The sequence below is a fragment of the Grampus griseus genome (assembly GCF_964374135.1).
Source record: "Grampus griseus genome assembly, chromosome: 12".
Classification (NCBI taxonomy): domain Eukaryota; kingdom Metazoa; phylum Chordata; class Mammalia; order Artiodactyla; family Delphinidae; genus Grampus; species Grampus griseus.
In genome coordinates, this window is record NC_139006.1 from 22316403 (window position 1) to 22861137 (window position 544735).

Consider the following 544735-nt stretch of genomic DNA (forward strand, 5'->3'; position numbering starts at 1 on the left):
TGTGTGATTTTGCTACAGCAGCCTTGGAAACTAATACAGAATGTCAACTTGAGACTCAAAATTATCTGCCACAGTAAGGAGCACAGAAAAAGCAGAAAATTGGGCTTCCCTGGTGGTACAGTGGTTGAGAATCTGCCTGCTGATGCAGGGGACACGGGTTCGAGCCCTGGTCTGGGAGGATCCCACATGCTGCGGAGCAACTAGGCCCGTGAGCCACAACTACTGAGCCTGCGCGTCTGGAGCCTGTGTTTTGCAACAAGAGAGGCCACGATAGTGAGAGGCCCGCACACCGCGATGAAGTGGGCCCCGCTTGCCACAACTAGAGAAAGCCCTTGTACAGAAATGAAGACCCAACACAGCCAAAATAAATAAATTAATTAATAAACTCCTACCCCCAACATCTTCAAAAAAAGAAAAGAAAGAAAAAGAAATAGCAGAAAATTTCGAATTAGGCATGAGCATGAATTTTAGGCCAGAAAACAGTCATTTTTCAGTGCCTGCTGTAGACAAGGCCCCTTGCAACCTGCAGCATGCTGTCCTTGGAAGGCCATGGGCCCGGGTTAGAGACCTGGGTTTGGGATCCAGGCTGTATCTCTATTAGGCTGTGTGGTCTTTGGCCAGTAACTTAGCTTTGGGTGTCTCTGTTTTCTTAACTGTCAAATGAGTATAATAATCTACTTAATCATGAGAATTAAATGCAAATGCATGCATATGAAAATGAGCACCAGTTAAAGTTCTATCTATATGTGCTCTTAGGCTTTGGTATTTGCAATCCCATTTCCTATTCTCCCCATTTTAAGTGATGATGAAACGGAGGTCCAGAAATGGTTTAAAAAAAAAAAACTTTTTTAGGTTACACAGCACCTTAGAGTGCTCAATAAATATTAATTCCTATTTAAGAGTGACTCTTAAACATGTCATATCATGTATTATTATGCCCATTTTTACAGATGAGGTAACTGAGGCTCAGAGAAGCTAAGTTATGCCCAAGGTCACAGAAAAGTAGAAATTCCTACTCAGATCTGCCTGCTTCCAACACTGCAGGTGACAGTCTGGGCAAATTCAATAATCTTCAGTCCTGGGCCTGAAGGGAAGAGGGTGAGCACCAGTGATTTCCTAAGGCCTTGTAGGTTCTTTTTTTTTTAAAAAAAGTATTTATTTATTTATTTATGGCTGCGTCGAGTCTTAGTTGTGGCACGCGGGCTCCAGAGCTCATGGGCTCTCTAGTTGCAGCACCTGGGCTTAGTTGTTCTGTGGCATGTGGGATCTTAGTTCCCCGACCAGGGATTGAACCCATGTTCCCTGCTTCGGAAGGTGGATTCTTAACCACTGGACCACCAGGGAAGTCCCAGGCTATTCAGGTAGGAGCTGTTATCTGCAACCACTTTCATCCAGGCTCAGTGCTTCAGGATAGTGCCTTGGAGCATCCTAGCTATGGCCTCAGGGGAATTCCCTTGCAGTCCAGTGGTTAGGACTCCTTCACTGCCGAGGCCTGGGTTCAATCCCTGGTCGGGAACTAAGATCCAGCAAGCTGCTGGTGTGGCCTTAAAAAATAAATAAATAGATAAAAAAGGCTATGGCCTCAGAAGTCTTAGGTACCAGGTCACACATCCTCATCTTCCCATAGAGGGGAGAGGGGCACATCCTGGTTGTGACAACCAAAAAAAAAACACAAAAAAAAACCTCCAGACATTGCCAAATGCCCCCCTGGAGGGAAAGGATGTCACTTGGAGAAACTCTGATCTTCTGGAAGAATGAAGAAACAAAATATATCAGGTGAGATCTGGATTAAAACAGTCCTATATGCAAATTGCAACTCTACCAATTATGATTTTGGGTAAATTACTTCATTTCAGCCTTATCCAGTTTCCCCATGTATAAACAAGGAATATATACCTACCAAATAGGGTTTTGATAAAGATCAGAAGAAGCATGCCAGGCACTTTGCAGAGTATATGGTAAGCACTTAATATATGGCAGCTATTAACATTGTTCCCATAGTTGAGACTGTAAGTATTTCCTCATGTCCTTCACTTATTCATGTAACAAATATTCAGTAACTGGTGTCTGTGTGCCAGGTCTTTCTTAGTAAGCCCTATCTGAATTTTTCTTTCTCAAAACCTTATCTGGTATGTACTATTACCATTTCTATTTATTCTGTGTGAACAGCATTTTTAATGCCAGCATAATATTCCATCACGTCTATTTTGATTCTTGGCCCTGGCCTCCTTTCTGAGGTCCAGACCCATACATCTACCTGGATGTCCCCCAGGAATGTTAACAGCATGTTTGGCCAATTAGCCCAGTGCCTAGCACCTAGCAAGCCCTCCATAAAAATGAGCTATTACTGGCCATCAGTGTCATTTTTAGCCCCTGCTGATCCACCTCCTCTTGCTACTCCTCAGTGGGTTCTCAGAGTCACTTATTTTCTGTCAGCAGTCTTGGCCCTGGGTTAAAGCCCTGATTTGTTGTCCCTGTGGGGAGCCCATAGGAGAATCCAGCCTGGTTTTCCCACCTGCAGGGAAGAACTGAAGCAATGAAAATAGACACTCCCACGCTAATCAGAGTGCCCTAAACAACCAGTTTGGTGGGGAGAATTTGCTAGCAGTAGGCAAGACATAAAGTTCCCCCACGGCAGCCTGGCAGCCTTGCTGAGTGTGCCAGCAAATGATTCCTGGGGCCTGGATGGTGCTTCGCAGGCACCGCCGGGGCCCACGGAGAAGAGCTAATTTATGCTATTAGTATAGTTACATCAACAGTGTCTGCTGAGTGTTCCAAAACTGTATTTCATGGTCTTGGGGCCAGAACAGGGAGGAGCAATTTAGAAGCCACCACCAGGGAAGCAGAGCAGAGTAGAGGTAATACCAACAGCCTCTGGGTGAGATAGGCCTGGGTTTGAGTTCCAGCTTTGCCCCTCACTAGTTGGGTGATAGCCAGCTCTGTCATGCTGAGCTTCTATTTCTTCACCTGTAGGGTTGGGGTGATGCTAATGATAGTTATTCGTGGAATGCTTCTTGATCAACCATTCAGGTATTCAACCATTAAGAGTTATTCAAAAATAGGATTTTTTTTTTAATACACAAAGTTATACTTCCCCACCTCTCACACACACACACACACATCCATATAACCCTTGATGACATTAAAAAAATAAACAGTACACGTATATGATCCGAAATAAATTGGAAATCACACAGTATAAAATGAAAAATGCTTTTTTTTTGGTCCGGGCAGTGGCTTGCGGGATCTTAATTCCCCGACCAGGTATTGAACCCGGGCCCTCCGCTGTAAAAGTGCGGAGTCCTAACCACTGGACCGCCAGGGAATTCCCCCAAAATACTTTCATTTAAAAAAAAAATCTACAAAAAGAGCAATTTCATAGGATTCAACCTAATATGACCAGCCACCGTTCTAAAGCTTTATAGTCCTCAACAAGCCCATGACGTAGGAACAATTATTACCCTCTCCCTCGGTAATAATAAGAATTTCTTCTAAAGAGAAGAAGGACTTGGGGGGAAAGTGCCGGCTACCTAAACGGCCTCCACAAGTGATTTGAAAGTTTGAGAAACAGAGGTCAGCACATGTAATTAATTAAGCGCTAAACAGGACTATCCGCCTGGTGTCCGAAACACGATCCCCTGGGGGTCCACACGCGGCGCAGACTTGGTCCGAAGGGCAATCCCTCGCGGTACCAGGGGTGACCCGTCTCTCTCGCCCCGGCACGACCCTCTACGTGTTTTCCCGGGAAAGGCGAGCCGGGCTCCGCCACCTCAACCAGTCTTGCTAGAGTAGGCTTATCCCTGCGAACAAAAGCATTCGGAGAGACTGCCGCCTCAGCCACTCAACGCCGAGCCCCGGCCGGCGCCTCCAATTAGATCCGAACTTTCAATTGGTGAAGTGTTGTTGAAGAAGGTGGGACAGAGCGGGAAAGTTCCTCCTCCCTCGGGGTTCTCAGCCAACCGCGGCGTCGGGGCGGCAGCCGCCGAGTTAGGTTGCACCGCGTGTAGTGATCTAGGGGGCCCGAGGGCGGGGCGGGGAGCAGGCCGGGGGCTGCGGGGAGGGGACGCTTCCCGCGGGCACGCGGAGTGAAGACGGTGACAGCCACGCGCGCACGTGCGTGCCCGGCTGCAGCGCGGCCCCGACACCTCCCTCGGCGGCTGAGAAGCGCGCGGGGTCTGGGCCTCCGGCGTCTAGGGGCCCCGTCCCCGGGCGTCACCAGCGTCCCCGGCCCGAGTCCCGGAGAGCCGGGCCGTGCCCGCCCCGTCGGTCCCCGATCGCGATCCCTTCCCGTGGCCGTCAGGGTTCGCCCCCCAACTCCCATTTCGGTTCCCGGGGCAGGGTCCTCGCGGTCCATGCTGGCCGCTGGGGGCCCGCGCCGCTCAGCCAGCTCCCGGGCCGGCCGGCCGGCCACCATGGTGGCCCTGAGGCCTGTGAGGCTCCTCCAGGGAGGCTAAAAGGTCCAGAGCGCAGGCCTCGGGGCGCGAGGGTCCCGAACCTGAGCCCCGCGCCATGGCCGGGGCCATCGCTTCCCGAATGAGCTTCAGCTCGCTCAAGAGGAAGCAGCCCAAGACGTTCACAGTGCGGATCGTCACCATGGACGCGGAGATGGAGTTCAATTGCGAGGTAACTGGCTGCAACGGGCTGCGGCGAAGGGGAGCGCGGCGGGATCCGGCCGGGTGCTGGTCCGGCACCGACGCGGACGCCCTTGCCGCGGTGACAGTGGAAGTGGAAGCTTCAGGATTCTGTTTATATCAGCTCTGGGCAGAGATAGAGTCAACCAGAACTGGAAGGGGCCATCTAGGCCCAAATCCTCATGTTAAAGATAATCGCTGCTTTTTTTCAATGGGGCTTTCGGGTTTGGAAGCACTTCCTGAAGGTTTTCATTCATTGTTACTGCAAGAGTCTGAAAGCATTCGTGGTAGCGAATTCTAGTTTTCAGTGTCACGCTTAAGCTCCAGCTCTATAGAGTTTAAACTTTATTAGATAATATTATGTACCCCAGATATTATAAGTTGCATCTCGTTTTATTGGAAAGTCTATAGTACTTGTTTCCCTTTTTCACAGCTTAAATTTTCTGGGAAAAAACAAAACAAAACTTTGAGGAAAGAGACGGTGTCTTAAACTTTCCATACAGTTTCTATCATGATGGTAACAGTTATCATTTATTGAATACTTCCTAAATGCCAGATATTCATACACTTAATTCTCAAAACAACTCAATGAGGTAGGTACCCCAAACCATATATCTAGTAAATGGCGAAGGGGGGGTTTTGATTCAAGATCTTAGCCAATACAGTACTGCCTCTCAAGTAGTTTAAGTCCTTGCTACTCAAAGTGTGGCCTGTGGACCAGCAGCATTGGCAGCAGTAACCTAAGTCAGGGGTTGGCAAACTTTTTCTGTAAAGGCCCACATAGTAAATATTTTCAGCTTTGCCGGCTTTAGGGTCTCAGTTGCAACTACTCAACTGAGCTCTACCATGGTAGCACAAAAGCAGCCTTAGACAGGATCAACTTCCAGCATGACAGGGTGAGGAACTCCACTGACCTGGTTCCCTGTAAACTGGTAGAACATTAAAAAAAAAAAAAATTTTAAACCCTCTGGAAATTGTCCTAAGGGCAAACATCCAGTGAAGAAACAGCTACTCAAGAAAATCTATGATAATTCGGTAAGAAAGGCAAGAGTTTGTGGTATTTGTTTTTGTTTTGGCCGAGAGGCATAAGGGATCTTAGTTCCCTGACCGGGGATCAAACCCATGGCCCCCTACAGTGGAAGCATGGAGTCTTAACCACTGGACTGCCAGGGAAGTCCCAAGAGTTTGTGGTATTTGAAGCAAGACCACTACTACCGTCCCTGCTCCCAGCTCTCAACAATGGCTGCAACCCAGTACACTGGGCTCCCTCTTCCCCTAGCTCCCAGTCAGACAGCTTTCTTCCCAGGAGGAGCATGACTTTAGGGCTTCTCCTGCCCAAGGCTACTTGCTGCTGAGGCTAAATCCTGGTTGAGTGAAGCTGAAAGATGGGGCTTCCTTCCTTCACCCAGCTCCTACTTATGGAATGGAAGCTGTACTCTGGGCATGGCCCACCGAGAGTACTGGGGTCCCATTTGCTCTATCCCCACCCTCAGTTTGTGAGATGGTGGTACCAGCCAGGAGAGGCAAACTGAGAAGACCTCAGGCTAGTGTGTCTCCCCCTCCCCACTTCTATCAAGAGCTCAGAGATTTTGCCTGGAGGGAGAAGCAGGCTCCTAATCTCTTCCCAGAAAATAGTGACTTCATTTGCAGTAGAGTGTGGAGAAATTTATGCCTAAGGGTGCTTTCAAGAACTGTGGAGGTTTTAGTGAAAGGCAATTGGGAGGAGATTTGTGGATTTAATAAAGATACAGCCTAGACTGTAAGCCAGCTAGTTTGCAGGAGAGAATAAGACAGCTGGGAAGAGCCCTCCTGGGGTCAGGACAAATATCAAACACTAATCTCAAAAGAGCCACCTTTTGATTGGATTACTTTATAGAACAAGTTATGCCCCAGAGCATTGTTGAAAATAATAGAATAATATACCACAATTAGTGGAGTTTAACAGTTGGGTGTGACCAGGGAAAGAGAGGGAGAGTCCTACTAAGACCACTGTCATCTTGGGTGACTTTGGGCAAATCCAAAGATATGTCTTCCTGAGGAGCAACATCATAGACCTCAACACTGTGACAGGGGAAATAGATTTCAGTAAAACAGTCCAGCCAGTCACTAAACAAATAAACAAGCAAATAACAGTAACCAGCCCAGTTGGGTGGGGGGACCACTCCCTAGAGTTGCTGTAAGTATGTTCACAGAACTAAAAGAAAGCATGATTAAGAAGGAAGGTATAATGACATTTTTGCATCAACTAGATAGTATCAGTAAAGCGATATGAATTATAAAAAGAACCAAATTAAAATCCTGGAATTGGGGCTTCCCGGGTGGCACAGTGGTTAAGAATCCGCCTGCCAATGCAGGGGACATGGGTTCAAGCCCTGGTCTGGGAAGATCCCACATGCCGTGGAGCAACTAAGCCCGTGTGCCACAACTCCTGAAGCCCGGGTGCTTAGAGCCCATGCTCTGCAACAAGAGGAGCCACTGCAATGAGAAGCCTGCACACCACAACAAAGAGTAGCCCCCGCTCACCACAACTAGAGAAAGCCCGTGCACAGCAACAAAGACCCAACGCAGCCAAAATAATAAAATAAATTAAATAAATTAATTTAAAAAATTCTGGAATTAGAAAATACAATGACTGAAATAAAAAATTCACTAGAGGGGCTCAAGGTAGATTCCAACAGGCAGAAGAAATAATTAGTATACTTGATGATAGATTGATAGAGATTATGTAAGGTGAAGAGTAGAGAGAAAAAGAATGAAGAAAAATGTACAGAACCTCAGAGAAATGTGAGGATCATTCAGTGCACCAACATGTGTAATGGGACTACCAGAGGAGAGGAGAGAGAAAAAATATTCCAAAAAAATTGGCTGAAACTTCCTAAATTAATTGAAAAACAATAACCTGTATATTCAGGAAGCTCAATGAACTCCAGGGAGGATAAACACAAAGAGATTCACAGACACATCATAGTAAAAATGCTGAAAGTCGGACAGGGAGAAAATCTGGAAAGCAACAAGAGAAAAATGACTTGACACTTATAAGGGAACCCCAATAAGATTAACAGCTAAGTTCTCAGCAGAAGCTGTGGAGGCCAGAGGCAGTGGGATAACATTCAAAGTGCTCAAAGAAAAAACTTGTCAACTAGGAAACCTATCTCCAACATAGCTGGATATAAATGAAAAGGACATTTCAAAAACAAAGTTAAATAAAGAATTTCCCAGATAAACAAAAACAGAGACTTTGTTGTTTAAAGACCCACCTTACAAGAAATATTAAAGGAAGCTTTTCAGGCCTAAAGCAAGTGACCCCAGATAGTAATTCAAATCCGCGTGAAAAAAATCAAAGAGCACCAGTAAATGTAATAACATAATTATAAAAGACAGTATAAATGTATATTTTCCTCCTTTTAACTGATTTAAAATGCAATTATATAAAATAATTTGTATATAATATACAATAATATTTGTATATACTATATTGTTGGGCCTATAACATGGAAACGTAATATATGTTTAATAGGTGTGCCAATAACAGTACAAAGGAGGTGGGTGAAAACCAAGCTGTAATAGGCTAAGGAAATGATTACAGATGGTAAAGTAATAACTACAACAATATATTGCTGGGTTTGTAACTTTAATAGATATAGTATACAATAATTATAATACTATAAAAAAGGGGGAAGGGAACAGAACTATGTAGAATAACATTTCTATATAATCGCTGCAGTTAAGCTAGTATAAATCTGAAGCTGATTCTTTTTTTTAATATATATATATATTTTTAAAATTTGTTTAATTATTTACTTTTTGGCTGCATTTGATTTTCATTGCTGCGCGCGGGCTTTCTCTACTTGCGGCGAGCGGGGGCTGCTCTTTGTTAAGGTGCGCGGGCTTCTCATTGCAGTGGCTTCTCTTGTTGTGGAGCACGGGATCTAGGCATGCAGGCTTCAGTAGTTGCGGCACGTGGGCTCAGTAGTTGTGGCTTGCGGGCTCTAGAGCGCAGGCTCAGTAGTTGTGGTGCATGGGCTTAGTTGCTCCACGGCATGTGGGATCTACCGGGACCAGGGCTTGAACCCATGTCCCCTGCATTGGCAGGCGGATTCTTAACCACTGCGCCACCAGGGAAGTCCAATATATATATATTTTTGGTGTGAACCATTTTTAAAGTTTTTATTGAGTTTGTTACAATTTTGCTTCTGTTTTTTGGCCCCAAGGCGTGTGGGATCTTAGCTCCCCAACCAGGGGTTGAACCTGCATTGGAAGGCGAAGTCTTAACCACTGGACTGCCAGGGAAGTCCCTCTGAAGCTGATTCTGATAAGTCAGGATTATGTGGTTAAACCCTAGAATAACCACTTTAAAAAAAAAAATCTTTAAAAATACAGTGGAAAAATAAATAAATAAATAGTGGAAAAACTATTAAAGAAATTTAAATGCTTCATTAGAAACTATTCACTTAATGCAAATCAAATAGTAAAGGAGGAATAGAGAATTTAAAAAGACAAGAAAAACATAGAAAACAAAAAATAAAATGGCAGTTGTATCCCAAATAATTAAATAACTTAAATGAAGTGGACAAATTCCTAAAATGAAACCAGCTACCAAAAGTGACTCAAGAAGAAAGAGTAAATTAGCAATAAAAATACTACTCACAGTAAAAAACCCATGTGCTACCCACTAGTGGCCCAGGTGGCTTCACCACTGAATTCTACCAAACATTTCAAGATCAATAAATACCAATTCTTCACAAACGTTTCCAAAAAACTAGAAGAGGAGGGACCACATCCCAGCTCATTTTATGAGACCATCATTATCCTGATACTGAAATAAGACAAAGATAACACAAGAAAACTAGAGATCAATATCTCTTATATGAGTATGGAAGCCACAATCCTTAACAAAAATATTAGGAATCCAGCAACATATTAAAAAAACTATACTCCATAACCAAGTGAGATTTATCCCAGAAATGCAAGGTTGGTTTAACATCCAAAAATCAATTAATGTAATATATAATATCAATAGAACAAAAAGCAGAAATTACAGGATTATCTCAATCGATGCAGAAAAAGCACTTGACAAAGTGCAACAGCATTTCATGATAAAAGCACCCAACAAAATAGGAATAGAAGGGAACAGCCCAATATCACACTTAATGGTGAAAGACTGGATGTTTACTCTTTAAGATCAGGAATAAGACAAGGATGTCCCCTCTCACCACTTCTATTCAACATTGTACTGCTGGTTCTAGCCAGGACAATTAGGCAAGACATGAAATAAAAGGCATCTATATTGGAAAGGAAGAAGTAAACCTATGTCTGTTTACACATAATATTATTTTGTATACAGATATTTAAATTATTTATTTAACATCTTTATTGGAGTATAATTGCTTTACAATGGTGTGTTAGTTTCTGCTGTATAACAAAGTGAATCAGCTATACATATACATACATCCCCATATCTCCTCCCTCTTGCATCTCCCTCCCACCCTCCCTATCCCATCCCTTTAGGTGGACACAAAGCACTCTTCTCACTAGCTATCTATTTTACATTTGGTAGTGTATATATGTCCATGCCACTCTCTCACTTCGTCCCAGCTTACCCTTCCCCCTCCCCGTGTCCTCAAGGCCATTCTCTACATCTGCATCTTTTTTTTTTTTTTTTTGCGGTACGCGGGCCTCTCACTGTTGTGGCCTCTCCCGTTGTGGAGCACAGGCTCCGGGCGCACAGGCTCAGTGGCATGGCTCACGGGCCCAGCCGCTCCGCGGCATGTGGGATCTTCCCAGACCGGGGCACAAACCCGTGTCCGCTGCTTTGGCAGGCGGACTCTCAACCACTGTGCCACCAGGGAAGCCCTACATCTGAATCTTTATTCCTGTCCTGCCACTAGGTTCTTCAGAACCTTTTCTTTTTAGATTCCATATATATGTGTTAGCATATGGTATTTGTTTTTCTCTTTCTGACTTACTTCACTCTGTTTGACAGTCTCTAGGTTCATCCACCTCGCCACAAATAACTCAGTTTCACTTCTTTTTATGGCTGAGTAATATTCCATTGTATATATGTGCCACATCTTCTTTATCCATTCATCTGTCGATGGATACTTAGGTGGCTTCCATGTCCTGGCTATTGTAAATAGAGCTGCAGTGAACACTGTGGTACATAACTCTTTTTGAATTATGGTTTTCTCAGGTTATATGCCCAATAGTGGGATTGCTGGGTCGTATGGTAGTTCTATTTGTAGTTTTGTAAGGAACCTCCATACTGTTCTCCATAGTGGCTGTATCAATTTACATTCCCACCAACAGTGCAAGAGGGTTCCCTTTTCTCCACACCCTCTCTAGCATTTATTGTAGATTTTTTGATTATGGCCATTCTAACTGGTGTGAGGTGATACCTTATTGTAGTTTTGATTTGCATTTCTCTAATGATTAGTGTTGTTGAGCACGCTTTCATGTGTTTGTTGGCAATCTGTATATCTTTTTCGGAGAAATGTCAATTTAGGTCCTCTGCCCATTTTTGGATTGGGTTGTTTGCTTTTTTCATATTGAGCTGCATGAGCTGCTTGGAGTTTAATCCTTTGTCAGTTGCTTCATTTGCAAATATTTTCTACCATTCTGAGGGTTGTCTTTTCGTCCTATTTATGTTTTCCTTTGCTGTGCAAAAGCTTTTAAGTTTCATCAGGTCCCATTTGTTTATTTTTGGTTTTATTTCCATTTCTCTAGGGGGTGGGTCAAAAAGGATCTTGCCATGACTTATGTCATGAGTGTTCTTCCTATGTTTTCCTCTAAGAGTTTTATACTGTCTGGCCTTACATTTAGGTCATTAATCCATTTTGAGTTTATTTTTGTGTATGGTGTTAGGGAGTGTTCTAATTTCATTCTCTTACATGTAGCTGTCCAGTTTTCCCAGCACCACTTATTGAAGAGGCTGTCTTTTCTCCATTGTATATTCTTGCCTCCTTTATCAAAGATAAGGTGACCATATGTGCGTGGGTTTATCTCTGGGCTTTCTATCCTGTTCCATTGATCTATATTTCTGTTTTTGTGCTAGGACCATATTGTCTTGATTACTGTAGCTTTGTAGTATAGTCTGAAGTCAGAGAGTCTGAATCCTCCAGCTTCGTTTTTCTTTCTCAAGATTGCTTTGGCTATTTGGGGTCGTTTGTGTTTCCATACACATTGTAAAATTTTTTGTTCTAGTTCTGTGGAAAATGCCAGTGGTAGTTTGATAGGGCTTGCATTGAATCTGTAGATTGCTTTGGGTAGTAGAGTCATTTTCACAATGTTCATTCTTCCAATCCAAGAGCATGGTATATCTCTCCATCTGTTTGTATCATCTTTAATTTCTTTCATCAGTGTCTTATAGTTTTCTGCATACAGGTCTTTTGTCGCCTTAGGTAGGTTCATTCCTAGGTATTTTATTCTTTTTGTTGCAGTGGTAAATGGGAGTGTTTACTTAATTTCTCTTTCAGATTTTTCATCATTAGTGTATAGGAATGCAAAAGATTTCTGTGCATTAATTTTGTATTCTGCCACTCTAACAAATTCATTGATTAGCTCTAGTAGTTTTCTGGTAGTATCTTTAGGATTCTCTATGTATAGTATCATGTCATCTGCAAACAGTGACTGTTTTACTTCTTCTTTTCCGATTTGGATTCCTTTTATTTCATTTTCTTCTCTGATTGCTGTGGCTAAAACTTCCAAAACTATGTTGAATAATAGTGGTGAGAGTCGGCAGCCTTGTCTTGTTCCTGATCTTAGAGGAAATGGTTTCAGTTTTTCACCATTGGGAACGATATTGGCTGTGGGTTTGTCATATATGGCCTTCATTATGTTGAGGTAAGTTCCCTCTATGCCTACTTTCTGGAGTGTTTTTTTCATAAATGGGTGTTGAATTTTGTTGAAAGCTTTTTCTGCATCTTTGAGATGATCATATGGTTTTTCTCCTTCAATTTGTTAATATGGTTTTTCACATTGATTGATTTGCTTATGTTGAAGAGTCCTTGCATTCCAGGAATAAACCCCACTTGATCATGTTGTATGATCCTTTTAATGTGCTGTTGGATTCTGTTTGCTAGTATTTTGTTGAGGATTTTTACATCTATGTTCATCAGTGATATTGGCCTGTAGTTTTCTTTTTTTGCGGCATCTTTGTCTGATTTTGGTATCATGGTGATGGCCTCGTAGAATGAGTTTGGGAGTGTTCCTGCCTCTGCTATATTTTGGAAGAGTTTGAGAAGGATAGGTTTTAGCTCTTCTCTAAATGTTTGATAGAATTAGTCTATGAAGCCATCTGTTCCTGGGCTTTTGTTTGTTGGAAGATTTTTAATCACAGTTTCAATTTCAGTGCTTGTGATTGGGTGTTTATATTTTCTATTTCTTCCTCATTAAGTCTCGGAAGGTTGTGCTTTTCTAAGAATTTGTCCGTTTCTTCCAGGTTGTCCATTTTATTGGCATATAGTTGCTGTAGGAATCTCTCATGATCCTTTGTATTTCTGCAGTGTCAGTTGTTACTTCTCCTTTTTCATTTCTAATTCTATTGATTTGAGTCTTCTCGCTTTTTTCCTTGATGAATCTGGCTAATGGTCTATCAATTTTGTTTATCTTCTCAAAGAACCAGCTTTTAGTTTTATTGATCTTTGCTATTGTTTCCTTCATTTCTTTTTCATTTATTTCTGATCTGATCTTTATGATTTCTTTCCTTCTGCTAACTTTGGGGTTTTTTTGTTCTTCTTTCTCTAATTGCTTTAGGTGTAAGGTTTTTGTTTCTTGTATTGCTCTAAACTTCCCTCTTAGAACTGCTTTTGTTGCATCCCATAGGTTTTGGGTCTTTGTGTTTGTTTGTTTGTTTTTAAATTTGTTTATTTAGTTACTTATTTTGTCTGTGTTGGGTCTTTGTTGCAGTGCACGGGCTTTCTCTAGTTGTGGTGAGTGGGGGCTACTCTTCATTTTGGTGCACAGGCTTCTCACTGAAATGACGTCTCTTGTTGCGGAGAATGGGCTCTAGGCACACGGGCTTCAGTAGTTGTGGCTCGCAGGCTCTAGAGCCCGGACTCAGTAGTTGTGGCACACAGGCTTAGTTGCTCCACGGCATGTGGGATCTTCCCGGACCAAGGCTTGAACCCGTGTCCCCTGCATTGGCAGGTGGATTTTTAACCACTGTGCCACCAGGGAAGTCCAGGTCGTTGTGTTTTTATTGTCATTTGTTTCTAAGTATTTTTTGATTTCCTCTTTGATTTCTTCAGTGATCTCTTGGTTATTTAGTAGTGTATTGTTTAGCCTCCATGTGTTTGTAGGTTTTACAGATTTTTTCCTGTAATTGATATCTAGTCTCATAGCGTTGTGGTCGGAAAAAATACTTGATATGATTTCAGTTTCCTTAAATTTACCAAGGCTTGATTTGTGATTCAGGGTGTGATCCATCTTGGAGAATGTTCCATGACCACTTGAGACAGAAGTGTAATCTGCTGTTTTTGGATGGAATGTCCTATAAATATCAGTTAAGTCAATCTTGTTTAATGTATTGTTTAAAGCTTGTGTTTCCTTATCACTTATCTGTCTGGATGATCTGTCCATTGGTGTAAGTGAGGTGTTAAAGTCCCCCACTATTATTGTGTTACTGTCGATTTCCTCTTTTATAGCTGTTAGTAGTTGCCTTATGTATTGAGGTGCTCCTATGTTGGGTGCATATATACTTGTAATTGTTATATCTTCTTCTTGGATTGATCCCTTGATCATTATGTAGTGTCCTTCCTTGTCTCTTGTAACATTCTTTATTTTAAAGTCTATTTTATCTGATATGAGTATTGCTGCTCCAGCTTTCTTTTGATTTCCATTTGCATGGAATATCTTTTTCCATCCCCTCCCTTTCAGTCTGTATGTGTCCCTAGGTCTGAAGTGGGTCTCTTGTAGACAGTATATATATGGGTCTTGTTTTTGTATCCATTCAGCGAGCCTGTGTCTTTTGGTTGGAGCATTTAATCCAGTCACATTTAAGGTAATTAGCGATATGTATGTCCCTATTACCATTTTCTTAATTGTTATGGGTTTGTTTTTGTAGGCCCTTTTCTTCTCTTGTGTTTCCCACTTAGAGAAGTTCCTTTAGCATTTGTTGTAGAGCTGGTTTGGTGGTAGTGAATTCTCTTAGCTTTTGCTTGTCTGTAAAGCTTTTGATTTCCCCATCAAATCTGAATGAGATCCTTGCCAGGGAGAGTAATCTTGGTTGTAGGTTCTTCCCTTTCATCATTTTAAATATATTGGAAATACCATTTTACCATAATGAGAGCCAACCAGTTGTATGACTAGAATCAAAAAGACATATAGGGACTTCCCTGGTGGCACAGTGGTTAAGAATTTGCCTGCCAGTGCAGGTGACACAGGTTCGAACCCTGGTCCGGGAAGATCCCACATGCCGTTGAGCGACTAAGCCCATGTGCCACACCTACGGAGGCTTTGCTCTAGAGCCCGCAAGCCACAACTACTGAGCCCACGTGCTACAAGTACTGAAGCCCGCTCACCTAGAGCCCATGCTCTGCAACAAGAGAAGCCACCGCAATAAGAAGCCGTACACCACAACGAAGAATAGCCCCTGCTCACCGCAACTAGAGAAAGCCCGTGAGCAGCAACGAAGACCCAATGCAGCCAAAAGTAAATAAATTAAATAAATTTAAAAAAGAAAAAAAGACATATAGTAACAAGTGTTGGTGAGAATATGAAAAAATTGGAATCCTCATATACCGCTGGTGGTGATGTAAAATGGTGCAGCGACTTTGGAAGAGTCTGGCAGTTCCTTAAACAGTTGAACATAGAGTTACCATATGGTCCAGCAATTTTACTTGTAGGTATCTACTCAAAAGTGAAAACATGTCTATAGAGAAGCTTGTACATGAATGTTTATAGCAGCATTATTCGTAAAAGCCAAAAGGTGGAACAACCCAAATGTCCATCAGATGATGGATGGATAAACAAAATGTGGTCTGTGTGTACAATGAGATATTATTTAGCAATAAAAAGGAAGGAGGTAACAATACATGCTACAACATGGATGAACCTTGAAAACATTATAAGTGGAAGAAGCAAGTTACAAAAGATCATATATTATTTCATTCATATACAAGTCTATTATAGGGATATCTATAATGAAAGTAGATTTGTGGTTGCTTAGGGCTGGGAAATTAGGTGCGGGGATGGGGCGCTATAGCTAAAGAGTACGAGGTTTCTTTTTAAGGTGATGAAAATGTTCTAAACTTGACTCTGATGGCTGCACAACTCGGTGACTATGCTAAAAACCATTTACCTGTACACTTTAAATAGGTGAATTTTAAGGTATGTGAATTATATCTCAGTAGAGCTGTTTTTTAAAAAGCAGACTTTGATAAAAGTAAAAAATAATAGACATGACTTTGTTCCAATAAAACTTTCTTTATGGACATTGAAATTTGAATTTCATGTAATTTTCACAAGTGAGGAAATGTTATTAAAATTTTTTCCCTGGCAGTCCAGTGGTTAGGACTGCATGCTTTCACTGCCGAGGGCCTGGGTTCAATCCCTGGTCGGGGAACTACAATCCCACAAGCCACACAGCATGGCCAAAGAATAAAATAAAATAAAAAAATTTTTAAACTTAAAAAAAGTTTTCTTCAATCATTTAAAAATGTAAAACTCATTCTTAGTTCTCAAACTGCAGTGGGTTGGACTTGTCTTGTGGACCACAGTTTACTGACCCCTGATCAAAGTTACTATTTGATACATGTTGTGAGAGACTGACCCACAGGGAAAGGAATTTTTTGTGACATTGTTCGGCCATAATTTTGCAATGAAAAACTCTTAGTTTTTCTTCTTTAAACAGACCCCAGACCCAAAGAGGATGGACACTATTATCAGCAATGTCGGGATTTCTCAACCTTGGCACTATTGACATTTTGGCTGGAGGGTTCTTTGTGGTGGGGACTGTCCTGTGAACTGTAGGATGTGTAGCAGCATCTCTGGCCTCCACCCATTGGATTACAGGAGCACCTCCTACCTTGCCCCAGTTGTGACAACTGAAAAATGTCTTCAGACACCGTCAACTGTCCCTGAAGGCAAAACACCCTCCTCTTCCCTCCACCCTATCCTCCACCACATTGAGAACCAGTGGAAGGAATAATAGTAGTGATATTCAGAGAGACAGACTGTTACAACATACAGCCTGTCAAGCTTTAATGTACACATAAATGACCTGAAGATCTTGGTAAAATGCAGATTCTGATTCTGTAGTTCTGTGGTTGACTGAGAATTCTGCATTTCTAACAAATTCTCGAGTGATGCCAATGCTACTGGTCCAGGGACCACACTAAAGTAGCAAAGCATTAGTAGTAGTTAAAAAGTAGTAGTAGAGGGCCTCCCTGGTGGCGCAGTGGTTAAGAATCTGCATGCCAATGCAGGGGACACAGGTTCGAGCCCTGGTCCGGGAAGATCCCACATGCCACGGAGCAACTAAGCCCATGAGCCACAAGTACTGAGCCTGCGCTCTAGAGCCCGCAAGCCACAGCTACTGAGCCCGTGTGCCACAACTACTGAAGCCCGCATGCCTAGAGCCCATGCTTCACAACCAGAGAAGCCACTGTGATGAGAAGCCTGTGCACTGCAACAAAGAGTAGCCCCCGCTCAGTGCAACTAGAGAAAGCCCGCACGCAGAAATGAAGACCCAACGCAGCCAAAAATAAAATAAATAAATTTATAGAAATAAAAAAGGTAGTAGTAGAAAGTGCACAGGCTTTGAAATAAGACAGACCTGGGCTTGAATTCCAGCTAAACCACTTAAAGCTTGGATAAGATACTCAAGCTCTCTGAACCTCAGTATGCACATCAGTAAAATGGAACTACTATTACTGACCCTGCAAGGTTGTTCTAAGGACTCATGGAATGCTTAGTGCTGGGCAGAAAGGAAGGGACTATAGTCAGCCTAAAGCAGGAGGCTTGGGTCACCATGGGCACTGACTGCCCTGTTGTGATTTGTCCAGCCATCGTATCTCATCAAACCTCAAATTTCCAGTGAAAATACCTCTTTGTAAACCATGTTCAAATATTCTGTCGAAAGTAATGGTAGTTTGATTTATGATGATGGAGAGAACTCTGAGAAGCCACTAGTCTTGCTCTCCTGCTCTATTTTTATGTTGTACATTAACTGAGCAAGATGCTAATGCGAGAAGATGCTAATGCAAAGATGCATTTTGAAGAAAAGAGAGATGGTACTTGAGGAATTCTTGGTTTTATTGAGGTCAAATGTAGGTGGCTTTCTAAGAAGGACTCAAATTCAGAACCAGTGGTAGTTAACATACGAATCATGTTAATGATGCTAATCATTTCAGACTGCAGAGATAGGGGGAAACATCTCTTTCTTGCACCACTTACTGCCTTGCATAATTGGCTTGATGCTGTGGAGGATTTTTCCACTTGAAAGATTTGATAGTTGTCATTTTGAGAAAGCGGATGCTGAATGTAATTTGCCAGGAGGCTAAATGGTTTTGTTACTTCTTTTCTAGGTAGGAATTTTACTCTGATAATTCAATCTATCAGTAAGAAGAGCCAAATATGAAAAATTTCTCGAACTTGAGTTGTGAGAGATCCTAATACCATCTTATATCAAAACCAAAGCCTCCTTCTCCGGTTTGTTGGCATCCCAATCATTTTCACATACCCAAGCACAATTATGATTGGATTAAATACCAACATTACAGATCATTCCAGCATACAAGTGGACATACAGTGGTCCATAACGGGCGAAACTTTCAAAAGGAGAAGGCAGAACAACTCTGGTGATTTCAGTAAGATGTTAAATCCTAGACACCCCAAGATTGAGGCAAATGATTCCCTTCCAGGATGTAAACTCCAGGAGGGAGTTCAAACTGGTGTTTGAACCCTGGCTTCTCCGTGGAGCTCTTCTGTGACCTTGGGCAAATCTCTTTTTTCTCCCAGGCCTCAGTTTTTCCACTGTAAAACAGGGGGAAGAACTTGATTTCAAAGGCTCTCAGCTTCGCATCCTATTTTAGGTGATCTGGGCAGAAGAAGCTCATTGTGCAACTTTCTGTTTCATATTTCCTCCTTAGGTAGGAAGTCATTTCAGGGTTTGAGCATGTAGGTATGAGAAAATCTGCTAGAGGACAGAACAAATATTGCTTAGGGAAAAGAGCCAGCATCCTGATGGGGTAAGTTGGCTTAGGTGGAAGGAAGACCCACCACTGCCCCCGTCTCCCTGATGGATCTTAGACTTACCTCTCTAAACCTAAATACTATTATTCTAAATGAGAATAATAGTATTTGAGGTAGACCTTTACAGGCACTTAGCCCAGGGCCCGACCGTAGTAAGCACTTGGTAAACATTAGCTTCATATCATGAGTTGGGAGTGTGAGAATAAAGAGGAAAGGTCTCATGCTAGAGGCACTGTAAATTTTCTCCTTTAATCATCTCCTTCATTTTCTTTGAATCTTCTTCAGATTATCCATGGCTTTGTAATTATAGACCCTCTAGACTCCACAATTAGTCTAAATATAGTGAGCTTTACCTTATGCCATATACTTAAGGATCTTCTTTGTAATATGCTCTATAAATGGTCTCTATTTAGCTTGATGTCCACTGTGATAGCAGGATTCTTTTCTGATTTCTGCCATGCTTCATTATTCTCGATTCCTTTGTCCCCCATGTGTCATTTTGAAATTTTTCTCTTTTGTTTTTGATGACTTCTCCAATTATTCATGCTAGTTTTGCATTCTTCTCCAAGAACATTTTTGGTGCTTGTTTATTCTTAATTTCAGAAGTTAAAAAAGCATTTGTGGTCTTAAAAACCCAGAATTGAGTTTTCTCAGAGCTGGTAATCATTTTAGCCAGCTGATGACGAGGCTTCTCTGGTTTGTGACAGGATGATGTGTTCCATCCTCCTGTCTGTGCTTTGTCTGATTTAGATTCTAAGTCCACATGTTTTAGTACTTTTTAAAAAAATTTTTTAAATTTTTGGCTGCGTTGGGTCTTCGTTGCTGCGCGTGGCTTTCTCTAGTTGTGGCGAGCAGGGGCTACTCTTCATTGTGGTGCGCGGGCTTCTCATTACAGTGGCTTCTCTTGTTGTGGAGCGCAGGCTCTAGGTGCACAGGCTTCAGTAGTTGTGGCTCTCAGGTTCTAGAGCGCAGAGCTCAGTAGTTGTGGCTCACGGGCTTCGTTGCTCCGCGGCATGTGGGATCTTCCAGGCCCAGGGCTCGAACCCATGTCTCCTGCATTGGCAGGCGGACTTAACCACTGCGCCAACAGGGAAGCCCGCTTTAGTACATTTTTGTCAAGCAAAAATTTATTACCAATTTAGTGCTGATCTCGGGAAATCTTCAGTCACCTGTGCTGAGTTGAGGCACTTGTCCTAGTTCAGGAATCACTGCGACACCACTAGGTGGGGTCAGAGCACATCATTTCTAAAGGAATTGGCCTTTTTCCTCTCCTTTTTTTGAAGTACTTTTAAATATAAATCACAATTTTCACAGAGTCCAGGGCAGGAGGAGTTAATCCACTGGGTAACACTTAGTCATGGGTGGTGTTTCAGAGTCTGTTCATTTTACTTCATGTTTAGGCATTTGAAATTGAGCTTTGTGCTGCCAGCACTGAATTTACTATTGTTTCCTATTCATAGCTCTCTGCAGAATTCTTATTCTCAGTGTTTGAAACATTTTTTTTAACATCTTTATTGGAGTATAATTGCTTTACTATGGCGTGTTAGTTTCTGCTTTATAACAGGGAATCAGTTATACATATACATATGTTCCCATATCTCTTCCCTCTTGCGTCTCCCTCCCTCCCACCCTCCCTATCCCACCCCTCTAGGTGGTCACAAACCACCTAGCTGATCTCCCTGTGCTATGCGGCTACTTCCCACTAGCTATCTGTTTTACATTTGGTAGTGTATATATGTCCATGCCACTCTCTCACTTTGTCACAGCTTACCCTTCCCCCTCCCCATATCCTCAAGTCCATGCTCTAGTAGGAAACATTTGTAATCATTGGTAATTGCTGAATATCAACAGCATGCTTGGTGCTAAAAAACTTGTATTTTTCATTAGCATGACAATCACCATTTTTGTTGCATTAGAGTTCATTATTGTAAGTCAACTCCTGATTATTAGTAGTAAGGAACATGATTGCAGTGGCAGTACCTGCGTAAGGGAAAGTAGAAAGCACACAGAAATTAAGTGTTAAGGGTCATTGACATCCCCCCAAACGATTTTAAGATATAGAATGGGATGTTAAAGGATTAAAAGAAAATGATTATAGCAGTGAAAAATACTCCACGGTTTATACAAAACCATCTCAAGCTCGTAGACTCAGAGGGTATTAATCCTGCAAGCCCACTTGATGAGTGTGGAAGCTGAGACCCAGAGAGGTTAAGCGACTTTCCCAACACAGCGGGTTTGGGTGTTTCATAGCTATTTGACAAGGCCGTGATTGCCCTCATGTTGTGAGTTAAATTCCAAAGATAGAGATTGTCTTCTTTACTTTGGAGGAATTGCATTGCTTTTATAGCATATAACTATTGTTTCTTTTTGCTTTGTCATCTGTCAGCTGACTGTCAAAGCTTCAAGCCTCTCATCTTTTTTCACAGCATTATAAAATTTGGGCCTTGCATGGGGGCACAATTGATTGACAGGTGAAGAAACTGAAGCGCAGTTGAGCTGTGTGGCTCACCCAAGGTTGTGCGTGGTGGACAGGGGAGTTTAGGACGCAGATCCCCTCTCTGGGCTCACGGCCGCTGCTAGAACCTGTCTCCGCTAAAGCAGGCAATGTGCCAGGAGCTGCAAACATAAGAACTTTTCTCCCCCCAAAAAATCTATAATCCATTTTGTTTTGAAAGACTTCTCAGAGTTTAAAACCTCCGTTTTGTGGCTTGCCGAGGCGCTGTGATCTGTTTCTTACTGGTCTCTTGTTCTGTGGAAATTTTTCTTGGTTGGCTTTTTGAGATTTAGATTTCCTTGCCAAGGTATTTTTAGAGAGTGGAGATCAGTGTGTGTCCCCAAAGGGGGCGGGTATATACCTTCAGGCCCAATTATGCAATTAGAATTTTAATGAGGAGTGTCATAAATTCTTGCTTCATTGCAATCATTACCTAGAAGACTGTTCTACTCAGAAGGCTCAGCTTAGGTATCATCATCATTATCATCAACATCATCAGCCAACCACAAGCATTTGTGAAGTGGCCACAGATTATACAGCACTTGTGTGGGTCCTGGGAGACTTAGAGAGAGAGAAAGAGGAAAGGAGAAGGGGGGAGAGAGAGAGAGAGAGAGAGAGAGAGAGAGAGAGAGAGAGTGTGTGTGTGTGTGTGTGTGTGTGTGTGTGTGTGTGTGTGTGTTAGCCCTTGTCTTCAAGGAATTTATGATCTGCAGAATTGCAGGAAGGACAGGAATCTTGGGCAGAGACAGACACCTCATTTTTCCGTGTATGTAAAGTACATACTAACTCACATATCTGGTATTGTATGCGTGGGAGGGAGACAGTGGTGAGATAAAGAAGGAATCTTAGAAAGGTCTGGTTGTGGGTAACTAGAGGCATGTAGGTTTGCTGACCAGGGAGGGCAGAGGCTGCCTTGTAACAAGGCAGAGCAGTTGGTTGGAGGAGAGAGGAAGTAATTGGTGGAGGGCCTTGAAACCAATGATTTAAATAGATTCAGCATACTAACAGCGATGATTGGAGGGCTGGGAGAGGAAAATTACTTGCTGTGGTTGATTATGGCAGAAACTGACAGGGCAAGATTGGAATTGAGTTTTTTGTTTTGTTTTGTTTTGTTTTTGCAAAAAGGAGGTTTCAGGTTTGTGAGATTTTGTGCAGATCGAGATAAGGGATTTGGGGGTCGTGATTGGTAGAGCAAAGAGACGAGTCTCTTTTTTTGGCTAAAATCTTGTTTCTATTTGGAGGGTCTCCTTTTCCCTCAGAAATAATGGCTGATTAGGAGTGGTGTGTGTGTCCTTAACCACGACAGGAAACACAGACATGAGACACAGAACCTGCTTCCATGGTATGAGTCGGGGAGGGTCGGTTTTACACCCCCATTTACTGCACTCTTTTATCCTCTTTGATTAACTGGAATAGATTTTAATGGGACTCATTATTCACTACTGCACAGCAAAATCATTTTTATAACTCTTTCCATTGTGTTTATCTTGTAAATGGAGGTGTTTGGCATCTGTTTTTTCAAAACAGACCAATAAAAGTTGTATTTAGGTTTGGATCCAGCACATCAGCATCTTAAATTCTCAACTCTTCTCTGAAATCAGTTCTCGTAGGGCAGCCACGACTGCAAAAGTCAATTAGGGGTGAACGTGGAGAGGGGAGATCACAGCCCTCCTTGCTCTTGCGTTCCCGAAATCACGGTAAACACGCTACATGTGTCCTGAGCCCGGGGAGGTACGGTCCCTTCTATTGCTCTGTCTGTAAGGGAGCTAACCTTTCAATAGTTTTTATGGAAAATGCTGGGGCAACTTGTGAACTAATTAGAAGAAACCCTGATAAGTGAATGCCGGGTCTGTCCGTCGGTTCTCTTTCCTCTTCTGTGGAGTAGACAGCCAGTCAAATAGCATCTCTTGTGTGGCTGATAATCCTGTCCCCCGACATCTATGAAATGGGATGTCACTTCTCTGCTAGCTTCTCCAGGTCTGAGTCTTCTCCGTAAAGCTGAAGTTTCTCTGGGGCTTCTGATTCTCAGGCATTTCACACATGGCAGCCACATTCGATTCTCTGCACGGCCCAGAGAAAGCAGTGCGAGAAATGCAATGCGAAGGCTGCCAAAGCCAAAAAAACAAGTGGTAGTTTTAGAGTTGTGAGTCTAAACCTGGCCTGTTGTAAGAAGATGTCTCAGACGTTATTCAAAATGCTTCCCCGGTTAATAGACCCTGATTGGTCCTGTAGGTTATTGGTGCCAGTTGCTTCCAACAACAGAAAAGTGCTGCATTCCAGCTACGTTCCTGCTGCAGAGCCTAAGTGCTTAGTGCTATTTCCTTAAAACATTTGAGGTTGATAAATGACAAGCACTTCACTCTGGGTAAAGCTCATAAATCCAGCCCCTACAAAAGATAACAAGCTGACAGCACTTAGTCCTGTTTATAAAGTTCATACACATCCATCTGTGATAGAGGCATGGGATGGATCTGGGAAATAGCACCGCAGCCCGTTAAAGTAATGCAAGAACACAGCCACGATGCAAGACGCGCCGTGCGCCCAGACTCCCTGCCATTTGCCCTGAGCTTCAAGGGCATCTGGAGGCCGAGGCCCACAGAGCTGGAGCCCACAGGACATGGAGTCCGACTCCTTCCTGCAAATCTCCTTTCTCCCTCCCTCCACCGCTCCTTTTCTGCCTGCAAGATGAGCCCCTGCCTCGTCGCCTCCCTCCCTTCACTGGGCTGAGCAGAGGCGGGGGTGAGGGGGTATGTGGAGCAGTGGAACACTTGCCCCAGGGCGGAAGAGATGAGTTCAGGTGAACATTTCATCAGCACCAGGGACTGTTCTCTTTTTGGCAATCTGTTCGGGAAAAATGACAAACCCTCCAAAAAGGCCTGTAAGTAGCATAAGTGCAAAGCCTGAATGGCTTATGTGCTAGCAGGTATCAGAAGAGAAAATATTTTAATAAAAAAAGAAACACGAGACTCATCCCACTGGTCGTGGCTCCTTAGAGACGTGGCAGGTATTGTTCAGGGGGGCCTGGCTGCTCAGAGCAGGGACTGAACAACCCAGGCCCTGAGTGGCTGTGGTGGGTGCAAGCTGTCACACGCGTGGGGCTGAAGCCATGTACACAGTACCGCACTGAACATTCAGTACTGCAGATAGGACAGTCACGCTGCTTGTCAGATACCAGAAGAACGCAAAGAGCGTTCCTTCACTTGACAACAGCCTGGACCCAAGCGGCAGACATGCTGTTCCCTCCGGCTGGAGTGACCTCTCTTCCTTCAGCCCCTTCACCAGAGGACCAGCTGCTGCCTGGCTTTTGAGACCCAGCTCAGACGGCATCTCCCCAGGGAAGCCACTCACAGACCCCCAGGCCCGAGCTGCGTTCCCTCAGTCCTCTGTTCTGTGAGCATTTGCCAGGTTGCACTTTCCTTATCCGTTCACCTGTCTTCCCCATCAGCTGTGAATAGGGACAGCGTCTTGTCCCAGATTCATCATTCATCTCTGGGGCCAAGCGCAGTGACTAGGATGTAGTGGGTGCTCAATAAATGTTTGTCAAGTGAGTGATGGCTCGGTTAGCACGATGAGAATTGATGGTGCCCTTTCTGATCTGCCATCCATCATGCGTGGAGTGGAACACAACTGGAGGCTTTAAACGATGCCCCTTGAGAATATAAGAAGAGGCGGGGTTAGAATGAGTAATCACCACCTTTTATTGAGTATTTACTGTGGCACCTTCTTAGGCTTTTCAAATGTATCAGTGCACTTAATCCTGAGATCAATCTGCTAAAACAGGTTCTGTTTATTATCCCTGTTGCAAAGCACAGGGAAGTTCAATAACTTGCCCAAGGTCACACAGCGGCAGCACTGAGATTCATACCGATGTTAGATAACCACTGTTTCTCTCTGCCTTTTAGACTGGTTCCTGGAAGGAATTAAGCCCTAATCTTCGGAAGCATCCATCTTATGTAATGATTTAGCTTCTCTCCTGTACATCTAGAATGGTACGAGTTATGTTCCATCCTAGGGAAAAAGGAGAAAACAGCCACTCAGACAGCTTTCTGTGGTTCACACGACAGGTCAGAGTTAGGAGACAAAGAATTGGTTTTATTTTTAATTTTTTTTGGCCATGCCATATGGCTTTCGGGATCTTAGTTCCCCAACCGTGCCCCCTGCAGTGGAAGCATGGAGTCCTAACCACTGGACTGCCAGAGAATTCCCAAGAATTGATTTTAGATGGTAGTTGAAAGTACAGCAAGTGTTCCCCAGCCTCTGTTCTCCAGCCAAACTGAACTACAATACTGTCATTTCCTACAAGAACCATCTAGACCTCTAGACCTTCGCATATGCTCTTCCCTCTGCCTGTAACACACTTGCCTGCTCTCTCTTCCTTCCCCAAGGCTGGTCTTCACTTGGCTTCTCTTTCCCACCAGTTCAGATGCCATTGCCCACCCGTTCAAGAGAGAGGGTCCCTCCAGTCCCTGATGTCCCTGTTGTGGCACTGGGTGCTATAGTGCTGACCACCACACCCAGAGCTGATTTGTGTGTGGGGCGAGGGGAATGATTATCTGTTTCTGACAGGTTCACACCCTGGGCCTGTTGTCTTCTGTCCCCCATTTATCCCCTGCACCTCGGCTGGTGCTCGGACACAGCGTGTGTTCACTAAATGTTTGTCGAAGGAGTGGACGAATGGGGGTTCATTTTGCTTTACACTTTTGAGCCTCAGGTTTTGAAGTGGTCAAGTCTGTTCTGTCGCACAGCCATCGTTTGCCACGTCTTGTGTGTGCACACTCGGCGGGTGCTGTGGGGAGTAGAGAGATGACCGGCGTTGCTCTTGTTCTGAGGTGCCTACGATCTAGGGAGATGCTTAGGTGGTCACATCACCTTCCCACATCAGCACAGCGCAGTGGACCAGTGATAGAACTGGAGGTGGGTGTGCTCATGCTCTTGCGAGTCAGCAGCACCAAGGAAGGCCCATTGCAACCCAAGACCTCCCATCCTCAGGGTGTCCCAAGAACCACCAGGAGTAACTGTGACCGGTGGTTCCTGTTTGTGAAGAAGTAGAAACCCAAATTAGGAAGACTAAGCAAGCCTCATACATTTGGGGAAGGCATGTTGAAAAGTGCACCCTCATGTAGGTAACAACACATTGGAGGTTAGATTTAGCCCAAGAGAAAAACTTAATGACTAAAAACTAGAACACTTTATTTTGTAAATAGAGCTAAGACTTAAAATCAGGTGTATTTAGGACATCTCTACATGGTTTCCTCAGGCACCCTATCTTGCTTTGTCTAGAACTTAATTACTCATCTGTTTCCCTCAAAACTTGCTGCTCCTGCTTCTCCTGTCTTCCATCCCTCCTCTACTGGAACCACCTGATGCTCAAGCCAGGAATTCAGATGTTTCTCTTGATGCTTTTCTAGTTCTCAGGCTTTCTCTCCTTCGCACTGCCTTCATCAAGGTGGGAGTTGGCCTCCCTTCTGCCCTGCTTGATTCCAGGCTCCTTTCCTCCAACCTGTTGTTAGTGCACATTCTAGAATGCAGGTCTGATCCCATCATTCCTCTGCCTCTGGGTATATGGAGAGTCCTGGTCCATCCCCACCAGGCCCACTGAGTTCAGGCTGTCTGTTTCACCTCTGCCAGATGACATGCAGTTCCCTGTAGAGACCATGACGTTTGTCTGTTTTTAGACTTATTTCCTTTTCTCCTTTAACTAATTCTCCCTTGTTCTTTAAAGCTTTTTCCAACCTGGGTCGTTACTTGAGTCTTCGGCAGGGAACATTCTTCCAGAATTTCACATCCTCAGTGTCTAATATTGCTGGGCACATAGGATGTGCTGTGTAATGCTTGCTGAAAGATTAGCTGAGAGGATGGGGAGTTCCCTGGTGGCCTAGTGGTTAGGATTCCAGGCTTTCACTGCTGTGGACAGTGTTCAATCCCTGGTCGGGGAACTGAGGTCCCACAGGCTTCGAGGTGCAGCCAAAAAAAGGATTAGATGAGAGGAAGCAGAGGCTTTAATTCACATTGAGCTGTAAAGGAGCAATAAATACCGGGCTCTTCTGAAAATGGGTTTTGTTTTAGGGTGGGAGAAGAGTGTTAAGATACCAGTTACTTACTGGAAAAGGTGGCTGGGGAGTGCTGGAGGAGAGCAAGATGAAAGGAACCCCACAGAGCAGAAAAAGAGGCGATCTGGGGGGTTGCCTACCTTAGACCACCAAGAAGAAGGCCAGTTGTCTGCTGTAGCAGGCTGCCAAAGAATGTTTCCTTATACAAAAATGGGACAGGTCTACTGTGGGTAATTAATTACTCAGACTCATTTCCAATTTGACACCCTACAATTCTTAAAGTTGAAAATATAAGCCAGGCATTCTGAATCGGTGTGAAAAAATTTACCCTCTCTTCACTTTATTGCAAGCTCCACAGTAGCAAAGACATTGTCTCTGCATTCAACAGAGATAATTTTGCATTTTAGAAACAAGGAAGTAGAAAACTGCATTAATACGAGATTATGTTTGAGAATTTAAGCTCCCAAATCAGGAAATCCACTCACCATTTTCTTGGTAGCTCTCGTTTAGATGTACCACACACCCACTTGCAGACAGCCCCTCGTGCCAGAGCCCGCCCTGCCAGAGCCCGCCCTGCGGTGGCCGTGAGTTATGGCGGATTGGGGATCATTACCTTGATCTTCTTGGCCCTTGGGTATTTCACTTCTCCAAGTTAATGTGTGCTCTTAAGTGTTACATTATCTTGTAGCAAAGTAGTCATTTATAATTTATATACTATGTACTGGCTTAAAATAGAAACAAGAGGATAATCAGCATCCTGAAGCTCCTAGTTTTCCAAAATAACATTTCTTCAGTGAAGTCCGCCCGTAGGAATTAAAACCTACCGTGAATTAAAAAACCCTTTGTCCCAGTGTCAGACTGGGACACAGGTGTGCCAACAAGCATTATTAAGCCTTACAAAAGGGGAAGATCATCTTTTTAAAATAAAACATTTTATTTTATTTTACTCAAAATAATTTCTAAAGAACTCAACCTTTGTAGTGTTTCAGGGGCCCCACTGAAGTCACAGAGAGGGGACGGGGGCAGGGCTAGAGCGTCTTTTGGAGAAGGACAAAAGCTAGTCCATATCTCCACCCTGCGTCTGCTGCAGTTTCGGTGTGCTTCCATCTAGGCTGCTTCTTTGCTTTTGGACTTTGAATATACACACGGAGAAGGATGGGCTTTCCTGTTGAGTTCCTCGTAGGGAACACACCGTCCATTCACATATATTAAAAATAGAAGGCCTGCTTGAAAAATCCTCTAGAATCAGGTTTTAGCAAACACCAATCAGATTTTAGAGGTCTAACTTATTTTTTTTCCTTCTTGCTTTTATAAGAAGTCTCTGAACCCTGAACTTCCCCAGTTCCTTTTCATTGTGCATCTTCAGCGTGCCAGGACCTTGGGTGGAAATTTCTAATGAGAGCAGGAGAAGGACAGACGCCCCTGCAGTCAGGTGGTCTTCCTCTTCCGATGTCTGGTGACCTCGTATTTAAATCCACCATCTGTGCCCACCATCTCCGTGATGTGTCTTGTGCTCATCCCTGTACGCAGGTGTCCATTTGAATGTCCACCTGATACTTGGGGGCCACTGACTGGGGTCGAGGCCAGCAGCCGCTATGGGTGGCTGCATCACGGGTGGCAACATTTACTAAGCTCCTGGGTATTTTCTTCCCCTATTATGATATTGAACCTGCTTTTCTGGCCACAAGATTGAAGAGCTGAGAAATGGGCTTAGCAGCCATTGCTTCAGGTCCTTTTGAAAATGAGGCTACGGGATTAGCACACTACGGTATATTCCTGTCTGTTTGTCCCCTGGGTTTCGATACAAGAGTTTGGAGTTGCTGCATGTGGCTGTGGGTGGACACCTCCTCTTTGGCCTTGGTTACACATCATGATGGGGAGAGACCCGTGATTGGACTGGCTGGTCTCTAGTGGTTCTTTTTCCCCATGATTTGTGACGTCAGTTACAACTTCGTACCCTATGTTGCGTTTTAAAAAAAAATCAAGTAAAACTAGTCTTTACATTTTAAAAAGCTAGCCTTTTATAAAAGGGCAGAGTCATGATTAAAAAGAAAATCAACAAGAAAATCTTGAGGAAACGAATGTCTCTAGAAGCTAACCTTGGGTTAATGGGAGAAGCTTGACTCTTAAATGTGGACGTTATTTACCAGCTTTCCTAAATTGGCAGCTTTGGGCATATTAAGATCTGTAAGGAACTGTCCAAGGGAGGTATTGTGTATGCTTTGCAGTGATTAAGCCATTAAGCTCTAATTATTATTTTCCCACTCATGGTTTTGTGTAGGAGGGTTTACAATTATTTAGGAATTCTGTGCTCCTCAGCCATCTTAGCGTCATCCCCATCTTTCAGAACCTGAGGTCGGGGGAGCAGAGAAAAGGTTTTCCTGTGAGCAGATTACCACTTGGGCTCAGCTGTCTTCCCCTGTTGGTTTGTTCCCTTGCAGATGAAGTGGAAGGGGAAGGACCTGTTTGACTTGGTGTGCCGGACCCTGGGGCTTCGGGAAACCTGGTTCTTTGGCCTGCAGTATACAATCAAGGACACCGTGGCCTGGCTCAAGATGGACAAGAAGGTGGGCCCAGACCCTGATGACACCAGTGGGGCTGGCATGAGCTCTAGATTTCCCCTGAGCATGTGTCTAGCTTATTGCTCATCATGGGGCATTATGGGTACACAGCAGAGAGAGGGGCGGGTTGCGGAGGAAGTTATACGGGACAGGATGCGGGCCTAGGGAGACCCCGCCCCTGTTCCTCACCGGCTACCCCGGGGCCTGCAGAACCACCCAGGACTGACCAGCTGCCATCCCTGGCTTCTTCCTTCTTGTCACTGGGTGTCACCTGATTGCTTCAGGCTTAATGCCATTCTGTTGACTGAGCCATGAGTCAGGCTTCGTGGATAGAAATTACTATTGTATTATCGTTTTGGGTTTTTTTCCCACAATTTATGTCTTTGAAAGATTTTCTTGGGGCTCCTGTTCTTTAGGGAATGTTTTAGAGTATTTTTGAGAAACACCATGGCCCAACTCAATTTATTCATTAACATGATCTAAGGAATAAAGAGTGCCCTGGTTCCCGCGGTGAAGGAAGAATGTCTATTTTGTTCTCATGATATTCTGGGGCTTCTGAGGCCTGGTGTACAAGTCTGGACTCCCAGCAGTTCTAATGTGGCTTAGAAATGGATATTGCCTCGGGGAACTGCCCTCTGCGTGGGTTCTTATGTGCTCACAGAGACGCTGTCACCTACTTACCTGCCAACCTATCCATGAAGACGCTGAGAGCAGGGCCATATGTTTTAGTCAGTGACTCCTAAAAGACCCCTGAATCTCTGAGTAAGTCAGTGTCTCATTTTTACCCCCAATTACCCCCTGCAATTGCCTACCTCATTCTATTATCTACTACTTTGCATGATAAACAGTGAAAGCCTCCCGTCTTCTACCAGTTTGACTCTAAACTCAGGCGTTCAAATTGTGTTTACATATGTACGCAGTAATCTGAATCTTCACGTTGGGGTCCCTGCTGGTTATAAATTTCACATGGTAATTCCCAACGATCATGAATGTCCAAGTGCTGCCATGCCAGCAAGAGCGTCCTAGATCAGGTTTATTTTGAATCTCTTGGGCACCACGACCAGGAATTTGGGCAGGAGCCTGCAGAGTTATCTACCAAAGACAGCAAAACCTTCAGTATCATTTTGTGACTCTCGGCAAAGTAAATTTGAAATCGTACCTGAGTGTTGGCCAAATGGATATTAGATTGGGGGCCTCAGGAGCCGTGGAGCCTGCTGCTCAAAGGAAATAAATTATGACACATGTTAATGGAGCCTTGTAGCCTGTCACATGGCATGTTTATGTCCTGAGATGAAATTCATTCTGGAGAGCAGCTGGCCCAAGCTTTCCAGTGGGTGGATGAAATTGTTAGAATATTAAAGGCAGAGTGGTTTACTGGCTGTGCTCAAGTATTTCGTGGGGCATCTCTAGAGGTTCCTTGAAACAAAGGGTTGCCATGATGGACGTGTTTTACTTTTGTTGCTCAGTTAATGTTTAGATGCTTTCACAAATATTTAGTTCATCATCTCTAAGCTCCATTCCAGTATGGACCTAAATGTTGTAGGTAGTCAGCAAGACAAAAGAGTAAAGGAAGATTCCACTACTTGAGAAAATTAAAAAACCTTCAGCCTACCGTAAAGGATAGTGCCCAAGGCCTTTGAGTTATAAATTTCTAGTTTTTAGCTATCTCTGTGGCCTTGAAAACATTTGTGCCTGAATCATCTTAGCTCCACTCACCACTTGGGGATATTGATTAATTTGATTAATTCACCATGTGAAGTGAATGTTACCTCCTGTTATAGATGACTTTGTGAATGCTTCAAACTGTAGAATCACAACCTTTGGGAAATGTGATAAATTTAGAAGGGAGAAAAATGTTTATACACTCCCTGCAGAAGGTCCTTTGATGGTGGCCTGGGAGGGAGAGGGGCGAAACTAGCTTGTTTTTCTTTTGCTCTGTAATTCTGCAGGTGCTGGATCATGACGTTTCAAAGGAAGAGCCAGTCACCTTTCACTTCCTGGCCAAATTTTATCCTGAGAATGCCGAGGAGGAGCTGGTTCAGGAGATCACGCAACATTTATTTTTCTTGCAGGTACCCCTTTCCATGCTACCCCCCTGATCTTGAGAGAACCGCCCCCAGGGGTAGCAGCAGAGGCAGCCTGGGCCAACCCCTCAGATTTGACCACAAATGCCTCCACATTGTGAAAATGTCCTCCCTCTGGAAAGCCAGTCCCTTTGGTTCTATAATGAAAAACAGTCTTCAGGACAGAACTGTACTTGAGTGATGATAATTGGCATCAAATGAAATTGCAAAAGTATAATGGTGAAAGAACACATACAAGTAGCTCCCTAACTAGAAACATCTCTGAAGATGGCTCCTCACTAACTTCGAAGTACTCAATAGTTGCCCAGGAAGTCTAAAAAGAGAGTCTTGCAAAGAGTAGTTCTTCCAGAAATTTAAAATCTGTTCTCATGAAGGCAGGACTTCAGAACTCCAGTGACACTTGGTAAATCCCACACATGTGGTACTTCAAACATCATGTTTCATGCCACTCTTTGTCTATATTGCCTTATTTTCCACCTATTCCCTCATTAGACTGTAAGCCCCTTTAAGGCAAGGCTCGTTGAGTGCACGGTGGGCACCCCGTAAGTAATTGTTCCACCGAATTGAAGAAATTAGGAGATCCATAATTATAGGTTCAAAGACAGCTAGTTGACCATCTAGAGGTGCAGCTAGGGGGACTGGTGTGAGGATGAGAACCTTGTCAGTTTTGCTTGTGTTCCTACTGCTCGCTCAGAGCACTTTCCGAGTTTCACGGTTAGTTATGGTGCTTGGCGCTGGAACGGCTGGTGTGTCCACCATCAGTGACGGAAAAGACCCTAGCAGGGCGTTAATTACATGATTGCCCAGACGTACACATATAGCCTGGCCTCCTATAATTAGTTTGAGCCTCAGATTATTGCATTAAGTAAATATTAAGTTAAATGTAATAACCCCCTCCAATAATTTCTCTTGCACAAAAAAGTTTGCCAAAAAAAGTGTGTGTGTTTGTATATCCCCTCTCCAATATTTTCATGTCAAAGGGAAGCCCGTTTAGTTTTTCTGTAGTGCAGCTTAAAACCGAAGGATTAGAAAGTTGCCCTGCTTTGAATGAAACCACAAAATGACCTCCTAGGCCCCAGAATGTCCTAGCCATATAGAGATGGCTTTCTTGTAAGCAGTGCCCATTCTCCATTTGACTTTGGCTTAATTTCCCCTCCTACTGAAATGTTGGAGCGCTTTCATGGCTGAGCAAGGCAAAATTTACTACTTTTATGAATCTGGTGACTGCTGACGTCTGTGAAAGAGAGCTGGCTTTCCCGTTGTGTTTATTTCAGCATGCCCTCACTTCAGGAGGCTGTCTTGCCTCTATGTCTGGAACATCACCCACCGTACCAGTCTAAGAAATTAAATGCAATGAGATATGTTAATTCAACATTATGGCTTAAGAATTATATTTCCCGGACCTCAAGTGGACTTAAAGGTTAATTGATCAAACTTTATTGCTTCCTTTTTCCTTAGAGCAGGCATATTGAAAGTGATGGGTTTTTTTCCTGCAGTCATAACTCAGTGGCCTCGCTGACTTTGGTCTTGTGTTAAGACTTAAAAGCAGACTCCATTTCCTCTGATTCTGCGTGTGCTCAGCTGGGGCCGAGGCTGCAATCACCACCAGAGCCGCTCCTGACATTTCCCGAGTTCACAGCTCTCCTCCGTCACAACCCAGATGTCAGTCTCTTTTTTTAACTATGAAGATTGTTTTTCCTCTTTGGCATTTGATCACGAACAGAAGAGATTAAGGGTTTTTTTCTGTGTAGCCATCTTACCAATAACTTCTCGGGGACCGAGCTCCCAACCTGTCGGCAGCGGTAAAAAGAAAAAATCGTTCCCTTTGTCAGAAAATCATTAGCAGGCTGGGTTGACAGGCCTCATTAGAACACGCTGCAGTGTCTTGCTGTGACCAACCTGCACGGCTCCTGTCCACACACACGGTATCATGTCTCCCCTGTTGCCCCTTTCAGGTAAAGAAGCAGATTTTAGATGAAAAGATCTACTGCCCTCCCGAGGCTTCTGTGCTCCTGGCTTCTTATGCCGTCCAGGCCAAGGTAGGCTCAAAGAAGAAAAATGCATTCTTCCTGGGCATTAATGCATGTCACAGGATCACACTAGTCATCTGTTTCTTTGGATCTTCTAGGCTTCAGAGACTTTCCCCAGAAAGTGGGATGCTGTGGCACTTGTGGACTTGGGTACCACTCTCACTGTTCCACTGCTGTATCATCTTGTGATAGTGTCTGTGTGTGTATAAACGATAAGTGTACAGCTTGATGAATTATCTGTGTAATCTCACTGTGCACACATGGTTAATTATATTCACCCGGCCAACCTCTCTTTTTATTAACTAGGAAGAATGAGGTTATCGTCTCCAGTTTTGGTCAAACATGGCCTTGGGGTCAGAAAGGCCCAGGTCCTCATTGCAAACTCATCTTCTGAGGACCAGCGGCCCTATGCCTCGGGACCATGTCACACCTTGGGGACTGTCCTGCTTCATCCACCTGGATGGACGTGCTGGCTGTGCTTACGGTCGGGTACTGCAGGCTCTCGGCCCCACCAAGCCCAGCTGAGCTGTCTGGTGACCTGAGAGTCTTTCACAGAGAAATCGCTGCAGACTGGGAGTGGTGGGAGAGGGAGACCACTGGTCTTGTGCTTCTGTCCTCTCTGTTTTTATAAGATGCGCTACAGGGTCTGCCCAGGGTGCTTCATGCCCGTCAGATTTCCGACTTCAATCACATGCCACTTTCTCCTGATCCCTCTGCTTATTACCTTTCACTGCAGCATAAGATGACCTCAGAATTGGGACACCTGGGTTACTTTTGTGATTTTGCATAATCTTTTCAGTTATTATTTTCCTTTTTAGTTAGAGGTATCCATAAAGCCATTTCCCTGAAATTTTAGAGAAATTAATAAGACCCTCAACGTCTTAGCCCACTTTTTGGGGTAGCTTAAGATAATCTCAAAACTGGCCTGTCATTTGGAGGAGAAAAGGGTCTGTATGTGCTCGTCACACTAACAGAAGCATCAGGGTCATTTGATGACTCGTCTAATATTTGCTGAGTATTCACTGGCCTGAGGGGAGGTTGTTGACTCTGTCACTGATACAGACACAAGGTGAGTATCTGCCCTCAGTGATTTGCCCAAGGTCATTTGGGCAATCTTGGGTAAAGCTAAGGGCAGAATTCATGGCTTTGGGATTGCATTTTGTGCCTCCCCTATTCCATTATCCTGACAAATGAGTAATTGACAAAACAGAAAAATGGGCCTTGATTCAACTAAAACATATGCTTCCTTTTATGCTTTGATTAAGAATATTAATAACAGGAAAAATGTGTCCTTTCAATCAGTATCGCCCTGACAGTGATGAAGCAGTTGTCACTTTCATTAAATCTGAGCACTTCCTGGCCCGGAACTGAGCTTCTCTCTAGCACGCCTTCTCCCCGGCTGAGAGGAGGCCCAGGTTCTCAAAGATACTACCTCTCTCTGAAGGGGTAGCCTTTAGTCTCAAAGGCTACATTTTCTTTGCATAAATTTTGGGCCACAAATTCAAAGGCCACCTGTAGAAAAAAAATAACTTTTCAGGGAACCAGCAGATGTTTGCTTAAACAGATTTCACTGTAGGAAAGCCCTCCTAATTTGGATCCTGCTAATTTAGAGATGAAAGTGATTCACAGACAGCATATGGGGTTCATATGGAGGAGCGTGCTTTAACTGTTTTTCCCGGTGTAAATTGTCAGGAACATACAAATAAAGGTAATCTATGGCTTCAAGTCTGCATTTGGGAAACTAAGGATTATTATAACATGCTTCCAGTTTCTAGGACAGCTGTTAATATTAATAGGGTGCCTCTGATTACAATATTGATCAGATCTTACACGCCTGTAGCGTTTTACAGTTTTACAAAGTGTTATAACCTGAATATTTCTTGCAATACTCAATGGAGTCTTTTCTGTAAGCCAAAGAATTTAAGGCTCAGAAAGGACTAATAATTTGTCTGAAGTCACAGTACTTGATGTTAATTTTTTTTTTTAATAAATTTATTTATTTTTGGCTGCGTTGGGTCTTAGTTGCTGTGCACGGGCTTTTCTCTAGTTGCAGCGAGCAGGGGCTACTCTTCATTGTGGTGCACGGGCTTTTCATTACGGTGGCTTCTCTTGTTGCAGAGCACAGGCTCTAGGTGCGCAGGCTTCAGTAGTTATGGCCCGTGGGCTCTAGAGCGCAGGCTCAGTAGTTGTGGTGCACGGGCTTAGTTGCTCTGCGGCATGTGGGATTTTCCCAGACCAGGGCTCAAACCCGTGTCCCCTGCATTGGCAGGCGGATTCTCAACCACTGCGCCACCAGGGAAGCCCGATATAAATCCTTTTTTAAATGGAGTTTGTAGCCCACTTCTTAATGGACAGGATTTGAAGCAGAATGGAGCTGGAGAATGGAGCAGGGGTGAGAACCCTAGTGTCTGGATTGCATAATTTAGCACTTGCTCTTGCCCTCACTGTGAGAGGGGTCTCTGAGTACGACACACTACCTTTCACTAAATTCCAGGTTCATTTATATGGTCACATCAGTACAAACTTTTCAGTAAATCATCCTGGTTCCTTCCATTATATTCCATTTCTTTTCTTCCACAACCTTTCTGAGACAGATAGGAAATGTAAAAGTGTGGTGGGGAAAGTGAATTGAGCTCATTAACACATGGGATGTAATTACTCACAAATGTATTCATTACAGTATTTCAGCTGTTCAACTGATATAGACAGTTCATTCCAAAGCATAAAGAAACAATTACCCTTAAAGCATAAATACAGATATTAATCACATGGTTCAGTTAACAAGAACCATATTTCTTAGTAGGAGTTTAGGTTTTTTTTTTTTTTTTTTTTTTTTTTTTGCGGTACGCAGGCCTCTCACGGTTGTGGCCTCTCCCGTTGCAGAGCACAGGCTCCGGACGCGCAGGCCCAGCGGCCATGGCTCACAGGCCCAGCCGCTCTGCGGCATGTGGGATCTTCCCGGACTGGGGCACGAACCCACATCCCCTGCATCGGCAGGCGGACTCTCAACCACTGTGCCACCAGGGAAGCCCATTTAGGTTATTTTTGAATCAGAAATATAGGCTGGTTTTTTTGGCCCAGTCATGTGACACACCAAACCATCTTGCAATGTCTTAAGCCACCTGTTGGATTTTATATTGACAATTTGGTGTTTGAAATGTGTTCTTATTAAAAATGACTTTGGGAAAGAATGGTATGTAATTCCCCAATCTTGCAGGGCTGGCCAGCAGATTCCTAGTGTTCAGAGAGAGAAAAGACTGGTGGGAGAGGAGGCTTGTTGTTTCCTAGTGCTCTTTGATGCTAGTTAGGGGCAGAGTGCCAAAAGGCAACTAAGAAGTTGGGTATATGTAAAGTATAGGTAGAGTGGCAAGAGTTGAGGCTGGAGAGGTCTGCTGGGGTTCAGATCATAAAGGGTCTTAACTTTATCCTGTGGGGGATGCAGAGCCAGTGAAGGGTTTATATTTTAGACAGATCCTTTGGTGGCTGTGTGAAGGACAGATTGGAGTAAACCAGTTTGGAAACAGGGAGACCTGTTAGAAGGCTGTGGTGGTCATCTGGCTGAGACTGTGGGGTTCCCAACTTGGGCAGTGGTCAGTTGGATGGGAGGAGACTAACTTTAAAATAATCCAGGGGAAAAAATACCCAGGAGGTAAAAGTTGATATAAATGGTACTATCCTCTGCATATTCCCCTTTCTGGGGGGCTTATCCTTTTGCAAATGGGTATTTTCTCTCACTCAGTGTCAATTTTGATATGTATTGTGTTGTACTTGTCGATGTAGCTCATTGATTCTAACTGCTGTATGGTAGCCATTGATGAATAAGCCTAATTTATTTTTCTATCCTCCTGAGGAGGAGGTAGGTTTAGTTTCTGCTGTTTCCCTATTATAAGCAGTGCTTTACTGAGAACTCTTTTATATGCTTCCTTGTGTACCTGTGCAAAAGCTTTTTCCCCTTAAGGTAGATTTCTAGAAGTAGAATTGCAGATATATCCCTGAATATAAAGAACTCTAAGGTTTCTAAGAAAAAAGCAGAAAAATGGGAGCAAAGGATACAAATAACAAGCAATTTATAGAGTATGAGAAAAATCTGTAACTACAAAAAGAGGCTCAATCTTATTAGTAATCAAGAAAAAGAAGAATTAAAGCAACAATAAGGAAACATTTCAAACCCATGAGATTGACAAGGATTAATATAGGATGGATAAAGAACAAGGTCCTACTGTATAGCACAGGGAACTACATTCAATATCCTATGACAAACCATCATGGAAAAGAATATGAAAAAGAATATACATATATGTATAACTGAGTCACTTTGCTGTACAGAGAAAATTGACACAACATTGTAAATCAACCTCAATTGAAAAAAAAAAAAAGTAAAATAAATAAATAAATTGAATAGAAGCTCTGAGCTCATTTCCATGCAGGAATAGACTGAATTGGCATAAGCTCTGTGGGGTGATGGGTATGGTAGGGGCCTGTCAGTGAGGAGACACCCCCTCCCCGAGTCCCCGAAATTCCACTCCTAGGCCGCCACTCTAGAGGAAATCCTGCATAGCGCACCCTTTTCACTTAAAACTGTCAGAAGAGAGTTCTTAAAGTACTCAGTTTTTTAAACTATTGAACTGTATTTCATAGAACAGAGGGGCTGTGGTGTATTTAAATATCTTTTTTTGTTGTTTTGTTTCTGTTTTCTTTTTTTTAATTGAAGTATGGTTAATTTACAATGTTGTGTTGGTTTCAAGTGTCCAGCAAAGTGATTCAGTTATACATGTATGTATATATTCTTTTTCAGATTCTTTTCCGTTATAGGTTATTATAAGATATTGAGTATAGTTCCCTGTGCTATACAGTAGTTCCTTGTTGTTTATTTAAATATATCTTTATTGGTAGATACTTAGGCTTGTTTTTCTTTCTATTACTTGTCTATTTAAATGGGTGCAGTGAACATCCTTGAGTACGCCTGTTGGGGCACATACGAACAACATTTGTCTATGATAAATATCAAGAAGTGGCATAAATGGGTTGAAGGATAGGAACATTTAAAGTTTAGATAATGCTAAGTGAAAGAAGCAGACAGGAAAGGCCACATATTGTATGATTCCATTTGTATGAAATGTCCAGATGAGGCAAATTCATGGAGACAGAAGGTAGGTTGAGTGGTTGTCAGGGGACAGGAGGAGGAAATTAGGACTTACTGCTAATGGGTAAGGGATTTCTTTTTGAGATGATGGAAATATTCTGGAATTAGACAGTGGTGATGGTTGTACAACATTTTGAAAGTACTAAAAACCACTGAATTATATGCTTAAAATTGTGAATTTTATTATGTAAATTTTATCTAAAAAAATTTAAATAGTTATGGCCAAATTGCTCTCCAAAAGTTCCTAATTTAACTTCTACCAATAGTGGTGAGAATATCTGTTTTTCCATATCCTCATCAACAGTGGTTGCTATCAGCCTTTTAAATTTTTGCTAATTTGACAAAAAAGTAGATTTTTTTAAAGTTTTCATTTCCTTGATTACCACTGGGGCATCATTTTCATAGACTTATTGGCCATTTGTATTTCTTTCCTCTGTGAATCAAGTGTTTATGACTTGCCTGTTTTTTCCACTTTATTGTTTGTCTTTTTCTAATTCAGTTATAGGACCTATATATTATGGATATTAATCTTTTATCTTTTTTTACATGTCAGTCCTTTTCGTGTTTTGAGTGACTTTTGGAATGACTTCACCAACTTAATATACACATGTTCTTCTATATTTTATTCTGGTATTTTTATGGATTTTCATTTATAGGTTTAAGTCTTTAATCCATCTGGAATTTAGTGACTGGTGTGCGGTTGGGATCTAACTGTTTATTCTATATATGTATTGATTAGACCTTTATGTTTCGTGAAATCCTATTCAGAGCATTTGGTCTAATTTTTCGTACATATAAGCAGAGGAAAGTATTTGTCTCTGTTTAAGAAGTGACTCTGAGAGTCCTTTAAAAGGTGAACTCCCTTCTTGAATTTAAATTCAATTGGTTTATATCAGGGGTGGATCCAGGTTTTGTGGGCCCTGAAGTTTATATAATTTAGGGTGTTCTTTTAATGCAAGAACACCAAATTATTAATATAAAATTAGGTACAGGCCCATGCAGGTGCAGAGACCTGAAACCCAAGCCTCATTAGCTTCCCAGCAAATTCACTCCTGCTTATGTTATTGGGATGCCTCTGTACATAAAATGAGGAGGAACAGCCATCTCCATCCATGGAGTGGTCTGAATTTCTTTTATATTCACCAGCCACCACAACTTGAGGATTTTCTTCTTCTTTTGTTTTTTAAAAAGACATTTAAGGGCTTCCCTGGTGGCACAGTGGTTGAGAGTCCGCCTGCCGATGCAGGGGGACACGGGTTCGTGCCCCGGTCCGGGAAGATCCCACATGCCGCGGAGCGGCTGGGCCCGTGAGCCATGGCCGCTGAGCCTGCGCGTCCAGAGCCTGTGCTCCGCAGCGGGAGAGGCCACAACAGTGAGAGGCCCGCGTACCGCACAAAAAAAAAAAAAAAAAAAGACATTTAAGAGCAGGCACATACCTCAAGGTGGCTTTAATGTTATAAGTGGAATTAGTCCAGTGGAGAAGTTCCTTCAGCAGTGTCTTTGCCACCTCCCCAGTGCTCAGATGTAGCATTTGATCAGTGGAGTAGCTGGGAGCTCAGTATGACAATGTGGATCATTAATCTTGCAAGCCTTTGGAGCCTGAATTTACAGCTTTCATTTTGCATATCTGCTTGCAAAAGCACTAGAGTTTGGTCAGCACTGTTGAGAGGTTTGCAAGTACAACTCACAGGGCTTTCTTTATCATCCTCCCCCTTTAAGAATCTGACAGGCAAAGAGTAACCAGTATCATCATAAATAACGTAGCTGATGACAGTGATACCTGACTCATTATGAGCTGGGCACCATGCAAAATGCTTACCTGACTGTCTTCATCCTCGTCACCCCCCAGGAGGCAGGCACTGTTCTGACCCTTGCTTTCCAGATGGGGAAGCTGAGGTTTAGAGAGAGGGTGCCTGACTCGGGGCCTCAGGGGATGCTCCAGAGCCCGCCCGCCCCCCGCCCCCCCCCCACCCCGCTTCAAAATCCTCCAAGACAAATGCTCTCGTTTGACAAATTAGGAAACAGACTTGGAGAGTTGACATGACCTGAGTTTTTAATCTTTTGACATCAGGTTGTATTGAATGCTGTGTGTTAATCATAGTTTTAAAATTTTTATGGGTCGGGACTTCCCTGGTGGTCCAGTGGTTAAGACTCCACGATCCCAATGCAGGGGGCAAGGGTTTGATCCCTGGTTAGGGAATTAAGATCCTGCATGCCTTATGGTGCAGCCAAAAAAATTAAAAAAAAAAAAATTTCTGGGTATTTCATTTAATCCCCACAAGAATCCTATAAGATAAATACTGTTGTTATTCCCATTTTACATATGAGAAAACAGACACAAAATTTCTAAGGTCACAGCTAATAAGTGAAGGAGCTGGAATTGAACTTTAAGCAGCCTGCCTCCCATACCCCCTCCCCCCCAATTTCAGGCTCTTACCTGTACTCTCCACAGAGAGTACTGTTAAAGCTCATACAGTTCCTGACTTATTACACCCCCCTGGCCTTTCAGAGATCCAGAGAAACCAGTTTCCTTCATTTTTTTTTTTTTTAAATTTTTTTGGCCACACCGAACAGCATGCGGGAGCTTAGTTCCCCAACCAGGAATCAAACCCATGCCCCCTGCATTGAAAGCGTGTTGTCTTAACCACTGGACCACCAGGGAAGTCCCTCCTTCAAGTTTTTTAAATGAAGAAATGCATAGACAGGGTTAAGTATTTAAGTTTGACCAGTTAATTTTTTAAACTGAAAAAGCAATGCACTACAATTCTGTTATTTGCAAGGTAATTATGAGGTTCATAAGAGATATTAATCCTCGGGGCTTTTATAGAAGGGTAGTATGGGAAAAAGTCATGATTTACAGTTGATGATGAACATCTCTTCAGTCTCATGAGTGTCTGTTGGAAAACTCACCAGAAATCTAATTTAAGGTTCTTTGGGAATGAGGGTAGGCCATGTCCTCACCTAATTTGGTGGGATGTAGAGCCAACAGCCTTGTGCCAGACCTTTCTTTTGTTTTTCCAATGTTGGTGGCAAAAAGGATAAATGTTTATAGAAGATAATACTAAAATACTGAGCTTTGCTGTTTTGGGTCAAAAGAAAAGCCACTGAATGCTGATTGACAAGAGATAGGCTTTGATCGTCTATATATTTTATGGTTAGTTTCTTTTAAAAAATTCCTTCAATTCTGATTATTTCCTGGTCAGACTCACTTTCTAGGAAAGGGGTATTTGTTTGTTTGTTTGTTTTTTTATAAATTTATCCATTCTATTTATTTTTGGCTGTGTTGGGTCTTCATTGCTGCACGCAGGCCCTCCCTAGTTGCAGCGAGGTGCGCAGTTTCTCATTGTGGTGACCTTCCCACTGCAGAGCAGGGAGGGGTATTTGTTTTGAAATCAGAAAATAAACTTCAAGTTATTGTCCCTGGTGAGTACATTAAAATGCAGGCCCCAGAGTGATTTGCTCTGCAGCTTCAGGAAAATCTGTTAACATTTTACTCATTTCTTTGTCTGTACGATAGAAATGACAGTGTTGGCATCAGATTTTTCCAAAGCATTTTTCAGAACCTTGATTGAAAGGTATTAAAAATATTGCTGGCATTATCCCCAGCTCCCACCTATCAATTGGCTCCAATTACCAGCCACTTAGAAGCATTTATAGGTAACACTCTTATCACTGGTTGCTAATCACAACTTACACAGTTATGTTTTGTTACCTCCTTTCAAAAGCTGTTTTGGTAGTGACGGCTTCCTTCAGGAGTTAGAAAACTTGGCCACATTTCTCTACAAATGTCACATTCTTATTAGCATGTCACCCATCCATCCCTTATGGGATTATGCGACTCTGTTCACAGATATAATCAGTTTTGTATTTTCATCCAAGGATAACAAACTAGCAAGGTTGCAATCTTGACTTGTCATCAGAATTAAATTGCTCCCTGGAGCTGGGAGGGACAGAGGCTGAGTCGACCTGTTCAGAAACGCAGTTGTCTTTAGAATCTCAATCCCACGCTCTCCTTTTCCTCTCCTTCCAGTATGGTGACTACGACCCCTCTGTTCACAAGCGGGGATTTTTGGCCCAAGAGGAATTGCTTCCAAAAAGGGTAAGAAGTCAAATTCCCTGTTTGGGAAGACATAACCAAAGGACCGGAAGGAATATTGGACGTAGGTGGCAAGAACATTTTTATAAATGTTTTGTAATCAATCTCGAATAATGATCTCTGTTAAGAACATTAAAAAGCAGAGGTTCGTGGGATTCATTTGGGGTTGCCAGGACAGGCATGGCCTGCGGATGGTCCTTTCTTTAAAGGTGGGGGAGCTCAGTGATTCCTAGGGAGGGGCGTGGAGCAGCCTGAGTTTAGCCTGGGGAAATGAGCTGTTTGCAGCTGCGCAGGCGGGGTGGATAGGGATGAGTGGGGGGCGGGGCATTGTAGCTTTTAATCCTTGGTGGTGTTCGTCTTGTTCATTAGCCTCAGAAGCAGTCCTTCCCTCCCTTTTGCTGCTTCTGATTTTATAGCTCCGCTCCCCTGTCATGTGTGATAAAGGTCTGCTCCTCACCTTCCCCTGACTTTACCTGCTCCTCTGATGATTTCTGCAGAGGCAAAGGCAGCAGCACGTACAGCCTGGCCCGCGGCTGGCCCGAAATTAGTGAGCTCTGCTCCTGAGCAAGGTCCTCCCCCTGGGCTCTATGGCCCAGGAAAGAGGGGTGCTGCCAGGCGAGGGGAGCCCCGCGGCCTGAGAAATGGTGCAGCTTTCCGAGTTGTGACTCAGGTTGAACGGTGCTTATTTACACACCCACCTCTGCATGTGACTGGCTCCCTGTATGTGGCTTTTTAAAAATAGCTTTGCTGTTTTGTAAAAATGATGCATAATTATAAAAATACCAAACAATACCAGAACTTTCTTTGTGTGTGGGTTTTTTATTTTGCTCTCTTTTTTGCTAGGTAATAAATCTGTATCAAATGACTCCAGAAATGTGGGAGGAAAGAATCACAGCCTGGTACGCAGAGCACCGAGGCCGAGCCAGGTGAGGCTGCTTCATCACTGATTTATATTACCTTATGGGCCTTTTTTTCTTTCTTAAGGAACTACAAAACTGGGATGTGTTTGTTGAACAAAATGCAGTACCGAAGTATACAGAAGAAAAAGGGAGAGCTGGCAGCAGTGCTGGTCTTCGGTATTGTGTGTGTCCTTCTTCTGGTGCGTGGGGGCGTGGGTACTTACTGCCTGTCAGGATGTACAGACCTACTGCATTCAGTGCTAATTTATGTTCATTTTAAGAATTCTACTGAGTCCCTCCCATCAGGAAGTGTGCACAAACCTCTTAGATAGCCTCATCCACCAGAGGGCAGACAGCAGAAGCATGAAGAACTACAATTCTGCAGCCTGTGGAAGGAAAACCACATTCACAGAAAGATAGACAAAATGAAAAGGCAGAGGACTATGTACCAGATGAAGGAAAAACATAAAACCCCAGAAAAACAACTAAATGAAGTGGAGATAGGCAACTTTCCAGAAAAAGAATTCACAATAATTATAGTGAAGATGATCCAGGACCTCAGAAAAAGAATGGAGGCAAAGATCAAGAAGATGCAAGAAATGTTTAACAAAGACCTAGAAGAATTAAAGAACAAACACCTAGATGAATTAAAGGACAAACAAAGAGAGATGAAGAATACAATAACTGAAATGAAAAATATACTAGAAGGAATCAATAGCAGAATAACTGAGGCAGAAGAATGGATAAGTGACCTGGAAGACAGAATGGTGGAATTCACTGCCGTGGAACAGAATAAAGAAAAAAGAATGAAAAAAAATGAAGACAAGGCTTCCCTGGTGGTGCAGTGGTTAAGAATCCACCTGCCAATGCAGGCAGGGGACATGGGTTCGAGCCCTGGTCTGGGAAGATCCCACATGCCGCAGAGCAACTAAGCCCATGCACCACAGCTACTGAGCCTGTGCTCTAGAGCCCATGAGCCACAACTACTGAAGGCCGTGCTCTGCAACAAGAGAAGCCATAGCAATGAGAAGCCCGCGCATCGCAACGAAGAGTAGCCCCCGCTCACTGCAACTAGAGAAAGCCCATGTGCAGCAACAAAGACCCAATGCAGCCAAAAGTAAATAAATAAAATAAATAGAAAGAAAGAAATGAAGACAGCCTAAGAGACCTCTGGGACAATATTAAACGCAACAACATTCGCATTATAGGGATCCCAGAAGGAGAAGAGAGAGCAAAAGGACCCGAGAAAATATTTGAAGAGATTATAGTTGAAAACTTCCCTAATATGGGAAAGGAAATAGCCACTCAAGTTGAGGAAGCGCAGAGTCCCGGGCAGGATAAACCCAAGGAGAAACATGCCAAGACACATAGTAATCAAATTGTCAAAAATTAAAGACAAAATTATTGAAAGCAACAAGGGAAAAATGACAAATAACATACAAGGGAACTCCCATGAGGTTAACAGCTGATTTCTCAGCAGAAACTCTACAAGCCAGAAGGGAGTAGCACAATATATTTAAAATGATGAAAGGGAAGAACCTACAACCAAGATTACTCTACCCGGCAAGGATCTCGTTCAGATTTGACGGAGAAATCAAAAGCTTTACAGACAAGCAAAAGCTAAGAGAATTCAGTACCACCAAACCAGCTCTACGACAAATGCTAAAGGAACTTCTCTAAGTGGGAAACACAAGAGAAGAAAAGGACCTACAAAAACAAACCCATAACAATTAAGAAAATGGTAATAGGGACATACATATCGATAATTACCTTAAATGTGACTGGATTAAATGCTCCAACCAAAAGACACAGGCTTGCTGAATGGATACAAAAACAAGACCTATATATATACTGTCTACAAGAGACCCACTTCAGACCTAGGGACACATACAGACTGAAAGGGAGGGGATGGAAAAGGATATTCCATGCAAATGGAAATCAAAAGAAAGCTGGAGTAGCAATACTCATATCAGATAAAATAGACTTTAAAATAAAGAATGTTACAAGAGACAAGGAAGGACATAATGATCAAGGGATCAATCCAAGAAGAAGATATAACAATTACAAATATATATGCACCCAACATAGGAGTACCTCAATACATAAGGCAACTACTAACAGCTATAAAAGAGGAAATCAACAGTAACACAATAATAGTGGGGGACTTTAACACCTCACTTACACCAATGGACAGATCATCCAGACAGATAAGTAATAAGGAAACACAAGCTTTAAATGAGATAAGTAATAAGGAAACACAAGCTTTAAATGACACAATAGACCAGATAGATTTAATTGATATTTATAGGACATTCCATCCAAAAACAGCAGATTACACTTTCTTCTCAAGTGCGCTTGGAACATTCTCCAGGATAGATCACATCTTGGGTCACAAACCAAGCCTTGGTAAATTTAAGAAAATTGAAATCATATCGAGCATCTTTTCTGACCAGCGCTATGAGATTGCAGGATACAAAATTAATGCACAGAAATCTGTTGCATTCCTATACACTAATGATGAAAAATCTGAAAGAGAAATTAGGAAACACTCCCATTTACCATTGCAACAAAAAGAATAAAATATCTAGGAATAAACCTACCTAGAGAGACAAAAGACCTCTATGCAGAAAACTATAAGACACTGGTGAAAGCAATTAAAGATGATACAAACAGATGGAGAGATATACCATGTTCTTGGACTGGAAGAATCAATACTGTGAAAATGACTATACTACCCAAAGCAATCTACAGTTTCAATTCAATCCCTATGAAATTACCACTGGCATTTTTTACAGAACTAGAACAAAAAATCTTAAAATTTGTATGGAGACACAAAATACCCTGAATAGCCAAAGCAGTCTTGAGGGAAAAAAATGGAGTTGGAGGAATGAGACGAAACCCTGACTTCAGACTGTACTACAAAGGTACAGTAATCAAGACAATATGGTACTGGCACAAAAACATAAATATAGATCAATGGAACAGGATAGAAAGCCCAGAGATAAACCCACGCACCTATGGTCAACTAATCTATGACAAAGGAGGCAAGGATATACAATGGGGAAAAGACAGTTTCTTCAATAAGTGGTGCTGGGAAAACTGGACAGCTACATGTAAAAGAATGAAATTAGAACACTCCCTAATACCATACACAAAAATAAACTCACAATGGATTAGAGACCTAAATGTAAGACCGGACACCATAAAACTCTTAGAGGAAAACATAGGAAGAACACTCTTTGACATCAAGATATTTTTGATCCGCCTCCTAGAGTAATGGAAATAAAAACAAAAATAAACAAATGGGACCTAATGAAACTTAAAAGCTTTTGCCAAGAAAAGGAAACTACAAACAAGACAAAAAGACAACCCTCAGAATGGGAGAAAGTATTTGCAAAGGAATCAACGGACAAAGGATTAATCTCAAATATATAAACAGCTCATGCAGCTCAATATTAAAAAAAAAAAAACAACCCAATCAAAAAATGGGCAGAAGGCCTAAATAGACATTTCTCCAAAGAAAACATACAGATAGCCAAGAGGCACATGAAAAGCTGCTCAACATCACTAATTATTAGAGAAATGCAAATCAAAACTACAATGAGGTATCACCTCACACCAGTTAGAATGGGCATCATCAGAAAATCTATAAACAACAAATGCTGGAGAGGGTGTGGAGGAAAGGGAACCCTCTTGCACTGCTGGTGGGAATGTAAATTGATACAGCCACTATGGAGAACATTATGGAGGTTCCTTAAAAAACTAAAAATAGAATTACCGTATGACCCAGCAATCCCACTACTGGGCATATACCCAGACAAAACCATCATTCAAAAAGACACATGCAGGGACTTCCCTGGTGGCTCAGTGGTTAAGAATCTGCCTGCCCATGCAGGGGACATGGGTTCAATCCCTGGTCCAGGAAGAGCCCACATGCCGCAGAGCAACTAAGCCCGTGCGCCACAACTACTGAGCCCACGTGCCACAACTACTGAAGCCTGTGCGCCTAGAGCCCATGCCCCGCAACAAGAGAAGCCACCCTAATGAGAAGCCTGTGCACTGCAACGAAGAGTAGCCTCCGCTCACTGCAACTAGAGAAAGCCCGCATGCAGCAAGGAGGACCCAACGCAGCCAAAAAATAAAATAAATAAATATTTTTTTTAAAAAAAGACACATGCACCCCAGTGTTCATTGCAGCACTATTTACAATAGCCAGGTCATGGAAGCAACCTAAATGCCCATCAACAGATGAATGGATAAAGAAGATGTGGTACATATATACAATGGAATACTCAGTCATAAAAAGGAACGAAATTGGGTCATTTGTAGAGACCTGGATGGATCTAGAGACTGTCATACAGAGTGAAGTAAGTCAGAAAGAGAAAAACAATGATCATATATTAACGCATATATGTGGAACCTAGAAGAATGGTACAGATGAACCAGTTTGCAGGGCAGAAACAGAGACACAGATGTAGAGAAAAAATGTATGGACACCAAGGGGGGAGAGTGGTGGGGGCATGGTGGTGGGATGAATTGGGAGATTGGGATTGACATACATTCACTAATATGTATAAAATAACTAATAAGAATGTGCTGTATAAAAAAATAAAACTCAAAAAAAAAGTTCTATTATATGCATATCCCATAGCTTTTGCATCCATTCCTCTATTGATGGTATTTGGAGTAGCTATAGGTCTTTCACTTTTACAGAATGTTCTGCAGTGTACAATCTGATATCATTATATAATTGTATGAGTAGTTCTGAGGATAGATCCTTTAGAGGAGCTGCTGAAGCAAAGGATGTGAGCATTTCGCGTCTTGACAGGTGCCTCCAAATTGCCCTCTGAAAAGGTTGTACCTATTTACAAGCCCATCGGCTGTGTGTGAAAGTCTTCCCCCCCCCATTCTCTCCCCAACACTGGTTTTTAACCAATCTAATTTTTGTGATCTAAAAGATGAAATTTTGTATCTTAAATATTAATTAGCATTTCCCCAATCACTTTAGGAATTGATCATCTTTTCATTAGCCTTTAATATTTTTTTTCTCTTCTTCAAATCAACTTCCTATCACATGTTGTTGTTGTTGTTGTTGTTGTTTTTTGCGGTACGCGGGCCTCTCACTGTGTGGCCTCTCCCGTTGCGGAGCACAGGCTCCGGACGCGCAGGCTCAGCGGCCATGGCTCCTGGGCCCAGCCGCTCTGCGGCATGTGGGATCTTCCTGGACCGGGGCATGAACCCGCGTCCCCTGCATCGGCAGGCGGACTCTCAACCACTGCGCCACCAGGGAAGCCCACATGTTGTTTTTAACTCTTAAAAAAGTATACCGAAAAGTGGACAAGTCGTAAATATACCACTTGATGGATTCTTATAAAGTGAAAACACCAGGTAACACGAGGTGACAAGAAAGCACGTGCCCCCGATCACTCCTTCCCAGAGGTAACCACTCTTCTGAATCCAACTCCATGGATTAGTGTTGCCTGTTTTAAACATTGTATAAGTGCAATCAGACAGTTTCTGTTATTTGTGCCTCACTTCTTTTATGCAGCATGATATTGTGAGATTTCGGTTTGTGGCTTGTAACGGTGGTTTTTTCCATTTTTGTTGCTGTGTAGAATCCCGCTGTATTCATAGACCACACATTATTTATCCATTCCACTATTGATGGACATTTAGGTTGTCCCATTGTCTCCTGGTTTTTGCTGTTACAAATAACATCAAACAATTTTCCAAAGCAATTGTATCAATTTACCTCAACAACGTGTGTGATTTCAAGTTTCTCCACCTGCTTGCCACTGCTTATCCTCTCAGGTTGAATTTTTTAAATTCATTTGAGACCATATTGAGATGGGAGAGAGGGAAGAAGGCAAGGTCATAGGGAGAATTGAGTTAAGATATTTCAACACTGTACCTATCTGGGAGTTTTCTGCAAGTCATTGCTACTTCAAGAGCTTCCTTTAAGTCTGACTCACAACTTAGAAGTGGGTGAGCTGGCTTGGGTTTGACAGCCTGGATAGCTCTTGCCCTAACCTCTAGCAACATCCAAAGGATTAAAATCAGGAAGGTGCCTTAACCTCCAATAACACCCAAAGGAATAAAATCAGAAAGGCAGCTCTCAGGTAGCTTGCAGAGAGAGATACATCATTACCAAAACCTTCTAGGTGAAGAAAGTACGCAATTAGATAAAGCAACAGCTTACGTAAAGTTCGAACATACAAATCCATTTGAGGGAGCAGATGTACTATGTGCTTTTCTTGAATTACTCAAGCCGGGTGTCACTATTTACCAAGGGTAAAGCGTGAAATTGAAGCCAAGAGACACTAATGAATCGATTCCCTTGTTTTCATGGGGACGGGAAATTCTGCTTCACCTCTGTGTGGTGTGGTTAACAGACTTGGGATCGGGCAGAGCTTGGCTGGTAGCTGCCTGGCTCGCGTCTTCCCACAGTTTCGAAGCTCAGCTCGGTGTGCGCCGCCCTCCAGATTTCTCATTTCCGTGCCAGTGACGGTGTCTTTCATTCTCCTCGCAGGGACGAAGCTGAAATGGAATATTTGAAGATAGCTCAGGACCTGGAGATGTACGGTGTGAACTACTTTTCAATCCGGGTGTGTAGAAGCCTCTGCGAGTTCCCTGTGTGTGGGTGGAGACTGAATGAGGGCAGACTGTTAAAACGGGTCCCTCCCCATCCCAGGGCGGTATTCAACAGTTCAGGGGAAGAGGAAGGGGAGGGTCTAAGAGCCTCATTTTCTATATTGGGACTTAAATTAGATCCTAGGTGATTACGTATCAGTGGAGCCCGTGAGGGCCTGGTCCTGTCTGGGCAGAAACCTGTCTGAATGCTCTGGTGTAACATTTGAGTATCTCTGGCTCTGTGAGATCCGGGTCCACAGGGAACACCTGTAAATACTTTCTTCCCCCAGGACACAAGGAGAATAAAGCTGCTTTTACAGATTACTGATTTGTTTGGGTGGGGACTCTCCCTGGCAGGCTAATTGATTTTCTATGCAGACCATTAACAGTCCGCTGTCCTCTGGGAACCCGCTGCTCCTGCACCGGAGAAGCGTTTGTTTTCAGCCCCTGTCCGGCCTTTCAAGCATCTTTCTCCTGAGGCTCTGCTGCTGGTCGCAGCTCCTCCCAAAGGAGTTCATGCGATTTGCTGAAGTATTTCATTCCCGGTTCCAAACTGTAGATGAGTAGACAGTAAAACAGCCATCATTATAGTTAAGGCTTGCTTTCCTTTTCAGGGTTTCCATAAATTTTGTATTAAATTTAGGTAAATTGAAACACATGTAAAATATCCTAGGGATAGCTTTCTACTTTGTTTTCTAAATACGTATTTTTAATGGATCATTTGCATAAAATAAGGCACGCTGACAAATTATGTCATTTTTGTATAGTATACAAATGCCTAAAAGATTTTCCCTAATAACGCCAAAGGTTGTTTTCTAAAGTTTTATTAATTTGTATTTGCTAATTGTTTGGTTTCTTTAAGGTCAGACTCATTTGACACATTTCTGTGGGTTTGTCCATATGACTCCTCTTGCTCCACCACCTACATTCTAGAAAACTAGTATTTTATAACCTTTCAAAACCAGCTTCTTATGAGGGAATATTTCTACAGCAGACTAAATTATACTATTTTGTGCGTGTGTGTCTTGTATTGCGCGATAGATGAGGCTAATGGATATTTTAGTGTCTTTATGTTAAAGTTCCCGAAATTTCACCATCACCTAAGGAAGACGTGTGCTTAAAACAATTTGAAAGGGGCTGCTTGAGTCCCCACTTCTCTGTTTATTCTCTAGAACAGTTGGAGCCTCATGATAGGAGGCAGAGGGTGCAATCCATTTTTTTAAAAAACTTAAGCTAGAAACATAATGAAACGTCTTGTTTTCCAAAACGTACTATAGATTTTTAAAGCACAAAGCCTCACTTGTGTTAACACAGTGGTTTTAAGAGCCCTGCAGATGAGCAGACGACTCTCCCTCCTGGTTTGGTGATCACATCTGACTTCAGGTGTTAGCTCAAGTAAAAGATGTATCTCAGAGTGCTCACTCCTCCTCCTGACGCCTGCTGTTAGCCTTGTACTTCTCATCACAGTCCCGGCACCTTCTCGGTTTGCAGACCTTTTTTCCTGCCCTGGAGTCTTGGGTCCGTTTCCTTGTTGTCAGCAAGGGGTCAGGTGTGGGGAGATTCCCCCCACTGCCGTACGAGGACCAGACTGCAGCACAGGGCGATGGGCCTGCAGCCCGAAGAGGTGGCTTCCAGGTGCACACTGGTCAGTGATATGGGGGCCCAGGGCGCTTGCCCTATGGGTGCCCTGGCTGCTGGCCGGACTGCCATCAGAGTTACAGCCTGTGTACAGTCTATCAGTTAAAGTTTTACACAGCTTTATTGGGGTACAATTTATATATAATGCATTTTGACGTATTTTTCCGATATTTTGTAGTAAAAAATTTCCAACATGCAGGGAAGTTGGAAGACTTTTACAGTGCATACCTATGTATACCCACAGCCTGGATTCTACAGTTAACACTTTATACTTGCTTTATCACATTGAAACTACATTTTAATGTAAAATAAGGCCATCTGATCCCAGCATTTAGAGTTTTCTTTCTGGTAGTACAATAACCTTTTCTTTTAATATAAGAGGTGTTTAATCCTACAAGTTTTTATTCTACATCTATGATAAGCCAGTTATTTAATTAGCGGTAACAGTGTTTCGATTACCTCTACTTTAGCCATCGAGCCAGTGACAGGAGCCCCCAGTGATCCTTCCGTGGGACACATGAGTAACAAGAATGGTATCATTTTGCCTCCACCTGCCCCAGTTCAGGAAGCTGGAGGCCCCCTGGGTTCTAAGACAACAGTGACTTCTGTTGGGACCTGTTGAAACTTGTCACATGTAACGGTCTATGCCAGGTTCTTCGGGAAGTTGAATAAAATCTTGAGCCTCAGCTGGAGGTGACGGTGGCTGTTCTTTGTCAAATCTACAGAATAAAAAGGGCACAGAGCTGCTGCTCGGAGTGGATGCTTTGGGGCTTCACATTTATGACCCTGAGAACAGGCTGACCCCCAAGATCTCCTTCCCGTGGAACGAAATCCGAAACATCTCGTACAGCGACAAGGAGGTAGGACCTGTCTGCACTGTAGATGCCCTGGCGGCCCAGCAGGTTTTTCCCCATCTCTCCTCCTTCTGGAGCAGCCCCAGCCAGACCGCTCCTTGTTAGCAGCAAGATCCTTTAATTCCCAGGCTTTGGGTTTTTGCTTGTTGATCTTTATAGTATTTACAGAACAGTACTGGCATCCTATTTTCAAACAGCATCACTAAACCCCTCTGCTGACTAATGAGAGGCTGGGAAGCTCAACTGTCAGGACTAAAACCTGGAGAACAGTAAACAAACCAGAAAGTAACCCTTTCTTATTACTTGGCTTTCTATTTCTGGTGAGAATTCTCTTTGTTTTTTTATTTTTAAATAAATTTATTTATTTTATTTATTTTTATTTTTGGCTGTGTGGGTCTTAGTTGCTGTGCGTGGGCTTTCTCTAGTTGCGGCGAGAGGGGGCTACTGTTGGTTGTGGTGCGCAGGCTTCTCATTGTGGTGGCTTCTCCTGTTGCGGAGCACGGACTCTAGGCACGCGGGCTTCAGTAGTTGTGGCACGTGGGCTCAGTAGTTGTGGCTTGCTGACTCCAGAGTGCAGGCTCAGTAGCTGTGGCACACGGGCTTAGTTGCTCTGCGGCATGTGGGATCTTCCCAGACCAGGGATCAAACCCGTGTCCCCTGTATTGGCAGGCAGATTCTTAACAACTGCGCCACCAGGGAAGCCCCTCTCTTTATATTTTAAATGCGGTGTATATTAAACCCTCTCTCTGTGTCCAGTGCTTGATTCATGTGGTGCAGAGATATGGGTATACACACACACACACACCTCTCCATAACATGTATATGAATGTATATGTATTTTATATATATATATATATATAAAATACATAATGTATACATATCAGCAGTGATATAAAGGATATCAGGCCAACTTGCTTACAAGAATTAAAGAAAAATTAAGTTTGAATAACTCAAATGAGCACTCTAACTTAGAATTCAAATATTACTACATAGGATTGTGACTTTTCCCTAATGCTGTAATCCTGTATTTATTCATTCTTTGTTAATTTTTTAAATTAATTTTTATTGGAGTATAGTTGCTTTACAATGTTGTGTTAGTTTCTGCTGTACAGCAAAGTGAATCAGTTAAACATATACATATATCCACTCTTTTTTAGATTCTTTTCCCATATAGGTCATTACAGAGTATTGAGTAGAGTTCCCTGTGCTATACAGTAGGTTCTTATTAGTTATCTATTTTATATATAGTAGTGTGGATACGTCAGTCCCAATCTCCCAATTTATCCCCTCCCCCGCCCTTTCCCCTTTGGTAGCCACATTCATTGTTAAGTTTAAGAGAGTTTTTGAGCATCTCCTTTGTGTTAGGTTTTGTGGGAGAAACAAATATATAGAGAATGCAGTCTCAGCCCTCAGGGAAGTTATAGTCAAGTAGTGACTCAACTGCCGTGATACATAACCTCAGTGTGAGCGGCTGGTGACAGAGGTGGTGATGATATGGTGCTTTTCCACCTGCCAGCAGCTTTGCCCTGGCTCTGATTCAGTCTTCACAAGAACACTGCTGTGAGAGTAGGGGCTGTGTTCTGGTTGCTCTGTGTCACCTCAGGAAGCAGAGATGCAGAGGGATCAGGTGACCTGTGTCTGGTGAGAGGAATAGCAGAAGCCACATCCCCCGAGTTTCCAGAGAAGCACAGAGGACGGGCCCTGAGACTCTGCACCAGGCTGAGGAAGGCAGGCCCGGGCGTGGAGTGAGTAACAGAGACGGCCCACGTGGCTGCCTGCAGAGCCCCCACCCCGTGCAGGTTTCCTGCTTTCTCTTTCCTCGTGTAGCAACTAGAGGAAAGGAGCACCAGGCCCCTGGTTGCCAGTATGTGGTTGAGATCCACTCGGCCATGCTTGATGAGACAGATTGAGCTTCTTAATTCAAAACATTTTGGCTTCTCAGATTTTTGTAAGTAATCCAGGAGATGAGCATTTAGGTATTTCTTTTTTAAAGCACTTAAACTGAAAGTTCTACGTGACTTAAAGCAGTAGGTGTGCTGGTAGTTTTTCATCTCCTAATTTCATAAAATCTATTTACTGCACATCCACAACTTCGCGTGCTAAAGGCTCCCAAAACACTCATCCTTCACGGAAGCCAAGCAGTGAAGTCTCCCCTAGTGCGATGGCTCGACACAGTAAACTAATATTCCCTCTCCCGGGGCAAGGCGCCCCCGAGTTCCGTCAGGTCAGTAACTCGCACAGTGCAAGGGCCCCAAGCTGGCTTGACATGATGAGAAGTAGTCTTGGTCATTATATACAACAACCATGCTGTCACAACAGAAGTGCTGGTTTATTTTAAGTGAGCCATTGATTCTGTGTGCATGCCCCGGCATGGCACAGAGCCTGTGGTTTCCCCACTCCTTGAGGTTTCCCACTGACAGCTCTGGGCTTTGATAGCAGGGCCAAAAATAAGCTCACGAAATTCATAAATAGCAGCCTACACAAGAGCAATACTGCTTCTAAGTTCACTTGACCAAAAGCGAAACAAAGGACCGTTTTTCTGTCCTCTGTGTGGTAACCCCTTGTTGGACAATACAGCATGTGAAAGAAATACCCAAGAATAGATCTTCCTAAACGACTTCATCTGCTTAGCAAGTCTTTCTTGGGAGTGGATATTCATGTTTAAAGTGCATCTCTGTCTATGACATAAATCACAGCAAGATCCTTTCTGACCCACCTCCTAGAGAAATGGAAATAAAAACAAAAATAAACAAATGGGACCTAATGAAACTTAAAAGCTTTTGCACAGCAAAGGAAAACATAAGACGAAAAGACAACCCTCAGAATGGGAGAAAATATTTGCAAATGAAGCAACTGACAAAGGATTTAATCTCCAAAATTTACAAGCAGCTCAATATCAAAAAAACAAACAACCCAATCCAAAAATGGGCAGAAGACCTAAATAGACATTTCTCCAAAGAAGATATACAGATTGCCAACAAACACATGAAAGGATGCTCAACATCACTAGTCATTAGAGAAATGCAAATCAAAACTACAATGAGGTATCACCTCACACCAGTTAGAATGGTCATCATCAAAAAATCTACAAACAATAAATGCTGGAGAGGGCGTGGAGAAAAGGGAACCCTCTTGCACTGTTGGTGGGAATGTAAATTGATACAGCCACTATGGAGAACAGTATGGAGGTTCCTTAAAAAACTAAAAATAGAACTACCATACGACCCAGCAATCCCACTACTGGGCATATACTCTGAGAAAACCATAATTCAAAAAGAGTCATGTGCCACAATGTTCATTGCAGCTGTATTTACAATAGCCAGGACATAGAAGCAACCTAAGTGTCCATCGACAGATGAATGGATAAAGAAGATGTGGCACATATATACAATGGAATATTGCTCAGCCATAAAAAGAAACGAAATTGAGTTATTTGTAGTGTGGTGGATGGACCTAGAGTCTGTCATACAGAGTGAAGTAAGTCAGAAAGAGAAAAACAAATACCGTATGCTAACACATATATATGGAATCTAAAAAAGAAAAAAAAAAGGTTCTGAAGAACCTAGGGGCAGGACAGGAATAAAGATGCAGACGTAAAGAATGGACTTGAGGACACGGGGAGGGGGAAGGGTAAGCTGGGACGAAGTGAGAGAGTGGCATGGACATATATACACTACCAAATGTAAAATAGATAGCTAGTGGGAAGCAGCCGCATAGCACAGGGAGATCAGCTCGGTGCTTTGTGACCACCTAGAGGGGTGGGAGGGAGACGCAAGAGGGAGGAGATATGGGGATATATGTATATGTATAGCTGATTCACTTTGTTATACAGCAGAAACTAACACACCATTGTAAAGCAATTATACTCCAATAAAGATGTTAAAAATAAAAAAATAAAAAAAAGAAATAAAGTGCATCTTTGAAATCTAGGATGTGTCCGGTCTCATCAGGAATGAATGAGAACAACAGTTGCCGTTTTTTCTTTATATTCGACCCTGCCTGGTAGTCTGGCCCTGGGTTCTCCTACTAAGCTACCCACCCTCCCACCCGCCCATCCATAGCATTCCTCTTTCTCTCCCCTTTGATTTTTGTAGTATTTTCCTTTTCTACTGCAGTCCATTCTTTGTCACTCTTTAACCGTATTCTTTCTATTAACAGTTTTCTTCAAACCATCCCCATGTTTGGAAATCTGGGGTGACACCCTGTATGCTGTCACATCAAATCTAAGCCCTTCTGACTGCCCATCCCCAGCCCACCTCACCAGCCCCGACTCCTGCCTTCCTCCCAGTCTAAACCCATGGTTTTATCTTAGTCATCAAAGAGTTAATAATGACACACACACACACACACACGCGCGCGCACACACGCACTAACACTGCTCATTTCCCCATCTCTGCCTTATTCCTATTGCTTGCCCTGTCCAGAATGCCCCTCCATCCTACCTTTTAGCTTCTCTGTCATATTCTTTGTCTAAGACCAGCTTATGTCCATACTACCCTGAGGATTTGTGACTTGTGCCACCCAATGAGGCACTAACACGTGATGTAATCTCTTGAGTAGTTGACTCTTGTTGGTCTAGTTCCAGCCAGGTGGTGAGCCTCCTGTAGGCAGGGCCGCCTCTGCGGCGGCCCTCCCAGTGTTGGCCTCAAAGTTGGGCCTGTCAAGGGTTTGTATTTCAGATTTCCCAGCCTAAGATGGTGCCGAGAACCCAGCTTCCAGGATCCTGAACTTCCTGGGCACCATGAAGCCAGGACAAGGCATGGCCTCGTGCTGGAACTTTGCTAGGGGGGTTGCTGCTTTTGTGGAATTTCCCAGTTGGTGGCAATGTTCTAGGCTATCAGACTGAAACTGTTTTCTGCTTTTTCCTTTCAGTTTACTATTAAGCCATTGGATAAGAAAATTGATGTCTTCAAATTTAACTCCTCAAAGCTTCGTGTTAATAAGCTGGTAAGTTGAGATCCTGGTTTTTGTTACAGACTGTAGTTTTTCTGTGAAATTGAAAGCCGTTTTTGAACCAGTATCAGAGTGACATGTTGTGAGGTGTAGAATGATAACTCACTTGGTACGTGCTTCTCTGATCAGCCTTGAAAGATTTCTCTTTAGCGTAACCTAAAGAGTCAAACGTACATTTTGTGATGAGGAATTTCTAAAAGTTATTTTTATTGAAGTACTTTATACATATGAAAGAATATGTATAATGTATACATGGGGTATAAAGAACAACAGAAATAAACAGCTACCTACCCACCACCAAGCTTTAAGAAACAGCACACTCCCAACACTGTGGAACCGCCCTTGCATTAGCACCCTGCTGTCCCCCCTCTCCCCAAAGGTGACCACCATTCTCAGCTGTGTGCTTAATATCCCCCTGCTTTTCATCAGAACTTTAGTTCGTATACGGCAAGTTATGTATGTTTTTGAAATTTATGTATGTGCTATCAACTGTGTTCTTCTGTCACATGCCTTTTTTACACATTATTTTTTGAGATTTATCTACGTTGATGCTCAAAGATATGGTCCTTTCATTTCACTGCTGTATAGTATTCCATTATATATTCTGTTAAAATATATATATATATATATTTTTCCTCCATTCTCCTGTTAATGGACAATTAAGTGCTTTCTGCATCTTGTATCTGCCCACTGGTGCGCATGGGCAATTGCTTCCATGGAGTCTAGAGAGTGTCTTCACATAGCCCTGCATGTGGTATATGTCCAAATTCAAGGTTATGTCACGTTGTTTTCCAAAGAAGGTGAATTAATGTACAGATCCAACAACCCTGGGTGAGACTTCCTTTTGCCTTATATCCTATATCCTCAGCAATTGTGTTATTAGCCTTTAAAAATTTTTGCCAATCTTGTGCATTTAAAATGGTATCTTCAGTGTCATATTAATTTGCATCTTTACTAATGAGGTTGAATATCTTTTTGTATATTTATTGGCCAGTCTCATTGTCTCTTTTGTCAAACTTGTTTCTTGTCTTTTGGCTGTTTTTCTTTTGGGTTGTTTGTTTTCTTTATTGGTTATCTCTTCTTCCACTTTGTGTCTTATTTTTCCTCTTGCTTTTTATGTCTTAACAAATTTTAATGTAGATAAACGTATACATCTTTTCCTTAACTATTTGCGCTTTTTGTGTCTTGCTTGACATCTTTCCTTATCCTGTGACCATCAAGATATTCTTCTATGTTCTCTTCTAAGAATTTCCATGGCTTGATCTTTGCACTTAAGGCATTAATTCCTCTGGAGTCGAGTTCTGCATGTGGTGGAGGTGGGGGAATCCAACTTACTTTTTTCCCACGAATGACTTGTCGTCCCAGCCCTGCCTGTTGAACAAGCTTAGCCGTCATCTTCCCTGGTCTGCGGAGCCATGCCCTGACTCCGCAGAGTGAGGGGCATCAGAAGACAAGCTAAATGGCACCCCTTCCTCTCTTCACTGTGATTGTCTCCAGAGCTGAGGCCTGGAGGCCACAGGGAGGACGTTGGTGTTTCCCTCCATACCTTCTCTCAGGTTCCCCACAAGAGCCCTTGGACCAAGATGCTGTAGCTGCTGTGCTGTCTCAGTGGAGTCAACGTGTGGGTATAACATTTCTCCTGCTTTCATTGCACAGATTCTCCAGCTGTGTATCGGGAACCACGACCTGTTTATGAGGAGGAGGAAGGCTGATTCTTTGGAAGTTCAGCAGATGAAAGCTCAGGCCAGGGAGGAGAAGGCCAGAAAGCAGGTGAGCAGGTGAACTGCCGTTGTCTCCTGGTGGTGGTCTCGGCCGGGAGGTAAGGAGTGGTCATGGGCTCACAGGAGTCCTTTGAGCACGGATCTGCCTACTCTTATTTTATTCCTGTTGGGTCTTTTTGGCTGATGAATAAATGATGGTGGGATGTCAGCTCTGGAAATGAGGAATAAACTCTAACAGCATATCTCAAAGACACATCCCTAGTTATTTCTGCAGTGAATTGAGTGAAGTGTGATTAATGCACGTTGTGGGCAGAGATAGCCAAGCCCACATGTATCCACCCACCTATCCACCCATCCATCCACCCATCCATCCATCCATCCATCGTCCATGCAGCTAAGCTTTCATTCTTTCTGCCTGCCTGTCTCCTGTGCCCAGACTTCTCCTTTTCTAATTAGATGGTGATGGAATGTAGGGCAGCATCTCTGCGCCCACTGCTGGAATTAGACTCCGGCCGCGCTTCCCCATTGCAGGTCAGCCCAGGCGGCACATCGCCCACAGCGAGAGGTGCCAGGAGCACGTTATCAGCAGTCTGGACGATCTGCATCATTGTTTTCTACTCTTAGACCTTTTTGACTCACCACAATCCGCACAGCTAATCTGAGCCCCGCTGCTGAGAAATATCAATCATGGCTTTGGATGAACTACTAGACAGAGTAGCAGCAGCTGCAATCGGCTGCCCTTAGGACTTGCAGGCTTGGAGGGGTAATAATTAGTCTGTGTGCAGCTCTCTAATTTGGGTCCTCCGACGAAGCTGGCTCCCGGCCCTGAGGTTTAGAATGAAATGCCCAGTGTGATCCATTGTGCTCTCGGCTCCGTCTCTGTGCTCTCGGCTCCGTCTCTTTGCTCTCTGAGATGGCAGGCCACAGATGTACTCTTCGGGATGCTTTGGGGTGGGGTGGGGGGCAGTGGAATGGATTTTGCTGGACAAAGAAATGCTCCTGGGCCAGCACAGGGTCATAGTGGCAACTTCAAGAAGAGCCCTCTCTGACCTCTTTGTCAGCAGAGGAAAGCTTAGAAGTGAGAGATCTGATCACGGCAAGGAGTGTGTAAGCCTCCAGGCTGGCAGAGAGTAGCTTGAACACACCCCTGGACCTGCACTGCCTGTAGGATGGCAGATGCACGTTCCTGGCATCTGGCAACCACAGGTCAGGGGCTCCATGGCCCAGCAGTACAGACATTGACCTTGGAGCCAGATGTGAAACTTAGTATGTGACCCTAGTGATTGACTTACCTTCCAGATCTCGGTTTTCTTATCTGTCAAGTGGAGCTAAGTATCTCTCTTCTGTGTCTCAGATCAGAGGACACACTGTACCTGAAGGTCTTTGTGAGCTGAAACCGCTTTGCAAACAGGAGGTCCCTTATGATTGGGGTGGAGGTCTCAGGGAGGGTGCAATGCTGAGAGCAGAAGGGGGTTGTAGACTTTTTTCAAGTGGAGGATAATGGGGATCTAGTCATCCACCTAATGGGAATTGTAATATGATGGAAATTAGAGAACAAATCGGCCAAGCTTTTCATTGACCTGCAAGAGGAAAACTGGAGAAAAATTTACTGTATTTTATTGCTTGTCTTTGCATTATTCCTTTGAGGCCCAATGCGTTTTTTTGACTTACTATTTAGAAAAAGCAGCAATCTTAAAAATCTTGTGTTTGGGAGAAGATTGAAGCAAGAAGTAAGTAATTAAATGTGCTTTAATTATTTAAGGAAGAAAATAGTGCAGTGGTCACTTCTGGCTCCTGCTTTCTGAACTCAGCTAGAGCCCTAGGATCACAGAGAATAGCACTTGTCCTCTGCTTGTTCGCCTTATTAAGCTCGGCATGTGGCCCAATTAATACAGTGATCCGGAAGGCAAGGGAGGCGGCAGCAGCTTAGTGCTGGTGCCGTAAGGATCAGGGCCGCGTCCTCACTCCTCCCCCCCCCCCCCCCCCCCCCCCGTGCTCCCTCCTGTCACAGGCCTGGCTCAGGAGTTGCTTTCGCTTGAGGCTGTGGGGGTCTGTGCTTGGCTGCCGCCGCCTCCTGCTGTGAAATACGATGTGTGAGCTATTGATGCATCACACGGATGATTCCATCTTCTCCGAGGGTCAGAGGCAAGAGTGGAGCTACTGTTGATGAGATTAGAGGTGTGGGATGGGTCCGTGTGGATAAGAAGTGGCACGGTGGCTGACGGTGGTGGAGAGGGACACGTGGTCTATCTCTGGAGCTGCCCCTTGGGGAGAAGGAGCCTGCATTGTGTCCTGTCAGCTGCAGGGCAGAGCCACTGGGGTCTCAGGCACGTTGGCCAGGTAGCTGTTTCCGTACCCAGCGTGTACGGATGCGCCCGTACATCCAGGTGGAGACTGGCTCCGTGTTCTGCTGTTTGTTCATTTACAACTAGATGATTTTTCAAGGAGCACGGCTTTCCACTCTAGAGCTGGTTTAGAAGGATGGAGGGTGGTGGACAAGGAGAACGACACTGGTACCTAAAGTCCAGGGAAGAAAAGGGTCCCCAGAGGGGAGACCCTGGGCACTGGCTGTCCTCAGATCTGTGGCACAGCAGGTCATGGGCCCTGTGACCAGCGGCCGCTCATTCCCCCTAGATGGAGAGGCAGCACCTCGCTCGAGAGAAGCAGATGAGGGAGGAGGCTGAACGCACGAGGGACGAACTGGAGAGGAGGCTGCTGCAGATGAAGGAAGAGGCGACGATGGCCAACGAAGCCCTGGTGACTTCCAAGGGGCTGGGTCCTGGGAGGCTACTCGGACTCCCTCTGGTTCTGGAGTTAGGCCCCCAAGGACCACAGATTAGGCACATTTACTTTGACATTTTGGCTTAAAATTATTGTCTTCCTCTCCGCCTGTGTTTCCAGGAGCAGATTTAGATTGAGTTCAACCTCCAAGTGCAGGCAGACTCCACTCACTGTGGGTCACCTTTCCCGCAGGGTGTCTCAGCCTTGGCCTGCCCCACCTCGGGGCCAGGTCATCCCCTGGTGGGGGCCATCCTGTGTGTTGAGGGCTGGTTGGCCGTGTCCCTGGCCTCTGCCCACTAGATTCCCCTATTTGTGACAATCAAAAATGTCTCTAGGCATTGTGATGCGTCCCCAGAGGGCACAGTCTCCCGTGCTTTTGAAGCACTTATTTAAAGAGAAAGGACAGAGTTAAGTTGGGTTTCTCCCTCATAAAGTGTAGCCTCAGCTCAAGTGGTCCCCATGGAGGGACCCTGAAGGGCCTTCTGAGAAGTTGAAGGGTGTGGCTTGGGGACACTCAGTGGCAGGGCCCCAAGGAGTCCAAGACCTTGGTCCTTGCTGACCTGAGTGTCTGAGGCCTGATTGGGGCGGGATGACAGGCACAGGGCTCCTGTTCCCGCTGAGCACGCTCTTTTCTCCAGATGCGGTCCGAGGAGACAGCCGACCTGTTGGCCGAAAAGGCCCAAATCACTGAGGAGGAGGCAAAGCTCCTGGCACAGAAGGCGGCAGAGGCCGAACAGGAGATGCAGCGCATCAAGGCCACGGCCATCCGGACGGAGGAAGAGAAGCGCCTTATGGAGCAGAAGGTGCTGGAGGCCGAAGTGCTGGCGCTGAAGATGGCTGAGGAGTCCGAGAGGAGGTCAGCATGGGGGCGGGGAGGCCCTGCGCTGGGGCAGAGCCTGCGGGCAGCTGCTGACCCGCCTCCCGGGCAGGGGCAGAGGCTCCTTCCCGCACAGGCCGGTGGGGCTGGAGCTGGACGGGCGCAGGAACCTAGTTCTCCTGTCCAGTGGACTCTGGTCGGGCTGTGCCTTTGCGATGAGCCCCCGTCTCTGTGATGCTCGTGTTTGCAGGAAGACCATCGAGCTTGTCCACAGGCTGCTGTTAGCTGAGGAGACATGAGGAGGCTCTTCTGACATTTCCAGAATGTGCTTCTTTTCCCTTTTGGTTTGAGGGGTGTGTGGGGAGACAGCAGCTATTCACCTTTAACGCTTCCCTGAAGGTGGGAGGGGAGGGCAGGGTGCCCGGGCTCACAACCAGGTCGAAGGATGGGACTGTAGCCTGTGCTTTTCAAAGACAATTGGAGGCTCTGGGCTGTGCTGGTTCCGCAGCCGTCAGACAGCCCTGGCTCATTCCTCGCGGCACTCGGTCTGTGGGTTTAGAACACCTGAATTTGGCTTTTCACTGCCAGGGTGCAGTCGCTACAGTTTCCTCTCCATTCTTTGCGTGTCATTCTGGGAATACGGTTCCACGTTTCCTGCCCTGCCCCAGGCTCCTTTCTTTCCATGTGCGGTCACTTCCCCGTGAATGATGTGTGTTGGGCTGGGTCCCCTGGGTCCAGTGTCCTGACGAGGCACGAGGCCCTCAGCGACGTACTTATCTTCCTGCCCGAGGAGGTTGTTTCACTTGGGGGTCGTGAAGAATCAGTTCTTTCACATCCTGCCCTTTGTGATCCAGTATGACACCTTTGCCCAGCCCACTCTCACCCAGAAAGAAGCAGAGGAAGCTTCTAGCCCCTCCCCCGATTTCCCTCCCCCTCCCCCAGTTGCAAAGGTTCATCCTTGACTCTTCTGGCCACCTGCTTCACTGCTCTCCCAGTTTTGATTTAAACTGGAAATCAATTGAAATGAACAATACCTGGGAATGTTGTTCCTGCTTCGGAAGTTCTGATTTCATGTAAATCCTCCCCCACCCCCCAACCCCCGTGCTTGTTTGCCTGGTCTGGTGCCACCCTCAGGGTTAATCCAGCTCCCTCCTCTCCAGGGGTCAAGGGGGAAGAGGGGTCTCTTTCCTCCTCCTGTCATCTTCTGTGGAGCTGAGGGCCCCTTCTCTCCTTGCAGGGCCAAGGAGGCAGATCAGCTGAAGCAGGACCTGCAGGAAGCCCGCGAGGCAGAGCGAAGAGCCAAGCAGAAGCTCCTGGAAATCACCACCAAGCCCACATACCCGGTGAGCCTGGGGCTGCCAGCCGCGCTGCTTCTCACCTCCTAGCGGTCCCTTCCCTCCCAGCCCTCCAGTTCCCCTGGTGGGGCCTTCAGGGCGACTGTTAAGCAAACGCATGGTGGAGCGAATGGTGCAGAATGTTCTAGGGCCTTGAAAGAGAGATGGGACGTAGGGAGGTGACTTGGTTTAAGCAAAGTAACAGAGGTGGGAAGCAAAGTGGTCCAAGGGGTAATAAATGATACCATTGATGATCTTATAGGGCAGATGGTGGGAGAAGTAGATTGGGGCCGTATTTTAGATGACCCTCTGATCTGGGAGGAGAAAGTCCTCAAAACAAATCTAACTGCCTCACTCTCTGCTTCAGGGGTGGGCACGCTGGGTCCAGAGCCTTTGTGGCCTCTGGAGGGGTGGGTGGTTGACGCAGCAGTGCCCTCGGTTCTTGTGGAACCGAACCTCCTAATCAGATTTCTCCTTCGTAGCCTATGAACCCACTCCCAGCCCCACTGCCTCCTGACATACCAAGCTTCAACCTCATTGGTGACAGCCTGTCTTTCGACTTCAAGGATACTGACATGAAGCGGCTTTCCATGGAGATAGAGAAAGAAAAGTACGGAGCCCCCTCCCCTCCCCTGTGCCCCGCGTGGGCAGCCTGGCACTAACTCCTACAAAGGTTTGTTCTGTCCTCACCCACTGGGAGAGGAATTTCCTAATTGGAAATGAAGGGCGACAGACCAGCATTCATCTTCCAGGATAAAAATGACACTTGATTGGTGATCCGGAGTTTGTAGTGACTCCAGAGCTCACCTGAAGTCTAGGACTGGCTGTCAGAGGTCTCCAAGCCAGTCAGACCGCTGTTCACGTGGTGGTCCATGGTGGTCGTGTTCTAACCTGGTGATGCGACATGTTTCCTAGTTGTGTTCTCTGGCGGCTGAGCTCTGTGGCGGGTCCCATGTCTAGAACAAGGGCGAGAGAGAAGAAACTCCAGCTCAAGGCTGAGGAGGGCTAACGGCTGGGGCTACAGTCATCTTGAGCAGCCCTGCTGCGGGATCCGCACTTTGAGCCCAGCGTGCCCTGAGCTGTCTTCCTCCTTCACTTTATGGTCAGGGGACGTGGCTCTGAGATGGAAGGGAGCCCCACTGCAGAGGGCACCTAACCGAGGTCCCCTAATCAGGGCCGTCGGTAAATCGGCCATCTGTGCCATGGCTGGGCAGGGAAATGTCACAGTAGCTGCCAGGCACGAGGTGCCTGGGTGACAGGGTCCTTTATCTTTTATCTCATTTCGTTCCCACCAACTGACTTCAAAGGTAGGTTTAGTGTTCCCATTTATAAATGAGAACCCAGATTTAGAGCATTTAAGGAGCTCACCCAGCACCCCACAGCTGATGAGGGACAGATCCGGGGTTCAGCGCTTCGTCCGTCTGACTTTGCGGCCCATGTGCTTTCACCTTGTCTGGTGTCCTCAGGTAACCCTCTCCGTGTCCAGCACGGGCAGCCACAGGCCGGGCAGTAAGGCTCTCTGGGCTCATGTCCTGAGGATAGAGGGACCCAGCGTCTCTGTCTGTGGCACCCGCAGCCCCTCCACCCATGGTGGAGTTCCCTCTGCCCTTCACTGTTTTCTAGGCGTGCTCAGCAGTACACGGTTGTGTGACTGTTTCCTAGGCGTGCTCAGCAGTACGTGGTTGTGTGACTGTTTCCTAGGCGTGCTCAGCAGTACGTGGTTGTGTGACTGTTTTCTAGGCGTGCTCAGCAGTATGTGGTTGTGTGACTGTTTCCTAGGCGTGCTCAGCAGTACGTGGTTGTGTGACTGTTTCCTAGGCGTGCTCAGCAGTACGTGGTTGTGTGACTGTTTTCTAGGCGTGCTCAGCAGTATGTGGTTGTGTGACTGTTTCCTAGGCGTGCTCAGCAGTACGTGGTTGTGTGACTGTTTCCTAGGCGTGCTCAGCAGTACGTGGTTGTGTGACTGTTTCCTAGGCGTGCTCAGCCGTACACGGTTGTGTGACTGTTTCCTAGGCGTGCTCAGCAGTACACGGTTGTGTGACTGTTTTCTAGGCGTGCTCAGCAGTACACGGTTGTGTGACTGTTTTCTAGGCGTGCTCAGCAGTACGTGGTTGTGTGACTGTTTTCTAGGCGTGCTCAGCAGTACACGGTTGTGTGATGACTGTTTTCTAGGCGTGCTCAGCTGTACACGGTTGTGTGATCAGGGTGAGGCTGCTTACTGCTTTTTCACAGTTCATGTTTTCTTACTCATTACCTGTGCGCACCAGGCACCACCCGTGCGTGGGAATCACTGCAGAAGGTCCCTTGTGTCTGTGCTACCCAGTTTGCCTGGCTGTGCCCGTGTAGCTGGACACCCTGAGGATGGCTTCCTTCATAGATAACCATGTGTGCTTGCAGGTGGTGGTGGACATCTTTCTATTCCTGGTGTTTGCTGAGTGAGCTTCTGTCATCTTTAGGAGATTATGTCCCAAAACAAGTAGGGATGTGGCCATGGCCTATCAGAAGAGGTCACTAGAATGGAATTACTTCTCCGAGAAGGGCTGAGACAAGATTGTTTTGGATGCCAGGAGGCTTGTTTCTTGTGTTGTTTTCTGTGTAGAACTAAAAACTATCTGTTATCCATTACAACTGGTATGAGAGTTTACTGAGGCTTTCCTACACTTCCTTCTGTTTAATCCCGACCACAGCCCTGTGATCGTTATCCCTATCTTATGGATGAGGAAACAGATGCAGAGCAGTTTAGTGACTGGCCCAAGCTCCCATGGCCCGCGAGTGGCCAAGCAGAGATGTGAACCCCAGGCTCAGACCCTGGGTCCCAGGCCAAGCAGCGTGTGGGTCTGGAGCCTCTCGGCCACGGTGCGCCTCACTGTTTGCCAGACCCCATGATACTCTGTCCTCTCTCTGGCAGAGTGGAGTATATGGAGAAGAGCAAGCACCTGCAGGAGCAGCTCAACGAACTCAAGACAGAGATCGAGGCCTTGAAACTCAAAGAGAGGGAGACGGCCTTAGATATTCTGCACAACGAGAACTCTGATCAGGGCGGCACCAGCAGCAAACACAATACCATTAAAAAGGTAACGAGTCTTTTGTCTTTTGCTGATTAGGGCAGTTGTTAATGAAATGTGAGGTTGGCATCTGGTTTCCTCAGTAGCCGAGTCATTAGACTGTTGTCATTTTTTATATGTACCTAGTTGAGGAAATTTTTTGACTCACGCCAGAAAGGGAATTTAATCTGCCAGTGTCTGTGAATCCATTGACTCGATGGAAGGGGAGCTTGTGTTAAAAGCTCTGATGAAATGAATCACGGTTACAGGACAGGTTTTGATCCATCATTTAGCAGTAAAGCAATTCTGTCTTTTAAGCCGAGGGGAGTTCTGCCCAGGGAGCTGCCTTACTTAATGAGAAAGCAAAATGAAAGGGAGGCTGTTGAGAATGGCCTCTCCCTCTCGTCTTTTTGCGTTTTTAAGTGGCAAGGACTGTAAAATTCTGTTCTTGATTTAGAAACCAAATTCTGAATTTTTAACTTTTTTCAGACTTGAAAGGGAGTATCTAGAAGAACCTTAATGTTTTAAGAGATGAGACTTCATTTATGTTGCTAACAGTTTCATGTCTTTCTCCACGGATATTTTGAGCTTTCAGCATTTTGGAGGAAGTTAAATTCCATACTAACTATCAGCCCAAGAGTGTACATCTCTTACGCTGGGCAAAGCGGAAAGGTCCTCTCCTGCCAGGTGATGTCAGCTCCTGTCTCTTCCCCCAGGACCAGGCTAACGCCCGTAAAATGGGGGTCAGTAAGACAAGGCTCTTCATTGAGTTTAGATGGTGATAGTTAGATGTGTTTCACTTTGTACGCTTTAGCGTAGTCTTTAAATTGATCTCCCAGTTTGAGAACTGTCTGTTTTCAAGAGATCTGTATCTACCTGCCATCGTTGAGGGGTACAGTCGGGAGCCCTGAATCCTCCCTCTTGACTCCGGTTAGTATTGGCACCGAGTAGAGAATTCCTTTTAATAGCGTGACCTGGAGGGAGAGACCTTTCCACAATCCACGTTCTTCTTTCCTCCAGCTTCTGTAACTTACCGGGTTTCCCTTCCAAACCAAATTCTGAAACAGTTAGCAAAGGGGAGCTGGAGCGAAGCTTCAGCCAGTGAGCAGAGAGAAAGAAGGATGACTGGGCCAGTGAGCCAGTTGGGCCTCACAGGAGCTGCCTCGGACCCCTCCCTGACCCACTCTTCCCCCGGGCGCCGGGCACAGGCTCATCTTTGCCACTGCTTCCATGAGCCGGGCCCTCGACCACAGGGCCCTGGGGTGCTGAAAGCTGGGGAGACCCGTTTCCAAGCCATAAAAACACACAAATGAAGTGACTTGTCACAATTCAGGCCTGTCTGAGCATTTTGCAAATGGCACGTGTGGCATTGTTGATATCACAGGGTATGTTTTTGTTTTTCTTCATTTTATTTTGCTGGTTTAGCCTCAAGCCCAAGGCAGAAGACCTATCTGCATTTGAGCCCTCAAAGTAGGTTATTCCCAGGTACTCTGTATGTGGTGATGGGACTGACCTCTGTGATACTAACCCCTGCATGAGCTTGCCTGTCTCTGTCCCCGGGCCGTGCCGAGCCCTCCCGAGGGCAGGTGGCGCCTGGGGACTGGCCGCAGCATGCTTCGAGTCTGAGAGCAGGCATCCGCCCTGTGGGGCCAGAACAGCCTCCAGGGTCCAGAAGGCTGCCTCGTTCTGAAGAGCATGTCCTGGGGCTGTAGGACCAGCCGTCCTTCATCTTGTGTCGTTGTCGGGCTGGGGAAGGTCATGGCTTCTTGTCCGGTCAGGTCTGTCTAAAGTCCTTTGTCTTGGTGGCGTACTCCTTAGATAAATAACCCTAGCATGGAAACGGGGTCAATTTGGGTGTTCTTAAGACTGGTGCCTTTAAAACGAGATCAAGACCTTTCATGTGGTGACAGCCTCTGAAGACCCGCAGTCATACCTGGCGGCTTCTGGTCGTGGGATGAACGGGCTGCCCGTGTTCCCTCATTTTCCTCTAGAGCCTCCCTTTCTGTACACATCTATTCTCTTTTCGAGTACAGCAAACCAATAACACAGGGGTCGATATGCAGTCAGGCTAAGCGGACTCTGTTCGCCGGCACACTAACGGCCACCTCTGCCTGGGCTTCTCCGCAGTCTGGGGCACGGTCGCAGTCGGCGTGAATTCATGTCGGGACAGAGAAATCTGGGCACCCAGCAGACGGGTAGTCAGTGCTTGTGGAGTGAATTAATTGAATAATTGCTGCTTTCCTTCTGCAACAGTTCATTATTCTCCCAACAGGCCTAGGCAGTGGAGAGAATTTATTACGCGCAATAATAACATCCTGCCTCTGCTCCTCGCCTGCTCCCCAGTAGTACCCCCGCCAGCAAGCCCACCCACACCTGACAGTCACATGGGATGTGTCCTTTGGTGTCCTCACCGTGCTTTCTGCTCCTAGAATAAAATAAGCCCATTGGAAGCTCTGTGCGAAACAGTGCGATCTGGCATAGGATAGGTCCTATTTGTGGTTGCTATTAAAGTCCCAGATGGATCTCATTAGAAGATGGATTCGATCTGTCAGTGGTTCCAGGAACCCATGGCGTGAACCACAATTTGCGTGTGACACTTTTGTTTAGCAGGCTCCTGTTTCTTCAGCTTTCATACCGCACGCTGGCGCTGAACACGCCAGCACCAAGCGGCGCATGCTCCACGCCGGGCAGGTGTGAAGAGCACGGAGTGGGCGGGCCGGGTGGCCCCTCTGCTCAAGGGATCACCCCGTGGCACCCAGAGGACCCCGGGGCGGCTCCACGGTGGCTTCCTGGACCCCGTGGCAAGCACAGGGGCATGCAGGAAGTCCCTTTTTGTCTTAGTCTGTGCTGTCAGATATTCTCTGCATGTGACCGTCCTGTTCTACCTTGATATGATTTCATCTCTCTTCTTTCTGTAATGATTCAGAACGCTTAACTTCCTCAGGGACCCAGTTCTGACCGTCAGTTCTCACTGAGCTGTGATTATAGACAAATGATGTTTGATTTGTAGTCAAATGTGTACCGCTCCTAGGACATGCACAGAAGCCTTTTTTTTTTCTTTTTATTTAGTGTCTTGATGTGAACTTGTTTTCAAAGTATTCTGCCAAGCTCCAGTTAATCAAGAATTCTGATTAATCAAGGATTAATAAAATGGAGTTGGCTCTTAAGACAGCTGGACTTAGTATCACCAGATTAAATAGTGGCAGCTTTTGCTACACGTGAAGTTGGATGCACTTTCCACTTTCTCGACTTTGGTGGTCCCTGTGGCCAGTGACCAAGCCTGACAGCCAGTCACCTGCTGTGCTGGGGCGGCTCTGGCCTTGTGCCTGCTGTGGTCTGGGCTGAAGTGAGCCTAGCTGATGAGAAATACCACGGCGGGCTTTGAAGTGTGGGCGCCTAGAATGTCAAGGGCACAGCTCCATCTAGAAAGTCCGGGATGAGAAATGCAGACCGGTGGTGAACTGGAGAGTGTCCATTGTCCTGAAACTTGTCATTAATCTTGGTTCAAACCAGCCTACATTGATTTTTGTTTTGTTTTTCATGTCTTTTGATCATACATTTCTTCAAGGAAAGACTGGTTCTGCTACCTCCCGTGATCCGGGTGTACTCCTCCCCGTTGCTGTCTGTCCTCTCCTGCCTCACCTCGAGGCTGGTGTCTGACCCTGACTCATCAGGACCCTCCAGGGCTGGTGACTCTTAAGCTAATTACAAGGGTTTACCCACGGGTTACATGGGAATGCTGAGAGGCAGTCCAGTTTTCTTCACCAGGGTTGCCGCTGCTCTGCCACTTACTATCTCTAAAGTTCTTACCTTCTGTTAAGGGTCAGTGTCCTCACCTGTAAAAAGGGAATAAACAGTTCGTTCCCCCCCAGGATTGTTATGAGAATTTAGTGAGTTCACTGTAAGGACTCAGCGAGTGCTTAAAATTATATAAAGAAACAAATCTGCTTGTGAGCCTGGGCCGAGGGACGTACCACAGTTACGTGCACAACTTGTGACACGCGTATACAGTAAGTGTTTTAGTTTCCGTGTGTTTAGAGGTAAAAACTTTTAAAACTCCAGAATGAACTCCGCTGACTGTACTATCTGATTCGGATTTGCAAGGCTGTATTTTTCTCCTCCTGCTAATCTTTTTTTTTTTTTTTTTTTTTTTGCGGTACGCGGGCCTCTCACTGTTGTGGCCTCCCCCATTGCGGAGCACAGGCTCCGGACGCGCAGGCTTAGCAGCCATGGCTCACGGGCTCAGCCGCTCCGCGGCATGTGGGATCTTCCCGGTCCGGGGCACGAACCCGTGTCCCCTGCATCGGCAGGCGGACTCTAAACCACTGCGCCACCAGGGAAGCCCTCCTCCTGCTAATCTTAACTCCACATTTCAATTTTCTCCCAATCGATAATCAGTACAACTGGTTTGGCATTTGCATCTGAGTCCCAAGCGGTGCTAGTGATCAGAAGCTGCCTTTGGGAATGTAGATTTGTGGCATTCTCGGGGGGAGTGACCATGACATGTATTCCTGGACTCTGGGTCTTGTGAGCGAGGGTGTGGGGTCTGGCAGTGAGGCTGGGGGAGGGGGACACGGTGTCTTGGGCTTGAACCTCTTGCCTTCAGAGCCACTGCACTGATGAAGTGAGTGGTGGCCAGGTGTGACTTAGCTGGGCAGCACATTCTGGAGGTGACAACACGTTCGCACCCTTCATCCCCTCTCAAGGGACAGCTTCACTCCCCAATTCTGGGCTGGTATGAGCGCCAGGAAACTTGTCTTTGTTTTTTGTGCCCGTGGTCTCTGAAGAAGCACAGGATTTCAAAGGCAGTCGACAAATGAGAAATCCTGTGGGTCATAGAGCTTAGAAAGCTTATTTTTTTCGTAAATGGTGTGAACCATCGAGGTCTAGCTGTGGCTTCCGCTGGTGGAGGAGCAGGAATGAGGAGCCTCGACATTTATCTGAAGCTCCAGCCGCCTCTCTCAGATCGGGAAGACATAAAAGTTCAATGTCATCTTCAATTTGCATGGACTCCCTTTGGAGATGCAGGGCTGGCCGAGTCAAGTGGAGCACTTAAAACACCAGGGAAGTGACAAATCACAGGGCGAGGGTGAAGAAGCGTGAAAGGCGTCTCCCACAGTTAAAGCAACCAGTCAGGCCTCCCTTGTGACCTGCATCAGCATCGCCTGCCTGGACGGGGGCAGCTCCACGGGCTGCGCTGCCCGTGTGGTGAACACATTCAGCACCCCCAGACCCCGCTCAGGGACCCACAGGGCTCTGCCTGCTTCGGAAACCCTGTGATGTCTGGTGGAGCGTCCCCTGCCTTGGCTCCCTGGCTCCAGAACTTTCCCTTTGTGAGAACAGGGCAGATGTGGTGGGGGGAGGGTGGAGAAGAAAGGGGCGCAGGAGTGGAGTGGGGAGCAGGGGTCAGCAGAGGCACCAGGTGTGGATGAAGAACACAGGAGCGAGGGCACTGGCTCCGTGGGAAGCTCGGGGGAGGCGTCGCAGGCATGGGCTGGTCTCGGGGCACCCTCCTCCTGGACGTGAAGCCTGGGCTCATCCCTGAAGGTCACTCCCTCCTCACGCAGACTGAATGTCCACGCGCCTCTTAACTGTCGAGCGCTTCCAGTTTTCTTGCTTGTTCCTGGTAGCTCCCTAGGTAGAAGATTCTACCAGCCTCTTTACCAAAAGACCACGATCCAGTCCCTCCCTTTGGTCGGTGGGCTTTACCTGGTCAAGCAGTTGCCCTTTGGGAGGCGTTGAGGAGTGTGCAAAACCTGCCTCGCCCTTCTAGGGTATTTTACCACCATTTGGAAGTGTCTGAGGACATTAGTGGGCCTTATTGGATGCAGTAAGACATCTCATTTGGTCCCTCAGCACTGAAGATACGTTTCAGTGCAGCATTCCTCCAGCACCTGATTTGTCACTGCAACAGCGGGAGGGAAGAGTCGGGATGCAAACTCATTCTGCAGGCTCGAGGTTCTATTCTTATGATCCTTGCTGTGATTTCCCTTCTGATATTGGCAATTTGAAATGACATCGGTCTATCTGCCCCATTTCCCGAAGGTGCTCGTTCAGAGTGCTCTGTGCCCATCAGTTAGCCTCCCCCTGCCCAGCGAGGTGAATCAGGCCGATTCGTCCATTTTCCAGGTGGAGGAATGAAGTGAGGACCTGCCAGCATCACACGGGCAGCTTGAGACATGGGCAGATACCGGTTTCCAGGCATCATCCTGCCACTTTAGGTCCCTAAAGGATTAGTAAACCAAAGGCACCCTCTGGGTTTTCCCAGGCATATTTCTCTCTAGAGCAGATACAGTAGCTGATACCAAACTGGATTTGTTAATTGTGGTGGACTCGGCCCTTCATCCTACCTCTGCTTAGGGATAAGTGTGTGGACAGCTCTCTCCCCGTGCACATCACCAGATGGTATTTGGGTACAAGCTGTCAACTAGCAAGACAGCTGAATAGCTTAATCTGACCCGTTTATAGCAGCCATCCCCCTTCACCGGCCCTGCCCCCTCAGCTTTGATTTGGAAGGGGAATGTTTATCACACCCCAAACCAGAGATTATGTTGGAATTTGCTGCTGCTGGATTTGGCTGTCACCTTCCTGCTCCTGGTGGAGAATCTGCCTGTCCTTTTGTATCTGCGCCCTCCCCCGCTCCTTCGTTCTCAATATGTAGTGGTTGAGAGGAAGTGTAACATGATTTTAGGGCTTGCATTTCAATTCCACTGCATTTTTATGGGACAAGCAGAGTCTCAGCGCCTAGAGTTATTAGGTTAGTATCTAAAATGGGTTCAGCGTTGTGGGTCTTTTTGTTTAAAATGAATTAGACGCTCCCCCACCCCTTCTTCTCTTTTCCCCCTGGGGATGAGTGGATTGAGGTGAGGCCCCCAGAGACTAGTTGGAGGAATCCTGGAGCTCTGGTTAGTTTTCTTCTCCCAGTTTAATTGTAGAGCTTCTTCTCTCTCATCATTGATAGCCGAAGTGGCTCTGTGTCCCACCCGCCCCCTTTTGCTTTAGGAACAAGATTATCACAGTGCGGCCTTGTGAATCAATTTCTCTGTGCTGATGAAAGTGTAATTCATTCTTAATCAAACAGCCTTGCTGCTGCAGGCTCTGTGCCGGAATACATTTAGTTATTCTGTCTTCACTTTGGGAAGCAATCCCTCTCAAAAGGACTTTTGGAGGAGAGCTGGAAGGAGGGAGCTGGCAGCCAGCCTGGGGCTGTGGTTTTCCAGCAGGGGGCACTCCTGGGAGTGAGGCCGGAGGAGCTTCGTAGCTGGAAGCCTTCACTGCAGAGCAGGCCAGGAAGGATCGGCAAGCCTGGTGCTGGTCTTGGTGCTTCCAGGCTTGCTGTCTCTACACCCTGGGGCCCTCTCTCAGGGGCAAGCCAGGTCCTTGTATCTAGACAGGCTGCCTGAAACCCTCGCCCAGTGAGTGGGAGCCCGTGAGTCTGCATATTGTTTGCATGCCCGGGTTCAGGAGAGGCTGCCGGGTACCAAGTCCTTCCCTAGGGTTGGAGGAACCAGCCTCCTGTCTTTTTAAGGAGACAGAAGTGTCTCCCGAATCTGATTCATTAGCTGGTGGAGGTGTCTGTTCGGTGATACTGCACACAGCTCAGGTGGTGTGAAGAGGTCTCGCCCTGCCAGAAGGCTCCCCGTCCTGCCCTTGCACAGCCTGGTGGCCGTCACAAACAACGGGCAGTGTGATGGGGAGGTGGCTGTGGGGGAACTCTGCCAGGCTGTGTCTATCAAGGCTGGGCAGGAAGAAGGGGCCAGGCCACAGGTGGGCCAGAGCGCCCCCAAGACAAAAACCACACCATACAGATATGCAGCCGAGAAAGAAGAGGAAGTTTGTTTCCTCAGAATGGAGCTGGATTAGTGACAGACTTGAACAGCCGGTTCAGTCAAGAGAGAACTTAATTCCTCCTGTATTATTCACACGGCGGATTTTAATCAGATGTGAGGAGACAGCTGCAAGAGAGAAGCGGGTCAGTCCCGTGCCTGGTGAGGAAACTTCATGTTCTTTTGTCATCTTCAGGGAACTGGTGAGAGGAACGTGGGGTGCAGAGCTCCCGGAGGGGCTGGATGCGGCCGCCAGGACTCCCTGGCCGCCTCTGTCTGGACCCAGGGGGAGTTTTGGACGGTGCGGGGCAGACGTGGCCACCAGTCATGCTCGGGCAGAACTCTACCCGCGTGTCCTCAGAAGGATTCAGAGAAGGTGGACCAGACTTGACAGGTCCCAGAATGAGGCAGCCACTGTCCAAGAGGCCCTGCTTGTCTGTCTGTGTAATGAGGCCTTTCTGCTTCACCACCTGCTGGAATTCGGAGTCCGCCCAGCATGGCAGCGTGGTCGTAGAGCCACGTTCTGTGCACCTGGGGAGTCCCCCATGGCACCGCCCCAGTCCTGGAGGTGCTGCCCCCCAAGCAGTGGGTCTGGGGTGATGACAGGTGTTGCTGGATCACCAAAGGGGCTGCAGGGTGGTGGGTGGCCCTCGCGGCTGGCTCCGGCTCTCACCGTTTGGCACCGCAGGATGCGAGGCCCAGGGTGGCGGATCATCTCTGTGGTCCCTTTGCCACGCTGTGCGGAGAGCCAGGCCCGTCCCTGAGCAGGAAGGTGTACCGAATGCTGACGTGGCTTGTACACCTTGGGGTAGGAGAGGGTAGCGGGAATCCAGGATGCTTGTGAGCCGATTTCCAGGAGTCTACGAAGACGACCTGCAGAGGCCGTTCCCTTTTTGAAGGGCTAGCTTTGTGCTGTTTCCTCTAAGCCTTCCCCTCCTCCTTTACGGATACCTCCTGCCTGAGGCTACACGGTAAATGTGACAGTGAGCTTTCTAGAAAGAGCAGGTGGTAAGGGATCCCACTGGTGAGGGGAGGGCTGGGGTGTGGGGCGGAGCCGGGCCGGGAGTGCAGCTGGCAGTGCCTGAGGGGGAACCTCCGTGCCCCTGGGCTTGAGTCCCCATGTGGAAGAAAGAAGCCCAGGCTTCTCCCCACAGACTGTCCTCACTGCCCAGCTCCCCGGCCTGTGCTCCAGCATGAGCAGGTCCTGATGCCTGAGATGAGGGACGCTGTGGAGGTAGGGCAGGCAGAGGAAGGGTTCCAGCCGCGCCAGTCAGCTCGTGCGGGATTATCCTCTGATGACGGGCTTCCTGTTGGAATTGGAACCACCACAAACTGTACAGAAAGGGTGAAAGGCGGGGGCGGGGCAGCCAGGTCTGCCTGTGGGCCGAGGTGGGACGCTCCAGTGCCCTCGGTGTCAGCAGCCACGTCCGCCACCTCCGTCCGGTGGCTCTGCCCATCCCTCCAACAGCCTGGAGACCATGGTACTGTCTTCTTGCCGAGGCTGCGCGTCCAGGGTGCTCTCCTGCTTCTGCACGGCCAGCGTTCGATCTCGCACCACACCTCTCCTGGGGCTGGGGTGCGACTGCTGCTCTTGTGAGATAGGAGGTCAGTGCGGGCTGGGATCCAGGGCAGTGTGTTGCCCACTCGAAGAGGCCTTTGCCTCCCAATAAGCACACGCTCAAGTGACTGGAGTCTGGCGCTGCCAGAGCTGCCAAAACCCTCCACTGGCACCTCGAGGGGATAGCCAGCACGCAGCTCCGGTAGGAGGATCCAGGAATTCTTGGAACCATCATTGTACAAACGGGCAGGAGGCTCTCGGAAGCCCCCACAGCCCGGGCTCCGTGCCTGGGGAAGAGGCCAGGCCTCTTGGGGGCATCTGCTCTCCCTGCCTCAGAGGCTGTGAACCCTGCCTTCGCCCTCACCCCTCCAAATCTGCCCTCTGCCCTGCTCCCCCTGGAAGGAGAGGAGTTGGAGCTGGGGGAGGGGCGATGTGACACTGCTGTTAGTAACACCAGCTGTAGCGTTTCACCACGCGCCAGGCACGGCACCGAGCGCTCTGTAGAGTTTCTGTCCCTCCGCACGTCACCCTGCGAGGCAGGGGCTGCCACCACCCCTGCTTCTCGGTGGGAACTGGGGCCAGACGGAGTCAGTGACCTGCCCAGGACCACCCAGCCGCCCAGATGGGCTTTGGGTTGGTCAGTCTGGCCGTGCCTGTGAGTGACTCAGTGTATGGAAGGAAGGGCTGCGGCAGAGGCCCCGTCCCCTGCAGGTCCCCTGTACCGTGAGGAGCCGGCCTGAGGTCTCCCCGGGAGTGTGGGAGGAACCCGAGTGGAGACACGGGGTTTCACACCTTTTGATTCACTTTCCCCCAAGAGCCTTTTTGTCCCGGTGGCTCTCTGGCTGTCTTTCTTTCTTCCCCAGTTACCATCCTTGTTCCCATTATCACAGAGCACGTAACTCCCGGCCCGTCTCCTCTGCTTGTGTTTAGGGAGAAACCCATCCTTCTAGAGGGAGTTCCTTTTCAGCAAAGAAATGAAAGGTTTCTCCACTCCCGTTGGAGCTGGGCTTTCCAAAGGGTTTCTGAAATTGGTTCCACTGAAAAAAAGAGCTCAGATGTCTCCTTGCATTTAGCTTGTTAGTCAGGAACTTCAAGGCCAAAAGATTTGGCAGGATTTAAAGAGCTGGCTCTCAAGCTGTCTCATTTTGAGTGTACTGATGCTGCGTGTCTTTGATGGTGAAGTGGTTGGTTTGGAGTCTTCTTCCCCCACCCTGTGGAGAGCCAAGCTCTCTTTGGATTCAGGGACTGCCAGAGGTCGAGGGAATGGGCCAGACCATCTAGCCTGACCCCATGGTTTAACTCCAGAGAAAAGCGGCTCAGAGAGGTCAAGGGTGTCCACTGAGGCTACACAGCGAGGTGGTGACGGAGAATTAGCGCCTGGGCCTTCTCAGCCCCAGGTGGAATTCTCAACTTTCCCCTGCATCTCACCATTTCGTTATCGTTATCACCTACATCTCATTCACTCAACAAACTGAGCTTCTGCTATGTGCAAAGCACTAAGCTAAGTGGTTTGAGGGTATGAAGATGAACAGTACGCACTCTGTGTCCCCCCTCCCTGAAGACACTCCTTAGCAAAATCCCAGAGCTGGGTATGGGGCACACAGTCTCACCCAAGTAACTGATTTCAGGAGTAGAGCAGGAAGCAGGGCACTGGGGGTGCGCCCATGCCAGATGCTTCTGTTTGGGGAGATCCTGGGAAGGGACCTCCCGAGTTGGGGGATTGGGATTTGGCAGCCCGGGAGGTCGCAAACCCTAGTTAGTGCTTTATCTGCCAATCAGAGAGCTCCACCGCCGATCCTCCCTCTCCCTTCCACGTCTTCTCAAGCTTGTGCCGCTCAGGACAGCATTCCTGGGAAGGCCTCACAGTTTCTGCCCAGAGGACCGCCCCATGTGCTGCGCCCTCCCTGCCTAAACCAGCCCTACCTGGAAAGCCAGTTGCCTCCCAGTTTGTGGATGGAAACCCCCTCTCAGCTGCCAGGTCACGGGCAAGTCTGCTTTGGGGCCACCTGGGGAGCCAGGAGTGGAAAGGATGAGCTCTTCCTCACCTGACACAGGCCTGCCCTGCCCGAGGCCATGTCTCCTTGCCCGAGCAGCGTGCCCAGGGCATGAGGACTGAGACACTTGCATTGCTGAGCTGGCCCTCGAGCCCTGGAGCGGATGAGCACCCAGGCTGGGACCAGCACGGACAGCACAACAAGAGGCATCGTTAGAGACTCCTTTGTAGACGGGGATGTGAGAATCTATTAAAATGCCCAGGGTTCCCCTGCCCTCTGTGAAAAGGCGACATTGATGACATTTTCCTGCTGACATGCTTCTGCCCACCAGCCATCCCTCCTGGCACGTCCTCATTTGTCACCTCCTAATTTGAGTTCCTGGGCAAATCTGGAAACTTACTTGGGATTGACCACGAGCTTCTTGAACATCTACTTGAACCGTCTTCCCTTTCACTCCCAGCCACCTTTGAGTTTAGTCCGGGAGGCAGGAGGGCATCCTGTCGTGAAAGAGCTGAAAGCCAGCCCCCGTTTCACTTTCTTCTCTGCTTCCTTGCAGCTCACCCTGCAGAGCGCCAAGTCCCGAGTGGCCTTCTTTGAAGAGCTCTAGCAGGTGACCCAGCCACCCGAGGATTGGCCACTTCTGCTTGCAGCACCGATGGGATGGGCCTGACACCGAGGGAGCCATCCGTGGGCGGGCTGGATGGGGGCTTCCTTGGAGCTCTGGAGCTTTTCCTGGCTGAGCGGAGAGCCCAGCCCCCTTCACGTGCAATTGCCTTGAACTATGACCCTGCAGAAGTATCTCTCTTGGGGTTCTAGTTCTCCTGACCTGAGTCTTTAAATTTTTTTGAGTATTTGCCTTTCCTTATCTAATGTGGGATTCCGTGCTTCCTTCGTCCAAAGCACCCTGGGGTGTGTGTCTTACTGTCCACTGCTGACCTCCCAGCCCTGTCTGGGAAGTGGCTGTAGGAAGTGAAGTACACAGGCCCCCTGGAGACCGGAAGGCTGGTGGCATTCCCCCCCACCCCCAGGGTTCCAGAAAATTCATCTCCTTCACTGGTGAGGAACTGGCATGGGAAGAAGTGTGGCCGCCCAAGCCCAGGCCCACAGCAACCTGCCTGCTACACGTCATTGGAGAGCGAGCCAGGCGATGGGTCCTCGGCCTAGGCACCCCTGAGGTAGCCCTCTGGCTGCCAGCTGGTGGGGAATGGGAAAGGCAGCTGTGCCTGGGGGAAGACCCGGCAGAAGCTGTGATGAAGGGCTGGCTCCCAGCAGAGGGCCTGGGAGGCCAGCAGAGCCGTGTAGGAACCTGCACCCTACAAAACACTCGCTGCCTTTCTTCTGCCACCTCAGACCAGGGTCCAGGAGGCAGGCGGGGCCCTCTGCAACCGTAGCCTCTCTCGCACGTGGCAGGCGGGGTGGGGGGGCTCCCCGTCACTCTAGTCAGCACCTGGCAGCCCAGTCCTGACCGGGGTCTCTGTAGGGCTCTGAGGCCCCGACACCCAGTTCCACTGGCCCCAGTCTGCCTCGTTGATCTGAATGGTCTTTCCTCCCGGCCACACGCCAGCAAGGCTCTCCCCCCCGTGGCTGTACCTGGGCCTGCTTGGCTGTTGCCCTCGTCTCCTTGAGAGCCCTTCGCCTTATGTTCTCCCCTGGGCCATGTGAGGGAGGGGATGCAGGTGACCCCTCACAGTCAGTGCTCTGCACCTGCCGACACACGACCCCCGGCCATGCCGGGTGGCAGCAGGTCACAAAGCCACCCCATGGCCCATACTCACTCCTTGGTTTGGGGCCGCTTTCCTGCCCTTTCTTCCTCCATGGCTGGTGGTGCTGCTGTGACCCGCCAGGCCATTCACATCCTTCCGATGAGGCTGCTGTGCAGAGCCGGGGATAAGTGCTAACCAGTGAAAAGAAGTGTATTAAATGAAGGCGTGGGAGGGCCTGGAGATTTCCTGAGGGCAGAGGTGGCTTCTGGCAATCCTGTGTGGTTTTGAGAAACTGAGAAGCTCGCAGAGATCCTGCCAAATTCCGTGGTCAAGCTGACCTAGTGGTGTCCTGGGCTTGCCGCCACCTTCTTGGGTCACCTTGCACGGTGTAAGCCAGCCCTATGTGTCCCCCCAGCCCCTCAGGACATGCAGGGTGGGACTCCGAATCTGGACACTAAGCATGAATGGCTGTAGCTGGAAGGTTCCCTTGTGTCTCTCTGTCCCTCCGAGGCCTCTTCCCCTGAGACACGGTCCCCGGCGGGGCTCCTCCGGCCGCGTTTGTAATGTAAGGTCTGACAGTTGTGAGGCTGTTTCCTCAGGCTCACCACCCATCCCTAACCTGCACAGTTAGTCTGTAACAGTGGCTGTGGGCACAGAGCATGGTGGTCATTCATAAAAATGTTGTCAGGCTTTGTTTTTTTATTATTTAACTGCTGTGTGTATGTCTGAAGTCTGGGAAATGCCGAGCCATGCAGCCACAGGGGAGCCGGCTGGGATCTGAGCTGTGGAGGGAGCAGACTCTGGAGGGCCGGCAGAGCCTGGCTCCAGCAGGGACAAGGCAGCTCTCCTTGGGGACGAGAGCTGGCAGGTACCTCCCAGAGATGAACAGGCGGAGAGGATGGCGGCCCTCAGAAATATCTTGAGCCCCAGTGGAAGAAGGAATGAAAGCAGAGCTTGGTTTTCAGGGCGTGTGCCAATGGCCGAGGTGACTGTGTGATTTGTAAGTGAATGAGCTTAGGTCTTATTAAGTAAGGAAGCCCCCGACCTCCATTGAGAGCAGGGCCCTGCCCGGATTGTTTCCTTTGAAGTGCTCCTGATGGTCCTTGGGCAGAAGCACCGTGCTGGTAACACTCAGCGAGGCTGCGCTGGCAGCCCCTGGCGGGTCCACGCAGGGCACCTCGTTGATCTGATTTAGGCTCCACCTCAGCCCCAGCGGCTCTGTCCTGTGCTGTCCTCACAGTTATTTGCGCACCCACCGGGCCCTGCTGGACAGCACCCCGCGGCACTACTTAACGCTTCCTGAGTGATTGCGTTCTGTAGTCTTGGGGACAGGTTTCTCTCTCCCTTTCTTTTCTCTTTCAAATCAAAACCGCAAGTCCTGAGGGTAACAACCTGCGACTGGCTAAGCTTCGCCTGCTGGCAGGACTGGGGCCTGCAGGCCCCTGGAGCGGGCGGCCTTGGCAGGGAGATGGCCTCTCCCAGCCTCCCCGGGGCCAGGCTGGCCCCTCTGGGCTTCCAGGGAAGCTCCATCCACCCGTTTTCAAAGACTTCAAAACCATCCTTCTTCCTATGGGGCCTCCTGTCAGGGCCACACCAGGGAAGGCTATTTTCTATTCTGGGGGGTTGTTGTAATTTAAATGATTGTTTTAATAAAAATTCTAAGTTGTAAAAAGTTCGTCTTGGGCTCCCTCAGTTTGCTCGTTGCTCTGGCCATTGAAGTGGTGACTGGGGCTGGGGGGTGGCGGCTCCCTGATGTCTGGGACCTCAGCTCCAGCCCCACGTCTTTGGTGGTGAAAGGGTCCCCTTTTCCAGGCTGACGACAGCACCGCGACTGTGCCTTCACCAGGACACCCCTCGTGCTTCCCGTGAGGCAGGCCCTGTACTGGGTCCCAGTCTCTCCATGTCCTTCCCACACCCCTCGCCTGTCCTCAATTCTAGACCTGAAAACTAGGGCACCAGACTGGGCAATCGCTCCAGGCACTCCTGCTCTGGAAGATGGGGCATGGGCAGCATGCAGAGCCACTGGGGGCCCAGGCACAGCCTGCAGGACAGATGAGGCCCTGCTGTGGTCACAGCGCCACATGCCATTCACACTTGGAGTTGGGAACGACCGCTGCAGAGCTTTGGGGTTTTTTTGCTGGTTTTATTGTTTTAGTCAACAAAAGTCCTTTATTAAGACCAAAACTACTATAGGATAATTCTATCCCAAATCACGCAACCTAAAATAGAGATTCAGTTGGCACAATATGTTCTCAGGACTTCTGAGGGTCCACAGGGCTGCCTATCAAAGTACACAAAACTTTCCAAGAGTTTGAGTTAAATATAACCAGCTTTTTATATACTTTGGAGAGATATGAAGTTGTAAAACTAGAGAATTTTGAAGTTTTTAAACATTTTGTTAGTTTTAAATGTATAGAATTAGTAACTAATTCAACTTTTTGTTAGATGAATAATATGAGACTGCTGCGTTTATTTTTTAGCTGAAGTATAGTTGATTTACAATGTGTTAGTTTCAGGTGTGCAGGAACTGCTGCATTTCTTAAATGTAGGTTATGTTATTTTCAGTGATTGGAAATAGTTTTATTTCCTACGTAGTCCAAGCTGGAGAAAATACTTTATAAATACTGGTCATTTGAAGCTGTCCAGACAATATTTTTACCTGACTTTTTTTTAAAAAGCCAACTCCTGACCCCCAAGAGATAGTAAGGCTCTCACAGATCCCAAGGGCTCCATTCAGTGGGGTTAGAATTAATAATACTGATATTTGGGTATTGGGAGACAGGTTGAATTCTCCTCTGCTTTTTTTGGTTTGTTTTTAGTTTGTTTTGACCGTGCTGTAAACCCAAAGCTGCAGGCCGGACCTGGGTGTTTAATTGTGGCATTTGCAGCCCGGCCCCATTAGGTCCTTCAGTGGCATTCCTGCCAGCACTTCATCCTTTTCTGTCGTCCTCGCCTGAGCTGAGCACCTGGCAGATGTCCCCAGGGCTGCCCACCCCAGAAGCCTTCGCTTTGGAGGAGCGGGTCGGGAGCCACCCACGTATAACAATGAGTTGGCAGCCGGACTCTGGGGGGAAAGGTATCGGTGAGAAGATTGCTGCAACCATGTCTAATCTAATCTCTTGAGCGTCTGAAGAAGAGAGTCGAGCCGTCTGTGTGTTCTCCATCTCCGTCTCAGACAGCCCAGGCAGCTGAGAGAGGCCAAGGGCTCCTCTCCCCTCCCGGGCCGCGGCGGGACTCCCTGGCAGCCTGTCATTACTGCATTACAGCAGGATGCTGCGGCCACAGTCCCGGCCCTGGTAGGGAGTCCAGAGCTCGCTTACACGGAGAAGGCTCAGGGCTGTTCAGCACTGCCAGGACCTGAGCTGACTCAGAAGAACCCCCACCGGGTCCCCTCCCGGTTCCCACTTGATGCCCATTTCCCACTGGGGTAGTAGCCCCAGAATAGCACCTGGCATGTTGCCTCTGAGCCAAAGAAATCAAGACATCTCCTGGAGAGGTCCGCAGCCGGAGCTGCATGCTTGCTCTGTGCCTCCCGGCTGCCCCTCTGTAACGAGGGTTGGCAATGATGCCTCTGGGTACCTCTGAGATGTTGTCAGGATAACATGAAGAACAGACACAAAAAACACTCAGATTTCTAAGGAAAAAGAGACGAGGATGTGCAGCAGTACCACCGTTATTTACAAGTAACAGAAGCAGTACACATGAAGAAACATGAAATCTTTTCTTTACACCCAGCCATGCGGAGGGCTAAGGAAACCACATAGCTGAGGGGCTCAGGGCCCACAACTTGGAACTCAGAAAGACCTGGTTTCAGTCACTTAGCGGCCATGTGATCTAGGCAAGTCACCTAAGTTTTGGGCACTGCAATCTCTTCATCTAAAAGGGGAGTTTTATAGGGTTTTGTGGGGATCGTTTATGCCTGGGAAGCTCTAAGCCCAGTGCCACAAGGGGAAGGTGACTGTCTCTGGATGCTTCCTTTGGAGGGGTGGGGGGCTTACAGGAGGAAGCAGGAATAAAAGCAAGTGGACACCCAGAGGAAGCCCCAGGTCAAGAGGGACCAGGCCCCCCTGTGGCCCCCACATGGGCCCCATCCCTCCACCTGTACCAGGAGCTTAATTACCTGCATCTGGCCTATTTGTCCTCACTGTGTTTGCCCAGTGCCAGCTGCAAAGCCCAGGAGATGATAGATAACCCAGGCTGGGGCTGCCTGGCTTTGTCACATTAATACCTGCTGCTCAGGTCAATAATTTACTGGAGGCTCAGGGTGGGAGAGCGGCTGGGTGGGCAGCCCTTGGCCCTGCACCTGGAGCAGCTCCCTGAGCCCGTGGGCACCTGGACCATAAAAACCCACTGCAGACGCCGGGGGTTGGGGCCTTGGGGGGAGGGTCGGCAACGGCACGGCAGTGACCTAATTTTCTCTTATCAGGCATAAGGAAGAAGTCCCCATGGAATCTTGCCCATTTTCAATATAAATAATGTAATTCCCCTGCCTGCCTGCTCAGGGAGGAAGGGGCAGCCTTTGATCCGAAGGAATTAAGTCAGTAAACAAAAGCGAAGAAGGCTGCTGAGGTGTCTCCTTGTAGGCACCTGCTGTGCCATTTACCCGAGAGTGGATTGGAGTTAAATCCAGAACGAGTGAAGTGGACCGGTGGGGACAGCCTCTCTCCTGCCCACCGTCCCGCTGGAGCTCCCTTCATCCAGAGATACCTTCCAGTCCCCCCCACCCTCCCCAGCAACGGCCCAGCTTGGCCCTGCATAGTTTCCAGGGGAGGGTGATTCCGAGGGAAATGCGTGTGCAGAATTGGAGTGGTCTGGGATTGTCTGGGCTGGAGAAGGGCTCCCCCCATGGGAGGAAGGGGCCCGTGGCTGGCAGAGCCACCCAGACTGATTGTCCCACCCTGGCCTGTCGGGGTCCAGCCTGCGCTTCAGGAGAGCACCTCCCTGCTTCCAGCCGTGTGGCCTTGAGAGGGTCCCTTCCGCTCTTGTCCTCGGCTGTAGGTCAAGTTTGGACCAGAGGAACCCAGACCTCTTCCAGTTCCAGCCGTCTACGAATGTCATGTTTCTAAAAGAATTCCTCAGGCTGGTCTGTTTCACCCTCCAGGGAGCCGAAAAAGACAGACCCAGGATACCAGAGGGACAGCCGCGGCGCAGCTGGTCTTGAACCAGGCACCCTGCAGGGCCAGCGAGCTTCACCCCATCCTCTCTCCCAGCCCCAGTCTCCTCTGGCACAAACTGGGAAGTGGCAGTTCTGGTGCCAGCCCCCGAGTTAATGTGAAGGGCAGTGGGCACCATTGCAGGGGCCTGGCACTGCCACCTGGGCTTCCCCGCAGCCTCCTGCCCGGCAGCAGGTTCAGCTCCTGACAGCCCAGGTGGTGGCTGGGGCAGCCGAGTGCACGTCGGCAAGGCCTGCTGTGGCAGGTGCTCTGCTCTAAAACCCACGGGGACCCCGCCTTCTTTGTCCACGCCTACACCCCTCCCCCAGCCTTCCTCTCCCAGCCGAGTTCCTGAGGCAGAATCTATTAAGTCCTTCATATTAGCCGGCAAAGGGGGAAACGGCCCTCTTTCATCTTAACTGGAGTGAATTTGCATTAACACCTGGGGAGTTCTGTTTGCCTTGAGAAAGCACATTACTATTCTGAGCTGCACACGCGGCGAAGTATCCGTACAGCTTTTTCGCGAAGTATCGGTACAGCTTTTTTCTCCTCCCCCCTTTTTTCCCCCCGGAAAGGGGAGAGTGGCTGGGGATGCCAGGGCTCCCCGCTCCACATAGGAAGGTCCCCGGAAACGCCGAGAAGGGGGAGCAGGGAGCAGCTCTCAGGGGGTGCAGGCGTGCCCCGCCCCCGCTGCCCCCTCCAGGAGGCCGTTAGGCTCCAGGGGCCGCCCCCACCCCAGTGCCCTTATTTGCCAAGCTCTGCTGTAACCAGTTCGTACTGGGCGTAGGGTAGAGAGGCCCAGCAAGGCAGCATTCTGGGAGCCGGAGCCCCACCCCGAGGTGCTCCTTAGTCAGGGAAGGGGGCGGGGTGATGCGGATAAATCAGGGGTGGCTCCCGCTGGGCGGAGGCCAGCAGTGACGACGATGTGGAAGTCACAGCGTTCCAGGTGGGTCTGACCCTCCGGTTTCAGAACCGGCGCCAGTCCACTCTCCCGTCCTGTCACGGAGGCAACTTAAGAGTGTTCGCACCCAGGAACCGTGGGGTCTAGGCCGAGGGTGGTTGGGCATGGTTGTCACGTCTCAGATCTGGAGATGGAGGATCTAAAAGGAGAGAAAAGGGAGGAGGGCAGGGGAGGGAACGGTGCACCGGGAAACACCCCCCCTCAGCCCCTCGTGCTTTCCAGTTCTCCAGAAGGCCCAGCTCCTCCTCCCAAACCTGGAAAGGATGTGTACCCCCCTCTCCCCCACTCTAGCTCCCATGGGCCGGGAAGCTGAGGGGGGCTGAGAGTCCCATGATGAGCAGGGGAAAAGCAACACCCTCCGACCCCAGGCCACCCCCACCCCCACCTCCCACCTCCTGGCAATCCCAGGCGACAGGGAGGGGAGGAGGATGCAGGGCAGACAGGGGTCCAGGCCCCATCCCCTCTGGGTTGGGGAGCAGGGCAGAGGGAGGGCCCCACGAGGACCGGGGGTGGCACCGCAGGGCTGGTGGGGGACAGTGCTGTTCGGAGGAGAGGGCTTGGCCTTTCGAGCTCCACATTCCTCTTCCGCAGGATCGATTCAGTTCCCAGCCCACCACAGGGTCATCAGGTTCTGAGCCAGCACCTGCCACAGCGAGAGTTTATTAAACAAGGCCTGCTGCTGTGTGGTTATAGCTCTTCACTATTAGCTCGTCCTGATTCAGGTATCAAAGGAGACAGCTCAGGGCAGCAGGGGCCATTGTGGGCAGGGAGGGCTTCTCCCACAGCTCTGCTCCCACTCCTGAGCCCTGGGCAGCTGTGCCCCTCTCCAGACCACCCTGAACTGCCCCCCTCCCATGAAGACAGGGGCAGGATATGACCAGCCACAGAGAACCCTCCCTGCCCTGAAGCTGGGGCCCTCACAGGTTGACAGCAGGAGAGGGGCTGGTGGTTGCAAATATCCTTGAGTGGGTGACAGCTGCAGCTGCCTGGGCACAGCCTTTGGGACCTGGGGGGAGTCTGGAGGGTCTGGGAGCCCTGGGCTGGCATCAGCATTCCATGGGCATCCCTGGCCCCTGCCCGCCCCCACCCAAGACTGGGTCCATGCCAGGTGCCACAGCTACCTCTCTCCAGTGACATTTACCAGCTGGGAAGTGGCCACCGAGACGTGAAATCAGGGCCGGCCTGGGGCTGGCCCACTTCGTTAGAGCTGGCTCTGCTCCACTGGGTAGGTCGGCACAGGCCAAACACAGCCCCGCCCCGCCAGCCCTCCAGCTCCTCCCAGCTGGTCCAGCCCCACTGCCTGGCTCAGGGGAGCAGGCCCGGCCCCCCACCCCAGCACCGACCCTGTCTGCTCTGGCCAGGCCCCGAGGAGGATGAGATTTACTACAACAGTGATCCGTGTTGGCCTTGGCACACCTGGCCAGTCTCTAATCCTCAGCCCTCCCAGCAGGGGCACGTTCACCACCCTACACGCCAGTCCCAGTTCATGGCAGCAGCTCCCGCTTTGGTCCTGGCTGCATCTTGAGGCCACACGAGAGCCCTGTGCTGTCACCATCGCTCCCCTGCGGGACAGGAGGAGAGTGAGGCTCGGAGAGGCCACGTGACCTGGAGCTGGGGTGCGAACCCCGTCCTACCTCCGCCTGGGCTGTTCTGCTCCTCAGCTTCCCAGGAGAGGCTGTCCCTCGGGCCCAGCCCAGAGGCGGGTGGGACAGAAGTCCTGCCCTCACGTGATCTGGGTGTGGCCACCGGCCCCCTGAGGGGGCTCAGCAGTGGGGACAAACCCCAGGGGCAGGAATGGTTTGGGAGGGGCTGTCAGGTTGGGGCTGGATTCTGGGAGAGGCGTCCTGGTGCTGGCTCTCACCCCCACAGCAGGGGAGGAGCTGGGGATGCAGGGTTGAGCTCGGTGCTGTTGGGGGGCACGGGTTCATTCACGAGCCCCCCACCAGGCACTCCTCGTTGAGCCTGTCCCTGGGCCGCATGGAGCGAGTGCAGGTCTGAGGCGCAGATGTGGGCGCCTCCCTCCTCCTCCTCCCAGCTGGGGGGCCCAGGCAAGTCAGGTCACCCCTCTGAGCTCCAGGTTTCGAAGCTGGAAAACAGGGTCACCGATGTCTGCCTTGGATGACTAAATGAGAAGAACGCACTTTAAGTGCAGACTGTGCCTGGCCCCCAGGGTGCCATCGCTGCCAGGGAGCACACACCACAGCAGAATGCTGTCTGCCACATTCCCAGTATCTACCATGAGGGATGCAAAACCCAGTCCTGTAACTTCCAGGGTGCGTGGGGCAAGCATGCGGCCGAAGCCTTCTTGTCTGATTCCCTGGTGCCCAGCACAGAGCCTGGCCCAGAGTGGGTGCTCAGTACTTAACTGCTGGGTGAATGGGTCTCAGGCGCCCCCATCTGTGAAATGAAGATCTTTTTTTTTTTTTTTGAAGACCTTTTCTTTTTTTTAATATTTATTTATTTACTTAGGCTGCGCTGGGTCTTAGTTGCGGCATGCAAACTCTTAGCTGCTACATGCATGCGGGATCTAGTTCCCCACCCAGGGATCGAACCCAGGACCCCTGTATTGGGAGTGTGGAGTCTTACCCACTGGACCGCCAGGGAAGTCCCTAGAATGAGGCTCTTAATGCCCAAGGATCTCGCCCCACTCCCTAGGCCGTTGTGCAATTCAGGTGAAATGATGGCTCAGAAAGCATTTGTTTTGATAATTAATATGCTGAGGAGGAGGGGGAGGGAGGCAGTGACCTCCCAGCAAACTGGGTGAGGGCTGGGAGAGTCCAGGCCACGATGTCCCCCGGCCGCTGGTTGGGTCAACTGAGCTGTACTTACCGTGGGGCCTGGTCGTTACTCAGCCACCCCCACCCCCAGCCCTCCTGTCCCAGAGGAGCATCCATCAACGTCTCCTTCGCCCTGTTGGCCCAGACAGTTAGGCAGTTCTGCCTGAATCCAAGGGCCCCGCCACTCAAAGCCACCATCACTGCTTCGCCCCTCCTCCGCCAGGGGCCGGGCTGGGGGTCAGGGGTAGGAGTGGGGGGTGCGAGGCAAGCATGGTACCTCATCTCTGTGACTCCTCTCCTCTTCTGGGTCAGGGGGCACTGCTGTGTCCCCATTTTACAGATGAGGACATTGGCTCCCAGAGGCCAGAGACTTGCCCAAGTTCACACCCTGGAGCTGTCACTCAAATGCAGATTGGGGTCCCCACTTTTTACTTCTGCCGCCCTTATCCAGGCCTCAGTCTCCCCTGTGCTGAGAGAGCTGCAGACTTCCTGCAGGCTCCAGCCCCGCCAAGCCTGCTCACCCCATCCCAGCCTCCCAGGGACAGCGTGATGGATGAGGGTCCCGTGGAGGGGCAGGTGCAACACGCCCACACACCTGCGGGCTGACCGTTGGGTGATGGATCTCTTCCTCCTCTCCCCTCCCCAGGGGCTCGGCTCCATCTGGTCCGGCGCCGCGCCAGCCTGATGGATGGGCCACCCGCCGGGCCACCCTCGCTGTCGCTGCCACCCGCATCCTCGTAGCTGTGCTCCAGGGTCAGGAGGGCGGCTCCGCAGCCCCTCATTCAGTCATTCAACAAACACATGTTTATCAAGGGCCTACTATGTGCTGGAACACAGAGCAGGCAAGACAGATTAGGAAACCAGTTGTCACCCTCCAGTGTAACAAGTGTGGCCACAGGGCAAATAGAGGGCAGCTGTGAAAGCCAGAGGAGGCCTCTGACTCGAGGGACCAGGGTGATGGTCTGACTAGGGCAGAAGGAGCAGCTTGTACAAAGGGCCAGAAGTGAGAAAAGCAAGGGATGGTCCCACAGCTGTGACAGGTTCAGAATGACGGAGGCGTGGAGACGGGATGGGGCGGGGGCCCAGGGAGGCTGGGGGCTGGGGCGAGGCCAGCTTGGGCTCGCCTCTGGATGAGGGGGAGCCAGAGCCAGGTTGGCGCTTCAAAAAAACCCCACCGCTCCTGGGGGAGGACGGCCTGCCGAGGGTCTGTAGAAATTCAGGAGCAGAAGCAGGCCCTGGCAGGTGGGACTGGAGGGGGCAGCAAAGGGGAGGGAGTGAAAGATTCTGGAGCCAATAGTGGTCAGTGGCAGAAGCCATGGGGGTGATCGCGTTAGCCCCATTTTATAGATGAGGAAACCAAGCCTTGGAGACGGGGCAGGACCTGCCCAAGGTCACACAGAGAGGGAGAAGCAGAGCTGGGCTGGAGGCGAGGTTGTGTGGGAGCCACTGGCCCCTTGAGCCCTGACATCTGAGCCTCGACCCCAGCCTCAGCCTGGCTTGGTGAGGGAGTCCAAGGGCAGCCCCCACTGGCACGGGCACCAACTTATTCAGGGAGGCAGCTGTCCCCTTCGTGCTGCCACGGACAGGAGCCAGGCAAGAAATATCACATCATTAAAATGACAAATCCCTTCACTAACTGAACTGGAAGGCCTGCCTCCCTGCCTCATATCCCTTAGCCCCCTCCTCCCCCGCCCTGGGCTCATCACCCCTCCCAGACCGGCAGGAGAGCATGGCGGGACCACTGCCTCGCCCCCGAGACGACCTTGGGTCTCCAGCCCTCCAGCAGGGACCCGGGAGGAGGGGTCCTCTCCATTCTACAAGTGGGGAAATAGAGGCTCGGAGAGGGGACGAGACCCTCCAGCAGGGGCTCCCTCCTCTGCAAGGGTCCCGGCTGTCAGGCCCCCCCACCCCACCCCGACTTAGCAGCAGGGGCTCCCCAGGTGACCTCAAAGGCCACATCACACCCTGGGGTTCTGCTCAGAAGAACGAATCCAAATTAAGACTCCCATTCCAGAGTGCTACCGCGATCTGCTGCAGAGCCTTCCCCATCCCTTACCTTGAGGGGTACACTTTCTTGTCTGAGCCCCACCTTGTGAGGAGGGTGGGGCACGGGTGGTTCTCCTGGATTTACAGGCAGGAACCCTGGGGCCTTAGGCAGGCTGCTGCCCTCAGTTTCCCCATTTGACAATTCCTTTGGACCAAAGCTGAGGCCGAATTGTGCGGGGCCTGGTGGGCGCCGAGTGAACATCTGTCTCTCCCCATGCCCACCTGTGTACTCCCACACCTCATCCATGCCTGCGTGTCCAGAGAGGCCCACACGTGCAAAGTGCATTGCACACCCAGACACGTGTGACGTGGGCCCCAGCCCTGGGTTCTAGGGGCCCAGGTGCTCAGACCCCTGCACGTGCCTATCCCCCCTGGCACACATGTGTGCACACACCCTTGGCTACAGACGCACATGCGCAGGCCCACACCCCTCATGCGTCCAGCAGACCTGTCCACGAACATCTGTGTCACGTACCGACAGCCGTCGGGAGCCCCACATGGAATCCGGGCTCCTCTGGGGAGCAGGGAGTGAACAGATGCCGGGAGATGCCGCCTGGCTCCACAGGCAGCCTGGTTCCCAGAATGACCCCCCCACACTCCCCAACCCTCCTCCAGGCCCAGCCAGCAAGGACGCGCCATCCGTCCGCCCAGTGTCCTGGTCTCCTTGGATGCAGACAGATCCCACGGAGGCGTCTGGCGCATCCTGACTCGGCCGCAGCAACTGCACCAGCCCTCCCGGCCCCCTTCCCTGTGCCCAGCGCTGTCCTGCCCGTCCTTCCCCATCTGCTGGGCAGCGGCACCAGCCCCTTGCGCCCCACCCTCCTGGGGTGGAGAGGCGACTTCTTTCAGGAATCACCACGAGGGGTCTCCCAAGCCCTCCCACCTGACCTTGGGCAGTCCTGCCTCCTTCAAGACCTCAGTTTTCCCCTCTGGAAAATTGGAGGGAGGTTGAACTAGAAATTTGCCAAAGTCTTCTACGTCTCTGGCTGCGCGATTCTCCCAAAGGCCAGGAGAGGGAAGGTGGGGGAGGGGGTCAGGGGGAGACACAGGGAGGAGGAAGCGGACTTTTAGGGATAGCCCCTCCCTGGCCCAGCACCAGGCCTAACAGGGTTGGGAGTGGGAGCGCCCCTGAGCCCGGGGCTGAGCCCGTGGTGAGCATCCTCTCAGGTAATCCTCCCTGCCGCCTCCCAGTGGGTGCTTCATTGCCATTTTACAGAGGCGGAAACTGAGGCCTGGAGAGATGCCAGGAGGAGCCAAGAGCCCCCCAGCTCCCTGCACTTCCCCACACCGAGGGCCACAGTGTGAGCGCCACGCGGGAGACAGCTCCCTCCGCACTTGCTGTCCTGCCTGAGGTCAGGGAGGGTGGCATTCCGGGAATGGCTTTCTCCAGAGCCAGGCGCCTCCCCACTGCCCGCTCCCGCTCTGGCTCTGAGCCCACCCCTCGGCACTGCCCATCCATCTGCTGTCGCCTCCTGGCAGGGCCACTGGGCCATACATCACCCAACGAAGAAGCCTGAGGCAGCCTGGCCAGGCAGGTGGGCTGGCGCTCGCCCTGGAGGGACCCACCCTGGTGCTGATGGTGGGGTTTGGGGCACTGACTCTTGCCTGTGAACAGGGAGCTGGGGCCAGCAGAGGAGGGGTCTCCTTGGAGTCCCAAAGCCCACCCCAGAGGTAGCCGATTCCTGCGGGAGGAGCACAAAAGAGGCAGTTGGAGGCCATGGGGTGACCTGAAAGGGAGTGTGGGTCAGGCTGATGGCCGTGCAAGTGGAGGGAACCGAGGTGGAGCACTTGGCAGGAGGATGGGGATTTTTATCTCCCCAGCCCCCATCTGCCGAGTAATTTGCTGATGTAGGTCGCTGGGGCACTGCTCCTTATGGAGCCATGCTGGGGGGTGGGGAGCCAGAGGGAAGGCTCACAGGTGCGGGGGTCTCAGTCACCACCCCACCCCATGTCAGCCTCCTGGCCCCCTCAACCTGCACAACACACCCCCACACAACCTGCCTTCACCTCCCAGGGCTGCCTCGGTAGGGAGCCTCCAACTTTGCATTCACTCATTCAGCAACTATGTATGAGCATCTGCTCTCTGTCACAACACTAGGGATGCAGCCGTGAACAAAATCCAGCAATAGGCAAGAAAAGTGCAAGCCAGGACAATAAAGCAGGGCAGTGGGAGAACAGGTGTGGTTTGTCTTTTGCTTTGTTTTTTTTAAGCAAGTGTGTGGCCAAGGAAAGCCCAGCAGGAAGGTGACTTTTGAGTAAAGACCTGAAGGAGTGAGCGATGAAGATGTCTAGGGGGAGAGCATTTCTAGCAGACAACACAGCAAGTGCAAAGGCCCTGGGGCAGGAGTGTGCCTGGCACTCTGCCAGGTGAGGCAGCTGGAGCAGGTAAGCAAGGGGAAGAGTCGAGGGCAGAGAGGTGAGGAGAGAGGTACACTGTGCTCCCTTGGAAGAAGGTGGAGGGAACTACGCCTAGGTTAGGAAAGTGACCAGTGGTAGTTTAGCGGACCAATGGGAGGGCCTAACATTGGACAGAGGCCCTCTGTCCATGGTCTGTCTGTCCTCCCTCCCTCCCTTTTCTTTTTTCTTTTTCTTTCCTTCATTAATTAATCCAGCAAATGTTTATTGAGCGCCAGGAATCATTGTAGCCTCTTGTGAACTCAATCCAAAGGATTCTCCACCCTGCCCCCCTGACAAGACACCTCACAACGTCTGCCCCGCATGCCTGGGGTGGGCCTGGACCCCCCCTCACCCCCTCTCTATGCTCCAGATGTCAGCCCGTGTGTCCCTCACACAGGTGCAGAATGGCAGTGATGTGTGTGCAGAAAAGCCTCCAAATGCCGGTTTCCAGGGCTGGTGAGTCTCAGACGCACATATGAGGCCAGAGTGGAGCACACACAGGCTGTCCCCTCCCCTCCCTGGGCCTCAGTTTCCCCATCTGGGAACTGAACAGGGAGAGAGGACCTAAGACCTCTTTCTGATTGCCCAGAGCCCTGGGAGCACAGGGAGGGGCTGGGCTTGAGGGAGCCCCTATACCCCGTTCTATAGGGAACTGAGGTTAGAACTTACAGGTCCCCTCGTGTCGTGCTCGCCAAGGCCTCCTCCTCTCCTCTCAACACGATGGAACCCCAGGTCTGAGAGGGGCATGTGTAGACCCTGGCTGCCCCCGCCCCACTCAGCTGTCCCAGGAGCCCTGCTTGGAAGGAGCGGCACAAGAGCAGGAGGTCCCAGTGGTGACCCAACGCCAGCCAGGGAAGGGCCCCCCCGACCTGCTGCTCGCTGGCCCTGGCCCTGCATGGCCCCCCAGTTCACCCTGGCCCTCCGTAGCTCTTCTAATTACATAGCCATAAAGCACAAATCTCTAACAATCCAATTAGTAACGCCATTACTGCTCTGTCCAGGATTAAAATTACCAATTAAACTGCTGTCGATTTTATCATCACTTAGGCTCGACACAACCAGGGCACTTCAGGCCACAGAGGCCCATTAGCGGCCCCTTTAGTGGGGTCTGACCAGGGCCAGGGCTGGGGGCCTAGCTCAGCAGCTCAGAAGGAAGTCCCTCCACCCACCACCCCTGGCGTCCTAGTGCCCTGTCCCCCAACATCAGGGACTCCAAAAGATCATAGCCCTGTTCCCTACGGAATCAGAAGCGGGCAGGGGAGGAGGGACTTCGGCAAAACCAGCCTCTACCTGGGCAGCACCTCCAGTCTGCGCCTCCCCCACGTTCTCCTCATCAGACTCACCGTTTCATGGCCCCGTGTTTCAGTGCCAGGCCAACCTGCACAGCTGAATCCCAGGACGAGGGGCCGTAAGCACTCATCTGAAAGTCTGGCGCCCACATCCCCTGCCCCCTCTCTCTGCTACCACAGTGCCCTCTGCCCACAGCCTCGAGGTGCCATCCTTACACGGTATCCCCACTGTGCTGGGGCACCGCTCTGATGAGCTACTCACAGATCAGCACTGTCCATCTCCCAGGTGACAAGCAGGTGCTCCTTTGGGGGACCCTCAGTGACTTGTCTCAGCACAGGGGAGATCTTGGAGCACAAAGCCAGAGGCCAGGGAATAGGCAAGTGCTTACCCTGTCTGGAGGTGGGGGGAGTGAGCTCCCCGTCCCTGGAGGTGTGCAAACACAGGCAGCACCCAGGCCTCATGGTGGCAGGTGGAGGCAGAAGCTCACACATGGAGAAAGGTAAATGTTAGGCTGGATGATTGAAGCCAGGTAAGTAATTTGCTTCTCCTGAGAAAGAATATGAGATGTTAGGATCTGAGAACCCCCTTGGGAGGGCCAGAGGGTTCAGTTGTCTGATCTCCAGCTCTTGCCCTGGAGGTGCTTCCACAACAGGGGAGGGGCAGGGGCAGAGGAGGGGAGGGGGAAGGGCCCGGGCAGCTGGAGACGGAGGTAGGGACCAGCTTGAGAACTCAGCCTGGTGTGCTAAGGGCTGCCGGTCCCCGGCACCGCAGTGACCCCTCTGAGACACCACAGGAGCAGTGACGGCGAATGTTTGTGCTGTGCCCTGGACCCCGGGCTCAGTGCCTTCCCTGTCATCCTCCTCCTGTGCTCATCCTGAGAAATGGGTACCCTTATTCCCAGGTGAGGCACCAAGACTCTGAAGTCCAACAACTTGCCTGAGGTCGCACTGTTTCTCTCTCCGGGCTGATCCCAGAGGACATGTCGTGTGCAGAGGGGGCTGCAGGGCCCTCCCGCGAGGTCTGCACATTTCAGCAGCTCCTTGTTCAAATGGAAGCTTATGCACGAGCTCTTTATGTCACCCAAAGAAATGCAGAAAAGGAGAGGCACCCTTGTCCCACTCCAGAGACGGCCAGAGTCTGCAAGGAGAGGCAACCTCCTCCCACCCACACCCTTGGCTGGCGCTCGGGCCGGCAGGACTTGGGGCCTCTTCTGGAGGAGCGGCTGCCCTGGGCAAATCGGTCAAGCATCTCATCAGAGGCGACAGACTGAGGCAGGGATCTGGGAGCCCAGAGAAATTAGAAGCTGCCTTGCGCCTGTCTTCTGCCAGCTGCCACAGCTGTCACTCAGGAAGTGGGCCTGAAGCAGGGGCTGGGCCCCTGATGCCCCAGCCAGTCAGCAGCCTGCCCAAAGGGGGAGACCGAGGCCCAAAGGGGAGCAGGGGCAGGGATCGCTGTCATTTCCTGGGATGGACACGACCAAGTTCTTCTCGCCCTTGCCCAGGCTCAGTTTCCCCGACCAAGCCTTCTTCCCTGGAGCAGTGGTTCTAACCCTTGGAAGCTCCTGGGAAGCTTTTTAAAAGTGCCCTTGCCCAGGCCCCAGCCAAGCCGACTCTCTGGGGTGGGGGGGCCTGGGTGGGTGCCGGAGTCTGTCCCAGGCCAGGTGTTTCGCACTTATTGTCATCAAACCCTGCCGCAAGGACTAGAAGCTTCTCTGCTCCTATGGCCATGCCTCCCTCTGCCTGCCAGACCATTTCTGGGCCCAGGGTAGTGTGAGAGCCAGAAAGGGAGGCGCTAAAGGTCCAGCTCTCAGCAACGCGTCCCAGCACTGTGTGTGCTGGACAGGGCACCAGGCACCTGTGTCATCTCATCAGATCCCAGCAGTCCTCGGTCGGGTAGTGGTAGTCAACCCTATCTTACAGAGGAGGAAACTGAGGCAGGACTGGGTGTCACACCCAGGGCACAGAACTGGTAACAGCAGCCGGGTTTCATGCCAGCCACAATGGACTCCAAGTTCAGTGCTCTTTTTCTACCACCAAGCTGATTCTCAAGGAGTAACAAATTTAAGGACTTGTCCCTTTCACCCTGTTTCCCTCTCATGGACTCTGCCTCCTGCTCTGTCCTGTCTACACCTGTCACCTGTGGGAGCTGGGCATCTAAGGGCTCAGAGAGGGTGCTCAGGGGAAGGCAAGATCAGAGCAGACAGGGGCCTCTGGGTCCTGGCCCGCACCCCTCATGGCTGGGTCTGCCTCTGCAGGTCTATAAATTCCATTATTCATCAAGTGACTGTGAGTTTTCCCGGATGATGAATATTTTATTCATCTCCACACACTGTCCCCAGCGGGTTCTTGGAACAATATTGTTCCCTAGCCAAGGATCAGAGGCCAGAGCCTCTGCCCTCCCTGGATGTGCCCTTCCCCCACCAGCACCTCCCTGCCTCCCCCAGCAGTCTCCAGGTTTGGGCAGGGCTGCGGTCAGTGGCCCCAGCAAAGCCTTGAGCTTGGTGCTTGCCCTCCCTCCATTTTGATATCCTCTTCTGGATAATGGGTTCATGTATTGCCTGTCAGGCCCTCCCGGATCCTTCCACAACTTTACCCAGTATGGCTTGGCCCTGGGCTCTGCCAGTAGCTCTCCCTGGTGCTGAATGTGGGTGGCGACAGGATGCTGGGGAACATGCTGGTTTTGAGATGAGAGGGCTCCAGTCTCTGGCAGGAAGGCAGCCAGCCTCTGGACAGGGTAGTCCCCACTTCTCTCCTCTTGCCTCCCTGCCACTTGGTGGATTCTCCCAGAGTCACAGATGGGGCACCTCTCCTCGGGTTTCCGGCACCCTGAGACAAGGACTAGTGGGGGAAGTCTGTGGAGACCCCTCTCTGGAGGGCCCACGAGTCTCCTGGTGGCACCCCAGGGAGTGCAGTGTGATGGCAGCGGCACCTTCCCCAGATGGGGGAGTGACAGACACAATTCACACCCTGTGATCTCACCATCTGCTCCCCTGTGACGTGCAGAGGAGAGGACGGGGCTGCAACGCCGAAGGGCGGGCGGGCTGGTGTGTGATCCTTCGTTCATTCATTCATTCTCTCATTCATTCTTTCAGCAGATGTTCATCCAGCTCCTGCCACTTTCCCAAGCCCAGCCCAGTCCTGCGCCAGGCGCTCGGATCTGGGAGGTGCAGACCCGGACCCGGCCCTCCAGAGCTGAGTGGGGTCCTCACACATCTCTGAGCTTTTGCCCACCCTTGCTCCTCCTCCTGGAGTTCCCTTGACTCGTAGTAAGAGCCACCATGTTCCGTGCCTGAGCACTTCGCGTGCAGGAACTAAGTATTCACTCTGGGGGCTGGATGTGTTCCTATTTAACAGGTGAGTAAGCTGAGGTTCAGAGACACCCAAAGGCACATGTCCAGCTCTGGGTTCTCCACGCAGAGCTCTTACTGCTCATGGCACTGCCTCCTCAACCAAAAGCCCCGTTTCCATGTCCTTCCTCTGTAAAAACTGCCCCCCCCCCACACCTGCCCTTCAGCAGGCAATGAGCTTCGGCCTTAACCATGCTGCCCAGCCCTCTGGCGCTTGCTCTGTGAGCCCCAGGTACAAGCAGCTCCCCCTCATCCTCTGACTCCCAGCCTGGCTTGCTCGCAGGACCTAGCACCCAGGGGCTGCCCACCAGAGGGCCGAGGAGGTCGATGAAGGTTCCCAGAGGAGGTGGCGTTCCTCTGACCCTGGAAGGGCAGGGAGAGAGCAGCATGGCCCAGAGCCTGGATTCCCATCCCACCCCTACCCAGCTCCTGCCTTGAGCTTGAACCCCAGCTCTATCTCATAACTCTGCATGACCAACCTGGTCCCTTCAGCTCCCTGAATGGGGTTGCCCTTGACCGTGAGTGGGGTGTGGCCAAACTGCCTTCAGAGTCTTAGGGGACTCTGTGCAGGTCATATGCACAGCCCAGGTGTAGCCCAGGTGCAGCTGGTGGCGTGTGGAAGCTCCCTGGACACACAGCCAGCTCCATGGGCCTCCATAAATATGCCTGAGGTCAAGAATGGCCCAAGCAGCGGGTGCACCACGACCTTGGTGCTATAATCCCTTGGTGCTATAAACCTGGAGGGTCCTGTCCCTTTGGCCTGGTGGGAGCCTGTCCCAGGGAGCAGCTTGGTCACAAGATGGTCACAGACCAAGGCTGAGGCCAGGAGGAGGGCCCATGTCTTAGCAGACACCCACACCTTCCCTCAGCACAGACCTGCAGGTAGTGCTAGTCAGGCCCACACAATTGATTTTTGCTTGATTTACTCGGGGACTGTTTCTGCCCGTCCTTTGAAGATTCTCTGCCTGGACAGCACGGCGGGAGCCACAGGGGATGCAACGGGAGCTCCGTCTGGCGAGCGCCAACATGCTGTGTGGCAGCCTCTTGGAAAGTCACCAGGAGCTGGGTTTCCCACCAGCCCCTCAGCAGGTCCCAGCCCACCTTCCCTAGACGTGGGGGTCCTGATTTAGAACTGGCTAGCCACTCAGTAAACACCAAAGGATTGAGCTGCTGTCATTCACACTCCCCATCAGTACGTTGCAGCTATAATTATTATTATTGCATATTCCTTGGGGGGGGTTTTATGCTAATAGTAAACTCCCAAGAGACACAGGGAGGCCCTGCCAGGCACCTCTCATATGTTACATCTCTTCATCTTCACACTGCCCGGGAGGTAGCACTGCCACCCTCACTTCACGAGGGAAACCGAGGCCCCAGGAGGTTAAGGGAGGTGACTAAGTTCCTACAGCAGCAGCCCCAGGTCTGTCTGGCTCCGAGGTCCAGGTTCTTTCTTCCCCATTCCTCTGCTCCAGCAGAAGACCCGAGGGAGCTCAAAGCACTCAGTTCTAAGGGTGGAACGTCAGACCCGGGACTGGTGGACTAGGAGGGCTTCGGGAGGGGCTTTTCTGGGGCCTCACACAGCCCCCAGCCCCAGGTCCTAATGGGCACCCAGCTGGCCCATAGCGGCTGGGGAGACAGACAGACAAACAGCTGGGGTCCTTCCTGGCTTCTCTGCAGGTTGTAGATGCTGCTGGGAGCCGTGTCCACAGCCAAGTCCAAGAAGTGCTGGGGCCCAGGCCTGGCCCAGCCCAGCTTAGCCAAGGCTGGCATCTCTCCCTGAGCCCCTCTCCCCAGGCCATGTGACAGGGCTGTGATTAATCAGCGACAAAAGCAGAAAAACGTAATCAGCCTGGGAAGGGCAGGGCCGTAGAGGGCCGTGGCAATCAGCTTTCCCCTGGGGCCGAGGGCTGATTGGACCAAAGGGGGCAGGGAGGTGGTTCCGATGGGGCCTCAAGGGGCGGGGTCCGCAGCTGGGGCCATGGCGAGGCCAGAGGGTCAATCCCTCCTTCATAAATATGCATGGACGTCTGCGAACACAGGCCCACACCCAGGGGCCGCACACTGTCCCCCACCTGCCCACGGGTTCCTGCCCTCCCCTCCCAGCTTACAACCTTGGCACACACAGGTGTCCACACACACTCCCAACATGCGTTCATCTGCGTGTGGACTCGAAAACACATGTACACACCCTCATGGATAACGGATACATGCACAGGCATACTGCTCCCACGAACACCTGACCCCTCACTCCACACGCACACAAGCTCTGGGGCCTGGGAGAGCCCTGCACAAGTATTAGGTCTAACCTGGAGCTATGTGAACTGACAAAGCCTCACACCAGTCCCTACAGGCACCCAGCCACCTCTGTGTCCCGCACTGCCTCTGGGGCCTGGCTCCCTCTCTGCAGGCTGAGCAGTGGTGAGGGCTTGGGAAGGAGGCTCCACTGTTGGAGGCAAGGTCAGGTGCGCGGTCTCAGCCACAGGGCAGGGAAGCCTGCCCCAGAGCTGTCCCCAGCTCCTGCCTGCCGGCCCTGCCCCATGACCTTGGTCAACGCCCTTCTCTCTCAGCCTCAGTTTCCCCACTTTGGAGCCTCTCCTGGAGCCAACACTGTGTGATTCTCTTCGAGGACCCAGGCGCCTGGGGCAGACCTCCCCTCGCTGCCAGTTATCTGGTCCTCAGTTCCTAGCTCTCAGTTCATGGGGGTGGGGGCCAGCCAAGGGGCTGGAAGGGCCCCACCCCCACCTTAATTTAATCCTGGTGGCTGCGGACTTGGTTTGTATGGGCGCTGGGGGGGCAAGTTATCCTCCTCAGGGAGAAAGGGGAGCCCGGGACAAAAGGGAGAAGGAATCCCCGGCGGGCGACGGGCGGCCGCACAGGGGCCGGCGGCGGGAAGGGGAGGGCTGGGTTGGTGGGGGGAGCGCGAAGGGGGCGGGCGGCGGGCGGGGGAGGCGGGGAGCGCAGCCAGCGCGGCACAGAGCGAGCGAGCGAGCAGGGGAGGCTGCGAGAACCGGAGCGGCGGGCCGGGCGGCCGCGCCGGCGAGCGGACCAGCGGGCGGCGAGCAGCGCGGAGCGCGCGGGGCACCGAGGAGCGGGAACGGCCGGCGTAGCGCGCAGCGGCCCGAGCGGAGAGGCCCGAGCGGCGCCGCCCCCGCGGCCCCTGCGGGGCCCCGGCCGGGAGCCCGACGAGGGAGGGGACGGCATGGACCGGCGGCCCGGGGCGCGGGGGCGCTAGGCCCCCGGAGGGGCGCCCCCCGCCTCGCCGCCACTGCCGCCGCCGGGCCGCCCTCCGCAGCCGCGCGCCCTGCCCGCTCCAGCCGCCCCCGGGGCCGCCGCCGGCCCATGAGCCCCGACCTCAAAGTTTGCGGCGGGCGGGCGGGCGCGGAGCCTCCAAGATGCCGTTCCACCCGGTGACGGCGGCGTTGATGTACCGGGGCATCTACACCGTGCCCAACCTGCTGTCGGAGCAGCGCCCCGTGGACATCCCTGAGGACGAGCTCGAGGGTGAGTGCCCCGCCGGGACCTCCGCCCGCTGGCCCTCCTACCTGTGCGCCCAGGTGAAGCGCGGTCTAGGGGCGCAGGGGCGGGGGGCTGTCTGCAGGTGCCGCTTGCCAGGTGGGCACTCCAGCGAACAGCTGCGCGGGGAGGCAGGACGAGTTCGCACCTCTGGGCGCCGCGGTGGGGGTCGCCAAGGCGGAGGGGCGGCCCAGCCCCTGCCCGCGTGGTCCCCCGCGCTGCGGAAACTTGCCGGGCCCTGCAGCGGGGTCACGGGGCCGCGCAATCCGCGGTGACGGTGCGGCAACGCGGCGGGTTGGGTTGGGGGTCTGAGCTGTGTCCCCTCCGCCGGCCCGGCCAGAGCACCCGCATCTTGATCCCCTCCGCGGCGGCCGCCCGCGGCTCTGCGCTGGCATTGACATTCCGCTCGTGTCGCTTTTAAAATCCAGTCTGCTCGGGCAGCGAGAGAAGGGGAGAGGGCGACTGCCCTGCTCCTGCCGGCTCCCGGGATGCCCGCAGCCCCTCTTACGGCCGTAGCCCCTTCCCTACAGCCCTGCGGGGACCCCCAGCCTGGAGCGCCAGGAAGGCGGCCCGGGAGGTGGTGGCGACAACAAGTGGCCAGATTGGGCGGCTTGGTTGAGATAACCAAGCCTGGTAGGGAAAGGCAGAGAGGCCGGGACCTAAATCTGTCCCCCTGGAGTCCCTCCACCTCTGGACATGAATGGGGACCTTAGGCAGCAGGCTAGGCGAGATCAGAGCAGATGGCAGAGGCCAGGGTCCCTAGACAGAGGCTTCTGAGGAGCGATGAGACCCCTGGGGCCTGCGAGCTCTTTCCCTACTGGGCTAAGGACAGGTGCTCAGGTTTTCCCTCCCCCCAGACCTCCTGGGGTCCCATATGGAGTAGAGTGAGGGGCTCTGGGCTGATGGGAGTCTTGGCCCCCTGGGATCTGCTTGTCTGCTGTTGGGGCAGGGGCTGCGATCACCCAGAAGCTGGGCCTCTCTTCAGGTACCTTAGGTCCAGGGGTCTCTGTGATCTGGGACTCAACAGGGCCTTTGGGGGGTGCAGCTGAGACACCAGCGCAGTCAGGGATGATGGTGGGAGCACAAGCCATGGAGAGAGATCCAGCCTCATCCCCCAGCCCTGGAGGGAGCAGATCCTGGGGGAGTCAGATGGGATCAGGGGGAAGATCAAGGGGAGAAGGCAGCTACCCCCACCCCACCCCACCCCCACCCCCGCACTGCACCACAGACTATGAGCCGCCTGCTTCTCAGCAAGTCCCCCCAAAAGCCTCCAGAGGTTGGGAGAGCCATGGAAATGGAGCCTGATGTTTGAGGTGGGCAGGACGGATGGATGGGTGCCGCTACTGGGTCTCTGGCCTTGAATTCCAAAGCCCAAGTCCCTGCCCTGTCTCGGCCGAAGCCCAGGAACAAAAAGTCTCATCCAGGGCTTGGGAAAAGGAGGGAGTATGATGAGGGACAAGAGGGCGGGGATGGGCATAGGCTTCTCTTCCCTAACGCTGTCTTCTCCTGCCCTGGGCCACTGCAAACCTCTACCAGTTTCCCCTCCACAGACCCTCACCCACACCTTCCTCCTGGCTACGTGGGCAAGGGTAAACATTGTCCCCCTACACCGGCAGCTTTCCCCTCATTCCCTCCCCTTGCTCCCAGCACCCCACCATGACCCTGGCAGCCCTGCTATGGGCCTCAGTTGTCCCTCCTCTCCTGATCTCCCAGCCCTGGAGTACAGACCCCAAGGAAGGGGAGAAGCTGAGGAGGCTGGGGTGCAGGGGTGAGCAGGGCACAGGGCGGGCAGTCCAGGGGCAAAGAGGCCGCAGGCTCCCCTTGGACCGCATGGCGGACATGCTGGCAGGAGCCCAGGAACGTTAGTCACCAGCCACACCAAAACGCACTCCCTGCTTCTCTCCTGTCCACTTCTCCTGGGCCCTGTGAAGCAGAAGGACCTGGCACAGGGGGCATCTGAAGGACAGAGCCCTCCCTGGGGTGGGCGGGGGGGGCGTCATGGAGCAAGCAGATGCCTGGTGGCCCCAGCCCATCTCCCGGCCTGCGGGCAGCCATGGATGAAGACAGGAAGTCCTCTGTGATCGGCCCCCTTGTTGGCTGCAGGCACTCTGGAAGCCCTTCTCCTAGGAGACCAAGTCTCTGCAGGCCCCAGTGGGCCTTGAGTGCCAGGGGTGGGTGGGAAGGGTGACCATCCACAGCACAGATCCCCCCTCTGCCCCCTCCACCTCCCCAGTGCCTCATCAGTGCTCCTGCCCCAGGGTAGTGTGGGTAAGGCCCAGGCTCTTTGCTGGGAGGATGCCCATCACTGGGGGAGCCACACATGCCGAGGAGAGGGAGCCCGGTAGCTTGGGATGAAATGCTACAGACAGTATGTGCCTGCCTGCAGAAATCCAGGGGGTGGTGAGTCCGAGGGGGGAGGAGGACTAGGGAGGGAGGTGGAGAGCACCGGTTAAGGTGAGGGCTTCCTAGCCAAGCAGTGGTGGGTTCGAGTTCTCTGCTCCCTCAATTTATGGAGTGACCTTGGGCAATCACTTGCCTCTCTTGCCTCGGTTTCTCCATCTGTAAAAGGGGGTTGACATTGCCCCTCCCCAGGGCTGCCAGTGACAGAGGATATGATGAAAGTGCTCAGCACAGGGCCTGGCATGCAGTGGGGACTCGGGGACCGGGACGCAGTAGCAGGGAGGCTGAGGGGTGGGGGTCAGGGAAGGCCCATGAGGAAGGAACACGGGATATGCAGGGGGGCCAGGCCAGAAAGGCAGGCTGGGGGAGAGGGTGGGTGGAAATGGCCTTGAAGGTCTGGCAGAGGCACCTGGGGACCCCTGGATGGCAGTTGGCAGGGTAGACGTGGCTCGGCAGAGCTGGTCTGGGTCCTCCAGCCTCCCTTGAGGTGGAGGTACAGGATCTCCCAGATTCTCCCTGAGATGCACACAGCAGAGCTCCCCTGGCCTGTGACAGTGCTGAGGCTGACCCCAGTGGCATCGACGGGCTTGAGCACCTGAGGATGGGAATTGGGGCAGCTGCAAGCCCTAGACTGGCCCTCCCTCTGAGAGGGGAGGAGGAAGACGGACGGACAGGCAGACAACCACCAGGGCAGAGGTCTGGGCTTGACACTTGACCTGCTCAGTCAGATGGTGGAGCCTGCAATGAGAGTGGCCAAACGGGGGCGTTCGGGGTATGGGGGGGCAGAGGAGTCCCTTTTCCTGCCCCTCTTCTCTGCGAGCCCAGCAGCCGCCTCTGTCAGGCTGGAATCTCAGGGAGGCCAAAGTGCTGGGGTGCGGGGCCAATGCCGCGGAGAGTGGCTGTCGCCGCAGAGGACAGACACTGCCCCCCTCAAAGTGACCTCCAACCCACGCACCCCCTCTCTGGACTCTGGCTCCCTGTCAGTGCTGGCATCCCTTGGGGGCGGTTGGGGACTCAGGCCCTAATGCAGCTTCTTGGGCCGGGGAGGGGATTGAGGGCGTCAGGCTGGAGGTGGCAGGTAGGGACCAGTGTCGGCCCGGAAACCCAGAGGTCCTGCCAGCCCTTGCCTGGGCCAGGCTTCCCCATGCCAACGTGGAGCACGGCAGGCTTTCCCTGGCCTCGTGGGGAGCGAACAGAGTGAGGCTTTCGGGGAAACGTGCCCAGCTGGGATGTGCCGATGGCGGCAGCAGCAACAGGACACCCACCCCACTCTGGGAGCCCCCAGCAGAGTCCAGGCTTCAGAGGTGGGGCAAGAGTCACGTTCCCATCTCACAGGCGAGGCTCTTGAGGTTCAGAGAGGGAGGTCACTCGGCTGCTGAGTGGCAAAGCCAGACTCCAAGCCCGGGCCCCCGAGTCTTGGCACCAGCAAACAGGAAGGCCGGCCTGGTGCTTGAAGCTCCCCTAGTCCTCCCTCTCCTTCCGGCTCTGCCAGAACGTCTGGGATGTTCTGATTTATAGCATCGTGTTCTGAGCCAGGCCCAGCCCCAGCCAAGCACTTACATGCTTGATTTTCTTATTTAGTCATTTCCGCAGCCCCATTGTACAGGTGAGCAAACACCCACTCAAAGGCACCCGACCAGGATGTGGGAGAGCTGGGCTCTGACCCTGAATCTGTGTGTCTTAGTGCTGATTCTCTGGCCGAGAAGGTGATCCCTGAACTTGGCCTCAGAAATCAGCTGGTGCTGGGTCACAGCTCTGAGCAAGGGCGAGGACACAGAGTAAGACTGAGGTTGTGAGCCAGGCGTGCCAGGGAGGAGTGGCTGAGGCGACACATGAATGAGGAGGTGGCGGTCTTTGGATTGATCTAGTGGTCTTGGAAGGTTAGTCCTGCCTGAGAAAGGGCTGCCCCTAGGCCTGTCGCCTGCCCACGGACCCCAAGATTCACCTGCCCTCCACTGTCTCCTGTGCATTTTCTCAGGACTTTTAGAAGGAGATCAGGGGCTCCAGTTGAATCAGCCCTGGGCTCTGGGAGCCACACCTGGCCCCTGTCAGTGTGGGAGGGACAGCCTGGACCCCAATTCATTGCAGGGGAGAGCCAGCACCCACTGCAGGTCCAGGGTTTTGCCATCCCACCCTGAGCTCTCCCGACCAAGCACCCAGAAGGATGGGGTGCCTGCCTTGGGTTCCCCAAACCAGCCCCTGACCTGGGTGGGTCTGAGGATGGTTCCCCCACCCCTGACTTCGGCTTGATCCCCCTCCTCTGGGTGGCCCATGGAGTGAGGGGGTCCTTAGGGACTGCACAAGGGGACAAGCGGCATCCTCAGCCTCCCTTTCTGCTTCTTGCCTGCTTGGGGAGTAGAAACCAAACGCCTGCCCTTACTAGGATCATTTGTAAACTAAGGGTAAATGGGCTCTGAGCGATGACCCCACACCAAGTGGAGCATGAACTTCTGGTCAGCTCCTTTGTGTGTGTGCTCCAGATGGGTGGGCTCCCTGAATCAGTCATTCATTCACTTAACCACTTATTAGCAAATGGTTATGCTTGAATGACAGGCACTGTTCCAGGGAGCGGGGACACAGCGGTGAACAAGACTGACCTGGCTCCTGCTCTCATGGCGTCTCATAGTTCACAATCTGATGTGGTCAGGAAGGAATCCTTGGGGGAAGAGTGGGGTCTGTGGGAGCCCAGAGGAGGGCCAGAGTTAGCTGGGGGGGGCGGGGGGGGCTCCAGGGAGGTGATGCCATCCACGCTGGGAACCAGGGATGTATCAGAATTCACCATGGTGAAGGGAAGAGCATTCCAAGCAAAAGGAGCCTCATATACAAAGGCCTGGAGGTGGAGCAGCCCTGGTGCCCACCATGACTGAGGTGGGCAGAGCCCATGGCTGGGTCAGGAGGCCAACAGTGCCAGCCAGAAACCTAAGTGTGTGTGTGGAGGCCTGGGCAGAGGGTGTGCCTGGCTGCATGGTCAGTGCCCTCCTCTGAACCCAAAGACTCCCAGGTGATTGGAATTTCCTCAGCAGCCTCTGTAACTGCTGGGCCTCTGCTCACACACCTCTGGGGATGGGGAGCTCACTACCTCCTCCGTGGCCCTGGAAAATTCAGGTGGGAGTTGGCCTGGAGTTCCCAGAGTCCAGGGTTTATAGAAGCCTCTGGGCCTGGCCCAGATCTCCCTTCCCAGCTGCTCTCCTGGCCAAGGGGCCACTGGTTAGGAGACCAGGTTCTCAGGACCTGCCTGGGATGGGTAGGGGGTGGTCCAGAGTCAGAGGGTCTGGGGGCCTAGGCAACTCAGGTGTGGCCCACTGACTCTGTCTTGGCCTGCATGTCAACTGGAACCTCCAGGCATTGGCTATAGATGCCAGGTGGGAAGAGCCTGATGAAGTTTGGGGCTTCAGCCAAGCCACCTTGCCGTGTGGCTTGGGACACATGGCCACCCTCTCTGGGCTATAGTGGGTCCAGCAGAATCAGGGGATGACCCCAAGGTGCAGGATCCCACAGTCAGTTTCAGGGGCTCACAGACCCTCTAGGCCAGGCCTGGGCCAGCCTAACTCCTGCCCTCACCAGAAACAGCCCTGACCCCACACTGGCCACCTAGCCTCTCTGGGCCTCATTTTCCAGGCAGGCAGCGTGGAGCATCTCATCTGTCTCTCCTTCCAAATGCACGCACGCACGCACGCACGCACGCTCGCACGCACGCACATGAGCTCACCTCTGCCCGCGAATTGAACAAGGAGACCCCCGGGAGCTGGAGCAGAGAGGGTGGGAGTGGGTTGAAATTCACTCCCCATCAACGGGAAATGTTCTGTAGGACCCTTCTTGGGCTGAGTAACAATGAAGGGACAGCAAACAGAGAAAAAGAGGTGAAAAAAGGGTGAACTGGGGAGAGGTTAGGACCCTTCAACCCTCAACAGTTCCTGGATGTCCTTGGTAAAACCCTTTCATCCTTACACCATTACCGCCCATTTTACTGTGGGTAAGACTGAGGCTGGCCCAAGGCCACTCACTGGGTTGCTTGTTCCCAGGCTCCCAGCCCAGTGCCTTGCTCCCCACCCCTGAGTCACCCAGGTCCTCAGGCCTGTCTCCCCCTCCATACAATGGGGGGGAGTGACCCCCCGCACCTGAGCTGGCCTGGGGCTGCTCCAGCCCTCCTCTCTCTTCCCCCAAACCTTGGGCTCCATCTGGGAGGCAGTCTGCACTGAGCTGTCAGCCCATTAGCCCGGAGCCGCCATTAATGAGTGCTGGCTGGTGTTAAGGAGCTGAGCCTGGGGAGGAAGTGCGATGGGGATGATGGGAGGGGGATGGAGGGGGGGTGGTAGGCAGGGAAGCCTTCGGCAGCTCACAGAAGCAGCCGGCGTCCTCCCCTGCACCGTGGGACCCGTGGTATCGGCCACACGGGGTCGTCGTGAGCACGCCTAGAGAGGCTGTGGGAGCCTGGCACGTGGAGCCGGAGACCCCCGGGGCGGTCTTGTCACTGCCGCGGGGCCTGGGCACCTTTGCTGCCTGCTTGGCCTGCCCTGAGCTCCAGGGAGGCAGCGCTGTAGTGGACTCTTGAGCCACCTGCTAGTTCTCTCTGACCAGACCTTCGGGCTCTAGAGGGGAAGGGGGGATTCTCCATCCCGGTCTCAGGATGTGGCATCTGGGATCGGTCTGGGGAGTGGGCTGTCGGGGACAGGAGTGAGGTCTTGACCTGCTCTGCTCCTCCCACAGAGATCCGAGAGGCCTTCAAAGTCTTCGACCGCGATGGCAATGGCTTCATCTCCAAGCAGGAGCTGGGCACGGCCATGCGCTCCCTGGGATACATGCCCAACGAGGTGGAGCTGGAGGTTATCATCCAGCGGCTGGACATGGATGGTGAGCCCTGCCCCCTGGCTGTTTCCTCACCCCTCACCTGGTGGTGGGGGGCAAGTCTGGGGCCTGAGCCCATAGGGGGCCTCTCACTCTCCCCACTCCCAGCCAGCCTTCCAAGCCCATGGCTTGGGTTTGCAGCTAGGTCTGGCCCCATTTCTCAGCCTGGAGAATTGAGGCTAGAGAGAGCGTGACAGCCCTAGCCATACCCAAAGGTTGGAGATTCTGCCCCTCTCACTCTGTGTTCCAAGAAATTTTTAAAGTACAGGAAAGCAGAACGGATATACTAAATACCCCATTTCCCATCACCAAAAATAAAAAATCAATTTAGTTGTAAATATTTGCCACCTGGCATTTAATCAAGGAAAAACTCATAAGAACCAGTAATGCCCAGTGCCCTCCGCTCATCCTCCTCTGGCTGCCTCCCCCACCTCATCTCCACCCAGAGAGCAGGTGATGACCTGGGCAGGCGGTCCCCCATCCTGAGCTTCATTTCCTGTCTGTGTGGTGGGGAGGATGTCCGGCCCCACCCCTGCTCCGGGACAGCAGCAGGGTGCTGGGAAGCCATGTAGGGTTCAGAGGGAAACGCGTCTCCCACACGCAAGGCCTGCTCAGGGCCCACCTGCTGTGCGCCCCCCCACACTCCCCACCTTGTCAGGTGGGGCCTCAGCACACTTGGTGGCTTCAGCATCAGCCCAGAGACTGGCACATCAGGCTCTGAGGAGGGGACCTGCCTGAGGTCCCATGGTGGCCCAAGGTGCCCAGGTGCAGCCTCACCAGCTGACTGGAACTGTGCCCGCTCTAGGTGATGGCCAAGTGGACTTCGAGGAGTTTGTGACCCTTCTGGGACCCAAGCTCTCCACCTCGGGGATCCCAGAGAAATTCCACGGCACTGACTTCGACACTGTCTTCTGGAAGGTACTCCCTGGCTGATTGGGACCCAGGGCTGTGTGCACAGTGAAGGGCTGTACTGGGCCAGTGAAGGGTCGGGCCCACACCATAAAGGGGGGGATGACACCCCCAGGCTCTTTCCACTGGACGTCTTGTCTCCCAGCGGGCCATGGGGTTCCCTGGGGAGGCTGGTGTTGGTCGAGGACTCAGAGAATGGAGTGAGTGGTTCCCAGCCCTCCAGAATCTGGAGGCTTGTCACTGGCTTGTGTGGCTGCAGGTGCTGGGCGGGGGGGACTGTGGTGGTGCTGGTGGCCAGAGCGCTGTGTCTCCCCCCACCCAAGTGTGACATGCAAAAGCTGACCGTGGACGAGCTGAAGCGGCTGCTCTACGACACCTTCTGTGAGCACCTGTCCATGAAGGATATTGAGAACATCATCATGACGGAGGAGGAGAGCCACCTAGGCACAGCAGAGGAGTGCCCCGTGGACGTGGAAAGTGAGTGACCCACCCCGGGACCCCACGGGCGGGCCAACTGCTCGGGCAGGGGAGGAACCAGGGGCTTGCAGAGGGGGGCTGGGGGCCTCCTTGCCTGCCCCAAACCTTGCATCCCCGTGTGCCCCGCGGGACGAGCCCATGTGCAGAAGGGCAGACAGCCCCTGAGTCCGTCACTTGGCTGTCCCCTTCTCTCTCTGGTGCTCCCCGGTGGCGGGTGGCCACAGCCTGCTCCAACCAGCAGATCCGTCAGACGTGCGTGCGCAAGAGCCTGATCTGCGCCTTCGCCATCGCCTTCATCATCAGCGTCATGCTCATCGCAGCCAACCAGGTGCTGCGCAGCGGCATGAAATAGGCGCCACCTGGGCGCTCCATGGGGCGCGCGGTGCGTGGGGCCCCCTCCACACCCACCGCCGTCCACAGTCCTCTCCCTCCACCAACTCCCTGGGCCACCACCGCGTGTACTTCAGGGCCTGGGCATCCAGCGGCACCACCCCGCCCGCCCCACAGGCCTTGCATGGAGCTGTGGCCCAGCTGCAGAGGGCCTGGTGGTGGCTCTGAGGACGGCCCTGGCCCTGGCCCTGCCTGCACCCTGCCCTGCCCCACCCTGGCCTGTATGTAGCACTAAATTTTCTCGCTGTGCAGGGGCTCCTGGGAAATTAAGGAGGAATTTATACAGGGCCCAGTAGCTGCAGGTCCCTTGGGCAGGAGGAGGCATTGTGTGCCCAGGGCCACATAGCCAACCCAACCCTGGTCCCTCAGGTCTGCCCAGGGCCATGGAGGGGAGTGCAGGGGACAGAAAGCCTCCTGCTGGAGGGCAACATGAGGCTGGGGTCTCCTGGGCCCTTCTCCCTGGCATGGCCTGAGGAAGCCCCCGGCCTTCTGCTGAATCCCTTCCTCTGACCTTCCTTAGACTCAAACCCAGCCCTCCTCCACACACCCACTAGGGCTAGAGAATCAGCCCATTTCAAAGATGAGGACCCTGAGGCTCAGAAGGCTCCCAGATTTGGCCTCAGTTCCCCCATCAATGGTGATTTTTAGGCAGGGCAGAAGCTCACAGAAGATGGAGCATCTGAGGTGGCCCAGCTGCCACCTCATGCATTGGGCCCCCCACCAGAGGCCCAGTGACCTGAGGGCCACATTGCCCACGAGCACCCCAGCACAGTGGAGTGCAGTGGAGGCAGGAAGCAGAGTTGGGGCCCAGAGGCTGCGAACCCCCTGAGCAACCTATGTGGTCTCCCTACCGACTGGGGGGCTCCTCCAGGGCAGAAGCCACCCCTGGTGTCAGTGCCAGGAAGTTCAGCCAGGCCACTCTCCCAAGCTCAGGGCCCGTCCTCCTGGGTCGCCCACTTCTCCACACCATCCAGGCTGGAGAGCCGGCTCCCGTCCCTGCCCAAGCTGTGCCATCTCACGGTTGGGCACCAGCTCAGCACGGGCTGATGTGGGGGCCAGGACGGCAGACTGAGTCCTCAGCTCTCCTCCCCAGATCTGGGGCTACTGCGCGCCTGGGCGAGTCACAGCCACGCTGGCTGCCCCCTGCCCGGCTGTGCTGAGCCTCTGCCGGCTCCCAAGGGAGAAGGGCAGCAGGCACCGGTCACCCTGGAGAGGACCTCACCTCACTCCAGCCCTGCCCATCATCTGACCCAGGGCCAGAGCACGGAGCTGAGGGTGCCAGGCAAGGGGCAAGAGCAGCTGCACGATGGTGGTGACAGACTTTCTTTATAAACATCTGGAAGGAAGTCTTCTCAAGATGTCCCGTTGGGGTGGGGGTGGTGGAGCTGCCTGGCTCAGAGCCAGGACCAGGGCTGCACCTGGTTGGGGAGGACTTAGGCCTCAGAGAGGTCAGGCCAGGCCCGGTCTTTAGTTTCAGATGCTCCATGGGGTGCAGCAGGAGGGGGCCTGGGTGTCCCCCGTAAAAGCCCTTATCTTTATTGTGGCTGATTGGAGGGCTGACTAGGCAGGGATAAGGGACTCAGCCCCACTGGACGCTGGGCTGCAGGGGCCAGCCCCCAGGCGGGGGTGCCCGCAGGGATGGAGGAAGCTCCTGGACTGGTGGCCAGCCCACCGGGTACTGGAAGACGGTGGCTCTGATGGGTTCAGCCCTAGAGGGAAAGAAAAGAACAGAGAATTAGTGTGGAGCACAGCTCAGGCCCAGGCGGGGGCACCCCTCTCCAGCTCACCCTCCCCACCACCCCAGCTGTGGGCAGGGGCAGCTGCCTGTATCACCTTTCTGGAAGGCAGAGTCTCAGAAACACGCAGACCCTTTGAGCCAGCCACCTCACCTCTAGGATTGAGCGCAAGGAAATAGGGGGGCTGTGGGCAGAGACTGAGCTATAAGAAATGGAAATAACCTAAGTGTCCACCTCTGGGGGACTAATTAAATATATATGCACGTCCACAGCAGAGAATGCTATGCAGCCTGCGTGAGAATTAAGGCAAACTTATATGCACTGACGAGGAAAGGTGTCATGATGTATAATACTGTGTGAGTAGGGAGAAAAAGCAGCTTATAAAATAATGTATATAGCATGATACTATTTTTGTTTAAAGATATATAGCATATATAAATGCATAAAAAAAAACCTGGAAGACACAGCAAAATGTTAACAGTGGTTCTATCTGAGCGGTGCAATTATGGGTGATTTTTTTTTACTTCTTTATACTTTTCAAGAAAGTTTTTCAAGCACGCAAGCCTTTGAAATGAGAAAAAAATATTGTCTAAAAATTTTTTAAAAGCCTTATTTCTCATGCTACTTACTCCCCTTCCCCTTAAGGTCCACCGCCCCAGGAGCCACCTCCTAAGGCCCGGGGCCTATCTGAAGCACCCACCCTGTGTGCTCAGCCCGGGGTGGCCCTGTCCTAAGGGAGCCGCTGAGGCGCACAGGCAGCCTCCCCACCAACTGCTCCACATTCCGATCCTTCTGGACTCGACCCCCACTCAGACTGCCGCTCCAGGGCTGCTCTGCCCCTCAGGCTACCTTGAACTCACTTGGGAGCTCACGTCGCCCCTGTAGGACTGGAGCTCTCCAAGGGGGAGAGACCAGGGGATGGGGTGGCGTCCATCTGCTCCCGCAGTGCCCAGAGCCGGGCCTGGCACAGGGAGCCACCCAGTGAATGCTTGCTGATGACAAACAGCCATGCTGAGCGCTATTACTGCCTGGATACTTCTCTGGGCCAGACAGCACAGCCGAGAGGAACCTCAAGAATCCTTACTGAACCCCATTTTATAGATGAGGCACTGAGGTGCATGGAATCAGCCCAAACGACACAGTCTAGAATGGGGGGGTGAGAGGCCGGAATGCCACCTACACGTGGACCCCAGATGTTGGCCCCTCATGCTTCTGCCCCCAGCCCAGCCCAGCCCAGCCCACCCCCAGGTCCCACTTTCAGTGAAGGTGAGGCCCTGGCAGGCTCAGGGGCCCAGTGGCCAGGCCTCTGCAGGACGGGAGCGTCCCAGGCCACTGAGAGGTTTGAAGCCTCGACCAGCCACCCCTCCTGGGCCTGACCTGCTGTCGGACCCAGAGCAAGGGCTTCAGGCAGCCCCGGTGCAGCCTCTGCGGCCTCCCGTGGTGCGAGGACAGGGGAATCCCTGCTCAGCAGCCTGCTGCCCACTGGAAAGCACAGAAAGCGGCTCCCAGCATGATTTATGGTGCCGGGGAGATTTTATAAACTCCACCAGGCGCAGAGAAGGGTGGGAATGGAGGAGGCTCCGCAGTTGCTGGAAGGGAGAGCCCCAGCTGCCAGCCAAGCCCCGGCTCCCCGTGGGGCTGGGGTGACCGCAGTTCTCCTGAGAGGGTGTGATCCATCGGGGAGCCCCTTCTTGTGAGCCTCAGGCCCTTCCTCTAGGACACGGATCAGACTCCCGGGCAGCTGAGGCCTCCCGCCAGGAGAAGGGTGCGTTCCCCGGGCCTCAGACATGCGGGCCCTGAGGCCTTGGAGCACACCCCTCCAGTCTGCACAGAGCAGACGGGGACACAGGTGCGTAGGACTGTGCTCGTGGCTTCTCTCTTGGCCTGTCTGCCCCGTCACAGGGACAGGGCAGCTCTCTTTCACCTGTCCCCAGCTATGGTCCTAATTAGAAGGAGAGAGTCTTAGGGAGGCACCTGGGCCAGAACAGTAGCACCAGCCCTGAGAGGGGTGCAAAGGGGAAGATTAAGACGGTTAAAGTCACAACCTGAAGAGCCAACAGTGGAAAGCAGGGGCGAGCACTGGCCTCGCAGGGATCAGCCTGCTCACCTGAGGCTGGCCCCTCCCTCCCCCTACTGTCTGCTCCCAGCAGGTGCCTCAGGGTCGGTCTGCTGGGGCACGGGGGGGTGGGGGGGGTGGGGGGGTGAGGGGGGGGTGGGGGGGTGAGGGGTGGGACAATGCACCAGGCTGGGGCCCCATTGAGCCTCCATCTCCCCTTTACAAGGATGGTTAGCCTGGCTCACCTTGAGGGCTCCGCTCAGCCTGTGAGGTCAGAGCCCTCGGGTCTGGGTGGCCCCAGGTGGGCCAGGCAGCCATCTCTGCCCTGTGTCCTGGGGGGAGGACACAGACACCCAGAGAGGAAGAGGGGCCACCAGACCCGTCCCCACGAAGCGCCCACGGCACTAATACTCAGGAATAGTCCTGCAGGCCGGGACCCTGCTCCCCCAAATGCTCTCTCATGCAGCCAACATGTCCTGGGTCTGCACCAGGCTGATGACAGTGTGAGCTCAGGGCCGTGAGCGGGAGGCCCGGGGGTGGAAGGGGAGAAAGGGGAGATGTCTCAGCTAAAGCCTGAAGGATGAGTCTGACTTTGCCAGGCAGACGTGGTGGTGGTGGGGCAGTTCCAGGCAGAGGAAATAGTGTGCACAAGGTGCCCGCAAATCAGAAACGCCCCACCACACCTAACCAGCTGCCAGGCGTCCGGCGGGACTGACAAAGAGGCCAGATGGGAGAGGTGAGAAGGTGACCCTCAAGGGCCGTGGAGGCGGCAGGGAAGTTCTCCGGGGCCCTGCAAACTGGGCTGTGGAGTCCGGGTCCCCCCGACGGGGAGGAAGCCCAGGAGGGTTTCAGCAGGGCCGGGGCCAGGGAGTGTTCTAGAAGCTGGTTGGGGCTGTTGTGTGGAGGATGGACTGGAGGAGCAGAGGCAGGTAGGAGACCAGGAAGGGCTGCCGTGACGTCTAGGAGAGCCAGGGTGGGTGAAGGGCAGAGAGGGCACTGTTGCCACAGGGCTGCCTTGATGGTAGACTCAGGGAACAGAGAGAGGCAGCCTCCTGGCTGCAATCCACCCCCCTGACCCCGCGGAGTGGGGGCCAGGGATGCAAGGGCAGAGCCCAAAGCCTGTGGGCTGCAGGGGGTGGGTATCATTTTTCATGAGACCAACCTGAGGGGAGAGGGCTGAGGAAGACTGAGGCTGTGATGGCAAAAGCAATGATAAATGGTCACCTCCCTCCTAACAACCTCCTTTTCTCAAGGCTGGACTGGCCTGCTCTGCCCAGAGAGTAATTCATTTTGGCCCCAAGCCCTCAGGAGGCAGGTGGACTTGTGCAAAGGCACAGAGAACAAGTGGAAAAGCAGGTCCCCTGGAAGGGGCCAGGTTGGGTGGTCAGCGGGAGAGGAGCCCAGGGGATAGGGTTCAGCCTAGGGTGGTCCCCAGCGGCAAGCTCTATTCCAGTCACTGCCATCCCAGCAGCCGGCTACTGCCACTACCACTGCAGACTTCCGGCTGCAGTGGCCAACCACTGCACTGGCCCTTGGCCAGCCCTAGACCTGGTAACAGAAGTGGCCCAGGGTCCAAAGCCAGGGCAGGGACCTAAGCTCTCTCTCAAGTGACAGCTGAGTGCTGCTAAGGGTAGTAGGTGTGTGACCAAGGCAGTCACAACCTCCTGGAGGGGAAGAGATTCCTCAGCTACAAACCGGGGGCACCAACCCCCCTAAAGGCCGGGGCTGAGTGCCGGGCACACCACAGCACCAACACACCTGATTATCACGTGGTCACCACTCTTCCTGCGACTCTGGGCCCGTCATTCAGCTTCAGTTTCTCCATCTTGTGCCCTAGTCCTCTGAGTCTCATGGTCACAGGCACGCTGCCTTAGAGAGCACAGGGACACAACTATCCCTAGGAAGGGACTTCAGGGCACCCATCTCTACCCACCCCCACGCCCCCTCAGCCCAGCCACAGGGTCTCCTTGAGCCCTCGGCACAAGCCCAGGGGGTGCCCAGGCCTCTGGGGCTCACTCCCAGCAGAGGAACCATGGTGGCGGAGCAGGGAGGCAGCTGGGTCCAGGGAGTGGGGGAGCGGGGAAGCCCCAGAGTTCTCTGAGTGGCCTCAGCCCCGAGCTGGGGTGCAGGACATGGGTCCCTGGACCAGTCCCGAGGGAGGTGCCCACACTACCAAGATCACAACCACTTCTGACAGGACCAGACGGAAGGGATGTCACATTCCAACACAGGAGTCATGACTGTACTATATATTTTCAAGGTCGGAGGACAAACTGGGCACAGATTTAAAAACAATTAAAGTTAATTTTAAAATAGCTTAACAAGCTCTCCTCACTGAGGCACGGAGAAGGCAAGAAGCTTGGCCCTCATCTCCTGGCGGAGCCTCAAGGGAAGCCTCACCTCTCCCACAGACTGTCCCAGCCAGGCTGCTATCCCATGAGGCCACCGGGTCCCAGTGCAGGACAGGAAAGGAGGCAGCCCAGCACGGGGTGACTTTACCAAGTCAGGCAGGTCACAGGCACATCCTTTAGCCCTTTTCCTCCCTTCTCTCTCTTTCAATACCTGGTAGAAGACCCCAGGAGCCCTGGCTTTGGTCTTGGCTGTGACCTTGAAGAGGAGAACCTGGGACGGCACACAGCACACACCTGTGGGCTCCTGACCCAGGGTGCTCCCCATACAAGGGGTAAAGCGCACCCTGTCCACTTATGAGCGTCCTGAGTGCTGGGCCCAGGCAGCAGCTGGGCCAGCCCCACCCCAGCCCCCTCCTCGAGGAGGCAGTGGGACAATGACAAAGAGCCTGTCACATGCCTGTGCAATCCCAGCTGTGCCTGCTCCGAGCTGTGTGCCCTTGGACAAGTCACATCATCCCATGAGCCTCACTTCCCCTTCTGCAGGGTCGGAGCAACCATGCCTATCTGGCAGGGCCTAGAGGGGACAGTGTGGTGACTGGCTTTCTGGGGCCTCAGTAACCACAGTCAGGCCTCTCCCTCTGGCAATGGACTTGGTAATGTGGAGTCAAGCTGGCTTGGCCACCTGCCCCCTTCAGCCACTGCAGACTCCACTAAGGCAGGGGGATGAGGCCTAGGCCAGGAACCTTCAGGCAAGTGCCCTTCAGCCTCTGGCCAGGGCTTGGGGACCCAAGAGCTCCCGATGTGGCCCCCACCTGAGGAGTCCTTTGGGGGCACCTGTGTCTGGTCCCTGGGAAGTTCGTAGAGACAAGGGCAAGCTGGCTGGGGTCTTGCAACTGGAGGGCATGGGAGAAGTGGACCCACAGGGCCTGTACCTGCTGCTTGGGGCCGAGCTCAGCTGCTGGGCTCTCTTCTCCAGCCAGTCCTCCACGTGGACCTCAGGGAGCTCGGTGACGTCTAGTGGCCACTCCCTGGCCCACCTCTCCTCTGTGGGGATAGAGAGACAGGCAACTGAAGGGCATACTCACCCCCATCTGAACCCCACACTCTCACAAAGCAGCTGGAACCTTCCAGAGGCGGGGGGGTAGGAACGGGCTGGGAGGCCAGGAGCAGGTCCTCTGGCCTGTCCCCATCCTGCAGCCACCTCCCCAGGTAGCCCCTCTGGGCCTCACTCTGCTTCCCCATGAAGTGAAGGCAAAACACTGGCTGCCTCCCAAGCTTTTTGGAGTTGGACACAGGACAGTTGAGAGCCTGGTCCTCAGGAGGGGTCCAAACCTGGGGTCAGGGAGGCAGTGTGGGCTGCAGAACAGGGCAAAGCCTGCGCTCTCCCACCACGAGTCAAAGGCTCTGAGAGACCATGGCTGGAAGAGCTGGAGATACAGCTGTCACCAGGACTCGCTGGCCTGGCCCATAAGGCCTCACTTCCACCCTGGGAAAGCTCCTAGAAACCTGTGTTTGTGGCAGGGCTGCTGCTACACTGTCATCAGATCCCCAGGGCAGGGCACTGCCCACAGGGTCTGACTGGTCGGAGGGGAGTGAGGCCTATTGGTGGATGAGGGTGAAGGCCAGGCCACCCCAGACGCTCGCTGGCTGCCCGAGGCCACGTGGACAGAGGAGCCGCACTGGATGGGGGCTCACATGAGGCTCAGTTTCTCCATCCATTCAGTGAGGGGCTGCATGCGAAGATCGATAAAGACCATCTAAGTGGGAATTTCCTTATCTCTAATTGGAGCAGTAGGAAGTGAATTTCCCAAAGGCAGACATGCCAGTTTCCAGAGGGAAGCTGAACTTGCCCTTCCCTGTAGTCCCCAGGCCTGAGCATCCTGAGGGCAGGGGAGGTGCTCTCTTTATCCCCTTGTCCCCAGAGCGCAGTGGGGGATCTGCCAGCGGCCAAATAGGGGCTCCAAACACGTTGCCTGATTGAGGAAGGGAGGGTGGGTGTACATGAATGAATGCCAGGCTAGCAGGGCCCAGGTGGGGCTGAGGCACACCCTCAGGACTCCTGGACAGGAAGCCATGCGTGTCACTTTAAACCCAGCCAGGCACATGGATGGGAGCTCCCTGGCTCCTTCCCCACTCATGCCTGGGGTGGTTTGAAAGCAGTTCCTGATGCCCTGGATAGCCCTCAGCCTACCCCACATGGCAGCCACAGAAGAGGAGGAAGGGGGGAGACACAGGGCAGCATTCCCCTACATCCCCCCAGCACCCACCCCTGCCCAGCCCAGGGTCCCAGTGAAACGCACCCTCCACCTGCATACTCAGGTCCTGCAGGTCTCGCTCTGACATGTGGGAAAATCTGCAGTTGGAGCCAAAGTCGCACTGGCCTGCAACAGGAGGAGAGAGTCACTTGCTGCCCGGGATGGACTCCTACCATTGAGCTGAAGGGCAGCCTGATGAGGGGCCACCAGAGTTTTAGGGGCAGGGTGTTAGGGACTAAGGAGTAGCAACTCCAGCCCTGAGGAAGAAGCTGGACTCTCTCTGGCCCAGCCATAAGAGCAGCCAGCATGGCCTGTCTGGTCCACTAGGCCCTGCTCACAGCCCTTCCCTGGCCAGGGACCAAAGTCCACTGAAGCCTTTCATGATTGGGTTCCATAAGCCTCTGCAGGCTTGTCTCCTGTTACCTCCCCTTGCCCTGGCCCGTAGCCCCGACTAACTATGGGTGGGTCCCTGAGAGGGTTCTGCTTCCTCACACCCCCGCCTTGGTGCCCCCTGCCCATGGCAGGGGGTGGGGGGGGAGGAGAGCACAAGTAGCTGGACTGTGCCCCAGAAAGGCTTTAATGGCAGCTTTGTCAAGGAGGTACCAAAGTCCAGGTTGGCTTTCCAAATCTCAACTGGGGAGACCAAAATGTTTCTCAAAATAACAGGAGACTAGGGGGAGGAGGGATAAATTGGGACTGACATATCCACACTACTATATATAAAATAGATAACTAATAAGAACCTGCTGTATAGCACAGGGAACTCTACTCAATACTCTGTAATGGCCTATATGGGAAAAGAATCTAAAAAAAAAAAAAAAGAGTGGATATATGTATATGTGTAACTGATTCACTTTGCTGTACACCTGGACTAACACAACACTGTAAATCAACTACACTCCAATAAAAATTATTAAAAAAAATAGGGCTTCCCTGGTGGTGCAGTTGTTAAGAATCCGCCTGCCAACGCAGGGGACATGGGTTCAAGCCCTGGTCTGGGAAGATCCCACATGCCGCAGAGCAACTAATCCTGTGCACCACAACTACTGAGCCTGTGCTCTAGAGCCCGTGTGCCACAACTACTGAAGCCCGCGAGCCTCTCTGTGCTCCGCAACAAGAGAAGCCACTGCAGTGAGAAGCCTGTGCACCACAATGAAAGAGTAGCCCCTGCTCGCCGCAACTAGAGAAAGCCCGCACACAGCAACAAAGACCCAAAGCAGCCAAAAATAAATAAATAAATAAATTTAAAAAGTCATAATAATAGGAGACTAGAGGTGTCCTAAGACAGCCTTGCCTACCAGCAGCGTGTTCACATCAAGGTGCAGCCCATGGGGAATGGCAGCCCCTGATTCGCAGGCCTGGTGCCCATTCTAGGGGCAGCATGGTCTCCTGAGGGGAGCACAGCCATTCACCCCGCTCTCCTAGGCCAACAGCAGTACCTCTCCTTGGTGCTAAGCTCCCTTTTACACCATGTTAATCATCATGGCTTTCCTCTTTGCCTTGGCTGCTAGGAAACTCAAGGCCAAACCCTTAGAGTATACAGGACCTCAAGGCAAGCATGGAGGAGACTAAGCATTCTTCTGGCCTTGTCTTATTTTTCCTACCCTTATTTTCATCTGCCTTTGGCTCCTTCACTTACTGAGGTTTTTGTCTCTTTGAACTATATGCATCTTTATTAGCTGCGTACTGAGCAGTGAAATCAACACCCAGCGTCCTTTGTTCTAACCCTGAAGCTTCTCGGCATTGTCAGGCCTGTTCCTGTCTCCAGCCCTGCCTGCTGGGAGGGAGGGCACAGTGGAGGTCGGGCACAGTGGAGGTCAGGCTCCCAGGCTAACTTAATCAGCCAGTCTATTACACCTATTAGTATCTCCTGGATTTACTTGCGATCTCCCAGCCCTTGCTTGTTCTGGGTAAGCTGATAAAATCACATTCTAGGTCTGAAGAGCTGAGGACCAAGCCCTGGATGTCATAAGGCACAACCCCTGGCAAGGCCCCTGTTGACTGTGTCAAGTCAGCTGACACACCAAGGCCACAAAGCGGGCTCAGGCGGGAGGGTGGGGGGAGGCTGTGCAGAAGTCCAAGCAGACCAGACAGGGCACGCTGGTCCCTAGGGGGACCTGAACGGAGTAGAACACTTTACCTGTCAGTAGAAACTTCCTGCAGGGCCGCTTGTTCTGCTCATCCAGCAAGATGGCAGCTGCATCTGCGAGGAGAGAGGATCTGGGTTCAGACTTTAGCTGCACACAGGCACTTCCTACCACTGAGATCAGGGAAGGAAAGAGGTCCTCATCCACGGAGGAGTGTAAGAGGGGATGACCACAGGTAGGGATGCTGGGCAGAGGGATCCGAGCTTCAGGTGACCTCAGCCCCACCCACCCCACCTAGACCCAGCCAAAGGCCAGGGCCAGGTTTGAGGTCAGAGACTCTCAACTTTGCACAGTAGATCATATTGGGAAGTGTTTTTTTTTGAAGTCTTGGTACCAGAAGAAGACTTCTCTGTACTGTCTTTGCAACTTCCTGAGACTCTCTAATTATTTCAAAATAAAAACCTAAAAAGCCCACCAGTAAACCCCAGGGCCCAGGCATCGCTCCATGGCCAAGGCTGTACCCCACCTCCCTCTGTTCCCCTCTCACACTAGCCACTGGCCTCAACAGGACTTCCTGGCAATCTTTCTGGATATGAACCTTAACCCCGGTTTCCTCCGATTTTTCCTACTTTTACTTTCATCATATAGGTACAGTTTAAATCTTGTATGCTCCTTGGTGGGCAAGGAATCAATCAGTCAAAATCTGTAAGTGAGTGAGACAAGTGAGGAAGGTGCCCTGACTCAGAGGCCCTCATGTCGCCCTGGAGGAAGGAGAGGCCAGGTCTGAGCTGTGCACTTTCCCCGTCCATCTGCTGCCTTTTCTAGAGGCTGCTGGGGTAAAGGAAAGACCATGGGCTACTGAGTCCAGGTACACAGGACCACATCCACCAAATGTCACCATGACCTCCACCTCAGAAGTCTAATGGCTGTTGGAAGCCTTATCCCACCTGACTTCTGACTTCTATGCTTCATTTCATGGTGTTAGCTATTGCTTTTCACTGGATTCCAAAGTCACCGAGTCAAAATAGTTCCCCTGGTGTTTCTGACCTTCACTCTAAGAGCCCCCTGGGTCCTCTGCTCTTCTTTGTTTAGATTTTCTGTTACACTTTCTTGTTTCTTTCCTAAATTTATTCGGAAGTCAAACACATCTCTGCTGGTTACTCCAAGATGGAGACACCACTAAATTCCTACTTAGCCCTCAAGTCAGACTTTCCAGCTGGAGCAGGTAACAAGCATTTCCAATCGAATACTCTCCAGGCCACGTCCAAATGGAGTGAGGGGTTAGGTGGGCTCCTCATTAACGAGCCCTGACTGGTAGATGAACTCTAAGTCTCAGTTTCCCCATATGTAAAATGGGAGGAAAATTCTCACCTGGTAGGGCTGCTGTCAACATTTAATAAGATAACGGATGGAGAGAGCACAGGGCAGAGGAGGTCCCACATTAGAATTGTGGGAAAGTGGGGCTGGGAACGGCTTCAGCATCATGGTCCCCGGGTGATGCTAATGTGCAGCCAGGGCTGAGAGCCTCTGGAGTGGCTGCTCAACAAACAGGAGCAGTTCTGACTCCATTTCCTCCTCATAAACCCACCATTTACATGAACATCCCCATTTTGCAGACGGAAAAACTGAGGTTCACACAGGGAAAGGGGGCACACACATAAGAAGTGGCAGTGCCAGGTCTGAACCCTGGCCTGTGCATCTCAAGCCCCCACCCTTTCCTGTGTGGTTGCTGATTTCCTGGTGGCTGGTGAGTAGCCGACTCTGAGGGAGGCTCCTCACTTCCTCAGGGCTGGCCTGCTGGGGTCGAGAGTTAGCTATCACAGGACTTACTCCCGGGGCGGCCTGCAGGAGCGTGGGTGGGCCAGCAGCATGGGGAGAGGGTCAGCACTGGACTTGTCAGACTCAGCCCACCCAGCTGGTGCCAGAGGCTTTCCCTGGGGAGGAGGGCTGGTGGAGGGCGTGTGGACATTGCCCAGGGCCCCACTGGGGTAGGACAGCTAAACTGGAAATGGGGCTGAGTCTGAGTCTTAGACAAGGGGCCCTGGTGGGGTAACTCAGTATGGGAGAAGAGTTCCAGGCTGCCCAGCATCTGGCTGGTGGTTCTCAACTCCAGCCACACGGCGAATCACTAGGCAGCTTTTAAAGTATACACAGCCCAAGCCCATCTTTCTCAGGTTCTGTTGTAATTCATCTAAGGGGAGGGCATGAGAATTGCTAAAAGCTCCTTAGTGATTCTGAAGTGCACCCAGGATTGAGAACCCCCAGCCACAGGCCCTGCTCCTCCGCCTGGCGTTCAAGGCTCCTCATGATCTGACCCTATTGGTCCTTCTCGCTTCAGCTCCCCAAATCAACAGCTGCCCTGCTGCCCTCGGTTTGTTTGCTTGTTCATTGAGATATTCATCTAACAAACATTTACTGAGCGCGTCCTGTGTGCCAGGCGCTGCGCCAGGATGAGGATTTAGTGGAGAACAAGTCAGAGCTGGTCCTTCCTTCCACTCCAATAGTCACACTAATCCATGTGGATATAAACGGGGTAAACAGCCAGCACGCAGCCAAATGACCTGACCTGGCCCAGGAGTTGGAGAGGGCGTCCTGGAGGACTGTCTGGGATGGGGAGGACAGCAGGAAAGCCATGCCTGCAGAGGGGACAGTACTTGTGGTGGTCAGTGTGGCTGGAGCTTGGAGGGACAGGTCAGCAGGGCTTGGAGGCCTGGGTGGGACAGGGGTTCCACCCAGAACACACTGTTGTAATGGGGTGTGAGGTTACACAGGAGAGGGGCCCTGTTTTATTCACCTTTAAGTCTTCAGAGCCTCTCTGGGAGCCAAGGACACGCTAAGCGCTCACCAAGTGTTGGCCGAATGCATGAGCCATGAGATAAAGGGTACAAGGCCAATCCTTTTGTGGACCCATAAGCATCGTTCTTACTTAGTAAGTCCTTACGTGCCATACAGTCATCAGGAGATTACTGAGCCCCGTCACATCCTGGGAGGGGGGGTATGGCTATTACAGCTGTTTTACACATGGCAAAGTTAGGGCTACAGTGCTAGTGAGTGACACGTTGGGACTGACATCAGGCAGCCCAGCTCCAGGGCCCATGCCTGTCCTGACCAAGGCAGATACGTTGGCACTGACATCAGGCAGCCCAGCTCCAGGGCCCATGCCTGTCCTGACCAAGGCAGATACGTTGGGACTGACATCAGGCAGCCCGGCTCCAGGGCCCATGCCTGTCCTGACCAAGGCAGATACGTTGGGACTGACATCAGGCAGCCCAGCTCCAGGGCCCATGCCTGTCCTGACCAAGGCAGATGGATCATCAGCCCTCTGAGGGTTAAGGGACTTGTTCAAGGCCATGAAGCCGGGAGCAGAGCAGTTCTCGAGTCCTAGCTGAGGCAGGGTACCCTATGCCCTTGCAGAGACTGTGCTGTGTGGTTGTGCAGGTGAGCTGGAGCCCTGGGGAAGCCTCCCAAGGAAGGGGAAAGAGCTCATATGTCAGCTTGGGGACCAGGGTGAGGTGATGCACTGCTCTGGATTTCTAAGTCACCACCTGTAAGTGGGGCTCCCTGGCCTGCCCAGCTTCCCTCGAAGTGCTGTTTTAAGGACTGGATATGGCTGGGGATGTGAGCGAATGCTGGGAACCCTGAGAAGGGGCTCGTGGCACCCACTGTTTCATCTTTTCTATAGCCCTCTTCCAATCAACCTGTACCCACGGGGCCAGGGTTCTTGGCTGAAAGTCTGGGACTAGGAACAAACACCAGGATAACCTTGAGGCCTAGCACCACACCAGATCGCAGCCCCTACTGGATTTGGGGTACAGGGAGCCTCTGCCTGACACCAGGTTCAGAGGCCTCTGAGGCACCTGGGAGACCCCTCCGCCCCTGAATTCCCCTCTGCCCCCACTCCCAGCCCCTTGCAACCATAGCCACGCCTGGTCTGCTGAGTGGCTTGGCCACCCTCCCTCACCCAAATCTGCCTCTGCGGATGGGGGTCAGGGGATCAGTGTTTTTTATTTTAAGGTCTCTAGGTGATCCTAACTCAAAGGGTTTAGATCTGCTGCCTTACAGAGTTACTGAGAAAAGCAAATGACAGACCATGGAAGGCACCTGGCATACAGCAGGCACTCAATAAAATGTGAGTGATCTGAATCTGAGTCACAGACCAGGGAACTCTCTGTCTCCCCTTCTGAGCTGCTGGGACTCAGCTCCTTCCTTCCAGCCTCTGGGCCCTGTCCTGGAATCCTGCTCCCCAGCTCATGGAGCACGGGCCCTGCCCCGGCTCATTCCAGGAGCTCCTGGTCACCCCACCCCACTGCCACAGTCCCCCTCCATTTGTCCAGCTCCTGGCGCCTCTCTCACTACGGCTCAGTGTGGCTAAAGACAGCAGAGCAGCAGCAGCTCCCCTCCAGCCAATGCTCCTGGGTGCCAGGCCCTGTGCCAGGTGCTTATGGCCTTAATTCCTTTGCCTCATAAGCCTTTCCCAGAAGCAGCTCAGTCATTCGACAGCCATTTACTGCGCCCCCTGCTCAGGCAGCAGTCGGCCATCGCCATCAAACGTAGCTCCGGTCGTGGTGGCTATTGCCCACAGCCCTTCAAAGGCTGCCCTCTGCCCATCCCCCTTACCGTGGCCTCTGCAGGCCTGCACGATCTGGCCCCGGCCCTGTGGCCAGCCTTGGTCCCTACCATGCTCCTTCTCATCCTCTCTTTGGCTCCGAGAGCAGCTGGCGCTTTGCCCTCTACCCAGGATGGAGCACTGGCTTTTCCCTACCTTTCAGCTGTGGGCCCAGACATTAGCTCCTTAGAGAGGCCTTGTTCGTGGCCACAGTGTCCCCAGAGCCTGGCAAGGCGTCAGAGAACGGAGCCCTCAGTCAGGATTGCAGGGAAAGGAGCTCGCCTTCCACCTGCCCTTCTGAGGGCCCATCTGCCCCAGGGGCCAGCAACCCAGGCCTCCTCTCTTTTGCTCCTCAAAGAGCCCAGCTGGCCCGCAGCGTTTCCCTGTCTGATGATAAGAAAGACTGGAGAATAGGGCTTCATCAGCCCGGCCGCCAGGCCAGCAACACCCACCTCGGAACATGTCGTACCAGAGCTTCTTGGCCTTGAGGTGCTGCAGCCCGTTCAGGTGCTTCTTGCGGTTGTGGAGGTTGTCCTGGAAGGAGCGGTCGCAGTAGTCGCAGAAGTAACGCTTCCCCATGGTCACCCCCACCAGGTGCTGCTGCTGCCTGGGAAGTCGCAGGGCGCTGGGTCAGAGCACAGAGGAAATGCCACCACCCTGCCTGAGCACGCCCGGGGGCCAGGCCTGCGCCACGTCAGGAAGGCTCTACTTACCCACACCAGCTCGTATGAACTCCGCAACAGCCCATGAGGGGCTACCCGGGCAGATGCTTATGGCCTGAGAGGCCTCATTCCAGAGGGGTCTTTTAACAGTTCTGACACCCAGCTTCCACCCCAGGTCGGTTAAAGCAGAAACACAGTGGGTGAGGCCTGGGCATCAGCATGTTTTAATGCGCCCCAGGGAATTCTTGTCTGCAGCCAGGCTGGAGAACCACCACCTCACCCACTCTGGACAGCACCCCCCACCACCTCTGACGTCCCCTCTCCTGTTCCTCCATGCTGGCCGCACAGCCCCCCTCTCTGCTCCTCACACGCGCCAGGCACACGCCAGGCACACGCCCACTTCCCGCTGTTTGCACCTGCTGTTCCCTCTGCCGGGATGCTCCCCCCGCATACCTGCCCCGCTTGCTCACTTGACTCCTTCGATCTTTGCTCAAATATTACCTTCTCAGTAATCTCCCATGACCACTTTATTTAAAATTGCAGAACCCTCCACCTAGCTTTCTCCATTCCCTGCTTCACTTTTATCACCTTTGAAGTAATAAGTTACTTGTTATGTTTATTATATTTTTCTTTCCTTCAACAGGAATATAAATCCATGTGGGCTGGGATATTTTTGTGTTTTTGTTGTTGTTGTTGTTTTTAGGACACTCACACTTTATTTTTCTACATAAAATTTACAAAGCCCCAGCCCCCAAAGTGGTGCACGGTACAGAGTAGGCAACCAAATATTTGTTATTCAACAATGAGTTAATTCCCATTTTCCTTATGGGACAACTGGGGTTCACAGAGAGGAAGCGATTTGCCCAAGGTCACACAGCTGGTAAGCAGAAGGCAAACCCAGGTGCCCTAAAATCCCGCTGCTGGTGTCCTCCCTTCCACAGCCAGCTTAAGGCTTAGAGAAGCCAGAGGGCTCAGGCAGAAATGCACACAGCTTCCCAAGGAGACCAGCTAAGCACTTAGGTGGCAATCACAGAGGGAAATGAGAACGTTTCAGGGTCTTCAGACACTTAAGACCCCTCAGTCCTGGTGACCATAGCTGCCACTCCTGACCCAGGAGATCTGCAGCCATGACTCAAGGCCAGCCCTTGGGTCCCCATTTGGTGTCAGAGGACAAATGGGTTCACTCAGGGCCACCAGGTGGGATCTGCAAAGGCTGAGCCCAGAATAGCCTCTCATCTTTCAAGTCCTATAGTCTGACCCCTCATTTCCCAGAGCAGGTTCCTGAGGCCAAGAGGAGGAAGAAAAGTGACTTCCCCAAGGTCACGAGGTAGCAGCCCAGGCCAGCGGCAAAAGCTCCAGACTCCCAGAATCTGGCAAGTAAAGTTAAAGCTGAGACCTGACCCACAGGGCAGAGAGATGGGGGAATACATGTTGGGAAGAAGAGAACGGGGAGATACACAGAGACAAATAAGCCCCTGGACAGTCCAGGCAGCCAGGCGAGGGATGGAGGAAGCCGCTCCTGCGGCAGACAGCAGCCATTAAGTCAAGGGCTGTAATGGGATCACGAACAGTCATTCAAAATGAAAACGTATAAAACCTCTCTTCTGCCATTACTGCTGAGAAACCGCATCCCAGACACGCGGACTTGATATATTAAATTTGGCAGCTCTAATACACCCCGTCTTGCCAATAAACTTATAGGAATTGGACTGAAATTGTAAGAGATGAACGTTTAACGGCCGAGTGCTTAACTAAGCCATTCATGAAGGCTGAAGCTCAGAGGAGCCACTGGCTCTGGAGCATAAAGGGGAGGGGACGGGAGGGCCAGTGGGAGGGGCGTTCCTCCAGGAGACTGATAAGGAACAGTGGCTCTGCGGCAGACTTAGCTAGGCAAAACCACACAGGGCACTGGGAAGCTAGCTGTGTGACCCTGGACCTCTCCAGGCCTCTACTTTCACTGTAGGAATATGGGGCGGTGGGTCCAACGGGTTGGCTGATTGCTTAGGGAGCAGCACACAGAAGTTTGAATCCAAATGAATTATTAATAAAAGAGTAACAGCAATACAAATGACACTAATAATGTCTGGCATTAAGCAAGTGTACAATAAATGTTATGTAATATTTGATGCACTAAGCACCTACTATGTGCCAGCACTGGGCTAAAAGCTTTATAATCCATCATCTCACTTAATCCTCAGGACAAACTGTGAGGTTTCAGATGAGGGAACTGAGGCTCCAAGAAGTGAAGTGACTTAGCCAAGATCATGCTGCTAGAAAGCAGCCGAGCTGGACTTAGGACACAGGCAGGATGGCTCTAGAGCTCACACTCCTAATCACTTATGAAAGTCGCCTCCTAACAAATCATACTGATGACAGCTTTCCTTTACTCACTACACCCCCAGGACCATGTGGCCCCTTGAAACCCCAAGAGGTATGTATTACAACCTCATTTACGATTGAGGAAACTGAGGCCCAGAGAGGTGCTGTGAGGTGCCCCAGATCACACATCCAGGAAGGGCAAAGCAGGTCTCCAACCAAACCACCAGGAAATGAAGATCGCATGCCCCTCTCCCAACCTGCCCAGCAACACCGATTCAAATGATGAGCCCCTCGGGGCTGGGCTGTGTGTGCCTGTGTGAGCGTGTGTATTTGTGTTTTCCCCTCTCTCTCACATGCACAAACCATGGGGGGCACACCAGCCTCAGCTGAGGGCCATCGTGGCAGCGCTGCCCACCCGTGCCTCCCTCTGCCCACCCTGGCCACCCCTCATCTGGCACAGGGGAAGTGCTCAGCCGTCCAGGACGGGTCAATGGACTTTGTGTCTAGTCCCAGCTCTGCCAGGTGAGGATGTGGCTCTTGCCCTCTCTAGGCCTCGGTTTCCCCACATGTGAAGTGGGAGGCAGACAGCTAGACCAGGTGATCTCTAAGGGCACACACACACACGTGTGTCACTTAGCACAGAGCCTGGCCCACAGGAGGCCCTCCAGAAACATTGGCCATCATCACCATCATTATTATTAGCCTCCAAAAGCCTGTATTTCAGAAAACTGAGACTCAGAACAAGGAACAGGATATCAGTGCCCAAGTGACCTCTGTGGTCAGCTATTCCATATTACAGATGAGGCAAGGGAGGCCAGTAAAGGGAATTGAGTTGTCCAAAGCACACAGCACAAGGCAGGGGTGGGACTGAACCTCAGCCCCTTTGGCAGGCTAAGACCTCTGCCTGCACAGCAGCTCTGCAGAGCCCCCAATGCCCAGGAACGGTGTCAAGGGAGCAGAGCGGCTTTAGAGGGGCCAGCACTTCCTGCCTCCTTCACAGGCCTGACCCCATGGAGGCAGAGGCCCTGTCCCTGGTTAGGAGCTGGCCTCCAGCAGGGTGACCTCACCCAGGCATCGTCCAGGTGTGAAGTTCTAGAGCTCCTGACCCAACTCTCTCCCGCTCCAGTGCCCCGGCGCACATTAGCAAAAGATGCGGCTGCAGAATCCTCTGGACAGACACAGCACCGGGCCAGACACACAACTTGGCAAGCAGAGTGTATTTCACTCTGCCTCACCTCGTAGCCAGGCGTCCTTGCACAAGGCACAACCTGCACCACCGCACTTGGCAGCCCTGAGTGGGAGGTCAGGGAAAGGGGAATGGGGACAGCCGGACGTCTCTACGGCACCCAGACACCAGCATGGGGTGCTGACTAAGCTGGCCCTCTCTGCTGTGATTCATCCTCGTCCTCTGAGGCTGGCGCGCTCTGCAGTGTGTGAGCGAGGTCCTGTCCGGAACACAGGACCATCCGGCCCGACTCCCTCACCAGGAACACAGGCAGTGCCACCCACCCACTCCCAGAGACCAGGTCCACGGTGGCGACAGCATCTGCTGGCTCCCTGGAGCTTCGCCAGGTGACAGGGTGGCTCCTCATGGGCACGGGGCAGAGGGCAATGCTAGTGGGACCACCCTCTGAGGTCACACAGGCCTGGGTTCAAATTCTAGCTCCACCACTAGAAAGTTATTTCATCTCCCAGAGTCTGTCCTTAGCTATAAAACAGGGACCCCGCCGCTGCTGTGAATTTACCACCACAGAGAATGGAGGCCGTTACTGCTGTTGCCATCATCCCCTGGGAGGCTCACTCCCCTCCTACCCCCAGCACGTCCTGACCAGTTGATTTAAAATTGCAGCCAAAGTCACAGCAGCAAACACGTCTGCCCCCTCACCACCTGCTGTTTTCCATAGCTCGTCTCACACACTGATTTACTGTCACAAGAGCTGCCTCCCCACTAGAATACAGGCTCCACGAGGGCAGAGGGTTCTGTCTGTCTGTCCAACTGCACCACCCGGAAGAGAGGATCAAATGCGTAACTGCTGGTGGAATAAGCGAGGGAGCCACCTGTGGAACCCAAGGCCTCCCGCCCTTCGCTCACCGACCCTCTTCTCCACAAGCCTGAATCTGGGGACAAGGACGGGGACGAGAAGAGAGACATGTAAGGCCCCCAAAAGCAGGTCTCTGCCACCCCCACCCTCCCTGCAGGGCTTCTGTCTCCAGCAGGGCCCCCACTACCGACTTAGACCACACCTGGCGAGCCCACGGCACCTGACTGCAGGCCTCCGGGCTCAAGGAAAAGATGACCAACAAGTTGAGACGCTGTGGGGTGGAAGAAGGAAGAAAGGAGAATCAGATTTGACTCCTGTGTGCTAGGCATTCTCTTATTTAATCCTCACAGACCCTCGGAGTAGATATCAAGGCATCCACTTCGCAGATGAGGAAACAGGTTCAGAAACTCTCACTCCTATTTTGCTCGAAGCCACGACCGGGAGAGACACTGATAAGGAAGATTTCTCATCAACCTGAGTGCTGCGGGTGGGCCAGTGGTGCTGAGGGCCCCCGTGCACCTCCTGTGGAGCCCTCACCAGGCGTGCCAAGGCACATTGGAACCAGCATTCACACTGGGGCCTGGCTGACCCGGGACCCATTCTCTCCCCACCCCACCGCTCCACCGTGAGGCTGGCTCAAGGCAGACATCTGTGCTTCACTGATATTCTTGGTTGCTTTCATCACGTGCGTCTCAGGTACAGAGCTGGCTTTGGCACAAGGCTAAAATCAGTCAACAGCTCGGCCGTGGCCAGGGGCTGGGATGCATGCTGTAATTATACAGGACTTGTGCTCACCACATGCTGCCCTCGAGCTTACCTGTCATTTCTTCTAATTATGGCACCACCAGACCCCAGGTGAACAGCAAACCGCAGCCAGAGGACGGCTTTACTGCACGCCCACTAGGAGCATGGCAATGTCCCAGCACCACATATGCCCGCCGTCTGGAGTTGGCGGCATCGGACCCAGCCCCTGCAGGTGGCCTGCAGACTGCCTGCTCAGGACCCAGCTCCAACAGAAGTGCCAAGAAGATCCAGATGTCTCCCCTGATAGGAGCCCTGATATGTTAAGGGTCTCCCTCAGATGTCCCAGGGTTTTGTAGCAACCACGAAGCTTTCTCATCCTGACCTCATTCACGTGTTCATTTTTTTTTTTTTTTACATCTTTATTGGAGTATAATTGCTTTACAATGGTGTGTTAGTTTCTGCTTTATAAACGTGTTCACTTCTTAAAGTAAAGTATATCATCCACTCTCAGCAATATAAGGCAGTGGGGACTCCACCCACAGCGATTTCTTAACTTAGCAGGTCTGGGACAGGGGTAGGGTCTAAGGAGGCCCTGATGCAGAGTCCACAGACCATACTTGGAGAAATGCTGGTCTAAGTGGGGAGATGACAGACTGAGGAACAGAGAAGGAGGGAGTTTGCCTGAAGTCACACAGGCCACACAAGTCAGCCCTTACTGTATAGCCATCCACCCAGGCCTGAATCCCAACTCTGCCACTCGCAGGCTGTGATACTCTCGTCAAACTACCTACCCCTGAGCCTCATCTGGAAGTCGGGGGTAATAATACTTTTCACAGGAGTACTGTGAGGATTGAATCATGCATGCTAGGTGCTTGGCAGAGTGTCTGGCAAGCCAGTGCTGCTTAATGCACATCTGTGGACGTGGCAGCCAGCCTCTGTGGCACCCAATGACCCCACCTCCTGGTGTCTGCACTTTGTGTCCCCTGTTCCAAAGCATATCAGGGTTGGTCTCTGTGACTAAGAGAAGAGAGCTGAGGGATGGTATGTCACCCCCAAGATCAGGTTATAAGACAACATGGCTTCCATCCTGGTGTCTCGCTTTCTCTGATCACTTGTTCTGGGGGGAAGCCAGCTACCATACTGTGAGCAGCCCAGTAGGGAGGCCCACATGGCAAGGAACTGAGACCTCCTGCTAACAGCCAAGTGAGTGGGCTTGGAAGCAGACCATCCAGCCCCAGTCAAGCCTTCAGAGGAGCGCAGCCCTGGCTGACAGCTTGACAGCAACCTTGTGGGAGACTCTGAGCCAGAACCACCCAGCTACGCCACTGCCGTATCAGATAATGTTTGTTGTGGTAAGTCACTAAATTCTAGGGTAATTTGTTATGCAGCAACAGCTAACTAATACAGTGAAATAAATGAATGGAGAAGCTAAATCACTTTATAATTTGTGATGGCCACAGGTACAAAGTGCCCCACAATGCAAAACTCTCCTGAGTCAAGTCAAAGGAGGGCCCCCCTCCCACTTGCATATGCACAACCCTAAAGTTCCATGGTCCCCTTTTCAGTCATTCATTCACCAGCCAAACACACTGAGCACTTCCTCTATGCCAGACTGGGGTTCACGCTTCATGACACAGAGTCCATGCTCTCACGAGAACGTGAGCTGAGTATGTGCTGGGGATGGGTAGCCAACAGATGTGCCCCCAGTAACAGTCATAGGTAACAAGCTCTGTGCCGGGGGTCCCAAAGAGGGGCGCCTGCATTCAACAGGGACTTCCTCCAAGGAAATGATCAGAGATCATCTCGAAGATCTAGGTACCAAGGTGAGCACTGCAATGTAGCTTGTCCTGAAACCAAACTCCAAATGTCCAAGAGTAAAAAGAGCTGACAGTTATCCATTGCTCATCACATGCCAGGCAGACCGCCAGGGTCCTGTGTAGAGAGGGGGAAGGGGTTCAATGATGATGCACAAAGCCTACCATCCTCATTTTACCCTAAAAATAACTTTGGGTAGAGGGAGCCCACAACTGGCAAGGAGCAAGAGTAGGGTGTGAGCCAACCTATTCAATGGTGCCATTAAAAATCAAGTCAGGGTTTCCCTGGTGGCGCAGTGGTTGAGAGTCTGCCTGCCGATGCAGGGGACACAGGTTCGTGCCCCGGTCCGGGAGGATCCCACATGCCGCGGGGAGGCTGGGCCCGTGAGCCATGGCCACTGAGCCTGCGCGTCCGGAGCCTGTGCTCCACAATGGGAGAGGCCACAACAGTGAGAGGCCCGCATACCGCAAAAAAAAAAAAATCAAGTCAAAGTAATACATCAACTATACTTCAGTTAAAGAAGAATCAGTCAAAGGGAACAATTCCCTACAGGGACAAAATGTTCATCCCATATTGTAAATGAAAAATGACTCATTGTCACAACAGTATGTACAACATGATACCACTTTTTTAAGGAGAAAGAACTTCCCGCCTCAACACACACATATACACACAGACACACATACAAAGACTGGAGAAGACACAAAATATTTACTGTAGTTATGTCTAGAGAATAAAATTACGATGTGCGGGATTTTTTTTTTCATTTTGTGTTTTTCTGTTTTTCTAAGTTTCTACTTTTGGCGTGTATAGTTTTAAAATTTTCCCCAAAAATTCCCTTCAAAAAAGTGGGAAATTTGTCAGGCAGGGATAAACCCTATTCCTTCTTCCTTAGGAGGCTGCCATGGATGGTTCCAGTGACCCGGTTCACCTGGATGAACCGGCCGGGGGTGGTGTTGAAAGGGATCTAGCGTAAACATTTTCCTCAGTCCAGGCTGACGGTTGATAGGACAAGCCCTGATTCCAAGTGGACCTGGCCCAGTGAAGGTCAGCTGAACCCAAATCTGGGCTCCAGGAGCTTTAGGATGGAGAGAGTTTCTCACCAGATAGTTAGAGGTCCCAAAAGGCCAGAGTTTCCAAATAGGAAAGGCAAAAATAGTCTGAAAGAGGCTCTTGAACCATATACCCTGACTCATATAAACACCTCTGCCTTTCCCTTCTCTCCCCACCACCAAGTCTGGGCTCCAAATACCATGTGACTCTCTGTTACCACTGCCCAAGTCAGGTCTCACCCCTTCACATCTGGACCAGCCTCCTTAGTTCAGCCCACCCTTGGCAGCATCACATCAACCCTGTCAAAACAACTCCTCAAAATTTTCCATTGCTCCTGGTGAGGAGCTTATTAAAAATGAAGTCTCCTGAATCAGATCCTCAGGAATTCTGGCTCAGCAGATCTGGAGAGGGGCTCAGAAATTTGCATTTTAACCAGGGACTCTAGCCACCCCCAGTAGGTACCCCCAAGAAATAAAAGCCTGGAGAACTGAGCTTCCACTGTTCATTGACCTCTTCATCCCCTGCATCCCAAAGGCAGCCTTTGCTGAAGGCAGTCACTCTGGGTAGACACAGCCCACAAATCTGTGTCCCAGTCAGAAACTGGTCAGACTATGAACCACCTCAGTAAGCTGAAATGGTAACCCCGACTTGATGAGAATGCTAAGCACAATTTGTTAGAGTGGATAAAAGTGTTTTCTTACTGGCTAAGCGTCCTGTCACACTCCAGGAAAGCTTAAAATTGAAAACAGAGGTAGTAGACTAAATCAATTATTGTACTAATGTTCCTGTCCTAAGATTATTAATAATCAGTGTCTACCTGGTGCTTAAAAGTATCACATTGAAAAGAATTTGACATGTTGAGTATATAACAGAAAAGCACTGTGATTCCAGTTTAAAGTATAAAAGTTAAAATATGTAGTTAGGTAATTGATAAAGTATCTGTCAGTAATTGATATGAAACTTGTGATTCTAAGTTGAGGGGTCAGCAATGGTTGGAAACACTGGCTGCACGTTAAAATCACTGAGGTGCTATAAAAGCTACTAAGGGTGCCCGCCATATCCTAATTTCTTGTCAGAGATGGAGCCTGTATTTTTTGAATCCCCCGACTGAGAACAAGTTGACAAAACAGAATTTGACTAAGTTTGTTAAAAGTATTGAAAAGTATTAAAATTTATTACATTTATAAGGTTAATTTATTAGATTTTCTAGTAACTGTTTAAGTATTCTGGGGAAATTATGCTTGTTAGGTTATATATCTGAAGTACTTAAAAAGAAAATCAAATATATTAAATGTATAAGTGGACTTAAATGTGTAAGGGAATGTAACTGAGCTGAAGATAGGGCTGAATGTTTAAAGGAATTTACTTTGTTCAAGTTGAGTTCAAACATTAATCAAAGGGAAAGTTAAGGTCATTTTTCTAATTTTTCTAGATTTATGTATAGAATAATAATTTCTAAGTTGAAATCGATGGCCTAAAGAAAATTAGATTTTTAGAAAATTGTTGCTCCAAAATGAGAATGAACTAAAAAGGCAAAAAAATAAAACAAGTCCCACCTTAACTCCCTGTGGTCTTCCCTACCCATCTCACCTAAAATAATTCCTCCCTCCTCTGAACTCCTCATCTGGGAAGTTATCAGCAAGATATAAGTATTCTTTCCCAGAAGCTTCACAACTTCCTGCCCGAAAGGGCTACCAGGACGCTTTGCAAATAGAAAATAACCGCATGGTGGATACAGAGCATTTCACGTTTTTCCTACCAGTCCCCAAACAAGGCATTACTGTTGCTTTTACAAGTCAGAGGCAGATCCAGGTCTCGAATCCAGTCCCTGGTTTTCAATGCCACACGTACGCCAATGACTTTTATCTCTGGCTCAGGCCTCTCCTCTGAACTCCAGATCCAAATCCCAATTGGCCTCTGGACCCCTCCATTTGATGCCTAAGGGGCAGCTCAAACTTAATGTGGCCAAACAGAACTTAAGATCATCCTGTTGATTTTAAGTTGCTGAGGTCAAAACTTTGATGCCATTCTTGAGTCCACTTTCCTGTAAGCCCTTACATGCATCTGTCAGCTTGTTCTGTTTGTCCCACCTCCAAAAATACATCCCAAATCTGATCACTACTCTAATCCACACCCTAATCTAAATTACCACCCTGCCTCAATTGACCCACCACAGCAACTTCCCCTCTTCAGTCTGTTCTCCAGAGCAGCCAGAAATGATGACATTAAAATGTAAATTAGATCATGTCACACCGCAGCTTAAAACCCTTCATTGGCTTCCTAGTGCAATTAGAAAAAACTAAGACTTTTTACCACGGGTTACAAGGCCAGATATGAGCTGACCTGAGCCTACTTCATAGTCCACTCTACTTTTTTCCCCCCTCAAACACCCCAGGATAGAACAGCCTCAAGGCCTTTGCACCAACGTTTTCCTGTATGAACGGCTACCATTCACTCAGGTCTAGGGTTAAGTGTCGCCCTGGGGCCCACCTTGTCTAAAATATTACCACCACCACCCCCTCCCCAATCAACCTTTCTTCAGCTCTTCAAAGCATTACTTGTCATTACTGCACCTTCCCATCTACCCATACACAGTAGAATGGGCGCTCCATGAAGGCAGGGACTTGTTCACCGCTGGGTCCCCAGCGCAAGGCCCAGAGGCACTTAGAAAACATGTGCTGGACGGCCCTAGTCCTCCAAAGTCCTTGCTATTTCTATTCCCAAGAAGGAATGAGTGGATCTAGGTCTCCTGCCTTCCAAGCCAGGATTGCCAGCTGCGAAACCCAGGGATGAGGGTAACATGAAGCATGGGCAGAATCGCCACTTCCCCTGAGGCTGGGCAGAGGGATTCAGTCCTCAGGACCCGACTTGTTCCACAGGCTCCAACTCTAGCCCTGGACTTGGGGCTGACAGAGACAGGACGGGGGACAAGCCTGGGACCGGGCACCCAGGCCTCGCTCCCCTATCCACTCCGCATTCCGTTTAATAGTGTGGCCCGCCGCGGGGCTCGCGGACTTAGATGGAAGAGCCCAAGCCCTCCCGTGGGGGTAAGGACACTCGCCCTCGACGTCCCGCCAAAGAAGGTACCTGGCTCCGTGGGGCCCAACGGCTCTGAGCTCCTCCTCCTGCTTGCTGGGATTTGTAGTCCTTCCTTGGGTATCGGTCCACCCTTCCCAGAAACCTTTGCGAATCAAAGCTGAGACCGTGCAGGAGGAAGAGGAGAAAGCGCGAGGGCTTCTGGGTGTTGTAGTTTAAAATATTCAATCAGCAAGAAATTATTGAGGAGAAAAATTCGGTAATACATTTTACCAACTATTTGGGCTGCCGTGATCTGGATTTTAGGAGATTTGAATCATGCGCAAGCCATCAGTTACTTCTATAGTGCAAAACGACGAGCGCTGAGATCCAGAAGAACTACAAATCCCATAAAGCGTTTCAAGTTGAGGACCTTTGGAGAGACAGCTCGGTCGCGGTGCATGCGCGGTGGCGCTAGTTCGGCAGCGGACAAACATGGCGGGCCCGACGTTGGCTGCGAGGTTGTACTCCGTGCTGTTCCGCAGGACCTCCACCTTTGCCCTCACCATAGCCGTGGGCGCCCTGTTCTTCGAGCGCGCCTTCGATCAAGGCGCGGACGCGATCTACGAACACATCAACGAAGGGGTGAGGGCCTGGGCCGATCCTGACCTTGGGCCCCTCTGAGGGGTGACAGTGAGAGTGAGGGTGGGGCGGGATTCAGTCTACCTTTACGAGGAGGGGGGGGATCCCTGGGTGTCTTCTGTCTGCAGACTGCCGTCTGTCCGCTCCGCCCGGTGTGAATCCTAAAACGTTAAACGGGGTCAATAGATCCCACTTTGCAGGGGTTTTAAGTATTGCTGTCTTCCGCCCCATACACCCACTTGTCCATTTGCAGAAGCGAAGACTAACCTAGTGAGAGCAAAGGACTTGTTAGCGCTACATCACCAGGGAGTTAGAGGCAAGTCAGGGCTGGACCCGGGACCCCCTATCTCGTCTGAAGGTTTCAAGGGCAGATTTGAGCGGGCGACCGTCGTGAAAAGAACAACTCTTTAGATACCGTGGCTGGCCTTTTCAGATAGCACTTTTCAGTTCCAAAGTCTTTCCATGCTGTCAGCGGTGATATTAATAATGGTTAAGAGTAGGGTGGGTATGAAATCAGAGAGCCCTGGATGGGAATACTGGGCCTTATCAATTAATAACTGTGGCGTTAAGGTGGGCGAGTTTCTTAACCTGTCTGAGCTTCACTTTTATCTGTGGAATAGAAATGATAATAATAGCAACTATCTCAGGGAATTATTGTGAGGATTATATGAGATGCAGGCAAGGTGCCACAGTACCTGGTAGGTGGTACTCCCAAAAAATGTCATTTGTTACATTCCTCACGAGAAAGTGGAAGCATAAGATAGAGCATAACAACACTTTTTAGACTCACTGTGTGCCAGGCACTGTGCTGGATGCCTTGCCTGCTTTCTGTCGTTAAATTGTGGCTCATACTGGGGAAGGTCTTGGACAAATAAGGCCTGTGCCACCACTCACTCTGTTTTTAACTTGAAGGGGTCTGGCCCTACAGCCCAGGCAGGCTCTGTCCACTGATGTACTGCCTGTGGCCAGGTCAACTTTCTGCCCTTATGAAAGTGCTGCTACTGTTCATTTTCAAGCAGTTCCTCTGGCTGTTTCCAATGTGTGGGGAAGGCATCTCAGGATGTTGTCATAACCCACCCATCTTTGTTGCTTTTAGGAATGAGAATACAGCTAGTTCCTCACCCAATGATCATAGGTCTGAGGAAATTTTTAAAATGGCTCAATGTGCAGTATTTGGGGACCATGCACTTAGGACCTCTTGAGTAATACCTGGGATTTGAAAAATGAGACATTTTCCAGCCTCTGTTCCTTAATAATTGTATGCTCAGGGGGTAGGTCCCTCAGTCTCTCTACCTGTTTCCTGTAAAGTGAGATCATGCCTTCCCACTTACTTCACACACTGATTGAGAGCATCAGAGCATCCTGTAAATGTTAGGAATGTACATCAAGCCTAGTACTGCTTCCAGTTTGCCCACTGCAAACTGTCAGCATGTGCTACATGTTTCTCTCAGGTTTGTTTTAGAGACCAGGGCAGTGGGAGGAGTTATAAAATGTGAGAAGCAAAACTAAGTTTGTGGTTCTTGTCTTTAAAATGCAGAAGCTATGGAAACACATCAAGCACAAGTATGAGAACAAGGCGTAGCTCCTTGGAGGCCCCAATCCAGGCCAGAAGGACCAGGTCCACCCACCAGCTGTTTGCCCAGAGTCAGGGCCTCAGCTTGAAGATGAAGCTCATGTCACTCTACACGGGCCACCTTTAGCTGTTGGCATGAGATGACATCACCTGACACTCTTTAACTTCTGCTATGTTTGAAGTATGTTTAGTCAGTCATCAACAAATAAATGTAAATTGTCCTTGAGACCTGCTTCTGCATGGGGTGCTTTTTAACTACCTGATCTTCACTTAACAGTTATTTGACACCACTTCAAAGTCCTCTGCGAATATCTGAAGGGCAGATTCCATTATTTTGGGTTTCCCATTAACTTCCAAAGAAGAATTATAGTTTTCAAACCATGAGCTAGAGTTGGTGATGTTATCTTCAGCTTTGGCTTCTAAACCAATAACTCCATTCTTAAGTCAGGCAGAGGATAGCTAACTGGCTTGGCCCTAGGGAAGCTCTGTGGATCCAGCGGGGGAACAAACCATGGCCTGAAGGTTTAGTCTCCATTCTGCCTTTAACTTGCTGAATATCTTTGGGTAAGCTGGCGTACCTCTCTGGGCCACCGCTCATCTTCTGATGGCTGTAAGGGACGTTGGAAAACATGCAGCATGGCTGGGAGCAGCCATGGAGAGCACTGGGATGTGCTGAACAGGAGAAGAGCAGTTCTGTTTGGTAACTGGCCTGGGAAGATGAGTGACTCACCTGTCTGCCATATTTCACCTGGAGCTTGGCATGATTGGGCCAGAGCTGGATCAACCACCATCAACTAATGGGGAAGAGTCAGGTCAGGAAACACAGGGGTAGGAGAGAACCTAGGAATTGCCCAGTTTGCCGTACCTGAGGCATATCTTAATGAAGATGAAGTCAGGCCCTCGAGAAATCATGACCTGCTAAAGGTAGTACAGCTCTGGGGGCCAAATCAAGACCTGAACCAAAGTAGAGGTTCATTCTAAGACTGATTCTAAGAATGATTTCAGCATTAATAGAGGAACACTCTGGGGGTTGAAGATTGCCACTTACTTTACACTGTTCCCAACGATTTGAGGGCAATGTGCTGGTGAAAAACAATAAAGCAGGGAGCATTCTCGAAGAGTTATTCTACATTATTCTTGAGCACCTGATGACGAGCTCAGGGCAGCAGAGTTAGAATGAGTTTAGTTGATCACTTGTCTCAGGGCACATTCAGCCCAAGCAGCAAGCGTATTCCTAAGCCATTCTACATTAAGATGCCCTTTACTGGACTTCCCTGGTGGTCCAGTGGTTAAGGCTCCGTGCTCCCACTGCAGGGGGTGCAGGTTCGATCCCTGGTCGGGGAAGATCCTGCATGCATTGTGGCCCAGCAAAAAAAAAAAAAAAAGACGCCCCGTTATTTATCATCAGCATTTCTGGGCTGTTGAGGTTGTTTGTGTGTGTATTTCCTTTCAATAAGAGCCAACATTAAAATAATCCCTGTTTTACTTATTTTAGGGGATCGAATATTTTCCACCCAGAACCTCAGAATGTGACCTTATTTGGAACTAGGGTCTTTGCAGATGTAATTAGTTAAGTTAAGATGAGGTCGTAATAGGTTGGGGTGGGCCCTAAATCCAATGACTGGTGCCCTTTTAAGAAGGCCATGTGAAGACAGCAACAGAGATTGCAGTTGAGCTTTCATAGGCCAAGGAATGCCAGAGATTGCCAGCAACCACCAGAAGCAAGGAAAGGGACAAGGAAGGATTCTTCCCTAAAAACCAGAGGGGGACTTCCCTGGCAGTCCAGTGGTTATGACTCCGCGCTTCCACTGCAGGGGGCATGGATTCGATCCCTGGGTGGGGGAACTAAGATCCCATATGCTGCATGGCGCAGCCAAAAGAAATGATATGGAAAATTGGCACAGATGCACTACCGGAAAGAGTGTGTGAAGTGGTACTATTTCCTGGAGGATGTTTTGTACATATGTATTAAGATCCTTAATATACATACCCTTGATCCAATAAATTCCACTTCTAGCAACTTTTCCTAAAAAAAAATTAAATAAATGAAGGTCCACAAGAGATGTTCATCATGTTGTTTATAATGGGCGGGGGTGGGGGGGGATGAAATATTCAAAATAGGAATTACTATTGAGGTGAAATATGCAGTCATTTAAAACCAAGTTTTAACTGGGAGACAATATCTAACAAACATGGCATATCCAACCTCATTAATATGAAGGAAATATCCAACAAACATGGCATATCCAACCTCACTAATATGAAGCAGTCTTCCAAATCCATAAGACTAAATAGAAGCTGGGGTGAATGACAGGAATAGGCAATTAAGGAATACAAATGGGGGCTTCCCTGGTGGCGCAGTGGTTGAGAGTCCGCCTGCCGATGCAGGGGAAGCGGGTTCGTGTCACGGTCTGGGAAGATCCCACCTGCCGTGGAGTGGCTGGGCCCGTGAGCCATGGCCGCTGAGGCTGCGAGTCCGGAGCCTGTGCTCCGCAACGGGAGAGGCCACAGCAGTGAGAGGCCCGTGTACCGCAAAAAATAAATAAATAAATAAAGGAATACAAATGGCCACAAACATGAAAAGAAACATGAAAACTAGTGGCCCAGTTTCACTAATAAAGAAACAAAATGAAATACCATTTTTTGTGCATCAAATGAACAAAGATGGAAAAGATTAGCAGCACCAGTATTTTAGTGAAGAAGTAGGCACTGCCCACAGGCATTGGGACAGTGATTTTGGAGGGTACTTTGTCGACATCTATTTTATTTAAATGTTTGTTCCTTTTGACCTTGATCTTCCACATCTAGAAAAATATCTCCAGAATCCCATGTGCACGTGAACCCATACAAAAAGTCATTGGAGCATTGTTTGGAATTAAAAAAGAAGAAAAATGCCTTTCAATAGGGGAGTGGTTAAATACAAGGTAGATTCATACCACAGAAATCTATGCAGACAATAAAAAAAAAGACTGAGGTGACTCAGCGTGTAGTTGAAAAGAAAAAGTGAAAACAAAATCAAGTTGCAAAACGGTATGTTTAGTTGTTTAGTTTGATCTCACTTATGTAGACACACACACATTGATAAGGGTACACACAGAGTACTGCAGGATGTGCACTAAATTTTCCTGGGAAAACACACACCTGAGGGCTAGGATTTCAAACAACCTTCACTTTGTGCAACAGTGATTGACTTTTTCTTGCAACAAGCAGATGTTGACGTTCTAATAAAAATATTTTATAGCAAAGAAAGCAATTCATTAAAAAATGTTTAAGGCAAATGCTTAGATAAAACAGTCAAAATATAAAGCTGAGTGAAAAAAAGGAGGTCACAAATTCCTATAAAGCATGATACATTTTTAAAAATTATTTGTTTTTATTTTTGGCTGTGTTGGGTCTTCATTGCTGTGCGCGGGCTTTCTCTAGTTGTGGCAAGCGGGGGCTACTCTTTTTTGCAGTGAGCGGACTTCTCATTGTCGTGGTTTCTTTTGTTGCAGAGCACGGGCTCTAGGCGCATGGGCTTCAGTAGTTGTGGCACGCAGGCTCAGTAGCTGTGGCTTGCAGGCTCCAGAGCGCAGGCTCAGTAGTTGTGGCACATGGGCTTAGTTGCTCCACAGAATGTGGGATCTTCCCGGACCAGGGCTCGAGCCCATGTCCCCTGCATTGGCAGGCAGATTCTTAACCACTATGCCACCAGGGAAGCCCAAGCATGATACATTTTTTAAGACTCAGCGCTTTCACTGCTGTGGGCCTGGGTTCAATCCCTGGTCGGGAAACTAAGATCCCTCAAGCAGTGAGGTGTGGCCAAAAAAAAAAAAAAAAAGGAAATGCTCACACCAAATTGTTCACGGTGGTGAACTGGCTGAACTATTTTCTTTTCCATTGTATTTCCCCATGATTCCTAAGTTTTCTGCATCAAGCATGTACTCTCTTCATAATGTGGGAGTTTAAGTAAAAGGGGGAGAGAGCTTGATCACAGAGAGATGAAAAATGTGAGCCCCCAGCCCTGGCTCCAGGCCTGGAACCCGGCTGCTGGGTGGCCCAGGGCTCCTCTTCCTGAGGTCCCAGTGGGCACTTGTCCTTGATTGGCACTGCCAAATGGGAGCTGGACCTACCCAGGGCTGGGTGGGTCTGTCCGAAGGTGGGGGAAGTGAGGATTAGCACCCTCCTCAGACTGACGCAGAGAAGCTGTTTATTACTGGAAAAAATTCACCTCTGTCCCAAGCTCAGCCGGAGGCATGTTCTGGAGATGAGAGCTGTCTTTACAGTTAGAAAGCCCCAAGGACTCTGCACCTGGTCCCCTTGCACAGGTGTCAGGAAAAGCTAATTGCTTAGGTCCCTCATAAAGCAAGTTCCAGAAGGTCTCTGAAATTGTCTTCAGAAGTTAGCATCTGGTATAGCTCTGAGCAAGTAGGACTGCTCTCTGGGCAAAGAGTTTTGTGCTGATGTCCTATTCCTCTAGCTTCTCTCTTGCATTCAGAAACATCTCTCCAAACTGGTAGAAACCATTCATTCATTCATTCAACCAATACATCTCTGTTGAGTGCCTATTCTTCCTGGCGCTGTCCTAGACCTTGGGCAAATAGTGGAGAACCAGAAAGACCCCTACCCTCTTGGAGCTTAAGCATTCTAGGAGGTGAGACAGACAGTAAACAAGAAAGTAAATAAGAATTATAGCTCATGTTAAGGGCTATGAAGAAAATAAAACTGGGTAACATATAGGGAGTGACTCAGGTTTGAAGAGCAACATTAAATGGTCAAGGAAGTCTTCTCTGTGGAGATGACATTTGAGCTGCGATTTGAATAGAAATCTCAGTCAGGTAAAGACCCAGAGTAAGAGCACTCCTGTAAATGAGAACAGCAAGTGCGAAGGCCCTGAGGTAGATGTGAGTTTGGTTTAGTCACTGTACTGAAGGAAGCGAGGGAATGATAGGGTCAGATGCTGTGTGGTCCTGTAGGCCACACTAAAAGAGTTTGGATTTCATTCTTTTTTGTTTGTTTTTTTAATAAATTTATTTATTTGTTTATTTTTGGCTGCGTTGTGTCTTCGTTGGTGCACGCGGGCTTTCTCTAGGTGCAGCGAGCGGGGACTGCTCTTCATTGTGGTGCATGGGCTTCTCATTGCCGTGGCTTCTCTTGTTGTGGAGCACGGGCTCTAGGCATGCGGGCTTCAGTAGTTGTGGCTTGCGGGCTCTAGAGCGCAGGCTCAGTAGTTGTGGAACACGGGCTTAGTTGCTCCACGGCATGTGGAATCTTCCCGGACCAGGGCTTGAACCCATGTCCCCGGCATTGGCAGTCGGATTCTTAACCACTGCGCCACCAGGGAAGTCCTGGATTTCATTCTAAGAAGAAAGGGAAGCCCCTGGGGTGGGGGTGGGGTTATGATTAATGATTTACATTTATCAACCATTTACTATGAGCCAGGCATTGTACTCAGTGCTCAGCAGTTCACATGTCATTTAATTTGAACAATAACAACAATCCAAAAGGTCATATTATTGATATTATTCCTATTGAATAGCTCTAGTGAAGTGTAAAGAGCACTAATTTTAGAATGGACAGTCCTGTGTTAGAATTAAAGCCCCACCACTCACTAGCTGTGTAAACTCAGCCAAGTTACTTACCCTCTCTGAGTTGGTTTCCTCATCTGTAAAATACTCACTGTGATATTCACAATGACAGCTATGATTCTTATTATTTCTGGAGATGTTGTCATCTTGGAGGGGTGTCAAGGGGAGTAAAGATTACTTACCGTAAATCCTCACCCAGCTGTCTGCTTAATTAACCCAACTAGGGGCTACCCTGGAAACTTCTGGCACTCCAGGGCAGCCTGCCAAGGCTCAAAACTTTTCAGCTCTGGATGGAGTCCAATTTGTCCTGGCAGCTCAAAGAAAGAAGGAAGGCCCAGCCCTCAGAACATTCTAGGCTAGTCCACGGTAAACACAAGAATGCCACCTATCACAGGCTGGGTTCCCTGGGAAGCAGACTCTGGGCTGGAAGTTAGGGTTCAGGAGGTTTATTAAGGAGTGCCCTTGGGGTTAATATCCTTCAGGTTGACAAAGGAAGGATAGGAAATAGGGCCACCAGAGGGAGAAACCAGATGTAAATGCTGTCCTAATGGAGTCCTCGGGGCCGTGTATACCTGCATCCACTCCTTGGGGCTCTGCAAGATCCAATTTGCAAAATAAAGATAACTAGACATGCTTTTGCCTGTTAAAGGATGCAGGCGAGAACTGGAAAAATGTTCACAATGTTTTATTAACTGAAAAAATGGTGAGAACAGCATGTGTCGAATGATCTCATTTTGGTAGAAAACCAATGTTTATATTCCTTTTTCTAAAATAATGCTAGAAGGATGAGAACTAAAATCCTAACAGCGATTATTTCTGCTGGTTTTTCTTTCTTTGCTTATTTGTGTGACCCACATCAAGCATGTTACTGCTTTTGTAAGAAGGTAGAGGGAGGCCAATGTAAGTTACTAAAAAGAAATAGATTTCATCCTGTAACACAGCCAGCCCTTCCAACAAGGAACAAGGACTGTCCTACAGATGAGCTTGAAGTCTTCTGAGGAAGGGACAGAAATCAATGAATTTAAAATGTCTGAGCACGTAGAGAATGGACTTGAGGACGTGGGGAGGGGGAAGGGTAAGCTGGGATGAAGTGAGAGAGTAGCATTGACATCTGTACACTACCAAATGTAAAATAGCTAGTGGGAAGCAGCTGTATTGCACAGGGAGGGGAGATCAGCTCCATGCTTTGTGACCACCTAGAGGGGTGGGATAGGGAGGGTGGGAGGGAGACGCAAGGGTGAGGGGATGTGGGGATATATGTATACATATAGCTGATTCACTTTGTTATACAGCAGAAACTAACACAACATTGTAAAGTGATTATACTCCAATAAAGATGTTAAGAAAGAAAAGAAAGAAAGAAAGAAAGAAAGAAAGAAAGAAAGAAAGAAAGAAAGAAAGAAAGAAAAGAAAGAAAGAAAGAAAGAAAGAAAGAAAGAAAGAAAGAAAGAAAGAAAGAAAGAAAATAAAACTGGGTAACATATAGGGAGTGACTCAGGTTTGAAGAGCAACATTAAATGGTCAAGGAAGTCTTCTCTGTGGAGATGACATTTGAGCTGCGATTTGAATAGAAATCTCAGTCAGGTAAAGACCCAGAGTAAGAGCACTCCTGTAAATGAGAACAGCAAGTGCGAAGGCCCTGAGGTAGATGTGAGTTTGGTTTAGTCACTGGACTGAAGGAAGAGAGGGAATGATAGGGTCAGATGCTGTGTGGTCTTGTAGGCCACACTAAAAGAGTTTGGATTTCATTCTTTTTTGTTTGTTTTTTTTGTTTTTTTAATAAATTTATTTATTTGTTTATTTTTGGCTGCGTTGGGTCTTTGTTGGTGCACGCAATCATCCAAGTGACCCCTCCCTGACACCACCGTTGTCCCAGCTGCTTTAAAACCACGTTCCCTACCTCCTTTCCATCCCTCTGAGGATGGATCACTTTCTTGTGTTCCCCTCTGTGTCCCTTGACAAGCTTGTTTTCGGTGTCTCTAGCACTGTTGTAAACCCAGCAGCCTCGTGTCTTCCTCAGGCAGACCTTATCTCTTCCCCACACCTTTCACTGTGTAACAGAGTCCTCTGCTTCCGGCCATCTTCCTTCCTTCCTGATGTCGAAGCAGACTTCTGTCTCCCTCCTGTATAGGCTTCCAACAGAGAAGCCACTTCCTGCCCTGGGGCTGAAATTCCACGAGATGCCTTGTCTCCTTGGTTCACTAAGCTTTCCTTATGAAACCCCTCCTTCAAACTGCGCCGTCCAATGATTATCCTTTCCTTCCACTGGCAGACGGGAGACTGTGGCAGAGTAGGGATTTGGAAAATAGGTCCTGACTGGCTTTCTACTCTCCTCTCCTTTCCCCTGCCCCTCTGTCAGTGGAATGACTCTATTAGAGGGATTGTATCATCAGAAGTATGGTATTTAGAACGAAGGAGGTGATAGGTCCTCTTTTTCATGCTAAGCCAACCGCATGTAGAGTATCGTGGCTTCCGGTTCAAGTGCCAAGCTATGGAGAAGTAGGAAAACCAAGAGGCTGAAAATAGGGACTTTGGAGGCTGGCAAACCTGGGTTTGAATCCTGACTTAGCCACTATCAAGCGACTAACCTGCTAAATGGGGCTTATAATCACACCTATCACTGGTTTTGTTTCAAGGATTCAGTGAGGTAGTTTACAGTCCCCTGGACACCTCCTCTGGGCTCCCAGGGCACCCAGCACACACTTACCAGGCTGACTTGTACCTGTCTTCTTCTCTCTCTGGCTCCTGTGTGTCTAGGTCATCCTGAGCCCAGAGGCCTCTGGGAAGACTGCCCTGGAGGAGTCAGGGCAGCTGTGCTGAGGGGTTGAGACGTGGGGTGCCCAGAAAGCTGGCTGGAGCATTGGTGGGAGGCACCCGCCACCCTTCACCTGGGTCCCTGTGAGCAGGGCCCTGCGAGTTCACTGGCCACCTCACAGCAGGCCACGACTGTACACGCCTTATCCCAGCCATCCTGCCAGCATCTCTAATTTACAGACAAGACAACTGTGGCTCGGAGAGGTGAGGCCACCTTGCTCAGAGTCACACAGACTGACAGTGGCTGAGGCCAGCTGGCTTCTGACCCCAGAGCCTGGCCCCTGCTCTGAATGGCAAAAGCAAAATAGGCTACTGGCCATTCAGAAGCCCCAGATCCCCAAGGAAAAGTTCTGGCCTGGCCATTGCATGTTACTCTGAGTTAACGACTCTCAGGGAGGAACCAATGCCTTTTTGTGCGGACCCCTCCTGAGAGGGGGAGTCTGGTTTTCAAGGTGTAACAAGCCACGTGCATCCCCTTTAGCAGGTCACCAAGCTGGTCCTCACCTGTTGCTCCTCTCCTGTGACAGAGGCTGACTGGACCTGGGGGCGGGGCTCTGCCCATCATCATGTGGACCTGGTGAGCCTGTCACAGGAAGAGACGGCAGCCTCACCTGCCACTAATCAAACTCCCATCCAAAGGGGTCTCAGCTCGACTGTTCCCGAGGCTCCCTAGAGGCAGGGGCCTGTGGGGAAGGCTGTTTCATGAAAGAACTTGCCCACGGAGGAAAAAGCCGTCCCTGATTCTGTCCTCCTGGTGGGAGCTGTCAGCAAAAATACAGATAGAGGCAGCTCTAAAACTGTTCGTGGCCCTGGGACCCCAGAATCCCACGTTTAGAAACGTGCCTCCCCTGGAAATAACAGGTGATTTGTGCAAAGAGGTTTGCGGCAAGGTGATTAAAAGAGAGCAGAGTAATGCAGGGCTGGACAAATGCAGAGTGGAGAGGGCTGCCCCCCAGTTTTCTTCTTTCCCGACTGAACAAGTTCACTGCTGTCAGAGTGTCCCCCAGTTGTGACCTCATCTGACCCTCACAGTTACTGGTCCCCACGAGGCAAGAGGGCTTAGAGAATGATCATCCCTGTTTCGCACAAGAAGAAATCAAGGCCCAGAGAGTCCGAGTGACTGACATAAGGTCACACAGCTTATTGAAGTCTAGAACCTGGGCCCCAGCCTTCTCACCCTCCATCCAGTGCTTTTTTTCACCACCCCTGGCCACCTTTATGAGCAAATTAAAAATAAAAAGGATGGACACGTGAGGCCTGGGAACGTGCATGTGAAAGAATGCTAAGTAGATCAGACCATGAGATGGGAGACAGGGTGGGTGCCTGCGTGTAATCTCTGTAAATAAAATTCCTAAGTGTACAGGAATGATTGGTGCTCATCCTGCTGGAGGCTCTTTTTCTGCCAGGATCTTCTATGAAAACCACTTTAAGGAGGAGAAAACCATAATTACCCCCTTGGGATGGCAGAGCACTTAAGGGACATGTCAGGTTGCTGAGGGTGGGCTCACGCAGCCAGACAGAGCATATTCAATGTCATAATTTCATACGTGGAGAACTAGAATTAAGGACCCGTTGTTTTTGTAATTCAGACCAAAGCAAGTGAAGCTCCACACCACCTCCAGGGCTGGGAGAGACCCCCAGGAGCCCAGTGAATTCTTAAGCAGGGCAAACTTCCCCATCCCCCGGGGAGGAGGTGGAATCCAAAATCCCAGGGCCTGAGATTGGGGCAGGTTAGGGGTTTTAAATGGGTTGAAGAACTCTGGACTAAATGCCCTTTAAGGCTCTCCAGTTCTGCCAGTCTGTGTAAAATTCTCTTGGTGATTATCGATTGTTGGAAGAGAATTTCTAGTATGATGTGAAGTTGGAATTTAATGCTCATTTTACAATCCCTCCACCCCTCATCACACACACACACAGGACTGGAGATGGTAACCTTTAGACTGAATCTTTCATCTCGGTTCAGCCTGCAGAATTGCAATAGCTTCTGACTGAGGTCAAGGCCCCTCCCTGCTGCCCCGGCACAGAGATCTAGGTAAGAGCTGATGCCCCTTGCTCTACTGGGCTGCTCTGAGAGCTCCACGGGGGCTCTGGCTCCACCCTTCCCCTCCCTGGGGACTAGCGTCCCCAAGGTGGGTCCCCTAGGCACCTCCCCAGTTCCTTCTGAAGATCCCATAAACATGCTCTGGATGCCAACACTCCCTCCTCACCTCTGAGCCCCCTCTTCCTTTTCTTTGATGCCAAGTTCCTCCTTAGGTGGGCCCACTCTCCTGCCTCCTCTTCCTCATTTCCCATTCTTCCCACTGGCTATCTCCCCACGACTTCCTGGCAAAGCTGTGCAGTGAGCCCCATTCTTAGCCTGCTTGACCTCTAAACTGCAGTCTAACACTGCATTCCCTCTTCTCTGCACCCCCCTTCCACATTCACCCTGGATCTCTTGACTTTCCCACCTCCTGGCCCCCTCCCAGGTCTCAGTGCTCCCCAGCCTCTGCTAGCCCCATCTTAGCCTCCAGCCCTAGAGAGACTGGACACAAAAATGAAGAATCATTCAGTGGGCTTAATGGCAGACTGGACACACAGAGGAAAGGATACATGAATTTGGAAATAGAAAGTTTAAAAATGGAACTCAGAGCATCTGAGATCTGGGGGACAATATCAAACAGTCCAACATACATGTAATCAGAGTCCCATCAGCTCGGTCTGCTGAAATGGCATTTCCCATCCTCTTGTTCTGCAGCTACTACTTGTATTTTTCTTTCTTTGTAAGAACAGGATGCGGGGGCTTCCCTGGTAGCACAGTGGTTGAGAGTCCGCCTGCCGATGCAGGGGACACGGGTTCGTGCCCCGGTCTGGGAAGATCCCACATGCTGCGGAGCGGCTGGGCCCGTGAGCCATGGCCGCTGAGCCTGTGCGTCCGGAGCCTGTGCTCCACAACGGGAGAGGCCACAACGGTGAGAGGCCCACATACCGCAAAAAAAAAAAAAAGATGCGGGTGTGGGGGTAATGAATGGTAGGTGGCTTGGGGTTCAGAGTCGGCTTTAGGAGACATCCTGAGACCAAATCCTCCCTCAGTCACTTGCTAAATGTGTGACCTTGGACAGGCCACCTACCCTCTCTGTACCTCGGGTCTTCTCATCTGTACCTGTGTGAGGATTAAACAAGATAATGCAAGGAATGAGCCAGGCAGAAACTCTGGCCACAGTTAAGTGCTTTTTATTCTAATTACAAATAATTGTGGTCTCACCACCATTGTCGTCCATGCTCTTATCATCATTTTCAGTTACACACAATCCCTTCCAGACTTGGAAAAATGCAAAAAAAAATTTTTTCTAACATTTTCACAATCATGGTGCATTACCATGGATTCTGCTTTCACATTTATTCTTAAATTAAAAAAAAAATTCTTGAATATTTAGTTTCTCATGTTGCTACCAAGTATTCATTGACATCATGTTAAAGGGCTACACAACACCCCCCTGCATTTTTGGTGGGTTTAACTTTTATTTTTGTTTGTTTGTTTCTCTCCCTGTATTATTTAACCCAAGCTTCTGGTGTGGCTGGGACAGGCAGTTTCTTGCCAAGTATTTACTCTTCCAAACTGCACCTAGCCATCTCAGAGGGCCACTCAGAAAGGATCTGTATCCATGGGCTCCGGGCATGTTACTTGCCCTCCCTGGGCTGCCGGGGCCCCTTTGAATGGCTCTGCCCACCCACCTCACAGAGGCACAGGTGCACCGTTCAAACTGACACGTCCACCGTCATTGCCAATCATGGACTGGAGACGAAGACACTCAAATCTTATGTCCTCTTGGAGGCACAAGGTCTTAAAAGCTTCCTGGGAAATGCCTGTGATAGTCATGTTCTCTGCCAGGGTACAGAGAAGGCACTTAGAAAATTCCTGCTTAGGAGCAGTCATGGGGGTGGTAGGGCCCAGTGAGTGAGTGGGGTGCCTCCACCCCACTTCACTTATAGTGCTGCCCATCTTAAACCCTGGGGCCTCCTCGGTGGATCTAATTGGCACCAAATGGAAACCATTCATCTGGTCCAATGTACCCACTTTATATGTAGGAAAACTGAGGCCCCAAGAGGTGAAGGGGTACGTGCGCCAGCACTATTCTGGATGACCCCTGAGCTGTTTCCAAAGCAAGCCCGAAAGGATGCCCTCATGATCTGAAATGGAAAATCACCTTGAGGTGATTCTTCAAGGGAGATTAAGTTGGACCTGGCACTACATTCTGGAAATTTTCAAAAATCCCCCGTCTTCTCAAATCGTTTAAACCAGGACGCTAACGTGAAGCCTGAACTCCAGGTGGTCAGGAGGTACAGATGACAAGTGAAGGTGTGAGGGGCTGTATAAACAGTAACAGGTAAGGCAGGTAAAGCGAAGGAGCCCCCCGCAACCCACCTTACTTCGCTCCAGGGCCAAGGGCTGGGCTTGAGCAGCTCAGAGAGAGAAAAAAAATGGGCCTGCCACTGAGCTGGGTCCCTGGCAAATGCCTCCAGGAGGAAACAGAGTCTTCCTGCTGCCTGTCAAGACGGCTGTCCCTGGGCCTGATCTCAGCTAATTTGACAGCGCGAGGGGAGGACACCACCCCCATATCTACTCTGCATCTCAAACACACCGAGAGAACTGGCGCGACAGAGGAATTGCTATTGATTTCCACTTGTGCAGGCTGACCTAACAAAACCAATTCATCAAGTGCCTGTCTGCCTCGCTGCTTCAGATGCTCATCCTAACCACGTGCAAATAAATTGCACTAGCATCTAGGGTGATTTGTCAAGGTCCAGCTGAGCAGGGGCCCTGGCTTCCAGTGATGGACTCCGGGCCAGGCTGGCGGGGGGTCAGCCCAGCAAATGCCCTGCTGCTGATCCGCCACCGATCAGCCACATTCTGGGTGGCCCAAGAATCGGGACGTCTGGCAGCTGCGGCCATGCTAGGAGCTGGTTGGCCATGCCTGGGAGGGGGCTTTGAGGAACAAGGCCCAAGTCCCACTCGCTTCAACAGGACTTGGTAGTGACATCGTCACTTGTTTCTTCCTGTCTCCGACCCCTTGATTTTGGAGGATTTAATGGAACGTCTGTGCAACCAGGAGGCACTGAGTTCTGGTTTTGGCTCGGCCACTGGCCAACCATCCTTGGGCAGCTATGAGATGGAGATGACACCACCCGTGGGGGCTCAGGACCCTGAAAAGGCCAGGGGTCAGACTGGGTGTCCAATCCCTGTTCTCCCACCTCCTAGCTGTGGGCGGACAGCCACCTGCTGTTCTCAGTGCCTGGCCTCCTTCATCTGTACTATGGGGCTGAAAATCGTACCTACCTACCTCCTAGGGTGGCAGTCATGGGGACTGAACGAGCTCACAGAAAGGACTGCAGGGCCTCACACACTCAGCCCCTGCTTCTGCAGGCAGGGACCGGAGGCTCAGAGAAGGGAGTGATGTTCTCTGGGCCACACAGTGAGGCAGAGCGAGATCAGGAGGGGTGAAAATAAGAGGCAAGCATGAAAGGCTGATGAAAAGAGCACCGCCCTGCCGCCTTCCTCTCCTGACGGTGGCTGTCATCGAAGCACTGGGACACAGGGGGAGTGGGTCACAGGCCCGGCACGGATCATTTCTTGAAAGGGTCAAAACTTTATTCGCAGGGCTTTTTTTGTGTTTTTTTTTTGTTTTTGAATACACAGGTTTCCTGCCGTCCAGGGAGAAAGGGACATGGTATCCGGCTGCACGAGGTTTGGGGGCTGGCCTTGGGGCTCCAACCCCGTCCCTTGCACCTGTGCGCTGGCCGCTCAGTTCCTCTGCTGTGGATAAGGCACTGTGTGTTCTGCAGGATGGCGCTCATGGCTGGCTGGCAGACAACGAGGCAGCCTTCTCAGGGGCTGCGAAGCTGAGGCTGTCGAGGGGTGGACTTGAACTTGGGGTCTGGCAGGGGGCCAACTGGCGAGGAGGCCCCAGGCTATGGTACCTCAGCCTGGCAGGTCCAGCTGGCCCTGTTGCAGCGGCCTCAGGATGGAATCATGCCTTTGCTTCTTTTGCGGTCAGTCATGGTTCTCCGGTTGTGGTTGGCTCGTGTGGCCTTGCTGGATTCCTTCTTCCTGCGTTCCTGTGTTGTCTCTCGGCTCTGCCCGTGGCCCCGGGGGCTGCCAGCCACTGCCATCGAGCTGTCATGCCGGTACCTGAGGGAGGAACAACCCGCCCCCACAAGAACCCATCAGGCGAAGGAGGAGGCCCTGATGGGAAGAGCCCTTTGCCTTCCTTGGAGGTCCCTTTGAGAGGACCCAAAGCTTGGGCCAGGATACCCCCATCCCAGCTTCCAGGGGGAGGAGAAATGGAGCCCGGCAGGGGCAGGGCTGTGGGGGCTCCAGCCAGCGCCGTGCCCTCTGTTTACTCTCCTCTGAGCTCTGCTTCCCGATGGGCCTCTGGCTAAGATCTGAGGGTGGACCAGCTAGTGGGCTGACCACAGCCCACAGTGCAGAGAGGACGAGGGCCTGGGGATGGGCCCCTCTCTTCTCCACCCAGGGCCACGTGATACAGATGAGGTAGGACTCCAGTTCTACACCCCAGGGCCTTGCTTGGTGGCCTCCCAAGACCAAGTACACTCAGATATGACCTTGGGCCTCTTCAGACCACATCAGCTGCTGGGTTTACCCAGAGCTCTGTGCTCAGGGCTCTGTGATGGATCAGAGGTCAGAGTCACTCTGTTCTCTGCTCAACGACCTTCTGTGGCTCCCGGCTGCCTTCAGAATGAGATCCAATGTCTTCCCCACTTGGTTAGGCCCCCTGCACCCAGTGCGCAGGGCTGTGGGAGTCCCAGGGCCAGGATGGGGGACTGGGCTTGAAACCCCTGGCTTGGCTTTAAGTGGAAGAGGGACCTGGGGCAGGTCCTTGGCCCCTCTGGACTGCACCCCACCCCCAGGAAGACAACGGGGTGAATTAGAGGAGTCTCTAGTTACCTGTTCCCAGCTCCCCTCCGAAGGCCTCCCTCCCTGACCACCCTGAGCTTTCTTGCCTCTTTCCCCTCACATGAAAAACTCCTTTGCACACTTTCCACCTTTAAGGGCCCAGCTCACATGCCCCGTCCCTAACATGCCTCTCTCGGCCATAAAGGATATGTGCCTGTCTGTCTATCTGGGCTCTCCCAGATTTTACACTCTGCCTGACACCAGCGAGCCGTGGACACGTCATGCTCCCACACTGGGTGATAAACCCCTTGTAGTGTCTATCAAGTAATGGTTACAAGTGTGGACCCCAGAGATAGGCCACCTGGACTCAATCTCTGCTCTGCCACCTACTAGCTGTGTGACCTTTGGCGGGTTACTTAACATGTCGGGGCCTCAGTTTCCTCATCTGTAAAACAAGGATAATGGTAATAGTAGCTACTTCATAGGTCTGTTGCCAGAACTAAATTAACACATGTAAAGCACTTGGGGTTTGTGTGTGGGCTTCCTGTGTGGCTGGCTGGGCTTCCCCCTCCCACCAACACAGCCTATTAAATGCTCACCCCTTCCTGGCCAGGAAGGCCATGCGCCTGGCTTCTGCTTTTTCCCGCAGCACTGCAGGGTCCTGCACAAAATGGTCAGGCTGTGGAGGGGAGGGGAGAAAAGAATCATGAGCTGCTCCATTTCCCTAAGCTGAGGTGAGGCTGCACCTGGCCCAATCCTGGTGACACCCCTATGCCAGGAGTGGGGCTAAGCCACAGTGCGGCTGGGCAATGCCCCAGAATGCAGCTGGCTTGCTATGGTCCAAGGTTTCCACCAGAAGCCCCTCCTCTGACCCTCCCACCAATTTCCGGAAGAGAGGTAGCTAAAGATGGCTCCATGATAGCAGGAGCGTGATGATGACAGGTGAGAGCAATGGGGGAAGGCCAGGATGGCCGCCATGAGAGACCACACGGGGCCTGGAAACCCAAGAGAGCGCCCTGGAAGCTGACTCCTCTCCCCGCTGGCGCCATAAGCAATGGGCTGTGGGAGCGCCTGCCCTGTGCCAAGGTGGGGAGAGACTGGACTAGCGGGAGAAAGTGGGACCCAAGGACCACAGACAGGCTTTGGGGGCCCGGGCTGTTTCACAAAAACAACAACAAAACAAGGGGAATTAGTAACTTTTGAAAACTTCAGGATTTGACATAAAAATCCAGGCTGATCCCTTGCCTGGAAGAAGGGAAAGCCCTGGAGGGTCCGGGCCTCCACAGTGCTGAGGAGCCCCTGGGCAAGGCACGTGTGTCCCCCCACCTCAGTTTCCATCAGGCCCCGCTACTCATTTACGTTGGTGGCCTGGCCCCGGACATGTCTGAATTTGTCACCCTGGTGGGAGGACATGGGGGGGGATCCAGGGGTCCCAGGCTGCTGCCCCATTCAACCTGAGCAGCGCTGCTCTTATCTATTTTATATGAGGCTCTAGTTAAGATTTCACTTGAAGAAAAAGTTTAGTGGCTAAAAAACTGAATTTTCAAACCCATCGTCCCAGATGACCTCCAAAGGGCCCTTGGGCTCTAACGCCTCTCTGATTTCAAGAATTGCCAACCTGGGCACAGAGGCCAACAGCTGTCCCTCTCCTGGGCCCCAGGCCTAATTAACCCAGCAGCTCGAAGGCCCGGCCTCTGATCCATCCTCTGGGCCCTCACTGGGCAGCAGAGGCGGGTTCTAAGCTAGCAGCTCTCCAAGCAGACATCCCGGGCTCAGAGGGACCCCCACCCTCCCTGGCAGTAATGCTGGAGCCGCCTCAAGGCCAGGTTCAGAGAAGGGGGGCACAGATCCCGATTCACCTCTCAAAAGTGTACCCTCCCCTTCACCTGCCACCTGCCAAGGAGGTACCTTGGGGGCCTCGTCCTCAGCCTCCTCCTCCTCCTCCTCCTCGTCCTCCTGCCCTTCTCTGGGCACTTTGGTTCTCAGCACCTGAGGGATGGTGAAGGGCCTGAGGGTTTAGAGAGAAAGTGAGATCAAAGACTAGACTAAACCTGGAGAGTGAGCCTCAGGGAGGGGGAACCCCACTGGGTGAGAGGGGCTGCCAGGACGGGGAAGCGCTCAGAAGGCCGGGAAAAACCAAAGTGCTTTTGAAGCCAGCTTTGCTCCAGCCCCTGGATTCTGTGTGGGTACCAGGGTCTGACGTGGGGGCTTTGGGGAGCCTGAGCTGGGGCTGTGGGAGTCTCCAGTTCTCTCTAGTCAGGGCAGCTCTGCTTTCACCGGGGAATTGGGGAATCTCCATAAGATCCCATTGGGAAAAGTTTTCTGCAATTAGGAAGAAAAATGTAAAACTCCTGCATGAGACCCAATAAATGCTGCCTCACTCAGGGTAGGTTGGACCAACCGGCCAAGGGGGTGGCTGGGGTGGAGGGAGCACTGGACTAGGAGTCAGGAGGCCTGGGTTCGGGCCCTGGTTCTGCCACTGACTTGCTCACGTGACCTGGGCCCTGGCTCCCACATCTGTATAAACAAGAGGCTGCGGGAGGCCACTCTGCCCCTGGAATTTGACAGCCTCACCTGCGGCTGATGAGCTCATCATCAGAGTCTGCGTCGTTGGCGCCCACCTGGTTGCCATCATATGTGTCATCATACTCATCCTCGTAGTCGTCACTGCGGTAAGGCGAGTCCTCCCCTGGCTGCACTGGCACCTGAGACGGCAGAAGTGTGGGTCCGAGGGGCCCGGGGCTGGCCGGTCTCCCCCCGCAGCACGGCCGGTGGCCTGGGGACGCCTACCTCCTCTGCCACCACGCTGTACTGCTCGTAGCGCCGCCGCTGCGCTACCACCTCCCGCTTGTCGTTCAGCAGGCTCCGCGCGCTCTCCTCCTTCCTGGCACCGAGAGGGAACAGCAAGGAGACACAAAGAAAAACCATTAGGCTTTGAAGGCATGGGAAGGGGCTGCAGCTTCCATGGCTTACTTCTTCCCGCCTCAGGCCGCCACAAACCGAGATCAAGCACTGGTGGGGGCGTGGGGCTCACCACTGCTGGTGCCCATGTGACTGGGTCCAGCCACTCTAGAGGGCACCCCAGGAGCAGCTATTAACGTGGAAAAAATGCCCCCCCTTCAGCTGGGAGACTCCCTTTCAAGGCGTCCACCCTGGAGCAACACTGGCCATGTGCGCACAGAGGTCTGATTGGGGATTTTCTTTTCAGCACCGTTTTTAACAGTGAAAGATGGAGAGCAACTCATGTCCATCACGGGTGAAACGGCCAAAGGACCTGTGCTCCCTCTGTGCCACAGAATGCTGGGCGGCAGCTCTCAAGAATGACGGTGATCTATTTGTGCTGATGGAGAAAGAAATCTAAGACATTCTCCAGGAGAAAAGCAAGCAGAGAAAAATGCACAGTATGATCCCATCTGTATAAAAAGCAGAAAGCAAACCAGAACAACTGTCTCCTCTTGTGGGCACATACCTATCTATGCACGTAAATGCACAGAGAGAGGGCTAGTAAGCCCCCTGCCAAATGCCTGGTTACTCCAAGGAGGGGCCTGGGGTTATCCAAATCTTTTAAAACAAACACAAACTGAAGAAAGAGCAAGGCCACATGTTGCTTTCTTAGTGAGCTCAGGGGAGCCCTAGGCGGCCTCAGGGTGTGAGGGGCGAGGAGGGGTCCCGGTCTCTCACTTTCACCCCCGCTTTAGCACAGGGTCTCATCCGTCCTGCAGTTCAATCTTCCATGTCAGATTGCATGGCAAGAAAAAGTCTGAAAGTTTAACTCCTGTCATATCACAGGGGAGGAAAGTCGGGTGCAGGGGAAGGAAGGGGAGAGACGTGTTTGGGAACACAGTGAGCTGTAGCACAGCCATAGTGGGGACTCAGGCCTCTTGACTCCGGGTTTTGCAAATCTGTAGAAAAACCTGGTTTGTCAGACACATAGGCCTGTGGAATGTAGTTTCTAGCCCTGCAGGGGAAATCAATATGAGATGCCAGGAAAGAAAATCCAGCTTAGCTGTGAAATCGGGCCTCTGGAATGTATCAAGGGTAAGGGGAAAAAAAAAGAAGAGACACAAAGTCTGTAGCATTCATAAAAATCTTCTATTAACTGGCTTTTGGTGCAGGGAGGGGCAGGCGCCTGAGTCTGGCCTGGGAGCCTGGTGCAGGTCAGGACTGCAGCCCCCAGCATGGCGGGTTAGGATTTGCTTCCTTCAACAGTTTTTATAAAGGGCCTACTATATGCTGGGCAGGGTGCTAAAGCTGGGTTAGGGAGAGATTCAGAAAAGAGTAAGATCTGGATTTGCCCTTAAGGAGCTCAGTCTAGTGGCAAAGAGCAGAAGTGTGCTAGATGAAGGCAAGCATGTCCTGGAAACACAAGTAAAGGAGAAATGAACTGGGGTGCAGGGGGCCTAGCGGGGGCGCTGGAGAAGGGGTAATGGAGGCTCTATGGTGCAGAGACGTTTGTCTGGACCAGGGAAAAATCTTGGTCCACAGGAATCTTTCAGCTCATGTCAGGAAAGGGGGCGTGTGACTGTGGCCTCGGCCCTTACCTGGCTCTCTTTGCCACATTGAGGGCTGGAGAGAAAAGAGGCAGAGAGGAAATGAAAGGGGCCAAGCATGTTCAGGTGGTTGGTGCCACTGGCAGAAGCACACCCATTCAATCAACACACGTTTCCTGAGGGCCTGCTAGGCGCCAGGCCCTGAGCTGGGCCAGGGGACCAAGGATGGATGAGAGCTGTCACTGTTCTCTCTGCCACATCTCACAGCTCCTGGTCTACCTGGCCCCCAGTCCCGGCAGTAGGGAGGTTCTTTCACACGGTGCGCCCTCTGGTTTTGTTGCTCCCAGCAGGACCACAGAGAAGCCTGGCAAACTGCACCTGCCCCAGCTGGGTCCTAGGAGAGGACACAGGTAAGGACAGAGGAGCCTGGTGCCCTGGGTACCCCATCCAAGAAGGTGTGGCTTTGGCCCCATGACCTCATTTGGAGCCAGAGAAGGAAACGAAAATCAGGGGCAAAACCAGCCAGGAAAATATCCATCTGACCCCGAATAGCCAAAGTAAACTTGAGAAAGAAAAACAGAGCAGGAGGAATCAGCCTTCCTGACTTCAGACTATACTACAAAGTTACAGTAATCAAGACAGTATGGTACTGGCACCAAAACAGAAATATAGATCAATGGAACAGGACAGAAAGGCCAGAGATAAACCCACGCACATACGGTCACCTTATCTTTGATAAAGGAGGCAAGAATATACAATGGAGAAAAGACAGCCTCTTCAATAAGTGGTGCTGGGAAAACTGGACAGCTGCATGTAAAAGAATGAAATTAGAACACTTCCTAACACCATACACAAAAATAAACTCAAAATGGATTAAAGACCTAAATGTAATGCCAGACACTATAAAACTCTTAGAGGAAAACACAGGAAGAACACTCTTTGACATAAATCACAGCAAGATCCTTTTTGACCCACCTCCTAGAGAAATGGAAATAAAAACAAAAATAAATAAATGGGACCTAATGAAACTTAAGAGCTTTTGCACAGCAAAGGAAACCATAAACAAGACGAAAAGACGACCCTCAGAATGGGAGAAAATATTTGCAAACGAAGCAATTGACATAGGATTAATCTCCAAAATATACAAGCAACTCATGCAGCCCAATATCAAAAAAACAAACAACCCAATCCAAAAATGGGCAGAAGATCTAAACAGACATTTCTCCAAAGAGGATACACAGATTGCCAACAAACACATGAAAGGATGCTCAACAACACTAACCATTAGAGAAATGCAAATCAAAAACACAATGAGGTATCACCTCACACCAGTCAGAATGGCCATCATCAAAAAATCTACAAACAATAAATGCTGGAGAGGATGTGGAGAAAAGGGAACCCTCTTGCACTATTGGTGGGAATGTAAATTGATACAGCCACTATGGAGAAGAGTATGGAGGTTCCTTAAAAAACTAAAAATAGGGCTTCCCTGGTGGCGCAGTGGTTGAGAGTCCACCTGCCGATGCAGGGGACGCGGGTTTGTGCCCCAGTCCGGGAGGATCCCACATGCCGTGAAGCGGCTGGGCCTGTGAGCCATGGCCGCTGAACCTGCAGATTCAGAGCCTGTGCTCCGCGACGAGAGAGGCCACAGCAGTGAGAGGCCCACATACCGCAAAAAAACCCCCCAAAAAACCTAAAAATAGAACTACCATACGACCCAGCAACCCCCTACTAGGCATATACCCTGAGAAAACCATAATTCAAAAAGAGTCATGTACCACAATATTCATTGCAGCTCTATTTACAATACCCAGGACATGGAAGCAACCAAAGTGTCCATCGACAGATGAATGGGTAAAGAAGATGTGGCACATATATACAATGGAATATTACTCAGCCATAAAAAGAAATGAAAGTGAGTTATCTGTAGTGAGATGGATGGACCTGGAGTCTGTCACACAGAGTGAAGTAAGTCAGAAAGAGAAAAACAAATACTGTATGCTAACACATGTACATGGAATCTAAAAAAAAAATGGTTCTGATGAACCTAGGGGGACAGGAATAAAGATGCAGATGTAGAGAATGGACTTGAGGACATGGGGAGGGGGAAGGGTAAGCTGGGACGAAGTGAGAGAGTAGCACTGACATCTATACACTACTGAATGTAACACAGATAGCTAGTGGGAAGCAGCTGTATCACATGGGGAGATCAGCTCAGTGCTTTGTGACCACCTAGAGGGGTGGGATAGGGAGGGTGGGAGGGAGATGCAAGAGCATGGGGATATGGGGATATATGTATACATAGAGCTGATTCACTTTGTTATACAGCAGCAACTAACACAACATTGTAAAGCAATTATATTCCAATAAATATGTTAAAAAAAAAGGATCCATCTGAGAGCCAGAACATCAGTCAAGCAGCAGTAGCTTCGGAGACCGTATTTGGAACAAGTTGCTTGCGTGGCCTCCTACAAGCCCAGGGAACATGTGGGCTCTCCTGAAACGTGCCACCTTTTCCCTCCTTGTTTCCTCTAGCCTATCCTTCAAGGCCCAACTCAAACTGGCCCTTAGTGGGGTGACACCCACTTTTGAACCTCTAAAGGGCCTGCAGAGGCAATAAAGCCCCCCTTTTCCAGGTGAGGAATCAGGAGATCCAGAGAGGCAATGTAACCTTCCCAAGGTCACACATCTTCTACCAACAGAGCCAGGGCCATAACACAGGCCTCCTGACTCAAGTCTGCTTGGCTACTTCCTGTGTGGTGTGATCACAGGCTGGCCCCTTATCCTTGCCAAGACTTAGTTCTGCCTCCCAGGGATGATGTCAGCATGAAATCAGAAAATGAGCAGAAGTGGACCTGGCACCTGCTGAGCTCAGCAAAGGGAATCCTATTTCTTTCACTACAGGCCTTGTCAGAGCCTTTAATGTACTAACGTGCCCTGTGACTCTCCAGGAGGCACACAGGGTGCACAGACATTTTTGGCAATAGAACTAATTTGAGAGAGAACACTTATTATCTTCCAGGGCACCACTGTCCAGTCCAAAGGAGTTAGGGGACCCCACCTTACACACACCGCCTCCTTCCTTAGCTAGTATACACCTGTGGCACACGTGCTTGGCGTCTACCCAACAACCCCCCTTTACCTCACCCCCACTCCTATCAGACCCTCTTTTTGCTCAGGTCCTCCCCCTTCCCCCTTTTCCGGGAGCCCTGGACCTTAGCCCTGTGACCTAGTTCCTCAGTGAGATGTGAGGGGAATCTGGGGAGTTCTGGGAAAGGTCTCCTGGCCTCTAAGAGAGATGCAGAAAGACCTCGTCCAGACTTCCTCTTGGCTGTGTCATTTCTGGACGTCACAGCTGAAACAGGTGCAGTTACCCAGTGGCCCTGAGGGAGCAAGATGCACCCTTGATGATATGGCTGCACCACAGGTCAACCAAGCCTAGACTTCCCTACCCTGTGACTGCCTGTCACGCAAGGGGACAGATTTCCTTATTACTTGAGCCACTGAGTATATCATATCTGGTTTAATGACACACACACATTTTAACTCAAGGGTGATCTGCCTTGTGCTACTTAATTTCTCACATGCTCCGTGAAGGCAGGGCCAAGGCCCTAAGCCCCACTGCCCTGCCCGCATCAGGACAGGGGTCCCCACTGAGGTCCCTCCGTGCCCCATCCTGGTACCTCTCCACTCTGTCACGGCCTGTTTAATGTCCTAAGTCTTTCCCAGGGTCTCTGTGCCCTTTGAGAATGAGGCCTGGGCACCTTGCTCACCTTGTCTCCTGGTGTCTCTAGCACAGGATCTGGAGATAGTGAATCACTTAATAAATATTTTCTGTATGAATAAATAAATAATGAACACATGAACAGAGACTCTGCCCGGGCTACCCGGCACAACGAGCTCAGTAAACATTTGCTACCTGGTCTCTCTGCCAGGCAGCCGGGAGCTCCTTCGAGCAGGGGTACAGCCCTCCTCGTCTGCCCCTCTCCCCATGGCTGGGTCATTCTGGCCTGGAACAGTGGCCACTGATACAGGAAAACATCGCCAGCTTGGGATCTGGGGATGTTGCAACGTGTGTGACTAAGCAGTTTGCAAATGCTTCCTGTCCAGCCAGCCAGATGGCTTTATAGTTGCCCTGTGCCGGGTACCCAGGCCAGCAATCAGCCACGCTTCTAGCGTTGGACAGCCCCGGGAATGGGGAACAGCTTGAGCTTCTGGCACTGAGGCTCCTATCCCAAGAACGGGGCAGGTCCTCTCTCCTCTCTGACCCTCACCACCTCCATCTATGTGTTGGGGGAGAGGGCGGGCTGGACTCATCCAGCAGTTCCTAGATTTCTGGATTCCGTGAAGCAGCCCCATGCAGGAGAACGCTGGGGGTCTAGTGCAGGGCTGACGGTGTCTGATCCCGCCATTCTCCATCATGCCATGTGGCTGCTGACTCTCAGCCCCTCCAAGGGGTCTCCATTCCAAAGCCAAAACATATAATGTACCGGCTCAGGCGACCCTCACCATGCTCCCATGTCCTCGGGGCCACCACCCCTGCTGTTCACTCTGCTTGGAAAGCTTCTCCTGCCCCCCTTGCACAACTGACCCTTCCTCGTCCTTCCACAGTCATTCCCACATCATTTTCTCCAAGGAGCCTTTCTGCCTGGACTGAAGCCCCGACTAGAGGCTTGGAAGTCTGCGCACCTCCACCTTGGAGAATCTTTTTCATCTGCAATTTCATGTTGCTTGTTTGCCAAGCTGATTAGTGCAAACTCCACGTGGGCAGGGGCCCTGCCTGTTTCACTCCCCACCACATCCCCAGCACCTAATAAATCCAGGGCCTAGAAGCACCAGGCAAATATTTGTTGAATAAATGAATAAATCATGAATGGACTTTTCAATGCCAAAAAAGTAAGAAGGACATAGATCAAACATAAGTGGAAAGGCCTTAAAATGGAATACATTCACTTCTGAAAAGCTCACTCAGGACAGGTCCTTCATTTGCTCATTTTGTCATCAGATGGAAAAATTCAGGTCAAGGAGCAGCTGCTGGGAAGCACTGCCCAGCTCTCCCACCCAGGATTCAGTGGTGGACACCTCCAAAGATGAAAGAAGGGAAGAGGGGCTGGTTTTGGTCCCGCTGGCCTTTTGCTGTCAAAAAGGAGGACTCACTAACTCTGTGTGCAGAGTTGGAGCCTAAAGCGGGATCATTAGAGACCCTGAGCTCGGCTGCTGGGAGCACATGGGTGCCAGGTATGGGGGAGCCCCGAGCTGAAGCTCCATGACCAATTCCATCAAGATGGGGGCTCTGAGTTTCTCGCTTTCTCTCTGCACTTGCAGAGTTGGGGTCCCTGGAACCCCACGGTCCACCAAACTCACCTCCTGCCCTTGTGTACCCGGCTCAGGTCCACTGAGTCCCTGCTGAACACGTCAAACTCATCATTCTGGAAGATGTTGTGACGAGATGCCAGCAGGGGAGTCACGTCTGGCTTCACCTGTCTGGGGGGCAGCACAGAAATCCATTTTAGGGGTCCTTGCTAGTGGATGCCTACCTGCACCCACTCCCCCCATCATGTCCTATCCATCAGAGACTCCACCCCCTTCAACAGCCACACCTGGGACACAGCCTAAAAACCTGCCCAATCCTGTCCAATCCTGCCCCTGCCTGGGTAGGCGGCCACCCCTCATACAAAGTGTCCCTTGGTCCTGCATGCCATTCACACAGGTTTTGCTCACGACAGCCCTATGAGATAGTCAGAGGTCACTCAAGTTCTTTTTGCCTCAAGTGCCCTCACCTGTAAAATGGACACATGGAGGCTGAGGAGCTTGTCCAAAGGCAGAGCTAACTTCATTCATTCATTCAATAAACAACATTTATTCATGGAAGAAACACCCATTTCTGCACTCATTCCTTCTGCCTCCCGGGGCCTTCAGGGAAGCAGTGGGCCCAACTCAGGAAAGGTGGGTATGGGGGAATTCCCTGGCAGTCCAGTGGTTAGGACTCTGCGCTCTCACTGCCGAGGGCCCAGGTTCAATCCCTGGTCGGAAACTAAAATCCCACAAGGCGTGCGGTGCAGCCAAAAAAAAAAAAGGGTGGTTGTGAAGGAAGTGAGAAGCTTTGGCTGTCCTCCCTCAGGAATCTACTGGGAAGGTGGCAATGACAGGGCAGGCCAGCAATATCAGAGCTCTGAAGGCTCTCGACCCCTTGGTCACATCCCTGTGGCTCTAATGGGTCTTCCTACGAGGTGGAGCAGGGCAGTCCAGCGGTGCCCACTCTGCCCTGCAGGGGGCATGTGAGGACCTCCTGGGCCTGAGGTTTCTGTTTCCTCAAAGAGGACATTAGCTTCCACGGTTGGGAAACTCTGCTGCGGGGAAGAGCAAGCGAGCTGAGTCCTGGGACACGTGGGAAGGAGGCGTGGGAGGCAGAGGAACTAAGAAGGGCCCCTGACAAGGGCCCCGGGGCAGGCTGGACGCCGTGAGCCTCCTCCCACCCGTCTCTCCCACCTGTCTAGGCCGCGGTCCAGCTGGCTGAGGGCAGGGGCCAGCCGCCCCTCCAGGATGTTGTTGATCACCTGCTCCGGGTCATAGCTGTAGTGCTCCAGGCAGGCCAGGATGAAGCCCTCGCCAAGGTCTGGCAGCAGGTCCTTCACTTGGGAGATGAGTGAGTCCAGTTCCACGCCACACACCGTGGGGCCCGGAGCAGCCGCTGCCCCCAAGCACTGTGGGAAGAGCCAGAGTGAAGTAGGGGAAGGCTAGGTTGGGCTAGTGACAGGGCAACCGGCCCCCAACAGTGCTGGTCTCAAGTCAGGGGACCTGGTTTGAGTCCCAGCCCTGCCCCTCCTGGCCGAGGGACCTGAGCCAAGTCACTTAAGTGAAAGGGGGCACTACGATTTACCAGCTGAGCTACTTCTGGCTGTGTGACTTGGGGCAGTGTGCTTTTGCACAAAAAACGCAGAGCACTGTGCCTGGCATGGACTAGGCTCTCCATAAACGGCCATGGCTTCTATGAATCAAGTCCTTTTCCTGCTCTGACAGGTTGATGACTGATGCCAGAGCGGAACAGCAACCACCAGACCTGACTATGTGGAGATGCTCTCCTTTGATTATCTCCAGCTCGATGAGGGGGATTCAGTGCATAGACAGCTCAAAGTGGCTTAATTTTTTAGGCTTTTAAGGAAATTTACAAATCAAAAAAACAACAGTAAAACTCCTCCATGTCTGAAATAAGCCAAACAGGGAAAAGGGGGTGTGTGGGGGGAGGCACAAGGGGCTGTCATTCTCCAAGGTCCTGGGGCAGCAGTCACGGGGCCTGGGGTCTAACAGGAAGAGCAGCAGCGTCTGTCAATGGAGCATTGAGGGCCAGCCAGGCTCAGAACATTCACTCCACACAGCAGCTCTGAGCATCATCCCACAGCCACATGGAGGTGGGTGGGGACAGTGGCAGTCCCCACCTTACAGGTGAGAAACCAAGGCTGATGTGAGGGACGTGCCTGAGGCCATTCAGCTGGCGGGTGACAGAACCAGGATACTTCCCTGAGCTGCCTGACCCCAGAGACTGTGTGGTCTTAATCCCCACATCATGGTGCCTGACATTCAGCGAAGAGTCCTGGGCTCAGTGGCTGATCAGTACGGCCACAGACTTGGCGATGGTGAGTTCTGTAAAAGCCTGGAGTGAAAGCACTAGATCAGAGGTTTCCACTCTGTTTAGAGGAGAGTGCCAACAAGGATTTCACATGGAAAAAGCTCCATTGCTTCATCTTATGGAGGGGAAACTGAGGCTTTGACAGCTAAGCGACTTGCTTTCCTCACACCCTGCCTAGCACGCCCGCAGCTCAGAACCCTCTAAAGGCAACGCAGAGCTGACCAGCAGCTCAAGACTGTCAACTCCAAAAGAAACCCTTTTCCCTGAGAGCAGGAACAAAGAAGGCAGGTTTCCCGCTGCCCAAACCTCTCGATGGGGCCAGGAGGGGCTGGGGAGCAGGGGAAGCACCGCTCTTGTCACACACCTCCTCTTCCTCCGAGTTCTGGGGAAGCGATGACGGTCTGCTGACCGCCTCCGCCGCCACCACGACCCCGTTAGGATTCTCAGCCACCGGTGGGTCTTTGGCATTGGTGGCTTTCCTTCGGTCCACCCCTTCCCATGCACTCTCAACTGCCTGGAGGATGTAGGCGGTCCGAGTCTCGTCCCTGTGAGGACGTGTTAAGGAGTCTCTCGGGAGGGCAGCTCTGAGGCAGCATTGTTTCTCAATCTATCCCCAGCATCTGACTGTATGGCTTCGGCCAGGGGCTGTCTGGGCTGCATCCAGTGGGCATCATGGGCACCTGGGCTACATGAGGAAACGGGCCAGGCAGACCACAGCCACACTAGCCTGAAAACCCAGTACCTGCCACTCAGCAGAAAGAAGCTCTGGGTAAAGACCGGGCCAGGGGCTGGCAGCAGAGCATCCTGGAACATGGCATTTGGACAATCCAGCAGCTCCTCCTCTGCACTGACCCCCAGGAGGAGGGCCCGGTGGGGACACTACCACTGGGCTTCCTGTCGAACCAGTTGCGGGCTTTCTGTAAAGGCTGGGGGCCCACAGGGTGTCCCTGAGACAGGACTGAGCAACCTACCCAGTCACCAAAATGGTCCTTGGGCCTGCTCGTTCCTGCCCCTCCTCCCTCTCCACTACCCTGGGTATTGCCAAGCCAGATGCTGGGGAGTTGCCCTAGACCCCCTCACTCTACTTCTAACCCAACCCCCCACCAGCCAAAGTATGAAACTGACAATGTCACCCTCTGCTTCACACCCTTCCATGGCTCCCCAGCACTTGCAGGGCTGACCCCAAACTTCTCAGTGAGGGCCATCCCTGGGCCATGCAGGTCTGCTCGGCCCCAGCTCATCTGCCATGGCCTAAACCCCCTCCCGCTAGACCCCTTCCCCTCAGCCCTCTGCAATCTGCACACAACATCTGTGGGCTCCTCAGACAGGCCTGCTCTGTCCGCTGTCCCCTGGGAACACTTAATTCAGGGTTTGGCCACCTCCTCTTCCTTGCGCTGTTCTCAACTTGGATTTCACTTCCGTGTGACACCCCCACCCCAAGCTCCACTGGGTTGAAGGCCCCCTTGGTTTCCCCTGACTCTGAATTTCTCCCATATGACACTCTAACTGCCTATTTAATTATCCGTCTCTCATCCTGCAGTGAGGTCCATAAGGGCAGGGCTGAGTCCATCTTGGTCACACAGGCCCAGAGGCTCAGCAAAGACTAGGGTAAGTAGGGCTGTATTTGCCCCAAGGATCAGAGCAGTCATCTCCTCCAGAGACTGGGGCTGGGGCCTCGGCAGGCATCTAGGGAAGGCTGGCCTAGACGTGTTCTGGGGCCAAATGTCCCTCCACTCCCTGTGGGTCTGACCCGGTCAGGTCAGGCCCGTCCCAGGGGCTGCAGTGGAAGGATACAAGGCTGACGAGGCCTGCTGCAACAGGCTGATGTCATCGGCCACGGGGAAGAGCGCATCATAGTCCCGGAGGAACCTGCCAGAGAGAGCGCAGCGGGGGTGGGGGGAGAGGGTGTCGGGGAAGACAGGGCTGGAGCCACAGGGGCTGGTTTGCTGAGGGCCACTCCCTGTGTCTGCTGCCCAACCACAAATGCCAGAAGCTTAGACCGTGGTGAGCACATGGCAGGGGCTCTATTACGTAAGGTCTCCTGGGGCTGGTGGGAGTGCCACGGGCCCATCCCAACTCAGCTACACGCTCACCTCTTTTCCTGCAGCAAGGAGCTGAAGATCTGAAGGAACTCTTCGATGAAGCCCTGAATGTTGTCACAGCTGGAACAGGACACAGGCAAGATGAGCTCATTCCATGCAGACAATCTGCAGCTCCCTTCCTCGCCCGCTCACCCCACCCCTCTGCCAGGCCTCCAGCCAGTTGGGGGAAAGAGGCATTTTTCTCAGTTTCCCATCTTTGCTCAGCAACCCTGGAGCAGGGGAGGGACAAGATGAAGTGAGGGAAACGCCTCTGCTGGGCTTGGGGAGGGGGCTCTTCCACCTGGGTGGGGCAGTGGCTCCCGAGTGTTTACCTGCTTTCTAGGACTGGGAGAAGGCAGATCTGGTTCAGGAGGATGTGAAAAATCTCCAGTAGCTTCTTCCTGGAATGGGAGAGCCTCTGCCACAGGTCACCTAGCAGCCTTCGAAGGCCACAGAGAAAAAAGAAGTAGATTTGAGAGGCAAAAAGGGCACCGAGGGAACTTCTTTCCAGCATTTGCAGGTGCCCCTTGCCCCCCAACCCCTGCCCCCGCCCCCAGGGGCTGGGAAAGCCTCACAGTTTGCTGTTGACAGCAGTTGGCAAAAGGCTACAGGCTCTGAGAGGCCGGCTGGTTCCAGGGCCACTTCTCAGCTCAAACAGGCGGTCAGGAACCAGCAGGTCAATAAGAGCTTAGAGCAACAGCTGAAGGGAAAAGGCTTCAATACAGAGGCCGGGAGGCCATTAGGTAGGGAGGCACCAGCCAAATCCGCATGGTCCGTGGTCCCACCCCCTTGACTTAGAGATGGAGATGCCAAGGCCCACGGAGGGCAGGGCCCGAGCTGGGGCTTCTCTCTCCCACAACAATACTTTTAGTTTTGTCCCCGCCTCACTTGCTATCTTCAAGCCTCCTCTTCTTAATTGCAGACTCCAGTTCGGAAATTGCTATTTCGTAAAAGGAAGCTAGCCTGTGGTGGCACATGTGGGTAAAAGGCTGGATTAGCTCACAAATATCACACTTCATTAGAAAAAGCAAAGCAAACTCAAGGGAGTGGGAAGGCCTATTTCTTGCTCCCAAGTTGTCACCACAGTTTTCTCCCGGGACAACCCTGGCTCTTCCTGAAGTTCACCCCAGATTGTCCCACAGTGGCTGGTCCTAGGAAGAGCCTTGTGGGAAATGCCCTGGAGCTACTTCCCCCATTCATATGGGAAACCAAGGCCCAGATAGGCTCATTCTAACAGAGCAATGAGAAGGCCACCCAGGACTCACTGGGGTTTGAGGAACAAATACAAGGTGACTTTTTTCTTGCTCAAAAACTGCCAGCAGCTCCCTACCTCCTATGACATCAAAGTGTAACTCCTCTCTGGTACATCCGTACCTGGCACAGTATAGCCAACCCTGCTTCTCACCTCAGCAACCTCACAGCCACCCCTTCTCAACTCAGATTTAAACTCTCCATCCCCTAAATTAGGAGATTGGGATTAACATACACACACTACTATATATAAAATAGATAACTAATAAGAACCTACTGTATAGCACAGGGAGCTCTACTCAATGTTCTGTAACAGGGCTTCCCTGGTGGCGCAGTGGATAAGAATCTGTCTGCCAATGCAGGGGACAGGGGTTCGATCCCTGGTCTGGGAAGATCCCACATGCCGCAGAGCAACTAAGCCTGTGCATCACAACTACTGAGCCTGTGCTCTAGAGCCCGCGAGCCACAACTACTGAAGCCCGTGCACCTAGAACCTGTGCTCCACAACAAGAGAAGCCACTGCAATGAGAAGCCCGCGCACCAATGAAGAGTAGCCCCCACTCGCCACAACTAGAGAAAGCCCACACGCATCAACGAAGACCCAATGCAGCCAAAAATAAATAAATAAATAATTTTTAAAAAAATTCGGAAAAAAAATTCTGTAGCAACCTATTGATATATGGGAAAAGAATCTGAAAAAGAATGGAGATATATATATATATATATATATATATATAACTGATTCACTTTGCTGTACACCTGAAACTAACACAACATTGTAAATCAACTATACTCCAATAAAAATTTCAACAAAAGCGAAAACAGAAACTCTTCATCCCAGCCACACGCTTCCTGATCACGCTCACCCCTGTGATTACTCCTCCCCGGAACTAGATGCACAGCACTCAGAAGATCGTGTTTTTACAACTTAAAATGCAGCTACCTCTCTTCTGGGGTGTAATTCTATCTCTGAACATCTTAGGCTTCCCAAAGCCAGAAATGCAGCTGACGTGCCTAGGACAGTGCTGAATCTGCAGGAGGCACCCTGTAAACATCTGTCTGTCAATCGGCTGGCTGCTGACAACTTTTTCCTAGTGCAGTGCTGTGCGTAGCAGAGGGTAAGCCGGCCCAAAGAGGCAGGCCTTTCGAGGCCCACAGCATGGCACCCAGAAGACGACAGAGAGGGTAGTTTGGCTCAAGCAGAGTCAGGCGTTGCCAGGATACACTGCTGGTGGGAGGGTTAACTGAAACAACCCGTATAGAGGGTGATTTGGTGAGATCTGTGAAAATTTTAAATGCATATACCATCTGTTCCCACAATTCTACTTCTAGGAATTTATTTCTCAGATATACTTGTAAAGAGGTACATAATGACCTGTGTACAAAGTTATTCTTTACGGCAATTTTTTTTGTAATAGCAAACAGTTGGAAAAAACCTAAATCTCTGGGGGCTGGTGTCCCACACAACGGAATTCTACCCAGCCATACCGAAGACTGAAGGTGCTTTATGCATAGATGTACATTAAATTTAAAAGTAAAATGCAAACAGTACATACAGTCCTCATAATATGCCAGTATATTAAATATTAAAAAGAGGGCAGGAGATTTATAATGTGTATATTTGCTTATATGTGCATATTTATATGCATATCTCTGGAAAATTCCACAAAAAAAACTAACCCGATGCTTGTGTGTGAGGAACAGAACTGGGGAAGGGGGAAAGGGAGGCTTTTCAATGTGTATTTTATACTTTTTGAGTTTTGAACCATGTGAATGCATTATTCGTTCACAGAATTAAAGGACAGAAAGAGAGGAGGGCGGAGAAGGTTGTTCTGAGAGAGATTAGCTAGAGGGCTGTTTGGGGAGGTAGTCCCTTGACCAGAGCCCTCTGGGACTGAGGGGCTGCTTCGCTCAGCGGGTGTTCCTGGCCTCCAGCACAGTTGGAACAGGCTGAGCCAGCCCCAGGCTGTTTGTGGGTCAGAGGCAGTGTCACTTGCCAAAGGCAGGGTCACTCGCAGTCAAGAGTGTTTTCTTTTCTTCCTCCTCATCTTGAGATGGGTGGAGCTGCTCCCCTGCCGCCACGGGGTACCTCGCAGGAAAGTCAGCTCTTCCAGAAATGACCCTCCCATCTCCAAAGACCCTTTCCAAAGCCATCTGCGCCATGTTTGGGAAGATGCTTTCACAAAATGGGAAAATGCTTATGGTGAGTGAAAATAAGTCTAAGAACAGCATGATCTCTCATAGAGATTTTCATTTCCTACCTTTGGGGATTTCCCAAAGTTCCTACAAGCATTTGCCACATTTACCATGAGAAAAGATACCTTTTAACAACTGTGACAACATTTTTAAGAGTCCCATCCTAACCCCTTCCTTCTGGGGAAAGTGTGGATCAGTGCTTTATTCTAACGTTCTCCGGGAGGCTGATCAATCTTCATGTCTGATTTTTGTGAGCTGAGGAGAACCAGGCGGGCTCAGGGCACCAGCTGCCATCTCTGGCACATGCCAGGGCTAGATAAATGTTTTGTTGAATGGGTGAGCAAATGACCGAATGGACAGAGGGCTGGGTGGACGGAGCTGGGCAGCTCCCAGAAGCTCCTGCAAACGGTGGGGAGAGAAGCCTGGCAAGAACAGCCAGAGGCCACTAAGAACAGGGCAGCCCACCCCCACCTTCTGCCATTGCCAGGCAGTGTGCCAGTTACCAGCTCACCCCCTTCTCACTGCACACGGAACAGATGCCCACGGTGCTAAGTGGGCAAAGAAGGTCTCCCTCCCTGCCCCGTATCCCCCTTGGTATCTTTCTTCATCACAGCAGGATCTTTCTATGAGTTATTTGGATAAAAGCCTCCAGGGCCTCCCTCCTGCCTGCCCAATAAAGGCCCCACTCCCTGCCAGCACACATCAAACCAAGTCTGACTTCCCTGGAGCCCTCTCTGGTTGTCGCCTGCTCCCCACGCCCACACCCGCCCCTCGTGTCACACTCCACTCCCCTGTTCTCCCCGGAACACACGCTGGGCCTCCGCAGGCTTCACTCCGCCAGCCTGAATGCGCTTCCGGCCATGGAAACCTTTCTCTGCCTGGAAGGTTGCTGTTCATTCTTAAGACCTCATTTAAGGGTTGCCCTGAAACCTTCTCTTATTTCATCAGATAGAACTTTGCTCCCTCGTCTGTGTTCATAATTCGGCCCCAACTGCTGGCGCCACATGGGCGCACATCTGCTCACATCCTCACGTGTGCTCTTCCCTGGGCTGGAGGCTGAAGTCCTCAGCCCGCTCCTTATCATCTGTCACTCCCTGTGCCTGCCTGTGACAGGGGGTCTGAAACAAAACGGGACTGAATTGAAACTGCCCGACTCTTGGGTTGGTGTTTTTCTTCCTCCTCTCCCCTGTTCTTAGCCCCAAATAGCAGTGCTTCTCAAATGCAGCCTCCACACAGGCAGGAGCTGGAAGAGGGCCTGGTGCATCCTAAGCACCCAATAAATACTTGCTGAACGAAGATGTGAACTCCAACCTCGACTTCAACAGCCAGAACTACCTCTGTACCTGTAACAGAAGTCGTGTTTCTGGAAGGTTGGGCAAGCCAAAGGGAAGATATCCAGAAAGGCCCAGAGTGTGGTGCAGGTATCACAAAGGTAGAGAACGATGTCCTTTAATTCCTGTCGCCAAAGGAAAACACTGCATTATTCTCCTTCGCCCCCAGGGACAACTCTGTAGAGGGTCTGAGACAAAGCTGACAAAGCTGGGGGTCCCCAACAGGCAGGTGAACGCTGGAGGTCCCGGGCAAAGACTGGCTTGTCCATCTCTAGAAGGACGATCTGGGGAGCTCAACCCAAGCCTTGGGTCTTGCTACTGTAGTTCCAACAGATGCACAGCCGGGGATCTCTAGGGTGACTTCTAGCTCTGGGCTAATACGATTCTCTCTCTCTCTCTTTTTTTAAATTAAATATATATATATTTTTTGATGTGTACCATTTTAAAAGTCTTTATTGAATTTGTTACAATATTGCTTCTGTTTTGTTTTGGTTTTTTGGCCGCAAGGCAAATGTGGGATCTTAGCTCCTCAACCAGGGATCGAACACGCACCCCCTGCACTGGAAGGCAAAGTCTTAACCACTGGACCGCCAGGGAGGTCCCCTGGGCTAATACGATTCTCTCTTGGAAGTTGAAGGAGAACCCATCCCTGAATCTGAAGACAGCGCCTGAGGTCCCGCACAGAAAGTACATCCCAGTGAGGACAAGAATAGCCCACCCTACTTTCCTTAGAGTTTGAAGCGCCTGTACAGAACAGGGAGTGCATCCTCATAGGCTTCTCTAATTCTCACGATGACGCTAACAAGCAGGCTGGGATCTCCATTTTACAGATGAGGAGACTTATCTGTAGAGACTTCTCTGCGGTTCAGAGGGGTAACATGCCCTGCTCCCACAGCACTCGGTGTGCCCTTTTCTGAAACACTTGTTTAAGGCCTGTTCTCTCACGAGATCGCAAGCTCCAGGAGGGCAGCTCACAGCTGCTTCGTTCCTCCTCTAACTCTGGTGCTTAACACAGGGCCAGACGCACGTCCAGGCTCCTTAAACATTTACCTCCCATCTGGCATCCCCATTAGATTCTGAGTTCCATGAGAGCAGGCGCCGTGTCTGCTTCTGCTCACTGCTTCACCTTCACAGCCCAGCCTGGGGCCTGGCACGTGCTAGGGGCTCCTCCACGCAAATCGGCGCGGTGGATGAAAGGCTCAATGAATAACGCACCCAGGAACCTGTCCACCTGAACTATGTGAAGACTAAACCTCCATCCTGTTCCCTCCGCTACTCCATAAATGAAGCTCCCAGTGAAAAGACCTGCTAAAACGCTCTAAACCTGTGTGATGGGAACAGCTGCTGGTGGGGTTGGGGTAAAGGGCTGTGAGCAGGGGAAGAAGCTGCTGGGCCTTCTACTGGCCAGAAAGAAGCTGGGCTGAAGGGCAACCTCACCAGGAGAGGCATGTCGCTGGGGGTCAGCCGGCCCCTCTCCTCAAGCTTCTGGGGTGTGGTGCAGGCCCCGTCCCCTTGCAAACCACAATGCTGGAGGATATTGCTGAAGACCTGTGAAACACAAGAGATGACTCTCCCACATCCCGTCGAGCCAGCAGCTAGACCCCCATCCTGCAGCTAGCGACTGGTGATCTGAAAACTGCTTTGGAATCTTTAGAATATATGCCAGCGTTCCTGGGACACCAGCTGAGACAGTGACCTTCTCAGAGAGCGGGGTCAGAGTGGAATCTGTGTCAAAGTGGAGTAATGGGGGCATCCTTCTTGAAGGATTGTGGTGAGGATTAAAATGACAAAATGTATGTAAATCCTATGGATATTACCTGGATAGACTGGACAAGTGTATGGTGATGAATATTTAAGAGTTACAGTCAGTAACATAAGTTTTTGGATCCCCTGGAGATGGCAATTTATGGGAACTATATTGAAATAAAAGACAAATCAACAGTGAGGGGAAAACAGAGCCCATCATAAAATCATGTAAGTATTTAACTGATGGTGCTATATTTTAAGTATGCTAGCATGTAAAATTCTAAGAGTTACTGTGAACAGTGGTTATCTCTTGGTGGGATTATGGAGGGAGATTAATCTCCCTCTTTCTGTTTTTTTGTTCTTTTTTTAAAATTTTCCAAATTTTCTACAATGAACATTATTTCATCTGATTTGAGAAACATATAGGGGTATACTTAGAGGTAGATGGCTGTTGACAAACAACACAAAATGCACCCCAAGCTCTTTCTGTATGAGTGCTGGACAGCCCTTAGATTTCAGTCCTGTTCAAGAGAGGAAAGGATGAATTCAAAGGAGTGAGGTGAGGGGTGCAACACAGTGACAGTCTGGAGGTGAATCTGGGGTGGCGGGTGGGGGGGATTTCTCCCAGACTCTTCCAGGAAAGTTGAGAAACATCAGCAGGTAGGAGAAAGGCTCTGCCTCCCCTGGGCAGGACTGAGAGCCAGTCAGTACCTGAAGGATGGTGGGCATGGTTTCATCCAGGTCATTATAGTAACTTGGCTGTTGGAGAAAGATGTTTCCTGAAAAGAGAAGAGAAAGGTAGGAATTGGGAAAAGACAGTAGGGGTGGAGAGGACACAGTACAAATGGTTGCCAGCATGTTCTGTGACCTTTCTCCCCTTTCCTAAGCCTGCCTGCACTAAAGCAGTCCTGGCCCCGCCCCGCTGGCACAGAGCTTTGGCCCAGCCTAGAAACTTCCCCGGGGTGAGGGAGGGACCTTGCTCAGTACAAGTTAACCTTTTAAGCACCTCTGCCCAGCGAATTACGTAAAAGACCCTCCCTGGTCAAACCAGCTCACCCTACCATCCCCAGGGAATGATCACACTTGGGCACTGTGCTTTGTATGACAACACTGGCTTTGTAAATAGGAGCTAGTCATCCAGGAAAATTAGGAGACAGGATCACTCTGCTCAAGAAACCTGGGTGCTACAATCCAGGAGTCTTGCCAGGCCACGCCTCTAGTAATGTGAGGAGATTCTAGGGAGAAATTTCTCTAGAAATTCTCCTACCCTCTGCTTTTGAATCTGCTAGCCATACTAATCCCTACTCCAAGGTGAGAGGCCTGCCAGGGACCTGGAGATAGATTTACCGCACATTTGCACTTATTCCTATAAAATGAAGCCCCTCTCCAAGTGTTCACTATCCTCCAAGTGCTGCTGCTGAGTGTGGAGGTTAGAGCATATGGTAACTGGAACAGAAACCAATTGTCCTGGCTGCCCAAATGGGTGGCGGAAGGGGGGAGGGAAGGAGGATCACAGCTAGCTGGGGGACAGGATGCAAAATGCCACTGCCCTTCAGAAGAGGCCTGGGTTCCTCATCCCACTACAATCCCAGGACCTAAGGCTGGCTGACTGTCAGGGTGCTCTGACCTCTAGGTGTCCTCTGTCTTTGGGCAGGTCTGTCCTTGGTTGCCTTAATGATAACCCTGCAGCCCTCACTCTATCCTGGATGATTTGAAAATGAATGAGATCAAAGGCCAGATGGGGCTGGGTGAGTGAGCAAGTCACTAGGTGGCTGGACTTTCTGTAAACACCTTCCTGGAGGCCGCTTCATTCCTTGATTCCAGAAAGCTGAGTTTTACCAGCAGGAGCTTCCTCAGCACCTCCCATCTGACCCCTCAACCTGTGAAGGTACTCCCTGACCTTCTGTGCCCACCTGCTCCTGACAGGCGGGGAGTGACTGAGCTGTCTCCCCACCCACCTCTGCTCTTCCTCATAAAACCCTCCTAGCAATATCCTCAAGGGCAAGTTTGAACTCCTGACCACGGCACAAAGGGCCTGTAAGATCTGGCTTCTGCTGGCATCTCCGGCCACCCTCTTCCCATCCCTCGAATTGCATTCTTCCCTCACACCATCCTCAACCTCACACAACGAGCCCTGTCCCCTCCCTCTGCCTGCAGTGACCTCCCAGAGCTAAGTCCACCATAAGGCAGATGTCACCCTCTCCAGGCAGAGTCTCCTGACCCAGGCATCAGGAGCAGGTCTCCTCCCATAATTCCCAGGCCACACAGTGGTCCTCACCACTCCTGGACCACCGGGAACAGGGGAAGGCACTCTTTCATAATCCTTCCCATGCTTAGGCCTGAGTAACAGGGATATTTTATAAGCATCAAAATAGATCACATTTCACAATCTACCCTTGAGGTCTTTGGAGTCTCCTTCTCCTTTATCTGATTCCAATGACATTGAAGATCTGACTTTTGATCTCTTAAAGAAATAATTTAAAAAGAAGGGACAGGAATGGCCTCCCTTGAAATATCCCTTCTCAGACTGAAGCAGTTCAGAAACCCAGGGTGGATGCAAGGTATTGTCAAACAGATCAGTGCTGTCCTCCACGGGGCCAAGGGCTCATATACTCCTGCTCTGGCAAAGCAGCTCCAAGAGAGTCTAACTGAAGGGCCCTGCTTTCACAATTACACTTGCTGATTCACAACACCAGCCTTAAGGTTGAAAAAAAAGCAGGAGGCAGGGACAGGGCAAGGACTGGGCTTCTGCCCAAAGGACAGTTGGCCAGTTCCCTTGCTCTCCCCTTGTCTCCTTTGTCAACCCTCTTCCAGATGATCTGCTTTGCTCACGAGCTTCTGTGGTGGAGAAAGTGAAGGCTGCCCTTGCTGTGTCTCATGTCTTCTGCTCAAGGGTTGGAAAGAGAGCTTGTGTGTGTGTGTGTGTGTGTGTGTGTGTGTGTGTGTGTGCGCGCGCGTGCGTGTTGAAGGGTGTGGAGAAGGGGCCTGCAGACGGAGAGCCAGACAGACAGACACACACACACAATATGAAGGGGCTCCTGATACCTGATCCTGCCCTCTTTTCTGTGAACCAGCCTCTGTGAGCCAAAGAAAGGGCTCTCCTTAATAAGCCAATTTAGGGTTCTCAATCTAGGGATGAGAATATTCTAAAACAGCTCAAACTCTATGAGGGAGTATGTTTTCCTGGAGACAAGCTTTCATCTGATTCTCAAAGGAGTCAGTGACCTAAAAGATTAGGAACCCTGGCAACAGGCGGAGCTCTCTCACACCACCCTTGCTTGTCTGGAAATGCGGCCAGACAGCATCTCTGCCTGGACCCTCACAGCCGTCTACAGCCCACGGACCTAATGCTGCCCTTGCCTCTACTTACAACCTGCTCCCCCACCTCAAGTTTTCTCCAGATTCGTTAAGACTCCTCCCTCCAGCTGACCTCACTAAGCCCCGCTTTACTCCCAGATGTGTCCTTTTCTGCCCCAGCAGCCCAAGCAGGCTCTCACATTCAAACCCACGCTGAAGCCCTGGCCCCCTCCACGGGCTCCCGTCACCACCCTCCCCACCTGCATGCTGCCAGATTAACCTTGTCGCCAGATGGCTCCCCACCCTGCTCCAAGCTCCTAGATGCTCCAAGCTCCTAGAGGCTCCCACAGCCTCGTCACAGTAAGAGCTCGCACTTACCAAGTGCCTGTAACGTGCCAGGCTCTGTGCTGAGCACCACCTCATATTTAATCCCCACAACCATACTACAAGTTGGTCTTCCCTTTCTTCAAGTGAGAAAACTCAGGCTTAGAGTGGCTAACTAACTTGGTCAAGGTGACACAGCTGGGACTAGAGCTGTGGATTGGGCAATTCAACTCTAGAACCTGCCTTCTTAGCCACCAAGCGATACTGCTCCCCAAGTGCCAAAGCCTGGCGTGCAGCCCTCCTTGATCCGGCCCCAGCTTCCTCCCCTGGCTCCTGCGCTGCCCTCCCAGAATGCTCCACTCCAACCAAACCGGCCTAATAATTGTTTCTCTAGCTAATCGTGCCTGCTTTTGTGCACTCATCCCAACCTCTGTCTAGAGTATAATTATTAAGGGTCTTTCCCGGGGAAAATAAAAGAAATTAACTGATGATCAGGCAATAATTAGATTTGAATGAGAAACCAGAGGTCGTTCCAATGAAAAGCTGGATATGAAATTTCATACACATTATGCTCTAATATGTTTTAAAAAAAATACAAAGAGAAAAGAGTAGAAGGGAATAATCACCAAATCATTGTCTCTGGGTGCAGGAATTTAGTAATTGCTTTCCTGTTTCTTTACACTTTATATTCTTTCAAAATGTTCTAAATTAACATATATTACCTTTATTATTGTGGTGGGGAGGTAGGAAGGAAGGGAAGAAGACATTTCTAGGGATAACTGAGCTCTGTAACTGGGCATTTGGAAGTCTCTATCTTATAATCTCAGGGTGAGGAGTGCTGACAGGGGTGTCCCGGGTGAGTAGCTCTCCGTGCCAGTCCAATGCCATGAGTGGCTATTCAAAAATGAGTCCACTGTGGCACTGTTCCCTCTGTAACTTCCCAACAAAGCTTCCGGCTCTGAGTGAACCTTCCAACCCATGGCCTCCTGATGGGATCCAACTGCTGATGTCTGTTCCCTTCACAAGCCCAAAGGGTCCTCCCTGAACTCTGCCCCCATCTGTTCTCAGCAGCAATGCAAATCTTGACATTTCTGAGGCAGCCCCATCACCCCTGAGGCAGGGAGTGGCCAAGGGTGAGAGCCTGAGAGTCAGGCCCAAGTGACATAAATCCCAGCCTGGCTACTCGTTAGTCACGGCCTCTCAGGCAAGTCCCTGACATATAACCTCAGTTTCCTTAACTGTAAATGGGGATGATGACACCACTGACATCACAGGGCGACTGGGAGGATCAACTGAGATGACATATGAGGAGCATCCGCAGAGTCACCAGTGAGCACTCAAATAACCGTTAGCTGTCGCCACCGTTCTTACTCTCATTGCCGAAGCAAACTCCCCGACTCCTTCGATTGTTTGACACATGGCCTAATGCTGACTCCAAGATCCTGGAGCAGCTGCGTGATGCCCATTTTTGTCTCCACTCCCCCACCACCACTTAGTCACTTCTTTCAGAGTTGACACACACGTCCACTAAGACATTTCCAAGCACCACCCACTGCTGCTGCTCTGAATCCCCCTGTGCTCATCCGGGCGCCCGCCTTTGGAATTTGGGGGCCATCTCTGTGCCCCCCCGCCCTGCCGCCGTCAGGCCACAGCCCCTACTCACCTATCATCTTCTGCAGCAGCGGAGAGTTGCCTTTTCCAAAGAGCACGCAGAGGTCCAGGATCTTTGGGATGTCAAACAGGAAGTTGTTGTAGAGGATTTCTCCAAAAGCAGAGGGGGAAATGAAGTGATCCTAAGGAACAGTGCAGAAAGCATGAGAGACTTTCCAAAAACATGTGCATTGCAGGGTAATAGCAAGCTCACAAGAAACAACCTTCAGGTCCATCAGCAGGGGCCTGGCTAACAGAAGCAGCTCTGTCCACACCACGGACATGTCTGAGCCTCATGGACTGACCTGGAGCAGTGGTCACACTTCATCTTAATGTAAACAGAAGCAAAAGCTCACTATAAAACCATCAGCTGGGGAATCATTCTAAAATATTTATGTGTAAATCACCATGATGTCTGGGATTATTTAAAATACTCCAAGAAAAACAGAAAACTCAGGGGGAGGGAGCAAACAAGATGTCTATACCTGTTGAACCCAGGTAATGGGTACATGGGAGTCATTATACTTTTGTGTATATTTGAAAATTTCCATGTAACAAGTTAAAAAAACAAAAAAGCAAGATACTATTTTTAAAATAAATATGTGCGCACACACACACACATTGAAAGGAAAAAAGTTTCCTGAAGGAACATGCACCTTGACAGTGGTCATTTTGAGGGGAGGGAGTTTTGTGGATGACTTTCATAATCTACAAAATATTTCTGTTATGTTTGAGTTGTTCAGAGACAGCATTATTATTTTTAAAATCAGGGGGAAAAAAGTAAAGGTTTTTAAAAAGCACATACGAGTCCCTCTAAAAACTCAGAACCAATGTATTCGCCCTCTGACGCACAAGGAGGGCATAGTCACGCGCCACCTGGCACAGGGCCTTCGGCTCCCCATCGATGAAAACATTGGGTGTAACGCAGGCGACCCGGTGACTTAGAGGATAAGGGAGGTGGCACAGATTTCTTCCCCAATGGTGGGAATAAAAGCAGAGGGGAGACAGAGGAAACATGATACTTCCAGAGCCTTCCTTCCCAGGGCTGAGAGCCTGGCACAGAGGTGTCAGGTGGCGGTGGTGACCTGTCACGGGATCCGGGGCTTACTTTGGATTCCTTGTGAGTGGACATGCGAAGGAAGGTGAGAAAAACACTTCGGTGGAGGCGCTTCTCCATGTCAACGACCTCAGGGGCCGGGGCCACCCAATCGTCGAACTTTCGGGGGACATAGTGCAGGTAGGAGTCCAGGCACTTCTGCAGAGTCTCGTCGAAGACAACCTAAGCCAGGCGACAGAGGACAGCAAGGGCTCGTCACTGAGGCCCAAGGGCGTGTGGGTGGACTGTGCAGGGCTCACGGCCCATCAGCCCTGGCCTGTGGCAAACACTCCAACCCCAAGGGACCGAAGAGGTATAAATGAGCCGAGGGCTAAACACGAGTTTCTAAAAATGACGTGTTGGAAGGCGTTGTGTAAACATCACTAAGACTGTGATACAAGTCAGAGCAATCCAAACCACAATTTGCTGTTAAGGATCCAGTGTAAGAAGCAGAGAAAAAAAGCATCTCCTGGGAGAGAAAAACAACAGCACCCAACCAATGGCATGTCATGTGCTTTGTCTTAGCGTGAATTTTGATAGAATGTTACCTGGCACCAGAATTTATCGTGAGGCAGGGCCAGGAGCCAGTCGAGGTCATTGGCTACGAAGGTGGCGCGTTCCAGGTACTCCTCCACTAGGGCGGGAATGTTGTCTTTAGGGGGCGGTTTGTATAACACAAAATACCGGTCTGCCTTCTGCTCGGGGTGCTACGGATCCAAAAACCACGTGTTAACGTGGCAGAGGTTAGTCAGTGAGGGCCCATTTGCCAACCCACAGCAATGACAACACTGGGCTGTTCCAACCAGTGACCCTCAAGCATAAAGAACTGAGTGTCTCTGACAAAGGGGGCTTGGTTGCAGCCAGGGAACACCAGGCGGGCATTAAATACCATGTTTTTTGGAGAATATTTAATGACATGGGGAAAGGTTAAGGGAAGAAAAAGCAGGACACAAACCTCTCTATTTTATAACCAGTTTGGGGAGTAAAAAAAAAAGTACACATATTTAACACATTCACACACTGGTACAGACTTTTTTTTAAAGTGTGTGTGTGGGGGGCAACCCCCCAAAACTCACAGTGGCTGTCTCTAGTGGAAGGGATTATGACTTGACTATATTTTCCCGTTAAAAAAAAGAACATGTATTATTTTTTAAATTATTTTTTAAATCATACAAGTGAGGCATGAGCATCCTTTCTTTCAAAAACTCACAATAGTACAGAAAGGTGAGTTGCCTGGCCCATACCCCCAGCCCCTGTGTCAACCCAGAGGTAACCCCTCACCATTCCCTGAGCATCCTCACAGACCTTTTCTAAGTATTTACATTAAAATGTGCCCATATGAGGCATTTCTTTGGACCCATTTTCATCTTTCTGACACAAACAGTATCATACTGTACATATCACTGTGCTATACCCTTTGTATAATCAGAAAAAAACCTCAGTATTTTTTTTAAAAGATGCTAATCAGGTAATTGCAGGTCTCAGCTTAGCATCACAAGCTCTCTCTTCCAACCCTTACCTTGCCATAAACAAATCTTACTTTGTTCACCATAAAGAAGAGAAGATGAGCTCAGTTTTCTCCTCTGACTACATAAGGGCTGCTTTCTCTTGGGGAGGGGGGGAGGTGATAACAGGAAGAAGGCTGGGCTGCGTCTCAGCTATTATCAACCACAATCCACCCACTTCCAGGTCTGTCAATCCAGGGGGCACAGGAAAACCACAGCTGATTGGTCAGTCTCCTCGAGAACCACCTACACCTCCCAACTGCCTAACGCAAGTTTGCAAACTGTGGAGTCTTTGAGTCCCGCAGGATTCCTTGGGGGTCACCTGCCAGGTGGGTCTTCAGGACCCCTCCCATTTAAATCATAATTTATACAAAAGGAATCCTGCTGCCTGAAACAAATCCAAAACTACTCTCTAGGCCCTAATTTCATCTCCTTGGTTTTCGAGTTCCCCTCCTGCCTTTGTCTGTTGACATTTCACCTCTTAGGTCACTTCTCAGGCCAGGCTACTCACCCCACTCACCCAACAGACACACACATACACACACCCCTGAGAGTCTACCTCCCTACAATCCTACACATTTACTGACACCCTGCTGCGCACATGAAGAAGGCATCCTCTACAGAGGGGAAGATGCACATCTAAGCTATCAAATGAGCACAACACAGACAGCTCAAACCCGGCAGAGAGACTGTGAGAGGGCAACAGGTGATTAACTGCGCCTGGAGGACGAGGGGCCGCTTCCCAGGGCCGGCAGCATCTGAGCTGGCCCTTGGAGGATGAAAAGGATTTTTAGGTGGAAAACACAGTATTTTTATGGAGGCATAAAAATGGGCCATTAAAAAAAAAAAAGGGTACAGACTGCACCAGTTGGTGGGAGATGGATTTGGAGGGAGAGATGCTGGAAGGATAATAAAAGCCGTCACTCACGGAGGACCTGCCCTGTGCCGGCTGCTGAGTAGGCCTGTTCCCCAGCCCATTTCTTTTTTACCTAGAACAACTATTTCAAAGGGAGACAGTATTCTCCCCATTTTACAGAGGAGGAAACCAAGACTCAGTCAGATTCAGCAACTTTGCCAAGGTCACAGGGCTAAGGAAGCAATTGAGGCAGGATCTGAACCAAACCTGACACTGCAGACCTACTAAATGACCTAAGGTACCACGTGTCACCCTGGTCTCACTGCTCATCCTTCTCACCCCAGCTCTGACCTCACCTCCTCCAGGAAGTCTCCCAAGTCCCACCCTGACTAGGTTAGGGGTTTCACCTGGGCTCCCCAACACCTGCACTCTATGCTTCCCCGACTGTAGCACTTGTTAAACTGTATCAGAAGTGCTTGCAGATCCGTGGTTGCTGTGGAAGGGGACAGAGGAAGGGACAGATTATAGGGGGGGCACCAGGACACTTTCGGGAAATGTTCATTATCTTTTTTTTTCTGGCCACACCACACAGCATGTGGAACCTCCCCGACCAGGGGTACCAGGGATCGAACCCGTACCCCCTGCAGTGGAAGTGCAGAGTCTTAACCACTGGACCACCATGAAGTCCAGAAATGTTCATTATCTTGATTATGGTGATGGTTTCATGGGTGTATGCAGATGTCAAAACCAATCAGATCGTATACTTTAAATAAATACAGTTTATTGTCCTCCAATGATACCTCAATAAAGTGATACAAAAGGGAGGGCCTGCCTTCTCCTTCTCCCCCAGTACCCTGCAGGTCTCTGGAGGGAGTCTGAGTCTTGCTCACCACAGCAGTCCCAACCCCTAGAACAGTGCCTGGCATCGAGCAGACTCTCCATGTACATTTGCTGATTGAACAAAGGAATGCATGGAGGTAATGAAGGACCAGATCCTGTCAGGGTCTCTGAAGGACCTTCAATGCCACGCTCAAGAGTAGGGGCCATTGGGGGACTTCCCTGGTGGTCCAGTGGTTAAGACTCCATGCTCCCAATGCAGGGGGCATGGATTCGATCCCTGGACAGGGAAATAAGATCCCACATGCCGCATGGTGCAGCCAAAAAAGAAAAAAAAAAAAAAAATGAGTAGGGGGCATGGAAGATTCCAGGGCAAGGAGCAGCAGGCTCCAACTGTATCTTCCACTCTTCAGGCCTGGCTTAGGTCCCACTTCCTGCATGAAGCTTTCTGAACATTCTCTGCCCATCAAACTTCTGCTCTGTTTATCCTGATAAGAAACTATTCTGGACTGTTCTCCAAATGCTCCACTTATACAAGTCTTGTCTTTCTCAAGAGCCCATTCACCCACTTTGGCCCAAGACTTGATTTCTTTTGGATCTTCAATAGTAAGTATGTGCATCTGCACGGTAACTACTCAATAAACATTAGCTTCAGCTATCACTCTGCAGAGGCAGCATGATGGCTGTCCCTTTGCTGGAGATCTTCTTCTCCCAAGTTGGGACTAAAGAGACAAATACAGGGCGGGTACATCTCTGAGGACAATCTTTCAGGAGCTTCTGGTGGCCTGCAGCACAGCCAAAAGACTGCTCCTCAATCAAACAGCTGTCTTCCTTAGCTCGTCCCTCTTCCCACCCTACACCCCATTCATAATGCCGCTGTCACCGTCACAGCTGACATCACCGTCTTCATTGAGTGCTCACTATGTCCTAGGTTCACTGCTAATTCACAGGCATCTCATTTAATCCTCACAACCACCCCAGCAAGGCTGGTTCTACTGTTACCCTGTTTTGGATCCTGAGGCTTAGAGATGTTAAGTAACTTGCCCAAAGTCACAGGGCCAAGTCTGTGTGACATTAAACACAAAGCCGGGTTCCTTAACTCTGCTTCCACCCCAGGTGGTTTGTGTAGGAGTCAGGCTCTCAGGAGTCCAGGCCAATAGACACAGGTCGTCCTGCCAGGTCCATCCTCCTCCCATTGCTCTGCCCGGCTATTGCTTACTCACCCTTCAATACCCAGTTCAGGATCCCCCTCTTTCTGGAAGGAGTTCCTGGCAGTGTGTGCTCTCCCACCACCCTAAGACCTCCCCGTACCCATAAACCCCGCTGGTCTGGATCAGCAGCCTGGACTTCCTTCCCTCATATCCTGATCATGCTGCAGAGAACTACCAGTCTGCTTTCTCCCCTCAAGGGCAGGAACCATGTCTTTTCTCTTTGTAGCTCCAGTGCCTGTCACAAAGCGTGGCTAGGGTCCTTGACTCATTTACTGAATGTCTCCTGAGAGCTACTACGTGCCTGGCACTGGAAAACCAGAACAAAGGGAAGGGCCCGGTCCCTGCTCCCACGGAGCCCACAGTCTAGCAGCCCAGGTGTCCAGTACGTGGGGAAGGACTGAGGTGGGAAATCAGACCCAAGGAACCCGTCTCCACCAGCGCCGACCAACAGAACCTCTGCAGTGACGGAACTGCTCTAGACCTGGTCCGTGCTGGCCAATACAGTAGGCTCTCACCACATGGGACTATTTTAACCTAAATGAACTAAAACTAAATTAAAAATCCAGTTCCTCAGGTGAACTAGCCACAATTTCAAGAGCTCAACCACTACACGTGGTGAACAGCTAACATATTGGACAGAACAGTTCTCAATTTTCTGATCAATAACCCCCTTACATAAAAAGATTATGAATACAAGGATATATTGCACAACACAGGGAACACAGCCAACATTTTATAACTACAAATGGAATATAACCTTTAAAATTGTGAATCACTATGTTATACACCTGAAACATATAATGTTGGACATTGACTCTACTTCAATTTAAAAAAAAGTTATAAAAAAGAAACAAGAGGCTTTATAGCAGAAAGGTTAAGCCTACGGGCTCTAGGGGCAGCCTAGCTGTGTTCCCATCCTGGCTCCCCTAATTTTCCAGTTTTATGACCCTGAACTTTTAGTTTCCTCATCTGTAAAATGGGGACAACCAAAATGCCTACTCAGAGGGCTGTGGTTCGGCTTACATGAGATAAATCCAGGTGAAAGGTTTGGCCAAGAGCGAGTGCTCTATAAATATTTTTTTAAATTTTTATTTATTTATTTACGGCTACATTGGGTCTTCGTTGCTGTGCACGGGCTTTCTCTAATTGCGGCAAGCATGGGCTCCTCCTTGTTATGGTGCACGGGCTTCTCATTGCAGTGGTTTCTCTTGTTGTGGGGCACAGGCTCTAGGCGTTTGGGCTCAGCAGTTGTGGCTCGCGGGCTCTAGAGCACGGGCTCAGTAGTTGTGGCACACGGGCTTAGTTACTCCGTGGCATGTGGAATCTTCCCCGACCAGGGCTCGAACCTGTGTCCCCTGCATTGGCAGGCGGATTCTTAACCACTGAGCCTCCAGGGAAGTCCCCTCTATAAATATTAAGTACTATTATTAGAGAGTAGTTAGGAAATAATAGGAAGCCATCCAGAAAGCAGGAAATAAAACACCAAGCTCGTTTCCCACAATTTTACTCAAGCTCCCAGAAAATACTTCCTCCCACCTTGTTCAAGTAAGCTCATATTCTTGGGAAAACAGCAAGGGGGTATGGGGACTCCAGTCCCCGCGTCTGTCTCCTTCTCCAGCACCCTGGCACCTCTCTGCGGCTCTAATCTCTCCCTGCAGCTGGTAATCGGCATGCTCACAGCCTCCTTAATTTTCAGTCTCACAAGCCCTGCCAGGTCTGTGTGTGGCGCTTCTCAGCCCGTTCAGAACTGACCTCTGAAATCAGTGTGCCCCGCCAAAGTGGATAGCAACTGGGACAGCTCTGAAAAAGGCCCATCCGAAACCTGAGCACCTCCCACAGGGTCCAATCCCCAAACCCAGCTTTGGGCCAGCCCCACTGCTAGGCCAGCTCAGGCTGAGTCAGAACTGCCATCAGACTGATTCAAAATGAAATGCTTTGCAGGCAAGGTGTGGGGTGGTGACATGGAAAATACCACTCAAATTCAAGCTGCTCGGAAAGGAAACTTCTACTCTACGCTGGGCCTGGAAGGACCTAATAGCGTCCCGACTACTGAATTACAGACTGTGGCCCTTGGGTCATTCTAGAACAGATAAAGAAGGAATTTACTTTTTGCTTCTGAAATTGCAAGAATGATAATATCAGGCTGAACGGCCTCAAGGCACCGGCTCACCAGCGCTGGTGAAGTCCTCAGCTTCCCTGTCTTCAGGTCCTTGTGGGTGATCTGGAGTTGGTCCAGGGGCAGAGCTGGCATTGTGCTGCATTGACCCTCCTGAAAGGAATATGGATGGGAAGAAGACAGCAGACACAGAGGCTCCTGGGGGCAGGGGCCTGCATTGGGGCTGATCCCAGAGCCAGGAGAGAAGCTTCAACCTCTGGCCTCAAAGGCTTCAAAGGCCTGCTTCCTGTACCTACTAATCTAGACCAAAGTGACTTTTTTGCCTAAAGCAGCAGTTATCAGCTGAGGAGGAAAACACTCCCCAGGTGACTCCTGAAATATTCCCACCCAATTTGAGAAGTACTGGTTAAAAGTACCTAGATTATCTTTATTATGGCTCCAGGTCCGTGCCCTCCTTGGCCTGTGAACTCTGTGAAGACAGTACCTGGACTCTCCTTCTCTTGCTACCTTTCCTGTGACAAGCATAGGCCTGATACAGAGGTGGCTTCATCAAATATTTCATGAACAATTGAATATGAGGATACTTTTCTTACCACTCTAACCAGATTTTAAGTCTTTTGAGGGTTGGAGCCATGGGCCTTTCTTCACTTGCAGAGGGAGTTAAGAGTTTACAACCTTTCTAGGCTTCAGGGAAGAAGGACACGGATAAACAGAAGGACCAGGGAGGGCAACAGAATTCACAGAAAACTGCCAGAGCAAGCTCCTTTCTAGAGAGGCACAAACTGGCCTCAGAGTCAATGAGCAGCAGACACCACATCTCCTGTCTTCCCATCCAATGCTCTTTTCTCAATACAACTTGGCCTGACCTGCGGAAGGACATGCGTATTGGCTGAATCATGGCACAGAAGTGACTCAGGCCTCAGACATGCCACAAAAGGCCAGCACAGTCTCAATGATGACATGAAGACATATCAAGGCTGGGATGAGGAAATCATCACCTCCTGAATCCTCGCAGAGGAGCTGAGGGGCATGGTCAGCCATGAGTTACTGGAGTCCCAGCTCTCAGATATTAGGCCTGGCCCTGGTGTTATGAAGACAGACTGATAAAGCAGGGTCTCTGCCCTGGGGGAGCTTCTGATCCAATAATAATAATGACAATAGCAGCAGCAGAAACATGCTTCTCATGTGCTGGTGCTCTTCTCAGTACTTTTCAGCATGAACTCGCTTTATGCACCTTAAGTTGCTTTACATGTATTAATGCTCGTAACAACTCTAAGGTTGGTACTATTATTACCTTCATTTTATCAATGAGGTAACAGAGGCTTGGAGAAGATAAGAAACTTGCCCTAGGTTTCAGAGTTAGTGGCTGGTGAAGCACGCTGGCTCTTAACCATTCGCTGTACTGAGTCTAGTGCACTTGAGCTGGTGGGGGCTGTGGCTGTCGGAGAAGCATTTCTAGAGGAGTGCCTGAAGGCTCAGGAGAGCCTGAGTTGAGTCTTGAGAGTGGAGACTGGCCAGGGAAGAAGGATGTCCCAGGCAGAGGAAACGGCAGGAGCAAAGGTAAGGAGGTAGGAAGCAGCTTGGTATACGAGGAACCTTGGTTCAGCGGCTGCTTTAAAGACTGTGAAGATATCCATCTTCACATGGGATGCAAAGACAGAGGTCCAGTCTGTCTAGTCCTCGAGGCTTGTTCCAGCTCTAGGATCGCAGTGGATAGTGGATCAGACACATGGTCCCTGTGTCTGAGCTTTCATCTTTCACCTTTGCAACATGTAGATAACACCATCTGTTGTATATACATTACTTCTAATCAAGTTACTATCTTACTAGCCTTTTGCAATAACCCAGATAAGAACGACAAGGATTATTATGCTCAGATGTCCTAAGAGGGGCCCTGATTTGCTCAGGTAAATACATGAGTGGCCAAGTTGAAACTGAAGCCCAGCTCTTGTGCCTGGACACTTGGGTCTCTTGTGCTGATGCTAAAAATACTTCTTTCCTAACCCCTCAGCGATGCTGGGAGGGCAGCTGGAAACATCAGTGGTTGGCTCACCAGTGCAGAAGTCACAAGCCCAGTCCTTTCCATACTTACCTTCCAAAGACAGTAGTGGGAGTGTCCAGTGTGGAGACCTAGGGTGGGGAAAGAGTCATAATGAGGAGGCGGCTCTCCACCCTTATAATTCTAGGCCCCATAGTTCAGGCCTAGACAGGTAGAGACGGCACCTGCTTTTGGAAGAAATCTACTCCTACAAGCCAGTGCCTGTAAGGGTAGTTCAGACCCAGGCTGGTGTGATGGTTGAAAGAAAAGTTTATAGTTCTACAGCCTGGGTTCAAATCCTGGCTCCATTCTACCCATGTTGAGACCTTGAGACAGTTCCTTAACATCTCTAAGCCTTGATTTCCTCATCTGTAAAATTGGGATAATAACAGCACATAATCTCATAAGCTCTCAGGGTTGGCATGAGAAGTAACCAGTACTAAGTCATCAGGATAGTACTTGGCATATAATAAGCACTCAGTAAAGTTCACTTGTTGTTATTATTCAAGTCCCAATCATAAGCAGAGCACTTTGGGCTTCCTCAGTTACTCGACAAACACTAACTGAATACATTCTGGGCATGTAAATGACTATCATTCCGTGTAGTTAGAGCTGTAACTGGAAATTTCCAGAACAAGCACAGCAGAGAAAGGAAGGATGTCACAGAGAAGATGACTTACAACCTGGCTGTAGAAGGATAGGAAAAGATGAAAAGGAAGGACATTCCAAGCAAAGAGCAAGCATGAGTAAAGGCTCAGAGCCTGTGGCTCTGAAGGAAGAGGGAGACATTTGGGATGGCTGAAAACACAAGGTCAGAGAGGGGGTGACAGAAGTGGAGAGAAGAGGTTGGATAGGAAAGATGCAGCCATGTTAAAAAGAGCCTCAAATGCTATGCTGAAGATTTTGGCCTTTCATTTGAAGGCAGTGAGGCGTCATTTAAGTAGAGGAGAGACACCATCAGAAAGAGAAGATAATAACTTGGTGCAGGAGAGGCCTTCTCTGAACCACTGGAGAGCAAACACTGTGTTCAATAACTGTGTTAATAGGCCATTCAAAGAGTTTTTGAGTACCTACTATGTGCCAGGCACGGAAGCCTGCCTGGAGAATCCTAAGGCGGGCAAGTAACAGACCTGATTCTGCCTTTCATAGAGTTTACAGTCTTGATGGTTAAGACAGATATGAACCAGACAGCCATACAAACAAGTAAAACTCAACACCGTGAGTATGCTATGCAGGTAAGGCCCTTGGGACTATGACAGCATTTAACAGAGTGAACTAACTTTAGGGAGAGAGGATGTCAAGGAAGTTTTGAGTTTTCATCTCAAGTATGAATAGAAATTAACTAGGCAACGACTGGACTCTAAGTTCCAAAAGGATAAGGACCATGACCATGATGATATCTGTGCCCCACCAATGCATCCTCAGTGCCAAGCAGGTTAGTAGATGCCACAAATTAGGAAAGGGCCCCATATTGACCAATTTCAATAAGTCCTGGGAGCATCCCCAGGGATACTGCTGCCTCAGTTTCTGTCTTCACCCTTCTGGTCTCATTTCAATATTACTCTTCTCAGAGACCTTACCAGACTACCCTATCTAAAGTATCCACTCCCCTAGTTACTGTCATATCTTTAATTACCTAGCGCATTTATTTGTCGTTGACTGTCTCCGCTCATTAGACTGTAAGCTCCATGAGGGCGGGAGCCTTGTCTGTCTTGCTCTGTTTGTATCCCCAGTACCTAGATCTGTGCCCGGCACATAGAAGGCGCTGGACATATATTTGTTGAACGAATTAATGAACGCTGACGAAACTGAAGCTCGGGGTGAAGTGGGAGAATCGTGACTCGTCCAAGGCCAAGGTCACTCTCGGGCCGATCCTCGAATCCGAGACTCTAAGCTCTGGCGGCCTAATTGGGCGGGGGTCGGTGGAGGGGTAGGAGGAACGCGGCGACTCGCGGCCCCTGGGGCAGTGTAACGCTTGGCCCTGCCGTGTAGGCAGGGAGGCCCGAGGCCGCGTAAGGCACGGCTGCGGCCCTTCCCAGGTCCGATGCCCCACATCCGGCAGGACCCAGCCACGCACTCACCTCGGCGGCTCCACTGCCGGCGCTGTACCGCCGCCGCCACAGCCGCCGCGGTCCACGATGACAGCTCCCACAGCGCCGGCACTTCCGGGGTCAAACTGCGATTCCGCAGGCGCAGACAGGAAGCCTCGGCCCGGCCCCGCCCCCGAAGCCAACTGCCGCCGGGAAGCCGGGCCCGGGGCCACGCCCCCAGCCGCAAGACTCTGCCCCCATTAGGAACAGCCCACTGTCCCCCCTTAGCTCTCTTCATGCTTTTGCAGAGAGAATGGAAGGTGGGCGGAGAGCAGGTATGGTTCCACCTCTTGGAAAAAACAAGTATGGTACCTGGGTTCTTAGGATCCCAGGCTTCCACCTCCTTCCTTAACCTACTCATTCATAATCTCAAGTCCAGGAGGAGTTCTGCAGCTGAATGCTGCAAGCTGTGTCAGAACACTGAATGCTTCCCTTTATTGACATCATTTTTTCAGGCAAACTGAACATCCAGTGATATGGAAGGGACAGAAAAAAAGTGCCAGTAACTCCATGTTTTTTTCTTCTGGCATCACATCCATTGGCCACACAGGAAATATAATTTGTATCTTTGTGGTTGGTTGGAAGACAATAATGTGTGGCAGCCTTTGGTACAGAGAAAGCTTAAAATAGGACTTCTGGCAAAAGTGTATGGATTGGTCTCATCATTCCCGATGGGTATTAATATCACTGAAGTTTTAGAGCGAAATAACATGACTATAAAAAGAGAAAAACATCCAATAAGACACCTGACTTCTCTAAACATGTCTCAGTTTCCTCATCTGTCAAAAGGGGTCATTGATACCCACTTCATCATCATTAGGAGACTTAATGAGATAATACAGACAATAGCAAGCACATAGTAGGTGCTCAAAAAATTGAATGGAGAGAAAGGAAGGAAGAAGAGGAGGAAGGGAGGAAGGAAGGAAGGAGACTCCCTATCAGTTGGAGTGTTAACCCTTATACATATATATATATATATATATATATTTTTTTTTTTAGCGGTACGCGTGCCTCTCACTGCTGCGGCCTCCCCCACCGCGGAGCAGAGGCCCCGGACGCGCAGGTCCAGCAGCCACGGCTCACAGGCCCAGCTGCTCCGCAGCACGTGGGACCCTCCCGGACCGGGGCACGAACCCGCGTCCCCTGCATCGGCAGGCGGACTCCCAACCACTTGCGCCAACAGGGAAGCCCTAACCCTTATGTTTATTTCATCTTTGTTTTCTCTTCTTTGCCTGAAAAGATTAGTGAGGAATGTGAGCTTCCAAAGGAGGCATCCTTGTCTGAGCTATCATATGTCTAACTGAAATGAAATTAAAAAGCCACTATAGGGACTTCCCTGGTGGTCCAGTGGTTAAAAATCTGCCTTCCAATGCAGGGGTTGTGGGTTCGATCCCTGGTTGGGGTACCAGGGATCCCACATGCTGCGCGGCAACTAAGCCTGCGCACTCTAGTGTCCGCGCACAAGGAAAGATCCCACATGCCGCAACGAAGATCCCGTGTGCTGCAACTAAGTCCCGACGCAGCCAAATAAATAAATAAAATTTTTTAAAAAAACCACTTTAACAGGAGAAATCTTAAACCATGTATTAGTTACACACAAGTATGGAGGAATGTGGGGGCCTCTATTCTCTAAATTAAAAGAAACACAACAACAACTAACTTACTTTAAGAGCAATTATTTGGATTGGCAAAGGAGGCGAGTGTCTGTGGTGCTCATTATCAGTCAAGTCTAGGGATAACTAAAGAGAAAAACTGTCAGGAGTTGGAGCTAGAAAATCAGCACAGGAATATCTGGGACTGAGTCCCACCTGGCCCAGATGCTCTGAGTCACCTAAAATGAATCAGTATTGCCTTTGTGTTTCTATCCTCCAGCAAGTGTGTATTTGCAGAGCACCCATTGTTGGGGTTAACTGTTGTGTGGCCCACACAGTGTTCATTTCCTGTTTTCCAACTCACAGCAGCTTGACTACTCCTCAGAGAACCATCCTTCCCGCTTCAGTCCACATGGAGTAGGACTGACTCTTCACCCAGAGTTGAGGGGTGTACAACTGTATTAGTTATCTATTGCTGTGCAACAAATCACCCCAAAACTCAGTGGTTTAGAACAGTAATAATTATTTATTATTTCACATGGTTTCTGTGGGTTAAGGATGCCAAATTGGCTTGGCTGGGTGGATCTGGCTCAGGGTCTCTCATGAAGATGCAATCAGATGTCAGTTGGGACTGCACTCCTCTGAAGGCTTGATCAGAGCTAAAGAACCCACCTCCAGGTGGATCCGCTCATGTGGCTGGCAAGTTGGTAATAACTGTTGGCCAGAGGCCACAGTTCCTCTCCACAGGGCTGCTTGAGTATCCCCGCAACATGGTTCCTGGCTTCCTTCAGAGGGAGCAATCCAAGATATCAAAGCAGAAGCAGCTGTGCCTCTATGATTTAGCCTTAGCAGTCACATGCCATGACTTCATCCATATTTCTGTTGGTCACAAAGGCCAGCTGTTGTTCAGCATGGAGGAGACAAAGGACATGAATATCAGAAGGCAAGATCATTGGGGGTCATCTTGGAAAGTGGCTACCACATGGATCTGAGTCTGGCAATCAGCATATTCCAAACCCTCAGCCATAGTGACTGGCTCAAGAATAGATACATGATCCAAATTATACCAAATTCTGAGATCTTTATTGGAGTCAAGAAGAAAGAAAAGTTCTCTTTCTTTTTTTCGGTCGCGCCATGCAACGTGCAGGATCTTTGATCCCCCAACCAGGGATCGAACCTGTGCCCCCTGCAGTGGAAGCGCAGCATCTTAACCACTGGACCACCAGGGAAGTCCCCCAACCCAAGCTTCTTTACATGGTGGTTGGGTCCCCACAGAGTAACAGTGGGAGCTGCCAGATCTTTTGAGGCCTAGGCTCTGATACTCATACAACATCACTTCCTCCATATTCTATTGGTCAAAGCAAGTTATAAGGCCAGCTCTGATTCATGGGGAGAGGAAGTAGCCCTCCTGCCCCATCCACAAGCAGCCACTCATCTACTTTCTGTCTCTATAGATTTTTTTTTTTTTTTTTTTTTTTTTTTTTGCGGTACGTGGACCTCTCATTGCTGTGGCCTCTCCCGTTGCGGAGCACAGGCTCCAGACGCGCAGGCTCAGCGGCCATGGCTCACGGGCCCAGCTGCTCCGTGGTATGTGGGATCTTCCCGGACCGGGGCACGAACCCGTGCCCCCTGCATCGGCAGGCAGACTCTCAACCACTGCGCCACCAGGAAAGCCCTCTATAGATTTTTGATGGCCGTTTTACAGGCAACCTACAACAGCTAGGGAGACTATGCAATAAGAGAGATTTGTGTGGGAGATAATGGTGTTTTGAGCTCTGGCAGTAGCAAAGTATCCTCAGGAGAAAATGAAACAATAGCAGTGAAATCTCTTTGCAAAGTGTTACATAAAAATACAAATTTCATAATCTACACTGTCCCCAGCCAGGAACTGCTGTCCCCAGCAGCTTTCTGTTAAGCCAGGCTTTCTCTCCATAGGCCGTGTCTGTCCAATCCCCCTGCCCTCTGTCGAGTTCATCAAAGCTTCTGCTGACTCAAGAAGAATCTAGAGAATGATCACTGCAGTGAAAGCCTCAAATCATCCCCCAGGGCCCCTAATAACAAAACATCTGCTTGCCATTCTTCCCTTTCCCTCTGGGTTTTAGTGAGAAAGCAGCATTAAATGAAGATAATGATAAACAACTTAAAAACTAAGCCTCCTGGCTTCCAAGAAGGGAGGCTTAATTTGAAGGCAGTTTATTATCCACTCTATAATTTACAGATAGTGGTTATCTTGCCTTCCGTCACTGGTCTGCAAACAGTAGTTGGAAAGATTAAAAAAAGTCCGGACTTCCCTGGTGGTGCAGTGGTTAAGAATCTACCTGCCAGTGCAAGGGACATGGGTTCAAGCCCTGGTCTGGGAAGATCCAACATGCCGTGGAGCAACTAAGCCCGTGCGCCACAACTACTGAGCCTGTGCTCTAGAGCCCGCGAGCCACAACTACTGAAGCCCACGCACCTAGAGCCCGTGCTCCGCAACGAGAGAAGCCACTGCAATGAGAAGCCTGTGCACCGCAACGAAGAATAGCCCCCACTTGCCTCAACTAGAGAAAGACTACACACAGCAACGGAGACCCAGTGCAGCCACAAAATAAAACAAAATTTTAAAAAAAGTCCAAGCTAATGCATTTTAGAAAGAAAAGGGCAGAGAACCCCCAAGTCAAAGAAAAGAATATTATCAAACATGTAGTCCAGATTTCTCATTTGGTGGGTAAGGGAACTGAGGCCCAGAAAGGGGATGAGACTTGCCCAGAGAGGTCCACAGCTGGCGGGTGGCCAAAGGGGCACAGGAATTGAAATCTCCATGCTGGCTCCAGCCAAAAGCTCCACCCAGGGAGATGAAAGTGTAGCTCTGTCTGCCCCATGCTGCTCAGAGACTGCACTCAGACCACCCATCGAAGTGGCAATTGGCACATCCGGGCTCTCAGTAATCATCAGTGTGGGACGATGGAGCCACAGAACCGGGGGTAGAAATAATTCCTCAAGGGCTGCGACCAGGTTTAAATTGCAGCGAGGGCTGGGCATGGGGATTTTTGCTTCACTTTAAGATTGAATATTTTTTATTTGGTAGCGTCTCAGACTTTTCATGTAGGCTCTGAGATGAAGGGCTTTCAAAAGGCACCTCCAGCTACTCTGGTGACGGGAAAGGTAGGTACTTGATGTTTTTAACCATTAAGCCTGGGGTTTCAATATGGTGGAATAGTGCCAGCTCTTTAGCTGTCCTTTGGAGAGCATGAAAAGAAGTTACTGGAAGATATGCCTTGACTATCATGAAAACAGAGGAACCTTGCCTTCTCATGTTTCTGGGTGTTTTCTCCCTGGGCCACATAGTCCCCAGCGGACTCCAGAATGCAGCCACTCTTACCTTCTAATTTCTTAAATGCCCTGGTCCCTTCACACTTCAGGGCACTAGCCATGCTGCTTCCTCAGCCTGAAATGCCCCCCATGCTCTCCTTATCAAGGTAAAGCCTTCATCTCTTCTTTTCCCAGGTTATAATCATTTTCCCGATATATACACTCCTAGCTAGCTCCCTGAATTTCCCCATGTATCACTGCTCACAGTTCATCATCTTGTATTTTTTGTGAGATTATTTAATCAGTGACTGCCTCCCTCATTAGACTATGTGTCCTGACAAGTTATGAACCTCATCTGTTTTGTTCCCTAAACTTATTCCCAATTCTCAGCTTAGTACCTGGCACCTAATTGCATGCAATAAATATTTGCTGAATGAATGATTGAATCAAAGTGCCAAGATAGTCTAGAATGACTCTTCTTTCTTAAAAATATTTATTTATTTATTTATCTGGTTGCACCACGTCTTAGTTGTGGCAGGCAGGCTCCTTAGTTGTGGAATGCATACTCTTAGTTGCGGCATGCGAACTCTTATTTGAGGCATGCGAACTCTTATTCGCAGCATGCATGTGGGATCTAGTTCCCAGACCAGGGATCAAACCCAGGCCCCCTGCATTGGGATGTGGAGACTTATCCACTGTGCTACCAGGGTAGTCCTAAGAACAATGCTTCTAATTCCAAGTAAAGAAACTGTGGCCCAGAGATGGGCAATGGCTTCCCCAGGATCACATGCAGGCATCTAATAGGTCCTTGCTGATTATTCACTCCCTTAAAATACCTTGGCACGTGGGACACAGCCACTTCAAGGCAATGCAAGGCTGAGGGACTCAGCTGTGTTCCATACTCTGGACAACTGTAGTCCTCTCCTTAGCAGCAGGCTCCCCATGAGGCAGGAATTCTAAACCTGAGTCAATGAAGGGGCTCCAGGATCTATGCATCCCCTGAAATGTATGCAGGTATACTGGGGAGCTTTTTTCAGTAGAAGGGCTGCCAGGTTTTATCCGGACTTTAAATGAGCAAGATCCCCAAATGCTAAGAATCACTCACACTAGCTCTCTGCTGAATCTCTTCTTTCCTTCTCACTAGAAAAGCCACTCCACGGCCCAAGAATCTCTGGCAGCAGAAACATGGCTTAGTGTGGGGCTGTGAGGCTAGCAGAGGTCAGGGCTAAGTGGCTAACACGTGCAATCAGAGAGAAATGCATTTTCAGCTTCAGCCGGTTGAGGGTATCAGGGAAAGCTTCCTGGAATAGGTGCCAATTAAGCTGGGCTGTAGTGAACTGTGAAGGTTTGAGGGGCTAGAAGTGATGTAGGGAGAGGGATAGGGTCCCAAATTCCCTTCTGGGAGCCCCAATGTCCTCATCAACTCCCCATGCCCCAAAGGAGAGGTCATTTAAACTGTCTAGCATCAGAGTCTTTTGGGTCCAGACACCAGCCTGGCTGTAGAATCTCTTTTTCCTTCTCCCTTTTGAAGGCAACACAGGCTGTTTTTGTGATGCCAGCCATCGCCGGCAACCCTTTGTCCCCTCTGTTGAATTATTCATCCGGTGAGATGAATTATTAATTTCTAATTTTGTACAGCAAATGCCAGGCAAACAGGTAGAAATGGATTTGGGACCCTGGGCATGGAGCCACAGACCTCCCCAGGTCCCCTTAAGCACAGGCCACCAGGGCCAAGAAATTATGCAGGAATTTGCAAGGGTCTCGCCCTGGAATGCATTTGACTGAGGGCGAAGTTGGTACAAGATCATGGTGCCCCTTGAAGTGGCTGGGCTCCACTCTCCTCTGGCTCTCAGGCACGTTGCTTTCCTGGGTCTTCGCTGTGGCGATCCTGACTGGCTCCAGTGCTAGGCTGTATTGCGTGTCCGCAGTGGGCCCAGCTGCATTCTGTGGAGTGAGTTGGATTTGATTCTGAGCCTAGAATCTAAGTGGCTCAGGGTTAATCAAGCAGGATTTTTCAACCATAGCCCTGTTGACATTTTGGCCCAGATAACTCTTTTTTGGGGACTGTTCTGTGCATTGTAGGATGTGGAGCAGCATTCCTGGCCTCTACCCACTAGACGCCAGTAGCATACCTCCCCCTGCCCCCAGCTGTGGCAACCAAAAAGTCTTGACATTGTCAAGTGTCCCCTCGGGGGCAAAGTTGCTCCCACTTGAGAGCCACTGGGTTAGTGCTTTCACTTCTTTGAGTCTTTTTCTTTCTTCTTCTTCTCCTATCTATTCAGTGGGGATCTAGGTAGTAATTACCAAGGTGAAATATGATGGTCAAACAAGATCACAGATGTGAGGTCTCCACTTGTTCAGAGTGTCCCCATCCTGGGACATTTCTGTTATAGGAACTGACGGTTCTCTTTTATTACTGAATCCAGGTCTCAGTTAGGATTGTGTTCAGCTGCAGGTAACAGAACAACCACCTTAACCTGACTTGAACAGTGAAGGGGAGTGATTGGTTCATATAACTGGAGTCCCAGAAGTAAGTTGATCTTCAGGTTTGGTTGATCCCACAATTCACCCATGTCCTCATCCTCAGGGACCAGTTCTTTCTGTCTTTTTGCTCTGCCATATACAGTGAGGGTTTCTACTGAGATTGGTTCACCTTCGGGCCCTAGAAAGATCTTCAACAGCCGTCAGCACCATGGGCCTTCTTATTCACTTCAGGGTCTGAAAGAACACATCTGTTCCTGCATTCCAAGCCAGAGTCCTGAGAGACAACCTGACTGGGCCACTTAAGTCACAAGCCCACTTTGAAATTAGCATCTACATTCAGTAGAATGGGTGTGCTGTGTGGTTTATGCCCATCAAGTCCCACCCCTGGAACTTGGGATGGAATCACCTTTCCCAGGGTATGGCTGTGTAGATACTCAAATGAAGAAATGAAGATCTTAGCACCAACAGGATCCAGTGAGTGTTCTAGAACCAATCATTCTAGTGGAGGGGAGGAATAGACTAGTTGATTGGCTGGACCTGGGTCTTGGCCAACCCTTGGAGATGAGGGCATGGGGAGGTGGGGAAGTCAGCCTCACCCAAGTGGAGGGACTGAAAGGGGGGGAAGCTTGGTTTCCTAATCCCCAAATAGGGATGCAGCTACCAGGAAAGGGCATAAATGGATGCTGGGCAGGCAAGAATAAAAGGTGTCCATTGAATGAGGTCAAGAGAGGGCTGTGGAGGTGGGGGCATGTTAGGATATCTATAGAGGGGATCAGACATCTCTGTGTACCACTTTAGCGGCACGGAGCTCACCATTTATTCCAACTAATGATAGGTGCTCTCAGGTGCGACTTGACAATGCCCCTCCTCTCTCTATGCCACCTGTCAGGCTCAGTACTCACCCTGTGTAACCTAGAAATGTGGGATGTTAATGCTCACACAGCAACCCTTGACCAAAGGGATTCGGAGCTGATGGCTAAATGCTTTCCCTTTTATTCCTCAGAGTGGACACATCCCAGATATATTTCCTAAGGCATCTCAGACAATCCCAAGGTATTGAGCCACCAGTCACCCACATCAGATCCACCCATGGCTCGCCTTGTCCTGGCTCTTGCTCCTTGCCTGTCCTTCACTCCTGCTCCCTGGGGCCACTTCCTAAATAAACTATTCACACAGAAGCCTTTATCTCAGATTCTAATTTTGGGGGGGACTTCCCTGGTGGCGCAGTGATTAAGAATCCGCCTGCCAATGCAGGGGACACAGGTTTGAGCCCTGGTCCAGGAAGAGCCCACATGCCGCGGAGCAACTAAGTCCGTGCGCCACAACTACTGAGCCCGTGTGCCGCAACTACTGAAGCCAGCACACCTAGAGCCCGTGCTCCGCAACAAGAGAAGCCCACAATGAGAAGAGAACCACAATGAGAAGCCCACACACCGCAATGAAGAGTAGCCCCCGCTCGTGGCAACTAGAGAAAGCCCGCGCACAGCAATGAAGACCCAACACAGCCAAAAATAAATAAATAAGTAAAATAATTTTGGGGCAACCCAGGATAAGTCAAAGATCTTAGCTAGTCTGAGATTTAGATGTAAGTCTTTATACTTTTTAGACAGCATGTGAAAATAAAAGAAAGTTTTGTGCCTTTAAATTGGCCTCCTGCCTGTTGATTGGGGGCCATGTTCAGTGGAAACTGCTCTCAGCGCTGAAAGTCAAGCCTCTTGAGACCATGTGAGTTCCAGACCTTTCTTGGCAGGAGGCAGTGGTCTGCCAGCTGCTGTGCCCAGGGTGTGCCAGGCGGGCGGCAGGAGTGTCCCAAGATGAACCCCTGCCCAGAGAAGCTGTCAGGGGCTGACTGCAGCCTTGAGAACTTTATCAAGATGTCACCAGCCAAACTGGGAAGGCTGCCCTGCCTCCAGCTGCACCCTGTGATTCTGACTGACATGCCCTCAACTCCACTTGGGCATCAAGAGCTCACTTGGGGTGGCCCGCCGGTGACAAGGCACAAAGCAGTCTTTGCAGAGATAGTGAGAGGGGCCTGGAGAAAGGGCTGTCTCCTTTTCTGTAGCCGCCTGCCTCTCTTCCACTGGCTATAGACACATGTCACAGTAAGTCTCTGCTTCCTGCTCCCTAGGCTCAGTTTCCTCCACCAATGCCCACTGACAATCCCTGACACTGTTGGGATGAATGCCTCATTTTCTCAACCTTCTGGCCACAGCCCATACACCTACTGTGCGCCCCTCCTGGCGGGGCCCTTGGCCACCTCTCCTGAGCTCAAACCTTGCTCCTTGCTGCCAAAAAGGCCCTCAGGCCCAGTATGCCTTGCCTTTTGACAATCCTCTAGCTCTCCAACAGAAACTCGGAGCAGGGCTGGCAGGGCATGGAGGCAGCCCAGTTTATACATATTTGGCAATATCTCAGTTTATGATCAGGTATACCAGGGAAATTTGGGACAGGACTGAATAGTAACGGATTAGCCCCAATCTGTGTCATTTCTCAGCAATTTTTTTGGGGGGAAGGGGCCACATCGCATGGCTTGTGGGATCCTGGTTCTATTATGTAGAAAATAAGCTACAAGGATATATCGTACAACATGGGGAATATATTTTATAATAACTATAAATGGAGTATAACCTTTAAAAATTGTGAATCACTCTACTGTACACCTGTAACTTACATAATATTGTACATTACCTATACTTCAATATAAAAAAAAAAAGCAGGGACTTCCCTGGTGGTCCAGTGGTTAAGGCATTGCACCTCCACTGCATGGGGCATGGTTTCAGTCTCTGGTCGGGGAGCTAAGATCCCACATGCTGCACGGTGTGGCCAAAAAAATTTAAAAAAAATTTAAATTTTATAAAAGCAAAGCTTAAATAAATAAATAAATCAGGTTAAACATTACTCTTCCAATTGCACTCCTCTTATTTTTTTAAAAATTATTTTTGGCTGCGTTGGGTCTTTGTTGCTATGCACAGGCTTTCTCTAGTTGCAGCGAGCGGGGGCTACTCTTCATTGCGGCGTGCCGACTTCTCAGTGTGGTGGCTTCTCATTATGGTGGCTTCTCTTGTTGTGGAGCACGGGCTCCAGGCATGCAGTTTCAGTAGTTGTGGCTCGCGGGCTCTAGAGCACAGGCCATTGTGGCACATGGGCTTAGTTGCTCCGTGGCATGTGGGATCTTCCTGGACCAGGGATCGAACCCTTGTCCCCTGCATTGGCAGGCGGGTTCTTAACCACTGTGCCACCAGGGAAGTCCCACACTCCTCTTTACCTTCATGTTTTATGGATTTTATGAATCAAATAAATGTATTTTCTAAGTAGTTTTAAGCTCTTCCTTCCTCCACTCCTCCTTTCTTTCTTTCCTTCCTTCCTTCTTCCCTTCCTTCCTTCCTTCCTTCCTTCCTTCCTTCCTTCCTTTTCTTAAGTATCATTGAATCTGGCCTATTCTTTTCTCCCCCCTCGGAATCACCGCACCTCTGTGACTGCTGGTTACTGAGAGGGCATCTCCACAGGCTCTTACTACCCACACCTTGGTGAATCCAAGAGCTGGGAGGCCTAGAATTCTTGATTTTGCTCTCCTCTCCGTTTCCATCCTTGGTGACCCACGGGCAGGCCTCTAATTTGTAAGTCTGGGCTTACCTGTTTGGAAAATGGGTTAAATTATTGATGCCTCCCTCAACAGGGTGTTGAAATTTAATTACTGTTTGCAGCATTGCTTAAGATGTTGAGATGAAAGGCAGTTTTAAAAGTCCGTGTTATTGGCATTAGTAATAAAGCTGAGGAATTTGTGAGTTTGCAAGGTTGTCATAACTGGGAAAAGGGGGAAAAAAAAAGGTTGATTTTATGTGGAAAAACCTTGCCCAAAAAACAGCCACAGATCCTGGTTGGTATAAATAACAAGAACATCCTGTACCTCAAAGGACTTTGCAAATTTCACATTCTTCCCTGTCCCTAAAAAGATAGAACCCACACTTCCAAAACTGAAAACAAGGAGTTACCTGGGGTTTTAAGGAAAGAAATTCAGGGGCCAATTTTTGGCTGGGACAGTTCTCAGTTCTCTTCACAATTTATAAGAAAAGCGTAGTTAAAGAACAAGTTCTTCATTTTTACCCTCAATACTTTGCTTTTTCTTTTTGCATTCTGATCACATTTCTACCAACATAGCAGTTAACAAGGACTTTTAGAAACCTACTATTTTTGTGAACACTTTATAAGGGGAGGTTAGGATAAAATAAAAGGTTAAAACTCAGCCCATGCCCTCAGAACATTTACTGTCAAGCCAGAAGATAAATAGGAGCAAGTGGCCTATATTTAGAATTTATTTCACGGTGCCCTGTTATTAATAATAACTGCCCCCTTTGGACTGTCCCAAGTCCTTTGAAATGTATTACTTCATTTGATCCACTGGCAGTGCTGGAATTACAAGCTCTGATTTGAGGTGAGGAAGCTCAGACACAAGTGACTTTTCTAAGGCCATACAGCCTGCAAGTGATGGTTTTGGGACTTAAACTTAGTCCTGGGAATTGGAATGGTCTAGGGGAATCTAGTGGAAAGATCTAGTGTTCCTTCCACTGTAGTACTGTCACACTTGGAAGCTAATCAAAGGAAAGGCCTAGCCTTTTGCCCCAGGTTCAAGACCAGCTTAAGCCAAAGACCAATGCCATGTGGCATCTAATCAAAGAGGAGCAGTGTAGAGGTTAAGGGTGTGGGTCTTGGACTCAGAGGCTCTGGTTTTGTTCCTGACTCTTACTTACTATGTGGATTGGGGCAAATGACTTGACTTTGCTGAGCCTGTTTCCTCATCTATTAAATGGAGATATAATAATAGTGTTTCTGTCTTCATTAAGTTCTCTTAAAGGAGATCATCTGTGGAGAGTGCTTAGCCCAGTGCTTGACATATCCAGTCTTGGCTAAAAGTTATCAGGTGAGACCATGTTAGGCAAATGAATGCTAAATGCACCTTTACCCCTGAAAGGAACCATCTTGGGCCAAGAACTCAAAGGAATTAAAAAAAAAAACACAACTTCAGGACTTCCCTAGTGGTCCAGTAGTTAAGACTCCACACTTCTCACTGCAGGGGGCACATGTTCGAGCCTTGGTTGGGGAACTAGGATCCTGCGTGGCACGGCCAGAAAAAAAGACCACTTTTATTTTGAGATAATTGTAGATTTACATGCAATTATAAGAAATCGCCCCTATGCCCTTTACCAATTTTCCCCTTTATTACTATAGTACCATATCACAACCAGGAAATTGACATTGATATAATCCACCCACTTATTTGGATTTCACCAGTTTTACGTGTGTGTGTGTGTGTGTGTGTGTGTGTGTGTGTGTGTAGTTCTATGCAATGTTATCACATGTGTAGGTTTGTTTGACTACCACCACAGTCAAGTTACAGAAGAGTTTCATTTCAAGCATCCCTCAGGCAACCATTTTATAGTCATAGCCTTCTCCCTTCCTCTTTGCTTCCCTAACCCCTGGCAACCACTAATGTATTCTCCATCTCTACCATTTTGTCACTGCAAGAATGTTATATACATAGAATCATCCTGTATGTAGCCTTTTAAAGTTGGCTTTTTTTTGTTCAGCATAATTCCCTTGAGATCCCATGAAGTTGTTGCGGGTTTCAATTGTTACTTCCTTTTTATTACTGAATAGTAGTATCCCATAGTATGGAAGTGCCAAAATTTGTTTTACATTCAGCCATTGAAGGACATATGGTTTGATTCCAATTTGGGGCTATTATGAATAAAGTGGCTATGGACAATCATGTACAGGTTTTTGTGTGAACATAAGTTTTCATTTCTCTGGAATAAATGCCTAAGAACACAACTGCTGGGTATTTGTAAGTGTATATTTAGTTTTGTAAGAAATTGCCATACTGGACTTCCCTGGTGGCACAGTGGATAAGAATCTGCCTGCCAATGCAGGGGACGCGGGTTTGAGCCGTGGTCCAGGAAGAGCCCACATGCTGCAGAGCAACTAAGCCCACGTGCCATAACTACTGAAACCTGCGCGCCTAGAGCCTGTGCTCTGTAACAAGAGAAGCCACCACAATGAGAAGCTGCGCACTGCATCAAAGAGTAGCCCCCGCTCACTGCAACTAGAGAAAGCCCATGCACAGCAGTGAAGACCCAATGCAGCCAAAACGAAAGAAAGAAAGAAAGAAGGAAAAGAAATTGCTGTACTTTTTTGCAGAGTGACTCTACCATTTTACACTCCCACCTGCAACGTATAAGTGATCCAGTTTCTCTGCTTCCTCACCAGCCCTTGGTGTTATTATTATTTTTTATTTTAGCCATTCTGGTAGGTTTATTGTTATACCTTACTATGGTTTCAATTTGCATTTCCCTAATGACTAACGATGTTGAACATCTTTTCATGTGCTTATTTGCCATCTGTCTACTCTCTTCAGTGAAGCGTCTGTTCATGTCTTTAGCCCATTTTCTAATCGAATTATTTGATTTTTACTGCTGAGTTTTGAGAGTTCTTTGTCATATATGTAGTTTACAAATATTTTCTCCCAGTCTGTAGCTTGTCTTTTCGTATTCTTCGTAGGGCCTTTTGCAGAGCCTAAGGTTTTAGTTTTGATGTGGTCCAACTTATTAACTTCCTTTCATGAGTTATGCTTTTGATGTCAAGTCTAAAAAATGTTTTGCCTAACCCTAGATCTCCTTTTTTCTTTTCTAAAAATTTTATGGTCTTATATCTTACATTTAAATCCTTGATCCACGTTGAGTTAATTTTTGTACATGGTGTCTCATTTAGGTCAATGTTCATTTTTTTTGCCTAAGGATGTCCAATTGCTCTAGCAACGTATGTTTAAAAGGCTATTTTTCTTCTACTGAATTGCTTTTATACCTTTGTCAAAAATCAGTTGGGCGTATTTGTTTGGCTCTATTTCTAAGCCAAGAACCCAAAGCAATTTTGACTCAAATATTTACCACGCGGTATCAGTCCATACAATGATTGAATGAAGACAAACATGTGAAGTATTTATCAAGCAATCTAATCATCTACGTAATTAAGTGTGAAACTGTAAGAAATTGACTGTGAGTATCCTGCTCATTCCAACATAGGCCCAGGGATGTGGTCCAAAGCAGCAGGTTGTATTGAAACAGGCCCTGGGACTTCCCTGGTGGTCCAGTGGTTAAGACTCTGAGCTTCCAATGCTGAGGGTGCAGGTTCAATCCTTGGTTGGGGAACTAAAATTTCCATACGCTGTGTGGTGTGGGCCAAAAAGTTTTTCTAAAAAATAAAAGAATCAGGCCCTGACTCTGGAACTATGATTCCATAATTTATCACCTGAAAGACATGGGGCAGGTAAGTGAGTTAACTAACCTCCTGGAGCCTCACCTTTTCCATGGTTCAACGGTGATAATATTACCTGCCTCACAGGATTAGTTTGTGGTGGGCAACTGAAATGAGCTGGGGAACTGAAAATGGCCAACAACGAACTTGGTCCACAGTAGCTCTAGCAAGGACAGATCTGAGGGATAGTTTGGGAGTTTTACCCCATTTTCTCTCTCAGCCCCCTCCCAAGCAACCAAAGTAAACATCCACTGTAAGTAAAAAGTGTGTGTGATTTGTAAATGTGTTTTACAAAGGCAGCTTTGATGTCTCAAAGCTAGGAACTTCCTAGTCCCTCCCTTTAAGCAAGCTACTGCTCTTAAACCCTTCTCTTACAGAAATTGCAGAGATGCTACAGGTCCACAGTATAGGTTGGGCATCTGTTTTCATGAGCATCAGAACTTAGGACTGGCATTCAAGGGTCTTCATTTCAACCTCATCTGGTCACTAACACTGCAAATGAGGTTCATCATTTTCATTCTCTGGACATCAGCTTTTCCCTAGAAAGGGGATGAAACTTGGTCTTCATCTCCTAAGGTGGCTTAGGAGGACCAACAAATAACAAAATACAGAATACCTGGTGGATGTCCTCATGCTTAACATGTGTTAAGCTTTGTTGAGCACGTGTTCTATACTATGGCTCAGGCCCAAATCCTGCCCTTCTTCCATACCCCCGCCGCCTCTTTTTGTATGGCCTGAGATTTAAGAATTGTTTCTACATTTCAAAGTCTTGGTAAAAGAAAGAAAGAAGGCAGAATATGCCACAGAAATGTATGTGGCTTGCAAAGCCTAAAATATTTACTGTCTACCCCTTTACAGATAAAGTTTGCTGGCCCCTGTAGTAGAGGATAAAACTGGGGCTCAAAGAAGGGGAGGATGTCATATACCTGAGGTCACACAACAAGGAAATGGTCAAGCTATCCATCCATTCATCCATACAAAATATATAGATTGGACTCCCTTTATATGTAAGGATAAAAGGCTACAAAAGCATGGGATAGTTAGTGCAGTATTTACCAAAGTAGGTTCTGAGGAGCCCAGATCCTGGGAGTTGCCCAGAAACATGTCCTCAGCTCAAACGAGTTCTGGAAACTGAAAAGTCCATAACGTCTTCTTGAACGGTTACTATGTATAACAGCATATCAAGGTTCTGAGAAGTCCTACAGCAAAGAAAATAATCTGGTTACCTTTGTTGAACTCAGCATGTCCCAAATTTATTCAGTTAGGAAAATTTTGTTTTGTTCTGTTTATTTTGATGATAGCTACGTAATATCATTCCTCAGAAACATTTTGGAAATTCGGAAGTTATAGGCCAATCACTTGCATTTGACAGCTGGCCTGGCCACTTTGCTGTAAGACCCTGAGCAAGTCACTCAGCCTCTTCCAGCCTCACTGGTGGAAAGCAAAGACTTATTTCCAGCTACATGTCTGATCCTCTGTTTCCTGCCTTTAGAGCCGCATTTCCCACAGAGGTGTTTGTTGGCAATCTTTCACACTGTTGGGCTAGGGGTACAGGATTATTTTTTCTCTCTGGTTGGATATAATTCTGTAATTTCCCTGAATGACCAAGGCCCCCAGACCACATCAGCTGCCCTTTTATGCCATGTATGCCCTGATGAAGAAGGGTGGAGTGGGTTAGGTTCTAGAAGACTCAAACTTAAAAAGTCAAGAATGTAGGACTCGGGGAGACAGATGGCAAAGATCCGATAAAAGGATTTGTCAACATCCAGAGACTTGTCGGAACAGGGTTGATTATTTCCTAGAGGTGCTGATGAAGGAATTTGTAATATTAGAAGAATGCAACCATTATGGAATCTAGCCTGCCATCTGTGATTAACACAGCATCAAATCATAGAATTTTGGCACAATTTTAATCTTAAAATGGTAAGCCTGCAGCACAGAAAGATGCCCAAATAAACCTATACTTGCTCCAGTTGCTTGGTTTGGTGAATAGTTTCTCTTTTGCCTCTGGGTCTTTGCACGTGCTGTTCCCTCTCAAGAGTCATCTTTCTCTTGACTTTTGCCCAATTAACTCCAGCTTTCTTTCCAGTCTCTGTATCAATGTTACCTGGACCACTATAAGTGTGGGTGGGTTCTCTACATAACTGCTGCTGTAAATCCTGTATCTTCTCCATCAGAGCACTTATCTGCCTTCTGTTGACTTTGCCTTGTCAACTAGACCATAAGTCCCAGGAGGGCAGGGACCGATTGTGTCTTGCACACTGTTGCGTCTGCAGAGCTTGGCATTGTGCTGGACAAAGCGGGTACTCCACAAACATTGGTAACAAACCAAAAGACTGAGTGTGTATGCTCTTTGGACTCCTTGGTTCTCAGACACATTGGAGCAACTGAGGCAGCTTGGTTCTCAGACACATTGGAGAAACTGTCGAGGTGTGGCAGGTCTGGGAATGGAGCCGAGATCCTCTGACACTGGGCATAAGATTCTTTTTCATACTCCTAGACCACTTCTTAAATAACTTAATTCCTTTCCAGCAGAGCTTTTGCAGCCTTATTCTAGTCTTTCTTGTCATCACCTTAGAGGTTAAGACTGTTTCAGATAATTATTTTAAAACAAATGGGATCTTAGGGTAGAAGAAAATTTATCTAACACTCAGGGGTAAGGAAAAACGTGTGTCTTTTGGGCCTTGAATTTAAATGAGCCAGAAAATCCCTGCTAATTCTCTTCCCTTGCTGGGTCCTGTCTGCTTCATACTTAGCAAAGGAGAAACCCAGCCTGTGTCACCCATGATTATGCCCTGCTGTTTGCTCTCTTCCCCTAGAACATTAAACACCCTGAGCAGAGGGGGAAGAAGAGGTAATCTCAGGATGCCTGGCTGCCAGACGGGTGTTTGGGGCAGGCTCTCTGCTCTGGTGGGAAATGGGAGGAAGTTGAAATGTTAAGGAAAAAAAAAAAAAGAAAAAAGAAAAGACTGATGGGGCTTTTACATAAAAGGAACAAGGGAGTCTCTGTTTGCTTCAACCTTTGCAAAAACCATTGGCTTTTGAGCTGAAAGACCTGGGTGCTTGATTTACTTGTTTACAGAGTGCCTTTGGGCAAGACTTTCCTCTCTCTGGGTCTCAGTTTCCCCAGCTGGCAAGGGAGGGTCTGGATGGCTTGAGCTCCCCACAGCCTCAGGGATCTGGAGGGTGCTGATACGGCCGTGTTACATGGAGAGAGGAGTGTAGGCAGCACAGTAGTTAACCATGTGGACCCCACCTCCCGCTCCCACTGGCTAGGGCTCTGGGCAAGTTCCTCACCTCTCAGAGCCTCATCTGCATTATGGGGTGGATTGTCTGGCCCTTCCTCATTGGGTTACTGGGAACTAAAGCTCCTAGCAGTATTGTCATGGAACCAGCACTTAATAAGAGTCAACTATTATTGGGACTGCTGTCCCTGAGATGGTCCCTAACCCTGGTCTTGGTGTCCCTTGACCAGAGTTCCCTGCTTGGGACCTGGTTAGTGGGGGCAGGGCATCCCTGGCAGCACTTGGAAACTCTGGGCAGAAGGGAGGAGGAGCTATTTTCAGTGGATTCTGGTTCTATTTGTGGCTGCGAGTTGGCCCAGGCTGCAGGGAAGCTTTGGGTAGAGCAAGCTGGGCACTGAGAGGGGTGTGTCGTCTTACATCAGAGATGGTAGAGAGAGGGGGAAGGGGGACGGAAAGGAGAAAGAGGGAAGGTACCGCTCCTCTCCTATGGTTCTCACTCCCCTCCATCCCTTTCTATCCTCTCCTTGCCAATTTCATCTCTTCTGCTTTCCCTGGGGGAATTTAGAGGGGGCGACTGGCCTTTCAAGGTGGATTTAGTTAGCAACATGAAGCAATCCATCAATCTGGTTGACACAGTGTTCCCAAAAAACAGCACTGATTTTCTTAGGCTGAAGTGGGATTCGTATCCCCAGCAGAACTGTGCAGTATTTACTAAAGCGTGAGTGGTGTCTAAACCACCAAACATCTAAATCATTTATCAGAGTGTAGAGGAAGCACTCTCATTTCCTCACTGGACCCTGGGGTGGTACCTGTTGAACCCCTCGTCCCCAGCTTCTTAACCTCTCTGGGCCTCAGTTCCCTCATTTATGAAATCAGTGCGGGGGGTGGGTGGGGAGTGGGGAGGTCTTGGCAGAGAGACATATTTGGAGCTCTTGAGTCCTTTCCAGCTGCAATTCTGTGATTCTCCTGAAGCTGAATCCTTTAATCAGAGCATGGTTGGTAGGACTGGCAGGCTGCAGAGAGAGGATGACATCCTACTCTGTGATTTTCTGGATGAGAAAACTGAGGCCTGGAAGGTGGGGTCAGTTCAGGCAGTGGGTCAGTGGTTCAGCTGGGTCACGAATCCAGGCCTCCTACCTCCTATTGCAGCAGGTCTTCCCTGACGCTGGACTGCTGGGTGCCTCTCCCTGGGAGGAGGACAGGAAGCACATCTGTACACAGGCTAACTTATTTAATCACCACAATAATTCATTTTCCATATGAAGTCACCCACATAGTAAGGTTTGGTGGCAGGTCTGCCCGATTAAAAAACTCCATCACTATTTCAGTGTTTCCCAAAGACCAGTCATTTGAGTACTATCCTTATGAATTTTTGACATAATCAGCTTTGTACTAATATTTATATCACATTTTTCTTTAAATCAATTACTCACTTTACATAAATAAATGTAGTCTCATCCTAAGCAAAGATATCTGTGATACTGAGTTTGATCTGTTATATTTTTCCAAATATATATTAAACATAACTATTTAAATTAAAAAATCTATGTGCTGACTAAAAATGTCTTTGCAGTTGAGTAACTCCAATGAATATGGCAGTGTTTCTCAAACTTGTTGGTTTCTTTAAAATTATTGATAAATAATAATAAAGAAAGGGACTTCCCTGGTGGTCCAGTGGTTAAGACTCGGAGCTTCCACTGTAGGGGGTGCGGGTTCAATCCTTGGTCAGGGAACTAGGATCCCTACAAGCCGTGCTGCACGGCCAATAAAATAAAATAAAATAAAATAAATAAAATTATTGAGGACCCTGAAGAACTTTTGTTATATAGGGTATGTCAATTGATATTTACCTTGTTAAGAATTAAAACTGACAAGATATTAAATTACTTATATTCATTAAAAGATAACATGGTTTAAAAATAATATTGTAAACCCATGACATGGTAATATAAATAACATATTTTTGTGAAAAACGACTCTATTTTCCAGAACAAAAAATTTAATGAGAAGAATGGCATTGGGGACTTCCCTGGTGGTGCAGTGGTTAAGAATCCGCCTGCCAGGACAGGAATAAAGACGCAGACATAGAGAATGGACTTGAGGACACGGGGAGGGGGAAGGGTAAGCTGAGATGAAGTGAGAGAGTGGCATGGACATATATACACTACCAAATGTAAAATAGATAGCTAGTGGGAAGCAGCCACATAGCACAGGGAGATCAGCTGGGTGCTTTGTGACCACCTAGAGGGGTGGGATAGGGAGGGAGACGCAAAAGCGTGGGGATATGGGGATATATGTATACATAGAGTTGATTCACTTTGTTATACAGCAGCAACTAACACAACAATGTAAAGCAATTATACTCCAATAAAGATGTTAAAAAAAAAAAAAAAGAATCCACCTGCCAATGCAGGAGACATGGGTTTGAGCCCTGGTCTGGGAAGATCCCACATGCCATGGAGCAACTAAGCACCTGCGTCACAACTACTGAAGCCCGAGCGCCTAGAGCCTGTGCTCCACAACGAGATGCCACCACAATGAGAAGGCCATGCACCGCAACAGAGTAGCCCCCACTCACGGCAACTAGAGAAAGCCCGCGCGCAGCAGCAAAGACCCAGCGCAGCCAAAAATAAATAAATATATTAAAAAGAGGAAAAAAAAACGAATGGCATTGTTTTACACATTTGCAGGTCTTATTAAAGTTTGACTTAATACAGGAATTCTGCATTCTCCTTTCTGCTTCTGCATTCAATCTGTCAGTTTTTTTCATTGAAATACATGAAGACAATCCAGCCTCATACAATTCAGATGGTTGTGGATATTCTTTTTTTGATACTATGCTAAAACTTGAGAAGAGGTAGTTTCTTAAAGTTTAGTTGCATAAATTCATTTGAATGAATCTTTTGTACTCAGTTACACTAAACTCCATTGGTTTATCTTGCACTTTGAATAGATCTTTTATTCATGCATGATTTGGTAACATCATGAATTGGTCATTTAGAAAATATTGGTTCATTGGGTTATGTGGCTCTTCCAAATGTAGCCATGGTTTATTATACAGTATCAATGTTTCACTTTTGTTAATATTACTACCCATCTAAGCAAATGAGGACACGCAAATAGTGATCTTATGTGCACACAGAAATTCCTCCTACATCCTATATGCTAGTTGAGGATTCCTTAGCCCAAGTTAAAAGGCAAATACGGTGACACTCTGTCTAAAAAGAGGTCAAAGTGATATGCCAAAAGTCTGCCTTCTTCCGTCGTATTCCTGGGGAGTTGTGGGATTGGGTGAGTGGATGTTAACAGCATATTGGCTGAATATCTTCCTCGAGCCAACTCATTGGGAGCTAGCCAGCCTATGGCTGGGCTGTCCTGGAGTCAGGTACTAGCTTCCATCCAATCAGAGACCACCAACTATGGAACCCTATCGTTCACCCATTGCCTGAGCAGAGGCCTAGGTAGCAAAACGTGTGCCCCGAGGGGACTGAACTTGATGGGAACCTTATTTTACTGGGCAATAGGAGAAACAGGTGGGAAAACCTGTTCATCTGTTCTTTTGTACTTACTATTTCCTCTCTCATACTTTAAAGGCTATAATCATATAACAGTAAAAGGAAAGCTGGATAGCAAATTATAAATAAAGGTGCAGAGTTGAGGTGGGAGGGAAAGTCACCGTTAATATGTGGATTTGAAGGGCCAACAGCAGGCCACCACTGAGCTTCAGATTTAGCCCTGGGCTTTCTGGAAGCCAAGGTGAGAAGATACACAATCAGCTGCCTAACACTCATTATCAGAAAGGAAGTGCACCTGTATCTGTGAGCAACGTAGTCAGAGAATATTGCCTGCTATATCAGTAAACAAAGGATGTTGTGGCCATCAAGCCATCAGCCACTGTAGCCACCTTCTTTACGGTGCTGCAGGGGATTCAGGGTGGAGAAAACAGGATACTGGCTCCAGTTCGTTAAGGTGCATATCAAAGAAATGATTTCAATGAGCCCAGACTCCTGCATCTTCCCATGCATAGTAAAGTGCTAAATTCATTAACTTGAGATGTCTGTTTTTTCTTTAATTAACGGTAATCTTTTGATGTTCTGACTACCTGTTTTTTTGGTGCAAAAATTCCTATATATTCTGGCTCCTCCCTTACCTCTTTGGAACAGTCCCCAGAGGTATCAGAGAGGCTGAGAATAAAACATATTCTCAACTTTTAGGTTGTGCAATTTTTTTTCAGCTGACAGAGTAGAGCAAAGCCTTTCCTAACTTTGAACTCTAATGTAGTTTCTTATTTGGGATTTTATTTCAGGCAATGATGCCACAGAGTTGGCAGTACAGCCTGGTGGGTGGGAGCATAGCTTTTGTTGTCAGTTGGGTTTGGGTTTGACATATATATATTTTTAAATAAATTTATTTATTTAATTGTTTGGTTGCGTTGGGTCATTGTTGCTGCATACGGGATTTTCTCTGGTTGCAGCGAGTCGGGGTGGGGGGCTACTCTTCGTTGCAGTGTACGGGCTTCTCATTGTGGTGGCTTCTCTTGTTGCGGAGCACAGGCTCTAGGGCGTGGGCTCCAGTAGTTGTGCACGGGTTTAGTTGCTCTGCGGCATGTGGGATCTTCCTGGACCAGGGATCCAACCCATGTCCCCTGCATTGGCAGGTGGATTCTTAACCACTGCACCACCAGGGAAGCCCCTGGGTTTGATTTTTAAAAAACTTTTAGTGCATCTTATCCTGGGCTGCAGTTTCTTCATCTGTAAAATGGTGATAATAACAGTATCTACTTATTCGAGCTGTGAAGATTCAATTAGATGAGTTGTATAAATATTAGCTATTAGTTAATCAAGAAATTTCCCACTGCTTGTCATGAGCAGTTCTAGGTGCTGGGGGTAAAGTGATGAACCAAACAAAGATCTTTATCTTCAAGTAGCTTTTACTTCAGAATGGGATAAAAAGACAACAAACACGAAAAACAGGTAAATAATTGCACAGAGTACTGTGGAAAAAACGGTACAACAAATGCAAGGATAGATTTCATTTGACTGGTTCTCGCAGCCATTTTCCAGAAAAGTCAAAGGTATAATGTTAAAACGTAACTCTGATGAGGTGAATCTGTTAGGGCCTGAGGTTAATTCAGTCCTGGTGTGTAGAATTCTTCTACAGGCTATTGAGTGTGGGTTACAAGTTTGTTTTTTGCTTGTTTGAAAACTCAATTCTTCCAGCTGTGCTTTGGTGCAAGCAGTCTGAAATTGTATTGAGTAGAACCTTGAGCACACTATACTTAACTTGCATTACATTAAATTAGTTTTATCCTCAGCACAATTACAGGTGAAAGACACTACTATTGTTCTAGCGTTGTCTTGCCCAGGGCTCTAGAGCTAGGAAAAGATGCCTCCCAAAAATCTGTGGGACCACCTTTGGTTTTCTTCTTCGCCCATTACCCACCCGTTTCTCTCCTTCGCCAGCTGCGCTTCCCAGCCAGCCCCTCGCTCGCCCAGGGCGCTCGGCTGATCAGCAACCCCGCTCACCGCGGGGGCGTGGTAATCGGCCCAGACCGCGCCCCCTCCCCCGCGACGGCCCGCCCCCTTTTCCCCTGACCGCCGGCTGAGAGGCCGGGCGTGCGCGCGCGCCCCCGCTCGCGGCCCGGCTCTGTCTCGGGAGCGTGCTCTGTGTGGCCGCCGCCGCCATGTTGTTGTGGTTGTGAGAAGGCGGCGGCAGCGGCGGTGGCAGAGGAGCAGCCGGTCGAGACGCTCTAGCGGCCCAGGCCCTGCCCCCCGCCGGCCCTGGCTGGGAGCCTTGTGGGGTGGCGGAGGAGGCCGTGCCGTGACGGGCCTCGCCATGTCCTGCCGCCCGGTAAGGAAGGCCCCCCTCCCGCCCCGTCTTCTCCGGGGGTGAGGAGGAGCTGGAGGAGGGGCGGGCCTCGGCCCGGGTGCGGCGGCTGTCACCCTCTGAGGAGGCGGCGGCGGCCCGCGGGGGGCTGGGGACGGCGTGCGTGGCCCGGGGAGGGTGGCCCGGGCGGCGGCCGCGGCCGCCAGAGGGAGGAGCGGGGAGCGGGAGCTCAGCGGCCCGGCGCGGCCCGGACCCTCGGCGCGGAGGAGGCGGGGTCCAACCCGGGCTGCCTTCCTGAACTTGGTGGGGAAGGGCCCACGGAGCTAGGGGTGTGAGGCGCTACATCGCAGCCTCCGGGGAAATGTCTGCGGACCCCCGGGAGGTGAGTGTGCGCCCCTCGCCCCGACCGGGTCTGTGGGAGTCCTCCATGGCGAGAGGCCGGAGGTCGGGGGCCACGGAGCCCCCGGGGCGAGCGGAGCGGGCCCGGGACTTGTGGGAAGGAGGAGTGGCCGCCTTACTGTGCAGCAGGGCATCACCCTGACCTGGTAGTGCTTGGGTGGGAAGGATGGTTCGGAGGCGGTTGAGAGAGCTCAGCAACACTGGTCAAACAGCTCCACGAAAGATTGCAGAGTAATTTCTCAGATGAAAATCGTGCCACTAAATGTATTGAATCCTGCTGCTTAGGACCCCTAAGATAATATTGTTGGTTGTACTTTGGGCTGGAAAACTTCCTTCAAAATAGTGGGGTAAATTTTATGGCCGTTTTAATAAACTCATCGGGGGTCTGATAGTCTCACCTGTGAGTTTTGCACATTAGCTATTGTTGGGTAATGATGGTCAGGTGTCGTCTCCAGACTGAGGCCTAAATTCTTAACCGTTTTACTATCTTGACATACACTTTGTTATCTGACAGTATTTTTTCACAATGAGGGAAAAAAAGTTGGCATGCCCTTCCAGTTGAGCTTCACCCTCGTTTCTCATAATGTCGACAACAGTGCCATCGAGGCCTGGGTTGAATTAGGTGAGATGATTTTTTTTTAATGTAAAGTAGTCGTGACTTGTACATGAAGAGGTGTTGGGAACCTTCCCCTTTCAGATCCAAGGCTGTTTCAGTAGGGCAAGAGACAAGACGCGTGTTGCTTTTTGCTCAGAGACCAACTAAGGTAAGGTGTGTTGGTGGCAAGCAGAAAGTCTTCTTTTCCAAGGCCTGTGACTTGGGTGGGTAGAAGAGCTTAGAGAATGACACTGTTTTGAGTAAACCCAGTACAGTATGTGTCATTTAACTAAGTTTGGAGAGTTCTAGAATTTTAGATTTGCTCCCTATAAAGGCTTCTTTCAGCTCTAATTACTTTCCTCATTTTCAGGTGGCCCTGAGCTGTTCGAGTGACCAGCACACTGGTGCAGCCCCACTTGTAGTTAGTTAATGGCAAGCCATAGGAGAACCGAGGTTTTCCCTGCTTGTAGGCCAGGTTTTTTTAGTTCAGTCCTTACCTAATTAAATACCAGTTGTCGGAAATAATATGGATTGCCTGAAATGCTGATTCCTGGGCCTCACGCAGGACCTGGTGAATTAAAATCTCTGAGGATGGGGCCTAGGAATCCATCCTTACAAAACTCCCTGAATGATTCTGGTCAGCCAGGTTTGTGAACTTGTGCTTTAGATCACTTTTGGTATTCCAAAAGATTTCCACTAATTACGACTCCTGAGAGTGTTTTTAATTGTTTATACAATTTCAGAGGTAAGGAGGAGGGGGAAGCCTGAGAGACAAAACTGAAAATTGAGCATCTCTTAAAATATAATGGATTTATGTAGGGGAAACAGATTTGTTGCCAAAAATTATTTGTGCAGGTTCTGAGGAACACACTTGATAAAATTAGAGGCTGCTTGACTGGAGGTATATCCAGAGATACAATGAGGAATCCAGAGGAAAGAAGCAGAGAGGAAGAGGCAGTAAGCCTGCTTCTGGCCCACAAAGAGCTCCACTGAAGGTGCTTCCCAGCATCATGATTGCTCCTACACCATCTGATTCAGTTTCTAGTAAAGTGTGGGTAGGGCAGGTGAATTAGCAGTCATTTGAGACAAGGGTTGTGAACCAGGCAGGTTTACTGTGGACTGTGAAGAGTTGTTGAAATATGCCTGAGGCCCTGAGGACTGGTAAAGTCAGTTTTAAAATCTGTTGCAGTTTTGGTTAACACCTTCTGTGGTAAAGTGGAGTGCTGAGTTACCAAAGGAAGTAGTTATATTGCAGAAGGGGTGTGGTGAGGTTTGTTATAAGTTTGGAAGAGTTGGAAGAAAATGTTACAGTTGTATAGAGCAGTGAAGGAGTTTGCTAAATATCCTGTTAAATCATAGTGTAGTATTGTTAGAGAAGTACACCTAGTTGTCCACTACAAGAGCCAGAGGCCATGTTTGTTTTGTTCTTTGGTGTCTCCAGTAGCTAGCATAGTTCCCAGCATATACTGTGCTCTCAGATATTTGTTGAGTAAATGAATAGTATTGAGATGGGAAAAAGAACAGTTTTGGTGGTTGATAACAATGTTTGTTATTAAAAGTTACTTGATCATTTGCATTGGATTAAAGAGTGAGTTTTTTAGTCCTTGTGGTTTGGAACTTTGAGATCCCATCAAGAGATTTTGTTTTCTAAAGACTGCTATTGCACACTATCCTGTTCTCTAGTTTTTGGGTCTTAAATGTGCCTTAATATTTTTTTTGTGTGTGTATGTGTTTCTTCATTTTTTTAGGTATTGGTGTTTTTAAGCACATTTTGTTACATACAGAGGTATTTAGAATAATGGGAAGCTGTAGATTGGCAGAGATTGTGTCATTAATTTGACTCTGTGACTGCTGTTAGGAATGTCGCTTCTCTGGACCTCAGTTTTCTTATCAATCTATGATTAAAGGCCTGTACTTGTTGACCTCAACTAGTTTCTCCAGCCTGAATTTGGAAATCTTTAATAATTTGTAATTGTTACTTAGTATTAATCTCATATAGGTAGATGAACCTTTTAATTAAAAAAAAACTGAAAAAAGAACATTCTGTTTTGAATTCTGCTTTTGACTTATGGATTTTAGACATTGTCCAAAAGAGCTCTGGAAATTGAGCTCATGTTGCAAGTATTATGCAGAAACAACATGCTTATGCTGTTGTAATTAACTTAGTGTTGAAATCAAAATGGATTTCACATAGGGAACTTCAAAATTTAGTGTGAAGCCACAAGATTAAGAATGGTTCGGGGGAAGTTTGTGTAATTTATGTGGTCAGCTGTTTCTTACAGACCACCCAATTTTGTAATTTTCTGTGGTGAATTTATATGTAATTTTATAATCGGTGAAACTTAAGACAAAGCATGAGATTAAATACATATCCAGTTGAATTAGGATTCCCAATAATTTTAGAGGCTAGAAAATTGTTAATATTCTTTGTTATTTTTAATTTTAATTTCATGCTTGTATCTTCACTTTTGCGCCTAGAACCTTAACATACCTTTTGAATTCACATTTGTATCAGATGTTCAAAGTGAAAACTATTGTAGCATGGCATTGGATGACCAGTGAGTCCTGGGTTCAAGCCTGGGTTGTGCTTCTCATTAGCTGTATTGTTTCTGGCAAACCACATAACCCTTCTGAGCTTCAGTTCCTTCATTAGTAAAAGGAAGAAGAGCAAATTCTCTGTTTATATCAACCTGTCAGTGAGGATCAAATGGAGTGGTGTATATGAAAAGCAATCTAAAAATGTAAGGGGATGATAATGGAGTCATATTGTATTACAATCCTATTTTCCTGGAAGAGTTGGCTTGTGGAGCAGTGGTAAAATCTGGTATCTGCTGTCAAGTGCAGAATTTACTAATATCTCTGGTAAAGCAACAACAAAATGTCTGTACTGTGCCTGGAGAAACCTTTTAGCAAGCACTTGTACCAGTCTGCCAATAGAAATGGTCAGCGTTTCAAGAAACTTCAGAGGGATCTGGGAGTCTTACATTTGTGCCCAGGTTTGCACTTGGAGTAGACTTGCTAGATTTCACACATTTTGTTATGTTAGAACGGTGGTAGAAAGTGGAAGGGTCAAGGAGTTTTGTACATTCTGTGTAAAATTTTAGGGCTGTTTTCTAAATGGCAGGTGGCAACGTCATAGGGTAGTGAAATCAACGTGGTGATTTCTAAAAACTAGAAAATATCAGCACATCAAAAATGGTAAAAATAATTATTGATTTGGGAAACTTTTGTTGTTTTATACATTTATATATGTGTATTGAGTTGCAACATAAAATGTATTTTTTCTTTTCTTTTTTTTTTGTTTTTCTGCACCCCATGTCTTGCGGGATTTTGCTTCCCCGACCAGGGATCAAACCTGTGCTCCCTGCAGTGGAAGCATGGAGCCCTAACCACTGTACTGCCAGGGAATTCCCTTGTTTGGACTTTTAAAATACATGTGCTATTGTTTCCTTAGGCTAAATTCCTAAAAGTGGGCTTACCTGGCAAAGGGTTTTATTTTTAAATTTATTTTTGGCTGCGTTGGGTCTTCGTTGCTGCACCCAGGCTTCCTCTAGTTGTGGCGAGCGGGAGCTACTCTTCATTGCGGTGCGCGGGCTTCTCACTGCAGTGGCTTTTCTTGTTGTGGAGCACAGGCTCTAGGCGCACGGGCTTCAGTAGTTGTGACACACGGGCTCAGTAGTTGTGGCCTGCAGGCTCTAGAGCGCAGGCTCAGTAGTTGTGGCGCACGGGCTTAGTAGCTCTGCGGCATGTGGGATCTTCCCGGACCAGGACTTGAACCCGTGTCTCCTGCATTGACAGGCAGATTCTTAACCACTGAGCCACCAGGGAAGCCCCAGGTTTTGTTTTTTAAATTTGAATATACTCAGGGCACCCTCTAGATAGGATGCTATTTTAAAGTCTCAGCAAGAGAATATCAGTGTCCAATTCCATGTATTCTTTTTTTTTAATTGGCGTAAAATTGCTTTACAATATTGTGTTAGTTTCTGCTGTACAATGAAGTGAATCAGCTATATGTATGCATATATCCCCTTCCTCTTGGACCTCCCTTCCACCCACCCATCCCACCCATTTAGGTTGACACAGAGCACCGAGCTGAGCTCCCTGTGCAATTCCATATATTCTTGCTAGTGATTTACTACCTTTTAGCTTGTTGGTGGGAGTTTAAAATAGTTTGGGAATAGCTTTCCTTTGTTCTTTTTTCAGCATCAGATCTTAGCCTCTACAGCTTAACTGTGGAAGGGGCAGGTAAAAATGAAAGTGCAGTGATAGGGACTACTTTAGACCAATGGTCTGTAAACTTTTTGATTGCTCATCCCAACAGTAAAAAAAAATTTGAGTATTAATGTTCAATCCTTAAGTATTTAATTTACAAATAATATGTATAGTAACTGGTTATTGTGTACCTTATAAAATATAAACAAAAAAATTAACAAGGATGAGAATTAAAAATAAAGTTCAAATATCTTTCTTGTTTACCCCAGTGGAGCATCTTGGGTACTCCTTGAAGTGTACTATACTCTACTTTGGACGTAACTGCTTTCGACGCTTAAGATTTAACGTTGGGCTTTTATGGTTGACTGTTTTTGGGCCTTTCCACTAATTGTGCAGATGGTCCAGCCTAGTTGGATTATGATAGTCTTTAAAGTGTCCCATGCTGTTCAGAGTCACATCCTCAATAAGTGCAAACATAAACCTTGCTCATAAAGCATCAGTTTGATACCTTTTGTCATTGTTGACGTGGCTGAATTGAAAAGGGCAAATCATAGGATAGGAAACAGTCTAAATAATTAGTCTACTTCTTTTAGATATGAAGAACTGATATTGTGTAGAGTATATTTTTAAAAGTCTATGCTTTATGGAAAGCAGTTTGGTTATAACATTTTTGTTTTCTAAGAGCTTAGGTCTGGGCTTCCCTGGTGGCGCAGTGGTTGATAGTCTACCTGCCGATGCAGGGGACATGGGTTCGTGCCCCGGTCCGGGAAGATCCCACATGCCGCGGAGCGGCTAGGTCCGTAAGCCATGGCCGCTGATCCTGCGCGTCTGTTGCCTGTGCTCCGCAACGGGAGAGGCCCGCGTACCGCAAAAAAAAAAAAAAAAAAAGTCTTGGAGACTGAAAAAATTGCTCCGTACTTGCTTTCCTTTGCTTGCAAAATACCACAATTAACCTTTCACTCTAACTCCATTTGGAAGAGCCTGAGTCAGTAACTTTTAAAAAATGCTTTCTTGGGTTGAAACTTTCCCTGATGAATCTTAGATTAAAAGGTAACTTTTTTCCTTAAGTTTGAATAAGTTACTTTTGATTTGCCCCTTTCCTCCCCGCTGTAAGTTATGAAATCAGAAAATGGTGTTTTTTGCACTACAAAAATGAGTCTCCCTCTCACTTCCCATCATGGGGAATTTAATTTCAGTTATTTTATATGGGTTGATATCAGAGAAAGATAATATTGAAATCTTAGATATTGTGAAAAGAGCAACCTTAGCGATTATTTTTTGCTAGTTAAAAGAAATTTTTTTTGCCAGTTAAAAGATAATTTATACTGAAGGGGATTGCTATATACAGTATTTTGGGAAAAGGGCCAGGTATCCCTTTTTACCTTAGGTAGCATGATTTATAAGGTGCTGTCACATACATCTTCTTAGATCCTCATAAGGATTTGAAAGCATCATTTAATCAGGGATGTTGTGACTCCTTTGAGGCCACATGCCTAGTGTTTGACATCATATTTAAAGAGGTAGACTGTAATCCCTGCAGAAGTAGGTACTGATGGCTATTCTCCTTCACTCAGCACTTTATATACTGCCTGGTGCAAAGTAAGCTATCAATATTTATGGACTAACTGTTTGAACTCGAACATATATATTTACATGTGTAAATAAGTTATAGCATTGTAAAACCAATACATCATTTTCTGTAGTTAGATTTTTCGTTCATCTGATGTGCACAGAAAATGTTTTTGTGGGAGAGGTCATTAACTTTACATCAGCCTTTCAGATATCCTCTTACTTTCTCTTAAGGATAGATTCATGGTGACAAAAAAATTAGTCTAGATGTAATTCTTCTCACTGTGTGTGTCCCTCCTACTGGCAAGACTGTGTGTGTGTGTGTGTGTATATGTATGTGTATATTTATTTATATAGTAGCTTCCTATTTAAAAAGGAAACATACTCATTAGTTAGTCGTTGGGTGTATAGTGGTTCTTGAAACATGGACTTCATGGTTTGCCATAGGGTGAATGAAAAGGAGCAAGTATGATTTCTCTCACTTGTCTTACCCTCTCCAGTTGCCTGTACACGTGGTTTTGGTTTACTCTGAACACACTGAAAAAAAAGTTAGTCTTCTGAAGAAGCTAGTATTTTATTCCCCTTTGGTCTGCTGAACTTAAAATCATGTTTGGTAAGTGAGCTAATATACTTTTATATATAAAAGAGACCCTGTAAAGACAAGAATGGAAATATTAATAGTGATTAATTTCTGGCTGGGATAGTGACCATTTTCTGCTTCATATTCTTCTGTAGTTTCCCAATTTTCTGTAATGAACATGTATTACTCATAATTAGGAAAAAGCTGCTATTTTAAAGTACATTTTAATATCCTTAGTTTTCTTTTTTTTTTTTTTTGGCTGTGTTGGGTGTTCGTTGCTGCGCGCAGGCTTTCTCTAGTTGCGGCGAGAGGGGGCTACTCTTCATGCAGTGCGTGGGCTTCTCATTGCGCTGGCTTCTCTTGTTGCGGAGCATGGTCTGTAGAGTGCACGGGCTTCAGTAGCTGTGGCTTGTGGGCTCTAGAGCTCAGGCTCAGTAGTTGTGGTACACAGGCATAGTTGCTCTGTGGCATGTGGGATCTTCCCAGACCAGGGATCAAACCCCTGTCCCCTGCATTGACAGGTGGATTCTTAACCACTGCACTACCAGGGAAGTCCCTGTCCTTAGTTTTCATTGGCTGGCTTATGAAGGTTTAAGTCATAGTCACCATTGAGGAAGTGGGTTGTGGTCTTCCCTGGTGGTCCAGTGGTTAAGATTCCGCACTTCCACTGCAGGGGGTGCGGGTTCACTCCCTGGTTGGGGAAGTTCTGCATGCTGTGGGGTGTGGCCAAAAAAAAAAAAAAAATAGAGGAAGGAAGTGGTTCCTTAACTGACTCCAGTTCCTAAGCAGAGTGGCAGCTGTAGGAAGTGGTATGGGAAAATGGGGCAGGCAAGCTGATTTGAACTTTCTTATTGTAATTTCCACTATGACTGAGACAGTCTGGGCTTTGGTCACAGTTAAACACAAGACCTCCATCTAATTTTTCTTTTCCTAATGAGCTGTTTGAGAATTATGAAACCTTAAAAAGAAAAATCAGATTCTATGTACTGTAAACACAGGACTTGGCCTGAATTCCCAGTTTGCTTGCTGATATGCCATGTGGACTTGCCATGCGGAGCAAGAACTGTAGCTGTGTGTGTGTGTGTGTGTGTGTGTGTGTGTTTAAAAATATCAAGTAGATGGAGAACAGTATGGAGGTTCCTTAAAAAACTAAAAATAGAAGTACCATACAACCCAGCAATCCTACTACTGGGCATATACCCTGAGAAAACCATAATTCAAAAACAGTCATGCACCACAATGTTCATTGCAGCTCTATTTACAATACCCAGGACATGGAAGCAACCTAAATGTCCAACGATAGATGAATGGGTAAAGAAGATGTGGCACATATATACAATGGAATATTACTCAGCCATAAAAAGAAATGAAATTGAGTTATTTGTAGTGAGGTGGGTGGACCTAGAGTCTGTCATACAGAGTGAAGTAAGTCAGAAAGAGAAAAACAAATACTACATGCTAACACACATATATGGAATCTAAAAAAAAAAAAGGTGATGAAGAACCTAGGGGCAGGAGAGGAGTAAAGACGCAGATGTAGTGAATGGACTTGAGGACACGGGGAGGGGGGAGGGTAAGCTGGGACGAAGTGAGAGAGTGGCATGGACTTATATATACTACCAAATGTAAAATAGATAGCCAGTGGGCAGCAGCCTCATAGCACAGGGAGATCAGCTCGGTGCTTTGTGACCACCTAGAGGGTGGGATAGGGAGGGTGGGAGGGAGGGTAACGCAAGAGGGAAGAGATAGGGGGATATATGTGTATGTATAGCTGATTTACTTTGTTATAAAGCAGAAACTAACCATTGTAAAGCAATTATACTCCAACAAAGATGTTAAAAAATATCAAGTGGGACTATAGCAACTCAGATGTGATACTGATTTTGTACATGTAATTCGAACTGGAATGTACTTAGATAAATGACTTATTTTGGCAGTAGAGTCTCATTGGGGTTTTGGTGTTAATGTACAGCTGGGAGTTGAGCCACTGTAAGTTTATTTACTCATTTATCTGTTGATATTTTAGGAACGTCTATGTAATACATCCTTTAGAGTTTAAGTGATAGAGTTTAGGTAGAGCCTGGGCTTTTGCTGTTTATTGCATGTTATAGTGACTTAAATGCTGTGTAAATATTCAGAATGTTAGATTTCTGGGGTAGAACTTTTTTTAACTATCTGCCCTTACTTCATTATTTTATTTTAGTTTTTTTGTTTGTTTGTTTTTTACGGTACGCGGGCGTCTCCCTGTTGTGGCCTCTCCCGTTGCGGAGCACAGGCTCTGGACGTGCAGGTTCAGCGGCCATGGCTCACGGGCCCAGCCGCTCCGCGGCACGTGGGATCTTCCCGGACCAGGGCACGAACCCGTGTCCCCTGCACCGGCAGGCGGACTCTCAACCACTGCGCCACCAGGGAAGCCCTACTTTATTATTTTAAAGAATAAGATTAAAGTTGAAGAGCAATCAAGGTAATAAAGATAGGTGCTAATATAAATTTATAGAGATTTTTAGTTAAAAATATTATAATAAAGATATATAGGCTTGTCAAAAAAAAATACCCTGTAGAAGTCGATAAAGGCCATGTTCCTCTGTTTCAAAATTCCACAATCTTGGCTTTCTTTTTTTTAAAAGTAAAATTTAAATATTTCAAAATTTAGAAAAATATGGAGAATAATTTAATAATCACCATGTACCTAATTTAAAAGATGTTGATTTAGATTTAATAGATGTTGACATCTTGCAAGATTTGCCTGAAAGGTGTATTTATATTTGTTTTTAAAAATCAAAATATATAGTTTGGAGTCCCTTTTGCATTCATCTTAGATCCTGTTTCCATTATCCAGAGGTGGTTTTACTCTCTTAGCCCATGCTCTTTCATTCTTCCAACAAATGTCTCTGTGTATTTAACATGTAGTATTATGGTGTTTCAAATGTGTGTGGTACCTTAGTGTATATATTCTGTTTGAAAAGCTTGAAATTTATCTGTGTTGATACATGTATATTTACTTCACTTAAAAGCTATTAGCTTAATAGCTATTCAGTTGTATGAATAGAATGCAATTTTAGTCCCCTATTAATAGTTGTTTTCAGTTAATATATAGATCTTAAAATTTCCCTTTAATAGGATCAAACTGTACGTGCTTATCTACAATTTGTTTTTTTTCTCAGTAATGAACTACAGACATCTTACTGTATCACAAAATATAGATTTACCTCATTTTTAAGGACTGTAGTGTTTTAAAACTTTTTATAGGCATGCTACAATTATTTATCCAGTCCTTTACTGATGGACATCTAGGGATTTTTTTCCCTTATTACAAAAAGTGCTGTCTCTCATGGATATTCTAGCACTTTATACTTTTGAACAACGGTAGGATAATTTCCACAGAAATAATTCTGCAGAGTAAATTTTGGGGGAATAGAATTGCATGCAATAAATATTGATGCTTTTATATTAAATCTAAACCCATACGTGTATTTGTAACTTTCTTATTCCTGGTCTGTTCACTTAGGTCTGTTCAAAATGGGTGCTATGTAAGAGGCGCTGAGATGGATAGCTTTGTAATATAAAGCAGCTAACATGTTAAAATTGCATAGTAGAAACTAGGAGGCGTCCCAGCTTTATATAGGTGAGGCACATAGAGCTGTGTTCGGGGAATAGTTTTAGTTTTGCTAGCACAGAATAGAGGATTCAAAAATAAGTTTGTAAAGTGCTATAAATTAATCAAATCCTTAAATTATTTGAAATTTCTTTCTTTTTTTTTTTTTTTTTTTTTTTTTTTTTTTTGCGGTACGCGGGCCTCTCACTGCTGTGGCCTGTCCTGTAGTGGAGCACAGGTTCCAGACGTGCAGGCCCAGCGGCCATGGCTCACAGGCCCAGCTGCTCCGCGGCACATGGGATCCTCCCGGACCGGGACACGAACCCGCGTCCCCTGCACTGGCAGGCGGACTCCCAACCACTGCGCCACCAGGGAAGCCCCTTGAAATTTCTTTTACTTGCTGTACTGAGCCCTTTTAGGCTGAGATCAAAGGCAGTTTTGGTGAAGATGTGTTTGGTGGTAGTTTGCATGATCGGGAGCAGGCAAAGATTAGAAAGCAGTGAAGAATCTGTACTGTACTCAGAATTAGGTAATAAGGACCTGAATTAAGGTGGTGGCAAGGTGGTAATTTAGATAGCTAGATTAAAGTAGAGGGTTGTTGGTTGATACCCTAAAGGAGATACACAAATTTGAATGGGAGGTTAGTGGCAAGGATTCAGAGTTGGTGGGTTTTGGGTCTCAGAGAATAGTGATAGTATAGAAATATGGAATTGGGAGGGGGAGCTGGTTTTGGAAAAGGACTAAAATGAAACCCTTCACACGTTTAACATTGAGGCCAGGGTATAGTAGTAAAAATGTCCTGCAGGAGCTTGGAGATAGAGAACTTGAGGCAGGAAGAAAGGTAGGCCTTATCTGGATGAGATCTTGAACCTAGAAGAGCCAGAGATTGAGGCTCACATTTAGGGGAGTGGGAGAAGATTGAATTTTAAGAAAACCTGTTAAAATTAGGTTAATGAGGCATAGTGGAGGCCAAGGAGATTTCCAAACGAGTGATAATTAAATTTGAGTGAAATGGGAAACAATGGGATTTGGTGATCCATACTAGTCATCCATCATTTTCTTAGGTTAATTTTAGCATAATAAGGGATGAGGAGTGGGAGATGAGACAGCATGTATGGAACCTGTGTTGTTCAATAGAACTTTCTCTGATTCCTTCTGACATTCGATATCTGCTGTTCAGTACATATTGAGCACTTGAAATTTGGCTAGTTTGACCAAGGAACTGTTGGGTTGGCCAAAAAGCCTTTGGTTTTTAAGTAAAAATAAAAGACATTTTTCATTTTCACTGAGAACTTTATTGAAGAACATATTCACCCTTTTGGTCCACTACCTTCTGCCATTTTTCAGACAACTTCATAATTCCATCTTCCCAAAACTTTTAATCTTTTTGAGCAAAGAACTGTTCCAGGTGCCTTTTACAGTCTTCTAGGGAATTGAAATTTTTTCCATTAAGAGAATTTTATAAAGACAGAAATAAATGGAAATCCAAACGTGCAATGTCTGGTGAATGCAGCGGATGAATTAGAATTTCCCAGCCAAGCTGTAACAGTTTTTGCCTGGTCACCGAAGAAACATGCAGTCTTGCGTTATCCTGATGGAAGATTGTGCGTTTTCTGTTGACTAATTCTGGACGCTTTTCGTCAAGTGCTCTTTCAGCTGGTCTAATTGGGAGCAGTACTTGTTGGAATTAATCGTTTGGTTTTCCAGAGGAGCTCGTAATAGAGGACTCCCTTCCAGTCCCACCATATACACAACATCAACTTCTTTGGATGAAGACCGGCCTTTGGTGTGGTTGGTGGTGGTTCATTTCACTTGCCCACGATCTCTTCCTTTCCACATTATTGTACAGTATCCACTTTGCATTGCCCGACACAATTTGTTTTGAAAACGGAACGTTTTCATCACATTTAAGTAGAGAATCAAATGCGGAAATATGGTCAAGAAGGTTTTTTTTTGCTTAACTTGTGTGGAATCCAAACATCAAAGTGATTAACATAACCAGGCTGGTGCAAATGATTTTCATCGCTTGATTTGGATATTTTGAATATGTCAGCTATCTCCCATGTGGTATAACGTTGATTGTTCTCAATGTCTCGATTTGATCACTATCAACTTCAACTGGTCTACCCGACCATGGAGCATTGCCCAGTGAGAAATCTCCACCACGAAACTTCTCAAACCACTTTTGACACATTTGATCTGTCACAGCACCTTCTCCATACACTGCACAAATCTTTTTTTGCGTTTCAGTTGCGTTTTTACCTTTCTTGAAATAATAAAGCATAATATGGCAAAAATATTACTTTTTTCTTCCATCTTGAATATTAAAACAGCTACACAAAAATTCACCAATTTTGATAAGTTTTTTTTTTTTATAAATTTTCAGCTGCGTTGGGTCTTCGTTGCTGTGCGCGGGCTTTCTCTAGTTGCGGTGAGCTGGGGCTACACTTCGTTGCAGTGTGCAGGCTTCTCATTGCGGTGGCTTCTCTTGCTGCAGAGCACGGGCTCTAGGGTGCGTGGGCTTCAGTAATAGTGGCGCGCGGGCTTAGTTGCTCTGTGGCATATGGGATCTTCCCGGACCAGGGATCGAACCCGAGTCCCCTGCATTGGCAGGTGGATTCTTAAGCATTGCGCCACCAGGGAAGTCCCAAGTTTTTTTTTTTTTTTTTACTGTACCCTGATACGACAGGTGTCACAATACAGTAACAAAATTGTTTTGAATGAAGTTAAAGACAACTAAGTACTACTAGAGCCATCCCAATAAATTAAAAATTTTTAATTTAAATTTAAATTTAAATAGCCACATGTGGCTAATGCTACATGTTAGATGGCACAGATTATGGTCTGTTAAAATGAAACAGTGATGTAGATTAGCAGGAGGAGGAGATCTCAGGATAAAGTAGAAGCATTTCGTTATTTAAAAATTTTGTTGCAGTGCTATCAAAATTGTGTTGGAATTACGTATTTTAGTGCAAACCAGATTTTTGCATTTTTGTGTTCAGTGTTGGCTATAATTAATTGACAACTCTTTTCTATATAGAAGATCAAAATTAATTTTAAGAGAATTATGGTCTGAAATTTTTTCATGATGTCCCTTTTTTCTTCTGTCTTGCTTTTTAAAGGTTATAATTCAAATTTTATAATTTATAATTCAAATTTTATTCAATATCTATTGAGACATTTGGATCTCTATTTTCTCCAATTAAAAGTAACTGAAAATTTCTGTTTTAGAAATCTCATTGGGGAGAGAGGGAATACCAGCTATACTTTAAACAAATCAATATCTTAGATATTTTATGGCTTGAGAAATGGTTTGCTTTGAGAATGATTTATGGTTTAAATTTGAATATTTGATAATACACGAGAGAACCTTTCTTACTAGGCTTACCTAAATGCACTTTGCAAGAAGAAAAATTAAGTGTAAATGGAAGAACCCATTCACAAACAGTGCTTATTATGTGATTCCATTTCTATAAAGTTAAAAAAAAAAAAAGACAAAACTGATAGATGGCAACAGAAGTCAGAATAATGGTTATTTTTGGTAGTGAGCATAAGGGAGACTATAGGGTTGTTAATGTTCTGTATCTTGATCTGGGTGGTAATTTCATGGTTTTCTTTATGAGAATCATTGAGTTGTATACTTACATAAACTTTTTTGTATGTATGTAACACTTCAGTTTTAAAACTTTTACCGCCTCACAAAATTTTAACGAACATAATTAGCTGAGTTTGTCTTTCTTTAGCTTTTTAATTTTTCTGCTACGTCTGTTCATACGTGAATACACTTAATGATGAAGCCTATTTTGTCTTTTAAAATTACAATCTAAAACATGCAGAAGGGTGCATAAAAAATGTATAGCTTAATGAATTTTTAAAATGAGTATATTGGAGAGACGTCCCTCGTGGTCCAATGGTTAAGACTCTGCTTCCACTGCAGGGGGCATGGGTTCGATCCCTGGCCTGGAAACCAAGATCCCACATGCCTTGTGGCGTGGCCAAAAAAAAACAACTACATTGGAGGGTTTTTTTGTTGTTGTTCATTTGTTTTTGAGTATGTCGTACCTATGTCTGTAAGAAGGGAAGGAGTTGATAGAGGGTGAGAATTTTTGAAGAGAACAAAGTTTTGAGGATTCTCAGAATACCATATCTTTGCCTTGGCTCTTCCTTTACTATCTCCTTGGGCAAATCATTTAACTTAATTTGGGTCTCAGATTTTTCTATACATTGGGGATCATACCTAACCTTCTTTGCAAGGTGACTGGTGCAATTCAAAATTATAGGAACATAGAATAATATTACTAGATAGCCCTTTAGGCTTGAATTCAGGTCTCTGACCTTACAGAACAGAATTGTGATGTGAAAAGATAAAATGATTTGTACAAGGACACACAGCTGGTGATTATTAAGATTATTCATTTACATTGGCTTAAAAATTTTTGAGGCTTTTAAGTATGCTAGGCACTATTCTAAGCAATTTACATGTATTAAGTTGTTTAATTGTCTAGGATTATTCCCAGAGGTAGGTATAATTATTCCAATTTTAGTGATGAAGAAATTGAGGCAAAATGGGGTTAAGTAACTTGCCCAGGTAGTTGCGTTCTTTGCTATACTGCCTAGCTAAGTGAAAGTACTTAAGGATTTTAGGCAAATATTAAGATCTTTTAATAATGTTTTACAGATTTTGTGAAGTAAAATTTTGGTTTTTGAACCAAAATTAGAAAAAGGAACCTCATTTGTTGTGACTGTCATGATTATGGAAAAGATTGATGTTAATACTTACTGTTTGGGTTTTATTCTGTCCTTGACAAAGCTCATTTTCTTCTTAAAATGACTAGGATGTAAACACTAGGTAGTTTTCTTTTAAAAATAGATTTGTTTTTTTAATCCTAAGTCAGTTTATTTCTACTTTACAAATACTGTTTAGATTTCTAGGCAAAATGTTAATGGAAGGGAGTTTTCAGACTTGGAGGCAGATCTAATAAGGTTTAGTGTTCCTGTATCGGTTGTTTCAGCAGCATCTGGTCCTTGTTTTCAGGACAATAATACAGATTCTGTAAAAATTTATTTTAGACTAAGGTATAACTTACATACAGTAAAACTCACCCTTTTTGAGTACAGTTCTGCAAGTTTTGGAAACACATGATCAACACTAATCAAGATATAGAAGAGTTCCATCACCTCAAATTGTCTTTGGGAACTACTGATCTGTTTTGTCGCTATAGTTTTGTCTTTTCCAGAATTTCATATAAATGGAATCATGCAGTATGTAACCTTTTGAGACTGGCTGCTTTTATTTAACGTAAGGCACTTTGACACATCCATAGTTTGTGTATCAGTGATTACTTTTTATTGCCGAGTAGCATTCCATTGTATGGATGTACCACAGTTTGTATATTCACGTTCCAAGTTCATTTGGGTTGTCCAGTTTGTTTATTTTTGGCTGCGTTGGGTCTTCGTTGCTGTGCGTGGGCTTTCTCTAGTTGCAGGGAGCGGGGGCTACTCTTTGTTGCAGTGCGCAGGCTTCTCATTGCGGTGGCTTCTTTTGTTGCAGAGCACGGGCTGTAGGGCTTGCAGGCTTCAGTAGTTGTGGCTCACAGGCTCTAGAGTGTAGACTCAGTAGTTGTGGTGCACGGGCTTTGTTGCTCCGTGGCATGTGCGATCTTCACGGACCAGGTCTCGAACCCATGTCCCCTGAATTGGCAGGGGGATTCTTAACCACTGTGCCACCAGGGAAGTCCTGGTTGTCCAGGTTTTGATAACTACAAATAAAGCTGCTATCAAAGTATTCACACACGTGTGTGTATGCCCATGTATGTGTTTTCTTATGGTTTAAAAAAATATATGGTGCCTAGAGCTTTTTAAATTTTATTATGGAACCTGAAAAAGCTTGTAATTTTCACAGAATTTTGTTAATTGCTTAGTAAACTTCACCCCCCAAAAATTTCACTCTGGAATGAGAATAATTTGTTATACAAATAATCTTACAGTGTAAACTGTAAATAATGAGAATTTTTTAAAATTAAGGAAGTAGGCACATGTACTTAGTGGATATATTTACTTATCAAACTCCTTAGTGCATAATGTCATATTTTGTTTTTAGTAGCTCTTGAATTGTGAATCTTTGACTTTCTTTTGTTCCTCTAGCTAGCAGAATGGTTATATAATTGGTTATGAAAAGTCTATAAGTAAAACAGGTTTAGCACTACAGAGTTCCCGCAAGATAGCTGGAAGTATTAATATTGGTTGCCAGTTTCATGTAAACAAGTCATAAAACTTACAGTTTATGGTTGATTAGCTACTTGAATTAAAATTATCCTCTTTTTTTTTCTGTGTAGTGAACTTTCTTTTTCTAGCAATATGAGGGCAAGAAAAAGAGGTGTAGGAGCTTTTATCTTGGGAAAGAAATTGCAGGCAATTTTTGCAAGTTAATGTTTCAGGGTTCTGATTCTGACCCTGCAGAGGACTACAGAGACTGTAGGTGGTATATGACATCTTCGAGAATAGTATGTGTGTGTTTCTTTTGATTAGTCTTAGAATTAGATTAGTTTAAGCCTTTTGGATACTGTGATGAGGTACTTGGTATACAGAGCTACTTTCAGCAATGTACATTTCTTCTGAGTTAAGATATTTAGAAAACTGAATGTTGTGTTTAGAACCAAGAGACATTACACTTCAAATATGAACATTTGGTTAAGGGGATATTTCACTTGTAGGCTATCATGTTTCTAGCTATTTCCCATGGAAATATCCATCCGGAGATGCCCACTCTTGACAGTAATGGGGATTACAAATTAACAGTTTGTTTTCTGTATGTGGTTGTTTGCTAGTGGCAAGACTTAGGTTCTTTACTTTTCCTAAGACTACAATATTGGTGATTCAAGTTGAGAATTCCAGGATAGGGTTGCCAAAATTAGAAATATGGGAGTATGGAGGTAGCAACCATGGGATCAGTATTACGAATAAAATTTTAATTAGCTGTATTAGTTGCACACTTAATTTTCACTGCTACCTAGTGAAGTAGGCAGGGCAGGCTGTACTATTACTCTCACTTTACAGGTGAATAAATTGTGTTTCAAAGCTGTCAGAACTTGTCTGAGGTTGCACTGCTAGTGAATAGCTGAATTAGAACTTCAGTCCAGGTCTTCTAATAACAAGTTGGATGTTCTTTCCACTATTGCAGTTTAGTATGGTGAAGAGCTCAGGCTTGGGTTTTAATCTTGGTTTTACCACTAGTACCATGTGATCCTAGGCAAATTCCTTAATTTCTCCTTGCCTCAGATTTCTCAGTTTTAAAATGGGGATAACAGTGCACTTGGGGCCTTAATTAGGATTCGGCAAATGCTTACAACAGTAGCTAGCCAATAGTAAGCACTCCATATATGCCGGTAGTGGTCGTTGCTACTGTTACTATAGTGATAACACTGCTTCTTTCCCTGAAGGCATTATAACTGTCCATTACTTTTTTTTTTTTTTTTTTTTGCGGTACGCGGGCCTCTCACTGTTGTGGCTTCTCCCGTTGCGGAGCACAGGCTCCGGACGCGCAGGCTCAGCGGCCATGGCTCACGGGCCTAGCTGCTCCGTGACATGTGGGATCTTCCTGGACCGGGGCACGAACCTGTGTTCCCTGCATCGGCAGGCGGACTCTCAACCGCTGCGCCACCAGGGAAGCCCCATTACTTTATTTAGAGCTAGGAGCTTTTGCATTCCTGCTCCATGGAACTACTTAAGTTGCGTTACACACACTCTTCCCCCATTCCCAGTGTTTTACCTTCTCAAAACGAAAAAATACAAAAATTTATTAGTGGGTTCATCTAGAAAGATACAAAAATAGATTTTTCCCTTTAGAGATATTTGATGAGCCTTCAGAGAATTCCTGGGTATCTCAAACTTTTGTTAACTTGAGAATTCTTCAGCTAGTTTACCTGATACAGAAAAAGATAACTTTTCCTTTGTCAAGAGCATGAAAAACTTTTAAATGTACCCATTTGCATAACATCTACTTAAAGTTATCAGGAGATTTTACAGGGCATTTTTGGACACTTGCACAGAAGAGAATCTTTTAACATGATACTATGTAAACCTGCTTGGGTTATTCATTCCTTCTTTTACTGAAACATGTGAGTGGCTTGCTTGGATATGTATCTGTGTCCTTTCTTTGATAAACACCTGAGGGAGTCTTTGGAAATGCAGTGTTTTGGCCACTATTTCAACTCTGCAGAAATATGGTTTCATGATAAACACAACAAAAAGCACATTGGCAGCAGTCCAGAAGCTGACTCACCAAGGAGTAATGATAGACACTTTGAAGGCAATGGCCTATCCCAGGGTCCTATTTCAAAGCTTCATGCTATGATAACATCAGTGAAAGGCAGCCAAGAAATCAAGATGTGATCTTACTTGTATCTCCTGGGAATAATGGTAGGAAAGACTTCTGTAGTAGGATGCAAGTAAGATTTTTTTCGTAATGATCTTGTAAAACTTGGGGATGGACAAAAAGGTGCAGATTCAGAATGGTGGTGACCTTTGTGAGGCTGTAGTACCATTTCCTTCTCTTGGACTGGATGAGAATAATCTTGTAATAACTAAGGGTTAACTCAAGAAGCTCAATGCCATATCAGTTTTCTAGAGCTCGGGGAATATACTTAGCTCAGTAGTAAGCACACGTATCATGTTCATGTCAGACACTGTAGCTACTGTTTCCTACTTGAACAGACTAGAAGAAACCAAAGCAAGACCAGAATCAGTTCAGTTTTGAGGAACAGACCCTTTGCCTACTAGTGTTGCATATTTTAGGAGTAAAAATATTAAGAAGGTGGACTTGCTTCCGAGTCATGAAATAAGTACTAACTGTGGTTGTTTTTGTGGATTAGAATGATTGCAGCTCCATTTCTAAATCCAATTTTATAGGCTTAAGTTTTTCTACATGGCAAATTAAACTATAATCACTACCGAAGATCATTGCTGACTCTGTGTGGAAATAGCAGTATGCCCTTTCATGTTGTTGAAAGTTGTTTCAGAGATAAGAAAACACCTCAATAATCTGAAAGTATTTTTCAGAGATAAAGCTAAGTGAATATGCCACAGTGATAGATTGACCCTTTTTTGATTATTGTGGTACTTTCTATGTACCAATAAAAATTGTTAACATGATAGTCCTTTCCTATAGAATATTAAGGAAGATTGCTTTTAGCTATTTACTGTATTTTTTTCAAGCATAAAGTTTAGGAAATAAAAACTTAGTTTTCTGAGTGCTGTAATTTAATATGTGCTTTATCCAGAATGTGCCTCTTTAAGTGCTTTTCTTGAAGAAATGTTACTTTGTGATATTTTTGTATAATTTGAGAATATAGATATCTCTTCCCCACCCCCCCCACCCCTAACCCAGTAATCTGGGCCTGGTTTCAGTGCACTGAGAGGAAAAAAATCCTAGTTTTTCTTCTTTTTTGCCTTTTTGAAATGGAGTAGTATGACATTACCCCCTTGCCTTTTTTTTAAACTCTGGAGAAGGAAGGATTTATTATTGCTTGCAGCACTGGGGAGAACACTGAGGAATCTTTCCCAAAGCAGTGTCTGGCCCTTTTGTTTTTGAATTGGTCTTATATATGCTTGTCCTACTTAAGTTCTTATATGATTTAAACTTGGATCTGTAAATTATTAGCTAGCTCTATGACTTGGGCAGGTTAACTTATCTTTTTGTGCCTTAGTTACCTACCCCCTTTGTAAAATGGGATAATACCTCATAGGGTTGTTTTAAGATTAAATGACTAATAAATGGTGAAGCACATGGAAGAGTTCTTTGTATGTGTTGGCTATTATAATTGTTACGAGCAAGGACCTTCTCCCCTACACTATTTGCAGCTCTGCGTTTTTGTAATGTTTTCATAAGTAGTATGACTAACAGAACTCTGTATTAAGGAATTTAATTCTTTATCATAAATAACTATAAATTTGCTACTTATTAAAAATAGAATATCATTTTATTCCCTCAGATTGAGCTTGAAAGATAAGAATTAGTAGAGAGTGAGCCTTTTTTTATGTCTTACAGGTACTCAGATACTACTAAATGTAGGTCATCGTTTGAATTCAATTCTGAGTATACATGCAGTTATGTAGAACAGAAACAGCTTGCATGGGACTGAAAGTGCCGGAAAGATAAAATCCGTAGAGGGTAGCGAACTGCGTCATTTAAACTGAGTGGTGGATCAGTGAAGAATTTTGGGTTGTGAGTTTTCTTTATAACACTCAATTGTTTGAAATGATTAGCCTTGAAACAAAGTAATTTAAAACTTAGATATGCTAGGAAGTTTCAGATTCCTTTCCACTTAAATGCCTTTCAAGGAAGGAAGTGGGAATTCCCTGGCAGTTCAGTGGTTAAAACTCTGCTTCCACTGCAGGGGGCCCGGGTTCCATCCCTGGTCAGGGGACTAGGATCCTGCAAACCGTGGCGTGCCAGAAGGGGGGAAAAAAAGGAAGCATTTCTCCAGAAATATTTAGCTCCCTGAGTGTTGTATGATTCTTAGCCATTGCTGTGTTGATTATATGATCACTAACAAATATGAGTCTCATGTTATGCTTTAATTTCAGATTTGTGCCATCACTGAGTGAATTTTTAAAATGAGATTGCTCTGTTTCTTGCTAAACTATCATATATATGCTCATTAAATTGACCTTTTCCCCCTGTGTTTGGACTTTTCTGTAATTTTAGGTCACTGGTTTTAGAGCCAGGGGTTAGATTTCTTTATTTTTTACATTTTGGATTATATCTGGAGGATTATTGCTAATTCCTAGATTGTGCCCTTAAGGCAGATTTTTTGAACATTAGGGGCTTCCCCAACCCCTAATTATACTAGTAAAAGGAATAGGGTTTTCATTGGATTTTTGTTTGTTTTTGAGGTCCTTACATTTAATTCACGGAACCAAGATAACTTACAGATAGTGGCAAGTCATTGCTTTTAGTTTATTCAGCAAGATTTCTCGTTACTCATTTTCTGGTGCCTTAAGGGTAGAACATGTGTATTAGGCCTGGCCAGTTTTGTCTCTCTCACTTGTACTGACTGGCATCCTACACAAAGGGCCAGTAGGTATTCTTCACTGGTATTGATACACAGATGACAGGAGAAAGCTGTCAGTTTTCTTCTGGGCTTGTGAAGCTGAGACTGCCTCTAGCGGGAGGCAGGAGGTTTGTCTATAGTGGGAGAGAATGAGGCCAAATGAGTAAAGAGGAGCATGAAATAAAGAGATGGATCTGGTGGCATTGAGATTTGAGGCCCTACTGCCTGAAGTTCATTCTTTTTGTATCTGTGCACCACCTTAGTATCCTTCTGTGAGCCAGGCAGTTCTGATTTTAAGTTAGCTTGGGTTTCTTTCGCTTAAAATTGAGAGTTCTAATATATCTAATATTAGATAGTAGTAATGTTTAACTAGTAATGTTTAAACTAGTAATGTTTAAAGATAGTTTGGACTTTAATCTCAGGGTAAATAATTAATATGCATAGGTAAATTCAGTTCATACATAATATTCAGAATCAGTGAAAATAATGAAGTATTTTCAATTTTCAGTGGTCTTTGCTTATAGGGAAAAGTGTCAGGATGGGTATAGAATGGATCAGTATTCTTTTCTAACCGTTTATACCTATACAATGTAGAAGTTTCCTTTAAAGAGATTATCACCATAAGTAGAAGAGCAAAGATAGAAAGTTAGATTATAATCATAATTCACTCATCAGGCATGAATATCCTCTATTGTTTTCTCAAAAAGAGGCTGTGGTAACCGTATAAAAGTGGCAGAAAGAGGGAGGAGAAAAACTGGAAAGTAGAACAGACAAGAGGAATTGAAGAGATGAGCTACGTATGCTAAGAATTAGTGAACAACTAGTATTTGCTGTAGGTTCCATGGATTGCCTACTTCTGGATTAGATGCTAGACTCTTGTGAAATGAATTGGTAATAGAGATGAAGAAAAGTTTTAATTTGTTTTCTTTAGGCTGAGGTTAAGATTGATGTGGTTAATAAGTATTAAGGGCAGCTTTCTTGTCTTGCTTTTAAAATAAGCTGTTGAGGGCTTTCCTGGTGGCGCAGTGGTTGAGAGTCCGCCTGCCGATGTAGGGGACACGGGTTTGTGCCCCGGTCCGGGAAGGTCCCACATGCCGCGGAGCGGCTAGGCCCGTGAGCCATGGCTGCTGAGCCTGCACGTCCAGAGCCTGTGCTCTGCAACGGGAGAGGCCACAACAGTGAGAGGCCCGCATACTGCAAAAAAAAAATAATAAAAAAATAAATAAATAAAATAAGCTGTTGATACTATGTTGTCTTGCAAAATCTGGTTCTTTCATTACTTGACCCTAATTGCTTGATTGTAACACATAATGGGAAAATGAAAGGTAAAGTACTCAAAACTTTCAGAATTTTTGTTTTGGAAGCCTTTGAATACTGGGATTAATGCATAGGCACTTCAGTTAACATGAAGAACTTTAAAATAATCCACTCCCAAAATAAACATGACCACTGGCAAGTATTTGAGGTATCTGTGCTACACCATCCAACTTTTAGCCTAATCTGTTTTAGCTGGCTTGCCCTGAGTAAGTTGAAACTTCCTTTACGGCTTCACTATGGGTTAAATGCAGTTCGTGGAGCTCCATCAAAAGGGTATTAGTTATACAGATTCTCATGGTCATTCCTAAAGCATACATTCTGTGTTTAGATTTACAATAAAATGATCTGTATCCCTAAACATGGTTCCACCAGTTACTAATGATTTTGGGGCAAGTCATTAACTTCTTAGAGCCTTACTCTAACTAAGATTTTGGAAAAATACTTGCCTTACCTGGAACATATGTGTATACCTCTGACTTTTTTTGCTGCTAAGTGTGGGGGAAAAAAGCTTCATTGAGGTATAATTTGCACAAAATTTCACTTTTTTTTTTCCTCGTGCCAAGCAGTGTATGGGATCTTAGTCCCCCAACCAGGGATCGAACCCACGCCCCCTGCAGTGAAGCCTGGAGTCTTAACCACTGAACCGCCAGGGAATTCCCCAAATTCACTCATTTTTAACTATGTAGTTTGAGTTTTTAAAATTGTATAAAGTCATATAAATACTCCTATTTCTATCACCCCAAAAAGTTTGGATCACTTTTCTTCCCCAATCCCTGCCTGTGGCAGTTACTGATAACTTTCTATAACCATAGTTTTGCCTTTATTCTAAAATGTCACATAAATGGAATCATACAATACATACTATTTTGTGTCTGCCCTCTTTTTTTTTTTATCAATTTATTTTTGGCTGGGTTGGGTCTTCGTTGCTGCCCGAAGGCTTTCTCTAGTTGCGACGGGTGGGGGCTGCTCTTCATTGAGGTGCATGGGCTTCTCATCGCGGTGGCTTCTCTTGTTGCGGAGCATGGGCTCTAGGTGCGGGGGCTTCAGTAGTTGTGGCTTGCAGGCTCTAGAGCACAGGTTCGGTAGTTGTGGCGCACGGGCTTAGTTGTGGCGCACGGGCTTAGTTGCTCCGCGGCACGTGGGATCTTCCTGGGCCAGGGCTTGAACCCGTGTGCCCTGCATTGGCAGGCGGATTCTTAACCACTGCGCCACCAGGGAAGCCCTTCTCTGCCCTCTTTGACTTAACATAATGCTTTGAGATTCACTCCTGTTGTTAAAAGTAGTAGTAGGTTGTATTTAATTGTAGTATTCCATTATATGGATATTCCATAGTTTCTTTATTCATTAGTTGATGGATATTTGGGTTTCTAGTTTGTAGCTGTAATGAATAAAGTTCCTTATAAATATATGTATACAGGTCTTTGGGCATTTGTTTTAATTTCTCTCAGTTAAATACCTAGAAGTGGAAATTGGAGTTATGTAGTAAATGTATGTTTATAACTTTATAAGAAACTGCCCAATTGTTTTCCAAAGTGACTATACTGTTTTGTATTCCTACCAGCAGTGTATGAGAATTCCAGGTGTTCCACATCCTTGTTAACCCTTGGTATAGTCAGTCTTTATTTAGCCATTCTTCTGGGTCCGTAGTGATATATTACTGTAGTTTTACTTTGTAATTTCCAGATGATTAACATTGATCATCTTTTCGTGTGCTTATTTGCTAATCATTTATCTTCTTTGAAGTGTTCTTTAAAATCTTTTGCCCAGTTGAAAAATCAGGTTGTTTTTTAAATTGCAAGAGTTCTTTATGTTTTCTGGATATGAGTCCTTTATTACAGGTTTTGCAAATATGTTCTCATAGTTTGTGGGTTTTGCCTTTTCATTTTCTTAATGGTATCTTTCAAAGATTGAAAAATTTAATTTTTATGAAGTCCAAGTTACTGATCTGTTATTTCTCTTATAGTTAATGTTCTTTATATCCTATCTAAGGAATCTTCTGTAAGCCTAAGGTCACTAATATTTTCTTAAATTTTTCTTTTGCAAGTTTGTGGTTTTACATTTAGTTCTGTGAAACACTTCAAGTTAGAGTCTGTTTAATGAATGAGATAAGGGTTGAGGTTCATCATTTTGTATATAGATATCTAAAATTACCTCTAAGCAATGCTGTAGCTGCATCCCACAACTTGACATACTATGTACTACCATTCAGTTTGAAATATTTTCTAATTTCTCTTGTAATGTCTTTTTTGCTATGGATTATTTGGAAGTATTTTGTTCAGTTAACAGATACTTGGGGTTTTAGTTATCTTATTGTTACTGAATTCTAATTTAATACCATTGTGATCAGAGAACATACTGTATAGGATTTCAGTCTTTTGAATTTGAGGTTTGTTTTGTGGTGAGGCACATGATGGTAAATATTGTATATGTCCTTGAGAAGAATGTGTACCCTGCAGGTAGACATCAGTTATTGGTTGTTAGCATTATTAGTCTTGTATACACTTATATATTGTTTTGTTCTACTTGTTCTATCAGTTACTGAAAGAGGAGTGCTAAAATCTCAAACTACAATTATGGATTCAGTTCTGTCAGTTTTTGCCTCATGTTTTTTGAAGTTCTGTTTTTAGGTGCATATATATTTTAGGATTGTTATGTGTTCTCAGTAAACTCACCGTTTTATCATAATGACTTGTCCTACTTTATCTTGGTAATATTTGCTCTTCCCAAGGCAACTTTGACATGAATATGGATAGCTCTTGTAGCTTTCTTAGGACTAGACTGGTATTTGAATGGTGTATCTTTTTCCAACCTTTACTTTCAACCTGTCTTTGTCTTTATATTTACAGTGTGTTTCTTGTAGTTAGCACATAGTTAGAGCTTGATTTTTTAAATTTAGTCTGACAGCCTCTGCCTTTTAATTGGTATCTTTTAAAAAGTCTGTTAACATTTAAGTATTGATATGGTTAGGTTTAAGTCTACCAGCTTGCTCCTTGTTTTCTATTGTGGAGATCCACTCGGACCTCTAGAATTGATACATGGTTATTTTATTTTTTATTTTTTTGCGGTACGCGGGCCTCTCACTGTTGCGGCCTCTCCCGTTGCGGAGCGCAGGCTCAGCGGCCGTGGCTCACGGGCCCAGCCGCTCCGCGGCATGTGGGATCTTCCCGGACCGGGGCACGAATCCGTATCCCCTGCATCGGCAGGTGGACTCTCAACCACTGCGCCACCAGGGAAGCCCGATATATGATTATTTTAAACTAAAGGCATTTGATATTCAACAATTCAGAAAGAAGCCTTCCTGGAGCTTCCCTTTTCTCAAAGCAGAAACTTCTGGAGTGAGGTTCCCATAAATCCCCTCTCCAGAGAAATTTATGGCCATTAAGAAAAAATGGATAAGACCACTTACACCTGCATAAACATTATGACAAACTTTCTTCTGTTTATTCCTCTAGAAATCCATTTGTTGTTCACCATAGAAGCCTTTTCATCTCCTACCTTTTCTATTAAATTAGGTATATAAGCCTCCATCTTTAGCTGTTTAAAGAGCCACTTCTTTTGTGCATTTTTCATATGCATATGAATAAACCTAGTTTTTTCCGCTTGTTAATCTGTGAGTTTTGAGTTTAATTTGCTGGCCTCCAGTATGAAACTTAAGAGTAGAGGAAGTTTTTCCTCCTTGACACTATTCACCCCATCTATTCTTTATTTTTATTGCCATTTTTTGGGTTAAGTATTTTGTAGTATTTAACTTATCTCTTATTTTAGTGTATTAACTGTGCTTATTTTTCTTCCTAGCTAGGGTTTACAATAAGCCCCTTTAACTTACCACAGTCTACCTTTAAATAATGTTATACCATTTGATGTATAATATGAGAGTCCTCTGGTAGTGTACCTCCATTTTCCCTTCCTTCTGTCCTTTGTGTTATTGTCATACATTTAACTTCTAGATACGTTATAAAACCCATAATTCACTGTTATATTTGCTTTAAAGAGTCAACTGTTTTTTTAAAGAAGAAAAGATAATTTATACTTATCCGAATTCCTCAAAATTTGTTTTTATTTAAAGCTTTGTTAGGGTGGGCCAAGAGAAGTCTTTGCCCTAGGGCTAGTTTAGCTCTGCCTGTAAGGTTTCAACTGAATGCTGGAGTATTTAGTAAGATCTCTTCACTCTGGTTGAGGTTGGTTAGAACCCCACATCTGTGTAAAATAAACTCCAGTACTTGTTCCCACGTAGTTGTTTATTACCCAGTGATTCTTCTTTGCCCAACCTCGTGGAATCTCATTCTATGCATGTACAGCTTAGTTCAGTAAAGACAGAAGCTCAGTGAATATAGCCAGTATCTTTTTGTTTGTTTGTTTGTGGTACGCAGCCCTCTCACTGTTGTGGCCTCTTCCGTTGCAGAGCAACAGGCTCCGGACGCGCAGGCTCAGGGCTCACGGGCCTAGCCGCTCTGCGGCACGTGGGATCTTCCCGGACTGGGGCACGAACCCGTGTCCCCTGCATCGGCAGGCAGACTCTCAACCACTGCGCCACCAGGGAAGCCCGCCAGTATTTTATAATAATTTTATATGGAGTATAATGTATGAAAATATTGAATCACTATGTTGTACACCTGAAATTAATATAATGTATAGTCAACTGTATTAAAAAAGAAAAAAGGATACCTCAAGTTACAGCTGTCTTAGACTTTTGAAACTCATAATTGAGTTTCTGATTGGGTTTCTACTGTGCTTGGATTTCCGCTTTTTGGCCAGGGTGTGCAAAGTACTTTGAGGCAAAAAGCTTGGGCAGTCAGAGGTCTGAAGTAGTTTATTTCCCTTCTCTCAGGGATTGAAGTTCTGTGCTGTCTGTTGTCGATCGTCCAAGAATTTTGGTTTATATATTTTGTCCACTCTTCTAGTTGGTTATGGTGGGAGGGCTAGTCCCAAACCATTTACTCCATCATGACGAGACTAATATTTTAGAAATGCAAGATTCTGCATAATAAATGTTCTTACAGCCTTTAAATAATATATTGCATTTTGCAGGCAATCTTTTGCAGCAGCTTTCCTGGCTTAGCCAGTATCCATGTTGTAATTACGCCTTAAAGAATTTTATGTAAATTAAGAAATGTTTGGCCTTTATAATAAGATTGTAAATAGTACCCTGGATCTACCAATTGCCTCCTAATGCCTACAGTTGATAGCTGGAACTGTCTCATTGGCCACTGCAACCACAGTAGTTTGAGCTTTGAGGTATAATGTCACTAATGAATGACAGTTTATTCTGTTCTTGTTTTATAATATCCCAACACCTTTAGAAAGGATTTTGTATTGGCTTCCACCAGCTGGTATTCATAAGAATATGGAAATAACTCAAACAAGAGGACTAGCCTCTTAAAAACCCACTTTAATGTTGGAGGAGGAAAGGTGATTCTAAGTGACTGTTTTTTCACATGAAGGCGGCATTACATTTTCATATTTATTGCTTAAGGAAAAAATTATGTGGCCAAAGGTTATCTCTTATAGTTTGGTCATTATCTAGGACTGCGGACTTCAGTTTTGTTTTCTTAGTAATATTATTTTCTACTCCCTCCTCATCTAAGAGAAGACCCTTCATATAAGATTTAAAAAATCATACTGGGATTTGCATTAAAAGTTGCATTGTATACCTAGTAGACTTTATAGTCATAATGTGTAATTTTCACCTACTAAATAGGGCCATCTTTGTTCACCAGAACCTTTATTCCACTGGAACAAGTCTTTGTGCCAGTTTTGACACCACTCAAGGAATAGTGGCAGCCTTTAAATATTGACAAAAGATGTCAAATAATTTCCTGTCACTTTATGGTCGTTATTACTACTGGGTAAAAGATAGAAAGTTATAAAAATATTGTGCATTTATTTAATATATGTTTTTGCTTTCCTTTTACAGTTTTTAAAGTCTTGGTAAAAAGTCATTTTTTGGGTAAATTGACATACTGTGTCTATGATATATATGGATAGTAAGATCCTCGTGTAGCTTGAAGACAGCTCATGGAGTAAATAATATTTGCTAACAATTAAATGGGATTTGAATAACTGGCAAGGGATCATTTGATGCAGGGAGGTTGCTTATTAATCTTGAAATTGTATAATACTTTTTCTCATCTGAAATCATCAAATGTCTTATGTGGCTAATGCAGACAGTTTAAGTGTTTAATTTAGCAAAGATTAGTAACTGCTGGTGTTATCTGGCTTGAGATGACCTTGAAGGAAGTGTTGGGAGCATGATCTGTACTGGGCTGTTGAGAACTTTCTTTAGAGATACATACATAGTTCTTTCTTACACTGATCTCCCAGTGTATGCCAGAATAAGGTCTTACTTCTTGATGTATTGAAAAATAAGTCCGTGATGTTAAGCAAGCATCTTTAAATTGGTCATATAATTTAAAATAACTTCCATGTAGTCTAGTTAATTTTGAACTTCAAGTTTTGCATTTTGGTAGCAGATAGGAGCTCTCTGAAGCATTTTCTCTGCCTTGAAACATCTTCCTGTTTATTATCTTTGCCTATTTCCTTTACAGGATTTGGCTTAGGTTTATTAATATAATAAATATTTACCAAGTGCCACCTATTTACTAGACACTGTTATGCGCTAGGCCTGTGGATGCAGTGGGGAACAAGATTACTTGGTGTCTGACCTCATTCAGTTTGTAGCCTGTAAAGGAAAAGGAATAGGAGTTGGGGAATTACTTATGTATATGTCTTTTTTTTTTTTTTTTTTAATAAAATGGGCAAACTGTGCTGAATGGGTAAGGTAGTCTTCTGCTTTGTTTTGGTACACTGGGAGTTTCACCAGAATCTGTCTCAATCAACTGTTAATTTAAAGGGACCATATCATGTCATATGTTAAGAGTAAAGCGAACTTTACCTAAAATGATGCTATTGGTTGTGGATTCTAAAAGGTAGAGGTACACAATATTATTTGCTTTTAAGAATACAAAGAAAGGATTGTCAGTTTGTACAGTTTTCTTATTTCTTTCCTTCCCACAGGAGACATTTTAGTATCAGCCTAAAATCTAAAATTATAGCTCTTAAAGTTTTGGGGAAATGTATCGTACGACTACATAGTTTTGCTAGTAGTTACTGGGTGATTAAGTTTTCCTCATTTTATGCTTCCTGTCTTTTTTCTTTTCTAGGGGGGAAAACATTTTTCTCTAGGTCCCACCTCTTCCCAATTCTTGTAGCATGGCACATTTTTATTCTTTATACCAAAAGTGTACATATTTAAGAGTGAATGATACTCTGTCATGCCATGGATTTCTCACTGACACGTTTGGTGAAGGGGTTTAAACTGCCCAATTTTATGTACGTTGACAGCAAAAGCTAGCCAAGAAAGGAGGAAGGGAAGTTTTTATCAAGAGGTTAATAAAATTATTGTTGTAAAACAGTGATATATGCCCAGTAAGAAATTTGGCTCTTGGAATATAATAAGTGTTTCTGGATTACTAATTTATATTGATGTTTGGACATGTTTCCAATTCTGGTTTTAATCTGTAGGAAATATTTTTCTAGATTAAACTCAACCCAGTATAATTATGTTTATAATTTATTTTAGATATTTAACTTTATTAGGCTACTGATTGATAACATTATGTGTGCATTTTATTTCACCTGTGCTTTTCTTATTCTTAAGATTTAGGTAATTTGCTTTAAAAAAAATTAGATAATTCGGGAGAGAGGGATGGACTGGAAGTTTGGGGTTAGTAGATGCGAACTATTATATTTAGAATGGATAAACAACAAGGTCCTACTGTATAGCGCAGGGAACTATTTCCAGTCTCCTGGGATAAACTGTAATGGAAAAGAATATAAAAAAAGAATATATATACGTGTATAACTGAGTCACTTTGCTGTACAGCAGGAATTAGCACAACATTGTAAATCAACTATGCTCAATAAAAACACTCAAAAAAATCAAATGCATGAGAACTCTAAAAAAATTAGACAACTCAGGAATTCACTAGTTATTCCTTATTCAAAATATTATTAGATCACATATTATGCAAATTGACTCATTTCTGCTAATTAAATAATCTGTAATAGGCTAGAGAAAAGAACATTTTGTTGGAGTCTTACTATGTAAAACTAAGCCATCAGTAAATTCATGGCTAAGATTAAGACTTTAGGAATACAAGGTTCTTAAGTTGAAGTCTGAATATGGGCATTTAGTAAACAGTATTCTTGCTAAATTTGTCTATTCAGTTTTGGTTCCTACTAGTATTTAGAATATTTGAATGTTGTGTTATATTCATTTGGATATTTATTTTTGCATCTACATAACAAAAAGGAAGTGGTTGGTATTTAAACTTTTTGAATGGTAGGAAAAGAATCTTAGAGGCAAAGGAAATCATTTCAAGACCAGTGTTGTACACCTATTATGAACAAAGATTTTTTTTAACCTTATGTATAAATAATTCTCTAGCATAGAGATTGTTCAAGCTTTGATATAAGGCACAGATAGTAACTGCATTTGGCCTAAAGATTGATGCTGACCAAAAGTTAAACCTTGTGGGTTTTGCTTCTTCTAATTTTTTTTGCCTTTTGATATTCTTTGAAAATATATGAATGACTACTTAATTTCTTCAGCTTTTACTAAATTTTGTTTAAAGACTTAGAAAAGCTTACAAGTTTAACATGTCAGAGTTAAAACAAAAACTCCACAAGGTTTTGTGTGTGGATTTTTTTGCTGGGGTGGGGGTGGGTGGGTTGTCCTCTTGTAATGCTACAATAAGTTAATGAACATCCTGTTAATATTTGGGGGAATTTCTTTTATGGGAGCTTAGGATTTTTTTTTAACATATTTTAATTCATAGTTCATTTATTTTCTGAAATTCTTATTTCACTTTACTACTTTTACTATATATGTGCATATATATAATTTTATTGTGGTAAAATACACATAACATGAAATTTACCATTATAGATGTACCGTTCTGTGACATTTAGTACAATCACATTGTTGTGCAACTATCACCTGTATCCATTTCCAGAACTTTTTCATCTTCCTCAGCTGAAACTCCACCCATTAAATACAAACTTCTCATTCATCTCTCTCTTCAGTCCCTAGCAACCACCATTCTGCTTTTTATCTTCCTGAATTTGACTACCTTAAGTACCCCATAAGTGGAATCATACAATATTTGTTCTTTTGTGACTGGCTTATTTCACTTAGCATAAAATCATTGGTTTATCCATGTGGTAGCATATGTGAGAATTTCCTTCCTTTTAAAGGCTGAATAGTACTTCACTGTACATATATACTACATTTTGTTTATCCATTCATCCATCTGTGGATACGTAGGTTGCTTCCACCTTTTGGCTATTGTGAATAATTCTGCTATGGACATGGGTATACAAATACCTGTTCAAGTCCCTGCTTTTACTTCTTTTGCGTATGTACCCAGAGGTAGAATTGCTGGATCATATGATAATTTTATGTTTAGTTTTTTGAGGAATTGCCATACTGTTTTCCACAGTGGCTGCACCATTTTACATGCCCACCAGCAATGCACAATTTCTACACATCCTAATACTTTATTAATTTCTTTTTTTGTTTTAAACAATAGCTATTTTAATGGGTGTGAAGTAGTATCTCATTGTGGATTTGATTTGCATTTCCCTAATGACTAGTGATGTTGAGCATCTTTTCGTGTGCTTACTGGCCCTTTGTATGTCTTCTTTGGTTTGGAACAAAGTCTAAGTCTTTAGTAGCCACAAAATACCTTAGAATGGGTGCCTTAAACAACAAAAATTTATGTTCCCACAGTTCTGGAAGCTGCTAAGTCCTAGATCACGGTTATAGTAGGGTTCAGTTTTTGGTGAGGGCTCTCTTGTTTTTAGAAGAGCACTTTGTCTTCATATGGCCTTTCCTCTGAGACATATGAAGGATGGAGGGAGCTCTCTGGTGTCTTTCTTAATGAGGATGTTAACCCTATTGGATCAGAGCCCCACCCACCCCTTATGACTTCATTTAATCTTATTTGCTTTTGTAAAGGTTCTTTCTCCAAATACAGTCACTTTGGGGATTAGGCTTCCACATTTTAATTTTGAGGGGACACAGACATTCAGTCCATAACAAAGTATTTTGCCCATTAGAAATTATTTTTGGTTGTTGTTGAATGTAGGAGTTAAAAAATACATATGTATATGTACATGCAGACTAGATATGAATCCCTTATCACAAATGTTATTTGCAAATATTTTGTCTCATTCTGTGGGCTGCCTTTGTACTCTTTGCATCAAAGGACATTATCAACAAACGATTTTCATTTTGATCAAGTGCACTTTGTTAATTTTTTTACTTGTTGCCTGTGCCTTTGATGTTACATCCAGGAAATCATTGCCAAATGCAATGTCATAAAAATTTCTTTCTGTGTTTTCTTCTAAGAGTTTTATGGTTTTAGCTCTTTGATCCATTTTGAGTTAAATTTTGTATATGGTATAAGAAAAGGGTCCAACTTTATTCCTTTGTATGTGAATATCCAGTTTTCCCAGGACCATTTGTTGAAAAGACTGGGTTTCCTGTTGAATGGTCTTGGTACCTTATGTGCCCCATATATGCAAGGTTTTATTTCTGAGTTCTCTGTTCTAGTCCATTGGTCTTTATGCTAGCACCACACTGTTTTGATTACCATAACTTGGTAGTAAATTTTGAAATCAGGAAGTGTGAGTGTTCCAGGAAGTGTGAGTTTTCCAGTGTTGTTCATTTTTTTTCCAAGCTTGTTTTGTCTGTTCATGGTACTCTGAAATTCCACATGAGTTTTAAGATGAATTTTCCTATTTCTGCAAAAAACATCATTGGGATTTTGATAGAGATTGAATTGAATCTGTAGATCACTTTAGGTAGTATTGACATCTTCACAGTGTTCAGCATTCCAATCCATGAACACACGGTATCTTTCATTTATTTGTGTTGTCTTTAATTTCTTTTAGCCCTGTTTTTGTAGTTTTTAGTGTACACGTGTTTTGCTTCCTTGGTTACATTTATTCCTAAGTATTCTTTTTGATGCTATTGTATGTAGAATTGTTTTTTTAATTTCATCTTTGGGTTGTTCATTGTTAAGTATTCTATATTTTTACAAATTTATTTATTTATTTTTGGCTGCGTTGGGTGTTTGTCGCTGCATGCAGGCTTTCTCTAGTTGCAGCGAGCGGGAGCTACTCTTCCCTGCAGTGCGCGGGCTTCTCATTGCGGTGGTTTCTCGTTGGGGAACTTGACCTCTAGGCGCACGGGCTTCAGTCGTTGTGGCACGCGGGGTCTAGAGTGCAGGCTCGGTAGTTGTGGCACACGGGCTTAGTTGCTCTGCGGCATGTGGGGTCTTCCTGGACCAGGGATCAAACCCATATCCCCTGCATTGGCAGGCGGATTCTCAACCACCGCACCACCAGGGAAGTCCCTGTATTTTATTTTTGTCTTGGACCAAGAATATAAATTTCTAGCTTTCCTAGCTGGTAACTAACTTGGTTATCCATACTGATGTTCATAATTGATTTGGTAGTCTTAACAGTTTTTAAAAATGTTTGGATGAGGGGTTCCCTGGTGGTGCAGTGGTTGAGAATCCACCTGCCAATGCAGGGGACATGGGTTCGATTCCTGGTCCAGGGAGATCCCACATGTCATGGAACAACTAAGCCCATGCGCCACAACTACTGAGCCTGAGTTCTAGAGCCCGTGAGCCACAACTACTGAGCCCGCGTGCCACAACTACTGAAGCCCGCGCACCTAGAGCCCGTGCTCCGCAACAAGAGAAGCCACCGCAATGCGAAGCCCGCCCACTGCAATGAAGAGTAGCCCCCAGCTCATCGCAACTAGAGAAAGCTCGCACGCAACAACGAAGACACAGCACAGCCAAAAGTAAATAAACAGAGTAAATTAAGAAAAAATGTTTGGATGAAATAATTTGGAAAGCATGTTTTTCCTTAATTTCTTTTGATGCCAGTAGTAATTTGTGTGCCCTTTGTTCTGAATATTAGGGTAGTAGCTTGGGAGTGGCCTGAGCCTTGGAGATAAAGTGATTAAAATTAAGAGTAATTGTAGTGAATAATTCCAGACACATCTTAAAGGGTAAATCTTGTGATGGTTAGTTTTGTATGTTAACTTGACTGGGCCCAGGGGTGCCCAGATTAAACATTTTTTCTGAGTGTATCTGTGAGGGTGTTTCTGTATACGGTTAGTGTTTGAATAGGTGGACTTAGTAGATTTCCCTACCCCCCACCCCCAGTGTGGGTGGGCATCATCTAGTCCTTTGAGGGCCTAACTAGAACAAAAAGGTGGAGGAAGAAGGAATTTGCCTGTTTTTGCTGCCTGCCTGTCTGCATGAGCTGGGACATTGGTTTTCTGCCCTTGTACTGGGATTTACACCATCAGCTCCCCTGGTTCTCTGGCCTTTGGACTTGTATTGAAATTATACTGCTGGCTTTCTTGGGTCTCCAACTTGCAGATGGCAGATCATGGGACTTCTCATCTGCTTTAATCCTGTGAACTAATACCTCATAATAAATCTCTTCATATATGTAATTTATTGGTTCTGTTTCTCTGGAGAACTCCAGCTAGTACAAATCCCATTTTTTAAAAAGGTAACCAGGGAGTAAGAGTGGAAACATATTATGTTCCTTTTTGATTTCCTTTTTTTTTTTTAAATGACAGCTTTGTTTAGATATAATTCACATACCATAAAATTCACCCTTTTAAAGTGTACAGTTGAGTAAATTTTAGTGTATTCATGGAGTTCTGTGGTTATCACCACTAATTTAAAAACGTTTTCAGCACCTCCAAAAGATACCTCGTACCCTTTAGCAGTTCCTCTCCTTTCCCACCTCTTTTCAGTTGCTGGCAAGTACTAGTTGACTTTGTTTCTGTGAATTTGCTTATTCTGGATATTGTATATAAATGGATTCATATGTGGCCTTTGTGTTCTGCTACTTTCACTCAGAGTAATGTTTTTAAGGTTCATCCATGTTGTAGCATGTATTAGTACTGTATTCCTTTTCATGCCTGAATAATATTCTATTGTGTGGATAATACATTTTGTTTATCCATTCATCCATCAGTGGACGTTGGGTTGTTTGTACTTTTTCACTATTACGAATACTGCTATTATGAACATTTATGTGTAGGTTTTTGTGTGGACACATATTTTCAGCTCTTTAGGGTATGCTCCTAGGAGTGAAATTGCTGAGTCATGTAGTAACTATAGGTTTAGCTTTTTAAAGAACTGCCAGACTGTTTTGAACAGTGACTGTACCATTTCACATTTGTACCATCAGTATTTTAGGGTTCCAGTATCACCACATCCTTAAAAATACTTATTGTTACCTGTCTAGCCATCCTTAGGGGGTTGGAAATGGTATATATTGTGGTTTTGATTTGCATTTTTCTAATGACTAGTGATGCTGAGCATCTTTTCATGTGCTCATTGGCCATTTGTGTATCTTCTTTGGAGAAATGTTTATTCAGATCATTTGCCCATTTTAAAGTTTATTATTTTTAGAATTGTTGAGCAGCATTCTTTATATATTCTGGATACAAGTTCCTAATCAGATATATAATTTGCAAAAATTTTCTCCCATTCTGTCGATTGTCTTTTCTCTTTCTTGATGGTGTTCTTTGAAGTGCAAATATGCTTAATTTTTTTTTTTTTTTTGCGGTACGCGGGCCTCTCACCGCTGCGGCCTCTCCTGCTGTGGAGCAACAGGCTCCGGATGCGCAGGCCCAGTGACCACGGCTCACGGGCACAGCCACTCCGCGGCACGTGGGATCCTCCCGGACCGGGACACGAACCCGCGTCCCCCGCATCGGCAGGCGGACTCCCAACCACTGCGCCACCAGGGAAACCCCCAAATATGCTTAATTTTGATAAAATCCCATTTACCTTTTTTTTTTCCTTTGGTTACGTATGGCATTGGTTTTTTATCGAAGAAGCCGTTGCATAATGCAAAATCATGAGGGTTTTACTCCTTAGTTGTAGAAGTCTGATAGCTTTATTTCTGACATTTAGTCTGTGATCAATTTTGAGTTAATTTTTGCGTATGGTTGTGAGGTAGTGTTCCAGCTCGATTCTTTTGTACGTGGATATTCAGTTTTCCTACCACCATTTGTTGAAAACAGTCTTCTTTCCCGATTGATATGTTAAGGCATCTTTGTCAAAAAATCAGTTGACCGTATGTGTCTGGATTTATTTGTGGACCTGTATTTCTGTGACATTGATTTACATGTTTATCCTTAAGTTAGTGCCACATTGTCTTGATTACTCTTGCTTTGTAGTAAGTCTTGAAATTGAGAAGTGTGAGTCCTTCAACTTTTATTCCTTTTTTCAAGATTATTTTAGTTATTCTGGGTCCCTGGCATTTCCTTATAAGTGTTAGGATCAGCTTGTTACTGTATGCAGAAAAACCAACTGAGGGGCTTCTCAGGTGGCGCAGTGGTTGAGGGTCCGCCTGCCGATGCAGGGGACACGAGTTCGTGCCCCGGTACGGGAAGATCCCACATGCTGCGGAGCAGCTGGGCCTGTGAGCCATGGCCGCTGAGACTGTGCGTCCGGAGCCTGTGCTCCGCAACGGGAGAGGCCACAACAGTGAGAGGCCTGCATACCGCAAAAAAAAGAAAAAAGAAAAAAAGCCAACTTATATTTTTAGAGGGATTTCATTGAATCTGTAGATCAGTGTGTGAGTAGTAGTGCCATCTTAACAAATTAAATCTTTAGATCCATGAGCATGGTGGGATGTCTTTTTATTTGCTTAGGTCATCTTTAATGTCTTTCAAAGGTGTTTTGTAGTTTTGAAGTTATTTGTCCTAAATTCTTTTTTTCATTTTCTGTTCTAGATTTTGAAGTGTATTAAAGGGTAAAGTTCATCCTTAGTGGTGGTAGTTTATTAGAAAGAAAATTTGAGTATCGCTGTATTTTCCAAAGCAGCATGCGATATGATGCGTGCGGTAGGCAACAGCAACACCTGTGAAATGATAGTGATATTTTTCAGATGAGATCATTTAAGGGGTGAAACGTATTAATTTCTTGTTTGCACCAGTGCCTTCCAAAATAAGATTTCAGTACTCAATATTAAAACATTAACGATAAGGCTAAAATTACCTTAACCATGTTTTTCAATACTGTTTTTTTCTCATTGTCTCTACACATAAACCGCTGTAATTAGTTTTGGTTTTTTCTTCCAGGCTTTTTCCTTCATGCCTTTGTGTATATATGTACCCCTAAATAATATATATACCATTCTTTTTTTTCAATTTTATCTTAAATTTTGTAATTTTTATGGTAGACAATAATCATTTGCCCATTTGAGGCCAATAGTCTTGATTAAAAAATCACAGAGTTGTATAAATGTTCTCTTCTTTCTCAAAAACCATGTTCATTTTCTCTTCATGAAACAGGGCTGCCTGGAAAGCCTTGAACCACAGTGTAACCCACAGAGCTTAACTTTGGCTCATCAAAGCAGTGTCACAGCTGTTCCAAGAGGAGGCATTTCTTCTCTGGAAGTATGAAGCCAGTGATTAGTATACACAAATCAGCTTTTGCCACCACTGTCATTGGCTGAGGACAGCAGTAGGTTCATATGAAATCATTATTTTTGTTAGAAAGTGATGGAGTGAGCATAATTCCTAGTAAATTTCATGCTTTTTCTGCCAGAATACTGAGGTGAATGACCTTGAAGTCCAGTTTCTTCATAAGCATCTTTATCCAGTGATGATAATAATTTCCCTGGGAATTGGGGTTCTCCTCTGCTCTCAGCAGATACTGGGCAAACCAAGTAACCTCACTGATGCCTCAGCTTCCGTATCTTGCTCTTGAAAGATTCACAGGCACAAGAAGGAACCAAGCGGTGGGCAGAGGGGGTAGGGAGGAGGCACAAGTCCAGACTCAATTTCTTCCCTCATTTCATAATATATTGTACATTTCTCTCTATATCTTACATTTTCCTCAGTAATATGTCTTAGAGACATTTGCTTAAATATTATATAACATTACTTATTATGAACATTGCTTTGTTTTTATTACCTGTTGCAGTGAAGATTTTTCTTACATTTCTCTCAGTGCACATGTGACTACTTCTCTGAAGTATACCAAGAGAAATAGAGTTGCTACAGGTATGATATGCATACCTGTAGTTTTAACACACTGCCAAAATGCTCTTCAAAGTAGCTATAATAATTTTACTTCTACCAAAAGTGTATGCAAGTAGTCATTTTCTATGCACATTCCAGTATTTGAAATTAAACAGTATCTTTTTGCCAATCTTATAGATGGAAAATAGTTATTGTCATTGTTTTCATTTGTATTTTTCTGATTATTTGAGGTTGACCATACTTTCATATGTATGTTGAACATTTGCATTTCTTCTGTGATTTCCCATTATCGTTTGTCTGATTTTTTCAGTTGGGATTTTTTTCCTCTGTCATGGCTTATAGGAGGTTTTTAAAAGAATATGCTCAATTCCTTTCAGATTATTGCAATCTGATCTTCCTTTTACCATAGATTAGTTTTACAGAATTTAATATAAATGGTCATTCCCAGACTTTTTTTTTTTTTTTTTTTGCGGTACACGGGCCTCTCACTGTTGTGGCCTCTCCTGCTGCGGAGCACAGGCTCTGGACGCGCAGGCTCAGCGGCCATGGCTCACGGGCCCAGCCGCTCTGCGGCATGTGGGATCTTCCTGGACCGAGGCACGAACCCGCGTCCCCTACATCGGCAGGCGGACTCCCAACCACTGCGCCACCAGGGAACCCCTCCCAGACCTTTTATGTGGACTTCTGAGCTTATGATTATATTCAGTTTGGTATTAAGAAAGGGAACTTAAAAAATTGAGTTGTTGGCTAAAAAATTTTGAATTAGAGTTGAGTGGTTTCCAAATAGTGACTTGGGAACTTTCCTTCACTGTTTAATTAAAGAAAAAAATTTTGTTTTAAATTCTGTAGTGGAAACACTGACACAACAAGGTTAACAGTACTCGAATCTCTGAAATGAGATATAGCCCAGTGGAAGGAAGATAGCAGTAGCTGATCTACCCCTATCTGTTTCCATACTTGCCTCTTAAATGTTAGTTTCATGGTACTCTTTACCATTACATACATTGATTTTGGTTTATATTGTCTTGTACATGCAGACCTTGTTTTGATAAAGGACAACATCCAGAGTGATAGTGTTTTAGTTTTTGCCAAAGCTATATTAAAAAAAAATAATTTTTATTCCCATAGTCCCCCCAAAAGGGGAAAAAAACCTCCAAGTTTATTTTTTTAAGCAGACTAAGTTAGTAGAGGGGAGGATGTCTAACCTGATTTCTAGCCTTTTTGTAACACAGTTAATGTTACAGATTCATCAAGATTTCATGTTATTTGGTGGGAACTCCTGACAGCCAGCTCTTCTTTCTTCCTTGCTTGTGCCTTGATCTCATTGCACACCTTCTGCTTAAAGTTCTGCAGTGGTTATTCTTTTAAAAAATATCCATCTCAGAGCTCCACTCATGTTAACCAAGATTACAGGGACTGGTTAATAAATCTGAATGCCCGTGCAATATATGTCAGTCTGTTGCATTGTAGGTTTGTATTTAAGCTGAGAACTTCTCTGTTCTCTGAAAGCACTTCTTGTTTTAATTAAAAAAAAATTGAGATATGATATACATATAATAAAGTGTAGTAACCTTAAAGTTTGACAACTTTTTAACCTATGTAATTATACCCAGATTAAGATGAACATTTACAGCTCTCCTCCATTAAGACTCCCTCCCACCCTTTCCCAGTCAATATGTACCCTAAAGAGATAATCACAATTTTGACTTCTGTTACTGTAGTGCCTTTGCTTTTGTGTTTAGTTCCATGGTAACAGTTCTTTTTAAAATGTTCCTTTTTTTGGTTATGAATTTAATAGAACACTGGAGTGGCATACCTAGCCTATTAGTAAAGTTATAATCAGAGATTGCTTGGAAGGCATGGAAGTAAGCAAGGTGAATTGTATGATGCAGATGATTAATAGTATCATTCTAAGGTAGTCTTATGCAGCCTTCCTCATGGACAATATATTTTACAACCTCCTTTTTCATTTCGATTTTTTTTATAATAAGGAAAATAAAGAATGATGAATGTTCATGTACTTACAGACTAATTTAACAATATTAATCTGTCATATTTATGTCAGACTTAACAAATTTTTTGCTTTGATATTATTTCAAATTTAATAAAATCTACAGAAGCAATATGAGGAATTTACCAATGCCCTTCACCAATTGTTTATATTTTGTTTCATATGCTTTATAATTCTCCATTTTTTTTAACCATTTGAGGGTAAGCTGGAGGCACTGTGCCCCTATGTGTCTTTAGAGTTTATTTCTTAAGAATAGGGTAAGGAACATTCTCTTGTATAACCACAGAGCAATCCTTTATGGGTTCTTATAGTTTAATTTTGAGGATAATTTTATATCTGAGTTCTTGGATACACCTCTTAGTTGGCAAAATATTCACGTTTCCTCAGGTTCCTATATCATCAGAATTTTTAGTGTATATATATATATATATATTTTTTTTTTTTTTTGCAGTACGCGGGCCTCTCACTGTTGTGGCCTCTCCCGTTGCGGAGCACAGGCTCCGGACGCACAGGCTCAGCGGCCATGGCTCACGGGCCCAGCCGCTTTGCGGCATGTGGGATCTTCCCGGACCGGGGCACGAACCCGTGTCCCCTGCATCGGCAGGCGGACTCTCAACCACTGCGCCACCAGGGAAGCCCAGTCTATTTTTAAGTTTCTTAAAACGAAACGCAGTTGTTGTTTGTTTTGCTGTTGGTCAAGACATTTTGACATTTGAGAATTAAAATACATCTTGCTGACTTCCGCTTGTATTTCATTGTGTTGTTGTCACCAGGTATACTGTATTCCAGTATCTTCACATAATTTTTGAACCGAGAGGTGCTAATCAGACTTTAGTCTGTCAATGTCCATTGCACATTCATACCATAAAGTATCAAAGATGATACTATAAACCCAACAGAGCATTTTTTGTTTTCCCTTATCACCACCTCCCACAGAGTTGATGTACTTAACGCTTGTCTGAGCCACATTTATTCTCCTCCTTGTTCTCTTTATAAAATAGTACACACTTTTAGGGCAGTTGATTTGTGGATAAAGACATTTCTGTTGTGTATAAGATTTATGGAAGTGAGTAAATTTGCTTGTGAAAATTAAGCTCTGGACACTATAGGTCTTGGCATACATCTAACCAACTGAGCAACTGTCCGTGTTGGAGTACTTGAAGGTGGTGGTTTCCCTCAAGCCCTGTTTGGATAGTCTGGATAATTTTTCATTTATACATGTAACGTCTGGAATTTTCTCTTGTTTTATTTGCATGTTAAAATTTATAATATAATTTTTTCCTTAGTACCTAAGTTTCAGTATTTTATTATACATTGTTATATTGGTAGAATTTGAAAAATCCTATCATTGTTTTAGGGGAAAACTCAATTTGGGTGATCATTCACATCATGGTGAGGTGTCTACTCTGGTATTTTAGAATCTAGAAATGTACTAGCTCTTTGACCTTGGGCAAATTACTTAATCTTTGGGAGACTTGGAGTACTCTCTCTGAAATAGGGATGAGCAACCTATGAAGATTAAATGGGATAATGTATGAAAAGTACATTGACACATAGTTCAGTAAATACTAGCTCTTAAATATGAAGATAATGGTGTTTATTCGGAGTTTGGTTTTGTTTAACAAAATAATAAAATATCCCTTTAGACTAGTTTTACTAAGCCTATATTATCCTATTAAAGTGTTAAAACAGAGCTCTGGGGACTTACCTGGTGGTCCAGTGGCTAAGCCTCCGCGCTCCCCATGCAGGGGCCCCGGATTCGATCCCTGGCCAGGGAACTAGATCCCACAACTAAAAGATCCCGCACGTGGCAATGAAGATCCCTCGTGCTGCAACTAAGACCCGGAGCAGCCAAATAAATAAATAATAAAATAAATAAATATTTTTTTAAAAAAGAGCTCTGTATGCAGTATTTTAACTGTGGTTCTCTTGTGAACTGCGTAATGGATACTTCTGTATTGAAGACCTTTTAAGAGTTTTTTATGTATGTTTTTATGTATGTATGTTAATTTATTCTCCAGTAATTCATTAGTTTGGTCAGGGGAGGTAATTAAATTTTTTTGAGAGCTCAGGAACGATAACCAGAGTGTGTGGTGTAACTAGTTATTGATACATATCAGGGCATTAGTGATAAAGCTACCATGTATGTGATTACTAAGTGCCAGGTACACTTCTAATTGCTTCTGTATATTAGATCATTTAATCCTTAATACTCTGATACATTGTTGCCATCAGAAGCTTTGTTAATGAAGAGTGACCTGTTGAAGATTACAGAACTAGTAACTGCCTGAATTAGGTTTTGAGGCAAGGTCAGGCTGACTCTAAAGCTGTGCAAGAATGCCTAAAAACTAACACTGTAATGCTAGTGTATGTTTTAAATTCTATTTATTTGTTTATTTATTTATGGTTGTGTTGGGTCTTCGTTGCTGTGTGCAGGCTTTCTCTAGTTGTGGCGAGCGGCGCTACTCTTCGGTGCGGTGTGCGGGCTTCTCATTGCGGTGGCTTCAGTAGTTGTGGCTCATGGGCTCTAGAGCACAGGCTCAGTAGTTGTGGTGCATGGGCTTAGTTGCTCGCGGCATGTGGGATCTTCGCGGACCAGGGCTCAAACCTGTGTCGCCTGCAATGGCAGGCAGATTCTTCACCACTGCGCCACTAGGGAAGTCCCTGTTTTTAATTCGTAAACATTAACATTCCCCCTGGAGGCTTTGTTTAAAACAGGAGACACTGACGAGATATTATACAGTAAAAGGGGAAATCATATTCTTTTACTCTGCCACAGGCTGTTGTAGGGAGTAGAACAAAGGAAGGAAAGCAGGAGATTTAGTATTAAATATGGACTTTTACAAAAGAATTTGCCTTTCCGATTAGGTTTACTGTCTGGTTGATGATCCTTTCTCCCCTGTACCCTTTCCAGGGATAAGTTCAGAAGCAGTAGACAAAACCACCTGTCCACTCTGAAACTCCTTAGATTGGTTTGCATCTCTTCCTATTCTATAGTCTACAATTATAATTTGGAACAAAATTAGATTTAAGAATAAAAGATTCTTCTATGGTTTTTTATTTATTTATTTTTTTTTGCGGTACGCGGGGCTCTCACTGCTGTGGCCTCTCCCGCCGCGGAGCACAGGCTCCCGACGGGACGCGCAGGCTCAGCGGCCATGGCCCACGGGCCCAGCCGCTCCGTGGCATGTGGGATCCTCCCGGACCGGGGCATGAACCCACGTCCGCTGCATCGGCAGGCAGACTCCCAACTACTGCGCCACCAGGGAAGCCCTCTTCTATGGTTTTGTTATAGTACTGACCTTAACACGCTAATAAATTTTCTTTGAAAATCAGATAATTTGGGTATGCTTCGGAACTTTTAGGTAGTTGTAGTCTCATTAATACACTGATCACATGGACCAAATTCTCTAATCCGGTCAGCTTTTTGCTTCCTTGCTCTTGCATTTGCTCTATTGTGCTGGTGCCCATAACAACACAAGCTTACAGCCCAGTGATGCAGGGCAACGAGACTTCCTTCCTACCCTGAAGTTTTTTCCTGTACTAGATGCCAGCCCTGAGGATGGTGAGCCTGGGAGTTTAATGGAAAAACCTGATTTCCTTACTTTCTCCCATTAGATTAGATTGTCTCAGTGCTGAAGTAAAAAGTGGGTAGAAAGCAGTGCCTGGCTTGAGGATATTTAATAAATGTTCAGCCTTAAAGTGAATGGATTTGTTGCTTTAACATCTCAGAAAATGTCAGTGGCTTGAATGTTATTGGGTTGGCTAAAAAGTTGGTTTGGGTTTTTCCATAAGATGTTATGGAAAAACCTGAATGAACTTTTTGGCCAACCCAATACTATTGAATAATAATCTGTAGTGGAACATTATTTAGTGACACAAAGTTTTCAATTTAATAGTCATTTATTTGCCTTGGTAAATTCTCTGTATTTTCCCATATTCTCCAAAACTTGCTTCTCTTCAGTTTTTTGAGTTAATTTCTTTAAATAGAATATAAAATTGTAACATATAAAAAAAATAACCCCCTTCATCCTTTCCATTTGAGTTTTTAAATGCTTATTTTTTGATATAACTGACTTGGCTAAAAGACATCCTGGATGATTTGATTTTTTGGATTTTAAAGGCTTATGTTTTGCCCCTTTTCCAGAACGTTTTGTCAAGCATCTGCTTCTACAGCTGAAAAAAACTTAAGATACTTCTTGATAAGTATCTTAAGTAAGGATTAAGCTTCCTTATTATATAACTTCTTATTCTCTATGTTACCCTTCTAGTCATTTCTGCTAATTTTTCAGCTTCACTGTATTTTCTAACTCATTTGGACTTGGGACTTTTAATACCCTTATCAGCAGGGCTGAATCTTTTTATTTCTGAGGAGAATGCTGACACTTTAAATGGTTATAAAAATTAGATGTTTGAGTGCCTACTGAATGCCAAGATATCCTTTTCTGGAGACTTCTTTCTTAACTACACACTGTTTACCTTTGATCACAGCAGTCTTTAGGCTCAGGAGCTGCTTGCTCTCTTCTTTTTGTGCTTGTTTACCTTTTCTTTCTTAAAACTTTGAAGGAAAAAAAAAACTTTGAAGACCTTTTTTTTTTAATACTAGTTTTTAGAATATAAAGTTTGGTGAATAATAGCACTACATATAATTTTGGGGTCCCAATGAAGTACACATCAAAATGCATTTCATAAATGTGTATAAAAGGATCTAAAATCATTGAATGATGGAATAAACTTCCCAAAGCCTGTTTTTTTTAGTTATGATGCTTCAGTAGGTACAGACGTTTTGAAATCTGAGTGTCTGATTTGGAACCATAAATACACTTCTGGTCATAATGAGAAAAAAAGATTTTTATTGATTTGTGAGCCCAGAAGTAAATTTTTCTTGGTCACTAGAGTACTGGTGTTTGTAAATTCTTTTCTGCTTTTCCCATAGAATCCTAGCACAGGACTGGGTATGTAGTTGGCAGGGTCTCTTTTCCAAAAATTAAGAATTTCAGAATGGCTACAACAGAGCATTAAACCAAGTGTGGAGTCCCATGTGACTGCACAGGTTGCACACCCATGAAGCTGGCCCTGTGCTGGCTAACGTGTTCAGTTCTTCAACAGATGACTTAGAAAAACTGTACATTTCCTAATTTTGAGGCATAATTGTATGTTTTACTATCTTCATTCGAAGAAAACATGTCTGTACTATCAGTAGAATCTAGAATAGCTTGAACTGGTTTACATTAGTTTTATTTTCTAATGTAAGATCTGGTTGAGGAGTGTTACAACTCAAATTTTTATTACAGGTTTAAATAAAATAAAAAACACAAAAGACTATGCATCTGAAAGATGGGAAAGGGACTTTATTGGAGCTGAGAGTTTATTCAGACATTGAGATCGTATAGAGAGAGACTTGAAATAGATGGTTCTGAGTTGTGACTTGAAGTCATGTGCTTATCTTACTCTTGAGATAACCTTATAAACCATTTCAGGCATGCTAATTGAGGTTAGCTAAAACTACTTTTAGCAAAAGCCATATGGTGCTTTTCCTAATGAGCTAAATCGAGCCTTAAAATCCAAAGATACAGTTTTTTAATGAAATTACTTGAAGGTTTCAAGTTAGACATTATTCTGGGATGATTATGTGTGTGGTGGTATTACTTGGCTATTTTATACAGAAGAATAACAATTGATATGGACTTTCAGATGATGCTGTACTATTGATAATAATATTGTATTTTAATAGGTGAAAAATTTGATGGGAGTTGAAACTAGAACCCCCTTTTTCTTCCAAGTAGGAAATTGGAACATTCTCAAAGATCCAACATTTCTTTTTTCTCTTTTATTGTTCCTTGTTGCCAGTAGGCTAGTGAGTGGTTAAACAATTTCTTTGACAAAAGGTGCAAGGTAACTGACTGAAGCCATCATATACCACATGCCTTTGATCATGTGATGAACTTTTTTTTTTGAATTTTTGAATTTTATTTATTTTTTTATACAGCAGGTTCCTATTAGTTATCCATTTTATATATATTAGTGTATATATATCAATCCCAATCTCCCAATTCATCACACCAGCCCCCCTCCCCCCGCCACTTCCCCCCTTGGTGTCCATACGTTCGTTCTCTCTGTCTTTGTCTCTATTTCTGCCTTGCAAACAGGTTCATCTGTACCATTTTTCTAGATTCCACATATATGCGTTAATATAGGATATTTGTTTTTCTCTTTCTGATTTACTTCACTATGTATGACAGTCTCTAGGTCCATCCAGGTCTCTACAAATGACCCAATTTCGTTCGATTTTATGGCTGAGTAATATTCCATTGTATATATGTGCCACATCTTCTTTATCCATTCATCTGTCGATGGACACTTAGGTGGCTTCCATGTCCTGGCTATTGTAAATAGAGCTGCAATGAATATTGTGGTACATGACTTTTTTTGAATTATGGTTTTCTCAGGGTATATGCCCAGTAGTGGGATTGCTGGGTCATATGGTAGTTCTATTTTTAGTTTTTTAAGGAACCTCCAAACTGTCCTGCATAATGGCTGTATCAATTTACATTCCCACCAACAGTGCAAGAGGGTTCCCTTTTCTCCATACCCTCTCCAGCATTTGTTGTTTGTAGATTTTCTGATGATGCCCATTCTAACTGGTGTGAGGTGATACCTCACTGTAGTTTTGATTTGCATTTCTCTAATAATTAGTGATGTTGAGCAGCTTTTCATGTGCTTCTTGGCCATCTGTATGTCTTCTTTGGAGAAATGTCTCTTTAGGTCTTCTGCCCATTGTTTGATTGGGTTGTTTGTTTTTTTTAATATTGAGCTGCATGAGCTGTTTATATATTTTGGAGATTAATCCTTTTTTTTTTTTTTTTGGAGATTAATCCTTTGTTGATTCATTTGCAAATATTTTCTCCCACTCTGAGGGTTGTCTTTTCGTCTTGTTTGTAGTTTCCTTTGCTGTGCAAAAGCTTTTAAGTTTCATTAGGTCCCATTTGTTTATTTTTGTTTTTATTTCCATTACTCTAGGAGGTGGACCAAAAAAGATCTTGCTGTGATTTATGTCTAAGAGTGTTCTTCCTATGTTTTGCTCTAAGAGTTTTATAGTGTCCACTCTTACATTTAGGTCTCTAATCCATTTTGAGCTTATTTTTGTTTATGCTGTTAGGGAGTGTTCTAATTTCATTTTTTTACATGATTTCCCATCACCACTTATTGAAGAGACTGTCTTTTCTCCATTGTATATCCTTGCCTCCTTTGTCATAGATTAGTTGATCAGAGGTGCGTGGGTTTACCTCTGGGCTTTCTGTCCTGTTCCATTGATCTATATTTCTGTTTTTGTGCCAGTACCATGTGGTCTTGATTACTGTAGCTTTGTAGTATAATCTGAAGTTAGGGAGTCTGATTCCTTCAGCTTGGTTTTTTCCCTCAAGACTGCTTTGGCTATTCGGGGTCTTCTGTGTCTCCATACAGATTTTAAGATTTTTTGTTGTAGTTTTGTAAAAAATGCCATTGGTAATTTGATAGGGATTGCATTGAATCTGTAGATTCCTTTGGGCAGTATAGTCATTTTCACAATATTGATTCTTCCAATCCAAGAACATGGTATATCTCTTCATCTGTATCATCTTCAATTTCTTTTCTCAGTGTCTTATAGTTTTCTGCATACAGGTCTTTTGTCTCCCTAGGTAGGTTTATTCCTAGGATTTTTTTTTTTTTTTTTTTTGCGGTATGCGGGCCTCTCACTGTTGTGGCCTCTCCCGTTGCGGAGCACAGGCTCCGGACACGCAAGCTCAGCAGCCATGGCTCACGGGCCCAGCTGCTCTGCGGCATGTGGGATCTTCCCGGACTGGGGCACGAACCCGTGTCCCCTGCATCGGCAGGTGGACTCTCAACCACTGTGCCACCAGGGAAGCCCTGTTCCTAGGATTTTATTCTTTTTGTTGCAGTGGTAAATGGGAGTGTTTCCTTAATTTTTCTTTCAGCTTTTTCATCATTAGTGTATAGGAATGCAAGAGATTTCTGTGCATTAATTTTGTATTCTGCAGCTTTACCATATTCATTGATTAGCTGTAGTAGTTTTGTGGTGGCATATTTAGGATTCTCTATGTATAGTATCATGTCATCTGCAAACAGTGACAGTTTTATTTCTTCTTTTCCAATTTGTATTCCTTTTATTTTTCTTCTCTGATTGCCGTGGCTGGGACTTCCAAAACTATGTTGAATAATAATGGCGAGAGTGGACTTCCTTGTCTTGTTCCTGATCTTAGAGGAAATGTTTTCAGTTTTTCACCATTGAGAATGATGTTTGCTGTGGGTTTGTCATATATAGCCTTTATTATGTTGAGGTAGGTTCCCTCTCTGCCCATTTTCTGGAGAGTTTTTATCATAAATGGGTGTTGAATTTTGTCAAAAGCATTTTCTGCATCTATTGAGATGATCATATGGTCTTTATTCAGTTTGTTAATATGGTGTATCACATTGATGGATTTGCATATATTGAAGAATCCTTGCATCCCTGGGATAAATCCCACTTGATCATGGTGTATGATCCTTTTAAGGTGTTGTTGGATTCTGTTTGCTAGTGTTTGTTGAGGATTTTTGCGTCTATATTCATCAGTAATATTGGTTTGTAATCTTTTTTTGTAGTATGTTTTTCTGGTTTTGGTATCAGGGTGATGCTGACCTCATAGAATGAGTTGGGGAGTGTTCCTTCCTCTGCAATTTTTTGGAAGAGTTTGAGAAGGATGGGTGTGTTAGCTCTTCTCTAAATGTTTGATAGAATTCACCTGTGAAGCCGTCTGGTCCTGGACTGTTGTTTGTTGGAAGATTTTTAATCACAGTTTCAGTTTCATTACTTGTGATTGGTCTGTTCATATTTTCTGTTTCTTCCTGGTTCAGTCCTGGAAGGTTATACCTTTCTAAGAATTTGTCCACTTCTTCCAGGTTGTCCATTTTATTGGCATAGAGTTGCTTGTAGTAGTCTCTTTGGATGCTTTTTATTTCTGCTGTGTCTGTTGTAACTTCTCCTTTTTCATTTCTAATTTTATTGATTTGAGTCCTCCCTCTTTTTCTTGATGAGTCTGGCTAATGGTTTATCAATTTTGTTTATCTTCTCAAAGAACCAGCTTTTAGTTTTATTGATGTTTGCTATTGTTTTCTTTGTTTCTGTTTCATTTATTTCTGCTCTGATCTTTATGATTTCTTTCCATCTACTAACTTTGGGTTTTGTTTGTTTTTCTTTCTCTAGTTCTGTAGGTGTAAGATTAGATTGTTGATGTTTTTCTTGTTTCTTGAGGTAGGCTTGTATTGCTATAAGCTTCCCTCTTAAAACTGCTTTTGCTGCATCCCACAGGTTTTTTGTTTTGTTTTGTTTTTTGCCGTACGCAGGCCTCTCACTGTTGTGGCCTCTTCTGTTGCGGAGCACAGGCTCTGGACATGCAGGCTCAGCGGCCATGGCCCACGGGCCCAGCCGCTCCGTGGCATGTGGGATCTTCCCGGACTGGGGCATGAATCTGCGTCCCGTGCATCGGCAGGTGGACTCTCAACCACTGCGCCACCAGGAAAGCCCTGGTTTTGTTTTAAATTAATTTATTTTTGGCTGTTTTGGGTCTTCATTTCTGTGCGAGGGCTTTCTCCAGTTGCAGTGAGTGGGGGCCACTCTTCATCGCGGTGCGCAGGCCTCTCACTGTCGCGGACTCTCCCGTTGCGTAGCACAGGCTCCAGATGCGCAGGCTCAGTAGTTGTGGCTCATGGGCTTAGTTGCTCTGCGGCATGTGGGACCTTCCCAGACCAGGGCTGAAACCCGTGTCCCTTGCATTGACAGGCAGATTCTTAACCACTGCGCCACCAGGGAAGCCCCATCCCATAGGTTTTGATCATTGTGTTTTCATTGTAATTTGTCTCTAGGTAATTTTTGATTTCCTCTTTGATTTCTTCAGTGATCTCTTGGTTATTTAGAAACATATTGTTTATCTTCCATATGTTTGTGTTTTTTACGTATTTTTCCCTGTAATTGGTTTCTAATCTCATAGCATTGTGGTCAGAAAAGATGGTTGATATGATTTCAGTTTTCTTAAATTTACCAAGGCTTGATTTGTGACCCAAGATGTGATCTATCCTGGAGAATGTTCCAAGCGCACTTGAGAAGAAAGTGTAATCTGCTGTTTTTGGATGGAATGACCTATAAATATCAATTAAATCTGTCTGGTCTGTTGTGTCATTTAAAGCTTTTATTTCCTTATTTCTTTTGTGTCTGGATGATCTGTCCATTGGTGTAAGTGAGGTGTTAAAGTCCCCCACTATTATTGTGTTACTGTCGATTTCCTCTTTTATATCTGTTAGTAGTTGCCTTATGTATTGAGGTGCTCCTATGTTGGGTGCATATATATTTGTAATTGTTACATCTTCTTCTTGGATTGATCCCTTGTTCATTATGTAGTGCCCTTCCTTGTCTCTTATAACATTATTTTAAAGTCTGTTTTATCTGATATGAGTATTGTTACTCCAGCTTTCTATTCATTTCCATTTGCATGGAATATCTTTTTCCATCCCCTCACTTACAGTCTGTATGTGTCCCTAGGTCTGAAGTGGGTCTCTTGTATATATATGGGTCTTGTTTTTGTATCCATTCAGCGAGCCTGTGTCTTTTGGTTGGAGCATTTAATCCATTCACGTTTAAGGTAATTATTGATATGTATGTTCCTGTTACCATTTTCTTAATTGTTATGGGTTTGTTTTTGTAGGTCCTTTTCTTGTCTTGTGTTTCCCACTTAGAGAAGTTCCTTTAGCATTTGTTGTAGAGCTGGTTTGGTGGTGCTGAATTCTCTTAGCTTTTGCTTGTCTGTAAAGCTTTTGATTTCTCCATTGAATCTGAATGAGATCCTTGCCGGTTAGAGTAATCTTGGTTGTAGGTTCTTCCCTTTTCATCACTTTAAATATATCATGCCATTCCCTTCTGGCTTGTAGAGTTTCTGCTGAGAAATCTGCTGTTAACCTTATGGAAGTTCCCTTGTATGTTACTTGTTGTTTTTCCCTTGTTGCTTTCAATAATTTTTTTTGTGTTTAATTTTTGTCAATTTGATTATTGTGTGTCTCTGCGTGTTTCACCTTGGGTTTATCTTGCTTGGGACTCTCTGTGCTTCCTGAACTTGGGTGGCTATTTCCTTTCCCATGTTAGGGAAGTTTTCGACTATAATCTCTTCAAGTATTTTCCTGCGTCCTCTCTCTCCTCCTTCTGGGACCCCTATAATGCGAATGTTGTTGCATTTAATGTCCCAGAGGTCTCTTAGGATGTCTTCATTTCTTTTCACTCTTTTATCTTTATTCTGTTCCACGGCAGTGAGTTCTGCCATTCTGTCTTCCAGGTCACTTATCCGTTTTTCTGCCTCAGTTATCTGCTATTGATTCCTTGTAGTGTATTTTTCATTTCATTTACTGTATTGTTCATCTCTGTTTGTTTGTTCTTTAATTTTTGTAGGTATTCTTTAGTTCTTCTATGTCTTTGTTAAATATTTCTTGCATCTTCTCAATCTTTGTCTCCTTTCTTTTTCCAGGGTCCTGGATCATCTTCACTATCATTATTCTGAATTCTTTTTCTGGAAGGTTGCCTATCTCTACTTCATTTAGTTGTTTTTCTGGGGTTTTATCTTGTTCTTTCGTCTGGTACATAGCCCTCTGCCGTTTCATCTTGTCTATCTTTTTGTGAATGTGGTTTTTGTTCCACAGGCTGCAAGGTTGTAGTTCTTCGATCATGTCAAGAACTTGATCTCCTTGGAGACTAGTTTACGTCATGCAAATTTTAGTACCTTAGAAGAACCTTGGACTTTACCCAAAACACTAGTCACCTGTAAATATATGCTTTTTGGTTATAGGGGAGATCAGGAGTTCATATGCATACCCTCAGAAAGAGAGAGTCTGGTGATATTGGGAGGGTGATGCATATGATCTCATTGTACAACCTTTTCTAAAGACAGTATACTACTTTTTGATGGGGTTTAGAGACTCTGCTTTAGGATACTACTTTAGGATTTTTTTAAGTTAAACTAGAATTTATTTAGTGAAATACACAGATGGAAATGTGTGGTTTGTTTCAGTAAGTATTTATAGCTGTGAAGCCACTGCCTCAATCCTGATATAGAACTTATACATCGCATTAGAAAGTTTTCTCTTGCCCCTTTCTGGTTATTTCCCTGTCTTCTTCTGCCCAAACTACTGTTCTTGTTTCTGTCACTACAGATTAGTTTTATCTGTATTTGAATTTCATTTAAATGGAATCGTGTAGTATTCTTTTTTAACTTGCTGCTTTGAGTCAACATAATACTTTTGAGATTCCTCCATGTTGCTGTGAATATCAGTAGTTCATTTATTGCTGAGTAGTATTCCATTGTAGAAATACACTACAGTTTATCTGATGACCTGTTACTGAACATTATGAGTTCTTTCCAATTTGGGGCTATTATGAGTACAGTTGCTGTGAATATCTGTGTCCAAGTCTTTTTGTGATCATGTGTTTTCCCTTCTCTTGGGTTAATACCAAGGAGTGAAATTGTTGGGCCATAGGATAGATGTACGTTTAACTTAATAAGCAATTGCCAAACTGTCCTCCAAAGTGGTAATGCCAGTTTACATTTCCGTGAGCCATGTATGAGTTCCAGTTACTCAACATCTTAGCCAGCATTTGTTCTTGTCAGTCTCTTTAGTTACTTACTGGGTGTGAAAGGTTATCTTATTGTGGTGTTTTCACTTGCTTTTTGCTGATGACTGACAATGCACATTTTTTAATGTGTTTATTGGCCATTTATATATCTTTTGTGGGATTTCTATTAAAATCTTTAGCCCATTGAAATTTTTTTTATTGATTTTTTTGAACACTTCTTGTATTGAAGTATGACAAAGTGCATGAGATGTAATTGTACAGTGTAATGAGTGATTATAAAGTGAACACTCATGTCACTACTATCCAGGTTAAGAAATAGAATACCAGCACCCCAAAAGGCTGTCCACGTCTCTGTTCCTTCCAATGCTTATCCTTTCCTTCCTTCTTAGAAATAACTAACCACTCTCCTGGCCTTTATGGTAATCACTGTATGGCTTTTATTTGTATTGTTACCCACGTGTACATTCGTAAAGAATAGTTTTGCCTGTCTTTGAATGGAATCATACTGTATTTTCTATCTTGCTTCTCTTGCACATTCCTATGTGTTGTGTGTTGATCTAGTTCATTTTTATTGCTGGTATATTGTACGGATATGCTACAAACTATTCATTTTATTGTTGCTGGACAAGTGGGTTGTTCCTAGGTTTGGACTACTATGAACAATGCTGCTGTGAATATTCTTAAACATTTCTTTTGGTGCAGTATCTGCATTCTAGGGTTTATTCCTAGGAGCACAGTTTCCAGGCCGCAGGGTATGCATATCTTCGACTTGAATGCCATGTTGTTTTCTAAGTGGTTTATCAATTCATATTTCCATTAGTAATGAATGAGAGTTCTTGTTCCATATCCTCATCAACACTTGATATTGTCAGTGTTTTCAGTTTTCAAAACCTGGGAGGTGGTTAATAGTATCTTGTGGTTCTAATTTTAATTTCCCTGATGATTGTTTTTGAGCATCTTTGCCTATGTTTATTGGCAATTTGGATTTCCTCTGCAGTTGCTTATTCAAGTCTTTCATCCATTTTTCTAGTGGATTATTTGTCTTATTTTAAAAAAATACTAATTTGTAGTTCTTTGTATATTCTGGATACCTTGTTGGTTAAGTTTGGGCAAATACTTTTGTCCATTTATTTGCCTTTGTTTTCACTGTCTTTATGATCTGACTAATAGAAATTCTTAACTTTAGTGTAGTCAAATTTAGTTTTTTTACTTTATGGTTAACTTTTTTTTTTTTTTGCGGTATGTGGGCCTCTCACTGTTGTGGCCTCTCCCATTGCGGAGCACAGGCTCCAAACACACAGGCTCAGTGGCCATGGCTCACAGGCCTAGCCACTCCGCGGCATGTGGAATCTTCCTGGACCGGGGCACGAACCCATGTCCCCTGCATTGGCAGGTGGACTCTCAACCACTGCGCCACCAGGGAAACCCTATGGTTACTTTTTGTCTTATTTTAAAAGTCTTTCCATACCTAGAGATCATGAAAATATTTTCTTAAACATTTTTTGAAAGCTTTATACTTTTGCCTTTCACAGTTATGTCAGTAACTCACTTGATGTTGCTTATAGTGTATGAAATAGGGGCCAGTTTCATTTTTTTCCATGTGGATATCAGTTGTCCCAGCATACTTTATTGAAAGGCCAGTCCTTCCCCTACTGTTCTATATTATCTCTTTTCATAAATCAGGTGTCCATTATATGTAGATATGTTTCTTGGCTGCCTGTTCTGTTCCATTGGTCTCTCCCTGTGACAGTGCCCACCATCTTTAGCTAGTATGGTCTAATCTTCATATCTGTCTTACTGAATCTTCACATCTTGATTCCTCTCCCCCTTTGAAGGGCATTTTAGCTATTCTTGAACTTTCATGATTTCAGAATCATTTTATCATCTCCTTCATAAGAAAAGAAAAGAAAAACACCTGGTAATATTTTGATTGGGATTGTATTGTATTATCAGTTCAAATTGAGAGAACTGATAATTTACAGACTTTGTAATTTATTGTGGTGGTCTTTACTGTCTTTCAGTACCTCCTCATAATCTATCTTCATTGAATTTAGTCCTGGGTGCTTGATAGTTTTTGATGCTGTTATACATACATTGTTTCTTTTCTCTAAATTTTTTTCTAACTTACAGTCTTGCTAAATCTTTGTAATCCTTTGTTTTTATATATTTCTACGTCATGTTATTAGGTTTATATAATACAGAAGCATTGTTTTCCTAATTTGAACATTTTATCATTATGAAAGGTTCTATTTCTAGTAATGCTTCTTGCCTTAAAGTCCTTTTTTTGTATAAGTATAGCCAAAACAGTTTTTCCTTTGTTAATACTTGCTTGACATGTTTCTTCATAATCTGTTTTCCAATTTTTTTGTTTCCTTAAATTTTCAGTTGTGTGTTTCTAACAGTATTTAGTTGGATTTTTTTTTTTTTTTTTTTTTTTTGGCTGAGCCGAGTGGCTTGAGGGATCTTAGTTCCCCAACCAGGGATTGATCCCAGGCCACCACAGTGAAAGTGCTGAGTCCTAACCACTGGACCACCAGGGAATTCCCTTGTAGTTGGATTTTTAAATTTGGGGGCTGCTGGGACAGTACAGCTCAGTCTGTCTTCAGTTTTAGCAAGTTATTCTGGGGAAACAAGATGGTAGATTGTTTTCTTTAGGTGGTGGTAGTAAAGTGACGTTCATTGAGGAGCAAGTTCATTGTTAGGATTTTTAGCTAGTGTGACAAAGGCAAAATACTCCATTAGTAGTAGAACTGTTGAATGTTAGTCAGCTGATTAGTTATTTTTCTTTCTGATAAAACTTTATTTGCAGTAGGTCTATATAAGTGCTTTATCACAGAACATAAAAATTAGCTGTAATTGCCGTTTGGTTTTTTTTTTTTGTAATTGCCATTTTTAATTGGTATAGTTCTGATTTAAGCTTTTCTCACTTTTGAAATATTTACTTTTATCTCAGTTACAATGAATGAAGTGTAAATTGTCCTCATTGCTGAAATCACTGCTGTCTTTGATTTATATTAAAAGCAGATCTCACCATAAAGTAAATATAAGCTCTACATTAATTTATTTCTGGAAATGAATTAATTATTATTTAAGAAAATATTTGACTTTTAATATTCATAAATTGAATGTTTTACTTATTCTTTGAAGCTGTAATTTGAGTATAATAGTTTGATTACTTAGAAATTTTTTAATTTCTAATGTTAGTGTGAAAGAAAAAACATGGTATGATTTATATTATCATGTGAAAAATTAATTCAAATGAGTATTTTTGTCAAGAAATCTATAAAACTTTAAAACTAAATTTTAGCATGCAGTGTCTAATAGTATCCTTTGTTCAGTTGATACAAGAAACAGTAAACAGAATGATTTATATCTGAGTTAAAGTAATGCCCTAACTATGTAAAAAAAAAAAAAAAAACTCTGATATACATTATTCAATTATGATTTTACTAAGGAAATAAGACTGAATGTTTGAATCACATGATTTTGTTATCAGGACTCTGGGTTGCTGGTGATAGAAACTGAATTAGAGCTTAAATAAACAACAAGAGAAGGGGTGGCTTTATTGGCGGAACACTGGAGCGGCTCACATAATTGAAGAACTGTGGCAGGCAGCTTGGGGACTTTGAGGACTGGAAGTGGGGGTAGAATGTCTCAAGTATTCTAGCTTTGCATCTCTCTGGGCATTGGTGTGGGATCCTCTCAGGTTTCTCCTGGTTCATAGCTGCACAGTCCAGAGTCTCTTCTAAGTGTCTCAGTAATATTTTCCATGGTGCCCAGAGGCCAAAAAAATAACAGTTCCATTTATAAAGTGGTTAGGGCCAAACATCCTAAGTATTTATTTCCTAACAATTTAATTATTTGAAAAGTTGATACATGCAATTTGAAAGAGAACATTTTAATTTCCATATATATGCATGTTAGATACTGCACGGATTCTCAAGCCTTAGAATCAGACATTACACCTCTATTTCCTGTTCCACACTGATTGTTACATGGTGCTTGCTTTTTATCATAGTAGCTGCTAAAACTCCTGCTGCTTAAAGAAATGTCACTGAAAGGAATGTTTTGTGAGTTAATGTTGAAATTATGAATGACCTCAGATAGTCGTTTGTGTGGTCCACTAGATGTCATTTATTGCCGTTTCCCTTAAAAACTAAAAACAGTCCTGTAGGGACCCTGTGAACTTGCTGTGGTAGGCCCAGGGTGACTTGGTGCACAGAGAGGGGACTGAGTCTAGTAGAAGAGAAGGATTCTCATTGGTTCCCCCTTGGTTCATGTGGTTGAGGGAATAGGCTATGACTTGGTTAACCTGGGTTACTCACCCAACTCCTGTGCTTAGAAGGGCATAATATTCCATTGTATGGGTATATCAGTTTACCTATTTCCAGTTGTTTAAAAATTGTAAACAGGGTGTAAATTCACATCTTGTATATCTGTGACTATTTCTATAGCATATAGATTCTATTAAGTCTCACCTAATACTTGAAAAAAGTTTTATGGATTTGAAAACATGATTATTTGTGCTTTAAAATTATCTGGGTAATTGAGAATCAGAGACCTAAGAGCTAAAACTATAACACTCTTAGAAGAAAATGTAGGGGAAAAATTTCATGACGTTGCATTTGGCACTGATTTCTTAGATATGACATCAAAAACACAGGCAATAGAAGAAAGAAATAGAATACACCATCAAGAGAGTGAAAGGCAACCCAAAGAATGACAGAAAATATTTGCAAGTCATGTCTGATAAAGGATTAATATCTAGAATATATAAAGAACCACAATGCAACACCAGAAAACAACCCAACTAAAAATAGGCAAAGGACTTGAATAGGCATTTCTTCAAATAAGTTATACAGATGGCCAGTAAGCACGTGAAAAGAGGATTAGTATCACTGATCATTAGGGAACTGCAAGTCAAAACCACGGGATACCACTTCACACCCATTAGGATGGCTATTGTCAAAAAGTGGAACAGTGTTGATGAGGATATGGAGAAATTAGAATCCTGGTGTATTGCTGATAGGAATGTAGAATGGTACAGCTGCTGTGGAAAACAATGTGGTGGTTCCTTAAAAAATTAAACATAGAATTACCATGTGATCCAACAATTCCATTCCTTGGGTATCTAGCCAAAAGAAGTGAAATCAGGGACTCTTAATAGATTTGTACATCAGTGTTCGTAGCAGCACTATTCACAGTAGCCAAAAGGTAGCAACAACCTAAATGTCCATCAGTGGATGAATGTATAAACAAAATATGGTACATACAGTCATCCCTCGGTATCCATGGGGGATTGGTTCCAGGACCCTGTGGTGAATACAAAAATCCAAGGATGCTGAAATCCCTTGTATAAAATGGCATAGTATTTGGCATAGTATTTGCATATAACATACACACATCCTCTGGTATGGTTTAAATTGCTTCTCGATTACTTGTAACACCTAATATATATAATGTAAATGCTATGTAAATACAATGTAAATGCTGTATAGTTTCTGGCAAGTGCAAATTTTTTTGCTTTATGGAACTTCTGGATTTTTTTCCACCTAAATTTTATTTATTTATTTATTTATTTATTTTTTAATTTTTGCGGTACGCGGGCCTCTCACTATTGCGGCCTCTCCCGTTGCGGAGCACAGGCTCCGGACGCGCAGGCTCAGCGGCCACGGCTCACGGGCCCAGACGCTCCGCGGCATGTGGGATCTTCCCGGACCAGGGCACGAACCCGCGTCCCCTGCATCGGCAGGCGGACTCTCAACCACTGCGCCACCAGGGAAGCCCCACCTGAATATTTTTGATCTGCAGTTTGTTGAATATGCTGAGGGGAACTTGAGGATATGTAGGATCTCCTGTACATACAATGAAGTATATTTGGCCTTAAAAAGGAAGTTTGGGATGATGAAAAAGTTCTGGAAATGGATAGTGGTGGTGATTGCACAACAGTGTGGTATACTTAAGGCCATTGGATTGTACACTTAAAATGATTAAAATTGTAAATATTATATATTTTGTACCACAGTAAAAATAACCCTGAAAAAACTACCTTAAATTTGTACTTTGTTATATTTCAACTATACCTTAATAAAGCTAAACAAAATCTTGGAATAATCTAAAAAATTTGTGAAGACTTTAAAGATGATGAAACAATAAACTGCATAGTTTTGAAAGACAATTTGTTCTACAAAGTAATACTCTTATGGAGGCAGGTCTGTGGAACAGAGGCAAGCAACTGATATTTTTAACTTTTTTAAAAAAAATTATTAATTTATTTTCGGCTGCGTTGGGTCTTCGTTGCTCCGCGTGTGGGCTTTCTCTAGTTGCAGCGATTGGGGCTACTCTTTGTTGAGGTGCACGGGCTTCTCATTGTGGTGACTTTTCTTTGTTGTGGAGCACGGGCTCTAGGCGTGCGGGCTTCAGTACCTGTGGCTCACGGGCTCAGTAGTTGTGGTGCACAGACTTAGTTGCTCCGTGGCATGTGGGATCTTCCCGGACCAGGGCTCAAACCCGTGTCCCCTGCATTGGCAGGGGGATTCTTAACCACTGCACCACCAGGGAAGTGCCGATGTATTTTAACTTTAGGAAAACTTTTAATTATCCCTGGTGGCACCTTCATCCATATGGGATGAAAATATGTCTTATTGCTAAATGGTGCAAAACAGATTTGGAGGGTCATATTTATTGTTACTGGTGGTTTGCTGTCAGAAGAGAGAACAAATTTTTTTTTTTATAATGGGGTTCGGATTGGGCTCTCTACTTACCATATAGGGTTCTTACTAGTGATAGAGATCAAATGGAGAGTATGCTTATTAAGTTCACAGATGACTTGTAAGCTCCTTGGAGGATAGAATTAGAGTTCAGAATTATCTTGACAAGTGAGAAGATGTTGTAAAGAATAAAGATTATAAGGAACATGTGTCAAATAGTGTACTTTAGACAGTGGATAATAAAACACTGATGAAAATCTCTAGATTTGTGGGAGAATGAAATTGAATAAAACCTATACTGTTCTTTGAAAAATATAGTTGAACATGTAGTAAGTATGTAAGAAATAAACATGCTCAATATTACAGGGGTTCCTTACTTGGATACTCTTTATGAGCAGTAAAGTTAGCATCAAGTTTTACTGTATTAGCGAACTTATTTAATGGAGAGGCAGTGTGGTATAGATACTTATAATGTAAACTGTGGAGCCAGAATGCCTAGGTTTGAATTCTGGCTTCTCCACTTAGCTGGTATAAGTTTAGGAAAGTTACTTGTTTGTATATCTTTTTTCAACTGTAAATGGTAACAATAATGGTTACTACTTTATAAAATTATTGTGGGGTTAATTGAGTTAGTATACATAATACTTTTAAAACAGTGCCTGACAGAGGGAAATGCTCAATAAAAGTTAACTGCTAATAAAACAAGCTTGACAGCTGGCCACAGTTGACTCATAAATAGGAGATTATACTTGTTTCGTTTGACTGTTTTCTCTCCCTGTTCTTGCTGTTACTCAAAAAATTATTAAGAATAATTTGGACTTGTTCTTCCTATGCAGCATGCCAAAGAGTATTTCCATATTTTTTGATGCTGTAGAGTCAGCTATTCATGTGGGTGCAGTACTATTCAGGTTCTTTGCCAATTATCAAAAAGCATTAAATGTATATGACTGAAAAATTATCTTGGCTTCAAATTGGAAGAAACTGCTTTATTTCACCTTTGTTAATTCAAGAAAGGTTGAGAAAAGGAAAGAAGAGGAGTCCAGTTTTGGGGGTAGAAGCAAAATTATTATACAAAGAATGGGACATAAAAAGGACACTTTAGAAGTGGCTTGATCAAGAATTCCTACTTTTATATGATGGCCTGAAAGAGATCAAAGGATTAAGACCACCTCTTTCTTGCTGTCACTTTTGTATTCCATATCTTTGTTTTGAAGCAGTATTTCTAGCTTGACAAAAATGACCCTCATTTTACACAAAAGCAGCATTCTGTTAATAGAATGCTGTATTAACTATAATATCAGTTATTACAGTTATCAAGTTCCTGTTTGCTTCAAGAAGTTTTTACATGTTAGTGAAACTATAGTTACAGTTTTCTGGTCACATATTATCTATTTTTAGTGTAATACTGGAACGTGAAAGTGGAAAGCATTCCAGTTTTCCCATGATTGTAATGAGAATTATCACCTATAACCTCTCTTCCAGTTATCTTTAATTGCTTATGAGAAAAACTTTTATGATATCTCAAAACTCTTAAGCTTGGGTACATAGCTGAAGAAAATGAAAACATTAATTCGAAAAGATATATGCACCCCAGTGTTCATAACAGCATTATTCACCGTAACCAAGATATGGAAGCAACCTAAGCACCCATCAACAGATGAATAGATAAGGATGATGTGTATATACACAATGGAATACTACTCAGCCATATAAAAGAATGAAATCTTGCCATTTGCAGCAACATGGGTAGACTTGGAGGGTAGTGTGCTTAGTGAAATGTCAGACAAATACTGTATGATGTCATTTATATGTGGAATCTAAAAAATAAAACATACTAGTGAATATAACAAAAAAGAAACAGACTCACAGATACAGAGAACAAACTAGTGGTTACCAGTGGGGAGAGGGGCAAGTTAGGGGTAGGGGACAAAGAGGGAGAAACTACTAAGCATGAAATAAATAAAGATACAAGGATATATTGTACAAGACAGGGAATATAGCCAATATTTTATAATTATAAATGGAGTATAACCTTTAAAAGTTGTGAATCATTATGTTGTACATCTGAAACTTATATTATAAATTATACCTCAAAAAAACCTCTTAAGGAGAGAAATTTAATTGATCAAAACATTTTGAGTACCTCTTGAGGGAACTTGCCTCTGTGTGTTTGAGAGAGAGCGAGAGGAAAAAGAGGGAGAAGGAGGAGGGTGAGAGAGTTAGGGGAGGGAGAGAAGTAGACCTAAGTAAAAGAGAATGAATGTTAAATCATGTGTACTTGCAAAAATGCAGTGAAAGTTTAGTGGTTTGGAATACTAGAGGAGCTCTAGGGATCTGGTTGGTGGAGAAAGGGCCAGTCTGGGTATAGGAAATAACATAAGCAATGGCAAGGCATTTGGAATGGACACAGAATGTCCTAGAGGGAAGAATAAGATTTTCATGTGGGGGAGACCTTGTCATTAAGAAGGAAGGTCCTCATTTTGGGGAGGTCTTGTTGAGAGGTATGTTTAGATCTTGACAAGTACTATGATAGTATCCTGAGAATTGAGAATGTGTAGAATAACATTGGTTAACATAACAATGGTTAACATTGCTTGGCTCAGTCAGTTAAGTGATTTCTTCTTGGTTAGCCTCAAATGCCTACGACTAAAATTTTTGCTTCAGCAAAATCACATTACTTTTTTTTATTTTGGACTTTGAAAGTTTTTAATGAATAATGGAAACTTATACATCTTTCAATCCCAAGGGTTTATTCTGTATGAAGAAGAAAGGCAGGTAGAAATGTTGGATTTATGGTTAAGAACTAGAATATAGAGGTTTTAAATGGGAATGGGTGTGCTTGAAACGTTTATTCAGTGGGTAGGTAATAGGAGGCTCTGGTTAATTTCTTGTATTGACCTAAATTATGCTTGTTTTTTAAATCTAGAAAACAGTTATTGAGCATGTTTCTTGTCCTCATCAGAATTAGTATTCATTGAACATTGATTAGAAAACTATTAATGTTATCTCCATTTTACAGATGAGAAGACTGTATCACTTTGGGGATTTCACTCAGTTTGGAGCCAAAATTCACATCCAGAACAGTCTGATTGCAGAACCTATGCTCTTACCTAGTAAGCTATATCGTAATGCCTCTTGTTAAGCGGTAGTGGTAAGGCCCTTGGGTTCAGATGTTGAGTGTTGAGTGGGAAAATGACCTATATAGATAATCACGGTCTAGACAGTTAGAAATGTAAATAATTATAATGACATGTAGTAAGTGTTATAAAATAGACCTGTATTGAAACTGCACAGTGAACTCTGAAGGGAAAGTTTTCACAGTGAAATTAATGTTTTCAAGCCAAGTATTGAAGGATATGTTGGATTTATCCAAATGGATTAGGCGGTATGAGTAAATCAGGCAGAGGTAGTAGCAGTGACAAAAGCTCATGCATGAAAAATTTTAAAGAAGCCTCAAGTCGTTCATTCTGGACATATACGCCATTGGGCATATCTTTTTTGAGCAGGGACGTTTTATGGAAATGTCTGTTGACAGGATCGATATGCCAGGTGATGTTCAAAGAGGAATTGACCAGAATCAGTTCTAAGTTCAGTTGTAACTGGTTATTTTGTTTCATAGGTAATAAGGTCTAAATAAATTGAATTCAGCAAATGTTTGAGAACCGGTTTGCTAGACCAGTGGTGGTGGCCCTGGTGGCATGGAATGGAAAGATGGAAATTGAGCATTTCAAAGAAAGCAGTGGGAGATGGTGTCAGATTTTGTTATTGGAAAGAGTGTCAGATGGTTTCCAGTCTTGAAGACCTAGGCTGACCAAGATTCCCAATGGAATATTAAGAAAGAAGATATGGTGGGGGAAGGGAAGGGAGGCCAGTGATGGCTTCTGTTTGGAATATGTAGAGTTGGAGGTGCTTCATTGACAGTCCAGAGGAGATCTGCTATTCTGCTCTTGTGCCAGCAATAGCAGTCAGGATTGGGGAAGCTGTGGGAGCTCTCACGTAGTAGTAGCAGAAACCTTGAGAGAGGCTATCATTTCTGTGGGGGAGGACTGGATGTTGTTGTTTATGGCCCTGCTCAGGCCTGCTTTGAATGGTTTCAGACTTTTAATGGTTTGGAAAAATAGGTCTTATGAAGCAAAATGAGAGAATAAAGCAGCCCGAGGAAAGACAGGTAGCAGTTTGTCTTATGAAGGATTTGTATTAGCATATAGTGCAGTATAACCCAAACCTCTCATTAATATATTACCTACACGATTTTTTTGCAGTATCTGTATACCAAATGATAATGCATCTTAAAATCAAGTTTTTTTCTTTCTTGGTGATATGTAAGTTTAATGGTGTGCCTTGACTTCGGTGGCATCTCAGAGTCAATAGAATGCAGAATGTTTTTTCCAGTGCTCATTAGCATAAGTATATAGTTTTGTTTTTTAAAGGCCTTTGTGTTACATTTAAATCCTCTCAAATATCACCAATGGTATGTATACCATACCATGGAAACAACTGAAAAAATACCTATATGTTGTAGAATATAGGTTTTAGGTTAGATGTTGAAGAGTAAATCAGTAGAAAATGTAAACTCTTCCCAAGGTTTTTATATTTCTTTGCATTTTAGCATATGTGTGTCCTGACTAAAAACAGAATACAGAATGTGTTTGTCCATTCATAGGCCTGATGTTTACCAGAGAGCTTGGGTAAATGCATTATTCCTTACACCTCTTTTAGACTTCAGTTTCTTTGACAAACTATTTTCATGTTGGAAAATGCAAGAAACATGAGTGGCTCAGATTGACCTTGAAAGTGTGGTATTATTCTTAGTAGTTATGTTCACATGCTTATTGGAAACTTGAGAATTCCGGTCACTTGTCTGTGGGTTTTTTTTTTTTTTTTTTTTTTTTTTGGCCGCACCGCGCCACATGCATGATCTTAGTTCCCGACCAGGGATCGAACTCCTGTTCCCTGCAGTGGAAGCTTGGAGTCCTAACCACTGGACCACCAGGGAAGTCCTAGTACTTAAGTTTTTTGATGTATAAACAATATATTTAGAATACTCAATATGTTTAGAATAGTTGATATTAGGCTGTATGTTTGAGCAGTTTTTCATCTTGTTTTAGAGAATATTTTACTTATATTTTATTTTTATTTATGTATTTATTTTTTAAATAAATAAATTTATTTATTTGGCTGTGTTGGGTCTTTGTTGCTGCATGTGGGCTTTTCTCTAGTTGCGGAGAGCAGGGGCAGCTACTCTTTGTTGTGGTGTGCGGGCTTCTAATTGCGGTGGCTTCTCTTGTTGCGGAGCATGGGCTCTAGAGCGCAGGCTCAGCAGTTGTGGGGCACGGGCTTAGTTGCTCTGCGGAAGGTGGGATCTTCCTGGACCAGGGCTCGAACCCGTGTCCCCTGCATTGGTAGGCAGATTCTTAACCACTGCGCCACCAGGGAAGTCCCTTACCTATATTTTAATGTGCTTACTATGAATATAAGTAATTTATTCAGCATGTTTTTTAAAAAAGCTCTCGCCCCCTTCCTTTTCTGATTAATGGATTAAGCAAATTGATAGCTTAAGAATTTTTAAAATTCAAGGTTTGGTTTTGGTCTTCAGTTTGAACCTATGACTTGTCTTGAGGTTTTCAGAGTGGTTAATTTAAGTGCAGTTATTTAAGGACAAAGGAGAACCCTCTTTACTTAATAAGACTTTATTTCTTATTAGCTTCGGACTTTTGCCCTCCTTTTCTTAAGTAAAGCATGTTCGTGAATTCTACTTTTTGACTTTAGCTGAAAATTTTTTCTTCCTGTGTATATATATATATTTTTTTGCGGTATGCGGGCCTCTCACTGTTGTGGCCTCTCCCGTTGCGGAGCACAGGCTCCGGACGCGCAGGCTCAGTGGCCATGGCTCACGGGCCCAGCCGCTCCACGGCATGTGGGATCTTCCCGGACCAGGGCACGAACCCGTGTACCCTGCATCGGCAGGCAGACTCTCAACCACTGCGCCACCAGGGAAGCCCCCCTGTGTATATTTTGATGGCAGTTACATGTTTCCCTCTGTTTACATGAGATAAATATTACTAGTTTAAAAGGGTGGGTCTCTTTCTGGGGATCTGTTGAATTGTTTTGGTCTTAAAAGGATTCGTAAGAAGATGGTGTTCTGGTCAAGACGATTTCTGGTCTTTTGGCTATTTAATAATTGAGAATTGAGGAGGTTATTGGGTTTTTATTGGCTTGTTTTTCAAAAATATGAGTAGCCCCCTACCTAATTGCCAGAATACAAATTTTAACTAGGCCAGCAGGAAGAAGAGTGGATTCTTTTTGTTGCACATATAGCCTCTACTATTGGAATTTTGTTTCTCTTTTCTGAATATCCCTATTGGCTAGTTGGAGTTGGACAGTTTATAATTGAGATGACAGCAGTTAAAAATGTAAATCCGTTTCTTCTCTTCATTGTTAAGTTTTATGCTTAAAGGATGGATTTGCATTTTCCTTCAGCTTTCTGGTCCTTGTCCATTTTGATGCCAGTTACTCTGCATAAAACTAAGTGGAGTGAACCAGAATTTTTCTGAAGAATCTGTTTACAGATGGGTAGAGAAACATTAACATTCCTATATATTATTAAAAAACTGATAAGCAGTATGCAGATTAGCTAGGTTTGGAATACTGATAGCTATTTTTTGAGTGTAGTTTAATTCCAAATTTTTCCTAGAATTGGTGTTGAATATCCCAAGTACCTAGGCATAATAGGAAAACCATGTCATTTATACATGGGCATACTTTTGACTTCCTATGGTAAGTAGACCTTCAAACTAAGTTGCTTGTCTTTCTAGAAAAGAAACCTCTCTTCCAGCAGTGAGGGCGGAGGGTTGGTATAAAAAGGGTGGGGTTTAGAGAGTCTGTTTTTGCCACTCTAGGGCAGGATGCAGAAGCAAAGCATATTAGAATAAACACTGTAAATTTGCAGATTTCAAAATGACATTGGTATTATTGAATTTTACATAATTTTTTAGTTGTCTTTAACAAAAATAAGTTTTTGGTCTTTGCTACCTCACTGATTTCTTTTTCTGAGTACGTAAGAAATAAGAGCTCATAATTTAAGCCTTATTAAAAAACGTTTTGAGAACCTATTGTAAAACTGCTCATCTTCATAGGGATTGGTCATTTAAGTGTTTTGTCCAAGAAAATGCAGTTATAATTTTATTCTTCGAACAGTAGGAGGCATGGACAGAGTCTGCAGTCTCATGTTGAGATAATCATGATTTTTTAAGAGGGGCAGAAGTCATTACAGGATTATAATTAGGAAAATTTAAGTTTCCATGAAGAGGTATATACTTCCTGATTAGGAATCTTTCTTTTTTTAAAAATAGAACATTTGACCTATGCATTGCCCTTGAGAACTTTGATTTGGGACAGTGCAGGGGAGAAAGGAGGGGGAAACAAAATTACTTCTTTCCTCTTCATCAGAGGTTAACTGAGAGCAAGTGGCAGGACATTAATGAGCATGCAAAAATTTGCCTTCTCTTAATTTCCCAACAGTAGACCTTGGAATTAGTCAAAGAAACAAAAGTCAGGAAACATTTTTCCAGCACTGGGGCTAGTCTTTCTGATCTTTCCATAGCAGTTATAAATATTGAACTACCTCTGGCACTTAGATGAAATGATCCTGCTTGGCTTTTAATTTAATTAATTTCTAGTGCTTTGAATGCCTGGATTTTCTATCTCGATAACCGAGACTTAAGTATTTGGTTTCTGTTAAGAGTTTTTTTTCTTAGGAGATAGGGAACATTTCTTCATTTACCATGATGAATCTAAATGCTGCCTTATAAAATTAGATTTAAAATCCTTAATTTCAGTAGTAAAATGATACCTGCCTTGTGACTTTTCATGGAGGATATAGAGTCAGAAAATAATGTTACAAATTACAGAAATTCCTTATAATCCTATTAATGATTTAATATATCTGAGTTAGTAGTATGAAGTGAATGTTTTCTTTTTTAAAAAATAGATAGTATTTATTTATTTATTTGGTTGCACCGGGTCTTAGTTGTGGCTTGCTGGCTCCTTAGTTGCAGCACATGGGCTCCTTAGTTGTGGCAGGCGGGCTCCTTAGTTGGGGCATGTGAACTCTTTGTTGTGGCATGCATGTGGGATCTAGTTCCTTGACCAGGGATTGAACCCAGGCCCCTGGCTTTGGGAGCGCAGAGTCTTATCCACTGCGCCAGCAGGGAAGTCCCGTGAATAAATTTCTTTATAGAAGTGATTATAAAGAGCAAGTCAAAACATTAAAAAAAACCTTTTTTGAAATTATTTTTACCCTTTTTAGCAGATTGTATTGTATCTTCGGTTTTAATCTTTTCTGGTCACCACCAGAAAATGTCTTCACTAAGACATCATGTATGATATTTGCTCCCCCGCCCCCCTTTTGTATAAGGATTAAGTTTAAAAGGGAAACACTTGTAAAATAAGTGATTTTAAAAGGTACAAATCAAATTCGATAAAGTTCGTTTGATCACAGCTTATCTTTTCTGAGAACATGGTCAAGGGCTTCCTTTTGCCCACTTGAGATGTGAAAAGCAAAAAGGTGCATCTGAAGTACAGTCAGATCTTAATGTCTAAAAATTCTAGAGCACAGTTTCTTTGCTTTTGACTTCTCACATTTTTGGGTCCCATTTGGAAAAGCAGCTGTCAGTATTTTAGCCACTTAAATGAAGACAAATGATCTTAAGTATTGATCGCTAACCAACTGTTTGAAATTCTGTCTATTGCAGATACTCCTTTGAGGAATGTATTCAGAACTTCTCCCACATTAAAACAAAACAAACCAAAAAAAACTCCTCATAGAATGAACCACACTCTGTACCACTAATGTAGTCACAGAATTATTCAAGATTGATCTTTGGTCATTATCTATTGAAACAGAATTTTACTTGTTAGAGTGAACATTATCATTAATGTTGCTGGTTCAAGAGACTTACTGTTAGTAAAAGACTCTTTGATACAGAAATTTGATTATAACATGGAGTTCATCTGACCGTTTCTGACAACCTACTGGATTTTTGTTTTTCAAGAAGATGGTTGTTTTTTGCTTAGGAAATGATAATATTTTAGCTGCTTATCTGTGTCCTACAGCTGGCAGAGGAATGCAGTACTCTGACCATGAATTTGCGTCTGTATCCCTGAAAACACACAGACCTTACTTAGTGTTTCAAAAGAGGTAGAAAAGACATGTGGCATCTTTTTAAAAGTTTTTTTTTTTTTTTAATAAATTACCGTGTTTGGAAAACTCACTGAGTTTTCCAGGACACTGACTCAATTTTGTATTTAGTTTCTTTTTACTTTTTTTTTTTTGAAACATGGTCCAAATAAGTAGAGGGGGGAAAAGTCCAACTGAGAGAATTCAGCCATACTTTTTATTTTATTTTTTAACATCTTTATTGGAGTATAATTGCTTTACAATGGTGTGTTTCTGCTTTATAACAAAGTGAATCAGCTATATAGCCATACTTTTTGAACTGTCTCTCGGTTTTTATTTTCATTTATAGTTGACTTCAGCAGCAGAAGTTTAGAAAACTTGAGGTTTGGGCTCCTGTACAGGGAGTAAGACCAAACCACAGTAGTTTTACTCAGTTGCTAAATGCTTGAGTTTTGGGTAATACTAGTGATTAAATCATCTCCCCACCATGGAATAATCTCCCCAACATGCCATAGAATCCTAGTTTGGGAAGGTCATATCATCCATCAGATATCCGAAAAGTTACTAGGCATAAATGAGGAAGCACTAAGAAGCTGCCCAAAGTAGTAGCAGTTGTAAAGTCACTTCTTAAAATTTAACGTCTCTGAATTACTTTATGACCTCCACACTCAAGTTTTGCTGTCAGTGTTTCTTACTATGCAGTGCATGTGCAAGAAAAGCCATTTCTTTCACATACAGTGAAAATAAAAGATTCCTTTAAAATTACTCAGTGTTGCCTTCTTAAAGTTTTGAACCCTCAATCATTCCTACATTTGAAAGTGAGACAGGGCTGTAAAAAAATACTTCATGGGGTGGGATAGGGAGTGTGGGAGGGAGACGCAAGAGGGAGGGGATTTGGGGATATATGTATATGTATAGCTGATTCGCTTTGTTATAAAGCAGAAACTAACACACCATTGTAAAGCAATTATGCTCCAATAAAGATGTTAAAAAACAAACAAAAACTTCATTGTTCTTTTGAAGTTAAAATGTACCCTAGGCAAAAAAGTGCTGCTTTAGCCACCCTTCCCCACCCTGGACACCGCTCCCCTCCCCCCATTTTTAGGAGGCCTGGCCTGAGTCTCTTAAGTTTTTCCTTGTGAATTTGGTTTGACCTAATTAGTTTTTGTAGTTTGGATTCACTTATTATATAAATGGCCCAAATTGGTGTGCCTCTTTGTTGAAGCTGATCTAGTAGGTGGCATACACATGATAACAAACTATTCCATGTAGGTGTCCATTCCTTATTAGCCTTCTCAGGGCCTCCATGCCCTTCTTCTTAATCAGTATCTCATTGTCTTCCAGAAAGACATTGACTGTGCTTTGCAGCTGCACAGTAATATCTAGTATTTTAGTATTTAATAATCAAGTATATTTTTATTCTCTTTAGGGTTTCCTCTTGAAATAGATAAAATTCTATCCATAGTATAATACATGATTGTAAAAAAATTTACCTTTTTCAGATAACTGCCAATTCTTTTTCTTTTCTTTTAACACTATCCCCCAGATGGAACTTAAGGGTGACCATAGTTAACCCTTGCCCCACACAGCTGCCCTGGCTGGCTGTTCATTAGTGCTTTATTTGTTTAAGAATCCCATGTTACTAGACACTTTAGGTAATTGCTTAGATTTAACGTAACCACTTTACATTCTACCTCTTCAAATATATGACCGTTCAAGGTCACCCAAACATAACTGTTCCTACTCTGAGGTGTACATGACTGGTATCACAGGATATCATCTGGCTTCATGAGAAGGTAGCTGGTGGCACCAAAGAGCTTCTTTCAGACTTACTTCTACATGGCCTTTATCTGGCAAATAGCCCTAAGAGGCATGGGCAGGTTTTAAAATTTTGTTGGCAGTGTTTCACAATGGCATACTTGTTTCCAACCAAGTAGATGTTTGGTTGTGGTTAAGAGGAATCATTGCTGGCATTGAAGCAGACCTGCCTGAACATTTTTGTTGAATCTTCCTGTTGTTTGGTCCATGTCTTGGAGCTTTACACCTGTGGAAACTATACACAAACACTTTTGTATTAATGGACTTAATATCTTTGACAGAATAAATTACCAAGTAATTTCTAAACATGTCAGATGATCCTTGTAGTAGATGTAGTGATTTCTTTGAAGTAAATGTAACACCATCAATTCATTGTTACCACTAGACTTAACCTGTCTCTTGAATTTAATCCCATTTCACCCCTTATTACTGGCTGGACATACATCTACTTGGGAGGCCACCTTTAAAGTCAGGGTATCATATCTGGTGTTGCTTCCTTGGAATCTACCCTTCATTTCTTAACAATACCATTCTTTTTCTACTCACCACAGGCCTTAGAATTTTGCAGTTATCTTTGACAACATGGTCTGCCCCCTTTTTTCCATTCCTAATCAACTACCAAGCTCAGGCAATTAATGCTTTCACTCATTTTGGTGTCTTCTTCTGCATTTTTACTATGGTTGAGATATTGGGCCCTTAGCAGTTCATATCTGCACTACTAGTCTAGGAACATCCTAAGTGACTTTTCCCCTCCAGACCATCCTACTTCCTGCTTTTTAATACTACCATTTTCATGTTGTTATTCTCCTGCTCATAAAGCTTTTGGTTTAGTGCCATCGAATGAAATCTAGCTTCCTTAGCTTGGCATTCAAGGCCCACAGTGTGTCCTGTCTTTTTAGTCTTATTTTCCTGAACATGATTGGTATTCTGACCTATTCTTTATTTCTCAAAAATGTGCTTTCTTCCCACTGTGGTATTAATAGCCATCCTTACTTGGCTTCCATCCCCTCTTTCTCTTTATTTAAATTCCACCTAATCTGTAGGACTGAAGTTGAAGTTTTCCACCTCCTGTGAAACTTCCCTGGGTTGTCTCTCCTCTGAACTCTGAGTACTTGCATGTCATTGGACAGTTAACCTTGTAGTACTCTGATACTTCTTGGGTTACAATGAACTATGTCTCATTATTTTTTGCATTTAATACTTAAGTGGAATGTACCTTCATATATATTGTTTTATCTGGTTGGGTTTTTTTTGTTTTTTGTTTTTGTTTTTGCGGTACGCGGGCCTCTCACTGTTGGTGGCCTCTCCCATTGCGGAGCACAGGCTCTGGACGCGCAGGCTCAGCGGCCATGGCTCACGGGCCCAGCCGCTCCGCGGCATGTGGGATCCTCCTGGACCGGGGCACGAACTGGCGTCCCCTGCATTGGCAGGCGAACTCTCAACCACTGCGCCACCATGGAAGCCCTATCTGGTTGTTTGTTTTTTTTTTAATAGCTCAGGACAAAGAGACCCAGCATCTGTTCTTTTTAACAAATGTTTTCTTATTATCCTAAATAAAATTCATAGATGATATAATGTACCTACAGATGTAGTTTTTAAAAAATCAATAACCTTACTATAGTATAAAGGAAAAATGAAAAAAACTTGTAACTTGTATTTCAGGTTTCAAATACTCAGCAAAAATTATACTCTAGAAAGAAAAGTTCTTACAGATTTAAAACCCCTGAACTTTCCTGCTATACTGTGTTGTACCTCCTTAAACAACTTAACAGGACCAATCTTGATACTAATATGATTTGTATCTGAAGTTGCAAGTTATGAATAGCCTTAGTTCCTTTCCCATACAGCATGTGGTCAGTACAGCCCAGCCTGTATTAAACTAAAATTAACTTTTACAAAATTTAAATTAAAAGTTACTGGGAGACAAAAATAACTACTTGTAAAGTGGTTAAAACACTTTATTATTACATGTTTAGCCTCCTCTTATATGGTTCTTACTTGTTTAAAAAATGGTTCCAGAGGTTATGGCAATAATGTGATATGTTGACTGACTCTTTAATTTTAGGACTTTGATATTTTGTACAGTCCTGTTCATATATGTGACTTTATGTCACATAAACAGCTCAAAAGGATGAGTTGCCTGCCAATACTGAGAGAAGTCTTTACAAAGGAATCAGGTTGATAAGGTCTTTTATCTCTAAAGATCAGATTGTTGCCTAGTTGTGACAAGAATTCTTTGTGTTTAGACTATACTCTTGCCTCTCTGATTTTTTTCTTACACAAAAAAGACCCCTTGATAGAAGCCAATTATGTGTACAAATTAAACTACCAAGTCCAAACCTAGATCTCCTGTGATCTTCTTAGTTGTTTAAAGTACTTGTTCCTTTAGTGGCAAAGGTTTACCTGAGAAGCCATCAGAAATGATGCTAGATTGATAGAGAAAAACTCTTAAAGAGGAGTATTTATAGATTCTTGGAAAGTTCTATCTGTGCAGTTCTGTAGTTTCTAAAAGCATGCTAAGGCCTGACTTGGCCCGTTTTGCACAATTAAACATTCTAAAACCTGTGGTTGACTAAATAGTTCACATTGTAACAATTTAAAAAATAATGTATTGTCATCGCATTCTAACTTGTAGAGAAAAGTCTTGTGGGGAGATCTAAGTGGCTTAACTTGATACTTAGGATATTTGTCATTGTAAAACTACTGGTTTTTCTTTTGCAGATTTTCTTGTGAAACGTTCCAGTAGAAAAAGTTCTTGGGACAAACTTCATTTGGTAAGTTTGTCCCCCTACCTCCTGCCCCCTACTATACTCTCTGCTGTTCTGAGGCAGCAAAAGGTAATTTATAGATGAATTTTGGGGGCCTGTTTTGTCTGTGGACATAATTATTTAGGTGAACCCTTGTATGTTCACTTTAATGTTAAATCTCAATATTCGGTGGTTTGGTTTTTTTTTCCCATTAGGACTCAAGCCAGATTACTTTTCCCATATATAATTGTGCCATAGTATAATATACTGTGCCTAGAAACTTGTATTTAAGTTGAGATTAAATGAGTTGTGGCCCTAATCTTTTGTTTAAAATAGTTCTTAACATGATGTTCTTTTAAATTGAAACTTGGTTCTTATTTTGAGTTTTCTTAAATTGTTAAATTTGTGTGAAAATCGAGGCCTCATTACTAGCATTAATGGTACCAATGTGACGTTCAACTAGAAAATAACTTCTAAAAAATTTGTTAGTCCTGCCCCCAGTGTGGATGTTAACCCCTGTCCTGTCCTTTTTTTCATAGACCTTTATGGATCTGTTATTACCTAAGTCTTTATTACTGCCTCTTTTTTCTGCCATCTGTTTAATGGAGGAAATTATTATCTAAGTTTATTGAAAAGAGAAGTTGCTGTTTTGGTTTTAAGTTTCTGTATCCAAATCGTTCCCTTGTTCCAGAACCTTTAGCTTGGCATTGCCTCCAGATTAAGGATCAAGCTCCTTAGCATGGCATTTTAGGCTCTTTATAAGTGAGCTTTAAGCACATCTACTGCAACTAGGCACTCACTTCCTCCATACATCTAGAAAGTCTTGCTGTAGCCAACCTGACCTACTTACTGTCCCTCAAATACTGTCCAATATCTTGCCTTTTTTTTTGGCAAGATATTTGCTTGTGCTGGTATTCTTTGCTTGTGCTGTTCCTTTACCCTCTTTGTCTCAAAATCTGTCTGGTTCAGCCATTAAAAGTGCGAGTGTTCCACAAAGCCTTACTTGAGTGCCCAGTTCAGAGTCCATTTCTCTGTCTTTTGCATCTCCATGATATTATATTTCTACATCTGTTATCACACTCTGCCTTATTAGTTATGTTTGTCACCCCACAGGATTGTGAACATCTTGAAGGCAAGAACTATCTTCATGTTTGAATTTTCAGGTCACACAAACGTTCCCTGAGTCCTGGGATACTAGTGTCTTCTCAGTATAATTTCATTTTAATTAGGATTTTTGTTTTTGTTGTGTGTGTTTGGTTAAGAATAAGGGAGAAGAATTAGATTCTTTTATTCTAGTAGAGAAGAATTAGATTCTTTTGTTCTAGTAGAGATTAGTTATCATCTTGTTGATTCAGGGTACTGTTTTTTTCCTTTCTATATAGGAAGGATTTATATAGTACATATAATGTGTCCTTGTAGTCCAAGTTGCTCAGTATCTCACTTGGCTGAGTTATTGTTGGCAAGTGTGAGTTTTAGTTACTGATTAAGGAATTGAGTAATTTCTTGTTAACAGGTGCCTGAAAGAATGAGATTCCATGTTAAATAGGAAGATAAATGTCTTACTTCGGTAAAGATTTCTCAGAAGTCACATTCTGAGACTGACACTGGAGACCAGTGAAGCCTGCAGATCCCAACTGTCAAATTCTCATACATACATTAAGAAAAGAGAAATCATTTGACTGCTTCAAATAAGAATTTTACCCTTCATTTGGCCTAGCAGGGTGCATATTAGACCTTTGGAGAGGAAATGTAATCCTAATGTATTACTTGACTCTGCAGTGTTTAATTTTTTAAAAATTTATTTATTTATTTTTGGCTGCGTTGGGTGGGTCTTCGTTGCTGTGCACAGGCTTTCTTTAGTTCTGTTAGGCGGGGGCTACTCTTAGTTGCCGTGTGCAGGCTTCTCATTTTGGTGGCTTCTCTTGTTGCGGAGCACCGGCTCTAGGCACCCGGGCTCAGTAGTTGTGGCGCACGGGCTTAGTTGCTCCATGGCATGTGGGATCTTCCCGGACCAGGGCTGGAACCCGTGTCCCTTGCATTGGCAGGTGGATTCTTAACCACCGTGCCACCAGGGAAGCCTGATGTTAGATTATTAAATTAATTTTGATACCAGGAAACATATTATTGGAATTAATATAATGTGGGTTCCAAATTAAAAGACTAAAGAGAGATGACAACTAGATCCAATGTGATCCTAGACTGGATCCTTTTATAGAGGGGGGAGGAAATCTCTGTAAAGGATGTGATTGGTTGACCAAATTGGAATATAAAAAGTAGATTAAAGTACTATATCAGTGTCAAGTTTCCTGAATTTGAAAGCTAGTTCTGTGGTTATATAAGAGATTAATTTTGTTCTTATAAAGTATATATTGAAGTAGTAAGGGGTAAAGAAGTAGCATGACTTGCCTTAAAGGTCCCAAAGGTCATAGAGTTTAGTGAATGGCAGACTCAGGACTCCTGTCTCTTCTGCCCTCAGAACCATTGCTTTACATCCCTGATTTTTTTTTTTTGATGGCTTTATCTTCACACTCTGTCTTAGGTCAAGTGAAAAGCTTTTATGTAATATTACTTTGAATTTCCTTTTTAAAAATGTCTTTGTAGAAAAGTTCATTTTCTAATTACAAGGGTAAAGTAATTCTAAAAGTGTAAAAACAAAGTCCCTATTCCCACTTTCTTCCTTAGAGTGGTAACCATTGTTAACAATCATTATATCATTTTTCTGTACATGTACAAACGTTTCTGGATTAATACAAATAATGCTTATGCGTATTTTTATTTTAACCTTTCAAATTACAGAACATTAGAACTTCTACCAAGTTGATAACTGAGTTAGTGAATTATAGTTTCATAAATGGAATTAGTATGTGTAGTCTTTGGCAATAATGATCTCCCCCACCAAGTGTGTATCTTTTTCACCTAGTAAATTTATTTTTAAGAATCAGGGCTGCAGAAATAGTGACTTGTGCAGAGACATGGGCAAGGATGGTTACTGTGGCTATTTTGATTGTAATAGAAAAGTGAAAATAACCTAAATGTCTCAGTAATTGATGAATTAGTAGGTTATGGTGTATCGGAATATAATGGAATACTGAACTGCCATGTTGAAAGTATGTAGTGACACAGGAAGGATTTGGTACATTGAGGGAAAATGTGCAGAACAATGAATACAGTATGATCCTCCCCCCTCATTTTTCGGGGGTAGATTATGTATGTCTTTGTATATGAATAAAGTGTCCTGGACAGAATTATAAAATATTAACAGTAGTTGTTATTACGTGTAGTTGAAGCGAAGGGCAGCAAAGAACGAGAATGGAAGTTCTACTATTTACTTAAAAAATAACAGATTTGAGATATAATTCATATATTATACTATACATTTGACCCATTAACGTATACAGTTCAGTGGCTCAGTATATTCATTGTGCTGTGCAACCATCACTGCAGTCAATTTTAGAACGTTTTATTACTTCAGAAAGAAGCTCTCCATACGCTTTAGCTATCACCCCCCCTTACCTTCCACCTCTCCCAGATCTAAGCAGCTACTAATCCACTTCCTATCTCTGTTAATTTCCCTATTCCATTTCTGTCAAGTATGATATGTGGACTTTTGTGACCGGCTTCTTTTACTTGGTATAATGTATTCAAGGTTCAACTATATTGAAGCATGTATCAGTACTTCGTTCCTTTTAATTGGCTGATTAATACTCCATTTTGGGATATACAACATTTTGTTTATCCATTCATCTGTCAGTGGACATTTGGGTTGTTTCTGTCTTTTGACTATCTTGAATAATGCTGCTATAAACATGTGTATATGAATTTTTCTGTAGATATGTTTTTGTCTCTTAGACAAAATTCTATTCTCTTTAGGAGTGGAATTGCTGGGTCAGGTGGTAGCTCTATGTTTAATCGTTTGAGGAACTGCTAGGCTGTCTTCCAAGGAGGCTGAACCATTTTACACTCCCACAAGCAGTATCTGGGGACAGTTGCTTACTTTTTACACCTGTATTTTAAATTTTCTTAGAAGCAGCATGCATTACTATTACAACTAAAAAATTAAGAAGTGTTAAACTACTTCTCTTAGGCTAACAGTAATGACTCAATTTCTTCCTTTTGGTGCTAGTATAATTACCATTCTGGAATGCAAGTTTTGCAAGTCAGTTATTGACTATTTTTTAATGATTGGCTATATCTGCTCTTTGTAGTATTAATATTATAAGGACCTCCAGCAGCTTCGTGATTCATATTGGTTGCAGAGTTACCCATGATCTTGGCCTTTTCTTATGAACTTGGAATTCCTATAGAAGGTTTACCTTTCCTCAGATGTTTAAAGCAGCACCTCTTATTTTGAACTATGTTATCTGTTTTCTTATCTCCCCTCTTGCACTATAAATTCTTTAATCTTCCTTAGCCCCCACATCTAGGCCTTTACCTATTACTGTCAGTTATACTCTAAAATAACTTATATCCTTATGCTTTTATTCCATCTGCACTGCCTTCATTCTAGATCAAGCCACCATTTTCCTCCCTGTAATTGTCTCCTGATTCTCTTTGTTCTTTTTGTTCTCTAATCCATTCACCACACAGTAATCAGAATTATTTAAAAATCAAATCATATCACTCGGCTGTTTAAAATCTGTCAATGAATTTTTGACACTTGGAATATAATCTGTTGCCCTTGGAATATAATTTATACTCCTTACTATCTACATTATCCTCTTGTACATTTCTCCATCTTCAAGTTGGGCCACTCTTCTTTCTGACTCAGTACATTTTAGCTATACTGGCTTCCTCTTTTTAATCCTTCAGAAATGCCAAAGTCTTTTCCTTGTCAGGAACACATGTTGTTTTCTGTACCAGAAACTGCCCTTGCTGCACAGAGAGGCCTTTTCTGACCACCTTACCTAAAGTAGGACTCCCATACCCCCACCCTCTCAGTCTCTGTCTCAGCATCCTGTTTGTTTCCTTTATCACATTGAGCACAATTTGTAATTATAATTATTTGTTTCTATCTTCCACACTGGGATATGAGCTCCTTAGTGCAGGAACCAGCACAGTGTCATAGTGTTTGACACGTAGTTAGTTCTCAGGTAATTGTTGATTGACCAAAGTGCAGCACACCATTTTACAGTCTTTATTTGGTGTAGAAATGGAAGACATCAGGGGCTTCCCTGGTGGTCCAGTGGCTAATAAGATTCTGCACTCCCAGTACAGGGGGCCTGGGTTCAATCCCTGGTCGGGGAGCTAAGATCCCACATGCCTTGTGGCCAAAAAACCAAAACATAAAACAGAAGCAATATTGTAATAAATTCAATAAAGACTTTAAGAATGGTCCACATCAAAAAAATAAAAACTTTGTGAAAATTTCAAATGTATAAAAGTAGAGAAAATAGGTTAATCTCCATTTACTTATCTCATTGGGCTTCAAAAGCTATCAACTCATGGGCCCATCCCGTTTCATAGATATATACTCCTATTCATTCTGTCTGTTCCATGATACATTACTTCATGTGTACATATTTCAATTGTATATCTAAAAGAAACTTCTAAAAAGCCATAACCACAGAAACCTCCTAACCACTGTGACATTGTCAGTTATACAGAAAATTAATAAATAACATCAAATATTATATGGGCAGATTTCCCTAAATGTCTCAAATTATTTTTATACTTTGAATTAGGATCCAAGCAAAGTCCATATATTGCAGTTGGTTGACATGTCACTTACATCTCTTTTTTAATCTGAGTTTTCCTTTGATCTCTTCTGTCTTGCAGTTTAAAGAATTGGGGTTATTTTTATATTTTTATAGGTTTCTCTAGACTAGATCTATGTTCATCCTATATTTCATTAGCAGTTGTAGAAAGATGACACTTACTTGTGTCTTTCCTTGTTTGTGTATTAGGTGAAATACTACCCCCATCAACTACTTGGTTGTACAGAGGTTCAGTTTATATAGGAAAAGCAAGATAAATACTAATTCTTTGCCTTTATTTACCAGTTTCAAAAATAAGTTGCTTACTTAGCATCCTGCAGTGGTGACCAATGAAAGGGAAAGAGAGAGAAATATTATGAACTTATAATTAAACATATTGAAATTCAATACATAGCCCTTATTTTTGCTCAAATTATTCCATTTTCACCAGTGATTCTGTTTAGATTGGTTCTGGAGTCCTTTTGATATACCCTTAGTAGTCTTTGATAGTTTCCTTGCTTTCCAATTTAATGTTCCAGGATGAACTTACACATTTTCTGTTCTAGACCTGTAATTGGCTATTTCTCAGGAGCTTTGTTGGCTCCTTTTGAAGTGAGAATTAATATTTAGATACCATGGTCTACATGCTTAGAATGCTCATTGCTGCTGGGTCAGTTCCATAACTTTTTTGCAGTAGGATTACTTTTAGTATTTCATGAAGAGTTTGATTATATTCATACTCCTCACCTACACATCACATAAAACTTACCCTTTAAAAGCATACAGTTCAGGAGTTTTAGTATGTTGTGCTAAACCACCACTAATCTGTTTTCTGTCTCTACCTAGATTTAAAATTCTGGGCAATTCATATAAATGAAATTGTACAATATGGTATTTTGTGCCTGGCTTCTTTCAGTTAGTATTATGTTTTCAGTGTTCATCCATATTGTATCATGTGTCAGTATTTTAGTCTTTTTTTATTGCTGGATAATATTCCATTGTGTGGATATACCACATTTTATTCTTTCATCATTTGATGGACATTTGGGTTGTTTCTGCTTTTTGGCTATTATGAAAAATGCTGCTGTGAACATTAACACACAAGTTTTTGTGTGGATATGTTTTCAGGTCTCTTGGGTATATACCCAGGAATGGAGTTAATGACTCATATGGTGAATTTTAAAGGAACTGCTAAACCATTTTCTACAGCAGTGCATGAAGGTTTCAAGTTCTCCACGTTCCACTACCTTTTTTATGTTCATTTCTTCATCACTGGAGTTGCACTTTGTTATCTGTTTTGAAAAACTTCAAATCCACTTCTATTTGAGTTATTTAAAATATAGCAGTTTGAATATGTATATGGTACTGTCATTAGACATTTAATTCTAAAACACAAATATCTTTTGCACAACATTAGGGCAGTTTAAAAATAAAATTCATCCAGTAGGTGTTTCTTTTTAAAGTGATCTTTAAGAGATTTTTTTCTAATAAGTTCATACCCTCAGGAATAATTTCTTTGCCTTTCCTCCTTTCCTTTTTAATTAATTCCAACAGGTGGCCTCTTTACATACCCTTGCCACCTCATCTAAAACAGCAGTTCTTTGTTACTCATCTCTAAACCCTGCTTTATTTTCTTTGTAACACTTACCAGCTACCTAATATAAACATATCTATCTATTTGTTTCTAGTGGGAAAGGCAGGCAGTAAAATTTTTATTTTATTTCATTTTTTAAATTTATTTTTGGCTGCGTTGGGTCTTCGTTGCTGTGTGCGGGCTTTCTCTAGTTGAGATGAGCGGCGCTAGTCTTTTTGTGGTGCACAGGCTTCTCATCGTGGTGGCTTCTCTTGTTGCGGAGCACAGGCTCTAGACGTGCAGGCTTCAGTAGTTGCAGCATGTGGGCTCAGTAGTTGTGGCGCATGGGCTTAGTTGCTCCGCGTCATGTGGGATCTTCCCGGACTAGGGATCGAACCCGTGTCCCCTGCATTGGCAGGCAGATTCTTTTATTTATTTATTTATTTATTTATTTAGGCTGCATTGGGTCTTCGTTGGTACACGCGGGCCCCCTCCAGCTGCGGCGAGCAGGGGCCACCCTGCGCCGCGGTGTGCGGGCTTCTCACTGCGGTGGTCTCTCTTGCCGCAAAGTGCGGGCTCTAGGCGCATGGGTCTCAGCAGCTGTGGTGCAAGGACCCAGCTGCCCCAAGGCACGTGGGAGCTTCCCAGACCAGGGATCGAACCCGTGTCCCCTGCAATGGCAGGTGGACTCTCAACCACTGCACCACCAGCGAAGTCCCAGGCATTAAAATTAAACTCCGTGACTTTTTGGTTACAGTTGTCTCCCCTAGATCTAGAGCAGTGCTTGGGTTATACTAGGTGTTGAATAATTATTTATTGAAATGAATGAATAAATGAGAATTTTATGCTAATCTCTGTTCTTGAGCTAGGTTATATCACAAAGACTTGTTTTAGGTTTGAATAATGGTAAGAATGATGACTCTGACTTGATTTGTTACTAAACCACTTGGTTCTTCCTCATCCTTCTAGCCTCTGAACAATGGAGTACCCCAAACCACCACTTGGTCCTCTTAGTTTCTCCATCTGTACTTGCCCCGGAATTTACTAGCTTTAATGCCATCCACACCGTTATGGCTCCCACATTTATGTTACTATCTCTAGCTTCCATCTTCTTCATCTCCAGGCTAGTTTGTTCAGCTTTTACTTGGTGTCTTCAACGGGATATCTGATAGGCATCTCAAATATAACGTGTCTAAAACGGAACCTTTGATTCCCTGTTTCCCCTCCAGTACCTCTGCACAGAGTGGGTAATCCATTTTTCTTAATGTTTTCCCTCATCAGTAAGTGGGAAATCCTTGCTTCTAGATGCTGAAGCCAGAAAGTGTGACTTCTTTTATTTAATGAATTAGCTCAAATCCTGTGGGTGGTAATTTCAAAATATATCCAGAATCCAGCAGTGTCTCAACCATTTCCATCACTACTTCTTACGGTGATTATTTCCTTCTGACAGGTCTTCCTGTTTCCTCCTGTGCTCCCTCTGTTCCCGCCCTATAGCCAGAGCCATCCTTTAAGTCACCTCATGTCACTCCTTTGTTCATAACTGCACAAGGCTCCACATGTTCTGGGCCCTGCTACTTCTTTGATGTCCTCTGTTCCCTCACTTTCACTGCTCACAAAGAGTTTACTTTGAATATTGAATCCCAGACTGCCTAAAATATCCTATATTCATGGAAGTTCAGTGAACTAGAAATGCTGGCTTTGCATGAAATGTATTTTTTTTTAAAAAGCTACTTATTAGAGATGATAGTGTTCTTACTAGCCTGTCTTTGAGTTTCTTGTTAGGTATTCCTCCCCCACTCTTACAGTTGTTTCTGAAAACCAGGTAAAGGTATTAGTGCAGTTTATGTGACTTTTCAGTGAGCACAGGATATTGGGGCAAAAGGCAGTTTTTTCATATATTTTTACTAAGCCAGTTTGGTTCCCACAGATGGGGAGATCCACTTTGAATTTACAGATAACCACAAAAACATACTGTAATATTACAAGAATGTTGTTTTTGCATTTGCAGGTTAGTTTTAGTTATTGCTTTATTATTTTCATCTAAGGTTTATAATATTTTTTGTATTGCTATCAACATTAAGAACATGAGCATTTGCTACTTTTTTGCTCAAATAGTTTATGACCAGGAGGATTTTCACAAGGGAGTTAAGGAGTTTGGATTTGACTAGTGGGGATTGGCTGGGTGATATTCAGCTTTTCCTTGGCTGACTGGTCAGGTCTTTAGGTCCTTGTATATGCAGTTTCTTTAATTAGGGTATGGCCAAACGGGGCGGGGGTGTGTGTGGGAATTGCCAATTTTGTCCTTTTTTTTTTTTCTTTTTCAAGATCCAGGCATAAAGGAAAGAAACGCCTTGTCAAGATACGGAAGAAAGGACGGGGATCTCTCCTCCTAATCTGGGCCTCCTGTCATGGTAAGTACAGAGAAATAACAAGAAAATTGAACTTGAACTCTGTCCTGACAATTAAGTGAATACTAATAAGTTCAGTTACCCATTTTTGTTATTGTGAGAAATCATTTCACTTTTTCTTTCCCAGAACTCTCTTGTCTATTTTCTTTTATTGTTTACTTAGTAGTAATAATTTTAGAATATTCTAGTGTCTTAGAGCAGTTTTGCTTCTATTAACTTTAATCCTGTGAGTTAGATATTGTCTCTTTTCAGTAAGATAGTAAATGGAGTCAAGACTAAAACCCATGTTTCTTGGACTACAGGGTTCTTATTCCTTTTCTAGGAAGGAAGGTATCATGAAAAGCTTTTCTCTGTGTGTGTGTGCGCGCGTGCGCACGCGCGCATGTGTGTGTTTTGTGTGTAGGAGAATTATATGGTCATACACATATTCTTTATGAATTTACCTTTCTGGATAGAAGCAATTCTCTGTCTTTCCTGTCCTGTCTCTTTAAGGCATTATTTTTATCCCAGAGAAGATGAAGTAGCTCTGCACACTCCCTACCTACCTACGTCTTTGACTAAAATGAGTGTATTTCAGTGACTTGTGGGCTATTTAGGACCCAGTTCAGGCAGAGATGATGGAGCAATGAGCCAACCACATTTCTATCAATCCTGAGAACATGTAAACCGTGCTCCAAGGCTTAAATAAGAAATGGTCCTCTGTAATATTGTCCCGCTTCTATCTTGGTGATGTTTTCTAGAACCAAACTCTGTCTCATGCTGGTGCACAAAAAACGAATTGAAAAGGCCATGTTAATTTCAAGCTTCATTAGGAACATGGGTTGAAAGTGCTTTTCAAAATTAAAAACAAACTAAAACAAAACAGAAAAACTAGTTGTATAGAAGTGTCATTAAAACGACGACAAAGGTAACTGCTGTCATCTTAAATCTTTGCCAGTTTTTTCTTAGTTTGTGGGCATAACAACTTTCTAATGTATTCTATACCCAAACACTGATGAGCTTTTCTTTAGACTATATTTTATTTTATTGGTTTTCATGAGTTTTTAATGAATTGAAAAAGTGTTTGCCTAATATTTTATGGTATGTATGCCAATGCTAATGAGTTGCAAATGGTGGGCTTATGAAAGCAGCTCTGTTCTGTACTGAGGGGTTGTCCTTCATTGTGTACCACATAGCTACAACGGTGTAGTCCTCATTCTGGTGCTGCTGGGGTCTCTGGTGCCCTGCAGACAGTCTTCCTGGTGCGCTCTGGAGATACTTCTGTGTGCAGTATTTGGCGAGCAGTATGACCATGGGTCTTTTTAAAAAAATCTGTCATAAAGTAGCATTATAACAAGTTTTTACAAGTACTTATTTACAACTCTTCCACCAAAACCCATGGTTGTGTTCCTTTCTAACTAGTTTATGTCGATATGTAGTTGGAATTAAAACATAATTATTTTGCTTATTTCACTAAATGAATTAAACATTTTCACTCGTTGACTCATTGGATTCCTAATGATTTTTTACTAGCTACATCATTTTGCAAGTTGTTGAATCACTGATTTAAATAATATTAATTAATTTCTTTTGTTTTAGAATTTTGGTTCTGTGTCCTTAATCCTTATTTTTTGTATAGAGAATTCAGAAGTACTGGTTTTTCTTTGTTTTTTTAGTGTATACTTCTATACTAATTTGAGTAACATCCTCATACTTTTAAAAGTTCTTAAATGAGATTGAGGTTTCTTCGGGAGATTAAGTATTAGGAAGATGTTTTCATGTTTCATTATGGAAAATCTCAAGCCTGTACAAATCGAGAATTGTATGATGAACCCTCATATATGCATCAACCAGCTGCAATAATCATCAGTTCATGGCCACACTTGTTTCTTCTGACTCCCTCACCCACACCTCTTTGTATTATTTTGAAACAGATCACAAACATTATATCAAGGGAAATTTATTTTTTATCGCCTTTAATACCAGTCTTAAGAATGATAAATTGACAGACTGACAGTCACTTTAACTTTTACATTTGTCAAATGTTCCTACAGGTATTTCACTCTTAAGTATAGTTTTTTTTTTAATCCTGGAAGGCTGTATATAAATTCAGTTTATAGACATTTCCACTGGTCAGCCTCTACTCGCCATGTTCTTTAAATATTTATCTCTAATGTTGACTTCTGAGGTATAGACTTAAGTCTCTTACCTGCATAGTTTAGTGAATAGCAGAAATTAGCCTGGAACTGTGGTGACTGATCCCTTTTCAAGATTTTATAGGTGACCCCGTATGGCGCTGGTGGAGATTAAGTACCACCAGATTCCACAATGCCTGGTGTTCCTCAGCAATAGCAGGAAATCGACCATGTGGAATACATTCTCCTACTAATAAACTACTGCTTATAGCTAGCCTAGGAGAAATTTGTTTTCAGGCCTCTTATCAGGCTAACACTTTGACAGAGTTTTTCTTTTTCTTTTTTTAGTACATTTATTTATTTATTTATGGCTGTGTTGGGTCTTCGTTGCTCCACACGGGCTTTCTCTAGTTGCGGTGAGCGGGGGCTACTCTTCATTGCAGTGTGCGGACTTCTCATTGTGGTGGCTTCTCTTGTTGCAGAGCATGGGCTCTAGGCACACGGGCTTCAGTAGTTGTGGCACGTGGGCTCAGTAGTTGTGGCTTGTGGGCTCTAGAGTGCAGGCTCAGTAGTTGTGGCGCATGGGCTTAGTTGCTCCGCGGCATGTGGGATCTTCCTGGACCAGGGTTTGAACCCGTGTCCCCTGCATTGGCAGGTGGATTCTTAACTACTGTGCCACCAGGGAAGTCCCCAGACTTTTTCTTCCTTGCCTTTTGTCTCCTTCCAGCTCTTCCTCCATCAGCCATCTCAAGTTTGTCCTCCCTTTTACATAATGAAACTCAGAAACTGTAATAAATTAGGTAGTTGATTTAGCTTATGTTTAGCCAAGTAATGTTTTTACCATTCTTCTTGGAAAGTCTATGAATAGTTTAATCCTAATCCTTGGGGATTAAATGCATTTTTATGTATTGTGTTGGCCATAAAGTTCATTCGGATTTTTCTGTAAGAGCTTGTGGGAAAATCCGAACGAACCTTTTGGCCATCCAATGTAAGGGGGAAAATCAGTCCAGAAGCCGTACAGGTAACGTGAACTGAGACAGTTTTATTAAAAAAAGCATTTATTTCATTTGACTGTGAAATATTATTTCTTTATGCTCATCTTGTTTGCCAAATTCTCAGTTCTCTTATGCTGAAAATCATTTGTTCCATTTTCAGTTTTCAGTAACTGCTTTGGTTATATGCATTGGCCTGGATTAGCCCCCAAGTAAATGTGCCAGCAAGAATGAATTGATAAATGGCTTCTCTAGTTTTTTTGTTGTTGTTGTTGTTGTTTAGGCCTGCTATGTTATTTCAGTTCTATGCTATTTAGAGGTCAGTAAAAATCTAGTCCAGGAATCACTTAAAGAATTAATGATGTGTCAAAAGATCTTGAAGAGAATAAAAGTTTAGGCCTTATATATTTAGGTGAGTTTAAAAAGGTAATGTGATGCTGAGAAAGCATGTTTACAATGTACTTTTATGTAATAATTTTTAAAAGCCCCCCCCCCCATATTTTATAGCTTTTCCTGCCTATCCCCTATTGGTTTATGAGAAAAACTTCCTAAATTCAAGTTTTCTCATATCTTTTCTCTTTAGTGCTGAGTGTGAATACTCAGTATTCTTTAAGTCAAGAACTACATCTTAAGAATGGAAATAGAATTGGTTAAAAGAAAAAAAGGTAACATTTATAGAAAAATTGAGTTCCTTTCAAATATGACTATGTCCCTTATTCCTTCACCCAATCATTGACCTCAGAGGAAGTGAGTGGAAAGGAATAAAATGGAACAGATTGACACAAAACTCTTCATATAACAGGTTATTTTGGTGTTTATAGAAGTGGAGACATTCTTCGTACACCCTAGGTAATTATATTTCTTGAGGCTCCAAGCCATGTCATATCAACCTTACTAAAACATACCAACTTCATTAAACTTTTATTTATTTATTGCTATAAATAACTGAATAGATTTTTATACTTTTGCTTTTGAAATTATTTGATTATCAGCTATGATTTCTTGACAGTCATGGTGAATACTTAGCAGTGTCACTTCCCTAGGACTGCTAAGTATATGACAAGTTTTATATTTTTTGATAGCATTTTATGAACCATTTATAAAGTTGTTACAGTTTTATTTTTAGAATTTGAAGCCACTAATTTCTTTATACATTTTAAGTATCAAACTTTTTAAAAGTTTGTGCCTCAAGATAAAACCTGTGCCTCAAGATAAAATGGCCCCTTAGAGGGGTTGGAATGGGCCCAGTCAGCTAGAGTAGCAAAGATACAGTTTTATGGGTAGTAGCTGAGTGAGTGAGTGTTGTTGAAGTCTCTGTATGGCTGTTCGTTTCATCACTAGGTGACTGGTTTTATAGAAAGCCTGACTTCAGATTAAACAGCTTTACTTGGTACAGTCAGTGGTACCACATCCATGGATTCCCCGATTAATCGGGGAAAATTACAGAAAATTCCAAAAAGCAACACCTGAATGTGCTGTGCACCAGCAACTATTTACATAGCATTTACTTTATATTAGGTTTTATAAGTAATCTAGAGGTGATTTAAAGTATACTGGAGGATGAGTATATGCAGTATATACAGTATTATATGCAAATACTGTATACCTTTTTTATATAAGGGATTTGAGTATCCATGGGAGTGCTGTGTGTCCTGGAACCTATCCCCCTCAGATACTGAAGGACGAATGTGTATAGTAGTGGATTATAGTAGAGCAGCAATTCTCAAAGTCTTTGGTCTGAGGACCTCTTTTTACATTCTTGACTTATTGAGGGCCCCAAAGAGCTTTTGTTTATGTAGGGTGTGTCTGTCTGTATTTACTATCTTAGAAGTTAAAAGCTGGGCTTCCTTGCTGGCACAGTGGTTAAGAATCCGCCTGCCAATGCAGGGGACATGGGTTCGATTCCTGGCCCAGGAAGATCCCACATGTCACGGAGCAACTGAGCCCGTGCACCACAATTACTGAGCCTGTGCTCTAGAGCCCGTGAGCTACAACTATTGAGCCCACGTGCCACAACTACTGAAACCTGCGCACCTAGAGCCCGTGCTCTGCAACAAGAGAAGCCACAACGAGAGTCCGCGCACCGCAACGAAGAGTAGCCCCCGCTTGCCGCAACTAGAGAAAGCCTGCGCACAGCAACGAAGACCCAACACAGCCAAAAAAAAAAGAACAAATTTATTTAAAAAAATAATAATAAATTTATTTTTAAAAAAAGTTAAAGCTGAGAAATCTTTAAAATGTTCATTAATTCATTTAAAAATAACAATAACCAATTAAATGTTACCATAACACTTTTTATGAAAATTAACTTTTTCCTCATCCGACAATAATTAATATAAAAGAGTAGCATTGATTTTTACAGTTTTGGTTTTTTTTTTTTTTTTTTTTTTTCCCGGTACGCGGGCCTCTCACTGCTGTGGCCTGTCCCGTTGCGGAGAACAGGCTCCGGACGCACAGGCTCAGCGGCCATGGCTCACGGGCCCAGCCGCTCCGCGGCACGTGGGATCTTCCCGGACCAGGGCACGAACCCGTGTCCCCTGCATCGGCAGGCGGACTCTCAACCACTGCGCCACCAGGGAAGCCCTTTACAGTTTTTTTAAAAATGTTTGGCTTAATAGATGATAGCTGGATTCTCATACCTACTTCTCCATCCAATTTGTTACAGTATGTTTTTTTTTAAATAAATGAAGTAAATCCAGCCTCACAGAGATTCATAGTTAGAGGAAGAGTATTTTAATAGTTTTTCCAGGTAGTTGTGTGTATTCTTCTATTATACTGCATCAAAACTTGACAAGTATCAGTTCTTTTTAATAAATTTATTTATTTATTTATTTTTGGCGGCATTGGGTCTTTGCTGTGCACGGGCTTTCTCTAGTTGTGGCGAGCGGGGGCTACTCTTCGTTGCAGTGCGTGGGCTTCTCATCGCGGTGGCTTCTCTTGTTGCAGAGCACCGGCTCTAGACGTGCGGGCTTCAGTAGCTGTGGCTTGCCGGCTCTAGAGCGCAGGCTCAGTAGTTGTGGCCCATGGGCTTAGTTGCTCCACGGCATGTGGGATCTTCCCGTACCAGGGCTTGAACCTGTGTCCCCTGCCTTGGCAGGCAGATTCTTAACTACTGCTCCACCAGGGAAGCCCCGACCAGTATCAGTTCTTTGAAGGTTAGTTGCAGTGTGGAATCTGAAGCCATATCAGTGAACTTTTTGTATTATGTTAAAACCATAGGTCTGTCTTGCACTTTAAATTAATCTTTTATCCATGCATAATTTTGTAACATCAAAAATAGGTCATTTAGGGGCTTCCCTGTTGGCGCAGTGGTTGAGAGTCCACCTGCCGATGCAGGGGACACGGGTTCGTGCCCTGGTCCGGGAAGATCCTACATGCTGCGGAGCGGCTGGGCCCGTGAGCCATGGCCACTGAGCCTGTGCGTCCGGAGCCTGTGCTCCACAACGGGAGAGGCTCGCGTACCGCAAAAAAAAAAAAAAAGAATGGGTCATTTTGAAAATAATGAGGAGTGAGTAATGCAGATCTTCCAAATGTCGACATATTTCGTGATAAAATTTCTTTTAAAAATCACCCTTGGGGACTTCCCTGGTGGAGCAGTGGTTAAAACTCCGCCTCCCAGTGCAGGGGATACGGGTTCGATCCCTGGTCCGGGAAGATCCCACATGCCGTGGAGCAGTTAAGCCTGTGTGTCACAACTGCTGAGCCTGTGCTCTAGAGCCCGTGAGCCACAACTACTGAGCCCGGGTGCCATGACTACTGAAGCCAATGCGCCTAGAGCCCGTGCTCCACAACAGGAGAAGCCACCACAATGAGAAGCCCGCGCACCGCAACAGAGAGTAGCCCCCACTCTCCGCAACTAGAGAGAAAGCCCGCATGCAGCAACGCAGACAAAAACAAACAAAAAACCTTGAGTATTGTTTGTTTATAGATAGGATTTTTCTTTCTTTGAGATTAAAAAATTGTTAGAAGTGTGATAAGTAGCATGTGTGGAAATGTCCACTAACTAGTGGTTGTACTTCTTACTGGTGCTGTCAGTTTAACAAGATATGGTTTTGCTTATGTAAAATTTGCTGTGTAAACAGATTCCATCATAATTTAAAGTCAGACTTTCCACCAGATTGCTTTTTCCCCCTGGTCTTCCTATACCATAAAAATTCATAATGTAAAAGGCTACTTTTTAATATAAATTATAATTAGTTCAATTCATGTGCCATTTAGATTATAATTTATTGCTTCTTTGAAATTGCCTTAATAGAAATAAATCTAATTTGTAATATAAAGCAGATTATGCTAGGGGTAGTGGTTCACACATGTTTTCAGTTTGAGAATTCACTTCTTAAGTTTACATTAAAAAGAAAAAAACTTTCTGTTATGGAAAGTTCACATATAACCAAAGCAGACACAGTGGTATAGTGAACTCTCACTTAAACGTTGCATGAATTATCCCTCATGGACAGTTCTGTTTCATTTATGCCCCATTCCCTTCCCTCTCCAATTATTTTGAAGCAAATTCCAGACGGGAGTCACATCATTTCATTTTTATATAATGCAGAATGTATCTTTCAAAAATAAGAATTAAAGGTTATAACTTAAGAGAAAAAAGCCACTGTATCTTGGTTTCTCTTAAAAGTAATATACTAAGAACTTATTAGTGCTTAATAGAAATGTTCTTAACCTCTTTAACTTTTTTTTTTGGCATTGGTGTGTTCTCCATCTAAAGGCGCCTAATGTATTAGATGGAACACTTTTGGGGGTGAATATTTTTTCATTGAGCTTTCTGCCAGTCCACCATGGTCACTGGACTCTCACTGTTATTATGCTTCTAGACATGGCAGAAAAACCCAGTATGGATGAGTAGGAGCTTTGAAATTATTTAAACATTTGGGTTTTTCCAGGATGAAGAGACTCGGCACAGCCTTGAGTGCATCCAGGCCAATCAGATCTTTCCCAGGAAGCAGCTGATCCGGGAGGATGAGAATCTTCAGGTAATTTCAGGCCACTTTTGATTGTGAAATAAGTATTAAGCATCATAGTAACAATGTAGCAGAACTAATGGATTCAAGTAATGTGCTATGTATAGGAAAATATGTATTAGAAAAATATATTTTTTCCTGAGCCATACACATAATAGAAATATAAGCTGGAAAACATCTCTCCTTTTAGAAAGACTTTTTTTTCCTGAGAATTCACTGAGATGATCATCTCTGTGTCATTCCTTCTGTAGTCTAGAATATGAATAACTAGGTTTTATGAATCTTGAATCTTGTGGGTATAAACCCATCCTCTTTAGGTCCCTTACCCATTTATGTACTGTTTTTGAGTGACAGTGTTTATCATCCATTCACCTGACCCGTGTTTGAACACTTTGCTTTACTGCTTCAAAACTCTGAAGGGTTTCTTCTTCCATTTTGAAGGTTCCTTTCCTTGAACTTCATGGAGAAAGCACAGAGTATGTGGGCCGTGCTGAGGATGCCATCATTGCCCTTTCTAATTACAGACTTCACATCAAGTTCAAGGAGTCTCTGGTTAACGTAAGTGTTTCTCAACTGTTCTCCCACTAAAGTAGATGGAGAAAGGAAGCATTCAATTAAAAAAACTTGTTACTGTTCTCAAAGAGAGGAGTGTTCTATGGGGTTTGGTTTGAAAACCTTGTGTGCTCTGCTTTTCTCTCACTTAATTTAAGCACTCAGGGACACTAGGTTAGCAAGCAACTCTTGTGCTTGATTTAAAATGATACATGTAGTTGTCAGCTAAGGTGTCCATTGTCTACTAACACTGCATGAATTGCAGTAGGTAATGTTGTACCATTAAGCTTTGTAAGGGTGCAAAGGCTGTATAGGCTTTTATTCCTCATTTTTTAGTAGTTGCTGACTGCCTCAGTTGAGAGAACTTCCTGGACCTTAATGTCAAATGTTGAGTTGTACTTTGAGCTCAGTGCAGACTTCTGTTATAGGATGAAGTTATTCTAATGGCTCCTTAGTGGTATTAAGTATAGATGTCAAGTACAATGTGTATTTGCATAATGGACTATATATTGCTGAAGAGAAGGAAGGCTTTCAGTTTTCGAGTGCATTTACCCTTTTCAATTATGAGGGTATTCTCAGTGAACTGGTTCTTCCAGCACACTTGCCATCATTAATAGTTTTCAATAAACGTGCCTTTCACCACAAAAATGTGAAGATTCATGTATTTCAACCAAATGAATGCCTTCTTCCTTCCTCACTGGACTGTATTGTGGCTTTTTGCACTTTGGTTCTAGCACAAAGAAGTGTATTATGACATCTTGTAAAAGCTCAGGACTGTAGTTTCATTCAGATTGCGTGTTTTGGGGTTCATTTTGGGATTCTTAGAAAAAGTTTACTCAGCCATCCAGAAGTTACCCAATTCCTTCATCATATTTTTCCCTTGGCAAGACTCAAATGGCTGACATTTGCTTTGTGGTTGGCATTTATTATTTTAGTATTTATTATTATTCTTTGTAGTTAAGCATTTATATCCAGGAATCATTGTGGCCTGAATTCCTTCTGGTTTCTAGATTTGGGCTATGATCATATCTGTTATGTTAGTTTTCTGCCTATCAGCTAAAAATACACACTGGATTCATCAAGGAAAGAGGCATGTTGTGCTTTCTTACCATATAGCACTGTATTCAGAAGGGCCCATTTGGAATTGGGTGGCCGTGATAGGAGGGGACAGGATTGAATCTCCTATAACATTCCAGCAACCAGGCGTTTCCTACCAGCTACTGTGGAAATAATGACAGTAATAATTAGTAGAATTGCCCAATTTAATTTTGTGTTTAAACTGTGTTTAAATGTCTAGAATTGATGAAATTGTAATTAAATTGCATGTGGAGATAATTTAGTTTCATATCATTGCATTTTTCCATACAGTCCTCTGTCTCTCAGCTTTTTGGTTTATGGCGAAGTATTTCAGAGACTATTTTTAGATCTGTTTGGGAATATGGTCTGTTGGAGAGAAAGCATGGATTTGATCATGTCATTCACCAGCCTGAAGCCCTTCAGTGTTTCTTAACTACTTCTAAGATGAAATTACTTAGCATGGTATGATCCTTGGTCCCTGACAGCTTTTCTGTATCCCTCTTTTCCCCCTTCTTCCCTTTGTATTGGTAAAACCACCCTCCTTGGAATCTCAGACATACTTTACACCTCTGAGTTCTCTTTTCTCCTACCCAGGGAACTTCTCTTCATCTGTCAAAACCCAGTTCAGGTGATAAATTCTTCTGTGAAGCCTTTCTCAATCTCAGTTCCCTCCCTGACAGTTTATTACCCTCTCTTCTGGCTTTTTCTGTATCTTGAACATACCTTTACAACATTTACCAGATATGCTATAATTTTTTGTTTATTCATCTTTGTATCTTCAGAATCCAGCATGTGTACTGGTGCCATGGTATTCAGTAAATACTAAAGTGAATTGAAGTTAATAGGGGTTTGAAATTGATATTAGACCATTTTTAAACCCCCTTTGGGTTTAAAGGTCATTTTAAAACATACTTCCGTGTAAATACGCCTGTGTCATCTTGTCTCTTAACAGTAGCTGTATGAGTAGGTTGTTTACTGGAATTGTTGGTCCCCCACTGTGATTGAGATACAGTGCTTAAGAAAACTTACCCCTGTTTTTACTTTTGACTCATTTCTTCACCTAAAAGTGCTTTCCATTTAGCATTATAACCCTCTAAGGCATAGAGCCTGCATGTCACGTTTTAAAAAGCCCAAGATAATGGTTTTGCACAGAAAAATTGTTGTGCAAAAGTATTTTGGCATTGCAGTGACTTTAAACATTTCAGGTTGAGAGCGACTAGGACTTCTTCATACAAGTACGTTAATCACATCGCAGTTAGAGCTAAGGTTCCTAAAACCTGTGGTTACTCCAGGAAACAATGGCTCCTCCTACACTGGGTCTTCCCTCAGCAGATGAGCATTTCAGTAAAATCTGTGAGATTAAGAGACCCCCCCCTTTAAAGGTTATTATATCTAAATCAAACGTAAATCTACCATCACCCAGATGTACCAGTATATATTGTGGCATGCTCCAGTTTGCATCATTTTGTATGCTTTTAAATCAACACACATCATTTTGTATACTTTTGAATCAACACATTTAGCACTTTAGAGAATGACTTACTGTCAAGCTTTAAATAGTTACCTGATAATCATATATTCTCTGTTAATTTCACAGCAGCGCTGAGATACATCATTACTTTAATGCACACACATTCACTGGATATCAAGTTTCCAGTTTCTGGGGTAAAGAACCTCTAGTACAGTTCAGTTGTAGCATTTAAGGTATGAATTGCTCCTATTCTGTGCTTTTCCCAAACTATATTTTTACATATGTACAGGTAATTTGCTCAACTAATTTATAAACAAGTAAGTGTTCAAGTGGAGTTCATGAAATTTTTAAACAATTCTTGTTGTGTAATTCAATAGACCGCCTCTCAATCTGCTGCTTCTGCAATCCCAGTAAGTAGCATGAGAATTCTAGGCGGTTGTTGCACCTGTGCTTGGAACAAACTGGTTTTGAGTGTCAGATGCTCACCTTGCAAATCAGCAAAGTGTGTCATCTCTGCATGAGTCCCTTCCCTCATATTAGACAAAGTTCTAGTGGTTTCTTATATGAGGACAATTTGTGGGGTGGGGATAAAGCCACACAGTTTAAACATAAGCGGGTGGAATTGTGACCTTCAAAAAATGTAAACTGAATTTCAACCAGAAATAATTTGTAAAGTCAATGTGAATATTTAGAAGGACATTAAAACTCCATTTCCAGACTGCTCTGTTAATGCTTCTTAGGAACAAGCTGGAAGTATACTTGGAAACACTTTACTTAGCATTTTCCTAGATTCTTTCCATTGCCTAACTATTGTATATCAAAAATCTTCATTCCCCAAGCATCAAAAGGAGGTTATTGTTAACAATGCACTTTGGCCTTAGCATTCATAAATCAGAATAGCTTCTGAAACCAGTATGGAAGAGTACCTTGTAAATACCACAGGTGAGCAATAAAGAGTTGAGAATGAAGAGGTGAAGGGGTGAGAATAAAGAGTTTGGGTCTTTAACCTGTGACAGTCTTCTTCCTCTGACAGTTTTTTTTTTTTTTTTTTTTTTTTTGCGGCACACGGGCCTCTCACTGTTGTGGCCTCTCCCGTTGCGGAGCACAGGCTCCGGACGCGCAGGCTCAGCGGACATGGCTCACGGGCCTAGCTGCTCCGCGGAATGTGGGATCTTCCCAGACCCGTGTCCCCTGCATCGGCGGGCGGACTCTCAACCACTGCACCACCAGGGAAGCCCCCTCTGACTGGTTTTTGAGTCATAGGTGTTAGAGCCCAGATATTCCAGTGTGTTACAGATTTTAGGTGAAGACTCATTACATTATTTTTTACTCTGCTATTGCCAGTTTTACCTCACATGTGTATGCAAGATTAGTACTTCCCATTCATGCTATAAAAAGGGCATTTGTTTTTAAAAGGTATACATTATCCCACTTTTAAATTCTGGTGCTTAAAAAATAATTCACACACACACCCCCACCCACCCAGAATGAATTATGGTAAATATAGTAGGATATGATGATATAAAATTCCCTCTGGAATGAGACAGTACTGTGGGTCTTTTAGACTTGTGCATGTCTATTAAATTTTTAAACTGCCACTCTTCTGCTTTTTTGGATTGATGCTCTTATGAGTTTTGGTGTACATGATATAACTTTTGACCTTTTGAGGAATTGATTAACAGCACTGAGTGTGTTTGATGTATTTTGAGCATGAGTTTGGTGGGTTTTATAAGAGGAAAAGCACTGTAATGGGAGATAGAATTGCCTGGCAGGTAGAAGGCAGAGGAGAAAGGAGCAAAAAGAAAATGAGTTGCTACAAAACACTGAATCAGTGGGTAAGAGGATTTGAATGTGACTTTAGATTTCTTTGAATTGCCTCTAAGGAATCTTGGTTTACATTCCGTTTTCCTCTTGAAGATCCCTGGTAAAGAGGCTACTACTTAATTGTGAAAGAAAAACTAAAGTAGAGCTCACACAGAAGGGAAGGGCATATTAGAGGAAGAAAGAAAGGAGTACCATATGTAATGGAAGGACCCTGAGCTAGAGGACAGCCATGGATTCTTGTCCTGACTTGCCGCTAGCTTTAGTGTAGTGGCTTAACCTTCCTGGGCTATAAAATGGTCTGGCTCTTGTGTCTGTAATTCTTTGTTATGAGGTTGAATATTGGGTATGTCTAGTTACAGAAATGGTAAGAGAGCCTCCTAATATGTGATGAAAGTTGAGAAACCTAAATCAGTGGACTTGCCTTTAAAAAAGTAGAGAACCTTATGTTTTGGTTGGATGTATGAAGAGGAAAAGAAGCCTATCTCTGGCTTTTTAGAAGAGGAAGCAGTCTGGGGGCAGGGGTGCATTGAAGAGTAACATTGAGGTGAAAAGGGAAGAAAAAAGGGAGATACTCATTTGATATAAAATCAGGTATTTCCCTTTTAGGTCCTTGTTCTTGCTGCATATTAAACTTCCTTGCATGTGACAATTTGCATGATTATTAAAATCTGTTTTCTGTGCCTATGACTTGAGTACACATGGTTGTTTCTGGTGACTTGCTAGTATCTGTATACTAGCAACCAACATTTTTATCCTTATTCCTTAAATTTGCAGTGTTAAAATACATGAAAATTTGTATATTGAAAGCATTTAGGTAGCATGTGTTTTGCATGCTCTGAGGTGTTGCATATTTGTATTTTGGAAGTCTGGACATAGGATCTTGGGCTCTAGTCCAATAGTAGGGATGTAAACTTACCTGTTCTTTGTAGCAAAATAGCACAGACTGGTCCACTCCCTCCAGCAGCTGCTAATAGCGTTAGTTGGTTTTCAAGTTTTCTAGCTATAAGGAAAGGTGATAGAAGGGGATCTGGGATGCGGGTGACTGCTGAGAGAGCAGGTGGATTTGTAAAGCTCACTCTCACTCTACCCCAGACTCTTCCCATTCCCTGTTCCTGGGACTTCCTAGTGACCATCCGAGGTTGAGAAAGCAAAGGCTTGTGTCATGTAGGAAGGTTGGAAGGTTGTCCAAGGAAGTCAGGAAGCATGCACAATTTTGGCTGGTAAAATTTTAGAAAATTGAGATAAGAACTCAGGCCTCTTAATTGCCCGTCTGGCAGCTCTTTTTTGTTTGTTTGTTTGTTTTGGGGGGGGGAGGGAGAAGGGGGTTGTAGGTTTAAAAACAAAGAAACCCAACATGAGTCTGTTATAGGATACCCAGAGGACTGGCCTGAGAACAAATCAGTGTTCTCTTCTGATCTCTTAATCTCCTATTACTTCTTCACAATTTATCCCCACTGATACATTGTTGGGTTTTTTTTTCCTTCTTAGACGTACAGGTCTTGAAAGAATTTTTAGCTGCATCAACTCCAGTTTCTCACAGCACCTTGGGGTTAAGGACTTAAACAAAAACAGAGGGCCAAAGCTCCTTTTTTTCTCAGAACACAGGCAAGAATTCTTAGTCTTTCTCTTACTTCTGGTCCTATTATAAGTGTAAGGGAATTTTATTGATTAACCAAGAAGGCTAGGGTCTCCCTGGTGGCGCAGTGGTTGAGAGTACGCCTGCTAATGCAGGGGACATGGGTTCGTGCCCCGGTCCGGGAGGATCCCACATGCCGCGGAGCGGCTGGGCCCGTGAGCCATGGCCGCTGAGCCTGCACGTATGGAGCCTGTGCTCCGCAACAGGAGAGGCCACAGCAGTGAGAGGCCCGCGTACCGCAAAAAAAAAAAAAAAAAAAAAGGTTCTAGTCCTGAGGTAGAACTCCCAGCCATTACCTGAGTAATATTATTTTGCTTTCTTCCCCTTTTTAATCCCTGCCCCAGTTTGTTTGTTTATTTGTTTGTCTAAGATGTCCGGCATTGAGCTTCTCTTTGATCTCCACATCCTTGTTCTGAGGGTTCTCAGCTGACTCTGGCAACCGCATGGTGGGGCAGCGTTTGCCAGAAGCCTGTTTCTGAAACTGGTTCAGCTAACAGGAGGGCCACCCTGTGCAGGCAGCACTCTCTTGTTTCTGTCTGTTGGAAGAGACTGCCTCCTTCTCATGCAAAACATGAATTGTTGGAATGCTCCTTGCAACTCCCAGAGCCACATTTTGGTTGGGCTTGATACAGTGTAAAAAGACCCTTTTCCAATGAGTGAGAGTATCTACTATTATTTTTACCAGGCTCTCTTTAGAAGTTTTGGAAATTGTTTTTTGAAGCCAGGGGTTGAACCAGGATAAGATGAGGGACAGAGGGAGGATTCTAACAACCGCTTAAGGATTTGTCACCCTGTTCAGATGCTTTCCCTCCTGTCTGCCTGCCTTCTTTGATCCCTCTCCACTGTCATACTTATCCTGTGTTCAGTAGTCTGCTGACCAGATTGGCAGGGAAAGAACCATCCCAGCTTACTCATACCTTGAGCCCCACTTGGCAAACAGGGCTCCTCAGCTTGTCTTTTTTTTTTTTGGCTGCTTTGGGTCTTCGTCACTGCACGTGGGCTTTCTTTTCTCAAGTCGTGGAGAGCGGGGGCTACTCTTCATTGCAGTGCGTGGGCTTCTCGTTGTGGTGACTTCTCTTGTTGCAGAGCACGGGCTCTAGGCACACGAGCTTCAGTAGTTGTGGCACGCTGGTTCAGTAGTTGTGGCTCATGGGCTCTAGAGTGCAGGCTCAGTAGTTGTGGTGCATGGGCTTGGTTGCTCTGTGGCATGTGGGATCTTCCTGGACCAGGGCTTGAACCTGTGTCCCCTGCATTGGCAGGCAGATTCTTAACCACTGTGCCACCAGGGAAGTCCCCTCAGCTTGTCTTTTGCAGCAAATTAGACCTAGATAATTAGGCCACTGTGAGACCTGCTCCCTTCTCCTCGTTACCTAGTCTACTGAGCAGAGAGCCTGACCCGCAGCTCTATCTACTCTCTTGTCTTTTTTGTGCAACCTGCAGGCAGTTCAGACCTCCAGTCTTTTTCAAGATTCTCCTTTGCTGACACAAAGCCACAAGCCCACCTTGTCATTTGGGACAAGTGACAAGTGTAGTCCCACTAGCCTCTTGATCTGCAGCTCTTTTCTGTCAACAAGACAGGATAACTTCTGGTTCCCTTTAGCTTCTGTGTCATCACAAATCATAGCAAGCTCTAACCTTGTAAAGTAGTACTTTGAGAGATGAGTTTGAAAGTTTGTTGCCAGAAAGATGGCGTATTTCCCTGTTCTTCCAGATGTGGTGCCTCCTCTTTATTAGTTAGCTTTGTGCTATGACATGACTTGAGGGCACTGATTAGAGATTGAGAAAGGGAAACCCTAAATCACCCAGGAAATCACTTGAGTGCTATTGATTTAGATGGATATGCAGTTCTGTGCTTCTTTTTCCTGCAGAACTTTCTAATCACTCTTGTTGGACACACTGAAGAACTGCAGGGTCAATACCTTTTTGACTAAGGGAACTTCATCTTTTTTTAATTGCAGGTTCCATTACAGCTTATAGAAAGTGTTGAATGCCGAGATATATTTCAGCTTCATTTGACTTGCAAAGACTGCAAAATTATCAGGTAGGTGATGAGTTTATGCTATTGTTTAGTGTGGAAAATACTTCTTAAAGGATGGATTCATGATTTGATAACAGAAAAACAGCTTTTGAGGGTCAGCCTAGTTAGGAGTATTTTCGGAGTAGTTAGTCCCTGAAATATGTTATCTTTAGCCTACTTTGCTATTGGAAAGGTGTTTTTTATTTGGAGGTGCAAACATAAAAATAGTAAAGAGCACTAGTATTGTTAACATTTTACCCTATGCTTTATCGTTTGCAGGGGGCGTGTGTGTGTGTGTGTGTGTGTGTGTGTGCGCGCGTGCGTGCATGCGCTAATGTGTGAAATTCTTGTTCTGAACGATTTGAAAGTAAGTTACATAATCATGGCTCTTTGCCCTGAAATACTTAAGTGTGCTTTCTTAAAAATAGGGGTATTTTCTTACATAACCCACAGTATCATTGTCACTTCACAGTTTTGCACTCATAATACTTTTTATCCAATCTACTCTCCATGTTCCAGTTTTGTCAGTTGACCTAATAATGCCCTTTATAGCATTCCCCTGCCTCGTTCAGAACAGGATCCAGACAAGGTCACTTATTACATTTAGTTGCCGTGATTCTGTAGCTTTCTTTAATCTGAAATGTTTTCTACCACCTTTCTTTATCTTTTATGATATTAACGTTTTGAAGAAAAAATCTTTTATTGTAATAGAAAGTTTCTTATTTTGTGTCTGGTGTTTCCTTGTGATTAAATTGAGGTTGTGCGTTCTCCGCTGGAATACTATATGTATGAGGTTGTGTCCTTTTCAGGAGATTGTATTACAGCTGGAGGCAAACGGTGTCCATCTGTCCCTTGCTGGTGATGTTAGTTGTGATCACTTGTCAAGGAGTCACCCGCTTTCTGTGTAATTTCTATATTTTCTCCCTTGCAACTAATCAACAGTCTGGGAGGCACTTTAAGACACTAGAAGTGTCCTGCTTCTCATCACGTTTCTCCAGTGTTGGCTTTATCTGATCTAGTCTTTACTATAATGGTTGAAAAGTGATGCCTAAAATGCATTTTAAATTTAGTAGCTCTACCAGTTTTTAATTCCCCAAGTTTTTGCTTTATTTCTTTGACCTATTCTGGAGTGCCAGTAAACATTGTGTGTGGACATATTGATGAGCCACACTGATTGGGACAAGAGAGAGATTTAAGTGACCTCCTTGTTTTTGTTTTTTTTAAAATTTTTGTTGGAGTATAGTTGATTCCTCCTTGGTTTTAAGGTAAATATTTAAGTTGCTTTTTAGCCATTGAGATTTGGCTTGCTTTTGATAGATACTGGTTATAACTCACAGTTTTAAAAGGTTGCTTATTAATTACTCAATTTTAGATACTGCATTTAAAAAGATAAAGTATTTTTTACACTAATTATTTTAACCTCCTAGTTATATATACTGAAAATTGCACTTGATAATAGAATTGGTTTTTTCTCTACATGGTAACATCTGAAAATTTCAGTGTAATGTATCTTATTTTCGATCTAAAGTTGCTGATTTATTCTAATTGCTAAACAGATAAATTTTGAAATTATTCCCTAATTGGCTAAAAGTACTGTGAACCATTTTTGAGCTTGCTATAATAATGTCATAACAAAACAAAAAGAACTTCTTTAAACATGTTCTTTGAGAAGGACACCCATAAAGCTTTGGTGGAAGAAGTGGAATAAAACCCCATTCCTGGAAGAGAATGACTGTCATTTTACTTTAATAATTGTCAATCTCAGAAGAGATTTTATTAGTCTAAAAAAAATAGGTTTTCCACATGTCCAGCTTTCTTCTTCTTGACATTTTGCACCATTGGCTAAAATTTGTTGGACATGTTTTATTATTATAAATCATAAACATTAGACCACCTTTGTGGGTTTTTTTTGTTTTTTTGTTTTTTTGTTTTTTTTTTTTTTTGCGGTACGCAGGCCTCTCACTGTTGTGGCCTCTCCCGTTGCGGAGCACAGACTCCGGACGCACAGGCTCAGCGGCCATGGCTCACGGGCCTAGCTGCTCCGCGGCATGTGGGATCCTCCCGGACCGGGGCACGAACCCGTGTCCCCTGCATCAGCAGGCGGAATCTCAACCACTGTGCCACCAGGGAAGCCCTCTAGTGCTTTTTTGACTGTAGTTATCATTTCACTGTGAGTAGGCACTCTTGAAATGGTGGCTACCCTTAGGTTTCATTGTCAGCTGTCTTCTGATTACATTTGTACTTGTTTGGCTTTACAAAGGTGTCAGTTCTCAACCTTTGAGCAGTGTCAAGAGTGGCTGAAAAGACTGAACAATGCAGTCCGACCACCTGCTAAAATAGAAGATCTCTTCTCATTTGCATACCATGCTTGGTGCATGGAGGTCTACGCCAGTGAAAAAGAGCAACATGGAGACCTGTGCAGGCCAGGTAGGCCTTTCTAAAACGTTCAGATGGTGATTTCATTGAAATACTGCTTGAGATATCCGTAACATGAAATGGGACTCCTTAGCATTCGTGTATTTAATCAGTGTACTTTTTATGGAGCACGTAGCATTTGCCCATCATTCTTCTAAGCTCAACGGAAGATGTTTCCTACCTTTCAGGGGGAAGGAAAGAACGCTAGACTTGGCATCACAATTTACTGGGCCTGACTAAAAACACCTAGGGTATGGGTGTTAGGGAAGCCCAGTGGAAGGGAGCCACGAGCGTTATATACATATTTGCGAAGACTTCACGTTTGAAGTGGCTTTTGAGTAGGCTTTGAAGGTTGAATAAGAGTTCATTGATAACAGACTGGGGAAAAGAACTTTAGACAGAGCAAGTAGCATGAACAAAGGTACAGAAGTGTGAACTTAGGCCACAGAATAATGGATTACAAAATGGCTTTTTGCTGTCTTTGAATTTCAAGTCATAGATTACCTTTTGTCACCTCTTTCATCTCACAGATGATGAAACAGAGGTCCAGAGAGGCCAGGTGACTTTTCTCAGGGCAAATAAAGAAGTTGGGCCTATACTGGAACCCAGGCTTCCTGACTCCTCATGAAATCTTTGTCACACTCACTGTCTTTCTCCCTCAAAAATGGCGTTGACCAAGTTCATGCTGTTTCTCTGTGTGTAGTTTTCTATAAATTGTATGTTGCCGTAAATAGAACTTTGCTGGTCCAGCACCGAATCTTTAATGTGTCCAGCTTGGAAGCAACGTCTTGAATTCCTAAGCAGTGAAACGTTGTGAGCTTCCTTCCAATAAAGTTTACTCTAGAGACTTTTTCCTTTAAACCTCAATTTTCAGTCCTGAACCTTCAATATTAACAATTCTGCCCTGGGTTGTTTTAAACATTGGAGGCTAATCTAGCAATGCTTGGATCCCTTTGTTTCCTGGCTCATTCAGTGGTTAAAGCTTTTGGTTCATATATTTAATTAAATTATAGCAAACACAGACATATTTTTAAAGATGCTTTAATATGTACTTTTGTTTGACCCTCATGACCTTGTCAAACAGGCAGGATAGGCTGGTGTTTCTGTTTGGGGAGCCAAAGAAACGGAGTCTCAGAGTAAAGCCTGTTGCCAAGTCCCACTGCTAGGCAGTGACAGAGCCAGGACTTGAACCCAGTTCTCACCTATTGGGAGCTGACTGTATGGGGTGCTGTGATGAAAAACACAGGCACCTGCCCTTGTGGAGCCTCAGGGAAAGCTCCAGGAATCCAAGCTTCCCACAAGGCTGGTCAGCCAGTGGAACCCAAAGTTGTTCACAAGAGTCACCCACACCAACCTTGGAAGGTGACGAGAATGTGCCTTAGCTGTCTCTCACTTCACTCTCTTATCCATTGCATCTTTCTTTTTCCTTTTTTATATGAAATGCCATTGTATTTTAATTTTTTTTGTTTATGGCTCTTTTCAAGTTTTTTTAGTTTTTAAAAAAGTAACATTTACATGCAATGAAATGCACAAATCTTACATGTGTATTTGCTAAGTTTTTAGCCATTATATCTTATTTATTAGATTTTTAATCTCTACCATCTCCTAGGATAATGAAGTTATTGAGTGTATCTTGCTGTATTATGTTATATAAGAACTTTGATTTGTTTAAGGCTCTTAACTCCAAAAGGCATTCCCCAGTTTTGGGTTGCCAGTGTTTAGTTAACAAGGCTTGAATTTCTCCTAACCTGTTTCTCACAACCACAGACTGAAAATTCCTCATCTTTAGATGATTCCTTATTCCCTTGATAATTTAGTTTCTTTAGGATTTGAGTCAACTGTTAGAATATTCCTAAGATGTGTCAGATCAAAACTTCACTCCTGTCTATTAATTATAGATGACTTTGTCCTGAGCTGAGATGACTTTGGTCCCCAGGTCTTTCCCTTCTTGAAGATATTTGGTATTCGTTGGCCACCAGGACATCCAATTTCCTGTCTTTTCATGGGTTTGTGATGGATGGAGGCATTTGGGGGTTAGAATACTGATTTATGAACTAGAAAACCTGAATTCAAACCTGTACTCTACCATTTAATTTTAAAAATAATACTGGGCAAGCCATTTATCCTCTCTGTACTTTAGTTTCTTTTGTTCTTCAAAGTGAGACGTTTTTTTTCTTCCTGCCCAAGCTGATCTGGATATGCTGAAGATCAAATCTGTTAATGCTGGAGAGTTCAATTCAGTAAATGTTTGAGTGCCTCCTATGTGCCATGCTTGTGAATACATTTTGGAAATTATGATTATACAAGACGGTGCCATTGTAACTGATTGGAACTTACTCTATGAGTAAAGGTTGTATTTTCTTTTCAATATATACATTCCACACTGAAGTCAACCTGCTACAACTCACATGCAATCTTACTGTACTTCAGTGACTTGGTTTGAGTGTGTGTATATATGTATGGCTTTTTCCTTTTATATATTTTCACTGTGGAGTACAGAGGAAAACCTGCTTTTAAAAAATACTGTGGTGGCATTTTTTTTTTTTTTTTTTTTTTGTGGTACGCGGGCCTATCACTGTTGTGGCCTCTCCCGTTGCGGAGCACAGGCTCCGGGCGCGCAGGCTCAGCGGCCATGGCTCATGGGCCCAGCCGCTCCGTGGCATGTGGGATCTTCCCGGACCGGGGCACGAACCTGTGTTCCCTGCATCGGCAGCCGGACTCTCAACCACTGCGCCATCAGGGAAACCCCTGTGGTGGCATTTTTAAAGCCAGTCAACCTAGTTCTTTCGTCTCCACCCAATGTCATTGAGTGTTGGTGGTGGCTACAGCATTACTTACCAATTACGAGCAGACCAGACAACCACATTCTTATAAGTCATCTTTATGTGAGACAGCACTTGAGATATTTCAGAGTCACGCCATTCTGTAATCTGTCCCAACACTTGAGACCACAAGCATAGACTCTGAAGGGTGGAAGTTAGTTTAGTCTTTCAGAAGTTAATAAAACCTTTTATGGATTCTTCTCTGCCTAGCCTGTTAAGAGTAGAATGTGTCAGAGAGGGGGGAAATGGGAAAATTACATCATTACCCTGTATTCATATAAATCGTAGTTTCTGACTGTTGAACCTGTCATAGTTAAGCCAGCCATACTGTGGCCACAGCTCTAAGTCTTAATCTGCTTTGGAGGAAGTCACCACATTGCTGTTGGAGTTCATTGTAAAACTCTTGACTCTGCTCTTAGCCCCTTTCAAACTCTAAATAAGAATGGCCTGGACTTCCCTGGTGGTACAGTGGTTAAGAATCTGCCTGCCAATGCAGGGGACACAGGTTCAAGCCCTGGTCTGGGAAGATCCCACATGCCGCAGAGCAACTCAACCTGTGCATCACAACTACTGAGCCTGCGCTCTAGAGCCCGCGCGCCACAACTGCTGAAGCCCGTGTGCCTAGAGCCCATGCTCTGCAAATAGAGAAGCCACTGCAATGAGAAGACCGCGCACCTCAACAAAGAGTAGCTCCCGCTCGCCACAACTAGAGAAAGCCTGCACACAGCACCAAACACCCAATGCAGCCAAAAATAAAAAATAAAAAAAAATTAACAGGAGAAAATTAAAAAAAAAAAAAAGAATGGACTAAAGCTTAAAGCTTCTCTCCCATATGCTCAACATCCTTCTCATTTTAGCTGCCTTCTTGGTGACTGTTCTGTACTTCAGCATTAATCTGGAGTTCTGACAGATGACTGGGCAATTCAGTTGCTATTTTAGTAGCATCAGACCCACATCTCTGACCTCTCTTCTATGATATACCCATTAAGCACATTTTGATTAACTATGAATAGCATGACTCTGGGTCATATACTGTTGTGCAGCTGCCTGTTTCGTATAAAGTAAAAGCCCTTGTCAGCAGAGTCCGTTTTCTGAGTTTAAATGCAGTCCAGTAAGTGTACGTCTAGACGACTGTACTGGGACCTTTGTTCATAGAAAAGAAGGATTCTTCCCTCTGTATTTGAAAATCTGGGAGGGCTAGTTCTCACCTTCTCTGACTCTGATACTGTTCTTCCTTACAGTAAGGGCCTGGCCCTTCTATCCCAGGCCTTTAAGTTGTGTATAATTGTAGGCTTGAATACTCAGAATTACCAGGAAGCTAGGCTTTTGCGGGGAAGTTTGTTTTAGACTGCTGGTTGACACTATGGTTATGATAGAGGGATTTACTGCTTTAAAATTTTTTCATTCCCATTAAAATAAGAATTGCTAGACTGTTTGTAGTATAAGAAATACAAAATGTTAAAAAGGGACAGATCCTCATTTGGGGATGGGGGAGGCACACAGGAAGGGTTGAAATGGAAATACAAAGCTAAACAAATAAATTGGGGTATTACAGCATATCTAATGTTGAATCAGTGGAGACACGAGAATTCTGAGAGGGGAGTTCTTAAGGGAAATCCAGCAATATATGTGCTTGGCATGCACTTTTCTGGCAGAATGAACACAAGTGAACTTCTAACACAATTTAGCAAAAGCCAGTTGAATTACTCATGTATGTAAGGTCTGCTGCTAAATTTTTTTTTCAAGCAGTGGTTTTCAAACTAGGTTGTGATCCACCAGTAGGTCATGAAATCAAAGTTTTAAGAAATGAAATATGAAATGAAAATTCAGGATAGAAAATATCAATGCATCACACACATAGTAAGGGTGGGTATTTTGTGAAACTTTTAAAAAATAAATATGTCTTATTGAGTTGTGATGCAAAACATTCTTATTGTGGGTTGTGATGGTCAGTTTCAAAGTTGAAGTTGATGAAGTCACTGCTTTAGAGGATACAAAGATAATTAAAACTCTTCTCAAGGAACTTGAAACAACAGATTTTCTGTGCTCAGTACTCAGTGTATATTTCTTTGTGTGTAGCTCAGAATTTCATGCCGGGGATGGTAATTCTAAGCCCTTTCTTGGGCAATTGTTCTATGTAGAAAACTGCCTGAGGAGGAGGGGAAGGAGGTGGAAGAGAAGGAGGTGGGAGAGGAGTGGGGGGAAGGAGGAGGAGGAGGTTCTTGTGGTTATTTTGCCAGTGATTATTTTAAAGTTATAGAAGATTCTATTTAGAGTATGTGTTTAAGATAGAGGTACTAATGTAAATGACCATTAATTAAAATACCTTTACCTTTTGCAAAGACTTAGAGCTGTATCCTAGGTTGGGGAAAATCTTGTCATTAATTAATGAACTTGGAAGTTGCCATAGTTCTTACAGCTTTTATATTGGGATTAAAAGTGAAAGATTCCCTGTGTAGAATTATTGATGGTCACCATTCCTTGCAATTTGTAGACAACACTCCAATTCAGGTAGCTTTTTCCTATTTGGAAGATTATATTGCTTTTAAAACTTTTCCAAAATGGGATAGATTCAGTTGATTATTTCTTCCTGCATCTCTGAACCTCACCTTTTTATAGCTCTCCTTCAGGAAACATATAATAACTTAGTTTAAGCTCAAGAAAAGCAGTTTAAATGGGAAGTAGTTTTATAGACTTGTCCTTCATTCAAGTAATTGCTATTTCGTATTCTGAAGCTCTTCTCCCAGGGAGAGCAAAGCTTTGATCACCAGTGCTGGCTGTTTTATGCTTTTGTTACTGTAGTTTCTCCCAGCCCCCACCAGTATTTATTTTACAACCTATAATACTATATGTTAGAGGTACTGCTTAGTGGTTTGTTTTGTTGTTGTTATTTGTTTTTTATAAAATTACTGCTCTAGGACTGTTTTCAAGGAAGGAAGTTATTTCAGATTTAATGACTTTTATGTTCGGTTCATTTCTGCCTTTGTTGCTCGCTGTCTTGAAGAAGCAGCCAAATTCATTAGGGCAAATGTAGGCAGGTTATACTTGTTTGGGTGGATGTTCTTACAAATGCTCAGCACTGTAGTTACTAGTGTGGTGTTTCTTGAGATTCCTCGGTACTGGCAGTTAAAAGTCCATGATCTTTTAACTGCAATTCTGTAATCTGTAAGGTTCTGAAAATCAAAAGATTTTTATTTTATTTGGTAGTTTGACTTGATCTGAACTATTTGTTGCTTTATTTATCCCATTTAGTGTGAATTAGCCATGCATTTCACTGTAAGGATGTTAGTGTTTGGTTAATGCTGTTGATAGCATTAACCCAGTATTATTATACATGCACACCTTAAAATCCAGAAAATTCAGGTTCTGAAATCTGGCCCGAAGTGTTTCTCATGAGGAGTTATAGGTCTATACTACTACTCTTGATGAAATTGTTGATTTTATTTCTTATGTATACATCAGTCTCAGTGTGGAAATGGGAAAGTAGCCAGTATAGGGATAAGAACATGGGTTTTGAGATGAGACAGACCTGCCATAATAATCACCTCAGTCTCAGTTTTGTCCTCTGTAAAATGAGCCCAGTGATACTACTCTCAAATTTGATAGTAGTGATTAGATAATATTCTTTTTTTGTTTTTTAGTTTATTTTTAATTGAAGAGATAATACTAATTCTTAATTAAAATCAAAATTAATTTCCTCATTTCTTCTTATAGTCTTATCCTGGCAGGAGATTTTTTTAACTAAATATGTTATTTATACAATACCTTTTTAAAAATAACTGAGCAGGGTAGCAATGCTTTCATTCCACCTGTTGTGGAAAATCATATTCATTTCGTCCTTTCTTCTATCTGTCTGGTTCCTAGGGGAGCACGTAACATCAAGGTTTAAAAACGAAGTGGAGCGGATGGGTTTTGATATGAACAACGCCTGGAGGATTTCCAACATCAATGAAAAGTACAAGTGAGTTGTATTTGATCCCTGTGGACTGTTTCATGGCCACTGCCTTTGCAAGAAACCCCAATTCTCATGTGGCAGGACATTTGAATTTAGACTTTTTCTTTGAAATGGAGTTTTATTTATTAAATCTAAATGCCTCATCTTCAGCGTACTTCTTGAGCCTTCTGTTCCCATTGCTATCACTGGAGTGGAAAGAGATCCTTACTTATAGTAGGATCCTGGAACCTTCCTTTCTATCCCCTCCTATTCTTCCTGGCACATGCATGTCTAGATAATATTGTGCTTACCTGTAGACAGGGAGTTTCTATTGTTCTCATCACTGCTTGACATCACATTAGAGATAAGATTAGTGATCTCAGAAGCAGTGATAAAACACTTACGAGTTGGTTTTTACTGTAATTTTACTCCAGATCCTATGAAATAGGCTACCGTATTATTCTCTAATTTGTTGTTCTAAAACTAATGTCACAGCTATGATCGCTTAACCATTAAATATTAATGTAACCATTATTACATACTTCCCATTACCTATTTCCCTAAAAGGTATAAGAACTTTGGTAGGGGAGGGCAGTTAACTACTGTGATTTTGGTGATCCAAATTTCTATAAAACAAAAGAAAATTGTCCAGAATTTTAAAATTAACATATCCTTCTCCTCTTAAGTTTCCCTGCAGCAATTGGAGGCCTTAATCACTCTGTTGTCCTTCCAGCTGCCTCAAATTATGATAGGTATTTTCCTGGACTGTTTGTGGGTAGCCACCGGAGCATTTCATTTTTTGTTGGAAAAACAACGGCTAATTACTACGCACAGCTCTTAACATGGACCTTGGTCAAGGAGGTGGTGTGAAGAATCAGGAGCTACAGACGTATCATACTTTGCCTGTTCTCAGTGACAGGTCAAATTAGAGAATTGAGGTGGAGCAAGGAGGTGGGTCCTCAGGGAGCCTGAGGCTGCCACAGGCTTTGCTCACATGTAACCCACCTTTCCTATACTGGAAACTACTTATCTACAAGTGAGAAGCTCATACTTGCTGAAGAGCTGACTACTAGGTAATGTAATCCTTAGAGAACAAGGAATATAGTGATCCAGAATATTGGGTGAAGTAAAACAAAACCTGAATTAAGCTAAGCTTGTTGAGAAAAAATTTTTGAGTTCAAAAGCTAGTGGTTTTCAGAAATCTCTTTTTAATATGGATTTTAAAAATTAACTTCTTTGAGTCCACTATTTCCACTTCAGAACCAGCCTTCAGGACATTGAAAAGTTCTTCGTACTACAAAGGAAGAATAAGAGCCAAATTTACTCTTAAGTTTGAAGAAGATAAAAGGAACAAGACTTATGGTTAGAGTGTTAATTTATAATCTGTGTCCTAGGTTATTTTTAGGAGTTTGTAGATAGGTATTAGGAAGTTTGTGGAGCTACTTTTGGTCACTCTCCTTTCTCCTGGTTAGGCTTTTGAATTCCTGATACTTAATCTGGAAATTGAGAATAAGGGAGAGAGATATAGTGCAGAATGATCAGATCCCTCAATTCCTAAGCAGTTTGTATTTTTCTGCCTCTTCCCCTAATGCATAGAGTAGGTAGGCCATGATGGTAGTGGAGGACGAGGAGCAGTTTGTATATTTTTGGATTTGGATTAAATGTCTTATTGCCTTCGCTATTGAGAAGGAATATTGGGTTTCCCAGAGAGAGACATGTCTTGTAAGTAAAAAACCTATCAGAAATAATGCTTTCTAGGGCACCAGCTGGACTAGTATGTGCCTACTAGTATTTTCCCTAATGAAAACAGCTTTTCTTATGCAACATGATAAATCAACTGTAATATAAAATAAAAGTTAAATTTAAAAAAGAGAAAAACAGCTTTTTTTCCCCTTGAGTGTAGTTTATTCTGAAGTATGTTTTATAGAAATTATGATTAATAGCATATTCACATTACTAACTTGGCTTAATGGAGCTACGATTATGTATGCAGATGGGGCTGACCCATAGTGCTCTATCTATATACCCATGGCTGCACCTGTTACCTATAATTAGGACACCCTGTTTGGTTCACATCAAAGAATATGTTAGTAATCCTATGAGGTCTCTGGAAACTTGAAATTGTGGGCTCTGGCCCTTCTTCTCATGTTTCCCTGAAAGACTGAGGGTCTGGTAGAGGTAACACAGACTTCCACCTCTGCAGTTGGACTGGGCATTTGTGTAGTTAGAAATGACCCACATATTGGTTACAACAGTTACAATGGAGTAACTGCCTCTCACCTCCCCTTTTTACATTGATAGTTAAGATCCCCAGATTTCCAAAAGGCAGCATCAAGTGGAACAATCCAAGATCGTATCATTTGACATATACATAAGTAAACACTTAAGGCAACCCATTCTGCTGAGCAGGCCAAGACTCAGGTAATGCTCCTCATTGCCTTTTAACTGGCTCTGGGGTAGCTTGATCGACATCCTTCTGCTGGCTCACTCATGTCTCTCCCTCTTCTCCCCTCCCTCTCTGTCGTCTTCCCTTCTCCCTCTTCCTCACCTTCCCTGTTAGGCTGTGTGGTAGCTATCCACAAGAGCTCATAGTGCCTGCTTGGATCACTGACAAAGAACTAGAAAGTGTTGCAAGCTTCAGGTCCTGGAAGCGCATCCCCGCCGTTGTCTACAGGTAAGTAAGCCTGGCCAGACCCAGCCTGGTCTGGTGCTACTGCCCACTGCATGTGGTCTGCTGCTTCTGTTGCTGCTAACCTGGGGGTGGGGGTGGGGGGTGGTTCAGGGAACTTTCCAGGTTATTCTGTACTTCCTTATTGCTGAAGCTGCTCGTCCATTCATATACCAGTAATTCATCTGGAACACTACCTGATGATTCAGTTGACACTGAAAAAATTTTAGTAGAAAAGTGGCTGGACTTGCTATTTTAAGATCCTTCTGACATTCTGTGGGAAGATAATGTGCTCATTGCATTTAGCTTCAGATGTTGGCCTTTGGATTGAGAGAGATGAATCCTAGAAAGTACGAATTGGGAGTGTAGATTTGAGTCATTTGTGATTGTCTTTGTGGTTGAAACTTTGACAGATGGAAGAGGTCTGCTTTGAGAGGGAGCATTTAGAGAAGAAGGCTAGGGCTTGGCTGGATAGATGCTATCAGAGATCAAAGGCGGGAGAGTCAAGGGAGGCAGGTCCTAGGAGGGGGGTGGTGGTGTGGTGACGAGCACAGGTTTTAGAATTCAGGTCTTCTCTCTGACACGCCTTGCTGTGGCACCTTGAGTAAGTCCCCTAACTGACCTCAGCCCGTTCCCAATTAGTAAAATGGGAATGATGTTCTTACTTCACAGGTATGCTGCAACATCTGAATGAAGCACTGGGCTTCCTAAGCAATGTCTGGAGTAGGTTGTATTCCTGAGGGCTGCTTTTATAATTCAGTGAATAGCTAGCTCAGTTCTCACAGAATCATGTTAAATTTTTAAGAAGTCATTCCCTCTTATTTTGGAACAGTTTCAGATGTCCTTGTAATATCACATTCTCCATTTCATTTTTCCAGTTTGCAGACATTATGGACTCTCCTTGAATTCGGGCCAAACCAGTGAGGTTTAGTTAGAAACTCATGCCAGGAGGCAGTCCATTGAAATACTGAGGTTGTAAGAAGGGGTTTATTTCATTGTGGAATTCCCACTGAGGTAACCAGCTTGTTTAGCCCATGGAAGGCAGATTCTGATGCCCACCCTGAAGAGGGAGAGATGGAAAAGTACGTATTTGCTTCTGTCCCAGTGGAACCCATTAAGTTTTCAGCCTCAGTTTTCATCACCGTTGTTTTCAGACACTCCTAGAAAAGTAGGTCACCAAATTTACTTATCACTCAAATGGTAAGGATGACACAGGAATTAGAGAGAGCAGTGAAAGCTGAAAGGATTAATGAGTCTTATCAGTGATCGGCCCAGCTCAAATAGGGAAAGCAGCCAGCTGCTGCTCTGCGGACAGCAGCTGTGTTAGATCAGCAGCCCTGGCATTTGTGAGGTTTGCTGACTTTGAGCATAAGGGGAAAGGATTCTCATTCTCAAAGTAAGGGTCTTTTGGTGAATTCTCCCTGTTGGTAGAGAGGCCTAAAAGTGTAGGCTGAAGAAAAACTTAGAGTAAACATGGGAAGCTTCTTTCCCCTTCCAAAGTTTATTCCAGAGGGCATAAGCTTCCCTAGCTCAGGTGGCAGGATGCTTCTGAATCCATCGTGTGTTTACTGAATGTAGTTGTCTGTAAATTGCAGTAATGACTCCTTAGGTTGCTAGCAGCAGTTACTTGACAGCACCATGCTGAACCAGCACCTTTTTTAGTGCTTTCTCCTATGGTGATGAGAGAGTGCTTAATTGGATTTATTATTGAAGACAGAGATTGCTTTAACACAGAAAGATGGTGCGAAGGGCACCCATCTGTAGTGTAATTCACAGCTCTCCCCCTTTGTGCATTGAGTGATTGTTAGAAACTTCTAGTTATTTAGGGAGTTGATTAATACTAACTTAAGGATAGTTTAAACATTTGTATCTTTCTATATAAAACTGAAGCATTTAGTGTTTAGTAGGGGACTCATACATTGGACATCTTAATTTTTATTTTTCCTTGTTCTATTTGTAAAATGATGGAAATGCTCTTTAGTGATTTTTAGCTGTAGTGTTTTTGTTCTTTCATGCAATCTAAAGCATTTAGAAGACTGCAGAAAACTTCACTGCTTATTGCAGCAGTTCAGTTGCAATCTAGCTATTATAATACTATGGCCCTTAGGGAATTTCCTGGCGGTCCAGTGGTTAGGTAGGACTCCTGCTTCCACTGCAGGGGACACAGGTTCGATCCCTGGTGGGGGAAGTAAGATCCTGCATGCCGCGTGGTGCGGCCAAAAAAATAATAATGTGGCCCTTAAAACCCAAGACCCAGGCTGACGAGTGCCATCTACTGTTCGTCTCGAGCATTGCTGGGAAAGATTTCAGAAGAAAAGGATGTGCAGGAAAGGCCCTGCCAGCCTATCCTGTAAAGGGTTTGCTGTCAGTCAGCTCATTGGTTACTCAGCACCTATTATAATATGCTAGGAGGCATTTTAAGAATCAGTGAGGTTTTATTTATAGTTTGGCTCCATTCAGCAGGTGACCCAATTGAATGTGTTGGCAATACACAAGTACTTTCCATTATTTGTCTCCTAATGAGGAAGGATTTAAAAACTACAAGCAAACTGATGGTTCCAGTGGAATTTGATTATTGCCAAATTTAATTTATTGCTTATGAGTTTTAGGATTGAAAACAAAAATCTTTCTCACATTCCTTGAACAAGATAAATAGATTCAATAGTCTGTTTTTAAAAAATCCATCTGTACCCTACATGTGTTATATGTGTGTATGAATATGTGTTTAGAAACAACTTTAATGGGAGTAAAAGACATTGACATTTCTCTCTAGGATATAGAATTGGGATACATTAAAATTTTTTGCTTACTAGCTTTTCTACTCATTTATTTTTAAAGTGAACTGATTACCTCTGTAACTTCTAAAAACAGCTTTATTGAGATGTCACATACAATTCATTCTTTTAATGTGTATAGCTCAGTGATTTTTTTTTTTAGTATATTTGCAACTATCACTACAATTATTTTAGTACATTCTCACCACCCCAAAAAGAAACCCCAGACCCATTAGTAGTCACTCCTTAATTCTGGGTTATCAGTAAATCTACATTCTGTCTCTATAGATTTACCTATTCTGGACACTATATAAATGGAATCATAGTATGTGGTCTTTCATAACTGACTTCTTTCACTTAAGAGCAATAACATACTCAAGGTTCATCCGTGTTGTAACATGTATTAGAACTTGATTCCTTTTCATCGCCAAATAATATTACCTTTATAACTTTTTAGTTGCTAAAATTGCCTAACTAAAATTCCTAATGAAGAAAAGCTTGGGTTTTTAGAGCATCTTAAGGTAGACTATGAGTATGATTTCTGGTCTTATTTCTTTTTTTTTTTTGTTTGCGGTGCGCGGGCCTCTCACTGTTGTGGCCTCTCCTATTGCGGAGCACAGGCTCCGGACGTGCAGGTTCAGCGGCCATGGCTCACGGGCCTAGCTGCTCCGTGGCATGTGGGGTCTTCCCGGACTGGGGCACGAACCCATGTCCCCTGCATTGGCAGGCGGACTCTCAAAACCACTGCGCCACCAGTGAAGCCCTGGTCTTATTTCTTGATAAAGGATCTTATCAGAGTATGGCTTATTGATGTTTATTCTATTCATTTCCTTCTAATAGTTTACAGAGGGTGGCTGGCTCATTGAGCTATCAGCCTATAGTAAGAGCAGTTGTGATTCATGAAATGTCAGGAGGTTTTATAAAGCAGTCCACTATGGGCCAGGTAAGTATATCAGTCCCACGTGTGGGATCTTGTTTTGAAAAGCCAGCCCTAAGTGTACAGCCCTAAGTGTACAAGCCAGCCCTAAGTGTACAGTTGCTACAGTGGGCCCTCAGAAGTCAGTGAGGAAACAAATGTTTGTCAGCATCTATTATGCTAGGATATTCAGGTGTAGTATTAAAAAGGAGAGATTAATCCTTCATTATTAAGTGTGGTATTTGTAGTTTTTAAACTGATTTTCAAAAAATAAATATTCAAGTATTTTCTTTATGAATATTTTTCTCTGACAATACACTTTTATCATTTTGTTGGTTATTCTACAGAGGTCTCTAAAATGGTTTGATAATCAAGAAAGATGCAGATAGGTTTTGTTATTTTTAATTATTATTATTAATATTATTATTTTAAATATGTATTTATTTGGCTGTGCCAGGTCTTGTTTGCGGCATGCAGGCTCTTTTAGTTGCGGCATGTGGGATCTAGTTCCCTGACCAGGGATCAATCCCGGGCCCCCTGCATTGGGAGCACGGAGTCTTAACTGCTGGACCACCAGGGAAGTCCCTAATTATTACTTATTTATTTTTTGTCTGCACTGCACGGTATGTGGGATCTTAGTTCCCTGACCAGGGATCAAATCCGTGTCCCCTGTAGTGGAAGTGTGGAGTCTCAACCACTGGACCGCCAAGGAAGTCCCAGGGTTTTGTTATTCGTGTTCCTGTATAAGACTTCTGCCCTGAGAGGACTTGAAGCTAACCCATCACTTACTTGCAGTCAAGCTGTTCATTAAGGCATTTAAAATCTACTATCTCACTTTTTGTATGAGCACAGAGCATCTGAATGGGGCCACTGGGATGGGTACAGTTGTTGTCTTGTTCCCCGCACAGGCACCAGAGCAATGGAGCTGTCATTGCCCGCTGTGGACAGCCGGAGGTCAGCTGGTGGGGCTGGCGAAATGCTGATGATGAGCACCTGGTGCAGTCAGTAGCCAAAGCTTGTGCCTCCGACTCCCGATCCAGTGGCAGCAAGCTGTCAACTAGGAACAGTCCCCGAGACTTCCCCAGTGCAGGAGACCTTTCTGATGTGGAGTTTGGTAAGGTTCTCCCTGGGCCTCTGGCAGCAGTTTTTATAGCATCTGAGAACCTTTTCTTGAAATGGCCTTCTTCTTGTAAGACACAGAATTTGTTTCATAGGAGAGAGAGAGTGAAGCATCAGTTGATGGGATTGTGCGAGGAGTCATGGATCTTGGCAAAAACCAGAAGACCCTCTGTTTCAGACTTGGTTTAAGTGGACTAGAGTGTTTGTTGTCTTTCTTGCCATCATGACAAGATGGAATTATATATGTGATAGGGGACCTACAGTGTCTCCAGACCATGGGGGAAAACACCAGGATTATGTTGTAGTCATTCTAGGACTATAGATGTAGAAATGCGGTATAGGAGATTGTAGGCAAAATAGAAAACAAACTAGAGAGAGAAGTCCTATTGTATTAATGTAGTTTTGGTTAGGTGGATTTTACTTAATCGAGTTTTTTGAGTACTGTAATAAGTGCCTGTGGTTCTTACTTTGTGGCAATTCTGGGAGAGACAGGTTCATTTAGTTTTTCCTTCCTGCTCCTGATGTCCCTAGATTCTTCTCTGTCAAATGCTTCAGGAGCAGAGAGTTTAGCTGTCCAACCACAGAAGCTTTTGATCTTGGATGCTCGCTCCTATGCAGCAGCTGTGGCGAACCGAGCCAAAGGAGGAGGCTGTGAATGCCCAGGTGAGGTGCACAGTGCTTTCGTCCCTGACCCTCTGTCCCTGTGAGTCCACCCCATGCCCAGCTGGGTCTTAGTTCTCAATTTGAAGTGAATGGAAAGCCATGTTCCTCAACCTGTCTTGAGACAGCCAGAGCTCCTTCTTGGATTCTTAATACTGTATGCTCTTTTTAAGGGAGAAATGGAGGAGGAGGTGCAGTGAAACCAAAGAATCTTCCTTCCCTGTGCCAACTTTTAGGTGATAAGGAAAGTAAATCCTCTCCCATAATAAGGCCTGTTATGTTCGGAAGCTTCTTTAGCAGCTCAGTTTCTCAGCCTTCTAAAAGCTTTTTTTTGTGTTTGACAGTGGGTATGCTCATTACTAGCCTCACAGAAAACTCCTCACATGACTTTTACTTAGAAAACATGGGGTAGAAATTGAAGCAGCAGATACAAAACTCTAGCAAAGTGCCTCAGTCTTGACCTATAACACCCCTACTGTTTGAACGCTGGCTTTCTCCAAGGACCTGTTAGGTGCCAGTTGTGTGCTGTTGGAGCAGGTAGAGGCACTGAGCTCCTTTTTCAGCTGTGAGCTAAGCTGGAATCTAAAAGCAGTTGTACCAAGGTGAAATTTGAATGCAGAAATGCATGGTTCTGCTAGGTTCTTTTCAAAGAGATTCCAGAGATGCAAGTGAGGAGAGACCCAAGAAGTAAACCTGGGGTAAGATGGAAGTATACACATCTTTTTTTAAAAAAAATAACAGCTTCTATTTTATATCAGTATCTTCTTCACAAATCTAACCTTCCTTTTTGAAAAGACAGCTAAAAATCAAGCATTGTTTTCCTCTCATAATAAAGGACTGGGCTAATAGGCATCAAAACATTGGCATTTCATTAGTCAGCAGCTACAGTGGGTCTGTTATATAGCCAGTTTGCTCCTTTTAAATTTGGCCATTTGGACTTTAAATTCAACATATTTGTGTTCTCTTTGTTGTTATTCTCTCCAGAGTATTACCCGAACTGTGAAGTTGTTTTTATGGGGATGGCAAATATTCATTCAATTCGGAGGAGTTTTCAGTCTCTGCGATTGCTGTGCACACAGATGCCAGATCCGGGAAAGTAAGACCTTGGCTTTGGCTTTAAGTTTGCACTGATTTTTTTTTTTTTTTTTAAATGAGTTTGAAAGTGTCTTTCTATTTTTGGTAAATTTCAGTTTAACTTTCAGAGTCCATGGTTATTCTTACTCCTGTGTTAGGAGCATGCAGCACAAAGGAGGAGCTGGAAGAAAAATCTAGCACTTTGAAAGGTTTAAAATGTGCAGCAAAGAACAGATCTCAGCCCTCAGAATGGAAGCATTGCCTTCTTATTTTTCCTGGGCTCTCTTCCTTTTCTTCCACATGTTTTTGACTCAGAGTAACTTAATTCTTTGTTTTCTGACATACTGTAGTGACACTTAACTTGCTATGAACTGGAATGTTTTACTGTGAAGAGTAAAAATTTATTCATTATGTTCTGAAAAGGGTTAAAAATTCTTTAAACTTGCCAGTAGGTCAGTTCCTTTTACATTTGCTTCTAATTTCTAAACTACCATCTTACTTACTAAGAACATTACCGTGATTTTTATTGCTTATTAAAAATGAATGGCTGGCATTTGCTGTGAGGAAGGTGAAATAACACTCCTCCCCCCAAGGGAACTGTTTGAATACAAGATAAATTAGGAGGAATGCTCTGTAAAACAAATATGGACAGATAAATATTTCAAAGCCCCTGTTTTACTGTTTCAGGAAGCCAGAAATGTGCCAGAGAAGACAGAATTTTCTCTGTTCTGGTGTTTGTGCTAGGTCCCATAGCTGTTTCCCTGGGTTCTGTTCAGTAGATCTCATGATTGCATCAATTTTGCAGCATTGTTTGATTTATTAAATCAAATGGCTGCCTGAACCAGTTGTACTAACTCCTGGTAGCAAATGATTAAATTCATCACAGTTGCAATCAGCCCAGAGGGTGAAGCAGTTGTCCTTGGGGAAAAGCCTGAAGGAAGAAATAAGATCGCTGCCCTGCTTTGGGGATTAGCAACTTGCATCTGCTATACATATTCAGAACCTAGCTAGTAGTACTCTTCCCTAAAGGAAGGGGAGGGCATAGAAAGAGCCTGGTTGAGGATTCAGGAGATCTGCCACTAATTGACTGTGTGACTTAGGCCAGTGGCTTAATTCCTGTGGTTATCAGTTTTTCCTGTCTATAAAATAAAAGGGATAGAGTCAGTACTACCTGATCTCTAATATCTTCCATAAGTTAAAATTCTTTCTTAAAAAGCTGTTTTTTAAACTCTGAGTCAAGAAGATGTAATTAGCCCTTGCTTGGTCCAAATGAATGTCAGGGAGGAGGAGGGAGGTTGTAAAGGAAGAAGGAAACGCTTTGTCTGTCTTTGGCAGCAAATCATAATGCAGTACTGAAGCCTCCCTTGTGGATAAAAAGAAGCTATGGCAGAGGCAGGACCAGCTTATAAGCGAGCCTTCTGACACTTGTTTGCGGCCGTAGAGGGCTACGGCATGCTTAGGTTGCTACCTCAGCTTTTGAGAATAGGACAAGGGAGCCTGGAGTCTCAGCACACCTCCTCCGTTGGCAGATTTTGCAGTGCAGGTTCTGTGTTAGGCATGGACGGACGACACCAAGTGGTATGTAAGAATGATTCAGTCAGGTTCAAGAGAACCAGGTTCTCATTTACTGTTTCTCCAGGGGCCAGGAGATAAATTAGTATTTGTTCTCCTAAGCCTCATCTTTTATTTTTTTTCAAGACTGTGTGAGGAATGAGAATAAATAATCAATCCACCAGCAAAAAATGTTTCTCAGGTATTTAGTAGGACATAGAAGGTCTTGAGACAGAATTTTTATCCACGGTTTAAAAAGTAGGAACCTTCAGTGTGTGCTAGGCACTGCACAAGGAGGGTATAGCTGTGCCTGAGACACAGTGTCTGCCCACTGAGGAGTCAGAGTCTGGTTGGTATAACAAGCAAATCCATGTGAAGCCACTGCTTATGCAGTACATTCTGGTGTTTGTTTGCCTGGAAAGACCATCTCTTTGGACTATTCCAAATTCCCCAAGGTTTAATAAGCCTTTATAGGCTAGTCTTGGCAAAAGCCTTCTCATAGTCCCCTGACAGAAGTATTTATTCTCTCCTCAAACTCAGAGTTTGAAGGACTAGACTGTGGTCTTAACTACAAATCTGATCACATTTTGGAGAAATTGGAGCTTTTTTGGGGGGTTGGGGAGTAGAATTCATGACAGGGCACAAGAAATAAAATGTCAACACAGTTCAAAAACCATTTGTGGTCAGCTTGTGATTATTCCCAAGGGGCCATTCTTGGGATCTGATACTTCCTGAAGGCCTTTCAAAAGGTTTTTAGATCCCTGCTGAATCTAGTCTGTACTAAGCCCAGCAGCTGTGTAGCCACAGGCGTACTAATTTGTGTGAGTCTAAATCATTAGTTTGGGCCCATCCAGTTTTAATCCATAGACATTCAAGACTTGATCAGTGGTAGGTGTTGGGGTGTGGGTAGTAAGCGATGTTGTCTGCACTGTTGTTGGATGTGGCATCTAGCTTGTATCTTATTACAGACATACTTACATTTGAGTTTTCTTTACCTTTTTTTTTTTTTTGAGAACTTGCTGGGCAGAGTTGCTGATCATTAAATATAAATATTTTCTCTTTCCCATCTCAGAGTGGCTGTGTTTTTTGTTTTTTTTTTTTTGTTGTTTTTTGGAGAAGATTCCAGGAAGAGCTACTTTTCTTATACTGGGTAGATATACCTATTATGGACTAAAGAATATTAAATATTAATTCTTTCTGGGAAATTAGCTATAAGATTTTTGGAACAGAAGGTGGCCCTGTTAATTACTGTCCTATTTCTAAGGCTCTCCTCTATTCCATGGTAGGGCTTGGGTCTTATCCTTGTACATGCTTTGTAAACACAGAGATTTTCTGTTTGTTTTGGCAGTGTTTTATTTGGAAGGAAAAGTCTTTGGGAATTGCTTTTGAATATGACTGGTATTTGGCTTGACCCAGTATATCATAAAAATCAGCATTTCCTATCCCCTTCTGTTTTATTTTTTGTAGTTGGCTCTCAGCTCTTGAAAGTACAAAATGGCTCCATCACCTGTCTGTGCTTCTGAAGTCAGCACTTCTGGTAGTGCATGCTGTGGATCGTGATCAACGACCAGTGCTAGCACACTGCTCAGATGGCTGGGACCGCACCCCCCAGATTGTGGCATTGGCTAAGCTCTTGCTGGACCCTTATTACCGAACCATAGAGGTAGGATTTGACACTTCAGGATGAGTGGGGGAAACCTTGGAGAGTTTTATGATCAGTTTTGATTGAGGTGGCTAGGTCCAGTGAAAGTGAAATTTCTGTAGTTTTGAATCATTACTCCTTTATCTTGAGCTAAATTGTTGTGGTACGTACCACAGTGCTTGTGCCTCTTAAAAGGGGGTAGATTGTGAATAACCAGGTATTGAGAATACAGACATGTTTTCCTTTGCAGAGTATCTACTTGCATACCCCAGGAAAGTGGGGCTTCTATAGAAGGATCTTGACATGCTTATTATGGTAATGGGTCTGTATATCACCACAATATTCTGTGGAGAAAGAACCCTATTGTGAAATAATCACCTATTGGGTTAAAGATATAAGAAAAACCATAAAGGTACCCTAAAATATATGTAAATCTGGGATGGGGAAAGGTTTTACAAACATGACTTTGTAAGTATACCATGAAAGATAGAAATTAAAAAATAAGAAATTAAGGGGGAAAAAAGTATGACTTTTTTATAGTGAATGAAGGGCTAAAAATATAAATAGTCTCAACGAAGACTTAGATAAATGCTTAGTTACCACCCTTTTGATGATTATGGAATGGAGTTGAGGGAATCGGGACACTGCCCTAAGCCTGTGTCCCATCCTTTGGCCATGGGGCTGGGTTAGGGGCTCCTGGTGGGCTTAGTGGGAAGGTGTTAAAAGGGATCACTGTTGGTGACATTAGGCTCAGAACAGTTATAGTTTGGATAGACAAGCACAAATGGGTCTCTCCTGGGTGCTTCCCCGCAGGGTTTCCAGGTCCTCGTGGAGATGGAGTGGCTGGATTTTGGCCACAAGTTTGCTGACCGGTGTGGTCATGGGGAGAACTCGGATGATCTGAACGAGCGTTGCCCAGTGTTTTTACAGTGGCTGGACTGTGTTCATCAGCTTCAGAGGCAATTTCCGTGCTCTTTTGAGTTCAATGAAGCATTCCTTGTGAGTTTGGGCTTGTGATTCTTCGTTTTGGGAACCTTCTAAATTCATAGGGGTATCAATGCAAATGTTAGTGGGCCAGTTTTCACATGAAACTGCATCCTTTCTAGAATTTGAGGGGTCATTCTTCCATTTTTAATTAAAAAACAATAATAATAAACAGGTGTTTGTTTATTTAGTGAATCCATGTGTACTAAGTTTACATAAACTTTGAGTTCTTCTAAACATAACTTTTAAAATGGATGATAAAAGCACTAAACAGTAGTTAGAAATAGAAGCAATAGATTTTCATCTGCTCCCTCCAGTCCATCTACCAACCCCCCTGTGTCTGTTCCACACTCTCTGCTCCCTGTCCTTTGAAGGAGGATGTACTATCCTTGCCCTCTTCCAGCCCCTCCTCCACTTGTGCACCAGCTTCCACCCCCCTCCTTTGCTCAGCTTCATGGCTTCAGCATTTCTCCTCCCTGCCCTGTGCATCAGCCTATTTTCCTTTTTACCAGATCATTGCCATCAGCATACAAGCATGGTATAGTGCCTCCTATTTCATCAAAACCGTTTCTGGGTCCTGCATCCCCCTCTAGCTACTACCTCATTTTTCATATCTCATTTCTTCACAGCAGAGCTCCTCAAGTCTTGACATTTACTCTCTCAAACGCTTCTCCTCCCATTCTCTTTTAAACCTGGCCCAGTCAGGTGTTCACTCCACCACTTTACCAGAGCTGCTCTTGTTAGGGTCACCAGTGACCTTCACATTTCTAATCCAGTGATCAGTTTTCGATCACCCTTCTTTTTTTTAATTGCAGTATAAGTGATAGATAACATTGTATTAGTTTCAGGTGTACAACAGTGATTTGATATTTGTATATATTGCTAAAAGATTACCACAAAATTCTGGTTAACATCTGTTACCATACATAGTTATGAAGTTTTTTTCTTGTGATGAGAACTTTTAAGATGTCCTCTCCTGGCAACTTTCAAATATACAGTACAGTATTCCTAACTTACAGTCACCCTGCTGTACATCACATCCCACGATTTACTTATTTTATAACTGGAAGTTTGTACCTTTTGACTGCCTTCATCTTCTTTGATCCATCATTAAAATTTGGCACAATTTAATCACTCCTTTCTTGAAACACTTTCTTCAGTTGACTTCCAGCACACAGTCTTAGTTCTCCGCTTCACCAACTGGTCCTTTCTGTCTCCTTTGCTGGTTCCTCCTTCCCTCCCCACTCGTGAATGCTGGGAGTGCCCCAGGGCTCAGCCTCCTTCTCTAGGGATTTCATCCAGTTTGTTGGCTTTAATTGCTCTCTGTGATTCCCACATGTATACGTCTTCAGCTCAGATCTCTCTCTCCACTTAACTCCAGGCTCTCATCCACTTGTGACTACTCAGTATCTCCACTTGGATGTCTTAATGGTATTTCAAACTTAACATGTTCAGAACTCAGTTCTTGATTTCCATGTCTCCACCCCAAAACTTATCTTCCAGAAGTCTTCCATCTCACCAAATGGCAACTCAAACCTTCGATTCATTTAGGGCAAAAACTTTTATGTCATCCTCAACTCTCCTTTCTTTCATATTCCATATTCAGTCTGTCAGCAGATTCTGCAGCTCTGCTTTAAAAATATATCTAAAACCTGATAACTTATTGCTACCTGTGCTGTTCCCAACACTAGTCTAAGCCACCACATCTCCTGCCCCAATTCCCGAGTCAGTCTAGCAGCCTGAGGAATCCTTCTAAAACATGATACAGACCGTATCATTCCTCTGTCAAGAAACCTCCAATGACTCTGCTTTTGACACAGAATAAAAGTCACAGTCCTTAACATGGCCTGCGAGGCCCTCCTGCAAGGCCTCCAAGGCTCTCTCCACAGTCCTTAAAATGGCCTGCAAGCCTGTCCAGGCTCATTTCCTCCCATCCTCTGCCTCATGCAATGTCTGTCAGTTCCTCAGAAGTTGCAATCCTGTGCTCACCTCAAGGCCATTGTGCCTGGAGCAGCCTCCTCTCCCACCCCTGGCTGGTATGATCTGCTCTCTCATTTCCATCAGGTTTCTAGAGGCCAGTGAGCCTTCTCACACTGCCCTGCATGTGCTCTGGCCCTCTTACCCTGCCTTATTGTTGTCCATAGCACTGGTCACCCCTCCCCCCACAGCCAGAGCGAGCTCTACCAGGGCAGGAGAGCTGTCTTCTCACTGTTGCCTGTCCAGCACCCACAGAAACATTTGGGGTATGTGAGATGCTCAATAGCAACTTGCTGAATGAAAAGCTGTTTAGAAGTTCAGACTTGGGTTGCACACTGACCTGCTCCTATGCCCAGTTTATATGGGTAGCTGTTAACTTGGGACCTTGGAGACTGTTTACAAGGGAGGCCAAGAGGATGGGGGTGCCAACACCCTGTCTTTGCCGTTTTGACTCAGGAGTGATGGTGGCTGGGGTTATGAGGAGTCTGCGATTGGGTGGCTTACTTGGGTCCCCCATCCTTACCAAGCGTGAACTGAAGTGCACATCAGGGGTGTCGGGGAAGGTGGCTTAGCTGGGCTGACCTTCCCCCAGAAAATGCGTACCCATTGTTTGATTTTGCCTCATATTGGACTCCCATAGGTGAAACTGGTGCAGCATACCTATTCCTGCCTGTTTGGAACATTCCTGTGCAACAACGCCAAGGAGAGAGGGGAAAAACATACTCAGGAACGGACGTGTTCTGTGTGGTCGCTGCTTCGGGCAGGCAACAAGGCTTTCAAAAACCTACTGTATTCCTCTCAGTCAGAAGCCGTATGTATTCTTTAGTCTTTTCTCCCTCATCAGCAGAATGAATTTGGGGATGGGGACATATGGGATCTTTTTTGAGAAGTGACTGTTTTCTCGAAGGCATCTCAGTTGTCTCTGGATGGAGTAGTTCCATTTTTTCCCAACCACTTTGTCCTGAGAAAGGCCTGTTTTCTGGTTATTCTGCCCTGCTTCTGACTGCTCTTTGTTCAGGGTGGTTTGATTTAGCAAACATCTCTACTTTGCCACTCTAGACATGAATCTTTTCTGGCACCTCTGCCAGAGCTTATTTCTAGCATGTTCTAACAGGTGGAGGAGGCACTTATGTTGTTCCCTGGATGCCCCTGATAGCTCAGAAGGAGCTGCAGGCCCCTAGCACCCTTCCAGTGTCAACAGGCAATGATACCCCATTACAGCATCTGTCTCAGCAGAAAACTGTTTGTGACACTAGCAGTGTGTCTGTGTGATCCTCTGCTCACATGGAGAACTGGCAGGCCCTTTAAGACTTTGTTCCTCAAAGGGGCTTCCCTGGTGGCGCAGTGGTTGAGAGTCCGCCTGCCGATGCAGGGGACACGGGTTCGTGCCCCGGTCTGGGAAGATCCCACATGCCGCGGAGCGGCTGGGCCCGTGAGCCATGGCCGCTGAGCCTGCGCGTCCGGAGCCTGTGCTCCGCAGCCGGAGAGGCCACAACAGTGAGAGGCCCGAGTACCGCCAAAAAAAAAAAAAGACTTTGTTCCTCAAAGGAACACTTTCTGTTAAGCAGAGAAAAGGAGGCACTTATATCTGTGCATTGGTACACAGTAATGTACACAGTAATGTTCCTTTTGTCAGAATGCATCTTAAATTCTAAAGTCACAAGGAAGCTAATCAGAGGTTATACTGATTTGCTGGACTATTAATTAATAAACCTCTTCCTACAGTTAAGTAGTCCAAGGAAAGATTGAAGCTAGCTGCTTCTCTCTCTCCTGTGCCTGCTGGGGAAGTAACAGTACAGAAGAAAATTCCCTCCTTTTCACTTGATTAATTTAGATGATCCTATAAAACAGGTTTGACAATGTGTTCTGAAGCCAAGCTTTTGTACTAGGGAACTATCAACCATCTAGCAGAATGACTCATTTTCTTGTGTGGTAAAAGCAACAAATTAGGTTGAGAAAAGCCAGTCATTCAATAAAGGTGACCTAAGAAACAACTAATGAGAAATGGATTTAAAGAATTTTTTTTTAGATTTTCATTCCCAGAGGCTGTCAGGTGAAAAATGTCCCATCTACCCACCACCCCCTGTGATAGAGCTGCATCCACTCATGCTAATGCCCCTTGGAGATTGTGCAGGACTGCTGGGCGTTCCTGCTTGGTGCTTGCTTCTTCACCCTCATTTCTAGACATTTCTAACAGACTTGTTGGAAGTTGTTTAAACCTGTGTCTACCGCTCTCTCTTCAGGTGCTGTACCCTGTGTGCCACGTGCGTAACCTGATGCTGTGGAGTGCAGTGTACCTGCCCTGCCCATCCCCGTCCACCCCTGTGGACGACAGCTGTGCACCATACCCAGCCCCTGGCACCAGCCCTGATGATACACCTCTGAGTCGGTGAGCCTGGGGCTGATGCCAAGACTGCAGGTCCTTTGTGGGTGTACTCCTGTGTTGGGATGCATCCAGGGATGGTTGGAGATCATGACATTATTTGGTTCCACACATCTTTCTTAGATCTCTGAGGAGCAGTTTCTCAGTGATGGAGCATATCCTCTGGGTTCCTTGTGACCCTCTGGCTGACTGCTCTGTGCTCCTGCCTCCCTGCTGTGACTTGCTGTCCTGGGCTTGAAAGGCAGATGCCATCAGATGATAGACAGTCTGGCTTTGAGACCTATGAATTAGCTTTATTGAATTCAGACTGATGAATAATAATTTAAAATATTGTAATATCAGAAGATCAGCAGTGCTACTTTCCTCTGCCACTAATTGAGAAACATAGCAGTATCATGAAGAATATCTTTTTAAAATAGCGTTTGCTATTAGCTTATTTGTATGTGTTGGGCATGGGGTAGGGATGGTGCCAGAGGAATAGAAGTACTCATCCTGGAGCTCTGCCTTTCTGCAGTCTGAGCCTTACTCCAGATGCGCCATGGCTCCTTGAGTAGCCGTAATGGAGCCATTTATGAAATGACTGCCTGTTAAAACCTGTTGTCTCCTACTTCCCTGTGAACAACCTCATATTCTCATTTCCCCCAAACTCCTTCCTTTAGGCTACCAAAGACTAGATCATTTGACAATCTGACCACCGCCTGCGAGAACACAGTGCCTCTAGCCAGCCGGCGCAGCAGTGACCCAAGCCTCAATGAGAAGTGGCAGGAGCATCGTCGCTCGCTGGAACTGAGCACTCTGGCTGGTCCTGGAGAGGAGCTTCTGGATCCTGACAGCCTGGGGAAGCCAGCCAAAGTGCTGGGTGGTGCCGAGCTGTCTGTTGCAGCTGGAGTAGCTGAGGGGCAGATGGAGAATATCCTGCAAGAGGCCACCAAAGAGGAGAGTGGGGTAGAGGAGCCTGCCCACAGGGAGATGCAGGAGGTCAAAGAGGAGGCTCTTTTAGAAGAGGGGAGCAGGGGGAAGACCCCTGAGTGCCCAGCCATTGTGCTTCATCAAGAGCCAGAACTGGGTGATGCTGCTCTAAGGAGCCACCATCCAGGCACCAGCCTTCTTGTGCTCTCACAGGGTATTCTTGAGCAGCAGGGTGGGCACAGTATTCTCCCCAGTTCTCTCCAGGAGCCCCCCCCAGGAGAGGATGCCCAGGAGGTCCCTGTGGAACAGTCTCGAATAGGAGCTATCACACAGGACAGGGAGGAGGCAGTCCTTCCAATCTCAGTAGATGTGAAAGTTGGCTTTGGTACCTCACAGTCAAGTTCTCTGCCCTCCCAAGTTTCATTTGAGACCAGAGGACCAAATGCGGATAGTTCCATGGACATGTTAGTGGAAGATAAAGTGAAGTCAGAAAGTGGTCCCCAAGGCCATGATAGACCTTGCTTACCTGCCAGGGTAAGCAGTGGCAGGTTCAGTGGCAAGGAGGAGCTTCCTCAAGCCATGGAGCCCAGGCCTTCAGAGAGGAGCCTGGCTGAGAGGCCCCAAGTGGGATCTCTGGTGTATAGGACTTCCCCCAGCAGCACCCAGAGCCCAGCGCATTCTCCTTGTGCCTTGCCTTTAGCTGAATGTAAAGAGGGGCTTGTGTGCAATGGTGCTCCAGAGACTGAAAATAAGGCCTCAGAGCAGCTCCCAGGGCATAGTACCCTCCAGAAGTACCCTACCCCCAATGGGCACTGCGCCAATGGGGAGACTGGTAGGAGCAAGGACTCACTGAGCCGCCAGCTGTCTGCCACAAGCTGCAGCTCTGCCCACTTACACTCGAGGAACTTGCATCACAAGTGGCTGCACAGCCACTCGGGGAGGGCGTCTGCAACTGGCAGCCCTGACCAGCCTTCCCGCAGCCACCTGGACGATGACGGCATGCCTCTGTACACGGACACTATCCAACAGCGCCTGCGTCAGATTGAGTCGGGCCACCAGCAGGAAGTGGAGACCTTGAAGAAACAAGTCCAGGAGCTGAGGAGTCGCCTGGAGAGCCAGTACCTGACCAGCTCCCTACGCTTCAATGGGGACTTCGGGGATGAAGTGGTAAGTACACCATGGTGCCTCCATAGCTGCACAAGGAGACAGGGCACACTGAGCCGGGGCGCCCTTTGTACAGATTTCTGAAAGAACTGGAAAGTTCCAGAATTGAGAGAGGCTGGAGATCAGCCTCAGCCAGGTGATTGGCAGTGTTCTTTTTCTTTCCTGTCTTGCTTACTTTCCACAGGTATCCTGTCTAGACAGAATTAGGAAGAGAGTGAGCACTCACTATGTGGTTGGTCAGTTCTCTTCGGAGAGAGGATCATGCCTTGAGAAAAGCGTGAACTCCTGGGCAGAATAATATTTGTAGGGCAATGTCAAATATTCCTGTGAAATCATAGTGCCTGTCCTACCCCAGTAGCTAGTGAACAATTAGCTGCTGCACCCCACCCCCCCCCCCAACCATAACATGGGCTGTAGCTGTGAAGGTTTAGTTCTTTTTAAACAGGTATTTGTACCTACCTTGTGGCAGGTGATGGCAGTAGAAATGGGGAGAGGTATCACTGTTGGGAGTTAGCACTGATGGAGCCTGGTGACCAGAGTGGAGTGGTGGTACCTGAGGGGAGGTTCTCAAGGAGGCAGTCTCGACGTGATTAAGGACAAGTGTGAGTCTGGCTCTGAAGCAGTCAGCGTACATTAAAGGCGGGCTCGTCCAATGACTTTCACTTCAAACTGACTTGGTTTTTCCTTTATACTAATGATGGTTTCTCATTTTCCCAGAGTCCTTCAGAGAAAGGACATGCCCAAAGCACTCAGTTTCAACACACACATGTAAGTGGCAGGGTTGGACTGACAGGCCCCCTGAAGCAGCTGACACTGAGTTCCCACTTCATCCTGGTCACTTCTGCCCTACTCACTTCCTGGAACCCGAGGCCTGTCTTTCCACTCCAGAATCCCTGCACATAACCTTAGATGTGTGTATCTCTCTTCTAGCTGAGCTCAGCCCTGTCTCTGAACCTGCTCAACCCAATTCTTGATGGCTGAGGCACCTAGAGATTCAGCAGCCCTAACACCCAGGCCCGCCCAAAGTCCCCAGTGCTCCCTTCTTTGCCAAGCCCTTTCTTCTTCTGGGAGGAGACCAGGTTCATTCTGTTCAGCTGTGTTTGTTTGCCAACAGACTTCAATTCCTGACTCGGAAAGCATTCTGGATCAGAACTGTTTGTCTCGCTGCAGCACAGAGATTTTCTCTGAAGCCAGCTGGGAGCAGGTGGATAAACAGGACACGGAGGTACAGGCTCAGCCCCTGTTCTGAGTGCCACCCATGCAACTGTTCTGCAGTTCTTCTCTATCCCCATCATCCATTCCCCCTGCCCCTGGCTAAGGAATGACCACACAGCACACTTAGCCTTGAGCCTCTCTGAATCTCAGCATCTATGAATTCCCATCAAGCCTAGAATTTCTCAGCAAGGGAGATGCAGCAGGCCAGCCCTCTCTCCTCATTGCCTCTATGAACTGGAGCCTTGCCAGCTCTCATAGCGACCCAGGGTGCTATTGCCTGCCACTTGATCTCAGGGGAGTTTGGAGTCCCCTCCAGGGAAACGATTTGGACGCCTTTCTTGTACTGCTGACATCAGACCTGATGGGCTGGTGCCACTGGAGCCAGTGTGGTCCTTGTGACTCCTGCTGCCCCCAGCATGGCTCTGTTGGCTCCGGCTGGATGGCCCATCTCCTGTCACTAACCTGGCCTCATCCGTTTTACAGATGACCCGTTGGCTCCCTGACCACCTGGCCGCCCACTGCTATGCATGCGACAGCGCCTTCTGGCTTGCCAGCAGGAAGCACCACTGCAGGTGCCACTGGGAGGGTGTGGTGGGGTGGTTGGGGGTGTAGAGGCTGAGGTTTGGTCCACAGAGCCTGCAGATTTGAAAGATGCAGGCAGCTGGCTGGCAGTGTTCTGAGGCAGACCCCAGGGTCTTCAGGACCCTGACTCACCTTTTGTGCCTCTGAAATTAGTGTTTGCAGAACTGCACTGGGTGTCTTTCTTCCATTTTAGAGTGATCGTGAGTAAGTTTTGAAAATGATGTCCCTTTTTTATTTTGCTTCCTGGATTGATGAAGCAACTGCTACCACCACCCACACCGCCATTTCTTATTCCTAGAATACAATTTCTTCCCATTCAGCACGGCTGCTGTGAGCAAAGACAGTTTTCCTGCTGTGGGCAGAGAACTTCGTTTTCCTACTCCTTACCCTCTCTCCCTGACCGCATACTTATTGGTTGGAGGACTAGTGGGAATAGCTTAGGGTATAGTCTTCAATCCATAAGGCTCCTGACTTCTTTCTTCCTTCTGGGTTGGGGTAGTGAGTGGTTAGGGATGCTTTGCCCCAGCTGGGGTGGTGACTGGAGGATATTCAGTGTTACTTGGGGTAGGAATTTTATCTGAACTGTGACATAGCCCACCCACATGAATGGACCTGGATTGAAAATGGAACCACCTTTGTCTGGTGATGATGCTTCTAGGACTGTATCTCTCCCCATGCTCACCCCAAGCCCAAATGTCTTTAGTTGGCTTCTTCTCTGAGTTCTTTCTCCCCTCCTTGCAGGGACATTGACCGTGTTGATCAAACGTGGTGAGCATTTGCAACAACCTGTCTGTGATTTCTGCACACCTACAGTAACTTCTCCACACTAACGCTACCATTTCCCCCTCTCTGCACTCATTGGGATGAAGCTTTGGGGCAGGAGTGCAGGCAGGCAAGCAGGTGGGCTTGGGTGGGGTGGGGGGACCACAGCAGCTGGCTGCAGGTTGCAGCCGTGGTTGCCCCTGCTGACTGCATAGGTCAGCCGAGCCATCTTGCTTATGGCAAGAAGCAGTGCTTCAGCAGGCGCTGGTCTTGTGGAATAGCCAGTTGAGGGGTTTTAGAGCTATTTCTTTTGGGTCAGTCATTCACTTAGATGCCAGAATGATGCCAGTGACTTTCAAGTCAAACAGCATGACTTTTTTTTTTAAGGAAAAAAAAAAAAAGCCCAGGACTGAACAGAGGTGGTCTTTCCGGAGAACTGTTAGCATTGAAGACTTAAGGGAAAACTCCACTTAGGGTCTATCAGGATCCCCTGAAAGAAGTCAGATAGAAAAGCTTAACTCATCAAATACATGTCAGGCCTTTAAGCTGAATTCCAGAAGGTATGTTAAATAAATGTACACATCCAGAAGTAGATTTAGGTAATGTTTCTCTGTAACCACAGTTGTTGCTGACTCATGCTTTTCAGAAACAGAGTTGTGAAGTACTCACTGCATTCCAGAAGATGAAGTCTTTTGTTTGTTTTAGTTCTGTCTTTCCATTGCTCCTTGTCTAGCCTTTTCCTTTTGCGGTGGTATTTTGTTGCCAAAGGGTATTCAGTATTCTGTCTTCTGTGCTTAAGTGATCCTTAATCCAGCAGTGGGTTTCCTTTCTGAGGAGCATAAATGAAAAGGTAGTGAGTGATACTGGCTAAGGAGGAGGATTTCCTTTTAGATGCTTGCCCCAAGTCTTTGGCAGGCTGCATTAGACTCTTCGGAGTCTCCTATTCTAGGGCCTCCCCAGAGTGGGGTGGGGTTGTAAGGTGAGCAGAAACTCATCCTCTGCCAGTTCCCTTTCCTGGTAGTTGTGAAGGGCATCAGTTTGGGTGTGCAGACCTTTGCTGCACAGGGGCATCAGAGCTGGGCTTTCAAGTGGAGGAGTGGAGAGAGGCTAGGGACCTGGGTGCAGTCAGGCCTTCAGGTAGAGCTGATATTCCCTGGAGATGCATGGGGGCAGGGGAGTGACCCAGTGTCAACTCATCGTTGTCTAATAGGGTGTGTGTGTGCACCTGTGTTCACCTGTGCTCTTGTCTTTTCACCCTGAGCATGTGTCACTGGTTGCTTGTCTCCTGGCTTCGCATGCTGGCAGCAAAAGCAGTCCTAGATGGCAGCAGTCAATTCTTCCTGTTGTTGCCTCTGAGCCTTTGGGCAAGGCTCCTCACTCCCCAGCTGGGCTGGGAGTTTCTGTCATCTGATTAGCCCAGAGGCAGTTCCATTGGACTCTGGCCTCTCTGTGATCATAAGCTACACAGAGGCCATTGCCCAGGTGGGTGTGGCCACGGGGTTTTCCTGGGCCAAGACTTGGCCATTGAGCTAGCAGCTGCCTTCTGCCCTGGGCTCATTTGTTTTCATGGATCTCTCTTGAGCAGCATCTACCTGACACCTTGTAACCTTGAGCCATAGTGGTGAGGCAGCCAGGGTCCTTGGCCCTAAAGTGAAAGTGGTGTGCGATTGTGCTAGGGAGCGGTCCCCTCCCTCCCTGGCTTCTTTGTGGGTTTAGACAAATGAGAGTGTTTGATATTAGAGGAGTCTCCGGCATATCTGAATCGTGTACAGAGAAGCGCTGTCTTCTGAAGTTGGTTTCTCCACCCTGTGTCTGCTGACACTAATGCTGTTTTTGTTTCTGCTCATCTCAAGGAATTGTGGGAACGTATTCTGCTCCAGTTGTTGTAACCAGAAGGTTCCAGTTCCCAGCCAACAGCTCTTTGAACCTAGTCGAGTGTGCAAGTCTTGTTATAGCAGCCTGCATCCCACAAGCTCCAGCATTGACCTTGAACTGGATAAGCCCATTGCAGCCACTTCAAACTGAAGCTCAGTGACCTGGGGCGGGCAGAGGCCAAGCTGCTGTTCCTCTGACAGGCCCACAACAGCCTGGGCAGACTGAGAGGCCCGTGCACTTTGGAATGGGGACATGGAACCAACTGTGCAGTGATGGAAATTTGGGATGTACCACTGGATTGTAGATTGATCTCTCCCTCCCCAACCCACCCCCGCATTTGTTTTCCTCTCCATTTTCTATCCTCCCTCTGCCTCCAAAAATGAGACAAGTACCCTATTTGTCTTTTTTTTTTTTTTTTTTTGGATGGAAGACCAGAGGTTGCCAGGCCCCCTGTAACTTGAGCTGCCTGCTGTCAGGCGATGCTGAGGGGTGGCTTAGTTCCTCAGGATGGGAGGAGGCTGGTTGAGTCAGGAGTGGAGGCCTGAGATAGAGAGCAGCGAATAAAGCCAATGCTGACGTTTGTGACCATTCCTCGTATCACTGCCACATCAGAGCTGATTGGATTGGAAAAACCTTTGCTGCTGAGGACGCCGAAAGCATCTGCTCTAAGAGCAGTGCCCCAGGTGCCCTCTCCCTTCCAAGAGGGACTGGGCTAGTCCCATCCCACAGGCAGATAAATGGGATTGGGGTTTGGAGAGAGGGGCACAGGCACATAGTAAGTGGGACCCCTTAGGTGCTCCCACCCCGTTTAGGTAAAGAAGGGGTATACTCGTGAAGCAGGGAGAGGGCTGGGAATGGGTGGCTGGCTATTCTCCCCCATGGGATTCTCTTTTTAACTTGACCCAGATTGTCTAGGGCTCCCCTCACTGTCAACAGTCTGCCCCCCTCAGCCAGGCTGTGTGGCGCTTCCCACCCTCAGGCATAGGGTGCAGACTGGCCAGAGTGCAGTATCCTGCTGCCATGGTCAAGGCCAAAGTATGCCCTGAGCCTGGAAGCCCCTTCTGGGGCCTGGTCCCCCAAACAATCTCTCTTCCTCGTCTAGCACACGGAAATCCAGACTCAGGGTTCCAAAAATTCCCCACTCCCAAACCAATCATGGATCTCCCCCTTTAGGGGTAGAATCAGCCTTTCAGAGTGCAGTGTCTGGAGAAGGGAGCATGTCCCATAGACTCAGCCTTCCTCCGCCTCCCCTTCTTGGAGCAGTGGGAAGGGCCCAGCGGTCCCACTGCCCTGCTCCTGTGCTGCTGGTCAGCAGTGAGGGGCCACTTGGTGACTCTGCAGGGCTCCTTAGAGAAGTGACAAAGCCCGTAGGAGATGCAAGGCACCTTTCCTTAGTAAGCTTCGATGGGGTCCAAGAAGAGCCTTAAATCAAGAATATTTGTGGTGGAGGTGGGTATGGAGAAGAGTGGAGAGGAGTTTAGGTTTGTGCTTTGTGATCTTGGCATCCATGTTTTGTGCCTGCCCTCCCTCTTGGGGGAAGGGCCATGCTTGGCTCTGCTAAAAGCTGCTAACTGGTAACAGGGCGGATTGTGGTGGGCAGTGGGGGTGAGGCCTGGGAACTTTCCTTACCCTTTGGAAGCAATTCCCTGGCTAAAGGCAAGTTGTCTCTCAGGAAGGTGGCTCCTGTGTGTGCCTGGGTGTAGATAAGACGTGGCCCAGAAGCCTTCCCTGGAGCTGTCAGTCCAGGCAAAGCCAAGAGCGTCTGAGTGCGTCTGACTTCCCAGTGGCAGGAGGTTGCTCAGAATCTGAATTTAGTGAAACAGGGTGTAAGTTCTTCGCACTCTGTGTGGTCTGGCCTTGCAGGTAGGGAGAAGTCAGTCTAACTGAAGATTGTGCAGGTCCTAGTGACAGGTGCCAAGAGGTTACGATACGGGTTTCTTGGGTCTGATGTACAGTGTGAATAAATGCTTGCAGCTCTTAGCCCTTTTTTGATCAATGAAGCACTTTTTTATTAATATTTTTCTTTGTATGTAAAGGAGGAACCATAACTCTCCGTAGCTGTATATATAACCCTTTTCTCCTAAAGAGGAGTTGGTCAGTGCTCCTATATTTTTCATTTTTTGTCAAAGCAAGAAGTAAATACTTTAGAACTGTTAAATATATAAATAAAGTGAATAAAGTTTAGTGTTCCGCATGGTAGCATTTGCTAACACGTTCTAATTCTTTTTCCCTGTGGTTTATTCCCCTTCACCCCATTTCCCTCTTACACAGAAGCAATTTGAGGTGCTGCTGAGAAAGCTGACTTTGGCAAAGGAAAACTACTGATTTCTTTTAAACTCTGGACCTTGGCAAGGAGCCGCACCACAATACCCACACACTGCAACACATTTCCTCGATGGTTTTTGCCACTAACATCTCCAAAGCTAAAAAGGCAAAGCAGTCTGACATCTTAACATTAACAATCAGCTGTTCTTCCTTATCTGAAGAACTGAGTGTCAACAGTAATTAAAACTACCTCTGTCCTCCAGGCTCGTTTTTTGTTTTTGTTTTTTTTTTTTGCTGTTGCTTTGATTTTAGCCAGTGCTCTGGCCCCTTAACCCCATGCAAGGAGCAACAGCTGCACATGTAGCAGCAGGTAAGAACTGAGGCATGCGTGCAGTGGAGACTGAAAGGAGGTTTTGCGGGGAGGGTGGCTAGAAAGTCCTTCTGCTCTGCCTGTCTTGGATGAGAGAATTACGGGTGGGCAGAGAGACCTTGGGCAGAAACTGAATTGGATGAGTGGATTGTGTGCCTAACTAGAGGTCTCCTTCCTCCTCCCACACAGAGGGAGGAACCTCTGCTCCTTAGATCTGCAACCAGCCGAGGAGGCCGTAGTTTCTAGTCACTTCCGGACTAGTTCTTGTTCTTCGCGGAGGTGGATTTTCTTTCCTGTGTCACTCTTGGGCACGCTTCCCATCCCGTGGGCCTGTGGGGGACGTAACGTTATGCAGTTCTTCGTGAGGGAAGGTAGGTACTGAGTAACGCCCAGCTCTGGGGTTGCCAGCCTCACATCTGTGGTGAGTTGGGGGCTCTGATGAGTGACCTGCTCTGAGCTACCGGAGAGCCTTCCAAGGTCACTTTCCGGATGTACTCACTTCCTAAAGTACACACGCACTTAAAAACAGCTTAGTTGGTTCCAGTCTGAGAGCTGTGTGTGCCATCTGGCAGGTGTTTGAGAACTAACTTGTCCTCTGGGAGGAGAAGGTGCCACTTCAGCTCCCTTCAGTCCATCTGGGAGCCAAGTCTGTGCTCAGACCAATTTGTAAAAACCTGAGTTGTGTCAGCCAATGTGTGTCTACACAGAGCTCCTGTTGTGCGTGGGGGCTAATGCTTAGCCCTCGGCAAGTTAAAAACACTTGTAGGATCTAGCAACGCTGTTGGGTCCGTAGAGGGGGAGTTACTGGCGTTGCGGAAGATGAAGAGCCCGGTGCTGGTGAGACCTGCACAGTGCGAGTCAAGGCAAGGAACTGCCCTGTGGAAGAGGGCAATATGTGAAGAAAAGCTGTTATCCGAGGACACAGTCAGATTTCTTCAGGCTGTCACATGGAGGTATTTGGTCTAAGCAGTGGAGTACTAACGGTGACCTTGAGATGCCAGGATGTCCTCTTCATCTCTGAATTTTTCCCCTCTTTCTGTACTTCGGTGTCCTTAATCCCAGTCCAAAAAATGATAGGACTGCCTTAATCCACTGAGACTTCCTAGTAAAGGTGTACAGAAAATTTTTCTTTATTTTGCTAATATGCTCATTGTTCATTTCTATGTTAGCAGAGAATAATATTCTAAGAATTAAAAAGGTACTGTGGCGGATTTAAAGGGGAATGAACAAAATGCTGCCGCAGAGCATTTGTTAATTTCCAGCTATTAAAAAATATCAAAATGGGAATTGAAGATAAACCCTAGAATATGGTTTCAGGCCACTGTCCTTGAGACAGCTGATATACTTGGCCACTGCACATGAGGCTGGGAGATCGTTAACTGTAGCCATGACCTCTGCTGATGTCTTAAGAACAAGGGCTGCTTTGAAGGTGCTATTGCAGGACTTTTCATTTTGCTGGTACCTGTTCAAGTGATCTGTCTCCAGGGCTGCAGCTGTACCCACCCGACTGCATTAGCTGAGGGTAGGGCTAACAATGAGTGAAAATGGACCTGGACTGTGGAGCAAAATGACTTGAGTCTCCATTTGGAGTTTGGAAAATATGGCAGGAGTCCCAGCTGTTTAATTTCTAGTCACATTTTCTAAGAACATTTGTTCAAAGTCGAGGTTACTGATGAGATGTCTGGAGGGCAGGACCAGAATGTGTGAGAGGCATCTAGCAGGAGTAGGTGGCTATGCTCCTAAGCCTCTGACTCTTAAACAGGAGTCTCCCTGCCCCCGGTACACAACCACACTTACACCTTGGTCCTCTCCCTTGTGTGGAGTTCATCTGCTGCACATTTGTGCAGATACCAGCTCCCTCCCTGGTTGAACAGGGCTCTTCCAGACTAGGCAGTTGTCGGAGGCATGAGGAGGAAAGGGAAGGGGTACCCTCTGAAGTAGGAATGACAAAGTTTTTTAATGCTGCTGTTGTATTTTATTTACCACTTTTTTATCATATCGAAGTTCTTAGCTTCTCTTATAGTGCTCATAGCAGTTGCATTTCAGTTGTATTTTCAGTGAAATTTGTTTTACACTGGCATTCAAAATTGACCTTTCACTCTTCCTGACTGGTTTTTTTTTTTTTTTAAATGCAAACTGAACCCATGAGGCTCGGATTCTGGTTAAAAACGTCGTGTTGCTGCTGACAGTAGTGCCCACTATTGTAACAGCATTGATTCTGCTATAGCCTCTGTGACCATGTAAACTAAGTAAATGTCGTTTTCACCCACAAACAGTTGTTCAGCCCCTTGCCACTGTGGTTCTCTAGTCAGTCTTGTGACCAGTGTTTTAGGTGCATGGGATAAAACAGCTCCACTCCTTAGTCTGTTCAAGAGACAGGGAGAGGCCTGGCCAGGAGGGGGCAGCAGGAGTCAGCATCTGTGTTTCAGAGGCCTGGGACTTGAAATCCTGGTATTAGAGGTAGTGGGGAGGGACCTTACATAGTGTAGTTTTGTGGTTTTCATGCTGTTCTGTGGGGAGCGAGCCTTCTGTCCCATTCAGTATTAGGCTTCCAAGTAAGATGTGATGTGATTTGAAGAAAGGCTCCGATGATTAAAATGAAAGTCTGAAATCATTGATTTAATCCAACCTCCTGATTTTTTTAAATTTAATTTTTTATTTTTTACAGTAGGCCCTTGTTGGTTATCTGTTTTAAATATAGCGGTGTGTACATCTGAATCCCAAACTCCCAATCTATCCTCCCCCGCCACCCTTCCCCCAAGTTCATTCTCTAAGTCTGTGAAACTGTTTGTTTTGTAAATAAGTTCATTTGTATCTTTTTTTTAGATTCCACATAATATATTTGTCTTTCTCTGACTTACTTCACCTAGTATGATAATCTCCAGGCCCATCATCTATGTTGCTGCAAATGGCATCATTTCATTCTTTTTAATTGACTAACATTCTGTTGTACCACATCTTCTTTATCCACTCATCAGTCGATGGACATTCAGGTTGCTTCCATGTCTTGGCTATTGTAAACAGTGCTGCAACGAACACTGGGGTGCCTGTATCCTTTCAAACCATGTTTTTCTCTGGATATAAGCCCAGGAGTGGGATTGCTAGATCATGTGGTAGCTGTTATTAGTTTAAGGAACCTCCATACTGTTCTCCATAGTGGCTGTACCAATGTATATTCCCACCAACACCCTCTCCATCATTTATTGTTTGTAGATTTTTTGATGATGGCCATTCTGTCCAGTGTGAGGTGATATCTCATTGTAGTTTTGATTTGCATTTCTCTAATAATTAGCAGTGTTGAGCATCTATCCATGTGCCGTTTGGCCATCTGTATGTCTTCTTGGAGACATGTCTGTTTAGGTCTTCTGCCTATTTTTTGATTGGGTTGTTTGCTTTTTTTTTTTTTTTGACATTGAGCTGCATGAGCTGTTTGTATATTTTGGAGACTAATTCCTTGTCAGTCGCAAATATTTTCTCCCATTCTTTGGGTTATCTTTTTGTTTTGTTTGTGGTTTCCTTTGTTGTGTAAAAGCTTTTGAGTTTAATTAGGTCCCGTTTGTTTATTTTTGTTTTTATTTCCATTACTCTGGGAGATGGATTGAAAAAGATATTGATGCAATTTATGTCAGTGTATTCTACGTATGTTTTCCTCTATAGTATCCGGTCTTACATTTAGGTCTTTAATCCATTTTGAGTTTGTGATACTTTGTTGAGAAAACCAAGTTTCAGGGAGCAGCAAAGATTCATCCACGGTTACCAGTGAATAAACAGAAGAATTTGAATAAGAAACATTCTCTCCTGCCCCCTTCCCCTCAGTGCTCTTGGGTTTCCAGAAAGCAGCCTTAGATAAATAGTTACTCTAACCTGGTTCTCTTTGAGTTAGCCAAACCAGAAATCTTGGAAAAGAGCTTAGTAGTCACTACCAGAAGGCTTAAACTGTGAGCCCTCCTCTCCCTGGTAACCCAAATCAAAAGGCTTTGATATTGTAATGCAGTATTTTTGTTTTTCTTTTAAACCTTTCATGTACATAAAAAGTGTTAATAGCATGAACTAAGTTCAAGTCATGTCTTAAACTAGTGGGGTGGCAAGGGTGGTGGGGGGAGCATTTTTGACTAGTGCAAATGGGTTAGTTGTGAGCTATCTCAGTGTCCAATTTATATCTGATTTTGTTTGGTATAGTATAGAGGAAAAAATCCTGATTTTTATCTGTGTAAGTGGAAATAGTCATAGGTTGTCTGCAGTAGATACTTGAAAAAAGATCAAGAGGAATATCCAATACCTGCTTTCAGCCCTTTTCCTCCATACATCAGGTAAGAAACACACGAAGGTTATAATCACTAAAACTGTACTATGGTGAGAGCCATAGCACTGAGTTGCAGCTGGGTGTGGCGATCCCAGCACAAGGCTTGCACCTTCTGCATCAGCGACCTGAGAAGCCCACACAAGCACAATAATGGAGGCCTTACCTGAGGTCTCAGGCAGCCTAAGCAATGCATGTTTTACATCTGAGTGTACGTGTTACAGACGACTTTTAAAATTTAAGATGACACTTTGCAGGGAACCTCTGAAGCACTGCCACAAGAACCAGTTTCAAACCCACTCGTTTGGTGGAAAGAACCTGGGGTTTCTGAGCCCACAAACTTGGGCTGGAATCCAGCCCCGCAGCGCCAGCTGAGTTGCCCGTGGGTGGTGAGGAACTGAGCATTTCCTTATCTAGAGCAGAGCACTGGCCACAAAGAGGGGGTTGACAGTGAGTGCCTAGAAAGTGCTCCCCTTTCCACCATCCATTAATGAGGTGACATTTCTGTCTCTGGCTGCTGGTGGACATTCTGAATGGTCAGAGCCAGACAGAGCTTCTGTCCCACCATGTATTAAAAACTAGAAGATGACTGGCCCTGCCCTGGGTCTTCCACCTTACAGAGGTAACATTCTGATCTGAGTTAAAATAAATTGCAAGTTTATCACTACTCAGAGACTTTAAAGTTCATATATGAACTTAAAATATATTTTTTTAATGGATGCAAGTCTGCAGGTGCACTGCTGCTTTAAAGTCCTATAAAAGCAATGGGAAAGGGGGCCAAGAGAAAGAAATCGCTTGTTGGAGTTGGGGTGGCATCTAAGAACTCTGAGTCCTGTGGAGACTGATGAGGCCTCACTTTGCTGAACAGGTGATGAGTTTTAGGTTCCTGACTGAAGACTGACCAAGCCCTAAGATATGCAGACCAGCCAGCTCTCCAGGCTGAGGAGGCAGGGGAGGTAGAGTGAGGTGGGCCTTACCTCTGCCCAGCATGGATGTCTAAGGCCTGGACCAGATTGTGTTCACTACCTGGCAAGCGAGCCCAAGGTTGGAAAAGGAGTGAAGACCTTGCCTTCAGCTCGTCCTCCTTTCATCTCCAATGCCAAAGGAGCCCATGGTGGCTGAACGTATTTAAGCCTTCGTCATCCAAATTAAAACAGATGTGAGTTAATTATAAATGGTTCCCCTACTGTATTTTGCCCATTGGAAAATCAGTCCCTAGAACTAGAGGTTCTTTCAAGTCACCCAGAAGATTCTGGTACTCACTGGCACATACTCTATACTGGGGAGGCTCCCAATTTTGAAGTCCCTGTCAGCCCTTGGGACCTGACCTGGGTAGCATAATTCTTTCTATTCTTTCACTTGAGTTGATAAACCAGCCAACTGCTGCCTCAGACTTCTGCCCCCCAGCACGTTCTTGGGTGTCCCCAAGGACTATCCATACCTGCTGGCTCTTCTGCCTCTGCAGTGGGCCTTAGAGGCTGCGCCAGACCATCCTTTCCCTGTGCCTATGTTGGTATTGGTGTTCCTGAGGTTCAGTCTCTGCCCTCCTTCCACACCTGCTTCCCTGGAAATTTATAAATCAGGGTACTTAAAATGGAGACACTTTATTAACAACAGTTCCGAGTCTCTGCCAGAAATGCAGCGAAGTCATCCTTCCCCAGGGGCTTGGAGAAACTGCTAAGGCATCAGGTATGCCCACCCGAGCCAGTGTGCAAGGCCACCTCACATACATACCCTAACATCTACCCTGTGCAGCTCTGAGGCATTAACTTGGGGACTGGTTCTCATGGGCCTGAGGACTGCTTGCCCAGTCTTGTCAGTTGAAAGGATGGCTGAACCAAAAGGCCTGCAGCACGGGCCTTGCCTTTTGTCTTCTGTGTGCAGGATCTAAAGTGCTAGGATGTCAGCATTTCCTTCCCAGTCAGCTTGGAGCAGGTGTGAACACTGATGTCACTTTGCCATCCTCTCTCCCAAGCCCCGCTAGGAAGAGTTGAATTCCTCCCCAAGGCAGGTGTCAGGGGTCAAGGCAACTCTTAGCCCAAGAAGCCAGAGCTGGGTGTCTGTCTAGGCACATGCCTGTGTGTGCGTAGCTCTGTGCTGCCCTGACCCGGAGATTGTGGGACCTGTGTTCTAGCCCCTTCATTGATGATTTAGGGTGTAGCCTTGACCACTCTACTCTGCTTTAATTTCTCCTCTATGGGGAAGTTTGTCCAGTCAACCCACAAAGCTGTTGAGGATCCAATGAGGAAATAGATCATGTTTTACAAAGTCTAGTTGCCCTGCAGCATGGGTAGCATCCTGCAAAGCCCACACTTGAACTTCTGCTCTGCCTGAGGCCCCCACCTTACCTGCTTTCACACGTCGTCCAGAGCTGGAAGCAGCAGGAACCCTTCTTGTTTCCCAGGTAGCTGTACTGCTCCAAGGCAAGAGAACTTCTCTTCTTACCTGTACCTGCTCAGCTGGAGGGAGGAGGGAAACATGTCAGGTCTTTCAGGGGTGATAGGGACTCCCGGCCATCTCCAGCCAAGATGGTCCCCAAGGTGAAATACTTAAGATCCAGCCACTTAAGTGGGTGGAGTGTTACCAGGGACAGGTTCTCTTGCTGGGGTGGGAGCTCTGCCCGGGGCTGCTGGGAGTCTCCGAGAGGTGGGCTCCACAGGGTGGCGTTGCTTCCAGGGCAGGTGAGGGCTGGGCAAGCAGTCAGCCGTGCTGGCCCCTTCCTTTCGGGGCTCTGCCGCCTTACCTCCATTCTGGTCAGTGTCTGGATGGGCAGTGGTGATCCCTGAACTTCCCAAACACAAATCTCTTGATGTCTGCCCATCCTGAGAAAGAGGCACCAGAGGTGACTCCCTGGCCAGTTTGTGGTGTTGCCTCTGTCCCCCTAGGGCAATATTTTGCTATCAGCTGCCCTGCCTGGCTTTCTCTCTAGGCATGCAGAGCCGGCCCTGCACCCCATGGGGAGCAGAGAAGTGGGTTCAGGCAGCAGGTCCAGAAGGTGGAGGAGTTGAACTCCTGCCTGCTAAACCACATGACCATGGCCTTCAGCACGCAGAACACTTGCCCTCAGAAGGGAACTGCACTCCTCTAGTCTCTGAGTAGGAGCAAACTTTCAAAGGAGCCCTCTGGCACCCTTTCCTCCACGGTGCCGTCAGCCCCACTCTGTACTTCTACAGCCCTATCTGACCTGAGAGTCCCTCTCACCTGCCCTGCCCCCATGCCCAGAGCTCCTCCTGCCTCTCCCCCTCCTTTCCCTTCTGCTCCAAACTCCCCTTGCCTCTGCAAGTCATCCAGGACAGCCTCACACTAAGGCAATAAAATACACAAGCCAGAAACAGTACAAATGTCCATCAACAGAGCAAGGGATAAACAGTTTGTGAAACATTCATCTACAAGATCTAACACAGCAATGAATGAATAAACTAGTTACACATACAAACACACAGATGAGTCTCACATAATACTGAACAGAAAAAAGAACAATATTATGTGCTGTATGATTCTATTCTTTAAAAGTTCAAAACCAGGCAAAAGTATTATTTCAGATGCCAAGGTATGGTAACTACGAAAGCCAGGGCCTTGGTCATCTCTAGGGGTTGGAGCGAGCAGGTTGGGGAGGGTAAGTGGGCTTCCAGAGTGCTGGAGATGCTTTAGGTACTGATCAGAGTAGTGGGTTTCATGAATGCTCATCTGATAACTCATCAGCCTCTACAGGTTTTTAAAAAAATTTTTTTAACATCTTTATTGGAGTATAAACTACAGATTTTTAATGTACTTTTCTACGTATATGTTATTTCAAAGTTCAGAAAACAAAAAACCCAGCCCCTCCACCTTGGGCTTCTCAGGGCGTCAGCCCCTTGGTGTGCATACCTCTCATGCAATTGACTGGCCTCAGTGGGGGATATCTAGTGGGGAGCTGTCAAGGCCTGAGGAGGAGGGTTGGCCCAACTACTCAGGTGGCCCTGGGTCAATGAATGGGGGCCACCTTCATTCCTTCTCCAGGGCGGGTGATCCTGCCCGTAGTGCTGTCCCTTCCTTAGCCCAGCCTCACTGCCTTCCCAGGGAAGTTTGTGTTGATCTGGAGCACTGGCTTCCTGGTTTGGTCAGCTTGCCTTGAATGGGCCTTACCTGACCAAGGTCTGCTTCTCATGAACGGGATCTGCTATGACGAGTTGCCCCAGTGCCCTAGGTTTAATTTATATTGGGTAGGATGCTCTTGGTTTCCATCGTTTGTTTATGGTCATCTGCCCACTTACCTAGAGTTGGTGGGGGGACATTACAGAGACCCCATGGCTGGGAACCTTTGATTATATACAAGGATACCAGTCAAATAACAAAATATGAATTCCTACTTCATGTCAGGCACCTCAGTAGGCAGAGAAAGCCAGAATCCTGTGCTCATGGAGAAGACTGTGGACAAAAGACAGGTAAGTGTGATGAACGCTGCAGAGCAGTCTGGGGATCTGTGGGAACTTGCAGCAAGTCGGCAGAGGGGTTCCTAGGGAAGTAATGTATAAACTAAGGCCTGAGGAATGAAGAGGGAAAGAGACAAGAAGCTAATTCATTGAGCATGTACTGTGTGCTAAGACACTTTCGTCATTTCATTTAGTCCAGACAACAACCCTTTGTATTATTATTCCCATTTTACAGATGAATAAACTGAGGCTCAGAAAGGTGAAGAGCCCTATCCAAGGTCACTCAGCTAACATGTGGCAGAATGAGGACTTGAACTCTAGTCTGCATGATTCAAAAGCTAGGCAGTGAGGAGGCTGCTGTCAGTCATGGCAAGAAGTGGTGGTGGCATCATTGGATACAGAGGTAGATGTGCAGGCCCAAGAAGGACCCTGAAGAGAGAACTAACAGGATTCAGTGAGCACTGTTGAGGCAAAGGAGGAGGAGGAACCAGACTCCAGGTTTCTGCCTGGATCACCTGGATGGACAGTGATCCATCCAGTTGGATCATTTACTAAAATGGAGAATGGGGAGGAGTAGGTTTAGGGGGAAAAATCATCTAAATTTGATATTCTACTTCAGTTAAAAAAAAAAAAAGATTGGTTGATTAAATGAAAATAAAACAGGGATAATTCCATTCTAGAAACTCCCTTTCTTCATGCCTCCTCAATCCCAGTGTTTTCTACACTCACTTGTTGCCCCTTCCTTCTAGTTTTCTAAAGCACCCCAATTCCTTTCTGATCCGTGGGCACTCTAATAACCAAACCCCAAGCAGATCAGAACTGGGAGGACCACCAAGAGAACGCTGTCCTTGGCCACACCATCTGCTCCCTCAGCAGTGGCCCTCTGGCCACCCCATGCTTTGTCCAGGTCTCCTGACACTCCCTCCTCTGCAGAGGCTCTCTGCCGGGGGAGGAGCTGCTCCTATGCTTGAGCTTCTCGGGGTAGAGTTCCCCCCCCCCCGACCCCCGCATCCTCCTAGTACCTAGAAATTTGGTGTGTGCACAGCCTCTGCAGTCACACAGGGCCCCGTACTCAGAAGGACCTTGCCCTCGGCAATGCACTGCACTGCCGAAGTGCAATGAAATGCACTTCTATTGCAGTTTTGAAATTCCTACTATATTTAACAAGAGGCCTCATTTTCATTTTGGACTGGGCCTTGCAAATTCTGTAGCTGGTCCTGTCCATGTGTCTGCATTGTCATGGTGCAAAACACTGAGTGGTAGCCTTTCCCATCTGTGGGGATGAACCTCTTTTCCATCTAGGAAGACCCACTGTTTTAAATCAGAGGGAAATAAAGCAAAAAAGAGCTCACTTTGTTTCTGTGAAATACAGTTTTATGTGCAGTTTTATGTTTCTTCATGGGTAATAACTTAGGAGGGAACCTTGGGAATAGAATACAGAAGTAACAAATTATGGGCCATTAACTGTGGTTAATTGTTTCTTTATAGCTTAGAGTGGAGGCACGTTTGGATTGCTTTGGCACTCACAGTTATAGGTAGGGAAGGCGGTCTACTTAAATATAACCTAAGGGGACTTCCCTGGTGGTCCAGTGGTTAAGAATCTGCCTTCCAATGCAGGGGACGTAGGTTCGATCCCTGGTCGGGGAACTAATATCCCACATGCTGCGGGGCAACTAAGCCCGTGTGCCGCGACTACTGAGCATGTGAGCCACAACTAGAGAGGCCCATGAGCCACAACAACAGAGCCTTGTGCCACAACTAGAGAGAAGCTTGCACGCCGTAACTAAGACCCGACACAGCCAAAAATAAAATAAAAATAAATAAATAAATAAAACCTAGGGCCCCTCAGGAGGTAGGTGGAGAGGCAGCTGAATGATGACCCCAACCTTGCTTCCAAAGCCAAAACTGCCATCAAGGCCTCACCTCCAGTTTAAGTATTTCTCTCACAAGCCTCATTACTGAGCATCTATGGACCCCTTACCTGAGATCCTCTCAGCTCTGCAGGTGTGGAGGTGGTCTACGTGCTGTCTGGGCATCCTGCTGCAGCAGCCTTTGGGGTGTAACTCATACTTGTCCCCAGTTAGTTGGTGTCATCTGCCACTCAGGCTCCAAACAGCTGCAGAAGATCCTTGCTCACTTTAGTAAACACCTGTTTTAAGAAAAAAATTGAACTCAAAAAATGTTTGGACTCCTTGCTAAAGAAAGGTGCAGAAATGCTCCACCGGCTATCGTCATAGGCTTTCCCGTCCTAATGAGCTAATGGATGAAGCACTCAGACCGCTGAATGAGAAGTCCTCCAGTGTCGTTCACCTACAGTAGTAACACCAAAGACTTCAAGCACAGCACACAGAAAATAAAATCCATCCCCAATTCCTTTTCTCAGAGACATAGCCAATATCAATCCAAACTGTTGAAGGCTTTTTGGAATGTACTAGGTCATCCCATTTACACTGTTGAGCTGATCATATAATTCAGCTGTCCTGCCCTGGAAGCTTGGCTGACCTCCTTTGATTCACAAAATACAACCCAGATTCCTTGGTCTGACTGACATCAGCTGGCCTACCAGGCATACTCAGCTATTCTTGACCCCATGGACTTTCTCCCCTTAACTCTTCTCACCTGTTTCCTCTCCCTCAACTTTCACATTTCTGTTATTGAGTGCCTGTCCTTGCTAGGTCTGGGGGACACAAAAGGAGGAAAACAGGCACAGTCCCTAGCCTGGGCTTTCAGTCTAGTGAATCCATGAATTATGCAAACCTTCACAGCAAACGGTAAGGAGGACTGTGAAGGAAAGTGGTGGGGCTCTGAGCGCCCCATCAGGGGTTTGGTCTAGTTTGGGCATCAGGAAAGGTTTCCTTGAGCAGTGTGATTTCTGTGGAAAGAGAGGTGGTAACTAGGCACCAACCAGGGTGCAGGGAGGCTGTGAGGAGGGCACACTCAAGGCCAGGTCAGCAGGGCAATGGTCTCGGAAGCAAGGCCCTTTAGAGGGAAGCATTGAAAGGCCAGTGGGGCTGGTGTGCAGGGGGTACAGGGGGATGTGAGCTCGGGTCAGATAAGCTGAGCCTGAGGTTGAAGAGTAAGGTCTTTGTCCTCAGAGCCGCGGGAAGCCTCTGAAGGATTTTCAGTAGGGGGAACACCAGAGCTGTGTTTTGAAGAGCCTTCTGGAGGAGGTACAGGGCCATCATGCTCTGGGTGAGAAGGGAGCAGCAGTGCAATAAAGAAAAGTGTCTGGGCTGCAGAGAGGGGAGAAGCACACAGGAAGGACAACAGTGTCACCTGCTGAGGGTATGTGTGTCCCGGGGAAGTCGGGGGGTTAGTTCTGAAGAAGGCTCTCCAAATGTCGTGCTCAGAGGGAAGTGTGGCCTGGGGTTGGACGTGTGAGAGTCGAGGCAGAGCGATGGAACGGAAGAAGTAGATGGGAAGGAGCTCCGCCCGAGAGAGAACAGGCGGCCAAGGACTGAGCTAAAAGGCCAGGGAGAAGAAATGAGCTGCCAAAGGGGGCAGGAAGGAAAAGAAAAAGGAAAACGAAGGCAACATGGTGCCAAACAATAGGGAAGAAAGTATTTCAGGAAGCACCAGCCCTGAAGGATAAATAAAAGACAGCCCCACTGAGAGAAGGGGAAAAGAAGGGTAGAGAGAAGAAGAAGCTCACAGTCCAGAAGGCAGAGCCCTGAGTTCTGGCAGCTGGAGCTCGGATGCAGGCGGAACTGGAAGGGGGAGAGCAGGCGTGAAGGCAGGTGGATCAAGAGGGGCCTCAGTAAGGAATTTGGACACAATCCTGAGGGTCAGCGGAGAGTTTGGTTTTGCCTGCCTTTTTAATTAGAAACAAAACGCGTGCTCCTTGTAAATAAAACAAGACGACCACCCGCCACCAAAACGAACTCTAGCAACAAAGAAATGTATATGTTAACAAGTGAAAGTTCCTCTGCCAAATCCCCCCTCCTCAGCTAGCACATTGGTGTTATCATTCCAGACCTCTTCCTGCCACTCACAAACTTCATTAGTTTTGTGAAAACAGGATTATGCTACCTATAATTTCGGCAACTTCCCTTACTGAATTAGCAGTAATCTTGAATTTCCTTCTGGGTGATTACACGCAGATGTGCCCACCGGTTTGAATGGCTGTATGGTCCTCCACAGCCCAGATATACTTGTATCCTAGGATGCTGATTTATTTTCTTGAACCTAAAATGGCTACTGAGATGCCTAAGGAGAGGAGTATTTCCTAGGGGACTAAGTCCCAGTCTGGTTCTGCCATTAAGTACCTAGCTCTGGGGAGGGCACGGCCCCTACTGGGCCTCAGTTTCCTCATCCACTGTGTGCCAGGCACTATTATCTCATAAAACACGAGTGTTAATATTTCTCATCGATGAAGGGCTTTACGTAGAGGAATGTAATGATCAGATTTGTGCTTCATAAAGATCACTCGGGCTGCAGTATGAAAAATTATTTGCTCTTTCTTTTCATCCATATTTGTAAAAAAAAAAAAAACCTTACCAATCTTTCAAGGTCTAGTTCAGATTTTCCCTCTTCCAGAAGTTCCCTCTCCATCATGCCCTACCTCCTCTTAACTGGAATTCTCCTCTACCTGGTTCTCCCCCTAAAACATAAAACCCCTTGAAATTGAGAATCATATTTTTCATCCTCACATGCTCCACAGGAATAGGTCTATATGAGGACTTAATAAATCTCTGCAGAATTGTCCATGCACTAAAAAAATCATTTTGGTGGGACAAAAGAAGGAATAAATGAGCCACTCAATACTTGTTTGGGACTCAAGCCTTCGTTTGATAAAGAGTTTATCCACAAGCCTCAAGATGTGTATGATTAAGCACTGCAGGAGGTATTTTCCTGGCTCTGAAAGGTTCTGACCTGCCCTGCCTGGAGTGCTGATGTTAAATAAGACTGTCTGGGAAAGAGGCACTAAGGCCAGCCTGGTTTATGGTCACAGGGCTTTAATAATATCCTGCAACTCTGAAGCCTGAGAGCTTCTTTTTCACCTTGTACAATACATTGAGAGCTTTGCCTTCACTGGACTATTGCTATATAGGAATGAGTGACAGTGACTTGCTTTTTCTTTTCTTTTGAAAGTTTTGCCCATTAAATACATTTTTCTTAGATCCATGCAGTTTAGAATTATGGAAATAAAAAGCTTATACTGAACACCTATTCTGTGCTTGAAGATCAGTTCTTCTGTTTCATAATTTAAAATAACTCAGTATAAAAACAGAAATAAACAAACAGGACCTAATCAAATTTACAAGCTTTTGCACACCAAAGGAAAACCATAAACAAAACGAAAAGACAACCCAATGAATGGAAGAAAATATTTGCAAATGAAGCAACCAACAAGGGATTAATCTCCAAAATACACAAACAGCTCATGCAGCTCAATATCAAAAAAACAAACAACCCAATCAAAAAATGGGCAGAAGATCTAAATAGAGATTTCTCCAAAGAAGATGGCCAAGAGGCACATGAAAAGATGCTCAACATCACTAATTATTAGAGAAATGCAAATCAAAATTATGAGGTACCACCTCACACTAGTCAGAATGGCCATGATTTAAAAGTCTACGAATAAGAAATGCTGGAGAGGGTGTAGAGAAAAGGGAACTCTCTTACACTGTTGGTGGGAATGTAAACTGGTATAGCCACTATAGAGAACAGTATGACGGTTCCTTAAAAAATTGAAAAGAGTTGCCATATGATCTAGCAGTCCCACTCCTGGGCGTATATCTGAAGAAAAACGTAATTCGAAAAGATACATGCACTCCAATGTTCATTGCAGCAGTATGTACAATAGCCAATACATGGAAGCAACCTAAATGTCCATCAACAGAGGAATGGATAAAGAAGATGTACATATATACAATGGAATATTACTCAGCCATAAGAAAGAGTGAAATGCCATTTGCAGCAACATGGATGAACCTAGAGATTATCATACTAAGTGAAGTCAGACAGAGAAAGACAAATAGCCTATGATATCACTTATGCGTGGGATCTAAAAAAATGATACAAATGAACTTATTTACAAAACAGAAACTTATTCACAGACTTCAAAAACAAACTTATGGTTACCAAAGGGGAAAGGTGGGGAGAGGAATAAATTAGGAGTTTGGGATTAACATATACACACTATTATATGTAAAATAATCAACAAGGACCTATTGTATAGCACAGGGAACTCTACTCAATAATGTGTAATAACCTGTATGGGAAAAGAATCTGAAAAAGAATGGATATATGCATAGCTGAATCACTTTGTACACCTGAAACTAACACAATATTGTAAATCAGCTATACTCTAATATAAAATAAAAAGTAAATTTAAAAAATAACTTATAGATAAAAAGTCATTTACACAAAATATCTTATCATCTAAGGAAAGGCTGGAAATTTTCTGTGACTTCTAGAGAGTCTATAACCAAGAACAATAAGCCCAAGTAATCCAGAGATTTCTGGATTTAATTTAAAAAAGAATTTCACTGGGTGTAAGTTAAAAATTATTCTGAAAACAGGTACCTGTCTCCGGGAGTGTGGTGGGGTCAGGTATTCACTGAGAAGGACCACAAGAAAAACTCTGGAGTGATAGTCATATTTTACAATTCTATATGGGAAACACATGTGAACGTATTTGTCAGAACTAACCAAATGCTGTACTTACAATTTGTCCACTTCACTGTACATGAATTTTTTTAAATGAAAGCAGCCTTTGTCTTCTAGAGAGCTCATTCTTCTGACAGGACTTATTTTTTTTAAGATAATTTTTTTTTAGAGCAGGTTTTTCTTTTGTTTTTAATTAATTTATTTATTTTTGGCTGCATTGGGTCTTCGTTGCTGTATGCTGGCTTTTTCTAGTTGCAGTGAGTGGGGGCGACTCTTCCTTGCAGTGCACGGGCTTCTCATTGTGGTGGCTTCTCTTGTTGTGGAGCACAGGCTCTAGGTGCGCGGGCTTCAGTAGTTGTGGTGCGTCGGCTCAGTAGTTGTGGTGTGTGGTCTCCAGGGCGCGTGGGCTCAGTAGTTGTGGCTCGTCGGCTCTAGAGCACAGGCTCAATAGTTGTGGCTTACAGGTTTAGCTGCTCTGCAGCCTGTGGGATCTTCCTGGACCAGGTATCGAACCCATGTTCCCTGCATTGGCAGGTGGATTCTTACCCACTGTGCCACCAGGGAAGTCCCTAGAGCAGTTTTAGGTTCACAGCAAAATTGAGAAGAACTGACAGAGATTTCCCATATATTCCCTACCCCCACATATGCTCAGCCTGCCCCATTATCAACATCACTCACTAGAGTAGTACATTTGTTATAACTGATGAACCTACATTGACATATCATAATTGCCCAAAGTCTGTGGTTTACATTAGGGTTTACTTTTGGTTTTGTATATTCTATGGGTTTGGGCAAATATATAATAACATACCAAGATTGTAGTATCATACAGAACAGTTTCACCATGCTAAAAATCCTCTGTGCTTTGCCTATTCATCCTTCCCTCCCCTCTAACCTCTGGCAACCACTAATCTTTTTACTATCTCCATAGCTTTGCGTTTTCCAGAATGTCATACTGTTGGAATCATACCGTATGTAGCCTTTTCAGACTGGCTTCTTTCACTTAGTAATATGCATTTAAGTTTCCTTCATTTTTTTTTTCATGGCTTGAAATGCATTTCTTTTTAGTGCTGAAAAATAATCCATTGCCTGCAGGTACCACAGTTCATTTATCCATTCATCTCCTGAAGGGCATCTTGGTTGCTTCCAAGTTTTGGCAATTATGAATAAAGCTGCTATAAACATACATGTGCAGGTTTTTATGTGGACATAGTTTTCAGTGCCTTTGGGTAAACCATATACAAAGTTTACCTGAAAAAAAAAAACAACCCTCTACACAAACATTAAATTCTAGTTAAACGTATGCATGCTGAAGCATTGAGGAGTGTAGTGTATTTATGTCTGCAACTTACTTTGAAATGCATAAAAAATCATTTATGGATGGATAGAGGGATGGATAGACATATATGATAAAGCAATATAGTAAAATGTAAATTGTAAAATCTAGATGATGAGTATATTGGTTTTTACCATAAAATTCTTTCAACTCTCTTGTATGTTTGAAATTTTTCATTAAAAAATGTTGGAAAAAATTGTTCTGAAGCGTATGTCTTACGCTCATATTAGATGCATCTCAGAAAGCCAACCAGTACCTACAGTCATCTGGCTGTACCCAGCAGCTGTAAACTATAACTAAAGACACACTAAGAAGGCAAAAGAGTGCCATGTCAAGGTCCTTAAGGCAGTCCTGCCTCTGGAAAGGACAGTGATGTGAACTGGTGTGAGACAGCTGAGGTTACTAAGTCACTAACCAAGGTGCTTCCTATACAGTCATAGGGGTGACCTGTGAGTTGAGAGATGAAACGAAAACTAATTCTTGCAGCAACTTATGATGATAATTATGCTAAGAGGGTGGATAATGATCAAAGTCAGCCCCTGTCATGCTCATGTGTCCTATTGTTAACATCTACCTGCTTGCTGGAATATAGCCTCCACTACAGAGAGGACAAGGGCCAAGAGGAAGAGAAGTCTTCATCTCCAAACTTATTGGCCCTGGAAAATGTAGGGGAGGCAGGGGTAGAACTGTGGAAAATGAAAGAGATACTAAGGAATCTGTGTAATAAAATAGCTAACATGAACCCCATTCTAAACTTGAATATTACATTTCTCTTCTAGCAACATGCTAAAAAGGCAGCAAAGGAGGGTGGGTCAGAGCAGCAGTTCCCAAAGTATAATATGGGGTACTCTAGGGTCTCTGAGACTTCCAGAGAATCATGAGGTTAAAACTATTTTTATAAGTTTCATTTGTCTTTTCATTTGCCTTCTCCTGTAAGTGTACAGTAGAGTTTCCAAAGGCTGCATAACATGATATTTTAACACATTAAATGCAGAAGCAGGTTTGAGAATCCAGCTGTCTTTTTTCCAGCTGTCTTATTTTAGTCAGACGTTAAAGAAATTTGCAAAAATGTAAAACAATGCCACTCCTCTAATTTTTTGTTTTAGAAAATAGTTATTTTTCATAAAGACATTATGTATGTTAATGTGTGGTAAGTTTTTTTTATTTAAAAATGAGTTAATACCTTAAAATTTCACAATTTCAATTTCTAATATAAAATTTGATAGATATAACTCACATAAACAAAGGCTCTTTGGAGGTCCTTTTTATTTAAAGTTTTACTGATGTATAATTTACATACAGTACACAAATCTTAAACATTCAGCTCAATTCATTTTTACATATGTATACACCATGTAACCTCCACCACATTCAAGTTATAGGCCATTTCCATCATCATGGAAGGACTCACCAATCCACCAGAGGTCACCATTATTCTGATTTCTGTCATCATAGATTAGTTTTGCTTGTTCTTAACTTCATATGAATGGAATCTTAATATGTATACTTTTGTGCCTGGCTTTTTTCTCTCAGCATAGCGTTCTTGAGATTCATACATGTCATTCTGTGTATTAATAGTCTGTTCATTTTTATTATTGCCAGTAATATTCCATTGTACAACTATATCACATATTGTTTTCTTTTCCTGTTGACAGACATTTGGATTTTGTCCAGTTTTTGACTATTATGAATAAAGCTGCTATGAACATTCTTGTACAAGTCTTTGGTGGCCATATGAATTAATTTTTCTTGAGCATATGCCTGGATGTGGAATTGTTGGGTTCCACAGTAGGTCTATGTTTGGCTTTATTAGAAGCTGCCAAATCATAATGGATGAGAATTTCAGTTACTCCACATCCTCAGCAACACTTGATAATGAAAGTTTAAAATTTTTTTATCCATTCTGCTAATTGTGTTATTATGGTTTTAATTTGCATTTCTTTGATATTATTCTGAGTTCCTTTTAATACATTAATTGGTCATTTGAATATCCTCTTTCATGAAATGCTTGTTCACATCTTTTGTTCGTTTTAAAAAGATAAATACTATATCACTTATATGTGGAATCCAAAAAATGATACAAATGAACTTCTTTACAAAACAGAAATAGACTCGCAGACATAGAAAACAAACTTATGGTTACCAAAGGGGATAGCAAGGGGTGGGGAGAGATAAATTAGGAGTTTGGGATTAACAGATACACATTACTATATATAAAATAGATAAACAACAAGGACCTACTGTACAGCATAGCGAAGATTAATCAATATCTTAAAATAACCTATAATGGGAAAGAATCTAAAAAAGGATATATGTGTGTATATGTATATATGTATGTACATACATACACACACACACAGATAACTGAATCACTTTGCTGTATACCTGAAATACAACAATGTAAATTAACTATACTTCAATTTTAAAAAAACCTTAAAAAAAACCTCTACCTCAAACCCTAAAGAAAAAAAAAAGATGAATAGGAAAAAAAATTATCTTTAGCTTATTGATTTGTAGAAGTTCTTTGTATATTCTGTATATGAATTCTTTATCATTCTATAGCTGGCCTATTTACTTTTTTTTTTTTTTTTTTGCGCGGTATGCGGGCCTCTCTCACTGTTGTGGCCTCTCCCGTTGCGGAGGAGCACAGGCTCCGGATGCGCAGGCTCAGCAGCCATGGCTCACGGGCCTAGCCGCTCCGCGGCATGTGGGATCTTCCCGGACCGGGGCATGAACCTGTGTCCCCTGCATCGGCAGGCAGACTCTCAACCACTGCGCCACCAGGGAAGCCCCTATTTACTTTCTTAATGATGCGTTTTGATGATCAGATGTTCTAATTTAAGTCAAATTTATCAATCTCTCTTATTTGGTTTAGTGTATTTTGTGATCTGATTAAAAACTTTATTTACCACAATACCAGGAAAATATTCTCCTATGCTTTTATTTGGAAGTTTGATTGTTTTATCTTTTGATTTTAGGTCTATGATATACTTAACAAATTTTTGTGTTTGAGTTAAAGGTCAGGCTTTACTTTTCTCCATACACACAATTAGTTGTTCCAAAATCATTCCCCCATGTAATTACAGTGGCACCTTTGATGTAAATCAAGAAAACATACATCTGTGGGTCTATTTACGGATTCTTTGTTCTGTTCCAGTGGTATATTTATCTATCCTTGCTCCAAAAGTACTCTGTGTTAATTACGGTAGTTTTGTAGTAAATGTTGAAATATGCTGGTTAAGTCTTCCAACTTTGAGAACCAGTCATTTTTTTATTAAAAATTGTTTTCTTTATCAAGATTTCTTAGATATAGGGCCTTTGTATGTCCGTATACATTTTGGCTCAGTCATTTTTTCAGAATATAAGGGGGTCCTGAGACCAAAAACTCTGAGAGCTGCTAACTGAAAGTATGGGCTCAAATGCTGGAAGCCCAGGATCAAATCTCAGTTTTTGCCATCTATTAGTTGTGGGAACTTGGCAAAGAATTTAATCTTTCCATGTCTCTGTTTCCTCATCTGTAAGTTGGGACAACAATAGTATCTATAACATAGGGTTGTGTCCATCAAATGTTAAACATTATGTGAATGTTTTGTGTTTGTTAAAATAAATGGGGCAGGTACACTGAATTTTTTTTTTTAAAAAGAGTATGAAATCAAAGAAAAAACCTAAAGAATCAGAAGGAAATATGTAACCTTCTGACAATCTCAGTGTACTTAGAATCCAGTCGTATCAGCTTCATATAAAAATAAAAATATACAAAACAACTGTACAAAATCTATGGGATGCAGCAAAAGCAGTTCTTGGAGGTAAGTTCATAGTGATACAGGCCTTCCTCAAAAAAACCAAGAAAAATCTCAAATAAACAACCTAACCTACCACCTAAAAGAATTAGAAAAAGAAGAACAAACAAAACCTAAAGTCAGCAGAAGAAAGGAAATAGTAAAGATCAGAGAGAAATAAATAAAAGAGATTAAAAAGCAACAGAAAAATCAATAAAACCAAGAGCTGGTTCTTCAAAAGGGTAAACAAAATTGACAAACCTCTGGGTAGGCTCACCAAGAAGAAAAGAGAGGACCCAAATAAAATAAGAAATGAAAGAGGAGAAATAATAAAGAATACTATAGACATAAAAAAAATAAGAGAATACTATGAACAATTATATGCCAACAAATTGGACAACCTAGAAGAAATGGACAAGTTTCTAGAAACATACAGCCCACCAAAACTGAATCAAGAAACAGAAAATTTGAATAGACTGATCACTAGAAGTGAAATAGAATCTGTAATTTAAAAAAACAAAAACAAAAAAACAAACTCCCTACAAACAAAAGTCCAGGACCAGATGGCTTCACTGGGGAATTCTTCCAAACATATGAATAAGAACTTATACTGATCCTTCTCAAACTCTTCCAAAAGACTGAAGAGGAGGGAATACTCCCAAAGTCATTCTATGAAGCCACTATCACCCTGATACCAAAACCAGACAAACACCAAAAAAGAAAATTACAGGCCAATATCAGCAAATCTGTATCTGTATTGATGACTATATTAATCTATTATCTATGAATATATTGATCTATAGCTATATACTGATACCTATATTTGATAAATATAGATGCAAAAATTCTCAACAAAATATTAGTAAACGGAATCTGACAACACATGAAAAAGGATCATACACCACAATCAAGTTGGATTCATCCCAGGGTCACAAGGATGGTAAAACATACACAAATCAATCTATGTGATACACCACATCAACAAAAGAGAAAACAAAAACCACATGGTGATCTCAACAGATACAGGAAAAGCATTTGATAAAATTTAACATCCATTATGATAAAAACTCTTACCAAAGTGGGTATAGAGGGAACATAACATGATGAAAGCTATTTATGACAAACCCATAGCCAACATAAAACTCAATGGTAAAAAGCTGAAAGAAAGCCTTCCCACTAAAATTTGGAACAAGACAAGGATGCCCACTCTCACCACTTCTTTTCAACATGGTATTGGAAGTCCTAGCCACAGCAACCAGACAAGAAAAAGAAATAAAAGGTATCCAAATTGGAAGAGAAGAGGTAAAATTGTCCTTATATGCAGATGACATGATAGTATATATAGGAAACCATACAGACTCCACACAAAAACTACTAAAACTGATTTAAAAAAAATTCAGCAAGGTAGCAGAATACAAGATTAACATACAGAAACCTGTTGCATTTCTTTACACTAACAATGCAATATCAGAAAGTAAAAAAAAAAAAAAAAAAAATCACGTTTAAAATCACATCAAAAAAACCCAAAAAACAAAAAACTTAGGAATAAACCTGATCAAGGAAGTGAAAGACTTATATGCCAAGAACGATAAAACACTGATAATGGAAACTGAAGATGATTCAAATAAATGGAAAGATATCCCATGCTCTTGGATTGGAAGAATTAATACTGTTAAAATGGCCATACCACCAAAAACAACCTACAGATTTAACATGATCCCTATCAAATTACCCATGACATTCTTCACAGAATGTGAAAATCCTAAAATTTATATGGAACCATAAAAGACCCAGAATTGCCAAAGCAGTCCTGAGGAAACAGAACAAAGCGAAGGCATAACCCTCCCAGACTTCAGACAATACTACAAAGCTACAGTAATCAAAACTGCATGGTACTGGCACAAAAACAGACACACAGATCAATGGAACAGAATAGAGAGCCTGGAAATAAACGCACACACCTATGGTCAATTGATCTTCGACAAATGAGGCAAGAATACACAATGGAGAAAAGACAATCTCTTCAGCAAGTGGTGTTGGGCTAGCTGGACAGCCACATGTAAATCAATGAAGTTAGAACACACCCTGACACCATACACAAAAATAAACTCAAAATGTCTTAAAGACTTAAATATAAGACAAGACACCATAAAACTTCTAGAAGAGAAAAAACGAAAAACACTCTCTGACGTAAATCATATAAATGTTTTCTTAGGTCAGTCTCCCAAGGCAATAGAAATACAAGCAAAACTAAACAAATGGGACCTAATCAAATTTATAAGCTTTTGCACAGCAAAGGAAACCATAAACAAAATGAAAAGACAACCTACGAATTGGGAGAAAATATTTGCAAATTATGTGACCAATAAGGGCTTAATTTCCAAAATATACAAACAGCTCATGCAGCTCAGTAACAAAATAACAAACAACCCAATCAAAAAAATGGGCAGAAGACCTAAATAAACATTTCTCCAAAGAAGACATACAGATAGCCAACAGGCACAGGAAAAAATGCTCATCATCACTAATTATTAGAGAAATGCACATCAAAACTACAATGAGGTACCACCTCACACTGGTCATGGCCATCATTAAAAAGTCTACAAAAAAGAAATGCTGGAGAGGGTGTAAAGAAAAGGGAACTCTCTTACCCCGTTGGTGGGAATGTAAACTGGTGCAGCCACTATGGAGAACAGTATGGAGGTTCCTTAAAAAACTAAAAATAGAGTTGCCATATGATCCATCAATTCCACTCTTGGGCATATACCCAGACAAAACTAATTCGAAAAGATACCCGTATGTTCACAGCAGCACTATTTACAATAGCCAAGACATGGAAACAACCTAAATGTCCAAAGACAGATGAATGGAAAAAGAAGATGTGGTATATATGTATAATGGAATACTACTCAGCCATAAAAAAGAATGAAATAAAGCCATCTGCAGCAACATGGATGGACCTAGAGATTATCATACTAAGTGAAGTAAGTCAGACAAAGACAAATACCATATGATATCATTTATATGTGGAATCTAAAATACAACACAAATGAACATATCTATGAAACAGAAACAGACTCACAGACATAGAGAACAGACTACTTGTGGTTGTTGAGCGGGGGATGAGGGAGAGAAGTATTGGGAGTTTGGGATTAGCAGATGCAAACTATTATATATAGGATGGATAAACAACAAGGGCCTACTGTATAGCACAGGGAACTATATTCAATATCCTGTAATAAAGCATAATGAAAAAGAATATATGTGTATAACTGAGTTACTTTGCTGTACAGCAGAAATTAACACAACACTGTAAATCAACTGTACTTCAATAAAAGTTTTTTAAAAAGTAATAAATAACAGAAGGCAATGTGGGAAATTCACATATACGTGGAAATCACACAACACACTCCAAAATAACCAATAGGTCAAAGAAGAAATCACAAGGAAAATTAGGAAATACTTTGAGATAAATGAAAACAAGAACACAATGTATCAAAAGTTATAATGCAGCTAAAGCTTAGAGGGAAATTTATAGCTATAAATGCTATATTAAAAAAGAAAGACCTCAAATTAATTACCCAACTGCAAACCTTAAGAAACTAAAAAAAAAAAAAGATGTGCAAACTAAACCTACAGGAAACAGAAGGAAGGAAACAATACACACTCAAGCAGAAATAAATGAAGTAGAGAATAGAAAAATCAATGAAATAAAAAGTAGATTCTTTGAAAAGATCAACAAACTTGACAAATCATTAGCTTGAAAGGCCAAGAAAAAAAGAAAAGACTCAAATTACTAAAATCTGGAATGAAAGAGGGATGTTATAATCACTCTTACATCAATAAAAAGGATTATAAGGGAATTTTATGAACAAATGTATGCCAACAAATTAGATAACCTAGATGAAATGGAAATGTTTCTATAAAGACACAAACTACTGAAATGGACTCAAGAAGAAAAAGAAAGTCTGAATAGGTCTATAACAAGCAAAAGGATTGAATCAGTAATCAAAACTTCCCACAAAGAAAAGCCCAGAACCAGATAGCTTCACTGTTGAATTCTACCAAACACATAAACAAGAATTCACAAACTTTTTTTTTTAAACATTTATTTATTTATTTTTGGCTGCACAGGGTCTTAGCTGCAGCATGTGGATCTTCATTGCAGCATGCAGGATCTTTAGTTGCGACACGCGAACTCTTAGTTGCAGCAATGTGGGATCTAGTTCCCTGACCAGGGATCAAACCCAGGCCCTCTGTATTGGCAGCATGGAGTCTTAGCCACTGGACCCCCAGGGAAGTCCCTTACAAACTCTTCTTAAAAAAAATAATAAAAGGAAAGAGAATACTGCCCAACTCATTCTATGAGGCCAGTATCACCCTGATACCAAAACCAAATTTAAAAATACCACAAGGGGGACTTCCCTGGTGGTCCAGTGGGTAAGACTCCACACTCCCAAAGCAGGGGTCCCGGGTTCGATCCCTGGTTGGGGAACTAGATCCCGCATGCACGCCACAACTAAGAGTCCGTGTGCCGCAACTAAGACCCTGAGCAGCATGCATAAATAAATATTTAAAAAATAAAAAAATCACAAGGAAAGAAAACTACAGATCAATATTCCTCATGAATTTAGATGTAAAAATCCTTAAAACATACTAGCAAACTGAATCCAGCAATAGATACAAAGGATTATGCACTGTGACCAAATGGAATTTATCCTGAGGTTGCAAGTTTGGTTCAATATATGAAAATCAATTTAATACATATTAAAAGAATAAAGGACAAAACCACATGATTGTCTTAATATATGTATAAAAAAGCATGAATACAATATGTGTATAAAATCAAACACCTTTTCATGCTAAAAACATTCAACTAATTAAGAATAGAAGGAAATTCCATCAACCTGATAAAGGGCATCTATGAAAAAACCCCAGTGAACATCATACCTGATGGTGAAAGAGTGAATGCTTTCCCCTAAGATCAGGAACAAGACAAAGATATCCACTCCTCCCAGTTCTAGTCAACATAGTACTGGAGATTCTAGCCAGGCAATCAGGCAAGAAAAAGAAAGAAAAGATACCCAGATTAAAAAGGAAGAAGTAAAACCAGCTCTATTTGCAATGACATGTAGAAAATCCACACACACACACACAAGAACTATGAGAATTAATAAGCTAGTTCAGCAACGCTAAAGGATACAAGATCAATACATAAAAACTAATTATCTTTCTATACACTAGCAATGAACAATCTGAAAATGAAATTAAGAAAACATTTCCATTTACATTAGCATTGTGATGGACTGAACTGTGCCCCCCAAAAGCTATATATTGAAGCCCTAATGCCCAATGTGACTTTATTTGGAAATAGGGCCTTTAAGGAAGTAATTAAGGTTAAACGAGGTCATAAGAATGAGGCTCTAATCTGACAGGACTAGTGTACTTATAAGAAGAAGAGACACAGAGATCTCAGTCTCTCCACATATGCACAGAGGAAAATGCATGTGAAGACACAGGGAGAAGGTGGCTATCTGCAAGCCAAAAAGAGGTCTCACCAGTAAGCATCCCTGCAGGCACCCTGACCTTGGGATTTCAGTCTCCAGAACTGTGAAAAAATTTATGTTGTTTAAGTCAAGTAGTCCATGGTTTTTCTGTTATGGCGGCCCAAGCAAACTAACAGAAGCATGAAAAAGAATAAAAAACTTAGGAATAAATTTAACCAAAGAAGTGCAAGACTTGTACAACAAAAACTACTCATGTCATTGAAAGAAATTAAAGATCTAAATGAATGGAATGATACCCGTGTTCATGAATCAAAATTTTTAATGTTATTAAAATGGCAATACTCCCCAATCTACAGATTCAGTGCAATCCCTATCAAAAGCCCAGTTGCCTTTTTTGCAGGAATTGACAAGCTGATCCTAAAATTAATTTAAGGGATCCAGAATAGCCAAAACAATCTTGAAAAAGAACAAAATTGGAAGATTCACACTTCTCTGATCTCAAAACTTAATAGAAGGTTACAGTAATCAAGACAGTGCGGTAGTGACAAAAGGACAGACATATATATAAATAGAAAAGAAATATGAGTATGTAAATAAACCCTCACAATTGATGGTCAATTGATTTTTTTTTTTTTTTTTTTTTTTGCGGTACGCAGGCCTCTCACTGTTGTGGCGTCTCCCGTTGCGGAGCACAGGCTCCGGACGCGCAGGCTCAGCAGCCATGGCTCACGGGCCCCGCCGCTCCGCAGCATGTGGGATCTTCCCGAACCGGGGCACGAACCCGTGTCCCCTGCATCGGCAGGCGGACTCTCAACCACTGCACCACCAGGGTAGCCCCGTCAATTGATTTTTTTTTTTTTTTTTTTTTTGCGGTATGCGGGCCTCTCACTGCTGTGGCCTCTCCCGTTGCGGAGCACAGGCTCCGGACGCGCAGGCTCAGCGGCCATGGCTCATGGGCCCCGCCGCTCCGCAGCATGTGGGATCTTCCCGAACCGGGGCACGAACCCATGTCCCCTGCATTGGCAGGCGGACTCTCAACCACTGCGCCACCTGGGAAGCCCCCCGTCAATTGATTTTTAACAAAGGTAACAAGACAATTCAACGGGAGAAAGAATAGTCTTTTCAACAAATTTGTGCTTGGATAAGTGAATAGTCACATGCAAAAGAATGAAGTTGGATCCCTACCTCACGTAATATATGAAAATTAACTCGAAATGGACTGAAGATCTAAATGTAAGTATAAAATTCTTAGTAAAAAACCACAGGCATAAATCGTTGTGACCTTGGATTGGCAATGATTTCTTAGATAGGAGGGCAAAAGCACAAGCAACAAGAGAAGAAATAAATTAGATTTCATCAAAATTAAAAAAAACCTTTTGTGATTTGAAGGACACCATCAAGAAAGTGAAGACAACCCACAGAATGGGATAAAATATTTGAAAATATATCTTTTAAAGGACTTGTATCCAGAATATGTAAAGGCTTACAAGCACAATTTTAAAAAACCAATTTTTAAATGGACATAGGATTAGAATAGACATTTCCCCAAAGACATACAAATGGCCAAATAGCACATGAAAAGATGCTCACCATCATTAGTCAATAGGGAAATGCAAATCAAAACCACAATGAGATATCATTTCACATCCACTAGGATAGCTTGAAACAAACAAAAAAGGGTTGGGGAGATGGAAAGGACAAGGCAAGGATGTGGAGAAATCAGAACACTCACACACTGTTGCTGGGAATATAAAATGGTGCAGGTGGTATGGAAACAGTTTGGCAGGTTCTCAAAAAGTTAAACATACAGTTACCATATGATCCAGTAATTCCACTCTTAGGTATATGCCCAAGAGAAATGAAAACATATATCCACACAAAAACTTGTATACACAAGTGTTCATATCAGGATTTTTTTTTTTTTTTTTTTTTTTTGCGGTACGTGGGCCTCTCACCGCTGTGGCCTCCCCCGTTGCAGAGCACAGGCTCTGGACGCGCAGACCCAGCAGCCATGGCTCGCGGGCCCAGCCGCTCTGCAGCATGTGGGATCCTCCTGGACCGGGGCACAAACCTGCATCCCCTGCATCAGCAGGTGGACTCCCAACCACTGCGCCACCAGGGAAGCCCCATCAGTATTATTTTTAATAGCAAAAAGGTAGTGACCCAAATGTCCATCGACTGATGAATGGATAAACAAAATGTGGTATACCCACACAGTGGAATATTATTTGGCCATAAAAAGGAATGAAGTACTGATACATGGTACCACATGGATGAATATCATACTTTTGTTTTACTAAATGAAAGATGCCAGACACAAAAGGCTATATATTGTATGATTCCATTTATGTGAAATATCCAGAACAGTCATCTACAGAGGCAGTAGATTAATGGTTGACAGGGGATAGCGGAGGGAGAAATGGGGAGTGACTGCTAATAAGCATGTGGTTTCTTTTTGGGGTGATGAAAATGTTCTGGAATTAGTACTGATGGTTGCACAACTTTATGAATATACTAAAAACCACCGATTTGTATGCTTTAAAGTGGTGAATTTTATGTATATGTAAATAAAAAGTATATTTAGAAAAGAGGATGGTGGGAGTTCAGGCCAAGATGGTAGAGTAGGAAGACCCTGAGCTTACCTCCTCTCATGGGCACACCAAAATTACAACTATTTACAGAGCAACGATTGTTAAGGAAGACCAGAATCTAGCAGAAAAGATCTTCAACTAAAGATATAATGAAGGAACCACAACGAGACCAGTAGGAGGGGTGGAGCGGTACAGTCAAGCCCCACACCTCTGAGTGGGGGACCCACAAACTGGAGGATAATTACAATTGCAGAGGTTCTCACCAAGGAGCAATGAGTCTGAGCCCTACACTGGGCTCCCCAGTCCTGGGGTCCTGCACCAGGAAGAAGAGTCCCCAGAACAATTGGCTTTGAAGACCAGCAGGGCTTACTTTTGGGAGACCCAGAGGACTGTGGGAAACAGAGACTCCACTCTTAAAGGGCGCACACAAAATCTCACATGCTCCAGGACCCAGGGCAGAGGCAGTGATTTAAGAGGAGCCTGGGTCAGACCCACCTGCTGATCTTGGAGAGTCTCCTGGACAGGCAGGAGGCAAACGGAGCTCACCCTGGGGACACAAGACACTGGTGGTAGCCAATTCTGGGAACTCATTCTACCATGTGGACACTGGTGCTGGCAAGTGCCATTTTGGAATCCTTCCTCTAGCCTATTAGCACTGGAACCAGTCCTTCCCACCAGCCTGTTGGCACCAGCACCCTCAGGCCAAGCAACTAGCCAGGCAGGGACACAGTTCCACTCACCAGCAGGCAGGCTGCCTTAAGACCTCCTGAGCCCAAAACTGCCCCAGGATAAGGCCCTGTCCACCAGAGGGCCCAGAACCCAGCCCCCGACACCAGTGCACAGGTACTAACCATGGGACCCCCAGAGTCCTGCAGTCAGAGACCCCAGGACCCAGCTCCACCCACTAGTGGGCAGGCACCAGCCCCAGGACCCTCTGGGCCCCGGCCCCACCCACCAGCAGGCCAACATACCAACTCCAGGGCCCCCAGGATCCTGCAGCCAGAGACCCTGGTACCCAGCTCTGCCCACCAGCAGGTAGGCACCAGCCCCAGTATCCTCAGCCCTGACCACCAGAGGACTGGCACTAGCCTGGGAGCAGCCTCACACATCAGTGGGCAGGCACCAGCCCCAGGACCCCCCTGGGCCCCTGCCATACCACGAGTGGATGGACACCAGCCTCAGGACCGCCACAGCCCTGCAGCCTGCCATGGCAGGACCCAGCCCACCTTTCAGCAGGCCAGCACCAGCCCTGGGACCCCGTGGGCCCCAGCCCTGTCCACTAGCAGGCCAACACCAGCTCTGAGACACCTTGGGCCCCTTAGCCAGCCACCCTGGGATCTGGTCCCACCCACCAGCAGGCCAATACAAGGCTTGGGACACCCCAGATCCTGAAGCCAGCTGTGTCAGGAAATGGCCCATGTCTGCCAGCAGACCAACACCAGCTCCAGGATCCCCAGGGCCCTGCATCCAGAGATCCTGGGAACTGGCTCTGCCTACCAGTGAGCCAGCACTAGCCCCAGTAACCGCTGGGCCTTGGCCACACCCACCAGCAGTTCAACACCAGCTCTGGGACCCCTGGACTCTGCAGCCAGAGACCACAGGGCCTGGCTCTGCCTGCCACTGGGCAGGCACTAGGCCCAGGACCCAGCTTCACACACTGATGGGCAGGCACCAGCACTTTGATACCCTGGGCCCTGACCTCACCCAACAGCAGGTAGACACCAGCCCCAGGACCACCATACCTCCACAGCCTGCCTTGTCAGGACCCAGCCAACACACCAGAAGGCCAGCACCAGCCCTAGGACATCCCATGCCCTGGGACCCCCTGCACGCTGCCCTGCCCACTGGCAGGTCAACCCCAGCTCTGGGACACCTTGGGTCCCTCAGCCAGCAGCCCTGGAATCCATCCTCACCCACCAGCAGGCCAACACCAACTCCAAGATAGCTTGGTCTCATCAGCTAGCTACCCCAGGATCCAGCCCCACTCACCACTGCACCAGAACTAGCTTTGGGACACCTCAAACCCACAGCCAGCCATGCAGGAACTGACTCCACCTACCAGTAGGTCAACACTAGATCCAGGAACCCTGGCCCCACAACTAACCATCCCCAAACCTGGCTCTGTCCATCAGTGTGCCAGCACTAGCCCCAGGACCCTCCAGGGCTCTGCAGCCAGCTGCCTCATGACCTGGTCCTGCCAACCAGTGACCAGCAGCCTCCTCACCGGGCAGGGCCTAGCAACCCAGCTGGACCAGGGACAAGCCACACCTACCAGACTGCCCACAGTAGTCAGCCCACCATAACAGAAGGACCTATGCAGCCCACATGCGGGCACCCCTAGAGCACATAGGTCTGGTGACCAGAGGGGAGTGCACTGCTGGGACATATAGGACGTCTCCTACAAAAGGCCACTTTTCCAAACTTGGGAAACATAACAAAAGACATAACCTATGTCTCTCACCAGAGACATAGAAATAAAAACAGCACATTAAAGGGCTTCCCTGGTGGCGCAGTGGTTGAGAGTCCGCCTGCTGATGCAGGGGACGCGGGTTCGTGCCCCGGTCCGGGAAGATCCCACATGCCACAGAGCGGCTGGGCCCATGAGCCATGGCCGCTGAGCCTGCGCATCTGGAGCCTGTGCTCCGCAACGGGAGAGGCCACAATGGTGAGAGGCCCGCGTACCACCAAAAAAAAAAAAAAAAAAAAACAGCAAATTAGGAAAAATGAGGCAACAGAGGAACATGTTCCAAACGAAGGAACATGATAAAACCCAGAAGAACTAAGTGAAATGGAGATAGGCAATCTACCTCATAAAGAGTTCAAGGTAATGATCATAAAGAATTCAGAAGAAGAATGGATGAACACAGTAAGAAGATGAACAAAGAGAAGATACAAAGAAGAACAAAACAGAGCTGAAGAATACAATAATTGAAATTAAAAATACACTATAAGGAATCAACAGTAGATTCGAAGATACAGAAGAATGGATCAGTGGCAATCACTGAAGCTGAACAGAGAAAAGAACAAAAAGAAAAGAGGACAGTTTAAGAGTCCTCTGGGACAGCATGAAGCATACTTACATTTGCATTATAGGGATCCCAGAAGGAGAAGAAAGACAGAAAGGAGCAGAGAACATATTTGAAGACATAAGAGCTGAAAACTTCCATAACCTGGGAAAGGAAAGACATCCAGGTCCAGGAAGTACAGAGAGTCCCAAACAGGATCAACCCAAAGAGGACCACAAGACACACTGTAATCAAAATGGCGAAAATGAAAGATAAAGAGACTATCAAAAGCAGCAAGGGAAAAACAACAAGTTATGTACAAGGGATAAGTCTATCAGCTGAATTTTCAGCAGAAATTTCAGCATGGCATGATATATTTAAAGTGATGAAAGAAAAAAAACCTACAACCAAGAATACTCTATTCAGCAAGGTTTTCATTCAGATTTGATAAGGAGGGCAAAAGTTTTACAGACAAGCAAAAGCTAAAAGAGTTCACCACCAAACCTGCTTTACAAACAATGTTAAAGAGACTTCTCTAAGCAAAAATGGCCATAACTAGAAACATGAAAATTACAGAAGGAAAAAGCTTATTGGTAAAGGGAAATATACAGTAAAGGTAGTAAATCAACCATGTACAAAGCTAACAGGAAGATTAAAAGACAAAAGTAGTAAAATCATCTATATCCACAATAAGTATTTAATGGATACACAAAACAAAGAGGTGTAAAATATGATGTCAAAACCAGTAAATTGTAGGGGAGGGGAGTGTAAATTCAGGGTCATTAAAATGCATTTGAAATTAAGAGATCAGCAACTTAAAATGATCACATATACATATAAGTTGCTATATATAAATCTCATGGTAGCCACAAACCAAAAATCTGTAACAGATATATGCACAGAAAAGAAAAAGGAATCCCAACATCAAATATAAAAGATAGTCATCAAATCACAAGGGAAGAGAACAAAAGAAGAAAGGAAACAAAAAAAGAACTACAAAAACAACTCCAAAACAATTAACAATGGCACTAAGTACATACCTATCAATAATTACTTTAAATGTAAATGTACTAAATGCTCCAATAAAAAGACACAGGGTAGCTGAATGGATACAAAAACAAGACCCATATATATATGCTGCCTACAAGAGACTCATTTCACATCTAAAGACAGACATAGATTGAAAGTGAGGGGATGGAAAAAGGTACTCCAAGCAAATGGAAATCAAAAGAAAGCCAGGGTGGCAATACTTATAGCAGCCAAAATAGCCTTTCAAACAAAGACTGTAATAAGAGACAAAGAAAGAATCAATCCAAGAAAATATAATGATTGTAAATATATATGCACCCAACACAGGAGCACCTAAATACATAATGCAAATTATTAACCAACATAAAGAGAGAGAGTGACAGTAACACAATAATAGTAGGGGACTTTAACACCCCACTTACATCAATGGACAGATCATCCAGATAGAAAATCAATATGAAAACACTGCCTTAGAGATATAGACCAAATGGAATATATATGAAACATTCCATCCAAAAGCAGCAGAATACACATTCTTTTCAAGTGCACATGAAACATTCTCCAGGATAGATCACATGCTAGGCCACAAGTCTTAGTAACTTAAATCATATCAAGAATCTTTTTCCAACCACAGTGCTTTTTCCAACCACAGATCAACTACAAGAAAAAACTGCAAAAAACACAAACATGTGGAGGCTAAACAATATACTACTAAACAACCACTGAAGAAATCAAAGAAAAAATTTTAAAATACCTAGAGACAAATGAAAATGAAAATACAACAGTCCAAAATCTGTTCTGAGAGGGAAGTAGTTCTGAGAGGGAAGTTTATAGTTATACAAGCCTACTTCAGGAAACAAGAAAAAACTCAAATAAGCAACTGAACCTTACACATAATGGAACTAGAAAAAGAACAACAAACAAAACCCAACGTTAGTAGAAGAAAAGAAATCATAAAGATCAGAGCAGAAATAAATAGAGACTTAAAAAAACAATAGAAACGATCAATGAAACTAAGAACTGGTTCTTTGATAAGATAAATAAAATGGATAAACCTTTAGCTAGACTCAGGAAAAAAAGAAAGAGGGCTCAAATCAATAAACTCAGTAATGAAAAAGGAGAAGTTACAACCAACACCACAGAAATGCAAAGGATAAGATTACTACAAACAACTATATGTCAATAAAATGGACAACCCAGAAGAAATGAACAAATTTCTAGAAATGTACAATCTCCCAAGACTCAACCAGGAAGAAATAGAAAACATGAACAGACCAATTACCAGTAATTAAATTGAATAGGTAATTTTTAAAAATCCCAACAAACAGAAGTCCAGGACTAGATGGCTTCACAGGTGAATTCTACCAAATATTTAGAGAAGAGTTAAAACCAAGTCTTCTCAAACTATTCAAAAAAACTGCAGAGGAGGGAACACTTCAAACTCATTCTACAAGGCCAGCGTCCTTCTGATACCAAAACCAGACAAAAATATCACACAAAAAGAAAATTACAGGCAATATCACTCATGAACATAAATGCAAAAAATCCTCAACAAAATATCAGTAAACCAAATTCAACAACACACTGATAGGATCATATCCCATGATCAAGTGGGATTTAGCCCAGGGATGCAAGGGTGGTTCAATACCCACAAATCAATCAATGTGATACACCACATTAACAAGCTGAAGAATAAAAATCATATGATCATCCCAATAGATATAGAAAAAGCTTTGGACAAAATTAAACATCCATTTATGATAAACACTCTCCACAAAGTGGGCATAGAGGGAACATACCTCAACATGATAAAGGCCATATATAAGCCCACAGCTAACATCATACTCAATGGTGAAAAGCTGACAGCATTTCCTCTAAGATCAGGAGCAAGACGAGAATGCCCACTCTTGCCACTTTTATTCAACATAGTATTGGAAGTCCTAGCCACATGATTAGACAAGAAAAAGAAATAAAATGAATCTAAATTGGAAAGTAAGAAGTACAACTGTCACTGTTTGCAGATGACATGATACTATACATAGAAAATCCTAAAGACACCAGCAAAAAACTACTAGAGCTCATCAATGAATTTGGTAAAGTTGCAGGATACAAAATTAATATACAGAAATCTGTTGCATTGCTATACACTAACAATGAATGATCAGAAAAGGAAATTAAGAAAAGAATCCCAGGACTTCTCTGGTGGCGCAGAGGTTAAGAATCCGCCTGCCAATGCAGGGGACACAGGTTCGATCCCTGGTCCGGGAAGATCCCACATGCCGCAGGGCAACTAAGCCCATGCACCACAACTACTGAGCCTGCACTCTAGAGCCCACGAGTCACTACTACTGAGCCCGTGCACCACAACTACTGAAACCGATGCACCCTAGAGCCCACATGTCACAACTACTGAGCCCACGTGCTGCAACTACTGAAGCCCATGCACCTAGAGCCCATGCTCTGCAATAAGAGAAGCCACAGCAGTGAGAAGCCTCTGCATAGCAACAAAGAGTAGCCCCTGCTCGCCGCAACTAGAGAAAGCCTGCGTGCAGCAACGAAGACCCAACACAGCCAAAAATAAATAAAGTTTTTGTAAAAATTAAAAAAAAAGAATCCCATTTGCCATTGCATTAAAAAGAATAAAATATCTAGGAATAAAATACCTAGGAATAAATCTAACTAAGGAGGTAAAAGACCTGTACTTGGAAAATTATAAGACTCTGATGAAAGAAACTGAAGATGACACAAACAGATGGAAAGATATAACATGTTCATGGGGGGCTTCCCTGGTGGCGCAGCGGTTGAGAGTCCGCCTGCCGATGCAGGGGATACGGGTTCGTGCCCCGGTCTGGGAAGATCCCACATGCCGTGGAGCGGCTAGGCCCGTGAGCCATGGCCACTGAGCCTGCGCGTCTGGAGCCTGTGCTCTGCAACGGGAGAGGCCACAACAGTGAGAGGCCCACGTACTGCAAAAAAAAAAAAAAATTAAACATAACGTGTTCATGGAGTGGAAGAATTAATATCATTAAAATGACCATAGTACCCAAGGCAATCTACAGACTCAGTGCAATCCCTATCAAATTACCAATGGCATTTTTCACAGAACTAGAACAAACAATTCTAAAATTTGTATGGAAACACGAAGACCCTGAATAGCCAAAGCAATCTTGAGAAAGAACAGAGCTGGAGGTATCACAGTCCCTGACCTCAGACTATACTACAAAGCTACAGTAATCAAAATAGTATGGTACTAGCACAAAAACAAACATATAGATCAATGGAACAGAACAGAGCCCAGAAATAAACTCACACACTTCTGGTCAATTAATCTATGACAAAGGAGGCAAGAATATACAATGAGAAAAAAACAGTCTCTTCAGTAAGTGGTACTGGGAAAACTGTACAGCTACATGTAAAAGAATGAAATTAGAACATTTTCTCATACCATATAGAAAAATAAACTCAAAATGGATTAAAGACCTAAACATAAGACCTGAAACCATAAAACTCCTAAAAGCAAACATAGGCAGAACACTCTTTGACATAATTTGTAGCACCATTTTTTTTTGGATCTGTTTCCTAAGGCAAAGGAAACAAAAGCAAAAATAAGCAAATGGGACTTAATTAAACTTAAAAGCTTTTGCTCAGCAAAGGAAACCAAAGACAAAACAAAAAGACAACCTACTGAATAGGAGAAAATATTTGCAAATGACATGACCAATAATAAGTTAATATCCAAAATATATAAACAGCCCATACAACTCAATTAAAAAAAAACCCTGATTAAAACATGGGCAAAAGACTTGAATAGACATTTTCCCAAAGAAGACAGACAGGTGAACAACAGGCAGATGAAAAGACGTTCAACATCACTAATCAGAGAAATGCAAATCAAAGTCACAATGAGATATTGCCTCACACCTATCAGAAAGGCTATGATCAAAAAGACCACAGGTAACAGATGTTGGCAAGGATATGGAGAAAAGGGAACCCTTGTACACTCTTGGTGGGAATGTAAATTGGTGCAGCCACTATAGAAAACAGTATAGAACAGTATAAAGGTCCCTTGAAAAACTAAAAATAGAACTATCATGTGATCTAGCAATTCCATTCCTGGGTATATATCTGAAGAAAACGAAAACACTAATTCAAAAAGATAAATGCGGGCTTCCCTGGTAGCGCAGGGGTTGAGAGTCCGCCTGCCGATGCAGGGGACACGGGTTCGTGCCCCGGTCCGGGAAGATCCCACATGCCACGGAGCGGCTGGGCCCGTGAGCCATGGCCGCTGAGCCTGTGCGTCCGGAGCCTGTGCTCCGCAATGGGAGAGGCCACAACAGTGAGAGGCCCGCGTACTGCTAAAAAAAAAAAAAAAAAAAAAAAATCACCAAAAGATAAATGCACCCCAGTGTTCATAGCAGCATTGTTTACAATAGCCAAGACATGGAAGCAACCTAAGTGTCCATCAACAGATGAATGGATAAAGAAGATGTGATACACACACATATACACATAATACTACTGGAATACTACTCAGCATAAAAAGGAATAAAATTTTGCCCTTTGTAACAACATGTATGGGCCTGAATAGTATTACGCTTAGTGAAATAAGTCAGAGAAAGACAAATATATGTTAGCACTCATATATGGAATCTAAAAAATAAAACAAACAAATGAATATAACAAAATAGAAAAAGACTCACAGATATAGAGAACTAGTGGTTACCAGAGGGGAGAGAGAAGGAGGGAGGGGCAACATAGGGGTAGGAGATTAAGAGGTACAAACTACTATATACAAAATAAACTACAAGGACATATTGTACAGCACTGGGAATACAGCCAATATTTTATAATAATTAAACTGAGTATAATCTAAAACTCTGAATCGCTATGTTGTACACCTGAAACTAATATAATACTGTAAATCAACTATACCTCAATAAAAAGAAAAAAGAGGATGTTTTTCTGTATGTACACTATACCTGAATAAAAAGTTAACACACAGGAACTTCCCAGTGGTCCACTGGGTAAGACTTTGTGCTCCCAATGCAGGGGACCCAGGTTCGATCCCTGGTCGGGGAACTAGATCCCGCAGCATGCATGCCACAACTAAGAGCCCGCATGCCACAACGAAGATCCATCCCATCCCACAAGCCGCAACTAAGACCTGGCGCAGCCAAAATAAATATAAATAAATATTTTAAAAAGTTAACACACAGATAATGGTTTCAAATTAGATAAATGGAAAAAAAATATTATCAACAGAAATAGGAAGTTTTCAATGCATCTTTTCAAAGATCAATCCATTATGCATAATTTGAACGTATCCCAGTTAATTGCTTGGGTATTTGGGATTCTTCCAATAACATATGTGCATTCACTCAATGTGTTTATTGAGTAAGTCTTATGCCTAGTCACTCTTCAACAAATAAAGGCTGGTGGGGGGTATATCCACAGGTTATTGATGAGGTCATACTTTTAAATTCTCCCAATGCCTCTAACTACGGTAAATCTTCTGTGCTATGCACTAACATGACTGAGGCTAACATAGCCCCTGGCACATTTGAGAATATGACTTTCAAAGAAATCTGGCTTTCTGGTATAGCTTTCCTAGGTGTAAGTTATAGCAAACCTCTAAGTGATGTCTTCTTGCAATTCTTTCTCCCTTTCATTTTTAAAGCTATGTTGGTAATTTCTGTGTAATGTCTCACTTTCCAGTTGTTTAACCTTTCTCTTGGCAGGAGGGAATTGGGTTTTGTTTGTTTAATGAGGAGAGTTGTTAGAAACGCCTGCCTCAGATGTCTTGTATCGTTACATTCAGTTCATGCTAAGATCATAAGTATTCTGAATCTTAAATTAGGCACCGTCTCAGTCAGAGGTTAGTACTTACACATTTATCATTAGGTTAGTATAAACTAAAGGAAGGGGAAGAAAAGCCCCTCATGGGGCTGAGGTTGGACTATGTTCTCATAGGAGTTCTAAACCATTTTTGGTAACTGTCATTTTCCAAGCATCAAAATGTGTAGAAAGTAAAGGGCCTCAAAATATGGGCTGTCAGTAGTGTGGCAAATTTTGAACATCACCTCATCTCAGATCTCTGTACAGAGGTACCAAGTTGCAATCACAGAAAGGCAGTTTAAAAACTACTTCATTTGAAATCTTTTCTATTAAATGATAAACATTAAGAGGAATAACATAATCTTACCTGTCAACAAAACATCACAGTCAGCAGAAAACGCAACTAAGTAGCCAAATAGAACATTTCTATAATGTTTGAGCATTCAATATCTTCCTTGACATTATTTTTTAATCGGGGCACTCAAGCAGGCAGCAGCCTGTCACTTACAGCCTCTGTCATTTCCCGTTCCAATTCGTTAAAACCTAGGCTTTCCCCAGAAACACACAATCCACATGGAGATTCTTCTGCCAGTCAGAAAAGATCAATTCAAAGGATGCAGAAATTGATATGCAACTCTTGAGTGGGCATGAACGCCATAATAAACTGCTACCTACGCATGGAATTATATTTTCTAGGTTGACAGTGTATGGGCAGAAGCAGCAGGAGCATATGTTTAGATTTTATAGTCGGCACTTATTTCCTATCGACTGGCTTCTCTTTGGCTGCCAAAAAATAGATCAAGTTCAGAAGCTAAAGCCAAGTTGTCAATTCTTTATCTTTGCCTTTCTCTCTAAAAAATACCTAAATTAGTAAGGCAGCATAGCCAATTTACACACAGAGGCTTGATTAAAAACTTCAATCATTTGCCTCTCTTTCCTTCCCTGTAATACTTAAAATTCTAGGATTTCAAATTCATAAACACTTCTATAAACACCACTGATCCAAAAAAAAAAAAAAAATCACATGGCTACTGTATAATGTATGCCCCAATGAAAATAACACCCTAACGCAGAAATGAGTGGGCTCAAAATAATGTAGCTGGAGCTCTCCTCTTAACCATGAGTGAGGCACCTGGGATTGCAAAGGCAACATTTAGCTTTCAGAAGCTTGTTGCTGACAAGAGTGGAAAGAAAGGATCTTACATCTTCTTTTCTTTCCTAATTCTAAAGCGGTGAGCAAAATGTCTGCTTTTATTGGTTTGAAGTGGCCTAAACCACTGCCAAAAAATGTGCAAAGGAAATTATATATACACATTCTCCTCCTAAAATGCCACCTCCTTTGTGAAGCTGTCTTGATTCCCCATTCACAATGCATACCTTCCTTCTCTACACTCTATCATAATTTATACCTCCATTAATATTTGCAAATTATTTCCTATGTGAGTAATGTGTTTACAGGTCTCCCTCTCTTACTAAACTGTAAACGTCCACAGCTCAGGGACCAAGTCATTATCTCTCTGGTCCCCACAAGGCCAAGCAGAGTGCTTTATAAATGGTAGGTGCAAAATAAATGTTTGATGAATGAATAAATACGGTGGTGTCAGCTTTATGATGACTAGAAGTTTTGATGATGTTAAGAGTAGTTGCTCCCCAAACCTCAATCTCTTTTCTCTGTATTTGGTATCATGATTATGTGCACTGAAGAGAGAGAAAGATTTAGAGATGTCTTCCTGAGAATACATTTTATATTTGATATGTCTATTTTGATAACCCTCGAGTAAACCATCTTTTGGAAAAGATTTCCAGGGTTAAACGGAATTCAATGGGGGAAAGTTTCAATGAGTCAGACAAAAGCTATCTCTACTTCCTGTGAGGCAGTGTGCTGTCACACACCTCAGAAAAAAAAGTGCAAAATTGTAAAAGCTGAGAGCATGACTCCACAAGACTCTATTAACCAGGTGCTACCTATATAAAATGATCAAGAAGAGGAAAGAAGGAACCCTGAATGGTCTTTAGTTCTCAAAAAGCAAGGGTCTTAACTAGAAACTAATGAGTGACAACTGTTTCAGGTACACAGCGTAAAAAGGAAACACACGTGTCTAAAGAGAGAAAGGTCAACTTTAGGCAATGAAAAGTCATCTCAAAAAAGATCCTCCCCCCACCCCCACCCCCCACATTTTCATCTGTTTCACATGTTATTTTACTACTGGATACAGGATTTGGCAAAACTAACAACTGGTTATTTGGAAATTTCTAAACAATGATCACTTTCTCCTACAATGTACATTTTTCCATTCCAAAACAAACAAGATACTTTGTTTTGACAGGGACAATTTCCAATCGCTTAGCACTGAAACGCATAAAAGAAAATGGAAAATTGTTTGAATACCATATAGCACTTTTGAGTTTATTAGGCCATTATCCCCAGGGCTGGATTTAATCAAAAGATGAAGAATACAAACTCAAAAGCTTTTAGTTGACAAGAAGTCAGTCTTGGAACTTCCCTGGTGGCGCAGTGGTTAAGAATCAGCCTGCCAAAGCAGGGGACACGGGTTCGAGCCCTGGTCCGGGAAGATCCCACAGGCCACGGAGCAACTCAGCCTGTGCGCCACAACTACTGAAGCCCGCACGCCTAGAGCCCATGCTCCTCAAATGAAGCCACCTCTTCCTTACGGTGTGCAGGCTTCTCTGTAAGAGAAGTCACCGCAATGAGAAGCCTGCACACCGCAACGAAGAGTAGCCCCCGCTCACCACAACTAGAGAAAGCCCATGCTCAGCAACGAAGACCCAAAGCAGCCAAAAAAAAAAAAAAAAAAAAGTCTTGGGCTTGGGATTTTTGTGTTTGAGCTGTAAGTCAGGTTCACAGAAAAGTAATCAGAAACTAGACTGGCTGGAGATAAGAAAGAGCCTTGAAATGAGAGGTGTGATACCATGGGTTCCACCTGTGACTTGGCCTCTCAACAAGCCTGGGGACCTTGAGCAAATTACCTAAACTCTTATCTGTGAAGTTCTTTGATAATTTCTAAAGCCCCTTTTAGCATGATCAATTTTTAATTGTCTAATATTTTTCCTTAAGTCATCAATTAGTTCATTCAACAATATGAATACCTTCAATGAACATAGTAAAGGACAGTTTCTGCCCTCAAAGAGTGGATAAGTCAGTGGGAAAAGTGAAGGCTTCACCCGCAGTTCCTAGGAGCTCATTCATCCATTTTAGTTCTAAACAAAGGTCACAGAGGAGCCCAGAAGGGAATGTGGATGGAAAGGAGTAGGAGAAACTCCACAGAAACTCTTGGGAGGAAGAGAGGGTAATTTATTGTCTCAGTCCACCAAGTTTATTGATTACTGTGCTGGGCACTGGGGATCCTGGGGTGACCTGAAGAGATCAGGCCTCTAATGAAGCTTACTTGCATTCTAGGTGGTGAAGAAAGAAAACCAGGTTAACAAATAAATGAAATCCAGATTGTGATTAGTTCTAGGAAGAAAACAGAGTGATAATGAGAGAGAATAACTCTGTGTGTGTGTGCATGCGGTGTGGTAGGGGGGTGGACTTCAACATAGGGAAGGCCCTTTGGAGATGGTAGTGGTTAGCTGACTGGGACCTCAAGTGAGCACAGCCAGCACACAGGGGCTAGTGGTTCAGCTCGAGGGAAGCAGGAAAATGCCGAGGCTGGAAAGCGCTGGAGCAGACAGATCATCTGCATGGTTGTTTTAAAGAGCAGTTACTTCTGGAAAGTACAGAATTAAAGCAGTACAGATGACCCTTGAACAACACCGGTTTGAATTGCGCGGGTCCACCTACACGTGGATTGTTTTCAATAAATACTACAGTAATGCTACACAATCCACAGCTGGTTTAAATCTCGGATGCCGAACCTCAGATAAGGAGGGCCGGCTACAAATTTACAGGCAGATGTTTGACTGTGCAGACTGCCAGCACCCCCAACCCCCCAGTTGTTCAAGGGTCAGCTGTAGTTCTTGACTAAGGGCCATTTTGTCCCCCAGGGGGCATTTGACAACGTCTGGAGACATTTTGGGTTGTCAAATGATTTGAGGTGGGGAGGGTACTACTACTGAGATTGAGAAAACCTGCACTGAAGGAATTTACTGCCCGAAGTTTGGTTTTAGTCATTAGGTTATAAACTCATGTTTTTACAAACTTGAATCTTTTTTTTGTTTTCCTTTACTGTGGAAACAAAGTAAAAACAGGTTTCAAGTGACCCACTGCTTCATCCACTCTCTCAGGAAACCACACTGCAGAGGTTCCAGGGGCTCCACAAACCGCTGAGAAGCCCCACAAGATACTAGATGTGTAGCTGAACCCGTTGGAAAGGGACCTGCGGAGACCCACACCCAACTGCTCACTGGGGTTGCCTCTGCGCAGGGGACCAGGTTAGGAGGCAGTGTAAGAGGAGCACATATTCGTGTTTTATTTCCATAATTACCAATGAATATTAAAAATAATGCAAAGTGGGGGTCCATACAGGGAAGAAGTGGAGAGATGCCCTCCTGCGGGCGAAACCTCTGTCCTCTGGGCCTCTACCGCCCTTCTGCGTTGACGCGGTCCCTCCAGGCTCTAGCCTCCCCTCCCACACCCACCACCCCTCACCCCCCACCCCCGGCGGGCCCTTGGCCCGCATTAACCCCACGGCCCCGCAGGCTCTAACCCAGGCCCCTCTGAAGTCCTCCCCGCCCCCCCTCACCTCGGCGGGCAGGCGTCTCCTCAGGGAGGCTGGCAGCAGGCTGTCCTCGACGTAAGGGTTGCCCAGGCGGAGCAGCCCCGAGCCGAAGGCCCCGTCGGGGTCCGTGTGCGGCGCCTCGAGCTCGGTGCGGGTCCCTCAGGCCCGGGAGCGCCCGGCGAACCCTCGGAAGGGCGGGAAACGCCGGAGGAGAGCCTTGGAGCCGGAGGCCTGACGCCAGGTGAGCAGGGAACCACCTCCTCACGGGCGCCAGGAGGCCAGGCGTGGAGGGCGGGGCTTGCTGGGGGCGCGTTAGCCGTCGCTCGCCTCTTTTTGCATATTCATGAGACCGAGCGAGGTGGGCCGATCAGGCGAGCAGAAGTAATGAATTATTCATGAAGCGTCTCGCCCCGCCCAGGAAGGTCTCGTTGCTTATTCATAAGCCCGAGGGAGAGTTTGAGCCGGAAAAGGCCGTTGAGTCCCTCTCACTGGGAGGTGTCGACCCTCTGAGGTGAGGGCTGTCCAGATGCGAGGCATACGGAGAAAAACGGCGCTTGAGCGTCGTTAGTTCTCTTAGAGTTTGGGGGGGTTTTTTTTCCTCTTAGGTTATTTTTTTCCCTTTACGTTTCTTTTTCCTCGAGGCTTTAAGTTTGATTTGAAAGTATTTCTGTGAGGCCCGAAGTATTCTGAGGAGTAGCGGGAAGGCCGGGGCTGAGGGGAAGGACAAAGAGGAACCCCTAGGTAGCATTCCCCACCCCCCTCCCCAAAGCTTGATGATGAAAAATTTCACATTTACTGGGGGTGGGGGAAGTGGGGTGCGGGGGTGGAAAGAATTGTACTGGGAACACTCACATTCCCACTATCAAGGTAGCTTTTAAATTGAAATGGTGGTGGAAAAGAAGGAATCAGTCCAGGTGAGGACGCAGCAGCGGGCAGTCGGCAGCCAAGCTCTTATTCCGGCCGACACCTGCGTGTTGCAACCAGTCGGATCGGGAGCTTTGTGGGGGAGGGCTATCTATCTTCTAGGTCAGGTTTTCTCCAGCCATTGAGGTGTTCTGTGAGAATCAATGGCTGGCGCACACCAAGAGGTGTGAGTCCCCACGGGATGACCTCAGCTCCTCTTTCGCCTTATCCAGGATTTGCCGTTTAATCTCATGGACTTTAGTTCCCCAAACAGTGCAGGGGAGAGAGTGTCTTGAAACTCAAGATTAACCAATCACCGAAATGTGTTCAATTGTGCAGAGCACTGGACTCGGTGTGCAGTACATCATGTTACTTGGCTGATGAAAATGAAGAAAAAGTACAGTTCTTGCCCATAAAGGAGTTTTAAACTGATTAGGATAATAATCTAATTTCTCCCCCATTGGGCCATAAATCTCTTGAGGTAGGAACAGTATTTTACATCTTTGTAAGCCTACACGAAGACTAGCACGTGGTAGTCGCCCAGTAAATGTTGAATAGAATGAATAATTGAAGTAGCCTGAAGAAGATATTAAAAAACCAAAAGAGCATGAATAAATACCCAGTTAATATAGTGGAAACCATTTACTCTGAGTGAGCACAGAGTAGGGGAATTAACAGGACCAAATGGGATTTGTTAAAATGGAGAATAATAATTTATGGGAGCAAACTCTGTGAAACCTCTGAGTCACAGGGTGACCTTTAGCAAACCATGTTCCCTTACTGGACTTCACTTTCCTCTTCTTTGTACTGATAGTTTTATATTGTACATTTAAATCTATGATCCATTTTGAATTAATATTTGTATATGGTGTGAGATTTAGGTTGAAGGTTTTCAGGGTTTTTTGGTCTATGGATGTCCTGTTGTTCCAGCACTGTTTGTTAAAAAGACTATCCTTCCTCCACTGAATTGACTTTTCTTTAAAATGAAAGGATTGGATTAGTTTTAGAGGATGCCTCCTCCCCCTTCCAACTCTGATTTAAGCCCATTTATGTTGACAGGTACTTCCTTTGAGTAAAGCCATCTCCTTCATACCATACACATGTATGGAAGGTCATCTAGCTGCATTTTAGAATCTAGCTGTTGGACATTATACATTTGATAGAAAAGGGATTTTCTTGTTTTAAAAAAATGGTTTTGGAAGATTGGGAAAGATGGGTGAAAAGTATTAGGAAATCAACTATTATTGTCTTTGGGCAAATGTAATGAAACTTTTTTGTGTGTGTCACTCAGAAAGCCTCCTACACCCCCCCCCCCAAAAAAAGTGGCTTAGGCCTTCAGAAACTAAACAACAGCTGGTTAATTTTTATCTGAATCTTGGATTCACACATAAAAGGGTAAAAGAGTAATTGTGCCACCATTTTAAATAGGGCAATTGTGATGTAGGTCAAGAAGTAAGCCCAGAGTGAGTCTTATCTGAGAAAACACAGAAATTTTGTTTTTCTGGGCTTCCCTGGTGGCGCAGTGGTTGAGAGTCCGCCTGCCGATGCAGGGGACACGGGTTCGTGCCCCGGTCCGGGAGGATCCCACATGCCATGGCGCGGCTGGGCCTGTGAGCCACGGCCGCTGAGCCGGCGCGTCCGGAGCCTGTGCTCCACAATGGGAGAGGCCACAACAGTGAGAGGCCCGCTTACCGCAAAAAAAAAAAAAGAAATTTTGTTTTTCTCAAGATCATAATCCTTGTCACAGAGTAGACATATCAAGCATAAGAGTGAATGTATTGATGCCCTGTGAAGTTTCGGATGTTTGTGGATCCAATATACAAGCAAATATATAAGTCAAAGACATTTGGAAGTTAAAGTTCTGTTCTCAAAACCCATAGTTATGAAATATCTCTTAAGTTTTAGATAATGAGTTAGAACAAGGTGATAAAAAAATATCAGAGTAATTCTCTGAGAGTACATGATCTGTAGAGTCATACCTCCTGGGGCTGTCAGCTTGTGAGCTTTCAAAATTAAGCAGAGTTTGTACTTGAATAGGAGACCTCCACAAAACACCTGCTCAAAGGGAAAAAGACAGTAGCAACAGAATAGTTAGAGGTTGAAAGGAGCCTGGCTATTTAAAATAATTATTTAGATCTTTTTTGCCTTTCTGAAGCCAGTTTATTTCAGGACACCAAAAAGAGACCCTACCATGTTTAGAAATAAGCAAGCAAGCCCAACAACTAAGAAGGTGCTGGTAATGCAGTATTTTAGATGGAATGAAAGCAAGGGAAATTTCATTACAGAGTCATTATAGAAAAACTCCTAAATTGTGAGTCAAATTTTCTTGATTTTTATTCTCAGTTCTGATTGACCTTGAGTAAGTCAATTGACTTCTCTGGACCTTGATTTTCTCATCTAGAAAATTAGATGTTTGGACTAGATGACATTTAAAGTTCCTTCTACTTCTAAAATTCTGTAATTCTATTCTAGACCCTTACTTTTTCCTTGTTCATGTAGTACTTCTCTATTGATTCAGCAGATATTTTTTGAGCACCTACCTACTTTATTCCAGTACTGTCATGGTGCTAAGGATTCAAGAATGAGCTAAACTAGACACAAAAGTTTATATATGATTCCATTTATATCAAATGTCTGGAATAAGCAAATCCATAGAGATGAAAAGTAGATTAATGGTTGCAAGGAGTCAGGCGAGGGGAAAATGAGGTGTGATTGCTAGTGGGTATGGAGTTTCTTTTAACGTAATGAAAATCTTCTGAAATTAGATGGTAGTGATGGTTGCAAAACTTCATGAATATACTAAAACCAACTGAATTGTACCTTAAAAAAAAAACTTAAAAAATATAGAATGAACTAGGCAGATACAACTTTGCCCTCACATTATCTCACAGCAGGGTGGGGTGGATACATAAATGCAATGATATCGAATATATTACAATGGGCACATAACCCAGACTTGGTGGTGAACCAGGGAATAATTCCTCGAGAAACTTATACTAAGCCATGTCTAGAAGATGAGTAGGAATTGGAAAGGGAGGAGGATGTTTCAGGCAGAAGGAACATTACAAAAGCCTGAAAGCTAGAGAGAATATAGGTTAATTAAAGTAGATAAGAATAGCTGATGCATAAAAGTGTAAGGGAAAATGGTTAGAGATGTGGCTAAAGAGGCATGAGCCAGATCTTGAGGCTATGGTAAGGAGTTTGGATTTCATCCTGAGGACAGTGGGGAGCCACTGAAGTATTTCAGTTGAGGAAGTTACATAGTCAAGTTTGTACTCTAAAAAGAATACTCTGGCTGCAATACAAAGAACAGACTGGAGAAGGGTAAGACCAGTGACAGGCAGACTGGTGGTTGAAGAAATCCAGTCAAAAGATGAGGCTGATCTGATCTGAAGCATAGATGACAACAATGTGTATAAAGTGAGGAGTGGACACTTGAGAAAGGAGAATGGATGTGGGAATGAGGGAGGGAACAGGGTTGAGTCATAGTTTTTAGGCTTGAGCATCTAGGTATTTGATGTTGTCATTCACTTAGCTAAGGTACAGACATAGGTTTCGGGCAAAAGAATTCACATTTGGGTATGCTGGGAACATCAAATTGGAACTGGCTCATAGAGGTATAGATCTGCAACTCCCCAGTGAAACCTAGGTTGGGGGAATACATCTAAGAGTCGTTAGAATAGAAATATAATTGAAACAAGAAAGTATTTGTTCATCCAGGGAGTGTGTTTAGAAGTTAAAAAAAGAAAAAAAAGCTCCTAGGACAGAGCCCTTGAAGAACACCAAAAGCTAAGAAAGGGTCAGGTTACACTCAGAAATGAAGGTTATAATCTGAAGTCAACAAAAGGTACCTTGGAATCATTAAGGACCAAAGGACTATTAGGTGGTTTCAGCCTCATGTAAAATCTTGTAAAAGAGTGTCCCCTAGTGCTGCTCTGAAGAAATAATTTGAGAGAAATTATTACCTGTTTATAATCTCTATCACCACCTTGTGGCAGTGTCCTTAAATAATTCTGCCCTCTTTTATTTGCAAAATCTTCCAGAATCTTGCATTAATTTGTACACAAAAACAAGTCACAGGCTATCCTGAGTGATCCAGAATGGAATTTCTTTAAGTGGGTTATCTACAGATATTTTGGTCAGAACTCCATAAAACCTTGACAAGAAACTACAATATAAATTAAGTCCTTTGAAAAGAAAAAGGGAAATTTACTTCTTTTTTATGTTAGTGAAGCAACAGAATTGAAAACTATGTATTTTAAATATTAATACTTTTTATTGTGGCAAAATGTACATTACATAAAATTCATCATCTCAGCCATTCTTAAGTGTATAATTCAGTGGCACTAAGTGCATTCACAGTGTTGTACAACCATCACCACTACCCATTTCTAAAAATTTTTCATCATCCTGAACAGAAACTCTGTACTCATTGAACTCCCCATTCTTTCTACCCTCCAGCCCCTGGTGACTTCTATTCTATTCTCTGTTGCTATGAATTTGACTACTTTAGGTATCTCTACCTCATATAAGTGGAATCGTGCAATATGTGTCCTTTTGTGTCTGGTTTATTTCACTTAACATAATGTTTTCAAGTTTATCCGTGTTGCAACATGTATCAGAATTTCATTCCTTTCTAAGGCTGAATAATATTCCATTGTATATACCACATTTTAAAAATCCATTCAACTGTTGTTGGACATTTGGGTTGTTTCCACCTTTTGGCTATTGTAAATAATATTGCTGTGAACATTGGTGTGTAATCTGTTTGAATCCCTCCTTTCAATTCTTTTGAGTTTAGACCTAGAAGTGGAATTGCTGGGTAATATGGTAAATCTATTGAACTTTTTGAAGAACTGCCATACTGTTTTCCACAGCAGCTGCACCATTTTACATTCCTACCAGCAGTGTACAAGGATTCTGATTTTTCACATCGTCACCTCCACTTGTTGTTATTTTCCACTTTTTTGAATAGCCATCCTAATGAGTATGAAGTGTAAACTTTAACTTTTGAGTTTACTTTGAAAATCAGTTACACATGAAGTTAATTCAAGAAGTATTTTTGAGCCCCTGTTATACAGAGAGCACTGTTACACTCTGAGGGAATAACAAGGATGAGTAAAATATACTGTTGAATCTTTAGGGGATTTACATTTATTTTTCCCCTCCAAATGTATTTGGGAACAAGTAAGTCAACTTAAATTTTTATCGGGTGGTTGGAAAAACTAATCCAGAGATCGATCTTTATAGAAAATTGGTAGTGGAGATAAAAATGTTTATTAAACTAATTTTCAAAAGAATACAATCAAATGCTAATTATATAGTTCTTCAGAAAATTCACAATAAGGATTACATTAGGCAAGGTCTCTAATTTTTTTTTTTTTTACAGGTTAGACTTGTTAAAAGAATCCTTGATAGATTGCTATAATGGCCACTGCTCAGCTCTCTCATTCTATCAGAATTCACAAGGCACCTAAGGTATTTATTAAGAATTAAAAGAAAATCAATGACTATTTAGTGAGTTAGTTCAGAATCATGACTTTAGTCTTTGGTGTTTTTTTAAACAGCAGTTTTATCAGTTAATCGGCACATAATATTCTGGCAGAGTATGTCTACATTTTAACTGGCTAATGGACTGAGGATGTTCAGGAAATCAGAATAGATTTCTACAAAGTAACTTATTGGGTGCTTGTTTCATGTTTATATATTTAGACTTTGTAGAGGAAAAGAAATCAGAAACAAAAAAAAGATGTTTAAAGAGAATGGCTCTTTGTTAGACATTCACTTCCTGACACAATTAGGACACTTCTAATGCACACTATGATGTAATTATAATAACTGGAGGAGAGAGCACTTAGAGAAACTAGGATCCTGGGGCCATGGGGAAGCATGCCAGGGCCAGGCAACCTTGCTGGGTTCACCTGGGCAAATTTATCTTGTCCCATGACATTCATTAATGAACATTCATTGATTCATTGAGAGCTTAATATTATATAATATATATGTAATGCTGTGTTATTCTCTGAGAGAATTAAAAAAAAAGAATCTTCACATTCTAGAAGTTTATAATCTGGTTAGGGAAATAAGATTTACAGGAGGTAAGTCAATATACAAAGCAGTATATGCATTAAATATATGTGAAAAGAGTAAAGCAATACAATTATAGGAATTCAGAGATTTTATATAGACTGGAATGGTTTGTATATTCCTCACGAAGGAGATAGGACTTAAGGTGGACCTTAATTAATGAAAAGGATTAGGAGAGAGGTGAGAGAAGAGAATTCCATGAGGAAAAACTAGCATATGCCTTGGCTCAGAGTAAGAAATGAGCATGGCATGTTTCAGAGAATAACAAAGAATCCATCCTTACTGTAGTGGAGTGTCATCATGTTGGACAGAAGTAGGAAATAAAATTGAATAGGAACTTTGGGGACAAATTAATGTGGATCTTAAAAGCCAGGCTAAGGAATTTATGCTTTATTCTGTAATCAATGGAAAGTCAGTGGTTTCACCAGGACAGTGAGTAAAATAATGTTTTAGGAATATTAAGCTGTAGCAGAGGCAGGGAAGATTGAAGTTGAAAGAGAATTAGGGCAGAGAGAAAGCAGTCATCTTTCTGGCTCAAATTCAATATACTCACCAAGCCAACTTCTGATCTCATTGCGTTTCCACTTAGGAAACCCTTCCTGGGGTGAAAATGCTGAGCTGGGTATATGAATTGCAATCAGCTTGGCAGTTATTTTTCTCACTGTAAATTAACAAATTGACCTTTTGATATAAACAGATCTTTGTAGTTTGAACTGCATGAGCTACTTCTCCCAGTAAATTTTAAGTGACTGTATGATTTTGCTATTTAATACTTAAAACAACAATAATAATAACTATAGAAGCTAACATTTATTCAGCACTTACCATGTGCTGGGCACTGTGCCAAGGGCTTTATATTATTATTTCACTTAAACCTTGAAATAAGGGGAAAACTGAAGCTCAGAGAAGTAAAGTAACTTGCCGTAGGTCATGTAGCTTGACAGCTGAGCTGTCAAACATTACTTATATCATTAGCACAATTTCTTATTAAAATAATTTATAATAGTGTTTTATATTATCAAGCCACAGTATTTTCATGTATTAGACATTTATAAAAACATGAATGATAACCCTTAAAGTATTAGATCAACTGAGCTGAGAAAAAAATCCCTGGAGTATAGAAAAGTAACAATTCTAGAGGGCTTTTCCAATCATTGATCTTCATTATTACAAATGGCCTTTTAGATTCTATATTTAAAGTAAACATCTTTATATTTTTAGGTTATTTAATTTAACAAGTGGTTATTACTCAAGTATTGCCTCTAAATTTTGGCATGTTTTCAATAAGTTATTATACATGTATGCCATGCCGGCTATTACCCAATTACCCCCACAGAACCTTAATTTCTCAGGATCTATGGGTACCAAAAGCAATTTTCTGTAAAATTTTACACACATACACATAGACACACATGCATATTACATATTCTCCTTCAACGTTAATCTTTCCTACTTCTGCTATAGCTTAATATTCGTAAAACAATTATTCTGCTCACTCTCCTAATCAAACCTGCTGCTTTTCCACTGGTTACAGAATAAAGCATAAATTCCTTAGCCTGACTTTTTTTTTTTTTTTTTTTTTTTTTGTGGTACACGGGCCTCTCACTGCTGTGGCCTCTCCCGTTACGGAGCACAGGCTCCGGACACACAGGCTCAGCGGCCATGGCTCACGGGTCCAGCCGCTCCGCGGCATGTGGGATCTTCCCGGACCAGGGCACGAACCCGTGTCCCCTGCATCGGCAGGCGGACTCTCAACCACTGCGCCACCAGGGAAGCCCTTAGCCTGACTTTTAAGATCCATAATAATTTGTCCCCAAAGTTCCTATCATACATGCAAGAATAATTTTATGTATCTTTTTAACAACTGAATATAATATGGTTTGACAAAATGATGAACTGATAATTCATTTTCGCTATGTAGTGTACCAAAGAGGAAGCAAGCTTACATTGCAAAATCATGTCTAGAATGTCCTGAAGACATTCTAGAACCAGATATAGATAAAGATTTTGGGGCGTTCTCTTTCATCTAAATGCATATTTGTGGGTAGTACCTGCCTCTAAGTAACAGAATTATTAAAACTTCAACAGTTGAAACTGTGCGGTATAGTAAAAAAGACCTCTGAATTTGCATGAGGTAATCAGAGATTTACCATTCTGACTTCTAATATCATAAATTAGTTTCACCTGCTTTTGTACTTTATATAAATGAAATCATACTTTAGTACTCAATTGTATCAGGTTTCTTTGCACTCAGCTTTATCTGTGAGAGTCACTTATACTGCAGAACTTTTGCTTAAGCAAAGCACAAAGATGTGGAAATACATGGTAGTAGAATAGTAGATGAATAGTAGTTCCACATGGCTAGGGAGTAGGGTGCATAGGAGGGGATAAGGGAGGAGGGGCAGAAGGGAGGGGTGGGAGATGAGACAGGAAAGCTAGGCAAAGATAAGATTTTGACAGTTCTCAAACGCTACACTTGAACTCTATCCTGTATGAACACTGGGAGTGTCATGATAAGATTTGTATTCTTTAAAGTTAATAATGTTGGCAGTATGAAGGACAGATTGAATGAAAGGAACTGTTAGCAGGGAGGTCAGAGGCAACTACAGTAATAAAGGGGAGAAGTGACCATGTCCTGAGCCAAGGCAGTGGCAGTGAGAAGAGAAAGGAGAAAACAGATTTGAGAACTCTCCTAGAGAGGATTAATAGGACTTTGTGATTGGATATGGGGAATGGAGGAGAGAGAGAAGCCGAAGATGACTGTACTTCTAGCTTGGATGATTGGAGTGGATGCTGATCCATTTGTCTGAGAATGAAACTTGGGATCAGGTTTCAGTCAGGGTGATAGAGATAAACTGAGTTTGAGGATGTTATGGCAACAGAGAGAGGAGAGTGTAGGCAAAAGTGTTAAGCACTGCAGAGCAGTTTACATAGTACGAGGACCGAGATGAGGTCAATGATAGGATGTACTTGGTGACTTTGGAGAGAATAGTATAGAACAGAGCGGGTGGAAGACAGATTGCAGTGGGTTCTGAGGAGTGTATGAAAGGGAAAATTATATAACCATAGTAAAACTCCCCATTTTGCTTAAATCCATGGGTCATTGTAAAATAAATTATGTCAGTCTTGAATTACTTGGATAACCGTCTCTGCCTTTCTTCTTTGCCTTGCCAGTGAAGATCTAATCTGACGCAATATTCAAAGCCCAGTTTCCTTTTGATTATCTATAAAGGTATCAGATTTGAGGTCTTGAAAAATCTTTCCATTTTACTTGTGATAATGGCATGATGGGCTGAATATATTAAAGAATACTAATCTTTTTCATTTTCCCCCCCTCCCAGCAAACAGTTTTCCCATGTCAAATAACTAAGGAGCATGAGTCATTGATAATGGTGAAGAAACTTTTTGCTACTTCTATCTCATGTGTAACATATCTAAGGGGCCTGTTTCCAGAGAGCTCTTACGAAGAAAGCCATTTGGATGGTAAAGTTTAACTAAATGGTTACTTTGGCTGGTGGAGCCCTTTTCCTCTATTTGGCAGGAGTAAAACTTTACTTTCTCACAGAGTGTGCTAATTCCAAGTCATGGGTTCTTTAAGATCAATTTGCTAATTCATTTTCCATTTTAATTTCACTATGTTTAGTGGTTTTACTTATAGGAACCATTAGTTCCTGGCTAATACCAAATCACGGAATGAAGAGAAAAGAAATATGTATGGACAAGCCCAGTAATTCTAAACTGTACCTACAAAAGCAGCAACCAGATCGAAATCTACTTGGGGGCTGTACATTTGCACTATTTTGTGTCTCAACTGAATTTTTTTCTTTGAGGTAGACTTTGGCCTTGAGGAATTTTAATTGAGAAGTTTAATTCTTTCTGTTAACATATACAAATATGTGGAAAATATGCATACCCATGCCAAACCCATTTGTTGATTAACATGGATATGTAGACAATTATTATTCTAATCAGCTCTGGTTTTTTCTTAATTTTCTGTCTTTTCTACTTTTCTTCCTTTTATTTCTTATGTCCTTAAACTCATGATCTCATTTCCTTGTATTACAAGCTGTTTCTGTCTCCTTTCCTTCTCTTGTATTAAAAAGAATGTACCTAGGACTCTTCAATTTTTCAAATATCTTTTTGTTTAAAAAGATGGGTTATGATAACAATTCAGAAAATTTTGCTGATTTGTCATGAAAGTGGGAAAGTATCATTTGGAAAATAAATATAGAGGGCTACAAGTTTCCTTGTAAGATGTTATTTTTCAAAATCTAACTTTACTTTAAATTTCTCACATCTGTATTTAATGATATACTTAGGCCTCATTCCAATTTAATTTTCTTAAACATTTGATTCTCTACATGAGCATCAATGAAATGCATGTGTGCTATAAACACAAAGGCATTATATTTGCAACTGTGACAGCCTCATTTGTGTTATGTCCTCTTTTGGTCTACAGGATATAAATCTGTAATAGTGAAAATGTTTATATGTAGCATATAGTTGCAGTTTCTCCTCTTGTTTGGAATATAGAATTGGAAAAAGACATATTTGGAGTAATTAAGCGCTTACTGTGTGCCAATCACTAACCTGTGCATGGAGGGCAATACCATTGTTTATAGCTTTATTTTTTGTGACAGTTTTAATGGAAGTTATATATCTCCCTCCCAGTGTTTGTACTTAAAGTAGCATATATCATAAAAATGCCCAGTACTCCTAAGTTGCTCTCTTTTTGGCAATCTCTAAATGTTATACCAATATGGAATAATTTTCATATCTCTCAATAGCAATAGAGGTAACATCAATTTTAGGATAGGAAAACAATCTGAAAAGGTGAAGTGATTTATATAAAGTCATACATGAATCAGTAATTGATTTTAGACTGATCTAAACCAAAACTTTTAATGTGACTTTCTTATTCTTCCTTCCTATAGTAAGGTAGTCGAATTTCAGATGGAAATTAATATTTGAGAATAATCCATGGAAACATTTTTCATCCTTTTTTTCTTTCATTGAGAGAGAGAGAAATACCAGAGAAGTGATTTGAGACTGAGGTGTACGTTTTAAATTGGTTGATGGAGATGGTCTCAGTACTACCTTATGATAACTTAGAATTCAGCAGAAGCAAAGAAGTGACACAAATTGATTTTGCAACCAAATCAGTTGTGCTACATTGTAGAAGGGAAGACTGCTAATCTATAATAAAAATGGGAACTAAGTCAATTATCAACATAGGATTTATTTTTAAATTAGATATTTTGTAATTCAAAATGTTTTTATAAGCTATAAACTAAGTAAGTTATAAAAATAAAATCATGAAAGGAAATACCCTTATTTAGTATGGACAATTTTAGTGCAACAGACTGTTTCTATTTTTGTAGACCTCAGTTTAAAAATCCTCCGAGAAGATAAAAAATGTCCTGGGTCACTGCATATTATCAGGTGGTAAGTAATTGAAATTCCACCAAAGTTGAACAACATTATTTTTATCATAGCTGAAATTACCCATAAGACTTTATTTGGTAAGATCATTTCCTTAAAACTATTGCCTTCTTCCTTTCTTTCTTTTCATCTTCTTTTTTTTTAATTTCCTAGAAATGTGTAACAATTATTCAATATTATTTTAAGATACTGATTTAGTTTTGTTTTTGAAGAAAGTGGACTTTATATAAGAAAGAAAAATATCAATCAAAATTTGATTACTCATCATATGCATGTCAGTGTCCTAAACATTATGGGAGGCCAAAAGAAAAATAAGATGTGATTCCCTACCTCAAAATTGCTTACATATTATTTATAAAGTACTATCAACATATTAAAAGATATAGGAATTTCTAAAAAATGATTAAATGGGAAAGGTGAAATGGTTATCAATTTAATGTATTTCAAAGCAAGAAACAAATCAGTTTTGTACTTGGGATTCTTTCTGGCTTTGCATCTGGTCCAAATTGACACCAAACATTTATTTCTTGACAGGATTCGAGGTTGTTTTGATGCTTTGGAAAAGAGATACGTAAGAATGTTTTTAAATTTACACCAGGATCAAAGACTCATCCTTTATCCCTTTCAAAGAAAAATTTAGCCTTTATTTTGTTGTTGTGTTTTAACAGTATACCAGTTCCTACATTTGCATTCATGAACCAGTTTCTTTTTATTTTGTGTCTTTGTTGTCCTGTTGATGTCTCGTTTACATCAATTAGAAATGAAACCCTCATTTTTCTCTTTTACATACTCATATCTTTTTGACCACAGAATTTCCTCTGAAGTCACTGGAAGAGATCCACAGGATGTGGGAAAGGGCAGACAAGAATCTGGCATTTAGCACATTGAACATGTTCAAAATAGTGGCGATTCAATTTGCAGATATGAAAGGAAAAAATGGACTTGAATAATCGGTTTTTATTCTATGTTAGTTATTTTGTTAGCTATGTTTGGCACATGTATATAACCTGTTCCCTCAAAATAGCTAGCATTGTAGCTTGAATTTTTTTAAATGCAGCTTGAATTTTAAGTGCATTAGATTTTTCTTGCTGCCCAAGACAGCTATGAAGCGTGTAAAAATTAGAGGCTCTAGTCCTAGTTGAAGAGATAATATATAAATGAACTTTCCACCACTGCTTTCTCCTTTCCCCATCTCTGTCTTCTTTTTACTTCTCAATTCCTATTCCTTTAAAAAACCTTAAGGTGAGTAAGCCTTACATTGGATTATTTAGTTGCACTGATATATTTCCTTTTTCATTGAATAGTTATTACTTATGATTTATTCAACACTGACTGGGGGGTTGAGGGATACAAAGATAAAACAGATATGAGATTGTGCACACAAAGAGCTTATAGTCCATGGCAGAAGATAGATGACATCATATGCACGGCTGATGATCAGCTATTGCACACTGGCATAGCTGTACCTGTTGTTAAAATGTTGAAGTACTCTATATCCAGTGGTAAATGGTTGCTTCTCTGAGATCCCAAATGACTCCCACCATGTCCACCCCTTCACCCCACCAGTGTCTCTTCTGGGATGTCCCTAGACTGTTCCACAATCTAGCAACTAAAGGGTTGACACCTGGCCCAGGGGGGAGCTTCCAGGAACCCAGCACCAGGGCTAAGTTGGCATCTTTTCTGATTGGTCAGTACCTGTGCCATGTTGGGCTGTTAAATTTTGATTTTTTCATATCAGTTTGATATTTCATTAGAAAGTGATGCATACCAAAGGCAAGATATTGATCATGTGCAAAGGAAGTATGGAAAAGGAGGGGTTATATCCAGTGAGGGACATGAGGGAAATCTTTGGGAGAAAATGACTTTGAAGGCCCTTAGTATTTAGACAGGTTGAGAGGGGAAGAAGGTCCTCACCAGTACACCGAACAGCACTCATTCATTCTCCTTTGTCCATTCATTTAGCAACATTTCTTGAGTGCCCATCTTTGAGGGGCAGTGAAATATAGTTAAGAGCTCAAGGTTTAGAAGAAGTAAGTCTGAAGTGAATCCTAGTTCTGCCACTTAATACCTGTGTGCTCTTGGCACATAACTTCCCTCTTGGTAACTTAGTTTCTTTACAATAATAATAGAACGAACCCCTTACGGTTGTTTGAGAATTAAATGAGTTAATAATCTAAAGCAGTAGTTTTCAAACATTAGCTTGCATCAGAATCACCTGGAGGGCCTGTTAAAACACACATTGCCAGGTTCCACCCCAAAATTTCTGGTGTAAGAATTTTCATTTCAGACAAATTCCAAGTGATGCTGAGACTGCTGGTCTAGGGACCATACTTTCCAAGGCATCACTCTCACCATTGCTCACCATGTTCAAGCACACAAGCATTCGAGAACATGCCAAGTGTCTTTTACCCTTGTACATATTGTTACTTTTGCCTGCAAAATTTTCTTCCCTACCCCACACCCTTTATCTGGCTAATTCCAATTTATCCTTCAGGTCCCAGCCTAAATATTTACTTCCTCGGGGAGGCCTTCCCTGACAACCACCCCCCCACCCCCGCCACCCCTCTCCCAGCCTAGACTGTCCACCTGTTTAATGGTCACAAGCACTCAGTGCTGCTGCTTCATAGCAATTAACACAATTGTAATGATGTACCTATCTGTGTGCTTTTTTTGTTCTCTCCTGCTGGTCTGCATGTTCCCTGAGATCAGGGGCCATTTCTATTTTTGAATGAATGAATGAACTATTAATTAAATAATTAATATAAATTAGAGTTTTACTGTGTAGTCTGAAAATCAATTGTATGCAGTAACCAAAACGGCCACACAGTGTCACTAAAGTTTTAGTCTTTTGGGTGAAATAGGTGAATAATTTGATACAAAATTATGGTCCTGAAATTTTCTCATTTGTATCCTAGTTTTTAATAGGCTTGCTTATATCTCTATCTCTGTATCTATATATTCCATTATTCTTCCAAGCAGAATCTGTTTATAGTAATGTAGTTGTAGGGAGGGCAGAGATTTTGTAGACTTACATCAGACTTAAAATTTTTAATTACTTTCAAAACACAAACTGTTTTAGAGATGCTTATGGCATAATTAACTTTTAGTAATAATGAATTATTTTGTATATCTTTTGCCTCCCAAACTAGAATGTAACTTATAGAGACTAAGGATAGTTATCTTCTTTTTTTTTTTTTCCATCTCCCCCTCCCCAGCAGAACCTTGGGTATGTAATAGAGACTCACATGAATGGATGAAAAATTAGTATCCATTTCTCTGACCTTCTGAATAGTATTTTTTTCCTACCCAGATCTTTTAATTTGAAAGTCATATTTTAATTAGACTTTATTGAAAATAATAATAATATAGGTGCAAGTGTATAGTAACAATAGTTTTCTTTTCTCTTGAAGCTACACATGGCAGTACTTACAGTAAGTGCACATTTAAAGACCAAGCCTCTGTCTCTGCTTCATTGTCTTTTGGCAAGTGAAATAGTAAAACAGTACTCTCCCCCATCCTCCCTGAATTTCATTGTCTGTCCTATGCATTTTGGAAGAAAAAAAAAAACTCTATCAGAAGTTTTAATAAAAGATCACAATCTACATATTTCTTTGGCATATTATAATACATGAGGAAATATATAGGCTATACTATCTGCTTCATCTATTGGCTATTAGAATTTCATTTTCTGAGTTAATTTACAGACTCAAAGCTCTTTGTTTTTGAAGTTTTACAGACTTTTTTGAAGCTTTGTATACTTCTTGGTATATAACACGGTATATGTAGTTAAGAATAGAAGGAAAATGAGAAGATACTATTTTTTTTTTTTTTTTTTTTTTTTTTGCGGTACGCGGGCCTCTCACCGCCGCGGCCTCCCCCGTTGCGGAACACAGGCTCCGGACGCACAGGCTCAGCGGCCATGGCTCACGGGCCTAGCCGCCCCGCGGCATGTGGGATCCTCCCCGACCGGGACACGAACCCGTGTCCCCTGCATCGTCAGGTGGACTCTCAACCACTGCACCACCAGGGAAGCCTGAAAAGATACTATTGAGAGTCTTAGATATATGAGTTATTTTAAAATTTTTAAACCATAACAAATTACTGTGACTGTAGTGCAGTCGCAGTAATCATAAATATCTGGTTATCAATTTTCTTATAATCAGGGTTCACAGAATGCTCTAAAGACTCTCTATGTTCACAAAATAAGAGCTTATTCTATCTCTAGCTTGAAATATATATCTCAAGATACATATATATATATATTTCAGTACTCAATTAATGTAGCACAAATTGAACTCTTCACATAGAAAATGTATTCTGTGGGGAGTAATCTAGTTTCAGAAATTAAATGCTGTTTATTTTTCCTTAAATAGCTTTACACAAATCCGAAGGAACCTGAGGTAAGAACACATAAAGAAATGGGCAGTATATTATATTTAAATATGTTTACCTGAGTTGAGGCCATAAATTATATCACTAGACTACCATATGAACAAAGTAACTTGTAGTGAGCTTTTTCAGTGTGTTTTATTATAAATGTCACCAATTCTTTATTATGAGATTTAAAAAACTACCTAAGGGTATTGGGAAAAAAACATTGAGTAGAACTGAGAGTATTCCGTAACACGTTAACAGTAAGAATCTGTATGAAAACTACCTTTTATTTTTATTTTAAATGATGCTGAATCCTTTCTATTTCTGACCTTTGTGGCATAATGCTAAACTTTTTTTTTTATGGCTAACTTAATTCTCTCCCTTCTGACATTTTCATAGATTTTTTAAGCTTTACCTCTTTACTTCTCTCTCTAAATTTCTCCCCTCTGCTTATTGAATTCTACTCATCCTCAACACCAACTTATGTTTAAAGTTTTCATGAAAGCCTCTTTGGCTGTTTTGTTCACACTAATTTCTCCTTTCTCTAAATTCCTTTCTCCAGCAGGACCTCACAATTTAACACTCTTAATTAATTCATAAAGATTACTTTATCTCCCTAACCAGATTGTGATTCCTGAGGACAAATCTTGTCTTCTTTTCGATCTCCCAGTGTGAATTCATAGTCCTGGATATGTAATAGTAACTTGTGCTACTTTGAATGACAGCTGTGGCAGTGGCACAAATGGAGGGAGAAGCCCTTCGTTCTTTCTTCTCATTCTATCCTCTATTTTCCTCCCAGCTTTCTTTCCTCTTCCCTTTCCCTTTTGCTTGCTTTCAATTTTCCTTCCCTAAACCTATGGATTTAGCCTAACTGGTAACCTTCACAACTAAGTTAAGTGTTTTTTAGCCTTTAATATCCTTTCTTCTTTGGCAAGATTATAAACAGCTGTTTGAGCAAGGCAGAAGAAAACTGGTGCATGAGGTGGGTAACAATTCCTCAATGCCCAAGCTAAACCTATTTTTATCTTTGTCTCTAGTTTAGTTTCAATTTTTTTTGTTTTCAGTATGTTTGAGGGGAGGTTTCCCAAAGTAAGATCTCCTGATAAATTGTTAATAAATTGGTCATTTCCTTAGTGCAATAAATTGTTATGTTTTCTTATGCATGTAAAACTCATCTGAAACTAATGGTTTTGAGGTAGTGAAATGCTGAGGAAATTGGGCTATCTACAGAAAAATATTACAGAGTGGGAAGAAAACTGTTAAATGAGTTTTGATGCAGGCAATGTACATAATAATAAAGTTAGAAAGCAAAAGCTTATTATATAAGTTCTGAGCTATCATTTATGACCCAGAAAAAAATATTTTGAACTCTTACATATTATTTCCTATAGCAGTGATCCCTAACCTCTGTGTTCATGGCACACTCTTGATTACTAGAAAATTTGGTGGCATGTTTAAGGGTATTAAAAGACTTAAAAGGACACCAAATGTGCCAGCAATAATTATGGTATAACTATGGCACAGCAATGTTCATAGTGCCTGAAAGTATCTATGGGGTTACACTGTTTTATGGTTGCTCTTTAGCACCAAGTCACTGATAGAACTATTTACCTCTTTGATCTCTTTCTTCTATGTACTCGCAAAAGAGCATTCTCACATAAAATCTTTCTTTGGCATTTATCTGATATGGTACCATGTTTCTTGACTCATACTGGTAGAAGTATATATTGTCCCCTAAGCAAAACTGCACAAACAGTAACAACATTAATATTTACCTGAAGCAAAAATGCATTTTACACATGGACTAAAATTTGCAGCACTCTTGTGAAGAGTCTGTCATGGTACACCAGTTGAGAACCTCTGTCTTAAATAAGTTTGCTTATCCAGTCCAGACACCAACAGAGTTTTGGGCATTGCACAAACACAGCTTCTGCACTTGAGGCTTTGTTCTGGTTGCTCCATCTTAAGAAAGAGATGAACTGACGAAAGTAACTAAAGTAGTGAAGAGGGCTAGTGTGTCTTTTCTGCAGATACACACTACAGAATGGGTGCAGGGCATTAATAAGATGTGTAAGCCGAAATGTAAATATGTTAAGGAAATTTTTACACAGTTTAATGCATGATAGACCCATAAAGAATTACTATATTTGAATATTGTGAGGATTCAAATCCTACTATTTCACCATCTGTTTTTCTTATTGCCTGTTAGAGGTGGTCAACACCACTTTTAATAGACTGCTTCAGGAACTGAACTATAGATGGTCCCTGCTTCTAGCCACAATATACTTTTAGATACTTTGTTTTTAAAAAATCCTGTAGGATGAAATCCTAATTGAATGTGAACTCTATCCTGGCTGAATATTTATTCATTCAGCAAGTATTAATTGGGTTCCCCTTATGTGCCTGAAACACAGGAGTTAATGGGTAGACAAGGTCCCTGCTGTCTGGAAGCTTACGTTCTTATGAGGGAGGATAAACAATAAACAAGTAAACAAAACTTAGCAAAACAGTTTCAGATAGATCGTAATGCTATGAAGAAAATAAAAGTTGGTATGCTGGAGAGTGCTAAGGTGGGAATGGAGGAAGAAAGATTGGAGGGCAGTCCCTGGAAAGCCTCCCTGAGGGGCCACTGTTTGAGCTGAAACTGAAGAAGAGTCACCCCATGCAGGCCTGTGAGAGGTAATAGCATGTGACTGCAGAACAACACAGTAGTTAACATTGCAGGCGCTGGAGTCAAATCCCAGCTCTACTACTTACCAGCTTCATCTATAATGATGTAATACCTACTCTGAGTGTGGCTATGTAAGAATGAATAGATGTAGAGCATTTAGGGGAGTGCCCAGATATCATGATTATTATCATCAACTGGAGACAACATTTTCCAGAGTACAGTTGTGTAAAGGCCCAAAGGCAGGAAGGCATCTTGTGTGTTCATGGACAAAGAGGGTGCCCTGAGCCTGGAGCTGAGTGAGTGGGAGGGAAAGAGGCAGGAGATAAGGTCAGAGAGGTAGGCAGGGGACAGATGAGTAAGGCCCATGGACCAAGGTAAATTCTGGATTTTATTCTAAGGGCAATGGGAAACCATTAACAAAGGAGTGACATGGTCTGATTTGCATTTTCAAAACTTTTTTTGGCTGTAGAACAGAGAATGAATTTGGAGGAGGAGAAGTAGTTCGGAAGCAAGCAGATCAGATGGAAAGAGACGGTGTTGGCTTGGATAGGGTGAAGAGAATGAAGGTGAAGAGAACCAGATGGACTTGGGATGTGCTTTGGAGATAGACCTGAAAAGTCTTGCCGATGGATTGGAGTGTGGAGGGAGAATGAAAAGCTGTGTATGTTGCTGTTGCTTTGGACCATGTGGATGCATTCAGTATGATTAATAGAAACCATTGGTGAGCAGTTTAAAGACTCATACTTATTAGGCAACACATTAATCTGAAAAGCAGGAGAATGTTTTATGAGGTGTTAAGAAGAGACTAGTGCCTGCTGTAAATATACCTTCCTTGATCAATCAGACTCAGATGGAAGTTATTAAGGATTATCATCTTCTATAAAACAATTACAAACATAACTCTTTTATTAGTAGTTGCACTAGGGACCAAATAATAAAATGTTAATAAAATTATCAGCCACTAAAGGATCTACTCTTGATACATTTAAAAAAAATAAAAGATAGCTCAGAGCATCAAAAAGCTAGAGCTGGTTGAGAAACATGGGCGGTCAGGAAGAACAGGCATTGTTTACTTGACAGGGCAACTATACCGCATCAATGCATCAACGCATCAACGGAAGAGAGGATATTGTGTATCTAGCCTGTCTGGAGTGAACCTGTTGCTGTAGGCACCTCTATTCTCACATATCTCTCGTACTCACAAAGCAACATTCTGAACTTGGTTTGATTTCTCAAGTAGACTGTCTTGCTAGAAAAAATCTTTTTCTCTTAAAAATAACTCCATTACAAGTCAGTCTTTTTAGAGTATAAGCACCATGAGCCAGTTTCCCTAGGACCTACTCACCTATAATTCATGGGATACCAAATCTCAGAATAGACAAAAGTAACAAGAACACCGTGATTTTTTCTGATCAGTCTAACATTCCATTCCCACATTGTCAAGGAACAAACACTGAAATAGATGAATGAAGGGTATTTTTTTGTGTTCAGACTTAAATCCATACCCTTGCCTGTCTTTAGCACCTTCTCCAGCTCTGTGTACAGACTACTGTTGACCCTTGAACAACACAAGGGTTAGGGGTGGTGACCCCCAAGCAGTGGAAAATCCATGTATAATTTATGGTAGGTCCTCCATATACACGGTTCCTCTGTATCCTTGGTTCCTCATTTTCAGATTCAACAACCATGAATCATGTACAACTGTAGTATTTACTATTGGAAAAAAATCTGCGTGTAAGTGGGCCTGCATGGTTCAAACCCATGTTGTTCAACAGTCAACTGTACATGTATCTGGGTCAACTGTTAGCTTCAACTATTAGGCAATCACCTTATTTTAAATGGAGTACATCTCTCATGAGGAAATCTGTCCTTTATTTCTAGCTTATTTATATCTGTTTATATTTGTCCATATTTACAGCTAGCAGACAGCAGTGGTGTCTAGTTTTTAGTGCAGGATCAAAAGAACAAAAATAAAAAAACACCTGATACCATAGACCCTGGTTCCTTTCTGATTTTTTCTAGCTTTCCTGTTGCCATTCTACTCTTCCCTGAATTACTACAGAATTCTCTCTCTCTCTCTCTCTTTCTTTTTTTTAACATCTCTATTGGAGTATAATTGCTTTACAATGGTGTGTTAGTTTCTGCTTTATAACAAAGTGAATCAGCTATACATATACATATATCCCCATATCTCTTCCCTCTTGCGTTCTCTCTCTCTCTTTTTTTTTTCAGGAGTCTCTTAATTGTTCTCATGGTTCCCACTTCTCTGCACTCTTAAAATAGCCAAGGTGATCTTAAAAAATGCAGATCACTCCCATGCTTAAAACCCTTCAGTGGACTTCTGGCTTACTTGGAATAAAGTCCAAACCCCTTAGTTAACAAGGCCCCACAACTTTCTCTACAACCTCATCTCCTACACTCTCCCCCTTGCTCACTCATCGTCAGCCATTTGGCCTCCTCTGTGATCCTAGAAGAGGCTTCCTTTCCTACTGTAGAGCCTTTGCATTGATGTTTCTTCTGCTGGGGTGCCCTGCTCTCCCCTAGCTCTGCACATGGCTGACCTCTCTCATCAATGAGGCTCAGCTCAAACATCACCTCTTTAGTGAGGCCTTCCTTGTTCCTTCCAAACCAAATCACCACCTCTCCCTTCTGTACTCTGTCACAGCATCTGCTTCATATTGTTCACAGCTCTTATTACTACCTGAAATTATTTTATTTGTTTACTTGTTTATCGACCATTTCTCCCACCAGTCTGTGTTTTCCAGAAAAACAGGGACCTTTTCTGTCATGTTCACCATAGTGACTCCACTGCCTGACACAAAGTAGACATTCAATAAATATCCTTATCATGAATGAATGGTTTCTTAACTAGTTCCACTGTTATTTACCTAAGCTGGGTCAGACACTTGACTCTGTGCTTTAGCTTCTCCAGCTTTAAGATGGTAACAAGAGATTATGCCATCTAACTCATTTTCAGCATGGAGGAGAAAAAGTGTTATCTTTATATGTGGAAATATTACTCCTGAATAATGTAATGCTATAAAACAAGTATATAGGAGGTATAGTAGGTATACAATGAAAGTGTTCCTTACCTATTATCAGATAAGATTCTGAATTTTTTAAAAATAATTTCTTTCTCTATTCCCTTTGCTATTTCTAGAAAGTGACTGAGATATACCAGTTCAAATTCAAATATACAAAAGAAGGAGCCACTATGGATTTTGACAGGTAGAATCTAATTGTTTAATGAACATGAGAAATATGTAGGATTGAGGTAAACATAAGCTTCTTGAGGCCAGAGATAGGTCTTATACTTCCTTTGTAACTTCCCCAACAATCTCACAAAAACCACTATTATGAAAAGGGACTGTAAAAATTGTTTAAATTTCTGAAATCCATAGATGAAGCCAGTAGGAGAAGAGGCTTCCTTTGCTTCTTTCCTTCTTCTCCTATAGGTGATATTAGTAGGGTCTAAAGGCAATTTAGTGGTTAAGAGTTCTAATTCCTAAGGCAGAAAGATCTAGCTTGGAACCGCAGCTCTGACTATTACTGGTCATTTAACTTTGGACAGAATAATAAACCTCCCTAAATATTAGTATTCTCATCTGCAGAGTGGAATTAATAATATCTACTTCATATGGTTGCTGTGATTATTAAATTATAATGCATATACAAAGCTTTACCCATGCCTGGCACATAATAAACACACAGTAATTTGTACCTAGTGGTGGGGATGGTGGTGGTCTTTGGAGGCAATGGTGGTTGGTGGGTGGCACAGCAGTAGAAATTATATTAATGAGGCTGTCTATGTGGTGTTGATTGAAGAACTCCATGAGGCTCTATCTAGCCACTAATTCAAAGTTTCTCAATTGCTATGCCAAGATATTAACCCTTTCTACCCTCAATATAGCCAGATCAGGACTGGGGTAGATGAAACCCCTGTGCTATTTACCTATAGACACAAATATTCTCATCTGTTTACCCCAGTATGTCATACAAATATAATTATCTATGTGTTCCTGTATGGAAAAGACTGGAAAGCACTGCATTTTCCTATCAAGTCTGAAATTCCAAGTTTTAGATATACTAATGGGTTAAATAGCAAGGACAAGGACATTTACTTCAGAAGGTCCTTAGTAAAGATGGAGATGTTTTGTTGAGGAGCAACATTTATTCCCCTCCCAGTAGCTTTTGGATTCAGATAGAGCTAAGTATTGCTGATGAGACGGAACAGAAGTGGGGAGGGTGGATGATGGAGAAAAGCCTTGGGTGGTAGAAAGCTGCACCTCAGGGGGATGAGTTTCTCTGAAAGGAATAACACTGAAGAGAAATGTGGCCTAATTCTCAATTTTCCATACTATTAGCTCTGTCTCATCATTTATTATTACAAGTTTAATGATTTCTCTCCAAGATCCACACCCTTAATTATCTTCTCATTTGTAAAATATACGGACAGCATTAGGATGTGAAGTGGAAGTAAGTTCTAGAAACAAGAATTAAGGTACTAACCATCATTAGCTAACATCTGTATAACACTTTACAGATTGTTCAGCACTTTTCACACATATTCTCTCACATAAAACAGCTGCCTTTTACTCTCTGTACAACTGACAAGCAGATTAATCTCTTTTGTTACGAAGGCACATATGTCTAGAGGTGAACAGTAAAACATAAATGGCCGAATCTGGGACTTCCCTGGTGGTCCAGTGGTTAAGACTCCGTGCTCCCAATGCAGGGGGACCGGGTTCGATCCCTGGTCAGGGAACTAGATCCCACATGCCGCAACTAAAAGTTCTCTCACACCGCAACAAAGATCCCGCGTGCTGCAACTAAGGCCCGGCAGAGCCAAATAAATAAATAAATATTTTAAAAAAGAAAAAAGAAGAAATGGTCAAATCTTTTACTAAGGGGAAGAGAAGGTAATGCATACGTGACCAAAGGTGGGCATTTGTTCAAGTGATTGTTCATACAAAATTACCTTATCACCTCTTCTATAGTAAAGAAAATTTTCCTTTTAAAAGAGTACAAGGGAGTCTTGAAAATGATTTTACATGAGTATGATTTTATGAATATGGTGTATACTGAAGGATCCCATGTGCTACATGGCAATAGCCCCTCCCTCTCATTACCTATTTCAAGTTGGTTAAATCCTGGTAGACAAAACTTTAAGTTTTTCAAAACTGAAAAAGGAGCAAATGTGATTCCTTAATGTTTGTTTTATGAATTCACACTATCTCTAGTAGTTCAATTACTAAGGATTATTTTTCAGTATTGAGAAAGGCATCGTAAAAATATATTGCAGTCATAGTCCTTGGAAACTACTCAAATGTGAGACTAATTGGGGAAAAAATTTTGGAAAGAAATAAAAAATGTTTAGAGTTGGAAGGTAATTTAGTCCAACTTGTCCATTCATTCATTAATACAACAAATGTTTATTGAGTACTTAATATAGTTGGGCACTAAACTTAGTACAGTGGAGATGAAAAATATAGCCATTCATAGTCTGGAGGGAACATACAGTTACAAACAGGGGTGAGGTATAGGGATTACCAGGGAAGACTTCCCTGAAGAGATGACACATGAGATGGGTATTAAAGGATAAATTCGGTAGAGTCAGGAAAAGAAGTGGGAAAAGCACAGTACAAGCAAAGTGAACAGCACATACAAATGCACAGGAGTAAGAAGGAACTGGGTAGTAGTTGCAGATGAAGGTGGAGGTGAGTGTGTGGTTGGTTGTGAAAGGCATTGTACACACACTGTTCTCAAATTTGATTGAAAGTTGATGGATATAATAGAAGAAACTTAAGCAAGAGAATGACATGAGTGGATTTTCCTATTAGGATATTATTTTGGAAGTAGTGTGGAGAATGTTTTGCAGTGTGGGCAAGAAGAAAAGCAGGAAGAATAGTCAGTCATTGTCATAATCCATGTAAGAGTGAGAAGGGGATGCCTCTGAGAGATAACCAGGTGGTACAAAGGCCCAGAGCTGATGATTGATTTAACTTGGAGAGGTATAGAAATGTGTGTAAGCTTATCTCACGTAGGAGCTAACTGACATAGAGTGTCTAAGTGACTTGACCGGGGTCATTCAGCCAGTTAGCAGCAGAGCCAATATTAAATGTCAAGTCCATTGCTCTCACTATTATAGTATGCAGTTATTTGTAAATCAGATTTTTAAAAAATCAGGTCACATTGAAAATGTCTTAAAGGGAACTTGCTACTTAAGAAATCCTTTGTATATACATTGCAAAAAGTACAATAACTCCTCTAATTTACGTTCTAAAATAGTCTCAAGAGTGTCCTGAGTTTATATTTATCTGATCATATAGTAAAAAGTTTTGTTCTTTTTAAAATAGATTTTCAGTATTATATGTGATTGAAAAGTATGCTGTTTTTCTATGTGGTTATAGCAGTAGCACAACCTTCGAAAGTGGGACAAACAGTGAAGATGTTAAGAAAGCCAGTGTTCTACTGATGCGTAAATTGTACATGATGATGCAGAACCTTGGACCCCTTCCTAATGATGTTATACTTACTATGAACCTCCACTACTATAATGCAGGTAGGTGGAGACCTCTAGTCAAATTCCTTCTTCAGTGGTGAAGTAAATGTTTTGGATAAATAGAAGGATTTTGGCAAGCATTTGAAAGAGATGTCTGTTGTTACACATGAAAGATTATGCTGACTTGTTCTCCTGAAACTCAACAGTTTTCTCGGTTTTCTGCCCTTTTCATTTTGCAGTGACCCCACATAACTACCATCCCCCTGGTTTTAAAGAAGGGGTAAACTCACACTTCCTGCTGTTCGAGGGGAACCCTGTAAACCTGCAAGCGGGATTGGTCTCCACTGGCTTTCACAGCATGAAATTAAAAGTCACAACTGAGGCCACCAGAGTGTCTGATTTGGAGGACAGAGTCTTTCAGGAGAGCAGCACTACAGAGATCGCCCATCAGGGTCTAGACTGTGATGAAGAGGAAGAGGAAGAGGAATGCAACAATCACGTAAGGCAAAGCTGTAGCGACCCTCCATTGCTTCAGTTAAACCCAGTTGACATTTTTCAGTTCACACACAGGTCATATCATAGTAACAGGATCCAATGGAGTGTGCCGGGTGTAAAAACTGAAACAAAACTAGCCCCTAACCTCGAGTCTTTATTCTAAAAAAGCACTATCTTCGAGAAGGAAATATACTCTGTTAGATGAAGTGGTCCATGGCTAGGAGAAAAAAAGACTTTTTAATATACTTCTTTTTATAAAAGGTACCCATGAATTTAGGAAATTTTGGATTTTCTATAACTTATAAGAGCATATTAAACATATTTTAAAATATTATAGGTGTTTATTCATACTCACTGCAAGTATAAGTAAGTTCTTGATTACTGGGGTAGAAAAGCGTTATGGATAAACCTAAGTCAGAGTGCATTCATTTTCACTGCTGTAGATTATTCTACTCTTGACAGACATTCTTTCTTCCTCTGCAATTGTTATAAACATTCATGTATACACCTCCTCGTACACATATGCAAGAGTGTCTCCAGGGAATATACCAAAGAGTTCTAGGGCTTGCACATTTTCAACTTTATTAGGTAATGAAAAACTGTTCTCTAAAATGGTTGTACCAATTTATGCTCCACCAAAAGTGGAGGGAGTGCTGTACATTATTGTCAATACTTTTTTTTTTAAGTAATACTTTAAATTTTATTTATTTAGTTATTTATGGCTGCATTGGGTCTTCGTTGCTGCGCGCGGGCTTTCTCTAGTTGCAGCGAGCGGGGCTACTTTTTGCTGGTGCGCGGGCTTCTCATTGCGGTGGCTTCTCTTGTTATGGAGCACAGGCTATAGACACGCGGGTTCAGTAGTTATGACTTGCGAGCTCTAGAGCGCAGGCTTAGTAGTTGTGGCGCATGGGCTTAGTTGCTCTGCGGCATGTGGGATCTTCGTGGACCAGGGCTCAAACCCATGTCCCCTGCATTGGCAGGCAGATTCTTAACCACTGCGCCACCAGGGAAGTCCCCTTGTCAATACTTAATTTTACCCAAGTTTATGTTTTCTGCCTAACTCCTGGATGTAAATGGTAATGCTTCATGATTTGATTTTGATTTGCATTTCCCTGATTATTAATGAGTTTAAGCATCTTTTCATGTATATTGGCTGTTCTGGTTTTCTTATGTATAAAGTAACTGTTCAAGTCTTTCATGCATTTTTCTATTGGATTATTTATCTTTTCCTCATTGATTTAAAAATATGTTCTGAATAGTAATTATTTTTCATTATTTATGTTGCAATTTTTTTTCAGGTTTGTGGCTTGTCTCTTCACTTTCTTTAAGATGTTTTTTGCTAAAGAGAAGTTCTTAATTTTAATGTAGTCAACTCTTTTCCTCTAATATGTGCTTTTGGATATTAAGAAATTCTTCCTTATCTGAGTTCATTTTTAATATTCTCCTCTATTTTGTTATAAAAAATTTAAGGTTTTTCTTTTTACATTTTTATTCCACTTGGAGTTTATTTTTATTTGTGGGGTAAGGTAGACCAGACCCCTTTTACATTTTAAAATCCAAGTATAATATACATACAGAAAAATACATATATCATAGTGATACAGCTCAATAAATATTCACAAACTGAACACCAGGGCTGGGATGAGAGTGAGGCAAACAAGGTAAGAGTGAGTACCACCTTAAATATTACTTCCTAGGTATCTTGTTTGCCTCACCCCATTCCAGCCCTAATGAATACACATGTGAAATCAGCACCCAGATCAAGAAACAAAATACTACCAGCACCTTGAGAAAACTCAGTCTTACTTTGCAGTCACTGTTCTACTCAACAGGAGTATCTCTATCCTGGCTTCTATTAGCATAGATTAGTTTCTCTTGTTTTTTATTTTATAGATGTGGAATCATGGAGTATGAAACATTTTTTCACTGCTTTGAACATTCCGAACATGTTTTTTAGTGAAATATATACACATTTCTGGAGGGAATAGATTTACTAGGAGTAGAATTGCTGGGTCACAGGATATGAGTACATTTAGCTTCAACAGATACTACAAAACAATTTCCAAAGTGCTTGTGCCAATTTACACTTCCATCAGCAAGTTTTGGTTGCTCCACATCCTCACCAAATGTTGGCATTTTCCATCTTTTTAATTTTAGCCATTCTGGTGGGTGTGTAGTGGTAGGTCATTGTGGTTTTAATTTGTAGTTTCCTGATGACTAATGAAGATGAACACCTTTTCACATGTTTATTGGCCATGTTGGATGTCCTCTTTCGTGAAATGTCTTTTCAAGTCATTTGTCATTTTTCTATTGGGTTCTATTGGGTTTGTCTTTCATTCTTATGGATTTGTAGGAGTTCTGAATATATATTCCACATATAAGTCCTTTGTCAGATACATGTATTGTGAATATCTCTTCAACTTTCTAACTTGCCTTTTTACTCTCTTAACGGTGTATTGTGATGAACAGAATATTAATTTTAATATAGTTCAACTTATCAATCTTTTCGGCTATCTTCGGCAGTTTTTATTTAAAAATATTTATCCACTCTAAAGTTTACAGAGATGTACTCTGTTTTTCTCTAACAAGGAGAAATAGCTGCAGAAACAGAAGTGATTTTTAAAATTATAAGATACCTCCATGAATAACATCATACCAAAAATATAAATAACTGACCTTTCTCTCCCCTATCTTCAAGTATTTATATATTTTGGTGTGACGTTATTCATGGAGGTCTCATAATTTTAAAAATTGCTTCTGCTTCTGTAGTTATTTTCCTGTTTTTATATCTGGTATTTATTTGTGCCCCATTCATTTTTCTTGGTTAGATTGGCCCCAAATCAGTATTTTTTATTACTCTTTTCAAAGTCATCTTTTTTTTTTTTTTTTTTTTGCGGTACGCGGGCCTCTCACTGTTGTGGCCTCTCCCGCTGCGGAGCACAGGCTCCGGACGCGCAGGCCCAGCAGCCATGGCTCACGGGCCCAGCCACTCCGCGGCATGTGGGATCCTCCTGTACCGGGGCAAGAACCCGTGTACCCTGCATCGGCAGGCGGACTCTCAACCACTGCGCCACCAGGGAAGCCCTCAAAGTCATCTTTTAGTTGTACTGATCTCTTCTGTTGCTTTGTTTTTCTATTTTGCTCATGTTTTGTTTTTATCTTTGCCTTCTTCTATTTCTCTGGTTTGGTTTTGTCTCCCTTATTCCAAACTGATCTCTCCATCAATATATAGACATATATATTCTACGAGTACCTCGAATTCGGTATCAAATGGAATTTCAACTTCTTACCAAACATGCTCTTCTTCCTCCCAGGTTCCTTATCTTTGTATTTCATTAAAACTTTACCAAGCAGCCTGACCAGGAATGTGTTCAACTCCTATTTTCTTCTCACTTTTCACAGCCTTTTGGTTGCCATTTCTGTCTGTTTTGTGTCTGAAATACTTCTCCAGTCTGGCCCTATTGCCATTGTACTGATTCAGGCTGTCATCATTGCTTTCTTGGTGAAGGACAGCTGAGCCTCCTAACTGAGTCTCCCTGATGTCAGCATTGCCCCTCTAATTTGTCTTCCAGAGTGCCAGAGAGTGAGGGTACTAAAACTATGATGATCATTTTCAAATATTTCAAGTTGATTTATTTTGTGTAATTTCAAAGGTCAGAATGAGAACCAGAAAATGAAAATTACATTGGCTGGGTGAGGTGTGCAGAGGTTGATTTTGGCTCAAGAGAAGGAAGAACTTTCTCTTAAAAAAAATTTTAAAGCAATATCATAATGATATTAAAGTAATTTAAAAAGCAGTGCAAATCTTCCAGCTGTCCTACCATCCCATCCCATCACTACTGTTTTCTTTCCTTTTTTTTTTTTTGCCACACCATGGCATGTGGGATCTTAGTTCCCCAACCAGGGATCAAATCTGTGCCCCCTGCAGTGGAAGCACAGAGTCTTAACCGCTGGACTGCCAGGGAAATCCCTGTTTTCATTTTTATATTTTCCGTCCCATCTAGTCTTTTTCCACAGATATACATATTTATACGTAATTTTAATCATGGTATAAATATAAATTTGTTTTATTGATAATTTTATACTTAATATTAATTTTATAACTATGTCCTACCTTACTCTTCATATTTTTAATTTTAATGAACTTTTTTTTCCATTTAGGTATTATACCATTTTCCTACATTAAATATTTAAGTTAATTCCTGATTTTACTACTGTAAATGGTGTTGTAATAAATACCTTTGTATGTATGGCAGAATATTCCCTTATTTTCTAAGGGTATAGTATCAGGAGTGAAATTTACAGAGCCTGAAAATTTGTATAGCTCTCAAATGAGTATTCTCATTTTCCAGAAGCTTCCAGCTTCTCTACCTCCTCAGGATGGATTTTCTAAAAAAGACAACTACTTGATAAAACTGACTGTCTTGAGAAGGGTGAACGCTTTGTCGACAGCTGTGTTCAAGTACAGGTATATACTATGTTCAAGATAGAGTATAGATGATTGTCTCTAGGGTGTTGCAAGAGAAAATCATGATTTAGGGGAAGGTTGAACTAGACTGACCTCTGAGGTCCTTTCCATGCTAAGATTCCCTGGGTTATATTTTGAATTCCTATTAAGAGAATAATGCCCTACTAAGCACTGTGAGGAAAATTAAGACATATAAAATATAGTTTCTACCTTTGAGAACTCTAGCTGAAGAGACAATATCTACATGATATAAAGAAAAATAATACTGGAGAGTATATGAATGATAGAAATAATATTAACTAACAATACTGAGCATGATACTCAGGGCTTCACATGTATTATCACTTTAAATCTTCCCAGCTATTTTATGAGGTAGATTCTATTATTATCCTGATTTTACAAAGGAGAAAACTGAAACTTAGAGAAATTAGCCCAAGGCTACAGATACAGTGAATAAGTAGCAGTGCCAGAATTCAAATCAAGGCAGTTGGACTCCAAAGCCTGTGCTCTTAGGATACAGAAATAAAGGTAAACTGGCACTGTGTGGGAAGGTTTCATTGAGTTGATTTTATGGATACATCAGTTTGATTGGCAGAGATTAAGGCAGAGGACGTTCCAGGCAAGTTGGAAAGTACAGTGTGGTAGCATCAGAACTTCTGTCTCTATAATTTGGAATTCCAATTCTGAACCTTCCACATCTTTTCCTGTATCCTACCTGGCTTTGCTGAAATCTCTACTTTTCATAAACTTTAACTCAAAGATTTTTAAAAGCTTTTTTAAATCATAAAATTTTTCTATTAAAATATAAAGTTTACAAAATCTTGATCAAAACAGCTTATACTGCTTTTTCACCAGTGATCCATAGTAAAGAAGTAATTTAACATAATCATCTTGTGAGGTTATTGTAAAATTGAAAAAAATATTTTAATACAATTTTCTTTTTCAGGTTATTTCTTATCTCAGTCACAGAAAGACAAATATAAAAGATTTCTACCAGTAGTTGAAATTATTCAATATTTGTACTTTTCATTTTCTGGTGTGATCCTTAAGATCTGAAGAACAATGTAAAACTGAGATCATAGTTTGGCAATGGATTCAGAAATGATTAAAGGAGATAAACTTGAAATTTAAAATTTCTTAGATGATAAGAACTTTTTTTTTTTCTTTTTTTCTTTTTTGCGGTACGCAGGCCTCTCACTGTTGTGTCCTCTCCCGTTGCGGAGCACAGGCTCCGGACGCGCAGGCTCAGCGGCCATGGCTCACGGGCCCAGCCGCTCCACGGCATGTGGGATCTTCCCGGACCTGGGCACGAACCCGTGTCCCCTGCATCGGCAGGCGTACTCTCAACCACTGCGCCACCAGGGAAGCCCAAGAACTCTTTTTTTTTTCCTTCAAAATTTATTTATTTATTATTTTTGGCTGTGTTGGGTCTTCGTTTCTGTGCAAGGGCTTTCTCTAGTTGCGGTGAGTGGGGGCCACTCTTCATCGCGGTGCGCGGGCCTCTCACTATTGCGGCCTCTCCTGTTGTGGAGCACAGGCTCCAGATGCGCAGGCTCAGCAGTTGTGGCTCACGGGCCTAGTTGCTCCGCGGCACGTGGGATCTTCCCAGACCAGGGTTCGAACCTGTGTCCCCTGCATTGGCAGGCAAGTTCTTAACAACTGCGCCACCAGGGAAGTCCCCAAGAACTCTTAAAACCTAACTCCACTTGGAAAATAGGACACAGAACCCAAGTAAAGAGACCAAGGAATCCCAGGACAAAACAGGGTTATGTAGAACTGTCTGAAAAACCCTGTCCCAAATGTGTCCTTACTTTATCTACCTCTGCGACATCTTCAGGACAGGTCTTACTTCCTTGTAGGGGTGGTTTAAGCTTAAGGCCTTAGGTAGTAAGGACACACAAACACAGTGGCACTTCACAGTACTCTGTGAAGTTGGACCTGTTCTCTCTGTTTCAGTCAGCTGGACGGATAGCAATAGAAATATACACTAGAGAGAGGCTCTTGGACAGGTTTCTTTTTTTTTTTTTTTTTTGCGGTATGCCGGCCTCTCACTGTTGTGGCCTCTCCCGTTGCGGAGCACAGGCTCCGGACGCGGAGGCTCAGCGGCCATGGCTCACGGGTCCAGCTGCTCCGCGGCATGTGGGATCTTCCCGGACCGGGGCACAAACCCGTGTCCCCTGCATCAGCAGGCGGACTCTCAACCACTGCGCCACCAGGGAAGCCCTGGACAGGCTTCTTTAAAGAATTCACCTATGTGGTGACAATAACCACATGTTCTGGAATTGGTTGTAGAATCTTATTTAAATTTTATGCTAAGTTTAAATGCTGAGGGAAAAGTACTTCTTTCTAATAGAGGTACTTAACCCAGGCTCCTTAAAGGACTAGTAATTACTGATACATCCAGACAGCTATAAAAAGATGGAGAGCTAATGTTGCACATGTCTATTGTAGAGACTGATGGTCCTAGTTTATTAAGACATTACAGCTCTTTGGGAATTCGTATTTTTATCAATTTTTAAGTGGGGATCCATAGGCCGTAATTTTCTAATTTTCTGAGCTTTTTATGAGTTTTTGTACCTTCAGAAAGGGTTGCTTTTTCTTTTTGATGAAGTCCACAAAATAATACATATAACAATATATGCCTTTTTTTCCCTGTGTGAAGGCCATTTTTTTCCCTGTGTGAAGGCCATTTCTTACCTTTTGCGCTAACACATTTGATTAAAGTGTAAATGATTTGTTTTTGAGAAATTAGAATGTAAAGTACATTGGTGCCAAAGTAAATGGAACCATTTAAGTGTGGACTAGAAAGATATTTTCTGTAATTTCTTAGAATTGCTTTGTATTCTAGTCAGTGGATTAAAACAAGAGGCTTTTCATTCAGAATCTGTTTTCTCCCACTAAACTCTGAACTGAAGTTTTGCATTTTTGAGGTATAGTCTGATGATTTTCACAGTGTTACATCTCTTGAAGCATATATGCCTTGTTTGATACAATGTAGTATTGGCAAGAATATCTTAGATTCTTGGAAATAGAGTTGATAATTGAAAACGTTGGAAGAGGCACATTATCTACAAAAAATATTCAGACTTAAAAACCACACATCATTCTCTCTTTGTCATGGGGCTATAGTCCTTTTCACAAAGTTTCTTTTTGTCAAATAGGAAATTTTTTCAATTAATTTTTCTGTTCTGCATTACAGAATATAATTATTATCCTCTGTTAACCATGAAAAGAGGAATGAAAGTTGGTTGACTTTTCCATCAGTCATATAAGTCATCTCTTTTTTTAAATGAATCACTCTATAACATACCAGAGAATTATCTCCTTCTTTTGTGAGTGGGAAGGGCCACTCTGATGATCTGTGTATGTTTCATTTACATAAAGAAAAAAAGAGTATATTGATATATATATATATATTACAACAGAAGAAAAGCATAGTGAGTAATCTTAGGTAATAACACTTTGGATGTTACTATTATTAAACCCTAGCATTAAAAGAAGTAAGTTTTGTTTTTTTAAAAAAGGAGTAAGACTGAGAATGTTCTTTTTGGTTTAAAAAAAATGCCTGTAATAATCTGAAATAATACAATTTTATCATTATACTAAAACCAGTGTAATATTAGGCTCTATTTAGAGTTTTTTAAAAAATAAAGACTTTATTGAGATTTAGTCAATTACATATTGGAAAAAATATAATGATAATGTTACTTAATTATATAGAAATATATACAGTTGGCCAATTTTTCTAATACTTGTTATATGTGCTGCTAGTTTTCCATCTGAAGTTACATTGCCTGTTGGTAAACAGATGAGATTATGGTTTGTAACAAACCCAGGCATTGTAAGGAGAGTAATTCTTTTGGTATTTATATTAGGATCTCAAAATTGAGATTTAAGACTTCAGAAGATCAGTCCTTCAGACAGTGATAAAGAGGAGCTAGAAACTGAAGTATATATATATCCTCTATGGAGCCACCACCTCAAATTTGCTTCTTCCTGTATGATGGAGGGCTCCTCCTGCTTTGATAACCAAATTCAGAACAAACAGAAACCTTATAGCTAATAGCACTGGTCTGACATTAAAACAAGTCTACACTTAGCTCATTGTGAAGAAAGTTTAAAATAATATTCTAAAATATTCTAATCAACCATAAGGTATCAACATTTATTCAGTCAGCAAATTTATATTGAAGCCTATCATGCTTGACTCACTGTACAAAGATAAACACGTCAAATCCCTGATTCAGAATCGCTCAAGAGAAATGGAACAAGTAGCTGTTATATAAATAATAATAATAATCAGCGTTTATTAAGTGCCTACAAAGGGCTTTATATACACATGGCTTCAATTGATCCCAACAACTTTGCATAACATTTTATAGCTGAAGGAACAGAAGTTCATAGACATTAAGTAGCATATCCAAGGTTGCCCAACTAGAAAGCATCAGAGTCAGTATCAGAGAACCTAGGTCTCTCTGGCTCCAAAGCTCATCCTCAGTCCATTAAACCTTACATTCATTCATGTAGGAGAGAATGTTAAAAATCCCACAAGAGAGCAAAAATCCTATAGAATGATTAAATTCCACTTTTATTCATGAAGGAATAATGTAACAGACTTGCTCTCCTGTTATAAAAAATTAGGAAACTGGGTAAAATATATGAAGCAACTGTTTTCAGACATTAGATAACAGGAAGGGCAAAACTGTGATCCCTGAGAGAAGAAAAACAAGGTGAGCCTTAAAACTGCACCTTCCATCAGGGGGTTCTTTCTGGACCACCGGTGTGGGAAGGGGGAACCCAAGCAGAGCATGGCATATTGCTGGGTTGAAGAAATAGACTGGAGTTTGAGGAAGCTGAAGCACCTGGGGACAGAGTATCAGAAGGGAGGGATCTACAGAGAGAAAGAGCTCCAGAAATCATCACTGGCATCCCTTGAGTCTTTTGTTGAATATTCAGCTTCTCAAGTATGGGTTGAAATTCTACAAGGTTGGACACAGAAAACTATTGGGGGAACTGTAAAAGAGTCTTAGAACTCTCACAAGACTGACAGACATTCACATAACAATCAGTTATGTGGAGAGACCTTGTTGAACACCTGGAACATTCAATAGAGACTCCAGAAGGGTTACACCTTAGCATGAAGGCTAAACCAATCCTTTAGTGAAGGCCTCCAAACTGAATTCTAACAGCTTAAAAACAAGCCTTGAAAGGATCAAGCTTATTTGCCTGCCAAAATAACATTCAACACTTTTTAGAGGAAAACAAAGTCCAAACACTCAACTATGTAAAATTCTTATTGTCTAGAATCCGATAACAATTCATTCATATGTAAAGCAGCAGAAAAACTGACCTATAACCAAGGAAAATTAGTCAATAGAAGGAGACCCAGAAATGCCAGCAATGATAAAATTAGTAGATAAGGACTTTAAAACAACTATTATACCAAGGGCAATAATAACCTATGTTTACACAAAAACATGTATACAAATGTTTATAGTGACATTATTTGTAATCTCCCAAAACTGGAAACAACCAAGATGTTCTTTAATGGGAGAATGGATAAATTTAAAATAAAAAAGAACAAACTACTGGTATCTGCAACATCATGGATCAGTTGCAAATACATCATGCTAAGTGAAAGAAGCCAGCATCAAAAGACTACATACTGTATGATTCTATTTATACAACATTTTTTTCTTGAACAGCTTTATTGAGATATAATTCATATACCATACAAATTGCCCACTTAAAGTATACAATTCAATGGTTTTTAGTATGTTCAAAGAGTTGTGTAACTATCATCACAGTCAATCTTAGAACATTTTCATCACCCCAGAAAGGAACCCCATACCCTTTAACTATCACCTCCCTATTTCCTCTTTCCATCTCTCCCCCAAGTCTTAAGCAACCATTAATCTATTTTCTGTCTCTATAGATTTTCTTATTCTGAATATTTCATATAAGTGAAGTCACACAATATATTGTGTTTTGTGACTGGCTTCTTTCACTTAGCATTATGTTTTCAAGTTTCACCCATGTGGTGGCATGTATTGGTGCTTCATTCCTTTTTATGGCTGAATAATATTCCATTGTATGGGTAGACCACATGTTTATCTATTCATCAGTGATGGACAATTAGGTTGTTTCTACCTTTTGGCTATTATGAATAATGCTACTATAAACATTCATGGGGGACTTCCCTGGCGGTCCAGTGGTTAAGACTCCGTGCTTCCACTGCAAGGGGTTCGATCCCTGGTCAGGGAACTAAGATCCTGCATCATGCCAACAACAACAACAACAACAACAAAATGAAAAAACATTCATGTACAAGTTTTTTGGAACACCTATTTTTAATTCTCTTGGGTATATACCTAGGAGTGGCATTGCTGGGTCCTATTAACTCTGTTTAATCATTTGAAGAACTCCAAAACTGTCTTCTAAAGTGGCTGCACCATTTTATATTTCCCCCTGCAGTGTATGCAAGTTCTAATTTTCTTCACATCCACAAAAAGACTTATGTCACTTTTTGATTCTAGCCATCCTAGTAGGTATGAAATAACTGGTATCTCATTGTTATGATTTCTATATCTGTAGCAACTAGTGATATCATTGTTTATTGTCCATTTATATATCTTTCACGGAGAAATGTTTATTCAGATATTTTGCCCATTTTTAAGTTAGGTTATTTGTAAACAACAATAAAAACTGTTGAGGTGTAAAAATTCTTTATTTCCTGGGTACAGTCTCTTAACAGATGTATGACTTGGAAATATTTTCTCCCATTCTATGAGTTGTCTTTTCATTTTTGTGATGGTGTCCTTTGAAGCACAATTGGTTTTTAATTTTGATCAAGTCCAAATTATCCATTTTTTCTCTTGTTGCTTATGCTTTGTGCGATGTGTGTATGTGATATCCAAGAATCCTTTGCCAAATCCAAGGTCATGAAGATTTACTCCTTTGTTTCCTTCTAGGAGTTTTATAGTTTTAGCTCTTACATTTAGATCTTTGATACAGTTTGAGAGTCAATTTTAGTATATGGTGTGAGGTAAGAATCTGACAGCATGCTTTTGCATATGGATATTCCAACACCATTTTTTCAAAAGACTGTTCTTTCTCCCTGAAATGGTCCTAGTGCTCTTGTCAAAATCAGTTGACCATAGACAGGTGGTTTTATTTCAGGACTCTCAATTCTATTCCATTAGTCTATGTGTCTATCCTTATGCCAGTAGCACACTGTCTTGATTACCATTGTTTTGTAATAAGTTTTGAATCAAGTATGAGTCCTCCTACTTCCTTCTTTTTTCTCAGGATTGTTTTGGCTATTCTGAGTTCTTTGCAATTTCATATGAATTTGAGAATCAGCTTGTCAATTTCTATAAAGAAGTCTGCTAGGATTCACATAGGGATTGCATTGAATCTCAAGATCAGTTTGGGGATTAATGACATCTTAATAATATTAAGCGTTTTGATCCATGAACATGGGATATTTATCCATTTATTTAGATTTTCTTTAATTTCTTTCAGCAATGTTAGTTGCACAAATCCTGTTAGTTCTGTTTCTCTGCAGAACCCTAGATAATACACTTGCTGAACTTGTTAGTTCTAATAGTTTTTTAGTGGATTCTTTAGGATTTTCCACATACAAGATCATGTCATCTGCAAATAGATACACTTTTACTTCTTCCTTTCCAATCTGGATGCATTTTATTTCTTTTCCTTTTGTAACTGCCCTGGCTAGAACTTCCATTACAATGTTGAATAGAAGCGATGAGAGTGGACAGCCTTGTCTTCTTCCTGATCTTAGGAGGAAAGCATCCAGTGTTTCACCATTAGGTATGTTATTGACTATGGTTTTTGGGTAAGTGCCTTCTAACATGTTCAATAAGTTTCCTTCTATTCCTAGTTTCTTCAGTGTTTTTTTTTTCTAATCATGAAAGGCTGTTGGATTTTGTCAAATGCTTTTTTTCTATTAAGATGATCAAGTGATTTTGATATGATGTATTACATTAATTGATTTTTACATATTAAACCAAGCTTGTATTTCTGGGATAAATTCCATTTGGTCATGGGAGATTATATAGATATATTTTTTCCTGAATTCAGTTTGCTAAAATTTTGTTAAGGATTTTTATGTCCACATATATAAGAGATATTAATCTATAGTTTTCTCTTCTTGTGATGTCTTTGTCTGGTTTGGTATCAGGATAACATTGGCCTCATAAAATGAGTTGGGAAGTGTTCACTCCTTTTCTATAGTTTGTGGAGAGTTTGCATTAGTTTTTCTTTGAATTAAAATAAGATAGCTGGGTCTGGGTTTTTCTTTCTGGGTAGTTTTAAACTTATTATTAATTCAGTCTCTTCACTTGTTATAGATCTATTTAGATTTTCTATTGATATTTCTTCTTGAGTCAGTTTTAGTAGTTTGTGTCTTTCTAGGAATTTATTATTTCAGCTATGTTATCTCTATTGACATATAACTGGTTGTAGTACTCATTTATACTGCTTTCTTATATTTTTGTAAAGTCAGTAGTAATGTTTGCTGTTTTATTTATTTATTTTTATTTATTTATTTATTTTTGGCTGCATGTGGGCTTTCTCTAGTTGTGGTGAGTGGGGGGCTACTCTTCATTGTGGTGCACGGGCTTCTCATTGTGGTGGCGTCTCTTGTTGTGGAGCACGGGCTCTAGGCACACGGGCTTCAGTAGTTGTGGCACGTGGGCTCAGCAGTTGTGGCTCGTGGGCTCTAGAGCGCAGGCTCAGTAGTTGTGGTGCACGGGCTTAGTTGCTTCCAGGCATGTGGGATCTTCCCGGACCAGGGCTCAAACCCATGTCCCCTGCATTGGCAGGCGGATTCTTAACCACTGTGCCACCAGGGAAGCCCTGCTGTTTTATTTCTGATTCTAGTAATTTGAGTCTTTTCTCTTGTTTTCTTGGCTACAGGTTTGTCAATTCTGTCAATCTTTCAAAGAACCAGCTTATGGATTCATCAGTTTTCTCTATTGTTTTTTGTATTCTCCATTTCATAAATTTCCAATACAGTCTTTATTACCTTTCTTCTGCTTGTTTTAGATTTAGTTTGCACTTTTCCATCGTCTTAAGGAGGAAGTTTAGGTTCTTTGAGATCTTTCTTCTTTCTTAATATAGGCATTTACACCTATTAAATTCCCTCTAAGCACTGCTGTTTTAGCAGTGTTATGTTTTGTTCTGTTGTATCTTCTTTTTTATTAATCTCAAATGATTTTCTGACTTCTCTTTCGATTTCTTTTTGAACACATTGTTTATTTAGGAGTGTGTCATTTAATTTTCATGTATTTGTGTGTTTCCTCGATTTTATTCTGTTCTTGATTTCTAACTTTATTCCACTGTAGTCAGAGAACATACTTTTAATTATTTTTATCCTTTTAAATTTATTTGAGATTTGTTTTATGATTTAACATATGGTCTTTGCTGGGGAATGTTCCACATGCACTTGGGAAGAATGTATATTCTGCTGTTATTGGATATAGTGTTTTATAGATGTCTGTTAGGTCTAGTTGGTTTATACTATTTTTCAGTCCTTTTATTTCCTTATTAATCTTCTGTCTAGCTGTTCTACTCATTACTAAAATTGGGGTATTGAAGTCCCCAACTGTTATTGTTGAATTGCCTGTTTCTCCCTTCACTTCTGTCAGTTTTTGCTTCATGTAATTTTGTGTTCTATTGTTAGGTGTGTATATATGTATATATGTTTATAATTATTTCATCTTCTTGATGGATTGGCCCTTTTATCATCATAAAATGTCCCTCATTATCTCCAGTAACAATCGCTTCCTTTTGATGGGATTGTTTAATCCATTCACACTAATGTTATTATTATTTTAAAGTCTTTATTGAATTCATTACAATATTGCTTCTGTTTTACATCTTGGTTTTTTGGCTGTGAGGCATGCGTGATCCCAGCTCCCCGACCAGGGATCGAACCTGCACCCCCTACACTGGAAGGTGAAGCCTCAACCACTGGACTGCCAGGGAAGTCCCTAATGTTATTATTGATAAAGTAGGATTTATGACTATCATTTAACTTTTCATTTTCTATGTGTTTGTTTTTTTTGTTCCTCTAGTCTCCTTTACTGCTTTCTTTTGTATTGAGTGAATATTTTTAATGAAGCATTTAAAATTAAACATTTTTTCACTAAATTTTTTGGTTTTTTAATTGGTTACTCTATCATATACATCTTAACTCATCAGAATTAGCTTCAGGTTTATGCTAATTTAATTCCAGGGAGATTTAGCAGTGTTACTCCTATATAGCTCCATTCCCTTTTCCCCTTTTCTGTGGTTATTATTGCTATTAATATTACACCTATAATGTTACACACCCAGCAATACATTGTCATAATTATTACTCTGCCATCTGTAGTCATTTTCTTAGCCCAATGCAGCTTTGTTCCTACTCAAGTCCTTTGTGCTTATATTGGCACATATATTACACTTCCTTATGTTATAGATTGAACAATACATTAAATACACATTATTGAATTTCTCCAGGAGTCTCTTCTAACAGGTCTGAGGTGATATCTCATTGTGGTTTTGATTTGCATTTCCCTGATGAGCATCTTTTCATGTGCCTGTTGGTCATCTGCATTTCCTCTTTGGAAAAATGTCTACTTCTGCCCATTTTTTTAATCGGGTTGTTTGGTTTTTTTGATGTTGAGTTATATAAGCTGTTTATATATGTTGGATATTAATCCCTTATCGGTCATGTCATTTGCAAATATTTTCTCCCATTCTGTAGGTTGTCTTTTCATTTTGTCAATGGTTTCCTTTGCTGTGCAAAAGCTTTTAAGTTTAATTAGCCCTCATTTGTTTATTTTTGCTTTTATTTCCTTTACTTTTAGGAGACGGATCCAAAAAATTATTGCTGTGATTTATGTCAAAGAGTGTTCTGTCTTTGTTTTCCTCTAGGAGTTTTATAGTATCCAGTCTTACATTTAGGTCTTTAATCCATTTTGAGTTTACTTTTGTAGATGGTGTTAGAGAATGTTCTAATTTCATTCTTTTACAGGTAGCTGTCCAGTTTTCCCAGTACCACTTATTGAAGAGACTGTCTTTTCTCCATTGTATATTTTCTTGCCTCCTTTGTTGTAGTGAAATTTATTTCTTAAATAATAAGACTTGAATGTCAAAATTAGTCCTTGATTGGTGGGCTGCAGAATGGATGTTGTATTAGCAGGCATGAAAACAACATTAATCTCATTGTACATCTCCGTCAGAGCTCTTGAGTGACCAGGTACATTGTCAATGAGCAATAATATTTTGAAAGGAATTTTTTTTTCCTGAGTAGCAGGTCTCAACAGTGTTATCAATAGACATACTGTCATCCAGGCTCTGTTATTCCATTTATAGAGCACAGGCAGAGTAGATTTAGAATAATTCTTAAGGGCCCCAGGATTTTCAGAATGGTAAGTAAACACTGGCTTCAACTTCAAGTCACCAGCAGTATTGGCCCCTAACAAGAGAGACAGCCTGTCCTTTGAAGCTTTGAGGTCAGGCATTGGTGTTTCCTCTGTAGCTATGAAAGTCCTAGATGGCATCTTCTTCCAACATAAGGCTGTTTCATTTACACTGAAAATCTGTTATTTAGTGTAGCTACCTTCATTAATTATCTTAGCTAGAACTTCTGGATAACTTGCTGCAGCTTCTACATCAGAACTTGCTGCTTTATCCACTTTCATGTTATGGAGATGGCTTCTTTCCTTAAACGTCATGAACCAACCTCTGCTAGCCTCAAACTTTTCTTCTGAGAAAAGCTTCTCTGAGCTTCTGAGAGCTTCTTCACCTCTCTAAACCTTCATAAAATTGAAGAGAATTAGGACCTTGCTCTGGATTAGGCTTTGGTGTAAGGCAATACTGTGGCTGGTTTAATCTTCTATCCAGACCACTGAAACTTTCTCTATATCAGCAAGCCTGTTTTGCTTTCTTATCATTCATGTGTTCATTGGAGTAGCATTTTTAATTTCCTTCAAAAATTGTTCCTTTGCTCTCACAGCTTGGCTAACTGTTTGCCACAAGAGGCCTAGATTTGGGCCTAGTATGGCTTTTGACATGCCTTCCTTTATTTAATCTTAAAAAAAACCAAAAAACGTTTTGATTTAAAGTGAAAGACATTCAACTCTTCCTCTCACCTGAACACTTAGAGGCCATTGTAGGGTTATTAATTGGCCTAATTTCAATATTGTTGTGTTCAGAGAATAGAGAGTCCGGAGGAGAGGGAGAGAGATGGGGAACGGCCAGGCGGTGGTGCAGTCAGAACTCACAAAACGGGCTTCCCTGGTGCCGCAGTGGTTGAGAGTCCACCTGCCGATGCAGGGGACACGGATTCGTGCCCCGGTCCGGGAAGATCCCACATGCTGTGGAGTGGCTGGGCCCGTGAGCCATGGCCGCTGAGCCTGCACGTCCGGAGCCTGTGCTCCGCAACGGGAGAGGCCACAACAGTGAGAGGCCCGCGTACCGCAAAAAAAAAAAAACAAAAAAACCCCCCAAAACTTTTATTGATTAAGTTCATTGTCTTATATGAGTGCAGTTCATGGTGCCCCCAAAAGAGTTACAATGGTAACAATCAAAAGATCACTGATAACAGATCACCATAACAAATATAACAATAATGAAAAAATTTGAAATATTTTGAGAATTATCAAATGTGACACAGAGACATGAAGTGAGCAAATGCTATTAAAAAAATGGCACTGACAGACTTGCTCCACACAGCGTTGCCACACACCTTCAATTTGTAAAAAACGTAATATTTGCAAAGCACAATAAAATGAGGTATGCCTGTATTAGAAATCAATAACAATATATCTGGGAAATATATAAAAATTTGGAAAATACTGAAAATATCAATAAAATTGATAAACCTATAAGCTAAACTGATTAAAAAATAGAGAAGACACAAATTTCCAATAACAGGCATGAAAGATCGATATTTCCACAAATCTCACAGATATCAAAAGCAAAATAAAGAAATATTGTAAAAACTGTATTCTGATAAATTGGACAACTTAGATGAAATAGTCATATTCCTTGAAAGACACAGATTACCAAACTGACACATATAGAAATAGATAAACTTAATAATCTTATATTGTATAAAGGAGTTGAATTTGTAACTGAAACTCTTCGCATAAAGGAAACTCCAGTTTAGATGGTTTCACTGGTGAATTCTTTCAAACAATTAAGAAAGAAATAATGCTGATCTTAAACAAACTCTTTAAGAAAATATTGAAGACTTCACAACTCATTTTATGAAGCTGGAATTATCTGATTCTAAAACCAGACAAATACATTATAAGAAAAGAAAACTCTGAACCAAACAATACCAATAGCTCTCATGACTGACTATAGATGCAAGTATCTTTAACAAAATATTAGCAAATCTAATTCAGCAATATACAGAAAGAAAAATACATCATGACTATATGGGGTTTATCCCACAAATGCAAGATTGGTTTAAGGTTTTAAAATCAATCAATGTAACTCACCATATTAACAGAATAAAGGAGAAAAACCACATGATCATCTTTATAGATGCAGAAAAAGTGTTTGATGAAATCAACATTTATTTGTAATTTTTTAAAGAGAAACTTCTAGAAGACAAGGAATGGAAGGGAACTTCCTCAACCTTATAAAAGACATTTACACCATGCACCTTTGGTCAATTAATCTATGACAAAGGAAGCAAGAATATACAATGGAGAAAAGACGGTCTGTTTGGGACTTCCCTGGTGGTCCAGTGGTTAAGACTCCGCACTCCCAATGCAGGGGGCCCAGGTTCGATCTCTGGTCAGGGAACGAGATCCCACATCCCTGGTCAGGGAACTAGATCCCGCATGCTGCAACTAAAGATCCCACATGCCGCAACTAAAAATTCCTCATGCCACAAGGGAGATCCCATGTGCTGCAACTAAGACCCGGCACAGCCAAATAAATAACTAAATAAATAATTAAATAAATAAATAATTTAAAAAGATAGTCTCTTCAACAGCTAGTGCTGGGAAAACTGGACAGCTACATGTAAAACATTGAGAATGTTACCTCACACGACATACAAAAACTCAAAATGGATTAAAGACCTATATGTAAGACCTGAAACCATAAAACTCCTAGAAGGGAACATAGGCAGAACACTCTTTGACATAAATTATAGCAATATTTTTTCAGATCTGTCTCCTCAGGCAAAATAGATAAAAGCAAAAATAAACAAATGGGACCTAATTAAACTTAAAAGATTTTGCAAAGCAAAGGAAACCATTGACAAAACAAAAAGACAACCTACAGAATGGGAGAAAATGTTTGCAAATGATATGACCGGCAAGGGGTTAATATACAAAATATATAAATAGCACATACTACTCAATATCAGAAAAACAAACAACCTGACCTAAAAAATGGGCAGAGGAACTGAATAGACATTTTCCCAAAGATGGCATGCAGATGGCCAACAAGCACATGAAAAGACGCTCAACACTGCTAATTACTAGAAAAATACAGATCAAAACAACGAGATATCACCTTACACCTGTCAGAATGATTATCATTAAAAAGTCTACAAATAGCAAATGTTGGAGAGGATGTGGAGAAAAGAGAACCCTTGTACACTGTTGGTGGGAATGTAAATTGGTGCAGCCATTATGGAAAACTGTATGGAGGTTCCTTGAAAAACTAAAAATAGAACTATCATATGATCCAGCAGTTCCTCTCCTGGATGTATGTTCAGAAAAGACAAAAACACTCATTCAAAAAGATACATGCACTCCAATGTTCATAGCATTATTCATAGTTCATAGCAGCATTATTTACAATTGCCAAGATATGGAAGCAACCCAAGTGCCCATCAACAGATGAATGGATAAAGAAGATGTGAGATACATACATACATATGTATATATATATATATATATATAAAATGGAATATTACTCAGCCATAGAAAATAATGAAATTCTACCATTTGCAGCAACACGGATGTACCTAGAGAATATTATGCTTAGTGAAATAAGTTAGAAAAAGACAAATACTGTATGATATCACTTATATGTGAAATCCAAAAAAAAAACCAAACATATGAATATATAGGCAAAATAGAAACAGACTCACAGATATAGAAAACAAACTAGTGGTTACCAAAGGGGAGAGGGAAGGGGGAGGAGCAAATTTGGGATTAAGAGATACGAACTGCTATGTATAAAATAGATAAGCAACAAGGATATATTATATGCACAGGGAATTATAGCCATTATCTTGTAATAACTCTTAATGGAGTATAATCTGTAAAAGTACTGAGTCACTATGCCATACACCTGAAAGTAATATAGTATCATAAATCAACTATACTTCAATTAAAAAAAAGACATTTATGGGCTTCCCTGGTGGCGCAGTGGTTGGGAGTCCACCTGCCAATATAGGGGACACGGGTTCGTGCCCCGGTCCAGGAGGATCCCACATGCCGCAGAGTGGCTAGGCCTATGAGCCATGGCCGCTGAGCCTGCGCGTCCGGAGCCTGTGCTCCGCAACGGGAGAGGCCACAACAGTGAGAGGCCTGCGTACCACAAAAAAAAAAAAAAAAAAGACATTTACAAAGAACCTAAAGGTAGCATCGTACATAATGGTGAAAGACTAAACACTTTGTACCTAAGATAGAGAGTAAAATAGGATATCAACTCTTACTACTTCTATTTAACATTATACTAGAGGTCCTAGTCAGTGAATTAAAGTAAGAATAAAAAATAAAAGGCATACAGATTGGAAAGGAAGGAGTAAAACTAAATTTCTTTGAAAATGACGACTGTGTACACAGAAAATCCTGACACTACCAGGATTAACATATGAAATTAGCAAGGTCACAGGATACAGCGTCAACACACAAAAAAACTACTGTATTTCTCTATACTGTCAATGAACAATTGGAAAATGAAAATTTTAAATACTATTTACAGTGGCATAAAAATTCATGAAATACTTAAAGCTAAATTAATAAGACATTTGCCAAAACGTACACAATTAAAACTATAAAACATTGCTGAGATATATTAAAGAAGACCAAAATAAATGCAGAGATCTACCATGTTCATGGATTGGAAGACATGATTAAGATGTCAGTTCTCTCCAAATTGATCTATACATTCAGTGGAATCCCAATCAAAACTCCACAGGCCTCTCTTTTGTGGAAATTGATAAGCTGATTCTAAATTTAAAAGGAAATGCAAAGGACCTAGAAAAGACAGAACTTTTGAAAAAGAAAAAAGTTGTAGAACTTACTGTATCAGATATCAACACTGTAAAGGTACTAAAAGTACAGTAAACAAGATAGGGTGACCTTGTAGTAAAGATAGACATATAAATCAATGGAACAGAATACAGAATTCAGAAATATACCCACACATATATAGTCAATTGAGTTTTTACAAAGGTACCAAGGTAAAAGATAGTCTTTTTGACAAATGGTGCTGGAACAATTGGATATCCATATATCCATATTAAGTGAACCTTAATCCTTACCTCATACCACACACGAGGTTAATTGAAGGCAGATTAAGGACCTAAACGTAAGAGCTAAAACTATAAAACTTCTAGAAGGAAACAAAATGTTCAGCAAAAAGTTTTCAGGCAGTTCCCTAAAAATACTAACCATAAAAGGAAAAATATTGATAAATTGGACTTTATCAAAATTTAAAACTTCTCTTCCAAAAAGACATTGTTAAGAAAAAGGCAAGCTAAAAACTGGGTGAATAAAAAAACAAAACAAAACAAAAAAACTGGGTGAATATATTCTTAATACATACATCTGACAAAGAAATTGTATTCAGGATATATAATTTTTATGTGTACAGATGATATTTATACAGATAATTTTCAACTCAAGAAAACAGCCCCACTTTTAAAAATGTCCAAGAATTTGAACAGACACTTCACCAAAAAATATGTACCCATAGCCAAGTAAGCACATGAAAAGATGCTTCATGTTATTAGTCATCTGGAAAATACAAATTAAAACCAAAATGAGATACTAGCATACATTCACTAGAATGACTAAAATTAAAATCGACAATATCAAGTGTTGTCAAGGATGTAAATCTTTTGGAATTTTCATACATTGCTGGTGGGTATGTTAAATGGTACAACCACTTTGGAGAAGATTTTATCAACTTCCTATAAATCTAAACATATGCTTACTATATGGTACAGCAATCTCATTCCTAGTTATTTATCCAAGAGAAATGAAAACATATAATCACAAAAATACTTGAACAGAAATGTTCATAGCAGCTATATTCATAATAGCTCCTATTATTGGAAACAACCCAAATGCCCATCAACTAGTCCTGGGATCAGCAAACTGTGGTGTCTTTGTACAACGAATTAGTATTAGCAATAATAATAATAAAGAATAAACTGTGCAAAACTGTGAATAAATTTTTAGAAGTCAAAAAAAGTCAGAGAAGAGTATATACTATATGATTTCATTTACATGAAATTCTAGAAGCAAAACTAATCTAAAATGATAGGAAACAAACTGATGTTTGCCTAGGGGTGGGGGTTGGATGGGAATTTAGTGCAAAGAGGAATAGGGAAACTTTAAGTCGATGAAACGTTCTCTATCTTGATTGTGGTGGTGGATATATAGGTTTATCAAAGCTCATAGAAATGTATAATTAAAATAGATGCAATAGTATGTACAATAGTATGTAAACTTTGCCTCATTACAGTTAAATTTTAAAAAGCAGTAATCCATGGTATTACTCATTAAAGCCCTATTGGTAATTGTTACAAATTGGAAACAACCTAAGCATCCCTCAGTGAAAGTTTGGTTCAATAAGTTTTGGTAGACCAATAAGATGAGGCACTATGTAGCCATTAAGAACACAGTAGAGAAGTGAAATTATTGATCTGGAGAAAATATTTGTACTTTTTTGGTAAATGAAGATAAGACAAAACAAGCCACCTAATACTTTCCCAAATATATAATTTAATTTGGGTTATGTCAATAATTTGCATTATATTCTTATAACTATATAATTCTATAAAGAGCTGAGTTATGTAGTAAGTCATGATTGCTTTTCCTTTCTTGCATAAGTTTTTGCTTTCTCTGCAGTTAATAATTGTTCTTCATTTGCTTAGTTTTTCCTCTACTTATTCCTAATTCAATTCCAAACTTTCTGCTGATTATCTAAACCTGCACTATCCAAAATGGTAGCCCCTAACCACATGTGGCTATTAAAATTTAAATTAATTGTAATTAAGTGAAATGATAAGTTTAGTTCCTCAGTCACACTTGTCACATTTCAAGTGCTCTGGCTAGCAACTGCTGTATTGGACAGTGCAGATATAGAACATTTCCATCATCACAGAAAGATCTAATGACAGTGCTGGCCTAAGTCTCCTCTAAGATACTCAGAAGCAATAATTTTGTCCTCACTGAGAAATTTCTCCTGGAGCTTTTCACCTTTGACCAAATCTGTTGCTCTCTGGTGCCTGGCTCTCATCCTGGAATCTACCTTCAACAATTTCTGGGGAATTCTTTGCCTCTCCTGTGTTAGACCTTTTGTTTGCTGTTCTTGGTTTTCTCCCTCATTTCCATGGAACATATCCTCTGATAACTTCCTGAGAAGAGGAGTGATGGGAGGTGAGTTTTTGAAATCATACAAGCCCTAAAAATATTATTATTTTACCCTTATATTTGATTGAGAGTCTGGCTGGAAACAACAATCTAGGAGGACAATTATTTTTCATGAGAATTTTGAGGCATTGTTCCTTGTGTTCTAGCTTCTGGTGTTGCTGTTAAGAATTTCCAAGCCATTCTGATTTCGATTTTTTGTATATTATCTGTTTTTTCCTGTCTGGAAGCTTTTTCCTCAGATTTCTGAAATTTCATAATGTTGTGCCTTGATATAGGTCTGTTTTCATTAATTATTTATGCTTGTCAGTCAGTGGCCAGTTTGAATCTGATAACTTGGGTGATCCTTCAGTTCTGGGAAATTTTCTTGAATTATTTCCTTGATAAAAATTATGTCCCCTCAAAACTCTCTATCCTTTCTTTCTGGATCTCCTAATATTTAGATAGTAGACCTCCTGTATATAGTTACTCTATTTTTAAAAATCTTTTCTCTACAATTTTCCATATCCTTGTGCTTTTGTTCTGCTCTCATGGATAACTCTTCAACGTAATCCTATTCTTCTGTTGAGTTTTTATTTGTGCTATTGTATTTTGTTTCCAAGAGCCTTTTGTTGTTGTTCTCTGAGTGTTCCTTTTTACTCTCGTTAATGCTTACAGAATTGTCTCTTATCTCAGAGGATATTGATATCTCTAGATACATTTCTTCTCTTTGTATGTCTTTGTTTGTTTCTTCTATTTGTTTGCTGTTTCCTCCTTTACCCCCCATCCACCTCTCCTACCTCTCTCTCCTCAGAAGGCCAAAGATGGCTGGTAGTCGTTGGTTGTCTGCTTATACTTAAAAGGGGAAGGACTAGAAAGCTCTGAGCTTGTGGATGATTGTGATTGTGGCCTTCATTGTAGAATGATATGATCAGGCCTTTGGGGGCAATGCTCAATATCTGTATTTTTTAAATCATTCCTCTTGGTCAGTTTCTTCAATCTATGCTGGCCACCAGTGTTTTGGGAGCCAAATAGAGATAGAAGGCTGAGGGTCTCCACATTCAGTATGCATAGTTTCACTTAATTCCCCCATTTCCAGTACCATAACCCTGCCTCAACTGTGCTTTGGATCCCATTATCCAAACACCTCTATCACCTTCCCCAGAGAATAAACTTCCAATTTTATGCCTGGGTGGTCAAGGGGCAACTGTTTGGTTTTGCAAAATTGAAGAAGGGGTCTGAGGATTCCAACTGCTTCATAAATGTCTTTTAGTTGGTCTTATTTTAGCTCCTCTACCCACCCTCTTTATCCCTTATTTCACAAGTACCTGATGCTGGAAATTCTTTAGACTGCTGTACATTTGGATGGTTCTTGGTTTGCACCACTGCTGGTTTAAGTTACCACTACGTTAGTTACCTCTCATCCATCTGCTTTCCAGCTTCCAAACTTTCATTGCTGCTGCTTTCTCTCTTATTCTTTCTGTCCTTTGGGGTTTCTACTCTTTAAATAAATCTCTTTACTGTCATTCTAAAGAGGTTTGGGGAGGAAACTAAATAAATGTTGATGGTGTGTGCATCTACCATCTTTACCCAGAAGTCAGTAAATATACTCCTAAAAAAATAAATATGTCAAGAATTACTTTATAGGACCAGCAATGCATCTTTTTCTTTAAGCATTTTGGTCTGAAGAATAAAGGTATTATTACTTGCTTCAGACAGGATTTCTGAGAATTGGTAAAGTATTGCTCAACAATTTTAACATAAAAAACACTTCATAATACTATAAAGATACTACAAAAATCATATTTAAAGAATTTAAGTCTAGGGGCTTCCCTGGTGGCGCAGTGGTTGAGAGTCGGCTTGCCAATGCAGGGGACACGGGTTCGTGCCCCGGTCCGGGAAGATCCCACATGCCGCGGAGCGGCTGGGCCCGTGAGCCATGGCCGCTGAGCCTGCGCGTCTGGAGCCTGTGCTCCGCAACAGGAGAGGCCACAACAGTGAGAGGCCCAGGTACCGCAAAAAAAAAAAAAAAAAAAAGAGAGAGAATTTAAGTCTAAATGGTTTCAAGAAGAGTATATTAGCTCAGAGTCTTCCACTTGGAAATAAATATCTCAGATGGGTAGAAGGCCACTGGATATAATAATGATATTATCTGAAAATATTTGCATGTTTAAAATTTTTCATGCATACTCTATCTTTTCAGAGCTTGCCAGAACATCCATAGTTTCAATTTAGGAAAAAAATATTAGTATAAGATAGTTTAAAAGTCCACAAAGATACTGTCCTATTAACTTAGAAGAACACACAGAGATCAAATTCTTCCACTTGGTTTTGGATGCTTTGTGTCATAATCCTGACTTTGTTCAAAAGCAAGACTTTGAAATTCTGAGTAGAAGGTGAGGAGGAAAATTTGAATGAAGTTGTTCTAAACATTAGGAAGAAAAAGCCTTCACGTGATCCTGATTATCCCTCTAGTTACTGTGCTGTTTCCTTACCAAATTTTTCATAAGAGGCTTTCCATTTACTGTACCCCTTCTCACCTGCTCTTTGAATCAGAAAGCTGGCTTCTTCAGTCATCTTCACTTTCCTTCACTTTTCCTAACAATGACTTTTAATTAAGAGATCTCACTGTCTTTACTCCTTTTTTCAATCTTCTTGGCCTGTTTTATGATGTTGACTCTATACTCTCTTTTAAATGTTCCTTTTTATTTCTATGACATTATACTGTTCTCATTCTCTTTCCATCTGTCTGTGCTGTCATCCGCTTCTCTCTGTTACTTTTGTTCCTTCTCCCACCTCTAACTGTGGGCAAAGCCCAACCTCTTCAAGGCCCAGACTATATAATCTTCAATGTCTACATACTTTGGAGGATTCATCCATTCTCAGGGCTTTAATCATCACATGTGTGCTGTTGACTCCCAAAAGTCTTATCTTGTGCCCTGACAATCAGCACTGAACAGCTTCAGTTCTATATCTTTAATCTTCTGTTGGGCATTTCCCCTTTGATATCTCACTATCATGTCAAATCCAGTATGCTCATCTTTTTATTCACCACTGCCCTCCCCTTTCCACACCCAGAACAACTTTCCTTGCCCAGTTTCCCTGCCTCTCAGCAGTTTCCTTTATCCTCTCAATGTCTTAAGTTCAGAATCTTGAAATCATTCTTATTTATTCAGTCAGGTATCAAAGTTCCTCCAAGCCTTCCTTTTCCAGTCTGTTCTTACTGCCAAAACTGGAGTCCAGGCCTTCATCCTCTTGCATTTGAATTGCAGCCACAGCTTCCAGGCTCTCCCACAGCCTCCTGCTCTATCCCATATACCACTGACAGTCAAATCTTCTTTAAATACAACTTTCATTGTATCACTTCCTTAATCAAAATCTCTCATGATTCCTATTTCCTACTACATCAAGTCTAAACACCCCTACCTGGCTTTCAGGCCACTCATGAAATGGCTCCATGTTACCTGTCTTACTTCCCACTCTTACCCAACCTGTTCCCCCTTCCTTAAGTCTGTTTTCTCACTGTCAAAAGAACAAGCCAAGTTTGTTTCTGCCTTCATATCTTAACAAATATACTTTCTCTTGCTTGGAATGCCTTTCTTCTTTCTATTGACCTAAATCATATCCATCTTGCAAGAGAATTGTCTATGCTTGCTGTGTCCACTTCCCTGCTCTCTATTCTCTTTGACCCACTTTAATCAGGTGTTCACTCCCACTAACTCCACTGTCCAATACACAATTATTATTTTCCTATCATGAATTCACACCTATACCATCAATTCCAATCTAATACTACAGAAATCATTCTAGTTTTCTCACTTTCTGTATTTGTCATTTCTTTCTGCATCAGTAAGAAACCTGGCACCCATTATACTTAACATATTTACTTATGTTATCTGTCCCCTCGAATGTAAAAAAGCTCCCATCCTTGCCACCTTCCCCACACACATATAGATACCTATCTCACCCTGCTCAAGCTCTGACACCCCCTGTGAGTCACCCATACTTGTGAGGCCCTCCCCACTCCATTCAGCCTCTGACTTCTCACGCTAGGCCCATCCTCCACATGGAGGCTTTCCTCACGCTGCTCAGGTTCTGACTCCCCTCCGTGCACACACCTCTCTGGCTCTGCCACACCTGACACTGATGTTAGGACTGAACTGCTCATTGAGGGGCAGGAAGAGGAAGAAGAATTAAAGTCAATATTTTATTTAGAAAAAGCTTTCTAGCTAGTGTAGATTTGACTACAAGTTGAGAAGGTGATAACATTTGTTTCCTTTCTCCTAAAAAACACATATTGTCAATATCAATCTGAAATACCATAGGAATCAGTGGACAAGAAGCCAAATCATTTCTGAAAGAATACCCAACCTAGATCAATGTAGAAACAAAACACCCAGATAAAAAAAGAAATATTTCTTCATATTTTTCCATCTTTTGTTTAAATATTTTGGTATTATGGACACAGCCTCAGAATCACTATCAAGTGCTTGTGATTATGGTAAATTCATGAACCTTACATTTTTGAAGATGGTGGTTTCTGATGCCTGAGGCTCAAAATTAATTTTATCTTTTAAAACTGAGAAATGCAAATATTTCATCACAATAATATTATAATCATTCGGTCAGACCTCTGCAAGATTGCCCTTGATAACCATTTCACAGAGATGAAGCACTGATGAGGAGTCAGAATGTGGCCATCAAAGAGACTACAGACAGCCCCTGGAGACCACAACTTTCCCAGGACAAAAATACCCAAGTTTGCTTCCAAATCCTTTAAAGATATAAACTAACCATTCCAAGAAGTAGCTTTCTCATTCCTACTGTTACTCCCAACTTTCTTTGTCTGAGAAAGGCAAATTTAGCCTTTCTTCTAAATCAAGATATGATAGACTGGACTTTTGTTTAATTCTAAGCCAAAACGTTCCCAAACTCCCACTGCATTCCTGGGAAGTCCTAAATGCTGTTGAGTGTTCCTTGGCCACGTCGCATTCCTTCAGGGAGTCAAACACTCTCCATCCATACCCTCTTGGAGACCATGAAAAGGGAACACGGCCTCTGTGACTGCTCCCACCAGGTGGGTCCAGAGTAACTTTACAGTCCACTTACGAGGAAGCTAACAAGGCTCCTCTGTGGGTGTTTGAGCACACCTTACAAAACTGCTGATGACTTCATGAGCCAAAGAAAGCAGGTCTCACATTGTGGACTAAGCCTAAATATTAATACTACTTTATATTTATGTAGTGTCTTTTTTCCAAGGAGCTCCAAACCTCTTTACAGACATTATGTCATTAATCCTCAAAGCATTGCTGTTTGGTACATGGCAAATACTATCCCCCTCCTTTTTTTTTTTTTACTGTGATGGAAACTTGCAAGTCAGTGATGGAACCCAGCCCCCTAGTTCTCAGTCTTTGCACTATACTGTGAAAATAACCAGATGAATAATTTTTCAAGCTTATTCATTTCTTCTTGGGTGGGATTTGAGAGGATGTCTCAGTTTGTATGCATTTCAGTTTTCAATGCAAGTTTGTAGCTGAAATTTGAAGGGAAGACCGTTACTAAATGTATAATCTCACTTATCACTCAGAGATCCCGTATACTTCTCATACCCCAGGATAAGTTAGATTTTTTAAAATCCCTATGCCAGTTTAGGGCACATTTCATTTACAGCAACCACATATTTACCAAAATTAGGCAATGTTCAACTAGATACAACCAATTTGTATTGAGTGATTAACATGTACCAGATACTGTGCCAAACATTTTCAAATACATGATCTTATTTTACATATATGATATCCCATGAGGACCTGTTAGATTAAGTCTTATGTGTATGGATACAGAGTGGGGCAAGAAAAAGAAAGGTACTAATAGAAGTATGGCCTCAGCTGCCATGTCCCTGCCTCCAACCTCCCCTCCCACACCCCAAACCAAAGAGCTCAATTAACTCTAATTCCCTTAGTGGAAATCCCCAGCATAAAGGGAAAATGTGGGTGAATTCTAAAAACCACTAGGAATTAGCTCAATACCCACCAAAATAAAAACTCTAACACCTTAAAAGATTGGTTCCTGCATATTCACCAATTAATGCAAAGCACAGAGAACAAAACACAACAGTGTCTAATGAAGACAAGTATTTCTTGATTTCACTTGGTTAGACACTTCCTAATCAGGAATATTCGAACCAGGAATTATGAACTATGGTGGCATAATTTTAAACACAAAAATCAATTTCACATCTTATTTTTTTATTCTTTCATGTGACCCACCGTCATATTGTTTTCCAAATTGGTAGATGTCTTTACGCTGCTGAATTAGATAATGGAAGTGAAAAGAGAGATGCTGGGGGAAAACAAAAACTCTTCTAAAACAAGGAGAAACTTTCAACTTTTAATCATTAAATCTGAAAGCCTCAGAGTAAAAATGTGCCAGATGCCCTGCAACAATAATACTATTCCACCCTGCTCTCTGGCCCAGCTTGATTTGAAATAGCCTTACATTTCTAAATAAATAGTATTTAATTTGAGACTGAGCAGCCCTATCCCATCATGGAAAATCTTTATAGGTTGGAAAATATGTACAGTATGTCATACTTTAGGTATATAATCTAGCCATATTCTGTAGCATAGCTATAGTGCAGTTTATACTCAACAACCTTGGGTTTTTAAGAAAATGTATTCATATTTTAAATATCTGTTTTTTTCTTGTCATAGGAAATATTAGCCAAAAGGAATATCCTGTATCCCAAGTAAAAATTTAGTGATGGGGAAACTTGGAAAGTGGTAGTAAAAAAAAAAGTGATGTTTGCCCTACCAGGGTTGCCATGCATGGTTGTATTGATTGTGCACAATCCCAGTGGGGTACCTAAAACATAGATAGCAATGTGAATGGCGCCCCCTGGAGGTGAGCAATGCCTGGCCATTCCGATTTAATTAATTAGTAAAGCTTTGGAAAATATCCATGTTTTTTCTCAGATTCACAACAAAGACAAGTTGTAAGCTGCAGTGGGACTTTTATTATTCATCCTTATGTTTTTGTGTGTGTGCAAGTTCTTAGTTCTTCCTCTCCATATTGTTTTTTTTTTTAATATATTTATTTTATTTTTGGCTGTGTTGGGTCTTCGTTGCTGCACATGGGCTCTCTAGTTGCGGCGAGCAGGGGCTGCTCTTTGTTACAGTGCGTGGGCTTCTCATTGCGGTGGCTTCTCTTGTTGTGGAGCATGGGCTCTAGGCACGTGGGCTTCAGTAGTTGTGGCACTCGAGCTCAGTAGTTGTGGCGCATGGGCTTAGTTGCTCCGTGGCATGTGGGATCTTCCTGGACCAGGGCTCAAACCCGTGTCCCCTGCATTGGCAGGCAGATGCTTAACCACTGTGCCACCAGGAAAGTCCCTCCATATTGGTTTTAAAAGACTTCCCTACTGACTGAGCTTCAGCACACTGGTCTGGCATTCTCCCAGCTCTAGGTTTTCATGAGTCAGGGAAAAACATGTGCTGTTTTGGGAAGAAGCTCATCAGACTTGCTCAACCAGCCCCAGGCTAATTTTTGAAGTCCCTCCCCCCATTCGCCTTCTCCCTCTACATTCCTACAGCATCCTGCTTGTATGTTTATTTAGCCCTTACTTCATCTTACCTGTGTTAGATGTTGGTTAGAGTTCACTGTTTCTACATCTTTGTTCCTCACTACCTTGAGACACTCTGCTGCCCATCCCTGCCGTGTCATCCTGCTGTTCCCATCACCACCACAGCACTTAGCATGGTACCTTGAATCTCTGCCTTCCTGACCCTCCTTTTTACCCTTCTACAGTTTGGTTCTCTTTCATTTCCTTTAGTCAGGAGGAAAACATGTGGTCTCCAGATGGGGAAGATAACTGGAGACAATGGGAAGAAAGCCCACCTCCATCTGATATGAGACCAGGAATGACCCTGCAGATAGGTCGGTTACTTGGTCACAACCCTCCACTTCCTCATCAGGCCAGGCCTGATCCAGCTTTAGTAAAACAATTTGAAGAGGATGATATTGTGAATTTTATAGCAGTTTAAGTTTTTTAGTGGTACAGTTGATTTCAAAATGAAAACAGAAGTTTCTGGAGGGATGTACAAGAAACTGGTAACAGTGGTTGCCTTCTAGGCAGGGAATTGAGTGGCTCTGGGATGGCAGGGAGAATCTCACTGTATACCTTTATTTTACATTTTGAATTTCATACTATGTGACTGTATTAGTTATTGAAATAGATAAATAAAATCAAGAAAAGGGAACCAGGCAATTAAATAACTAGATGTGAACTGAAAGGAAAGTTCTGTTAATTATAGGAAAGGATTCAAATATATTAAAAAATAAAAGTAGATCAGAAGGAGAGGGATGATTATTTTCATTTTCTGTTAAAAACTTTGAAAATGTTTCACTGTTGGCTGAAAAAGTAAAATAAAAATTAAGGTTAGGTGTCTGTCCCTCATATAAAACTTATCCTCACTCTAAACGCTCAACTACTTCTTTTTAGTTTTTTCTCTTTTCTTCTTCAAGTGAACTTAGGACCAGTTTAAAGTGAAAATCTGACTTCTTAGTGAATGTATCTTTGCCACTCTGCCTCCACCTTGTATGGAAGAACTGTTCAGGGGATGCCAGAGTTCTTAAATGTCATCTGCTTTGCCCTCTCCTTCCTGCCAGCAAGAGTAGGCAGTTATGACCCGAGGTCTGGATGTCACACCCATAGAGATCTTGCATCTCAGACAGTCTTCATACCAGAGTGGTCTTTTTCTATCTATTTTATGGGGCCTATCTCTATAGTCATTTCTGTACTTACAGTTATACTATGTTCCTTTCAACACCTGCTGAAGCACTTTATAGAGATTCAGACTCAAGCAAATGACCTACATAGCAAGTCTATGAGAAGCAGGGTATCACATTTCCAATTCTGTAACTATTATCTGTTCATCTCTTTTTTGAAGAATCAGCAAACCTATGTCAAGTTTAGTACATCTAATAACATCATCATATCATTGCCTGTAGGTTTCCTCCTACATACCACAAACCAAAAACAACTTTTTCATTTTTATAATTACTTCAAGTATGTGCTTGAGTGTGTTTATATGTGTTTTATATGTCTACCTTTAGCTACCATAGAGTTAATAGTTAATTACTCAGGCATTTGAAGGTAGGAAAGTAGCTGACATTTTTCTACTGAAAAGTATCTAATAATAGTTTAGAATATTTTATAACTGTAAAACGTAAGCCAAACAAACTTTAAAGGTTTTAATGTTCTTCTATTAACTTTCCAGTTAACAAATTAAAATAGTTTCATAATAAAGCTTTCATCACATTGAAATAAAGGAAAACAAAGAGATAAACCATGTTAATTATAAACACATCAGTTCATAAAAGATATAATTTTAACAATAAGCAAACTAATATGGAACTTTATATTTTTAATATAAATTTAATTATATAAGTTTTACATGAATACATTCTCACAGATAATTCAAACACTACCAATAAGGGTATTCTATACCACTGATTTTGTATTTAAAACACACATACATACACACACACACACAAGATGTGCTGACCAATATGGTAGCCACTAGCTATATGTGGCTATTAACTACTTGAAATGTGGCTAATTTGAGTTGAGATGTGCTGCAAGTGTAAACTACATACTGGATTGTAACGACATAGTATAAAAAATGTAAAATATCTCAGTTTTCATATTGATTACATATTGAGATAATATTTTTGATATATTGGATTAAATAATTATTAAAATTTAATTTCATCCGTTTCCTTTACTTTTTAAAATGTACCTACTAAAAAATTCTAAATTTTATAATTGTGCATTCTATTTCTATTGGACAGCGCTATATACATGTATAGGTATGTACGTATATATAGTATACATACATACATATATACATGCATATATATATACACACATATATGCATATATTTGTGGATTTTTAAAAGTTTATTTATTTTTGGCTGCGTTGGGTCTTCATTGCTGTGAGCGGGCTTTCTCTAGTTGCAGTGAGCGGGGGCTACTCTTCTTTGCAGTGCGTGGGCTTCTCATTGCAGAGGCTTCTCTTGCTGCGGAACTCGGGCTCTAGGCACACAGGCTTCAGTAGTTGTGGCACGTGAGTTCAGTAGTTGTGGCTCGCAGGCTCTAGAGCGCAGGCTCAGTAGTTGTGGCGCATGGGCTTAGCTGCTCCGCGGCATGTGGGATCTTCCCAGACCAGGGCTTTAACCTGTGTCCCCTGCATTGGCAGGCGGATTCTTAACCACTCCCTCACCAGGGAAGTCCCTATTTGTGGGTAGTTTAAAAGCATAAATGGGATAATATCTTTTCCTGAAACTTGCTTTTTTCACTTAACGTATGTCTTAGAGATTTTTCCTTACTGGTATATTTAGATTAACCCCATTCTTTTTAAGTACTGCATAGTATTCCTTAGTAGTAAAGTGCTCTAGTTTGTTTCAATTTCCTGCTATTACTGGAACATTTGTTTTCACTTTTCCTTAGGAACATTGTTTCAGGGAATGTCCTTGAACATGACTGTGTCATATGGGGACTTTTCTCTAGAATAGATGACTAGAATAGATGTGCATTTGAAATTTTTGTATATCCTCCAGATTGTCCTGTTCAAAGAACGTTTTCCTTACAGTTTCATCTTTTTTTAAATCATGTGCCACTTTTTATTTTTAACTGAGGTAAAATATATATAACAGAAAATTTATCATTTTAACTGTGTTTTAAGTGTACAGTTCAGTGGCATTCACACTGTTGTGTAACCATCTCCAGAACATTTTTCATCTTCCCAAACTGAAATTCCATACTAATTAAACAGTAATTCCCCATCTCTCTCCTCAGCCCCTGGCAACCACCATTCTACTTTCTGTCTTTGTGAATTTGACTACTCTAGGTGCTTCATATAAGTGGAATCATACACTAGTTGTTCTTTTGTGACTGGCTTATTCCACTTAGCATAATGTCTTCAAGGTTCATCCATGTTGTAGCATGTGTCAGAATTTCCCTCCTTTTTAAGACTAGATAATATTCCATTGTATGTATATACCACATTTTGTTTACCCAATCATCTATCTATGGACATTTAGGTTGCTTCCACTTTTTGGCTATTGTGAATTATGCTGCTATTAACATGAGTGTAGAAGTATCTGTTCAAATTTATGCTTTCAGTTCTTTCGGGTATATACCTAGAAGTGAAATTGTTGGATCATATGGTAATTCTATTTTTAATTTTATGAGGAACTGCCATACTGTTTTCCATAGCAGCTGCACCATTTTACATTCCCACCAGCAATGCACAAGGTTTCCAGTTTCTCTACGTCATCTCCATTACTTGTTATTTTCTAGTTTTTGTTTGTTTGTTTGTTTGTTTTAACTAATAGCCATCCTAATGGGTGTGAAGTGATATTTCACTGTGGTTTTGATTTGCATTTCCCTAATGATTAGTGATGTTGAGAATCTTTTCATTTGGTTGTTGGCCACTTCTGTATCTTCTTTGGAGAAATGCCTCTTGAGGTCTTTTGCCCACTTTTTAATCAGGTTGTTTGTTTTGTTGCTGGTGAATTGTAGTACTTTATATATTATGGATATTAATCTCTTATAAGATATATAATTTGCAAATATTTTCTCTTATTCTATGGATTGTCTATTCCATCTCATTTGTAGTGTCCTTTGATGCACAAAAGTTTTTAATTTTGATGAAGTCAAATTTATCTATTTTTTCTTTTGTTGCTTGTGTTTTTGGTGTTATATTCAAGAAAGTCTTGCCCAATCCAATGTCATGAGGCTCCCCCCTATATTTTCTTCTACAAGTTTTATAGTTTTTAGCTCTTATGTTTTAGTCTTTGATCCATTTTGAGGTGGTATAAGGGTCCATCTTCATTCTTTTGCATGTGGATATCCAGGTTTCCCAATACCATTTTTTGAAAAGACTTTAGTTTCTACACTGAATCCTCTTGACATCCTTGTCAAAAATCATTTGAGGGCTTCCCTGGTGGCGCAGTGGTTGAGAGTCCGCCTGCCGATGCAGGGGGCATGGGTTCGTGCCCCGGTCTGGGAAGATCCCACATGCTGTGGAGCTGCTGTGCCCGTGAGCCGCGGCCGCTGAGCCTGCGCGTCCGGAGCCTGTGCTCCGCAACGGGAGAAAATAAACATAACATTGTAAATCAACTATTCTTCAATAAAATAAATTTAAAAAAAAAATCATTTGAGCTGGGCTTCCCTGGTGGTGCAGTGGTTAAGAATCCACATGCCAATGCAGGGGAGACAGGTTCGAGCCCTGGTCTGGGAAGATCCCACATGCCACGGAGCAATTAAGCCCATGCGCCACAACTACTGAACCTGTGCTCTACAGCCCGTGAGCCACAACTACTGAGCCCACGCACCACAACTACTGAAGCCCGCGTGCCTAGAGCCCATGCTCCACAACAAGAGAAGACACCGCAATGAGAAGCCCACGCACTGCAACAAAGAGTAGCCCCCACTCGCCGCAACTAGAGAAAGCCCACGTGCAGCAACGAAGACCCAACACAGCCAAAAATAAATAAATAAAATAAATTTATTTTTAAAAAAACTCTATGAGAAACTTTAAAAAGAAAAAACTCATTTGACCATATAAGTGAGGGTTTATTTCTGGGCTCTCTATGCTATTCCTTGGTCTACACGTCTGTCTTTATGCCACTACCATGTTTTGATCACTGTAGCTTTGTTGTAAATTTTGAAATGTGGAAGTGTGAGGCTTTCAACTTTGTTCTTCTCTTCCAAGGTTGTTTTGGCAATTCAGGGTCCCATGAGATTTCATATGAATTTTAGAATGGATTTTTCTATTTCTGCAAAAATAAAACGTCATTAGGATTTTGACAGGGATTGTATTGAATCTGTAGATTGCTTTGGGTAGTATTGACATCTTAACAATATTATGTCTTCCAATTTAGGAACACAGGGTAACTTTCCATGGTTTCATCATTTCATACTTGCTTAAAAAGGTTTTTACAGTGCTAAAGCTGTAAACAAAGTTTTCCATATTTTCTTCTGATAAGTTTTTCTACATTTTCTCCTAATGAAGTAGTTTTGCTTTTTACTTTTGGCTCCCTAAGCTAGCTAGAATTTTTTTTTCCTGGTGTGAGAAAGTTTTCCCATTGTGTTGGTACCACTTGAATCATCTACCCTTTCCCTGATAATTTGAATGCCACTTTTATCATAAATTAAAAACCCATAGATATATAGGTTTTTATACTTGCTATTCTATTTTACTGTATTGATCCATATGTCTATTCCTATATTACTGCTATTGTGTTTTAATTACTCTACATTTATGTTTTGCTGTCTGGATGGGCAACTCTTTTTCCCCTCATAGTTCCTCTATTTCAGTATTTGAGAGATTTTCCTGTGTATTTTCACTTCTAGACAACTACTAGAATCATCTTAATAAGTTCCAAAAGACATATTATTGGGATATTGATGGGGATTGCATTGGTTTGATAAAATTATCTTGGGAAAATTGTGACATTTTTACAATAACAAGTCTTTGCATTTTGAGGAAAATTTATTTCTAATTTCTGTATTCCTATTATCACCATGGTCCCTAGGAAACTTGTTTGCTTGCATTATATAGATTGCCTCTGTAAAGCAGTTCTGTCCAGTAGAACTTCTGTGACGATGACAATGTTCTATATCTGTGATGTCTGATATGTGGTTATTTATTCAGCACTTGAACTGAGCACCCACATGTGACTTTTGAACACTTGAAATGTGACTAAAGCAACTGACTAAACTGAATTCTAAATTTTATTTAATTTTGATTAATTTAAATTTAAATGGTCATGTATGGCTAATGGCTACCATAATAGACAGTGCAGCTTTAGGCTATGTGAATAACCATGTAATTGAATACTTTTGTAGGTAGTAGAGGTAGGTAGCAAAAGAATTACTGATGTGAGACACACGTAAAGCATTGCAGAGAGTCTAAAGATCATAATATTAATACAAATGAATTCCTAAAGAACAGAAAACCCTGTCCAAGGTAAAGGGCAAATTGTTTACAAATATTAATGCTGTCAGGAAAACTTAATTACAAAAAATGGGCTGTGGGTACTCGCTCAAGAAAGAAAGCTCATATTAGATTAAAGAAACAGGAAAGGCTCTGTGGATGAAATACTTTTAGAGATTGATCTTGAAGGAATTATTCAAAATTTAAGAGAGCAAGTAATAGAAGATTTCTGTATTCTAAAATGTGGAGGAAATAGAGAAGAGGGAAAAGAATGAGGTGTGTTTGGGGAATAACTGTATTAGTTTCCTAGGGCTGCTGTAACAAATTACCACAAATTTACTGGCTTAAAACATCAGGAATGTTTTCTCTCACTAGAGGCCAGAAGTCCAAAATCAGTGTCACTGGGCTGAAATCAAGCCACACCCCCTCTAAAGCTCTAGGGGAGAGTCAGTTCTTTGCTTTTTCCAGCATCTGGTGGCTGCTGGCGTTCCTTGGCTTGTGGCCACATCACTCCAGTTTCTGCCTCAGCAGTCACACTGTCTTCTTTTCTGTCAGTGTTCGAATCTCCCTCTGCTTCCCTCTTATAAAAATATATGTGCTTATATGTAGGGTCTGCCTGGATAATCCAGGAAAATCTCTTCATCTCAAGATCCTTAATCACATCTGCAAAGACTGCCCCCCCAACCCCGTGCCTTTTATGCCAAATAAGGTAACATTCACAGGCTCCAGGGACTACGACATGCACAATCTTTTGGTGGCCCATTTTTCAGCCTTTCAAACCACAAGGATCCAGTTTGGCTGGAGTAGGGATACCTGTGGTAGTAGAGATGATAACAGCCACCAGTCACTAAATGACTCGCACATATGAGATGTACCAGGTGCTCTATCTGTGCTATTTCATTTACTCATTACAAGAACTCTGTGTAGGCATTAGGAAATGAGAGAGGAATCTAGGGTGACTGTGTTTTCCACCTTTGATTACTGGGAAATGGTGATTAACAGAAATTGAAAAGTCATGAGGAAAAATTGGTTACAAAAGAAAATGAATGAACTCAGTTTTGGCTTTAGTTTGAGGTCGCAGTAGGCTATGCCCAATAATGGTCAACCGCAGATAGAAGCCCAAGAACCCTACATAGAGTCCTGACAGCCTCTCCTGCAATTTCCTACCTTTGTTTACCCCTTTGGGTTGAAAGCAAATTATAAGGAGCACTAAATTTGAAGTCAGGAGACCTGTGTTCAAGACTTCTACTTACTAAATGTGTGAACTGGACAAGTCATTTCACTTCTCTGAGCTTCAGTTTCTAAATCTGTAGAAGAGGAATAAAAAACCCCTCCCTGTCCACATAGTTATTGCAAGGAATAAATGACATAACATTTGTGATGTTCTTAGCACAGTCTGTTGTAAGCCTTCAAATGTTTGTAAAAAGAAGAGCAAAAATTTTAATATGTCAAACTTAAATATTTTAATTTGAAGGTGATATATCTTAAAGTTATCTGGATTCTAAGCAATAACTATTAGTTTTGAAAGTGCATTATTGGCTCCTTTCCCATTGTCCATACTTTTATCACGTAAGTGTCTTAAGTGCCACCCATGACAATTCACTCCCTTTCTAAACAGATGACCTAAACTCTACTTCATAGAAATAATTAAGGCCATCAGGTATAGATCATTCAACTTCCTGCCCCCCTATTTAAAGATGTACCTGTATCTATATCCACTTTTACCACCCTCCTGCAGACCTCAAGTAATAGTCCGTCTTTTCTCCAAAGTGAATACACTTTCTACGCGTGCTCCTGAGGCAGTGTCTTCCATCCTGAGCTCCAGGTCACATAGTCAGTGCCTTGGTGGACATCTTCATTTGGATATCTCACCTCCAATTCAGAATCTTGAAAACAGAGTCAGTTATTTCTCCATCCATCCTCCCCACCTTGTTTCTACCACCTACCCCCTTAGCTTCCTCTGTTTCCCATCTTTGTCAATGGCATTACCTGGGTAATTCTTGTCATTTTTTACTCCTTTCTTTCTTTTGCCACCTCTGTGCCCATTACAATGGATGGCAAAGATATGTTAGGGTTCAGGTTCAGGCCTTCATTCTCTCTCTCTTCGGACCTCTGCCGCTTTAGCCCTCTCCTGTCTAACCTCACTGCTGCTCTTGTTCTTGCTTGAAGTAGCCTCATTGCTTCTTGTCACACTCCTCCCCAGCTCACCCCTCACAATGCTGCCATAGGGACTTTTCTAAAACAAATCTGCTCTTAGAACTCTTCAGCGGCACTCCACTATAGTACAAAGTCCAAACTTCGGAGAATGACATTGTCTGAACCCAGCCCACCACCCTATGCCCTTCCTGTTAGTCCCACTGAACAATTCCCAATTCTCCAGGAGTATTCTGCTTTATATCTCCGTCCCTGTGCTTTTGTCTAGAATGTTCTCTCTGCAAGATCAGTCCCTAATGCCATTTGCCTGGTGAATGTCTGCTCATCTTGCAGTACTTAGTTCAAGTTTCACATCCCCTTTGAAGCCTTGCCAGGCCTCCCCAGGAAGAGCTGATAAGATCTTTTTGGAACCTTTACTGTACCCTATACGTGACTCTATCATTTCATCTGTAGCCAGTTTGTTTCCCCACCATAATCTCTTTAAGGACTTGAAGTATGTCTTGATCAGCTTTGTGTCTTTAGTGCTCAGCACAATGAAGGACACAGAGAAGATGCTCAAAAACATTTGTTGAATAACTGAATTAATTATAGAACTTTAAAGCCATATGATGCCTTAGAAAATACAGAGGAAGGCAGAACCGATATAATAACTTTTAGAGATTAATGGAAATATGTAATTACGACGCTAAGGAGAATACATATTTACCTCCCAAATAGAGATAAACATGGTCCAGAACCCTGGGCATAAACTACAGAAAATCAAGAAAGTAAGTTAATGGGCAAACTCTTCATAAATCTCAGTAAAACATGAGACACTTCCCAACATATCAGAGAGTTCACAGCTCTACTGGAATTGGAGGTAAGCATTCTCTTTAGGTATTTGGTTTCTTACTGCTCATTCATCTCAATGTTAACACGAGCTCCATTTATGCTAATAGCATTTATTTTATAATTGCTGTTGATCTACCTTTCATTGTACAAAAAAGATAAATGTTAAGGGAAAGGATTCAAAACTAACATCACTGCTATAACTTACAGGGGCACAGACCCTCTCTGAACCATAAATTTCCTTGATCTAGGAACTTCTTTCTAAAGAAAAACATTTTGCCATACCTGACCTGACAATTTTGAAGTAAGCAAAATTCACTGCACTCTCACCCCAGGCACAGAAGTACTCACAATATTTCCTGGGTGTCTGGGGCTGCCCACCCCTTGGTCCGCCACACAGATCTACCTCCTAAAGCAAAGCACACTGCCCTGAACTGCTTTTTCTATATTGATACTTATCTATCTTCTTCCCAAAGCCTGTGAGGCCCTGCTTTCAGCAGGCTGCCACTTAGAGACATTTGATAAGTTAATTTACACTAACATCATATTGAGTAATAATTCCAGGGGAATTTATATTTTTAACAGGAGTGTGTCGGATATATAACACCTCACCCTAAGAGCCAATCTAATGAAGGGACATTTCTCACTGTCCCATATACCTTCTGTGTCTTTTTATGCCTTAGTGTCTTTAAACATGCTGAATGAACCTTCCACCTAGAAGGATCTCTCCTATCCACCCCCATCTCCAGTACGGTGAACTCCTACTCGTTCTTCAAGACCCAGCTCAACATCCCTCTTCTGCTAAGGATGCTTCTCTAAATTCCCCAGGCTGAGCTGGTCACTCCCTCTTGATTTTGATAAAACTTTGCATACTTGCTGTCTCAATTTCTTTAATTTTTTATGCATTCTTCAATGACTTCAAGGTGACTTCTGCCCTGAACAATCCAATGCCCCTAGTAACCTCCATGTGGCTAAATCAAGTAGACATATTTCACTCCTTATCTTGACCTCTCAGCAATACCTGACACTACTGACCACCACCCTCACCTCTTTTATTTTCTCTACTCCTTCTTAAAACTCTCTTCTCTTGGCTTTCTTTGTAGGACAGTCTGCTAGACTTCTTTTCTCTCTCTCTTTCTCAACCTTCTTTGTTGGCTCATCTTCCACCTGATCTCTAACTATTGGAGTTCCTTACGGCTATGTCCTGGCCCCTTTCCTTTCTCACGCTCTGATCTCTCAATAAGCAATCTCTTCCACACCCATGGCATTAATTAGCCTCCATATGCTGATGACTCTTAAATTTACGTGTCCAACCCAGACTTTTGTCCTGAGCTCCAGATTTCCACATATAGCTGCCGATTCAATACGTCTACTTGGGGTTTCTCAGGTACTCCAAACACAGCAGGTTCAAAACTCTCATTGTTCTCTGCCTGAGACAACAGTCCCTCCATCCATTAAGTTAGCTAAACCAGAAACCAAGAGACATTATTGACCCACCTACCTCAGCTTTACCACTGTATCCAGTTGATCATCCTTCTGACTCTACCTTCTAAATATTTCACTGTTGACTTCTCTCCATCTGCACTGGTATCCAAGTTATTATCTGGCTACTACAGTAGCATGACTCATCACCCTGCATCCATTTGATGCCTCCAATACCTTTCTATACAGCAGGCAGAGTGCTCTTTGAAGACAGATTCATTCATTCATTCATTCATCCATTAAAAAAAATGTATTAAGCCCCTTCTAATGTAAGTTGTGACCAATACAGGCATGTCCCTGATGTCTTGGAACTCTATTAACAGCATATGACTGGGGTACCTAACTTAATTGGAATAGGGGAAGGAAAGTTTCTTTAAGGAAATAATTTTTCAGCTGAGATCTGAAGAATGAGTAGGAATTTATTAGGCAAAAAGAGGGCTGGTGTAGGGGAAAGAGCTTTTTCAACAGAAGGAATATCATGTGCAAAGGTCCAGAATCAAGACGAAGCAAGGTATGAGAAAACTGAGAGGGCAGAGAGCGAGAGGCAGAGTAGAGGAGATGAGGCTGGTCTGCTGGGCACAGCCAGGCCCTGAGGGGGGGTGGCTCTAATTGGGAGGTATTCGGGGGGTAGGAGCCCCTCAAACGGCCCATCACAGTGGATGAGTGTGGGAGTGGGAGTGGGAGCAATTTTCTAAGGAATGACTGCAGAGCTTTCATCAGGGTTTTATAGCCAATCTGTGACCCCTCTCCTTCCCTAGAAGTGTAAAGAACCACTGATGGTGTATGAAAAGCCAAGGCAGGAACTTTGGACTTTGTCCTAAAAGTAGTGAGATGCCATTGGAAATCATTAAGCGAAAAAGTAACATGGCCAGATTGTAAAATCTACAGGGCAGGGATTTTTTTTTTTTTTTTTTTTTTCCTGTACGCGGGCCTCACACTGCTGTGGCCTCTCCCGTTGCAGAGCACAGCCTCCGGATGCGCAGGCTCAGCGGCCATGGCTCACGGGCCCAGCCGCTCCACGTCATGTGGGATCCTCCCGGACCGGGGCACGAACCCGTGTCCCCTGCATCGGCAGGCGGACTCTCAACCACTGTGCCACCAGGGAAGCCCCATTTTTTTTTTTTTAAATTCCATATATATGTGTTAGCATATGGTATTTATTTTTCTCTATCTGGCTTACTTCACTCTGTATGACAGTCTCTAGGTCCATCCACCTCACTACAAATAACTCAATTTCGTTTCTTTTTATGGCTGAGTAATATTCCATTGTATATATGTGCCACATCTTCTTTATCCATTCATCTGTCGATGGACACTTAGGTTGCTTCCATGTCCTGGTTATTGTAAATAGAGCTGCAATGAATATTGTGGTACATGACTCTTTTTGAATTATGGTTTTCTCAGGGTATATGCCCAGTAGTAGGACTGCTGGGTCATATGGTAGTTCTATTTTTTAGTTTTTTGAGGAACCTGCATACTGTTCTCCATAGTGGCTGTATCAATTTACATTCCCACCAACAGTGCAAGAGGGTTCCCTTTTCTCCACACCCTTTCCAGCATTTATTGTTTGTAGATTTTTTGATGATAGCTATTCTGACCAGTGTGAGGTGATACCTCATTTGCATTTCTCTAATGATTAGTGATGTTGAGCATCCTTTCATGTGTTTGTTGGCAATCTGTATATCTTCTTTGGAGAAATGTCTGTTTAGATCTTCTGCCCATTTTTGGATTGGGTTGTTTGTTTTTTTGATACTGAGCTGCATGAGCTGCTTGTATATTTTGAAGATTAATCCTTTGTCATTGCTTCATTTGCAAATAGTTTCTCCCATTCTAAGGGTTGTCTTTTCATGTTGTTTATAGTTTCCTTTGCTGTGAGGAAGCTTTGAAGTTTCATTAGGTCCCATTTGTTTATTTTGTTTTTATTTCCATTTCTCTAGGAGGTGGGTCAAAAAGGATCTTGCTGTGATTTATGTCATAGAGTGTTCTGCCTATGTTTTCCTCTAAGAGTTTGATAGTGTCTGGCCTTACATTTAGGTCTTTAATCCATTTTGAGTTTATTTTTGTGTATGGTGTTAGGGAGTGTTCTAATTTCATTCTCTTACATGTAGCTGTCCAGTTTTCCCAGCACCACTTATTGAAGAGGCTGTCTTTTCTCCATTGTATATTCTTGCCTCCTTTATCAAAGACAAGGTGACCATATGTGCGTGGGGTTATCTCTGGGCTTTCTATCCTGTTCCATTGATCTATATTTATGTTTTTGTGCCAGTACCATATTGTCTTGATTACTGTAGCTTTGTAGCATAGTCTGAAGTCAGGGAGTCTGATTCCTCCAGCTCTGTTTTTCTTTCTCAAGATTGCTTTGGCTATTCGGGGTCTTTTGTGTTTCCATACAAATTGTGAAATTTTTTGTTCTAGTTCTGTGAAAAATGCCAGTGGTAGTTTGATAGGGATTGCATTGAATCTGTAGATTGCTTTGGGTAGTATAGTCATTTTCACAATGTTGATTTTTCCAATCCAAGAACATGGTATATCTCTCCATCTGTTTGTATCATCTTTAATTTCTTTCATCGGTGTCTTATAGTTTTCTGCATACAGGTCTTTTGTCTCCTTAGGTAGGTTTATTCCTAGGTATTTTATTCTTTTTGTTGCAATGGTAAATGGGAGTGTTTCCTTAATTCCTCTTTCAGATTTTTCATCATTAGTGTATAGAAATGCAAGAGATTTCTGTGCATTAATTTTGTATCCTGCTACTTTACCAAATTCATTGATTAGCTCTAGTAGTTTTCTGGTAGCATCTTTAGGATTCTCTATGTATAGTATCACGTCATCTGCAAACAGTGACAGTTTTACTGCTTCTTTTCCGATTTGGATTCCTTTTATTTCTTCTTCTTCTCTGATTGCTGTGGCTAAAACTTCCAAAACTATGTTGAGTAATTGTGGTAAGAGTGGACAACCTTGTCTTGTTCCTGATCTTAGAGGAAATGGCTTCAGTTTTTCACCATTGAGAATGATGTTGGCTGTGGGTTTCTCACATATGCCCTTTATTATGTTCAGGTAACTTCCCTCTACGCCTACTTTCTGGAGGGTTTTTTATCATAAATGGGTGTTGAATTTTGTCAACAGCTTTTTCTGCATCTATTGGGATGATGATATGGTTTTTCTCCTTCAATTTGTTAATATGGTTTATCACATTGATTGATTTGCATATATTGAAGAATCCTTGCATTCCTGGGATAAATCCCACTTGATCATGGTGTATGATCCTTTTAATGTGCTGTTGGATTCTGTTTGCTAGTGTTTTGTTGAGGATTTTTGCATCTATGTTCATCAGTGATATTGGCCTGTAGTTTTCTTCCTTTGTGACATCTTTGTCTGGTTTTCGTATCAGGGTGATGGTGGCCTCATAGAATGAGTTTGGGAGTGTTCCTCCCTCTGCTATATTTTGGAAGAGTTTAAGAAGGATAGGTGTTAGCTCTTCTCTAAATGTTTGACAGAATTCGCCTGTGAAGCCATCTAGTCCTGGGCTTTTGTTTGTTGGAAGATTTTTAATCACAGTCTCAATTTCAGTGCTTGTGATTGGTCTGTTTATATTTTGTTTCTTCCTGGTTCAGTCTTAGAAGGTTGTGGTTTTCTAAGAATTTGTCCATTTCTTACAGGTTGTCCATTTTATTGGCATATAGTTGCTTGTAGTAATCTCTCATGATCCTTTGTATTTCTGCAGTTTTACCTTGCTCCTTCATCTGCTGTGTGTTTCTCTGTCTTATCATTTTGCTTAACTTACTGTGTTTGGGGTCTCCTTTTCGCAGGCTGCAGGTTTGTAGTTCCTGTTGTTTTTGGTGTCTGCCCCCAGTGGCTAAGGTTGGTTCAGTGGGTTGTGTAGGCTTCCTGGTGGAGGGGACTAGTGCCTGTGTTCTGGTGGATGAGGCTGGATCTTGTCTTTCTGGTGGGCAGGACTGCGTCCGGTGGTGTGTTTTGGGGTGTCTGTGACCTTATTATGATTTTAGGGAGCCTCTCTGCTGATGGGTGGAGTTGTGTTCCTGTCTTGCTAGTTGTTTGGCATAGGGTGTCCAGCCCTGTAGCTTGCTGGCTGTTGAGTGGAGCTGGGTCTTAACGTTGAGATGGAGATCTCTGGGAGAGCTTTCGCCATTTGATATTACGTGGAGCTGGAAGGTCTCTGGTGGACCAATGTCCTGAACTCGGCTCTCCTACCTCAGAGGCACAGGCCTGACACCCAGCCAGAGTACCAAGACCCTGTCAGCCACATGGCCAGGTACGTGGAGAGTTTCTTGCCTTTTGGGAAGTCTGAGGTCTTCTGCCAGTGTTCAGTAGGTGTTCTGTAGGAGTTGTTCCACATGTAGATGTATTTCTGATGTATTTGTGGGGAGGAAGGTGATCTCCACATCTTACTCCTCCGCCATCTTGAAGGTCTCCCTCAACTCCCAGGTTTTTAACTTGGACACCTCCAGGGGAATGCTTGCCTGGGTGGCTTTGGCATCAAAGGTGCCAACTCAGCCAGTTAGAACACACCTGAAAAATGTTTCTCAAAAACATGTTGCTTTCTATGGATAAATTTGTTGGTTTATATAGTTCAGAATATGGACTATTGATCTATGTTAGGAAGTATCCCCTGACTGATCACACACTTGCTTTCGAACCCACTAGTTTTCTATAAACCAGTGAGACTTCCCAGACCTCACTGGTTGCCCTGAGATTGTATACATTATTAAAGATGTTCTGATGAACTCACTGTAATAAAATTACAGCTCTAAAACTTGTAATAAAACTCTGGTTTACTTTTGAGCAAAGAAGAAAAAGAGAAAAACACTATTAAACCATCAGACCAACTTGTACACCCATCTTGTTTTCTTCCCAGTGTATCCAGACTTGATAGAAGTGAGGATAATTTCATTTGAATAGAAAGCATGCCCAAGCAACATTTTTTAAAAAGCTGAATTTTACCAAGTACTTTTTCTTACAGCTACACTGTAAAAAATTCATCTCCTAGATGCAGAAGTTGGTTTTTGTGCTTTGGGTTTTTATGTTGCTATTTCCTTTCCTTTAGAGCAGACCATTTCAAACTTTGCATATCTAAGCAAACCAGTTACTTGAAAAGCAGCTCTACTTATATTCTCAGAGTTTTACTGCTCTATATAGTCAATGTCTTGGTTTAAGCCAAAGGGAATTTGTGGTTTCTGAGATCAGAAATTCAACTACTTTCTAAAACGAAAAGTTAGTGATTAAATTAGCCATTTGTAGACCCAATCTTTGGTTCTACATGGTACTTAAATGCTTTAATGACATTTCCACTATTTTGTAGTAAAAACATGTCAATAATAATAACCTGTATCTATAACAAAATAAAAAAAGAATAATGTTGGAACCTCTACTAGATATTCTAAGTCTTGCTTAAAAATATATATCTTATTCCATTTTCCTCCAAAGAAAGAACAGAGAACATGGAAAAACCTTTCCTCCCATCTAGTGGCTGGAAAATATAAAAATGCCCTCCATGTGTTTCTTGGAATTCCAGGCATTAGGGATTGTCCGACATCTGGTTGTTCACTCAGTTAAGCAAATATAAATTCTAAAATCTTTACCAAAGTTGAGTCCAATGGAGAAATATATGTCTATGACGATTCACTAATCAACTTGTCTTAAATCAATAACATATAAGTCTCATCAAGCAGGAAGAAGGGCCATGGTGCTTCCTAATTCATTAATCTGAACCTACGATTAAAAAAATAATAAGGCTGTATGTTTCTGCTAACTGAAAAGGGACTTCAATTCTATTTGCCTCTAAACCAGCCAGTGCCCTAGATCTCTCCTGACCCTTAATTGCCCCTTGTTGGCCCCACACCTTGACAACTCTTCTCTCAAGAGCTGGATGTGCTGAATTCACTAAAGAGAGCCAAGAAATTGTCCCTGAAACTGGCTGCATCCAGGGGCCTCAGCTCCTGAAACTTTGAATTCCAGACTCTGATACTGGCAGCAGGGCCTCTGTGCAGGGCTAAACCAGCCCACAGGAAAGCAGGTTTAGATTGGTTATGCAGCAAGAGGGATTAATACTTGGTCTACCTGTCTTGTATATGCCTTGTGAAGATGTCAAAATCTCTGCTGAACTGTGCCTATCTCTGATGATTCTCACAGATTCAAAGAATGAATTTTGTGTACAGTCAGCAAAGTTCTGAGAGCTCCAGGAAGAAGAGGAAGGTCAGCCAACCAGTGAAGTCTTCATCCCTGACAGAAAATGAAAGTTAGATGCCTTTGCTACTTTTATTCTAAAATAAGTTTATTTTGCAACAAATATGCATGAAGTGTCTTAGTAGGAAAGTAAGTTCCTATCACCAAAACCTTTTACTAAATTTGCTGCTCAACTTTTTGAGTCAGTTTACTAAGTGCTAAATTACTGGGTAGGACATGGGTTCACTTTGCCACATGGAAACAAGGTCACCAGGGCTGCTTTGGGACAGCATTACTTCAAGGCTGAGTTAGAGATGAGACACCCTTTATATTTGTAGAAGAACCACAGCAGCTATTTTGAAAAGAAATAAGCTGTTGTTCTCAAAGGAAAGAGGGTTTTCTTTGCATAATTAAACTTCCCAGGTACTTAGACTACTGTGAAGCATTTTAACTTGTTGTAACCTGTGTGCTAGAATCCCTCTTTAGCTTTATTAAAACTCCCACAAAATTGCATAGCATGTGTGTGGTGGTGTTTATCCAGGTGTGATTTTTGTGTTAACTTCAATCACGAGGTTGATCAGCTAAGTGCTGGACCAAAACGTACTCTCCCTGTAGAGTTCCTCAAAGCTGGTCCTCCACCCTGTTCTGTTGGCCAGCCCGAGACAGGACTAGCTGCAGTGCAGGAGCCTGGCTCCCTTCTGAAGGCCGATGTTAAATGCTTCCCCCAAAACTTCAGTTTATCAGTCTGTAACCTGCAGATGATGCTACTAGTCCTCTCCTTATTCTGGAAGAATTTTGATAGACTTAATGATTAGTATCAGATGAATAATAAATGATGAAGTATTATTTTTATTATTTATATAACATGAAATTTAATAATTTTGTTTAAATGGATAGGACCAATAAGTTAAATGTTATAAGTGTGTGTGCTTTCTGGTTAAATAAAGCCAAAATACGAGGTATTTTTTGGCTCATCTTTTTTTTCTTCATTCAGATCAGTGTAGAAAGGACATCAGTACCTGGAGTGCTTGTTAAAATACAGATTACTAGGCCTGCCTCATTTCTACTAATCAAAATCTCAAGGGGTGGGCCCTATGGAAAACTCCCTGGGTTCTAATGCACACAAAAGATTGAGAACCCAGGACCCCTGATCCAGGCTAAAAGGAGAATCCCTGGGGCTAGACATGCACTTTAGCCAGCAGAAGGCTGTGGGTTGTAACAGAGAAAAATCTGAGGGATCCTGCCTGTCCAGCACTACCTTTTGTGAGACTCTCATCCATTTCTGATGGCCCATAGGCAGCCTCCAAACTGGAATCTTGAATTGGCCTGTAGCACTGGGGCCTGCCAGAGAGGAGCATTTTCCCTTCTCCCAGCATGTTAAGTATACTCACATAAGCTCACTCTGCCACTAAAAGGAGGAGGAGGGGGAAGGTACTGGGTTTATTATATCCTTGATAGAATTGTAGCCTGAGTCACCACAATTTCTTTTAAGAGAATCATATAAAGAGATTAGCTGTCTAGTAGAAGGATTAGGTTTATTTTGTGTCTCTCCAGAGCGTAGATCCAAGACCAAATTGGTGAAAGCTATAGGAGGTCATTTGGACTCAGTATAAGGAGGATCTTTGTAACTCCACAGGTTGTCAAAAATTTGAAACAGCCTGCCTTGTGAGGCAGTGATCCTACCCACCCCCCAAGCGTTTGAACACAAAGAAGCTTCATATATACTCTAGGAGGCTTTGACTCTCAGAGCAAATTAGTTATGGGGGGTAATTAGTCAATCTGGATCTCAGAAAGAACCATTTTGTTTAAAAGAGGAATTTAGCTCTTAATCGATATTTATAATTTTCATAAACTTAGCCTAAGGTGGCAGGTCCTTTAAGTCTAGAATCTGAATCTGTCTAGATACTTTTTTAGTGAGTTTACCGTCACTATTAACAGCCCCCCTCCCACAATGGATGCTAATAGGTGGAATGTGTATGTCTGATGCAGTTTGTGTGAGGCAGCAGAGAGAAGTTGCTGGGCCTGTGCCCTGGGCTGGGCACACAAAGGAAGAGATCCGCTATCAAGAGGATCTGAGAACCAAGAAAACGTGAACTAGCTGATTTTACACAGCAGAGTTCATATGTGCAACCAGCTATCAAGATTGGAGGCTGTTCAGTGCTATTTACTGGATGATTTATTGGGATGGGGAAAAAAAAAAAAAGAACCTCTTTTCTAGTCTATTCATTTCTGTCCTTAATAATAATGGAATGAGTAAACATAAGTTCATCAAGGAGCTGGAACTTCAGGGAAAAGAAGGAGGACTTAGACCCCGAGCTGGGGAGCCTAAGCTTTGGCACACTAGCCATTCCCTCACCCTGCTGGTGCCTGGGTTATCAGTGTGCTTATAAAAATCAGCTGCAGATAGCTTGGAAACTGGGACATTGTTAAATTAACATTTTTGCAGGGGAAGTTTGGCTGTCTGGGGTTTTTCTGTCTTTACAGAAAATTGGTCTAGCTGGAAAGAGACAGATTATGTTCATGATTGCCACTAGCCTTTGAAGCCAGGCACCAAAACCACACCTTCATTTCCCTTCTTGTAGGTCCCTATGGTATCTGGGTTCTTTCATTCTCCAGCTCACCTCTACCAGGAAGACACTGGACATGTTCATCAGTGTCAGTTACATTCACACAAGTTCAAAGTTGTGTATATGTTTTTTTAAATAACACTAACCATTAGAGACAGTTTTCAGTGTGTCTTAAAATTGTCAATTCATGGTTTCAAACCCAACAGTACTGGATCTTGAGAGATTTCCACAGATTCTTATAGTAAAAATAATTCTCAGTCAGAATTCCTTCACCGGTCAGAAGGAAGACCCAGGTGATAAAATGAGAGTTAACACACTGTGCTTTTAAGAGTTAAAGCAAGGTCCTCCCACGGTATGAGTCTAGATTCCGAACAAGCGAAGAAATGCCTTTGTCCCAAATGTATTCTCTTTAGAAATTATTAGTTTATATATATATATTTTAAAAGGTAATATTTTCAATGTGATTGTGTGTTTGTGTAATGAGGCCCTGGCTGAGACTTGCTATGCAGTTTGCAAGTTTCTGTAGAGGAGGAGGGCCTTAATTAATGGGCTCTTTGGTTTTGCAATGGTAAAGCCAAGATCCTATCCAGAAATGGAGAGACATGAGGTGCTAATCAGCTCACATCACTTCCCCTTGGGTGACTACATCTCTGCAAATAGAGTCTACCTTCTGGGAGTGTCGAAGTTGTTGAGACTGACTCTGGAGGTGGTGGGCTCACAGTGGGGAAGGTGGAGGGTAAACTGATCACTGCAACCTGGCTGGAAGTTGCCGTGAGATTTGCTCAGTAGGGGACCCTGGGAACAAGTCTCACTAAACAGTCTCGTCTGGTCTCAACTGTGCCATGAGGTTCAGCAGTACAGGGGTCTCCCCGTGGCAGGAGTGGTGAGGCAGGCAGATTCAGAGAGCCAAAAACATCTAAGACAGACTGGTGGAGCACAGACCATTCCTTGGGGATTCAAATACTTAGGGATCTGGTATAAGAGTGGGGTTTGTTACTTGTGTACCGCAGGACTCCTGAAGGCTGGAGGAGTCTGGGGCATCTGGATTCCATCTGGATAATTACTAATCGGCTCTAGGGTAAGGAGGCAAATTTAGGTTTTCATCTTTCTGTGAGCAAAGTAGTTGAGGAAAAGGCTAGGGTGCTGGCTGCAGAACCTGGTTGCTGTTTTCTAGACAGGTTATTTCCCTGCTCTAGCCCTCGGATTACTCAATCTATAACATGTGGATAATAGCGGTACCTACCTAGTGACACAGTTGTGAGGATTAAGCCAGGCAATTCAAGCTAAGTGCCCAGCGTGCATATAGTCGGTGCTCAACAGGTGTTCATCACTTTTGCTATTTTTTAGCTCTTGGCACGTCCCCTTCCTTAGTCTCAGGAGCTCAGAGTTCCTGTGCTGCTTTTTGCCTACCCCGAGATCCTGCATGGACACCCTCTCCAAGCCTGGGCTGGCACCTGAACCATGCTCCCAACTGCTTCTGTTCTCAGCACCCTCCCCACTCCTTTCCCTCAAGACAGTTTGATGGAAGGGAAGCATCAGATTAAGCTTAATGTGCTGCCCTCCCACATGTGCACTTTAAAACAAAAGCTTGTTTATAAGAAAACTGAATCTCACATAGGGAATGAGATATGAGAAGAGATTGAATAAACAGGGAAGAAGAAAGTCTAAGGAGAACTTCATAGCTGTCTTCAAATATATGTGAGGCTGTCTGGAAATGCAGGAACCACAGATACAATCTGTGTTGTTCCAAAGACAGAACACACAGACCCAGGAGGAAGAAGTGGCAGGGAGGAAGGTTTGGGCTCAACATATTGAAGACTTTCTCTCCCATGCAAGGTGCCTGGCACACGGATTTTAATGTTTTCGTTAGCAATTAGAGCTGCCCATGACTGCTTCTTTTTTGTTTTGAATGAGTGAATGAGTTTTATATGGAATTTTGATGTTTTTGGAAAATTTTTAAAATTCTTTTTAATCTCTATTTTTATTTATTTAGTTTTTTTAAAGAAGATGTTGGGGGTAGGAGTTTATTAATTAATTTATTTATTTTTGCTGTGTTGGGTCTTCGCTTCTGTGCGAGGGCCTTCTCCAGTTGTGGCAAGCAGGGGCCACTCCTCATGGCGGTGCGCAGGCCTCTCACTATCGCGCCCTCTCTTGTTGCGGAGCACAGGCTCCAGACGTGCAGGATCAGTAGTTGTGGCTCACGGGCCTAGTTGCTCTGCGGCATGTGGGATCCTCCCAGACCAGGGCTCGAACCCGTGTCCCCTGCATCAGCAGGCAGATTCTCAACCACTGTGCCACCAGGGAAGTCCTATTTTTATTTTTACAGTTTGATGATTTATCACAGAGCAAACACCTAAGTATCTACCTCTCATTCAAGAAATAGATCATTGAATTCCCTGGAGGTCCAGTGGTTAGGACTTGGCGCTTTCAGCTGTGGCTCGGGTTCAATCCCTGGTCGGGGAACTAAGATCCCACAAGCGGAGCAGCGCAACCGAAAAAAAAAGATCATTGCCAGCATTCCAGAAATTGCCTTTGTACCTCTAGCAAAGGGCTACTCCTCTCTTCCCCATAAAAGTAACCACTATTCTTTGACTTTTTTATCCGTGACTGCTTCTGACTGTAATGAGTTCCCCATCACTAGAGGTGTTCAAGCCGAGTTGTCCAGGATGTTGCTCTATGGATAAGAATTGAATCAAATGAATATTGAGGTCTCTTCTAGGTGTAAAATTCTATGACACTTATTAAAGGTAGAATTTCAACAGAGAGATTTTGGGAGCAAAGCAACATTTTATAAATCCTTTTCCCAAAAGGCAATAGAGTGAAGTTGTTAAAGCTGAGGGTTCTGGAGTTAGACATTGCCTGGGTTCAAACCCTGGTCATCCTACTTACTAGCTGTGTGACCCTGGGCAAGTTTTTTGCTCTCTCTGTACTTCAGTTTCCCCATCTGCAAAATGCGGTCCATAATAGTGTCTCTATCACAGAGTTATCGTGAGAACTAAGTGAGTTAATATAGGTAAAGCACTTTGAAGAATGCCTGGCACAAAGAGAGTTAATGCTCAATACACGTTAGTTACAAGGTATTATCTGATACCCTTGCTACTCTGCAGCTTTTTACGTCTTTTCAGTATGTGGAAGGAAGTCCCTTCTACCATAATTGACCCTGACCTTGTTTTTTCCTAAATCATATGCCAGCCATGGCCACTGTAATTAACCAGTGCACTGTCTATCTCCTGTAGGCAAGCTTTAAAGCTAAACAAGCAGGCAGAGCCTGTGACGCACAGTTTATGAAGGATCCTGCTGATGAAACTCAATCACGGCCGTGGACACCTTAACCCTGACACATGCCTGGCAAGTGGTGGATGCCCAGTAAATACTTGTTGAATGAATAGATGAACTTGGCAGGGTTCTTATTATTTCCTACATTTTATTTATTTATTTTTGATTCGGTAATTTCATTCACATGACTTAAAATTCAAAAGGAACTAAAGGCTATAGAGTGAAACACATCCCTCCCACCCTGTCCCCAGTTTTCCTCCTCATAGGTGACTAAGGTAACCACTCTCTCATATGTCTTTCTAGAGTTATTTTAGGCATAAATAAGTAAACATACTAGCATACGCACGTTGGTTTCTTTCCCTCCTTTTTAAACAAACAGCCACATACACTGTTCCAGGTACGTTTACTGATGTGGTCACAGAAGTGGGGGTGAGCATGGGCGCACTAAGGAGGAATTAGAGAAGAAAAAGCTCAGAGACAGAAAATCAACCAGGCAACTCTTGCATCAACCCACATGTAAAGTGATCAGAGCCTGGGCTAGTATATTAAAGAGGGTAATCAGGGAAAGAATTGTTTGAGTGGGTTTTTTTTTAAGTTTTACACCAGGGTAACTGCCACCACAATCAAGATATAGAGCGTTTCTGTCACCCCCAGAAGTTCCTTCATGTTCCTTTGTAGCTGTGCCCCTCCCTGGGCCCACATACCCACTCCTCTGCTTTGTCAGAGTTTTTCAGCTTCTGTGTTTCAGGCCTACGTGGTGTGGTGGGACCTCCACTCAGCAGAGCTAATCATAGTATTAGTCAACATCAGTGGCACTTCCTCTGGGCTGGGCGTTCTACTAAGCACCCACTCGTGCTCATCCATTTAATCCCTTCCACACCAAAGGAGGCAGGTCCTGCTGTTATCTCGATTTCTGATGAGACATCTAAGATACAGAGAAGTGAAATCACTTGCCCAAGGTCACAAAGCTAGTAGAGCCAGAATTTTGAACCCAAAGCAATGTGAAACTAACCAAGAAAATACTCAAACTTCAACAGAAAGACTTCATTACTATTTAACCAGAGCAAGGGAGCGGGGTAAGAATCCTTCGCAGGTTAATATAGAATGGATTTGTCCAGCAGTCTTCAAGTGTGCTTTAAATGGCTGGTAGCCTTTCTTCATGGGCATTAGTCAGTCAGCAGGCAGAGTTTCATGGCCTGGCCTTCGATGTGCACACCCGCCACACCGCTTTCTCCTAAGAAATTACAACATTCAGAACTATCTCTTTATGGTAAAGAACTGGTGTGGTTAGGGTATTACTGAGAAGACAACTATCTCTGCCTATCTATGGGTCCAAGAATATGCATGTCATTCTGAAACCACAAGGAACGTGGTTAAGTCCCCTGGTCACATCTCTCAACAAAGATTTATCTGTTTTGCTGTTGCCTCCAAAGAGCTTTCCTCCTGGACTAAGATGTTAATTCACGGTGATGTCTACTAATGGGCCTTCCCTAAAGAGGAGCCTATTAAAGGAATTAATTACATTGAAGGTTCAGAAAACTTCCCAGCATAATGAAATGGCTCCCCAGCTGTAACAGCCTGAGAAAGAAACCACCGATCTAAATCCTGAGACAAGTTCCTATAAAGTGAGAGGCAAGTTTGCTCAGGTAACTACAGACCCTAGGAGAAACAAGATAGTGAAAATGTTAACAATGAAACCAATTTTCACTCACTGATGGGGTTGTATTAAATGTAGATCATATTTTTCCAAAAATTTCAAGTTCTTTATTACCACCTCTTTTATGAGACCTATGTTTGCCACTTATTAATACTACCAATTAACATTAAAATGCAATTTTAATGTTTTTTTAATAAGAAAATAGTTCTCTCCAGTCAACATAGAATAAAAGGTAATGGAGTTAGGATGGATTATGTGGCACTCAAATTCAAGAGAAGGTGGTAGAATTATCCTTTCTGGAAGTCTAGATTGGTTTCAGTGCAGTGTTGCCTAAAGCCCTGGGAGTAGATGAGATGACTTTCTGGTCTCTTATTCCTCTGTATGGCCTGCTTGTACACTGTCCAAATCTCCAGAAATGACAATAGCAGAAGAAAAAAATAATGGCAGAAGATTAACTGTAGTGCTAGGGATTGTGCTAGTTACTGATAAACCACCAATTTGTTGGTTTCCAGGTAGACTGAGGAGGGTAGCGTAATGTGGAGAACTGGCTAGCAATTTGGCAGAATCTGGGTTTTAATCTTAATCTTGGTTCTCCCTTTATTTCTGGACAAGTCATTTATCTCCTCTCTTCTTCTGTTTCATTAGCTGCAAAATGCAGATGGTGACCCACCTAGGGTTTTTAACAGCCAGGAGGTAGATGCAAGGGGTGGTGACAGCCCACGCTAAATCTGGCCTTGTGCCTGGAATCCCTCTGCCTGGGCTCTGGGGTAGTTTGGAGGAGGAAAGGAGAGCTCCCTTGGGGGCCCAGCCCATTCGCCACTGGTTCTAGAGAAGGCCTGATCCCCAGGAGCCAGGGGAGACCATACCAGTCCTCTGGCCCCTCCTCCAGACATTAAGGTTACTGTTGAGCAAAAGTGAGACTTATCTGAACCTAGTCTACCGTCAACTATAACATGGGCTTCACTTGGAATGAACTCAGCCTTAAGGTTGGGGCCCAGGGGAAAGGTTTTTTAAAATTATTATTATTAACGAAACTCATTTACAATTACGGTATACATAGAACAGTCATTTACATGCTATAAACCCTTTAGGAGATTATGGTGGTGATACACTATGTAAACTGACTTTGAAAAGTTACAGAGGTTGCGAGATGATTAAACACCTTTCACTCTCCTGCTATTGTTTGGATTTTAAGTGTTTCTTAGAATGGGCAAGTGACATAAAATCTAACCTACTTCTAGCTAAAACTCTAACAGTTCTGATGGAAACTGTTAAACCAATTCTGCAACCAAAAGACAAACGGCTTAAAACTGCCAGGTATCAGTATTATTGTATTATTCCCTTTAACAAAAACTTATAACTGAAATTTATAGGTAAGAATTTACAGTAAGCAGCAGGTACTTGGAAACTTGTCAGTTAAGGTTTCCCATTAGAGAACTTCTGCTGTAAGCTTTTTAAGCCTCTAAAGTCAGAAGAAAGAAAAAAGAACTTTCACAATTAGTTTCTAAGGAAATTATACAAAAGTCATAATAACTAAGAGAAAAGTTTTAGACTGTCATTTCCAACAGGACATGATCTCCTAAAGAAAAACACATTTTTTTTTTTTGGAGAAGGCTGTATATAAATAACAATCAAAATCTATATTCTTGATATATTTCTAAAGAAAATAGTTAACTAAATCTCTTTAAAGTGATTTTATTTCCTGCTGCTCCCCCAACCTCCTCAAAATTGAGAATACAACAAATATTTGCATAGGTTTATTATTCACATTTAATCATGAATAATTCACTTTGTACAAACAGCTGGGTAAACAAGAGATTTGGAGTTTCCTTTTTCTAGAATATTTTTCCCTTGGCTGAAAGGAAACAGCATCAGTGTGGTTTTATATGGTTTTCAGTGCCATCCTGTCCTCCCTCCCTCGAGCAGGAGGCATCCCCTCTTTTATGCTTTTTTTTTTTCCATTTCTTTCTTTCTGTCAGTTATTGGGCTACACCTCACAAATACATTTTTTTTTAAATTATGGAATGAAAAATGAGCTCCACCACTCAGTACTTTGGTCTGCAAGACAATATCAAGTATATGTTCACGGACCTGCTTTTGTGTAGATACTCTCACAGTGTTGGGAAAAGATCCTTCTGAGCTCCGGCCTCATCATTAGATCCTTCACCTTCTATCACTCATTAACAATTTCACAATTCTTTGACTATCTACCACAAAGCCGGCTCTCATTTCCCTCTTCTCCTCCTCCTCTCGGGCCTACGTGAGGAAGTGAAGCACGCATCACTGCACACAGGTTTATCCAGGGCATTTCAACCTGGGCAAGGGGGTATAATTTACCAAAGGTCAAGGATCCTTCCAGTTCTGTGAACGTCACCAACCAAACTGTGATAGTATAACTTGTGGTTTAGAAGAGAATTAGGCTTGCTGTATGTAATTCAGCTATGACCAAACTGGGGGTGGGGGGTGGAGGGAGGTCACAGAATACCCTTGAGAAATCCCTGCTCTTTGTCATGACCTGGCAAATTAAGAATTTTAGCCACCCAACAAATGCCATGCGTCCACCCTAACTGCATTAGTTGAGCACAAAACATGGGCATAGGGATGTATGTATCCTCTCTTCAGCAACACGTATCATAAAATATGAATGCCATAGAAGTATGGCCAAGAGCATTCCAGAGAAAATTAACCACGATTTGAGTTAATTAAAAATTATTGTTTTCTTCATTTAACAAAAGTGCTTACCATGTGCTAGACATTTTCTAAACACTTTACACACATAAACTCTTTAATTCTTATAACAACCCTATGAAATAGGTACAATCCTTATCCCCATTTTACAGATCAGGAAAATGAAGCACAGAGAAATCAATCAAGTCATTTGCTTAATGTCACCACAGGAAGTGGTAGGGCCAGGACTCGAACCAGGCAGCCTAGCTCCAAAGTCTGTGCTTTCAATAACCATGCTGTACAATGAGTATAAATACCTGCTTATGGTAAAAAGTTTAGAAAAATAAGAAAAACATAAAGAAGAAAAAAAATTACCCATAGTCCCACCACCCATTTTTGTGTATTTTCTTTGTGTATGTGTATTTGTGTGTGTGTGTACAAAAGCATTTAATTTAGTGGAACTTCTTATCTACCCCCCTCTCTCTTTCAATTAGCTATACCTTACGAACATTCTCCCATAGAAAGATATTACTTTGATTGCACAAACAATTGTCTTAGTCTACTTTGTAAATACCAGCCCAGCCAAGTTTGGAAGCACTTATTTATGATTGGTGGGGTAGAGTAGGGGGCTGCTGATTTAGTAGAGGCCTTATTTCCCTAAACTCAAAGGGCTTCCCTGAAAATGGGCGCAGAATGGTTTCTTTTAAGTGACCTGAAAAAATGTGTTGTGTCTAGAAACATAGCGTGACTTTTCCCTTCAAAGCATTTCATGTTATGTCCACTTCATATCGTTCAGTTTCCTTAGGGGCGGGGCAGGGGGAGTGAGTCTGGGTGCAAAGAAAAATGTAGGCTAGTCAACAGGAAACCTGAAGTCCCTGAAACAGCACAGTGGCCACTAATCACACCCTGGCAGGGCTGCTTTCTCTTTGACAGGTGTTGCAAAAATAATAATAAATGTTCGAAAGAACCATTTACCTGGTAAACAAAACTGTTATTAAAAACTGGTGTTATACGCCAAGACACTGAAGAACAGTCTCTGAAGCCAAGACAGTAGTGGTCATAGCTATGACCTGTGACAGCTTTGGGCCAAGTCACATGCCATCCCGTCAACAGCCAGGGAGGTAAACAGCACAGCTATGTGCCTGCCGACCTAACCTCAAAACCTCTCAGGAGCACAAGGAAATTGGCTTGAAAAGACTGTTTCTTTTTTTTTTTTCTCCTTGTTAATTGAATTTCTAGCACTAATTAAAGCAGCAGAAACAGAAAAACATATACAAAAGGGGAAGTCAAAGAATGACCCCCCGTTTCTGAAAAAAACAGTCATCCAGTCATTAGAAACACAGTTGCATCAATTCTCACTCTTTCCTTGAGCTGTTTTACCCATTTGCAGGTGAGGCAGTGGAGAGCAGGGCCGAGGGCCAAGCTTTTCAGAGGGCCCTCTCTGGGAATTACTTTCATATGCACATAAATTTCCACAATAAGTACCTTCTGGAGTTCGCATACAACGAAGTTACTCTTCCAAGCTTCCTGCCCACTGTTCTAACTTGAGTTGTGCTACCAGAAAATCAGGTGAGTATCTCAACTGCTAAGTCAAACTTGGCTTTTTCTGGAAACTGGAACTCACTAACTTGAGCCCCTAAATCCACCCCCCACCCCACCCCGTCTTCCCTTTAAATTACCTCTTACCCATAGTCACTGGTCCTAGGTCCCCTTGGAGCTGTTGAGGCAGGAGCTGTCTGAAATTTAAGATTCAATACCAGGCAGCCAGATGGATCAAAAGAAATTTTTCTTTGACCCTAAAACTAAGGTCAAATCTGTTTTTCTTTCCGTTGCAAGTGTTTTGAAAACTTCTTTCTGTCTGAGTCTTCTAACCCCGGGGGAATGACAAGGCATTGGGACTAAACTAATCAGCTCTTCTAACCAACAACCTACTAGGGATGGAGGGTCACCACTTCTCCCAGATCCCATAGAGCCTCCTTCAAGGGAGGGGTTGATCTGGGGAGAAGTGAGTGGTGAGGACCAGACTAACAGCCTGTCTCTGGAGAGGACCTGAGCAGACAATAACCACAACGCAGGACAACACAGAACGCACCTTTACGTAGGATTTACAGAGTGCCTCTAACGTATATCATTTGTTTGAAGTTTCATATCTGTCTCGTGAGGTGGGTAACGACCACTGCCCACAGCCCGGAGAGGTTGTGTTGGCTGCCCGGATCACAACATTCACGTAGAACCTGGGTCTGAGGGTTGCAAGGCGTGCATGGTGGCCTTGCTCTCCCCCACCCTCCGTCTCCTTGGTCCACACCTTGTTCAGCTCAGTATAGGGCCTTCACTGCAGTCAAAGGCTGTCTTTCTCTAAGGCACACTGATCAGTTAAATGACTCTGTTAAACGGTGAACGTCTGGTCTTGGTGACCCTCTACCCCATCCTGAAGGCTTCTCTCCTATGACCTCGGCCACCTCCCATTCTCCCAGGACTCCCTGAGGCAATACCACAGCAGGCCTGCCCGCCTGCGTAACCACTTGGGCCTTGAACCTAGACCTTTTCTCCCACAATTAAACCCACTTACTCTGCATCTCATCTCTCCAAGCCCTACCAGGGGGGCAATTTGTGCTAAGAGACTACACGCTGGCAATGGTATAACAGTCTAACACCCCAAACCGCCCGGGGACCACTTGCTGGCTGTGTGTGTTTGGGCAAGTAACTCAGCACCCACCCACGAATGTCACCTGTAAAATGCACGTAACAGTTGTTTACAAGTGAGGATCAAGTGAAATCATTCAGAATGTCATGTAATCAACTGAATTCCTTCTCTTCCCCTCAACCCTTCTTTCTCTCCTAAAGCAAATCTCAGGGCACTGTCCTCTCTCACCCAGTTTACAGTAGCAGCCCTTTGACCAGTCTCTCTGCCTCCAGACATGACCCCACCACACACCCTCCACCCTGGCTAAAAGAATCCTTCCCAAGAATGAGTATGAACAGAGTTTTGTTTGTTTGTGGTACGCGGGCCTCTCACTGTTGTGGCCTCTCCCGTTGCGGAGCACAGGCTCCGGACGCGCAGGCTCAGCGGCCATGGCTCACGGGCCCAGCCACTCCGCGGCACGTGGGATCCTCCCGGACCGGGGCACGAACCCGTGTCCCCTGCATCGGCAGGCGGATTCTCAACCACTGCGCCACCAGGGAAGCCCAGTATGAACAGATTTATCCTACCTAAAACCTCCAGTGGCTCCACAGGGCCTCAGAGTCAAGTCCAGACTCCTCCGCGCAGCCCATGTGCCCTGCGTGCTCAGCCTTTGTCCCCCTCACCAGCATCCCGGTGCTCAGTGCCCGGCGGGCATGTGCCATGCTCTCCTCTTCCTCCAGGGCGGTGAGCAGGCTGTTTGCCTACAACCCTCTCTCCCAGTGGCCTTTCTCATTTCTATTCATTCTTTAGTTTAAGCATCATTTCCTCTAGGAAATCTTCCTGAGTTGGGTCAGATGCCTTCCCCTGTGGCCCTGTCCTCTCCTTCTTCTCATCCTGGCACCTAGAACACACTGTAACTGCCTGGCCGCCCACCCCTTGCTTGCTCCTAACTCTCTGGGGCTGGGCAAGCAAGAGAGGGGTGAATATTCACCCTGGCACCTTTCCTGAAATACATAAGGCGGTCAATTATTTTAAGTATGTTACTCTTACTTGAAAATATTTGCATTTCAAAATGCCCACCCTTTTCTTTGCATCTCAAAATCCACTCAGCCTTCAATGCCTTATCCCAAATAAAAGAGTAACTTTGGAATATTAAGTCTAGCCAGTGAATATAGTATTTTTTAATCTAAATGAAAAAGGGGGGGCTCATATGATAATATTATTACAAGATAAATTAGTGTTAATACTTCTATGGCGGGGCTTCCCTGGTGGCGCAGTGGTTAAGAATCCGCCTGTCAATGCAGGGGACACGGGTTCGAGCCCTGGTCTGGGAAGATCCCACATGCCGCGGAGCAACTAAGTCCGTGCGCCATAACTACTGAGCCTGCAATCTAGAGCCTGTGAGCCACAACTACTGAACCCACGAGCCTAGAGCCCGTGCTCTGCAACAAGAGAAGCCACCGCAATGAGAAGCCCGCACACCGCAACGAAGAGTAGCCCCTGCTCGCTCTGCAACTAGAGAAAGCCCGCGCATAGCAATGAAGAGTAGCCCCCGCTCACCGCAACTTGAGAAAGCCCGCACACAGCAACGAAGACCCAACGCAGCCAAAAAAGTAATTATAATAATCCTTCTATGGCATATTCATACAAATATCTCAATCTATTCTTATAATACTCCTATGGATTGGACTCATATTTTACAGGATATGTTAGTTATGACTCTACAATTGCAAGTGGCAAAACCCATCCTGAGTTAGTTTAAGCTAAAAAAAAAAAAAAAAAAAATTGGAGAGTTTGCTATGCCCATGCAGGGGTGGAACCCAAGGCTTATAGTCAGACGTTGCAAAGGGATTAGATTTAGAAACTGCAAAACCTTTAGAAACCCAAGGTTACTGGGGTCTTGTTTCTGCTTCTTTCTACACATACAACCCATTCTTCTCTCTCTTCATAATGGCTCTTTCTGATACCCAGTCCATTGGCCAAAGATGGCTGCCCATGGTCCAAGGTCAACAGTCACAGGCCCAGCTACATAGGGAGGCTGAGAGGCTGCCCCTTGGATCCAGGCACTGGTCCTCCCGGGAGAGGGTCTGATGGCCCAGCTGAGTCAGGGAGGGGGGAGTGTGGACCACAACGACTGGGAGGGGTGGGAATCACACCACACAGAGGCCCATTCTCCCGACCCTGTGGCAGTGAGGAGAGGGGCTAGGAGGGGAGGAAAATGCCCACAGAAAGGGGTCCCCTACGAAGAGGTTAAGGGACTTGTCTGAGAGCAAATGAGGCCCAGATGGAGCCAAGATGAGAGAACAGGTGTCAGACACTGGCTTTGCCTAAAGGTCTACAATCATGTTTTAAAATCAAGAATCAGAAATATTGAGACTAGGCAGAATTATGACATACGGACCAAGATATGCATTCTACAGTGCACGTGTGACACTAAATATACGTACTAAACACCCATTTATAGAAATGGCCTGTCAGCAGCATGGCAGGAGGGACATTCAAAGCTCTATGGAAACATTTTGCCAGAGCTTAAAATTAAATTAAAACAACCTTATGTTAAATCCCAAACAAGAGGCTTCCCTGGTGGCACAGTGGTTAAGAGTCCTCCTGCCAGTGCAGGGGACATGGGTTCTAACCCTGGTCCGGGAAGATCCCACATGCCGCAGAGCAACTAAGTCCATGCACCACAACTACTGAGCCTGCGCTCTAGAGCCCATGAGCCACAACTACTGAGCCCATGTACCACAACTACTAAAGCCCATGCACCTAGAGCCCGTGCTCCACAACAAGAGAAGCCACCGCAATGAGAAGCCCGCGCACCGCAACAAAGAGTAGTCCCGGCTCACCGCAACTAGAGAAAGCCCACACGCAGCAACGAAGACCCAACGCAGCCAAAAATAAATAATAAAATAAATTAATTTTTAAAAAAAACCCAAAGAGAATTCAAAACCAATTAAGTTTATAAAACAATCATGTTTAAAACAACAGTAATTTCAAAAACACATTTAGTTAATTCATTTAACTTCAGTAGAAGTGGTTTTTTAATATTGATCCTATTGGTTTTAAATTTGCTTTTAAGAATTCTGTAGACACTTAGAAGCAAAAGAGATTAAGCAAGTAGAGGTGGGAACCTGCCCTGAATTTCCTCTTAGCTGTGCGCCTTGCACCCATCCACCTGGGAGCCTCCACTGTCCCTCTATGAAACCCTGGCTTTCTTCTGAGCAAGGGTGCAGCCCTGTTCGAAAAATCTGTGGTCTAGCCCAGATGGACGAATGAGGCCTAGAGCAGTGGTTGTCAAACTTGAATATAGAAAAACACCTGGGGAGCTTTTCAGAAATACAGATTCTCAGACTCCACTCCCAGAGACCAGATCCAAGGAGTCTGCAATCCTCCCAGGGAGCCCAGCCAGTTCTGACTGGGGGGCTGCTCCAACCCACTTCAGCAGGAGCCATCATTCCTAGGCCACTAGCTGCTGAGCCAGAACAGAGACCCAGGTTTCCTGATGTCCAGTTCAATGCTTTTCCCACCATACTCCACCGACTCTCCAACTCTTCAATTGTTAAAATACAAACTTCACTATTTTAAAAAAGACCAGAATCAGACAACAATGAATGGATAAACAAAATGTGGTATACACATACAATGGAATATTATTCAGCCTTAAAAAGGAAGGAAATTTTGACACACACTACAACAGGGATGAACCTTGAGGACACTATGCTAAGTGAACTAAGCCAGTCAGAAAAGGACATTTACTGTATGATTCCACTTATATGAGGTACTTAGAGCAGTCAAAATCACAGAGTCAGAAAGTAAATGGTAATTTTCAGGGGCTTTGGGAGAGAGGAATGGGAGTCATAGTTTTTTTGTTTTTGGGGGTTTTTTTTTGTTTTTTTGCGGTACGCGGGCCTCTCACTGTTGTGGGCTCTCCCGTTGCGGAGCACAGGCTCCGGACGCACAGGCTCAGCGGCCATGGCTCACGGGCCTAGCCGCTCCGCGGCATGTGGGATCTTCCCAGACCAGGGCAAGAACCCGCGTCCCCTGCATCAGCAGGCGGACTCCCAACCACTGCGCCACCAGGGAAGCCCGGGACTCATAGTTTAATGGGTACAGTTTTAGCTGGAGAAGATGAAAAAGTTCTGGAGGTGGATGCTGATGATGGTCGCACAACAATTGTGAATGTGCTTACTGCCACAGAACTGTACACTTAAAAATGGTCAAGAGAGTAAAAGTTTGTTATGTATATTTTACCACAATTTAAAAAAAAGGAATCAAAATTTTCTCTGTCCTCCAGCAGATTTCACTTACCATTTTGTGGATGGGAAGACACATGTACAAATCAGTTGGCTTCTGGATGGGGGCTCTGGACGTTAAGGTCAACCAACTGCTTTAATCGTGTGCCTTCAGCCACCCCCAGAATGGTCCTCTCTCACAGTCACTCCCAAGGTGCTGCCTTTTGATGTTGCTGTGAAGTTCTGCATCAGCACCTGCTCATGCCTCAGTCTAACTAACACCTGCTGAGGGGGTGACAGAGGCCCTCGGGTCATGGAGGCTCACCCCAGGGGAAACGAGGGAGGGAAAAGTGGATGCTGGAAAGTAACTCTGGAAACGGTGACAGTGGTCCTGAGCACACATGAAGTGAAGGCCAGGGAAAGCATTAAGATGGGAAACTCTGTGGTCTTTTGCAAGAACCCCTGTAGCATCGCAGCTTCCTAGGAATATGGATGAAGGTCGTGAAGCATGGGGTAGAGATCACTGGAAAATAGGCTTCCTGCCGCCTGGGCAGACTTTCGGACCTTCCTCTCGTGATGCTCAGCCTAACCTTGTGCAAAACCCTCTCCCAACAAGGTGTGCAGATTGAGTTGACCACTGAAAGCCTGCATCCACTTATGCCCAGAGACTAGCCCTTCACTGGAACTTCAGCCTAAGCTGAACAACCAATTGCTCAGAAGTTATAGGAAAGGGCAAAGCTGAAAATCCATGAGTTGTACGTAAGTCCTTGGCGACAGCTGGGAACCCAAATTCCATTCTTAGTGGAGAAAGGGGGCCTGAATTGCCTTGAGCAAGAAGGGAGAGCAAGGAAGGAGGGGAAAAAGAAACAGGGGAGAGGTCAGGACTGACACTGGGGTGAGTTTTCTCTCCCTGCCCTGAGTTCACATGGTGGTCGTAAGTTCACGGTGTCAGGCAATTTCCCAAACATTTGGGGAAGTTACTCATGAAGAAGAAGCCACGTCCAGACAGTTCATTGGGAAATGTGGACAGTCAGTGCCTGGGTGGTTCTCACACTAATCTGAGATTTATTAAGGCTTGGAAAGCAAGCAGCAGAGAGAGTTTTTACAATGAGAGTCATCAGCAGGCATTTCGATAGAGAAGAAAGTTTCTCTTTGGTCTGAAGGAAGTGGCAGGCCCCCAGGGGACTAGGAAGGCGGGAGCGGGGGCTCCTTTTGTGAGTGGAGTGGCAGAATCATTCCCTTCTGAGTACCCTCCCTTGCAGGGTACAAGATTTTCAATTGCAGTTGGGAGGAATTGGACTCAATGATCTAAAAGAGCTAACTTTTCCCCCCAAATATTGTGTGATGTGGCATCAGCACCTCAGCCACATTCTGATGCTGCTCGGGGGGAAGTTAAACAGGTGGATTTCACTTTATAACACTGACTTTTTCTTCCAAAGTTATACGGAAATTAAGTTGTTTTAAATCTACAAAGGTAGGGCTTCCCTGGTGGCACAGTGGTTAAGAATCTGCCTGCCAATGCAGGGGACATGGGTACAAGCCCTGGTCCGGGAAGATCCCACATGCCATGGAGCAGCTAAGCCCATGTGCCACAACTACTGAGCCTGTGCTCTAGGGCCCGCAAGCCACAACTACTGAGCCCGCGTGCCACAACTACTGAAGCCCGCTCATCTAGAGCCTGTGCTCCGCAACAAGAGAAGCCACCACAATGAGAAGCCTGTGCACTTCAAGAAGAGTAGCCCCCCGCTCACCGCAACTAGAGAAAAGCCCATGCGCACCAACGAAGACCCAGCAGAGCCAAAAATTAATTAATTTTAAATAATTAATTAATTTTTAAAAATTAAAAAAATAAATCTACAAAGGTAGTGAAAGAAACCCTACTGGAAATCTTTCATAAATCTAAATATGTTTCTGAAAGGTGATTAAACACTTCTGAAATATTTTGCACGTTGCTCTGAATTTTGATTTGTCTCCTTTGCTGCTGCAACATTCAAGATGTTGTAAATGTTGTAGTTTGATCATCTGTCACTACCTATCTTGATTTCCCAGAATGTTACATCAACCAGATTGGTGTCCCTTAGTCAACGATCCAGTAAGTCTATAGTTTCCTTGGGACTTTACAGTATATCAATACTTTACCAAATTTTTCTTTTACCAAAAAAAAAACCAACCTAAAAAAAAAATTTCCAAACACACTGGAAGACCAGCCGGCCCTAGATCACAGCTCAGGCTGAAGTTCCAATAATGGGCTAGTCTCTGAGCATAAGTGGATGCTGGTTTCAGTAGTCAACTCAATCCACACACCTCATTGGGAGAGGGTTTGGTACAAGGCCAGGCTGAGCATCATGAGAGGAAGGTCTGAAAGTCTGCCCAGGTGGCAGCAGCAAGATCTGAGGAGGGATGTGGTTAACGAATTCCACAAGGACCCATAGCATAGAGAGGCCTAGAATGTGGAGGGACAGCGCCATGGAGGGGGCTCCCTTCCAGCTAGCTCTTGAGGGGAGGTAGAGGTCTGGATACTCAGAGTCAGGCAGGAAAAACCTTTCCTACAGAGGTATGAGGATAGAGGTACACTTGGGGACAGAAAATGGACTGATGTGGCAGGGTTTCTGGAAAGGTTAGATCCTGGAAACGTTTCAGAAGAAATTAAGAATTAAAGGTTTGTAAACACTTATGAGAGAACAGTAATTGTTAGGAATCACTAAGCATGGATTCACTAAGAACTAGTCATTTCCTGTTTCTTATAAGATTACTAGACTGGTAAACTAGAGGGTGTTGTCAAAGGGATCCTTGCCATTGGCTGGAAGTTTCTATGGTCCTGTGCAGGAAAGGAACAGAAGGCCCTGAGTTCTAATGTGTATCGCATTTCAACAGGCACCTGACATAGTTGGGCTCAATGAGATGCTAGTCAAGAGCATGGTTTGTATGAGAAAACATTCATTCCCAAAGGCAGCTGGTGATGGATTGATGGTAGGATGGAGGACAGACTCTGGTACTGACAGGGGCTCCATGTTTGGCCCTTTTTTCCATCTCCATCAATGTTTGCCAACAGCATAAGGAAACACACAGGCTGCATCTATCAGAATTTCAGATAATATAATACCGGAAGGGGAAAATAAATGTATTCGTTGATATCAGAAAAAGGTCTTTGGGGACTAGAATGATGTCAAAAACAAGCAGCAGAAATACAATAGATATTAAGGGTAAAATGCTGCCTCCATCGTCAAAAAATCAACTTCTTAAGAAGCAGATGGAGAAATATGTCTCAGCAACAGTTGATGCAAGAAGAGACATAGGGCTTTTGGTTCACCGCTAGTGACCTAACAGTGCAATGCACTTGGAAGAAAAGACTGTATTTAAGAAGCATCTAGTCTCTATGTATTCTCTGATTCAACAAATCCTTATTTAGCCCCCCAATATGTGTCACTACTGTGATGGGCAGTGAACACAGGAGGACAAGACGGATGGAGTCCCTGCCCTCATGCAGGCTGTAGTTTACTAGGGGAAAGAAGTAAACACCAAAAAAAAAAAAAATCGCTGAAACTTGTGACAGGGGCCCAGCAGCACACAAATGAAGGTCAGAAAGAATGTGGTGAGGGATGTGCTTACTTTTCCTGGGTGGTCAGGGCAGGCCTCTCTGGGGAAGTAGCATTGAAGCCAAGGCCATATGAAGGGGAAGAGGAGACAGGGAGATGGAACATTCCAGGCAGGACAGGGAGTGCACTGGCCCTGATCACAGAAGGAGCTTGGTGTGTTCCCAGAATTGAAAGACCAGTGAGCCTTGTCTATATTCATGGCCACCAAGATCCATTCCCGCTTTCCTCCGTGGTGATGCATGCTGACACGCTGTATCATGTTTCCCAGCCTCCTTCGCAGTTGAGTACGGCCACGGGGCCGAGGTCTCACCAGTGAGAGGCTAACAAGTGGTCTGTGTCGGGAGCTGGGCCCTTAAGAGGTGGACACATCCCCTCCTCACTCTCTGTTCTTTCTTCCTCCTGGTTGCATCTGGGACTTGGTAGCCACCCAGCTTGGACCAGAACACCCCATGGAATAGTGGAGCCCCAGCTCAAGGGGCCTGGGTCCCTGAATGACTGCAGAGAGCAGGGCCACTTGCTAACCTGCATCAATCACCTCAGGCAGGTACTTGAGAGAGAAAAAACATTGTATATTCTTTAAGCCACTGAACTACTGTTGTATCTCTCACCTAACCTGACTATTACAGAAACAAAGGAGATACTAGCTCCACCAACCAGATCGCATTTAGAACATTGTGTTTCCTTCAAAGGGTCACTTTTTTTTTTTTTTTTTAAGAGACACTGACCATTTGAAGCATGCCCAGGGGAAGGTAAGGACAACAACATTTAGGAATCCAAAAACCAAGTCAATGAAAATCTGTTAAGGACACCACAGTTGTTAAGTCTGGAAAAGAGATTTCTCAGGGGTGGCATGACAGCTGTCTTCAAACATTGAGAAAGAGGAATGAAGCTGAATTGGAGTAGCTCCTATAGGAGCGATGGGTGGTTGGGATTTACCATGAGGCAAATTCTGATTCAACATAGGAGAGAAGTTTCTAATGATTAGAAATGATTTGAAAAAGGCCAGATTGTTTTCAGGATCAGAGGCTTCTCCCCGCCACTGTGTCCAAGCAGAGACTGGCTGCCCACTTGTGAGGAGACATTTACAGGGGTGATCTTGGCATCATTGCAGAGATTCTAGTGAATTCCAGGATTTTAGGTAGAAGAGGTGGTAGATAATGCAAGCTGAAGCCAGGTCATAATGGGAACTGAATGTCGGTTTGGACTGAATCCTGGAAGCAAAGGGAACCTCGAAGGTTTCTGAGCAGAGTAGAAACAGGTTTCTGAGCGGATTAGCAACATGATAAAAACAAGGAACATGGCTTTGGCCAACACAGGAGGAAGAAATCCTGATTTTCACAGCCCTTATTGGTCATCTGATGCATGCACTCCCTGAACCAGTAGCCATTTAAGGAAAGCCAAGAGTAAAGAATACAGATTTTCACTGCTTTATTCTTGAGATAATCCAAAAAATATTTGGGGACTAGCATTTTTTTTTTAAAACTTATCTTCTGAGATGAATGATCCATTTAGTCCAAGGAACTCAAACTACACCCTTGTCTCATTCAGTCTTGTCTCATATCTGAACTGCTCTGTCAGGGGCAAGACCATCAAACCTCCTCTCTCAGATAAGGAGAAGGACTCACAAAGAGGGCCAGTGAGTTGTTCAAGGTCACGGTGAGTCACGTGCACAGTGGCAGGGCAGGCTCCTCGACTGAGGTCTCCCACGCTGCCCCGAGCCCACGCTAAGGGTGCCCTCAACTAGGAATGTCTCCCACATACAGGAAAAACCAACCTAAACCAACAGTCTTTCCAGAGTTGGAAATTACCTGAGACATTTCAAGTTCAACCAATTTCATTTTGCAGGTGAGGAAACTGAGGTTTAGTGAGGTCACCTGGACAAAGGCAGAGCTATGACTTGAACCCAGTTCCCGGGATCACCTGTACTACATCTTACCATCCTGCCTACCGGTAAATTGCCCAGGAACACCCCACACACAATTACCTGGAATCAACTGGGTCATCACCATTAGCTCCACTGTCTGGAAATATAAAGGCTCATATTGGCTTTGGCCACCAAAGAGAGGAAACATTCTGCAATGCTTGAAAACTCACAGCTGAGGGGGTGCTGGGGAGCACTGTTTGAGCCTTGTACTACAAAGTCAAAAGGGAAAACATGTGTTTCACATTTGTCTTGGGATGGGAAAGAAAAACTTTTCCTTTCACTTAATCTCCATTTAAACAAACAGAGAGACTGCCCTTTTTGTAAATTCACCCAACGTCAAATATCGTTCACTAGCCTGGCATCGGCTTACTAAGCCACTACAGAGCCACTTTCCTCACGTAATCCCCTCAATTAGAAGGCACTTCAGCTTGAAGAGGGGCAAGTAAAATAATACACATTTCCTCTGATGAACTGAACAAGAGTCAGCTGAGGGAGTCCGGTTTCCAAATCTGTAACCCCTGGTTTCAGCCAGAGACCCAAGGCAATCTGGCTTTAGTCATGACTCAGGATTTGGGGAGTGAAAGCAAGCGCAGTCAAGTGATGTAAGAAAATTCCCCCCATTCCCCCATCCCCCTGGCATCCTGCTCCCTGGGGAATTCACTCTGAGTGCCTCGGGGGGAGGAGTTGCCAGGTCACTGGGTGCTGAGCTGCCTTCTCTCCCATTCCCACTGCAGTGGCCAGGTCTGCAATTGACAAAGGAAGTACTCAATTACAATTACTTTCCTGTTGGCCTGCGAGCTCAGATAATTGCTTTGCAATGTGTGTGTGTGTGAGAACCTCATAAAGTAAACCAAGAAACAGAAGGGCCAGGTCTGGCCTAAAGGGAAGTGTGTGTGGGGGGGGCAGGTGATGCAAGCCTGCCTTTGAAGTCATTTTGTTTGTGAAAAGTCTGCTGTGCTCTCTCTTAAGGAAACTCCACTGGAATGAGCTTTCTGTGCATGTGGGGTTTAGGGCTATTGTTTTTGGCTCTGAGGTTCACCTCAAGCCCGGCTAGGACATGTATAAATCCCATAACAACAGTCTGACATGAAATTGCTCACCCTCTCATTGCATCAGGGGACTTTTACTCAGGCAGATTTTTGAATGCCTCATTGTTTAACAGGACAGGAAGTTTACTCTTGATGCAAATGAGGAATCTTTCTGTTTTTTTCTCCATAGCTCCTTGGAAGATTTTCACAGAGGCCTGCCTTGTCATCCCTAGTCTAGCTCCTTCCATGCAAGCAGCTGCACCCAAGTTCCTTCTCAGAGTAGGGTTTTCTTAGGACAAGAGTCTTAGGGTTTTCCCTGGAGGTGACTGGGTGATGGGCTAAGGGCCACCCAGGGTCAGGGAAGGGTTGGATCTTCTGAAAGGGGTTGGATTTTTCTCTTTTCAGTTTCTTTTGTTTGTTTCTTATACACACAGAGAGGGAAGCCCCATCACCAAACCTTATCATGCTTTTTCTCTCAAGTGACCAGCTCACATTGGGAACATGGGGCTAGGACTCTGGCATCGAAAAGAAGATGCCTCATTGAGAACCATGACCTACCCTCCACTGGAGCAAATCCCTGAGAAAGAAACTTCTAGAAAAAGCCTTTCAGGGTCCTCCATTTCATGACATAATCTGTAGGCAGACTCTTGAAAAGGCATAAGAAGAACCCTCTCAACCTTTTGCTGATGTCCCCAGCCAAGAGACTGGCCAAGAGAGGCCCTCAAAGAAAGGGTTCACAGATAACTACTTTTAGTCAAAGGAAACCAGATCAAGATGATGACGTGGTAAATGACAGGGACGCCGACCCAAAGCCCTAGTTTATTTGGTTCTGTATCTCCAGAATCTTTTTTTCCTATACATCCAAAAAAAAATCAGTAATGGGAGGGAGGGAGGGAGAAAGGAAGGAAGGAAGGAAGGAAGGAAGAAAAAGAAAAAAGTCAAGCACTGTGCATAAGCCCTAGAGATTAGCCTAAGGTTACAATACCATTGCAATTGTCTTCTGCACACGGCTGAATCAGCGTGTCCCCAAGTCACAATGATACCTGACAACATATATGCTAGATTTTGTTTGTTTAAAATTACAGTGTTGACCAGGATTTTTACGTGTGTGTATGTGTCTATATATATGTACCACTGTGTGCGTGTGTGTTTTCATTGTACCAAGTCAAGTGCAATTAAGCAAGAAGGAGCAACCTCACTGATGGCCAAGTTCTGTCCCATGCCTGCTTTACACTGGCATCACTTGCAGATCTTTAGCCACAACACACAGGTGCCTAAATGTCTCCCCACAGAGATCCTGATTTAATCAGGTGGGGCTGGGATCTGGGGGCAGATTTTTTTTTAAGCTCCCCAGGTCATTATAATGTGCTTCCAGGGTCACCATCCACTGACCTAGGCCAGCCCCCACGCAGCCTCCCTGCACTGGCCCACAGTCAGCCACACTCCTTGCACAACTTCCCTCTTACTCAGGCACTGGCACTTCTCTCTGTGGTCCTCACTCTGGCTTTACCACAAGCTTCCGCATCTGGAATCTGGCACCCCCTGTGACCATGATGATGGCAAAAAAAGTTCTCCCCAAAATGCCCTTAAGCATAATTTAACATCCTAAATTACTCCTTCACACTCAATAAAAATGACTGTGTTTGTAGCACATCTGGTCATTCTTACATGATGAGGTGGGAAACACCAAGCTGTGTTCAGTGGCACTTGACTGCCTGGCTGCACCCTTCCTTGGCTAGTCTGCATCCCAGATCCCTCAGGAGCCAGTGCAAAGCCATCCTGTGCAAGGCACATATAACCACCCGTAGTGAACCGCCCAGGGCCTGGCACAGGGCCGATAGAGGCTCAGCAAACTTCTGATGAAACTGAGACTATTAAAGTCTACAAATTCTGGGTGCTTCCCCAACCTAATTTGGGCCTGGAAATTCAAATGACTGGATTAAGAAAAAGATGTCCTGGTAATTACAAAGCCCCCACTCTGAGAACACAGTGAATGACAGAACTAGCCAAGGAAATGCAGCAGCGATCAGCAGATATGCATATATTTTACTCTCCCTGCCCCTCCCCCTTCCAAGCTCTGCCCAGCAAAGGAACAGCCTCTTATGTCTTCACAAGGCCTTCCTCCCCATGAGTGTGTCTGTGTATCTCCAAATGTCTCTCTTCGTAAGGATGTCAGTCACTGGATTTCGGGCCCAGCCTACTCCAATACATCCTCATCTTGACTTGATTACATCTGTAAAGACACTATTTCCAAACAAGGTCACGTTCACAGGTGCCAGGGGTTAGGACTTTAACATATCTTTGGCGGGAGGGGAGACACACTCCTACAACATCCAGTGTGCTGGTCTCTGACCAGGCTACATCTAGAATTTGGGGTCCAGCTCATGAGCCATATTTCAAGATGTCCACTGAAAAAATTGCTCATATCTGTGTGATATGAGTATCGGTTACGGGAACTACATTCAGCTTAGATCCAGGAGGCATTGAGAGGAGTATATATTCAGGAAACCATAATTTGAAAAGATACATGCACCCCAATGTTCATTGCAGCATTATGTACAATAGCCAGGACATGGAAGACACCTAAACAGAGGAATCTGTTTCCATCAACAGAGGAATGGATAAAGAAGATGTGGTACATATATACACAATGGAATATTACTCAGCCATAAAAAAGAATGATATGCCATTTGCAGCAACATGGATGGACCTAGAGATTGTCATACTGAGTGAAGTAAGACAGAGAAAGACAAATATCATATGATATCACTTGTATGTGGAATTTTAAAACAGGGTACAAGTGAACTTAACTACAAAACAGAAGTAGAGTTACAGATGTAGAAAACAAACTTATGGTTACCAAGGGGTAAGGGGGGGGATAAATTGGAAGACTGGCATTGACATATACACACTACTATATATAAAATAGGTAACTAATAAGAACCTGCAGTATAGCACATGGAACTCTACTCAATACTCTCTCATGGCCTATATGGGGAAAGAATCTAAAAAAGAGTGGATATATGCATATGTATAACTGATTCACCTTGCTGTACACCCGAAACTAACACAACATTGTAAATCAACTCTACCCCAATTTTTTTAAAAAAAAGTGTATTATTTGCCTTCAAAGGGAAGCATTTTTCTTTTTAAGATTTTTTTTGATGTGGACCATTTTTAAAGTCTTTATTGAATTTGTTACAATATTGCTTCTGTTTTATATTTTTTGGCCGCAAGGCATGTGGGATCTTAGCTCCCCAATCAGGAATCGAACCTGCACCCCCTGCACTGGAATGCAAAGTCTTAACCACTGGACCACCAGGGAAGTCACAAAGGGAAACACATTTTGGCTCAATATAATTTGACTCAAAGATCCAAATGATCTTTGGACGAAGGCCATCTACCGAGGGCTGTCTACCTGCAGCAGCAATGAGTTACCTCATTCCTCACGCATCTGATAAATACGTACCAAGGCCCAGTATGTGCCAGGCAGCAGGCACCTGGCCAGACGATGGAGCAGTGACAGGCTCCAGAGAGAGATGCAGGCCTTGCCCTCAGGAAGCTTCCCGTCTAGTGGCCCGGAAAGGGTGCAGGCAGGCTGGGTGGGCGCACGCTTAGGATGTATGGAGGAGGTTCTCTGTTGAGAGGGTGTGGACCACTGTGTCTCCTCAGAGCCAAGGCACTCTAGTCTTTATGATTCCCAAGAGGCTAAATGTAGAGGAAATTGGAGGTGTGGGGCGGGAGCGTGAGGGCGGAATGATTTAAGAAAAAAATTTTAAAGGGTTTAAATGAACACAGAGGGGCTTTCCCGGCGGGACACACGCAGAGACGCAAGCTCCCTCACACCGTCACACGCTCTATGCAGAAGGGGACTTTTATCTCACAAGCCCGAGGCTCCGCTCTCCCGCTTCCCATCTCAGCCTGACCCCACCCACCCTAAGGAGCAGACACTCATAGGCCAGACCCACCGGGGCTGCTCGGGCTGGAGTCACCTCAGTGGGGAAATGGAATCCCTCTCCCCAATCTCAGCGGACAAAGCAGCCCAGGCCCTAGGTGCTTCCCCTCCTGCCGCGACACCCAGCCAGGGAAAGCAAAGGGAGAAGCTCTAAATCAAGTGTTTTTAGCAGAACCAGGCCCCGGGGGTGGAAGGGAGAGGCCGGCGCTCTCAGCGGCTGCTCCTTCTTAACGAGCCTAAACATGCTGGGCCCGCAGAGTCCGCAGGCGGCCAAGGTAAACCTTCGTCTGTGATGCCCAGGGCGGACAAGCCCAGCCCTCTAGGAAGAGAAACCCCAGCTTTGCTTGCTGCCGTTTTACCACTTGAGAAGATAAATACATTTAAAAAAAAAAGATCTGTCCTGGGTGCTGGGAAACTCCTGGTACTCAACACCAAAGAGGTCTCGCAAAACAAAAAAACCATCTGGTCGCCATCACATCGTTCCCGCCCCCAACTCCATCCTGGCCCAGCTTTCTGACGCATGCGTACACGTCCTCACGTGTGTGCGCAGACGCACTCAGGAGCACACATCCTCATACGTGTATGCGTTCACTGTTCCACCCTTCCACACACATCCCCACACATATCTTCACACATACAGACACATGCCCTCCCACGTTTGTGCACACACCCACCCTCACATGAGGACACAATTGTGCACCCTCGTATAGAAACTTGTGTGCACGCACATCTTCACACAAGGCACACGTCCTCACACATGCACGCAATATATTTTCACACATGCATGCATCCACAAACATCCTCTGTGCACACACATTCATGCACAAACACAGACCCTCAATCCTCACGCATGTACGCCCACTTGTATGTGCACACACACCCTCACACATAAGTGCATCTTCACACACAAACACACATGTGGGTACACATTTTCATACCGCAACATGTCCTCACATGCAGCACACAAAGGTTCACACGCACATGCACATCCCTGGACATAAACACACATGCATCCTTACATAAACACATGCCCTCACACCTGGCGGCACACTCACACTCACACACCCCTTTTTTTGCTGCTGCTTCCCTGCGAGTTGACTTCTCCTTGACTTGCTTACTGGGCCAGGTTTCGCTTTGAAGCTCATGGCCTGGGACCCAATTGGTAGACAGACGGCTGGTAGCAAAGGCCCAGGGCGTGGGCCATGCACAGACCATGAAGACATTTGTCTGTCATGGAAAGAGCTAGGGCTTTGGAGTTGGGCCAGTAGGGTCCTCTCAGTAGCTGAGTGGCCTTGGGCAAGTTACACAGCCTCTCTGAGTCTTAGCTTCTCATCCAGAAAAGGGGGCTAATATCACCTACTTCATGGGGTTGGGTGAAGAGGCCATGCGGAGTACGTGTTCAGGAACGAGCTCATTCCATTTGGCTGACCTGAGTCACCAGAACTCCCCAGGCCACAGGTACATGCAGGATGGGACTAATTAAACCGTAGTACTAAAAGCGGTTCATGTTGTTGCTGGTAAAATTAGGGGCATTTTATGAGGTATCTATCTGGCTGTCCCGGCCCTCCCTTTGTGAAGTCTGCCCAGTTGGAGAAAAGCAGAGGAACGAGAAGCTGCAGAAAAGGAGATCCAAAGGATCAGAACCTGAAAGAACTCCACGGCTGCTGCCTGAAACATCTGGAAATACGCTAACGGGCATGAGGAGCAGAGCGCGGCGCCAAGCCATCTCTTGGCACGCGTACTGAGAGCTGCCCAGGGAGCCGGAGCAGACACTGTGGGACTTTTCCTCTGAGTTACTGCAGCTTCTTTCTGAAGCCGGCCTGGTGTGGTGGCTGAAACACAGAAACATGGTCTGAATTCTCTTCCCACCAACCACCACCACCACCTGGCTGTGGTTTCTTACTGTCTAAGGTGAGGAGTTCAGTGACAATGACCAAGCCCACATTTCTAGGGAAAAATTATAATATTGTGGGTGCCAGGCACCATGCCGAGTTCTATACACACATCATCTCAATCCTTAAGGAGGCTCTGGAGGTGGCTATTAACATGCCCATTTTACAGACAGGACAACTGCTCAGAGAGGGTGTGAGATCACAGAGCTGGCAAGGGGACAGGGTGAGGATTTGAACCCAGAGCCATCTGTCACCTAAGCCCTGTGCTCTCCTGCCAAAGAGGAACAAGTGTTCATCTAGCCGGCTCTCCCCCGCCCTTGGGAGCCAGAACCCACTGGAACTGAACTGCCGGAAATGGATGACCTCAGCCAGCCTCCTCGTTTCACAGACGATGGGGAAAGTGGAAAAGGCCAGGGACTGGCTCAAGGTCTCGTCCTGTGTCCCATCCTCCTTCCCGGACTTCATTCTCCCCGGCAGCCCCCGGACTGAGCTGGAGAAAAACTTTCAGAGACTTCCCTGGGGAAGACAGCTGGAAGGCAGGGCGAGCCAGGGCTGTAATAATGCGGTGATGAGGTGGTGACGATATGCCTGTGTTTCCCCCTTTTGAGAAATGCTCTGGCGTCAGATAAGTCCTGGGGGGAGGTAAGAGGAATTTGGCAGGGATCTGGTTATAAGCCATCTGGAGGCCGACGTGAGTACCAGAAAAGCCTCTGCCCAGTCAGTGTGGGCTCATCCGTGAGTGCACTCACAGCTCCCCAGAGGCTCCGTCGGGTCAGGCGAGAGTCAGAGAGAGGTGGCCCTACCCACAATCCCACGGCGGGGCAGGAACATTCCCCCCGACCTGTTTTGCAGCCTTTGTCCTGGAGGACCAAGCAAGGACCCATTAGACACTTGCCTGGTGGCCTGGAAGCATGTCTCATGTCATTGCCTCAAAAGGCGGACGGACGTCCTAGCACAAGTCACCACTGTTAATTCCTCTGTGCTGGGACTGTGCTCAGCATCTTACCCACGTGCTTGCTTCATCCTCACTACCGCGCTGTGGAGTCGGAACCAATACTGCCCCCGTTTCCACTCCAGGACACTGAGACCCAGAGAGGTTTGATAAGGTTCCAAAGGTGATAAGGATGGAGCCAGAACTCAAATCCAGTAGCGGAGGTCCCGGCCCAGGCTCCCATCCACGACACTGAGCTGCACCTGTCACCACCTCCTGGCACCTCGAGGGACACCTAAGCATCACTCAAGCAGAAACGGCCTAAATCCCAGCCATCGCCCGTCCCCCCCCGCCCCACTTTCCCATCTGAATTGGGGGCCTCGTCAGAGGCAGACCCCAGGAGATTCCACCCGTCCCCTCGTGTTGGCCTTGCTCACCCACGGATGAGTCAGCTGGAACTTTTGGACACCCCGGGCTCACAGCCGTGGTACCAGGAGCAGTCAGGAGGCAGGAATGCGCGGAATGCGGCTCCTTGGGCTCCGGCCTGTCCCCACCCTGACCTGCCCCCACCCCCCAGGCTGAATCCACAGAGAGGCTTGTAAGGTGAATGACAAAGTGTTTGTCGAGGCTTTGGGACGACAGGTGCACGCGAAGATGAGGACAAAACCCGATTCTTTTCGCGGGGCTGCCGCCACAGTTTCGCGCCCCTCCCACGCAGTCCGCGTTCCAACCCGGATGCTCAGCGCCCCGGGCTCCGGCGAAGGGCAAGAAACCACTGATTAGGAAGCGAAAAGTAAAAAATCTCCCGGGTTCTCAGGAAGACGGAATGTTCAACCTCTTTGCCCAACTCTGACTCGGCTCTGCAACTCCGCCACCCTGAAACACGACTTGGATTTTGTCGCTTACCTGTTCACAGGCATTTATGCAGGCGAAACGGGCTTTCCAGCACCTTCTCTGCGCGGGGCTCTGTCGGGCACTGCGTCTAGATGGTGGATAAGGCAGCAACAGACTTTCCTTCTCGAGCTTTCCTTCTAGAGGAGAGTTCGGATAATAAACGAGTGAGCGTGTAATTACAGAATGGGATCAGGTGAGGAAGGAAGCAAACCAGGTGCAGGATGGAAATGGGCGGGGGTTACTTTAAAATGAAATCCAACCCTCAGAGCTGCATGCTGCCTAAATTTGTCACCTGCCTCTGAGGCCTTAGCTCATGTCAGCCACCCAGAGCCCTTCTCACCCTCCTGCCACTTTGCCCAGTGGATACTGGGTCACCTCCTCTCTCTGCCTGGCTGGTGAGCCCTTCGGGGGCAGGAAGCATGGTTATCTCACACACCAGAGACTCCTGGGGATCCCCTCTAACACACGTGCCCTGGAACCTTTGATTTTGATGCCCGGCACTGGGGAGACACATAAAAAATACTTCTTTAGGGAATGGGCATCCCCAGACTCCAGCTGACTGTGGAAGGCCAGGAGGACCAGGGGCTCTGAGCAAAGAAACCATATTTAGGAAACACTCCACGCCGGGAGCCAGCCTGGAGCCTCATTGGACTCAGAAAGTCCACATCACACACACGCCGGTTAGGAAAGAGGAAGGGTTGAGGGTAAAAACTGTTTGATCAGCCTCTCATCCGGAAGTTCGGGCCCACAGATGCTGCCTTGATTACCTATCGAGATGAACGAATGCCAGAAGTCACCCCAGGCCTTGCTGACGCAGGGCACTGGAGAGAGAGAAACCGCTCCGCTGATTATCTTGGCTTTATCCGCCACATCTGTTTTAGCTCAGCCTCTCTGCTTCTCATCTTTAAAGAGATGGCTGCAAAGTTAGAGACTCTCAGAGCTTGGAAAGGGCCTGAAAGACCTCACATCTCACCTCCTTATTTCGAAGATAAGAGCCATGTCACTTGAGAGACTGTGACTCATGCATGGCCACTCGTCTTGGAGGTGGGGCGGGCAGCTGGGACCATAGTTCTCACCTCCCAGGCGAGAGCTTTTCCCAGTTCTCCAAGCTGCCTCTCGGATCCCGCCAAGTCATTCCCACGCTTGCCTCAGTTAGGCCTCATTAGTAAGAGAAGCCGGCCATGGCCCTTTCTCATTCCCCTCCCACCTCCTGCCGAAAAAGGAAGGAGATTCCCTTCCACAACTGAGCAAGGATAGTTTTGCTTGTCATCTGATGCCCGGGACTACCCATGCCAGGCTCCCCTCCAGGGGTGCAGCTCCCTGCCCTCACATGGTATCATGGTATCATAAAAGAATTCACCCTCCCGCCAACCTTGAGAACAAGAGGCCATTTCTCAGCTGGGAATCAATCCACCTTGAGGGCCAAGGCATCAGAGGGACTCCGCTCGGCCCTTACCGGCTGCGTGCTCCTTGGCCGAGGCCTCCCCTGGGATGGCAGGTGCTCCCCAAAGCATCCCAACCCCATTTCCTGAGTCCTCTATCCGGCCAGTCACCTCCACCCAAGCCAAGTCCAGAATCCCTCTGGAAGGGGCTTTACATCCATTCTGGAGGGGACGAATTGTTATTCCCATGCCCAGTCTTTTTTTTTTTTTTTTTTTTTAGCCGCGCCGTGTGGCTTGTGGAATCTTAGTTCTCCAACCAGGGGTCGAAACTGGGCCCTCGGCAGTGAAAGCACAGAGTCCTAACCACTGGACCGGTAGGGAATTCCCCTTTCTTTTTAACAGATGTAGAAATCCAGGCTCAGAGAGGTTAAGTTACCTGCCCATGGTCACCCAGCTAGTGAGGGGCAGAGTCAGGATTTGAACTCGAGTCTGACTCCAAAGGCCATCTCTTTCCACAACGCCTCTCCGTGGGCCCCGAAGGAGCTGGAGGCATCTCAAGACACCGTTGCACTCGTGCTCAGAAATAGTCCCCACTGGTCTGCCTGAGTGCCTAGAATCCCCCCATTGGAGTCATCTCCTGGTGACCCCAACCGTTCTAACAGGAGAGGCCAGAGGCGGGCAGGAGGAGGGTATACAAAGGTTTGATCATGGCAGGACCAACCTGAGGCCCAGGGGCGAGGGCTTGGGAGGGCTGGGGGTTGACAGGAGGAAAGGGAAATGGCCTGGGAGAGAAAGGGCTGACTAGTGGGGCCCAGAAGCTGGCAGGACAGGGCATGAGGGCAGCACCAGTGGGGATGAGGGAGCCTCCCTCCAAACTCCACAGAGCCAGCTCCAGGACACGGACTGGTTCTGGGGTGGAAGGGCCCAGCGTGACTGGGAGGCATTAGTCAGCAGTGGAGGTTTATGAAAGGAGGGATTGTCCAGAGTCTCCTTACTCACCAGGCCAGTTGCGTTGTCCCCAGAGACCGGGAGCAGGGCCGGTATCAGAAGGGGACCGGGAACTCTGAGCTGCTCACTGCCCAGGTTGAATGGCCCTGGGCGTCGGAGGCCTGCCTGGCCTCACAGCCTGTGAGTCACAGCCGTTGGCTGGCAGGCTGAGTGTCTTCATTGTCCTCTTAGCCATGGGACAGTGGGGCCAGAGCCCTGGCAGGAGGCCCGACTCCCTCCTCTTAGGATAGAGGACACCCAGGGCTGATTCACGGGGCTCCTGTGCCACGTTACCAGCCTGCTGCCCCATCCAAGGCCCCAGCAGTCATCTACCATTCCTTCGTCGGTCATTCACACGGTCATTCTTTCTGTTGCTGTCTTGGGTCAATCTTTATTTTTTCCAATTGCAAAAGTAATCTATTGAATATTATTCACCCATAAAAAGGAATAAAATTCTGACCAAGGCTACAACATGGGTGAACCTTGAGGGCACTATGCTGAATGAATAAGCCAGCCACGAAAGGACAAATCCTGTCTGAGTCCACTTATGTGAGGTTCCCAGATAGTCAAAATCATCAGGACAGAAAGTAGAGTAGAGAGGTTGCCAGGGGCTCGGGGAGGAGGCGCGGGGAATTTGTACTTAAAGGTGCAGAGTTTAAGTTAGGGGAGATAGAAACTTCTGGAGAGGGATGGTGGTGATGGTTGCAAAACAATACAGATGTACTAATACTGCTGAACTGTACTCTTAAAAATGATTAAAACAGGGACTTCCCTGGCGGTCCAGTGGTTAAGATTCCGTGCTTCCACGGCAGGGGGCGCAGGTTCGATCCCTGGTCGGAGAACTAAGATCCCGCATGCCGTGCAGCATGGCAGAAAAAAAAAAAAATTAAAACAGTAAAGTTTATATTTTGTATATTTTATCACAAAAAACAAACAAAAAATCTGTTTTTCGAACAATATATAAAAGGTAATTGGTAAATGTCCTCACCCCACTCTCTGGAATATTCCAAACCTACTTATGTTCCTGTACAATCATGTATGTGTGTGTAACAAAAGTCAGCCTGTGATGGGAAAGGAACACAGTCCCCGGGTGCCAGCCACGCTCCTGGTCTCTCTCTCTCTTTGAAGGACATGCGCATCTCACTCACTAACCCCAGGTGCCAGCTCAGGGCCAGGTGGCAAGGTCATGGCAGAGGTCATGGCATTGACAATCACGACCGTCCAGCGAGAGCTTAGCCATGTCCAGCGTGGTGCTGAAGCCCTAACACGCACGAGCTCACTTCATCCTTCCACCAGTGTGGTGAGGCGGGGGATAGTTCATGCGTACCTCCAAGCCCACTTCATAAAGGAAGACTCAGAGGCTTTGAGAGTTGAGGGACGTGCCCAGATCACATCGCTAGAAAGAGGCAGAGCGGGAGGTCCTTTCCTGTTGAACCGTTAGATTGTACTGCAGATAGAGATCGGCCACGAGCAGAACGATAGGCTACTTGCTCACTTCCTAGTAATTCCTTCATTTCTGGCTTCCCAGGGGGAGGGCTCCTGTGGTCTCATTGACTGTTTGGTCCTCCTCAGGCCCTGGAACACAGTAGGTGTCCAACAAATATTTGCAGAGAGAATAGTTCTCATTCATGTCTCTGTTTGATTGTCTCCCACACCCTTGTGAGGTAGCAAATTAGGAAATATGATTGCTGCCGGTGTTAGTCATCTGGCCAGTGGGCGAGATGGTCACATGGCCGGGCTGGGCCACTGAGGTAGAGCCCCCGGGGCTTCTGGCTCCCTTCCCAGGCCTTTCCAAATTTTTTGTTGAGACCTGGGCCCCTGCTGCTACAGAACAAAGATATTAATTGGGAGCAAGACTCCTTTGAGTCATTACCAGCAGTAATAATAATAATAATTGCAGTCATACTCATTGTAATCTTTAACTCGTGTAACCCATATCGATAGCACCAATGAGGCACTAATATTATCTCAGTGCTACAATTAGGTCTAGAGAGGTTGAGCAACTTCCTCAACATCACACAGCTCAGAAGCGGCAGAGCTGGGATTCAGACTCCGTCTGGCTCCAGCCCATATGCCACACACTGCTGACATCTGAGGACCGATGAGCATCCTCAGTTGGACCCACGGCACAGCCAGGCTGAGCTTTGGTGCGAGATGGGGCTGAATTCCGCCTTCATTCATTCTGTCAGTGAGCCTTTGCCGAGCCACACTCGTGTGCTCATCTGAATGTCTGTCCCAAGGACCTGACCCAAATAGCACGGAGGCCCTCCCCACCCTAGCAGAGCCTATGACCTGGTGGGAGAGGTCAATGTCCTTATTACACAGTTAATTGTCTCATTAGAGCAAAGATGGGTACCACTGAAAGGGTATGGGCACTGCCAGCCTCTCATGGGCACAGGGCAGGGCCAGGGCCTGGGGAAGGCTGCCCTGTGGGGCTGACATCTCTGATGAAATTGGAAGGGTGGGTCAGGATTGGGTGAGTGGAGTGGGAGAGCTTTGCAAGCAAAGAGCACAGCCTGGGCAGCGGCTTGGCTCTGACTAGGACGGAAACCAATGTGGCTGGAGCTGGTGAAGGGGAAGGAAAGGGATGGGGGGATGGGGGGTGCAGGGGCCCGTGCCTGAGTCCTCCCATAGCAAAGAGGGCCCCTGTAATCGGCTCACTTTCTCTATTATCCTTAGAGAGAAGTGGGAAAGGGAACGTGAAAAGTTCCCTTTCCTCCCCAGCTGGCGGGGCTGGATGGGTCCTCCCATATGCATTTACTCCACTACCCGGGGGTTCGTACAGCTGTTTGCACTGGCCATCATGCTCACTGTCCTCTTTGACCCTCATGACCACCTGGAGGGAGGAAAGGCGAGCAGGTGTCAGGCACCCCCCGCACAGCAGAGGAAATCAAGTCAGGAAGAGGGGCTGCGCCTCTGGGACACGGTCTGAGGTCCAGGCCTTTCTCTCTCGGTGGCCTTTTCTCCTCTGTAAGATGCACTTAATAGCACCGGAGTCCCTGGGTTGCGGGGAGGGCAGGGTTAGGTGACAGGATCCGGGTAAAGAGCTGAGCAGGTAAAGGCTCAAGGTCAGTGTTCCGGAAGTGGTGGCGGCCATCATCACCATCACCATCATCAGTGCTCTTCTCCCTGAGCACCTGCTCTGCTGTGTGCCGGGCACCGTGCCAGGTGCGGGGGGGGCGGGGAGGTATGTGTCCCCTGCTCCTAAGGACAATAACTCCTAATGGGGAGAGAGTTAACTAGCGGCCTGGGGAAGCCAGTGGAGTGCTAGATGGGCTCTGGGTGGGCGTGGCGGGGGAAGCCCAAAGGAGATGGATTCTGAGATGTACTTGGACCTCGGGAAGGGAGAGCAGGTTCGGACTGTGCGGACACCTCAGACGGCTAGTGGTGGGTGTCCTCGGGGCTGGAGCCGACAGAGCTGAGGCTGGAGAGTTAGGGTCACACCGGAAGGGACAGTGAGCGGGTGTGCATGGGGGACCAGGTCTAAGGACCACTGCCTGGACGATCACGGTCAACACAGCCATGACAGACACAAGTTGCGTCATTCAGTGAAGTGGTCAACCAAGTGGAGCAGATGTTTCTGACAATAGCATTTGTTTGGAATTCTTTTCTAATTATACATGTAAATTATGCATAATGTAGAAAAGAGGGGACGCGAACACACACAACGCGGGGACGGCGGGGGGGGGGGAATGTCCAAATCGTTTGCAGCTCACCACCCCAGATAGCCCTGGTTAGCCCATCAGGGTACCTCCTTCCAGCCTCTGCTTATTCCTCAAAGAGGCCGATGCCAACTGATGTGAGGGTGAAGCACGGGGAGGTTACGGGGCCTGGGGACAGACGTTTCTTAAAGCTGTTTAAGAAAGAGAAGATTTGGGACTTCCCTAATGGTCCAGTGGCTTTGGGGAGAAGGTGAGATTCAGACTCGCCCTTCAAGGAGGGGCAGGGTCTGGAAAGACCAGAGGAATTGCAGGCAAGGGGACAGCACTGCTAAGGCACAGGTCTGGGGAGATGGATAAAGAACGTGACTGGCACTTTCTCTCGTGCCAGCCTCTATTCTCATGCATATCACGCATTACCTCATTTGATCTTCCCAACACCCTGTGGGGCGGAGACAAGAGAAGCCTCATTTTAGGGTGAGTAAATGGAGGCACCCACACTCTGGCCAAGATGTGGCCGTGTTCCTGACCCAGGGTTGGCTTGGTCTCGAGCCCAGGGAACCACAAAGGACTGTGGGAGGGGGGACTGGTCTGTCCTCGTGGGGAAGGGGGAGGAGTGTTAGGAGCCAGGGCAGTCGAGGCCAGTGAAGGAAGGGGAGCGATGGGACCTTGGGTCTGTCCGGTCCCATGCTGCGGAGGCTTTATCGGGGTGCTGCAGGTCTTGACAATCACCACTGCCCATCTGAAGCCCAGCTTCCTGGAGCTGGGCCTACCGCCCTGGAAGAGATAAGGCAGCCCTGGTCATGTGGCTCTAACCATCGGTGGCCAAGCAGAAGCTGCTGCAGAGCTGGTGGCCGGCTCGAAGGGAAGCCCCTCCAGGGGCTTCTGACCACCTCCCCAGGGACCCTGCGGACAGGTCATATCCGGACGAGGAAAACTGCTGTAAGGAGGATACTTAAAACCCCTCCTATGTGCACTTTTGGTTCACAAAGCACTTCTACTGCCATTCTCAGCATGAAAGAGAAAGGTGGGGCCTGGGAGGCCACCTGGGGTCCAGGCCTCAGGCCACCACTGCGACTCTGCCAGGGGACATCACCTCTCTGAGCTTCAGCTTCCTCATCTGTCCAGTGAAATCAGCAACACCATTTCTCCTTTTCATGGCTCGTGGCTCCGTGTCCGGCCAGCCTGTTGCCAACCCCCTCCTGGCCCTGCTCCCTCCCCTGCAGCCTCCCCTCCCTGCTCCCTCGAGGGCACCACCTTTGCACTGCACCAGACCCTGGGCCTTTGCCAGGCAGGGAGTTGAGTCAGACCTCAGTCCACCAACATGCTCCTGGAGTGGATGGGCCCGTGCAGCCCGGGATTCTTGTCCCAACTCCCCTCCCGGCTGGGGCTGGGTGAGAAAGAGGGGAGGGAAGAAAGAGGGGAGAAAGAGGGGAGGGGAGCCCCCAAGGGAAGGCTCCAATTTTGCCAGCGAAGGCTTTTGTGCTCTGAAATGCCAGGCCAGGGCAGTCAGCTCTGCCAACGAGGAGACTGGCCTCCAACAATAATGTTTTTCCCTGGGTTTCCAGAAGGCATCAGCTGCTTTCTAATTCAAACCATCAGGAGGAGGTTAACATGTGCTGAGTCTCAAAACGCCTGAGAAAGAAGACGGCTCCCTGCTCCCCTGCTCCCTGTGCCAGACAAGAGCAGCCTGTATGGGGCGGGGCTCAGGCAAGGGGCCCCTGGATGGGAGGCTGGGAGCGTTTCCCTGGCTCCCTTGCGTCCAGCCCAGGTCCTCAGCTGGCACCTCCCCGGGGCGCACGTGCCGCTGGTCACTCCACCCACATCCACTGGGGCCCACCGTGTGCCAGAAACTGCCAGGCTTTGGAGTGATCACTGTAGCTGTTACTGTAGTTCACGCTGATCAAGCACGTGTTGTATGCCAGCACTTATGCCAAGTGCTTTCCACTCATGATCTCTAGACCACCTACTATTATTCCATTCCACAGACGAAAAGGATGAGGCTCAGCCAGGTGAAGTCCCCCAGCAGAAGTGAAGAGCTGGGCTTCCAGCCCTGGATCTGCCTCCAGGGCTCCCCTGCCAGGCCTTGCTGCCCAGCACATAAAAGATGTGTAAGACTCACCACTTCACAACTACTAGGTTGGCTAGAATTAAAAAGTCAGATAATAACAAGTGACAGCCAAGATGTGGCGAAATCTATCATCATACTCTGCTGGTGGGAATGGAAAATGGTGCAGCCACTTTGGAAAACAATCTGGTGGTTCCTCAAACAATTCAACATAGAGCTACCATAGGACCCAGCAATGCCACTCCTGGGTATCTACCCAAGAGAAATAAAAACATATGTCCCCACAAACACATGTATAGGAATATTCATAGCAGCACTATTCATAACAGCCAAAATGTGGAAACAATCCAAAGGGATAAACACAATGTGTTCCGTCCATACAATGGAATATTATTCAGCCATACAAAGGAATGAAGTACTGATACATGTTACAACATGGATGAACCTTGAAAACATTATGCTGAGTGAAAGAATCTAGTCACAAAAGTCCACATATTGTATGATTGAATTCATATGAAATATTTAGAATAGGGAAATCCACAGAGATAGAAAAGAGGTTAGTGTTTGCTCAGGGTTGGGGGTGGGGATGAGGGGGAACATGGGGGGTGGGTGATAATAGCCAAAAGTAACAGGCTTTCTTTTTGAGGTGATTAGAATGTTCTAAAATGGACTATCTTGATGACTGCCCATTGTCTGTGAATACACTAAAAACCATTTAATGGGTGAATTGTATGGTGTGTGAATTTGATCTCAGTAAAGCTGTTTAAGAAAGAAAAGATTTGAGACTTCCCTGGTGGTCCAGTGGCCAAGACTTCACACTCCCAATGCAGGGGGCCCAGGTTCGATCCCTGGTCAAGGAACTAGAGCCCGCATGCATGCCACAAATAAGAGTTGGCATGTTGCAACTAAAGAGCCCGCATGCTGCAACTAAAGATCCCACATGCTGCAACAAAGATCCCACATGCCGCAACTGAGACCCGGTGCAGCCAAAAATAAATAATAAATAAATAAATATTTTTAAAAAAAAAAAAAAGAAGAAAGAAAAGATTTAAGGTGCAGCCTTTAAGGCGCTCACAAGTGAGGGAGGGCAGAGAAGCCAAAATTCCATTCATGACACCAGAAATCACAGGCCAGTGTGAGGATGAGCATGAGTCCTAGTGTGAAAGTAACAAGTTTTCCACCTGAGGCCATGTAGTTATAGTGCTATGGGAAGAGAGAAGGACCATCTCTCAGCCCAGGGAGCTGGGGCGAAGGGGGAGGCAATCCAGGGAGGCTTCCTAGAGTAGGTGACACTGGCTGTGTCTTAAAGAATGAGGTGGACAACAAAGTGAGGAGTAGAAAAAGATGTCACAGGTGGAGGAGGCAGAAGCATACCCAGAAAATGTCCTGAGGGTGGCAGTGGGGGAGAGGCTGAGAGAGGATTCCTGCCTGGCACAGTGGGAAAGGCAGGGGACTCCTATCTGCCCCTGCTCGCTGTGTTCCTGCAAGCAAGCCCCTGCCCCTCTCTGAGCCTGGATTCCAACAAAAACCCTCCCATCTCTGAAGTTGTGAGTCTCTGAGCCAGAGATTGAAGAGGGCAAACTGATGACAGATAGAGAGGCAGAAGTAGATGGGGTGGTTGGGTGTCAGGGCCTGGAAGCAGAGGGCCCGGGACCCCCAGCCTGATGGGTGGCTGCCCATGGGCCACATCCCCCCACCCCCGCCCCAACCTCCCCAGGAAACACGTGGGCCTGAGGAGAAATCGAAACAGAAACGCAGGCGTCTCTTCCTGGGCAGATTCCAAGAAAGAAAAGAAAGTGGCTTCTAAGGAGAGGACCTGTGAGCTTTGAAGTGAGGAAGGAAACAGGCCTGGAGAGGAAGCGGAAGAGGAGGGGGGTATGAAAGAGGGGCAGGTGTCCTGGGTGTGGGCCCGCTCCCTGTGTTCAGGTGAACCCAGCTACAGGAAGCTTCAAAGGGGCAACAGAAGCGTGCGTGACGGCGGTGTTTCCCACGGGTGGTGCCAGGCAGCCTCCTGTCTTCTTACCCCAATGCGTTCCTCTCCCTCCCTTGGCCGCCGTGGCTCTGGCATTTGTGGTCCTGAATTTGAGCCAGAGGATCTGGGTTCAGCGTTTGGCCCTGCCATGTTTTTTTTTAATTGAGATATAGCTGATGTACAATATTATACAAGTTTCAGGTGTATAACACAGTGATTCATAATTTTTAAAGGTTATACTGCACTTATAGTTAGTATAAACTATTGGTTATATTCCCTGTATTGTACAATATACCCTTGTAGCTTATTTTATACATAATAGTTCGTACCTCTTCATTACCTACCCCTGTCTTGCCGCTCCCCTCTTTTCTCTCCCCACTGGTAACCACAAGTTCGTTCTCTATATCTGTGAGTCAGTTTTATTTTGTTATATTCACTAGTTTGTTTTATTTTTTAGATTCCTCATATAAGTGATATCATACAGTATTTATCTTTCTCTGTCTGACTTATTTCACTTAGCATAATGCCCTCCAAGTCCATCCATGTTGCAAATGGCAAATTTTCAGGGTTTTTTTATGGCTAAGTATTGATAGTATTCCATTGTATGGGTACACTACATTTTCTTTATCCGTTCATCCGTTGATGGACACTTCGGTTCCTGCCATGTCTTAACTGTGGTCTCTGCCCCCTCAGTTTGCTCCTATGTAAAATGGGATCACCACTGCCGCTCTGCCTCTGCTATCAGCGAATAGGAAGACAGTCACATACATGAAAATACCTGGCCCAGGGACTTCCCTGGTGGTCCAGTGGTTAAGACTCCACGCTCCCAATGGAGGGGACCCAAGTTCAATCCCTGGTCAGGGAACTAGATCCCGCATGCCACAACGAAGATCTCGCACGCAGCAGTGAAGATCCCTCATGCCGCAACTACGACCTGACGCAGCCAAATAAATAAATAAATAAATATTTAAAAAAACAAAAAACAAAAAAAAACCCTGGCCCATAAGCTTAACCTCTTATACTGTTCTGTGCAGTGTCTTCACCTTTCTAACACATCTTCCTATCTGTTACCTCCTTTGAGCATCATGGCACCAAGCAGAAAAGCCAGGCTGTCTTCCTACCCATTTGACAGGAGACAAAACTGAGGCTCCGAGAAGCTGCATGACCAAGAGCGTCAAGTGGCATCAGGAGAACCCAGGGACACAAGGCTCCTCGGCCCCAGCCCTGCTGGCTCCCAAGTAGGGGTGCTGAGATCCTTGTGCTTTTCATACAGGCAGCGGACCACCCCACGTCCCAGGTCAAGCTTCCTGATCACATGGAGGGGCCTGGAACAGGGAAGATTCACAAGAATTTGAAGATTCACGGATATTTGAAAATTCACAAACATTTGAAGGTTCATAAACATTTGAAGATTCGCAGACATTGGAAGATTCACAAACATTTGAAGGTTCACAAACATTTGAAGTGTCACAAACATTAGAAGGCATCTGAAGCAGATGCTCAATTTAGGCTAGTTCCAGGGTCAGAACTAGGACAAATGCTTGCAGGTTACAGGAACGTGCAGAAGGGATTTCAAATCATGGTGAAAAGGAACATTGTGAATATGCTGAACTTATGGACGGAACAGGCTGCCTGGCAGTAATGAGCTCCCTGTCCCTGGGGTGTGCTCAAGTGCAGACCTGACAGTCAGTTGGTGGAGGTGGCTCACAGAGAGAGGGAAGTGAGCCTAGAGCCGAGCTTCTCAACCTTGGTGTGGTTGACACTCTGAGTTGAGGCCTACCCTTAGCACCTGTATGATTTTCAGCAACATCTCTGGCCTTTATCTCTAATGCAGCACAGGCTTCCCCACCCAATCTTTGTGACAATCAAAAATGTCTCCAGACATTGCCAAGTGTCCCCTGGGGCAAAATCACACCCATTTCCCCCCTTCCTTGTTGAGAAGCACTGGCTTAGATGACCTTTTAGATCCCCTGAGAGCCCATGATTCTGTCATTCTAGACAAGGAATTACAAGAATCACTGTCATTTTTCGAGCCCTTGAGGCCTGCATGATTGTTAAGCGTCATACATGCGTCATCTCACCTAATGTCATCATCTGTCTCCGTCATTCTGTCTTCTTACACATTCTTCCTGCTCCTCTGCCTGACTTACTCCAATTCCTCCCAGATTCAATGTCACTCTCCCTGGAGTCCCTCCCTACCCCACCCCCCCATCTCATTCACGGCCCCCTTTTTTATTATATTCCAGCTCCCAGCGCCCCCCTAAATAGCACAGCATCTGAGTTCCTCTATGTCTGTCTTCCCGCTGGGCCGCAGGCTCCTGGAGGGTCACTGGGTCTTGCTCACCTCTGGGACCCCACATGGTAGGGACTCCACACACACGCACGCGTGCGCACGCACACACACACATACATACACACCCCAAGGGAGCGAGCTCTGAGAATTCAGCTCAGCACATCACTAAGCCAACCCTGGTCAGTGAGGCTGCCTGTGACCACCCTGCGCTACTCGCAGGACCCCTGAACCCCTCCTCAGGAAACCACCTGCTGCCCGGCCGCACCCCAAACCCCTGGTCCCTGAGCAGGTCCTCTTCCTCAAAGCTGGAAGGAGGTCAGTCTGGGATACATGAGGGAAGCCCAGTCAACTTCCGCCAGGGAGATGGGCAGGGCAGAGGGTGTTCTGACTTGGTAGGAATCTAGGCACAGGATGGTGGGAAGCCCACTGCCCTTTATGGGCTCAGGCGGGACCTCAGGACCCAGCAACCAGTGCACAATCGGCCATCCTTGCTAAGGTGCTCAGGGCTCCAGAGGTTTCCTTTGTCAAATGAGGAAGATTTGAACCATGTTGGTGGTTTCTGACATTTTACGGGTGTTTTTATTTTGTTTTTAGCAAAAGAAACCCCCCTCCTTAAAGGAAAATCTCATGTGATAGCCCAAAATGTAAAACCCTGAGCTCTGCCTTCTCAGCATGCCTCGTTCCCCACTCCCCCAGATAGCCCTGGGTCACCTCCCCGCCCACCAGGGCTCCTCGGGGCCCAGTTTGAAACCCACAGGGGTTTCTTTGAGGCCCTTCTAGCTCCTGTGGTCTGCAGTTCTATAACTGGCCCCACAAATGTTGAAATGCAACCAAACATGCCAGGGACGGGGGTTGGGGGGACGTGTGTGTGATGCACACTCAGGGTCTCGCAAGGCCCAGGGGATAGCTGTGACTGGGGTTATCCTTGAACATGCTGAGATGGAAAATTCTGGTCATTTGAGTATTGTGTTTATTTCTGTGGGTCTCTGGATAAACAGGAATTCACAGTACCCAGCAAAGATAAACGTATGGAACTCATTACCCCAGAAAGGGTTACAGGCCGAGGACATAAGCACACCCGGGCAGGCCCCGCTGTGTTTGGATGACAGAGACACACAGGTCTGGTCCCAGCCTGACGGCAGTGGCCACAGCCCCAAGACAACAGCTGTAACTCTGAAATGCTGCACAAGCACTTTCTCATCCCTTTGAGGTTTGCTGTACATTCTTTTTCCTTTTTTCTTAACTGATTAAGAAACCGAGGCTCAGAGAGGTAGAGTCACTTGGCAGCGGCTGAAGCCAGAGTTCTCAGCTCCACTGTCAAGAGCCTCCCAGGCCATCCTCTGAGTGGCCCTGAGCAAACCCAGGCTTGGTCTCCTAACCTGGATGCTGCGGGTGTTTGATGGGAGCCTGCCTTTGCGTTAGAACAAGTGGCTTGAGTGATTGCTCAGGGCTTGGGGATTGAGTTAGATGCTGATGATAGAGAAATGAATAAAGACATGGCCCCTGCTACATCAGGACAAGGGGCTAAGGGTTTACTCTGCCAGGAAGCTGGTGGGTGAGTGTTTGAAGAAGTTTTCATTGAGAGGGGATGTCTGAGCCCACTGGGAGACTGAGTAGTCAAGTGGCAGATGGAAGCAGCAGGGAATAGCATTTCCACCCGAGGGAATAGCCTATGCTAAGGTGCAGAGGCATGAGGAAGGATCTCAAAAGACTCTTCCAGCTCGAACCATCACAGGTATTGATGGGTTATTAAGGGATGATGAGGGAGGAAGGGTAGGTGTCCCAGGATCAATCTCTCAGAGAAGGAATAGGGTTTCTCCTTCTCAGGCTTCAGGGACCCTGGGGCTACCCATGGAGAACATATCTGATAATAATGAGAATCTCTGGGTCAGTTCTCACAGGAGCTAGGTGAACCTCTTAGGAATTGTGTTCATTTCCTGTGGCTGCCCATAACAAATGACCACAAACTGGGTGACCTAAAACTGTAGACATTTATTCTCCCACAGTTCTGGAGCCCAGAAGTCTGAAATCAAGGTGTGGGCAGCGCCATGCTCCCTCTGAAGGCTCAGGGGGAGAATCCTTTCTTGCTCTTCCAGGTGGCTTCTAGAAGATGGCTCTAGGCTTTCCTTAGCTTATGGCTGCATCACTCCAATCTCTGTCTCTGTCTTCACATGGCCTTCCTCCCTGTGTGTCTCAAATCTCCCTTTGCCTTTCTCGCTCCCTCTTTTTTTTTTTCCTTCGGCCATGTCGTGCTGCTTGCAGGAGCTCAGTTCCCCGACCAGGGACTGAACCCAGGCCACAGCAGTGAAAGCCCAGAATCCTAACCCCTAGGTCACCAGGGAATTCCCTCTCTGCCTTTCTCTTATAAGGACACTTGTCATTGGATTTAGGACCTACCTGGATAATCCAGAATAATCTCATTTAGAGATCCCTGACTTATTACATCTGCAAGAACTCTTTTCCAGATGAGGTCACAGTGACATGTGCTGGGATGTGGATGTACCTTTTGGGGGGACCACCATTCAACCTACTACAGGGATCAACCATCCTATGGCCTTGTTTTGAGGTTGGGGACACTGAGTCTCAGCCAGGAAAAGGCTCTTGCCCACGGCCAGCCAGTCAGTGACAGAGGTAGCACAGGGACCTTGGTATTGATGCCACCATTGTAAGCATAGCATAACAGGCATATTTCTTAGCACAGGCTAGACATTGTTCTATGTTATACGCCTATCAACTCAGAGTGACCACAACCTACAGAAGAGGACAGAGGCACAGAGAGGTCCAGGAACTTGCCCAAAGCCACACAGCCAGTCTGTGGTCCTGCACTCCCCACCGGAGACCCCATGTGTCTCCTGATACCTAGGAGTTGGTACACACTTGTGAGTGCCGGCCGTGGAACGGTCCTCTGTACAGCTCTGAGGACTCAGAGGGATAGAACAGGGGGTGGTCTAGCTGGGAAGATAGACACATATAAGATCACTTCTTAGAATATGGGGGAGACACCAGCTTGGGGGTGCGGGGAGAATTCTCACAGGAGAAGAGGCCTAATTAGGAGGCTTCTCAGGAGGAATGAAATGATACAGAGGAAGAAGAATGCGAAGGATGCTGTAGACATGGAGACTGGATGTACAGAGGCAGGGAAGCAGGAATAAGCATGGCGTGTCCTGGGGACCACAAGTAGTTTGGTTTTGCTGGAGCGTAAAGCAGGAAGTGATGGGGAATGAGGCTCAGGGGTGGGCAGAGCACAAGGTGAGGCTTTGGACTTGCTCCTGAGGGTACTAGGGAGCCACTGAGGGTTTTAAGCAGAAGCTGCATCGGCCGATTTGTGTTTTAGAAAGATTACTCGGGCCCCAGCCTTGACTAGGACCCCGGGGCCATGCCTAGTGTGGCTGGGGGCATCTCTGCAAGGACCCCTCACAAGAGTGCCATGTGCCCTGCCCTGGAGTCTAGCTCCGGTCCCTGGCTTAGCAGGTGTGAGATGAAGCTGAGATTTGAGGCAGAAAGACCTGTGCCTTGTTGACTCCCCTCCGTCTCCCTTTTTGTTCAGGAAGCCCAGGTCGTGCCAGAAGTCTAGGGAAGTGGAAGACAAAAGGTCTGCAGACAGAATTCGTGTGGGGCAGGCAGGCGGTGGCCTCTGGGAAAGATGCCTAACAGGACATTAAAGGAAGTGGGCAGATCAGCATTTCCCAGACCGTGTCCACGGAATACAGTTATGAAAGATCTATGGACATGCTGCACTCGCCCCTCCCACCTGACTGTCCTAAAGGCTCTGAGAAGTCCCACAACGAAGACATCTTTTTGATTTTGTTTAATCCAGGGTTTCCCAAACTTTTTTAATGCAAAGTCCTTTCATTCTCTGAACACCAGTGAGCTTCCCCTGAGGGTGGAGAGCAGTGGATCCCCCCCATCCCCAGTGGGCCATGCTGATCCCCTGCAGGGATGCGCAACACATCTCTGAGCCTCCATTTCCTCCTCACTGCCTCCTTTGAGTCAGTTGTCTTCTGTATTGCAGTGACCACATGGCCTCCTTGTAAAAGGGTTCTTGTGTTTTCACGTACCCACACCCCTGGCTCTAGTAGCCGACACAGAGCCAGGCACTGAATAATATGTGAATGAAAGCCTCAAATGAGACCTGCCTCTCCAATCGGGTTATTAGGAAATTAAATAAATGAATGCCTATGAGATGAGTTTTACATTAGTAAATTTTATAGCCCTGCTCACCTGTAAGGAACTACTTTTTTAATATACACTATAATCCAAGGGTCTTATCCCCCCACTGACTTGCCATGTGTCTAAAATTCCACCATTAGTCACTCATTTGCCTTAGGGCGCCAAAGACCCCAATTAAAATGTAAATGTGTGACCTAGTGGTGTCTCCATTGGGCCACCAGCACCCCTGGCACAGCATCAAGCCATAATCATTGGTAATTTGTTCATTAGATTAATCCTGCAGAAAAAAACAGTCCAGAGGAAAGAATTCAGAACTGAGAGGCTCCTCTGTGGAAGAGGGAATAAAACAATGTTGCAGGGGGTTCTAGGGGCACAGGGAGCGCGGGTGGGCCTATATGCCAGGTTTGACGGCTGTCACAGTCCCCGTCAACCACCGCTCCCATCCAGACAGGGCTGGGCTGGGTTCCTTACCTCCCAGGACATCCGGGCCAGGCCCTTGGAGGAGGACAAGCCAAGGCTGGGAGGAGCCTCTGGCCCACTTTGCCCAGGGCTGCTGGTTGGCCCGGGGGTCTGAGCTGTGCCCTGCAGGAAGCCCCTGCAGCACAGCCCTCCTGGGCCCCTGGCCTGGTCACTGGGATCAGGCCAGTTTGGCCAGCTGTGGGCTTGGGACAGGACACTCCTGGGAATGGGCGCAGGAAAACAGGAAGGGAGGTAGCTGCTGGCCATGGTCAGAATTCGGGCCTTCCTTCACTACCCAACCCCCTCCCAACCCCCGCCATCCCACCAGGCGGCAGCCTTACTGGCCGGTGGCCTCTCCTCTCCAAATCAGAAGGTGAGATGAAAGGCCCCTCTCTTAGGGGTCTTACACAAAGGGGTTTAAAAAAAATGTTGCCTCTTGGCCAGAGTTGACCTGTTCCTGCCCTATGCAGCCCGGGCAGCCCTGAGGAGGTAGCAGGCGGGGCAATCGAGGCTCCGCCTCTATCACAGTCTCCACTCAAACATCACCTCCTGCAACCCAGCTCTGCCACAGCATCCTCATAATTTCCTCACCTGCTGACACCGGCTTGGGGATGTGTAGGCTTGTTCATTTTCTCTCACCTTGAACTGAAGCCGCGTGAGAGCAGGGACACGTGTACGGTGGCATCTGCCACATTGCATGCGTTTAATGAACATCTGTTGAACAAATGAAGGAAGTAAGAACTGGGGCAAGAGAGGGGAAAGGACTTTGCCAAAGTCAATGAAAAGTCAGCGGAGGGCCAGGTCTAGAACCCAGGCCCCTGTCCCCTGAGGCCAAGGCTCTTTCTGATGTCTTGCAGGCTGCAGCCAGCAAGGTAATCAGAAGGGCCCACCATCCTCTGCACATACCTTTTCCACCCACTGCCCAGAAAGGGGGGCAGTTCCTCCGTGGGCTCCAGACACACACCCCCACAGCCCTGAGGCAATCATTTCCCAACTTAGCCCGGGGCTCAGCAAACTTTTTCTGTAAAGGGTCAGATACTAACTATTTTAGGCTTTGCAGACCATAAGGTCTCTGTTGGATACTGACTCTATTGTAGCACAAAAAGCAGACCGAGACAATGTGTCAATGAACAGGCAAGGCTGTGTGGCAATAAAGCTTTATTTACAAAAGCAGACAGCGGACCAGATTTAGCACCTAAAAATACCAGACATCCAGTTAAATTTGAATGGTAGCGTCCTGGATTCATCTGCAACCCTAAGCTGGTGGGTCGTTGTGTGCCAACCCTGGTGGAGACTCTGTGTTGGTGTGAACCTCGGAAGTGTCAGGGAAGAGCGCCATCATACAACGCCTGCCAGGTGGTGGCACTGAGCTAGGCACCTTCTGTGTACTATCTCCTTTCATCTTCCCAGCAGCCCTGTGAGGTAGGACATGGGGTCCCCATTTTACATACAAGGAAATGGGGACTCAGAGAGGGAAGTAAGGAGCCCAGGTTCCCATAGCTGGTGAGGGCCAGAGCCAGGGTCCAATCCCAGGGCAGTCTGGCTGCAAGCCTGTGCTCTCCTAAACCAATCTCTATGATGCAAAAACTGAGGCTCAGAGAGGTAAAGTGAGAGGTCCAGGGCACAGTAATGGGGATGCCTGCCCAGAACCAGGATGTAGGCTTCCTGTCTCCCCATCCTCTGAGCTTTCCAACAGCTGCCCACCACGTCTGTGTGTGAACTTGCATTGTTGTTGACCTCTCGGATTACTTCCTGTGTGTGTGCACGTGTGTGTATATGCATGTGCTCACACACAAGGCCTGAAGCTGCGGATCCAGTCAGTTTCGGGGGGCTGCATCTTCTGGGAGCAGATTAGATGCTGAGAGAAGATGGGTTGACTGATGGATTCGTTTTGACCTGGGCTTAGCCTCCACACCATAGACATTTGGGCCGATGATTCTTTGCAAGGGGGGCTGTCCTGTGGTTTCCAGGATGTTTAGCAGCACCCCTGGCCTCTACCCACTGGATGCCAGTAAGGAGCACATCCACTAGTTCTATGTGGCAGCCAGCAATGTCTCCAGATGTTGTCAGATGTCCCGGGGCCGGGGGAGGTGTGAGTTGGGACAAAATCACCCGAGTTGAGATCTACCTCTTTTGACTGAGATTTGAACCTCCTCAAAGGTCTCCTGGGGGATCCTGTACTCACCCACCCTCCAGAGGCCCACGAACCTCCCCAGGCCTTTGGCAAAAACATTCTGGGCATCCCGAGCGGTATGATTGGGAAACCCTAAAAAGCGGAAGAAAGACTTTGTCTTGGCCAAGCTGTGATAAAAGCTGTGAGCACAGAATAAACTTAGTCAGTGCGGCCTGAGTTCTGGAGGCAGAGAATGATGCCTGGAGCCAGGGGTTCTGGCACCTGTCTGTGCCCCGAGCTTGTTCAAAGGCCCACCCACTCTGGGCCTGTCTTCATGGACCCACGCAGACTCTGGAGGGTGGTCAGGGGGTCTGTTTCCCCAACAGGTGTTTGGGGCCAACGCCTGAGGACCCCTTGGAGGGAATGAAGTGGAGGGAATGGGGGGCCCAGGGCTGCTGCTGGGGGAGAAGATTTGGACCAGGGACTTGGGGTGTGGGAATCCTGCCACGCGGGTGGCTGACTTCTTTGCATCAGGCTGGTCTGGTGGAGAGAATGACCTCACCTGCTTGGAAGAGCCCTTGGTGGTTGCTTGGATCTGGGGTCGGGGAGGGGTCCTGAGGGCCAGACGGAGAGGAGCTTGGGGGCTGAGAACACCTCCCCCCAGCCTGGCAGCAGCCCAGCGTGGCTGCCTGTGGTCTGGCCCTGGAGCGGGGACAGACCTCCCCCAGGGCTGGAACCCGCACAGCGGCCTCCTCCAGGGAAAGTGAGAGGGGCTGATGCTGGGGCTGACCTCACGCCCGGCTACCCCTCCTCCAGCGCTTCCCTTGGGGGTTCACTGCTGCTGGGTAGCAGGACCTCCCCGGGGGTCCCTGGGGTGACGGGCGGTAACTAGAGGATGTGGCAGGCTGGACTGAGTCGGGGGTATTGGGGTCCCCAGCCCAGGCCAGGGGTGGGAGTGGGGAAGATGAAAAGGCCCCCTTGCATCCCAATACCTCCTCTGCTGCCTCTAGGAGGTCTGAGGTTTCCCTTAGCAGGGTCATCATGGCGGGGGGCTTTCAAAAGTTCTCAAAATGAATCAAGAACAGATGGCCCTTGTGGGCAGGGTAGGCGGAGGCAGCTAGGACTTGGATATTCAGATGCTACCTAAGCCACCTACCCTATGTGCCGGGCATTATGGCATCTACTTCTCTCAAAGGCTGTAGGAGAGTCACATGACAGGGGAGGGAAAATGGGAAAATGAGGGAAGATGAGGGAAAATGGGAAATGGGAAAATGAGGCCCAGAGAGTGGAAGAAACTTGCCTGAGCCCCCCCAGCTGCAAAGGACTGAGCCAGGATTCAAACCCAGGGTGTCAGAGCCCTGTCCCTGTGCTGGGTGCTGTAGGTCAGCCCTTCTCAGACTCGAATGAACAGAATCCCCTGAGAATCACACTGAAATTTAGATTCCATTTGGGCCTCTCCAAGGTAGGGCCAAGATTCTGTACTTCTTAGCTCCCAGGGCTGTGGACACGGGCGGTCTGTACTCCACTCACTTTACATAGTGTAACCTGGTGAAGTGCCTGGCATAGGCCTTCAGTACATGGAAGCTATTATTTCTATTACCTAGTACATGCTCTGTGCATCGTAGGTGCACAAAAAACAGCAGGTATCATTATCCTTGTGAAACATGATCATATAAAGGAAAAGCTTGGCAAATTCTAGAGCCCTGTGCAAAAATACAATTGGAGCTAAAATGGACTTAGGACAGTCAAACTGAAGGAGTCAAGGAAGACTTCATGGAAGAGGTGACATTTGAGCTGGGCCTGGAAGGACCACAAAGAATTTCCCATGTAACCAAGGAGGAAGGGCATTCTAGACAAAAGGCAAGAGCCAGAGCAAACATGTGGAACGGTGAAAAGATGAGACATTTAACAGACCACCAAGCCACATGGCCAGAGGTCAGGAGGCACTGGGGAGGCCAGCCGAGAAGGTGAAGTTGGGCAGGGCCAGCAATGTGATTGCAAAATGAAAATGCAGGGCTCCTTCAAGGGGATAGACAGATGTGTTAGTGTCCTAGGGCAGCTGTAACACATTCCCACAAACTGGGTGGCTTAAAACAGCAATTTATTCTCTCACAGATCTGGAGGCTGGAAGTCCTAAATCAAGGGGTTGGCAAGCCCGAACTCCCTCGGAAGGCTCCAGGGGAGGATTCTCCCTTCCTCTTCTAGTGGCCCCAGGCATTCCTTGGCGTGTGGCTGCATCCTTGCAATTTCTACCTCTGCCTTCATGTGACCATCTCCTCTTCTCTCCTCTGTGGGCCTCTTATAAGGACACTTGTCCTTGCATTTAGGGCTCACTTGAAAAGTCCAAGATGATCTCACCTCAAGATCCTTAATGACATCTGCAAAGATTCTTTTTTTCCAAATATGGACACCATCACACAGGTTCCAGGGATTAGGACACGGATATATCTTCTTGGGGCCACCATTCAACCCACTGTAGCGGGCGATGCAGGCTATGCCCCTCTCCAAGGTGGGGGAGCAGAGCAGGCAGAGGAGGATGCCAAGACTTCTGCCCATGGGCTGCCCGCATCTGGTCTTTGCCTGTGACACACTCTTCAAAGAACCGTCCTTCTGGAGAACTGGGAGGGTTCCAGCTGGCCTGCTGGGGTCGGAGAGGTGGGGCCTTGGTGAGCAGGGCCAGGAGAAAGCCTGCTGACAGGTAGAGCCCTTCCCGGCTTTGATTCATTGACCATCTGGGCAGGAGCTGGACTGAGCCTCTTGGAATTACAAAAATGCCTCACACATATTTTCCTCCCAGCCGGTGGTTTTGTTCTCAGCCAGCGGAGAAGGCCTGTCTGCTCCCTAAACCCCACTCAGCCTCCCATCCCCTCTCCCGTCTGCGGCTCTCTCTGCACGCCGCCCACCACTCCCCCCAGAGATACCCTCTCCTCACCGCCGTCATTGAGGCTGGACTGAGCAGGCTTGACCGCGTCCTCATAATTGAAATATTTGGCCCCTGAAGTGAGGCCACGGCAGGGCAGTGCTTCCCCCAAGTCGAAGGGACAGATTCAAGCTGCGCTCTGCTCAGGCAGGAGGGGGCACGGAAAGTGTCCTGGACGCTGAAGCCAGGGGCCCCAGGGGACCGCAGTGGCCTTGGAGTGAGGTGAGGACCGAGACTCAAGGCCCACCGACCCCCAAACCCCTGCCTGCATCACGGTGCATCCTTCCCACCCCTCTCCTCATGCACCACCCGGCATCACTCCAGCCTCACAGAATCTTCCAGGAGGGAGGAAGTCATCTGATGTCCATTTTATAGGCATATTATACATCCATAAAAAGGTTTTTCAAAATTCTGGGGATGGGGATGCTTCTGAGGCATATTCAGCCCCTGCTTCAACCTCAGGACTCAGAAGTCCACTCTTGGGTCGGGCCAGAGCCCCAGTCTGTAACTGCGTTGTCCTGGGCTCTTGTAGAATTCCTGTCATTGGGCTGCCTCGGATGCTAAGCATTAGCTTTTGCAAAGACCGCTGCAGAAACAGCCCCTAGGAATTCACTCACTGCAGTAGGGCCCATCACATCACCCACTACCCCCGTGGGTCTCAAGGGAGGAATCCCCTTCAGAACCCAGTCCCAGGACAGGCTGTGTTTTCCCTGAGGCTCTAGAAAGCCTCCTCCTTTTTTTGCTTAATAGATCACATTTCCCTTTTTCCTTTAGCTGCCAGGAATCTCAGAGCCAACTCTGAAGCTCAGCCATGATAATTATGTGGCCCCTCGTGATCTGAAACATTTATTTTCTTTCTCTCTGTGGTCTTAGTTTTCTCACTCTGTCTCTGTCTTCTCCGATGTTGATTCTCTTTATTTTATCAGTATTTTTATAACGTGCCTTCTGTTGCAAGATGCTTTGCATGCTGTTTAGGACAAAGAGGACTATAAATAAGGAAATAAATATATAGTGTTTCCATTACGATGTTAATTTTATTGCTGAAAATGTGGTTGTTTAGCATGATAATATAATTCTCCTTCTGCCTAGTCTGAATCTAGGGCAGAGGTGACCTGGGAAATTCTTTCTTCCACTGCTGACCCTTGAGCTGCTTGGGTCTGAAGCCTGGCTCGTAGAGTCTTGACAAGGTAAGTGGACAGATGATGAATGTAAGGATGAACAAATATAAGGAGCCTCTCTCAACAAGCTGAGTGATGGATGTCAGGAGAGTCCCTTAGCCTCCTGGGGCCTCAGTTTCCTCATCTGTAAAATGGACTAGTACTCTAGTCCCATCTCAGAATGGTTGGGAGGATCTCCCGATGGGTGAGAAAATGCTTTGTAAACTGTAAAGTGCAGGGTCATTACAGAGCCCGTGGGATTGTGCCTCTAGCGGGATAGCTGTTGACAATTGGCTTCTTGGTAAGGGGGAGGGAGTGTCTCTCCTGTCCTGTTGACCTCCTGAGAGCCAGGATGGGAGAGGGCTCAGTTGGGTACCTGGGCTGCCCCTGGCTCCTCTCTGGGCTGGACTCCTCCAGGCCCGCGACTCAGGGTACCGTCAGAGGAGCAATTCACTGAAAGTTTGTCCGCCCTGCTCCCTCTCTTCCTCGTCAGCCTAGCCCCCCAGCCTTGGACTCAGAGCTGTCAGCTCCTCCCTCCTGCACTCACTGGGGGAGAGGACCCCGTTTCTCCTGCAGAGACGGCTCTGGGGTCTGAGGCACTGGGTTCTCTTTTCTCCATCTCTACCTACTGATGGGCCGGCCATGCCAATTCACACAGCGTCTCGAGTTCCCTGCTCTCGGGTGCCTTTCGGCAGCCTCGTGAAGTAGATAGGATGGCATTCATCACCGATTCCTCTTGCAGTTTCACAGATAAGAGAGCTGAGTTCACTCTGGAGGGTCACAGGACTGCATGTGGCAGCACGGCGAAGACCCAGGCCTCAAGGGCACAGCCTTCCCAGCAGAGTGGCGGCCTCCTTTCCTCCCACCCAGCGACTGTTTCACCTCCTGCGGGAGGATCACCCAATGACCAATTAACCACCTGTGTTCTCTCTGGCCACAGCAGGGCAGAGAACAAAACACCTGCCCTCTCTTGGGGTGAGAACTCCCCACAGAGGTGAGGGAAGACCCCGAGGGCCGGGCAGCCCAGCCAGCGCCCCCAGGATGACATTTAGGATCTGATATCCCTGTACTTCCCTCCTGTCTGAGCTTTGGTGTTTGCTTTGTTTTCCTCTAGTTTTCTAGCAAAGGTTTCTTTTGAAAAGCTTCAACCTTGTCTCCCACAAGAGAAGGAGAAGTGGGGGATGCTGGGAGTGTGGCCTGGAGGGGGGATTCAGCTAGCCTGCCCCCTCTCTGCCAGGAGCTTCAGGAGAAAAAGTCTGAAACAGCTGTGGGTTTGGGGGCCCCCAGAAGCCGCCGGCCCCTCCCTCCCAGGCAGCTGCCCACCCTGCAGCCCTTGGTGACTTACACTTGGCGTCTTGGTCAACTCAGGAGGAGAGGTGGAAGGAGGGCAGAGCGGCCTTTCTCGGGCTTTAACGTGCACTCGGATCACCTGCGATCTTATTAAAGGGCAGATTTCAATTCAGCAAGGATTGCTCCCTCCCTACCCAAGACTTGCTGAATTGAAATCTGCCCTTTAATAAGAGGCAGTGATGCCACCTTCCTGATCACCCCCAGGTGAGGCCAGTGTTGCTGTGAGTCAAGGCCCTTCTTGGCAGAGAAAGCAGAGGACCTCGGCCTGAGCGCCCTGCTGACACCAGGCAGTGAGCGCTCTCTCCGCCTTGGCTCAGCACCTCCTCTGTGCCTCTTCCATTACACACACACACACACACACACACACACACACACACACACACACACACGCACACACACACACGTTCACTCACTGTCCCACTCGCCTTGGAGCTTCCAGAGGCATGAACTCTATCCTACGCACCTTTGGAAACCTACACACGACCTGACACTTACAAACATTCACGAAAGAGCACGTAGGTGGCTCTCAGAAAACTGCCCACATCCCTAAAGGAATCTCAGCTGGGGGAGCCCTGGACCCCAGCAAAGCACCGGGGAGAGACTGGGGGCTGCTCCAGAGTCGCTGCGTCTGTGACCATCCGGTTCCAAACTCTCTTGTTCTCCAAGGAAGGGGGTCCCAGGAGGCTGGGAAGAAGGTTGCAGGGAAAGGGGGTCCCCAGATGTGAGGCAGGAACAGGGACAGCAGTGTCTGCAGTGGGAGAGCTCCTCAGGCCCAGAAGAGCCCAACAGAAGCCCTGGTTTTGGCCCCAGTGTCCTGCGTGATTCCGAACAGGACCTCCTGGTGGCACCCCATGATCTGGAGCCCCACCCACCTTGTCCTGCCTGTGCCAGCGTTCTGCCCACCCCGCCCTCACCCATGCTGGCACCCTTGCCTGGTGGAAGCACCCCATCTTCCCACCCGCCCGCCCCTGGCCTGGCAGAGCCCCACCCAGCAGGGCGCCCAGGACAGAGACGGTCCCAGCCCCTCCAGCCCCATCTCCCCACATGAATACAATCTGGAAAGCTTGCCAAGAGTAGATTCTTTATTAATTTCTCTTTTTTTCTTTTTAAAAAAGTATTCCTTCAGTATAAAAAATAAATATTTTAAATATGACATTGAATAAATAAAAATAATCTGTCAGTATGAAACATTCCCACAGGGTACATTCATCAATAGGAATTTGTCCCCCAAGGCCAAGTCCTTTCCAGTAGAAAGGAAGGAGGGAAACACGGAAGGATGCACAGAGCTAGCAGTGTGGATGGGAGTGACGCCCAGGTACTGGGTGTGGGTAAGGGACAGGCGGGGGTGTGGAGGGGGGTGGCAATCCGGAAGTAAGAACATCTGTACCATCTGAAGGGAAATTAACCTCTCACTTGGCTGTGGCCTCCAGCCCCACACGCTATGTCTTTCCTGGAGAGCCAGCGAGGCAGAGCTGGACTGCTTCTATCGGGGAGACATCCCCAAGGAGGGGACAAGGAGAGGGGGAGAAGGATGAGGGGGAGGAGAGACAAATAAATAGTGGTGCTTTCTCATTTAAAATTTTTTTAAATAAATAAGGTCCCCAATACCCCTCTTTCGATAAACTGCAAAAGGACTGTCCTAACCCCTCCTCTCCTGCCGGCCTCTCCCTCCTCCTCGGGCTGGGGCCGTGACCCAGGATGCAGGTGTGGGTCAAAACCAGATAAAGGAGGAAGTGGACAGCTTCCTGCCCTGCAAAGCTTTTTTCCACACAAAGGCTCCAGAATTCAGAGATGCTGTGCAAAGTGGGTGCCCATCTGCCAGACAGGTTCTACAAAGAGCACTGAGGATGAGGGTGAGGGGCAGAGCCGGGGCTACGCCTGGGGGAGGAGAATCGCTTGGTCCCCGAGCCTCAGAGGCTGCCCAGGTGGGCCTGGCACGGGGAGTCTGCGTCCACGGGATGATGAGATGAAGGGGGACCAGCCGGCTCCAAGCCTTCCAAGCCACGTTCACTGAAGGAGCAGAGCGACGGGGGACAGCAGGCTGAGATGCTGGACAAGGCTGAGCGTGACCCTCAGTGTCTTAACCCTCAGTTAAGACAGTGTTGGAAAACATGTAACCATTGTGGTCTCCTCCACCACCCGCCACAAAACAGTCTTGCCAACGGGACGGACAACTCCCACCTCCAGCCCCCGACCCCAGGCCTCAGGGCCTGCCTGCTGCCTTGCCCACCTGCCCTCCGATGGACACGGGTAAAGTGCTCGGAGGAGGCAGAGGGGTGCAAAGTGAGTGCAAAGCACCAAAATCGTGCTGGCTGAACGGCTAGGCTCGCTGCCCGCTCAGGGTTTGAGAAGACGCCAGAACCCTGCTCTTAGCAGCTGCCCCAGCTCTGGGCCCTCCTCCCCTGCTCCCAGACTGGAGGGCGTTTCTCCACTAGCCTGGCCCCAGCACAAAGGAAAGGATCAGGTTCCCTGCCTGGGAGCCCAGACATGGGTGGGGGTGTGGGGGGAGGTGGGGCAGGAGGGACCACAGCTTCCTGGTCTGCATCCCAGGGCCTCCTCGTCCTCCTCTCCAGAGCAGGGGCCTCCTCCCTGGGCCGTCCAGCTTCCTGAGGTCCAGCCAGGTCCTCTCGCCCTCTGTGGGTGTTCAGGCCACCCGAGAAGGCACTTCCCCGCTGGGTGCTGGTCAGGACTGTTCCAGGGCCCCCAGACTGCTAGTCTAGAGGCAGCTTGAGGACAAGGAAACAGCAGCAGGTGGGCCACCAGGGCTGCCTTGCCCACTGCTCCAGGGGTGCCATCTCTATGGTGAATGTTGCCTCCAACAGCACAATTCCAGGGGGCGCCGGACAACACAGTGTTGAATGGGCCCCTTGGAGCCAAGCAACATGGTGGCCCTGGGAAAAGGCCCCTTGGCCACTCCACAAACTGGCCCAGCCTGCCTTGCAGCCAGGGTCCCGATAGCCCCAGAGCCAGTTACCGTTAGGGTGGGGGTTGGAGCCGGGTCCCCCGTCCCCTCCCAGACTGACCAGTTCTCTCAGCTCCTGACCCTTCTATGAGCCTCACCCATAAGGCTTATCCCACTTGTAACATCTTCGACTTCCAGACCAGGCCCTGCTAAGGCCTGGCCCCGGCCCCTGCAGAAGGAGCCATCATATTATTTCTGCTGGAGAGGGAGCAGGGAAAGGGGAATTAACTTTGCTATTTAAAGCACCAATAAGTTAATATAAATAGGGCATCAAAATAAATAGACAATCATGCTGGGTCAGACACACAGCACCCTTGGATCTCAGGCTTCCTGAGACCCTGACCTCAACTTCTGCTGTCCCCTTGCTCCGGGGTCCAGCGATGGCCTCTGGTGCCCCTCAAGTACCTTTGTGTGACCTCACGGGGCCTCCGTGGGCCTCAGATGTGAGCTGCCACTCTGAACTACTGCATCCACCCCTCCCTTACAGACCCTTGCCCACAAGACTCTGGGTCCCCTCAGAACCCCCTCACCTGACTTTACAACCCGTCCACCTCCCCACACCCCGCCTCCAGGTCCAGCCACCAGACCCCAGCCACCGGGACAGCAGGACAGACTGCGGGCTCAAGGAAGAAGAGCCCATCGAGATTTTCAAGGGCCTCTCTTCCTTCCCAGGCCTGAAGGTGGCCTCTCTGCCTCCCCAGGAGGCTGAAGGCCAGTGACCTCCTTCTGGAACCTTCCACCTGACAGTCCTAGGCCTGAGCTCTCCAATCACACCCAAGACAAGGCAGCATCTCAAACCAGAGTTCCCTTTCTAGCCTTCCACTCACCATACTTGTAGGGGCCAAGGATCCTTCAGGATCCCAGCCCCTCTGGGCTGCCTGAGTTCCAACCAGACCTTTCAAGGTCTACCGAAGGGGCAGCGAAGGCACTGATAGTTGTCATTCTGCTGGGGGCCAGGCAATGCCCCCGACCCCTGCTGTCTTGCCCCATGGTCAGGGTCACTGGAGGCAACTTGTGTGGTTTGCTCATGAAGACCCTGGCTGAGGGGACGAGAAGGGGCCGAAATCCAGCCTGACACCGGGTGCCTGGCTGCAGTATCCCAGAAGAAGGGGCGCCTTCTTCTAGTTGGCGCCATGTATAGGTTCTCCCTCTGGGAGTTTTGGCTCTGCTTGGCTTCATCACAGCCCACCCTGGAGGGGAATAGACTGGCCAGGAACCCCTCGGGGTCTGCGAGCAGCCCCCACTTGGCTTGGGCACTGCTCTGGGCCCCGACCACAGTTTGAGAGCCACCTAAGTCTAAGATCTCAGGTCACTGTGCGCTATGAGACCTCCCGTCTAGAAGGCCTGGGCCACCACAGCGATGACCTGCTTATACTTCCCCAGGAGCTGACAGCCGAGCTTCTTCTTCTGGAAGACGTCCTTGCCTGAGGTGTCTGGGCCGTAGGCCACGTCCACGTGGGCCACGTGGTACTTGCTGCACAGGCGGCAGAGCACGTTGCTGAGGAGGCCCCGCATGACATCCGCCGTGGCGTTCAGCTTGCTGTGCAGGCTGTGGGCGCTGGGATTGAGGACCTTCTGGTCCCGCGTGATGTTGCCCAGGGAGGCGCCCAGGTACGCGATGATGCGGTACAGCTCCACCAGCCGGGCCCTCTCCGTGCCATTGGCGTGGAAGGGCGGGAAGTCGGTCACATTGGGGCTGCACAGCTTGTCCAGGTTGTTGGGGAATGGCTCCCCCTGGGCCGTGTACTGAGGAGCAGAGGGGCGGAGGGGAGGTGACATGGGAGTCAGGGATGGGTGTTCCAGCCCTGCCACCAAGCCTCTGGGTCAGCTCTTGGGCTTCAGTCCCCACACCCCAAACACAGTGGCATGAGGACCCAATCACTTGCCCTGTAGGCATCTCGGGACTGTCCTGAGAGCCTGAAGTAATTGTGGGTGTGGATTCTCTTGGCAAAGCATCCAGGCCTATACCATGCAAGGAATTATCCTCCTCATCACAATCATCAGGACCACATGGGGACAGAAAGGAAAACCCCGAGTCTCACCTCCAACGTGTGCACCACACACACTTGCCCTTTCACCCACTGCACTCACCCTCTTCCTGGGCGGCTCTGCACCCCCGTCAACCACAACCCGCCGTCTCTCCCAACAGCACCCTGCCGTCCACCTCACCACCTCCTTCTCTGTCTCTCATCGGCCTCTCCCTCCACAAGGTGGAAGAATCTCAAGGCTAGAAGTGCCAGGCACCCCCTTCTCCAGGCAGCTCTGCCCCTATCTAACTGGGCACCCTAGGCAAGTGGCGGAGCCTGGGCCAGGGGGTGGGGAGGAAGCTGAGGGAGTCTGGGTGTGGTGGGACCAGTCCCCCTCCCTTCCCTTCCCTGACCAGCCCCGCCAGCCCAGGTCCCTGCAGCAAAGCCCAGCCCCCCCCTCCCTCCTTCCTTGGTACCCTGGGGGGAGACTTACATAGAGAATAAAGAGGGCTTTGGCACTGCTGTTGAGCTGCGCCAGCTGGTTCTTGATCTGGTTCATGAGGTTGCTGTGACATGGGTGGCGTGTGGCACAGGTGGCGTTGACAGGGGTGATGGGAAGGGGGCTCCCCGCTCCGTGTTTCCAGTGCAGAACCAGCAGCAGGGGCACAACTCCTGGGAACAGGCAGGAGGGAGCCATGAGCAGGGAGGTGGGGGGGTGGGCAAGGGGTCTCATGGTAGAGGATGCGCCTCGTCTCCCTCAGGGACATCAGTGTCCCCTCTCAGCCTCCAGCTCTCTCTTCGCCCAGCATGGCTGTTTTCTTACTTTCACGATGTCACCAAATCTGCTTCTCTGTCCCCCTCTCTCCAGAGCTCTAACCCTCTGTCTCTGCTTCACTCCCATCGATCACTCCCTGCTGTCTCCTGACAGGAGCAAGGGGCAGGACGTGAGCTGTTTCTACCAGTTGGAAGCTGGGTCCAGGGTGACACCATCCTGGCCTCTGGCTGGAGGGTACCACGCCCCAGCCCCAGCAGGTCTCAAGGAAAAGAGCAGCCCCTACCTCCCCACCTCCCAGGATGGTCCAGATTCCTAAGTGTTATTTCACACTTCAATCTCCCAGAGTGGGCTCCTTAGGGGACCACGGGGAGGGGGGGGATTCTGCTGACCCTCATCTCCCAAACCTGTCACATGATTTTGGCTCACTGGGCCCTTTGTCCCCTAATTCTGTGGTTATCCTTCTCCAAATGTGGCCACTACCCTATCTAGGACCCTCAACTCCACCCCAATTCTGCAGTTCTGCCCCTCCCCACTCCATTCCCAAGTCATTCTTCAAAACTTCCTATCCCACTCTGTACTCCTCCTGGCCTCCATGCCCTCCCACTCCTGTCTACTGGTCCTTGCTCCAGGTTGTGGGTTAGGACAAGGAGAATCCTGGGGTCCCTCAGTCCCCCAGAGCCTTCGGGAGGGCAAAGGAATGGTGCAACCAGGAAAGAAAAAAGGGAAAATGTCGCACGCAGCCAGGTGGGCGGGGGAGGAAGGAAAGTGAAAGGTGACAGGAGAGCTGAGAGCTGTCCGGGCCTGTCCAGGATCGCCCCTCCCCGCCCAGGGCGCCTACTTTCCGCCTCCCCCCACCCCCCTTGCTTTCCAGGTGACCCAAGCATCAAGGGCTGGGGTCGGTGGACCTGTGAGCCTGGAGAACCGATGAGGTTGGGGTAAAGGGTGGCGCGCAGGAGCCCGTTCCCCTCCTGGGACAGTGGCAGCCTCAAGTTCACTTCTGGGTCCCCTGTGCCTCCCAGCATCCCCCGGCAGTGCTGAGGCCCCCGATGGCTGGGGGGCCCCCACACCCCAGGCTCACCTAGCACAGACCACAGCTTTCCAGACACTAGCAGATGGAGGCGGCACCTGCTCCCGTCCCGGGCCGGAGTTTGCAAGCTGCTCAGAGGCCGGCGCCCCTCCCAGGGAGCAGCCCGGGACGCGGTTGGAAAAGAGAAAGCGGAAAGACAGAAAGAAAGAAAGAAAGAAAGAAAAAGAAAGAGGGAGGGTGAGTCCCGGAGAAAGCTGAGCTGGAAGAGCAGCAGGAGAGCCGGCGGAGCGACGAGGAGGAGGAGGAGGAGGAGGAGGAAGGCTGCGGCGCACCCTCCCTTGCCCGCCAACCTGCGGGCCCCAGGGCGGGCTGGGCGCGCGGTGCCGGGACCATGTGCCTGCTCTCGCTCCCGGCCGCCACCCAGCGCCTCCGGCGGCCCGGCGAGCTGCGCGGGCGCCCCAAGTGTCCGTGTGTCTGCGGCGAGTGGGTGTCCCGCTCACGATCGCCAAGTGCCCCAAGTTGCCGCTGCGCCCGTGGCGGGGCGCGGAAGCCGGCGCGGGGCGGGTGGATTTACCTGCCGCCAAGACCTTCATTATGGGCTGGACTCCAGAGGGCCTTGGAGGAGACCTTAGATGCCTGCAGTTTTCAGAGGTTCATGCTCAAATGGGGAATTTGCCCGATTTATATACTGGAGCCTGTGTTGTAAGACAGAGAGAGAAACAGCTATATTTAGCAGGGATCCCCGTCCAGGAAGTTGTTTGAGGTGCATCATAGGAAATTATGAATGGAAGAAAGTGAGAGTGAAGGGGGGGCAGTGAGGGGGGAGGGTGGCGAGAGCAGACTTTTTCCCTCTTCTAAGAATTTGATTGATAAAATTATAATGAACTCTTCAACAAAACACCCTGCGGTTTTCCTGCGTGGCTTGCCCTGGGAGTTGTTTGAAGATGGGGAGGGGGAGGAGGGTCCCCGAGTCATCGGCGTCCCTGGGCAGTGGGTACCCCAGACAGCCCTGACTCACCTGGGTTTGGGGAGGTGGCTTGAAACTAGGCAAGCAGACGGAGGCTGCCACCTGTGGCCCCCTGGTCAGGGGGTTTGGGGGTCAGTGGGGAGGAGGCAGGCTGGGGCTTGGCTGACAAGGAGGCTCCAGGAAGAGGGGCTGGGGCCCTGGTGTGGACTTTAGATGGTAAAAAAGCGAAACTGAACGTGGGCGCTGGAAGCCACCGCAGAGGTGGCCTCCTCCAACCTGCCCGCTGCCACTATGCAAAGTGGGGCTCCCACGGGGACAGGTTGTCCAGGGTCCCACAAGGTCAGGCCTCCTGACTGCCATCAACAAGCCTGCATTGATGACCACAGGTACCTGTGGAGCTGAGGAGCGGGCTGGGAAGATGGGAGGTGAGGGGTTGCTGTGACTCCCTTCTTTGGGGAGAGCCTGGGGAGGAGATTCTGGGAAGATGTGATGTTTCTGGCGTTTACCTAAAACTCTTTGCACCCTTCAGGGGAGAGTGGTCCAGCATTTCCATTTTGAAAGGACATTTGGAGCAGAGACTTAAGGAGGCTGAGCCAGTTGGAGCCAGGTTTGCTCCTCAGGACGCAGAGGGATGGCTGAGGAGAACAGAAAATGTCTTGGAGGGCCCTGGGGCTCAGCATCAGAGAATGATTATGGCCCCCAAAAGGTGCTTCTGGAGTCTCTTAGGCAGGGTCACAAAATCTGGTGTCTATCGTGGCCAGGTAGATTCATAAATGAGTAAGGAGGGGCAGGAAGGAATGGTGAGGACTAGGGCAAAATGAGCACAGCAACTCCTCCCTGGCAAAAAGCATTCAAAACAAAACAAAAGAGGTGGGGGAGTGCTGGTCAGACACATCTGGGGCTATGTGGTCCCACAAGTTGCCAAGGGCGCCCCCGCTGCAGCCCTCCCACCTGACCCCGACCAGAGAACGAGACAGGAGAGTTGCTTCTCCAAGGCCAAGGAGCCCTGCAGCCTTTCCCTGGCCCCTGATTCCCTCTGCCCACCCCCTCAGCCCTCCTCCATGCCCCCAGCTCCCGCCTCTTGCCACATCCCGGAGGACCTGCCCAGCATTCGTTCATTCCTCCGTGCCAGGACGAGCCCTCCTGCTGCCGCTGTGCCCCCTCCCCCCCACGCATGCCCTGCCCTCTCCAGGCTGCTTCCTCCCGGCTCTCCCAGCTTGGCCTCGGCTGTGGGGCGATAAAACTGCCCATCCCAGCGGGCGCTTCCCAGCAGGGAGGAGGCTGGTAGAGCCCACACTGGCTTTCCTTCCTCCTCCCGGCCGCTCCACACCTTGTGTCTTCCTTGGGGGCCATGGAAGGCCCCAGCTGGCACTCGCCCCTCTCATGCACCTGCTCTGGGGTCTGTGTATGCCCCTAGGAGGTCCAGCCACCCCAGCCTGTCTCAGGCAGCCCCACACCTCAGGACATCCCAGCTCACCTCCCTCTCATAATCCCCCAGGCCCAATCTCTCCTGCAGGAGGGGCTGAGCACTTGGGGAGCATGAACTCTGGATCAGCCTCCAGACCCCACCCCCACATCTCCCGGACCCCTGTCATCTGACTCATCCTGACTCTTCTGATGTGGACCCCAAATCCATTTGACCAGGGCCCCACAGAGGCCCCATCTATGGATCCCCTGTTCCCCCGCCCAAGTGTCTCACTGGGTGCCCTGATTCTCCTGGAGGCCGCCTCCTCGTCCCACTGCCCTCCTGCCACGGTTCCTCCCCTGCATCACTCCCAGTGGACTTGCCGAGCCTTGCACTGTCTTCTGGCTGCCCAGACCCCTCCTCAGCCCTATAAAACGCCGCCAAACGCCATGTAATCTCAGCCCCACCCCACAGGAAACAGGAAGTGGGGCGGAGTCTAGAAGATAGACTCACCCTCGCCCTGACTGGCCCCCTCCCCTGCCTCAGTTTCCCCTCTCACGGTACCTGACTTGGTCTGTGCTCCCCAAGTGTTCTGGGCCCCTCGGCACCCCAGGCCCAGCCTCCCTCTCCTGTCCATGTCCAGCCACCACCTGCACCGGGCCTCTCGGGGGCAGGCCGGGCAGGGTCTCGGAGCTGCGGACCCGTGAGCCGCCTGCAACGTGGCCTCGGTCCCCGGGAATCGGCTGCCCAGGCGGCGCTCCAGGCCAGCTTTGGTCTCCTGGAGTTTGTTTTCTTCCTTCCCTCTCTACGCTGCTATGTGTGTGTGTGTGTTTTCCCCAGCTTCCTCACGGAAGGCATCCTCCCTTCTTGGCTGCCTGCTCCCAGGGTCGTGACCCCAGGCCCCACCCTGGAGTGGCAGCCCCAGCCCGGCCCCTTCCAGCTGTGACTTCATCCCCAGCCTGTCCTGCTTCTGCACACTGGGCCTGCTGGGGATTTGACCGGCCTCAGGGTGAGGGGGACAGCTGGGGCCCACATAGGGCACCCTCAGTCTGGGGGGGGAGCGGCCAGGCCGGGGCTGGGGGTGCTCCTCCAGGCGGCTGTACCATCCACCTGCTCATCTCCAGGAAGCGAGTCCAGGGCCGGCCTGGGGCCTCCCCAGGGCCCCTGAGGGCTCTTTCTCTCCCGCTCACTTTGGCGCATGTGGCCATTCAGCCCCTCCTTTCCTTCTGATTCTCACTCACCATCCACAAGTCTCTCTTAGAATGTCAGGTGGGGAAGCTGAGGCTCAGAGAGGTGAAGACACTTGCCCAGGGCAGCACAGAGAGTTAACAAGAGAATGAGGCCTGGAGCCCTGGCCTCTGGCTTGAAGGCCACAGCTAATGCCAGCAGCACCTCATGCTGCGATGGGAGCAAGGGGTGGTGAGCTGCATTCAGGCCGCTTCTTCCGGGAAGCCTCCCCTTCCTCCCACAGCCCAGGTTAGCTGAGTCTGCCCAGTCCTGCCCACTCTCCTTTCAAGCGGGAACAAGTCTCATTCCTCCCTCTTTGAGGGCTTGGTTGGGGTCTGATCCTCATTTGTACTCTTGACAGCACCTGGCTCAGGGTTACATCAGAGCAGATGCTAAGTATTTTCTAAAAGCATTTTAGTTTCCAAAAGCTGTCTGTGCCAAGTCTCTCATGGCGAGAGGAGTAAAGTCTGCTGGTTGGAAGCATGGACTTCAGCCTCAGTCAGAGCCGGGTTAGAGGTTTGGGTCTGCCAGTTATGAGCTGGGTGACTTTGAGGAAGTGACCACATCCTGGCCTCAGTTTTCTCATCTATAAAATGGGAATAATGACACCTGTGCTGTGGGTTTGCTGTGAGGGCTCAGGCTCAGCGCAGTTCTGGGAGCCCAGCCAACCCTCTGCTCGTCAGCATTGATCCTCCTCACCGTGGAGGAGTAGGGGTTCTTGTCCCCATTTTACAGATGAGGAAAGTTGGGCATAATCCAGGGCTAAAGGGGGAAAGCTGGGCAGGAGAGGGGCCTGTTCATTCTCTCCTGATGGATAATGGAAACAAAACACCCTCGAGCCTCCAGCTTCTGGGGTGCCCCAGGAAGATCAGATGGGTTGCTGGGGGGGCTGGCACGGCGGTGGGCTCTCTCTCCCTATGTCCTATCCTGGCCCGTGACCAATCGCACCCCAGGCTTGAGCTGAAGACAGTGGCTGACCCAGCCTCACCGCCCCCAGGAGCTGATTCACCCCCAAGGCCCATCTGAGAAGGAAGGAGACATAGTTCAGCTCAGAGGGGCTTGAATCACCAGCCGCCCCCTGCGGAGCCCTGGGGGGAGTTGTGGAGGTGGGGGACAGCCCCTGCCTGCCTGTCTGTCTCTTTCCTGGGCCCCGGGGCACTCAGGGGAGAGGGTAACATGGCAGTGGCCATTGGCAGGGGGTGGCAGGGAGGTACCCTCACAGCCAGGCATCCTGTGTGGGCAGCCAGGAGCAGTTACTCACCAGGTAAGCAGCTCTCTGGGCATCGGGGAATTCCCCAAGGCTAGTGACCCAGAAACTGAGTGCTCTGGGCAACCCCCATTGCCCAGGCCGGCCCCCCTCCTCCCTCCCCATCCCTCTTCCCTGTCCCCATCTAAGATCTCAGTTCTCTGAAAACTCGACCAGCAGCTGCTCTCAGACATCAGCTCAGGCCCCGCTCCTCGCCTTGACGCTCCCACCTGGGAAACGAGCACAGCGGAGTCAGATGGGCCCAGGGGAGGAAGTTGGGGGCCAGAGGGAGTGGCCCAGGACCAGAGTTGGTGAGGGACAGCCAGAGGAAACAGGAGAAGCTCAGGAATTCCTGGCACAGCCCTGGCAGTTGGGTATCCTGTCCAAAAAGGCAAAAACACCTCATTATTCAGCACTTGAGAAAGGAGGATGTAACTACACCTGCAAGGCTGCCCACCTCCACCATCTATATGCTCTCATGTACTTTCCTGTGACCGCTGGCTCGGCTTTGCAAGTCACCTTTGGTCCCTTTGGGGCTAGGGTGGTAGTACCCATGAGTAAGGGTGTGTCTTACAGCCAGGCAAACATGGGTTTGATTCCTGCCCACACCTGTGACCTGGGGCAACTGGCTTCCTCTCTCTGAGCCCACTGAGAGTGGGGATGCGGTAGCGCCGGGCTCATGGGGCTGTCATGAAGATGTTAAGTGGGAAACACACAGTGCCTGCCACGTGGCAGCCATTCTAACCAGAGGTCGGGGTGGCCACAGGAGGGGCTCAAACCCCAGCCTGAGTCAGGGGCTTGGGTTGGGCCTGGGTCCAGGGGTCCATGCTGCACCCGTGATCTGAGAGTTAGGACAAGGAGGGCTCCTGGGTCCTCTCAGTAGACAGAGTGTGGCGTGGGTCCTGGGGGAACAGGCAACCTCTCAGAGCCTCTGCAGGGGAATAAGCAATTCTTCCCACCTTGGGAATAAGCAACACTTCCCTTCCAGCTGTCTTTGAGGCTCTTGAGGTCCAGCTTTGGGCCTATAGTCTGCCCTTCTCACCCTCACCCCATCAGATCTCTGGCAGGGACCAGCTACACACCCTCAGGGCCAAGTGGGAGCCAGAAGCCAGTCTGGCCTCCTGCCAACTGTCCCCAGCATCACCCCGACATTTCCTGACTGGTTCTGCGTCAGGAATCACACCCCTGGAGGTGAATCAGAGTGACTGCATATTTTTTCTTCAATTCTGATAGAAATTGCAAGGGAAGCAGCAGCCTACAGGGCTCCGATCATCAGTGGGGTCAGAGGCCTGCCTCTGAGGTCCATGCCAAGTTGCATGGGGCCTGATTCCACTGCAGGCTCTGTCCTCAACGTCTCCATCTTTAGAATGGGTGTCTCTCCTCCCTGATGGTTCAGGCATCAGCCCTTAATGGATCTGGCATTTTAGCCTCTGCAAGCACTCTGACCTCCCCCAGGCTCTCTCTGAATCTTGAACTAGCTTGAAACCATCGCAGGCAGAGGTAAAGAGCGATATTTTCACACTGTAATTATCTGCCTCTTAGTGGATCATGGATTAAATTTAGAGGGTTGCCGCCAGCACTTTTAAAAGAAAATAGAATCGCAAAATCACCCAGCATTGCCCAGAGCGAGGGCAAGCGCCGCTCGGCGGAATTTTGTTTCCGTCGTCTGGATGTGTCAGCGTGTGCATCACCCTCTGGTTGCAAGGTGCAATGTTTCTAACTGCGGGTCTCAGTCAGAAACGTTTGTAAGCCACTGGTATCAGTGATGAAAACCAGGCCCTGAGGGGCTGAGGAGTGACTTGCCCGAGGTCACTCGGCAGCTGGCAGCGTGGGGCTCCTGACTGCTCCTCAGCTGCCATCCCTTGCAGCCCAGGAGTGGCAGGAGGTGCTGTGGGCAGGGTGGGGCTGGGCAGGTGCTCACGGTCGGGGGTGGAGGCCTGGCATCACCCGATGCCAGGACAAAGGCCCTCCCACGGCCTGGCCTCTCACCATCCACTCCCTTCCGCAGCCTCAGATCCCCGGGCTCCCCACCCCGCCCCGCCCTGCCCGGGTGGGGCCCGGAATAGTCACAGGCCTTCCTCACTCTGCCACCGAGCTCTTCATCCTCACTCGGGCAGCGGGAGGGGGACGCGGCTGCAGTCCCCGCTCCAGGGTAGCCCGTGGCCCAGAGGCCCAGCCCATTTCTGGGAGTGCCCGCCGGGCTCCCCTTGGGTCTGTCTCTCCAGCCGAGTGGGCATTTGCATGTGTGTGCGTGTGTGGTGAGGCCGTTTGTGTGGCTGTGTGTCTGTGTTGGGCTGTGTCTGGCCGTGTGTGCGTGTATGTGTGCGTGTGTGTGTGTGGCGGGGAGGGAGTCGGGGTGGACACACCTCTGGCTGACTTTGTGAGCCCCCTGTGTGATTGTGTGAGTGTGTGTGTGACCGTGTGCCTGGATCCTGTACCAGTGGATGTGAGTCTGTGCGTGCCAGGGGTCTCTGGACACGTGTGGGGAGGCGTGACCCTGTGTGTGTGTGTGTGTGCACGCGCCCCCGAGTGTGTCTCCAACAATCCCTGCTCCTCACCCTCCAGCCCCCGCCCCTGGGAACTCTGTGGCAGCCTCACGTCACGGGGGCCACCAGCAGCTGGTTTCCTCCCCACCCCGCCCCAGCGCCGCCCCCCTGCCCTGGCCACCCTGACTCTTGGCTCAGGGACTAAGCTGATGTCAGAGCTGAGCTGACAGCTTCCTTCTCCCACTGGATTTTCCAAAAGAGAGAGACCACAGCCCGGCTCCTATTAAATAATCTCGGGGTTGGTGGGGGGAGGGGGGAGGATGTTTCACTCAGTGATTTCCTGAACTCAGAGGCAATAAACAGAACAGGAAGCAGCCCCGCGGACCCACTCAGCCTGAAACCGGCTGGCCCTGAGGTGGGGACTGGCGTCCCCTCCCCCAGACAAGCTCACTGGGACCACCCTGACCCGACCCCAGAGCTGATGTGAGGGAAGCAGCCAGGCCCTCTCCCCAAACCGTCCTTCAGCGCCAGCACGGACTGAGGAAACCGTTCTGAGGATGGTGGGTGGGAGGTGATGTGAGCCTCAGGCCTGATGATAAGATGGAAAGAGTAGAGTAGCCCAGTCCCAATGGGCAGGGAGGATAGAGGGGTTGAGGCCCGGCTGAGGTTGGACCGTCCTCCTCCTGGGAAGAGAAGAAAAGATGAGCCCCCTGAAGTCAGGGAGGGACAGGACCAGGTAGGGGAGGAGCTGGGGGGAGCCGAGAGGAGAGGGCCAGGCTGCCCCCTCTGTCCTCCAGGTAACCTGGGTATGACACCCGTCCCCACTACCCTGCACCCTTGAGCCACTCCAGCCCTGCTTCCCATGCTTTCTGTGGCAGGTAGCTGGCCCATCGCTGACCCCAAAGGCCTTATGAGCTTCTCTCCTGCCTGCATCCCCCAAAGCAAGCAAAGCACTCACGAGAGTCCCCTGTTATCTCCGGTCCTAACACCCATCCCCACGGGAGACACTTTAATCCTGGTTTTACAGACATGGAAACTGAGGCTCAGAAAGTTGAACGATTTGCCTAAGGTCACACAGGGTGCGATGGAGCGAGCTCTCCAGCCCACGACCCCACAGCCTCCCTCAAACTGGAGCCAGGAGGCCAAGTGTGGTCCAGGACTCACTGGCAGCAGGGGGCCAGGGGGGTCCCCAGGATGAGTCAACCCCAGGATCCCCTCCTTCTGCCTGGGCCGGCCGCTCAGCTGCTTATCAGCTGCAGGACTCCATGACACAATCCCGCTCTGATCTCCTGCCCAGCCTGGCCTCCTCCACCCCTGCCCCACCCCTGGACCCCGTTTCCGCTTCCTCCCTTTCTGGGTGGGACCACGCCCGCCCCAGGATCACAGTGGACTGTCTAGAGAGCTGGAGTCCCGCAAGCCCCTCAGTGGCTGTGGTCTCTCCAGAGTCCACTCTGGTCAGCAGGCTGGCAGCAGGAGACCCTCACATAGAGGGAGGACAGTGGCCTGTAGTTCCTGACCCTTAGGCTCCCCTCCAAGAGCCCACCTACCTCCTAAAGTGGTGTTAGCCTGGGAAACTTAAAGACCACTCTGGCCTCTGCCACCTCCATGTTCCCACTTGCAAAGGGAAAAGATCAGAAATAATGAGGGGGGTGTCAGGGGGTTGGGGCTGGTGGTCTCTTCAATCAGCCAGGCCTCAAGGGCAGTCCTAGCTCTGCCACTCACGGCCTCAGACATGTGACCTCATTGCTCAGACCCCAGTTCCAAGAGTATAAAATGCGACACAATGTTGTCAACCTGAGAGGATAGCATCACCCTCTGGGAAACCCTGCAGCACAGAAGACATGCCTGAGTGACTGATAGTATTATTATCTTAGCTGTTAAAACTTCACAGGTGGGGCGCAGAGAGGGAAGTGACTTTTCCAAGGCCACAGATTAGTGGCACATCTCCAACAATATGTGGGCTGCGTGCCTCCCTCAGGTTCCCAGACAAGGAGTCAGGAATCCCAGGTTTTATTCCTGATTAGCAGTGGGGATTCCAGAAAGAGACTCCTTTTAGGAGTCTCGGTTTTCCCGTCTGTAAAACCAGCCTAGAGAAGGCCATCCGTCTCCAAGGATCCAGAAAGGCTCTTTGAGGTGTAAACTATGGGATGGGGTTGTAGAGGATAGAGAAAGCCTCCCAGGCACCCTGGAGCGCTGGACGCAGCGGGGGTGAGGGCCAGGTCCGGGGCTCGCGGCTCAGCGCTCGCCAGCACTCAGCCACTGAGTTTAGCCCCAAGCCGCGGGCTGCAGCGCCCCCCACTGACCAGTGGGCAGCAGGCACCGTGGCAGGGGCACCTCCAGCCCTGGGTCCACCTGACTGGGTCAGTGCCTCCCCTAGGGCTGGGCAGGGCAGGATTTGAGGATTGAGGAAGTTGGGGTAGATGCCTGGGGCTCGGAATGCAGGGTAGGCCGAGGCCGTCAGCTAGGGCAGGGAAGGAGGCCAGCAGAGGGGTCCTGGAGGGGCCTCTGCCCTGCTGAGCACCTGGCGGGGGGGTGGGGGTGGGGGTGGGGGGTGTGCATTGAGGACTGGCCACAAGGGGGAGCCAGAGACCTCATGCAGCGGGCCTGGGGTGGGGGCTGCGTTCCTCCATCCAGTGGGAGCTCTGGGAGGAGGGGCAGGGGTGGGGGGGGTAGGAGGGAGAGGAGGGGGAGGAGGGGGACTTCTGTCCCTTCCCACCCCCCTCAAGCCCCAGGACCACCTAATCCCCACCCAGGACAGGTTCTGGGGACAATGTCCCTGCCCTCCCAGGAGCCTCTCCCCAGTCCTGGGGAACTGCTGATGGCAAGATTGGGGTCCAACCCCTTCTCAGGTTATTTATGCCAAGGTGCCGCCCGCCCCTCTGCCCCCCGGTGCCAAACTCTGTGAAGACTTTACTTACATTTCTCCTTTCTCCCTGCATGGTCCCATGAGCTGGTGCCCCCACAGTTAAGCCCATCTTACAGAGTAAGCAAAGCACAGAGAGGTCGAGTCCTCTCTGGGTCAAGGTCAAAAGTGTAGGGGTCATGACCTTGACCAACCACACACTCCAGAGCCTCCCTTGAGAGACTTCACTTTAGCAAAGACTCACTCTCTTTTCCCGAAAGCAGAGGCAGGCGGGGGCCACCCTGTGACCCACCACAGCCCCTTCTGGGGGGACAGGGACCCTCTACCTGCCAGGTCTCCATCCCAGGGAAAGCTAGGCTGCCACGAACTCAGAACCCTCCACTGCTCTGGGGAAAAGGGAACTTGAGGGCCCCTTGGGAATCCAGGAATCAAGACCCCCAGGGGTGACCCCTTCGGGATGACAAAGCCAGGACTCCGGGCTCCCCATCCAGTACTCTCTCCTCTGCCCTCTAAACCTGCCATGATCTTTAACCCCTCAGGTGTCCACATGACACTTTCACATCTG

General features: G+C 45.2%; 8 protein-coding genes and 1 long non-coding RNA gene across 31 annotated transcripts; 5 read left to right on the forward strand and 4 right to left on the reverse strand.

The window, feature by feature from the left end:
* Window positions 1-4072: 4072 nt before the first annotated feature.
* NF2 (NF2, moesin-ezrin-radixin like (MERLIN) tumor suppressor) lies at window positions 4073-82695 on the forward strand (the record flags this gene model as incomplete). Of its 5 annotated transcripts, none has more annotated exons than XM_082668099.1 (17): window positions 4073-4623; window positions 29807-29932; window positions 31876-31998; window positions 33966-34049; window positions 43214-43282; window positions 44123-44205; window positions 50708-50783; window positions 53172-53306; window positions 58173-58247; window positions 59910-60023; window positions 62609-62731; window positions 63394-63611; window positions 64810-64915; window positions 65389-65516; window positions 67815-67980; window positions 69376-69435; window positions 79885-82695. In XM_082668099.1, the coding sequence occupies exons 1-16, from the start codon at window positions 4510-4512 to the stop codon at window positions 69409-69411; spliced, it is 1776 nt and encodes a 591-aa protein (XP_082524225.1). In that variant the 5' UTR covers window positions 4073-4509. The 5 variants fall into 5 exon arrangements, with proteins under 5 accessions (XP_082524225.1, XP_082524224.1, XP_082524223.1 ...); XM_082668098.1 differs by having other exon boundaries at window positions 69376-69420; XM_082668097.1 differs by lacking the exon at window positions 69376-69435.
* A 19698-nt stretch (window positions 82696-102393) lies between these two features.
* On the forward strand, window positions 102394-111497 carry CABP7 (calcium binding protein 7; the record flags this gene model as incomplete). Its single annotated transcript, XM_082668166.1, has 5 exons — window positions 102394-102502; window positions 109622-109765; window positions 110565-110677; window positions 110992-111145; window positions 111370-111497. 5 exons carry the CDS (start codon window positions 102394-102396, stop codon window positions 111495-111497), a joined length of 648 nt encoding a protein of 215 aa, XP_082524292.1.
* Window positions 111498-112854: 1357 nt separating this feature from the next.
* Window positions 112855-138431, reverse strand: ZMAT5 (zinc finger matrin-type 5). 2 transcript variants are annotated; one of them, XM_082668231.1, is made up of 7 exons: window positions 138349-138431; window positions 127079-127233; window positions 122074-122136; window positions 119979-120059; window positions 118611-118722; window positions 117086-117196; window positions 113116-113244 (listed from the first exon to the last, which is right to left on the reverse strand). In XM_082668231.1, the coding sequence occupies exons 2-6, from the start codon at window positions 127203-127205 to the stop codon at window positions 117130-117132; spliced, it is 450 nt and encodes a 149-aa protein (XP_082524357.1). In that variant the 5' UTR covers window positions 127206-127233; window positions 138349-138431; the 3' UTR covers window positions 113116-113244; window positions 117086-117129. The 2 variants fall into 2 exon arrangements, with proteins under 2 accessions (XP_082524356.1, XP_082524357.1); XM_082668230.1 differs by lacking the exon at window positions 117086-117196 and having other exon boundaries at window positions 112855-113244.
* Window positions 138432-138737: 306 nt separating this feature from the next.
* Window positions 138738-140717, forward strand: UQCR10 (ubiquinol-cytochrome c reductase, complex III subunit X). The gene is made up of 2 exons (XM_082668301.1): window positions 138738-138921; window positions 140456-140717. The coding sequence occupies exons 1-2, from the start codon at window positions 138772-138774 to the stop codon at window positions 140498-140500; spliced, it is 195 nt and encodes a 64-aa protein (XP_082524427.1). The 5' UTR covers window positions 138738-138771; the 3' UTR covers window positions 140501-140717.
* A 13759-nt stretch (window positions 140718-154476) lies between these two features.
* Window positions 154477-193618, reverse strand: ASCC2 (activating signal cointegrator 1 complex subunit 2). 5 transcript variants are annotated; one of them, XM_082667152.1, is made up of 21 exons: window positions 193498-193618; window positions 191471-191508; window positions 189433-189531; window positions 183402-183560; window positions 182866-183036; window positions 181771-181900; window positions 177198-177265; window positions 176178-176288; window positions 174753-174865; window positions 170851-170925; window positions 170295-170402; window positions 169975-170043; window positions 169676-169750; window positions 168246-168426; window positions 166744-166958; window positions 165619-165738; window positions 158555-158648; window positions 158339-158469; window positions 157673-157772; window positions 156364-156443; window positions 154477-155038 (listed from the first exon to the last, which is right to left on the reverse strand). In XM_082667152.1, exons 3-21 carry the CDS (start codon window positions 189511-189513, stop codon window positions 154867-154869), a joined length of 2253 nt encoding a protein of 750 aa, XP_082523278.1. In that variant the 5' UTR covers window positions 189514-189531; window positions 191471-191508; window positions 193498-193618; the 3' UTR covers window positions 154477-154866. The 5 variants fall into 5 exon arrangements, with proteins under 5 accessions (XP_082523278.1, XP_082523274.1, XP_082523276.1 ...); XM_082667148.1 differs by having other exon boundaries at window positions 183402-183487; window positions 193498-193593; XM_082667150.1 differs by lacking the exon at window positions 183402-183560 and having other exon boundaries at window positions 193498-193593.
* A 9296-nt stretch (window positions 193619-202914) lies between these two features.
* MTMR3 (myotubularin related protein 3) lies at window positions 202915-354132 on the forward strand. 12 transcript variants are annotated; one of them, XM_082667426.1, is made up of 22 exons: window positions 202915-202975; window positions 291757-291809; window positions 301374-301459; window positions 309458-309547; window positions 309977-310093; window positions 313013-313045; window positions 318054-318136; window positions 320373-320539; window positions 327214-327310; window positions 329844-329957; window positions 334550-334755; window positions 335292-335423; window positions 336405-336516; window positions 339513-339708; window positions 340501-340686; window positions 343289-343459; window positions 344892-345037; window positions 345691-347107; window positions 348219-348329; window positions 348803-348891; window positions 349643-349669; window positions 351517-354132. In XM_082667426.1, the coding sequence occupies exons 3-22, from the start codon at window positions 301457-301459 to the stop codon at window positions 351686-351688; spliced, it is 3669 nt and encodes a 1222-aa protein (XP_082523552.1). In that variant the 5' UTR covers window positions 202915-202975; window positions 291757-291809; window positions 301374-301456; the 3' UTR covers window positions 351689-354132. The 12 variants fall into 12 exon arrangements, with proteins under 12 accessions (XP_082523552.1, XP_082523548.1, XP_082523554.1 ...); XM_082667422.1 differs by lacking the exon at window positions 202915-202975 and adding an exon at window positions 217092-217276; XM_082667427.1 differs by lacking the exon at window positions 202915-202975 and adding an exon at window positions 217551-217634.
* LOC309830717 lies at window positions 328528-397510 on the reverse strand. 3 transcript variants are annotated; one of them, XR_014297524.1, is made up of 5 exons: window positions 397283-397510; window positions 364867-365034; window positions 360822-360932; window positions 350333-350492; window positions 328528-328577 (listed from the first exon to the last, which is right to left on the reverse strand). It is a non-coding gene; the product is annotated as an uncharacterized lncRNA (long non-coding RNA). The 3 variants fall into 3 exon arrangements; XR_014297526.1 differs by lacking the exon at window positions 328528-328577 and adding an exon at window positions 359915-360037 and having other exon boundaries at window positions 350072-350492; XR_014297525.1 differs by lacking the exon at window positions 328528-328577 and having other exon boundaries at window positions 350072-350492.
* A 6078-nt stretch (window positions 397511-403588) lies between these two features.
* On the forward strand, window positions 403589-471544 carry HORMAD2 (HORMA domain containing 2; the record flags this gene model as incomplete). The annotated part of the gene is given in 11 exon segments (XM_082667609.1): window positions 403589-403639; window positions 407590-407731; window positions 409630-409693; window positions 410225-410261; window positions 413101-413121; window positions 414064-414090; window positions 419896-419963; window positions 423146-423297; window positions 423477-423736; window positions 471441-471519; window positions 471522-471544. Coding segments are annotated over 11 exon segments (924 nt in total).
* A 59998-nt stretch (window positions 471545-531542) lies between these two features.
* Window positions 531543-532733, reverse strand: LIF (LIF interleukin 6 family cytokine; the record flags this gene model as incomplete). The annotated part of the gene is made up of 2 exons (XM_082667643.1): window positions 531543-531953; window positions 532668-532733. The coding sequence occupies 2 exons, from the start codon at window positions 532731-532733 to the stop codon at window positions 531543-531545; spliced, it is 477 nt and encodes a 158-aa protein (XP_082523769.1).
* Window positions 532734-544735: the final 12002 nt, after the last annotated feature.

Excerpts from the sequence above, each read along its gene's own strand:
- ZMAT5 (XM_082668230.1), bottom strand. The coding sequence starts at position 127,205 with ATGGGGAAGCGTTACTTCTGCGACTACTGCGACCGCTCCTTCCAGGAC. Across the intron at positions 122,137-127,078 it reads CTGGTACGACATGTTCCGAG|ATGCAGCTGCCATCTTGCTG; the intron begins GTGGGTGTTGCT and ends CTCTCCTCGCAG. Across the intron at positions 118,723-119,978 it reads CCTGAGTATGCAGGTGGAGG|AGGAGAGGTGGGCCAGGGAG; the intron begins GTGCGTTTCACT and ends CTATCCCCACAG.
- UQCR10 (XM_082668301.1), top strand. The coding sequence starts at position 138,772 with ATGGCGGGCCCGACGTTGGCTGCGAGGTTGTACTCCGTGCTGTTCCGC. Across the intron at positions 138,922-140,455 it reads ACGAACACATCAACGAAGGG|AAGCTATGGAAACACATCAA; the intron begins GTGAGGGCCTGG and ends TTTAAAATGCAG.
- ASCC2 (XM_082667152.1), bottom strand. The coding sequence starts at position 189,513 with ATGCCAGCTCTGCCCCTGGACCAACTCCAGATCACCCACAAGGACCTG. Across the intron at positions 177,266-181,770 it reads GCTGCTGCAGAAGATGATAG|GAAACATCTTTCTCCAACAG; the intron begins GTGAGTAGGGGC and ends TTCTCTTTTCAG. Across the intron at positions 158,470-158,554 it reads ACAGCGTGGTGGCAGAGGAG|GTGCCAGTGCAGCCAGGGGA; the intron begins GTAGGCGTCCCC and ends CTGCCGTCTCAG.
- MTMR3 (XM_082667426.1), top strand. Across the intron at positions 318,137-320,372 it reads AAAGACTGCAAAATTATCAG|GTGTCAGTTCTCAACCTTTG; the intron begins GTAGGTGATGAG and ends GGCTTTACAAAG. Across the intron at positions 340,687-343,288 it reads AGTTCAATGAAGCATTCCTT|GTGAAACTGGTGCAGCATAC; the intron begins GTGAGTTTGGGC and ends GGACTCCCATAG.